At 37.7% G+C, this 576,716-nt stretch overlaps 4 protein-coding genes and 2 pseudogenes across 6 annotated transcripts in view; 5 read left to right on the forward strand and 1 right to left on the reverse strand.

The window, feature by feature from the left end:
- DACH2 (dachshund family transcription factor 2) overlaps window positions 1–109,253 on the reverse strand; it is an 800,915-nt gene extending 691,662 nt beyond the window's left edge. Inside the window, exon 1 of the mRNA XM_055565321.1 lies at window positions 108,526–109,253. Within this exon, the coding sequence (XP_055421296.1) occupies window positions 108,526–109,040 (515 nt within the window). The 5' untranslated portion in view covers window positions 109,041–109,253. The remainder of the gene's footprint in view (window positions 1–108,525) is intronic.
- An 80,668-nt stretch (window positions 109,254–189,921) lies between these two features.
- LOC129638462 (endogenous retrovirus group K member 21 Gag polyprotein-like) lies at window positions 189,922–190,934 on the forward strand (annotated as a pseudogene).
- A 168-nt stretch (window positions 190,935–191,102) lies between these two features.
- Window positions 191,103–197,341, forward strand: LOC129638461 (endogenous retrovirus group K member 13-1 Env polyprotein-like). Its single transcript, XM_055562906.1, has 3 exons — window positions 191,103–191,459; window positions 192,108–192,233; window positions 195,597–197,341. The coding sequence occupies exons 1-3, from the start codon at window positions 191,280–191,282 to the stop codon at window positions 196,938–196,940; spliced, it is 1,650 nt and encodes a 549-aa protein (XP_055418881.1). The 5' UTR covers window positions 191,103–191,279; the 3' UTR covers window positions 196,941–197,341.
- Window positions 197,342–220,104: 22,763 nt separating this feature from the next.
- Window positions 220,105–459,545, forward strand: CHM (CHM Rab escort protein). 3 transcript variants are annotated; one of them, XM_055564939.1, is made up of 15 exons: window positions 220,105–220,252; window positions 250,076–250,142; window positions 301,003–301,075; window positions 315,032–315,156; window positions 332,455–332,842; window positions 334,694–334,810; window positions 337,379–337,499; window positions 340,447–340,672; window positions 381,102–381,179; window positions 391,945–392,049; window positions 392,456–392,519; window positions 400,751–400,847; window positions 438,940–439,038; window positions 444,583–444,743; window positions 456,814–459,545. In XM_055564939.1, the coding sequence occupies exons 1-15, from the start codon at window positions 220,204–220,206 to the stop codon at window positions 457,003–457,005; spliced, it is 1,962 nt and encodes a 653-aa protein (XP_055420914.1). In that variant the 5' UTR covers window positions 220,105–220,203; the 3' UTR covers window positions 457,006–459,545. The 3 variants fall into 3 exon arrangements, with proteins under 3 accessions (XP_055420914.1, XP_055420916.1, XP_055420915.1); XM_055564940.1 differs by lacking the exon at window positions 220,105–220,252 and adding an exon at window positions 285,612–285,753 and having other exon boundaries at window positions 250,100–250,142; XM_055564941.1 differs by lacking the exon at window positions 444,583–444,743 and having other exon boundaries at window positions 456,814–456,833.
- LOC129639734 (craniofacial development protein 2-like) lies at window positions 220,268–234,256 on the forward strand. Its single transcript, XM_055564942.1, has 2 exons — window positions 220,268–220,490; window positions 233,961–234,256. Exons 1-2 carry the CDS (start codon window positions 220,476–220,478, stop codon window positions 234,210–234,212), a joined length of 267 nt encoding a protein of 88 aa, XP_055420917.1. The 5' UTR covers window positions 220,268–220,475; the 3' UTR covers window positions 234,213–234,256.
- A 35,094-nt stretch (window positions 459,546–494,639) lies between the features above and the next one.
- Window positions 494,640–495,115, forward strand: LOC129640068 (ferritin light chain-like; annotated as a pseudogene).
- The last annotated feature ends 81,601 nt before the right edge of the window (window positions 495,116–576,716 follow it).

A 576,716-nucleotide genomic window follows, 5' to 3' on the forward strand; every position in this document is an offset into this window, starting at 1 on the left:
ATAACTATTACTTTGCAAAAAAAAAAAAAAAGACCCTATTTTTTTTTTCTTCTTCAGCAAACTTCATATATATATTTTGTAATTTTTTGACCGTGTTTTTTTTTTTTTTTTCTTCTTCTTTTTTTAACATTGTATTTTTGAAATTCCAAACTCTACTCTAGATTTTTAATTTTAGCCTTTTGGTATATGTTATCAATTTTGTACCTATAGTTTTTTTTTTATAATTTCTGTGATTTTTTTTCTTTTTTCCCTCTGTTTCTTTCTCTTCTTCTTTTATATAACATCGTATATCTGCAATTCCAAACTCTACTCAAGATTTTTAATTTATGCTTTTTGGTATTTGATATCAATTTTGTACCTGTATTTTCTTTATAATTTTTGCGACATTGTTTTTGTTGGTTTGTTTGTTTTCTCTCTTTATTTTTCTTCTTCTTCTTTTTTTTTTTTAACGTTGTATTTTTGAAATTCCAAATACTACTCTAGATTTTTAATTTTTGCTTTTTGGTATTAGTTATCAATTTTGTACCTGTAGTTTCTTTATAATTTTCACGACCTTGTTTGTTTTTCTTTGTTCGTTTTTTCTCTCTTTCTTTTCCTTCTTCTTTTCATTAACATCACATTTTTGAAATTCCAAACTCTACTCTAGATTCTTAATTTTTGCTTTTATGTATTTGTTACCAATTTCGTACCTTTAAGAACCCAATCTTCAGGACCCATTTTTCACTAGCGTACGAGATTACTGGCTTGACTGCTCTCTCTCCCTTTGGACTCTCCATTTTCTCCACCAGGTCACCTGTATCTCCTCCCTAACCCCTCTCTACTCTACCCAACTCTGTGAATTTCTGTGTGTTCCAGACGGTGGAGAACAATGAGGGAACTGATTACTGGCTGGATCTGTCTCTCTCCTTTTCATTTCCCCCTTTTATCCTTCTGGCCACCTCTGTCTCCTGCCTCCTTCTTCTCTTCTCTGTATAACTCCGTGAACATCTCTGAGCAGTCCAGTTCTGGAGAGCACATAAGGAAGTGACTACTGGCTAGCCCACTCTCTCCACTATTGATTCCACCTCATCTCATTTGGGTCACCTCTAACTCCCTCCTCCCTCTTCTCTTCTCCACGTAACGTTGTGAACCTCTCTGAGTGACACTCACAGTAGAGAAACTTTTCATCTTTAACGTAGATGTTTTATCAATGGTGCTGTATAGAAGGAGAAGTTTTGAAACTACTGTAAAAATAAGACCGATAACTGGAAGTAGGAGGCTTAAGTCCAAACCCTGACTCCAGGGAACTCCTGACTCCAGGGAACATTAATTGACAGGAGCTCATCAAACGCCTCCACACTGACACTGAAACCAAGCACCACACAAGGGCCAACAAGTTCCAGGGCAAGACATACCAAGCAAATTCTCCAGCAACAAAGGAACACAGCCCTGAGCTTCAAGATACAGGCTGCCCAAAGTCACCCCAAAACCACAGACATCTCATAACTCATTACTGGACATTTCATTACACTCCAGAGAGAAGAAATACAGCTCCATCCACCAGAACATCGACACAAGCTTCCCTAACCAGGAAACCTTGACAAGCCACCTGTACAAACTCACACACAGCGAGGAAACGCCACAATAAAGAGAACTCCACAAACTACCAGAATACAGAAAGGACACCCCAAACTCAGCAATTTAAACAAGATGAAGAGACAGAGGAATAGCCAGCAGATAAAGGAACAGGATAAATGCCCACCAAACCAAACAAAAGAGGAAGAGATAGGGAATCTACCTGATAAAGAATTCCGAATAATGATAGTGAAATTGATCCAAAATCTTGAAATTAAAATGGAATCACAGATAAATAGCCTGGAGGCAAGGATTGAGAAGATGCAAGAAAGGTTTAACAAGGACTTAGAAGAAATAAAAAAGAGTCAATATATAATGAATAATGCAATAAGTGAAATTAAAAACACTCTGGAGGCAACAAATAGTAGAATAACAGAGGCAGAAGATAGTATTAGTGAATTAGAAGATAGAATGGTAGAAATAAATGAATCAGAGAGGACAAAAGAAAAACGAATTAAAAGAAATGAGGAAAATCTCAGACACCTCCAGGACAATATTAAACGCTACAACATTCGAATCATAGTGGTCCCAGAAGAAGACAAAAAGAAAGACCATGAGAAAATACTTGAGGAGATAATAGTTGAAAACTTCCCTAAAATGGGGAAGGAAATAATCACCCAAGTCCAAGAAACCCAGAGAGTCCCAAACAGGATAAACCCAAGGCAAAACACCCCAAGACACATATTAATCAAATTAACAAAGATCAAACACAAAGAACAAATATTAAAAGCAGCAAGGGAAAAACAACAAATAACACACAAGGGAATACCCATAAAGGATAACAGCTGCTCTTTCAATAGAAACTCTTCAAGCCAGGAGGGAATGGCAAGACATACTTAAAATGATGAAAGAAAATAACCTACAGCCCAGATTAGTGTACCCAGCAAGGATCTCATTCAAGTATGAAGGAGAAATCAAAAGCTTTTCAGACAAGCAAAAGCTGAGAGAATTCTGCACCAGCAGACCAGCTCTCCAACAAATACTAAAGGATATTCTCTAGACAGGAAACACAAATATGGTGTATAAATTCGAACCCAAAACAATAAAGTAAATGGCAACGGGATCATACTTATCAGTAATTACCTTAAACGTAAATGGGTTGAATGCCCCAACCAAAAGACAAAGACTGGCTGAATGGATACAAAAACAAGACCCCTACATATGTTGTCTACAAGAGACCCACCTCAAAACAGGGGACACATACAGACTGAAAGTGAAGGGCTGGAAAAAGATTTTCCATGCAAATAGGGACCAAAAGAAAGCAGGAGTAGCAATACTCATATCAGATAAAATAGACTTTAAAACAAAGACCGTGAAAAGAGACAAAGATGGTCACTACATAATGATCAAAGGATCAATCCAAGAAGAAGATATAACAATTATAAATATATATGCACCCAACACGGGAGCACCACAGTATGTAAGACAAATGCTAACAAGTATGAAAGGAGAAATTAACAATAACACAATAATACTGGGAGACTTTAATAGCCCACTCACACCTATGGATAGATCAACGAAACAGAAAATTAACAAGGAAACACAAACTTTAAATGATACAATAGACCAGTTAGACCTAATTGATATCTATATGACATTTCATCCCAAAACAATGAATTTCACCTTCTTCTCAAGCGCACATGGAACATTCTCCAGGATAGATCACATCCTGGGCCATAAAGCTAGCCTTGGTAAATTCAAAAAAATAGAAATCATTCCAAGCATCTTTTCTGACCACAATGCAGGAAGATTAGATCTCAATTACAGGAGAAAAACTATTAAAAATTCCAACATATGGAGGCTGAACAACACGCTGCTGAATAACCAACAAATCACAGAAGAAATCAAAAAAGAAATCAAAATTTGCATAGAAACGAATGAAAATGAAAACACAACAACCCAAAACCTGTGGGACACGGTAAAAGCAGTCCTAAGGGGAAAGTTCATAGCAATACAGGCACACCTCAAGAAACAAGAAAAAAGTCAAATAAATAACCTAACTCTACATCTAAAGCAATTAGAAAAGGAAGAAATGAAGAACCCCAGGGTTAGTAGAAGGAAAGAAATCTTAAAAATTAGAGCAGAAATAAATGCAAAAGAAACAAAGAGACCATAGCAAAACTCAACAAAACCAAAAGCTGGTTCTTTGAAAGGATAAATAAAATTGACAAACCATTAGCCAGACTCATCAAGAAACAAAGGGAGAAAAATCAAATCAATAAAATTAGAAATGAAAATGGAGACATCACAACAGACAACACAGACATACAAAGGATCATAAGAGAGTACTATCAACAATTATATGCCATTAAAATGGACAACGAGGAAGAAATGGACAAATTCTTAGAAAAGTACAACTTTCCAAAACTCGACCAGGAAGAAATAGAAAATCTTAACAGACTCATCACAGGCACGGAAATTGAAACTGTAATCAAAAATCTTCCAGCAAACAAAAGCCCAGGTCCAGACGGCTTCACAGCTGAATTCTACCAAAAATGTAGAGAAGAGCTAACACCTATCCTGCTCAAACTCTCCCAGAAAATTTCAGAGGATGGTAAACTTCCAAACTCATTCTATGAGGCCACGATCACCCTAATACCAAAACCTGACAAAGATGCCACAAAAAAAGAAAACTACTGGCCAATATCACTGATGAACATAGATGCAAAAATCCTTAACAAAATTCTAGCAATCAGAATCCAACAACACATTAAAAAGATCATACACCATGACTAAGTGGGCTTTATCCCAGGGATGCAAGGACTCTTCAATATCCACAAATCAATCAATGTAATACACCACATTAACAAATTGAAAAACAAAAACCATATGATTATCTCAATAGATGCAGAGAAAGCCTTTGACAAAATTCAACATCCATTTATGATAAAAACTCTCCAGAAAGCAGGAATAGAAGGAACATACCTCAACATAATAAAAGCTATATATGACAAACCCACAGCAAACATTATCCTCAATGGTGAAAAATTGAAAGCATTTCCTCTAAAGTCAGGAACAAGACAAGGGTGCCCACTTTCACCATTACTATTCAACATAGTTTTGGAAGTTTTGGCCACAGCAATCAGAACAGAAAAAGAAATAAAAGGAATCCAAATTGGAAAAGAAGAAGTAAAGCTCTCACTGTTTGCAGATGACATGATCCTCTACATAGAAAACCCTAAAGACTCCACCAGAAAATTACTAGAACTAATCAATGACTATAGTAAAGTTGCAGGATATAAAATCAACACACAGAAATCCCTTGCATTCCTATACACTAATAATAAGAAAACAGAAATAGAAATTAAGGAAACAATTCCATTCACCATTGCAACGGAAAGAATAAAATACTTAGGAATATATCTACCTAAAGAAACTAAAGACCTATATATAGAAAACTATAAAACACTGGTGAAAGAAATCAAAGAGGACACTAACAGATGGAGAAATATACCATGTTCACGGATTGGAAGAATCAATATAGTGAAAATGAGTATACTACCCAAAGCAATCTATAGATTCAATGCAATCACTATCAAGCTACCAACAGTATTCTTCACAGAGCTAGAACAAATAATTTCACAATTTGTATGGAAATACAAAAAACCTCGAATAGCCAAAGCGATCTTGAGAAAGAAGAATGGAACTGGAGGAATCAACCTACCTGACTTCAGGCTCTACTACAAAGCCACAGTTATCAAAACAGTATGGTACTGGCACAAAGACAGAAATATAGATCAATGGAACAAAATAGAAAGCCCAGAGATAAATCCACGCACATATGGACACGTTATCTTTGACAAAGGAGGCAAGAATATACAATGGATTAAAGACAATCTCTTTAAAAAGTGGTGCTGGGAAATCTGGTCAACCACTTGTAAAAGAATGAAACTAGAACACTTTCTAACACCATACACAAAAATAAACTCAAAATGGATTAAAGATCTAAACATAAGACCAGAAACTATAAGACTCCTAGAGGAGAACATAGGCAAAACACTCTCTGACATACATCACAGCAGGATCCTCTACGACCCACCTCCCAGAATATTGGAAATAAAAGCAAAAATAAACAAATGGGACCTAATTAACCTTAAAAGCTTCTGCACATCAAAGGAAACTATTAGCAAGGTGAAAAGACAACCTTCAGAATGGGAGAAGATAATAGCAAATGAAGCAACTGACAAACAACTAATCTCGAGAATATACAAGCACCTCCTACAGCTCAACTCCAGAAAAATAAATGACCCAATCAAAAAATGGGCCAAAGAACTAAATAGACATTTCTCCAAAGAAGACATACAGATGGCTAACAAACACATGAAATGATGCTCAACATCACTCATTATCAGAGAAATGCAAATCAAAACCACTATGAGGTACCATTTCACACCAATCAGAATGGCTGCGATCCAAAAGTCTACAAGTAATAAATGCTGGAGAGGGTGTGGAGAAAAGGGAACCCTCTTACACTGTTGGTGGGAATGCAAACTAGTACAGCCACTATGGAGAACAGTGTGGAGATTCCTTAAAAAACTGGAAATAGACCTGCCTTATGATCCAGCAATCCCACTGCTGGGCATACACACTGAGGAAACCAGAAGGGAAAGAGACACGTGTACCCCAATGTTCATCGCAGCACTGTTTATAATAGCCAGGACATGGAAGCAACCTAGATGTCCATCAGCAGATGAATGTATAAGAAAGCTGTGGTACATATACACAATGGAGTATTACTCAGCCATTAAAAAGAATACATTTGAATCAGTTCTAATGAGGTGGATGAAACTGGAGCCTATTATACAGAGTGAAGTAAGCCAGAAAGAAAAACACCAATACAGTATACTAATGCATATATATGGAATTTAGAAAGATGGTAATAATAACCCTGTGTACGAGACAGTAAAAGAGACACTGATGTATAGAACAGTCTTATGGACTCTGGGAGAGAGGGAGAGGGTGGGAAGATTTGGGAGAATGGCATTGAAACATGTAAAATATCATGTATGAAACGAGTTGCCAGTCCAGGTTCGAAGCACGATACTGGATGCTTGGGGCTGGTGCACTGGGACGACCCAGAGGGATGGAATGGGGAGGGAGAAGGGAGGAGGGTTCAGGATGGGGAACACATGTATACATGTGGTGGATTCATTTTGATATTTGGCAAAACTAATACAGTCATGTAAAGTTTAAAAATAAAATAAAATTAAAAAAATATATCATGATCTTCAACTTTAAGTCGTTGCAATTTAACAAATATTACAGTACTTACTATGTGCAAGGCACTGAGCTAGCTGGTTAAATTACCTCCTCCCCCACACTTAGTATTGTCAGACTTTTAAAAATCCATTATTGCTTTTCACTTGCCTCCCAGAGAGTATTAAAGATAATGAATTGTGTTTCCAAATGTTTCTCATTTTCCTCTCAACTTCTGTAGTTCAATACAGACATCATTACTTCTCTACTAATATAGTGATTCTGTTTGTCATTCCTGAAACAACTACAGCACAGAGATTAAATACAATCTATACCCACATAAATCACTGAATAAATGAATCATGAAATTAATATGTAAATTGTGTGTTTAACCTCTATTTATACAGCACTGTCTGTCATCATGTTGTAAATCTAAAACTAATTTCAAATTCACAGTTCTTCAAAAAGAACATCATGGTAAAAGCTTGACATATTTATTAACTAAATGTTGAACTATATTGTGTAAGTAATTAACAGTCATGGCAGAACAGGGAGAAAAAAAATATATTTAAGCACAAATGTCACCTGTGTGAAATGGCTAAAACTATTTTAGATTAGATTTTTATATTAGTCAAAGAATACTGCTATTTAATTTTTGACAGACAAATCTGTTCCCATTTATTCACGATTCCATTAAGTATTTCACATTTAAATGTGCATGTCACAATCCATAGAAACAAAAATTCCCTTCAGTCTCCTTAAAGAAAAGAAGATTCTCAAAAAATTACATGATAATAAACCCATTCAAAGTTTAGTCAAAACTTCCTCAACTCAGCACATTAACACTTTATTTCTGACATAGGGATAGACCACCTAAAATAAACAATGTGTATATGTATTTTAATAATGTACTGAATAACATTATTTAAATGTTTGATGAGTCTTGTCATGACCAACATGGTATTTTCTGAAAAAAAGTATTTTGTTCTATAAAGCTGTTCAAAGAATACAACTCTTAAGTTAAGCATAGCACAAAAATATTTACCCAGGAAAATGTTTTAGACTAAGTATTCTTGTTCCCTCATGCATTTTTATCATTGATTTTAAGAACTCTTTCTTACTCCTAGCTGCTATATTTCTAATCAGATTTTCTCTTAAGTTATATTTAAAAAATACATGCATAAACTATAGGATATGGTATTTAAAATAATATATAATCTTGATCACAATGAAAAATAATCACTTATTTCAAATGGTCTTGCACATGCACATGAGAGGCAAAATCTGATTCACGTCTAATTTTCTTATCTAGTTAAATCAAATTAACTGGTTACATTGACAAAAAGCAAAATATAACAAATTTCAAATTCAACTAAAGAAAACTGTTTCTCAGAGTTTTACCCTTCAATAAACATGTGCTTTAAGTTTCCTCATGTCTGAGCCATTTAGAATGTGCGTAAATACTCTCAAAAAAAATCTAAGGTCCAAAGTCAAGTTTACAAAGTATAAATAACTTTCTGATAAAATATTTCAAAAAGAACTGTACAAAAAAAAGAGGCAACCAATACTCATAATTTCTATGTTGACACCTTATCTTGGAAAATACTTCTTTGTTCAATATGTAGTAAATGTCATTAATACTCCACAACCCTCATGGATAGCTTGTCCTGAGCCATCCATATTCTTCTGCCTGATTGTCCTTATAACCACTGGAATGCATTCTTAACACAGTTGACTGGAATTATCAATACACTTCATATTTATGAGGTGGAATTTCTCTGTGTTTAAGGCTTCCTGGTCCCTACCAGATCTGGACCCATATCTGTGGCATTTCCAACCAAACTAAATAGAGCAAATTCCTCCGTCCCAGGAATCCTGAAGAGGGGGTCGGGGAGGGAGAGAGGGCCTTAGCTAATCACATCAAATAGAAGCAGGAAAAAAAACATAATCACAATATTTTTATATAGATAACATTCATTAGAATGAATTAGAGTGCAATAATAAGACATTTTCCCCTTTGCTTCTTATTTACTAAAAGAAAGAGATGGTCCAATATACTTCACTCCCTTTTACATATGATCTGTCAAGTAGATCTCATGATAGAAAGGTTTCAAGGGACACAAAGTAAGATTATTTCCTAGATGAAATAGCTAAACATCTCAAAAATTAATTAAATGCTATAAGGCATGTTAAGAGTTTAGCACAGTGGCTAGACAATAACTAAGATTCAATAAGTGTTGAATATAATGACAAGAGTGATGATGATGATGAAGATGATAATACCATCATCTCTATTAACAGAATGATAAAGCTGACATATAAGGAAGCATTATACCATTAATAAATTGCATGTTTCTGAAGATTATGAAACAATGCTACCAAAGTATTAATTATATGAAGTTAAATGAAAAAAGAATGGAGAACTATGTATACCTTGTAATTACAATTTTGCTTAAATAAATAGGTAGAAGTATACATAGAAGAAAAGAAGGAAGATCATGCAATACCTCTGGATGGTAGAAATATAGGCTTATATTTGCATTTGTGTAGATCCTCAAATGTTCTCTAACATATTTTACTTTTATAATCAGGCTATATATGTATATATATATATGTAAATTATGAGATGATCTAACCTCTAAACAAAAATAAAAATCCTTGTATCTTATTTTAGCAGTTCTGAGAGTTTTTTGGTCTTAGAATCACTTTTCAAATTATTAATTTATTTAAAATAACAATAATAAAACCAATATATATTAACAAAAATAACATATATTATGAAAAAGTTATTTTACAAACCAAAAAATGCATTTTTTAACATTTTGTGAGAATGACTTTCTTTTACACTTTTGTAAATCTAGAAGACAGATGGATTGTCTATCGACTTCTAGACTCAATCTAATGCATGATGATGTTCTAGATGAAACACAGGGAGAAAATTCAACTTTATAAACATGTGTAATTGGAAAAGCAGGGGACTTGTGGACCTCCTGGAAGTATCTTAGGGGCTTCCAGGCAAATCTTAAACCATACTTTGAGAACTGCTGTCTTAACACGTTATTTTACAAGAATCTTTTCCCATAATTTTACAATAATTCTCATCTTGGAGAGGAAATTATGACCTATTACTTTCCTAAAAATAGAGTAGGTCAAGGAACAACATGTTACTCTTCCAGGAGTAAAAATTTGGCATGCTGCTGCTGCTGCTAAGTCGCTTCAGTTGTGTCCAACTCTGTGCGACCCCATAGACGGCAGCCCACCAGGCTCCCCCATCCCTGGGATTCTCCAGGCAAGAACACTGGAGTGGGTTGCCATTTCCTTCTCCAATGTATGAAAGTGAAAAGTGAAAGTGAAGTTGCTCAGTTGTGTCCGACTCTTAGCGACCCCATGGACTGCAGCCTACCAGGCTCCTCCATCCATGGGATTTTCCAGGCAAGAGTATTGGAGTGGGGTGCCATTGCCTTCTCCCAAAATTTGGCATAATTTGGCTGAAAAGTATGATGATTAATGTGTATGTAGATCAATTAGGATTTCCTGATGCTTTTCTGCTTTTGAACTGTGGTGCTGGAGAAGACTCTTGAGAGTCCCTTGGACTGCAAGGAGATCCAACAAGTCCATTCTGAAGGAGATCAGCCCTGGGAATTCTTTGGAGGGAATGATGCTGAAGCTGAAACTCCAGTACTTTGGCCACCTCATGAGAAGAGTTGACTCATTGGAAAAGACTGATGCTGGGAGGGATTGGGGGCAGGAGAAGAAGGGGACGACAGAGGATGAGATGGCTGGATGGCATCACTGACTCGATGGACGTGAGTCTGAGTGAACTCCGGGAGTTGGTGATGGACAGGGAGGCCTGGCCTGCTGTGATTCATGGGGTTGCAAAGAGCCGGACACGATTGAGCGACTGAACTGAACTGAACTGATGCTTTTCTTGTTTCCCTAAAAGAGATACCTGAGTCTTATTTATTTTTTTTTTTTAAGGAAAATCCCTATGTTAATCTAGCTTGCCCAGTTACAAATCATATAAATCAAACAAGATTGTGCTGCATGGAAAGAAAAACAATTCACTGCTCATTTCTAACTGTGCTAATAATTCTCTCTGTGGTTTTAGGCAGGTCACTTATTTTTTTTTTATTTTGTTTTATTTTTTAACTTAACAATATTGTATTGGTTTTGCCATATATCAAAATGAATCCACCACAGGTATACACGTGCTCCCCATCCTGAACCCTCCTCCCTCCTCCCCCCACCCCTTACCATCCCTCTGGGTCATCCCAGTGCACCAGCCCCAAGCATCCAGTATCCTGCATAGAACCTGGGCTGACGACTCGTTTCATATATGATATTATACATGTTTCAATGCCATTCTCCCAAATCATCCCACCCTCTCCCTCTCCCACAGAGTCCATAAGACTGTTTTATACATCAGTGTCTCTTTTGCTGTCCTGCATACAGGGTTATCGTTACCATCTTTCTAAATTCCATATATATGCATTAGTATACTGTATTGGTGTTTTTCTTTCTGGCTTACTTCACTCTGTATAATAGGCTCCAGTTTCATCCACCTCATTAGAACTGATTCAAATGTATTCTTTTTTATGGCTGAGTAATACTCCATTGTCATTTAAAATCAATATGTGGCTAAAAAGATGATGAATAAAGTTACCATCCTCCTCATATTACAAATTTACTCTAAATACTTTGTTAGAATTTTTTCTTCTGTAAATTAGGTGTATTTCATTTTGTTTATTAAAAATGCTATCAGTTTTGGTAACTTGGTGATTATATATATATATATATCCTAGATTATATTATATTGATGACATAATATTAATTTTTAAAAATAACAAGAAAAAAGGTGGCTGTTGTCATTTAACCATTTCTAGGAAAATGATGGCTATATAAGTTATTAGCCTAGTGGAAAGGGAAAGAGACTAACATTTTTCAATTAGTTATAATGCACAAAGCACTGTGCTTGGTTCTTTTTGTATGTCATCCCAGGAATTTTCCCAATAATTTATCATCACAATTTACTGATGAGGAGAACTACACTCAAAAAGGGTAATAAGTAGCCTCCTTAAAATTGCAGAGTTACTGATGTAGAATCGCAGTTAGCCAGAAATCAAGACCTGGGCTCTATACATTTTACTACATGCAGTACCTTATAACTGAATGTCATTCCAACCTAACATATCTTTCATGCTAAACCAAAAGTGTGAGTTCTTTAAAATTTTTGTTTCTGATTTTTTTTTAATTAAGAACTAAATTACATCAAATCAAGTAGAGAATTTTTATCATCATTTACCTATTCTGCTTGCTAGGATGAGAAGGAATTACTAAAAGGGAGCATTTTCTTCACCTCGTGTTTAAGTTGGAGGTTGGCACTGCACCATCTTTCTGCCCCTCCTGGAGATTTATGTTAAAGACATAATGTTCTACTTTTTTTTGTTTTCATCTGTTTTCTTTCTCTGTCTGACATTTCATTCTGGAAAGGAGAAAGAGCTGCTCATTTCAGTGGCAGGAAAGAACAATCTTCGATTTATAACATGCTAGGAACCCATCACTGTGATAGAGCAATCTTTCCCCTAGACGTCTCTCCATTACTGAAGCTGATGCCTCCTTGCCCTGATGCCACTTCAGTACTGATCTCTCAGTCCAACAGTAAGGCTAATGGCACCACCTGTCCCTGTGTGCATTTTTCATCTTTATTTCAGAAAAAAAAATACTTCTTTTGTGAGTTCTTTAAACAAACTGAAAATATATTTCCACAATTTTTTTTTTACAAACCTCCTCCCTCGCATATATATTTGAATGACAAACCACAAACTTGGCAGTGTACCTTAAATTGTACTTGCTTTCCTTCCTTACTTTCCTTAATAAGTGCTTTATTTCTTGGGAATACAAGAAAAACTAAGTAGAGAAGCTTCATTTGCCGAGAACTGCAGAAATAGCAAATCAAGAAATTATTTAATTACTATTGGGAAGTCACTGGAATAGATACAAGGATTCTTTGTTAAAAGCCTCTTTGCTAAAGCTGTTTTATTCTTGGCTATAATTTTTTTAAATTTTATTTTATTTTTAAACTTTACATAATTGTATTAGTTTTGCCAAATATCAAAATGAATCCACCACAGGTATACATGTGTTCCCCACCCTGAACCCTCCTCCCTCCTCCCTCCCCATACCATCCCTCTGGGTCGTCCCAGTGCACTAGCCCCAAGCATCCAGTATCGTGCATCAAACCTGGACTGGCAACTCGTTTCATACATGATATTTTACATGTTTCAATGCTTGGCTATAATTTTTGAATTTGGCATATGGTATAAATTAGATACTGAAATAAGGCTTTTAATTGCTTTTCAAAAAGTACTGAAGAGTGAACCCCAAAGGAAGGGAGAGAGCATCACACGAGAATCTCAAGTTTCTAGGAAGGTAATGAATAAGAGAAAGAAGATGAATAAATGGTCATTTATGTTTAGGCAATCAGCAACAATTCTGAATATTATATCTGCCTTACTCTGAAGTAGACAGAGGAATATTAAAGTGATGCTGTTACACATACCTGTACAAGGATCATTTGGAATACATGCTCAAATTCATTTAAACGTGTTAGGAAGTATTAGCCACCTGTCAGAAACTCTAATTTCCCCCTGTTTTGAAATGTAGATACTATATTCAAAGTAAAATATATTTTGATTAAGGCTGATCATCTAAAAAAGTTTTAATGTCCCCCTTATATCCAGGAATTACTCTTACAGTTGATTCTTTTCGACTTAGTATCCCTTGACTTAAAATATTCATAGGGATCACTTGAAAATCTAATAAATTACACAAAATATTTGTTAGGATTTAATATATTTCTCTCTAAATATGAGAAGTATACTGACCAGAGTGTCAAAAGTACAGATAACATATTCTGCAAATATCTGTCACCTCCTTACTAGAATAACCTCCCTAACACAGTAAACATGAAGGTCCAACTACATTTCTGGATGACTTGTATAGTATTTATGAATTTAGCCTTTCTTTATCTTTCCATACACCTCAGAGTTTCCTGGTTTTCAAAGTCCATCTGGTTCTTAAACTAAAGACAAATGCAAATAGAGGGTAAATGTTAAAATTTTTTTGTTGATGAGTAGCACATTCCTCTGAGCCACATTTATCCTAAGTTCCCTTAAAACTCGTAAACTGATGCCATAAAAACTATTATTTACCTCTGACGTCAAAATTGGTTTAGAACCCTATTTTCCAGGGCTATTTAGATGCTATATTTTAATCTTGCTAGTCTTGTTTGAAGTTTTTTTTTTTTTTTTAAGAAATTCTTGAAGTTGGATATCAACATGCAAAAAAAGCAACACATATTAATCATCTGGACAAAAACAGTTTAATACAAGGGAATTTAGGAAGTAGCCATTTAAGAGGTGACAAGATGGTCAGTGAATGAGAAGTCTCAAACAGGCTAAAATATTTCTTCATTTAGTGAAACAGATAAAATTTTCTGCTTTTACATCTTTGATACTTCTATGAGACTGTGAAGACAGATCATCTCCAAGATTCATTTAAAATATATATCTATTTTCAATAGACAACTGTGCTTTATATAAATTCTTTTAATGATATATTTTTAATATTCACAGCAAATTAAGATACATCACATAACTGGAAAGGTAACTGTACAAGTTAGGAGTCAGAAATCTTACAGGGAAATGTGCCTTGTTGAAACTAACTGGAAACCTCATATTGGTGCTCTAGTAAGTTAATCACCTGAGTTAAAGGTAGGCTGCCTTTTATTTTATCTTAGAAGTAAACCAACAGCAGTGAGGCTTTTACAATGACACTGTTATGATCAATGCTGTAGCCTCAGGTGTTAATGCTTCGTTTACCTTTAAAAGCAAATGAAATAGCCCAGAGAGATCAATACTATAAGCTCTTTATTTGGTGTTAAATTACCATGGACTCACTGAATGATTATATTGCAGAGATTTTTCAGTGACATTAATTTAAAAACCAAATAAATGTTTTTCAGAATGGTATATCTAATTTCTTTGTAAGAACTTTGTAGTTACCTATACAAGGAGTTTATAATAATGTTTAGAATTCAGATAACATGTTCAGAATTTATATTAACCTAAAATGAACAAAATGAGAAAAGATGTAAAATGATAAAAGAGTACAGTCATAAAATATGTAATATATTTAATAATTGTTTTTATAACTCCAGTTAATTGCATTTATCCATATAACAACATTAACCCATTTCCCTAGAACAAAACAATACTCTGACCTAGAAATGTCCAAGTGATATGCAAGTATTTGATATTCCTCCTGAACTAGTACCAAAATAATAGATAATCAGTTGTCAAGCATAATTAGCCATTATATATACACGATCCCACTGATGACATTTTAATTAGCTTTTCTTTGATTATCTTGAATTATCACATTTATTTTAACTCCTTTGCCATGGATGGGAAGAATTGGTGGTGGATAATTCAGAGTGAGTTTTTTTTTTCAATGTTTCCTCAAAGTAAGACAGTTAAAACAATATTTTTGTTTTACTGGTTTTATCACATTATGTCCTATATTATTTTCTATAATATTAATTTTGTTCTTATAGTCTTGCCTTAAATCCTTTATGAGACTAACTCTTACTGACAATGCAAAACTTTATTAAATAATTAAAATTTTATAAAGTATATAACACAAGGTATGAATATATTTTTCTGTTTTATGTTCTATGGTTTTGCCAGTTATCATATATAATATGTACTCAACAGAAATAAAATTTTCTTCTCTTCCTGTAAAAATTTTAGTAGCAATCTCTATAACCTAAATATGTAAAATCCTAGTAACCGTACTATGTTTATAAAGTGCTTAAAATTTATAAATCTTTTTAATGCTTATGATAGACATATAAGATAATAAGAATAAATATTTCTTCTTCTTTTACAGATGCAGAAGCTAAGATTGAGAGAAGCTAATGACTTGCATGTTACACAGATAGCAATAAGACTAGAAATGTTCTGCCAGCTATTTCACTCTTCCATCTGCTACAACGTCAGCCTCAGTCTAATCAAATCTTTTCTTGCTAAATCCATGAATTAGTTATAACCATATTTTCTAAGATATTTATTCAGTATTAGTAGCATTAGGATAATTAATTGACTCAGTGGATGATTATACAACAGAAAGACTTCTATTCTCTTTTGGCATTCAATGTAGACATAGAATAAACTCACATTGATGTAAGCAATGCTCTTGAGTGGCTTTGCAATATGACCTCTCTTAGGAGCTAATAACAGATTAAATTCTTTTAGGAATAGTCTCCCTTTTATTAAAACAAGATAATCAATTCTTAAAATATAATATACTGTAACACTCACTGAATTTCCCAGATAGTCAGATATTGACATATGATAAAGTAAAAATGAATTATTTTAAACTATTGACAAAAAAATTTTAGCAAATATTAAACCTAATACTACAAAAATACTGCCAATTGCCTAATGTTATGGAGATGAGGTGAAAATGTAAATAACCTGGTGGTTCCAGACAGAAAAATGTAATAGATTCCATGACTCTGAAAACAATGCCACCTCATGGTTAATTTATGACCTGATGGAATATTATACATTAGCCTTCATAAACAATGATCAGGTATTTTTCAAACATCTCCTCTTTATATACTAAAATTCTAGATTTATTATGATAGACTGAAAAATATAACCAGAGACAGTGGAGAACACATATTTCTTGGAAGAAACCCTGAGTGGTAAAAACATCAAAGAAAATATTCTCTGCCTCTGTAAAAATCCACTTCAAGTAGTGGGCAACCTATCATATCAAGAAAATCAGCAGATGAAAAATAATATCTCTTAAAGAGGTAATGATCAGAAAATGAAGGCTGACAGAGTAACTATCTCTTAACTGTCATCTAGTGTTTTTTTTTTTTAATTTTTAATTTTATTTAATTGTAATAAATTTAAGTTTGAATTGCCACATGTGGCTAATAGCTAGCACAGCTCTGACATTTCTTTTTCTTTTTTTAATTTTATTTTATTTTTAAACTTTACATAATTGTATTAGTTTTGCCAAATATCAAAATGAATCCGCCACAGGTATACATGTGTTCCCCATCCTGAACCCTCCTCCCTCCTCCCTCCCCATACCATCCCTCTGGGTCGTCCCAGTGCACCAGCCCCAAGCATCCAGTATCGTGCAATGAACCAGGACTGGCAACTCGTTTCATACATGATATTTTACATGTTTCAGTGCCATTCTCCCAAATCTTCCGACCTTCTACCTCTCCCACAGAGTCCATAAGACTGTTCTATACATCAGTGTCTCTTTTGCTGTCTTGTACACAGGGTTATTGTTACCATCTTTCTAAATTCCATATATATGTGTTAGTATACTGTATTGGTGTTTTTCTTTCTGGCTTACTTCACTCTGTATAATAGGCTCCAGTTTCATCCACCTCATTAGAACTGATTCAAATGTATTCTTTTTAATGGCTGAGTAATACTCCATTGTGTATATGTACACATCTTTCTTATCCATTCATCTGCTGATGGACATCTAGGTTGCTTCCATGTCCTGGCTATTATAAACAGTGCTGCGATGAACATTGGGGTACACGTGTCTCTTTCCCTTCTGGTTTCCTCAGTGTGTATGCCCAGCAGTGGGATTGCTGGATCATAAGGCAGTTCTATTTCCAGTTTTTTTAAGGAATCTCCACACTGTTCTCCATAGTGGCTGTGCTAGTTTGCATTCGCACCAACAGTGTAAGAGGGTTCCCTTTTCTCCACACCCTCTCCAGCATTTATTACTTGTAGACTTTTGGATCGCAGCCATTCTGATTGGTGTGAAATGGTACCTCATAGTGGTTTTGATTTGCATTTCTCTGATAATGAGTGATGTTGAGCATCTTTTCATGTGTTTGTGAGCCATCTGTATGTCTTCTTTGGAGAAATGTCTATTTAGTTCTTCGGCCCATTTTTTGATTGGGTCATTTATTTTTCTGGAGTTGAGCTGTAGGAGTTGCTTGTATATTCTCGAGATTAGTTGTTTGTCAGTTGCTTCATTTGCTATTATCTTCTCCCATTCTGAAGGTTGTCTTTTCACCTTGCTAATAGTTTCCTTTGATGTGCAGAAGCTTTTAAGGTTAATTAGGTCCCATTTGTTTATTTTTGCTTTTATTTCCAATATTCTGGGAGGTGGGTCATAGAGGATCCTGCTGTGATGTATGTCAGAGAGTGTTTTGCCTATGTTCTCCTCTAGGAGTTTTATAGTTTCTGGTCTTATGTTTAGATCCTTAATCCATTTTGAGTTTATTTTTGTGTATGGTGTTAGAAAGTGTTCTAGTTTCATTCTTTTACAAGTGGTTGACCAGATTTCCCAGCACCACTTGTTAAAGAGATTGTCTTTAATCCATTGTATATTCTTGCCTCCTTTGTCAAAGATAACGTGTCCATATGTGCGTGGATTTATCTCTGGGCTTTCTATTTTGTTCCATTGATCTATATTTCTGTCTTTGTGCCAGTACCATACTGTCTTGGATAACTGGCTTTGTAGTAGAGCCTGAAGTCAGGTAGGTTGATTCCTCCAGTTCCATTCTTCTTTCTCAAGATTGCTTTGGCTATTCGAGGTTTTTTGTATTTCCATACAAATTGTGAAATTATTTGTTCTAGCTCTGTGAAGAATGCTGTTGGTAGCTTGATAGGGATTGCATTGAATCTATAAATTGCTTTGGGTACTATACTCATTTTCACTATATTGATTCTTCCAATCTATGAACATGGTATATTTCTCCATCTATTAGTGTCCTCTTTGATTTCTTTCACCAGTGTTTTATAGTTTTCTATATATAGGTCTTTAGTTTCTTTAGGTAGATATATTCCTAAGTATTTTATTCTTTCCGTTGCAATGGTGAATGGAATTGTTTCCTTAATTTCTCTTTCTGTTTTCTCATTATTAGTGTATAGGTATGCAAGGTTTTAAAAAAACATTTTGGGAAGGATGAAGAAGAAGAAATAAAATAATAATACCCTGATATAGTAGCCACAGTGATTCTCTTTTTATATCCAATTGAGAAATACATGTAGCTTAAAGGAATGAAGTTTGAGAATATCCAATTATGACATTTCATAGACTTTCAAAATGCATATCCTACTTGTTGATCAACAAAATACAGCAAAACTCTGGACTGGTGAGTATATTTTTTAAATTCAGAATTGAGATTAATCAAATTAATCCTTCAAGATTATTGAATATTTCACTTCCAGGACTGCATCAGCTTACAAGGCTGGTTTCAAATGAGTTTAAATAGAGTCATTTTGGAAGTTGCTTGCTTTAGTTGTAATTGGTGAGATGAAAAGATTGAAATTAAGTGAATAACATTGAGCTTTTTCATGGAGAAATGATGACCCTGAGTAGGACACTGGTTCTTCCCACCTTGGGGACTGTGCAGTCAATATCAGGCTATCACATATAGATCCTCACTGAATAAAATTTTGTGTATTTAAAAATATCTAAGCAATACAATCTTACCTCAAGAAACAAGAAAAATCTCAAATAAACAACCTAACCACTAGAGAAAGAAGAAAAAAACAAAACTCAAACCTAGTAGAAGGAAAAAGAATCATAAAGATCAGAGTAGAAATAAATGAAATAGAAATGAAGAAAACAATGGCAAAGACCAATGAAACTGGTCTGGTTATCTGAGTAGATAAAATAAATAAATCTTTAACTATATTCATCAAGAAAAATGAGAGAGAATTCAAATCAATAAAATTAGAAATGAAAAAAGAGAACTTACAACTGATACCAAAGAAATACAAAGGACCATAAGAAACTATATGCCAATAACAAGGACAACCTGGAAGTAATGGACAAGTTCTTTGAAAGGTAGAGCTTCCAAAACTGGACTAGGAAGAAATAAAAATATGAGCAGACCAATTACAATTAATGAAACTGAAACTATGATTTAAAATCTTCCAACAAGCAAAAGTTCAGGACCAGATGGCTTCATAGGCAAATTGTATCAAATATTTAGAGAAGAGTTAACATTTATCCTTCTCAAACTCTTCTAAAAAACAGGTACAGTCACATGTAACAAAATGAAATTAGATCATTCCTTAACTCCAAACACAAAAATAAGCTCAAAATGGATTAAAGACCTGAATGTTAGACCAGACACTATAAAACTCATAGAGGAAAAGATACGCAGAACACTCTCTGACATAAATCACAGCAATATCTTTTTCAATCTACCTCCCAGAATAATGGAAAGAAAAGCATAAATAAACAAATGAGGCCTACTTAAACTCAAAAGTTTTTGCACAGCAAAGGAAAAATAAAACGAAAAGACAACACACAGACTAGGGGAAAATATTTGCAAATGATGTGACTGATAAAGGAATAGTCTCCAAAATTGACAAATGGCTTATGACACTTAATAGCATCAAAATAAACAACTCACTCAAAAAATGGGCAGAAGACCTGAATAGACATTTCTCTAAAGAAGACATCCAGATGGCCAATAGGCACACAAAAAGATGTTCCACACCAAGAATAATTAGAGAAATGCAAATCAAGTCTGTCGGAGAAGGAGAGGGTGGGATGATTTGAGAGAATATCATTGAAACATGTATATTATCATATGTGAAATACATCGCCAGTCCAGGTTCAATGCATAAGACAGGGCACTCAGGGCTGGTACAATGGGACAACCCTGAGGGATGGGATGGGGAAGGAAGTGGGAAGGGAGTTCAGGATGAGGGACACATGTACACCCATGGCTGATTCATGTCAATGTGTGGCAAAAACCACTACAATATTGTAAAGTAATTAGCCTCCAATTAAAATAAATTAATTCATTTAAAAAAAACTACAATGAGATAACATCTCACACTGGTTAGAACGGCTATCATCAAAAAATCGACAAACAAATACTGGAGATGATGTGGAGAGAAGGGAGCCCTCCTGCAATGTTGGCAGGAATGTAAATTGGCACAGCCACTATAGAGAACATTATGGATGTTCCTTAAAAAACTAATACAGAGCTACCATATGACCCTGCAATCCCACTCCTGGGCATATATTCAGAGAAAAACATGGCCCAAAGATACATGCACCCCAATATTCATTGCAGCACTGTTTACAATAGACAAGACATGGAAACAACCTAAATGTCTATCAACAGAGGAGTGGATAAAGAAGATGTGGTACATATACACAGTGGAATATTACTCAGTCATTAAGAAGAATGACATAATGCCATTTGCTGCAACATGCATGGACCTAGAGATTGTCACACTGAGTGAAGTAAGTCAGAGAGACAAAGAGAAATACCATATGATATCCCTTATATGTGGAATACAAAAAGAAATGATACAAGTGGACTTATTTTCAAAAAAGAAAGAGACTCATAGAAAAAAACTCATGGTTGCCAGGGGGGAAGGGATAGTTACAGACTTTGGGAAGGTCATGAGCACACTGCTATATTTAAAATGGATAATCAACAAAAGCCTATTTTATAGCACATGGAACTCTTCTCAATATTATACGCCAGCCTGGATGAGAGGGAGGTTTGAGGGAGAATGGATACATGTTTATGTATGGCTGAGTCCCTTCGCTCTTCACTTGAAATTATCACAATCTTGTTAATCGGCTATATCCCAATACAAAATGTTTTTGGTGTTAAAAAATAAAAATATTTTTTTAAAAAATGCATAAAATGGGTAGTTTTGCCATTCTTTGAATGGAACCATCAATATCGTGAAATGGCTATACTACTCAAAGCAATCTACAGATTCGACACAATATCTGTCAAATTACCAATGGTATTTTTCACATAATTAGAACAAAAAAGTTGCAATTTGTATAAAACACAAAATACCCCAAATTGCCAAAGTAACTAGAGAAAGAAAAATGGAGCTGGAGGAATCAAGCTCCCTGACTCAGACTGTACTACAAAGTTACAGTAATCAAAACAGTATGGTACTGGCGCAAAAACAGAAATATAGGTCAATAGATCAGGACAGAAAGCCCTGTGATAAACCCATGTACCTATAGTCACCTAATCTATGAAAAGGAGGCAAGAATCTACAATGGAGAAAAGACAGTCTATTCACTAAGTGGTGCTGGTAAAACTGAACAACTATGTATAAAAGAATGAATTTAGAACACTCCCTAACACCATACACAAAAATAAAGTTTAAATGAATCACAGACCTAAATGTAAAGCCCAGACACTACAAAACTCTTAAAGGAAAACATATGAAGAACACTTCTTGACATGAATTGCAGCAAGATCTTTGTTAGATTCACTTCCTAGAGTAGTGAAAATAAAGACAAATTAAAAAAAAAAGAGAGAGAGAGAGAGACCTAATTAAACTTAAAAGCTTTTGCACAGCAAAGAAAACCATAATCAAAAAGACAACCCTTAGAATGGGAGAAAGTATTCACAAATGCAGCAACTGACATGGGATTAATCTCCAAAATATACAAAGAGCTCATGTAGCTCAATTTAAAAAAAATCAAAAAACTGTGGGAACATCTAAACAGACATTTCTCCAAAGAAAACATAGAGATAGCCAAAAAACATATGAAAAGATGTTCAATATCACTAACCATTAGAAAGAAAGAAAGTGAAAGTGAAGGTCACTCAGTCGTGCCTGACTCTTTGCAACCCCATGGACTACACAGTTCATGGAATTCTCTAGGCAAAAATACTGGAGTAGGTAACCTTTCCCTTCTCCAGGGGATCCCCCCAACCCAGGGATCAAACCCAGGTCTCTCCCACTGCAGGTGGAATCTTTACCCGCTGAGCCACAAGGGACATTCAAGAATACTGAAGTGGGTATCCTAAACTTTCTCCAGCAGATCTTCCTGACCCAGGAATCAAACCAGGGTCTCCTGCACTGCAGGAAGATTCCTTACCAACTGAGCTATCCAGTCCACTAATCACTAATCATTAGCGAAATACAAGTCAAAACTACAATGAGGTATCACTTCACACTAGTCAGTATGGCTATCATCAAAAAATCTACAAACAAAACATGCTGGAGAGGGTGCATTCATATATTGTTAGTGGAAGTGTAAATTGGTACAGCCACTATGGAGAAAAGTATGCAGGTTCCTCAAAAACCTAAAATTAGAACTACTATATGACCCAGCAATCCTACTACTGGGCATATACCAAGAGAAAAATGTAATTCAAAAAGATGTATGCAGCCCAAGGTTCATTGCAGCACTATTTACAATAGCCAGGACAGGGAAGCAACCTAAATGTCCATCAACAAGGAATGGATACAGAAGGTGTGGTACATATAAACAAGGGAATATTATGCAGCAATAAAAAGTAACAAAAATGTGCCATTAGCAGAGATGTGAATAGACCTGGAGACTGTCATAAAGAGTAACATAAGTCAAAAAGATTTTTTTAAATCATATAATATCGCTTATATGTGGAATCTAGAAAAATAGTACAAATGAACATATTTGCAAAGCAGAAATACAGACACAAATGCAGAGAACAAACTTATGGATACCAAGGGGGGAAGTGGAGTCAAATGGACTGGAGATTGGACTAACATCTGTACACTACTATGTAAGAAATAGGGCTTCACTGGTAGTCCAGATGGTAACAAATCCATCTACAATGCAGGAGACCCGGGTTTGATCCCTGGGTTGGGAAGATCCCTTGGAGAAAGAAATGGCAACCCACTCCAGTATTCCTTCCTGGAGAATCCCATGGACAGAGGAGCCTGGCAGGCTACAGTCCATGGGGTTTCAAAGAGTCAGACATCACTTAGCAACTAACACTATCCTTTCCTATGTATAGAATAGATTACTAATATGAACCTGGGCTTCCCTGGTGTCTCAGTGGTAAAGAATCTGCCAGCAATGCAGGAGACACAGGAGATGTGGGTTCAATCCCTGAGTCAGGAAGATTCCCTGGAGGAGGAAATGGTAATCCATTCCAGTATTTTTACCAGAAAAATCCCATGGAAAGAGCAGCCTGTCAGGCTACAGTACATAGGGTTTCAAAGAATCAGACACTACTGAGCAACTGAGCACAATGAGTACCTATTGTATAGTACAGGAATTCTATTCACTTCTCTGTGGCAACCTAAATGGGAAGAAAATCTAAAAAAAAAAAAAAAAAAAAAAAAAGAGGCTATACATATATGTATAACTGATACTTTTCTGTATAGCAGAAACTAACACAACATTGTATAGCAACTATATTCCAACAAAAATTAATTAAAAATACCTATGCAGACACATATTTTCCCTTCTGATAATTTTATATGTCTTCATTTTATACACATGAGAATACTAAAACAGAGAAGCTTGATTATAGCAATCGTTAATAATTAACTGGAGAGTGGGAGGGAGGCTCCAGAGGGAGGGGAAATACGTATAAATATGTTACACAGCAGAAACTAACACAACATTGTAAAGCAACTATACTCCAATAAAAATAAATAAAAGAAAATAATAAAGTAGAGAAACCAGAACTCTAACACTCTTCTTGATGATGGGAATATAAAACAATTTGGCAGCATCTATAAAACTTAGAATAAAAATATCTTATGATACAGTGTGTTTATGTGTGTATGTGTGTGTGTGTGTGTGTGTGTGTGTGTGTATATATTCCTCACATCAAGAATGAGGGCATATGTCCACCAAAAGACATTAGGACAAACACACAAATGTTCATAGAAACACTATTCATAATAGCCCCCCAAATTGAAACAACCCAAAATTCCATCAGCATTAGAATAAAAAATAAATTGTGAAATATCATGATATATTTATACAATGGTGGACTTCCCTGGTGGCTCAGATGGTAAAGTGTCTGCCTACAATGCGAGAGACCCGGGTTCAATCCCTGGGTTGAGAAGATGCTCTAGAGAAGGAAATTGCAACCCACTCCAGTACTCTGGCCTGGAAAATCCCATGGATGGAGGAACCTGGTAGGCTATAGTCCATGGGGTCGCAAAGAGTTGGACATGACTGAGTGACTTCACTCACATTCATACAATGGAGAATTTGTTGTTGTTGTTGTTGTTCATTTGCCAAGTTGTGTCTGACTCTTTGTGACCCAATGGACTGAAGCAAGCCAAGCCTTCCTGTCCCTCACCATCTCCAGAAGTTTTCCCAAATTCATGTTCACTGCACTGGTGATGTCGTCCAGCCATCTCGTTCTCTGATGCCCTCTTCTTCCCTCAATATTTCCCAGCATCAGGGACAAGGGAGAATTATGCAGCGATAAAAAAGAACAAACTACCACTGCACATAAAAACTTAAATGTATCTCACAGACAATAATGAATAAAAGAAGCCATATACCAAAGGCTACATACATTGTGATTCTATTTAGAGGAAGCTCAATAATAGGTAAGGGACTTCCCAGGTGGCTCAGTGGTAAAGAATTTGCCTGCCAATGCAGGAGCCTCAGGAGATGCAGGCTAAATCCCTGGGTCAAGAAGTTCCCCTCTGGAGGAAGAAATGGCAACCCACTCCAGTGTTCTGAGCCAGACACGAATGAGCAACTTCATTTTCACTTTTCACTTTCATGCACTGGAGAAGGAAATGGCAACCCACTCCAGTATTCTTGCCTGGAGAATCCCAGGGATGGAGGTGCCTGGTGGGCTGCCATCTATGGGGTCGCACAGAGTTGGACACGACTGATGCGACTTAGCAGCAGCAGCAGTGAATAATAGGAAGAAAGAAGCAGATTCACAAATACACAGAACAATCTAATGGTTACCAGTGAGAAGAGGGAAAGGCAATGTAGGGGTAGGGGATTAAGAGATACAAAGTATCATATATAAAATAAGCTATAAGGATATATTATACAATATAGGGAATACAGCCAATATCCATAATAACTATAAATGGAGTATTACCTATAAAAATAATTTAAAAATATATGATGATAAATATAAGAATATAGCTTAACCTTTAGCAGGGTGATAGAATCTGAAAAGGGCCAAAAGGGGGGAGGTTTTGGGATTCTGCTGATGCTCTAATTCAGGGTGCTGGCTTTACAAGCACAGGTGCATTTCACTTGTGAAAATTAATCAAGCTGTATACTTGTGATTTGTGCACTCCTCTATAGGCATATTTCATTAAAATGGAAAAAAAGAAAATTAACAATCTGAATTAGTTACCTCAAAGTTCACCCCAGTAACCAGGAGTGCTTTATCTCATCACTCTTACCTGTAATAATACTACATTAACTATGATATAAACTATGATGGATAAGATTTGGAATTGTGGCCTTACTATTTTCTCTATTAACATAGAAGTGACTCACTGACACCAAAAAATGCAAACCTAAAGATCTTTGTTTTCTTTTGATTTTTAGTACTACTCACTTTCAAGCAGTTATCTATTAATTGTCATAAATATACACACACTAAAGCCATCCTGTCGTAGTTGAATGATTTATAAATACGATTTGTAAAAGATTTATAAATATCATGATATATCTGCTTGCTTTGTTTAAATAACAATATTAAAATATTTTTAATGAAAACCCTCTTTCTTGAATTTTAATATAAAATTTAGTTACCCCACGAATCAACTGAACTCAAGACAAAAGCATACACCCAATATTGGAAACTTTAAAAACCTAAATTTTGAATTATTTCATGTTCTTGCATTATGTACTGGGAGGGACACACATTCATTATGTCATGCAAACTGTTATTGTATCTGAACTGCTCTTTTATATTTATATAAGTATAGATACAATCAGAAAGAAGCAATGGAAAATTTTATTAAAGTAAACACTATCCAAATGTTGAATTTTCTTTAAGTAAATATTGAGTATTACTCTTGTAGAAGATTAATAAATGGGCAATGACTTTTGCTAGAACATTGTATTTTTACCAACATATACATTATTTTCAAAGTTTAAGAATAGGTTTAATAACCATAAAAGCTGCTGCTTTGGCATTTGGGGTCTTTTGTTATGAGGAACTTGATTACGTCCTTGTAGGAATGTAACACATGTGTCTAGTGCTACCAGATAGCCATAAAGATATTTGAAGGCTTTCAATTGAGGAAATAAAGCTGTATTTAAATTTTATCACTACAGCAAAATATTAAATCAGGCCTAATGTCCCCTCCTCCTTTATTTTTAACCCAATCTGGATTGCTGGAAACACACTATGAATGTTTCCCATATCATTAGGAAAAGCTTGGTGATGTTGACAAGGGGAACCTACCAAAAGGCATCTAAATATCATCACACAAAAATGAGGCTAATGAGGTAAGAAGAGTAATTGCAGGCAAATCATTAGAATTAAAAAGATACTTACTATAGCACTGTGAATATGACCCTATAAAATCTGTCAAGCAAAACTAACAGAACCTCAATTAGCCAAAAAGATCCACAAATGGATTAATCTGATTTAGGAAATTTTGATTACCTTGGATTAAGGTGAAAACTGCTTTTGTTTAAAAACTTGAACAACATCAATCTAAAATGATTAAAGATCTCACAAGAGCACATGATCATAGTTCTGCATGTCAAAGACCATACAATGTAGAAAAAGAGGACTAAATATGTACTTCAAAACGATACTCCATCAAAGTCATCTGTTCTAGATTTCCACAAGTATCAGATACATGTCTTTTTTCCCCTTTTAAATAGGCTTCCTTCTAACAGTGAATTATAGGGGAAATAATTATATGAGACATAATAGATGGGTTTATGTTAACTTTCAATTTCAGTTCTTTTACTCACTCCTTCATTCATTTATTCTTTTAATAATCATTTACTATGTGCCCACAAAGTATGAGATATTGTTTGATGGTTGAGGATACAAACTCAAGACATGGTTCTTTTTTTTTTTTTTTTTTTAACTGGAGGATAACTGCTTTACAATATTGTGTTAGTATCTGTCATATATTAACATGAACCAGCCATTGGTATAGACATGTGCCCTCTTTTTTGAACCTCCCTCCCAACTCCTACCCCATCCCACCCATCTAGAATGTCAGAGAGCACCAGGTTTGAGCTCCTTGTGTCATACAGCAAATTCTCACTAACTATCTGTTTTATATATGGTAATGCATATGTTGCAATGTTACTCTTTCAATCATCTCTCCCTCTCCTTCCACCATTGTGCCCACAAGTCTCTTTTCTATGTCTGTGTCTTCATTCCTGCCCTGCAAATAAGTTCATCAGTACCATCTATTTAGATTACACATATATGTGTTACTGAGTGACTGATCTCATCTGATCTGATACAATATTTATTTTGCTGACTTACTTCACTCTGTATAATAGTCTCTAGGTTCAACCACCTCATTAGAACTGTCTCAACTGTGCTCCTTTTTATGGCTGAGTCATATTCCATTGTATATATGTACTACAGCTTCTTTATCCATTCATCTGTCAATGGACATCTAGGTTGCTTCCTTGTTCTGGCAATTTTAAATACTGCTGCAGTGAACATTGGGGGTACATGTGCCTTTTTCAATTATAGCTTCCTCAGGGTATATGCCCAGGAGTAGGGCTGTTGGATCATATGTTATTTTTATTCCTAATTTTTTAAGGAATTTCCATACTGTTCTCCATATAAAGTGAAAGTGAAGTAGCTCATCCATGTCCAACTCTTTGTGACCCCGTGGACTGTAGCCTACCAGCCTCCTCCATCCATGGGATCTTCCAGGCAAGAGTACTAGAGTGGGTTGCCATTTCCTTCTCCAGGAGATCTTCCTGACCCAGGGATGAAACCTGCATCTCCTGCACTATAGGCAGACACTTTACCATCTGAGCCACCAGAGAAGTCTATAGTGGCTATACTAATTTACATTCCATCCAACAATGCAAGAAGGTTCCCTTTTCTCCACACCCTCTCCATCACTTACTTGTTTGTAGATTTTTTTTTTTTTTAATGATGGCCATTCTGACTGGTGTGAGGTGATATCTCATTGTAGTTTTGATTTGCATTTCTCTGATAATGAGAGGCGCTGAGCATCTTTTCATGTGTTTATTAGCCATCTGTTCATATTCTTGTCCTGGACATTAGGTCCAGTGGGAAAGTCAAACTAGTAAAAACAGCTATTGAACAGCTTAGTAAGTGCTTTATAGGAATATGGACATGGCTATTTCAACAGAGAAGAGGCTTATCTAAATCTGACTGAGCAGAGGCACCCCCAGAGAAGATATGAACTACATGAATACATGACCTAAGTGAATAGGGACAACTAAACAGAAGAACTTCATGCCTAAAAAGGTGAAACAGCATAAAGTATGTGAAGTTCATTGAAGGTCGGTAGCAGGAAATGGTGGAAAAGGAGACAAGACAGGAAGCTAAACCAAAGAGTTAAAATTTTATTACAAAAAGTCAAAGTTAACAGTTATAACCATGTTGATAGTATCTATTCTTGATATGACGTGATGAAAATGGCACTTTATCTCTTTGGTCTTACTCCCAGTAACTCATAACCCAAGATTATCATGAAAAAAAAAAATTAGATAAATCTCATTAAGAATATTCTACAATGAAAGAAATCAAAGATGACACAAATAGATGGAGAAGTATACCATGTTCATGGATCGGAAGAATCAATATAGTGAAAGTGAGTATACTACCTAAAGCAATCTATAGATTCAATGCAATCCCTATCAAGCAACCAACGGTATTTTTCACAGAATTAGAACAAACAATTTCACAATTTGTATGGAAATAAAAAAAAACCTCGAATAGCCAAAGCAATCTTGAGAAAGAAGAATGGAACTGGAGGAATTAACCTGCCTGACTTCAGGCTCTACTACAAAGCTCCAGTCATCAAGACAGTATGATACTGGCACAAAGACAGAAATTTAGATCAGTGGAACAAAATAGAAAGCCCAGAGATAAATCCACGCACCTATGGACACCTTATCTTTGACAAAGGAGGCAAGAATATACAATGGAGAAAAGACAATCTCCTTAACAAGTGGTGCTGGGAAAACTGGTCAACCACTTGTAAAAGAATGAACCTAGAACACTTTCTAACACCATACACAATAATAAACTCAAAATAGATTAATAAATGTAAGACCAGAAACTATAAAACTCCTAGAGGAAAACATAGGCAAAACACTCTCTGACATAAATCACAGCAGGATCCTCTATGACACACCTCCAAAAGTAATGGAAATAAAAGCAAAAATAAACAAATGGCACCTAATTAAACTTAAAAGCCTTTGCACAATGAAGGAAACTATAAGCAAGGTGAAAAGACAGCCTTCAGAATAGGAGAAAATAATAGCAAATGAAGCAAATTACAAAGAATTAAGCTCAGAAACATACAAACAGCTCCTGCAGGTCAATTCCAGAAATATAAATGACCCAATCAAAAAATGGGCCAAAGAACTAAACAGACATCTCTCCAAAGAAGACATACAGATGGCTAACAAACACATGAAAAGATGCTCAACATCACTCATTATCAGAGAAATAAAAATCAAAACCACAATGAGGTACCATCTTACACCAGTAAGAATGGCTGATATCAAAAAGTCTACAAACAATAAATGCTGGAGAGGGTGTGGAGAAAAGGGAACCCTCTTACACTGTTGGTGGGAATGCAAACTAGTACAGCCACTATGGAGAACAGTGTGGACATTCCTTAAAAACTGGAAATAGAACTGTCATACAACCCAGCAATCCCAGTGCTGGGCATACACACCGAGGAAACCACAACTGAAAGAAACACGTGTACCTCAATGTTCATCGCAGCATTGTTTACAATAGCCAGGACATGGAGGCAACCTAGATGCCCATCGGCAGATAGACAGATAAGAAAGCTGTGGTAGATATACACAATAGAATATTACTCAGCCATTAAAAAGAAGGCATTTGAATCAGTTCTAATGAGGTGGATGAAACTGGAGCCTATTATAGAGTGAAGTAAGTCAGAAAGAAAAACACCAATTCAACATACTAATGCATATACATGGAATTTAGAAACATGATAACAATGACCCTATATACAAGACACCAAAAGAGACACAGATGTAAAGAAAGTCTCTTGGGCTCTGTGGGAGAAGGCAAGGGTGGGATGATTTGAGAGGGTAGTGTTGAAACTTGTATACTATCATATGTGAAGTGGATCGCCAGTCCAGGTTTGATGCATGAGACAGGGTGCTCAGGGTTGGTGCACTGGAATGACCCTGGGGGATGGGATGGGGCGGGAGGTGGGAGGGAGGTCAAGATGGGGAACACATGTACACCCATGGCTGATTCATGTGAATGTATGGCAAAACCACCATAATATTGTAAAGTAATTAGCATCCAATTAAAATAATAAAAATAAATAAAACAAAGTATAAATATTGGTTCATTATTTTAATAAATGTATCTTACTAATGTCCAAAAGGGAAGATGAGGTACAGGGTATATAAGGTATGTGACATGAAAGTAGCTCAGTTGTGTCCAACTCTTTGTGATCCCATGGACTGTAGCCCACCAGGCTCCTCTGTCCATGCAATTCTCCAGGCAAAAATACTGGATCGGGTTGCCATTTCCTTCTCTAAGGGCTCTTCCCAACCCAGGAACTGAACCCACATCTTTTGAACTGGCAGGCATATTCTTTACCACTGAGCCACCTGGAGGCCCTATAAGAGGTATGGGGTATAACTCTCTGTATTATCTACTCATTTTTTTCATAAATAAAAAACTGTTATAAAAAATAAAATCTATTTTTTAAAGGGTGATTCAGCTCAATTCAGTCGCTCAGTCATGTCCAACTCTTTGTGACCCCATGAATCGCAGCACGCCAGGACTCCCTGTCCATCACCAACTCCCGGAGTTTGCTCAAACTCATATCCATCGAGTCCGTGATGCCATCCAGCCATCTCATCCTCTGTGGTCCCCTTTTCTTCCTGCCCACAATCCCTCCCAGCATCAGGGTCTTTTCCAATGAGTCAACTCTTCACATGAGATGGCCAAAGTACTGGAATTTCAGCTTCAGCATCAGTGTTTCCAATGAACACCCAGGACTGATCTACTTTAGGATAGACTGGTTGGACTTCCTTGCAGTCCAAGGGACTTACAAGAGTCTTCTCCAACACCACACTTCAAAAGCATCAGTTCTTTGGTGCTCAGTCTTCTTCACAGTCCAACTCTCACATCCATATATGACTACTGGAAAAATCATAGCCTTGACCAGACAGACCTTTGTTGGCAAAGTAATATCTCTGCTTTTTAATATGCTATCTAGGTTGGTCATAACTTTCCTTCCAAGGAGTAAGCGTCTTTTAATTTCATGGCTGCAATCACCATCTGCAGTGATTTTGGAGCCCCCCAAAATAAAGTCTGACACTGTTTCCCCATCTATTTCCCATGAAGTGATGGGACCAGATGCCATGATCTTCGTTTTCTGAAAGTTGAGCCTTAAGCCAACTTTTTCACTCTCCTCTTTCACTTTCATCAAGAGGCTTTTTAGTTCCTCTTCACTTTCTGCCATAAGGGTGGTGCCATCTGCATATCTGAGGTTATTGATATTTCTCCCAGAAATCTTGATTCCAGATTGTGCTTCTTCCAGCCCAGCGTTTCTCATGATGTACTCTGCATGTAATTTAAATAAGCAGGGTGACAGTATACAGCCTTGACATACTCCTTTTCCTACTTGGAATCAGTCTGTTGTTCCATGTCCAGTTCTAACTGTGGCTTCTTGACCTGCATATAGGTTTCTCAAGAGGCAGGTCAGGTGGTCTGATATTCTCATCTCTTTCAGAATTTTCCACAGTTTATTGTGATCCACACAGTCAAAGGCTTTGGCATAGTAAATAAAGCAGAAATAGATGTTTTTCTGGAACTCTCTTCCTCTTTCGATGATCATAGCCAAGGTTAAAATTTGGTAGCATGCTACATGTGCTCAGGCAATGTGGAGTACTTCAGATTAATTTGTACGCAGAGTTCATGTTGCAAAATAATAATAGCTAGAATCAGAGAAATAAGTCAAATTGTGGTGGACAAGCCTGAAATTTCTCAAAACACATTAAATTATACTAAGCTTCTTTGACTACGTCACCACTAATTCTGTTTGTGCATGTCATTGCCCACAGGGTTCAAATGATATAATTTGTACCACTTTTAAAAATCTTCCTCATCCAAAGTTTATGTCCTCTAAGTTCATCTCCCTGAAAAGTACATTCCCAAATGAGTCAAATGCAAACATATTTATCTACATCTTGAATCACAAACACCTACACTGAAATTGCCTCACTATTTTCCTATAATGCATTTCCTCTAATGTCCTCTTCTAGCTTACCTTAAGTTCTCTGAGAGGCACAACCCTTTATTTCCCTAGGTTTATACTTACTACTATCTCCCACCCTAGAGGATATAGAATTTACTCCAGAGGGGGGAAGAATTGTGCTTGCTCCTTTCTAACTATGAATATTCATCAGTTAAAATGATTTGGGGGCTGGAGTCTTTGGTATCCTGTTCTAGTACCTGCTAGCAGAATTTTGCACCATAGCTCTGGATTCATAGCCCTCATTTAGACATTGTATTAGACATGGTATTCAAAATGCTGGCTTTAAATATCTGCCACACAGATACGAGTAACAAAAAGAGACAGAGTATAGTTATTGTGCCTTCAAAGAAGAGCAATAAACCATTCTGCTTGCTTTCCTTCATGTTCTTTAATTAATTTCATTTAACTATTCAGAACAATTTCACCAGCCATTAGCCTGGAATGAAATCATACAAAGGATGATTGTTGTTATCAAGATGGGTCTCAATTCTCCATCCCCCTCTTTTTAATAAGTTTTGGGGCAAATAAGCTACTTTGTAGCCCAGACTTTTTTTTTCAATGGAGAAACCTTGTGAAGCAAAGGGTAGAAAAATTTCAGATCTAGATTTGAAAATTTCAAAATAATATCCACTGAGAAAAATTTTGAGTCACATTTTATAAATCAAGACCAACTTTATGCAAAAAAAAATAATAACAGGAGGAAAATCTCTTTTGTATATTCTAAAACTAGATAACCCACAGTTTGAATATGAAATAAAAACATCTCAGCTACTAATTACCAGAGTCATGAAAATCAGCTAAAGATGGGAACACATGTACACCCATGGCTGATTCATGTCAATGTATGGCAAAAACCACTACAATATTTTAAAGTAATTAGCCCCCGATTAAAGTAAATAAAAATTTTTAAAAAGAATGTTTTAAAAGAACACTAGCCTTCTAACATGGTAATAGGGGAGGATGAATATTTTGCAATATTGAACTTGAACAATAAAACTAGTTGTTGAAAGTTATATCCAGAATGACATATCTAAGTTCACTACACTTCTGGATACAGGTGATTAGCATATTTGGAAATATAAATTAGCTGTCATTTTAGAGTGCTCATAGACTTTTCAAGAGAGTTCATGAAAAATTTACAATTTTATTGGAGAAATATTAAGGCCAGAGCTCACAAGGAAGTGAAGAGAATCTCTGACTTTGTTAACAAAGAACATTTCCATTCCCTGTCAGTACTGTCAGCTCTAACTAGTCATTTAGAACCTCAATGAAGGCTCCTGCCACATGCAGGAACTAAACTCTCCAAGTAGGAGGCACATGGAGCTGGGGGTTATATTCAGTTCAGTTCAGTCGCTCAGTCATGTCCAACTCTTTGCGACCCCATGAATCGCAGCACGCCAGGCCTCCCTGTCCATCACCAACACCCGGAGTTCACTCAAACTCACATCTATCGAGTCAGTGATGCCATCCAGCCATCTCATCCTCTGTCGTCCCCTTCTCCTCCTTCCCCCAATCCATCCCAGCATCAGGGTCTCTTCCAATGAGTCAACTCCTCGCATGAGGTGGCCAAAGTACTGGAGTTTCAGCTTTAGCATCCTTCCTTTCAAAGAACACCCAGGGCTGATCTCCTTTAGAATGGACTGGTTGGATCTCCTTGCAGTCCAAGGGACTCTCAAGAGTCTTTTCCAACACCACACTTCAAAAGCATAAATTCTTTGATGCTCAGCTTTCTTCACAGTCCAACTCTCACATCCATACATGACTACTGGAAAAACCATAGCCTTGACTAGACGGACCTTTGTTGGCAAAGTAATGTCTCTGCTTTTTAATATGCTATCTAGGTTGGTCATAACTTTCCTTCCAAGGAGGAAGCATCTTTTAATTTCATGGCTTCAGTCACCATCTGCAGTGATTTTGGAGCCCCCCAAAATAAAGTCTGACACTGTTTCCATTGTTTCCACATCTATTTCCCATGAGGTGATGGGACCAGATGTCAGGATCTTCGTTTTCTGAATGTTGAGCTTTAAGCCAACTTTTTCACTCTCCTCTTTCACTTTCATCAAGAGGCTTTTGAGTTCCTCTTCACTTTCTGCCATAAGGGTGGTGTCATCTGCATATCTGAGGTTACTGATATTTCTCCTGGCAATCTTGATTCCAGCTTGTGCTTCTTCCAGCCCGGCGTTTCTCATGATGTACTCTGCATGTAATTTAAATAAGCAGGGTGACAATATACAGCCTTGACATACTTCTTTTCCTATTTGGAACCAGTCTGTTGTTCCATGTCCAGTTCTAACTGTGGCTTCTTGACCTGCATATACATTTCTCAAGAGGCAGGTCAGGCGGTCTGGTATTCCCATTTCTTTCAGAATTTTCCACAGTTTATTGTGATCCACACAGTCAAAGGCTTTGGCATAGTAAATAAAGCAGAAACAGATGTTTTTCTGGAGCTCTCGTGCTTTTTCGATGATCCAGCAGATGTTGGCAATTTGATCTCTGGTTCCTCTGCCTTTTCTAAAATCAGCTTGAACATCAGGAAGTTCATGGTTCATGTATTGCTGAAGCCTGGCTTGGAGAATTTTGAGCATTACTTTACTAGCATGTGAGATGAGGGCAACTGTGAGGCAGTTTGAACATTCTTTGGAAATGGAATGAAAACTGACCTTTTCCAGTCCTGTGGCCACTGCTGAGTTTTCCAAATTTGCTGGCATATTGAGTGCAGCACTTTCACAGCATCATCTTCCAGGATTTGAAATAACTCAACTAGAATTCCATCACCTTCACTAGCTTTTTTCATAGTGCTGCTTTCTAAGGCCCACTTGACTTCACATTCCAGGATGTCTGGCTGTCATATTAGAAGCAACAAAGCCCCTTTTTTGAGTAAAGTATATTGTTTGTGATGCCAATACCAGGGGAACTCTTTTAGGTTTTCTTGAAGTCTACATATTTTCCTATTCTTAAACTGTATAAAATGGCTGCATATTAAATCATTATTTTAAGAGTATGATTAACAGAATGCTGAATTAGTTGAAAAAAAATCCAGTTGTCCTCAGCATTTGAGAAAATCCTTTCCTCTTATAAATATTTTATTCATTATATTTGCAAATTTCACCTCCCAATAAGATGTTAAGAAAAAAATACTGATTTCAGAAAAAGCCTTGTCTCATCACCCTACTTTTTAAGTAATTAACATCCATTTCAAATAGAAAAATAAGGATGTTCAATAACCTTATTCTGAAAGATCTGGGTAACTTGGGTCATCTCCTAATATTTGTACAATTAAATGTGGAAGATGGTGGTTTGTGATTAATAAGTTTCAGAATACACATGCATCAGTGTTAACCACCAGATACGTACGGAGTATGTTTATCAGGCAAGAGATAGTGAGCACACTAGCAAATACAGACACAAGAATCAAATTCATCCCCCATGATACTTCTCAAGACTTTTATTATTTAAAAGAGATGAGTACAACTTTACCCAAAAATGCACATGTCCTTTAAAAACTTCTTAAAGTTAAACTCATCTCTAGATAAATGTACATACTTCAGCCCATTTTCAGTTCCTAAGTGAAAAAAAAAAAAAAAAAAAAAAAAACAAAGAAAAACAATAAATTTAGAAACTCACATTATTTCTAAATGACGAATTTCCTTCTTATGGGAAAGGGCAAAGAGCAAGTCAATCGCCCAAGACAAAACAGAAACTACATTCCAAACATAGAGAAGAGATTGATGTGGAAATCTATGAAACTAGAATTTCAAAGAGAACACTTTTTGATAAATGATGAAACACCTTTCCATGTTACCAAAAGATACAAGCTACACAGCAATACACCAAGGCCCTACTTCTCAAGAGATGGTCAGCATCTAGAAATGGGAACATCAGTCTAGCATTCAATGCATTGGAATATGTGCACAACAGAAGATAAATAGCTACAACCCCATCAGTCAGATGAACAGAAAAAGGTTATTTCTCCTTAAAGCTCAAGTCTATCTTTTCCTTTGGCAGGGACACAAACTGTGATGTCCCTTTCTGTTTGAATCTTCCCTTGAAAACAGAAGTTGTCAGGATGATCTATGAGCTGACAGTGAGCTCCTCATTATAAAGACATCTCCCAATTCTATTTTCTGGTATAAGAAAAAGGCCTTTGTTTTATTTAGGGCCTAATAAAAGATAGAGAGAAAAAAAGATGTACTTTACTGTACACATAAAAATAATATACATTTACTTACATAATATACATAACTATGTAAAGTTAATTATTATCATCAAAATTCAGAATATACTTGCATTCAGGAAGGGAATTCTTCATGGCTAATGTCATCATGCTAATGTAGAAGATTTAACAAAAAGTGTATCAGGCTAAAATTTTTAAAGGCACCACCAACAGAAACCAAAATCTAGAGGTAAGAAAGAGAACATTTTTTTGAGGTTTGATGTAAAAGGAAGCAAAGTTCTCTGTTAAGGACGTTACCTTATACATTAAAAATATGAAGTTCAAAAATGTGATTATACTTCAGTTCCTTACCTTGGACAGGACAATTGGCTATAGAGCAAAGGCCAGTCACTAAATATCACTTACATATTATTTATTAAGTTCTTATTGTTTACAAAGCAATAAGCTATTAATTCATCTATAAGTTATGATATAACTATTCAATATTATGCTTTTTTTTTGAATACTCCCCACTTTGTAAGCAGGAGTTGTAGCTATCTGGTAGTGTAATTTTTGAGGTAGGTTCACATTGCATCATAACACAAAGTTTGTACTCTCTTTCCTAAACATTCAACATTTTTCCCTTCCCCCACATATATCCCTTTTTACAAGGGATACAATTTAAGGTATTTTCTTCTTTCTTGATCATTTTTAACTGTGGGCTAATAAATAACTGGACTCCCTTCACATAGGAGCATTGCAATTTTCCTTCTTTCATGTCATGCCCTCAGTCTTTTCTCTCCCTTCCCATGCTCTCCTGGTTGGTAGCCATTCTCACTGATCCAATTCTGTTGGTTAAGTAGCCTGCTTTGTGTCCCACTCCCAGGTGCTGCATTCTCTTCCTTATACTTCCTTTTAGCACCCTTGGGTAAAATCATGAAATTAAGTCTCCCTTTTGGGACTCTCGAACTACCATTTTACTGTAAGCTTCTCCTACCTAGTACCTACCAGTTCCAGTATCTTTCTGTTATCCCTGATTACCTTAAGGCAGTCATCCAATAAGTGACCCCATGCCCCAGAGCTCTCTTTTTCTAGCTGCCATATGGTTGTTACCCAACTCCCAAGGAAATCCACTCTTTACCAACTGATAACTTGATCCCTTTCTTGCACTCTTGGCTCTTAGGTCATTTGTTCATGTGCTCCTGTTAAGCTATAATAGATATTGTCCATCCTGTACTTCCAGAATGGTATTCTTAATAGACCATATGCAGATTCTTTTATGCAACACAGTTCATCAACTAGAACTGACCTAATATTCCGGTCTGTCATAATTTGAAGCAAGAATTTCTAGAGGCCCAACCCATCCTGCTAATAACTGAGAGAATTGAGAGATTCCTATTCTTATATGTTAATCCAATTAAATTGTTATCTTAGAAAGTTTACCTAATGTTATGGACTGAATTATGCCCCCCAATTTTTATTGAAACCCTAAACCCTAATGTTACTGTATGTGGACATATGGCTTTTGCAGAGGTAATTAAGGTTAAACAATGTCATAAGAGTGTACTTCCAATACAGTATGACTGGTGTCTCTATAAAAAGAAGAAGAGACATCAGAGATTTCTCTCTTTAGCACTGTGCATACACAGAGGAAAAGCTATCAGAGTACAGAGGGAGAAAGCAAACACTGCAAGCCAAGCAGAGAGGCCTCGAGAGAAACCAAACTTGCTGACACCTTGATCTTGAATGTCCAGACTCCAAAACTGTGAGAAAATAAATTTCTGTTTTTTAGTTCATCCAGTCTGTTGTATTTTTGTTATGGCAGCTTGGGTAGACACACATTTGACTTTATAGATTTAAGTATTTCTCTAGTTTGCTATTTTTGTTAATAAATACTTGTTTAAAATGTGACTATAAATGCACCAACTATTGGATGGCAGGGATCATAAATTAAGTTTCCCTCAAGGAAAAAGAACTAGAACTCACTACATTCCTATAGTCTCATTTAAATTTTTTATTTTAATGTAATGTCATTCTATGTCCTAACTTGGTCCACAAATTCTATTATATAAGATTTAATGTTATATTAAAATAGATAACCATTTTCACTATTCATGTTTCAACTTACCAAATATTTTTACTTAAAAGTAGTTTGGTTACAAGCCTTTCTGTGCTAAATAAAAAATGATTCCATGGAAAGTTCCCTAGGGATCATAAACTCTCTTCTCAGCAATTGTTACAGGAGAAATCTATTTCATATGAAGTGTCACATATCAAAAATAATGCAGAAACCCAAATATTACAATCTTGATGCTTCAACTTACATTCTGAGTTTGTACAAATGTTATGTTATAAAACTGATATTAAGTAGTTCATCATAGTACCAGTTTTTACTAAAATATAAAGATGGATCATACATCTTATTTCCATCAATGTGTATTTGTCATACACTCAGACTATTTTCCCAAGTACTTTCAGGATATCAAAGAAGAAATCAGAACAGGTCAATCCAATGTGTATTTCTTTAAATATCCTACTATCACATTTCTAGTAATTACAACCCAGAGATAAGAATTCAGGTTTTGTGTGATTGGGAAACTATTTCACTTTAAACATATTTTTTAATAAAATTAAAATTTTAACTTTTATGGAATACAAATAATATAAGTTATTTTTAATTTTTGAGATTTACTCAAATCTCAGAATTCATACAACATGCAGATCCTAATGGAAAGACACAAAAAGAGTTAAAGAGGAGAGATGGCATAAGTCCTCATGAAATTTTGAAGTTTCACAAGTAAACTGTCCTCCAAAGAATTTTACTTTATTCTTTTTTAGAGTTCATGTAATTATATACTTCAGTTTTACTATCAATCATCACACTTTAGCACAAAGTGTAATCAGAAAGTATTAATCATGCATGGGGAAAGAATTTGAAAAAGGATACATATAGGAATTCCCCTACATATGAATGAATTCTGTTTCAAGAGTGCATTTCTAAGTCCAATTTGTTTGTAAGTCCAATAAAATTAGCCTAGGTACCCAACTGTATATATAGTACTGCACCATAATAGATTTATAATACTTTTCACACAAATGATACATAAGAAACAAACACAAAAAATAAAGAAAACTTTTTTTATCTTACACTACTTCTCAAGAGGCAGATCAGGTGGTCTGGTATTCCCATCTCTTTCAGAATTTTCCACAGTTTATTGTGATCCACACAGTCAAAGGCTTTGGCATAGTCAATAAAGCAGAAATAGATGTTTTTCTGGAACTCTCTTGCTTTTTCTGAATATTCAGGACTATTTTCCTTTAGGATTGACTGGTTTGATCTTGTAGTCCAAGGGACTCTCAAAAGTCTTCTCCAACACCACAGTTCAAAAGCATCAATTCTTTGGTGCACAGCTTTCCTTGTGGTCCAACTCTCACACCCACACTTGATTACTTACAGGTAGGAGAGAATCAATATGTAAAGGACTGGATAATTAGCTTGGGAGTTCAAATTTAATGCTAAAGGCAAATAGAAAGTCACTAAAAATTCACTAAATATTCTTAAAGAAAATAACAGCATTCCATAAAATTTTAAAAATCATCATTCTGGAATATGAAGGATAAACCAGAAAAAGAGGCTGAAAAAGCCAAGAAGCTATTTCTTTTTTTAAATTAAATTTATTTATTTTAATTAGAGGCTAATTACTTTACAAAATTGTATTGGTTTTGCCATATATAAACATGAATCCACCAAGGGTGTACACGTGTTCCCAATCCTGAACCCCCCTCCCACCTCCCTCCCCATACCGTCCCTCTGGGTCATCCCAGTGCACCAGCCCCTAGTTTCCTGTATCCTGCATCAAACCTGGACTGGCGATTCGTTTCTTATATGATATTATACAGAAGCTATTTCAACATTAGAGTTTTTGTGTGTTAGGGTTGCCTGGAAATAGAAAGTAGGAAAGGAAAGAAAAGGGGTGAACGGGGTCAAAAGTCAGAAAAGTGTGAGTGGGAATCATCAATTTTTAAATGAAATCAAGAGATGCTATACACAACTATGAAAAATATATACATTATTACATATACAATTAATATTAATAGAGGAAATTATGAATAGAGGAAATAGATGAAAATTCTAAAGTTCAGTTTGGGATATGTGAAGTAGGACATGATAAAAGGCAGATAGAATTTTAATACAGAAAACAGAAGCTGTTGTTTCTGGAGTTTGCAGATCATTTCTGAAGAGGTAACAGTTAAACTCACAAACTCTTCAAAGAAGTGAATTCAGAAGTAGAAGAGCAGAGAACACAGGACAGAATTTTGTTATTCATTAGGTATGGGGCTAAAAGTGGGACCAGCAAACGATGAAGAGTGATGAAAGAGGCCAAAGAAAACCAGAAAATTAAATTGTCACAGAAGGCAAGGAAGAATTCCAATTTTTACAAAGGCTGCAAAGACAACAAGTAAAATGAGACAGAAAAAGATTACTTGAGTTTTATATTTTTTCACTAATATGTACATTTTCTGATTTATAATGAAAGATAAGCCATACTAAAAGAACTGACATCACTAAGAAAAATAAAATACATGATTAGACTATAATCCCAAAAATGGTGACTCAAAAATGTTATAAGCAAAAGCACTATGAGTGGGAAATATTTATATCTAAATAACTAGTTTAGATACATAAATTCTGATTTATTCATTATATATCACAACATAGACACAATTCATAAGCAAGTGTCTGCTCCACCTTTATTCCTTTGTCTATCAGTAGCCTCTTAAGTATGTTTATTCCTTTGCTGGATCAACCTTCCAAAAGTATTTAATTCTGGTTTCTCAGTCTAACCATAGTAAATGGAATTTAAGTGATTTACTTCTATGTTGTTGTTGTTGTTGAAGTTTGGCCATGGACATTAATAGAATGTTATCAGAAGATTGCACTGAAGAAAGAGATTGTGTAAGTTTAATCACGTCCATTCATTTATTTTTGCTTTTATTTCTTTTGCCTGAGGATACAGATCAAAAAGAAAAAAAAAAAAAAACAATAACTTTGCTACAATGTATATCAAAGAGTGTTCTGCCTATGTTCTCTTCTAGGAGTTTTATGGTTTTAGGTTTATGTTTTTATGGTTATAGGTCTTACATTTAGATCTTTAATCCATTTTGAGTTTCTATTTGTATATGGTACATAGAAATGTTATATCATTCTCTTACATGTAGCTGTTTTCCAAGCACCACTTATTGAAGAGACTGTCTTTTCCTCATTGTATATTCTTGCCTCATTTGTCATGGGTTAATTGACCATAGGGGCATGGGTTTATTTCTGGATTCTCTATACTGTTCCATTAATCTATGTTAATCTGTTTTTGTACCAGTACCATGCTGTTTTGATTACTTTATCTTTGTAGTATTTGTTGTTCTGTGACTCAGTCATTTCCAACTCTTTGCAACCTCATGGACTGCAGAATACTAGGTTTCCCTGTCCTTCACTATCTCCTGGTGTTTTCTCAAACTCATGTCCATTGAATCAATGATGCCATCCAACCATCTCATCCTCCGTTTCCCTCTTCTCCTCCTGCCCTCAATCTTTTCCATCATCAGGGTCCTTTCCACTGAGTCGGCTCTTCACATTATATGGCCAAAGTACTGGAGCTTCAGCTTCAGCATCAGTCCTTCCAATGAATATTCAGAGTTTATTTCCTTTACGATTGACAGGTTTGATCTCCTTGCTTTCCAGGGGATTCTCAAGAGTCTTTTCCAGCACCACAGTTCAAAAGCATCAATTCTTTGGCTCTCAGCCTTCTTTATTGCCCACTCTCACATCTGTATATGATGTTGCAGTATAATCTACTCCAATTAAAAATATTCAAGTCGGAACTTCCCTGATGGTCCAATGGCTAAGACTCCATACTCTCAATGAAGGGGGCAAGTGTTCAATCACTGGTCAGGGAACTAGATCGCACATGCCACAACTAAAGATCCCGTCCCTTCAGGGACCATTGCCTTATGGTGAAGGGGCTTATGTAACTCAATAAAGTTATGAGCCATGTAGTGCAGGCCACCCAAGACAGACAGGTCATAGTGAAGAGTTTTGACAAAACATAGTCCACCAGAGGAGTGAATGGCAATGCACTCCAGTATTTTTGCCATGAGAACCCCATGGACAGTTGGAAAGGGCAAAAAGATATGAAACAGAAGATGGGCCCCACGGGACAGAGAGTATTCAATAAACTACTGGGAAAGAGTGCAGGGCAATTACAAATAGCTCCAGAAAGAATGAAGTGGCTGGGCCAAAGCGGAAACGACACTCAGTTGTAGATGTGTCTGGTGGTGAAAGTAAAGTTTGATGCTATAAAGAACAATATTGCATAGGAACCTGGAATGTTATGTCCATGAATCAAGGTAAATTGGATATGGTCAAGCAGGAAATGGCAAGAGTGAACATTGACATCTTAGGAATCAGTGAACTAAAATGGACAGGAATGGGCAATTTTAATTCAGATGACCGTTATATCTACTTCTGTGGGCAAGAGTCCCTTAGAATGGGACTAGCCCTCTAAGGAGTAGAAGGCTAAATGGTCTCATAGTCAACAAAGGAGTCCAAAATGCAGTACCTGGGTGCAATCTCAAAAACGACCCAATGATCTCAGTTCATTTCCAAGGCAAACCATTCAACATCACAGTGATCCAAGTCCTTGCCCCGACCACTAATGCCAAAAAAGTTGAAGTTGAATGGTTCTATTAAGACCTACAAGACCTTCTAGAAGTAACACCAAAGTAACGTCCTTTTCATCATAGTGGATTAGAATGCAAAAGTAGGAAGTCAAAGAGATACCTAGAGTGACAGGCAAGTTTGTATCAGAGTACAAACTGAAGCAGGGCAAAGGCTAACAGAGTTTTCTCAAGAGAACATACTGGTCACAGCAAACACCCTCTTCCAACAACACAAGACAGGACTCTACACATCAACATCACCAGATGGTCAATACTGAAATCAGATTAACTATATTCTTTGCAGCTGAAAATGGAGAAGCTCTATACAGTTAGCAAAAAAAAAAAAAAAAATAGACCTGGAGCTGACTGTGGCTCAGATCATGAGTTCCTTTTTGCAAAATTCAGACTTAAATTGAAGAAAGTAGGGAAAACTATGAGACCATTCAGATATGACCTAAATCAAATCCCTTATGATTATACAGTGGAGAGGAACAGATTCAGGGTATCAGATCTGATAGACAGAATACCTGAAGAACCACAGACAGAGACTCATAACACTGTACAGGAGGCAGTGAACAAAACCATCCCAAAGAAAAAGAAATGCAAGAAGGCAAAGTGGTTTTCTAAGGAGGCTTTACAAATATCTGAAGAGAGAAGAGAAGAGAAAGGCAAGGGAGAAAGGGAAAGATATTCTCAACTGAAAGCAGAGTTCCAGAGAATAGCAAGGAGGGATAATAAGGCATTCTTCAATGAACAATGCAAAGAAGTACAGGAAAACAACAGAATGGGAAAGACTGGAGATCTCTTCAGGAAAATTAGAGATAACAAGGGAAAACTTCATGCAAGGATGGGGATGATAAGGGACAGAAATGGTATGGACCTAACAGAAACAGAAGAGATTAAGAAAAGATGGCAACGACAGACAGAAGAACTATACAAAAAAGGTCTTAATCACCTAGATAACCACTATGGTGTGGTTACTCATCGAGACCAGAAATCCAGGAGTGTGAAGTCAAGTTGGCCTTAGGAAGCATTAGTACTAACAGAGCTAGTGAACTATTGGAATTCCAGCTGAGCCATTTAAAATCCTAAAAGATGATGCTGTTAAAGTGCTACACTATGTTAGCAAATTTGGAAAACTCAGCAGTGTCCACAGGATTGGAAAAAGTCAGTTCTCATTCCAATCCCCAAAAAGGGAAATGCCAAAGAAGGTTCAAACTACGAGATTACTGCACTCATTTCACATTCTAGCAAGGTAATGCTCAAAATCCTTCAAGTTAGGATTCAGCAGTATATGAATTGAGAACTTCCAGATGTACAGCTGTGTTTAGAAAAGTCAGAGGAACCAGAGATTAAATTTTCAACATCCATTGTATCATAGAGAAAGCAAGGGAATTCCAGAAAAACATCTACTTCTACGCTAAAGCCTTTGACTGTGTGGATCACAATGAACTATGGAAAATTCTTAAAGAAACAGGAATACCAGACCACCTTACCTGCCCCCTGAGAAACCTGCATGCAGGTCAAGAAGAAACAGTTAGAACTGCACATGGAATAATGGACTGGTTCGAAATTGGGAAAGGAGTACAACAAGGCTGTATATTGTCACCCTATTTATTTAACTTATACGCAGAGTATATCATAGGAAATGCCAGGCTGGATGAATCACAAGCTGGAATCAAGATTGCCCAGAGAAATATAAACAACCACACATATGAAGATGATATCACTCTAATGGTAGAAAATTAAGAGGAACTAAAGAGCCTCCTGATCATGGTGAAACAAGAGAGTGAAAAATCTAGTTTTAAACTCATTGTTCAAAAAACTAAGATCATGGCATCAGTCCCATCACTTCATGGCAAATAGAAAGGAAAAAAGTAGAAGCAGTGACAGATTTTATTTTCTTGGGCTCCAAAATCACTGTGGATGGTGACTGCAGCCATGAAATTTTTAAAAGACCCTAGCTCCTTGGAAGGAAAGCTATGACAAACCTAGACAGTGTACTTGAAAACAGAACTATCACTTTGCCGACAAAGGTTCTATAGTCAAAGCTATGGTTTTTCATGTATGAATGTGAGAGTTGGACCATAAAGAAGGCTGAGCACTGAAGAATTGATGCTTTCGAATTGTGGTGCTGGAGAAGACCCTTGAGAGTTCTTTGGAAAGCAAAGATATCAAACCAGTCCATCGTCAAGAAAATTAACTCTGAATATTCATTGGAAGCACTGCTGCTGAAGCTGGAGCTCCAATACTTTGGCCATCTGATGCGAAGAACTGACTCCTTGGAAAAGACCACTGAGGCTGGGAAAGATTGAAAGCAACAGGAGAAGAAGGAAGCAGAGGATGATATGGTTAAATAGCAGTATCAACTCAAATGACATGAATTTGAGCAAACTCTGGGAGACAATGAAGGACAAAGGAGACTCACATGCTGCAGTCCATGGGGTCACAAAGAGTCATATACAGCTTAGTGACTGAACAACAACAACAACAAAGATTCCACAGATCAGACATTCCACATGCCACAACTAAAACCTGGAACAGCCAAATAAATACATACATAAAAAGAAATATTAAAAATATTCAACCCAAGCTGGTTTGATAAATCAAAAAAATCATAGTTTCATGAGTATGTACATTGATGGTTATGGTTTAGTCGCTAAGTCATGTCTTACTCTTGTGACCCCATGGTCACAAGTCCATCATCCTCCTCTGTCCATGGGATTTCCCAGGCAAGAATACTGGAGTGGGTTGCCGTTTTCTTCTCCAGTGGATCTTCCTGACCTGGGGATTTAGTCCAAGTCTCCTGAACTGCTAACTCAGCTGGCAAAAAAGCTGCGTGCAATGCAGGAGACCCTGGTTCTATTCCTCAGTCAGGAAGATCCCCTACAGAGGGTATAGGCTATCCACTCCAGCATTCTTGGACTTCCTGGTGGCTCAGATGGTAAAGACAAAGAAGGCAATGGCACCCCACTCCAGTACTCTTGCCTGGAAAATCCCATGGACGGAGGAGCCTGGAAGGCTGCAGTCCATGGAGTCGCTGAGAGTCAGACACGTCTGAGCGACTTCACTTTCACTTTTCACTTTCATGCATTGGAGAAGGCAAAGGCAACCCACTCCAGTGTTCTTGCCTGGAGAATCCCAGGGACGGGGGAGCCTGGTGGGCTGGCGTCTATGGGGTCACACAGAGTCAGACACAACTGAAGTGACTTAGCAGCAGCAGCATATGGTAAAGAATTTGCCTGCAATGTGGGAGTCCTGGGTTCTATCCCTGGGTTGGGAAGATTCCTCTGGAGGAGAGCATGGCAACCCACTCCAGTATTCTTGCCTGGAGAATCCCCATGGACAGAGGAGCCTGGTGGGCTACAGTCCACAGTGTTGCAGAGTCAGACTTGACTGAGTGACAAAGCGCACAGCACTCCTGCACTGCAGAAAGATTCTTTACAGACTGAGCCATCAGAGAAGCTCATATGTACATTAGGTATACATTATGATAACACAACATGGGGTGCTATTTAAGCTATAAATTCATTCTAAAATATTCTCATTTCTCTTTACCCATAAAATCCCCCCGTCTAAAATATTCAGGATATTAGTTAATGAAATTCACTATAAATAAAATAATAAGTTGTTGATCTACACATGCAAAAAATGGAGACATACAAACCTCAGTTTATTTACACATGTAGATTTTCAATATTCTAGATCTTATAATAATTTGTTGAGAAAACATTACAACTGTGACAAAGAAATTGCAGTGCCACTGCCTGTTAGGCCTCAGAAATAAAAGTGAAATAAGAAAGAAATACAGTAAGATATAGTCTGCAACAGAAAATTTGGTGACAGTCTCTCAGCTGACTTGATCCTTGACTTTCTCCCAAACAAACTATACATAAATACTATTCAATGCAAGTCAGGTCTCTTCTAAGAACCTTTGAGATACAGATGTTTTCCTGCTTTAGTAACTTTTTAAATAGCTTGCAAACAATTAACTGTACTTATAAACTGTAAAGGGTCAATGTTTCTTGCAATCAGCTCCAACAACTGGAATTAGTGTGTTTGCCACACAATACTACAGAATCGCTTCTGTAAACTGCTGGTTGAACTATAAAGTAAAACAGGTATGTGATGCTTTGAAGATCATAGTTTTAAATATATACTTTAGATGAAAACCTAAAGGTACTACATTATTTTCAATATATAGAATTTTCATACTCAACTCCACTTTACCAAGATAAAAGGCATACAAATAGCACAAAAAATTCCAAAGTTTATCAATTAATTTGAGGCAAATTCGGTAACTTTAAGGAAGGGAGTTAATACAATGAATACAAATGGTCATTGCAGTTTTGATCTGCAGATGTGGATCTGTTTTTTTCTTTTAATTTGATCCTTTCTTTAATTTTAATATTCTGAACCATTCATAAACACAAAAAACCTGCTGGTCATCAAGAGAACTATGTCAGAGCCAAAATCTCCCCTTTGACTTCCAATTCAAATTATACTAATTAGCTATCATTTAATGAAGTAGCTATGCTAGGCATCCCATGGTTCCATCCAAATCAGCCTCAATAATTTATTGAGGCACACTAGTAAATGCCAACATATATTCATAGAATTAAGGCTTACTTAAAAGGAAAAACACAAAAATATATATGAGGAAAAATCAGCAATAATTTGTAAGCAGCAAATAATCAGAACTGCAAACTTTTCATGTGTAGAAAAAATTTAGTTTCCACCCCAACAATGTATCTCAAATGACTTCACTGTGTTCTTAGTACAGATAAAATACTTTTTGTTTGATTATTTCTTTTAAAGGTGCCTTTTTTTTTTTGGAATTCACGAGAAAAGAAAAGCCCCAAGGTCAACCGTCAATAACAGAACAAACCCTCAGTAAATCACAGTGCTTCACAAATAAATTCCTCATCAGTAATTAAAACCAGGCCTCTCTGGCCCTGTGTTATCAGCTCATCAAATTCATTGCTCATCTAGAATAACAGATCCACATCTGCAGTCATTACAGCACGCCAGATAAATCAATCCCCTCAATGATGCTTTGAGCCATCTCTGCTCCCTTTTAACCAGCCCGATATTTATTTCCCCCTGACACTTCTGACATTCTATTTACTGTAGGCAAATGGAACTCATACGGCACCTTGTAATGGCTTTACCAAATCCCATTGTGGGGAATATCTTAGAAGACTGATGGTTGCAATAAACAAGGTTTTATGGTATAAGTGTGAGCTTCCAACTTTTTTCCCCCTAGAATTTGACTTCTGCTGTGAAGGTTTATTATACTTGATTGCAGATGGAAGACTAGTAAACATTTAGAGCTTTGTTAACTAAATGTCAGCAAAAAAAATACTTTTGAGTTGATGTCAGTGTTTCTTGTCCCTCTTTTAAATTTTTTCTTTTAATTTAATTCTCTATCAAAGGAATCCTGAACAGAAGTTTGCAGAGCCAAAGTCCACAGTCTAACAACAGTAAAGGTATGATAATTCATTCTTTTATTTTTTGAGATTTTTTTTTAAAAAATTAAACTATCACAAGATTAAAAGTGATTTTTAAATTATTTATTCTTAAAAGGATATAATCACACAGAAAAATTATACACATCCTAAAAGTAAACATTCATGCATTTAATACAAACTAGCTTTTTTTTTTTTAAATATATCTTGTGTAAACATTGCATAATAGCAATTCAAGGAAAATATAGATAGTAGTCATGCTTTTGAACAAAGTGGACATTTTTAGAGAGCCCCCTTTTTAATTTTCACAAATGAGTCAATACTGTAAAGGAAAAATAAAACTAGAAATTGTACCCATTGTGTTATTCTAGTCAGCCAGACAAATCTGGGGTAGATCTTCACAAACCATTCTTCACTGAGCTGCACTACCTTTCTTGGCAGCACAGGGCTCAAGGAGATTTGCACTAAATTAATATCACAATGTTACTGGAGCTCACTCTTGGCATATGTTAAAGTTATTTCCTATGCCACAATAATATTTGAAAGAAACACTGTAAGTTTATTTTCTGTTCCTTTCTTTTCTTCACCAGCAAAAAGCTAAAGCACATAGTAGGTTGTAAATGCAGATATCACCTTCTGAACATTGATTTAAAATTACAGAATATTGTGTTTATTTATCTTTAATGACAATTCTATATTTATCACTCTATTCTTCTGGTGTACTGATTCGATTGCTCCCAGAGGCCAAAGTTTGAATATATTGTATTTTGAAATAATCACCTAAAGCAAGCAGTTGAGTTGCTGGGCCATGATACACAAGTGGTAGGATGCTACCCCTCCCCCATAATCTTCCTGCTAACCACATCAAGTAGGGAAAGAAAAATACAGATGCTAAGTTGAAACTTTTAGGAAGCCTGTGTTATCTGCACTGAAATGGAAATTATGCATGGATTTTCTTAGGACTCCAAGGAGCACAAACAATAAGGATATTCTGAGCAAGATAAATCTGCTTACAAGAAAGATAGGGTAAATCACACAAAGTCGTCTGTTTGAAAAATAAAATGTTTTATTTCTGCCCTCACTTAGCACTGCACACAGCAACAACCTCAAAAAGCTCAATTTTTGTTGATCCTCTAAATTAAAGAAATGTACTCTAAGACAATAAATTCAGCTTGAAAGATTGTTTGTGTCTATGGTGGGCTAGATAGGATCACTAAGCTCATCATTTCTCTTTACACACATGATGAAAAGTGTTATTTATTCAAGGGTTGATAGGGGACCTTTCATCACAGATATTCTTCTTCAATCTTGATTGTCTAATAAGGCTAATCAAAAGAAACTCCCTTGCCTTTATGAACTGCTATCTTACCTATAGCATGATGACTGAAACTCATAGAAACTCAGAACTAAATAAAGTCTTAAAGATAACAGATGAGAAAACTGAGATGCAAAGGAGCTAAGCTAATGCACCCAAAGTCACACAGCTAGGTAATACATGAAAACTGGAAAATAAGAGCCAGCACCTCAAGCTTCACTCCTGTGAAATAATAGACATGATCATTAATAACTTCAACTGGGCATGCTTTGTTGGGCCCTGTCAACATTCTGCTTTCTTGCATGTACCTGAATAACAGCAGGACTCAGCTGAAGAAACTTGTGACTTATACCTCTAAGTCTTCCAAAAGCACAGATAGGGAAGTACCACTTTTGAACTTCTAGTACTAAGCCCAATTCCTGGCACACAGCAGGTATTCAATAAATATTTGTACAATGAGTGAAATGAATAATATTTCAACTTAAGTCAATAATACACGATTCCTCTATCAAGCCCATGAGTAGGGGTAGGGAATACAGAAGAAAGACATATGAAAAATTATCTAACTACATACTAGAGAGAAAATTTTATCTCTCTAATTTATTTATACGTGCTGGGAGAAATATTAATAACCTCAGAAATGCAGATGACACCACCCTTATGGCAGAAAGTGAAGAAGAACAAAAGAGTCTCTTGATGAAAGTGAAAGAGAAGAATGAAAAAGTTGGCCTAAAGCTCAACATTCAGAAAACGAAGATCATGGCATCCGGTCCCATCACTTTATGGCAAATAGATGGGGAAACAGTGGAAACAGTGGCTGACTTTATTTCGGGGGTCTCTAAAATCACTGCAGATGGTGACTGCAGCCATGAAATTAAAAGATGCTTACTGCTTGGAAGGAAAGTTATGACCAACCTAGACAGCATATTGAAAAGCAGAGACATTACTTTGCCAACAAAGGTCCATCTAGTCAAGGCTATGGTTTTTTCAGTAGTCATGTATGGATGTGAGAGTTGGACTATAAAGAAAGCTGAGCACCAAAGAATTGATGCTTTTGAACTGTGGTGTTGGAGAAGACTCTTGAAGAATCCCTTGGACTGCAAAGAGATCCAACCAGTCCATATTAAAGGAGATCAGTCCTGGGTGTTCATTGGAAGGACCGATGTTGAAGCTGAAACTCCAATACTTTGGCCACTTGATGCGAAGAGCTGACTCATTGGAAAAGACCCTGATGCTGGGAAAGATTGAGGGCAGGAGGAGAAGGGGATGACAGAGGATGAGATGGTTGGATGGCATCACTGACTCAATGAACATGGGTTTGGGTAGACTCTCGCAGTTGGTGATGGATAGGGAGGCCTGGCATGCTGTGGTTCATGGGGTCGCAAAGAGTCGGACACAACTAAGTGACTGAGCAACTGAACTGAACTGATGCTAACACTGTCCACAAAGATGCCAGTGAGAATAAAATGTGATAGTAACTGTTATGGGCCTTTATATTTGAGAATCTCAAAAAAGGAAAGTTAAGCTTCATAACATCCTGTATGATGTAGTTAAATATTATTATCCACATTTTACAGAAGGTAAATTCAGGAACAAAAGGTGTGAAGTTGGATGTTCACAGTCAAATAGGAAGTTTATGACAAAATTGACAAAGTAATCCATGAACCCTGATCTTCATTGCTTAACAAACCAACGGTACCAGCTATAATGGCTATGTTATGATAATAAAAAGCTCAATTTTTTTATAATGCTTTTCCTGATAGGAGTTCAAAGTCCTCTACAAACACATTGTGTGCCCAACAATTTTGTAAATACCAATCTACATATGGACAAAGAAAAGTAACCCCAGTCCCAAAACTACACTAAGGTAGCTCTGAATTTTAAAAAAGTTATTATTGTTTGTGATCAGGAAACACTGTTATATTCAGACCTTGTATTAGGAACTATGGGCTTCCCAGGTGGCTCAGTGGGAAAGAACCTGCCTGCCAATGCAGGAGACACCAGTTTGATCCCTGGATCAGGAAGACCCCCCTGGAGAAGGAAATGGCAACCCACTCCAATATACTTGCCTGGAGAATTCCATGGACAGAGGAGTCTGGTGGGTTCAGTCCATTGGGTCGCAACTAGTCAGACACAACTTAGAAACTAAACAGCAGCAGCAGCATTAGGAACTGTAGTTTTTCTAATTGTTAATTATATGAATTTTGAATAACAAAATATCATTACCTAACCGTATTCCAATATATTTTTTAAAATTATATCATTGCTGCTGCTGCTGCTGCTAAGTCGCTTCAGTTGTGTCCAACTCTGTGTGACCCCATAGATGGCAGCCCACCAGGTTCTCCTGTTCCTGGGATTTTCCAGGCAACAATACTGGAGTGGGTTGCCATTTCCTTCTCCAATGCATGAAAGTGAAAAGTCAAAGTGAAGTCACTCAGTCACGTCCGACTCTTGGTGACCTCATGGACTGCAGCCTACCAGGCTCCTCCGTCCATGGGATTTTCACCTCACTGCAAAAGTACTGTGGAGGGCAAGCTGAAACACTTAACTTGCTAGGATGAGTTATGTTTTTGTGTTCATATTTTTTTCATCAACTCAAATCAAATATACTAAGTTATAGGGGTTTCTTCCAAGCAATAAAGATGAAAATTATTCAAAAGTAAAATAGGGACTTCCCTGGTGGTCCAGTGGTTGAGACTTCACCTTTCAATGCAGAGGGTGTACGTTTGATCCCTGGTTGGGGGGCTAAGATCTCACATATCTTGGGGCCAAAAAAAATCAAAACAGAAAACAGAAACAATATTGTAACAAATTCAATAAAGACTTTTAAAAAAATGGTCCATATAAAAAATCTTTACAAAATGAAAAATAGGTGTATTGACTTTCAAAGAGTAAAATAAAATATAATTGATATAAGTATCACAGTATTGGAAATGTTTATGTCCAAATTTTTCCTCAAAACTACTTATGACATGGCCAGGCATTTTTCTTCCTTTTTAGGGTGTGTAACGCTGGGCTGGAAGAACCTCAGATGTGCAGATGACACCTCCCTTATGGCAGAAAGTGAGGAGGAACTAAAAAGCCTCTTGAGGAAAGTGAAAGTGGAGAGTGAAAAAGTTGGCTTAAAGCTCAACATTCAGAAAACGAAGATCATGGCATCTGGTCACTTCATGGGAAATAGATGGGGAAACAGTGTCAGCCTTTATTTTTCTGGGCTCCAAAATCACTGCAGATGGTGACTGCAGCCATGAAATTAAAAGACGCTTACTCCTTGGAAGGAAAGTTATGACCACCTAGATAGCACATTCAAAAGCAGAGACATTACTTTGCCAACAAAGGTCCGTCTAGTCAAGGCTATGGTTTTTCCAGTAGTCATGTATGGATGTGAGAGTTGGACTGTGAAGAAAGATGATCACCAAAGAATCGATGCTTTTGAACTGTGGTGTTGGAGAAGACTCTTGAGAGTCCCTTGGACTGCAAGGAGATCCAACCAGTCCATTCTAAAGGAGATCAGCCCTGGGTGTTCTTTGGACGGAATGATGCTAAAGCTGAAACTCCAGTACTTTGGCCACCTCATGCGAAGATTTGACTCATTGGAAAAGACTCTGATGTTGGGAGAGATTGGGGGCAGGAGGAAAAGGGGACAAGAGAGGTTGAGATGGCTGGATGGTATCACCAACTCGATGGACATGAGTTTGAGTGAACTCCGGGAGTTGGTGATGGACAGGGAGGCCTGGCGTGCTGCAATTCATGGGGTCGCAAAGAGTCGGAGACAACTGAGCGACTGAACTGAACTGAACTGAACAAGATCATTATGGGCATGATTCATTAAAATGTTTAAATTCAAAGTTTTAGCTCTCATACCCATTATAAACCAGTGATTCTCAAACACTGGAGAGCATCAGTCTGCAGTGGACCATGTTAAACATACATTTGTCACCAAAAGAGTCTGGTTTACGGTGGAAGAATCACTGCTTTCTTTCTAAGGCCCTTTATGTCGGCAAAACCAAATCATATTCTTTTTCAAACTTTTTACAGATCAACACAAATAAAGTTTTATTTTTAAACACAAAAGTTTGCTATTGACCTAATGTTTCAAGATTCATTATGGTCTTCAATCAGAATCATAATTGGTAAAAACACCCTGAAAATGTATTTTTAACAGCAGCATATTTTAGCATGTGCCTATTCATATCTGCAGCCACATTAGATTTGTTAATAAAAATTTGGTGGCTTGTGCATGAACTACATACACTAAAAAGATCCTGGCACTAGTGTAAAGCAACATGATGCAAAATTACACAAAGACTGATTGGATTGTACAATCTACAGAGCCAGAATAAATGGATCTTGTGTTCTAGGACATATGAGAATATCACCCAATTTATTTTTCCTCCTCTTGACAATAGAGACAGAAATATGGCCCAAAACATAAAATAATAGACCCAGAAGCCCTCAGGCGGTGCAGTGGTAAAGAGTCCACCCGCCAATGCAGGAAACACAAAAGACACAGGTTTGATCTCTGGATTGGGACGATCCCCTGGACAAGGAAATGGTAACCCATCCCAATATTCCTGCCTAGAAAGTACCATGGACAGAGGAGCCTGGTAGGCTATAGTCCATGGAGTCACAAAGAGTTGGACACAACTGACCAACAGACACACAACCTTCATGTTTGACTAAATCATTTTACTTCCTTATCCCTTGATCACTTCATGCATAAAGCACAGTTTGTAAGAGTAACTTTCCCACTCTAAACCACTGAATATTTGGGGACAAATGTATGTTTAACAAGATCTACTGCAGACTGTGATGTTCTCTAAAGTTTGAGAATCACTGGTTTACAATGTTCACAAGTGACATTTGGTTCAGTCGCTCAGTCATGTCCAACTCTTTGTGACCCCCACGAAACACAGCATGCCACGTTTCTCTGTCCATCACCAATTCCTGGAGCTTATGCCATCCAACAATCTCATCCTCTGTCGTCCTCTTCTCCTCCTGCCCTCAATCATTCCCAGCATCAGGGTCTTTGCAAATGATCTAGTTCTGCACATCAGGTGGCCAAAATATTGGAGATTCAGCTTCAGCATCAGTTCATCATTGAATATTCAGGACTGATTTCCTTGGTTGGATCTCCAACCAGAGTCCAAGGGACTCACAAGAGTCTTCACTGACACCACAGTTCAAAAGCACTAATTCTTTGGCGCTCAGCTTTCTTTATGGTAGAACTCACATCCATACATGACTACTGGAAAAACCATAGCTTTGAACATATGGACCTTTGTTGGCAAAGTAATGTCTCTGCTTTTTAATATGCTGTCTAGGTTTGTCATAGCCTTTCTTCCAAGGAGCAAGTGTCTTTTAATTTCATAGCTGCAATCACCATCTGCAGTGAATTTGGAGCACAAAAAAAAAAAAAAAAAAAAAAGTCTGTCACTTTTCCATTGTTTCCCTCATCTATTTCTCATGAAGTAATGGGACCAGAAGCCATGATCTTAGTTTTCTGAATACTGAGCTTTAAGTCAACTTTTTCAATCTCCTCTTTCACTTTCATCAAGAGGCTCTTTAGTTCTTCTTCGCATTCTGCCATAAGGGTGGTGTTATCTGAATATCTGAGGTTATTGATCTTTCTCCCGGCAATCTTGATTCCAGCTTGTGCTTTGTCCAGCACAGCATTTCACATGATGTACTCTGTATATAGGTTAAATAAGCAGAGTGACAATATACAGCCTTGATATACACGTTTCCCGATTTGGAACCAGTCTGGTGTCCATGTACAGTTCTAACTGTTGCTTCTTGACCTGCATACAGATTTCTCAGGAGGCAGGTAAAGTGGTCTGGTATGGCCATCTCTTTAAGAATTTTCCACAGTTTGTTGTGATCCACACAGTCAAAGGCTTTGGCATAGTCAATAAAGCAGAAGTAGATGTTTGTCTGGAACTCTCTGGCTTTTTCTATTATCCAACAGATGTTGGCAATCTGACATCTAGTTCCTCTGCCTTTTCTAAAACCAGCTTGAACCTCTGGAAGTTCACATTCCACATACTGTTGAAGCCTGGCTTGGAATATTTTGAGCATCACTTTGCTAGCCTGAGAGATGAGTGCAATTGTGCAGTAGTTTAAGCATTCTTAGGCATTGCCTTTCTTTGGGATTGGAATGAAAACTGACCTTTTCCAGTCCTGCAGCCACTGCTGAGTTTTCCAAATTTGCTGGCATATTGAATGCAGCACTTCCACAGCATCATCTTTTATGATTTGAAATAGCTTAATTGGAATTTCATCACCTGCACTAGCTTTGTTCATAGAGAGGCTTTATAAGGCTCACTAACTTCACATTCCAGGATGTCTGGATCTAGGTGAGTGTTCACACCATCATGGTTATCTGGGTCATGAAGATCTTTTTTTTGTATAGTTCTTCTGTGTATTCTTGCCACGTCTTTTTAAGATCTTCTGCTTCTGTTAGGTCCATACCGTTTCTGTCCTTTATTGTGCCCATCTTTGCATGAAAAAATGTTCCTTGATATCTCTAACTTTCTTGAAGAGATCTCTAGTCTTTCCCATTCTATTATTTTCTGCTATTTCTTTGCAGTGATCACTGACTAAGGCTTCCGTATTTCTCCTTTCTATTCTTTGGAACTCTGCATTAAAATGGGTATATCTTTCCTTTTCTCCTTTACCTTTCATGTTTCTTCTTTTCACAGCTATTTGTAAGGCCTCCTCAGACAGCCATTTTGTCTTTTTGCATGTCTTTTTCTTTGGGATGGTCTTCATCACCGTCTCTTGTCAATGTCATGAACCTCTGTCCACATTTCTTTAGGCATTCTGTCAATCTGATCTAATCCCTTGAATCTATTCATCACTTCCACTGTATAATCGTAAGGGATTTGATTTAGGTCATACCTGAAAGATCCAGTGGTTTTCCCTACTTTCTTCAATTTAAGTCTGAATTTGGCAATAAGGAGTTCATGATCTGAGCCATAGTCAGCTCCTGGTCTTGTTTTTGCTGACTGTATAGTGCTTCTCCATCTTTGGCTGCAAAGAATATAATCAATCTGATTTTGTTATTGACCATCTGGTGATGTCCATGTGTAGAGTCTTCTCTTGTGTTGTTGGAAGAGGGTCTTTGCTATGACCAGTTCGTTCTCTTGGCAAAAGTCTGTTAGCCTTTTCCCTGCTTCATTTGATACTCCAAGGGCAAATTTGCCTGTTACTCCAAGAATCTCTTGACTTGCTACTTTTGCATTCCAGCCCCCTATAATGAAAACAACATCTTTTTTCGGTGTTAGTTCTAGAAGGTCTTGTAGGTCTTTGTAGAACCAATCAACTTCAGCATTACTGGCCAGGGCATAGACATGGATTACTATGATATTGAATGGTTTACCTTGGAAACAAATAGAGATCATTCTGTCGTTTTTGAGACTGCATCCAAGCACTGTATTTCAGACTCTTTTGTTGACTATAAGGGCTACTCCATTTCCTCGAAGGGATTCTTGCCCACAGTAGTCAATATAATGGTCATCTGAGTTAAATTCACCCATTCAAGTCCATTTTAGTTTTCTGATTTCTAAAATGTCAGTGTTCATCCTTGCCGTCTCCTGTTTGACCACTTCCCGTTTGCCTTGATTCATGGACCTAACATTCCAGGCTCCTATGCAATATTGCTCTTTATAGCATTGGACCTTGCTTCTATCACCGGTCACATCCACAATTGGATGTTGTTTTTGGTTTGGCTCAATCTCTTCATTCTTTCTGGAGTTTGTCTGCTGATCTCCTGTAGCATACTGGGCACCTACTGACCTGGGGAGTTCATGTTTCAGTGTCATATCTTTTTGCCTCTTCATGCTGTTCATGGGATTCTCAAGGCAAGAATACTGAAGAGGTTTTCCATTTCCTCCTCCAGTGGACCACATTTTGTCAGATCTCTCCACCATGACACGTCTGCTTGGGTGGCCCTACATGATGTGGCTCATTGTTTCATTGAGTTAGACAAGGCTGTGGTCCATATGATCAATTTGGTTAGTTTTCTGTGATTGTGGTTTTCATTCTATCTGCCCTCTGATGGATAAGAGGTTTATGGAAGCTTCATGATGGGAGAGACTGACTGTGGGGGGAAGCTAGGTCCTGTTCTGATCAGATCAGATCAGATCAGTCGCTCAGTCATGTCCGACTCTTTGAGACCCCTTGAATCGCAGCACGCCAGGCGTCCCTGTCCATAACCAACTCCCGGAGTTCACTCAGACTCATGTCCATCGAGTCAGTGATGCCATCCAACCATCTCATCCTCTGTCATCCCCTTCTCCTCTTGTCCCCAATCCCTCCCAGCATCAGAGTCTTTTCCAATAAGTCAAATCTTCGCATGAGGTGGCCAAAGTACTGGAGTTTCAGCTTTAGCATCATTCCTTCCAAAGAAATCCCAGGGCTGATCCCCTTTAGAATGGACTGGTTGGATCTCCTTGCAGTCCAAGGGACTCTCAAGAGTCTTCTCCAACACCACAGTTCAAAAGCATCAAAGCTTCGGCGCTCAGCTTTCTTCAGAGTCCAACTCTCACATCCATACATGACCACAGGAAAAACCATAGCCTTGACTAGACGAACCTTTGTTGACAAAGTAATGTCTCTGCTTTTGAACACGCTATATAGGTTGGTCATAACTTTCCTTCCAAGGAGTAAGCGTCTTTTAATTTCATGGCTGCAGTCACCATCTGCAGTGATTTTGGAGCCCAGAAAAATAAAGGCTGACACTGTTTCCACTGTTTCCCCATCTACTTCCCATGAAGCGATGGGACCGGATGCCATGATCTTCGTTTTCTGAATGTTGAGCTTTAAGCCAACTTTTTCACTCTCCACTTTCACTTTCCTCAAGAGGCTTTTTAGTTCCTCCTCACTTTCTGCCATAAGGGAGGTGTCATCTGCGTATCTGAGGTTGATATTTCTCCTGGAAATCTTGATTCCAACTTGTGTTTCTTCCAGTCCAGCATTTCTCATGATGTACTCTGCATATAAGTTAAATAAACAGGGTGAAAATATACAGCCTTGACGAACTCCTTTTCCTATTTGGAAAAAGTCTGTTGTTCCATGTCCAGTTCTAACTGTTGCTTCCTGACATGCATACAAATTTCTCAAGAGGCAGATCAGGTGGTCCGGTATTCCCATCTCTTTCAGAATTTTCCACAGTTTATTGGGATCCACACAGTCAAAGGCTTTGGCATAGTCAATAAAGCAGAAATAGATGCTTTTCTGGAACTCTCTTGCTTTTTCCATGATCCAGCAGATGCTGGCAATTTGATCTCTGGTTCCTCTGCCTTTTTTAAAACCAGCTTGAACATCAGGAAGTTCATGGTTCACATATTGCTGAAGCCTGGCTTGGAGAATTTTAAGCATTACTTTACTAGCGTGTGAGATGAGTGCAATTGTGCGATAGTTTGAGCATTCTTTGGCATTGCCTTTCTTTGGGATTGGAATGAAAACTGACTTTTTCCAGTCATGTGGCCACTGCTGAGTTTTCCAAATTTGCTGGCATACTGAGTGCAACACTTTCACAGCATCATTTTTCAGGATTTGAAATAGCTCAACTGGAATTTCATCACCTCCACTAGCTTTGTTCGTAGAGATGTTTTCTAAGGCCCACTTGACTTCACATTCCAGGATGTCTGGCTCTAGGTCAGTGATCACACCATCGTGATTATCTGGGTCGTGAAGATCTTTTTTGTACAGTTCTGTGTATTCTTGCTATCTTTTCTTAATATCTTCTGCTTCTGTTAGGTCCATACCATTTCTGTCCTTTATCGAGCCCATCTTTGCATGAAATGTTCCTTTGATATCTCTAATTTTCTTGAAGAGATCTCTAGTCTTCCCCATTCTGTTGTTTTCCTCTATTTCTTTGCATTGATCACTGAGGAAGGCTTTCTTATCTCTTCTTGCTATTCTTTGGAACTCTGCATTCAGATGTTTATATTTTTCCTTTTCTCCTTTGCTGTTCACTTCTCTTCTTTTCACAGCTATTTGTAAGGCCTCCCCAGACAGCCATTTTGCTTTTTTGCATTTCTTTTCCATGGGGATGGTCTTGATCCCTGTCTCCTGTACAATATCATGAACCTCATTCCATAGCTCATCAGGCACTCTATCTATCAGATCTAGGCCCTTAAATCTATTTCTCACTTCCACTGTATAATCATAAGGGATTTGATTTAAGTCATACCTGAATGGTCTAGTGGTTTTCCCTACTTTCTTCAATTTCAGTCTGAATTTGGCAATAAGGAGTTCATGGTCTGAGCCACAGTCAGCTTCTTTTCTTGTTTTTGCTGACTGTATAGAGCTTCTCCATCTTTGTCTGCAAAGAATATAATCAATCTGATTTTGATGTTGACCATCTGGTGATGTCCATGTATAGAGTCTTCTCTTGTGTTGTTGGAAGAGGGTGTTTGTTATGACCAGTGCATTTTCTTGGCAAAACTCTAGTAGTCTTTGCCCTGCTTCATTCCGTATTCCAAGGCCAAATTTGCCTGTTACTTCAGTTGTTTTTTGACTTCCTACTTTTGCATTCCAGTCCCCTATAATTAAAAGGACATCTTTTTTGGGTGTTAGTTCTAAAAGGTCTTGTAGGCCTTCATAGAACCATTCAACTTCAGCTTCTTCAGCGTTACTGGTTGGGGCATAGACTTGCATTACTGTGATACTGAATGGTTTGCCTTGGAAACGAACAGAGATCATTCTGTTGTTTTTGAGATTGCATCCAAGTACTGCATTTCGGACTCTTTTTTGACCATGATGGCTACTGCATTTCTTCTGAGGGATTCCTGCCTGCAGTAGTAGATATAATGGTCATCTTAGTTAAATTCACCCATTCCAGTCCATTTCAGTTTGCTGATTCCTAGAATGTTGACATTCTCTCTTGCCATCTCTTGTTTGACCACTTCCAATTTGCCCTGATTCATGGACCTAACATTCCAGGTTCCTATGCAATATTGCTCTTTACCACATCGGACCTTGCTTCTATCACCAGTCATATCCACAGCTGGGTATTCTTTTTGCTTTGACTCCATCCCTTCATTCTTTCTGGAGTTATTTCTCCACTGATCTCCAGTAGCATATTGGGCACCTACTGACCTGGGGAGTTTCTCTTTCAGTATCCTATCATTTTGCCTTTTCATACTGTTCATGGGGTTCTCAAGGCAAGAATACTGAAGTGGTTTGCCATTCCCTTCTCCAGTGGACCACATTCTGTCAGATCTCTCCACCATGACCCGCCCATTTTGGGTTGCCCCACGGGCATGGCTTAGTTTCATTGAGTTCCACAATGCTGTGGTCCTAGTGTGATTAGATTGACTAGTTTCCTGTTCTGGAGAAGGCAATGGCACCCCAACTCCAGTACTCTTGCCTGGAAAATCCCATGGACGAAGGAGCCTGGTGGGCTGCAGTCCATGTGGTCGCTACAAGTTGGACACGACTGAGCGAATTCTCTTTCACTTTTCACTTTCATGCATTGGAGAAGGAAATGGAAACCCACTCCAGAACTCTTGCCTGGAGAATCCCAGGGACGAGGGAGCCTGGTGGGCTGCCATCTATGGGGTCTCACAGAATCAGACACGACTGAAGCAACTTAGCAGCAGCAGCAGCAGTTTCCTGTTCTGATGGGCAGACCCATGTTCAATAAATCTTTAATCCAATTTTCTCTTGATGGGTGGGGCTGTGTTCCCTCCCCGTTGTTTGACCTGAGGCCAAACTATGGTGGAGGTAATGAAAATAATGGGGACCTCCTTAAGAAGGTCTCATGCACACACAGCCCCCAACCCTGCAGCAGTCCACTGCCAAGCTACACCTCCACCAGAGACTCCAGAACACTCACAGGCAAGTCTAGGTCAGTCTCTTGTGAGGTCACTGCTCCTTTCTCCTGGGTCCTAGTGGGAACAAGGTTCTGTTTGTGCCCTCTGAGAATCTGTTTCCCCAGTCTTGTGTAAGTTCTGGAAGCTCTGTGGTGGGGTGAATGACATTACCAGTTTTCAAATGAATTACAATAAAGATTATAAGGGGATTACCCAATATTGCACCTAAGTTTCCCTTCTAAAATATGAAAACTAACATCCCAAGTTATAAAAGAGCATTAACCTTTCAGGCCTCTGGTCCATTTAGTGTTTGGGCAGTGCTCTAGGTTAGAAAACTGCTGTAGGGTTAGGTTCAAGGACAGACTCTCTAACAGTAAACTGTGAGGAAAACAAGACACTTTATATTCAACGAGACATAAAGGATGGTTATAATTATTTTCATTTTATAAATGAGTATTTACCCTTGCTAAATAACTCTGCCATGGCTACATGTTTATAAGTTCTGGAACCATGACTTGAACTCAGGCCTCCTGACTCTTGTCTAGCTTCTTGTGTCTTTCTATTATATCATGATGCCGTCCTGGTAAGTTGAAGGCATTTTTTGTATTTTCACTTTCAGAAGACATGTACAAATCAGTCTACATTTTACAAATGCATTATGTATCTTACCAACAGTTTTCATTGAGACAAGCAATGCAAGAGACAAGCAGTACTAAACAGATTCAGACAAACCATCACTTGGTCCCAAGGATTCCCAGTGAAGTTCATTCTTTAGCATGTGCCAACAGAACACTAACTAGGAGAGGATTTTAAAAACAAGTAAACCTAGTGTCTTCCTTTTGGAACATATCCCAGTGAAAATAACTTAAGAAAAAACTTGCATGCATATACCAAGGAATGCAAATTCATATGTTATGCTGACTAAACAAAATGATAAAGTGGGTATGGTTTTACCAGGGACAGATTCCTAGCAAGGGATTGATCAGTTTGGCTTCCAACACACCTAGGACAGATTACACTGGTCCTTTTATCATTTATTAGCAGTAGAATCCAGGCCAGTTTTCTTTTCCTTCTGCATAAAATGAGGGAAAACTCTATTTTTCATAGGGTATTATGAGGATTCAGCAAAAGAATAAATGCAAGAGTACTTTGTAAAGCATAACAGCTATTGACTTGGAGTTGGCAGCAGGTTAAGAGCTTACTACTCCACTACAGTCTTTTGAACATAAAGAAGCAGATACTAGCTATCTTGGAAATTTCCACAATGCCTTATTCATATGGAGCATTATATATACAAACTGGCATTTATTCTTTCTTGCATTTATTTCCTTTACTCAAAAAACCTATTTATTAAATTAAGTTGTTAATTGAATAAAATACTCTAAAAAAGGAAAACATTTATTCCCCAGAGGTATCATTCTGGTACCTTTTAAAGCGTTTTAAATTATTTTTTAAGTATCCAAGGGCTAGAATATACAGTTCTGTTTTTATAAGTAAAAGCATAAATCATATATGGACTGCCTTCTTTATTAACAAGGAGTTAAATAAAAATTATGCTATAATACATGTCATGTATACCTACACAACAGCCTTGTTTTTTTTGTTTTTTTTTTATCAAGGTCAGCTACATAGGACTTCCTTTCAAGTATAATCAGCCCTACCTATCTCCAGGTTTACATCCATGGATTCAACTAACCGAGAATGAAAAATATTTGAAAAAAAAAGATTTCCAGAAAATTCCAAAAGCAAAACTTGAATTTGCCACACTCTGACAACTATCCACATGACATTTACACTGTATTTACAACTATTTACATAGAATTCATATTGTATCAAGCATTACAAGTAATCTAGAGATTATTTAAAGTATGTGGAGGATGTGTGTAGGTTAGACTTGAAAAACCTCAGAATTTGAGTATCTATGATGGGAGTGTACTACTCCCTCAAGGATACTGAGGGATGACTGTACGTCTCTTTTAGATAAAATCCTTCCTCTACTGCAGTGTCATTTCCCCAATTTAATCTGGATTACAAACGATTTTCAAGCACCATCTGCTAAAAAAATTATTGTCTGAGGAGCTTGATAAAAATACATATTCCTGGGTCTCACTGAGGAACTGAAATCAGAAATGAGGGAGATTCCTGATACTAAGATTTACTAGCTGTCATCCTTAGCGAAGTTATTTTACCTTTTCAAGTATCAATATTCTCAGCTATAATATGAATGTAATATTTTCTCTCAACTTCAGAGGGCATTTTATGAGTATTACCTATGGCTTCCCAGGTGGCTTGGTGGTAAGGAACTTGCCTGCCAATGCAGGAGACACACCAAAACCAAAAATATTGACTTTTCCCCACGGCTGCTTTGGAGAAGTCTCTCAGAGCTATCTGAGTGCTGTCTCCCAGGCTGCAGTCCTCATTTTGCCCCAAATAAAACTTAACTCACAACTCTCAAGTTGTACATCATTTTTTAGTCAACATCTATGTCTGTGTCTCCACTGCTGCCCTGCAAATAGGTTCATCAGCACCATCTTTCTACATTTCACTCCAGTATTCTTGCCTGGGAAATCCCATGGACAGAGGGGTCCAGTGGGCTACAGTTCATGGGGTCACAAAGAGTTGGACACTTTTTAGGGTAATTAAATTTTTGCAAATGTAATATTTTAATTAAGAATACTATAAATCTGTCCAGGAAGTTCTTTTATCAGGTATACTGAAAAGATAAACATCAACCCAGTTCTGTTCACACAATAACAATTAACAAGTTTCTGAATATCTCTACCTATTCTTTCCTATCCTCAATAATGAGGAAGTCAATTAGTAAATTGTTCATGCTTTTTAAAACAGACATATTTTTGCCCTTGGAGACCTTAATAATCATGTAATAGCAAATCTAATACTCTTAAAAGTTGTTGGTATGGTACCTGTAGAAACAAGAAACTAAAGTCTCATTTTTATGATGATAATACTAATATCTTCTAGAGAAGAGCTTCAGTCAATCCAATTAGACAACAAATTAATGGCCCCTTACTATGAACAAGGCACTTGCATGGTTCTGATCACAAGACCCAAAAAGGCTCTAACTATTTTTTCAGTCAGTTCACAAGTACCGTTCATTGTTACTTCAGAGACGGCTCTCAAACAAATCCATTCTCCATTCCCACTTCCAAGTCCTCAAAATCTCTTTTCAGAGCACTACAGTAGTCTCCTAGATAATTTCCTAGCTTCTCATCTCCTTTCCTTCACTCCATTCTTTCTTCTTAGAATATTTTTCCATGCTTTTAAAAACTTAACTTAAAGTTAGCCAACTTCTGTAGGATTTCGAGTCAGTTCCCATGCATCTATAATCCACCTCAATAAAACAAGTTACTTAGTCTTTCTAGAATATACAAAGTATTTCCACAAATCTCTCCTTTCTCCAAACTCTTCTCTTTCCAATTTTCTTTCTTTGTAATTCTGCCTGAAAAATAAAAATCCTACCCATGCCTCAGAAACCAGTTCTTTTCTTTCTTTGTAATTCTGCCTGAAAAATAAAAATCCTACCCATGCCTCAGAAACCAGTTCTAAAGACATCTTTAAGAAACTATCTGAATCTCTCAAGTCAGGATCAATAACTTTCCCACTTTCATATTTTTCACATTTCTCTATTGCACAGCTCTATAGAAGTATACTGGATTACCCACAGAGTTCATTTGAGAAACCCAAATATTTAGTTGAATATAGTATAATAGATTTTCTCAACTTAATAAGGATCATGGTATTGATCCATGGTATTGATACCACATTCATGATATGAATAATAAATATACTCAAATAAAATATACTTTAATCCAGTAAAAATAATTACTATGAATAAGTTATATATTATTAGCCCATAATTTGTCATTTTCATTCTATAACATTTTTTCATGTAAAATATTTAATACTTGTTCCCTTGAAGAGCAGTTTAAGAAATCACAATAACAGAGTATGTTAGGATGAACAACCAACTGAAATAAATAATTTTAACTAAGTGTATCAAATGATATTTGTCAAATATTTCTACTTAGTTATATCTTGGAGGGAGACCACACTATAATGAGCTTATCAATTTCTTCAGGAAGAACATGCAGGGTTTTTCCCAAAATGCACTAAATTACTCGACATAAGATGAATTTCACTTTAACCAAGTTCTCCATAGCTTTGATATTTTTATTAAAAAACAAAAACAACAACAACAAAAAAAAAACCTCAATGCTAAATAGTCTCCTTCAGTCAAATTAACTGAACTGGGGCAGTCTGGTTTCTTTCTATGTCACACAGAATCCTAAACAATTCCATCTATCTGTCAATTTCAAATGATATATATAAAGGTTACTAGCAGGGCAGGAAGATCACATGACAATGATATAAACAGCAAAGCTGACTTATGAAAAACTATCATAATTTTCAGTATATTCCCTTCAACCTATGTTCACTTAAAAAATGATATGAAGATCTTTGAAATACTAATGTCATATACAGGTCTCTAAAGAAAACAATAGAGTTATTCACAAATGGTAGATAGACCCTGAAGTAAGTTGTTCTGTGACTACTATGCATATAAAGCATAGCTCAGTCATGTCCAACTCTTGGCAACCCCATGGACTATAGTCTGCCAGGCTCTTCTGTCCATGGAATTCTCCAGGCAAGAATACTGGAGTGGGTTGTCATTTCCTTCTCCAGGAGATCTTCCCGACCTAGGGATCGAATCCAGGTCTCCCGCATTGCAGGCAGATTCTTTACTGTCTGAGCCACCATGGAAGCCCTTATACCTCTTATATACCTCTTAGGAATACATGCCTTTTATATAGTGCATACACTTGTTAGTAAATAAACTGTCTAAAGGAGTTCTTAGTACCTAGACAAAATAATTGCTAACGGTGTTTACTGTTCTTTTAAAATATTCACTTTGTTTGTTTTGGTGAAGTTTGGTTTACTCCTTAAAAAAATCAAGAATTGGGCTTAGGTCATAAAAAGTCTATACTGAAATTCTTAAAATATATCTGTCTATTTTCCCTGACTTGCTATGTTGTTACAAACCACTTTAAACACCAGATAGCTTCTAGTTAAGCCCATTAAAAAAGTAGATGCTACCTCTTTAAGCAAGCATGTTGTAAAGAAAAGGTTAACAAAATTCATGGCTTAAATACGGGGGAAAGTATTACAACCCAATTTTGACCTGTGATATTTGAGCCTGCAGATCAAATGCTTTCCCCTGTAGAATAATACCCTCATTGACATTGTTGTATTTTATTGCAGTATCAGTAACAGTACAACCTCTTTAAGAAATGCAAAAGTAGTGACTGGCAACACTATCAATAAGTGCAGGGAGTTTAATTTACTTCTCACACAGGAAAGTAATGGAAAAAAGAAGGCAGGCAAATTTTTATTGTCCTGATTAGAAGAAATTTATGTGGGCTTCAGCCACAATCATTTGAAATTTTTATTATAAATCAAAATATTGTCTTTCTCTTATTCAATATGTCATTATTTTCTGGAAACTGATGAGCAGATAGAATTTATTTTCCAATAATGTTGAATAGAATAACTGATTTTACCAAAAAAAAAAAAAAAATCAGTGAAATAGAATCCTTACACTGGAATGCACATTTCACCAGAGGGCACTATACTGCATAAAAAAGATAAGCCCAATTCTTGCTAACAGTGTATAGTTTACATGTGTAATGATAAGGAGACTGTGATTCTCTACACTACCCCAAAGTAAATGAAAAGCAGACATGTTTTTAAAAGAACTGAAAATATCAAGATCCTTTTCTAAACTTCTACAGAACCTATATAATATATTTGATAATTATATGCGTTTGTTGTTACATATGTGCACATATTGTTTATCCAATGGAATTCACTGAAGGTAGGAAATAGGAAAAGATCATTCACATCTTTGGAATCTATCATCTCTAAATTAGTGCTAAATATATTAATGAACCTTACTTGTTAAATTCATTTTAGTAAGTTAGATGGAGTTATTTGAAGTGGGACGTGTAATAATAAGTGGAGCTAAAATTTTTAAATCCCTAAGAGACTTTTTTCCCCACAAAGTTTTGGATCTGCAACTAATAAAAAATGAGACTTGTCTATGGAGATTTGAGTTCACAATAAAACTATCCCAATGGCCCAAAAAAAAAAAAAAAGTTTACATGGAGTTAACCAAAACAACAACTTTTAGCAACAATCTACCAAACACCAATCTCATATCCCATAAAGGAAGACTGGATTTTTTTTTTCAAATACTACTCTTATTAATTACCATAAATTTAGCATTTATTATGTGACAGGTCCTGTGCAAAGATACATAACACACACATACACACACACTTACTTATAAAAAATATTGAATTTTCACTATATCATGATTTCCGCAGTATTTTTAATGGGTAAAGTCAAGCCGATTACAAACAGGTTGAATGGTAAAAGCCAAAGCAGCTATTTGCATGATTTAATTATTAGAAAAATATTCATTAAACTGTTTCAATTAAACTCAATACTTATTGAGCACCTCCTGTTTGTAAGGCACTGTTTTGTGGAGAAATCAAAACACACATGGCTTCTTACTGATTCCAAGGTGATAACAACCTAGAAAGCACCAATCAGGTGTATAAAGTGCTCTTTTCTTTGCCTAGGGTTTTTTGGATTCTTTTTCAAATCAGATCAGATCAGATCACTCGCTCCATCGTGTCCGACTCTTTGCGACCCCATGAATCGCAGCATGCCAGGCCTCCCTGTCCATCACCATCTCCCGGAGTTTACTGAGACTCACATCCATCGAGTCAGCGATGCCATCCAGCCATCTCATCCTCCGTCGTCCCCTTCTCCTCCTGCCCCCAACCCTCCCAGCATCAGAGTCTTTACCAATGAGTCAACTCTTCACATGAGGCAGCCAAAGTACTGGAATTTCAGCTTTAGCATCATTCCTTCCAAAGAAATCCCAGGGCTGATCTCCTTCAGAATGGACTGGTTGGATCTCCCTGCAGTCCAAGGAACTCTCAAGAGTCTTCTCCAACACCACAGTTCAAAAGCATCAATTCTTTGGTGCTCAGCCTTTTTCACAGTCCAACTCTCACATCCATACATGACCACAGGAAAAACCATAGCCTTGACTACACGAACCTTTGTTGGCAAAGTAATGTCTCTGCTTTTGAATATGCTCTCTAGGTTGGTCATAACTTTCCTTCCAAGGAATAAGCGTCTTTTAATTTCATGGCTGCAGTCACCATCTGTAGTGATTTTGGAGCCCAGAAAAATAAAGTCTGACACTGTTTCCACTGTTTCCCCATCTATTTCCCATGAAGTGGTGGGACCGGATGCCATTATCTTCGTTTTCTGAATGTTGAGCTTTAAGCCAACTTTTTCACTCTCCACTTTCACTTTCATCAAGAGGCTGTTGAGTTCCTCTTCACTTTCTGCCATAAGGGTGGTATCATCTGCGTATCTGAGGTTATTGATATTTCTCCCAGCAATCTTGATTACAGTTTGTGTTTCTTCCAGTCCAGCGTTTCTCATGATGTACTCTGCATATAAGTTAAATAAACAGGGTGACAATATACAGCCTTGACGAACTCCTTTTCCTATTTGGAACCAGTCTGTTGCCCCATGTCCAGTTCTAACTGTTGCTTCCTGACCTGCATACAAATTTCTCAAGAGGCAGATCAGGTGGTCCGGTATTCCCATCTCTTTCAGAATTTTCCACAGTTTATTGTGATCCACACAGTCAAAGGCTTTGGCATAGTAAATAAAGCAGAAATAGATGTTTTTCTGGAACTCTCTTGCTTTTTCTATGATCCAGCAGATATTGGCAATTTGATCTCTGGTTCCTCTGCCTTTTCTAAAACATACAATTGTTTAATTCAACATTATTCATAATAATGAGAATATGGCAAAATATTTTGGACATTGTTCTATGAAAGTTGACTTTGCATAAATCTGCAATTGCATCCAAGAACACCCAACAGATACTAGACATGTCTGGGACACTGACAGAAGTAAGGTGAACCAAGCACCTAGCAATAAGAGTGTCATAGTATGAATATGGGCCAGCACTGGCTCACCTACAAAGCACAAATCAGAGAATCCATAGATGTTGGAAACTACAGTAAGAATAAAGAGAAATCCAAGTTGAGTCTTGAAGCTCAAACTCCAATAGTTTGGCCACCTGATGTGAAGAACTGACTCAATGGAAAAGACCCTGATGCTGGGAAAGATTGAAGGCAGGAAGAAAAGGGGACAACAGAGAATGAGATGGTTGGATGGCATCAGAGACTCAATGGACATGAGTTTGAGCAAGCTCCGGGAGTTAGTGATGGACAGGGAATCCTGGCATGCTGCAGTCCATGGGGTTGCCAAGAGTCAGATACGACTGAGTGACTGAACTGAATGTTCCTGGCATCAGGGTCTTTTCCATTAAGTTGGCTTTCCATTGAATTTCCTTTAGTATTGACTGGTTTGATCACAGCCTTGTCATGGTGAAGGGGCTTGCATAACTCAGTGAAGCTATGAGCCATGCCGTGCAGGGCCATTCAAGACAGACGGGTTAGAGTGAAGAGTTCTGACAAAACGTGGTCCACTGGAGAAGAGAATGGCAAACTACTTCAATATTCTTGCCTTGAGAACCCCATGAATAGTATGATAAGGGTCCTCATATAGACTATTTAGTATTGTATATAGTATTGAAGGAGTGGCAATAGAAAAATTATAAATTTTCTTTTTATGATGTTTCACTGCCAGAGGGACATTAAAATATGAATATCAAAAACTTTTATTTTAATATTTTATATTTCTAATCCAGCTATAACCTACATAGTAACATTTTTACTTAGAATTTTGGTATCACGGCCTAAGAAAAGGCTTACCTTTGGGTTAGTTTTGGGTTGACTTTTATTCTTTGGGTTTAGTTACTTTACTTAAGGACTATTATGCCCTATCTGAGAGCATTCAGACTAAACTGAAAAACATAGTAGTTTATATAACCCATTCTGAGGCTGTTATAGAGCCATACAGGCTATTATATTTTAAGCATGCCTATCTGTGATGTGTTCTTGTCCATTATTTGAACCTATCAATATTATGGAGTCTTAATAAGCAATTAAATAAATTGCACTTGCTCACTGACATAGTTTATGAAAATTAATGTAACCAAGCCCCCCAACCACCCCCAAGTTATCATTCTTCCTATTTAATATAATTGAGTTTTAATTCCAGTGATAAAAATAGCAATGTGGATTGTCTACAGCATTCAGACTGTTCTGCCACAGTTAAATGATAACTAAGTCAAAATATCTAATGACAACTAACTTCCTATACTTTCTAAATATTTGTGTGAATATGGAGACCTGTAGTATTTAGCATAGAATACAGCTACCTTGGAGAAGGCAATGGCACCCCACTCCAGTACTCTTGCCTGGAAAATCCCATGGACGGAGGAGCCTGGTAGGCTGCAGTCCATGAGGTCGCTAAGAGTTGGACACGACTGAGCAACTTCACTTTGACTTTTCACTTTTATGCATTGGAGAAGGCAATGGCAACCCACTCCAGTATTCCTGCCTGGAGAATCCCAGGGACGGGGTAGCCTGGTGGGCTGACGTCTATGGGGTCGCACAGAGTCAGACACGACTGAAGTGACTTAGCAGCAGCAGCAGCAGCATTAGCTACCTTAATCCTTAATATGTCTAGGGCAAATTCTAGCATTTCACAAAAACTTTGAAGATTTTCTGAATCTTTTCAAAAACTGTCTACTAATTATATAAAGATTCTCAAAGTCACTTATAGTTAATCTTTACCTAGCTTTTCTGGAAATCTAGCCAAGCAATTTTTTTTTTTTTTTTTTTTTTTTTTTTTTACTATCTACCATGTACTGAGTCATGTAATAGATGTTGCAGGAGAGACAACTGTATTTAAGGTATGTATTAGTTTCCTACTGCTGCTGTAATAAGTTATCACAAACAATGATTTGAAACAGCATAAATGCATTTTCTTATAGTTCTGGAGGGCAGAAGTCTAAATTCAAGGTATCAGTATGCTTGGTTCCTTCAGAGGAGAATCCATTTTCCTGCTTTTTTTTCAGTCTCTAGAGGCCACCTGCATTCTCCTTCCTCACATCACTCCCACCTCTTGCTTCCATCATCACATCTCCTACTACCGACTGATCCTCCACCTCAGTTTTATAAGGTCCCTTTTGATCATGTCAGGTCCACTCAGATAATCCAGGATACTTTCCTCATTTTAGGGTCCTTAACCATAATTGCATCAGCAAAACCCTTTTCCCATGTAAGGTAACATTCACAGCTTCTGGGGATTAGGATGTGGAAGTCTTTGTGGAGTCATTATTCACACAACCACAAGGTTTAAAAGATATAAACTGATGTCAAATATCTTATCTGATAAGATCAATGGTGTAGCCACAGACAAATATTCTTATCGTGGTCACCATCAAAGAGTATCTCCTTACCTGTAACTAGACAGAAGGTTGGGAGTAGAGGGCAACACAACTCTTCTCAACTACTGATTTGCCCTGAATTTCAGTCACTATCTTATTTTCCCTTAGTTATTGATTTCTAGCATTTATATAGTGGAACAGAAAAAAGAAAACAGGGACTAGAGAAAAGAAAATGGACTTAACAATTCATGCTAATTACATTCTCAGCAGACTTAGCTTATCTGGAATTATTACTGAGTATCCCTTTCATGTTATCAATTGTACAGATAAAAATACCTAAAATGCTTCAGACCACATAAAATTTTATAAGCTCCCTTTCTCTGAAGTTAAACAGACTATCAAATTGATAAAACAACCTCCTTCTCTAGTGACATAGCATTTCTTTATTAATGGCTGCCCAAAGACAGGTCAGTAATTATATGCAAACCATTTTAGATGTATATGACAATAAATCAAACTTAGAAACCCATTATTATTTATTCTATCCCATCTTCTTGGCATATATGTCCTCTCTACTCTAACTCTATTACTACATTTCTGATATCTTATGTCCTAGAATTTCCTTCTTTCTTATAGTGGAATCTCAGATGTAGATACATATTGGTACCTTCCTGGTCTCAAATTGGAAAAGCTTTATCAAATGTTTTCCCCAAAATCATCTAAATCAAACTGCAAGTTACCTTATTAGGTACTGCTGAAGAGGAAGTATATTTCAACGAAAATATCTTTCAGTTTCTCCCTTATACAGCAAGATTTGAGACAGGGACCTCTGCTAAAACTTTTCATATACAATCTTTTATTTTTATTTTTTTTTTCATTGAATTGTAGGCTAATTACTTTACAATATTGTGGTGGGTTTTGCCATATATTCACATGAATGAGCCATGGGTGTACATGTGTTCCCCATCCTGACCCTCCCTCCCACCTCCCTCCCCATCCCATCCCTCAGGGTCATCCCAGTGCACCAGCCCTGAGTACCTTGTCTCATGCATTGAGCCTGGACTGGCGAAATATTTCACATATAATAATATACATGTTTAAATGCTACTCTCAAATCATCCCAACCTCGCCTTCTCCCACAGAATCCAACAGTCTGTTCTTTACATCTGTGTCTCTTTTGCTCTCTCACATATAGGGTCATCACTACCATCTTTCTAAATTCCATACATATGCATTAATATACTGTATTGGTGTTTTTCTTTCTGACTTACTTCACTCTGTTGGCTCCAGTTTCATCCACCTCATTAGAACTGATTCAAATGTATTCTTTTTAATAGCTGAGTAATATTCCATCGTGTATATGTACCACTGCTTTCTTATCCATTCATCTGCTGATGGACATCTAGGTTGCTTCCATGTGCTGGCTATTGTTTACAATGCTGCAATGAACATTGGGGTACACGTGTCTCTCTCAATTGTGGTTTCCTCGGTGTGTATGCCCTGCACTGGGATTGATGGGTCATAAGGCAGAAAACAAAGATCATGGCATCCGGTCCCATCACTTCATGGGAAATAGATGGGGAAACAGTGGAAACAGTGTCAGACTTTATTTTTCTGTGCTCCAAAATCATTACAGATGGTGACTGCAGCCAAGGAAAGTTATGACCAACCGAGATAGCATATTCAAAAGCAGAGACATTACTTTGCCAACAAAGGTTCGTCTAGTCAAGGCTATGGTTTTTCCTGTGGTCATGTATGGATGTGAGAGTTGGACTGTGAAGAAGGCTGAGCACCAAAGAATTGATGCTTTTGAACTGTGGTGTTGGAGAAGACTCTTCAGAGTCCCTTGGACTGCAAGGAGATCCAACCAGACCATCCTGAAGGAGATCAGCCCTGGGATTTCTTTGGAAGGAATGATGCTAAAGCTGAAATTCCAGTACTTTGGCCGCCTCATGTGAAGAGTTAACTCATTGGAAAAGACTCTGATGCTGGGAGGGATTGGAGGCAAGAGGAGAAGGGGACGACAGAGGATGAGATGGCTGGATGGCATCGCTGACTCGATGGACGTGAGTCTCAGTGAACTCCGGGAGTTGGTGATGGACAGGGAGGCCTGGCATGCTGTGATTCATGGGGTCGCAAAGAGTCGGACACGACTGAGGGACTGATCTGATCTGATCTGATCTGATGGCAGTTCTATTTCCAGACTTTTAAGGAATCTCCACACTGTTGTCCATAGTGGCTGTACTAGTTTGCATTCCCACGAACAGTGTAAGAGGGTTCCTTTTTCTCCAACCCTCTCCAGCATTTATTGTTTATAGACTTTTTGATAGCAGCCATTCTGACCAGCATGAGATGGTACCTCATTATGGATTTGATTTGCATTTCTCTGGTAGTGAGTGATGTTGAGCATCTTTTCTTGTATTTGTTAGCCATCTGTATGTCTTCTTTGGAGAAATGTCTGTTTAGCTTTTTGGCCCATTTTTTGATTGGGTCATTTATTTTTCTGGAATTCAGCTGTAGGAGTTGCTTGTATATTTTTGAGATTAATTCTTTGTCAGTTTCTCTATTTGCTATTATTTTCTCCCATTCTGAAGGCTGTCTTTTCACCTTGCTTATAGTTACCTTTGTTATGCAAAAGCTTTTAAGTTTAATTAGGTCCCATGTATTTACTTTTGTTCTTACTTCCATTACTCTGGGAAGTGAGTCATAGAGGATCCTGCTGTGATTTATGTCAGAGAGTGTTTTGTCTATGTTTTCCTCTAGGAGTTTTAAAGTTTCTGGTCTTATGTTTAGATCTTTAATCCATTTTGAGTTTATTTTTGTGTATGGTGTTAGAAAGTGTTCTAGTTTCATTCTTTTACAAGTAGTTGATCAGTTTTTCCAGCACCACTTGTTAAAGAGATCGTCTTTCTCCATTGTATATTTTTGCCTCCTTTGTCAAAGATAATGGGTCCATAAGTGTGTGAATTTATCTCTGGGCTTTCCATTTTGTTCCATTGATCTATGTTTCTGTCTTTGTGCCAGTACCATACTGTCTTGATGACTGTGGCTTTGTAGTAGAGCCTGAAGTCAGGAAGGTTGATTCCTTCAGTTCCATTCTTCTTTCTAAAGATTGTTTTGGCTACTTGAGGTTTTTTTGTATTTTCATACAAATTGTGAAATTATTTGTTCTAGTTCTGTGAAAAATACCATTGGTATCTTGATAGGGATTGCATTGAATCTATAGATTGCTTTGGGTAACATACTCATTTTCATTATATTGATTCTTCTGATCCATGAACACTGACTATTTATCCATCTATTTGTGTCATCTTGACATCTTTCATCCATGTTTTATAGTTTTCTATACATAGGTCTTTTGTTTCTTTAGGTAGATTTATTCCTAAGTATTTTATCTTTTCACTGCAATGGTGAATGGAATTGTTTCCTCAATTTCTCTTTCTGTTTTCTCATTGTTAGTGTATAGGAATGCAAGGGATTTCTGTCTGTTAATTTTATATCCTCCAACATTACAATATTCATTGATTAGCTCTAGTAATTTTCTGGTGGTATCTTTAGGGTTTTTTATGTAGAGGATCATGTCATCTGCAAACAGTGAGAGTTTTACTTCTTCTTTTCTAACCTGGATTCCTTTGATTTATTTTTCTTCTCTGATTGCTGTGGCTAAAACTTCCAAAACTATGTTGAGTAGTAGTGCTGAGAGTGGATATCCTTTCTTATTCCTGACTTTAGGGGAAATGCTTTCAATGTTTCACCATTGAGGATAATGTTTGCTGTGGGTTTATCATATACAGCTTTTAATATGTTGAGGTATGTTCCTTCTATGCCTGCTTTCTGGAGGGTTTTTATCATAAATGGATACTGAATTTTGTCAAAGACTTTCTCTGCATCTATTGAGATCATCATATGGTTTTTATCTTTCAATTTGTTAATGTGGTGTATCACATTGATTGATTTTCAGATATTGAAGAATCCTTGCATCCCTGGGATAGAGCCCACTTGGTCATGATACATGATCTTTTTAATATGTTGTTGGATTCTGTTTGCTAGAATTTTGTTGAAGATTTTTGCATCTATGTTCATCAGGAATATTGGCCTCTAGTTTTCTTTTTTTGTGGCATCTTTGTCAGGTTTTGGTATTAGGGTGATGATGGCCTCATAGAATGAGTTTGGCAGTTTACCTTCCTCTGCAATTTTCTGGAAGAGTTTGAGTAGGATAGGTGTTACCTCTTCTCTCAATTTTTGATAGAATTCAGCTGTGAAGCCATCTGCTCCTGGGCTTTTGTTTGCTGGGAGATTTCTGATTACAGTTTTGATTTCTGTGCTTGTGATGGGTCTGTTAAGATTTTCTACTTCTTCCTGGTTCAGTTTTGGAAAGTTATACTTTTCTAAGAATTTGTCCATTTCTTCCAAGTTGTCCATTTTATTGCCATATAGTTGCTGATACTAGTCTCTTATGATCCTTTGTATTTCTGTGTTGTCTGTTGCGATTTCTCCATTTTCATTTCTAATTTTGTTGATTTTATTCTTCTCCCTTTGTTTCTTGATGAGACTGACTAATGGTTTGTCTATTTTATTTACCTTCTCAAAGAACCAGCTTTTAGCTTTGTTGATTTTGGCTCTGGTCTCCTTTGTTTCTTTTGCATTTATTTCTGCCCTAATTTTTATGATTTATTTCCTTCTACTAATCCTGGTGTCCTTAATTTCTTCTTTTTCTAGTTGCTTTAGGTGTAGAGTTAGATTATTTATTTGACTTCTCTCCCGTTTCTTGAGGTAGGCTTGTATTGCTATGAGCCTTCCCCTTAGCACTGCTTTTCCTGAATCCCATAGGTTTGGGGTTGTTGTGTTTTCATTTTCATTCATTTCTATGCATATTTTTATTTCTTTTCTTATTTCTTCTGTAATTTGTTGGTTATTCAGAAGTGTGTTTTTTAGCCTCTATATGTTTGTATTTTTAATAGTTTTTTTCCTGTAGTTGACATCTAATCTTACTGCATTGTGATCAGACAAGATGCTTGGATTGATTTCCATTTTTTTGAATTTACCAAGGCTAGATTTATGGCCCAGGATGTAATCTATCCTGGAGAAAGTTCTGTGTGCACTTGAGAAAAAGGTGAAATTCATTGTTTTAGGGTGAAATGTCCTATAGATATCAATTATGTCTAATTTTTCCATTATATCATTTAAAGTCTATACACTCTTACAGTGGTTTGAAGTGAAAGTTTCTCAGTAGTGTCCAACTCTTCATGACCTTATGGACTACGTAGTCCATGTAATTAATTCTCCAGGCACAAATACTGGAGTGGGTATCCTTTCCCTTCTCCAGGGGATCTTCCTATCCCAGGTATCCCACATTGCAGGCAGATTCTTTACCAGCTGAGCCACCAGGGAAGCCCATAGTAGTTTATGCCATGCCAAAGATTTAGGAGACATTTTCCTCTGATGGCATCAATTATAATCTCGAGGTAGTTGATACCTCTGACTAGGTTTTCACAATATCTAGCCAGATATCTCACTCTGCTCTAATGAAATACCCCTCATTAAATTTTGTTGTCATCCTATATAACTGTAATACTTCACTAACTACTGTTAATAAGCTATTCCAAAATCCTTAAGTAAATTGAACTATATGGCAAAGAAAATATTATAGAAAATATTGCCCAGTGACTAGAGAACTCTAAGTACATTGCAATTTATTTTCTACCATCACCATTGCCAGTCCGGCTTTGATAGGACACAGTCCCTTTAAGACTTTGTTTTTCTATTCACAAAATGAGATAGTACTAACTTGACAAAGTGTCAAGAAAATATATGCATGAAGAAGGAATTCCATATATGCCCTACAATTTAGATCACCACTATCATTAGGAAAGTGTTAATTCACTTATATATCCTATAACCCAACCTGGCATCTGGAACCCAATTTGTATGGATTCTCACTATTCTTTTCCCCAATATGCTTTCTTTGTGCCAAATGAAATGTTATCTCTCCTTCTCCTTGAAGTTTCAACAAATAGTATAATTAAATCCTGCACAGTAGAAACGTAAGACTTTTTCCAGTTTATAGCTTCCTATAAACATCCTACTTAACACTCAACAGACTGAATTATTTTTTAAGGATTGTTGCTACTTGTCTTCTAAACACCATTTTATCATTTAAAGGCAGTAGACAAGAGAAACAGAACAATGATGGGCTCAATGACTCTATTTCCTCTTGAAATATATTTTTCAGCATTTGGAATACTTACTGATAAGTTCAATGAATAAATGACATCAAAATAAATAGATATTCATGATAAAGATAACAATCTCTATTCTATTTATAATCAGAGCCTGATGAGAACATATCTGAAGAAAACTAGCATTTGCCAATACCCTTCAAAAATGTGCTAGTGTATCAATGATTAAGATGTGTTCTCTATTCTAAGCAATCAAATATAAATCATTTTAATTTTCTGTCATTATTCCAAATACCTTTTCCTCAAGTCTGATCCAGTTGGTGGCTCAATTTGCCGATGTTTAATTAATGTATTATTTTAGTTAGTACAGAATAGAACAGTCAAAAAGAGCATAGGTTTGGTGTCAGAGAATTCCTGGCTCTGCATTGACTAGCTCTTTACCTAATTTTCCTTAGCTTCAGCTTTCTCAACTGTAAAAAGAGACTAGCAATGGCAAACTTGTATGGTGGTTGTGAGGATTAAATTGGGTAACGAATGGAAAGTCCCAAGCACTGTGTCTGCCTCATATATGATGCTCAGTAAGTGGAAATTATTATTATAACTTCAAACCCTATAAAAAGATTACAGGCTTATTTTTTCTAGGAACTTCAATCTACAAATTTTCATTAAATTATAGTGCAGCAGCCATGTCTGTTTGGGTACAGATATGTGGCAATGAATGTCATTTAGTAAATCATGTTTTGAAACTAATGTTATGGGGCATTAGAAGTTACTCAAAATTTATTTAATAATCTCTTTCATATATATATATATAAATATATATATATATATATATATATATATCAGTTCAGTTCAGTCCAGTTGCTCAGTCATGTCCGACTCTTTGCGACCCCATGAATCACAGCACACCAGGCCTCCCTGTCCATCACCAACATATATATATATATATTATATATATAATATATATATATATATATATAGAGAGAGAGAGAGAGAAAGTGGATATGAAAGAAAGCTATATGATGTTCTACACTGAATAAATATCACTCTGAATGGTTTATTACAACTGAGAAAATGAGTAAACTTCAAAAGCAACTACAAAAAATACAGAAATTAATCACTACCACAAAACTGGTATCAACCAAGGGCAAGATTCTAGAGAATCAGGCATGCCAGAAGGTTAAGTATGCACTGGGTAAGAAATCAGGCCCTGTAGCAAACTAAAAGACATGTTCTTCCTCTGCCTCAGCCTCTTAAACTACTTATCTAGAAATTATAGCCTGAAGTTAAGTCCTGTCCCATCTCATTAAGATTCCCTACCACTACACAGTATAAACAACTGGAGAAAATAAATAGTCACATGAATGAGAGGAACATTGAGTAAAACTATTCATGGTGCTTCCCTATATTCTGAGGGAATATAGAAAGTTGCCTCTTACAGGTAGGGTTCACCAGAGGCATATATTCCTCACCACCAGATGTTTTACTAAGGTTTGACTGAAACCAAGTCTCTGAAGATGTACAGCCATCTCAGGTTTTCCAAAGATCACTCACCATTCCCAATCATTGAAGAAGAGGAAAAATAAGATTGTAACACATTAATCTTCCATTTCTTCTTTTTTTTTTTAATTTTGAAATGTAGATTTATTTTCATTCAGTTCAGAATATTTTTTTTCTTTTTTTTAAATTTTATTTTATTTTTAAACTTTACATAATTGTATTAGTTTTGCCAAATATCAAAATGAATCTGCCACAGGTATACATGTGTTCCCCATCCTGAACCCTCCTCCCTCCTCCCTCCCCATACCATCCCTCTGGGTCATCCCAGTGCACCAGCCCCAAGCATCCAGTATCGTGCATCGAACCTGGACTGGCAACTCGTTTCATACATGATATTTTACATGTTTCAATGCCATTCTCCCATATCTTCCCACCCTCTCCCTCTCCCACAGAGTCCATAAGACTCTTCTATACATTCTTGAGTCCTCCTGAGCTATATTACAAACCCAACTACTTATAGTTTCGAATTTTAAGACAGTGATCCCATTATTGTGGCTATAATATAACAGCATATGATAAACTTCTCTGAGTTTTTTTTTTTTTTTTTCAATTCTCAGAGAAGATAAGCTTCCTGTAGAGGGTAACTAGTCTCTCATTTGGATAGTTAGCTTGTTTTATGCATTCCTTATTCCAGCCCTTGAATGAAGAAAAATCAGTGGAGTTTTAGATTCAAACTGCTTTCCAACTTTCTTGATAATACTTAAAAAGTACTTAATTGCTCCAAACTCTGTTTTAAAATCTGTTTCTCATAATTCTAGGGTTCTATGAAGGTGTTTTAAGAGCCCAGGAGATACGGGCTCTTAATATATTAATTAATTAATATTAATATTAATAGCACTTGATATTGTGACTGAGTTTCTTAATCAACTAAAGTAGATCTCCTGTTAATCTTCTATGTAAAGAACCAAATGATAAGTCATAAATATATTTTTATTATAACAACAAAAACGAGATTGAATATCACAATTCTATCATCATGTACAAATGACATGTAGAAAACTTACTAGAAGCCAGGGATTATAAAATTGCTTACTACTATTCCTGATGTTCAAATCATCCTTTTTTGGCTCCTTTAAAACCAAGGGAATGCCTGTTAAACTTAGACTCATTTTAAAATCACAATAGCGGTTAAGAATTAACTCAGTCTCAAAAAAGAATGTATTAATAGGGACATATTTAGTTCACTATTTTCTATCATATGATATGGTAATGCCTGACTTTCCAGGGGTTAGGGAGTTGAGAAATGTAATAATCATGTTAGTTTTTGAAGGGAAAAGAGAGATAAAGCATCATAGGATGGAAATGCAGTGTTATAAAGGACTTACTCTTTATTTCCACAAACTAACCTTCAGTTCAGTTCAGTTCAGTCACTCAGTCGTGTCCGACTCTTTGTGACCCTATGAATCGCAGCAGGCCAGGCCTCCCTGTCCATCACCATCTCCCGGAGTTCACTCAAACTCACATCCATCGAGTCGGTGATGCCATCCAGCCATCTCATCCTCTGTCGTCCCTTTCTCCTCCTGCTCCCAATCCCTCCCAGCATCAGAGTCTTTTCCAATGAGTCAATTCTTCGCATGAGGTGGCCAAAGTACTGGAGTTTCAGCTTCAGCATCATTCCTTCCAAAGAACACCCAGGGCTGATCTCCTTTAGAATGGACTGGTTGGATCTCCTTGCAGTCCAAGGGACTCCTAAAGACTCTTCTCCAACACCACAGTTCAAAAGCATCAATTCTTCGGTGCTCAGCTTTCTTCACAGTCCAACTCTCATATCCATACATGACCACAGGAAAAACCATAGCCTTGACTAGACGAACCTTTGTTGGCAAAGTAATGTCTCTGCTTTTCAATATGCTGTCTAGGTTGGTCATAACTTTTCTTTCAAGGAGTAAGCGTCTTTTAATTTCATGGCTGCAGTCACCATCTGCAGTGATTTTGGAGCCCAAAAAGATTAAGTCTGACATTGTTTCCCACTGTTTCCCCATCTATTTTCCATGAAGTCATGGGACCAGATGCCATGATCTTCGTTTTCTGAAATGTTGAGCTTCAAGCCAACTTTTTCACTCTCCTCTTTCACTTTCATCAAGAGGCTTTTTAGTTCCTCTTCACTTTCTGCCATAGGGTGGTGTCATCTGCATATCTGAGGTTATTGATATTTCTCCCGGCAATCTTGATTCCCACTTGTGCTTCTTTCAGCCCAGCATTTATCATGATGTACTCTGCATATAAGTTAAATAAGCAGGGTGACAATATACAGCCTTGATGTACTCCTTTTCCTATTTGGAACTTAGCCCTTCTGAATTGAGTGCAATCCTGGAGGCAGTGGTCTCTTCATTGTACAAATCTATAAATGTCTGTCCTCTACAGGAATGTATGTCAAATCTCCATCACAAAGTTCAAAAGTGTCAACCTTGGAAAGTCCAATAAGTTAGACTCATTGGCTTCAATTGTCCAAATAAATAGCTTAAGCAGTTTTCCTCAATAAAAGCAGATAAACTATAGTTTGATACCTACTCTTAACAAGAAAAAATGTTAAATAAATGCTTGTATCCACTTGGCATCAATATAGTAAGGACCTACAACACTCCAATAAATAGCAGCTGCTGGTGATCAATGGTGTCTTCTCAGTGAACTGAACCAGCACACGCAGAAGAATAAGCTCAGTGACAAATAGAATGATTGCACTCATTTCAAGAACTTGAGAAAATTTATTTGGTACAAATTTGGTACAAAAAAATTTTATTCTATTTAGGATATACTTCTTGAGATTTTGTTCTCACATATGTTGCAAAATGGTTTACATTATATAAAGAAAATACCCTGGAGTTCACTGTAATAACCAGCATAGAAATCAAATTAATAAAAGACTATATTAAAAGAACATAAACGTTATGATTTCTGACTCCCACAAATGTACTTATAAGAAAGACTTTTAGGAGGCTCTAAAATACTCACAGTAATTTTATTGGTATAGCCTGATTTATTATGTTTTGTTTTACATTATTATAAGAACTATGTTAACATATAATATTTGACATGGAATTGACTAAACAACATCAGCAATACTATTTTTTACTATTATAGTTATTAACTGTTAACCTAATAAGTATTATTGATAAGGAGATAATCTCTATATTGTATAGAATAATTATGGCCACAATAGAATTATTGTGCTAAAATCTCTTCACAATCAATGTCTAGAAGCAGAAGCACAAAACTTAAAGGTAAGATCCTGCAAATGTATATCTGAAATGCTACTTGGAATTTATACCTAAGTTCCCTAATAGGAGGACTATATTTTTCCTAGGTTTGTATGTCCTGATTTGGTTTTATTTTTCAAGGAAAAGGGAACTATTTTGATAAAGTAGCAATCTGAAAAATCTGGTGTATGTTCAGAATCAATGTATAGTCCCATTCCTTTGCTGCAGATTAAATTCTGTGGATTAAAAGAACAAGTCAATTACTTCATTGAGTGAGATAATAAAACTCCCAGATCTCTTGAGTGTTTAAGAACACAGGAAATTTAACAAGTGCCTTACTAAGAGTTTAATCTCAAAAAAAGATATCATCATAGATAAGGAACTATATTTTCTGCCAAAGGAGGACACATGTAAGATCTATGGATAATATGTATGAGCCTTCCCATCTCTTTTTGTACCCTATATGTAGATTCATCTACTACACATTATTCTACCTTCAGTGGTTTTGCTGTCAGCTCCCATTTTCTGCTTCCAGCATTCATCCTCCTGATTCAAAAACATCCCTTTAGCACATCATTCCTAATTAGATGATTAGTTCTTGGAAGGGCAGGAGATAAGTCATTTGCATAACTTAATCATAAATTGAAGTTAAAGATACAGATTTTGCTGTTCGTTTGTACAATTATCTTCCTCAGCCTGGGGGCGCTTAGACATTAATGTGATTAAACAGTATTTCTGCAAACAGGCAACTGTGTCCTCTATTAAAGCAAGGCTAGAGGCAAATGAAAAATTAATTTCAGAAGACAATCCATTTTATTCTACATGACTGTAATAAATAACAGCCCATCTGTAGACAACTCATTAAGCCTTGGGAGAGTACATGTGTCACAAACTCTAAATGACACACAATGCTGAATTTTGCACCAAAATAGAACTAGTAATAAGTGGCCTACCAGCTTCCATATCAGCCTAGTAAGTCAACAGACAAGAATTTCCTAGAAAATGAAGTGCATACACTGTCACTCGCAGTCAGTCAGTTAATTACTACTAGTAGCAAAAGCTTCTGAAAACTGGTTAATTTTATTCTGGAATTTGCTCTTTTTCTTGTGTTCTGAATGTATGTATATGTGTATGTTCACACGTATTACTGTGATACCACTTTCACTAATAAGAGCTAACATTTACTGAGCTCTTATTATATGCTAAGCATTTTTTGTACATTATCTTAATTAACCTTAACCCCATAAGTTATGTAACTAATAGTATCCCCATTTTAGATGAAAAAGCTGAGGCTTAAATGATCGTACATCTAGAAAGTGTTAGAACAAATGTGGCTATCTAAGACAGAATAATAATTCCCTAGGCTTTCATTGTTCAAGAGGAGCTATCAATCAGAATCAGAAAAATACACCTCTTTGGTATAACAATAAATTTCCTTAAAATATGAACAGTTTCACTAAGTAAATACATTAAATTACAATAAATCATAGTTACACTGTCAAAGCAACAAACTGAATACATTTTGAGTACTTACACCCATGTACCACATTAGGCACTATGAATGATAAAACAACACATCAGACTATTCTTGAAGTTGAGGAATTTGGAAGCTACTTGGGGAGGGAGAAAACACATGCAGCTTAAAACAATTTATAATATGAGAAGGAAGAGCAGGAGGAGGAGGTGGAGCAGGGGAAGGGGAAGAGAAAGGAGGAGGAGAGGAAATAAGAAGAAAAGATATGGACACCTTATCTTTGACAAAGAAGGCAAGAATATACAATGGAGAAAAGACAATCTCTTTAACAAGTGGTGCTGGGAAAACTGGTCAACCACTTATAAAAGAATGAAATTGGAACACTGTCTAACACCATACACAAAAATAAACTCAAAATGGATTAAAGATCTAAACATAAGACCAGAAACTATAAAACTCTTAGAGGAGAACATAGGCAAAACACTCTCCGACATAAATCACAGCAGGATCCTCTATGACCCACCTCCCAGAATATTGGAAATAAAAGCAAAAATAAACAAATTGGATCTAGTTAAACTTAAAAGCTTCTGCACAACAAAAGAAACTATAAGCAAGGTGAAAAGACAGCCTTCAGAATGGGAGAAAATAATAACAAATGAAGCAATTGATAAACAACTAATCTCAAAAATATACAAACAACTCCTGCAGCTCAATTCCAGAAAAATAAACGACCCAATCAAAAAATGGGCCAAAGAACTAAATAGACATTTCTCCAAAGAAGACATACAGATGGCTAACAAACACATGAAAAAATGCTCAACATCACTCATTATCAGAGAAATGCAAATCAAAACCACTATGAGGTACCATTTCACGCCAGTCAAAATGGCTGCTATCCAACAGTCTACAAACAATAAATGCTGGAGAGGATGTGCAGAAAACGGAACCCTCTTACACTATTGGAGGAAATGCAAACTAGTACAGCCATTATGGAGAACAATGTGGAGATTCCTTAAAAAACTGGAAATAGAACTGCCATATGACCCAGCAATCCCACTGCTGGGCATACACACTGAGGAAACCAGAATTGAAAGAGACACGTGTACCCCAAATTCATCGCAGCACTGTTTATAATAGCCAGGACATGGAAGCAACCTAGATGTCCATCAGCAGATGAATGGATAAGATAGCTTTGGTACATATACACAATGGAGTATTCAGTTCAGTTCAGTCGCTCAGTCGTGTCTGACTCTTTGCGACCACATGAATTGCAGCACGCCAGGCCTCCCTGTCCATCACCAACTCCCGGAGTTCACTGAGATTCACGTCCATTGAGTCAGTGATGCCATCCAGCCATCTCATCCTCTGTCGTCCCCTTCTCCTCTTGCCCCCAATCCCTCCCAGCATCAGAGTCTTTTCCAATGAGTCAACTCTTCGCATGAGGCAGCCAAAGTACTGGAGTTTCAGCTTCAGCATCATTCCCTCCAAAGAAATCCCAGGGCTGATCTCCTTCAGAATGGACTGGTTGGATCTCCCTGCAGTCCAAGGGACTCTCAAGAGTCTTCTCCAACACCACAGTTCAAAAGAATCAATTCTTTGGGGCTCAGTCTTCTTCAAAGTCCAACTCTCACATCCATACATGACCACAGGAAAAATCATAGCCTTGACTAGACGGACCTTTGTTGGCAAAGTAATGTCTCTGTTTTTGAATATGCTATCTAGGTTGGTCATAACTTTCTTTCCAAGGAGTAAGCGTCTTTTAATTTCATGGCTGCAGTCACCATCTGCAGTGATTTTGGAGCCCAAAAAGATAAAGGCTGACACTGTTTCCACTGTTTCACCATCTATTTCCCATGAAGTGATGGGACCAGATGCCATGATCTTCGTTTTCTGAATGTTGAGCTTTAAGCCAACTTTTTCACTCTCCACTTTCACTTTCATCAAGAGGCTTTTGAGTTCCTCTTCACCTTCTGCCATAAGGGTGGTGTCATCTGCATATCTGAGGTTATTGATATTTCTCACGGCAATCTTGATTCCAGCTTGTGTTTCTTCCAGTCCAGCGTTTCTCATGATGTACTCTGCATAGAAGTTAAATGAGCAGGGTGACAATATACAGCCTTGACATAGTCCTTTTCCTATTTGGAACCAGTCTGTTGTTCCATGTCCAGTTCTAACTGTTGCTTCTTGACCTGCATATAGGTTTCTCAAGAGGCAGGTCAGGTCGTCTGGTATTCCCATCTCTTGAAGAATTTTCCACAGTTTATTGGGATCCACACAGTCAAAGGCTTTGGCATAGTCAATAAAGCAGAAATAGATGATTCTCTGGAACTCTCTTGCTTTTTCCATGATCCAGCGGATGTTGGCAATTTGATCTCTGTTTCCTCTGCCTTTTCTAAAACCAGCTTGAACATCAGGAAGTTCACGGTTCACGTATTGCTCAAGCCTGGCCTGGAGAATTTTGAGCATTACTTTACTAGCATGTGAGATGAGTGCAATTGTTTGGTAGTTTGAGCATTCTTTGGCATTGCCTTTCTTTGGGATTGGAATGAAAACTGACCTTTTCCAGTCCTGTGGCCACTGCTGAGTTTTCCAAATTTGCTGGCATATTGAGTGCAACACTTTCACAGCATCATCTTTCAGGATTTGAAATAGCTCAACTGGAATTCCATCACCTCCACTACCTTTGTTCGTAGTGATGCTTTCTAAGGCCCACTTGACCTCACATTCCAGGATGTCAGGCTCTAGATGAGTGATCACACCATCGTGATTATCTGGGTCATGAAGATCTTTTTTGTACAGTTCTTCTGTGTATTCTTGCCACCTCTTCTTAATATATTCTGCTTCTGTTAGGTCCATACCATTTCTGTCCTTTATCGAGCCCATCTTTGCATGAAATGTCCCCTTGGTATCTCTGATTTTCTTAAAGAGATCTCTAGTCTTTCCCATTCTATTGTTTTCCTCTATTTCTTTGCATTGATCGCTGAAGAAGGCTTTCTTATCTCTTCTTGCTCTTCTTTGGAACTCTGCATTCAAATGCTTATATCTTTCCTCTTCTCCTTTGCTGTTCACTTCTCTTCTTTTCACAGCTATTTGTAAGGCCTCCCCAGACAGCCATTTTGCTTTTTTGCATTTCTTTTCCATGGGGATGGTCTTGATCCCTGTCTCCTGTACAATATCCCAGACCTCATTCCATAGTTCATCAGGCACTCTATCTATCAGATCTAGGCCCTTAAATTTATTTCTCACTTCCACTGTATAATCATAAGGGATTTGATTTAGGTCACTCAGCCATTAAAAAGAACACATTTGAATCAGTTCTCATGAGGTGGATGAAACTGGAGCCGATTATACAAAGTGAAGTAAGCCAGAAAGAAAAACACCAATACAGTATACTAATGCCTATATATGGAATTTAGAAAGATGGTAACAATAACCCTGTATGCGAGACAGCAAAGGAGACACAGATGTATAGAACAGTCTTTTGGACTCTGTGAGAGGGAGGGGGGGATGATTTGGGAGAATGGCATTGAAACATGTATAATATCATATAAGAAATGAATCGCCAGTCCAGGTTTGATGCAGGATAGAGGATGCTTGGGGCTGGTGTACTGGGATGACCCAGAGGGATGGTATGGGGAGGGAGGTGGGAGGGGGGTTCAGGATTGGGAACATGTGTACACCTGTGACAGTTTACATACTTCAGTTTACTTCCATTCAGTTTTAACAAATCTGCCAATGATTTATACTTGAATAAAATATTCATTTGAAGTTCTAATCTCATCAAATTTGAAATATGGGGCAGGATGAGTAATCACTTGTTCCTTTTGTGGAATACATATTAGGGTCCTAATGCCTAAAATAGTCTTTCCACAACATTTTGCACAGACTATCCTGACTGAGATAACCCAAAGTATAGTGTATGCACATGTCTCTTTTCAGTGCTATATAAAGAAGGGAAACAAGTTTTTTTTTTAATCAACCCAATGGGCTAAAATCAAATTTTAACAATGGAACTGCATTTTTCTCCTAAACAAGTCTTAATAACAGATGTTACTACATATGGCTTCCCTTGCTCTTCTCCAGCTGCAGAAATTAAAACTCAGAATCAGTGACAGAATCTATTCGTTTGCAAATGCTGACCAAACTCTTCTTCCCAACCACTCTATTAACATACCAGGTGAATGTCTGGGCATACCCCATCAGAGAAACTTTGTTTCCTAGGTAATTAATAAGGAATTAAGATTGGGATCACCAACTTCTTAGCTTTGCTCTGCTATGATTTCACATGAGAACCTCATGTTTAAAGCTTAACTATTTCTTCATCATTAAACCTCCAAGGTCACAGAAATCCCAAGAGTAGTCAAAGAGTAGTGAGGAGAAGTAGTGACTACAGCAGAAGCTGTTTAAGTATTTAGATTCCATGTGAGGTTAATAATGCATGAATCAGAGAACAGCAGGTGTTAAACATACATTGATTGGGTTTCTGCCACTTTGAAAGCATTATAAACACTCTATAAGTAAAGAACCATGACAATTTCCTAGTTCTGGACCATGCCTAGAAGCTTTGTAGTACTCTGCTTAGAAAATACTAGTGTGTTGAAATGAAAGTAGGAACTTAATGCATTCTTTCTGAGTATATGACATACTAATAAGATCAACAAACACACAGCCTAGGACCAAGAATGCTTCTGGTATAAAATCAGTTCATAATAAAATGAAGTATATCACCTATTATAGAATAATGTTAATTACAAATGAAATAAACCAAACATTATTTCAATTATTTAAATATTATTTTTCACCATATTCTTCAAGACAGCTGAACTGAAACATAGCACACCCATGGCAAAACAGGAATTATTAAGTATTCGTACCTTCATAATATAGTGAATGTGGTTATTTCTAAAGAATGCATTTGTCAAATTGAACTCCCTGGGTTCTTAATTCCAGTAACTTAATTTTAATTTTTTTAGAAAGTAAGTTAAATAGTTTTTAACAAAGCATACTCTAATAGCATTACTATATGTACTACAAAATTTGAAATACATCAAGACTCCTCTCTTAATCCTTAGCAATTTCAGTGAACAATGTATATACATAGATGACATGACCAGCACTCTAGTCTTTCAGTTTTGATGACATGACCAACACTCTTCTCCTTCAAAGATCTTGTTCTCTTTACTCTGTCACTCATGCTCATGGCTATACCCTAAGTTCTGTAATTACCGGGAATTTCAACTCCTCCATATTCTTAATTTCAGGCATCCTACCCTCTGACCACAACTACTTCTGCTTCACTCCTTCTAGTACTCCAATTCCAAAAATTATTTGACCTCTTTTTGGAACCTCCAATTCATTGATATTACCAGCTTTTTACTGTATCTCACTTTCTTGAAATCCTCTTTTTTCCTTACCAGTTTAAAACTTGTTGTCACTCATTATAATCACTTTTTGCATAAAGCCTCAACTGTCTTGCACCCTCTGGTTTTGCTATACTCATAGGACTTAGCAAAACCACAGTTTTTTATTAAATTCAATTATTTGCCTTTGCAGCAAAACTGATGCAGTTCTATATGGTGGAAATAAAATACACAACCATACTGACCATTTTGAATTTCTGATCAAAAACCTCAGTGGGCATTTAATATGGCCTGGCAATCATACTAAACTTTTAAGTAGTTTTCTCTCCTACTCATATAGATGGCTATTTCACATTTTGCCTTTCTCCTCAAATCTCCAAAACTTCCTTTCCAATCCTCATTCTTAACGAATGACTTGTTTCCCACTCCACTGGGAAAGTTGAAACAATCAGAAAAGGTCTTTCATGGAGTCCTTAAACCAGAGCAACCAAAATCTGCACCATCTGTTAATGAAAATACACTAACCTTGCTCCTACCTCTGCTTGTGCACTAGATCCTATCTGCTCTCTCCTATTCAAGAATATCACTTCAGGGACTTCTCTGGTGATCCAGTGGTTAAGAATCTGCCTGCCAAGGCCGGGGACACAAGTTGGATCCCTGGTCTGGGAAAATCCCACATGCTGCAGGGCAACCAAGCCCATGCATCACGACTACTGAATCCTTCATGCTCTGGAGCCCACTCACCACAACTACTGAAGCCAGCATGCCCTAGAGCCCATGCTCTGCAATAGGAGAAGCTATCTCAATGGGAAGCCTGCACCACAACTACAGAGTAGCCCCCACTCGAGGCAACTAGAGAAAGCCCAAGCAAAGTAACAAAGACCCAATGCAGCCAAAAATAAAATTAATAAATATTCCCTTTTAAAAAAAGAATATCACTTCACCAATACTACAACATCATTTTTCTTAATTTCTAATGTATTATTTCTAATAGCCCATGCTATAACCTCTTATTTCATTCTTTTTTTTTTTTTTTCCTTACCGGACTGCAGCAGGTTTAATAGTGGCCCCAAGGATATGCCCAAGTTGTAACCCCCAGAACCTACAAAGAGGACCTGATTTGGAAAAACAATCTTTGTACATGTGACTGTGGATTTTGAGAGGAGATCAATCTGGATTAAGGTGGGCCTGTGTTTGTGCTCTGCTGCTCAGTTGTGTTGACTCTTTGTGACCCCATGAGCTGTAGCCTGCCAGACTCCTCTGTCCATAGACTTTTCCAGGCAGCAATACTGGGGTGGATTGCCATTTCCTATTCCACTCTTATTTCATTCTCCCCTACTCTCAGGCTACTCCCTCCCACCTGGAAACAATTATCTATACACTCTGCTTCCAATTCACCTCCTCCTGATCTCTCTTAAACACATCACTTAGACTTTTCATTCTTATTATTCTACTAAAACTGCTCTCATAAAGCTCACTAATGACTTCCATTTCTATATCTAATGGCCAATGTTCAGTCATGGCTTTTGGCTTATCAACAGCATTTGATATGGTTGATCACTGCCTCCTTTTTGATACATTTTTTTGTGCTTAGCTTTTTTTTTCTTTAATTTTATTTTATTTTTAAACTTTACAAAATTGTATTAGTTTTGCCAAATATCAAAATGAATCCGCCACAGGTATACATGTGTTCCCCATCCTGAACCCTCCTCCCTCCCCATACCATCCCTCTGGGTTGTCCCAGTGCACCAGCCCCAAGCATCCAGTATCGTGCATCAAACCTGGACTGGCAACTCGTTTCATATATGATATTTTACATGTTTCAGTGCCATTCTCCCAAATCTTTCCACCCTCTCCCTCTCCCACAGAGTCCATAAGACTGTTCTATAACATCATTCTCCCTTGGTATTCCTCCTACTTCACTGCATGTTCCTTAGGCTTTTGTTAGTTTCTCTTTTCCCTAATCTCTTTATCTTGGTGAGACCCAGAACTTAGTACTTAAAACTCTTCTTTTTTCTATGTATGGTCACTCCTGTCCAAAATTTGTGTTTCCTGTTTAGATATTTCTTTCAAACACCAGACTATATATATATATATATATATATATATATCTCCAATGACTACTATAAAAGGCTGAAAAGGCTAAAATGCATCTAAAAACTAACACATATAAAACTGAACACCTGAACTTTCTCCTCAAACCTGCTCCACATACAGCCTTCCCCTTCACAAATGATGGAAAACTCATCTTTCCAGTTGCTCAGACCAAAATCTTGGGAGTTTTCTGTGACTCTTCTTTTGCTCACACTCAGTATATAGTTCCTAGCTCAGTCAGAAAATTCTGTTGGTTTTATTTTCAAAACTTATCCAGAATCTGACCAATTCTTACTATCTATACTCTATCACCAGAGAAGGCAATGGCACGCCACTCCAGTACTCTTGCCTGGAAAAGCCCATGGTTGGAGGAGCCTGGTAGGCTGCAGTCCATGGTGTCGCTAAGAGTCAGACACAACTGAATGGCTTCACTTTCACTTTTCACTTTCATGCATTGGAGAAGGAAATGGCAACCCACTCCAGTGTTCTTGCCTGGAGAACCCCAGGGACAGAGGAGCCTGGTGGACTGCCATCTATGGGGTTGCACAGAGTCAGATATGACTGAAGCAACTTAGCAGCAGCAGCATACTCTATCACAATGGTCTAAGCCACCACCATCTCTCTCCTTGTTCACTGCAGTAGCATCATAACTGCTTCTACATTGCCCCCATTTGAAGCCTGTTCTCAATCTAGTAGCCAGTCATCATTTAGAAACCTAGGTCAAATCATGTGATAGTCATGCTGAAAACTCTGCAGTGACTCCCTATTTCATTCAAAGTCCTCAAAATGTCCTAAAAGGTCCTATATAACCCCCTCCAAACATTACCATTTAGATCTTGTTCTTACTATTCCCCTCAATCACTTCACTCCAGCCAAACTAGCCTCCTTACTATTCCTCAATCCTACTAGCCATGCTATTAGCCAAAGCCATGTTTTCGGGCTTTTGGTCAAACTGTTTTCTCAGCCTGAAACACTTTCCTCAGATTTGGCTAGGCTAACACCCCTCTGTGAACAAAGCTCATGTTCTCAATGAGGCCTATAGTACCCATTCTATTTAAAACTGCAACCAACTCCAGTCCTGCCTGCCATACCCTTACTTTGCTCTATTTGCTCTATATTTTCCATAGCACTTACCACCTTCTAACATACAGTATTATTTACTTATTTATTATGCATACTGTTTATTGTCTTCCTCATCCATACTACCAGGTGGCTCAGTGTAAAGAATCCACCTGCCAATGCAGGACACATTGGTTCGATCCCTGGGTTGAGAAGATCCCCTGGAGAAGGGAATGGCAACCCACTCCAGTATTCTTGCCTGGAGAATCCCATGGACAGGAGACTGGAAGGCTACAGTCCATGCAGTCGCAAAGAGTCAGACACAACTTAGCAACTGAGCCACCCACACGCATCCATACCACCATACCCTAGAATATAATCCTCTTCTCAGGGACAAGAATCTTTATTTTTAACAAATATATCCCAAGCACCTAGAAGAATGCTTGACACAGAATAGTCACTCAACAGCTATCTGATGAATGAATGAACAACTAGTAATCTTTTTTATGTGTTTATGCCTTGTCTCTACAGTAAGATTTAAATCTCTCTGAACTTACCAACCAATGCTAGCATAGTATTTCAGACACAAGAGACAATTCGTATTTTAGTAACAATTAATAGATCCCACCATCATAAATTCTTTCAATATTATGCTTTGATGAACTACTGACATTCCTACACACTTTCTTGAATTACTATTCCTTTCACTTTTCCATTCAAAATGTTAAGTTTTTGTTGATTCCCAAAATCTTTCTGTACATGTATATGGAACTGAATCTCAACAGAGGGAGTTCAGTTACTACATTTCTGAAAACATCATCATTAAAAATCAGTATGTCCCATCAAGCATGCACCCTGAAGACATTCTAGGGAAGCTCCTGTGTAGTGCCTCTCTTTCTTACTAGTTTATCTCTATCTCCCACCACTAGTTTTTCCATAATTTCCTGACTATCTGCAACAATCCACCCCCAAACAAAACTTTTTTTTCAAGTTTGTCTCTCAAGACTGAATACTTCAGAGACAACATAGAGAGCATAATGTACCAGAGGAGATAAAACAGAAGCTTAGGTCCAAGGACTGTATCTGCCTGTACTAGATTCTATGGCCTTAAGCAATTCATTTTCTTTACCTATATTTCAATTTTCTCTCCTAAATTCACAATCAGATGACATGCTTTGTAGAATTGCTGTGAGGATAAATGCAGGTAGTGTATGATTAAGCTTTGCAGCCTGTGAACTTCTGCACAAATTTAAGTCACTATTATTGCCTAGAAGCACTATAAGTTTCATTATAACTATGGATGATGCTGATTAAGCATTGAGAGGAAAAAGAGTCTAAATGACATTAAGTGATGCCCAGAAGTATCGTGTTGTACAGTGATCAGCCATCTGTTTATTAAAAATTTAGAAATTTCACAACAAAATTATAAAAATAAATTAAGAATTAGATTAAATGAGCTAATGTATATGAAATCACTATATAAACTGTAAACCAGTACATACATGTAAAGTTTTTACTATTACACCTAGCTAGTAATTTTAAACTTCCAGATATATTTTCAGGGAGAAGGCATGAAGGAAATATTTAAACTTTACTGTACTTATTAACTATAAAAATGCCACTTTGATGTTCTTTAATTCAAATTTTAATGTTCATTAAATAATATTGAATGCAGTGGTTCAAATTACTCCCTAAAATGCAAACTTAATCTTGAATACCATAAAAACTTCACACACATACCCAAAGGCAAAATGTAACCCTTTTTAATAAATTCATACTCAACATGTGTTTCAAAAATGTGCTATGGCAAGCTAGAATCAGGCTAATAGACCAATAATAGTAAGGCAACTTACAGAGGAAATATAGTTGGACACTGCATAAAATATTTTAGAAACTAATGTAACATTTATTAGTATAGTAAAGGAATATTATTTTAGTGTCAACACACATGCAAATATTCTGTCATGGTTTCAAATACTACTAGCTCACCTCAAATAGAATAACATTTCCACATTTTGTCTTTAGTGTTTTTATTTTTTCTCACAGCTAATATTTTTATACTTTCTGTTCCCATTCATGAATCTGCTTAAACTAACCACTAGAATAAAATGAATGCAATTAAAGGAAATAATTCATTCAACAGATCTGTGGAAAGGCCTTCCTCAGTCCACATTATGCTACCTACTTCTCATCTGTCATCTAAATATTAATAATTCCTGATCCATTCAATATTTCCATGAGAAATATTTTCTCATCAAGTTTTCTTCACTCTTATTTATCTTCATTCCTTTGTTCATGCCTAAATGGTACTACATCAATGCTGCTGCTGCTAAGTCACTTCAGTCGTGTCTGACTCTGTACAACCCCATAGACGGCAGCCCACCAGGCTCTGCCGTCCCTGGGATTCCCCAGGCAAGAACACTGGAGTGGGTTGCCATTTCCTTCTCCAATGCATGAAAGTGAAAAGTGAAAGTGAAGTTGCTCAGTCATGTCTGACTCTTTGAGACCCCATGGACTGCAGCCTACCAGGCACCTCCATTCATGGGATTTTCGAGGCAAGAGTACTGGAGTGGGGTGCCATCACCTTCTCCGACATCAATGCTAGCATGACCCAAAGTATATAGTTCTCCTATGTTTAAAATCAAGAGTCCTCCTAATTGGACAGAAAACTTGAAAGTCTTGAGCTCCATGGCCCCTTCTTTGATGGACACTTTTACATTTTTTCCACTAATACAGAAAAAGACCTAAAAATCTGAATTTCTTGAATTGTATTTACATTTAAAAACTGAGAGCCCACTTGGGGGAAAAAAAATTATGAAACAATACACAGAAGAGCAGTTATTCAATTCACTGGGGCTAAACTGAAAAGAATAAGAAAAGCTTTAGACTCTGGCAGAATGGAGATTATGTAAACATACAACCTCATGAAAAAGAATATCGCCCTGAAATAACAAAAATCTGTCAGTCTCCTAGTATGACAAGGACCAATCCAAAACAAATGCAAGAAAGTGGTGATCCTACAGTACTTGTATCAATTAAGCTCTGGAACAGTTACTACTCTCTTCAGAGACCACAGTACTCAACTTGTACCCATCATCAAAATGGCCACTCTTGCAGGACATGATCAGCATTCCATTTTTCAAACTGCAAGTGGAATGTCAATTAATTTTTCCAATCACAGAGTAGAAACACTTCACAAAAATTTGATTTAGCACTATACTCATCAGTGTGTTTTAACTCAAAAGCCATGATTCCTCTGATGTCAACACATGTTTATTTAACTTATAGTGAAAGTCACTCAGTCGTGTCCAACTCTTTGTGACCCGATGGACTATACAGTCCATGGAATTCTCCAGGCCAGAATACTGAAGTGGGTAGCTTTTCCATTCTCCAGAGGATTTTCCTATCCCAGGGATTGAATCCAGGTCTCCCGCATTGCAGGTGGATTCTTTACCAGCTGAGCCACAAGGGAAGCCCCTATTAAATGGTAGATAGTTGTTTAGGGGTCCTAAGCACAGGAAACAAGGTTAAAGCCAACAACTGAACTCATGCAGTTTTCCAGGTTTTGATCTGCTAATAACTATAATGAGTACAGCATCCACTAAATGGATAAATGTTTACATAGAGAATATAAGAATAAATTCAAACAAAATATACTAATTTAGTTAAGCACTAACATGATCCAGTACACAGCTGTTAGCTATGACATATAAGCTCAATGTCTGTTTATGCTTTGTTCATTTCAGATGTTTTCTACATGAAGCATTTAATTTCAGATTGAATTCAACCTTAGTATGTTTCTGGTCTATCTCTCCTTCCCACCAGCGAATATTTATAAAATGCAAATACAATTTAATAGTAGAATAAGCAAGATAAATTTAAACAGGTACCATAAACATTGCATAATGTACTACAAAGCCTAATTAATGTTATGTTAATTTTCCACAATTTTGAATTGCATACATCATTTACTGTTCCTTGCATTAATGTAGGTTAGCTGAGAGTCAACCATATAACAATAAAATTCTACCTAGGTAATCTGGAGATGAGATGAAGAATTTGGATAATTCTTAAGATCACTCCTCTCTCCTTGATAAGTAGCCCAGTACAGACTAATAGTAGGAACTTATTTAATATTTGTTGAAGTGAAGTGACAAATGGGTTGAACTGGAAATATATAATATATACATATGACATATACATACACACACATATATACACTATATATATTATATGTATATGTGTATTCAAATTGAATATTCTAATTGAGTTATAAAATGAGAGCAAAAATTTGTGTACTGTGCATAAAATGTACTATGCATGAAATTCCTTTGTATGAATGAACTCCCCTTTTGTCTTCCTCAAGTAAAAACCCAGAGGGTACTCATAAACTTTTTACAAATTACATTTATAAGTTTAGCAGATCGTAGGCTATTTTCAAGGCAGAAAGCTTAATATTGACATTTAATTATAGATGTTTATAATTTTCCAGAGTTATTTATGTTTAAATGTAATACATGCAAGGGTCAATGTACTCTGAACAAATAAAAACAAATAATTTTTTCTCATCTCTGCTTTAATTTTTGGCACATAATATTGTATAGGACTACATGTAAAAGCATATCAAACTCTTAAACTTGAGAATCTATTTAAAACTAACATAAACGAAGGCAAGCTTTTTTACATGGGGAAAAAAAACCCATGTTTTTCTAATCCACAGTTATACATTCTACTATAAAAACTTGTGTTGTCCACTACTATAAAAACTTTATTGTCCAAAATAAAAACTCATAGAATAACTAATTTTATGAATTTTTAAGGACTCATACCCCTTGCAAAAATACTATATGTCAGAGAAAAGATACTAAAGTGAATTAACTGCAGCCATTCTTAAATGGAAATACATATTTTATTCCCAGTTCCTCTTGATGAGTATTTTATATAGTTATATCATAAGTAAAACATAAAACTAAAATATTTTATATATTAATAGCTATTTTTAGTTTGACCTTTCTGGTATAATTCTAAAGACTGAAAAAATTCTAGTGTTACTGATATAGCACGCAGGCAGATACAAGATATTTAAGGATTATTCAACAATGGATAAGGCAAAAATTTGTAATCTCAAAGATTTCACAATTTAACAAATATAAAAGGGGGATATAGACTTTATATACCCTAAGCTAAAGACAGCATGATTCCAGAATATAAGCTCCATGAGAGAAGAGACTGTGGTGTTCACTCTCTTCACCTAGAACACTGCCTGGCACCACAGAATATACTGTATACACACACAAACACACACTCCATTATGACAAATCTAATCATGAGAGATCAAAATTATTGTGAAGATATTTTTATTTATTTAAATTCTAATAATTAAGTGGACAAAATAAGTTTTCCAAATGTCTACAGATTAAAGAAAATATTTCAATAAAGATACTCACACTAGGGTCTAACTTATGTCCTCCAGAGAACTATTTCAGGTGAATTCCCCTTGAGATTTTGTAATTAAAATTCCTTGGATTGAATTCAAGGGGGAAACCATATCATAAAGCATCCCACCATATTGTCTATAGTGTTATATAAAGCAAGCCCTCAGTGTCTGAATGTTTATTATCCTTTCAGAAGGATCAAGGCCTAACATACATATATAATCACATTTTATGGATGGTCACATTGCAATTTTTATGCCATTTCTGTGAATTTGATGTGCTTTAATATGGCATTAAACTCAACATTCTTAAAATAGGTACTGTGTAAATAGCACCTATGTATCCTACTGTCAAAAGCCATTAAGAAATAGTATAGTCTTATATGATAATTAAGTCTGAATTTTTTTAATGTTTTTATTGCAATAAAACAGGGAGCCTCACAATTGATGTATAGTGTAGATAATGCATTAACAAATGTGCTATAAAATAAATTTATCTAAATATCGTTTATGATGATATTACTATATTTCTTAAATAAGCAAGTAAGAGACAAACTTCTTCCAAAATAACTAAAAGCTCCGAATCATATTGCTGTAAGCTATAATGGTTATAACTGTTAATCCAATACACCTTTTATACAAACCCATAAACACATGAGTGGAAAAATAGCACAGATGTTCATCTCTAATGCAATTTCCATTCAATTTCCTAAGTGCGGTCCCTGTGTGCAAACTAGCTTAACGTTATGTTTAGCTTGTAAATTCTTTAAATAAATAATGAATGCAATAAAACTAGGAGATCAATAGCAAGCTGAGAAATCATAAAAAAAAAAAAAAAGCCCTTTGTATTCAGGCTGTTGCCCATTTCAAACTTTAATCTGGAGACAGATCAATATTACTTTTTTCTTTTTAACATCACATAAATAGCAGATAGACTAAATGTAGACTAAATGCTGTTACCAGCTAGCAGTTGCCAGCAATCTGATAAGATCATTGGACACAATTACAATTGAATGTTTTATACCTTAACATACACACTACATTATACACTATTAAGCAACTTGTTTAAAGATAAAAAAGGTTATTTAGCAATAAAAATACCATGTTTCATTATTTTTTAAACTGCAGCAGTTTAATTACAAAGTTTTCACCACGATTTGATCTAATAAACTAAATAATTGTAATGAGTTAGAATAGTACCTGCATATGAGTAGTTTCAACCTCAGGGGTCTTAGATGAAAGGAAATGTTACTCTTCAAAATTAATTACACCTGAAAAAGTTAAGCTGTTCCTTTAATTGGAGGTGAGGGGGGGCAGACACTTCATGCAAATTTGTATTGCAATTGAATGAGTCCTGAAATTATTCAAGAAGAAAATAAATCACTATATTCCTCTTTCTATTCACAAACTATAGATAGAATGGAGGAAAACCCTCTTCTTACCAACTCATTTTTTATAAACACTTTGAAAAAATATCAAAAGTCAACTGCCTGGTTTAAGTGCTGATATCAAGTAGTATAAATCTAAATCATTGAGAATCATTTTATAGTAGTATTAGAACATCTCCTATGGGTTTTCACTAAAAGAAAATATCAAGAAGTCATACTTTCTTTACAGATACATTTCATTTAAACATTCTAATTTCATATAATAGATTTGTATAGCTTTAATGTACATGTGAAAATTTTATGCCATGATTAGAAATGGTTTTATAATGGAATTAAATTTTTAGGATTAGTGTCTTTTTATAATTGTACATTTTATGTAACTACTTAGGTTTTTTTTAAGCACAGCAATTTGTGCAAAGAATTCTAATGAGAAGAATAAATGTGTACGTGTACATGACTGTATTCATTAAACAAATGTGAATTAGGTGCCTAAATGTATATGATACCAGGCTTACTAAAATTTTACTATAAATATTACTGAAGTTAAAAATAACTCCTCAGAAATTATTATTACAAATCCAAGGTTTTGTTTTATGTAACAAATTCAGTTTTATTTTAGGGATATCATTTTAGATAGTGATAAATGTATCCATTTGCTATTTAGCTATGTTATATTCAATTCTGCATAAATCAATGTATACCACATCTTACATTCTCCATATAATAATTTTACCAATTCTAATATATAAATTTATCTTTATAGAAGGATGTGGCAAGACCTCACAATGAAGACATTCCCACAGTTTAAGCAAAACAGAAAAAAAAAGCTAACTCTTGTCCATAACTTATTCAACTTACTTATAAACTTCTTTTTAAATTATACTGCAAATCATAACATGTATCCTAAGCTTCCAAGATTAGCCTCACACCACAGATAAAAATATCCTGAAGAATTTGAGACGTCAACAGTATCAGTTAATAGTTTCCTGTTTTCCTATTCTAATAAAGCTAACAGTAAAAATTTTGATGGAAGAATACTGTAAAGGCCTGCAAAGAGAACTACCTCTGAGAGTTGATTTTTAAAAATATACATTCTTCAGAAAGTTGAAGAAAAAAAATTGAATATCCTTTCTAAAATTTGTATTTTCAAGCATCAAAGATTAACTTTAAAAGTTGTAACACTGACAACATTAAACTCAAAATATTTTCAACAATTAACACAATTGTTTCTCTCCAAAAACCAAGGCAATGATGCCATGGATGAAATGAAATAAAACATGATAGTGAATATAGTAAATGCAGGTAGGTAATAAAGTTCACTAGAGTTATACAAAGAGCCTTTCAGTGTGCATATGTGTTTCTATAGTTTAAGAAAGTAAATTATAAAAGTAGAATTTATTGTTACTGAATGATTTTTAATTTACAATTACCCAAACTATAAACAGCTGTGATATACTAAAATAAACTTTTCTAAGATTTTCAGCACTCTAAAGTGAGGAAATGATGAATACACAATGGACAAGCTGTCTCCTTACTACTAAAAAGAAATATTAAATCCTGAAGTTCTAAATCCTTTGGTAAGAGTATATTGCAAAGAAGAAGCTTATTAGTAAGGATTTAAAAGCTAACACCCTTCTGTAATCAATTTAGATACTGCATTATTCTATTTATAGTGATACTTTCAATGTGTTCCAATCATATATTACTTATTCTCATTTTTCCGACCATGATTAAATATTAATGTGGAGGCACTATTTATTAAGCAGATACCCTATATTTAGGTTTTAAGATATTGATTTCCACCATTTTGGAAGAGTTAATATAGCATGAAAATTAAGAATCTTTCCCATGAAGAAACTTATGATTGGTTAGATATTTTTCTTTGATTCCTAAATAAAATAAAATAAAATAAATTTAGTTGTTCTAAAGTAGAAAATGGAAAAAGGGATGCCACCACTTTAAAAGCTTCGATCTCTCTGACATTGCTGGCAGTATATGGGAACATTAATGCATCTGTCATGATAACAAGCTAAGAATAACATCTAGACATCAAACCGAGCAGAGAATCCATCTAAAGTGATTCATTCAGATCTGTCTCATTGATTTATTAAACACAAGGCAACATCTGCAGCCTCACAGAGCTGCTTGGTGAAATTAATGCAAGATCAATTCAAATGGAAAAAAGTGTAAAAGAGATAAATCAAAACACAATTTGCATGCAGTTCCACAATCAGGCTTATTGGGTGCAAATGTTCAATTTCCCTAGCAAAGCAAATATGTTTAAATGTTGTTTTATTATTTTTAGAATTGTGTGATCTTAAGTGGCAGTGAAGAGTTTTGCAGGTTGAGATGGTGAAAGGGAAGAAAAGGAAGAAAAAAATGCTACCAAAGACCTTTTGATTATGCAACAAGAATATCATTAACACCTAATTGTTTTTCTTTTGGGAAAAAGGTTTGATGTCCTTCCTCTGAAAACATGATATTTTCAGTTTTTGTCAATTAGGGCAGTTTTAATGTATATCTGAAATGTATAGAGTGGATAAATCTAAATCATTTTTTTCTTGAAATGCATCAGATAAAGCGCCACTGTAGATATAGGTTACCAACTGAAATATAATGTATTATGATTCGAGTGTCTCACAATTACATTTGCCTGCTGGAAGCACTTTTAAAACATCTAGAGATTTCATTAGGAGAAGGCGATGGCACCCCACTCCAGTACTATTGCCTGGAAAATCCCATGGACGGAGGAGCCTGGTGGGCCGCAGTCCATGGGGTCGCGAAGAGTCGGACACGACTGAAGCGACTTAGCAGCTTAGCAGAGACTTCATTAAGACAAAATAAGTTTACTTAATAATGCATCAAACAACTCAGACTTGCTATTTTATACAAGTATTAGAGAATTCCTGTATGAAAACACCTAAACATTAATGTCTGAAGACAATCACTTCCTAATGACTTATTAGCATTCATGTACTATACACACTGAGATTAAAATCATACATAAATATCCAAAGATATTCTCTATCATACCATGCATCATTTCTTTAATGTAATACCCATTACCTAATAATGAGTTTTAGGGCAAGTATGAAATCCAGCAAAAGTATTAGATAAATACAACAGTTGTTATTTATGCAGAAGTGTACTTTTAAAATGAATGTACATGTGGAAGTTCTGTGGACTGGCACATGAGTAGACTGCTTTAATTATAATATTGACATCATTCTCTAATAAAAGACAGTGCATTGTTGACTATGTGACTGACTATAGTCAGTTAACAGACATGACTATCCCCCTCATTATCCCATGAATTAAAATGTCTGCATTTATTGCCCAGATTAATTTCTAAAACCTTTTAATCATTTCTGAAAATGTAAGTCATACAAAATATTAGCCTAGGAAAATGATGCAAGTTCTTCAAAAATTTGATTTTGCTTAACTTTACAATGAATGAAAACATCTATTTTCAAAGTTGTTATGCTTTGTGGATTATGAACTATATTCATCAAGTGTAAATGCAAAGCCAAACTCATTGACTATTTTAAAATATTTGTAGTATTTGAAAGTAGTAGTTTTAAATTGTTGTAAAAGTCACTATAAGTCACAAAAAGTTATTCTAACATGGAAGCCCATTTATGTTCTGTTCACACACAGTCAGAATAACAATAAACCATGACTGGAACATTTAAATTTTTAATTAAAAAACTGAATTATATTAATTTGAATATATGTTGACTGTCTCCAAATGCATTAAAATATTTTCTTAGTCATACCTTGTGGTCTAAGCATCCATTTAACTATATGTAAATAACTGAATAACATTTAATCAGTTGGTCCTCAAATGAAATTAAATGCTGATTATGAAATCTGACAATGTTACTTTTATATAGATAGGTAGATAAAGAGAGATAACACTAAAATGTTTTGGTTGCTTTTTCATATTTACTGAATAACAATTTTTAATTTAATATTTTACTGCTATATTAAACTTTGAAGAACTCAGTAAGGAAAATCCATTGCATAAGAGTGAGATATTTTAGACATTTGCTTTCTGAATCTGCCCGGACTCTATAATATTAAAACTCTAAGTTCTCTTGGACAAGAAATGGAAAATAATCACAGTGCTTTATCTGCAAAAACAAAGATCTAAAACAAGATAACAAGTTTTCCTATTTGGTTTGGGTATTTTTAATCATCATTTTCTTAATAACCCCTCAAAATAATCTTCTTTACAATTAATTTCTGAAGCTAAGGGTCATCAAGGAAAAATACCTGGATAGCCATTTTCAACTGCAGCAATATAAAGCCTGACATTTAATAGATCAATGAATATTCAAGAGTTTCAGTCTTTCTATTCTCTAGTAGCTGAGGCAAGTATTATTCTCCAACATCTTTTCTGGGAAGAGAACTTTGAATATTTTAATAATTAGTTAATAAAAGTTGTTAATATAAGGCACTGATTGAGCTATTTTTGTGACTTTCAGTACTATCAAAGAAATAATTTATGTAAGTATTTTACTCATTCATTTTCAGTGGCAACACCTCAAGGTCTCTGAAAATGACCAATTTTAAAATGGTCTATTTTGTTTGTTCTGGAATAGTGTAGGAAGCATTCCAAATTAAAATATCCTATATTAGGCCTTGTATCCTTCCATAGTTATCTGACAAAGAAGGGCAGAAATGTTTATTATGTAGGAAAAGAAAATTGCCAACAACACCATTACAGATAGGCCTTCCATTCAACAATACAGTATGGAAATTGATCCATTAGGAGATGAAGGTGAATCGCTTTTTTCAAATAAGAACAGTAGAATGTAGGTGTTCTTTGCACTTCTCCCCTCTTTTAGCTTAAAGTGCTAGGAAATCATGAGTCCTAAATGACAATTCTCTTTAGCCAAGTCTCCACTGGTATATTGCTCATCTTCTTTGGGCATCTCTATAAGCTCCTCTGATCCATCTTTCACTCCATCTTATGACATCATTCTGCTCATATCTTATATCTCTTTTCTCTTACTGTCTCCATCTCATCTACTTTATGTTGTCTCTCTTGGGCCTCATTCTTATTTACATCCTTCACCTTTCTTTTCACTGAATAGAAAAGTTATGGAAGTAATGTTTACTTAAATACTAATTTCACAGATGGAAGGAATGATTTAAGGTACACACATCTGTAAATAATGTTACCTCAAGTCATAAGTCATCCATTATAAACATTATCATATTTTGTAGTTTTTTAACTATATGATTATGAGGACAAAATGTGGTAATGTTAATTAGATTTTTTCAAGAAATTTTGAGGATTTTTTTTTACTGTCTAGAAATTGCAACATAGGGGTTTCTAGTAGTTTTCCTCATCTTTATTTATAGATTGAATTCATAGAATATATTTCATAATTTTTTTCAATTACATATTGCAACACTTGTAACACAATTATAGAATATGTATGTAATAAAATACTCATAAAGAAAAACTGCAGTAGGAAGCACATTCATCATATTCCAGATATGTTTCCTCTTATATTTTTAATATTTATCTATCACTTTTACATGTGCACATACACAAAAGCAATCTAAGCCCTCAAAAAAGTTGGCATTGTAAATGCTTGATAAGGAATAAATAAAACATAACTGAATAGAAATAATAACCTAAAACACATCATGTAACAGGGTTCAAAAATAGCATAAGAACACTTGACTCTGGATACAGGGAAATTTATTATTTTTTCCTTTAGTAAGTAGCTCTAATAAAAATTAAAGTTTCTATTTACAGCGGGAAGCATCAAAATCACATTAAACTGTTAATCTATTTATTTTTTTAATGAAAATTATAGATTTTGCTCAAGGGTGTGTAAATTATTTATTAAAGAAAGTATAATTTCCTATGTGTAATAATTGTTCATTTCTCTTTAAGAGTGGGCATTTGCAAGAGAAACCAGGGAAAGGAGAAAGGAGGAGGACAGAAGATAGGTTTTCAGGTCTACAATTGTTCAAGTCTTTTCAAATGACAACAAATAAACTAGATGACCCTCATCTGAAGTCCCTGGTAATCCTCTGAGTTTGGGTATTTTATTAATAAAGTGCTTTGTGGTCAAAATAAAATATCCTTTCTACTCTTAAAACCTATAATTGCTTCTTTTATTGAGGGAACAGGTATCCTTTGTGTTTTAAAGCAATCTATCTTCCTTAAGAAAATGTGATCTAATAAGCCAGGTTTTTAAGCCCCAGATATGATTCAGGTAGGAGTTCTTATATGAATAGGTTTCTGCTTAATTGCTAGAACCCAGGAGAACACTGCTCAAAGAGAAAAAAAGAAAAACAAAAGGTTCCCTTGTAAGTTCTGTAGCATTATCTTATTGTAGCAGTCAGCAACAGTTTGTCTACAAGTTGCCAGTATACTTCGACTATGCATAGTAATTTGGATTTTACAGCAGATGTGTCAACTGGGTCAGTTTTGGTTCATAAACCCAGAGATCTTATGATTTCAAGTTGCATTGTGAGAAAATCTACCTCTGCAGATGTTTTATGCAAAATGATAAACAGCAGTGCTGTTTCACAACAAAACCGTTTGCCCCCTTTAGCTTGGTGATGGTGGTTTGGTTTATATACTGATCACATCTACCAAATGTGTACTTTCCTAACAGATATTATTATACTAGAGATGGAATAAATACTAAGAAAACTAATTTAAAAGTCTTTAAAAAAATTATACATGTTTCAATGCCATTTTCCCTAATCATCCCACCCTCTAAAATTAAATGATCTTGAATATACTTTACTTTCTTAAAACTCAAACATTGAATAAAATTTGCTTATGGACATATGCAAATAAATATTTGTTCTACAATGTAATTTTAAGCTGTGCTACGAAGGAGGTGCATTTACAACCAGAGAAGCTGACCATCATCATTTAGGGAATCCTCTCTTTGGGGGAATGGAATCCTTCCAATTGTTTGCCTGGGGGAAGAGCTGAAAGCATCTTCTCTAGAAAACCTACCAATTTTTATTGCACTCCCCACCCGGTCCCGGCCCCGCCGCTCATGCCCTACATTGCCCTCTGCAGATTACCCAAAGGGTCGATCCCAGGAAAGTTACACTTGCCAACGTTCTTAAAAAAAAAAAAAAAAAAAAAAAAGGCTCCATCGACTTTCCTGTATCGTGTACGGGGAAGCTTTGCGCAGCAGGCATGAGCACTCATCTTTATGAGCTCGTTCTGGCTCTCTCTCACAGACAGACACACACACCACCACCACCACTACCACTATCACATACCAACGCATTCTCACAACAAACATACAGATTGGGGAACGAATCATCCTCTGGGATGGATTCTAGACTTCCGACCCTCTGCATCCCCCAAATGTTGTGTTCTGGATTGCTAGCTTAGGAGCACAGTTTACAGCTCAGCCAGCCCTCTACTCCATAAAGCCCTTGGTGTTCGTGTTCAGGAGAAAAATCTATCAGACCCGTATGGCCACAAATGAGCAGGAAAGAAAACCAAATAGAGAAATTAACAAATAATCACAAACAGCCAGAAAGCCATGCAAGATAAGGGCGAAAGGCTGGAAACTTTCAGTACAGGACCGCAAACTTAAGTTTGTACGAGACTTTCTTAGACCCAAGCCCTGCCCCTGAGCTCGGACTAGAAGCGACAGGAAATTAATGAGTTTTTCCAGTCCTCTTTTTCCCACCAACCTAGAGCCTAAAGAGTAGAGCAAGCTAGTTAAAACTCACTCTACTAAGTTGGAAGAGGATGAGACACGCAGAAGAGGGCAAAGAGGGAAGAGAGAGCTAAGAAACGAGAATCTCACCTGGCATTGGTGCAATCGATGAACAAAGTTTCGAAGTCTTTCCTGGTGATGAGTTTGCAGCGGTTGACCCCGGGCTGGATGGCCCCCAGCCCGCGGAGGATCCGGACCTGCTCAACAGTACACACCACCGGGGATATGTCCAGTCTCTTCAGCTTGGTGTACACCGTATGCAACCCTCCCACCAGGTGTTTGAGGAAGAGATCAAAGACTTGAGGCAGGCAAATCAGTTCCTGGCCGTCCATCAGGAAGGAAGCCACCTTTACCCCATGCATGTCGACCATCCGGCACTCGTTGGTGTTGGTATTGCCGCTGCCTGCGCTGGTACTACCGACCCCTCCACCCCCGGCGCTGCCGCCGTGGTTATTGGCCATGAAACTGTTGATCATACTGGGGGTGAGAAAAGGAGGCTCTCCAGGCGTCGAGTACAGAGGTTCCGCCCTAAACAAGCCCCCCGGGACGCCTGCGCCGCTGGAAGTTGCAGAGATTACTGGAGGTGCGGAGACAGCCATGGTCATTCAGTCTCAAATCTTTGGTCTTGAGGCCTTTGCTTTCTCGCTCAGTCTCCTCTAGGTCCCCTACTACCCGCTCCCTCACTCTCTCACTCTCTGGCTCGCTTACGCTCGCTCCGAATTGTTTGCAAGTCTACGGTAGCGGAGCTCACGCTAAGCTCGAGCTCACTCTCCACCCTGCAAACTGTGAGCTGCCTGGACCTGCTGCGGCCCGAAACCCCACCCCCACCACACCCCCCTCCCGAGACTGGCAGCGCCCCCCAGCCAATGGGTTCCAACCCCTAGGCTCCCGAGCGCGCCGAATGGCTGACGCCCATGAGTAGGTGGAGACTCCCTGGCCAGCCCCCGGACTACCTGAGGCAGTTAGGGGCCAGCCGGTGAATGAGGATGGAGCCGGAGAAGGGGGCAGTGTAGTTCCTCAGCTTCAAGCCTAGCACTCTGACTAGAGAACATCGAGTTGTTACGCAGAGCTCCCAAAGTGGCCTCGGACACCGAACTACTCCCCTTGGCGCCCCAAGAGTGTCGAGGTGGGAACACAAAGGGTAATTCCAGACTGTTCCTCGCCCCAATCTGCTGCCACCCCGCACCCGGGTTCAATCAAGGAAAGGGAGATGACAGCTCCAATTCATTTGCACATTGTTCTTAAACTCAGCGGGGGCTAAGAAACGGCTTTGCCCAACTTGCAAGGGGAAGAATCCAGTGAGTTCCGAAGTAAACAGCCTTCTCCTGCCCACCTGGCGCGCTTGGTGTAAGTTCTCCCACATCCAGTGCACAAAGAAACTAGCGTCCAATACCGCACTCAAATCACAGTTGTGGGTTTTTAATCCGCTCCTACGCACTGACAATCAGGAGGCGCAGAGAGCTTGTGAACATTTTGGAAAGCAGCAGACTTGGTATTTGGGTGGCGGACGGACACCTCTTTCTACAGAACTTCCGCCACGGTGTCCTGAACAGACTCGGCTTTCTGCGTAGCCATCCCTTAGTTTCAAGATTGTCGTGTCCCATTCTCGGCTAAAATTGATAAGAAAAGTTCCTTTATGACTCAAGACAGTCACTACAGAATATGAGAGAAGAGCAAGGGTTTGTGCTCTTTAATATTGCATTTTCTTCCTTCGTCCGTGGGCTTGGATGGATCAGTGATTAGAGCTCCACGTCCTGAAATGTAGTTCAAAATTTCTCCTCCCCAAGGAGGAGTGTCCCTAAACGCACTGTAGAGCTCATAATAAGCAAAATGTCTAGGCAAGGTACGTTCCAGGGCAAAGGCAGGGGTCTTTTCCACAGTCACATGGTGGTTAGATCACTGTAGCAAAGTTGTTTAAAGACTCCTTGTCGACCTTTCAGTTCTTTGATATCAAGCCATTTCCTCTCCTGTAGTCCTCTTCTCTAGAGGCTGTTATTTGGAAAGTGAAAGCCATGCTTTCCTTTCCTTACAAAACGTTATCAATGATACAGCTAAGACGACTTCTCCAATGCTCTTGCAGAATGTAAATAATTTTAGGAACTTACTGAATTTTATTCCGATCTCCTTGTACTTACAGTGTCAAAGAGTAGGAATAAGCGGGCTTTCCCCCGCTGAGTTGCTAAGTTGGACTCTTTTGCAACCTCAGGGACTGTAAACCGCCAAGCTCCTCTGTCCATGGGATTTCCCAGGCAAGAATACTGGAGTGGGTTGCCATTTCCTTCTCCAGGGGGAAAAAAATAATAATAATCTTCCCAACCCAGGGGGTCTTTCCCACCCAGGGATCCAACCGGTGTCTACTGCATTGAACAGGCGGATTCATTGCTACTGAGCCATCATGGACGCCCTTCAGTTCAGTTCAGTTCAGTCGCTCAGTCGTGTCCGACTCCCTGCGACCCCATGAATGGCAACACGCCAGGCCTCCCTGTCCATCACCAACTCCCGGAGTTCACTGAGACTCACGTCCATCGAGTCAGTGATGCCATCCAGCCATCTCATCCTCTGTCGTCCCCTTCTCCTCCTGCCCCCAATCCCTCCCAGCATCAGAGTCTTTTCCAATGAGTCAGCTCTTAATAATACATAAATGCCCTAAATTGGATTTATCAGCCTCTCTCTTCAATACATTTTCTCCTTTTGTCTTTTCATCAACCAAGTAATAAGAATTGTCCCTTGAGTCACTTTAAAGTTTCATTTTTAATTGTATGGAGTCAAAATGGTAAGATGTTATGATGATTCTTTTTGGAATACTGTGAAAAGTGACTCTAACATAATAGGCTGGAATGGGTGCAGCCACAAAATACTTGTAAAAGACATTGAATTGGTCTTGCTAGTTTGCTACTGTTGTGGAAAGAAAAGAAGGAGCAAAAAGAGACAATTGAGAAAGACAAGTACAGGCAGAAAAAACTTCCACAAAAAGTGGAGGTTTTCAAAAAAGAATAGAAAAGCACTAACAGAAATGTTGGTGTTTACAAGTTTTTTTAAAGATAAACTAATACAGTGCTTCAGGTTTAAAAATAAAATAAAATTTAAAAAAAAAAAGAAAAAAAAAAGATAAATCCAAATTGTGTTCAACAAGTTTTTTGATTTAGAAATGTCTATTAAGCTGTGTGCTGAAATAACTTTGATAACTGATTGTGATTGAAGTTTCAAGATGAATAAGTTTGACTTTAAAAGGGAAGTGTTTTTGGTTTTGAGTTTTTTTTTTTTTTTTAAGAAATTTCTCTAACTGCATTAAAAATCCCAAGGCCAAGCTGCTCTCTTGTGTATTGCTGTACTTAAATTATCAAATCTTTTTTATTCGCACAGTGGTTTGAAGTTTTCAGGAATAGGATGTTGCAGAGATGTTTTGATGTTTCAAATTTAAATTCTGATATATCAAAAAGAAAATTAGAAGTCAGGTTGCAATTACTGTTTGTAATACTGAAAAACAAACGTGAACAACTTTTGAACAGGCTCAAACTAGATATGTCATATACTCAATGTGTCATATACTCAATGTGATATATCAGATATGTAGTTGTATTTTAATTATCACCAGAGATTAATGTTCAAATTCTAGTAGAAATACTGGAGACTAAAATTGGTCATTTGATCATTGAAGGGTTAATGTCCCTTGAATACTTGAAATACACAAAAGATACTTCACTTCATTATTTGAATCCCCTCCTATCTGCAGCCTTATAGAAAATAAACTTGGTAATTTTCATAAGAGATACTTGTAATTTAAAGATTTAGTCAGTTACATCTAATAGGCCATGTGTTGTCTCTGGGTTTTCTTAATATTTTGATTACTCTATTTCTTCTTTTATTATTATCTATGTTTTGAGATTGAGACAATCAAATTCCACATGGAGAGTTTGTTTTCATCCCTTTCTGACTATAATGTCTTCCATAAACCAAACAGATTTCTAAATAAGGCTGGGTTTCTTTTATTTTTAGGGCTGGGTTTCTACAAGGCCAGAGGAAGCCTTGCATGTCAACACTTAATAAGCTGGAATTGCATGAAACAGTATAAAATCATAAAGGTTCCAGTAAACAGAAAACCCTTGGCAGATGATTCTCTATGGAGAGCTGCTGCTGCTGCTGCTGCTGCTAAGTAGCTTCAGTAGTGTCCGACTCTGTGCGACCCCATAGACGGCAGCCCACCAGGCTCCGCAGTCCCTGGGATTCTCCAGGCAAGAACACTGGAGTGGGTTGCCATTTCCTTCTCCAATGCATGAAAGTGAAAAGTGAAAGTCAAGTCGCTCAGCCGTGTCTGACTCTTCACGACCCCATGGACTGCAGCCTACCAGGCTCCTCTGTCCATGGGATTTTCCAGGCAAGAATACTGGAGTGGGGTGCCTTTGCCTTCTCCGTCTATGGAGAGAGGCACTAACAAAACTACAGAAATACTCAAAGTGTGTGAATTCCAGACACTCCAGCAAATAAGAACAAAATTAATATGAACAGATATCATATCTTATCAGAACAAAAAGTTCTAGATGCCACTATTTAGTGGAATGATTTGGGCCTAAATGTAGCTTCTCATAAACTGAAATGCTGTAATCTTCTGAGATTTAATTAGCAATTGACATTTACTCCTAATTCATGCTCAGTTTGGAGGAGGAGCTCATTTGTGACTTTAAGCAAAACATTCCACTTTGCTCCACATTGTCAGTGAAAGCAGGTACTATTTTGATTAAAAATAAATAAATACATTGGCAGTCTAATGCAGGATTAGGAAATGTCCAGAACCATTTGAAGGGGGTGGCTTTTACAATGGGCACTCAAACAAAACCCAAGGTAATGAATGGTATTATTTGAAACCTTTAGCCCCCTGAGGGTTTGTGGGCTCTAATATGGCCTCTAATCAGAACCTCTCAGGAGCCCTCTAAGGTTCATTTTCAAGCAAACAATAAAAGGAAGTTGATTGGGCAAGGCAATAAATGTGAAATTAAAGCATTCATATAATCAAGAGTTTAATGAGCTAGGGCCTATAGGTATACCCCACTCAAAGGAATATATGGTTTCCTAGGAAACTAGCTGTAAAATGACCTTCTATAATATAAATTCTTTTTTTCACTCAGTTCAAAATTAAATTGAATATGAGTTCCAAGGGAGGCAAAGATGGAGAAGGGGGACCACTGGAGCAAGAAGAAAACTGGTCAAAATGTAAGGAGTAACACTTAAAATCAGATGCTCAAAGGAAAAAAAAATGAACATTTACTAACTGAAATATAAAAAGAAACTCTCAAAGCACCGCAGAAAGTATAAGCACTTGCCAACTTTCAACATATCATGCCCCAACCTGCACTCTTCTAGGAAAGAAGATATGTCGACTTTAATTCCATCTCTGTCTCTCTATGTATTGTTCATTTTTAAATCTTTTGCTTTTTACTGTTCAAATTCAAGCCATTCTAACTTCAGCTGGACTCCCACTGCTACTTAATATCCTTTTATTCATTTTGTTATCTCCCTGTTGAATTTCCTGAGGCAGCAACTCCAACCCTTTTCTACTCTGCAAATAACCCTCCTCCCTCCTTCTTTTCAACTATTGCCTCCTACTTCTCTATGATTTTACCACAAAGTTATTCAAAAGGAACTCCCTCAACCTCTCTCTTCCTCTAAAAAGCTTTGTCTATATTCTCTCTTATCTTCTACTCCCTCCCTCATTCCTCAGAAAATAAGTCTTTTCTACTGCCTTCACTGATTTTCATGACCCCCTTCTCCTCGAAGTCACTAGTCTACCAAATGTATCCCCATCACTCTCTTTGGCATCTCCAATATCTCCCTCTCTACTTGATCTTTCCCCTTTTATTATTAAAAATGTTGAAGGCTGGGAATCCTTAAGACAGGTAAAACTTTCCTCAGCTTCAACCAATGGCTCTCCGAGTGTGGTCTCTGGACCACTCAGTTCAGTTCAGTTCAGTTCAGTAGCTCAGTCGTGTCCGACTCTTTGTGACCCCATGAATCACAGCATGCCAGGCCTCCCTGTCCATCACCAACTCCCGGAATTCACTCAAACTCATGTCCATCGAGTCAGTAATGCCATCCAGCCATCTCATCCTCTGTCGTCTCCTTCTCCTCCTGCCCCCAATCCCTCCCAGCATCAGAGTCTTTTCCAATGAGTCAACTTGTTGCATGAGGTGGCCAAAGTATTGGAGTTTCAGCTTTAGCATCATTCCTTCCAAAGAAATCTCAGGGCTGATCTCCTTTAGGATGGACTGGTTGGACCTCCTTGCAGTCCAAAGGACTCTCAAGAGTCTTCTCCAACACCACAGTTCAAAAGCATCAATTCTTCTGTGCTCAGCTTTCTTTACAGTCCAACTGTCACATCCATACATGAACACTGGAAAAACCATAGCCTTGACTAGATGGACCTTTGTTGGCAAAGTAATGTCTCTGCTTTTGAATATGCTATCTAAGTTGGTCATAACTTCCCTTTCAAGGAATAAGTGTCTTTTAATTTCATGGTTGCAATCACTATCTGCAGTGATTTTGGAGCTCAAAAAAATAAAGTCTGACAATGTTTCCACTGTTTCCCCATCTATTTCCCATGAAGTGATGGGACCAGATGCCATGATCTTCGTTTTCTGAATGTTGAGCTTTAAGTCAACTTTTTCACTCTCCTCTTTCAGTTTCATCAAGAGGCTTTTTAGCTCCTCTTCACTTTCTATCATAAGGGTGGTGTCATCTGCATATCTGAGATTACTGATATTTCTCCCGGCAATCTTGATTTCAGCTTGTGCTTCTTCCAGCCCAGTGTTTCTCATGATGTACTCTGCATAGAAGTTAAATAAGCAGGGTGACAATATACAGCCTTGATGTAATCCTTTTCCTATTTGGAACAAGTCTGTTGTTCCATGTCCAGTTCTAACTGTTGCTTCCTGACCTGAATATAGGTTTCTCAAGAGGCAGGTCAGGTGGTCTGGTATTCCCATCTCTTTCAGAATTTTCCACATTTCATTTTGATCTACACAGTCAAAGGCTTTGGCATAGTCAATAAAGCAGAAATAGATGTTTTTCTCGAACTCTCTGGACCACTAGAATCAGCATTAATTGTCTGGCCTGACCCCAGACCAATCAAATGTGAAACTCTGGGAGTGAGGCCCAGTAATCTGCATTGTAAGAAACCCTGATGATTCCAAAGCCTGTAAAAGTTTGAGATCCACTTGCCTTGAAGTTACCAACCTTTCACACACTTATTGAAAATCTATAATTGTTTCTCTTCTTCCTTACCAAACTTTCGTGCCTTAACCTTTTTCATGCTTAATTTGATTTCTGCTCACTACTTGACTGAAAGTAAATACTTTCACAGAGGTAATCATTGATCTCCTAAATGCCAAATTCAAAGTCATTTTCAAAATCCTCATCCTTTGAGATTCTACAGCTTTTTACACTACCGACATCATTCTCAAACACCTAGCCCTTGGCTTTCATGGCTCTCCAATAATCTGTTCCTTTTCTTCCTTACTCTCCTTTTCCTTTTCATATCCTTGCTGTTGACACTAAATGCTAAAATTCCTAATGTCTGTACTCTTATTTGTGGCAATTTAATTAACTTTATACAGCTTCAACAACCACCACTTTACAAATTACCCCAAGTCTTACTTCCAGCTTTGTTAAAACTCTGCTGGGAAATTGGGCATTTCCACTTGGATGTCCCATGGTCAGCTCAAACTCAGCATACCTCAAATTGTTTAATTACCTATTCCCTTCAAATCTGTTCTTTGTTTTTCACTTCTAGTACTTCTTAATGTTTTCTCCATGTAGCTAGTCACCTGATAAAGAAACTTGGAAGAAACTTTTGATTTCTCTGTATCCATTATTCCCTCACCCAATCAGTCACTATGTTTCATGACTTCCCTTTCAGCAATATCTTTTTCCATTCTTTTCCATTCTCAATGTTGCCAACTTAGTTTTGTCTATTGTTTGTTGCTTCTACCATTACAATTACCTCTTACCTACATACTTTCAGGTACTTCCTTCTCCAATCTAGTGAGTGTATCAGGTTCTTTTTTCTACAGTTTCAACTACTATTTAAATATCTTTATTATTAGCTCTCTGGCCATGAGATAAATTCCAAACTTTTAAGAGTGACATTTAACTTTATTGAGTTACTTTTCATACTTTCCTCTCATACTCTTGACATGTTGCCTGTGCACTGGTAAATGGGTATTACTTTCTACAATTCTCAAACCCCTTATACCCTCCCATCCTGGTACTAATGCTTATGTCATTCTTTCCACATGGAATATGTTGCTGCATACCACCTCACCTCCTTTAAGACTTTACTCCAAGTGACCTTCATAAAGAGCTCCATTTTTTTTCTCAGCCAGAAATGAGCTCCCTCTGAACTATCATATCACATTGTGCCAATCATATCACATTGTGCCTCTCTTAATGCAGCTAAAACATGCTGCCTTGTATTACAGTCTTTTGTATTAGGTTCTCTCGTAGAATAAGGCTCGGTCAGGTTAGGGGTCACATGTTTCTAACCAATATGCCATTTCTTTTTTAATTGGAGTATAATTGGTTTGGAATGTTGTGTTGGTTTCTGCCATACTACAACACAAATCAGCCATAATTATATATATCCCCTCCCTCTTAAGCTGACTTCCTCTCTCCCATACCTCCCCTCTAGGCATTGTGGTTGGCTTTTGAAATGGAATATTGCATAGGACTGCCAACCACAATGCCTGGCTCATTGAAAATGCCCAAACATTTATTAAATGAATGATAGGTGATAATCATCCATAAGCTATTAAATTATATAAATTTTACCAATTCTGAAGCAGAGTCTAAGAGTTTGATGTGCATTAAAGATATATTCTTGTTAAAAAATGATTTTTTTATTAGTATTAATAGTTTCTGGATCATTTTAGTGATGGCTAGGTTCTCAGATTTCTTAAGAATTACCTCAGTTTTTATTTATCTAAGCACTAATTTCATCACAAAATCTTTTTTAAATGTGATAAATTTATATTGTGTTATGTTTGCTTCTATGAACCCTAAAGAATTTGTTATACATGTGCAATGAATATAAAACAAAATAAATGTAATAAAATATATTTAATTTACATATCTGTGTAATAAAACATTTAAGTCTCTGAAACCTTATTAAATTTTTTATTCTACATATTTTGTTTTATGTAAGGGTACAGTACTTAAACTAAGGAAGTATGCCATTGAAATAACTATTGCTAATCATTGCTAAAAAATGTTAAAAATATAAAGCTAATGTACATGTACTATTGTATGTAAAATAACAAACTCTGGCTTGAGAGATAAAAAGAAAGACTCTACCCCTCTTTATCTTGCATAGGAGAGAAATAGGTACCTTTCTCTGATGTGAGGAAAATGTAAACATGAGGGCGTTTATACTCCCAGAGGCCTCAGAAGGCAATTATTACCTTTTGTTGTTGTTATGTTTCCTCTGCAAAAGATGAGTAAAGAAAGCAAAAACTCTAAGTGTGGTGTTATTGAAAACATAGCTAAGGCCTTCCTTAGGTTTTGCTAGAACAATTCAGACAAAAATGACTGAATCATTTTTGGCTGAGCCAGACATCCTGGAGTGTGAAGTCAGGCAGTAATATGAACAAAGCTAGTGAAGGTGATGGAGCTTCTGCTGAGCTATTTCAAATCCTAAAAGATGATGCTGTTAAAGTGCTGCACTCAATATGCCAATCTCCCACTGGAGAAGGGAATGGCAAACCATTTCAGCATTGCCTTGAAAACCCCATGAACAGTATGAAAAGGCAAAAATATATGACACAGATAGATGAACCCCCCAGGACAATAGATGTCCAATATGCCCCTAGCTATGAAATTAAAAGACACTTACTCCTTGAAAGAAAAGTTATGACCAACCTAGACAGCATATTGAAAAGCAGAGACATTACTTTGCCAACAAAGGTCCATCTAGTCAAGGCTATGGTTTTTCCAGTGGTCATGTATGGATGTGACAGTTGGACTGTGAAGAAACCTGAGTGCCGAAGAATTGATGCTTTTGAACTGTGGTGTTGGAGAAGACTCTTGAGAGTCCTTTGGACTGCAAGGAGGTCCAACCAGTCCATTCTGTAGGAGATCAGCCCTGGGATTTCTTTGGAAGGAATGATGCTAAAGCTGAAACTCCAGTACTTTGGCCAACTCATGCGAAGAGTTGACTCATTGGAAAAGACTCTGATGCTGGGAGGGATTGGGGGCAGGAGGAGAAGGGGATGACAGAGGATGAGATGGCTGGATGGCATCACTGACTTGATGGACATGAGTCTTAGTGAACTCCGGGAGTTGGTGATGGACAGGGAGGCCTGGCGTGCTGTGATACATAGGGTCGCAAAGAGTCAGACACGACTGAGCGACTGAATTGAATTGAATTGAATGCCCCTAGAGAAGATCAGGGAAATAGCTCCAAAAAAAATAAAGAGGCTAAGGCAAAGCGGAAATGATCCCCAGTTGTGGGCGTATCTGGTGGTGAAAATAAAGTCCAATGCTGTAAATGACAATATTGTATAGGAACCTGGAATTTTAGGTCCATTGTCCAAGTCAATTCAGTCGTGTCCGACTCTGTGTGAGCCCATAAATGGCAGCCCACCAAGCTCCCCCATCCCTGAGATTCTCCAGGCAAGAATACTGGAGTGGGTTGCCATTTCCTTCTCCAATGCATAAAAGTGAAAGTGAAGTCGCTCAGTCATGTCCGACTCTTAACGACCCCATGGACTATAGCCCACCAGTCTCCTCCATCCGTGGTATTTTCCAGGCAAGAGTACTGGAGTGGTGTGCCATCGCCTTCTCTGTGCCATAAACCAAGGTAAATTTAGGTCCATAAACCAAGGTAAATTAGAAGTGGTCAAACAGGAGATGGCAAGACTGAACATCAACATTTTAGGAAATAAGCAAACTGAAATGAACTGGAATGGGAGAATTTAATTCAGATGACCATTATGTCTACTACTGTGGGCAACAATCCCTTAGAAGAAATGGAGTAGCCCTCATAATAAAAAAAAAAAAAATCTGACATGCAGTGTTTCACTGCAGTCTCAGAAACAACAGAATGATCTCAATTCGTTTCCAAGGCAAACCATTCAGCATCACAGTAATCCAAATCTAACTTTGAGACACCCATGATGCAGGCAAAGGAGACAGGAGACATATTTGTCAGAGAACTTTTACCTATAATTCTGCTTTTTCTTAGTCTATTTCCATTACTGCAATAATCTTCATCAAGTGCATAAATCTTTTTGTATAAACAAAAGAGCTACATATATGCCTGGTCCATAAAATAACTCAATTCTCAGTTAATTTTCAAGTTAGATGTAGAACATGGAATATTGTTCAGTGTCTTAACTTGTACTGTGCTAAAGCAGAACTGATAATATTGACAGCGGACAGGAAAGCCAAGGACACCCTGAACATATATACTCAATGTTCTTCTCTAGAAATTTTTATAAATGCATACATGTTCTAAGTTTCTGTGAACAGTAATTTATGTAGGTTATAAGAGATATGGAAAAACTAACAGGAAATAGGCTTCCAGAAAGAAGCTTATTCAAGTAATGGAAACCCAAACAGTACACCTTTACAATTAAGTGAGTTACATCCCCAAAAAGAAGTGGAGACAAATATAGGAAAGAGAGGTTGTAATTCTCCAACACCCTTTTGCCAACTAGAATGCTGATTTCTCCTTTGTTTACACTTAGAATCATCCATTTTCTTTTTCTGAAAATGATTATGAAAATAGTTTCCTCTCAGAACTAAAAAGAAAGCTATGGCTTGTGGTGTGGAATTCAGGTGATGGTATTGGGAGCAGTCTCACCATAGTTTTGGCTTTACTAGTATTATTGAAATCAAACTCAGTTTCACAGAAATCTTAAAAGGTAGGAGAAATACTATCTTACACTCTAAAATAAATAAATAAATAAATAAACCCCCCTGCTGTCTCCAAAGATCTACACCAAATATAATAATTTGCTTTTAAAATTCATTTATACATACAATATTAGATTGAGCCAAGACACCAAGCCAAGGGACTACTTGTGGCCTATGTGAAGAGAGAAGAACAATTATAAGGATAGCAATGCTAAGTAATGGAATTTGTTTCCACTATCAACTCCCCTCTTCTAGACACCCTGCTTACCTTATCCTACTCCCTAACCTGGACCCTGTGAATCATCACACTTGTTCTCACTACTCTCCTACAAGTCAAACTGTTGTAGTCAATATCCTCTAAGCCTACATTTCTCTTCTATATCTTCAAGCCTTTGTGTATGCTATTACTCTGCCTACAATTATCTCAGCTTACGAAGATCTATCTTGCAAAGTATGAATATTTGGTCTGTTTTAAAGTCTTCCCTGACTGCCACAGGCAAAGGTGATACTACTTTCTTCAAAAAGCTTTAGAATACATTTCCATCATAAAAATTTCTAACATTTTTTTTCAAGATCAACATTTAGACAGCAAATATTTGTTGCAGTCCTATACTGTACACAAGATATTCTTTTAGGCAATGTGCAGGGTGTGTGTTTAAGTGCTGAAAATTGCACAGTTCTAGGAAGTGATGAATCATTGGTGATCTCAGAGGTATATTATTGAGCAGCATATCAAAATTAATGTAATCTTGCTTAAAACCTCACATTTCTTAGGCATCCTTTTAAAGGAGACAGAGTTGGTTTGATATTAATATCACAAGTACATTCTTATTTCAGTTTAGATCAACCTTTATTACTCAAATTTTTTTTTTTTGTTTTTAAATAAAAACTGATGAATTCAGATGTCTGTATATGGACAGGAAAATGAACCTTTCTTCTGTGTAATTAAGTGCATTGTTTCAATGTGTGCATAATGTAAAATCAATAAATAATGATTATCACTGATTGCAATTGCATGTTTTCATAATTTTATTGTCAGCCATAATAATTAATCAGTATATTTATACTTCATTAAATTAGTGTGTCATTTCTATTATATATACCAGCAGTGAAGTAATTCAGTGACATTTGTTTTTAATATTTTAAAGACGGAATACCCCCTTGTTAAGTAAAAGGAGTTACCAGAGATGTTTTTAATGATTGGCATTTATGGTGGTATCTTCATAAAGGTCTAATAAAGGCATTTATACTTCTTACAATAACTACATTTTAATCAATTATGAGCAACAATACTCAGGCATAAACTCTGTTGAAATAAATTGAGGAACTCTTGTTATGTTGTTCTATCACATTGAAAGCTTATCAATTAGCAGTGGTAGGCTATTCCTCTGCCCTTCTAAGATATTGCTGAGTACAGACTATAAACTGTAAACTATACAGTTTACAGTTATACTATATATAGTCTGAGTACAGACTACAAACTATAAACATAGTTTCAGTTCAGTTCAGTCACTCAGTCGTGTCCGACTCCTCGCGACCCCATGGACTGCAGCACGCTAGGCTTCCCTGTCCATCACCAACTCCTGGAGCTTGTTCAAACTCATGTTCATTGAGTTGGTGATGCCATCCAACTATTTCATCCTCTGTCGTCCTCTTCTCCTCCTGCCTTCAGTGTTTTCCAGCATCAGAGTCTTTTCCAATGAGTCAGTTTTTCACATCAGGCCGCCAAATTATTGGAGCTTCAGCTTCAGCATCAGTCCTTCCAATGAATATTCAGGACTGATTTCCTTTAGGATTGACAGGTTTGATCTCCTTGCAGCCCAAGGAACTCTCAAGAGTCTTCTCCAATACCAGAGTTCAAAAGCATCAATTCTTCGGTGCTCAGCTTTCTTTATGGTCCAACTCTCATAGCTTTATCAGTTTAAAACATAGTTTAGCCAGGCCAGAAATGAACAATGGAGAATTTTGTATTGAAGTCCACTTTTTAACACTTTGTAATTAGTCTTTTCACAAAAGCCATACTCTTGTACTTTGTTAGTATCAAAGGCAAATAACAATAAAGGAATTCTCATATGGCGTTATTTGATAAAGTCAATGAAACTTCACATTTTGTAAATGACAAAAATCTCTTAACTAAAGTAAGATTGGCAGATTTAGCAAGGAAAAATACAGGAAGCAATATTTGGAACATACCTATACAAAAAAAATTGTTCATCACTCATTTCTGATTTTAAATTCAAAATTAGTTATGTTTCCAATATCATTATTTGCTAAATCTGGCAACCCTTACATAGGGGGAATCAGGGAAGACTTCTCAGGTGAGCTGATACTTGAGCCACTATGAAAAATAACTTGAAGTTAACTAGTTGAAGAAAGTAGGTAAAGGATGGGGCAAGGCATGTTAATCAGAGGCATGAAGATAAGAGTAAATATGGCTGGAGGATAGGAGTGTGCAAGAGTGATGAAATATAGGGGTGAGCCCTTCAGATTATCTAGAAAACTATAACTTCACAAGCATAAAAAATAAAAGCGACATTAATTTTCAAACTTTTCCTCCAAGTCTGACAGGTTTAAAACAGCAACAGTTGTGCAAAAACAGCTTAAAAGAATACAAAATTCTGCTATGTTTGAAATTCTTTTTCTTCTGTCGGAAGCTTCAACAGGTTTCACCTTGCTTTGTAAGAGCTAATCAGCCTTTGATTTTCTCCAGTAAGGAATTTGATCTCTTCTCTTTGAACATGTCACATTCCAGAATCTATGCAACTGTTTCCAACTGTCAGGATATCAAGTCACAATGTAATTTTATGGCTGGAGTAGGAAATTTGAGTGCCCCCAAAGGAAATTTTTCACTGATAACTGATGGTTGATGAAAGAACCAAATGCCCTTTTAATATAAACTGATGTTTGTATCCTATCTGGGTACTGACTTCTGAAAAGTTTTGTTCTAAGGATGAACTGTTGTTCATCATGCTACTCACTAAAATTTCTCAGCATGAGGCCATTCTATGGCAAATCACACTTGTCTCTATTGTCCTGGGGTGTCTTTTCATACAAAGTATAAATTTGCATTGTTAGCACTTATCACAAAGAGTCTCAAAAATTCATTTAAAACTGAGTTAAAAATGTATATTCAAATAATTTACCTAAACTCTTTACATAAAATATAGAGCCAAATGGATGCATTTTGAGTCCAAACTGTCTGAAAAGACAGAAAATGTCAAGTGGAAGATATGACCTGCTCTTATATAAAAATGATGTCCTATAATGCCGTTTACAGTGCCATGGATGACCCTGGATATTGTCATGCTAAGTAAGTCAGACAGAGAAAGAGAAATGTCATATGCCACTTGTATGTGGAATTTAAGAAAATACACAGTTGAGCTTACTTGCAAAACAGAAACAGACTCACAGACTTTGAGAAGGAGATTTTGTTTGCCAGTGAGGAGGGTGTGGGAGAGGTGGAGATAGATTGGGAGTTTAAGACTGACATGTACATACTTCTATATTTGAAATAGATGACCAACAAGGACCTACTGTGGAGCAGGGGAACTCTGCTCAATAGTCTGTAGTGGCCTAATAGGAAAAGGATCAGAAAAATAAGAGATATGTGTGTGTGTGTGACTGAATCATTTTGCTGTGCATCTGAAACAACATAGTGTTCTTAATCAACTATGTACCAATATAAAATAAAAATTAAAAAAATAAATAAAAATGATGTCCTGCTATCAACATTAACAATGACTTGTAAATCATCCTGTTTGGAATATAAATTTTAAATGTCTATGTAAAAGGGTAATGTATGAAAATGTCCTATATTTTATCATATGAAGTTTTTATCTTTTTCTAATTCCTTATTTGGTTTTCATATCATATATATGCAAGAAAGTAACCTAAAACAGGGCTGCAATTCTCTTATAAGCCATGGGCAATGTCTTTAACACAAAAACATTCACACACACACACACACACCCCACCTCCATCTTCCCTTCTCCCACAGACACTCATTCTACCACTACCACTAAAATCTTAATCATGGATAACTACCTAACATACCTTTATCTTTGGTGCAAGCAAACAAAATTTTCCATTTTACTGCTTTACTGCAAGAGGCCCATCCTGGAGTTACCGCCATCTAGTGACAAGTAGGGGTATTTAATCCTTTTATTTTTCAAAACTAAATTGCCTAAGATTTTAAAAAGTAAAAGAAAACGGAAATAAATGAGAAAATAAGTATAAAGACTGAAATATAAATATAAAATATAACTATATATTTTATATATAAATATAAAATTAAATATGTAAGTATATATTAAATATAAAAACTCTTCATTCTACAATATAGCTGCCACTGTATCATTTGACTCTATATGAAGGTAATTATTTTTGTTTTCAAATAAATTGGACTTCCTCCATGTCTCTAGCCTGTTAACATTTTAATTTGTGATGAAAATGTAAACTATACTTATATGTATTTCTTTGCATTTTAAACTTATTGAAATTCTATGCTGAAATAATATTTCTTTTTATTGACTTACCAGTTGTTTTCAATAATAATAATTTACTATTTTTATAGAACTTGCTTACATCTGTAGCTCTTATCTTGAGAAGTTTCTTTGTGTGTAGGTTCCTGAGATGTTGTCCCAGATGATTTCCTCTCATTCATGTCTACATAAATATTGCCTTGAAGGAAAAAAAGTGTTAACATTTGGTCAAAATATTTTAGAATTATTTAAGAAATAAGTTATTAAATAAATTATACTAAATATATCTGTAAAATCTAGCTGTGTAGGAGTAACAAAGTTTTGTTTTTTTTTTAAACAGTGCCATACTATTATTTTTCAGAGTCACACACATGGTAGCCTCAATCTGGAAAGTGACCTATTGTTTAAACTAGGAAACACAGAGATACTGCAGGATTTCTCTTCAGACCTCTTAACAATCAAATTCAGCCCTATTAACTACAGATGGTAAATTCCAGATAATGTCCACATTTTATAAAGAACTAGTATTTAGTGTCAAATAGTGCTTATTTTAACATCATCCTACCTGATTTTAAAAACACAAAGGATTATATATATTTTTAGTTAGTTCACTTTTTCATAAAAACAAGATAACAATATTTTCCATGCATACTGACCACCCCAAATGGGTAATTTAATCACTTCATTCAGTTGAAGAAGTGATGGGGTGCTTAGGCCAGTTCTTTTGTCTCTGACAGTAAGGAAAACCCTTAAATATGAATGGGTAGGTTCTGGGTCTCTAGGTTAGCAACCACTTTTCATTTCCCAGAGTCACTGGACAAAGTCTCATTAATCTATATCTTGTAAAAAGTTATAGAGGCCATATTAAATGTGTTTGATATAACCATTTCTCCATCTGGGCTAAAAAGGAAAGCAAAAGTAACAGTAGATATCTGAGGCTTAGCTCTTTCATAATTTAATATTGAATTCAAGAAAAGTGATAGTAATATAACTGAGTCCTAATATTAGGAATGCAAGGATTAAAATCAGTTGATGCCTTAGAAATAGACATCTACTTATTAATGTGAATATTTGGTTTGTGGTTGGATTATATTTTAAATGATTTTGAATTACAATGCCATTTCAATTAGGTTATTTGAGAATTACAAAAATGTATTTTCCTTACTTAAAAGACAATCTACTTGCATCATGTAAAATACTCAAAGCAATATAAAATAGGCTTCATTCCTGTTCATCTTTCTCTGTTTTCATATTCATGATTTTACCCCAAAAACAGAATCTAAGTTGAGAAGTAATTAATGAGCACCTGTGGTATATCCTGGATATTATATAATTATGCTTTAATATATTCAAATAAAGAATGTGATAGGAATTATGCAATGGTTTCAACATTAGAAAAGTCCAAAATCTTTTATGATTAAGGTGAAAATTAATATGGCATTAAAATGATTAAACTGAATAAGCACTATCTCAAACATAAGAAGCATATTTTCTCAGCTTGATGGCTTAAGTGGTCATTGCTTCATCTGTATTATAGGAATCTCAAATTTTTAAAAAAGGGGGGTAAAATTTCCTTAGATATTAATATAGCAATAGGAATCAATAGAAGCAACATTTGCTTTAGTTAGATCTATATAAAATAAAATTAAAAAAAAAAACACGTTTATTTTCAAGGATTCCAGAAATCGTCAAAGAGAAAGTTATAATAGAAATTTAAAGGACATTCATTAAATAAAATATTTATTTCTCCAAATATTCATGTTAGTTTATTCAATTATGAGCTAGATATATTGCTTCCAATTTAAAATACATGTTTTGAATTCACTGAGAATTTTTTATTTTAAAATCAGCATGTAGGTCAGGGGTTAGGCTACAGTAATCCATCAGAGGGAAACCTTCCATGTGTAAACATTGGAGTGGGAAATTTTGTTGTAGCATCTGGAAAAGCAGTAAAACCTTATATTATTGTATCCTGTGGCCTCATACGGCAAGAATTAGAGAGAGGCATTTCTTAAATATAAGACAAAGACAACAAATTTAAACTCAGGCAACTCTGATTGTCTAAATAACCTGAGGCAATTAAGCTCAGAGAAAATTTTGACCTTAACTCATTGACTTAGATCCTAAAAGAGAAAATGTACCAAGACAGTGGGAAGCCCTAAAAAACGAAAATCTCACTATGTAACTAAAAATAATTCCCAAGTACAAGAAAAGGAGAGTGAATCTAAAGATGATGTGACCTTATAGAGAACTTTCAGATGAGCTCAGATTACAAAATGAGGGATAATAAGGAGGATAGAAAAATAAACACACTCAATATTTTTAAATGGCAGATTTATACACTATTAGGAAGACTGAAGCCAAGGAAAGAATAACAACTATAAAACTAGAAAAAAAATGTAAAACCTCCAAAAGTGCATTTTTAAAAATTTATATTTGGAACAAACAAAAAAGAGCTACACTGATGTGTTTCTCAGAATTAGGATGTTTATTTCAAATGCAGAGTCTTGGGGGGGAGGAGCCAAGATGGCGGAGGAGTAGGACGGGGAGAACACTTTCTCCCCCACAAATTCATCAAAAGAGCATTTAAACGTCGAGTAAATTCCACAAAACAACTTCTGAATGCCGGCAGAGGACATCAGGCACCCAGAAAAGCAACCCAACTCTTCGAAAGGAGGTAGGAAAAAATATAAAAGACAAAAAAAGAGACAAAAGAGGGAGGGATGGAGTTCCGTCCCGGGAAGGGAGTCTTAAAAAGAGAGAAGTTTCCAAACACCAGGAAACCTTCTCACTGCCGAAATCTGTGCCAAGCTTTGGAAGCACAGAGGGCAACATAAAAGGGAGAAAAAAAAATAAATAAACAATTAAAAATCGCAGATTGTGAGCCCTACGGTAACTCCCCCAGCGGAGAAGTAGCGCAGACGCCTGCACACGCCATTAGCAAGCGGGGGCTGGGCAGGGAAGTGCGCCGCGGGCTGTGTCCCTTAGAGTAAGAATCAGGCCCAAATGTCCTGAGCGCTATCTGAGCGAAATAATTTGGGCTAGCAAACCAGACTGTGGGATATCTACCACGCGAAAAGCCAGCCCTAACCTAAGACACCGCCAGGCCCGCGCACAGAACAAAGGACTGAACAGAGATAGCCGGCTGCAGACCGTCCCCCTCCGGTGACAGGCAGCCAGAGCCGGAAGGGGGCAATCGCAGCCCCAGAGAGACACTATCTATAAAACTGTAAGCAGGCTTCTTTGCTAACTAAAACTTCTTGAGGGGTCTGGATGGTCAACATCTGCCTGAGAAGGTGCACCGGTTTTACACCCAGATAACCGAGTGGCGGGGAGGCGATAAGTCGCAGCATTGGCGCCCGCCAAACACCTCATCACCTGAGCTGCTCGGATCTGGGAAGGGCACAAAACGCAGGCCCAACCGAGTCTGCGCCTCTGAGGACTACCCGAGTGCCTGAACCTGAGCGGCTTGGACCTGGGAGCTCAGCCCAGGGCCGGCCTCTGATTGTTCCCAGCGGAACAACCTAGAGCCTGAGCAGTGTGGGCAGGGAGGCTACACGCGCCGTGAGCGGGGGCAGACCCAGTGTGGCTGAGGCACTGCGAGCGCACGCCAGTGTTATCTGTTTGCAGCATCCCTCCCTCCCTCCCCACAGCGCGGCTGAACAAGTGAGCCTAAATAAAAAAAAAAAAAAAAAAAATAGTGTCCTCCACCGTCCCCTTTGTGTCAGGGTGGGAACCAGACACTGAAGAGACCAGCAAACAGAAGAAGCTATAACAGAGGGAAACTCCTTGGAAGCTACAGGCCATAGATTAAAACCCTGTGGTTACTACGGACTACATAGGAAGGGGCCTATAGATCTTGAGAAATATAAGTCAGACTAAGGAACTAGCCAAAAATGAAATGAACCCACAATACTCACAACAAAACCAGAGAAAGACCTAGATATATTTTTACTATTTATATGATCAATCTTTCTTTCTTTCTTTTTTTTTAATTAAAAAAAAAATTTAAGTCCTCTATTGTCCTTTAATTTTCACTTTTATAACTATTACTTTGCAAAAAAAAAAAGACCCTATTTTTTTTTCTTCTTCAGCAAACTTTATATATATATTTTATAATTTTTTGACCGTGTTTTGTTTTTTTTTTCTCTTTTTCTTCTTTTCTTTAACATTGTATTTTTGAAATTCCAAACTCTACTCTAGATTTTTAATTTTAGCATTTTGGTATATATTATCAATTTTGTACCTATAGTTTTTTTCATAATTTCTGTGACTTTTTTTTTTCCTCTGTTTCTTTCTCTCCTTCTTTTGTATAACATCATATATCTGCAATTGCAAACTCTACTCAAGATTTTTAATTTATGCTTTTTGGTATTTGATATCAATTTTGTACCTGTATTTTCTTTATAATTTTTGTGACATTGTTTTTGTTGGTTTGTTTGTTTTCTCTCTTTATTTTTCTTCTTCTTTTTTTTAACATTGTATTTTTGATATTCCAAACTCTACTCTAGATTTTTAACTTATCAATTTTGTACCTGTAGTTTCTTTATAATTTTTGCGACCTTGTTTGTTTTTCTTTGTTCGTTTTTTCTCTCTTTCTTTTCCTTCTTCTTTTCATTAACATCACATTTTTGAAATTCCAAACTCTACTCTAGATTTTTAATTTTTGCTTTTATGTATTTGTTACCAATTTTGTACCTTTAAGAATCCAATCTTCAGGACCCATTTTTCACTAGGAAATGAGATTACTGGCTTGACTGCTCTCTCTCCCTTTGGACTCTCTGTTTTCTGCACCAGGTCGCCTGTATCTCCTCCCTAACCCCTCTCTACGCTACCCAACTCGGTGAATTTCTGTGTGTTCCAGATGGTGGAGAACACTTAAGGAACTGATTACTGGCTGGATCTGTCTCCCTCCTTTTCATTTCCCCCTTTTATCCTTCTGGCCACCTCTGTCTCCTGCCTCCTTCTTCTCTTCTCTGTATAACTCCGTGAACATCTCTGAGTGGCCCAGTTGTGGAATGCACATAAGGAAGTGACTACTGGCTAGCCCACTCTCTCCACTATTGATTCCACCTCATCTCATTTGGGTCACCTCTAACTCCCTCCTCCCTCTTCTCTTCTCCATATAACGATGTGAACCTCTCTGAGTGACCCTCACAGTAGAGAAACTTTTCATCTTTAACGTAGATGTTTTATCAATGGTGCTGTATAGAAGGAGAAGTTTTGAAACTACTGTAAAAATAAGACTGATAACTGGAAGTAGGAGGCTTAAGTCCAAACCCTGACTCCAGGGAACTCCTGACTCCAAGGAACATTAATTGACAGGAGCTCATCAAACGCCTCCATACCGACACTGAAACCAAGCACCACACAAGGGCCAACAAGTTCCAGGGCAAGACATACCAAGCAAATTCTCCAGCAACAAAGGAACACAGCCCTGAGCTTCAAGATACAGGCTGGTCAAAGTCACCCCAAAACCATAGACATCTCATAACTCATTACTGGACATTTCATTACACTCCAGAGAGAAGAAATACAGCTCCATCCACCAGAACATCGACACAAGCTTCCCTAACCAGGAAACCTTGACAAGCCACCTGTACAAACCCACACACAGCGAGGAAACGCAACAATAAAGAGAACTCCACAAACTGCCAGAATACAGAAAGGACACCCCAAACTCAGCAATTTAAACAAGATGAAGAGTCAGAGGAATAGCCAGCAGATAAAGGAACAGGATAAATGCCCACCAAACCAAACCAAACCAAAGAGGAAGAGATAGGGAATCTACCTGATAAAGAATTCTGAATAATGATAGTGAAATTGATCCAAAATCTTGAAATTAAAATGGAATCACAGATAAATAGCCTGGAGGCAAGGATTGAGAAGATGCAAGAAAAGTTTAACAAGGACTTAGAAGAAATAAAAAAGAGTCAATATATAATGAATAATGCAATAAGTGAAATTAAAAACACTCTGGAGGCAACAAACACTAGAATAACAGAGGCAGAAGATAGGATTAGTGAATTAGAAGATAGAATGGTAGAAATAAATGAATCAGAGAGGACAAAAGAAAAACGAATTAAAAGAAATGAGGACAATCTCAGAGACCTCCAGGACAATATTAAACGCTACAACATTCGAATCATAGGGGTCCCAAAAGAAGAAGACAAAAACAAAGACCATGAGAAAATACTTGAGGAGATAATAGTTGAAAACTTCCCTAAAATGGGGAAGGAAATAATCACCCGAGTCCAAGAAACCCAAAGAGTCCCAAACAGGAGAAACCCAAGGCGAAACACCCCAAGACACATATTAATCAAATTAACAAAGATCAAACACAAAGAACAAATATTAAAAGCAGCAAGGGAAAAACAACAAATAACACACAAGGGAATACCCATAAGGATAACAGCTGCTCTTTCAATAGAAACTCTTCAAGCCAGGAGGGAATGGCAAGACATACTTAAAATGATGAAAGAAAATAACCTACAGCCCAGATTATTGTACCCAGCAAGGATCTCATTCAAGTATGAAGGAGAAATCAAAAGCTTTTCAGACAAGCAAAAGCTGAGAGAATTCTGCACCACCAAACCAGCTCTCCAACAAATGCTAAAGGATATTCTCTAGACAGGACACACAAAAACAGTGTATAAATTCGAACCCAAAACAATAAAGTAAATGGCAACGGAATCATACTTATCAGTAATTACCTTAAACGTAAATGGGTTGAATGCCCCAACCAAAAGACAAAGACTGGCTTAATGGATACAAAAACAAGACCCCTACATATGTTGTCTACAAGAGAACCACCTCAAAACAGGGGACACATACAGACTGAAAGTGAAGGGCTGGAAAAAGATTTTCCATGCAAATAGGGACCAAAAGAAAGCAGGAGTAGCAATACTCATATCAGATAAAATAGACTTTAAAACAAAAGCTGTGAAAAAAGACAAAGGTGGTCACTACATAATGATCAAAGGATCAATCCAAGAAGAAGATATAACAATTATAAATATATATGCACCCAACACGGGAGCACCGCAATATGTAAGACAAATGCTAACAAGTATGAAAGGAGAAATTAACAATAACACAATAATAGTGGGAGACTTTAATACCCCACTCACACCTATGGATAGATCAACGAAACAGAAAATTAACAAGGAAACACAAACTTTAAATGATACAATAGACCAGTTAGACCTCATTGATATCTATAGGACATTTCATCCCAAAACAATGAATTTCACCTTTTTCTCAAGCGCACCTGGAACCTTCTCCAGGATAGATCACATCCTGGGCCATAAAGCTAGCCTTGGTAAATTCAAAAAAATAGAAATCATTCCAAGCATCTTTTCTGACCACAATGCAGTAAGTTTAGATGCCAATTACAGGAGAAAAACTATTAAAAATTCCAACTTATGGAGGCTGAACAACACGCTGCTGAATAACCAACAAATCACAGAAGAAATCAAAAAAGAAATCAAAATTTGCATAGAAACGAATGAAAATGAAAACACAACAACCCAAAACCTGTGGGACACGGTAAAAGCAGTCCTAAGGGGAAAGTTCATAGCAATACAGGCACACCTCAAGAAACAAGAAAAAAGTCAAATAAATAACCTAACTCTACACCTAAAGCAACTAGAAAAGGAAGAAATGAAGAACCCCAGGGTTAGTAGAAGGAAAGAAATCTTAAAACTTAGCAGAAATAAATACAAAAGAAACAAAAGAGATCATAGCAAAAATCAACAAAACCAAAAGCTGGTTTTTTGAAAGGATAAATAAAATTGACAAACCATTAGCCAGACTCATCAAGAAACAAAGGGAGAAAAATCAAATCAATAAAATTAGAAATGAAAATGGAGAGATCACAACAGACAACACAGAAATACAAAGGATCATAAGAGACTACTATCAACAATTATATGCCAATAAAATGGACAACGTGGAAGAAATGGACAAATTCTTAGAAAAGTACAACTTTCCAAAACTCGATCAGGAAGAAATCGAAAATCTTAACAGACCCATCACAAGCACAGAAATTGAAACTGTAATCAAAAATCTTCCAGCAAACAAAAGCCCAGGTCCAGACAGCTTCACAGCTGAATTCTACCAAAAATTTAGAGAAGAGCTAACACCTATCCTGCTCAAACTCTTCCAGAAAATCACAGAGGATGGTAAACTTCCAAACTCATTCTATGAGGCCACCATCACCCTAATACCAAAACCTGACAAAGATCCCACAAAAAAAGAAAACTACAGGCCAATATCACTGATGAACATAGATGCAAAAATCCTTAACAAAATTCTAGCAATCAGAATCCAACAACACATTAAAAAGATCATACACCATGACCAAGTGGGCTTTATCCCAGGGATGCAAGGATTCTTCAATATCCGCAAATCAATCAATGTAATACACCACATTAACAAATGGAAAAATAAAAACCATATGATTATCTCAATAGATGCAGAGAAAGCCTTTGACAAAATTCAACATCCATTTATGATAAAAACTCTCCAGAAAGCAGGAATAGAAGGAACATACCTCAACATAATAAAAGCTATATATGACAAACCCACAGCAAACATTATCCTCAATGGTGAAAAATGGAAAGCATTTCCTCTAAAGTCAGGAACAGGACAAGGGTGCCCACTTTCACCATTACTATTCAACATAGTTTTGGAAGTTTTGGCCACAGCAATCAGAGCAGAGAAAGAAATAAAAGGAATCCAAATTGGAAAAGAAGAAGTAAAGCTCTCACTGTTTGCAGATGACATGATCCTCTACATAGAAAACCCTAAAGACTCCACCAGAAAATTACTAGAACTAATCAATGACTATAGTAAAGTTGCAGGATATAAAATCAACACACAGAAATCACTTGCATTCCTATACACTAATAATGAGAAAACAGAAAGAGAAATTAAGGAAACAATTCCATTCACCATTGCAATGGAAAGAATAAAATACTTAGGAATATATCTACCTAAAGAAACTAAAGACCTATATATAGAAAACTATAAAACACTGGTGAAAGAAATCAAAGAGGACACTAACAGATGGAGAAATATACCATGCTCATGGATTGGAAGAATCAATATAGTGAAAATGAGTATACTACCCAAAGCAATCTATAGATTCAATGCAATCCCTATCAAGCTACCAACAGCATTCTTCACAGAGCTAGAACAAATAATTTCACAATTTGTATGGAAATACAAAAAACCTCGAATAGCCAAAGCTATCTTGAGAAAGAAGAATGGAACTGGAGGAATCAACCTACCTGACTTCAGGCTCTACTACAAAGCCACAGTTATCAAGACAGTATGGTACTGGCACAAAGACAGAAATATAGATCAGTGGAATAAAATAGAAAACCCAGAGATAAATCCATGTACATATGGAAACCTTATCTTTGACAAAGGAGGCAAGAATATACAATGCAGAACAGACAATCTCTTTAACAAGTGGTGCTGGGAAATCTGGTCAACCACTTGTAAAAGAATGAAACTAGAACACTTTCTAACACCATACACAAAAATAAACTCAAAATGGATTAAAGATCTAAACGTAAGACCAGAAACTATAAAACTCCTAGAGGAGAACATAGGCAAAACACTCTCTGACATACATCACAGCAGGATCCTCTATGACCCACCTCCCAGAATATTGGAAATAAAAGCAAAAATAAACAAATGGGACCTAATTAACTTTAAAAGCTTCTGCACATCAAAGGAAAATATTAGCAAGGTGAAAAGACAACCTTCAGAATGAGAGAAGATAATAGTAAATGAAGCAACTGACAAACAACTAATCTCGAGAATATACAAGCAACTCCTACAGCTCAACTCCAGAAAAATAAATGACCCAATCAAAAAATGGGCCAAAGAACTAAATAGATATTTCTCCAAAGAAGACATACAGATGGCTCACAAACACATGAAAAGATGCTCAACATCACTCATTATCAGAGAAATGCAAATCAAAACCACAATGAGGTACCATTTCACACCAGTCAGAATGGCTGCAATCCAAAAGTCTACAAGCAATAAATGCTGGAGAGGGCGTGGAGAAAAGGGAATCCTCTTACACTGTTGGTGGGAATGCAAACTAGTACAGCCACTATGGAGAACAGTGTGGAGATTCCTTAAAAAAACTGGAAATAGAACTGCCTTATGATCCAGCAATCCCACTGCTGGGCATACACACTGAGGAAACCAGAAGGGAAAGAGACACATGTACCCCAATGTTCATCGCAGCACTGTTTATAATAGCCAGGACATGGAAGCAACCTAGATGTCCATCAGCAGACGAATGGATAAGAAAGCTGTGGTACATATACACAATGGAGTATTACTCAGCCATTAAAAAGAATACATTTGAATCAGTTCTAATGAGGTGGATGAAACTGGAGCCTAATATACAGAGTGAAGTAAGCCAGAAAGAAAAACACCAATACAGTATACTAACGCATATATATGGAATTTAGAAAGATGGTAACAATAACCCTGTGTACAAGACAGCAAAAGAGACACTGATGTATAGAACAGTCTTATGGACTCTGTGAGAGAGGGAGAGGGTGGGAAGATTTGGGAGAATGGCATTGAAACATGTAAAATATCATGTATGAAACGAGTTGCCAGTCCAGGTTCAATGCATGATACTGGATGCTTGGGGCTGGTGCACTGGGACGACCCAGAGGGATGGAATGGGGAGGGAGGAGGGAGGAGGGTTCAGGATGGGGAACACATGTATACCTGTGGCGGATTCATTTTGTTATTTGGCAAAACTAATACAATTATGTAAAGTTTAAAAATAAAATTAAATTAAAAAAATAAAATAAAAAATAAAAAAAGGACAAAAAAATAAAATGCAGAGTCTTCCCTGTGTACTAAATGAATCCAAGCTTCCAGTAATCTGCATTTTAATTGACTCTTCAGGTGAGTCTGATAATTATTTCAAAGTAGAAAGTGAATATAGTTTTAAAAGTCAAGGTGGCCCTAAGATGGTGGAGGAATAGGACAGGGAAACCACTTTCTTCCCTACAAATTCATTAAAAGGGCATTTGAATGCTGAGCAAATTTCACAAAACAACTTCTGAATGCTGGCAGAGGACATCAGGTACCCAGAAAGGCAGCCCAGTGTCTTTGAAAGGAGGTAGGACAAAATATAAAAGATAAAAAGAGAGACAAAAGAGGTAGGGACAAACATCTGGCCTGGGAAGGGAGTCTTAAAAGAGAAGTTTCCAAACACGAGGAAACATTCTCACTGGCGGGTCAATGGGGAGTCTTGGAATCTCAGAGGGCCACATAACCAGGAGGAAAAATGAATAAATAAATAATTAATTAAAACCCACAGATTACTTGCCTAACGGCAACTTCCAGTGCTCACAGCTGCCACAAGTAAGCAGCGGCTGAACAGGGAGGCCCCAGGATGCATTGCTTAGCATAAGGACCAGGACCGAATGCCCTGAGGGCAATCTGAGGGAACCAAGGTGAGATAGCAACCCAAACTGTGGGAAAGCCAGAGAGAGAGAGAGAGAGAGAGAGAACTATCCCGCAAAAAGCGCTAACCTAAGACACTACCAGGCCTGCTCACAGAACAAAGGACTGAGAAAATACCAGGGGAGAGCTAGCAGGCTGCGGACCGGCCCATCCCCAGCCAGAGACAAGCAGGCGGGGGGCAGCCAGAGATGGAAGGGGACAATCGCCGCCCCAGAGAGGCCTCTTCTACCAAACTGCAAGCCGGCTTCGTTGCTAATCAAGACTTCTTGGGATTCTGGACGGTTGACATCTACCAGGAGAGTTGCAGCCAAAGATCAGCTGCCCAGAAGCTGAGAGTGCCCATTGTACACACAGAAAACTGAGCAGCTGGGATGGAGAAGGTGATAAGACACACCCCCAACCTGGGGGTGACTGTGCTCACCAAGCACCTGGTCACCTGAGCTGCTTGGACCTGGGAAGGGCACAAAATGCAGGCCCAACCAAGTCTGCACCTTTGTGGAGTACCTGAGAACATGAACCTGAGCTGCTTAGACCTGGGAAGTACACGCAACCCAGGGCCCACTTCAGACAGTTCCCGGCATAGCAACCTAGAGCCTGAGAAGTGTAGAATATGAAAGCACACATGCCGTGAGCAGGGGTAAGCCCAATTCATTTGAAACACTGCGAGCACTCCCCACACACACCAGTGATATTTGTTTGCAGTGTTCGTCCCTCCCCACAACAAAACTGAACAAGTGAGACTTAAAAAGTGACCATCACCTCCCCCTTGTGTCAGGGCAGAAATTAGACACTGAGGTGACCAGCAAACAGAAGAAGTTAAAATCAACAGAGGGAACTGCTTTGGAAGTGACACGTGCAACAAATTAAAACCCTGTAGTTAGCACTGACTACATTGGAAAGGGCCTAGAGATCTTGAGAAGTATAAGCTTGATCAAGGAACTATCTGAAACTGAAATGACCCTAATCTGTCCACAACAGCTCCAGAGAAAGTCCTAAATATATTTACACTATTATCACTTTTTAAATTTTTCAATTTTTTTACTTATAAGTCCTCTATTACTCCTTTAATTTTCATTTTTATAACCTATTACCTTGCAAAAAAAAGACCATATTTTTAAAGCAAATTTCATATATATATTTTATAATTTTTGTGATTTTGTTTTGTTTTTTAAATATTGCATTTTTCAGAGTCTAACCTCTACTCTAGATTTTTAATCTTTGCTTTTTGGTATTTGTTATCAATTTTGTACCTTTAAGAACCCAATCTTCAGTACCCATTTTTACTTGGGGGTATGATTACTGTCTTGACTGCTCTCTCCCCCTTTTGACTCTCCTTTTTCTCCACCAAGTCACCTCTATTTCCTCCCTCCCCCTTCTCTTCTCTACCCAACTCTGTGAATCTCTTTGTGTGTTCTGGGCTGTGCAGAACACTTAAGGAACTGATTACTGGCTGGATATGTCTCTCTCCTTTGATTCCCCCTTTTATCCTCCTGGTCACCTCTGTCTCCTTCCTCCCTCTTCTCTTCTCTATTTAACTCTGTGAACATCTTTGAGGAGTCCAGACTGTGGAGAGCACATAGGGAATTGATTACTAACTAGCTTGCTCTCTCCCTTTTTGATTCCCCCTCTTCTCCTCCTGGTCACCTCTATCTCCCTCCTCCCTCTTCTCTTCTCCATGTAACTCTGTGAACCTCTCCGGGTGTCCCTCACTGTGGAGAAACTTTTCATCATTAACCTAGATGTTTTATCATTGGTGCTATATAGATGGAGAAGTCTTGAGGTTACTGTAAGACTAATACTGAAAAACAGAGGCAGAAGGCTTAAGTCCAAAACGAGAGAACACCAGAGAACTCCTGACTCCAGGAAACATTAATCAATAAGAGCACATCCAAAAGTCTCCATACCTAAACTGAAACCAAGCACCACCCAAGAGCCAACTCCCGTAGCAAGACATACCTTGCACATTCTCCAGCAATACAGGAACATACCCCTGAGCTTCAACATACAGGCTGCCCAAAGTCACACCAAACCCACCAAACCCACCTCAAAACTCACTACTGGACACTTCATTGCACTCCAGAGAGAAGAAATCCAGCTCCACTCATCAGAACCCTGACACAAGCTTTCCTAACCAGGAAACCCTGACAAGCCACCTGTCAATCCCCACTCACAGTGAAGAATCCACAATAAAGAGATATCACAAAATGCCCGAATACAGAAATGCCACCCCAAACATAAAAATATAAACAAGACGAAAAGGCAGAGAAATACTCAGCAGGTAAAGGAACAGGAAAATACCCACCAAACTAAACAAAAGAGGAAGAGATAGGGAATCTACCTGAAAAAGAATTCAGGATAATGATAGTGAAAATGATCCAAAATCTTGAAAACCAAATGGAGTTACAGATAAACTGCCTGGAGATAAGACTTGAGAAGATGCAGGAAATGTTTAACAAAGACCTATAATAAATAAAAAATAATCAATATATAATGAATAATGCAATAAATGAGATCAAAAACACTCTGGAGGGAACCAACAGTAGAATAACGGAGGGAGAAGATAAGATAAGTGAGGTAGAAGATAGAATGGTAGAAATAAATGAAGCAGAGAGGAAAAAAGAAAAAAAAAAGAATTATAAGAAACGAGGGGAGGCAGGCCTAAGATGGCAGAGGAATAGGATGGGGAGACCACCTTCTCCCCCACAAATTCTTCAAAAGAATATTTTAATGCTGAGAAAATTTCACAAAACAACTTCTGAATGTTGGCAGAGGACATCAGGCACCCAGAAAAGCAGCCCATTGTGTTCAAAAAGAGGAAGGAAACAATATAAAAGATAAAAATAGAGACAAAAGAGGTAGTTACGGAGCTTCGTCCCGGGAAGGGAGTCTTTAAAAAGAGAGAAGTTTCCAAACACCGGGAAACACTCTCACTGCCAAGTCTGTGGCAAGCCTTGGAACCACAGAGGGCAACATAACCGGGAGGAAAAATAAATAAATAATTAAAACCCACAGATTATGTGCCCAATGGTAACTCCCCCAGCAGAGAAGCAGCACAGATACCTGTATCCGCCACTAGCAAGCGGGGGCTGGGAAGTGAGGCATGGGCTGCATTGTTTAGGGTAAGGACCAGGCCTGAATGCCCCGAGGGCAATCTGAGGGAACTAAATTGGGATAGCAAACCAGACTGTGGGATAACTACCAAGCCAAAAGCCCTAACCTACAACACTGCCAGGCCTGCTCACAGAACAAAGGACTGACTAGAGCTACGCGAAAAGCCCTAACCTAAGACACCCTCAGGCCTGCTCTCAGAATAAAGGACTGAGCAGAGCTAGCTGGCTACAGACCGGCCATCCCCCTCTGGTGACAGGCAGGTGAGGGCAGCCAGAGCCGGAAGGGGGCAACCATGGACCCAGAGAGGCATTATCTACCAAGACTTCTTGGGATTCTGGACAGTCAACATCCGCCTGAGAAGGTGCGCTAGTTGTACACCCAGAAAACTGAGCGGCAAGGACAGGGGAAGCAATAAGTCGCACTGACTGCACTCGCCAAACACCTGGTCACCTGAGCTGCTCGGACCTGAGAAGGGCACAAAACGCAGGCACAACCAAGTCTGCACCTCTGAGGACTACCCGAGTATCTGAAACTGAGCAGTTATGACCTGGGAAGTGCATACAACCCAGGGCCGGCTTCAGACAGTTCCTGGCAGAGCAACCTAGAGTCTAAGCAGTGTAGACAGGGAAAGCACACACGCCATGAGCAGGGGCAAACCCACTGCGAGCACATGCCAGTGTTATTTGTTTGCAGTGTCCCTCCATCCCCATAGCATGACTGAAAAAGTGAGCCTAAAAAAGTGTCCACCACCACCCCCTTGTGCCAGAGTGGAAATTAGACACTGAGGAGACCAGCAAACACAAGAAGCTAAAACAGAGGGAACCACCTTGGAAGTGACAGGTACAATAGATTAAAACCCTGTAGTTAGTACCAACTACATAGGAAGGGGCCTATAGATCTTGAGATATATAAGCCAGATCAAGGAACTATCCAAAAATGAACTGACCCCACACTGCCCACAACAACACCAGAGAAAGTCCTAGATATATTTTTACTATCATTCTCTAATTTTTATTTTATTTTTTTTATTTTTAAATCATTTATTACTCCTTTAATTTTCATTTTTATAACCTACTCTTACTTTGCAAAAAAAAAATACCTATTTTTTAAAGCAAACTTCATGTATATATATTTTATAATTTTTTGGACTTTGTATTTTTTTTTCCTTTAATATTGTATTTTTGAAATTCCAACCTCTATTCTACATTTTTAATCTGTGCTTATTGGTATTGTTATTAATTTTGTACATTTAAGAACCGAATCTTCAGTACCCATTTTTACTTGGGAGCTTGACAGCTCCCCGCCCCCACCACACACACTTTGGACTCTCTTTTTCTCCACCAGGTAGCCTCTAGCTCCTCCTTCCCCCTTCTCTTCTCTACCCAACTCTGTAAACCTTTTTGTGTATTCCAGACGGTGGAGAACACTCAGGGAACTGATTACTGGCTGGATCTGTCTCTCTCCTTTTGATTCCCCCCTTTATCCTCCTGACCACCTTTGTCTCCTTCCTCCCTCTTCTCTTCCCAGTATAACTCTGTGAACCTCTCTGGGTATCCCTCACTGTGGAGGAACTTTTCATCTTTAACCTAGACGTTTTATCAACGGTGCTGTATAGATGGAGAAGTCTTGAGGCTACTGTAAGAATAAGACTGAAAACCAGAGGCAGGAGGCTTAAGTCCAAGTCCTGAGAACACCAGAGAACTCCTGACTCCAGGGAACATTAATAGATAAGAGCTGATCACAAGCCTCCATACATACACTGAAACCAAGCACCACCCAAGGGCCAACAAGTTCCAGAGCAAGACATACCATGCAAATTCTCCAGCAACACAGGAACACAGCCCTGAGCTTCAATATACTGGCTGCCCAAAGTCACTACAAACCCTTTGACATTTCAAAACTCATTACTGGACACTCCATTGCACTCCAGAAAGAAGAAATCCAGCTCCACCCACCAGAACACAGACACAAGCTTCCCTAACCAGGAAGCTTCCCTAACCAGGAAACCTTGACAAGCCACCCATACAACCCCATACACAGTGAGGAAACTCCACAATAAAGAGAACTCCACAAACTGCCAGAATACAGAAAGACCACCCCAAACACAGCAACATTAAACAAGATGAAGAGACAAAGGAATACCCAGCAGGTAAAGAAACAGGATAAATGTCCATCAAACCAAACAAAAGAGGAAGAAATAGGGAATCTACCTGATAAAGAATTCTGAATAATGATAGTGAAAATGATCCAAAATCTTAAAAACAAAATGGAATCACAGAAAAATAGCCTGGAAACAAGGATTGATAAGATGCAAGAAAGGTTTAACAAGGACTAGAAGAAATAAGAAAGAGTCAATATATAATGAATAATGAAATAAATGAGATCAAAAACATTCTGGAGGGAACCAACAGTAGAATAACAGAGGGAGAAGATAGGATAAGTGAGGTAGAAGATAGAATGGTAGAAATAAATGAAGCAGAGAGGAAAAAAGAATTTTAAAAATGAGAACAATATCAGAGACCTCTGGGACAATGTTAAACGCCCCAACATTCGAATCATAGAAGTCCCAGAAGAAGAAGACAAAAAGAAAGACCATGAGAAAATACTTGAGGAGATAATAGTTGAAAACGTCCCTAAAATGGGGAAGGAAATAATCACCCAAGTCCAAGAAACCCAGAGAGTCCCAAACTGGATAAAGCCAAGGCAAAACACCCCAAGACACACATTAACCAAATTAACAAAGATCAAAAACAAAGAACAAATATTAAAAGCAGCAAGGGAAAAACAGCAAATAACACACTAGGGTATTCCAGTAATGCTCAAGAAGCTGAAGTTGAACCCTTCTACAAGACCTTTTAGAACTAACACCCAAAAAAAAAAAAAAAAAAAAAAAAAAGATGTCCTTTTCATTATAGGGGACTGGAATGCAAAAGTAGGAAGTCAAGAAACACCTGGAGTTACAGGCAAATTTGGCCTTGGAGTGCAGAATGAAGCAGGGCAAAGAATAATAGAGTTTTGCCAAGAAAATGCACTGGTCATAGCAAACACCCTTTTCCAACAACACAAGAGAAGACTCTACACATGGATATCACCAGAAGGTCAATACAGATATCAGATTGATTATATTCTCTGAAGCCAAAGATGGATAAGCTCTATACAGTCAGCAAAAACAAGACCAGGAGCTGACTGTGGCTCAAATAATGAACTCCTTATTACCAAAGTCATTCTTAAATTGAAAAAAGTAGGGAAAACCACTAGACCATTCAGGTATGACCTAAGTCAAAACCCATATGATTATACAGTGGAAGTGAGAAATAGATTTACGGGACTAGATCTGATAGATAGAGTGCCCAATGAACTATGGACAGAGGTTCGTGACATTTTACAGGAGGCAGGGATCAAGAACATCCCCAAGGAAAAGAAATGCAAAAAAGCAAAATGGCTGACTGAGAAGGCCTTACAAATAGCTGTGAAAAGAAGAGAAGCGAAAAACAAAGGAGAAAAGGAAACATATAAGCATCAGAATGCAGAGTTCAAAAGAATAGCAAGAAGAGATAAGAAAGCCTTCCCAGCAACCAATGCAAAGAAATAGAGGAAAACAACAGAATGGGAAAGACTAGAGATCTCTTCAAGAAAATTAGAGATACCAAGGGAATATTTCATGCAAAGATGGGCCCGATAAAGGACAGAAATGGTATGGACCTAACAGAAGCAGAAGATATTAAGAAGAGGTGGCAGAAATACACAGAAAAACTGCACAAAAAAGATCTTTATGACCAAGATAATCATGATGGTGTGATCACTCACCTAGAGCCAGACATCCTGGAATGTGAAGTCAAGTGGGCCTTAGAAAACATCACTACGAATAAAGCTAGTGGAGGTGGCATAATTCCAGTCGAGCTATTTCAAATCCTGAAAGATGATGCTATGAAAGTGCTGCACTCAATATGCCAGCAAATTTGGAAAACTCCACAGTGGCCACAGGACTGGAAAAGGTCAGTTTTCATTCCAATCCCAAAGAAAGGCAATGCCAAAGAATGCTCAAACTACTGCACAATTGCACTCATCTCACACGCTAGTAAATTAATGCTCAAAATTCTCCAAGCCAGGCTTGAGCAATACGTGAACCATGAACTTCGAGATGTTCAAGCTGGTTTTAGAAAAGGAAGAGGAACCGGAGATCAAATTGCCAGCATCTGCTGGATTATCAAAAAAGCCAGAGAGTTCCAGAAAAAAACATCTATTTCTGCTTTATTGACTATGCCAAAGCCTTTGACTGTGTGGATCACAATAAACTGTGGAAAATTCTGAAAGAGATGGGAATACCAGACCACCTCACCTGCCTCTTGAGAAACCTATATGCAGGTCAGGAAGCAACAGTTAGAACTCACATGGAACAGCAGACTGGTTCCAAATAGGAAAAGAAGTACATCAAGGCTGTATATTGTCATCCTGCTTATTTAACTTAAATGCAGAGTACATCATGAGAAACACTGGGCTGGAAGAAGCACAAGCTTGAATCAAGATTGCCAGGAGAAATATCAATAACCTCAGATATGCAGATGACACCACCCTTATGGCAGACAGTGAAGAGGAACTCAAAAGCCTCTTGATGAAAGTGCAAGAGGAGAGTGAAAAAGTTGGCTTAAAGCTCAACAATCAGAAAATGAAGATCATGGCATCCGGTCCCATCACTTCATGGGAAATAGATGGGGAAACAGTGGAAACAGTGTCAGACTTTATTTCGGGGGGCTCAAAAATCACTGCAGATGATGACAGCAGCCCTGAAATTAAAAGACGCTTACTCCTTGCAAGGTAAGTTATGACCAACCTGTTGATGGCATATTGAAAAGCAGAGACATTACTTTGCCAACAAAGGTCCGTCTAGTCAAAGCTATGGTTATTCCAGTGGTCTTGTATGGATGTGAAATTTGGACTGTGAAGAAAGCTGAGCTCTGAAGAATTGATGCTTTTGAACTGTGGTGTTGGAGAAGACTCTTGAGAGTCCCTTGGACTTCAAGGAGATCCAACCAATCCATTCTGAAGGAGATCAGCCCTGGGATTTCTTTGGAAGGAATGATGCTAAAGCTGAAACTCCAGTACTTTGGCCACCTCATGCGAAGAGTTGACTCATTGGAAAAGACTGTGATGCTGGGAGGGATTGGGGGCAGGAGGAGAAGGGGACGACAGAGGATGAGATGGCTGGATGAAATCACTGACTCGATGGACGTGAGTCTCAGTGATGTCCGGGAGTTGGTGATGGACAGGGAGGCCTGGCATAATGTGATTCATGGGGTCGCAAAGAGTCAGACACGACTGAGCAAATGAACTGAACTGAACTGATTAATTATTATGATCCCATTGCCATTTACTTTATTGTTTTGGGTTCGAGTTTATAAACCCTTTCTGTGTTTCCCGTCTAGAGAAGATCTTTTAGCATTTGTTGGAGAGCTGCTTTGGTGGTGTTGAATTCTTTCAGCTTTTGCTTGTCTGTAAAGCTTTTGATTTCCCCTTCATATTTGAATGAGATCCTTGCTGGGTGCAGTAAACTGGACTGTAGTTTTTTCTCTTTCATCACTTTAAGTATGTCCTGACATTCCCTTCTGGCCTGAACAGTTTCTATTGAAAGATCAGCTGTTTTCATTATGGGAAACCCCTAGAGTGTTATTTGTTGTTTTTCCCTTGCTGCTTTTAATATTTGTTCTTTGTGTTTGATCTTTGTTAACTTGATTAATATGTGTCTTGGGGTGTTTCACCTTGGGTTTATCCTGTTTGGGACTCTCTGGGTTTCTTGGACTTGGGTGACTATATCCTTCCCCATTTTAGGGAAATTTTCAACTATTATCTCCTCAAGTATTTTCTCATGGTCTTTCTTTTTGTCTTCTTCTTCTGGGACTCCTATGATTCGAATGTTGGGGTGTTTAACATTGTCCCAGAGGTCTCTGAGATTATCCTCATTTCTTTTAATTCTTTTTTATTTTTTCCTCTCTGCTTCATTTACTTCTACCATTCTATCTTCTACCTCCCTTATCCTATCTTCTCCCTCTGTTATCCTACTTTTGGTTCCCCCCAGAGTGTTTTTTATCTCATTTATTGCATTATTCATTATATATTGACTCTTTCTTATTTCTTCTAGTCCTTGTTAAACCTTTCTTGCATCTTATCAATCCTTGTCTCCAGGCTATTTACCTGTAACTCCATTTTGTTTTCAAGATTTTGGATCATTTTTGTTATCATTATTCAGAATTCTTTATCAGGTAGATTCCCTATCTCTTCCTCTTTTGTTTGGTTTGGTGGGCATTTATTTTGTTCCATTACCTGCTGGGTATTTCTCTACCTTTTTATTTTGTTTATATTGCTCTGTTTGGGGTGGACTTTCTGTATTCTGGCAGTTGTAGTTCCTCTTTATTGTGGGGTTCTTCACTGTGGGGGGGTTTGGTGGATTGCTTGTCAAGGTTTCCTGGTTAGGGAAGCTTGTGTCCATATTCTGGTTGGTGGAGATGGATTTCTTCTCTCTTGAGTGCAATGAAGTGTCCAGTAGTGAGTTTTGAGGTGTCAGTGGTTTTGGTGTGACTAGAGCAGCCTGTATATTGAAGCTGAGGGTCATGTTCCTGTGTTTATGGACAATTTTTGTGGTATGTCTTGCTCTGGAACTTGTTGGCTCTTGGGTGGTGCTTGGTTTCAGTGTAAGTATGGAGGCTTGTGATCAGCTCTTATCTATTAATGTTCCCTGGAGTCAGGAGTTCTCTGATGTTCTCAGGTGTTGGACTTAAGCCTCCTGCCTCTGGTTTTCAGTCTTATTCTTACAGTAGCCTCAAGACTTCTCCATCTATATAGCACCAATGATAAAACATCTAGGTTAATGACGAGAAGTTTCTCCACAGTGAGGGATTCCTGGAGAGGTACACTGAGTTGCATGGAGAAAAGAAGAGGGAGGAGGGAGATAGAGGTGTCCAGGAGGAGAAGAGGGGGAATCAAAATGGGTGAGAGCAAGCTAGTCAGTAATCAATTCCCTATGTGCTCTCTGCAGTCTGAACCCCTCAGAGATGTTCACAGAGTTACACAGAGAAGAGAGGGGATGGAAGGTGACAGAAATGGCCAGGAGGATAAAAGGGGGAATCAAAAGGAGAGAGACAGATCCAGCCAGTAGTCAGTTCCTTAAGTGTTCTCCACAGCCTGGAACACACAAAGAGATTCACAGAGTTGGGTAGAGAGAGTAGGGGGAGGGAGGAGATAGAGGTGACCTGGTGGAGAAAAAGGAAAGTCAAAAGGGGGAGAGAGTAGTCAAGCCAGTAATCTCGCTCCCAAGTAAAAATGGGTACTGAATATTGGGTTCTTAAAGGTACAAAATTGATAACAAATACCAAAAAACAAAGATTAAAAATCTAGAGTAGAGGTTAGATTCTGAAAAATACAACATTAAAAAAAAAAACAAAAAACAAAGTCACAAAAATTATAATATATATATATATATATATATATATATATATATATATATGAAGTTTGTTTTAAAAATAGTGTCCTTTTTTGCAAGGTAATAGTAGATTATAAAAATGAAAATTTAAAGGAGTAATAAAGGATGTAAAAATTTTCAAAATTTTTAATTTAAAAAATGGTAATAGTAAAAATATATCTAGGACTTTCTCTGGAGCTGTTGTGGACAGTGTAGGATCAGTTCAGTTTCAGATAGTTGCTTGATCAGGCTTATACTTCTCAAGATCTATAGGCCCCTTCCTATATAGTCGGTGCTAACTCCAGGGTTTTAATCTATTGCACCTGTCACTTCCAAAGCAGTTCCCTCTGTTGATTTTAGCTTCTTCTGTTTGCTGATCTCTTCAGTGTCTAATTTCTGCCCTGACACAAGGGGGCAGTGGTGGTCACTTTGTTAGACTCACTTGTTCAGTTGTGCTGTGGGGAGGGAGGAACACTGCAAACAAATATCACTGGCATGTGTGGGGAGTGCTCACAGTGTTTCAGCCCCACTGGGTTTGCCCCTGCTCACAGCATGTGTGCTTTCATGGTCTACACTTCTCAGGCTCTAGGTTGCTCTGCCAGGAACTGTCTGAGGTGAGCTCTGGGTTGCGTGCACTTCCCAGGTCGAAACCACTCAGGTTCAGGTTCTCAGGTACTCCACAAAGGTGCAGACTCGGTTGGGCCTGCGTTTTGTGCCCTTTCCAGGTCTGAGCAGCTCAGGTGACCAGGTGCTTGGTGAGCGCAGTCACCCCCCAGGTGGGCAATGCATCTTATCACCTCCCCCATCCCAGCCACTCAGTTTTCTGATTGTACAATGGGCACACCTTCTCAGGTATGCCATGTGTCTCTTCTGGGGAGCTGATCTCTGGCTGAGACCCTCCCAGCAGATGTCAACCATCCAGTATCCCAAGAAGTCTTGGTTAGCAACAAAGCCTGCTGGTAGAGGAGGCCTCACTGGGGCTGTGATTGGCCCCTTTTGGCTCTGGCTCACCTTGTGTGCCTGTCTCTGGTGGGGGATGGGCCAGTCCACAGTGGGCTAGCTCTGCTCAGTCCTTTGTTCTGTGAGTGGGCCTGGCAGCGTCTTAGGTTAGGGCTTTTAGGGGTATACCTATCCCACAGCCTAGGTTGCTACCTGAAGTTAGTTCCCTCAGATTGCCCTCGGGGCATTCAGGCCTGGTCCTTACATTAAGCAATGCAGCCTGCGCCTCCCTGTCAAGCCCACGCTTGGTAGCCGTGGATGCGAGCATCTGGGCTGCTTCCCTGCTAGGAGTTGCCGTTAGGCATGTAATCTGTGGGTTTTAATTATTTAGTTAGTTAGTTAGTTCTCCTCCTGGTTATGTTGCCCTCTGACTTTCCAAGGCTCGCCGCAAACCTGCCAGTGAGAGTGTTTCCTGGTGTTTGGAAACTTCTCTCTTTTTAAAAACTCCCTTCCTGGGATGGATCTCCATCCCTACCTCTTTTGTCTCTCTTTTTATCTTTTCTATTTTGTCCTACCTCCTTTTGAAGACAATGGGCTACCTTTCTGGGTATCTGATGTCCTCTGCCAGCATTCAGAAGTTGTTTTGTGGAATTTGCTCAGCGTTCAAATGTTCTTTCAGTGAATTTGTGGGGGAGAAAGTGGTCTCCCCATCCTATTCCTCCACCATTTAGAACCACCCTCCCAGGGAACCTGATTCTTCCAGCTCCATTTTTCTTTCTCAGTTATTGCTTTGGCTATCCAGAGTCTTTGTGTCTCAATAAAAATTTCAAGATTTTTTCATTCTAATGTATGAAAGCTGCCATTGGTAATTTGCTAGGGATTGCACTGAATCTGTAGATTGCATTGGGCAGCATAGGTATTTTGACAATATTGAATTTTCCATCCCAAAAACTTGGTATAGTTTTCCATCTCTTTGTGTTGGTTTCAATCTCTTTTATCAGCATCTTACAGTTTTCAGAGTATTTAATGCGATGGTAAATGGGATTGCTTCTTTAATTTGTCTTTCTGATTTTTCATTGTTAGTGTATATAAATGCAAAAGATTTTTGTGTATTAATTTTGTATCATGCCATTTCACCAAGTTCTTTGATGAGCTCAAAAAGTTTTCTGATAGCATCTATAGGATTTTCTATCTATAGTATCATCTCGTCTGCAAACACTGGCAATTTTACTTCTTACTTCCAATTTGGATTCCTTATATTTCTTTTTCTTCTCTGATTGCTATAGCTAGGACTTCCAAAACTACATTGATTAAAAATGACAAGAGTGGACATTCTTGTCTTGTTCTTGATCTTAGAGGAAATCCAGCTTTCCACCATTGAGTATGATGTGAATTGTAGGTTTGCCATCTATGGCTTTTATTATGTTGACATATATTCCTTCCATGCTCACTTTCTGAATTTTGAACGTGTGCCAAATTTTGTCAAAATTTTTTCTGTATCTATTGAGATAATCATATTGTTTCTGCTCTTCAATTTTTTGATGTGGTGTAGTACACATTGTGGATGCTGGAAAATTCTTTCATCCCTGGAATAAATTTCACTTCATCATGGTATATAATCCTTTTAATGTATTGTTGGATTTCAATTGTGAGCATTTTATTGAGGATTTTTGTGTCTATGTTCATCAGTGATATTAGCTGGTAATTTTTTTTTTTTTTTCTGATACCTTTGTCTGGTCTTGGTATCCGAGTGATGGTGGCCTCAATAATGAGTTTAGGAGTATTACTCCTCTACAATTTTTGTCTAATGGTTTCAGAAGGTTAAGTTCAGTTCAGTCACTCAGTCATGTCTGACTCTTTGTGACCCGATGAACCGCAGCATGCCAGGCCTCCCTGTCCATCACCAACTCCTGGAGTTTACCCAAACTCATGTCCATTGAGTCACTGATGCCAGCCAACATTCTCATCCTTTTTCCCAGCATCAAGGTCTTTTCAAATGAGTCAGCTCTTTGCATCAGATGACCAAAGTATTGGAGTTTCAGCTTCAACATCAGTTCTTCCAATGAACACTCAGGACTGATCTCCTTTAGGATGGATTGGTTGGATCTCCTTGCAGTCCAAGGGACTCTCAAGAGTCTTCTCCAACACCACAGTTCAAAAGCATCAATTTTTCAGCACTCAGCTTTCTTCACAGTCCAACTCTCACATACATACATGACCACAGGAAAAACCATAGCCTTGACTAGATGGACCCTTGTTGGCAAAGTAATATCTCTGCTTTTCAATATGCTATCTAGGTTGGTCATAACTTTCCTTCCAACGAGTAAGCGTCTTTTAATTTTCATGGCTGCAGTCACCATCTGCAGTGATTTTGGATCCCCAAAAAATAAAGTCTGACACTGTTTCCACTGTTTCTCCATCTATTTCCCATGAAGTGATGGGACTGGATGCCATGATCTTCGTTTTCTGAATGTTGAGCTTTAAGCCAACTTTTTCACTTTCCACTTTCACTTTCATCAAGAGGCTCTTTAGTTCTTCTTCACTTTCTGCCATAAGGGTGGTGTCATCTGCATATCTGAGGTTATTGATATTTCTCCCAGCAATCTTGATTTCAGCTTGTGCTTCCTCTAGCCCAGGGTTTTTCATGATGTACTCTGCATATAAGTTAAATAAGCAGGGTGACAATATGCAGCCTTGACGTACTCCTATTTGGAACCAGTCTGTTGTTGCATGTCCAGTTCTAACTGTTGCTTCCTGACCTGCATACAGGTTTCTCAAGAGGCAGGTCAGGTGGTCCGGTATTCCCATCTCTTTCAGAATTTTCCACAGTTTATTGTGATCCACACAGTCAAAGGCTTTGGCATAGTCAATAAAGCAGAAATAGATGTTTTTCTGGAACTCTCTTGCTTTTTACATGATCCAGTGGATGTTGGCAATTTGATCTCTGGTTCCTCTGCCTTTTCTAAAACCAGCTTGAACATCTGGAAGTTCATGGTTCACGTATTGCTGAAGCCTGGCTTGGAGAATTTTAAGCATTACTTTTATTTGCCTGTAAAACTTTAATTTCTCCTTCAAATTTGAATGACAGCTTTGCTGAGTACAGTATTCTAGGTTGTAGTTTGTTTCCCTTTATCACTCTAAACATATTTTGCCACTTCCTTCTTGCCTTCACAGTTTTTGCTAAGAAAATCAGCTAATAACTTTATCAGAGTTCCCTTGTATGTTATTTGTTGTTATTCTCTTGTTGGTTTTTCCATTTTTTTCTTTGTCTCTAATTTTTTTCAGTTTGATTACCATGTGTCTTGTCATGTTCCTTCCTGTGTTTATCCTGCCTGGGATTCACTGTACTTCCTGGATTTGTGTGGCTATTTCTTTTACCATGTTTGTGAAGTTTTCAGTTATTATCTCTTCAAATATTTTCTCATGTCCTTTCTCTGTGAGACCCCTATATAGTGAATGTTGGTGTGTCTCCCAGAGATCTGTTAGGCTGTTTCCATTTATTTTCATCCTGTTTTTCCTTATTCAATTCCAAAGCAGTGACTTTCACCATTTCATCTTCCAGGTCATTTATCCATTCTTCTGCCTCAGTTATTCTACTATTGATCCTTTGTAGTTTGTTTTTCATTTCAGTTATTGTATTGTTCATCTTTGTTAATTTGTTCTTTAGTTCTTTTAGATATTTGTTAAACATTCCACATGTCTTCTTAATCCTTGCCTCCATTCTTTCTCTGAGATCCTGGATAATCTTCACTATCATTATCCTGATCTATTTCACATATTATAATATACATGTTTCAATGCTATTCTTTCAAATCACCCCACCTTCACCTTCTCCCACAGAGTCCAAAAGTCTGTTCTTTACATCTGTGTCTCTTTTGCTGCCTCGCATATAGGGTCATTGTTACCATCTTTCTAAATTCCATATATATGCATTAATATACTGTATTGGTGTTTTTCTGACTTACTTAACTCTGTATAATAGGCTCCACTTTCATTCACCTCATTAGAACTGATTCAACTGCATTCTTTTTAATAGCTGAGTAATATTCCATTGTGTATATGTACCATAGCTTTATTATCCATTCATCTGCTGATGGACAACTAGGTTGCTTCCATGTCCTGGCTATTGTAAACAGTGCTGAGTTGAACATTTGGGTACTTGTGTCTCTTTCAATTCTGGTTTCCTCAGTGTGTATGCCCAGCAGTGGGATTTCTGGGTCATATGGCAGTTCTATTTCCAGTTTTTTTAAGGAATCTCCACACTGTTCTCCATAGTGGCTGTACTAGTTTCCATTCCCAAATGGCTGTACTAGTTTGCATTCCAAAAACCAAGAGGGTTCCATTTTCTGCACATCCTCTCCAGCACTTATTGCTTGTAGACTTTTGGATCACAGCTATTCTGACTGGCGTGAAATAGTACCTCATTGTGGTTTTGATTTGCACTTCTCTGATAATGAGTGATACTGAGCATCTTTTCATGTGTTTGTTAGCCATCTCTATGTCTTCTTTGGAGAAATGTCTGTTTAGTTCTTTGGCCCATTTTTTGATTGGGTCGTTTGTTTTTCTGGAATTGAGCTGCAGGAGTTGCTTGTATATTTGTGAGATTAATTCTCTGTCAGTTGCTTCGTTTGATATTATTTTCTCCCATTCTGAAGGCTGTCTTTTCACCTTTCTTATAGCTTCCTTTGTTGTGCAAAAGCTTTTAAGTTTAATTAGGTCCCATTTATTTTTGCTTTTATTTCCAATATTCTGGGAGGTGGGTCATAGAGGATCCTGCTGTGATTTATGTCGGAGAGTGTTTTGCCTATATTTTCCTCCAGGATTTTATAGTTTCTGGTCTTACGTTTAGATCTTTAATCCATTTTGAGTTTATTTTTGTGTATGGTGTTAGAAAGGGTTCTAGTTTCATTCTTTTACAAGTGGTTGACCAGTTTCCCCAGCACTACTTGTTAAAGAGATTGTCTTTAATCCATTGTATATTCTTGCCTCCTTTGTCAAAAATAAGGTGTCCATAGGTGCGTGGATTTATCTCTGGGCTTTCTATTTTGTTCCTTCGATCTGTATTTCTGTTTCTGTGCCAGTTCCATACTGTCTTGATGACTGTGGCTTTGTAATAGAGCCTGAAGTCAGACAGGTTGATTAATCCAGTTCCATTTTTCTTTCTGAAGATTGCTTTGGCTATTGGAGGGTTTTGTTTTGTTTTGTTTTGTTTTGTTTTTGTATTTCCATACAAATTGTGAAATTATTCTAGTTCTGTGAAAAGTACCATTGGTCGCTTGATAGGGATTGCATTGAATCTATAAATTGCTTTGGGTAGCATACTCATTTTGACTATATCGAGTCTTCCAATCCATGAACATGGTATATTTCTCCATTTTTGTCTCTTCTTTGATTTCTTTCATCAGTGTTTTATAGTTTTCTATATATAAGTATTTTGTTTCTGTAGGTAGATATTTTCTATATATAAGTATTTTGTTTCTGTAGGTAGATATATTCTTAAGTATTTAATTATTTTTGTTGCAATGGTGAATGGAATTGTTTCCTTAATTTCTCTTTCTGTTTTCTCATTGTTAGTGTATAGGAATGCAAGGGATTTCTGTCTGTTAATTTTATATCCTGCAACTTTACTATATTCATTGATTAGCTCTAGTAATTTTCTGGTGGAGTCTTTAGGGTTTTCTGTGTAGAGGATCATATCATCTGCAAACAGTGAGAGTTTTACTTCTTCTTTTCCAATCTGGATTCTTTTTATTTCTTTTTCTGCTCTGATTGCTGTGGCCAAAACTTCCAAAACTATGTTGAATTGTAGTGGTGAGAGTGGACACCCTTGTCTTGTTCCTGACTTTAGGGGAAGTGCTTCCAATGTTTCACCTTTGAGCATAATGTTTGCTGTGTGTTTGTCATATATAGCTTTTATTATGTTGAGATATGTTCCTTCTGTACCTTCTTTCTGGAGGGTTTTTTATCATAAATGGATGTTAAATTTTGTCAAAGGCTTTCTCTGCATCTATTGAGATAATCATATGGTTTTTATGTTTCAATTTGTTAATGTGGTGTATTTACATTGATTGATTTGTGGATATTGAAGAATCCTTGCATCCCTGGGATAAAGCCCGCTTGGTCATGATGTATGATCTTTTTAATACGTTGTTGGATTCTGTTTGCTAGAATCCTGTAAAGGATTTTTTATCTATATTCATCAGTGATATTGGCCTGTAGTTTTCTTTTTGTGGCATCATTGTCTGGTTTTGGTGTTAGGTTGATTGTGGCCTCATAGAATGAGTTTGTAATTTTACCCTCCTCTGCAGTTTTCTGGAAGAGTTTAAGTAAGATAGGTGTTAGCTCTTCTCTAAATTTTTGGTGGATTTCTGCTGTGAAGCCATCTGGTCCTGGGCTTTTGTTTGTTGGAAGATTTCTGATTATAGTTTCAGTTTCTGTGCTTGTGATGAGTCTGTTAAGATTTTCTATTTCTTCCTGGTTCACTTTTGGAAAGTTATAGTTTTCTAAGAATTTGTCCATTTCTTCCAGGTTGTCCATTTTATTGGCATATAGTTGCTGATAGTATTCTCTTTGATCTTTTTTATTTCTGTGTGTCTGTTGTGATTTCTCCATTTTCATTTCTAATTTTGTTGATTTGATTCCTCTCCCTTTTTTTCTTGATGGGTCTGGCTAATGGTTTGACTATTTCATTTATCCTATCAAAGAATGAGCTTTTAGCTTTGTTGATTTTGGAAAAGGTGTCCTTTGTTTCTTTTGCATTTATTCCTGCCCTAATTTTTAATATTTATTTCCTTCTACTAACCCTGGGGTGCGTCATTTCTTCTTTTTTCTAGTTGCTTTAGGTGTAGAGTTAGGTTATTTACTTGATTTATCTTATGTTTCTTTAGGTAAGCTTGTGTTGCTCTGAACCTTCCCCTTAGCACTGCTTTCACTGAATTCCATAGGTTTTGGGTTGTTGTGTTTTCATTTTCATTCATTTCTATGCATATTTTGATTTCTTTTTTTTTTTATTTCTTCTGTGATTTGTTGGTTATTCAGAAGTGTGTTGTTTAGCCGCCATGTGTTTGTATTTTTAATAGTTTTTTTTTTTTCCTGTAGTTGACATCTAATTTCACCCCATTGCGATCAGAAAAAATACTTGAGATGATTTCAACAGTTTTGAATTTACCAAGGTTAGATTTATGGCCCAGGATGTGATCTATCCTGGAGAACATTCTGTGAGCACTTGAGAAAAAAGTGAAATTCATTGTTTTATGGTGAAAAGTTCTATAGATAACAATTAGGTCTAAGTTTTCCATGGTATCATTTAATATTTGCATTTCCTTGCTAATTTTCTGTTTAGTTGATCTATCCATAGGTGTAAGTGGCATATTAAATTCTCCCAATATTATTGTGTTACTGTTAATTTCCCCTTTCATAGTTGTTAGCATTTGCCTTACATATTGTGGTGCTCCTATGTTGGGTGCATATATATTTATAATTGTTATATCTTCTTCTTGGATTGATCCTTCGTTCATTATGTAGTGTCCTTCTTTGTCTCTTTTCACAGACGTTGTTTTAAAGTCTATTTTATCTGATATGAGTATTGCTACTCCTGCTTTCTTTTGGTCTCCATTTGTGTGAAATATCTTTTTCCAGCCCTTCACTTTCAGTCTGTATGTGTGCCTTGTTTTGAGGTGGGTCTGTTGTAGACAGCATGTTTAGGGGTCTTATTTTTGTATCTATTCAGCCAGTCTTTGTCTTCTGGTTGGGGCATTCAACCCATTTACATTTAAGGTAATTATTGACAAGTGCAATCCCATTGTCATTTACTTTGTTGTTTGGGTTCGAGTTTATACACCATTTCTATGTTTCCTATATAGAGAAGATCCTTTAGCATTTGTTGAAGAACTGGTTTGGTGGTGTTGAATTCTCTCAGCTTGCTTGTCTGTAAAGCTTTTGATATGTCCTTCATATTTGAATGAGATCCTTGCTGGGTACAGTAATCTGGGCTGTAGGTTTTTCTCTTTTGTTGATTTAACTATGCCATGGCTTTCCCTTCTGGCCTGAAGAGCTTCTATTGAAAGATCAGCTGTTATCCTTATGGGAATCCCCTTGTGTGTTATTTGTCACTTTTCCTTTGTTGCTTTTAATATTTGTTCTTTGTGTTTGGTCTTAATTAATTTGATTAATATGTGTCTTGGGTTGTTTCACCTTGGGTTTATCCTGTTTGGGACTCTCTGGATTTCTTGGACTTGGGTGGCTATTTCCTTCCCCCTTTGGGGAAGTTTTTAACTATTATCTTCTTAAGTATTTTCTCATGGCTTTTTTTTTTTTTTTTTTTTTTTTTTTTGTCTTCTTCTTCTGGGACTCCTATGATTCAAACGTTGGGGCATTTAATGTTGTCCCATGGGTCTCTGAGGTTTTCCTCATTTCTTTTTTTTTTTTTTTTTCCTCTCTGCTTCATTTATTTACACCATTCTAAGTTCCACCTCACTTATTCTCTCTTCTACCTCAGTTATTCTACTGCTGGTTCCCTCCAGCATGCTTTTGATCTCAGTTATTGTATTATTCATTATTGATTGACTCTATTATTTCTTCTAGGTCCTTGTTAAGCTTTTCTTGCATCTTCTCAATCCTTGTCTCCAGACTATTTACCTGTAACTCCATTTTGTTTTGAAGATTTTGGATCATTTTCACTATCATTATTCTGAATTCTTTTTCAAGTAGACTCCCTATCTCCTCCTCTTTTCTTTGGTGTGGTGGGCTTTTATCATGATCCTTTACCTGCTGAATATTTCTCTGCCTGTTCATCTTGTTTAGGTTGCTGTGTTTGGGGTGGCCTTTCAGTATGCTGGAAGTTTGTGATTCCTCGTTATTGTGGAGGTTCCCCCTCTATGGGTGGGGTTGGACGAGTGACTCGTCAAGGTTTCCTGATTAGGGAAGCTGGTGTCGGTGTTCTGGTGGATGGAGCTGGATCTTTTCTCTCTGGAGTGCAATGAAGTGTCCAGTAGTGAATTTTGAGGTGTCTGTGGGTTTGGTGTGACTTTTGGCCCCCTGTATTTTTGTGCTCAGGGTTATGTTCCTGCATTGTTGGAGAATTTTCGTGGTGTGTCTTGCTCTTAAGCTTGTTGGCTCTTGGGTGGTGCTTGGTTTCAGTGTAGGTATAGAGACTTTTGGATGATCTCTTGTTGATTAATGTTCCCTGGAGTCAGGAGTTTTCTGGTGTTCTCAAGTTTTGGATTTAAGCCTCCTGCCTCTGGTTTTCAGTCTTATTCTTACTGTAGCCTCAAGACTTCTCCATCCATACAGCACAGATGATAAAACTTCCAGGTTAATGGTGAACAGATTCACCACAGTCAGGGACACCCAGAGAGGTTCAAAGATTTACATGAAGAAGAGGGAGGAGGGAGATAGAGGTGACCAGGAGGAGAAGAGGGGGAATAAAAAAAGAGGAAAGAGCAATCTACCCAGTAATCAATTCCCTGTTTGCTCTCCACTGTCTGGGACACTCATAGAGGTTCACGGAGCTCCATAGAGAAGAGAACAGGGAGGAAGGAGATAGAGGTGACCAGGAGGAGAGGAGGGGGATTCAAAGGGCAGAGAGCAATCTAGCCTGTGATCAGTTCCCTAAGTGTTTTCCACAGCCCAGAACACCCAAAGAGTTTCACAGAGTTAAGTAGAGAAGAGAAGGGGGAGGGAGGAGATAGAGGTGACCTGGGGGAGAAAAAGGAGAGTCAAAAGGGGGGAGAGCAATCAAGCCATCAATCACACTCCTAAGTAAAAAATGGGTACTGAAGATTGGATTCTTAAAGGTACAAAATTGATAACAATTACCAAAAAGCAAAGGTTAAAAATCTAGATTAGAGGTTAGACTCTCAAAAATACAATATTTTTTTTAAAAATTGCAAAAGTTATGAAAAATATACATATATATATATATGAAATTTGCTTTAAAAATAGGGTCTTTTTTTGCAAGGTAATAGTAGGTTTTAAAAATGAAAATTAAAGCAGTAATAAGAACTTAAAATTTAAAAAAATTAAAATTGATAATAGTAAAATACATCTCAGAATTTCTCTGGAGTTGTTGAGGGCAGTGTGGGGTCAGTTCATTTTCAGATATTTCCTTATTCCAGCTTATACTTCTTCTCAAGGTCTATAGGTCCCTTCCAATTTAGCCAATGCTAACTACAGGGTTTTAATCTGTTGCACCTGTCACTTCCAAAGCGGTTCCCTCTTCGTTTATTTTGGCTTCCTCTGTTTGCAAGTCTCTACAGTATCTAACTTCTGCCCTAACACTAGGGGGCAAAGGTGGTCATTCATTTAGGCTCACTTGTTCAATTCTACTGCAGGGATGGAGGAACACTGCAAACAAATATCACTGGCATGCCTGGGGAGTGCTCACAGTGTCTGGGCCACACTGGGTTTGCCCCTGTTCATGGCATGTGTGCTTTCACAGTTAACAGTGCTCAGGCTCCAGGTTGCTCTGCAGGGGCACTGTCTAAAGCAGGCCCTGGGTTGCATGCACTTCCCAGGTCTAAGCCACTCAGATTCAGGTTCTTGGTACTCCACAAAGGCACAGACTCGGTTGAGCCAGCGTTTTGTGTCCTTCCCAGGTCTGAGCAGCTCAGGCGACCAGTTGTTTGGTGAGCACACACTCCTCAGGTGGGGCAGTGCATCTTATCACCTCCCCTGTCCCAGCTGCTCGGTTTCCTGGGTGCACAGCAGGAGCACTGTCTCAGGTGTGCAGTGTGTCTCCTCCTGGGAGCTGATCTCTGGCTGCAGCTCTCCTGGTGGATGTCAACCGTCCAGGATCCCAGGAAGTCTTGGTTAGCAACTGGGAACCTGCTCACAGTTTGGTAGAGGATGCCATCCCTGTGTCCGTGTTTGCCCCTTGCCTTCTGGTTCTGGCTGTCTCCTACCTGCCTCTGGTGGGGGATGGGCCAGTCCATAGCCGGCTAGCTCTCCTCTGGTATTCGCTCAGTCCTTTGTTCTATGAGCAGCCTGGTGGTGCATTAGGTTAGAGCTTTTCATGGGAAAGTTCTCTTTCTCTCTCTCTCTTTTCCCTCCCTTTGGCTATCCCATGGTTTGAGTTGCTATCTCACATTAGCTCCCTCAGATTGCCCTCAGGGCATTCAGGCCCAGTCCTTACCCTAAGCAATGCAAGCCACACCTCCCTGTTCAGCCCCCGCTTGCTGTTGGAGGACGTGAGAATCTGGGCTACTTCTCCACTAGGAGTTGAAGTTAGGCATGTAATCTATGGGTTTCATTTATTTATTTTTCCTCCCAGTTATGTTGCACTCTGAGATTCCAAAACTCCCTGCAGACCCGCCAGTGAGAGGGTTTCCTGGTGTTTGGAAACTTCTCTTTTACAACTCCTTCCCTGGGACGGGTCTCCATCCCTAACTCTTTTGTCTCTCTTTTTATCTTTTATATTTTGTCCTACCTCCTTTTGAAGACAATGGGCTGCCTTTCTGGGTGCCTGGTGTCCTCCACCAGTGTTCAGAGGTTGTTTTGTGGTATTTGCTCAGCGTTCAAATGATCTTTCAATGAATTTGTGGGGAAGAAAGTGGTCTTCCCATCCTAGTCCTCTGCCATCTTAGGACCACTCCCCATTCTAGTATTCATGCCTGGAGAATCCTATGGACAAGGATCCTGGCAGGCTACAGTCCATAGGGTCACAAAGAGTCAGACACGACTGGAGCAACTTACCCTGCATACATGCACATTCAACGTTTTCTAGTATTTTCATAAGAAGGGTAAGTGTCCTTCTATTCTGCCATCTTGTGAGACGTTCTCTCAACTCCTTTTTTCCCCCACTACCTCTATTAAACATTTTCTCGTGAGAAGGAAAAATGCAGAAGTTAATTATGTTCTTAGTGCCTATCATATAGGCATTTGTATAGTGTAGTGTTGTGTTAGTGGCTCAGTTGTGTCCAACTCTTTGTAGCCCCATTGACTGTAGCCTGCCTGGCTCTTCTGTCAATGGGATTCTCCAGACAAGAATACTGGAGTGGGTTGCCATTGCCTTCTCCAGGGGATCTTCCCAATCTGGGGGTCGAACCCAGGTCTCCTGCATTTTAGGAAGATTCTTTACCATCTGAGCCACCAGGGAAGTCAGGCATTTGTATAATCTAGCTCAAAAATGACAGGTTACATGAAATCCAAAGGTTAGTTCTCTTTACACTACAGTCTGTTTCTTCCCCAAAACACTCAAGTTCCCTCAGTTTCCAGTTCTGCCCAAACTTCCTCAATCCTCATAACAAAATACTAATGCTTACATATTTAAGAAAGTTACGCCTACACTACCTTTCACAATATATTTAAAGTGGAAACACAATTGCATAGGTAAAACATTTTAGAGATTCATTGTGAGATTAAATTTTCAGCTAGATTTAGTTGGGATATCCAATTGAGAATTTAGTTTATGTATTTTCTAGGTATCAGGCATACCTGGAGGTGTAAGACAAGTGGAGTGGCCACAGATCTATTACATGTAATTCCTGGGGCAAAATTCAAAGTAAAAGAAGAGGGACTCAAAGCACATCAAGACAGTACAGAAGAATGGATGGAGAGGTACAATTCTGAGTATATCCCCAGGGTTCTAATTCTGCATGATCCCCTGGGAATCCATGGCACAGGTGATATATATGGAGAGTGCAATAAAAGAATAAAAAGGAAAAGGATTACTTCTTTAAGTCCTTTGGAGAGCTGAGCAGTGCTTCTCTGTACCCTCCTTAGGAGTGTATCACACTAGTAGATGTTATGGTTACTTACTCTAGTGGGGTTTACTACTAAACCACAGAATGGACAAAATACTGATGAGCTTCAGTTGGTATGGGTGCCTGCTGTAGGCACTGGGTTAACTTTATGTGTCACAGATGTGCATATAAACTACTTAGCACAATTTCTGACACAAAATATGTGCTCAGAAAATGACTGCTTAACAACATGGTTATTACTAGTAGCAGCAACCATTGCTTTTATAAGCTGAATTGTGTGTGTCCCAAAATTCAACTCAGAATGTGATTTTATTTTCAGAAAGGTTCTTTAAAGGACTAATTAAGTTAAATTATGTCATTAGGTTGGAACTTAATCCAAAATGACCATTATCAATATATCTTATAAGAAGAGTATATTTAGACACAGATGTGTACAGAGGAAAAAGATGTGAGGACACAGGAAGATGGCCATTTATAAGCCAAGGAGGGAAACCTAGAACAAATCCTTTGTCCATGGCCCTCAGAAGGAGCCAACCCTGATGACCTCTTGATCTCAGACTTCTAGTCTGCAGAACTATGAAAAACAATATTTCTGTTATTTAAGCCACCCAGTCTGTAGCATTTTATCATCAGCATCACTAATACAGCAGACATTAGCAGCAATAGGATACATTATGCTATCGAACTGGAGGAAACAAAGAAAATGGTGATAGCTGATATGACTAGCTTGTAAGCATTCACTCACTCATACACATTCACTCAATAAATATTGCTTAGTCATTGTATGTGCCAGATATTATTCTAAGTACTAGAAGTGCAACGCTCAACAAAGCATAGTCCCTACCCGTGAGGAGCTGATAGACTTCTGTATGTGTGGTCATTTAGGAGTGAGAAAAAGAGGAGAAGAAAAAGAAGAGGAATGAGATGATAGAAAAGAAATAGGGCTTCATGTATGTAAATCAGTGATTACAATTTCATAATCAACACTGAAAAGCAGGATAAAGTTAGGCATGAGATTTTATGGATGTATAGAGTCAGGTCATCTAATTCAAAATGGTGGGCAGGAGTTAGCTAAGACATAAACTGAGAGGAAGGACATTGCTAATTAAGATACACTACTCCTTCTTCTTCCTAAACTCTTGCAATAGTCAAATGAAAAGTGTCATAAAAATTGTTTTATTGTTCTTCTGATGATATAACTTTCATCCTCTAGCTGGAATGGCCTAGAAAATTCAGGGATTTTACAGATGTGCAGCAAAGTTCAGTTTTGTATTCAAACTAAAAATTAAAAGCTACACACACAGGCATGCATATTTCCAAATGCTAACAAATCCCAGTTGCTGCTGCTGCTACTGCTGCTGCTAAGTCTCTTCAGTCGTGTGCGACTCTGTGCGACCCCATAGATGGCAGCCCACCAGGCTCCCCCGTCCCTAGGACTCTCCAGGCAAGAACACTGGAGTGGGTTGCCATTTCCTTCTCCAATGCATGAAAGTGAAAAGTGAAAGTGAAGTCGCTCAGTCATGTCCGACTCTTCACGACCCCATGGACTGCAGCCCACCAGGCTCCTCCATCCATGGGATTTTCCAGGCAAGAGTACTGGAGTGGGATGCCCTTGCCTTCTCCAACAAAGCCCAGTTAATGAAGTCTAATCTTTTTTTTTTTTTTATAATAACTATATTGAACATCAAGAAAAAGAGACTAAAAATAAATTTCAACTCATATTGCATTGATATAAAAATTTTTATAGTGCTTTTACCAACCACTATGTAAGAACTCATTTATCCTTCTCTTGATTTCAGCATCTGACTTGTATCTAGTTCACCAATGCTCTAAATGATCTTTCATAAGTTTAGTAATGAGATTTGAAGTCACATAGAATAATACATATATTAATGTTTTCTAATATCTCATTTCATGTATAATTAGCACTCCTATGAACTATGAAATCAACTAATATCTCTGTATATCAGTTTTCTGTCTATAAGAAGGTTAATTTTTCCTCCTAGAAAAATAGCAAAATTGATTTCAACACAAAATAACTCTTTTAGTTTTATATTGTATTTGAATAATGAATAATGTAGGCCTATGAATTGAAAAAGATGATAATAACATCTCTGGACAGTTTGGAAGCTAAAGAAAGCAAATTTTTAAAATAAAAGCATGATAGTAAAAGTTAAGGTGAAAATTAACTTATGCTCACAAAGATAATGATGATTATGATAACAGAATCATATTCAGCCAAAATATTTATTTTAATTCATTTTCTATTACAAATTTAAAAAATCACATTTCTTTCTCTTCCAAGAAGGAATGTAATCATTTAATAATAGGTCTTCTTGCCAGTCTCCTTCTAATAACCTGCTTCAGAATGAAGAACTGAATACTCATTCTTTTAGCATCAAAGTTTTCACTGGATGCTTTGACTACTATGGAAGGCAGAATACTGGCAGCATGGCATGCTGGCTTTGGAACTGCTGGAGTTAGGCTTATGGTATATTTGAACATATATTTTTGTTATAGCTTGGCAAGTTTTTCTTCTTACTTAAGTTCCTAACCTACCATAATACTTTGTCCTTTTTTGAGACAGATTCTATTTACCATGAAAGATAGAGTATGAAAACAGCCAAAATCTTGAAAAACAGCCTATTTTAGACAAAATCTCTGGCAGTTTGGAACCCTTGTAGATTCTGTCCAAGAACCTAGAAACAAAACAAATGCTGGTCCCAGTCTGATTATGGAGCCCAGACTTAGTATCTGAGACAGAAAATCATGCAAATAAGAATTACAATAAAATGCTAAATAATGTTGGAGAAGGAAATGGCAACCCACTCCAGTATTCTTGCCTGGAGAATCCCAGGGACAGAGAAGCCTGGTGGGCTGCAGTCTATGGGGTTGCACAGAGTCAGACATGACTGAAGCGATTTAGCAGCAGCAGCAGCAGCTAAATTATGTGGGAGAGAAAAAAAGGCTAAGTTATGAGAACATCTCCATTACTTACTCAGGTGATGTGAGGATAGACTTTGGGATATCTAAAGAAATGAGAACAAAATTCAAATCATAAAAGATAAAATTATTGAGAGAAAATTTTGTGTTCTCTTAAAGAGTTAACTTTTAAAAGTCATGCTTCCAAACCATGAAATAAAAATATTGTTTTCATAGCTAAAGGAAATATTGGGAGTGAATCCAGAATGATGAGTTTTGTCTTGTTGTTTGTTATGGAAAGTAGACACACAAAATGCCTGGCATGAAAGAAAAACTTGTTTCTGTCATTATGTTCTGTTCTGTTTCTGTCATTCATACATCCTGTTCAGGAAGAGTGCATTCATATGAAAATATGACCCCTATCAGGCTGCCAAGTTTAGCAAAATCTAAGGTGAGTTGTCAAGGAAGTGCTAAAAGCAGCTTTAACTTACACACCCAGTTTTGTAAGTCTTTCAAAAAACCTCAAGGAGAATACTTATAACACACTGGTAATTGCCTCCTCTTTCTGACTTCCTTTGTCTCAATTTATACACTATATAAATATATTGTTCCTGAAAGAACTGGAAACATTCTGCTTAACTTGTAACGTGTTTTTCAACTTTGTAGCTTGCATGTTGTGGATACTAAAGTTTCATATTTGTTTATATCCCTGTGAGTGTAAAATAAGTGTCTTCAAAAAATCTGAGTTTGTAAGAATTCATTTCATATGATGTTTTTATGGCCTTTTGTTTATGGTTTCTTTTTTAAAGAGTTTAAGGTAAGACATTGCATATGACAGACATCAGTGATTTAGCTGATGTAAAGAACCACATTCAGAGAAGGCAAGGGCAACCCACTCCAGTACTCTTGCCTGGAAAATCCCATGGATGGAGGAGCCTGGTAGGCTGTAGTCCATGGGGTAATGAACAGTTGGACACTTACTGAGCGACTTCAATTTCACTTTTTACCTTCATGTATTGGAGAAGGAAATGGCAACCCACTCCAGTGTTCTTGCTTGGAGAATCTCAGGGACAGCAGAGCCTGGTGGGCTGCCATCTGTGGGGTCACACAGAGTCAGACACAACTGAAGCGACTTAGCAGCAAAGAACCACATTAAACTCTCTTAATTTTGTGATGAACTGTATGGTAAAGTTCAAAAGAGTTTAATCAGTTTCAAAATTTGGAGGATTATGAAGGATTTTATGTTTTGGTTGTGTATAATTTTATTTTTCAGGGTTATAGGAGGGTTATATTTTCTTTTAAATTCCTTAATTTTCCCATTTCTTAAAAAGCACAGACAATGTAAGCTTCAAATTGGAGTTTAGCTAGCTATACAGTGACACAGAGCTTTTAGTATACCCAAAATAATTGTATGCAATTTTGATAAATGTGAGTTGACCCTTGAGAGTGGGTTCAACACTTGTGATGAGAGTTTTGGTGTACCTTCTGTGATGGGTTGGAGAATACATATAGCAGCAGTCACAGACTCATGTGTTTACAAGCACCTGGCAGGAATATAAATGAATAAAGCACTCTGGTACAAGAATAATTGTCTTGAAATAGAAATCAATCATGGTCTTCCATTTTCCTACTTTTCATGACATATAGCTAAGCTGTTTGGTTTATTTTCCTTTCAATTACTGTAGGAAAAACAACAATGCAAGCAAAACAAGAAATAACAATTAAAAATTGGATTCAAAATATGTCAATGTGCAAGATTTGTCCATGTGTTGTCATTAATTTGTGACTTCTGATTTATAGCAAAATATAAAAATTGTTAGGCTATCCAGTTTCTGTGATGTCAGGCACACAGCACCATCTGTGAAGTACTCTTGCCAAAAAATTGATCTTGAACCTAATTAAATCTCTAGAATTAGCTCTCATTTACAGAAACATAAAGGACAGAGGAACAAGTAAAATGACACCACAAGGAAGGAGACAGACAAATCTGGAATGTGGACTATTCCATATGAACAACCATGGGGTCACAAAGCATCAGACATGACTGAGCAACTAACAGTTTCACTTTCAATGGCAGTGAACATGAAGGTGGAGACCAAACAGGCATATCAGTCAAATGCAATTGTAGATCTTATTTGAATTCTAAATTGAATATGAATTTTTAAACAAGCAGGAACATTTGTTTATGGATTATATATTAAATAATACTAAAAATACTGTTATTTTTTAAGGCATGATAATGGGTCTTCTTCAGCGATCACTGCAAAGAAATAGAGGAAAACAACAGAATGGGAAAGACTAGGGATCTCTTCAAGAAAATTAGAGATACCAAGGGAACATTTCATGCAAAGATGGGCTCGATAAAGGACAGAAGTGGTATGGACCTAACAGAAGCAGAAGATATTAAGAAGAGGTGGCAAGAATACACAGAAAAACTGTACAAAAAAGATCGTCAAGACCAAGATAATCACGATGGAGTGATCACTCACCTAGAGCCAGACATCCTGGAATGTGAAGTCAAGTGGGCCTTAGAAAGCATCACTATGAACAAAGCTAGTGGAGGTGATGGAATTCCAGTTGAGCTATTTCAAATACTGAAAGATGATGCTGTGAACGTGCTGCACTCAATATGCCAGTAAATTTGGAAAACTCAGCAGTGCCACAGGACTGGAAAAGGTCAGTTTTCATCCCAATCCCAAAGAAAGGCAATGCCAAAGAATGCACAATTGCACTCATCTCACACGCTAGTAAAGTAATGCTCAAAATTCTCCAAGCCAGGCTTCAGCAATACATGAACCATGAACTTCCAGATGTTCAAGCTGGTTTTAGAAAAGGCAGAGGAACCAGAGATCAAATTGCCAACATACACTGGATCATCGAAAAAGCAAGAGAGTTCCAGAGAAACATCTATTTCTGCTTTATTGACTATGCTAAAGCCTTTGACTATGTGGAGCCCAAAAAACTGTGGAAAATTCTTCAAGAGATGGGAATACCAGACCACCTGACCTGCCTCTTGAGAAACCTATATGCAGGTCAGGAAGCAACAGTTAGAACTGGACATGGAACAACAGACTGGTTCCAAATAGGAAAATAAGTACATCAAGGCTGTATATTGTCACCCTGCTTATTTAACTTATATGTAGAGTACATCATGAGAAATGCTGGACTGGAAGTAGCACAAGCTGGAATCAAGATTGCCGAGAGAAATCTCAATAACCTCAGATATGCAGATGACACCACCCTTATGACAGAAAGTAAAGAGGAACTATAAAGCCTCTTGATGAAAGTGCAAGAGGAGAGTGAAAAAAGTTGGCTTAAAGCTCAACATTCAAAAAACAAAGATCATGGCATCTGATCCCATTGCTTCATGGGAAATAGATGGAGAAACAGTGAAAACAGTGTCAGACTTTATCTTTTTGGGCTCCAAAATCACTGCAGATGGTGACTGCAGCCATGAAATTAAAAGACGCTTACTCCTTGCAAGGAAAGTTATGTCCAACCTTGATAGCATATTCAAAAGCAGAGACATTACTTTGCCAACAAAGGTCCGTCTAGTCAAGGCTATGGTTTTTCCAGCAGTCATGTATGTATGTGAGAGTTGGACTGTGAAGAAAGCTGAGCTCTGAAGAATTGATGCTTTTGAACTGTGGTGTTGGAGAAGACTCTTGAGAGTCCCTTGGACTGCAAGGAGATCCAACCAGTCCATTCTAAAGGAGATCAGTCCTGGGTGTTCTTTGGAAGGACTGATGCTAAAGCTGAAACTCCAGTACTTTGGCCACCTCATGTGAAGAGTTGACTCATTGGAAAAGATTCTCATGTTGGGAGGGATTGGGGGGCAGGAAGAGAAGGGGACTACAGAGGATCAGATTGTTGGATGGCATTACCGACTTGATGGACATGAGTTTGGGTAAACTCCAGAGGTTGGTTACGGACAGGGAGGCCTGGCATGCTGCAATTCATGGGGTCACAAAGAGTCGGACATGACTGAGCGACTGAACTGAACGGAATGACATTGTAGTTATATAAGATAGTATCTATAATTTTTAGATATATATATAGAATTACATAGAGGTAAAATAATGCCATCGAGTATTTGCCTTAAATACTTAAGAAAAATGAGAAAAAGTAAAAAAGAGATAGAAAAAACAAGTGAAGTAAATCTTGATAGTGACCAAGTCTGGTGATAGGTATAAGCAGATCCACTGTACTACTTTCTATTTTTTTGTTTGAAATTTTCATTAAAAAAATTAAAACTACATAGAGTTCCACTTCCAGGTATGATAGACTAAGATCCTATGTGACAACTCTCCACCCCTACCCCACTGCATAAAATAACTATAAAACCTGTGCATAAAACAAAAAGAAAATAACGGAACATATTGGAGAGTGAACAGAAGTGTCTACTAGGTTGACAGGCCAAGTTCATTTGAGGGAAGGAAGACAAATATATCCCTATCTCTTCAGTTTTTAGCCTGAGGCTAACTGCAGTCCACATCTGGCTGGGATTAATGTAGAAAAACAGCAATAACAACAACAATGAAGCACACAATCTGACTCTGGCCTGTGAAATAAGAACATTGAATTCAGAAAACTCTGGATGCTGATGAGAATGGAGGAATCCTGCAAGGGAAAGACCCCAAGGGTAGATTCCCCCAAACTCTGTCCATCCACATTTCTGACTCACCTCTGAATTAGGCATGTATAAAACAGATTAAAAGTATCTCAGCTAAAGACCATGTAATGCTAGACAAGACGTTGTAAGCTGACAACTCATGGGTAATTCCTGAACATTGACACATCTAAATCCAGTCTGAACTGAGTTAGAAGTTCAATCCAGGCTCACCTACAAAAAAAAAAAAAAAAAAGTCACCTTCTTAAAGAATACAATACTCATCATGGGAAAATAAGGGAATCCAAAATCTCCACAACTTAAATTCAAAGTATCCAGGATATAGTAGAAAATTATGAAGCATGTGAAGAACCAAGAAAATGGAACATACCAGAAAGAGAAAAAAAAAATCAATTGGATCTGACTGCAAGATGAATCAGTCGTTGGATTAATATACAACAATTTTAAAGTGGCTATAATAATCATCCTCAAAGAAGTAAACAAAATATGTTTGAATAAATAAAAATTTCATCAGGGAAGGAGAAACAATAAATGAGAAGTAAATGGAAATCTTAGAACTGAGAAAAATACACTTTCTGAAATTAAAAGTTCAGAGTAGTCTGAACAGCCAAAAGGAAATGACAGAGGAATGAGTAAGTGAATTTGAAGATTGATTAAAATTATCTAATGTGAAGTACATTAGATTTTCTTGGGCTCTAAAATCACTGCAGATGGTGACTTCAGCCATGAAATTAAAAGATGCTTATTCCTTGGAATAAAAGCTATGACAAAGCTAGACAGCATATTACAAAGCAGAGACATTATTGCACCATCAAAAGCCTGTATAGTCAAAGCTGTGGTCTTTCCTGTAGACATGTATGGATGTGAGAGTTGGACCATAAAGAAGGCTGAGTGCCAAAGAATTGATGCTTTTGAACTGTGGTATTGGAGAAGACTATTGAGAGTCCTTTGGACTGCAAGGAGATCAAACCAGTCAGTCCTAAAGGCAATCAACCCTGAATATTAATTGGAAGGACTGATTCTGATGCTGAAGCTGAAGCTCCAATACTTTGGCCACCTGATGCAAAGAGCTGACTCATTAGAAAAAGACCATGATGTTGGGAAAGATTGAAGGCAGGAGGAGAAGGGAACAACAGAGGATGAAATTGATGGATGGCATCACTGACTCTACGGACACAAGTTTGAGCAAGCTCCAGGAGATGGTGAAGGACAGGGAAGCCTGGCGTGCTGCAGTCCATAGGGTTACAAAAAGTCAGACACAACTGAGCAATTGAACAACATAGAGCAAAAAGATGGAAAGATAATAGGCAAGAGTCAGGGAACCATTAGGTGATATCAAGTGATTTGACATGTTTCAAAATGCAATACCAGCAGATGAGGAGAAACAGAATGCGGTAGAAAAAATTTTGAAGAGATAATAGCTTAAATTTTCCCAAACTTGATGAAAGTCAGAAATATGAAGATTCAACGAACATTATGGAAAATAAACAAAACGATTCTCATGCCAAGGAACATGAAAGACAAGGCAAAGTACTGAAAGACAAAGATAGCCAATCTTGAAAGCAGCAAGAGTAAGACAATATTAGCAGTGGTAGTGGGGAACAACAGCTCAATTAACACCTGACTTCATAAGAAAGGAACGAGGCTAGAAAAGAATGCAGAAAATAATTTAATGGTGAAACAAAGAAAATTGTTAACCCATTACTTTATATTCAACAAAAAATATTCCTCCAAAATGAAGTGGAAATATAGACATTTTCAGAAAAATAAAGATAATTCCATCACTATTGTATATGCATGACAAAACATGCTAAAGAAAATAATACCAAATGGAAACTTAGGCCATTAGTAAAAAATAAAGAGCACTAGAATGGCAAATATCTAGGTGAATGAAAATGTGACTTTGTTTTTGACCTTTTGTTCTTAATTGCTTTACAAATCACTTAACTATTTAAAGAAAAATAGTATTGTTTTTTGGTCATTAGAATGTATATAAATATAGTACATATAACAACTATAGCAGAAAGGATATTATTAACTATAAAAGAACTATAGAATTTAAGGATTAAAAAATCACAAAGAAATAAAATGCAAATAATTATAGCTAAATATTCATCAAAAAATAGAATTCTAAAAAAAAATCAATTTGATAAAAGGCAAGAAAGGAGGGGAAAAAAAAAGATGGAGGATGTAAGTTGAAAACAAATGCAATTGGTAGAATCACATATGTGTCAATAATTACATTAAAAACTACTGAACTAAATATGTCTAGTAAAAGGTAGAAATTACTGAAAATGGTAAAAAGAAAACAAGACTCAACTATATGTTGTCTAAAAGAGATATCAGTTCAGTTCAGTTGCTCAGTCATGTCCGACTCCTTGCGACCCTATGGACTGCAGCATGCCAAGCCTTCCTGTCCATCACCAACTCCCGGAGCTTGCTCAAACTCATGTCCATCAAGTTGATGATGCCAACAATCTCATCCTCTGTCATCCCCTTCTCCTCCTGCCTTCAATCTTTCCCAGCATCAGGGTCTTTTCCAATGAGTCAGTTCTTCACATCAGGTGGCCAAAGTATTGGAGTTTCAGCTTTAGAATAATTCATCCTTCTTTATGGCCCAACTCTCACATCCATACATGACTACTGGAAAAACCATAGCCTTGACTAGACGGATCTTTGTTGGCAAAGTAATGTCTCTGCTTTTGAATATGCTATCTAGGTTGGTCAACTTTCCTTCCAAAAGCAAGCATCTTTTAATTTCATGGCTGCAGTCACCATCTGCAGTGATTTTGGAGCCCAAGAAAATAAAGTCTGTCACTCTTTCCATTGTTTCCCCGTCTATTTCCCATGAAGTGGTGGGACCGATGCCATGATCTTAGCTCTTTGAATGTTGAATTTTAAGTCAGCTTTTTCACTCTCCTCTTTTCACTTTCATCAAGAGGCTCTTCAGTCTTCTTCGCTTTCTGGCATAAGGGTGGTATCTTCTGCACATCTGAGGTTATTGATATTTCTGCTGGAAATCTAGATTCTGGTTTGTGCTACATCCAGCCCAGCATTTCTCATGTTGTACTCTGCATATAAGTTAAATAAGCAGGGTGACAATATACAGCCTTGACATACTCCTTTCCCAATTTGGAGACAGTACATTGTTTCATGTCAGGTTCTAACTGTTGTTTCTTGAGCTGCATACAGATTTCTCTGGAGGCAGGTAAGGTGGTCTGGTATCCCCATCTCTTGAAGAATTTTCCACAGTTTATTGTGATCCACACAGTCAAAGGCTTTGGCACAGTCAATAAAGCAGAAATAGATGTTTTTCTGGAAATCTCTTGCTTTTTCGATGATCCAGCAGATGTTGGCAATTTAATGTCTGGTTCCTCTGCCTTTTCTAAAACCTGCTTGCACATCTGGAAGTTCATGGTTCTCATACTACTGAAGCCTGGCTTGGAGAATTTTGAGCATTACTTTGTTAGCACATGAGATGAGTGCAATTGTGCAGTAGTTTGAACCTTTTTTGTCATTGCCTTTCTTTGTGATTGGAATGAAAATTGACCTTTTCCAGTCCTGAGGCCACTGCGGAGTTTTCCAAATTTGTTGGCATATTGAGTGTAACACTTTCACAGCATCATCTTTTAGGATTTGAAATAGCTCAACTGGAATTCCATCACCTCCACTAGCTTTATTTGTAGTGATGCTTCCTAAGTCCCACTTGACTTCGCATTCTAGGATGTCTGGATCTAGGTGAGTGATCACACCATCGTGGTTATCTGGGTAATGAAGATCTTTTTTGTGTAGTTCTTCTGTGTATTCTTTCCACCTCTTCTTAATATCTTCTGCTTCTGTTAGGTCCATACAATTTCTGTCCTTTATTGGTCCATCTTTTCATGAAATGTTCCCTTTGTATTTCTAATCTTCTTGAAGAGAGCTCTAGTCTTTCCCATTCTATTGTTTTCCTCTATTTCTTTGCACTGATCTCTGAGGAAGGCTTTCTTATCTCTCCTCGCTATTCTTTGGAACTGTGCATTCAAATGGGTATATCTTTCCTTTTCTCCTTTGCTTTTAGCTTCTCTTCTTTTCTCAGCTATTTCTAAGGCCTCCTCAGACAACTATTTTGCCTTTTTGCATTTCTTTGTCTTGGGGATGGTATTGATCACTGCCATCTGTACAATGTCACAAACCTCTGTCCATACTTCTTTAGGGAAAATAGATATACCTTCAGTTAAAAATCATGGGCTGAAAGCAAAAGGATGTTTACACCTTGCAAATATTAAACTCAAAGCATATTGACTTAAAAGAGCAAACATCTATTTCCCCGTTTCTGTGGGTTGACAGTACTTTCTGTGGGGCTCTCACAAGGTTGAAATCAAGCTTTGGTTGTGGCTGCAGCCATCTCAAAGCTTCCCTGAGAGGTGGATGTTTGTCTAAATTCACTCCTGTGACTGCTGACAGGCCTCAGAATATCCATGTGGCTATTTTCAGGAGATAGGTCCTCACTGGCCTTCAAAATTCATGTAAGAAATCATGCCCTTTCTTTATAACACATCTCCTCTATTGATCCTGCAATGTAAACTTGATGTTTCTATGGTGTCCACATTTATAGCCCATGTCCAATCCCTGGGTCAGGAAGATCTCATGGAGAATGAAATGGCAACCCACTCCAGTATTCCTGACTGGGAAATCCCATGGACAGAGGAGCCAGGCAGGCTACAGTCCATGGGGTCAGAAAGAGTTGGACACGATTTAGCAACTAAACCACAAAACCACCAGTATATTTGATGATACGGCCTCAGGAAAACCACACTGGCATGTGCAAAACCATCTAGATAGAATACCACTGTGGAATGAAATATTATAAACTGCACCTAGCTAACCATTCTACAGTCAGTTCATGAAATTTAGAATTTGGGTAGTGACATCTTAACTACCTTAGCATATATTTCAAAGTATACCAAAGGAGTGAATCCTCTTGTCTCTGTATAATTGTGCCCTGAAAGAGAGCTAAGGGAGTCTAGCAATAGAAAAGAAAAGAGTGACTTCTCATCACAAAAGCAATAAAGGAACCACCCAAGTCTCAGTTTCTTAGGGAAAATGAAAATCTCTTGAGCAAATTCTCACATACTAGTAATGATTTCTCTATAGCAGAGTTTTTCAACCTGTGCTTATTGACAATTGGAGTTGGGTAATTCTTGGTTGGTGGAGAAGAGGCAGAGACTGTCCTGTGAATTTTAGGAGGTTTAACATCCATGGCCTCTACCCACATGAGTGAAGTTTAAAGTGGATCTTCTGAGGCCTGTCAGCAGTCACAGGAGTGAATCTAGGCAAACAACCACTTCTCAGGGAAGCTTTGAGATGGCTGCAGCCACAACCAAAGCTTGATTTCAACCTCATGAGAGCCCCACAGAAAGTATTGTTAACCCACAGAAACTGGGAAATAGATGCTAGTAGCTACTCTCCTACCTTCACCAACGCCTGCAATTGTGAGAACAAAAAGTGTTTGTAAACATTGCCAAGTGTTCTCTGGGGAGCAAAACCACCTCCCACTGAGAACCAGTTCCCCAGACAGCACTTTTCAAGCTGAAGCATATCCGTTACTGGGTACTGAATTTAGTTTAGTGGACACCAAACCAGCATTTTTAAATGAAATTGAATTGAATAGAAAATAACAGACCACCATAGTCTCTAGTACATCATGTGTGTACTGTGATGCTATGTAGAAGTCTTTTTCCTCAGCCTCAATTTCTCTCTGCAAAAACACAAATATGCTTATATGCCTATAATATGATGGGCATGAAATGCTCCTTTTTAATATTCAGAAAAAAAGTAGTATGCTTGGTTTAAAAACTCTAAAGGAATTATAGAAACTCTTAAACTTTAGATAAAGAACCCAGATTGTGAGAGTTTCCTGGTGGTCCAGTGGCTAAGAATCCGCATTCCAATGCAGGGGACTTGGATTTAATCCCTGGTCCAGGAACTAAGATCCCACAAGCCATGGGGCAACTAAGCCGGTGCTCCGAAACTAGAGAAGCCTCCACACAACTAAAGAAAGCCCACATGAGGCAACAAATACCCAGCACAGCCAGAGAAGGGAAAAAAAAAAAAAAAAGATTGGTTTTCTTTCATATCAGAATTAAAAGATTCCTCCAGACTCCTGTCAATACGCTGTTCTTTCTCCTGTTTACTGGTCCTTTCTCTCCCTGATGATGCTCCTTAAATTTTCTACATATGTAGTTTCAATAGAATCTTACTCTGGGTTGTGACCCCCCAAAAGCTTGAAAGCACCTGAGCCCGAGCACAACTGAGAGCCCTCAACTAGAATGGCTGCTCTGAGGTTATAGAATTTATTTTAGCTGATCTAAGAGTCTATGATCCTGAACCATTGTCCAAACTTGACCCAGCCCCACTATACTCTTCAGAAATATGCTCACGCCTTCCTGTCTTTACCCTTCTTCTCCTACAGTTTTACCTGAACTATTTATCAATATTGCCCATTTTCTAGGTCTCTCCAATAATCTATAATGTAATACCTGACATTCCAGTACAAAATAATCTCTTCATTATACCTTTGTCCATATTGCAGATGCCCTCTTTTTATTTTTGAAATTACAAAACAAATTACGAAACTGGTCTTAATAGAGCATTAAGATCATTCTGAATTTAAATGCTGGAATTTGAACATAGATGTTAAAGCAACGAGAACCAAACTGGTAAAACAGGCTTTCATTATTTTGGTGCACCAGAGTAAAAAAAAAGAAAAAAGAACCCTTCAATAGCTATATTTAAAAATTAATGAAAAATGTGACAAATATAAAACATTTTATGGAAATGTAAAAAATAAAAAGGGCTTCCCTGGTGGCTCAGTTCAGCTCAGTTCAGTCGCTCAGTCGTGTCCGACTCTTTACGATCCTATGAATCGCAGCACGCCAGGCCTCCCTGTCCATCACCAACTCCTGGAGTTCACTCAGACTCACATCCATCGAGTCAGTGATGCCATCCAGCCATCTCATCCTCTGTCATCCCCTTCTCCTCCTGCCCCCCAATCCCTCCTAGTATCAGAGTCTTTTCCAATGAGTCAACTCTTCGCATGAGGTGGCCAAAGTACTGGAGTTTCAGCTTTAGCATCATTCCTTCCCAAGAAATCCCAGGGCTGATCTCCTTCAGAATGGACTGGTTGGATCTCCTTGCAGTCCAAGGGACTCTCAAGTGTCTTCTCCAACACCACAGTTCAAAATCATCAATTCCTCAGTGCTCAGCTTTCTTCACAGTCCAACTCTCACATCCATACATGACCACTGGAAAAACCATAGCCTTGACTAGACGGACCTTTGTTGGCAAAGTAATGTCTCTGCTTTTGAATATCCTGTCTAGGTTGGTCATAACTTTTCTTCCAAGGTGTAAGTGTCTTTTAATTTCATGGCTGCTGTCACCATCTGCAGTGATTTTGGAGCCCAGAAAAATAAAGTCTGACACTGTTTCCACTGTTTCCCCATCTATTTCCCAGGAAGTAATGGGACCAGATGCCATGACCTTCGTTTTCTGAATGTTGAGCTTTAAGCCAACTTTTTCACTCTCTTCTTTCACTTTCAGCAAGAGGCTTTTTAGTTCCTCTTCACTTTCTGCCATAAGGGTGGTGTCATCTGCATATCTGAGGTTATTGATATTTTTCCTGACAATCTTGATTCCAGCTTGTGCTTCTTCCAGCCCAGCATTTCTCATGATGTACTCTGCATATAAGTTAGATAAGCAGGGTGACAATATACAGCCTTGATGTACTCCTTTCCTATTTGGAACCAGTCTGTTGTTCCATGTCCAGTTCTAACTGTTGCTTCCTGACGTGCATATAGGTTTCTCAAGAGGCAGGTCAGGTGGTCTGGTATTCCCATCTCTTTCAGAATTTTCCACAGTTTTTTGGGATCCACACAGTCAAAGGCTTTGGCATAGTCAATAAAGTAGAATTAGATGCTTTTCTAGAACTCTCTTGCTTTTTCGATGATCCAGCAGATGTTGGCAATTTGATCTCTGGTTCCTCTGCCTTTTCTAAAACCACCTTGAACATCTGGAAGTTCACAGTTCAGGTATTGCTGAAGCCTGGCTTGGAGAGTTTTGAGCATTACTTTACTAGCGTGTGAGATGAGTGCAATTGTGTGGTAGTTTAAGCATTCTTTGGCATTACCTTTCTTTGGGATTGGGATGAAAACTGACCTTTTCCAGTCCTGTGGCCACTGCTGAGTTTTCCAAATTTGCTGGCATATTGAGTGCAGCATGTTCACAGCATCATCTTTCAGGATTCCAAATAGCTCCACTGGAATTCCATCACCTCCACTAATTTGTTCATAGTGATGCTTTCTAAGGCCCACTTGACTTCACTTTCCAGGATGTCTGGCTCTAGGTCAGTGATCACACCATCATGATTATCTTGGTCTTGAAAATATTTTTTGTACAGTTTTTCTGTGTATTCTTGCCATCTCTTCTTAATATCTTCTGTTTCTGTTAGGTCCATACCATTTCTGTCCTTTATCGAGCCCATCGTGGCATGAAATGTTCCCTTGGTATCTCTAATTTTTTTTAAGAGATCTCCAGTCTTTCCCATTCTGTTGTTTTCCTCTATTTCTTTGCATTGATCGTTGAGGAAGGTTTTCTTATCTCTTCTTGCTATTCTTTGGAACTCTGCATTCAGATGCTTATATCTTTTCTTTTCTCCTTTGCTTTTCACTTCTCTTCTTTTCACAGGCATTTGTAAGGCCTCCCCAGACAGCCATTGTGCTTTTTTGCATTTCTTTTCCATGGGGATGGTCTTGATCCCTATCTCCTGTACAATGTCACGAACCTCATTCCATAGCTCATCGGGCACTCTATCTATCAGATTTAGGCCCTTAAACCTATTTCTCACTTCCACTGTATAATCATAAGGGATTTGATTTAGGTCATACCTGAATGGTCTAGTGGTTTTCCCTACTTTCTTCAATTTAAGTCTGAATTTGGCAATAAGGAGTTCATGATCTGAGCCACAGTGAGCTCCAGGTCTTGTTTTTGTTGACTGTATAGAGCTTTTCCATCTTTGCCTGCAAAGAATATAACCAATCTGATTTCGGTGTTGACTATCTGGTGATGTCCATGTGTAGAGTCTTCTCTTGTGTTGTTGGAAAAGGGTGTTTGCTATGACCAGCGCATTTTCTTGGCAAAACTCTATTAGTCTTTGTCCTGCTTCATTCTGTATTCCAAGGCCAAATTTGTAGGAAAAGTAGGAAGTCAAGAAACACCTGGGGTAACAGGGAAATTTCGCCCTGGTGGCTCAAACGGTAACAAATCCCCCTGCAATGTGGGAGACCTGGGTTCAATCCCTACATTGGGAAGATCCCCTGCAGAAGAGAACGGCTACTCACTCCAGTGTTCTGGCCTAGAGAATTCCATGGACTGTATAGTCCATGAGGTCACAAAGAGTCAAACACAAGTGAGTAGTGTAGATGCCTCTTAAATGGTAATTAGGAACCATACTTTTGACGTTACTATTAAAAAATTAGTGAAAGACATGACATACCTACTAAAACATTTTGTGGAAATGTAAATAATATAAACATTCATTAATTTGACAGTCTTTTGTTGTAGAAGCCAAGGCTTTTTCTTTGAAGACACATCTGATTCAAGTTCTATATAGTCAGTTACTATCTCAATTTATTTCTTTAAAATAAGAAAAAAGCCTTAAAGATCTTTGTGTTAATAAATCTAAGTGCAGAGTTCTTCAGATTATTTTTTTCTCCACTCTGTGGCAGTTTTCCCCCAATTCAACAAGGTTCTTTTTTAAGCAACTAAACTTTATTCAGTCTGTCTGAAATATTGGACTTAGTTTTCATAAACTGAATCTTGCTACACAACCAGCATAGCTGAGGTATTCTAGCTGTGAGTATTCAGTGGGCCATGGGTATCAGTCAGTATGAGAGGTGTGTGATGAATGGCATGAGAACAAGTATTTGTAAGCAATTACCATCCTCATCCTCTCTGGACTCTTACCACCCTATTAATGTCTCAAAGGAGAGGTATGGCTAGAGAAGGAGTGGGGTAAAATGATTGCTCACCCTTGAAATCTGTCTCCAAAGTATCACCTTACCAACATTTTTAAAGGTAATAACTGTACATTGACCTAAAACTTGGTTAGGCCAATGTTTCTCAAACTATCTGTTGTGAAGTAACTTTTTAAGAAATTTGCAAATCAGTGACAATCTGGGGACAGGTACTGGTCAAAGGACCTCACTTTGAGTAGCCTCAGAATATAATGGCAAGACTGTAGAGAAAGTAATGTTAATTATGCAATTGAAAAATATAAGTGAGACCATGAGATGGGAGTAAAACGGTATTACTTTTTCCATGTCCTCACTCATCTACCAACAAAAAAGTGCAGGTTCTTGCCCATTCTGATACCCCTGTTGGAGCCTGCCAAGTTTTAGCAGGCAAGAGAGTATAGATTGAGGGGTGCCTTGGATACACCTGAAGGCAACATTGATATTCATGTCAGCTCTTTCTTAAATTCCCACTATCCTGTTCTGCATTACCTACTCCAGAAATTCACCTATTATGCCTGACACACATTAAATAATTACTTCTTTAAAATGTCACTTTGTATAATAGAAACCAAGAGAACTGATAAAAGTAAGCCATGTTTAAAAAAACTTTCTTCTTGAAATTAACATGTATTGACACTTTTGGCAAAAATGTAAATATTGTAAGCATCTTTAAGCCTCTTTCCTTCAACTCTTTTCTCACAGATGGTTTTAAAAAATGATAAACAGAGAGTGAAGGTAATGAACTCTGTGTCCAGAAATGAGGAAACATTTACATAAGAAGCAGTAAGTACCCACAGTGTTTCTAAATTTGAACACATTTGGTATTGGAGAGAGACAGTAATTACATCTACACTTTCAGTAATTATGTATATTGGATATGTAGTAAATGTCAAAAGATACAAATAAGTTTCATAATTACAATATTCCACTGGGTTTCAGAGCTTGTAAAGATAATGATTAGGAACTTTCTTCACTATTTTGAGTTTTTTAAACAGTTTTTGCTCTTTGTTGCTAATGTGCTTTCAGCAGTTACTGAACAATGAATTACTTAAGCTAAATCACTCACATTACAATTATTTCTTTTCTCATAGAATTGTGTAAGCTCCAAGAAGATAAGGACTTTGTTTTTCTGACTCATTGCTGGATCCTCAGCATTTGTCACAGTTTTTGACACATGGCAAATGTTCAATAAGTGCTTGTTGAATGAATAATACCACACAATTTTAATGATGTATAATTGTATTTGGAATATAAATTCTTAAAAACAGTGTCTGTGGGGTTTTGGTGTCTATAGAATATCTAACCTTATCACATACCAGCAGGCAATACCACTTGTAGGCGGAGATGAGCTCTTAAATATGTGTGGTGTGTATTTCCAAAGAAGGTTAATTTTGAGCCACACAGCTAATTCCTGAACTTGGAGCTGGGAAGAGATATGAACAGCTCCAGCATACCACTCCCAGGAAGATGTCAGTCCCCACTTACTCTATCCTATCAAAATTTAGATATTAAATCTGCAGTTTAAAGGTTTCAATATCTCCTAAAACAATGTTTGACAAGCCTGGCATTTTGTTGTTGTTCAATTGCGAGGTCACATCTGACTCTTTGCGACCCCATGGACTGCAGCATGCTAGGCTTCCCTATCCTTCACTATCTCAGATTGCTCAGATTCATGTCTGTTGAGTCGGTTATGCTATCTAACCATCTCATCATCTGACGCCCTCTTCTCCTCCTGTCCTCAATCTTTCCCAGCATCAGAGTCTTTTCCAATGAGTCGGCTCTTTGCATCAGGTGGCCAAAGTATTGGAGCTTTAGCATTAGTCGTTCCAATGAATATTCAGGGTTGATTTCCTTTAGCATTGACTGGTTTGATCTCCTTGCTATCCAAGGGACTCTCAAGAGTCTTCTCCAGCACCACCATCCCATGGGCAGTATGAGAAGGTCTGGAATTTTACAAGAAGCTCTATTTCTACCAGAAGATGAAAATCTGTAATTAGTGTTGTTGCCATAATCCAGTAGTTCTCTAAGTCCCAAGAGCAGCAGCATTATTATTACATGAAAGCTTGCTACAAAATTGCTAGGCAAATTCTCAGTCCCCACTTCAGACCTATCTATCTAATCAAGAACTTATGTAATGAGTGGCAGAATCTGTGTTTTAAATCTTCCAGGTGATTCTGATACTCAAGCTGGAGAACCCTTGCCTTAATCCAATATTCTGTAGTACTGAGGCAGGCGCCACAAGCACCTGCATTTTCAGCCAGCTGCAACCTTTCTCTCCTACAACCACATGTAATTTCAATCAGTTTACCTTAGTTTCTACCCCTTTCAGTGAATCTTAATCCACTTCTCTGAAGGGACTACTAATGTCTTGACCTAAACCACAAATAGAACCTTTGAGAATTAGGCAAAGATGCCAACTGAAATGGAACCAGTTACACATAACCAGGACTGTAATGTTAGTCTTCCTATACCAGTTGTAGCTCTTTTTTCTAGTAGCTTTTAACCTAGACACCACAGATTTTATCTCTTTGCTCAAATATCTAGAAAAAGTGACAAACATGACAGTATTATTTTTTTTTTTTTTGGTTTTGTACCTATCTTTCTATCCACACTGTTCACTGAACCCCAGGTACACAAGGCATGAACAGAGAAGAAAACTTGAGGAACTGTAGGAACTGCAGACATGTTTATTCTCCCAGGGCTGGTACAGCAGCCACACAGCAGGTATGCTGTGTTCTCTCGTGGTTGACCCAGAAGACACAGCCATAATGCAGTCATGACACAGATTCAAGGGCTTTTCAGGTGGAGCTTATGTATGCTTACAGAACAAAAGTGGCCCTTGGCCAAATGGGTACATTGTGATCCACATGTGCAGTGCTGTCAGTGATCTCAGCTGTTACATAATCATGTATTGACAAAACATGGAGTTAGAGCAAGAGGGTGTGGGGTGAGAGAGCCTGACCACTGCCGTCTGGGTTAATTTGCTCTTTCCATATAGTGGAAGTGAAGTCGCTCAGTCGTGTCTGACTCTTTGTGACCCCATGGACTGAAGCCCACCAGGCTCCTCTGTCCATGGGATTCTCCAGGCAAGAATACTGGAGTGGGTTGCCATTTCCTCCTCCAGGGGATCTTCCCAACCCAGGGATTGAACCTGGGTCTCCTACATTGCAGGCAGACGCTTTACCCTCTGAGCCACCAGGGAAGCCTTTTCTCAAAAACCATATGAAATGGTGATTTTAGGCATGATTTTACTTTTGAGAGTCTCTAAAACAAAATATAGGTTTACAAATTGTGCTCTAAGGCAGCTATAGAGAGATTAAAATATAATGAAGCTACGCAGGTTCGATCCCTGGGTCGGGAAGACCCCCTGGAAGAGGGCATGGCAACCCACTCCAGTATTCTTATCTGGAAAATTCCATGAACAGAGGAGTCTGGCAGACTATGGTCCATAGGGTCACAAAGAGGCAGACACAACTGAAGTGACTTAGTATGCATGCACACTCTCCAATAATTACTTTCTTAGTTGTCATATTGTAGAGAAAGAGCAAATTAGCCAAGATGGCATGGTCAGGCTCTCTTGCCCCATGGCCTCTCACTCTTGCCCCATGTTTTGTAAATAATGATTATGTAACAGCTGAGGTCACTTATAGCACTGCATATGCACGTCATGAGGTACTTGCTTGGACATAGGCTACTTTTGTTATATAAGCTCCACCTGGAAAAGTCCTGGGGGCTGTGTGTGGTATGCCTGTATGAGCTTCACCATGAAGGCTCTGGTTGCTATTGCATGGGGCTACACTTGGGCGGCGTCATGGTTATGTTATTATATGAGATTATGTTATATAAAATTATGTTATGGCTCCTTCATGGCTTTTATGGTTGTTATGGCTGCTCCTACAGCTGCTGTATCAGCAAGGAGAGAGGCTGTGTTATGGCTGCCATGCCAGCCAGGAGAGAATAAATATGTCTGCAGCTCCTACAGCACCTCGAGTCTTCTTTCAGCCTCTTAACTCGTGCCTTGCCTACCCCGGGTTCAGTGAACAGTGTGAATAGTGTCAACAGCAAGACAATTGATATCACAAACAGGATCATCAAGATACATATTATTTAAGCATTAACTCCTAGGACTTCTCAGAAAAGGCACTTCCCAGAGGCTTCTTCCTCTATCCTGTCCAGGTCTACCACAGAAATATAGAATATATACTAGCAGGATGTATGAATATAAATCACTAAAAAAAGTAAACCTTATATTTTAAATAGCCAGGAACTACAAACAATGATGTAAATTAGTAGAGACCTTGAATTCTGGGGCTTTCCAGGTGACACTAGTGGTAAAGAACCCACCTGCCAATGTAGGAGACAGTAAGAGACATGAGTTTGATCATTGGATTGGGAAGCTCCCCTGGAGGAGAGCATGGCAATCCATTCCAGTATTCTTGCCTGGAGAATCCTGTGGACAGAGGAGCCTGGAGGGCTACAGCCCCTAGGCTAGCAAAGAGTTGAACACGACTGAAGTGACTTAGCATGCACACACACTTGAATTCTGTGATGTTAAAGAAATTAACAGGATCTAAAAAAAACTTAATTACATGTACATTTAAAATGTCAGTAAAAATTTTAAATGTAGCCCAGTGTATTTTCCTACTCATTGTTTTTTGTAGGAGATGTCTATTACTTTTGCCCCTGAGGGTATTCATTATTTGGTTATATCAATAACCTCAGATGTGCAGATAACACCACCCTTATGGCAGAAAGTGAAGAGGAACTAAAAAGCCTCTTGATGAAAGTGAAAGTGGAGAGTGAAAAAGTTGGCTTAAAGCTCAACATTCAGAAAATGAAGATCATGGCATCCAGTCCCATCACTTCATGGGAAATAGATGGGGAAACAGTGGAAACAGTGTCAGACTTTATTTTTGGGGGGCTCCAAAATCACTGCAGATGGTGACTGCAGCCGTGAAATTAAAAGACGTTTACTCCTTGGAAGGAAAGTTATGTCTAACCTAGATAGCATATTCAAAAGCAGAGACATTACTTTGCCAACAAAGGTTCGTCTAGTCAAGGCTATGGTTTTTCCTGTGGTCATGTATGGCTGTGAGAGTTGGACTGTGAAGAAGGCTGAGTGCCGAAGAATTGATGCTTTTGAACTGTGGTGTTGGAGAAGACTCTTGAGAGTCCCTTGGACTGCAAGGAGATCCAACCAATCCATTCTGAAGATCAGCCCTGGGATTTCTTTGGAAGGAATGATGCTAAAGCTGAAACTCCAGTACTTTGGCCACCTCATGCGAAGAATTGACTCATTGGAAAAGACTCTGATGCTGGGAAGAATTGGGGGCAGGAGGAGAAGGGGACGACAGAGGATGAGATGGCTGGATGGCATCACTGACTCGATGGACGTGAGTCTGAGTGAAATCCGGGAGTTGGTGATGGACGCGTGCTGCGATTCATGGGGTCACAAAGAGTCGGACATGACTGAGCAACTGAACTGAACTGAACTGATATTCACTATACGGTTTGTGACAAAATGTATCATAATTTCCTCAGAACTCTCTCTCTTCTATTCAGTTTATGTGCTTAGGGTGGAACTGAGTCCATCCCAAGCTTTAGGGGAAACCACCTATGTCACTTGATCCTTGCCACGGAGAACATCATATTTCCACAATGATTGGGTCCGAGATGGGCACATGGCCAAATTGGAGCTAATGAGACTTTAACTGAATTAATTAAAAGAAAAACAAATTATCTTCCCTATTGGAAATGTGTTTATCTAAGAGGATCTTGCCACTAGAAAAGGAAAGCCTAAAGCCACTGGAGGGCCACCACACTCTGAGAAAGGAATGACATACAGCAGAAGGTAAAGCTGAAAAAATGGAGTCCAGTGGAGTTCTAGTGACATGGTTTGGACCATACTCCTTGATATTCAGTTACACAAGTCAATAAATACTTTTAACTTGAGGCAATCTGAGTTTGATTTTGTCTGATAGAAATGTATCATCATGAAGTCCGTGAGGAGTGGTTGTGAGTTTATATCTACCCCATGCACCATAATGTTCTGAAGGAAGAGACAAGAAAACTTCAAGGGCACTCAATAAAGTATGTAGAACAATGTAAAATGCCTCCACAGAACAAGCTGAACAAATAAGCTGACAGATTTAGGAACCAAAAGAAACTGGGAGCAGGTGAAAAACAACTCTTCAAGGAAAACTGTAGGGGAACCAGTGGATATCCTGTTCTTTTTCTTGAAGAATTCAGAAGCTACAGTATTTGGGAAGTGTATTAAGAAGTTACAAATGATTAAGAAGTTCTATTGGTAAATAAAGGAGAAAGTTTCTGTGTATTTTTAAAACCTTATATGAGATATGGCTGATTCATGTTGATGTTTGGCAGAAACCAATGCAAAAATGTAAAGCATTATCCTTAAATTAAAAATAAATAAATTTTATTTAAAAAACCTTATATGAGAAGCTTATACTTAATTTTTTGAAATGCTTTATACCTCAAAATTTCAAAAATAACAAATCAGAAAATGGATTAAATGTACATTTCCTCATGGGCTACTTTTTTCTTTCAAATAGTAGATATCTCAACATAGTTATTTAGTTTGTGGTACATATGCATGTGTATATGTGTAGATTGAAGTAATAACTTTAAGGATCACAAACTCAAGTATCTACACAGATAAGGCAGGTAATCTGAATGAAGGAAGTGGGCTATCTGAGGCAAAGAACCAGTGGAGATTGTGGTGAACTGGAAAACCAAATATGCTATTCAATTCAGTTGTCCTGTGGGAATATAGATCCAGTATTGCCGTATCCATTGAATTTTCAAGATAAACTCAAAACCTGTATTTTCACAAGAAATAATCCAATTTTTTAATACTGGCAAATATTCTCTTATTGTCAACCCTGTGCTTGCCAAACAAATTCCAGCATTCATTTATGTGACAAATATTTATTGAGCTCCTACTATTATATTCCAGACCTTATGCTAATCACCAAGGATAAAATAAGTACATAAAACAGACAACATATCTGACCTCATGGAGCTTGTTGTCCTAAAATAACAGCGTAGGCAACACAATTTATAGTAATGCTTCTTAGGTCCTTGTTCACAAAAGTTGACAAAAACAGTTTCAATGGAACATGTATGGAAGTGTAATATTTTTCAGCATGTCATTTTTTTCTTCCTCTTCTCTAGTAAGTAAATATTAAAATTATGTCTGTACATTAATACTATATTATTATGTAACAGAAATGATTATTATATTTTTCTAATTTTCCACTGCTTTTTAAGGTGTGTGAATAGTGGTAAATTTATGGACCTTTGTTTGTTGAGCTCCTGTGGGTGTGTATGTGAACTATTGTGAGCTAATATTTTGAGATATTTTATCTCCATTGCCTCTATTCCTTGTATCCATTATCCTTTCCCACTAATGGGGCAACAGAGATAGCTTTCAATATGCCCTGCCTTTGCTTGCAGGATGAGCCTGTCTTAAAATAAAAATGTCAGTTGGGTTGCTAATTGGATTTTAAAACTTATAACAAACATTATAATTTAAAAGGCAAATTATTTTGATTTGTAAGATCCAAGTATAGTTGGTAAATAAAAATGTTCCTGGAATTTAAAAATTTATATATAAAACCAAAGCTGAGAACATGGAGTTTGTATTATTATCAGCCACTAAACAAGACTTTTTTTATGCTTTTGTTTTTTTGGACTGTGGAAAGCAGACCACGACACACCACTGTCTAGCTTCTCAAGGTGTAGTGTACTAAAAGCTAAAAGTCTCCTAGGGATGTACCTTGACAGTAGATGAGCAACAGTGGTGGGAGGTGTTTAGGTAGATAGACCTCAGAGCAGCCTGCATACATCATGCCTACCTCAACGTGGTGCCTGTAAAGCAACTATGTGCTCCAGAGCCCCAAGAAGAGATAAAGACAGTGCTGATGGAACCAGTTTTGAAGATAAAAGGAGAAGGAGGAAGTGATAATTTCAAATCCTACACTGACCACATTTACAACTAGAGGGGACCAAGTTACATTGAAATCACAAGTTCAAGTTTTCTGCCATTTGTGAAAATGGGATTTGTGAATTACAGTAAAATAGAAGTTCTATTGCTTCATATCTGACTTTTGAGACAGAAAATTTATATCTGCTGCATGAGTTTTGAAGAGCTGAGGTAAGCTTGAACAGTGCTGCTGAATAAAGGAGCAAGATTTAAAGGTCCAGGGGAAAGATCTTAGATCAAAGTATATCCAAGTCAAAAAGACTGGACAGTAAGGAGAAAGATGGCAAGTAAAAAGGAAGGAGAGAATGGAAGAATCACTGCTCCCTCCCTGCTCAGCGCACACACACACACACACACACACACACATTGATGATGCAACTAGAGAAACTTAAGAGGATTTTCATCATTAAATTCTATGCAACATACAGTGTGTTCCTGTGTACCCACAATTTTCAGTAAAACTGAAAACAAAAGAGCAAAGACAAATAACGATATGTTCAATATGATTGGAATACTTGTGAAAGTCAGTGAAGGAGTCAAGTTTTGTGTCAAGGTTTGTGGGAGGCCAGATTATAGTCACATTGTACAAATGGGGTGTGTAGCCCAATAAAAGAGTTTGAAAAGTTAGTTATGTATGAGAGAGTTCAATATAGGAATTATGTCTCAAATGTCTTTGTATCTCTCCAAACTTCAGCTATTCAATCTGTAAAATGAAGATGAAAATATCTAACTTGTAAAGTTGCCCTAAGGACTAGAGATAATGTATTTAAAATACTTAACAGAGCGTCTGGCACAGCAGCCCCATAAGAAATGATGTCAAGTATTATTATTACCTCATTGCACGAAGTTTTTTTATTTTTTTTTAATTTTATTTTATTTTTAAACTTTACATAATTGTATTAGTTTTGCCAAATATCAAAATGAGTCTGCCATGCCACATGGCATGTGGAATCTTAGTTTCCTGATCAGAGGTTGAAACCATTATTTATTAATTTTTATTGTAGCTAGTTTCTTCCCTTGATGCAATCAATATATGAATTCTTACATTGTCCATTAAACATTTATGCTGATTAGGACATTGGCAAATATAGTTTGAAATGAGTTCCTTTACAATATATGGGCTATTGATAGTGTTTTAAATGGAAGAATAATGTGTAATTTTGAACAATGTATATTGAGCTTTAAAACTAAATGTAATATGGGACTTCCCTGGCAGTCCAGTGGTTAAAAACTGTGCCTCCACTGCAGGGGGCATGGTTTCAATCTCAGGTCAGATTGATCCCACACACTGTCCTAATCAGCATAAATGTTTAATGGACAATGTAAGAATTCATATATTGATTGCATCAAGGGAAGAAACTAGCTATTTCACCTAACAATTATAGAAACATCCAGAATACATATTTTATTATCTAAAAAAATCTTTATGTGAAAAAATAAGTTCTGACAGGTTTATTTAGCTACAGTATGACAGACCTCTTCCTAGTTCTTCAAACATATCTTTAATTTAATGCTTCAAACTCATTAAGGATTTCTACCAGCCCCCATAGCAGAAGGAAGAATTCCTTCCTTTGCATGTACATGACCTTCTGTTTATTCCTTTATAATGGCACTTATCATCTAATGTCTGGTATTATAAGCCATTTCTTGTCTATTTTCTCAAAGAAGGATCTGTCTACTTCTTATTCAGCTTTTATATATACTGCTGATATGTTATACCTAGTAGGTCTACTCAATATATCTTTTAATTTTAACATTTTTCAATTCTTTCTAATTTACACACTCAAATAAATGATGTAAATATACTTTTTAAAAATTTTATTTATTATTTGATTGAAGGATAATTGTGATTTTGTTGTTTTCTGTCAAACCTCAACATGAATCAGCCATAGGTATACATCTTCTTAAGTAAACTGTTGTCAAGATTTTAAAATAACCTTTTCATTATCCTAAATGTGAGGATATTAGTTTGAAGGCCTGCACTTAAATCCCAAACAATTAGGGAAATGCAAATAAAAACCATAATGAGATGCTATTTCATTTTTACTAGCATGGCTACCATTAAAAAGTCAGATAATGAGAAGTGTTAGCAAAGATTTGGAGAATCAGAACCCTGATATAATGCAGGTGGGAAAGGAAAATGGTGCAGTCACTTTGGAAAACAGTCTTCACAGGCGTGATTCAATAATCCCACTACTAGCTATACACCTAAAAGAAACAAAAACAAATATCCATTCAAAAACTTGTACACGTTAGCTCAGTGGTAAAGAATCCACCTGCCAATGCAGGAGACATGCATTCAATCCCTGATCCAGGAAGATCCCATATGATACAAAGCAACTAAGCCCCTGCACCACAACTATTGAGCCTGCTCTAGAGCCCAGGAACTGCAACTACTGAGCCCTTACACCACAGCTACTAAAGGCTGTGCACCTAGAGCCAGTGCTCCACAAGAGAAGCCACTGCAATGTGAAGCCCACACACCACAGTGAAGCCCCAGCACAGCCAAAAATAAATATAAATAAAATAAATCTTGTACACAAATGTTTATGGTTCAGTTCAGCCACTCAGTCCTGATTGACTTTTTGTGATCCCATGAACTGCAGCACAGCAGGCCTCCCTGTCCATCACCAACTCCTGGGGTTCACCCAAACCCGTGTCCATTGAGTCGGTGATGCCATCCAACGATCTCATCCTCCGTCATCCCCTTCTCCTCCTGCCTTCAATCTTTCCCAGCATCAGGGTCTTTTCCAAAGAGTCAGTTCTTCTCATCAGGTGGCCAAAGTATTGGAGTTTCAGCTTCAACATGAGTCCTTCCAAGGAACACCCAGGACTGATCTCCTTTAAGATGGACTGGTTGGACCTCCTTGCAGTCCAAGGGACTCTCAAGAGTCTTCTCCAACACCACAGTTCAAAAGCATCAATTCTTTGGCGCTCAGCTTTCTTTATAGTCCAACTCTCACATCCATACATGACCACAGGAAAAACCATAGCCTTGACTAGACGGACCTTTGTTGGCAAAGTAATGTCTCTGCTTTTTAATATGCTGTCTAGGTTGGTCATAATTTTCCTTCCAAGGAGTAAGCGTCTTTTAATTTCATGGCTGCAATCACCATCTGCAGTGATTTTGGAGCCCCCCCAAAATGAAGTCAGCCACTTGCGGGGAGCTGCCCGTGAGAACGGGGTCCTTTGTCCGAAGCACACACCTCTGGGAGCTGCCTCAGTCCTTGAGGGTTTGCTTGCAAACATAGCTCTCTGTCCTGCCACCCCAGAGATTAGGCGCTTATTTACTGCAGGCACCTGGAGTTCTGTGCAAACTTCTCACACAGAGAAATGTTATCTGGTGTAAGAAATAATAACAGGGTACCATTCCCATGCTCTCAAGATTTCTTGTGACTGTTTGTAAGATGTGTAGGTCAACCAAGAAAAAATGTTAACTGTCTTGTCTTTCTCACGCTCTTCTGTATAAATATGAGATGCTGAATAAAGTTGGTGTCAGACTGCGTCCCTTCATGGAGACGTGTCTGAACCTCTCGACCCCATCTTTGTTGTAGATTTCTCTTGCTTTAGTTTCCTTTCTCAGCCCCGCTGTGAACGTTCTCGGGACCTGATCGACTTTGCCGGCTGGCACCAGCAGGTGGCGCCCGAACAGGGACTCGGGAATCGGAGGGCGACGATGGCCGCTGCCCGCCAAGATTGAGGTAAGTGACAAGGAATTCCTAATTAATTAAATGAAGTAAAAGGGGCAGGGAGTGTTACTGTCGAGAGTAATAAATCATGGGACAAGGCAATAGCCGCCAGTTATTTGTACATATGTTGAAAACTATGTTAAAAGGTAGGGGAATTCATGTAAATAAGTTACAGCTAGAGAAGTTTTTACTTTTTATAGAGGAGGTTTGTCCCTGGTTTCCAGAGGAAGGAACAGTTAGTCTGGAAACTTGGGAAAAAGTAGGAAAACAATTGCAGACATATTATTCCTTACATGGTCCCAATCGTGTTCCTGTGGATGCTTTTTCTTTGTGGACTCTCATAAGAGACTGTCTGGATCATGAACATGAGGGACATAAAATTCAAACGGCTCTCAGGGATTCCACAGGACCCGAAGTTGCAGAGCCTTCCGCCTCCACCTGAGCCACTTTATGTTGTGCCTGAGGGAACAGCTTGTAAGGCTGGAGGGAGTGATGATGTGTTAAGCTCTGATGAACAGGAAGAGTTAAATGAACAAGCAGCTCAGTACCATAGAGAGGATATGTCTTGGGAAATGATGGTTAACATGCAATCCCCCTCCGGAAAAGGGGAATTAAAGCATTCAGGGCTTTCTGAAGAACAGCTGGAGAATTTAATTCAGAAGATTGTTATAGCAGTAAAAAAGGAGGCACAGGGAGACTCCCACTCCAGCCAGCCTGTGCCTCCAGCATGTCCTCCCTCGGTTCTTGCTGGACTCGATCCACCTCCACCTTTTGTGGAACCGCGAGAGCTTATATCTATCCCTGCTTCTTTGCCTGGTGAAAACATATAAATTAAAAGTGAGATATTATTATCTCCTCTTCAACAAGCGATTAAGCGAGCTAATGAAGAAGGAGAACATATTCCCGGGTTTTCAGGAATCTATCCAGTGTTTGAAAATGCTCAACAGCAGAGGTATTATGAACCGCTGCCCTTTAAGCAACTAAAAGAGTTAAAAATGGCTTGTGCACAATACGGCCCGACTGCGCCGTTTACTTAGGCTATTATAGAGGCTTTAAAATAATCAAAATCTGCCACCTAATGATTGGAAACAGGTTGCTCGGGCTTGTTTATCTGGAGGAGATTATTTACTATGGAAATCTGAGTTTGCTGAGCAGTGTGGGATCACAGCTGATATCAATCGGTGACAGGGACTGAACACCACTTATGAAATGATGGTGGGAGAGGGAGACTATCGAGACACTAATAGTCAACTTAATTATTTGCCTGGAGCCTACCCTCAGATTAGTGCTGCGGCTTTATGAGCTTGGAAAAAGCTTCCAAATTCTGATAAAAAGACTGAAGATTTATCTAAAATTCGCCAGAGGCCAGATGAACCGTATCAGGATTTTGTTGCCCGCCTGCTTGAGGCAATTGGTAAAGTGATAGGGGATGAGCAGGCGGGGATGGTGTTGGCTAAACAGCTTGCTTATGAGAATGCCAATTCACCTTGTCAAGCTGCCTTGAGACCTTACAGAAAAAAGGGAGGCTTATCTGATTTTGTACGGATTTGTGCCGATATCGGCCCTTCCTACGTTCAAGGCATAACTTTGGCCGTGGCATTACAAGGAAAGACAGTCAAAGAAGTACTGTATCAACAACAAAAGCGGGATAAAACTAGTGGTCGGCCTCGAGTCCCTGGCTCTGGCTGCTTCTCTTGTGGCCAAATGGGCCATCAGGCCGCCCACTGCCTGCAGAAGCAAGCCCGGAGACCTGCTCAAGCCCCTAACATTTGTCCTAGGTGTAAGAAAGGCAAACACTGGGCAAAGGATTGCCGTTCTAAAACTGACTTACAGGGAAAGCCACTTCCTCCGGTCTCGGGAAACTGGGTGAGGGGCGAGCCCCAGGCCCCAAAACAATGTTATGGGGCGATGCAAAATCTGACCACATTGGAGATGCTTCAGGGCCAAAACACAGAATTGTTGCCGAGTTGTTCAGAGCAACTGCAGGAAGTGCAGGATTGGACCTCAGTTCCTCCACCTACACAGTATTAACTCCAGAAATGGGCATGCAGGCTTTGCCAACTGGAATTTTTGGCCCTCTTCCGAAGAACACTATGGGCCTCCTATTGGGGAGAAGCAGTACTACAATGAAAGGTTTATTAGTAGCCCCTGGAGTCATAGACTCTGATTATATGCGTGAAATAAAAATTATGGCCCATTCGCCACAGGGCATAACAGTAATACAATCCGGTCAACGTGTTGCTCAATTAATTCTACTTCCTACAATTCCAGTTGGAAAAGCCATTAAGCAAGAACGAGGATCCCGAGGTTTCAGGTCTTCAGACGCTTATTGGATTCAGGCCATTGATAAGCAGCGCCCTGAACTTCTACTGTATATTCAAGAAAAGCCCTTTAAAGGTATTTTGGATACTGGTGCAGATGTTTCCGTCATATCTCAAAAACATTGGCCTGATGAATGGCCTAAGCAGGTTGTAATTTCTACTTTGCAAGGCATTGGGCAATCACACAACCCAGAACAGAGTTCAACCTTTTTAAAATGGAGGGACGAAGAAGGACATGAAGGACATTTTCAACCTTATGTTTTGCCAGGACTGCCGGTTAATCTATGGGGGAGAGATGTTATGATGAATATGGGGGTATATCTTTATAGTCCAGATAAAAAGATTAGTAATCAATTATTAGACCAAGGCCTTTTACCCCATCAGGGGTTGGGGATAAATTCACAAGGGCCTTTACAACCCCTGATCCCTGCAGTTAAAAAGGTATAGGATGTTTTTAGGAGGGGTCATTGATCGTCCTGCAATCCATGCTGATCCGATAAAATGGAAGTCTGATGCTCCAGTATGGGTTGATCAGTGGCCCCTATCAGCAGAAAAAATCATGGCCGCCAATCAGCTTGTGCAGGAACAGCTTGCTCTCGGCCATACTGCCCCCTCAAATTCACCTTGGAATTCACCTATTTTTGTCATTAAAAAGAAAACAGGTAAATGGAGGCTATTACAAGATTTAAGAAAGGTTAATGAAACAATGGAATTGATGGGCCCCCTTCAGCCGGGGTTGCCTACCCCCATGGCCATTCCAAAAAATACTTACAAAATTATTATTGACTTAAAAGATTGCTTTTATACTATTCCCCTTGCCACTAATGACTGTCAAAGATTTTCTTTTAGTGTCCCTTTTACAAATTATAAAGAACCTATGAAAAGATATCAGTGGCAAGTTTTACCTCAGGGAATGGCTAATAGTCCTACTCTCTGTCAGAAATTTATTGCTCAAGCTTTAAAAACCACTAGGTCCTTATACTCCCAAGTATATATTATTCATTATATGGATGATATTCTTTTGGCTTATCAAGATGAGGAGTTGCTATTAACAGCATTTGCTTATATGCAAACTGCATTACAGGATTATGGTTTGATTATCGCAGCAGAAAAGGTGCAACGCTTCCCCCCTCTATTCTTATTTGGGTTTTTTTCTGGAAAATGAATGGTTTTGAGCTCAGAAGATAGAGATGCATAAAGATAACCTGGCTACCTTGAAAGATTTCCAAAAACTGTTAGGAGATATTAATTGGATAAGACCTTACTTGAAGCTAACTACAGGGGAAATGAAGCCTCTTTTTGATATTCTGAAGGGTGATCCTGATCCAACTTCCCCCCGAACTCTGACTCTGGAGGGAAGGCAAGCCTTAGATAAAGTTGAACAGGCCCTGTCTAAACAACAAGCTACTTATTGTGACTATACTCAAGAATGGGGTTTATATATTATTCCTACTAAACATGCTCCTACAGCAGTCTTATTCCAAGGATTGCCTTTAAGATGGCTTCACTTGCCTGCCTCTCCCTCTCGGGTACTAACCCCCTATTATGATTTAGTTGCTGCCCTAATAGCTCTTGGGCAGTCAGAATCCACTGTATATCTAGGAAGAGACCCACATTTTATATGTGTTCCATTTTCTAAAATTCAGCAGGACTGGCTGTTTCAGTTTAGTGACAATTGGGTTATTGCTTTAGCTGGTTTTAGTGGACGGCTTGATAATCATTATCCCTCAGACAAAATTTTGCAATTTGCTCATTATCACCAATTTCTCTTCCCAAAAATCGTTGTTTCTCAGTCCCTTGCTGACGCCATAACTGTATTTACTGATGGCTCTTCTAATGGAATAGCTAGTTTGATTATACAGGACAATACCACCGCCTGGCATACTAATTATAAGTCAGCTCAAGAAGTAGAACTATTTGCCATTTATCAGGCTTTATTACAAATCTCTGCTCCATTTAATTTATATTCTGACAGTCTATCATAAGAGCCTTAAACACTATTGAGACTGTTCCATTTATTGGTACCCTGAATTCTACTATCCAAACTCTTTTTCATGATATACAACATTTAATTTGTTCCAGAGTTAATAAATGCTATTTCGGTCATATTCGTGCTCACTCTGGGCTTCCTGGACCTTTAGCACGAGGCAATGCTTTGGCTGACGAAGCTATACGTATGATATTTCCTTCATTGGAACAAATGGCAAAAACTTCTCACAGCTTACACCATCAAAACAGCAATAGCTTGAGACTTCAATTTGGCATTACTCGAGAAGCTGCCAGACAGATTGTTAAGCAATGTCAAACATGTCCTCAATTTTTTAGTGTCCCCCATTATGGAGTTAATCCCCGAGGATTGTTGCCAAACGATATATGGCAAATGGATGTTACCCATATTCCTGAATTTGGTAAACAAAAAATTTGTTCATGTTACTATTGAAACCTTCTCCAGCTTTTTACATGCCTCTCTACAATCCGGAGAAGCTAGCAAACATTGTATAGCTCATTGCATTAAATGTTTTGCTGTTATGGGAACCCCTAAGACCATAAAAACAGACAATGGTCCAGGATACACTGGAAAAAATTTTCAACTATTTTGTACACCATTGTCTATCTCACATAAAACAGGTATCCCTTATAATCCTCAAGGTCAAGAAATTATTGAACGGGCACATCAAACTCTCAAACATCAATTGCAAAAACTAAAGAAGGGGGAATTGTATCCCAATACCCCCTCCAACTCTCTAAGCCATGCTTTATTTGTTCTAAATTTTTTACAATTGGATATAAGTGGTCGTTCAGTAGCACAGCGATATTGGAATTTTGATGTGCAAACAATAAGACCTAAAGTCTTTTGGAAAGACCCACTTGTGGGAAAATGGTATGGACCAGATCCTGTACTAATCTGGGGACGAGGGCATGTTTGTGTTTTCCCACAAGATGCCGAAGTACCGTGCTGGCTGCCGGAAAGGTTGGTAAGCACGGCAGAGACAATCTCTAGTAAACCAGATGAGGAGATTGATGATTCAAGAGCATGATGAATTACAAGAGCATGATGAATTACCATCTCGGCAACAACTTCAGGCATTGATGCGAGAGGCACAGAATCATGTTGCTGTACAGGGCGATCCGATATCTCCTTTAAGCTTCCTGATAACCTTATTAATTATCTTAAATCAGATTAATACTGCACATTCTGAAGAATATTCAAATGCTTACTGGGCTTATTTTCCCGATCCTCCCCTTCTCCAACCGGTGGGCTGGGAGGGTCGGTCCATTCCCATATACACTAATGATACTGTGGCTTTGGGTGGTTTTTCAGATAAACATATTATTCCTAATCAAGTTAATTTCTCTTATCATGGAGTGTTTGATCGCTTACCTATCTGTCTGTCTAGATATTTTAATTCAACAGGATGTTTTTTTGTTGGGGAATCAGGATATTGCTGATCATGACAATGGTTGGAGCCTATACATTCCTGGAGTAACGAAAGAATCTGGAATTCCTCAACGTCGTAATGGAACTGGTCCTTTAGATATCCCTTTCTGCGACTTTGGAACAAGGGGAAGAGTCACTGCTGCACCATGGAAATTGTGTCGAGATGGAACTGCTATGGTTTATAACATATTTGGGACAAATGAGTCATTGTGGGACTGGTCTCCAGACTCGGCCCAAAACCCTGGAGCTCAGGACAATAGGAACTTTGCATCCCGTATTTGGAACTTGGGTGGCTCTAAAGTGTTCCAAACAGAAATCTGGAAATTAGCTGCTGCCCTTGGATGTGAGGGTTCCTACCTTCAGGTGGGATCGAAAGTGAGACACGGTTATTTATGGAATCTCACCATGAGGTACCCTCTTGCATGTGTGCCTCACCCTTATGCTTTACTAGTAGGATCTGTAAACATACAACCTGGGTTACGAAATTATGATGTAACTTGTAACAATTGTACCTTGACTAACTGCATTAGGGGAATTACTAATCAAACTAGGGTTCTAGTCTTAAGACAGCCTGCTTTTGTTATGGTTCCTGTAAAGATTAATGGGTCTTGGTATGATGAAAGAGGACTTGAACTTTGGAGAAAAGTAGAGGCTGCTTTAATGCGTTATCATAGGGGAATAGGGTTAATAATTCTGGGATTTGTAGCTTTGGTAACCCTTATTGCTTCCTCGATTACTGCAGCCCTGACCCTGGTACAATCAGTGCAAACTGCAACTTTTGTTAATAATCTGGCACAAAATGTATCCATTACCCTGGGGACTCAAGAAAATATTGACAAAAAGCTAGAGGATCGATTAAATGCCCTTTATGATGATGTAAAAGTTTTAGGTGAAGAGATTCAAAGTATAAAGTTGAGATTACGGGTACAATGTCATGCAGATTTTCGATGGATCTGTGTTACCCCCAAAAAATATAATGGTAGTATAACTGCTTGGGATAATGTGAAAGCTCATTTAGAAGGTATTTGGCATAATGAAAATATTTCCTTAGATCTGCTGCATCTACATCAGGAAATAATGAACATTGAAAATGCACCTAGACCTGATTTGGATGTTGCAAAAAGAGCTGAGTCTTTTGTTAAAGAACTTTTTCGACATGTACCTACTGTCAATAGTATTTGGTACTTGGGAGTGGCCATAGGAGGACTATTCTTAATAATTTTAACTGTTTTATTTCTTGCACCTTGTTTAATTAAAAAACTGATTGATGATCTATGGATGATAAAGGCTTCCATCTATGGAAATGGTCTGTGGTTAAAGGAACATAAGCGTGCGCCTATATAAAAAGAAAGGGGGAGATGCGGGGAGCTGCCCGTGAAAACGGGGTCCTTTGTCCGAAGCACACAGCTCTGGGAGCTGCCTCAGTCCTTGAGGGTTTGCTTGCAAACATAGCTCTCTGTCCTGCCACCCCAGAGATTAGGCGCTTATTTACTGCAGGCACCTGGAGTTCTGTGCAAACTTCTCACGCACAGAGAAATGTTATCTGGTGTAAGAAATAATAACAGGGTACCATTCCCATGCTCTCAAGATTTCTTGTGACTGTTTGTAAGATGTGTAGGTCAACCAAGAAAAAATGTTAACTGTCTTGTCTTTCTCACGCTCTTCTGTATAAATATGAGATGCTGAATAAAGTTGGTGTCAGACTGCGTCCCTTTGTGGAGACGTGTCTGAACCTCTCGACCCCATCTTTGTTGTAGATTTCTCTTGCTTTAGTTTCCTTTCTCAGCCCCGCCGTGCACGTTCTCAGGACCTGATTGACTTTGCCGGCTGGCACCGGCAGCCACTATTTTCACTGTTTCCCAATCTATTTGCCATGAAGTGATGGGACCAGATGCCATGATCTTAATTTTCTGAATGTTGAGCTTTAAGCCAACTTTTTCACTCTCCACTTTCACTTTCATCAAAAGGCTCTTTAGTTCTAGCATTACTCATAATAGCCAAAAGGTAGAAACGATCCAAATGTCCATCAACTGATGAGTGAACAAACTGTGGTGTATTTGTACAATGGAATGTTATTCAGCCATAAAAAAGAATGCATGTTTTCAAGCAAGAGTAAACCTTGAAAACATGCATTATGAAAGAAGCCAGACACAAAAGACCACTTATTGTATGATTCTATTCATGTGAAATGTCCAGAACAGGAACATTTATAGAAATAGTAGGTTAGTGGCTGCCAGGAGCTGAGAAGTGGAGGAGGGTGTCAAAAGGGAAAAGAGGGTGATAGTTAAAGAATATGGACTTTTGAGGGAGTGATTCAGTCAGTTCAGTCACTCAGTTGTGTCTGACTCTTTGCGACCCCATGAATCGCAGAACAACAGGCCTCCCTGTCCATCACCAACTCCCAGAGTTCACCCAGACTCACGTCCATCGAGTCAGTGATGCCATCCAGCCATTTCATCCTCTGTCATCCCCTTCTCCTCCTAACCCCAATCCCTCCCAGCATCAGAGTTTTTTCCAATGAGTCAACTCTTCGCATGAGGTGGCCAAAGTACTGGAGTTTCAGCTTTAGCATCATTCCTTCCAAAGAAATCCCAGGGCTGATCTCCTTCAGAATGGACTGGTTGGATCTCCTTGCAGTCCAAGGGACTCTCAAGAGTCTTCTCCAACACCACAGTTCAAAAGAATCAACTCTTCGGCGCTCAGCCTTCTTCACAGTCCAACTCTCACATCCATACATGTCCACAGGAAAAACCATAGCCTTGACTAGATGGACCTTTGTTGGCAAACTAATGTCTCTGCTTTTCAATATGCTATCTAGGTTGGTCATAACTTTTCTTCCAAGGAGTAAGTGTCTTTTAATTGGATTAAGATGTTCTAAAATTGTGTTGATGCACAACTCTGTAAGTAAACGAAAAACCCACTGAGTTGTATACTTTAAGTGATTGAATTATATGGTATAGTAACTGTTTCTCAAAGGTGTTAATACAAACTCCACTTTATCCTAAACCCTGAGAACACTAGTTTGAAAGCTTACTATTAGTCCCAGAGAACTGCTTTTTGTAACAAGGCAAATGAAACAGCATAGTAAACTAATACATGTTCTCAGTCACTTCAGTAGTGTCCAGCTCTTTGTGACCCCATGGACTGCAGCCCATCAGGCTCCTCTGTCTATGGGATTCTCCAGGAAAGAAAAATGGAGTATGTTGCCATGCCGTCCTCCAGGGGATCTTCCCAATCCAGGGATAGAACTAACGTCTCCTGCATTTCCTTCATTGCAGGTGGATTCTTTACCACTGAGCCACTGGGGAAGCCCAAAGTGGTGGCATTTAAACAAACAACCCTAGTCACTTCAATGGTTTACTATTCAGCTTTACTTGTTCACTTGGTTTTCTCCAAATTTTATTTTCCTACCATTTTTCTTTCTCTTTACTATATGGGTATCTTGTCATCTCAGAAATCAATGTCATTAAATTTTTAATTGGCTGATACCAGTAAATGACACTTTCTTAATAAAAGAGGGAAACAGAAAGACTCCTGTTTGTATCTGTGTGCTGTGTGCTGCACCACTCCAGAGGATGTCATTTATATAGACCAAAATGTCAATGGTTCCTCCTAGAACTGGGCAATGTGGTAGTCTTGATAAAATATTCTTTGGTTTCATTGCCATTCTCCAATCATCTAGGGTCGAGTTTGGCTTACTGCTTCTCCTCACATCCACTCCACAACATATTGACTGGTATGTCATTGTTACTAATAAGTCTCCTAAATTCATTCTCATTCCATTCTCACTGTCACTGCCCTCATTTCATTATTCATTTTCCTTTTGTCAATTGTTGCAATAGTTTCCTGAGTAATCTACCTCCTATTTTCCACTATATCCTTCATACCATAAGCAGAATTTTCTTCTAAGGATATAATTATACCTTTCCCTGTACGAAAAGCTCACAGTGCTTCCAGTTTGCTGTAAAGTCCACAATTCTTACCCTGTCATTCAAAGTCTATCATGACCTCAGTATGCTGCTGCTGGAAAATCCCATGGATGGAGGAGCCTGGTAGGGTGCAGTCTATGAGGTCGCTAAGAGTTGGACCTCAGTATAACCTACTTTTAAAACCTCATTTTTAACCAATTCTTCCCCGTGTTCCATACTACAACCAAATAGGTCTATTCTCTTCCTCAAACCTCATGGATTTTGCTGCCACCGTATCTCAGATCATGTTCCCTCTTCTTGCTAATGTCTTTTTAATTCATTTCCATCTATTTAAATTATATTCATTCCTTAAGGCCTACCTTACTGTTACCATCTCCTGTGTGTCTTCTCCCATCCTTCTTGGTAGAATGAATAGATCTTTATTAGGCAGGCTTATATTATTTTGTTGTTCTTGTTGTTCAGTTGCTAAGTTGTGTCTGGCTCTTTGCAACCCCATAAACTGCATGACACCAATTTCCCATGTCCTTCACTATCTCCCAAAGTTTGCTCAAACTCATGTCCATTGAGTTGGTTATTCATCCAACCTTCTTAACCTCTGTCATCCCCTTCTCCTCTTGCCCTCAATCTTTTCCAGAATCAGGGTCTTTTTCAATGCATTGGCTCTTTGCATCAGGTGGCCAAAGTGCTAGAGTTTCAGTTTCAGCATCAGTCCTTCCAATGAAACATGTATATCTGTGGCTGAGTTCCTTTGCTGTTCACCTGAAACTATTACAACCTTGTTAATTGGCTATACTCTAATACAAAAGTAGGAACACATGTATACCTGTGGTGGATTCATGTTGATATATGGCAAAACCAATACAATATTGTAAAGTTAAAAAATAAAATAAAATTTAAAAATAAATAAATAAATAATAAAACAACAACCAAAAAAAAGTAAACAAAAAAATATATTTTTGTAGAAGCTGTTTGATGGTTTCTTTAGATAAAAAGACTCACAACAGAAAATACAAGAAGTAAGTGAATGTGTGAAATTGAGGATAAATAATAAGAAAGGATAATTTTGATAGCATTTATAAACTAAAGTATTTCTTTTTGCAAAGAAATTATAGCAAATCCAAAGTTAGGATCATTTTATATTCATGTTTGCACATATTTTCACAACTGTAATATGTATTATTGTGGTCACAACATTTCCCACATTAGTCATACTTCAACTGCCTTGACAACATTTCTTATTCTAAGACTAGGTCCTAATGGAGCCAGGCAGTTTGTAAAGAAAAAAATGAAGACAAGTTTACAATTTTAGTTTCAAAGATTAATGACTTTTTTGGCAATATTAAACTAATATTTATTAGATTATATGAAAAAATTTGTCAACATTGCATTTTGGCAAGTCAAATCCTGCTACTTCTATGAAATTTTCACTGCTCTGTCATTTTATTAAAATAAATGTGTACCTCTTAGATAATAAAGATATAACTATTTCATTTCACTAACAAATACTTTTTTTCACATAAGTTTATGTAATATAAACATTTTAGAGTTCTATTAGGAGAAATAACACGTGACATATAGTACTTTTAATCTCTCCCAACTTCATCACTATTTAACACCTATGGCAAAGGTCAAACCAACTTTTTAGTAGGTCTAAATGCCCAGAAACAGACGGACATAAATATATGGAGCAGAGCATCCATGTTTGTGCAGGAAATGTGCCTTGAGGGCAGGATTTCTAGCTGAGAAAATCTGACAGATTGTAAATCCTAACCTCATGTCACTCTTAGATAAGGGCATCTTCGCCAATGATCCAAGCTCTGATATAATTACAAACCATTCATTTCCAGGCATTTAAAAAAGACATCTCCGAGCCAACTTGGAACATATGAAATGTCTCAAAATAGAACGAAGATAAAAGCTTTATTTATATTTCCATTAATTGTTCTCAAAACATATAAACAAAAGATTTTCCAACTGAATATTCATTAATATTACTCATTAATTTTATTTAAGAATTGTTCCATGTATTGTGATGAGTATTGCAGTGGACTCAAAGATGATTAGAAAAATACATAAGCTGTGTTCTCTAGGTACTTTTAATCTGATTGGTAGGATAGGAAAAGTCAGAACTAACTATAACTTAAGACTGAAATTAATTGCCCTCAAAAATAGTCTAAAGCAGAATTGGGTTTGCACTAGACATATTTTTCATCCAATAACATTTGGGGTACTACCTCATACCAATCTATGGTTCTGATGATTCTGTTCATTATTGTGTCACCTTGCCCCCACCTCAGTCCTTTTCCCCCAGGGTGACCATGTGACACTAGCTGGTCAACCTGACTAGCCTGTCCTGTGCCATAGGCCTATATATGGGGGCATGATAAAGTCGGGTGTCTGAAATATTTTCCCTTCCTCTCTTCAGATCTATTATCTACCTTTTTCTATCCTACTCTAAACCCCAGAAGGCTGACCTTTATAAAATATATTAATGGACTTCTTTGTCCTCTGTTTTCTTGTTGGGTTTAGCCAATGAAGAGCTTTAATAAATTAATACAAGGGAGGAAAATGAGGCCATCCAAGGTATTTGTTCCTGTATTTTTTTCCTTTGCAAGGTTGCTGTGCAACTGGCTACATCCCTCTACTGAAGTCACAGCACATGCCAGGTGACCTTCGTACAGTTCCTCTCTCTGGGCTCAGTTAACTCTGCCCATCCCTTATCTCTTCTGGTCCAGAGAGGATAACAGCTTTTCTAAGCTGTAATTGCTGCAGAATTCTTTGCAGATTTCCCCAAACTCTGGCAACAAATTGTACAGGTTGAGTGTGTCCTCAATTCCTGCTGGGACCCTGGTAAATAGGAACAGTCAGAGTCTTCTTTTATATATGGAGGTAGAGAAGAGAGAGAGAGAGAGAGAGAGAAACAGCTTATGACATTGTTTGAGCCTCAGGATCCAGTCATGGTTAAATCATCTCTATCCCTTGGATATCCCACTTATGCGAACAAATAAATTCACTTTTTGCTTGAACTAGTCTGAATTAGGATTCTGTCACTTGCAACTAAAATAGTCCTGAATAATACAGGGCTTAAAAATAAAAAGCTGTATCACCCAGTTTGGGAGATCAATAAAGCTTGCATAAAATGGATGGCACCTGAGAGGGATTCTGAAGGAAATGTGACTTTCACAGCAAAGATAGGAAAAGCAAATTATTTTCAGTGAGAGAAAACTATTTGAATGAAGATATGGAGGCATAAAAATGTTCATGGGGTAGTGAAGTTGACCAGTTTTGCTGGACCATATAGTACAGATAGTAGAGAAGTAGTGATAGATAAATCTGGGAAGGTTAAATTAGGGCTTGACTTGACTAAAATATTTGGGATGAAGTGGGGGCATAGATTTCTTAGATGTAGCAGTGGCAGTTCTTTCCATGAGACAGCATGATTGAAATGTCATCTTCAGGTGGATTCAGTTCAGTTCAGTTGCTCAGTTATGTCCTACTCTTTGCGACCTCATGAACTGCAGCATGCCAGGTCTCCCTGTCCATCACCAACTCCCGGAGTTTACTCAAACTCATGTCCATTAAGTGGCAGGGCTTTATTTCTTTTACTAGCTACCTATTGCTGAATAACATAGAAGGCAATGGCTCCCCACTCCAGTACTCTTGCCTGGAAAATACCATGGACAGAGGAGCCTGGAAGGCTGCAGTCCATGGGGTCGCTGAGGGTCGGACACGACTGAGCGACTTCACTTTCAACTCTCACTTTCAGGCATTGGAGAAGGAAATGGCAACCCACTCCAGTGTTCTTGCCTGGAGAATCCCAGGGACAGGGGAGCCTGATGGGCTGCCCTCTATGGGGTCGCACAGAGTCAGACACGACTGAAGTGACTTAGCAGCAGCAGCAGCATTGCTGAATAAGAAATCACTTTAAAAATTAGTATCTTAAAACAATAAATATTTATTACTTTACAGTTTCTGTGCATCAAGAATTCAGGAGCAGCTTCACTGAACAGTTGTTTTGAGGTCTTTCATGAGGTTGCAGTCAAGATGGCAGCTGAGGCTGCAGGGCATCTGAAGCTTAATTGGGAATGGAAGATCCACTTCCAAGAAGGGTCATTCACTCACATGGCTTCTGGGAGGAGGTCTTGGTTCCTTGCTGCCTGTGGACAGAGTTACTGCCACATTGAGCTCTCCTTAGAGTTGTTTGAGTGTTTTCATGAATTGACAGCTGGATTTTCCCAGAGAGTGATCCTAGACAGAGTAAGGTGGAAACTGCAATGTCTTAAATGGCCTCTCCTCTGAAGTCCACAAAATTCTATTTGTACAAAGGTCAGCCATGACTGAGCATACACACACACACACACACACACACACACACACACAGCCAATTTCAGTGGGAAAGAACTGCACAAGTCCATGACTGCCAGGATATGGGACCCATTGGGGCCATTTTGGAGACTGGCTACAACAGTTTCAATCTTTCTATTTTGATTTGTTGTTGTTCAGTCACTCAGTTGTGTCTGACTCTTCACAATCCCATGTACTGCAGCATGCCAGGCTTCCCTGTCCTTTACTATCTCCCAGAGTTTGCTCAAACTCATGTCCATTGAGTCAATGATGTCTTCCAACCATCTCATCCTCTGTCACCCCCTTTTACTCCTGCCTTCAATCTTTCCCAGCATCAAGGTCTTTTCCAGTGAGTCAGCTCTTCACATCAGGTGGCCAAAGTATGGAAGCTTCAGCTTCTAGTGTTAGTCCTTCCAATGAATATTCAGGGTGATTTCCTTTAGGATTGACTGGTTTGATCTCCTTGCTGTCCAAGAGACTCTCATGAGTCTTATCCAGCACCACAGTTCAAAAGCATCAATTCTTCAGTGCTTAGCCTTCTTTATGGTCCAACTTTCACATCCATACATGACTACTGGAAAAATCATAGCATTGACTAGAGGGACCTTCATCAGGAAAGTGATGTCTCTGCTTTTCAATATGCTGTCTAGGTTGGTCATAACTTTCCTTCCAAGGAGCAAGTGTCTTTTAATTTCATGGCTGAAGTCCCCATATATAGTGATTTTGGAGCCCAAGAAAATAAAGTCTGTCACTGTTTCCATTGTTTCCCCATCTATTTGCCATGAAGTGATGGGGCCAGACATTACTTTGCCAACAAAGGTTCATCTAGTCAAGGCTATGGTTTTTCCTGTGGTCATATATGGATGTGAGAGTTGGACTGTGAAGAAGGCTGAGCGCCGAAGAACTGATGCTTTTGAACTGTGGTGTTGGAGAAGACTCTTGAGAGTTCCTTGGACTGCAAGGAGATCCAACCAGTCCATTCTGAAGGAGATCAGCCTTGGGATTTCTTTGGAAGGAATGATGCTAAAGCTGAAACTCCAGTACTTTGGCCACCTCATGCGAAGAGTTGACTCATTGGAAAAGACTCTGATGCTGGGAGGGGTTGGGGGCAGGAGGAGAAGGGGACGACAGAGGATGAGATGGCTGGATGGCATCACCGACTTGATAGACATGAGTCTGAGTGAACTCCGGGAGTTGGTGATGGACAGGGAGGCCTGGCGTGCTGCGATTCATGGGGTCTCAAAGAGTCGGACACGACTGAGCGACTGATCTGATCTGATCTGATCTGATGGGGCCAGATGCCATGGTCTTAGTTTTATGAATGTTGAATTTTAAGCCAGCTTTTCACCCCCCTTTTTCACTTTCATCAAGAGGCTCTTCAGTTCTCTTCACTTTCTGCCATATGGGTGGTGTCATCTGCATATCTGAGGTTATTGATATTTCTCCCAGCAACCTTGATTCCAGCTTGTGCTTCATCCAGCCCAGTGTTTCTCATGATGTACTACTCTGCATGTAAGTTATATAAGCAGGGTGGTAATATACTCCCTTGACTTACTCCTTTTCCAATTTGGAACCAGTCCATTGTTCCATGTCCGGTTCTAACTGTTGCTCCTTGACCTGCAAACAGATTTTTCTGGAGGCAGGTAAGGTGGTCTGGTATTCCCATCTCTTTTTGAATTTTCCACAGTTTGTTGAGATCCAAAGAGTCAAAGGTTTTAGCATAGTCAATGAAACAGAAGTAGATGTTTTTCTGGAATTCTCTTGCATTTTCTATGATCCAGCGGATGCTGGCAATTTGATCTGTGGTCCCTCTGCCTTTTCTAAATCCAGCTTGTACATCTTGAAGTTCTCAGTTCATGTACTGTTGAAGCCTAGCTTGAAGGATTTTGAGCATTACCTTGCTAGCATGTGAAATGAGTGCAACTGTGTGGTCTGTTGAACATTCTTTGGCATTGCCTTTCTTTGAGATTGGAATGAAAACTGATCTTTTCCAGTCCTGTGGCCACTGCTAAGTTTTCCAAATTTGCTGACATATGAGTGCAACATTTTGACAGCATCATCTTTTAAGATTTGAAATACCTCAGCTGGAATTCCATCAACTCCACTAGTTTTGTTCATAATAATGCTTCCTAAGGCCATTTCACCTCACACTTTAGAATGTCTGGCTCTAGGTGAGTGAACACACCACTGTGGTTATCCAGGTCATTAAGATGTTTTTTGTACAGTTTTTTTTGTGTATTCTTGCCACTTCTTCTTACTGTCTTCTGCTTCTGTTAGGTCCATACTATTTCTGTCCTTTATTGTGCCCGTCTTTGCATGAAATGTTCCCTTGGTATCTAATTTTCTTGAAGCAATCTCTAGTCTTTCCCATTCTATTGTTTTCCTCTATTTCTTCACATTGGATGAAAACCTGTAATTTGTATACTGCTGTATGGAAATTAGGACTGCAACTGAGGATTCACCATTAACACAGCTGATTTCACATGTTTTGATAGTTCTATAACATTTCTCACAGAGTCCTTGATATCATGCATATATTAGGACCACTGTGTGGAGCATTTTGAATGCTAGGCTGAAATGGCATCAGTTGTTTTATATTTAATCACTTCATGATGATATGTTAATAAGTTATTAATATATCACCTAGATTTTCAAACTTAATATTAAAAATTATAGCAACCAGCATTGCAGTAGTAGTTTCCTAACAGTGAAGAAATGGGCAAAAAAGATTGAGATACAGTTCTCCAGAGATATTCAAAATATAATAGCTTCTTCAAGCCACCTGGAATAATTTGACTACAAACTGGGCTGAAGGCAAAGATAAACAGGTTATCTCTTAAGATCTGTTTTCATCCTATGACTTCTTGATCACTACTTAAATTTGAATTGTAATAATATTTGAATGGGCTTCCCATTTGCTCCCTGGGTAAAGAATCCGCCTGCAGTTCATGAGAGGCAGGTTTGATCCCTGGATCAGGAAGAGCCCTTGGAGTAGAGCATGGTAACCCACTCCAGTATTCTTGTCTGGAGAATCCCATGGACAGGAGGAGACTGGTGGGGTATAGTCCATAGATTTACAAAGAGTCAGACATGAATGAAGTCACTAAGCATGCATGCAATATTTGAATGTTCATAATAAAATACTCTTTCAGCTGTAATTTTTGGGTGGAGAAATAGTTTGCAGAGAGCCATCTGTAATTGTCTTTTATTTTGCAGGGTCCACTACATAGGTGTTTAAAAATCTTTTTATTGAAACTGTTTTGGTAGCAATACTCATACAGGCTACCTGAGGAAAATAAGGTGTTATTGTTCCAGACACTTGAGTCTGCTGGAACTGAAGGATAAAAAAACAAAAACAAACAAACAAACAAAAAAAAAAACAAAAAAACACAGTCATCTTGGAACAGACACCACAAGCCTTTCTGCACAAGGGCAGGAACTTGCTCTTGCCCTCACGGCAACTGTACTTCTCTTTGCAGGTCTCTTCTACTCTCCTTCCTCTTTATCAGTCAACTTTCTTTGGTATTTATCTTGATTATGGCCATAAACAAGATGGATGCTTTACACAATGAGTGCTCCAGCCCACTTCACATCAAGACAAATCTCAATACTTCTTTCAACTTCTCTTATACTATAACTTCTATATGTGTCATTTGTTTAGAACTTCCTGAATAGGGAATCTGGTTGGCCTGGGTTATTTTTTTAAAACAGACCTCAAGTCTAGGCATAAATCTTGGCAAGCCATGGATTCTCTTGGGTCAGCTTTATTCTTTTCCCTCCAGTCAACTGTGGTTAGAGGCTTGAAGTCAAGTGGTATTTAAGACAGGATTGTTGTCTTTTGGCAGGGATGTAGGAGGGGTATTTTTCAGGAGAAGGTACAGTGGCAATGGTAGACATAGATACTATAGAAATACAGAGATAATTCTTGCTTTTTGGTAGGCATTTCATATATTTCTCTCTAAACTCCTAATCTATTCTGATGGATAATATACAATATGGTTCAAATGACCTCATCATATTCAAACTTGTCACAAAATCAGTCTAAACATGAAATGATTCTATTTTTAATGTTTTGAGTCACACATAGACTTAAAAAAAAACATTATCCTTGAAGATCAGAGAAAATAAAAAGCTCTGAATCTTAGGTTTTTCAACAATATCCTGTAAAGACCAATTTAAAATGCTTTTGTGTTGAGATAAAACATGAATGTATTATAGTAAAATCAGACTGTACTAATAAAACACAAATAATAGGAAAGACTACCAGTACAAAGTATAGAATATTTTAAATTTTTGCTATGAACATTTATGTTGTAAATTCTCATGTAAGGTTTTTGTCAGCAAATCTGGAGGGGATAGCTCACCCTTTAAGATTAATTATCTCTTTAATATGAATTTTTTTTCTTATCAAAATGAAAAATCAAATACAATTAAATGGGAAGCCATCCTATATTGCAGAGTTCCATGTGCTTGCCTGAATTTTTTACTTTGTGTAACCATATACAGAATTTGCTACATTCAAACTTTGCGGATAATAAAACTGCTGCTGCTGCTAAGTCGCTTCAGTCGTGTCCAACTCTATGTGACCCCATAGACGGCAGCCCACCAGGATCCCCCATCCCTGGATTCTCCAGGCAAGAACACTGGAGTGGGTTGCCATTGCCTTCTCCAATGCATGAAAGTGAGAAGTGAAAGTGAAGTCGCTCAGTGGTGTCTGACTCTTAGCAATCCCATGGACTGCAGCCTACCAGGCTCCTCCATCCATGGGATTTTCCAGGCAAGAGTACTGGAGTGGGGTGCCATTGCCTTCTCCGAATAAAACAGAAGAACGCAAATTATTTTATTGAATGATGAAATGCAAATGAACAGTGCTGATACTTAATCTTTTCAGTGTGTATGCTTGAGTATGTTTAGACAATTCTAATTAACTGGATGTTAGTTTGATAAAATACAGGGAAACTTAGCAATCAGGCCACTTAATATTCAGTTTAATTATGTTGGTAACACTTCTATTTACTTGTAATGCCACGGATTCTTTGGTAAAATGAATGCCCATTTTGTGGTCTGTTATGCAGAAATGTTTAATCCAGTGTTTGATTTACTCTATTAAATCTTCCTTGTTGAATGTGCTTATTCATCCATGCAGAATTGGGTATGCTGCTTTCTGTTACTATGACATTACAATTAAACAGCTAAAAGAAGAACAGTAAGACTTTCTGTAAAGGTTCATGAAATTCCCACAAAACCATTGATAGTTTATTACTTTGTTCTGTTTTGTAAGGACTATGAAAAAATGCAAATGCATTCTGATAATTTCTGTATCAAAGAAACTGAGAAATAGTTACTACAAATAGTCACTTTGTTAATAATACTAACACTTAAAACATATTTCTGATATAGCAGAAATGATTCCTATGATTACATTGATTATTTTTTAAAGGTGGAAATGAACATGAACTCAAAGTACCCAAATATACAGGAGAAAAATGGATGTAATAATATTTGTACTATTTTCAAATGGAAAAGTCTAAGTTGACTTTGTCTGGGTATACTGCTAGACTCAGAGAGTTTATATGCAGAAAAGTACTACTTTGTGTAATAGCAGGCTGTTCTCCAGTAAACTGGACTTTCTCCACTTTTAGCTATTTTTTTTTTTTTTTGTCCTAAGTACTTGTGTTTGTGAACTTCTATTACCACACAACAACAGGCTTAGACTGAAAACTTTTAATTCAAAGCAAGCCCTAATACTAGATCTTCATTTTTAAAAATTCTCCTTTCTAAGTATGGAACTTGTTGCAAGATACTAATAATATACTTCTGAACTGTTACTCCTTGTTTTTTCTTTTTTTTTTTTTTTTTTTTTTTTTGAGGGATGTTAAGAGACAGAAAGACCAGACAGAATGATCTCTGTTCGTTTCCAAGGCAAACCATTCAATATCAGAGTAATCCAGTCTATGTGCCAACCAGTAACGCTGAAGAGGCTGAAGTTGAACTGTACTATGAAGACCTACAAGACGTTTTAGAACTAACACCCAAAAAAGATGTCCTTTTCATTATAGGGGACTGGAATGCAAAAGTAGGAAACCAAGAAACACCTGGAGTAACAGGAAAATTTGGCCTTGGAATATGGAATGAAGCAGGGCAAAGACTAATAGAGTTTTGCCAAGAAAATGCACTGGTCATAGCAAACACCCTCTTCCAACAACACAAGAGAAGACTCTACACATGGACATCACCAGATGGTCAACACCAAAATCAGATTGATTGTATTCTTTGCAGCCAAAGATGGAGAAGCTCTATACAGTCAACAAAAACAAGACGAGCAGATGACTGTGGCTCAGATTATGAGCTCCTTATTGCCAAATTCAGACTGAAATTGAAGAAAGTAGGGGAAACCACTAGACCATTCAGGTATGACCTAAATCAAATCCCTTATGATTATACAGTGGAAGTGAGAAATAGATTTAAGGGACTAGATCTGATAGATAGAGTGCTTGATGAACTATGGACGTAGGTTCATGTCATTGTACAGGAAACAGGGATCAAGAACATCCCCATGGAAAAGAAATGCAAAAAAGCACAATGGCTGTCTGGGGAGGCCTTACAAATAGCTGTGAAGAGAAGCTAAAAGCAAAGGAGAAAAGGAAAGATATAAGCATCTGAATGCAGAGTTCCAAAGAATAGCAAAGAGAGATAAAAAAGCCTTCCTCAGCGATCAATGCAAAGAAATAGAGGAAAACAACAGAATGGGAAAGACTAGAGATCTCTTCAAGAAAATTAGAGATACCAGGGGAACATTTCATGCAAAGATGGGCTAGATAAAGGACAGAAATGGTATAGACCTAACAGAAGCAGAAGATATTAAGAAGCGTTGGCAAGAATATACAGAAGAACTGTATAAAAAAGATCTTCACAACCCAGATAATCACGATGGTGTGATCACTCACCTAGAGCCAGACATCCTGGAATGTGAAGTCAAGTGGGCCTTAGAAAGCATCACTACGAACAAAGCTAGTGGAGGTGATGGATTTCCAGTTGAGCTATTTCAAATCCTGAAAGATGATGCTGTGAAAGTGCTGCACTCAATATGCCAGAAAATATGGAAAACTCAGCAGTGGCCACAGGACTGGAAAAGGTCAGTTTTCATTCCAATCCTAAAGAAAGGCAATGCCAAAAAATGCTCAAACTACTGCACAATTGCACTCATCTCACACGCTAGTAAATTAATGCTCAAAATTCTCCAAGCCAGGCTTGAGCAATACATGAACAGTGAACTTCCAGATGTTCAAGCTGGTTTAGAAAAGGCAGAGAAAAGAGAGATCAAATTGCCAACATCCGCTGAATCATGGAAAAAGCAAGAGAGTTCCAGAGAAACATCTATTTCTGCTTTATTGACTATGCCAAAGCCTTTGATTGTGTGGATCCCAAAAAACTGTGGAAAATTCTGAAAGAGATGGGAATAACAGACCACCTGATCTGCCTCTTGAGAAACCTATATTCAGGTCAGGAAGCAACAGTTAGAACTGGACATGGACCAACAGTCTGGTTCCAAATAGGAAAAGGAGTATGTCAAGGCTGTATATTGTCACCCTGCTTATTTAACTTCTATGCAGAGTACATCATGAGAAACGCTGGGCTGGAAGAAGCACAAGCTGGAATCAAGATTGCCAGGAGAAATATCCATAACCTCAGACATGCAGATGACACCACCCTTATGGCAGAAAGTGGAAAGGAAGTAAAAAGCCTCTTGATGAAAGTGCAAGAGGAGAGTGAAAAAGTTGGCTTAAAGCTCAACATTCAGAAAACGAAGATCATGGCATCCGGTCCCATCACTTCATGGGAAATAGATGGGGAAACAGTGGAAACAGTGTCAGACTTTATTTTTCTGGGCTCCAAAATCACTGCAGATGGTGACTGCAGCCATGAAATTAAAAGACGCTTACTCCTTGCAAGGATAGTTATGATTAACCTAGATAGCATATTGAAAAGCAGAGGCATTACTTTGCTAACAAAGGTCCGTCTAGTCAAGGCTATGGTTTTTCCACTTGTCATGTATGGATGTGAGAGTTGGACTGTGAAGAAGGCTGAGGGCCGTAGAACTGATGCTTTTGAACTGTGGTGTTGGAGAAGCCTCTTGAGAGTCCCTTGGACTGCAAGGAGATCCAACCAGTCCATTCTGAAGGAGATCAGCCCTGGGATTTCTTTGGAAGGAATGATGCTGAAGCTCAAACTCCAGCACTTTGGCCACCACATGCGAAGAGTTGACTCATTGGAAGAGACCCTGATTCTGGGATGGATTGGGGGCAGGAGGAGAAGGGGACGACAGAGGATGAGATGGCTGGATGGCATCACTGACTCGATGGACGTGAGTCTGAGTGAACTCCGGGAGTTGGTGATGGACAGGGAGGCCTGGCGTGCTGCGATTCATGGGGTAACAAAGAGTCGGACATGACTAAGCAACTGAACTGAACTGAACTGAAGAGCTATACATTCATACAGACAGGGTTATTTTCTAAGGCAAAAAGCTCACTTTTCGAACTCAGAGTATTGATGGTTATATGACATACTTACTTTATATAGTAGGAGATCAGTGTCTGGTTCTTTTGGTTTTCTACAATATGGTAAGAATGAGATTCTCTGATAGTGGACACTGTGTGTGTGTGTAAAATTATGTGACTACTGAATCATAAACTGCACTAGTAAGACTGAAATCTGGGAAGTGTATGTAATAGTTCTGGTTCATCTGGCCCATTACCATTCCTAGAAATTATTTTGCATGTCCTACTGATGAGCAGGCAATACTATCATCTATGAAAACACATAGATGTTTTTAATATATGTTAAAAATTTGTCTGATTAACATTCTGAATCAGACCAATTCCAGCCTAGGGTTTCCTAAGGTGTGTTCTGTGGCTTAAAACTTATTATGAAATCTTCATAGGTCACATACATATTTATTATAAAAGATTTGAAGAGTCCTCCACTAAGGAAACCATTTAATTGCTCCCTAAATGTATTTGATCATGAAATCCCTCTTAATATCCTGATGAATTACTTTCCTCCAAAGAACACACTTTGGGAAAGAGGTTAACCATGGTACTGAAAGGGATTTCATAGATCAGTATTATAGCTCTCTACCCCTTCAGCATTGAAGAAGTATTTATTAAGCTCCTATCCAATTATAGGCATTCTTCTAGATGCTTTGGGTAGTTCAGTGAAAAAGTTTCCTTCCTTCCTGCTACTAACTTCTTTGATTGTTGAATTTATTTACATAAGCCATTCTTTAATATATTTATATGTTCAATTCCCAAGATACCTTGGAGGGAATATATTTTATATATTGGTATTTTCATTTTTTGCCAATCAGGTTGGTGAAAATCTGTATCTCCCACATGCTCACAATGACTATTACTACTACTGTAGGTACTGTTACTAACAACAACATTTACTGAGTGCTTGCTGCTGCTGTTGCTGCTGCTAAGTCTCTTCAGTCGTGTCCGACTCTGTGCGACCCCATAGACGGCAGCCCACCAGGCTCCCCCGTCCCTGGGATTCTCTAGGCAAGAACGCTGGAGTGGATTGCCATTTCCTTCTCCAATGCAGGAAAGTGAAAAGTGAAAGGGAAGTCGCTCAGTAGTGTCCAACTCTTCATGACCCCATGGACTGCAGTCCACTAGGCTTCTCCATCCATGGGATTTTCCAGGCAAGAGTGCTGGAGTGGGGTGCCATTGCCTTCTCCGGAGTGCTTACTACCAGTCAATTATAGTCTTAAGCACTTTATTTACCTCTCATAACTACCTTGGAGGGTTAGTAATATTATTGTCACCATTTTTACAGATGAGGAAACTGAGATTTAGATAGAATGAATAATTTACCTAAGATTGTTCAGCTGGATAGAATAGGGACTCAAAAATGAATTCATAACTATTATCCTTTATTGCCTTTCTAAGAAAAGGCTGTTCATTGCTGTATCATTTATAGTAGAAAAAGACTAGAAAAACTTAATATCCATCAATAAAGAAATATTAAATAAATCTTGATGTATCCATAAAATGGAATTATAGGAAGCCATTAAAAATGAGGCATCCATATATGTACTAAGAATACAGAATCTCCCAAATATACATTAAATGAAAAAAATAAACATGTAAAGTAAGGAATAATGTTTATTGCATGCTACTGTTTGTGTCAAAAAATAAATATATTACTGCTACACACACACACACACACACACTCTAACACACAAAATCTTTAGCAGGATTCACAAGAAACCGAATACAGTATTTATTTCTGGGGAAGACAACAGGGGGCAATGATGGTATGAAAATTTATTAGTATGTCTTTGTATGACATTCTGTATTGATTGAATTTTTATTAACCATGTGTGTATCATCTGCTTAATTATAAACTCAAAACCTGCTGATGAAACAATTTCATTTGGTAATAAACTCATTTTATTCCCATTTAAAATAGTACTCCTGTATTGTTTCCTGAAGAATTCCTATACAATATTATTTATCTAGTCACTAAGTAGATTAAAATTTATTTATTTTTGACAAACAAAAATTCCATATATTTAAGGTATACAATGTGATGTTTTGATATATGTACACAGTGTGAAATCATTACTATAATCAAACTAATTAACATATTCCTCACTTCTCATAGTTACCATTTTTCTATGATGAGAACATATGAGATGTACAGTCACAACAGAATTCACATATAAAATACATTATTATTGACTATAGCCCCCATACTCTACATTCAGTTCAGTTCAGTTACTCAGTCGAGTCTGACTCTTTGTCACCCCATGAATCGCAGCACGCCAGGCCTCCCTGTCCATCACCAACTCCCGGAGTTCACTCAGACTCACGGCCATCGAGTCAGTGATGCCATCCAGCCATCTCATCCTCTGTCATCCCCTTCTCCTCCCGCCCCCAATCCCTCCCAGCATCAGAGTCTTCTCCAATGAGTCAACTCTTCGCATGAGGTGGCCAAAGTACTGGAGTTTCAGCTTCAGCATCATTCCTTCCAAAGAAATCCCAGGCTGATCTCCTTCAGAATGGACTGGCTGGATCTCCTTGCAGTCCAAGAGACTCTCAAGAGTCTTCTCCAACACCACAATTCAAAAGCATCAGTTCTTCGGCGCTCAGCTTTCTTCACAGTCCAACTCTCACATCCATACATGACAAGTGGAAAAACCATAGCCTTGACTAGACGGACCTTTGTTAGCAAAGTAATGTCTCTGCTTTTCAATATGCTATCTAGGTTGGTCATAACTTTCCTTCCAAGGAGTAAGTGTCTTTTAATTTCATGGCTGCAGTCACCATCTTCAGTGATTTTGGAGCCCAGAAAAATAAAGTCTGACACTGTTTCCACTGTTTCCCCATCTATTTCCCATGAAGTGATGGGACCGGATGCCATGATCTTCGTTTTCTGAATGTTGAGCTTTAAGCCAACTTTTTCACTCTCCACTTTCACTTAAGTTTCCAGAAATTACTCATATTATAACTGAAATTTTTCACCCTTTGACCAATATCTCCCCTTTTTCCTACTCCCAGCCTCTAGTAAGCACTATTGTATTCTCTGCTACTATTAGTTTGACATTTTTTTTTTTTTTAAAGCTTCTACTTATAAAGTGAGATCAGGTGATATTTGTCTTTATTGTTTGGCTTATTTCACTAGCATAATGTTCTCCAACTTCAGCCATGTGATTCTTCTTTTTTAACACTTATTTTACATCTAATATACATGTAGATGCCACATTTTCTTTATTCATTCATTCATTGATGAACATTTGTTTCCATATATTGGCTACTGTAAATAATGGTGCAATCAAGATGGATATCTCTTCGAGATACTGTTTTTATTTGCTTCAGACATCCACCCATAAGTGGAATATTTTTGATGCCTATTATTTGCCAGGCACTGAAAGATGTGGTGGGAATGTAACAGTGAACAATAGAGGTACAGTTCTTGACTTTGTGGAACTTACTTTCTAGGAGGATGGCAAATATGAAACACATAATTGCATAAGGAACTCATTATTTCCCATCATGAAAAATTCAACAGAGGAGTATAGAGTGAGATCCTAAGCTAGTCTGAGGCACTTGCCAGATTGTGTCGCTTTGCATCAACCGCAAAATGAAGATTAAACTAGAAGAAAGAGGGAAGCTAGAAGAAAGAGGGAAGAAGGATCAAAGTTCACCTCAGGCACATGGAATAGCATGTGCAAAGACCCTGAAGTAGGAAGAAGCATGGGATATCAGTGGAAAGTAAGGAGAGCCAATATGGCTGGAACTCAGAAAAAGGTGAGAGATACGAGATGACTATTGAGTTCAGCAGGGCCTTTTAGAACACGTTTAAAATCTTGGAGTGGATTTTTAAAGCAATAGGAAATCATGGAAGTTTTAGGTAGAGAAGAACATGATCAGATTTGAATTTCTAAAAGTTTACCCTACTGGTAGTGTGGGGTGTGAACTGGAGAGGAACAAGCATGAAGGAGGTGCCCAGCTGGGATCTACTGTAGTAGCCTAGGGAAGAGATTATGGGGGCAGTCCAGATTTAGAGGTGGATATATTTACAATATATCCTTGAGATAAATCTGGCAAGAGTTGCTAATGAATTGGTTTAGGGTGAAAGACAGTAATATATTAAAAAGATGATAAATGATGATATAATAAGTTTTTGACTTGAGAAACTGATGAGAAGTTGGGAACATTTCCAAGCTAGGGAACACTGGGTGAAGAGGTTTGGGAGTAATGTTTAAATATTCAGGAATTTAGTACTGGATACGGCCAGAAGAGATAGGGTTGGATATATGGATTTGGAGTTCAAAGGAAAGGTATGGGAGAGAGACCATTAAATTGCAGTTTGTAAAAATTTTTATGGTTTGGAGAAACATCATATCCCACAGTTGAATAAACTTCTGAATACAAGGTAAATGTTCAGAGAATTGTGGTTTCTCAATTCAAGAAATCTTTAAATAAAAAAAATAATGTCACAATGATTTAACAGATTAGTCAGTTTGTAGGTATCCATCAACTCATTGTACTGTGATTTATCCACAAAAAAAATTCAGTTCTCAAAAATAGATATCTTTAGAATAATAGACACAATTAAGCTGTTTTGCTTTATGCTATTTTGTTGATGTTGTCAACCCCTACACTCACTTTTGCCTTGCAAAAGATTAACAAAAATACATGGGAAAGAAAAAGTACTTTGAGTGTTTTCTCCATGAAGATACTTTACATTTTCCTAACATAATAATCTTTTCTATGCCCAGAGAGGGTGTGATAACTTCAGAGAAAGGGCAGCTAAATATAGGCTGGCACTTTTTGAAAAAATTATTTTTATTTATTTATGGCTGTGCTGGGTCTTCATTGCTCCACACAGGCTTTCTCTAGTTGTGGTGAATGGTGGCTACTCTTTGTTGCAGTGTGTGGGCTTCTCAATGCAGTGGCTTCTTTTTTGCAGAGCACAGGTTCTAGGAACACGAGTTTCAGTAGTTGCAGCACACAGGCTTATTAATTGTGGCGCAGGGGCTCAGTTGCTCTGACATGTGGAATCTTCCTGGACCAGGGATCAAACTTGTGTCCCTTGCATTGGCAGGAGGATTCTTATCCACTGTACCACCAGGAAGTCCTAGGGTGGCATTTTTTATCTTTTTGAGGGTTGTGCTGTCTAGCTTCAGGGGAAAATAGCATTTCAAATCTGGGGGAAAACATAGTGGAAAATTAATATTACAGAGTAATTATTTTTTTTACTTAATTAGATATGAAATTCATGAAGACATGTTCATTGCTGTAATCCCAGCATCTAAATCTTGCACATAGTATTTAAATACTTGCACATAGTAGGTACTCAATGAATATTTAAGGAAAGTTAAATGAATTAATGAGTTGTATCTTCACAGTGTGATTATATTTGTTAAAAAATTTCTGAATCCACAGAAAGTTAGATATGGTCATATTGAAAAGGATATATATATACACATATACACACACACGCACACATACATATGTGTATACACACACACACACACACATACATATACCCAAATATCTCCAAAGACAAAAATACTTTTATTTATCATGTTTTTAACCACCCACCCATCTCCAAAATAGAGATTTTGGAAAGCTTCTTGCATTTCCTCTGGTAAATCTATTAATTTTCATTTCCACTGCTGGTATTAAGAGTCTCACAGATCTCACAGTTACGGTCTATTTCACGTCTGATACTACTCAAAACTTTCTATTTGTATCAAGGCAAATAGCAGAGTGATTTGCTAGACAATAATTTCCCTTTTCAAAGGAATCTCTATTACACAAAATATTCATCAGAGGACCCTATCACAAGAGTATTGTTCAATACAACAAGAGATTCCATAAGTGATATTAATACAACACTGTATAATGTTGCTAATGATTGTCACAAAACTCAACAAAGTGCAGCCAAAAATCCCAGTAAAATACAATTTTAAAGACTTTTCATGGAACTTAATGTGGTAACAAACATGTATTGAGCATCTTCAAAATATAAGATACATTCTAGTGATGGGCAGCTATCAAGGTGAAGACCTAGTCCCTGTCTCTATAGTACTTACCATTAGGGGAATCAGGGCTAAGTTGTTCAGCAAACACTTACTGAATTCCTGCTATACACCAGGCTTGTGTTTGATGCAGGGGGTAAAAAGATAAGTAAGGCACAACCTCTATCATTAGGGGCTTATAATTTAAGGTATGGTATATCTGGGTGCGTATTTTGAGGGCTATGTGTCCAGTATAGGAACCAACATAAACACAAATAATTTTCAGTGCAATATGGGAGGTTATGACAGAGTGGTAGCAAAATGTAGGGAAATTTAACCCAATATAGGGAAGAAATGCAGGGAGGAGGTGGTGGAAATGACTGAGTCTTGGGGATAAATGTTACCTGGAGAATGGGAAGATCATTCCATGCTGGAGGAACAACGGTGTGACTGCGGAACTACAAACAGCTCAGAGGTCAGACAGGTAGTGTAAGGAATGGGCCAACGCGGCACTTTCTTTGAATTATTTTGAAACTCTGGTAAAATAGCTACACGATGAATTTCTGGGATCAAAAAAGTACCCTCCCTCACTCCCATGCATCTTCCCTCTCTTTTTTACTTTGGTATTATCAGACAGCTGCTGCTGCTGCTGCTAAGTCGCTTCAGTCGTGTCCGACTCTGTGCGAACCCATAGACGGCAGCCCATCAGGCTCCCCCGCCCCTGGGATTCTCCAGGCAAGAATACTGGAGTAGGTTGCCATTTCCTTCTCCGGTGCATGAAAGTGAAAAGTGAAAGGAAACTCGCTCGTCGTGTCCGACTCTTAGCGACCCTATGGACTGCAGCCTACTAGGCTCCTCCGTCCATGGGATTTTCCAGGCAAGAGTACTGAAGTAGGGTGCCAGCATTTTAAATAAGGGGGATGAGGGTGCAGGTGGGAGGAGGCCGACCTTGAAAATACTTAGGAGAGCTATATTAGCTGCTTGGCAGAGGCAATCTAACCCTCATCAAATACAATCACTTGAATACAAAGGCCACTTTACTTAGATCATCTCTGCAGTACCTAATTGGGAAAATCTTGTATGAACTCCTTGTATACGTGTATGAAACCAGATTCAGAATCAGTTAATGCCTATCAAGCAACTACTGTGCTTTCATTTTTCCCTCCTGCAACCAATATTAATATATAGCCAAGGTGGCTGTTTGGACTAACTAGAACAAATACAGATGCTGTGAGGTTCCATTCCGGCGAAGCTAGGGAGAGATTTTTTGTGGATTTTTATTCGGGCGACAAAGACAAAAAAAAAAAAAAAAAAAAAGATAAGGAATAGAGTGTGAAGGTATTGGTGTGAAAAATTATGCTTCGGGGGCCAAAACTAAAGTATAGACACGCTAAAGGAAACAGTTTCCAGGCTGAAATGAAAATTTCCTTTGTTCACAGAGCAATTCCCTTTCAATTTCACTCCGCCCTCGTGTCTCCTAACAAATCTTGCTTCATCATTGTCAAGCAGTTCGCAGGTCTTCCCACCATTCATCTTAGCCATCAGAGTAAAAATCTACAACTCTTTTCTACCTCAAAACTCCAGGCTAAATGCGCTACTGTTCTCAGCCTGGAAAAGGAATGGAGCTTTTAACGTTCGATTAAAAAGTTTCAAATACAGTGCTGTAGCCTCCTACCTGGACCCACCACTCGAGAACTACAATGCCCAGAATGCACTGTTTCCCTTCCGCCATCTACCGCGGCAGTGCGGAACTTGATCTTATTTGTACAAGAAACAGTCACATGACACGTTTCCTGTCAAGATGGCGGATAACCTCCCTTCGGAGTTTGATGTGATCGTAATAGGGACGGGTATGTGTGGCTCTGGTACTACCTGGACAAAGTGTAGGAAGTCTGTCCCATTTCTACCTTCTCTGTCAGGAGTGAGGGTCGGCGAGAAATGTTGGTGTCGAGTGTGGGAGGAAGGACGGAAAGGAAGTGAGGTAGTCTGGAGTCAACGCGGGACTTGGGCGCTCCAGGGAGGGGCTTGGACCCGCGGTGCATAGCGCCATTTGAGTAGGGGTCGATATGGTTGATGCCGATTGCTGAGGTTGGTTGCTGCGGGTGATTCCTGTAATTTTCTTAGAGGGAGGAGGGTTTGCAGTGTCAAGAGAACGGAGGGTGGGAATTTTATCAATGGAGACACCATGGCATGACATTATGATTTCCTCGTTGATTTCAAAGTGATATTCCACATTATTTTGTCTCGCCATTTCATAGAATTTTTCATATATTTATATAATCCTAGGGTTCAGTGGATCTCGGATACAGTTTGTTACTCAGTTGGTACCCATTTACGTTTAAATGTACTAAGGCGAGGAAGTGGATTATTTTCTGTTGTGTTGAGAAGCATGCTGCTGCTGCTACTGTTAACTCGTTTCAGTCGTGTCCGACTCTGTGCGACCCCATAAACAGCAGCCCACCAGGCTCCTCTGTCCCTGGGATTCTCCAGGCAAGAACGCTGGAGTGGGTTGCCATTTCCTTCTCCAATGCATAAACGTGAAAAGTGAAAGTGAAGTCTCTCAGTCCTGTCCGAGGTTGTAATTTGTTGAGGTAGCCATTATTCCTGCTTTATTGTGCGGAAAGAAATCATTTTGCTTTCTTCTACCCATCTATCTACCCACAGCTAAATGAGCTGAAAATAAGGTCTGTGAGTCCAGTTTTGGTGTGTGATCATATCTTGCTCTTGTTTGCCCATGGTTGATGCTTCATGTTTTGGGTGGTGCCAGAACTCCCTCTGCAGTTTCTAGTTGACAAATTACACGTACAACACGTGGCAGAAAACATTTGGAAAAGTTGTTATTTTGTTTTTCTTAACAGTGTAAAGGGTGAATTTTAGATGGGATGAAATAGTTTGTTGGGTGGGGTTTTGTCCTGTCTACAGAATGTGGTAGGCTGGAGAACCTCTGGTGAATGAGACCCTGTCCATTGTGTTAATAAATTCAGCTCATTGTCTTCTCAAACAGTAGGAGCAGCCATGTTTCCAGGTCGGGAGTAAAAATAACTACCTATTTTCGACTGATTATTTGCTAATCCGTGTGCTAAGCTCTTTACAAATCGTATGTAATCCTCATGACTTTGTTAGAGTAGGCATTTTCTACACTTTACAGAGGAGGAAAAAAGCTTAAAAAGGTTGCAGTTTGCTCAAGATCACACTGCTGGTAAATTTCCAAAAGTCCATTGTATACTAAAAGGAGAATCAGTAGTTCTGACACTCAGAATTAAGCCATATTAATAGAAATAACTGGGAAAACTTGGTTGTAGATCTTGCTTGGCCATTAACCAGCTGTGTGAATTTCTAGGGTTAGGAACTTAATCTCTCAGAGCCTATATTCCTTGGTTTTGAATATAGGCAGGATAAACTAAATAACCTTTCCAGTGTTGTCTAACAAAAAATTCACGTATTCTAGTTCTACATGGGTGATTGTTCTCAAAACAGTAAGGACATGTTTATTCTCAACCTGAGAATTGCATGGCTACAAATTACTTTGCTGTAGCTGCTATGAACAGATCTTGGATGACAGCTGGAAGGAGTCAGTAGATTCTATTTATTCTCACCAGTCTATCTTGAAACTTAGAACAGTATCCATTTAAAATAGTTGTTATACCATACTTGGGTCCTGTGTTACTCCCTTTTTTTTTGTTGTACTTTGAAACTTAGGGCGTTTTAAAAATTACTTTGTATCATTAAAATATTGTTTCTTGATTCAAATTTTAATTGAAAAGTGGCAATTCTTATTATTAAGTGCTGTTAATTATTATATAAGAAGTATTTTGCTCTCTAGTTCAGTTTGTAATATGGACTGTATCCATCTTCTTGGAGTCTGTTATGATAGAGGTAGGAAGATTCTGTGAGTGATCCAGAAAATTGCATCAGGAAACATCTGGTGTATTTGGAAAAAGATTCATTTTAGACTTATTAACATGAGAGTAATGTTACTTCTCTAAGTATGTGAAGAACTTACTTGAGTTAGAGGTTTTCATATCACTTAGTGAACACTGTTTAACTTTTCAAGCACATTGTTTAAATTTATGATTTGAAGCTTTGTATGTAGATAAAAGTCATTCCCAAATAAATGAATTCAATAATTATAATCATTATTAAATAAGAGTGATTTTTAATGTGTTTGGAATATTTCTCTTCTGAAGTAGTATGCTGAAAGTGGCCTTTAAGATATGTTTGCCTTACTAAGTATACTGGCTTGAGTCAATCATAGAAAAATCAGCATTTCAAAGATTCAGTTTTGATAACAAAAGCAGAAGTAATCATGCATGTATCAGAAACATGAAGAAATGGGCTATGAGATGCAGTTTTTCTTTTAGCAGATTTAGTTTCAGTTAAAATGTCATAAAGAAACAGTTGCTTTATCAAGTAAAATAACCTGTGGATAATATTTTAAATCCTTTTGGCCTTGATTAACTTGTTTTTCTTTTCATTCTTCATAATATAACATTTTCATTAAGGACATGTTTTGAAGAGATTATGGGAAAATAAAGATTTGTATGCATTTTCTTAGTTAAGCCCATTTCCTCCTGATTACAAAATACAGGAAATAATCTCTCAAACACCTGAAAACAGAGGAATAAGATAAAGTACTTAAACCATGCAAAATATAGAAGAAACTGAAATAAGGAAGGAGGGCCAAATGGAGCCTCAAGGAAGAGGACAGAAATGGAATAGCGACTCCAGTATAAAATTAAAAAAAAATTTAAAAGTGAAAAAAAATCATGGCAATTATCTTAAAAAAATAGATGTAGAGATGAGTGTCTAGAAAGTGGCCTTCAGTTTGGGTGCACGGTTGTAATTTTTAAGACATTTGCCATTTATAAAGACATTTGAATAATAACTTTGTAGGTTACAGAGAAGTATCATTGGTCACAGGTTAAAAATCATCCTAGTCACATAATAACATAATAGCACCTCACTGGAGGTGACTTATCTGGCATCTTATATAATCTGTAACCTGCAGCAGAGCCATCAATTCAACATAAGGGCAGGTGGGATGGAAGTTACAAGCATCATGGGATATTATTGGCATTCTTCTTGCATAGGGGAATCCCTCATTCTCTCACCGAGAGCATATTCATTCTTACTTTAGAAAACTCAGTCGTGTCCGTCTCTGTGACCCCTTGGACTGTAACCCACCAGGCTCCTCTGTTCATGGGATTTTCCAGGCAAGAATATTGGAGTGGGTTGGCATTTCTTCCTCCAGAGAAGACACAGGAGATGTTAACAACTGCTGCAAAAGCTGTGTTTGGATGGTGTCATTAGACCTAAGTGACAGTTTATAGCCTAATGTGAAAGGGGAGAGACAAACACCTAAAATGCAAACCTACATCAGGCAACACAATGACCTGGGACCATTTGGCATAGTGACAGACTACACAGTTTTTAGAATATTCAGCCCAGAATTACTGAGAACCTAGTCCCTGCCCTTGTGACGTTTACTGTGTTACCTTTTCTGAGGAAATATTTGGGGTTCCTGACAGTCACATGCTCAGAGCTGTTCTAAGACAATGTGGGCCTTTCATTGCATCCTTCTTGTTTTCTGAAGACCACATAGAGATTCATTCAGCATCCCTTTCCTTTCTAAAGTGCATCACACATATTATATTTTGGAGTTCTTCCCCTAAATGGACTGTCGAGTAGACTAGCTTAAACATTTTTCCTGCAGAGGATAAACATGGATCCTTTTCATTTAATAATTTTATTGCTAAAGATTATGGGGAAAGAAATGAAATAAGAAAAATAACAAACATGGGGGAAACTACAGGGATATTGCTCGTAAATCCTGACTGCCTTGCTATATCATGCTCAGCATAGTCCAGAATCAGTCATTGTGGCAGCCTGGCATAAAGGGAATCACTTAACCTTCCTTCTAGGTGACTTTGGGCAAGTTGCATAACATCTTGGAACATCAATTTGTTCATCTGTAAAGTGAGAGACTTGAATTAGGTGACCTCTAAGATAGGCATCTCCCAACTCTAAAATTTACCATTGTGTGTGCATAATTATGACACTGGGTCCTTGAGAAAAGACTAAATTTTATATAGTCCTCATTTGAAGTCAAGTCAGTGTTTTCAGAAATTTTTCTATCAAAGCAGCTTATAAAGAATCATTTTCTTGGAAATGATAAACTGCTTTCATCAGGAAAGGTCATGTGGGTAGCACAGCTGAATTTCTTGATGTTCACTTCAGTCACTCAGTCGTGTCTGACTCTTTGCGACCCCATGGACTGCAGCACACCAGGCTTCCCTATCCATCACCAACTCCTGGAACTTGCTCAAGCTCGTGTCCATAAGTCGGTGCTGCCATCCAACCATCTCATCCTCTGTCGTTCCCTTCTCCTCCTGCCTTCAATTTTTCCCAGCATCAATGTCTTTTCTAATGAGTCAGTTCTTCTCATCAGGTGGCCAAAGTATTGGAGCTTCAGCTTCAGCATGTTCTTCCAGTGAATATCCAGGATTGATTTCCTTTAGAATTGACAGGTTTGATCTCCTTGCAGTCCAAGGGACTCTCAAGAGTCTTCTCCAACAACACAGTTCAAAAGCATCAATTCTTCAGTGCTCAGCCTTCTTTATGGTCCAACTCTCACATCCATATATGACTAGTGGAAAAAACGTAACTGACTAGATGGACCTTTATTGACAAAGTAATGTCTCTGCTTTTTAATATGCTATCTAGGTTTCTCATAGCTTTTCTCCCAAGGAGCAAGGGTCTTATAATTTCATGGCTGCAGTCACCATCCACAGTGATTTTTGAGCCCAAGAAAATAAAGTCTGTAACTGTTTACATTGTTTCCCCATCTATTTGCCATGCGGTGATGGGACCGGATGCCATGATCTTAGTTTTTTGAATGTTGAGTTTTAAGCCACCTTTTTCACTCTCCTCTTTCACCTTTATCAGAGAGGCTCTTTAGTTCCTCTTCCCTTTCTGCCATAAGGGTGGTGTCATCTGCATATTAGATGTTATTGATATTTCTCCCAGCAATCTTGATTCTAGCTTGTGCTTCATCCAGCCTGTCATTTCGCATGAGGTACTGTGCATATAAGTTAAATAAACACGGTAACAATGTACAGCCATGATGTGCATCTTTCCCAATTTTGAACCAGTCCATTGTTTTGTGTCTGGTTCTAACTATTGCTTCTTGAAACGTTGGGGGGCAGTAATGTTGTCGGGGGTATAGTTGAAACTGATTTTTACTAAATACCTGTTTATGCCAGACTTTCTGCCAAGTGATGTCTTATGTATGTGTATTATTTAGTCCATTCCTGGGATGCCAGTATGTGATTCTAACATCAGAGGATGTCCATGCTTTTTTTTGCCTGTATTTCCCCAAATCCATGAACCTGTGGTCTAGAGCAGAGTGTTTTTTTTTTTTTTTTTGCAAGATGCCACCTATTTGTGGTCATGGAATCAATTCCAGCATTTAAAAAAAACAAAGGTGGAACAGAATATGTATTAGAATATATTATATGTAATAAGGATGAGTATAGTTTTATGGAATATATTTCATGTGTGTATCACTGAAGCACACCCACATACATATATTCATATATATTTAAGGGGGGTGGCTGAGGGCAAAAAGTTTAGAGAATATTGATTAACTGAATAATTTAGTAGGAATGAAAGTAGTATTTTAAAAGTCCTTTTGTTTTATAAATGTTATGCCATCCATATGTTCTATTTACTTTGATATGTATGTATCTTATTTGAGAGCATTGTGTAGTGCAGCAGTCCCTGATCTTTTTGGCACCAGGGACCGATTTTGTGGAATACATTTTTTCCATGGATGGGGGACAGGTTGGTTTGGGGATGATACAAGTGCATTACATTTATTGTGCACTTTATTTCAATTATTATTACATCAGCTCCACCTCAGATCATCAGGCATTAGATCTCAGAGGTGGGATAACCTAATTTAGTGATTGACAGTGTGGCTCTGAAATTGGACAGACTGTGTGTGAATCAGTTATGACTCTTGTGCCACCTTACACATGTTCTTGAATGTCTTAAGTTTCTTAGCTCTAAAAGAGAGTAAACCTCAGAGAGTTCTGTTGAGGATTTGGTGGAATAAATATTTAAAATGCTTAGTAGGTGTTCAGAAAACCTAGTTGAAATTTATAGCCCATTATCTCCTACTGAGGGGCTTTTATCACCACTGCTGTCAAAGAGTGAAGGCTTCCTAGGAAAGGCTCATGGTTTCCATGGAGAGCAGTGGAAAGATTCAGGTGTCTGAGTCATTGTCCTGCTCTTCTCATTGGCTGTTAGGTGGGAAAAACCTTTGTATGTCTCTTACCACTATTTCTATCAGACTTCTTAACTGGTGATTTTCTTTCATTTTCTTTTACTCTGTTTTGTTCACCAGCTTGCATTATTTGTTGTTTTGCCTGACGGTTTTGAACAGGTTTATCTTGTTTGAGGCATAGTATGAAACTCTTGTCAGTGTAAAATGATGAAGAAACTAAAGAAAGCATACAGATTTTGCTGTTTGAAAAATGCTTTGCAATTCTTCAGCCATTTATTGATGGAGAAGTATGTCTTTTCTGTTGTTAATACCTAGAAAAGTAAAGGGAATTATATAACTGTGGAGAAGATTCTTTGGGAGAAGCTTACCCTTCTCTGTAAATCATAAATTTGAACCAATCACTCAGAGAGAGCTGCATCTGTAACCAGAGTTCTCTCTGCAGCATCATTTTCATCTCCCATGCCTCATGTCATTTTCTTGTTTCCTCCAGTGTTCTCATGATGTTTTGGGTAACTCAGGCTACAGCAATTAAAATCAAATACGGCTGCTCGCCATCACATTCTCATATTTAACATAAAATCCCAATGTGCAGAAACAATTATAAATCCATATAGTTGACCTGTTACTCACGCTCTTAAGTTTCAGTGCAATCTTCTAACTGAAAAGTTAGGCTTTGTAACTATGTAAATGGTTTAAAATGGTCTATGTAAATGGTTTAAAACCTAGAACAGCTTAAAAATCACTAACGCTTCTCAGTTTATATTCATATGTATATTACAAACTATATATATGTATATGTAAACATATATTATGCATAAGTGCTAGAGAAATTGGAAACTTTGGGGGATATTTAGTTGTAACAAACAAAATAGGGATACTTTTGAAAGATTGATTTATTGTCATTTTTGGTTTTCTGATAATCTTATTAAAAGGCAGTGTAAAAGATGAGAATTTATCACAGATATTGACTTCTCCAAGTATGATTATGAGAGGTATTGTGTTATTCATAATGAGACTATGTAAAAACTAGTTTGAAAATAGGTGAAGAGCCCAGGGGCAGGTTTGCCCGTGTGGTGCTTCACAAGGGTGTTTGATCTTATATTGGATTTTTACCAAGAGTTTAAGTGAATAATGTCATACCGTTTGGCTGATTTCATTTATATCACATTTATAAAAGTACCAGTATCTGCTTTTTCTCCTAAGTAGTGTTCATACATATTTTTTGTCCAGCCCAGTGTTCATGTTGAGTTACAGTGGCTTTTGGTTAATGGTAATTTTAGTCATTTTGTATTGCTTTGAATTGTTTTGGATCATGTATCTGTGATCTGAATTTGCATATTTGTTAAACTGCTTTTCAGTATATGCATTTAAAATAATTGTGATGGAAAAGCTTGCACAAAGTAAAGTGTAGGGATATAACATTTTACATACAGATATCAGGCATATTAGGAAGATGCTGAGTTGTGTTCTAATCCTTAGTTTTCTATGTTACTTTGGTATGAGCTATCTAAGCTAAATAGATGACAGAAAATTAAATTTAGTATATACAACACACTGTTAAACAAATGTATGAAATTATTTCTAGCATTTGTTATATGCTGAGTACTATATTAAGCCCGTAAAGTGCATTATCTTATCTGATTATCACGGTAACTTTGTCTGTTGCTAGATGCTTATTGTTATCTCCATTTTACACATGTGGAACCTAAGACTTAGTTAGGTTTGACTGAGGTCAGACTGTTAAGACTGAAGTTGCTCTGGCTAGGTGTTGTTAGACTGAACTGGTTGTATTTTTCCATGTGAAAAAATACCTTATATTGTCAAGGTTAGATTATTGTGTTATAGTTTCAGTTCAGTTCAGTTCAGTCGCTCAGTTGTGGCAATTGCTTCATTTTGGGGGGTTACTATTGTTGACATTAAAGTCCTGATGCCAGAGAAGCCTTGTGATGTTAACTCCTTATAATAGACAGCATCATGATGTCTGCTGTCATCTTGCAAACATTTTGAGGAAGGCGAACCTAATGACCTGGTTGTATTTATCCCTTAAAACTGAAAAAACAGAGTCAGCCACTGAAGTAATGGCAAGAAATGGGGTCAGAGAATACAGTCATATTTCTACTTGAAAATCTGTTTCCCTAGGAATTATTCACTGATTACAAGATACATAATTTTCAACAGAAATAAAATCATTGTTAGAAATGCCCTATAGGTTATTTGTGTGTGTGCAAGGGTTTGCCATTTTGTCATTTAAAATTTCTTTTTTAGTTTTATGTGCTTGTAAATTAAGTTTTCAAGATCAAGTATGGGACTCATTGTTCTGTTCATGAAGCTTTATTTTTTTGGGGGGGTGGTTGATTGGTTCTTTTGGTTCCTATAATTGTCAACAGTTGTCAGCATTTAGAATGGATTCATCCTATTACTAATTGACAGAGTGGATGTGATAATATCTTTTCCCTCCAAGGGCCCTGTCATTAACAAATAATAGTAATAACTAACACTTTTATGTCTATATTTCCAGACCATTTCGCACTTTGTGTGTATAGATGTGTGTATGCTATTCTATTTTTCAGTTCACAGTGTTATGAATATCATTTCATAATAAGCAAATCTTCATCCTCAGTGTCTTAAAAAGATAACTTCTTATTTGGAGATAATTTTAGATTCACATGCAGTTGTAAGAAATAGTATAGAAAGATCGTGTATATATTTCATCCAGCGTTCCCCAGTGGTAAGTAACATCTTGCATAAATACGTGTAATATAAACAGATAATTGACCTTATGAAATGACCTTATTTATTGACTGTGCCAAAGCTTTTGACTGTGTGGATCACAATAAACTGTGGAACATTCTGAAAGAGATGGGAATACCAGACTGCCTGACCTGCCTCTTGAGAAACCTATATGCAGGTCAGAAAGCAACAGTAAGAACTGGACATGGAACACAGACTTGTTCCAAATAGGAAAAGGAGTATGTCCAGGCTGTATATTGTCACCCTGCTTATTTAACTTATATGCAGAGTACATCATGAGAAATGTTGGGCTATAAGAAGCACAAGCTGGAATCAAGATTGCCAGGAGAAATATCAATAACCTCAGATATGCAGATGATACCACCCTTACAGCAGAAAGTGAAGAGCAACTAAAAAGCCTCTTGATGAAAGTGAAAGAGGAGAGTGAAAAAGTTGGCTTAAAGCTCAACATTCAGAAAATGAAGATCATGGTATCTGGTCCCATCACTTCATGGGAAATAGATGGGGAAACAGTGGAAACAGTGTCAAACTGAATTTTTCTGGGCTCCAAAATCACTGCAGATGGTGACTGCAGCCATGAAATTAAAAGACGCTGCCTACTTGGAAGGAAAGTTATGACCAACCTAGATAGCATATTCAAAAGCAGAGACATACTTTGCCAACAAAGGTCTGTCTAGTCAAGGCTGTGGTTTTACCAGTGGTCATGTATGGATGTGAGAGTTGGACTGTGAATAAAGCTGAGGGCAGAATTGATGCTATTGAACTGTGGTGTTGGAGAAGACTCTTCAGAGTCCCCTGGACTGCAAGGAGGTCCAACCAGTCCATCCTAAAGGAGATTAGTCCTGGGTGTTCATTGGGAGGACTGATGCTAAAGCTGAAACTCCAATACTTTGGCCACCTCATGCGAAGAGTTGACTCATTGGAAAAGACTCTGATGCTGGGAGGGATTGGGGGCAGGAGGAGAAGGGGACGGCAGAGGATGAGATGGCTGGATGGCATCACCGACTTGATGGACATGACATTGAGTAAACTCTGGGAGTTGGTGATGGACAGGGAGGCCTGGCGTGCTGCGATTCATGGGGTCGCAAAGAGTCTGACACGACTGAGTGACTGAACTGAACTGAATGACCTTATTCAGATGTCACCAGTCCAACATATACTTGTGTGTGTGTTCAATTCTGTGTAATTTTATCACATGTGTGGATTGTTGTCAAATCCAGACACAAAACAGTTTCATCGTAGTCTCTCATAATATCTTTTTATAGCCACGAACACTTTCCTCCTTCCTACATCTCTAAATCGTGCTGCTTCTGCTGCTGCTGCTAAGTCGCTTCAGTCGTGTCTGACTGTGTGCTATCCCATAGATGGCAGCCCACCAGGCTCCCCCGTCCCTTGGATTCTCTAGGCAAGAGCACTGGAGTGGGTTACCATTTCCTTCTCCAAAGCATGAAAGTGAAAAGTGAAAGTGAAGTCGCTCAGTCATGTCCGACTCTTAGCGACCCCATGGACTGCAGCCCACCAGGCTCCTCCATTCATGGGGTTTTCCAGGCAAGAGTACTGGAGAGGGTGAAATTGTATTCTCAGCTCTAAACCTGGCAACCCTTTACCTGTTCTTAACTTCTATGATTATGTGACTTCCAGTTCAGTTCACTTCAGTAGCTCAGTCGTGTCCTACTCTTTGAGACCTCAGGAACTGCAGCACGTCAGGCCTCCCTGTACATCACCAACTCCCAGAATTTACGCAAACTCACGTTGATCGAGTCAGTGATGCTGTCCAGCCATCTCATCCTCTGTCGTCCCGTTTACCTCCTGCCTCCAGTCCCTCCCAGCATCAGAGTCTTTTCCAATGAGTGAACTCTTCGCATGAGGTGGCCAAAGTATTGGAGTTTCAGCTTTAGAATAATTCCTTCCAAAGAACACCCAGGACTGATCTCCTTTAGGATGGACTGGTTGGATCTCCTTGCAGTCCAAGGGACACTCAAGAATCTTCTCCAACACCACAGTTCAAAAGCATCAATTCTTCGATGCTCAGCTTTCTTCACAGTCCAACTCTCACATCCATAAATGACTACTGGAAAAACCATAGCCTTGACTAGATGGACCTTTGTTGGCAAAGTAATGTCTCTGCTTTTGAATATGCTATCTAGGTTGGTCATACCTTTCCTTCCAAGGAGTAAGCGTGTTTTAATTTCATGGCTGCAGTCACCATCTGCAGTGATTTTGGAGCCCAGAAAAATAAAGTCTGACACTGTTTCCACTGTTTCCCCATCTATTTCCCATGAAGTGATGGGACCCGATGCCATGATCTTCGTTTTCTGAATGTTGAGCTTTAAGCCAACTTTTTCACTCTCCTCTTTCACTTTCAACAAGAGGCTTTTTAGTTCCTCTTCACTTTCTGCCATAAGGGTGGTGTCATCTGCATATCTGAGGTTACTGATATTTTTCCCAGCAATGTTGATTTCAGCTTGTGCTTCTTCCAGCCCAGCATTTCTCATGATGTACTCTGCATAGAAGTTAAATAAGCAGGGTGACAATATAAAGCCTTGACGTACTCCTTTTCCTATTTGGAAACAGTGTGTTGTTCCAGGTCCAGTTCTAACTGTTGCTTCCTGACCTGCATATAGGTTTCTCAAGAGGCAGGTCAGGTGGTCTGGTATTCCCATCTCTTTCAGAATTTTCCACAGTTTATCATGATCCACACAGTCAAAGACTTTGGCGTAATCATTAAAGCGGAATTAGATGTATTTTTTGGAACTCTCTTGGTTTTTTGATGATCCAGCAGATGTTTGCAATTTGATCTCTGGTTCCTCTGCCTTTTCTAAAACCAGCTTGAACATCTGAAAGTTCACGGTTCATTTATTGCTGAAGCCTGGCTTGGAGAATTTTGAGCATTACTTTACTAGCATGGGAGATGAGTGCAATTGTGCGATAGTTTGAGCATTCTTTGGCATTGCCTTTCTTTGGGATTGGAATGAAAACTGACCTTTTCCAGTCCTGTGGCCACTGCTGAGTTTTCCAAATTTGCTGGCATATATAGTGCAGCACTTTCACAACATCATCTTTCAGAATTTGAAATAGTTCAACTGGAATTCCATCACCTCCACTAGCTTTGTTCGTAGTGATGCTTTCTAAGGCCCACTTGACTTCACATTCCAGGATGTCTGGCTCTAGGTGAGTGATCACACCATCATGATTATCTGGGTCGTGAAGATCTTTTTTGTACAGTTCTTTTGTGTATTCTTGCCACCTCTTATTTATGTCTTCTGCTTCTGTTAGGTCCATACCATTTGTGTCCTTGATCGAACCCATCTTTGCATGAAATGTTCCCTTGGTATCTCTAATTTTCTTGAAGAGATCTCTAGTCTTTCCCATTCTGTTGTTTTCCTCTATTTCTCTGCAATGATCACTGAGGAAGGCTTTCTCATCACTTCTTGCTATTCTTTGGAACTCTGAATTCAGATGCTTATATCTTTCCTTTTCTGCTTTGCTTTTCACTTCTCTTATTTTCACAGCTATTTGTAAGGCCTCACCAGACAGCCATTTTGCTTTTCTGCATTTCTTTTCCATGGGGATGGTCTTCATCTCTGTCTCCTGTAGAATGTCACGAACCTCCGTCCATAGTTCATCAGGCGCTGTATCTATCAGATCTAGTCCCTTAAATCTATTTCTCACTTCCACTGTATCATCATAAGGGATTTGATTTAGTTCATACCTGAATGGTGTAGTGGTTTTCCCTACTTTCTTCAATTTAAGTCCGAATTTGGCAATAAGGAGTGCATGATCTGAGCTACAGTCAGCTCCTGGTCTTGTTTTTGATGACTGTATAGAGCTTTCCATCTTTGTCTGCAAAAATATAATCAGTCTGATTTTGGTGTTGACCATCTGGTGATGTCCATGTATAGAGTCTTCTCTTGTGTTGTTGGAAGAGGGTGTTTGCTATGACCAGTGTGTTCTTTTGGCAAAAGTTATTAGCCTTTGTCCTGCTTCATTCTGTATTCCAAGGCCAAATTTGCCTGTTACTCCAGGTGTTCTTGACTTCCTACTTTTGCATTCCAGTCCCCTATAATGAAAAGGACATCTTTTTTGGGTGCTCACAGAATGAGGTCCCCTGGAAAAGGGAATGGCATACCACTTCAGTATTCTTACCTTGAGAACCCCATTAACAGTATGAGAAGGCAAAATGATAGGATAGTTAAAGAGGAAGTTCCCAGGTCGCTAGGTGCCCAATATGCTACTGGAAATCAGTGGAGAAATAACTCCAGAAAGAATGAAGGGATGGAGGCAAAGCAAAAACAGTACCCAGTTGCGGATGGTACTGGTGATAGAAGCAAGGTCTGATGCTGTAAATAGCAATATTGCATAGGAATCTGGAATGTTAGGTCCATGAATCAAGGCAAATTGGAAGTGGTCAAACAGTAGATGGCAAGAGTGAACGTTGACTTTCTAGGAATCAGCAAACTAAAATGGACTGGAATGGGTGAATTAACTCAGATGACCATTATATCTTCTACTGCGGGCAGGAATCCCTTAGAAGAAATGGAGTAGCCATCATGGTCAACAAAAGATTCCAGAATGCATCACCTGAATGCATTCTCAAAAAAGACAGAATGATCTCTGTTCGTTTCCAAGGCAAACCATTCAACATCACAGTAATCCAAGTTTATGCCCCAACCAGCAACGCTGAAGCAGCTGAAGTTGAACGGTTCTATGAAGACCTACAAGACCTTTTAGAACTAACACCCCAAAAAATGTCACTTCCAAAAGCTTATTAAATGGCATTTCTAGTAGATGATTAATAAATACACTAGTATTTCTTTAGATATCCTGTCATTTATTTAACTTATCAACTTTTTTTTGACATTTAAAGTTTTCAGTTTTTCACTTTCATGAAGTGATACTATGATGAACATGGTGTACCTAAACCTTTTGTATGTATTTAGTTTTTTCCTTAGGACAAATACCTAGAACTGTAAATGTTAAATTGAATTTAGGGGGTGGTTATGTAATGATTTTTATTTGTATTGATGAATTACCTTAAGGAAAGATTGCTAATCTAGTATCACTAGCGGAGTATGAGAACACTTACTTTCCCATAGTCTTTCAGTATTTTCTATGAACGTCAACATTATAGCCAGAAAATGTTTCCTTGTCTGAATTTATGTTTTCAGATTTTAAGTGAGATTATTTAATAGGTATATTGGTCAATTTATTTCTTTTATTCATTGCTTTTACCCATGTTCCTATTGTGCGATTTTTTCCCTTTTCAATATGTAATGATTCTTTATATATTAAAATCTTTAATTCTTTGTTATGTATTTTATAAATTTGCATTCTATTTTCATGGCAGTTTTTCATGTGTGAAACTTGATAATTTTTATGTGTGTATTAATTGTTTTTTTTCTTTTATGGTTCCTGCCTTTGGAGTTATGCATAGAAAGCCTTCCCCTCAAAGATTAGTAAATATTGACTCTGTTTCTTTTTAATATTTTATATCTTACATTTAAATTTTAATACACCTGAGATTTACTTTATTCTAGAATATGAGGGGTTTTCCTTCTAAGTCATTAACTTGTTATTCTAACACCATTGATCTACTCCACTAATTGAAATACTGCCTTTATTTTTTCATTATAGGAACAATTTTTGAACTTTCTGCCAGTAATCTGAGTGTCTCTTTGAGTATAGTTGGAACTGTTAAGTGGGCATAGATGGATCATCTGATCTGTAGGGAAATGATAACTTTTCCTCTTTGAAATCTCAAGAAACAAAAGGAAATGTTAGAATATATAAAAAATTACAGCATCTTCTCTGAAAAATAGCAAACTAAAAGAAGAAGGAAAACAGGAATATTTGTAATTCATAACAAAGGGCTATTGTTGCTGCTGCTGCTGCTGCTAAGTTGCTTCAGTCGTGTCCAACTCTGTGCGACCCCATAGACGGCAGCCCACCAGGCTCCCCCGTCCCTAGGACTCTTCAGGAAAGAACACTGGAGTGGGTTACCATTTCCTTCTCCAATGCATGAACGTGAAAAGTGAAAGTGAAGTTGCTGAGTCCTGTCCGACTCTTAGCGACCCCATGGACTGCAGCCTACCAGGCCCCTCCATCCACGGGATTTTCCAGGCAAGAGTACTACAGTGGGTTGCCAGTGCCTTCTCCAGAACAAAGGAGTAATTACATACAAATAATACCTTCAAATTTGTGTGAAATACATCAAGATCTCTACAGGTAAGATGGGCAGAGAATGTAAACAGACAAGACGAGTTACAGATAGTTGACAAACTGTGGGGAAAATATTTTTCCTGATCAGTAGTCAAGTGCAAAATAACCTAATAGTTAAAAACATTAAACACACAAATTAAAAACACAAAAAGTTTTTACAAATTTAATGCTTTAAGAATATTAACATCAACTAATTGTTGATAAAGTTGTATTTAGTTGAAATGCTGATGATATTATGAATTGGGACAACACTTTAGCAAAATAATACAATGATTTGTCCTAAGAATTGTACATATGTTTGTTCTATTAGACTCAGTAACTCCAGATCTGAGAATTTATTGTGAGAACATCACTTAATAGAGGTAAAAAGCTACAAGGCTGACAGCATCTATTTTAAAGCTGCTTATCATAGTAAAATTTGTAAATAATATAAGCATCTGAATGCAAAGTTCCAAAGAATAGCAAGAAGAGATAAGAAAGCCTTCCTCAGTGATCAATGCAAAGAAATAGAGGAAAACAACAGAATGGGAAAAATTAGAGATCTCTTCAAGAAAATTAGAGATACCAAGGGAACATTTCATGCAAAGATGGGCTCGATAAAGGGCAGAAATGAAATGGACCAAACAGAAGCAGAAGATATAAATAAGAGGTGGCAAGAATACACAGAAGAACTGTACAAAAAATATCTTCACGACCCAGATAATCACGATGGTGTGATCACTCACTTAGAGCCAGACATCCTGGAATGTGAAGTGAAGTAAGCCTTAGAAAGCATCACTATGAACAAAGCTAGTGGAGGTGATGGAATTCCAGTTGAGCTATTTCAAATCCTGAAAGATGATGCTGTGAAAGTGCTGCACTCAATATGCCAGCAAATATTGAAAACTCAGCAGTGGCCACAGGACTGGAAAAGGTCAGTTTTCATTCCCATCCCAAAGAAAGGCAATGCCAAAGAATGCTCAAACTATCGCACAATTGCACTCATCTCCCATGCTAGTAAAGTAATGCTCAAAATTCTCCAAGCCAGGCTTGAGCAATATGTGAACCGTGAACTTCCTGACGTTCAAGCTGGTTTTAGAAAAGGCAAAGGAACCAGAGATCAAATTGCAAACATCTGCTGGATCATGGAAAAAGCAAGAGAGTTGCGGAAAAACATCTAATTCTGCTTTATTGACTATGCCAAAGTCTTTGACTGTGTGGATCACAATAAACTGTGGAACATTCTGAAAAAGATGGAAATACCAGACCACCTGACCTGCCTCTTGAGAAATCTGTATGCAGGTTAGGAAGCAACAGTTCGAACTGTACCTAGAACAACAGACTGGTTCCAAATAGGAAAAGGAGTACGTCAAGGCTGTACATTGTCACCCTGCTTATTTAACTTCTATGCAGAGTACATCGTGAGAAACGCTGGACTGGAAGAAACACAAGCTGGAATCAAGATTGCTGGGATAAATATCAATAACCTAATGACCTCAGATATGCAGATGACACCACCCTTATGGCAGAAAGTGAAGAGTAACTAAAACGCCTCTTGATGAAAGTGAAAATGGAGAGTGAAAAAGTTGGCTTAAAGCTCAACATTCAGAAAACGAAAATCGTAGCATCCGGTCCCATCGCTTCATGGGAAGTAGATGGGGAAACAGTGGAAACAGTGTCAGACTTTATTTTTCTGGGCTCCAAAATCACTGCAGATGGTGACTGCAGCCATGAAATTAAAACACGCTTACTCCTTGGAAGGAAAGTTATGACCAACCTAGATAGCATATTGAAAAGCAGAGACATTACTTTGCCAACAAAGGTCCGTCTAGTCAAGGCTATGGTTTTTCCTGTGGTCATGTATGGATGTGAGAGTTGGACTGTGAAGAAGGCTGAGCGCCGAAGAATTGACGCTTTTGAATTGTGGTGTTGGAGAAGACTCTTGAGAGTCCCTTGGACTGCAGGGAGATCCAACCAGTCCATTCTGAAGGACATCAGCCCTGGGATTTCTTTGGAAGGAATGATGCTAAAGCTGAAACTCCAGTCCTTTGACCACCTCATGCGAAGAGTTGACTCATTGGAAAAGACTCTGATGCTGGGAGGGATTGGGGGCAGGAGGAGAAGGGGACGACAGAGGATGAGATGGCTGGATGGCATCACTGACTCGATGGCCGTGAGTCTGAGTGAACTCCGGGAGTTGGTGATGACAGGGTGGCCTAGTGTGGTGCGATTCATGTGGTCGCAGAGTCGGACACAACTGAGCGACTGAACTGACTGAAATAATATAATGTATATTGGAGAGCCCCAATGTCTCAAAGGATTCTGGAGAGTGGATGGAGTAGGCAGTTTTACAGTATGGTTCAGGATAATTTTTATTACAAGATTATACATACAAATGTGTGTGTGTGTGTGTGTGTGTGTATATATATATAATTTCTTTCTTTCAATGAACAATAACAAAGTGACATGTATGTATGACCCAGCTGAAGAAAAAGAACATTACCAGGACCTTGGGAGCTCCGTGTATGTATATGTATCACTGTCCATCTTCCTTTCCTTTCCCATGCCATAACCATTATGACACACTGCTTTAATTGTTCTTTTTTTTTTTTTTTTGAAGTGTTTTTTTATTACATGTTTATATCCCCAAACTATATGTTGTTAGTTTTTTCTGTTTTTGACACTTGTCAAAAATTCGATGTTTTTTTCCGTGACATGCTTTCCTTCATAAATGTTATGCTTGTGAGATTCATCTGTATAGATTCATTTAGTGGTAACCCCCCTTCCCCTACCCACAGCTATTAGTATTTTGTAGTATTCTAGGATTGCAAATCTTCAACTTCAGTAGGTCATGCATATTCACCAAGATGATTTTATTTATTTGCCCTTCAGTTTTCAGCTTTTCAAGCCCCTCTCTCCCTTAGGAAATATATAATGTCATAAACACACTCACACATTCATGACACAATAAGATCATTAAGTATGTGTTTTTCTGCAACTTTTCAGTACATAATTCTCACCTTTCTTTTCATTCCAGTAGTTTTATCTTATCTAGCACACAGACTGTATTTAACTTTTGTAAGGTATAGTTCGGTCCAAGGCAGAAAAGAAGGAGAGACTACCTCAACGGAGCTAGGTTACCTTTATTCAGGCAAGGAGGGCGACAGTCGGCCTAACAACCAGGCTTAGATGACTGAGATGTCAAAGAGAGGCTAGGCCTGTGATCCTTCCCTTTTAGATTTGCCTGCTTTCTTGCTCATAATATCATTTACCTTGTTCCTCTAGACTGTCTTTCCTATAAACTGAAATATATATCTAAAGGCTTGGTGGATTCAAGGTTAACATTTTTGGCTAGAACATCTTTGGTGATACAGGTATCATGTTGAATCATACCAGAAGACACAAAATATCTGGTTGATCCACTGTGAGTGTTGCTAAGATTGACCCAGGATTAGGATGATGACAATATGATGCCTCCATTGTATGGATGTATTTTTCCCTTGTGTATTGAAAATAATCTGTATATTGCTTCTGGCACTATGCAAAAAACATTGTTTGATACCAGCTATTCACTGCATTGTTTTAAAATTGATTGGTATTCCTTATATGAATAAGTGTTTTCATTAGGACTTCCAAAATGATATTTTTGTTTAGATCTTTGATTCCTTCTACATTTAATAGCTACCACTGAATGCCGATTTCTTAATTTACAAAAAGGAACATACCTTTATAGCATTATTGTGCTGTGCTAAGTTGCTTCAGTTGCCTATGACTCTTTGCAAACACAGGGACCATAGCTCGCCAGGCTTCTCTGTCCATGGGATTCTCCAGACAAAAATACTGGAGTGGGTTGTCATGATCTTCTCCAGGGGATCTTCCTGACCCAGGGATTGAACCTGCCATTTTATTGTCTCCTGCATTTTCAGGTTGGTTCTTTACCACTAGCACCACCTGGGAAGCCCTTTATAGCATTATTGGTATCTACCAATAAGTACCTATTTCCAAAATTCAAGTCATTTGGGAAACTGAATTAATTGTAAGATTACTTAATGGAGATGGACAAAGAGATTTAGATGTCCTGAAGCAGGATAGTACTTAAGAGCACAGACTCTGGGCCCAGACTATATAGGTTCTGATATTAACTTTGCCATTTACTGGGTATGTGGCTTTGGGTACAGTACTTAAGCCCTGTTGTCTGTTTTCCCATCCTTTACTGCCTAATGTATACCTGTGGACAAAGAATAATAAGTAAAGGAAAAATGAAAAAAAAAAATATTAGGGGTTGGGTTATGGGTGAGTAAAATATTTTCCTTAGCATTGTGTCATATTTGCAGTGTAAGAGAGAAATGAAAAAGAAAAGTCATGCTGATTTTTAATGTGTATTTTCAAGTGCAAGATCATTGACAAATGACTGACAAACTTTTTACATTGATTTTGGTTTATCTCTCTCATTACAGTGTTTTAGAAATTCTTAATGCAATAAAATTATTATTTTCATTAGATAAAATTTTATGTTTTGTTTTATTTTAGTAAACTCAGTGTAATCAGTGTTCAGCTTTTTAATAAATAGTATAAAATATTATCCTCAATGTTTTCTCAATGAAATGTAGCCAATTTTCTCTTAAATACATATGACTGTGTGTAAAACTTAATTTGAAGTGGTTTACCTCAAGGAATGATATATAGTAACAAATTCATAGGCTCTTTTGAAATTTAGTTTGTAAGGATCATAAGGTTTTTCTCTCTACTTTTTAAAAAATAGATTTCATGAAAGGATTCGTATAAGGAAGAAAGGTTATTTGTTGCATGATTTTGTAACATTCTTGGGATAAGCACAATCTCTCTTATCATCTATTTTAGTCTCATAGCTTTATAAGTAATACACTAAAGGTCATTTTTCTTCTGTGACACTTAAGTAAAATATGTTCTGAACAAGAGACTTTATTTTCCTTATCACAAGTTAAATATTGCTATTAAATTTGAAGAGAGCTCAGCTGGGATATACTTTGCTCTGAAAGATGATTTTAGTCATTTAAATTAATAAAATTTAAATTGATAAAACAGAAATACTAGCATTAAGAAAATCAAGTGAAAATTAATTGTAGTTGAATCTGTTTATTTTATTTCCTGGTATGAAATAGGTCTTTGTCAAATATTATATTACTTAGTAAAACTTTCATTAAGAGATTTGAGTTGATGTAGTTTTCTCAAAGAACAAAATACTAAATGTCTGTTTTCCAAGGGATTATTTTATTTCATAGACTCAGCCTTTCATTATGTCACTAAATTTCGTACTAAATTTTATTTTTTAAATGTTTTATTATGGCCAGTTTCAAACTTAAAAAAAGAGAATAATAAAACTCCTCATGTACCCGTTTCCCAGTTTCAACTGTTATCAATTTATGGCCTATCTCTTTCATTTGGTACCATCCACCTTCTCATTTCAGCTTCCAATCCTGGATTATTTTAATGAAAATCCTATATGTCATATTGTTCCATCTGTAAATATTTCATTATGTATCTAAAGGATAAGGGCTTACCTTTTTAAAAATAACTGCAGTTCTTTTGGACTGGGCTTCCCAGGTGGCCTAGTGGCAAAGAATTCAGCTGCCAATGCAAGGGACGCAGATTCAATCCCTGGGTTCGAAAGATCACCTGGAGAAGGAAATGGTAGCCCACTCCAGTATTCTTGCCTGGAAAATTCCATGGAGATAGGAGCCTGGTGGGCTACAGTCTGTGGGGTCGCAAAGAGTTGGACATGACTGAGCACTCACTCACTCCCAATTGTTACTCCTCCATGCAGGAATTTATCTAGGACAGTTTTTCATTTTCCTGAGTTCATAGGGCCCAACTCCATCTCCACTTTCTCACCTCTAGCATTCCCAGGGGTACCTTTGCACTCATCCACAGCTTGGAGCCTGTAATGTCCCCTCCCACTTGCTGCTGTTATTCTCAGAATGACCTCCCAAGCTTCCAGTGAGTACCTGATTTTGGGGTTTTCTGGCCATCAATGCTGTCACAGATTTCTTTGTCTTCTGGTCATTTTCCTTGTACAGTTTCTGATACCAGGTGGATCTTATAGCTATTGAAGTTTCCTAATGACCCACTTGTATTTTGGAGTTCATCACAATATTTTGTCACCTATCTTTGTTGTAGATCTTGTCCCTGGGTGTTTGGTTTTGGTATCCTGATTGCACTGTCTATTTTTATGGGGGTCTTAGGGGGAGATTCAGAAACTTTGCTCCTAATGCCATCTTCCCTGAATCCTGTTTTTAAGTTCAAGCCATTTGCATAAGAACAGAGGCCAAGTTGCTGATCTGTCATTAACATTCACCTTTGAGAACTTGCAACAAACCTTACAGATCACTTACTTCTAGTTCTTCATTTTATCTATAAGGATATTTATAAGGAAGCTGAATTCCAGAGAGGCTAAGTGACTTTTCAGCTATTTACTATAAGCCTGAAAACAAGAATCCAGTTTTCCTAATATTGAAACGGTGCTCTTATTCAGTCAATTCAGTCGCTCAGTCATGTCCGACTCTTTGCGACCCCATGGACTACAGCAGGCCAGGCTTCCCTGCCCATCACCAACTCCCAGAGGTTGGTTCAACTCATGTCCATTGAGTGGATGATACCATCCAGCCATCTGTCGTCCCCTTCTCCTCCTTGTGGCTCAGCCGGTAAAGACTCCACCTGTAATGCAGGAGACCTGGGTTTGATCCCTGGGTTGGGAAGATGCCCTGGAGAAGGGAAAGGCTACCCACTCCAGTATTCTGACCTGGAGAATTCCATGGACTGTATAGTTCATGGGGTCACAAAGAGTTGGACACGACTGAGTGAATTTCACTTCACAGTGCTCTTATTAGACGTTCCTAAAAATTCACATGAACAAAGCTAGTGGAGGTGATGGAATTCCAGCTGAGCTATTTCAAACCCTGAAAGATGATGCTGTTAAAGTGCTGCACTCGATATACCAGCAAAATTGGAAAGCTCAGCAGTGGCCACAGGACTGGAAAAGGTCAGTTTTCATTGCAATCCAAAAGAAAGACAATGCCAAAGAATGTTCAAACTACCACACAATTGCGGTAGTTTGAACTTATCTCACACACTAGCAAAGTAATGTGAAAATTCTCCAGGATAGGCTTCAACAGTAGGTGAACCAAGAACTTCCAGATGTTCAAGCTGGATTTAGAAAAGGCAGAGGAACCAGAGATCAAATTGTCAGCATCCATTGGATAATCGAAAAAGCAAGAGAATTCCAGAAAAACATCTACTTCATTGTCTATGCTAAAGCCTTTGACTCGTAACAAACTGTGGAAAATTCTTCAAAAGATGGCAATACCAGACCACCTGACCTGCCTCCTGAGAAATCTGTATGCAAGTCAAGAAGCAACAGTTAGAACTGGACATGGAACAATTGATTGGTTCAAAATTGGGAAAAGAGTACTGTAAGGCTCTATGTTGTCACCTTGCTTGTTTAACTTATGTGCAGAGTACATCTTGCAGAATGCCAGACTGCATGAAGCACAAGCTGGAATCAAGATTACTGGGAGATACATCAATAACCTGAGATATACAGATGAAACCACTCTGATGGGAGAAAGCAAAGAGGAACTAAAGAGCTCCTGATGAAAGTGAAAGAGGAGGGTGAAAAAGTTGGCTTAAAATTCAGCATTCAAAGAACTAAGATTATGGCATCCAGTCCCATCACTTCATGGCAAATAGGTGGGGAAACAGTGGAAAGAGTGACAGACTTTATTTTCTTGGGTCCTAAAATCACTGCAGATGGTGATTGCAGCCATGAAATTATTATTATTTTTTTAAATTTTATTTTATTTAACTTTACAATATTGTATTGGTTTTGCCATATACCAAAATGAATCTGCCACAGGTATACATGTGTTCCCCATCCTGAAACCTCCTCCATCCTTCCTTCCCATACCATCCCTCTGGGTCGTCCCAGCGCACCAGCCCGAAGCATCCAGTATCGTGCATCGAACCTGGACTGGCGACTCATTTCATATATGATATTTTACATGTTTCAATGCCATTCTCCCAAATCATCCCACCCTCTCCCTCTCCCACAGAGTCCAAAAGACTGTTCTATACATCAGTGTCTCTTTTGCTGTCTCGTATACAGGGTTATTGTTACCATCTTTCTAAATTCCATATATATGCATTAGTATACTGTATTGGTGTTTTTCTTTCTGGCTTACTTCACTCTGTATAATTGGCTCCAGTTTCATCCATCTCATTAGAACTGATTCAAATGTATTCTTTTTAATGGCTGAGTAATACTCCATTGTGTATATGTACCACAGCTTTCTTATCCATTCATCTGCTGATGGACATCTAGGTTGTTTCCATGTCCTGTGCAGCCATGAAATTAAAAGACACTCCTGGAAGAAAAGCTATGACCAATCTAGACAGCATATTAAGAAGCAGAGACAATACTTTGCCTGCAAAGCTCCATAGAGTAAAAGTTATGGTTTTTCCAGTAGTCATGTATGGATGTGAGAGTTGGACCATAAACAAAGCTGAGTGCTGAAGAGTGCCAGCTATCTATGGCATTCTGACTGTAGAATGGTTGACGTTGACTTCTTGGGCAACCTCTTGTGTAGTTGTAAGAGGATCAGCCTCAATGATGTCTCTTGGTTGTTGTCAGCTTCCCATGGCCGACTACCGTGCTCCTCATCTTCAAGGCTCTTGTTTCCTTTGCAAAACTTCTTGAACTACCGCTGCATTGTACATTCATTAGCAGTTCCTGAGTCAAATGCCTTGTTAATGTTGTGAATTGTCTCTGGTACTTTACTACCCATTTTGAACTTGAATAAAAAAAAAATAGCTCAAATGTGCTTTTTGTCTAGCATTTCTGGAGTGTAAAATAAATACAAAATAAACAGCAAGTAATGTTAACAAAAAAACATAAAGCGAGAAATGTGTATTAAGATGATGTATACATAGCCACATTTATTTAAGAATGTATTCCAGTATGAAACAGGAAAATTCAACAATGCAAAACTGCGATTACTTTTGTACCAACCTAATAACTCTAACTAGATAACTTCAGGTTTGTTATTGAAGGGATAGGAAGAGAAAGGAAGGGAACTGGCATTTATTGAATATAAGCAACATGCTTGGAGACCCTGTGTAAGGTGTTTTATATCATTTTTACCCTATTCCTCTCTGTACCCCTATGAGATATATTATTATCCCCATATTATGGTTGAAAACATTGTTCTTGTATATTTGTACTTAAAGTTTTTACAGTGTATTTCCAGTGTAATGCTGTGTGAGGTGACCCTGATCTGAGGTGTAAAAGTCGCTCAGTCATGTCTGACCCTTTGCGACGCCATGGACTATACAGTCCATGGAATTCTCCAGGCCAGGGTAGCCTTTCCCTTCCCTTCTCTAGGGGATCGTCCCAATCCAGGGATTGAACCCAGGTCTCCTGCATTGCAGGCCTATTCTTTACCAGCTGAGCCACCAGGGAAGCTGATCTAAGGTATTTGTTTCTAACTCATGTCTGGCTTTCCCTTGTGGGAGAGATTGTATAATTCATTGTAAGCATATGTATATTCCATATAAAAATGCCTCGCAGCGATGTGTGAATTTGAGTAATGATTCAGAAGTAAGTAGTTCACTTTTTATGGTGCCAAGTCTTAAAAAAAAACCAAACATTGTTTTGAAATTAGTCAAGGGTTTAAAAGCTATGAAAATTGAGCTTATAAATATTAATTTAAACAAAACCAGCAGTTACGTATTTTCCTAATTGTAAGTAAGACCAAAACGTTTAATTATGTTAACTTTTCCAAAACAGGAATTTAAGAAATGAGAAAGCTAAAGCTCCAGTTTTATGCAAATTCTTCCTTCATGCTGTGACTAGAGGTATTTTTCTGAAATGCTGATTTGATCTTGTTCTTAAGGCTAAAATATTAGACTCCCTGTTGCTTACAGGTTCAAGTTCAGACACCACAGTTTGGCTCCAGCTACACTATGTGGCATTACTTTTGATACTCTCTTCCTTCACCCTTTGCCAAGAATATTCCCTTCCACTTTCTTCTACAGTTTTCAGTTGGGTTATTATAGATCTGAAAGACTGAGCTGGTTTGTGTTCCCTGCTCTTCAGAGCTTTTCCATGACTACCTTTTACAGAGGGAATGCTTCTTTCCTTCATGTTCCTTTAACAGTTTTAATTACATTTATTATTTTAAACCTTTTAAATTCTTGTTTAGACTCTAAGGTCTTTTAGGCTAGAAATTACCTTTATCTATTTTTTTTTTTTCTATCTATCACAGTCTGTTCTTTCCCTCCCTTTCCCCACTTATATCTTACTTCTCTTTCTTCAAACAAATGTTTATAGAGAATCTACTGTGTGCCTCCTCTGTTCAAGGCACTTGGTGTTTATTGAATGAGTGGGAAGAAGTATGAAATCCTGGCCAGGAAAACTTTAGCTGTGTTATTAGCTTGTTGTTTTAATCATTTTAAGCATGAGGATAATAGGCTCTTGCCATTTAACATTGGAATGGTCTATTGCTTTCACCAACTTGTGTGAGACTATTAAGGGAAAACACAAATGATGGTCATTTTCGTTTTGTGTGATTTGGATTCAGATCAGTATTGAAATCCGTTCTTGGCTTTACTTTGTCAGTAGAGACATGTCTTCTGACAATGTTGATTGCAGCGTTGGAAATAACCACATGCCTATTTGCCTATCCAAGGTAACAGCTAATTTGAGCTAGATAGAGGAGAGTAATTTTACTACTGTTTGCCATTGGAGTTGGCATCTGGTAAAAATGGGTGTATGTTTGGAGTAGTATTTAGGTGAAAATGTACTGCTTCTAAAATACCTCTCTGAAGAGAATAAAAGTAGGTATTCTTTATAGAGCAAATACCCTCTGCTAACAATTAACAATCCTCCAAGGTAGATGGTGGTATTTCCATTGATGGATGAAGAAGTAAAGGCCTGAGGTTGCAGAGCTAGTTAAGCAGCAAAACTAAAATTCAAACTTAGCTCTGTCTGACTGGGACCATTCCTGTTTCATTATGTTACCATCCTGCCCTTACATCCTCATTCTCAGACTCAAGTCCAAATTGGAGAGAGTGAATTTATCATGGTAATTTGAATTTGTGATGCTGAATTACTGAATTGCTTGATCTTTGGCAAGTAATTTAACATTTCTCATCCCATTTTTTTTTCACATGGATAATACTGCTTCCCTCCCAGGGTTATCAGATCAGATCAGACCAGATCAGTCGCTCAGTCATGTCCGACTCTTTGCGACCCCATGAATCGCAGCACGCCAGGCCTCCCTGTCCATCACCAACTCCCAGAGTTCACTCAGACTCAACGTCCATCGAGTCAGTGATGCCATCCAGCCATCTCATCCTCTGTCGTCCCCTTCTCCTCCTGCCCCCAATCCCTCCCAGCATCAGAGTCTTTTCCAATGAGTCAACTCTTCATATGAGGTGACCAAAGTGCTGGAGTTTCAGCTTTAGCATCATTCCTTCCAAAGAAATCCCAGGGCTGATCTCCTTCAGAATGGACTGGTTGGATCTCCTTGCAGTCCAAGGGACTCTCAAGAGGCTTCTCCAACACCACAGTTCAAAAGCATCAATTCTTCGGCGCTCGGCCTTCTTCACAGTCCAACTCTCACATCCATACATGACCACAGGAAAAACCATAGCCTTGACCAGACGAACCTTTGTTGGCAAAGTAATGTCTCTGCTTTTGAATATGCTATCTAGGTTGGTCATAACTTTCCTTCCAAGGAGTAAGCATCTTTTAATTTCATGGCTGCAGTCACCATCTGCAGTGATTTTGGAGCCCAGAAAAATAAAGTCTGACACTGTTTCCACTGTTTCCCCATCTATTTCCCATGAAGTGGTGGGACCGGATCCCATGATCTTCGTTTTCTGAATGTTGAGCTTTAAGTCAACTTTTTCACTCTCCACTTTCACTTTCATCAAGAGGCTTTTGAGTTCTTCTTCACTTTCTGCCATAAGGGTGATGCCATCTGCATATAATGAAGAATAAATGATTATTCTGATGTATATGAATATACATTGTGAATCATAAAGCCCTGTGCTGATATTTGGTGGTATATTATTAATGCTGTCTTTATTACACACTTAAACATACTAATTCTGCTTCCTGAATATTTCTTTGCTGTTGTCCTTTGTAACTAAGCCATTTAGTCAGTCAGTGTTGGTCACTCAGTCATGTCCAACTCTTTGAGACCCCATGGACTGTAGCCCACCAGGCTCCTCTGTCCATGGAATTCTCCACGCAGGAATACTGGACTGGGTAGCCATTCCCTTTTCCAGGGGATCTTGCTGATCCAGGGATAGAACCCAGGTCTCCTACATTGCGGGCAGATTCTTTCTCATCTGAGCCACCAGGGAAGCCCACTAAACCACTTAGCAGCCTGTAAAGTACCATAGTGACTGCATTTCTTTATAAAGAAAACTTATTTTTTATGTATAAATAGTTTATGTATACATGTTTATATATAAAGAGTTAAGGTAAAACGTTAGAACAATACAGTTTTTACCGTTACGAAGAACTAAGCGTACTTAGCTGTTTAGAATTTTCATTTCTTCCTCCTGTTTCCTTCTACACTGCAAACTTTCACTTTTTTTCCTTTGAATTATATCCTAAGTTCAGGTTGCAACTTTATAATGGCTTATTTCCAATAATTGATATTTAATGGCTATATCTACTACATTTGGTCAGAACTTCTCTTTTGAACTAAACGTTTTATACCCACAAAGTGCCCAGCACTGGAAAACTTGTTCTTCCATGAATGCAGATGCAGCTTTTGTTTAATGTGATTTTTAACTAGAAATTGGCTACATCGGTTGCTTCCATATGCTTGTTGCTTTTTTACATAGAGAAGATAAGCATTCTCTTTTCTTGAAATCTTTGATGGTTAATGTTTTGTTTAAACCGTTGCCAGAAGGATGCTGTTTCTTTTCTACTAGGTAAAAATTCAAGAGGACCATGGTATCTCATTGTAGTGAAAGAATCAGTAGCATCACTATAGAATTACACTAAACTAGCTTTGTTCATCTGACTGATATAAAATATTTTAGCCTCTGTTGAAATGGTAGCTCTTATGATAAAAAGTTATGGAAGAGTCTTGAATTTATAACATAGAGTGTTAACTAGCTGATGTAGCTGAACATCTGGATTTTTTTATTATAAAATTATCTTTGGTAAATATTTTTTTGGTATTGGTATTAATAATAGTAATATATATTTCCCTTTATGATAACAAAGGGGCTTCCGTGGTGGCTCAGATGGTAAAGAGTCTGCCTGCAGTGCAGGAGACCCAGGTTCAATTCCTGGGTCAGGAAAATCCCCTGGAAAGGAAATGGCTACCCACTCCAGTATTCTTGCCTGGAAAATCCCGTGGACGGAGGAGACTGGCAGGCTACAGTCCATGGGGTCACAAAGAGCCGGACACGACTGAGCGACTTCACTTTCACTTTATGATAACAAACTTTATGATATGGCTTAATTTAATTTCAAAACAGTAATGTTGTTATCAAACTACTGTATTAAGCAAAAGTGAAATAATGTATCATGTAAATGACCTTTTTAAAAATTAGTTAGCCTATTGCTTAAACTGAAAAATATATACCATTACCCCTAAGAGACAATGTGACTTGAAGTTAGATTTATGTTAAAATTTCAACTCTAGAGCTTTTTTTCTAAGCATTGGGCAGCAGGTTAACCAGTTTGCACCCTAGTTTCTTCTTCATCTCTAAAATGTATATGCAGATCCTTTTCTGTCAGTGCATTTGAGAGAATCCGATCAGCTAGTATGTGAATATAGTTTCTGAAACAAAATGCTTGTATGAGCAATATTTTGACATTTGCTCATTTATGGTACGGAGAAGGCAATGGCACCCCACTCCAGTACTCTTGCCTGGAAAATCCCATGGGTGGAGGAGCCTGGTAGGCTGCAGTCCATGGGGTCGCTAGGAGTCGGACACGACTGAGTGACTTCCCTTTCACTTTTCACTTTCATGCATTGGAGAAGGAAATGGCAACCCACTCCAGTGCTCTTGCCTGGAGAATCCCAGGGACGGGGGTGCCTGGTGGGCTGTCGTCTATGGGGTCGCACAGAGTTGGACACGACTGAAGTGACTTAGCAGTTAGCATTTATGGTAATTGGCAGATAAAAAGAATTTAAGTACTTGAGTTTTAAAATATCTCCCTTCCACATGATAAAATTTTCAGTATTACTAGTATATGTTAAAGAAGCATCATTCAAGTATAATATAAACTTTATAATTTTGAATACAAGAATGAGCCTCTTTTGTTAAACTCCTCTATACAACAGTGGTATGAATTGAATATTTTTTGTGCTATATATATATATTTTTTTTTTTTCTACATCCTAAATGATACAGGTGTATGTTTTTATAGGTTTGCCTGAATCCATCATTGCAGCTGCATGTTCAAGAAGTGGCCAGAGGGTTCTGCATGTTGATTCGTAAGTTTATCATTGGTAGCATTTGATACTTCCTAAATATCTCTATACAAAATTAAAATTTAAATATACATACATATGTGTGTACATGTATATGTCCAATATAAACTTTTAAAGTTAGAAAAATTATTAGAATTGTTTAATTTTCACCAAAAACATGTGAAATATATAATGTACAAGTTCTCCTATTATAGTTTGTGAAATAGTGATCTCTTTCCTTTGAGTATAAACCAAACGTACCATAACTTTATTTTTCACATGAATGATTTTGTTTTTCTAAATGATAAATAATTTTCCACAAGGCTTGGAAACCTCATACTTACCCTTTTAATCATATATGTATGTGGGTATGTAAACCCTGTATATGCTGTTGTATTTTAGATGTGGCATTCGATAGTTGAAGGAATCAGCTAATAGAGTATGTGATTTGCTTGAAAAAGCTAAACTACGAGTTTTCTAAAATATCTAGAACTTTGTTTTTTCCCCTTTTCCTTAAATGTGATGATAAAAAGGAAGTAAATGGAAAATTCAACATTAAGGTAAAGTATAAATCTTTCCATTCCTGCTTCCTTCAGAAACAAACCCTTAACTTTCCACCTGTCTATTTAATGCTTTTGACCTTTGTATTATTTCATGTTTCCTTTCTACTCCATTTTAATGAACAATTGTTCATTAAAATGGAGTAGAAAGGAAACATGAAATAATGACTTTATATTTTCTGTTTGATAGTAACAGGTTTTTCAAAATGCCAGAATGCAAAGAATAACTAGATTTGTTACAGCTTACAGTGCCTTCTCACATATTATCCCATTGTAAGTATGTAGGAATCCCAAAGTGGTATTAGTTCATTTACCCTTTCTAAATTTATTTTCAAAATATATTAATTCCCCAGTCATTGAATGAAATTTCTAAATTGAATTACTTTCTGTTCTTAAGTCCTGCCCTTGGAATTCTCTTTCAGTGTTATATGCACACACACACCCCACAGTGAACCGCTCAGTCGTGTCTGACTCTTTGTGACTGTAGCCTGCCAGGCTTCTCTGCCCATGGGGGTTCTCCAGGCAAGAGTACTGGAGTGGGTTGCCATGCCCTCCTCCAGGGGATCTTCCTGATTCAGGGATCGAACCTAGGTGTTTTGCATTACAGGTGGATTCTTTACCATCTGAGCCACCAGGGAAATCTGTTCTGTGTGCAACTGCTGTGTTAATGTCTTAATTCAGTCTTTTTGACATATGGATTCACATGCCAAAAAATGTGCTGCCTTGAATGCTGAGGTACTAGACCAGTATGCTTTAAAAAGGCTTAATAAGAACATAAATCAAATTTATTTCTGATAACATTAATTAACCTAAAACTGAAAATAAAATCTCAAATTTGCCAAAGTTATCTGCTGTGTTTGCACTGTAAGCTACTTCCTATATCAGCTTCTTTACACATGTAATTTAATACCCATCACAGCCAAGTGAGGGTGGTGTTATCCTAATTTAACAAATAGGAAATGTGGGCCATAGTGAGGTTAAGTAATAATTCTAACTTTACCCAGCTAGTGCATGTCTTTTTCTAAAACCCGAGATCTTCCCAGAATTAAGAATGTTTTATAAATCACATAGGGTTTACTGATAATATAAAATAAATTTTGATTAGGAATATAAGAAGTTAAATCTAATTTTGATAAGCAGTGAGTCAGAAAGACTTGATAATGTTAAAAAACTTATACCTTAATAAATAGTATTTCAAACTGACAGAACTTTTTCTTCTATTTTAGATCCTCACACTTGGTAGCTTTTGAGAATTTAGATACATCTAGATATTGATTTATAAGATGGTTTTCTGCTCTATGCCACGCTTAAATATTTTCTCATTTTTATTCATTTTTTCCATTATGGCTCTTCATGTTGCTGTTGCTGTTTGTTGTTCAGTTGCTCAGTCATGTCCTACTCTTTGCAACCTCATGGACTGCAGCATGCCAGGCTTCCCTGTCCTTCACCATCTCCTGGAGCTTGCTCAAACTCCTGTCCATTGAGTTGGTGATGCCATCCAACTATCTCTGTCGTCCTCTTCTCCTCCTGCCTTCAATCTTTCCCAGCATAAAGGTCTTTCCTAATGAGTTGACTCTTTGCATCAGGTGGCAGTATTGGAGCTTCAGCTTCAGCATCAGTCCTTCTAATGAATATTCAGGATTGATTTCCTTCAGGGTTGACTGGTTTGATCTCCTTGCATCCAAGGGACTCTCAAGAGTCTTCTCCAGCACCACAGTTCAAAATCATCAATTCTTTGGTACTCAGCCTTCTTTATGGTCCAACTCTCACATCCATACATGACCACTGGAAAAACCATAGCCTTGACTAGACAGACCTTTGTTGGCAAAGTAATGTCTCTGCTTTTTAATATGCTGTCTAGGTTTTTCATAGCTTTTCTTCCAAGGAGCAAGCGTCTTTTAATTTCATGGCTACAGTCATCATCTGCAGTGATTTTGGAGCCTCCAAAAATAAAGTCTCTCACTGTTTCCATGGTTTACCCATTTATTTGCCATGAAGTGATAGGACTGGATGCCATGATCTTAGTTTTTTGAATGTTGAATTTTAAGCCAGATTTTTCACTCTCCTCTATCATCTTCATTAAGAGGCTCTTTAATTCCTCTTTGCTGTCTGCCATAAGGTTGGTGTCATCTGCATATTTGAAGTTACTGGTATTTTTCTTGGCAATCTTGATTCCAGCTTGTGCTTCATCAAGCCTGGCATTTTCCATGATGTGCTCTGCATATAAATTAAATAAGCAAGGTGATAATATATCTCCTTGATGTACTCCTTTGCCAATTTGGAGCCAGTCTGTTGTTTCATGTCCAGTTCTAAATGCTGCTTCTTGACCTGCATATAGGTTTCACAGGAGGCAGGTAAGGTTGTCTGGTATTCTCATCTCTTTCAGAATTTTTCAGTTTGTTGTGATCCACAAAATCAAAGGCTTTGGCATAGTCAGTAAAGCAGAAGTAGATGCTCTTCTGGAATTCTCTTGCTTTTTTGATGATCCAGTGGATGATGGCAATTTGATCTCTGGTTCCTCTGCCTTTTCTAAAACCAGCTTGAACATCTTGAAGTTCTCAGTTCATGTACTGTTGAAGCCTAACTTGGAGAATTTTAAGCATTACTTTGCTAGTGTATGAAATGAATGCAGTTGTGTGGTAGTTTAAACATTCTTTGGCATTGCCTTTTTTAGGGATTGGAATGAAAACTGACCTTTTCCAGTCCTATGGCCACTGCTGAGTTTTTCAAATTTGCTGGTGTATTGAAAGTAGTACTTTAACAGCATCATCTTTTAGGACTTGAAATAGCTCAGCTGGAATTCCATCACCTCCACTAGCTTTGTTCGTAGAGATGCTCCTAAGGCCCACTTGACTTCGCTTTCCAGGATGTCTGGCTCTAGGTGAGTGATCGCACCATCGTGGTTATCTGGGTCTTGAAGATCTTTTTTTGTATAGTTTTTCTTTTTATTCTTGCCACCTCTTCTTAATATCTTCTGCTTCTGTTAGGTCCATACTGTTTCTGTCCTTTATTGAGCCCATCTTTGCATGAAACGTTCCCTTGGTGTCTCTAATTTTCTTGAAGATATCTACTCTTTCCCATTCTATTGTTTTCCTCTATTTCTTTGCATTGATCACTGAGGAAGGCTTTCTTATCTCTTCTTGCTATTCTTTGGAACTCTGCATACAGATGGGTTTATCTTCCCTTTTCTCCTTTGCCTTTCACTTCTTCATAGGGAAAGGAGAAGAGAAATAGAAGATTCATAGGGAAAGATGATTCAATCTTTCCCATGTCCTTTTATTTCCTTTTTTTTTGTTTGTTTGTTTTAGTTTTCTCCTTTGAGTTTTATTGTGATAAAATTGACATACAATACTGTGTAAGTGTAAGGTATATAGCATAATGATTTGACTTACATCATGAAATGATTAGCACAATAAGTTCAGTGAGCATTCATCATCTCACATAGGTACAAAATGAAAGAAATAGAAGAAAATTTTCCTTGTGATGTGCAGTCTTAACTTTCATATATAACATAAGGCAGTGTTAAGTTATATTTGTCATGTTGTAGATTATGTCCCTAGTACTTATAAGTATTAGTGATGTAATATCCCCATTGAACCTTTTGACTGCCTTCATACAGTACCCCCTCCCATACCTGCCCCACCTCCAGCCTCTGGCACCAGAAATCTGATACCTCTTTTCCTATGCTAGTCCTTTTATTTGTGCTTTATATCTACAATAGTACCATATATCCCTGTTCCATGTACATAGTTTCCCATACTTTATTAAAAAAAAACCTTTAAATTGTAGTTTTAAAAAAAGTAACATAAAACTTGCCATCTTAACTATTTCTAAGCATGTACAGTTGAATAGTTTTGAGTATATTCCTAATTGTTGTATAGCAGATCTTCAGAACTCTTTTGATGTTATAAACCTGAAACAGTATGCCCATTAAACAATAACTCCTCATTCCTCTTCCCCCCAGCTCCTGGCAACTCTCATTCTACTTTCTGTCTCCATGAATTTTACTTCTCTAGATACCTCATATAGGCTTCCCAGGTGGTGCTAGTGGTAGACATGAGATAAGGAGTTCAATCCCTGAGTTGGGAAGATCCCCTGGAGGAGGGCACAGCAACCCACTCCAATATTTTTGCCTAGAGATTCCCCATGGAAACAGGAGCCTGGCAGGCTACAGTATGTAGGGTCACATAGAGTCAGACCACTGAAACTACTTAGTACACATGCACACAAATACCTCCTATAATGGGAATTAGATATTATTTGTCTTTTTGTAACTGGCTTATTTCAAACAGTATAGTGTCCTCAAGGCTCATCTATTTTGTATCATGTGTTAGAATTTCCTTCCTTTTTAAGATTGAATAATATTCCATTGTATGTTTACCCAATACAACGTATTCTTTCATCTGTTGATAAATGCTTGACTCACTTCCACCTCTGGCACATAGTAAATAATGCTTCTATGAACATGAATGTACAAATATATCTTCAAGATCCTGCATTTAGTTCTTTTGGATATATACCCAGATTTTGGATTACTAGATCATATAGTAATTCTATTTTTAAGTTTTTTGAGAAACTGCCATACTATTCTTGATAGCAGTGGAAACTTAAAATTCTTACTATTACTTTTTCCTTTTTCTGTTTTTCACTGCTCTGTCTTGGTAGAGATTTGTCTATATTATTAGTCTTTTCAAAGAACCAGGTTTTGCTTTGTTGTAACTTTCTATGGTATCTTTGTTTTCTATCTAATTAATATCTATGCTTATCTTTATTGTTTCCATCCTTCTTTCTTTGGCTTGAGATTGGTCTTGTCCTTTTTCTGACTTCTAGAATTGAATTCTTAGTTCTTTGTATTTTAGCTTTATTTTTAGTGTGTTTATGGTTTTAGCTCCCTCTTAGGATCACAATAGCTATCTTGTATAAGTTTTAAGTCTTATAGCCATTATGATCTCTTTTTTGATCCATTAGTTATTTAGAAATATGTTTTTAAATTTGTAGATTTTTTATTTCAATATCTTACTGAATTTATAATTTTGAACACTCGTGACAAAACAGGAAAGTGAGAAAGTAAAGTTCTAATGTGCCTATTTATTCTTCCTGCCTGCAACCCACTGTTACCTTTTTATGTGTCCTACAATATGCTCACCAGAAAAAGAGGATGAGGAAAAAATATGTAAGTTTTTATCATGTTTAAATTTGATTCAGTACAGAAAAAAATCAGGATACTGAGTAGTTCCAGCACCATGGATTCCTCATTTTGCCTTTCTATGTCTGTACCCACCTCCTTCCTCTACCTCCCCTATTTCTAGCCTCAGCAACTTGATTTTAGCTGTATAATTTTGTCATTTTGAGGATGAAACTGTACAGTGTACATTTTGGCTTTGGCTTTTTTCACTCAGCATAGTTCATCAAAGTTGTTACTTGGAGATTTATCAATAGTTTTTTTTCCCTTTTTTATTACTGAGTAGTATTCTGTATTCTGTATGTATCATAGTTTGTTTAACCATTCACCTGTTGAATGGCATTTGAACTGATTCTAGTTTTTGGCTCTGATAGAATTGTTGTGTTAACATTTATCTATAGGTTTTTGTGTGTGTGAACTTAAGTTTTTATTTTTCTGGGATAAATGCTCAGCAGTTCACTTGCTGGGTCATATGGTAATGGCATGTTTATTTTAGTTTATTAAGAAATGCAGTCTAGTTTTCAGAGTGCCTATACCATTTTACAGTCCCACTAGCAATGTATGAGTGTTCCAGTTTCTGTTATCTTTGATAGCATTTGTTGTTGTTAAGTCTTTTTGGTGGGGGATTGAGGAGGGTTCAATTCTGGCTAGTATGTAGTGATATCTCATTGGGGTTTTACTTCACACTTCCCTAATGTCTAAGGATGTTGGCCAGTTTTCAGGTGCTTATATGGTATCTGTGTATTCTCTTTGATAAAACGTCTTCATGTCTTTAGACTGTTTTCAAGTTGGATTGTTTTACTGTTGAGTTTTGAGAGTTTTTCATACATTTCCTACCAAATATAATTTTTAATTATTCTTTTTTGAATAATCAATTTCTAATTTAATTACATTAATGTCAGATAATTAGCTCTGCATGATTTCAGTTATTTAGTATTTTTGAGAATTGCTTTATGGTTTATAACTATATGACTCCATGTGACTTAAAAGGTTTTTTTATGTTTTAGTATACTTTGTTTAAAGGAAAAATTGTACATTTTTAGAATGTTTTTATGAGTGAATTTAATGTAGAAATAAAGCTAAAAAAGAAAACTTTTGCTGATTGTTGGATATGGAGATCCATCTCTTCATTAGATCAAACTTGTTAATTTTGTTGGTTCAGAATATCTGTTATCTGATTGCTCTATTAATTGGGAGGTGTTTATTAGAAATCACTTTTACTGACTGTGGCATTCTTATTTTTTCTTTATAATTCTATTAATTTTTGCTTTATGTATTCTTGAGTATTCATAAAAGCATGTAGATTTAGATTTGATGATATCTTTATGTGGTTTACCTTATGTTTTTTCCCCCTGCTAATGCCTTTTGCCTTAAAGTTTGTTTTTTATATTACATAGCAATATCAGGTTTCCTTGTTTTTTCCCCCAAGATTTCTCCTCTGCCCTTTTATTTTCAGTCTTTCTGCATCTTAATATGTATGCATCTTACAAATAGCATGTAAGTAGATTTTACTTTTGGAGAAGACAATGGCACCCCACTCCAGTACTCTTGCCTGGAAAATCCCATGGACAGAGGAGCCTGGTGGGCTGCAGTCCATGGACACGACTGAGGGACTTCACTTTCACTTTTCACTTTCATGCATTGGAGAAGGAAATGGCAACCCACTCCAGTGTTCTTGCCTGGAGAATCCCAGGGACAGGGGAGCCTGGTAGGCTGCCGTCTGTGGGGTCGCACAGAGTCAGACACAACTGAAGCGACTTGGCAGCAGCAGCAGCAGCAACAGATTTTACTTTATTACTTCAATCTGGCAATCTCTTTTTTTAACTGAATTTAGTATATTTATCATGATTTACTAATATTTGTATATATTTCTACTCTCTTATTTGTGTGTTCTCTTTACTGTACCATTCCTTTTTTTCCTTCTCTTAGCTTTCTATCTTGTATTGAGTACAGGTATATTTGTACTTTTTCCCTCCTCACATCTGGATTTGAATTAGAGATGAAATTTCTCTTCCTTTGGTCTAGAATATGCTTAAACTTTTGGCATATATATTCAAATTAAACTTTCAGAGTCATCAAAGTACTTACTCTTTTCAAGCAATACAATGACCACCCCTCGCATATTTATTGCTACCTAGCATTTTGGTAATACTTTGACCTTCTATCTTTTTTTATTAATAGTTGATGTGCTGCCCTGGTGTCTCAGATGGTAAAGAATCTGCCTGCAATGTAGGAGACCCAGGTTCGATCCCTGGATTGGGAAGATCCTCTGGAGAAGGGAATGGCTATCCACTCCAGTATTCTTGTCTGGAGAATCCCACATGGACAGAGAAGTCTGCTGGGCTACGCTCCATGGGGTCACAAAGAGTCAGACACAATTGAGTGACTAACACTTCATTTTTTGTATTTAATACTTGCTTGGATATGCCGTTGTGTTTATCAGTCTTTTTTTTTTTTTTTTTTTTTCTTTGCTTACTCTTCATTCTGAAGACAATATCCTGCTTCCTTAAGTTCCTTCAACCTGAATGTTAGTATTAAGCTCTGTTTTTGTCTGTTAATGCCTTTGTTTCACTCTCAATCTCAAATTATAGTTTAGTTGATTCTGTGATTACACACTGAAGGTAATTTTCTTTCAGACTTTGTCCTTTAGCTTCTTTTGTTGTTGTTGAGAAATGTCATTCTTTGTTAGATGAATTCTCTTTTTTTTCTGATTGTTTTAATATTCTGTTTGTCCTTATAGTTGTATAGTAATTTGTTGAGGTGTGGATTTTATTTCTATTTATACTTATTCAGAAATTGTTTTGTTTCTTGAAATCAGATGATTTATGCCTTTTGTTGGTGGGAAAACACTCAACTGTTTCTTCAAACATTATTTCTCTCTTATTCTTCCTTTTAGAAATTCTCTTATGTATTGCACCTTCTCATTCTATCCTCTAGGCCTTTTAAGGGCTTCCCTTGTGGCTCAGCTCATAAAGAATCCACCTGCAATGTGGGAGGACCTGGCTTTGATCCGTGGGTTGGGAAGATCCTCTGAAGCAGGGAAAGACCTTTTAATATCTCGTTCATATTTTTCATCTTTTTACCTTTTGATACTACATTCTGAGTAGTTTCCTCACCTTTATCTTCTTGTTCTGGGTTTACCAACTATGGCCCACAGGTTAGTCACTTGTTTTTATTTATTTAATTTTGGTTGTGCTGTGTTGCGGTGCATGGGATTCTCATTACAGTGGCTTCTCTTGTTGCAGAGCATGGGGTCTAGACACACGGACTCAGTAGTTATGGCTCATGGACTTAGTTGCCCCATGGCATGTGGAATCATTCCAGAACAGGGATTGAACCTGTGTCCCCTGCATTGGCAGATGGATTCCCATCCACTGTAATACCAGAGAATTCTCCACTTGTTTTTTAAAATAAAGTCTTATTGGAATACAACCATGATTATATACCTAACACCTGCTTACATAGTGGCATATTGACTGTGGCTGCTTTTACACTACAAAGGCAGAGTTAAGTAGCTTCAACAAAAACTGTGTTACCTGCAAAGCCTAAAAATTTACTATCTGGCTCTTTATAGAAAATGTTTGCAGACCTCTAGTTCATTGGTTCTGTCTTGTTGTTATTGTTCAGTTGCTAAAGCATGTGCCACTCTTTTGCAACTGCATGGACTGTAGGCCACCAGGCTCCTCTGTCCATGGGATTATCCCATCAAGAATATTGGAGTTGGTTGCTATTTCCTCCTCTAGGGGATCTTCCTGACCTAGGGATCAAACTTGCATAACCCATATCTCCTGCACTGCAGGTGGATTCTTTACTACTGAGCCACCAGGGAATCCCAGTTTTGTCTTGTGTGTGTGCTCAGTTACTCAGTCATGTCCAACTCTTTGCGACCCCATAGACTGTAGTTCGCTAGGCTCCTCAGTCCATGGAATTTTCCAGGTAAGAATACTGGAGCAAGTTGCCATTTCCTACTCCAGGGGATCTTCCTGACCCATGTCTCTTGTGTCTCCTTAATTGACACTGTGCCACCTGGAAAGCTCAATTCTGTCTTGAAATATGTCTAATTTTTTATTTTACTTAGCTATTCTTTTCTTAAATGACATTCATTTCTAGGAGTCCTATTGAGTAATTTTTTAAAAGCTGTCATGTTCTTCCCATGTGTTTCAGTTCATTTTTTTAAAGCATGTGAAGTTTTATGTGAACTTCTTTGAGGTTTAATACTCCTGTTTGTTATTTTTCTATCTTCAGGGTCCGTACTTTTTCTTCTTTTCTTTCCCTAAAATATTTTTCCAGAGTTTTTTAGTGGTGCTTTATCTGTGGGAATGCTCTTGTGACCCGGCTAATGGGATATATTCGTACTAAGTGGTTTTGCATTTTCTTTTGCCTGGTCACCTGGTGCTATTACTGACTATATGAGTTTCCTGTTGCCCCTGTAACAAAGTGTCACATACGTAGTAGCTTGCTGCTCTTGCTCTTTGTCACTAAGTCATGTCCAGCTTTTTGTGACTCCATGGACTGTAGTCCACCAGGCTCCTCTGTCCATGGAGTTTCCTAGGCAAGAATAGTGGAGTCGGTTGCCATTTCCTTCTCCAGGTGATCTTCCTAATCCAGAAATCTCCCAGCATCTTCTTTGTCTCTCGCATTGTCAGGTGGATTCTTTACCACTATACCACCTGGGATACCCCATGTAGTATCGTATCACAACACAAAATTTATTCTTTTACAGTTCTGCAGGTCAGAGGTATGAAATGAATTTTACGGGTCTGAAATCAGGTCATAGGCAGCAGTGTTTCATTCCTTTTGGAGGATTCAGGGGAACATCTGTTTCCTTATCTTTTTCAGCTTCCAGAGGACACCTGCATTCCTTGGCTCTTGTCCCCTTGCTCTGTCTTCAAGAGCCCTCAGTTCCACCTCTATCATGCCATCTTGTTTTTCTGCCTTTGACTTTCTTGCTTCCCTCATAAGGAACCTTCTGTTTACATTGGGGCCTACATGGATAATGTAGGATATTCCTTCTACTTATGATACTTAATTTACATGTTAGCAAAGTCCCTTTTGCAATATAAGATGGCAAATAACAAAAAAGCTGTTATTCACAGCTTCTGGGGATTTGGATATGGGCATCTTTGGGGAATAATGGTTCCCCATTATTCTGTCTACAGCACTGGATCAAAACAATTTGTATGTTAATTTCTCAGCTTGATGATTCTTGGTTTATATGAGTAGTATGCATTAAAACATAGTCACCTGTGGTTCAAATTTGCAATTGTAAAGTCTCAGAGAAATTTTCCCTGCCGCCTACCACCTGCTTCAGTAATATTCCATCATATACTCTTGAAGTATACAGTATTCTCTTACATCTTTATGCCTTTTTTTCATGCTGACCTCTATTCTATGTGAATAGAGTACTCCTCCTTTAGGACATAGCTAGTATACCACTTTCTAGTGATGTATTCCTTAAGAATCCAAGTAGTATTAATTTTTCTATTTGTCTGTACTTTCAAGCATTCTGTATATCCTTGTAATATTTTCCATACAGTATTATTATTATTATTTATAAATCTGTTGGCCCTGTTAGACTCTTAGAAATTAGTGATCAGGTCTTAGTCATCTTTATATCCCCAGTGCTTGAGAGGTCTGGAATATAGCAGCTCTTAAATATTTGATGAATATTATATATGCCAAGCCACTGTTCTAGTGATGGGAATTTAGAATTACCTCATACATACTCAGTGCAACATTGGTCCTTGCTGATCTACAGGAAGTAGATTCACAGTAGTTTGTAAGAGAATCATCTGTTGATGAGAAAGTTGAAGTTTGCCTATAGTCAAACAAGCAGATGGCTGGGACAAAACTCAGATCTTAGTCCTATTCCAGCATTTTTCAAAATACACTACACTTTCTTTATTGTTGATGTACCTGTATATATTTATTAAAAATAAATTAGTTGAATTATTCTAACTAATTCTAATTTGTAGACAGTAGAAATCACTACCTTGCATTTTTGCTTATTTCTCAATTAAGTTCTACTGGTGAATAGATTTGGAGAAGGCAATGGCACTCCAGTACTCTTGCCTGGAAAATCCCATGGACGGAGGAGCCTGGTAGGCTGCAGTCCATGGGGTTGCTAAGAGTCGGACACGGCTGAGCGACTTCACTTTCACTTTTCACTTTCATGCATTGGAGAAGGAAATGGCAACCCACTCCAGTGTTCTTGCCTGGAGAATCCCAGGGGCGGGGGAGCCTGGTGGGCTGCAGTCTATGGGGTCGCACAGAGTTGGAAACGACTGAAGCGACTTAGCAGCAGCAGTTGAATAGATTAGAATCATGCTTTTCAAACTGTAGTGGTGGCATGTGAAGCCAAGGGATAGACAGTGGAGCATCTTCCTCTTGTATAAATTTTATAAACATTATAATGCATTAAAGTATTAAGATTTTTTGAACAAATTTTAGATTTGCGGTTAAATTGCAAAATTAGTACAGAGAGTTTCTGTATACACTTTATTTAGCTCCCCTTAATGTTAATATCTTCTGTAGCCATAGTACCATTGTCAAAACTTAGAAATTAATATTGGTGAATACTAACCACTAAACTGTAGACCTAATTTGAATTTCACTAGTTTTTTTTCAGTAATGTTATTTTTCTGCTTCAGGATCTAGTCCAGGATCCCACTTTGCTTTTAGTTGTTAATAGTTTCAAATCGTCTCCCCCAATATATACTAATGTTTGCCTAATGGTAATTTTCTGCATTTCTTCTATAAATAAGAACTGTTTCTTCTTTCTCATTTATTTATTAAATTATATATGTTATGTATAACTGTGGGTTAATGGATATTTTATTCTCTAGGTTATAATCTCATGTTGCCATTGTTTATTTTGTTGCTCAAATTGTTCCAGCTTTGGTCATTGTGAGTTCCTTTCAGTTGTTTCCTGTGTCATTGTGAAATATCCAATCCTTTTTTGAGCACTTCCTTACTTTCCGACATTGCAAGATGCTCCAGGCTCATCTTGTGTTTTCCCTGCTATAGACCTAGAAACAATCACTTATCCATGAGCCCTCTCTCTGTGTATTTGAGAATGAGATTTAGAAACCAAGCTCAGAGTACTAGATGTCATTCTTACTGGAGTGTTATGGTTTCAAGGTCTCTCAGTGGACAGAGCTAGTTAATATATTAATGTATATTAATCCATTCATACATACACATCTATATTTCTATGTTTGTCTACGTGTGCATGCTAAGTAGTTTCAGTTGTGTCTGACTCTGCGACCCTATGGACTATAGCCCACCAGTCTCCTCTTTCCATGGGGATTCTCCAGGCAAGAATACTGGAGTGGATTGCCATTATATATAATATGTATATAATACATATATATGTTTAAATACCAATACCTTCCATTGAATGGTGAGCATTTAAAAATATTACTTAAAATGGTTATATAATACAGTAAGATATAAACTGTACCAGAGTTTTTAAAGATGACATGAAAATTCAGCAGTGTGCTTACGTAGGACTACTCTAAGCTATCTCCTGATTTCCCTTAGCATAAACTTTCTCTTAAGCAATGAGAGCTGTTTCAAAAGAAATTTCAAGAAGTCTCATGTTACATACTTTATCTGCTCTCAGATGCTTGGTACACAGGTGGTTAGTAAATAATTTTTTGGTAAATGACTCAATATGAGAATGTATGAATGTGAAGAGGTCAGGAACATGGTCAGCGTTTGTAACCTAGCCATCTTGCTGGATGTGTATCATTGACTATACAGGAGATTGGAGATAAAGTAAATTAACACTTGCAATTCAACAATAACAAACATATCCTACCACATATCCTACCATCATGTCAGCATGTTAAGGACCTTGTCTTTGTATCCTGAACAACATCTTTGTGTAGACACTGCATAAATACTATTTATTGATTGCTTAGGGTTCAGGAGAGCTTACTTTTCATTTCTTGAAAGAATAGGATAAGAAAGTTTCTACAGAACATGTTTATTTTGCAGTTTTGACATCTTGCATTTTTTGGAAAGATTTTTCCAGTCGTGGAGAATGAAAGTTACTCTTATTTTTCTTTAATGTTTAAAAACAATCTAAGTTATGTAATATGATACATTGAGGATCATACTGTAGACAGTGGTGTGCAAAGTATGATCCACGGGCCAGCTGCTTGTCTTTGTGAATGAAGTTGTATTGGAACACAGACATGCCCATTTATTTATGTATTGTCTATGTCTGCCTTTGTTATCCAGTGGCAGAGGTGAGTGTTTGTGATGGAAAAGCAATGGCCTTCAAAACCTAAAATATTTACTGTCAAGCCCTTTAAAGAAAAAGTTTACAGACCACCCTCCTGCTATAGAGAATATTTTTAGTCTATATAAATGTATACTTTAACTGTTCTGTTCAAGAGCTAAATTCTGTATTAAGTAAAAATGGCAAAGATAGAATCAGAGAAGAAATAATGATTTATATTTTAAAATTCATTGAAATCCTGCTTTTACTTTTTTTTTTTATTACAAAGGCACTATGTATACAGTGTATCATGAAAGCAAAAATACAAAAGCACTTGTAATAACTGCTGTCACTTGTTATTTTATATTTGCCATAAACATTAGTTATGACATTTTTCTAAGCCATGCTACATTGGTTAGAATGAAAGAATAAGGGTCTATAATAAAGAGACCCAGAATCCACTGGCTTGAAAAATCATCCCCTGAGGTATTCCTTGATTGCATGGTCTAAACAGGGTTGCAGGTTTGCCCAGGTTTCACTTTCCAGAAAGGAGATAGAGCATGGATGATAGACCTTTGTCCTTTTAAGACTTGGAGTGGCGTATATCACATTTGTTCCTATTCCCTGGACGCACATCTGCATTCCCTTGGACATCTACATATAGTTACAGAGTTATATGGAGGCATGAAATTCATCTCTAGTTTGAGGGCCACATGTCTACTCCCAGCTAGGGGGGGAAAGGGGGAGATTTTGGTGAACAGGTCATAGTCTCTATAGTTTTCTTACAGAAGATGTATGCTTAAAAACAATTGAAGTATAGTTAAGGTACAGTATTACATGTGACAGGTATACAATATGGTGACTGACCATTTTTGAGGTATACTCTACTTACAGGTATTATAAAATATTGGCTATATCCCCTGTGTTGTATAATATGTTTTTGTAGTTTATTTTATACATAATAGTTCGTATCTCTTAATCTCCTACCCCTATAATGCCCCTTCCCACTTTCCTCTCCCACTGGTAACCACTAGTTTGTTCTCTATATCTGTGAGTCTTTTTTATATTCATTAGTTTGTTATATTTTTTTAGATTTCACATATAAAGTGATACAGTATTTGTCTTTTTTAGTCTGACTTATTCCACTTAGCATAATACCCTCTCAAGCCCATCTATGTTGTTGTAAATAGCAACAATTCAGGCTTTTTTCTGGCTGAGTGATAATTCCATTGGGAGAAGGCAGTGGCACCCCACTCCAGTAGTGTTCCCCGGAAAATCCCATGGATGGAGAAGCCTGGTAGGCTGCAGTCCACGGGGTCGCACAGAGTCAGACATGACTGAAGCGACTTAGCAGCAGCAGCAATAATTCCATTAAAACACACACACACACACATACACACGGACATGTGTGCATGCCACATCTTCCTTACCCATTCATCTGTTGATGGCCACTTAGGTTGCTTCCCTAACTTGGCAATTGTAAATAATGCTGTTGTAAGTATTAGGGTGCATGTATCTTTAGAATTAGTGTTTTTGGTCTTTTTTTTTTTTTTTGGCTACATACCCAGGAGTGGAATTTATGGGTCATAAAGTAGTTCCCTCTATTTTTTTTTTAATTAATTAATTTTTTATTGAAGGATAATTGCTTTACAGAATTTTGCTGTTTTCTGTCAAACTTCAGCATGAATCAGCCATAGGTACACATATATCCCCTCCCTTTTGAACCTCCCTCCCATCTTCCTCCCCATCCAACCCCTCTAGGTTGATAAAGAGCCCCTGTTTGAGTTTCCTAAGCCATCCCAGCAATTCCTGTTGGCTATCTATTTTACATATGGTAATGTATGTTTCCATGTTACTCTTTGCATACATCTCATCCTCTCCTGCCCTCTCTCCATGTCCATAAGTCTATTCTCTATGTCTGTTTCTCCATTGTTGCCCTGTAAATAAATTCTTCAGTACCATTTTTCTAGATTCCATTAGGTGTTAGAATATTATAGTTATCTTTCTCTTTTTGACTCACTTTATTCTGTATAATAGGTTCTAGATTCATCCACCTCATCAGAAATGACTCAAATATGTTCCTTTTTATGACTGAGTAATATTCCATTGTGTATATATACCACAATTTCTTTATCCATTCATCTGTCGATGGACATCTAGGTTGCTTCCATGTTCTATTTGTTGTAAATAGTGCTGCAATGAACAATGGGATACATGCATTTCTTTCAGTTTTGGTTTCCTTAGGGTGTAGGCCTACGAGTGGGATTGCTGGGTCATATGGTGGTTTTATTCCTAGTTTTTAAAGGAATCTCCATACCGTCTTTCATAGAGGTTGTATCAATTTACCTTCCCACCAACAGTGCAAGACTGTTCCCTTTTCTCTACACTCTCTCCAGAATTTGTTTGTAGACTGTTTGATGGATGGCCATTCTGACCGGTGTGAGGTGAGTTAGTTGTAGTTTTGATTTGCATTTCTCTAATAATGAGTGATGTTGAGCATCTATTCCTGTGTTTGTGAGCCATCTGTATATTTTCTTTGGAGAAATGTTGGTTTAGGGCTTTTTCCCACTTTTTGACTGGGTTGTTTGTTTTTCTGGTATTGAGTTGTATGAGCTGCTTGTATATTTTGGAAGTGAATCCTTTGTTAGTTGTTTTATTTGCTATTATTTTCTCCCATTCTGAGGGTTGTCTTTTCACCTTGCTTATAGTTTCCTTTGCTTTACAAAAGCTTTTAAGTTTAATCAAGTCCCACTTGTTTACTTTTGTTTTTATTTCCATTACTCTAGGACGTGGGTCATAGAGGATCTTGCTTTCACTTATGTCGTCATGTGTTCTGCCTATATTTTCCTCTAAGAGTTTTATAGTTTCTGGTCTTACATTTTGGTCTTTAATCTATTTTTAGTTCATCTTTGTGTATGGTGTTAGGAAGTGTTCTAATTTCAGTCTTTTACATGTAGCTGTCCAGTTTTTGAGCACCATTTACTGAGGAGGCTGTCTTTGCCCCATTGTATATTCTTGCCTCCTTTGTAAAAAATAAGGTACCCATAGGTGCATGGCTATATTTCTGGGCTTTCTATCTTATTCCATTGGTCTATATTTCTGTTTTTGTGCCAGTCTCATACTGTCTTCATGACTGTAGCTTTGTAGTATAATCTGAAGTCAGGAAGGTTGATTCCTCCAGCTGCATTCCTCTTTCTTGAGGTTGCTTTGGCTATTTGGGGACTTTTGTGTTTCCATATGAATTGTGAACTTTTTTGTTCTAGTTCTGTGAAAAATGCAATTGGTAATTTGATAGGGATTTCATTGAATTGGTAGATTGCATTGGGTAGTATAGTCATTTTTACAATATTTATTCTTCCTACCCAGCAAAATGGAATATTTCTTCATCTGTTTAAGTCATCTTTGATTTCTTTCATTAATGTCTTATACTTTTCTGTGTACAGTTTTTTGTCTCCTTAGGTAAGTTTATTCCTAGATATTTTAATCTTTTTGTTGCAGTGGAGAATTGGATTGATTCCTTAATTTCTGTTTCTGATTTTTCATTGTTAGTATATAGAAATTCATGTGATTTCTGTGTATTGATTTTGTATCCTGCAACTTTGCTAAATTCACTGATTAACTCTTGTAATTTTCTGATACTATCTTTAGGGTTTTCTATGTACAGTATTATGTAATCTGCAAACAGTGAGAGCTTACTTCTTCTTTTCTGATCTGGATTCATTTTACTTCTTTTTCTTCTCTGATTGCTATAGTTAGAATTTTCAGAACTATGTTGAATAATAGTGGTTAAAGTGGACATCCTTGTCTTGTTCCTGATCTTAGGTGGAATGCTTTCAATTTTTCACCATTGAGAATAATATTTGCTATAGGCTTATCATATAAGGCCGTTACTGTGTTGAGCTAGGTTCCTTTTATGCACATTTTTTGAATGTGCATAAATTACTTTAATCATAAGGAATTTTAATTTATTTTAATCATAAATGGGTGCTGAATTTTGTCAAAGGCTTTTTCTGCATCTGTTGAGATTATCATCTGGTTTTGATCTTTCATTTTGTTAATATGGTGTATCACATTGATTGATTGGCATATATTGGAGAATCCTTGCATTCCTGGAATAAACCCAACTTGATCATGGTTTATGATTTTTTAGATGTATTGCTGAATTCTGTTTGCTAAAATTTTGTTGAGGATTTTCGCATCTGGGGTCATCAGAGGTATTGGGCTGTAGTTTTCTTTTTTGTGTGTCGTCTTTGGTTTTGGTATCAGAGTGATGGTGGCCTTGTAGAATGAGTTTGGAAGTGTTCCTTCCTCTGCCATTTTTTGAAAGAATTTTAGAAGGATAGTCGTTAGCTCTTCTATTTCTCCAGTTATTTCTGGAGAAATAACTCCAGAAAGAATGAAGAGATGGAGCCAAAGCAACAATACCACCCAGTTGTGGATGTGACTGATGATGGGAAGTCAAGTCTGATGCTATAAAGAGCAATATTGCAAAGGAGCCTGGAACGTCAATGAATCAAGGCAAACTGGAAGTGGTGATACAAGAGATGGCAAGAGTGAACATCGACATTTTAGGAATCAGAGAACTCAAATGGACTAGAATGGGTGAATTTAACTCAGATGACCATTGTTTCTATTACTGTGGGAAAGAATCCCTTAGAAGAAATGGAGTAGCCATCATAGTCAACAAAAGAGTCTGAAATGCAGTACTTGGATGCAAACTCAAAAATGACAGAATGATCTCTGTTCGTTTCCAAGGCAAATCATTCAATATCACAGTAATCCAAGTCTATGCCCCGACCAGTAATGCTGAAGAAGCTGAAGTTGAACGGTTCTATGAAGACCTACAAGACCTTCTAGAACTACACCCCATGTCCTTTTCATTATAGGGGAATACAAAAGTAGGAAATCAAGATATACCTTGAATAACAGGCAAATTTGGCCTTGGACTGCAGAATGAATCAGGGCAAAGGCTAGTAGAGTTTTGCCAAGAGAATGCTCTGGTCATAGAAACACCCTCTTCCAACAACACAAGAGAAGACTCTACACATGGACATCACCAGACGGTCAATACTGAAATCAGATTGATTATACTCTTTGCAGCCAAAGATGGAGAAGCTCTGTACAGTCAACAAAAACAAGACTGGGAGCTCACTGTGGCTCAGATCATGAGCTCCTTATTGCCGAATTCAGACTTAAATTTAAGAAAGTAGGGAAAACCCCTGGACCATTCAGGTATGACCTGAATCAAATCCCTTACGATTATACAGTGGAAGTGAGAAATAGATTCAAGGGATTAGATCTGATAGACACAGTGACTGAAGAACTGTGGACAGAGATTTGTGACATTGTACAGGAGGCAGTGATCAAGACCATCCCCAAGAAAAAAGAGAGGGATGAGTAGGAAAGTGAAAAAGTTGTCTTAAAACTCAACATTCAGAAAACTAAGATCATGGAATCTAGTCCCACCTCCCACCACTTCATGGCAAATAGATGGGGAAACAGTAGAAGCAGTGACAGACTTTATTTTGGGGGCCTTAAAAATCTTTGCAGATGGTGACTTCAGCCATGAAATTAAAAGATGCTTGCTCCTTGGAAGAAAAGTCATGACCAACCTAGACAGCATATTATAAAGCAGAGACATTACTCTACCAACAAAGGTCTGTCTAGTCAAAGCTATGGTAGTCATGCATGGATGTGAGAGTTGGACCATAAAGAAAGCTGAGTGCCAAAGAATTGATGCTTTTGAACTGTGGTGTTGGAGAAGACTCTTGAGAGTCCCTTGGACTGCAAGGAGATCCAACCAGTCCATCCTAGAGGGAATCAGTCCTGAATATTCATTGGAAGGACTGATGCTGAAGCTGAAACTCCAATACTTTGTCCACCTAATCGGAAGAACTGATTCATTTGAAAGGACCTTGATGCTGGGAAAAATAGATGGCAGGAGGAGAAGGGGACAACTGAGAGTGAGATGGTTGGATGGCATTACCGACTAAATGGACATGAGTTTGAGTAAACTCAGGGAGGCCTGGCGTGCTGCAGTCCATGGGCTCGCAAGTGTTGGACCCGACTGAGCGACTGAACTGAACTGAACTTCTAATTGTTTGATAATTCTCCTGTGAAGCCATCTGGTCCTGGGTTTTTGTTTTTTGGGAGATTTTGATCACCATTCAATTTCAGTACTTGTAATTGGGTTGTTCATAATTTCTGTTTCTTCCTGGTTCAATCTTGGAAGGTTGAAGTTTTCTAAGAATCTGTCCATTTCTTCCAGATTATCCATTGTATTACCGTATAGTTGTTCCTAATAGTCTCTTATAATCCTTTGTATTTCTGCATTGTCTGTTGTAACTCTCCTTTTTCATTTCTAATTTTCTTGAGTTTATTCTTCTCTCTTTTCTTGATTAGTCTGGCTAAAGGTTTGTCAATTTTGTTTATCTTCTGAAAGAACCAACTTTTAGTTTTATTTATATTTACTATTGTTTCATTTCCTTTTCATTTATTTCAGCTTGGATCTTTATGATTTCTTTCCTTCTTTTTTTTTTTTTTTTTGTGGTTTTTCGTTCTTCTGTTTCCAATTGTTTTAGGTGTGAAGTTAGGTTGTCTATTCGATGTTTTTCTAGTTTCTTGAGGTAAGATTGTATTGCTATAAACTTCCCTCTTAGAACTGCTTTAGCTGCATCCCATAGATTTTTGAGTTGTTGTGTTTTCATTGTCATTTGTTTCTAGGAATTTTTTGATTTCCCTTTTGATTTCTTCAGTAACCTGTTGGTTATTTAGAAATGTGTTGTTTGATCTCATTGTGTTTGTATTGTTTACATTTTTTTTCTTGTAATTGATATCTAGTCTCATAGCATTGTGGTTGGAAAAGATGCTAGATATGATTTCAGTTTTCTTAAATATACTGAGGTTTGATTTGTGACCCAATATGTAGTCTATCCTGGAGCATGTTCCATGTGCTCTTGAAAAGAAGTTGTATTCTTCTGCATTTGGATGGAATGTCCTGAAGATATCAATTGGATCCATCTCATCTAATGTGTTGTTTAAGACTTGTGTTTCTATATTGATTTTCTGTTTTGATAATCTGTCCATTGGTGTGAGTGTGGTGTTAAAGTCTCCTACTATTATTGTGTTACTGTCAGTTTCTCCTTTTAAGTCTATTAGTATTTGTCTTCTGTATTGTGGTGCTTCTATGTTGAGTATATAGATATTTACAATTGTTATGTCTTCCTCTTGGATTGATCCCTTGATCATTATGTAGTGTCCTTTCTTATCTCTTGTAATCTTCTTTATTTTAAGGTCTTTTTTGTCTGATAGGAGGATTGCTACTCTAAGTTTCTTTTCTTCCCATTTGCACCCATCCTCTGAATTTCAATCCATATGTGTCTTTGGGTCTGAAGTGGGTTTCTTGTAGGTAGCATATACATGGGTCTTGTTTTTGTATCCATTCAGCCAGTCTGTGTCTTTTGGTTGGAGCGTTTAATCCACTTACATATAAAGTAATTATTGACATATATGTTCCTATTGCCATTTTCTCAATTGTTTGGGGTCGATCTTTTTCTTCTCTTGTATTTCTTGCCTATATTCGTCTCTTTAACATTTGTTGTGAAGCTAGTTTGGTGGTACTGAATTCTCTTAACTTTTGCTTGTCTGAAAACCTTTTTATTTCTCCATCAATTTTGAATGAGATCCTTGCCAGGTACAGTAATCTTGGTTGTAGATTTTTCCCTTTCAGTATTTCATATATATCCTGCTCTTCCCTTCTGGCCTGCAGAGTTTCTGCTGAAAGATCAGCTATTAAGTGTATGGGGTTTCTCTTGTATGTTGCTTGCTGCTTCTCCCTTGCTGATTTTAGTATGCTTTCTTTGTGTTTAGTCTTTGTTAGTTTGATTAGTATGTGTCTTGTTGTGTGTCTCCTTGGGTTTATCCTGAATGGGACTCTTTGTGCCTCTTGGACTTGATTAACTATTTTCTTTTCCATGTTGAGGAAATTCTCAACTATAATCTCTTCAAAATTTTCTCATACCTTTTCTTTTTCTCTTCTCCTTCTGGGACCCCTATAATTTCCCCCATAGTTTGAATGCCGGTGCATTTGATATTGTTTCAGAGGGGTCTGAGACTGTCCTCAGTTATTTCCATTTCTTTACTTTATACTGCTCTTCAGAAGTTATTTCCACCATTTTATAGCCAAGCTCACTGAATCGTTCTTCTGCTTCAGATATTCTGCTATTGATTTCTTCTAGAGTATATTTAATTTCAGTAATTCTGTTGTTTGTCTCTGTATGTCTATTCTTTAATTCTTTTAGGTCTTTGTTAATTGATTCCTGTATTTTCTCCATTTTGTTTTCAACATTTTTGATCATCTTTACTATCATTATTCTGAATTCCTTTTCAGGTACTTTGCCTATTTCATCTTCATTTATTTGGACTTCTCTGTTTCTAGTTTGTTTCTTTATTTGTGTAGTATTTCTCTGCCTTTTCATTTTTTTTTTTTTTTTTTAACTTACTTTGTTAGAGTTCTCCTTTCCCCAGGCTTCAGGGAAAGTTGAATACTTTCCTTGTAGGTTGAATTCTTTCTTCCTTTTGGTTTCTGCCCTCCTAAGGTGATGGCATCCCACTCCAGTACTCTTGCCTGGGAAATCCCATGGATTGAGGAGCCTAGTAGGCTGCAGTCCATGGGGTCATGAAGAGTCGGACATGACTGAACAACTTCACTTTCACTTTTTACTTTCATGCATTAGATAAAGAAATGGAAACCCACTCCAATGTTCTTGCCTGGAGAATCCCAGGGATGGGGGAGCCTGGTGAGCTGCCGTCTATGGGGTAGTACAGAGTCGGACACGACTGAGGTGACTTAGCAGCAGCAGCAGCAGCAGCAGCAAGGTTGGTCCAGTGGTTTGTGTAAACTTCCTATAAGGTCAGATTTGTGCTGAGTTTTTGATTTTTTATTTGTTTTTCCTCTGATGGGCAAGGCTGAGTGAGGTAGTAATCCTGTCTGCTGATAATTGGGTTTGTAGTTTTGTTTTGTTTGTTGTTTTGATGACAAGTCCTGTACAGGGTGCTATTTGTGGTTGGGTGATGCTGGGTCTTATATTCAAGTGGTTTCTTTTTTGTGAGTTCTCAGTATTTGATACTCCCTAGAGTTAGCATTGGAGAAGGAAATGGCAACCCACTCCAGTGTTCATGCCTGGAGAATCCCAGGGACGGGGCATCCTGGTGGGCTGCCGTCTATGAGGTCACACAGAGTCGGACACGACTGAAGTGACTCAGCAGCAGCAGCAGCAGAGTTAGTTCTCTGGTAGTCTAGGGTCTTGGAGTCAGTGCTCCCACTCCAAAGGCTCAGCGCTTGATCTCTGGTCAGGAACAAAAATTCCACAAGTGATTTGTTATGGCGTTGAAAGTGAAAGTGAAAGTGAAGTCGTGTCTGACTCTTTGCGATCCCATGGACGGTAGCCTACCAGGCTCCGTGATCCATGGGATTTTCTAGGCAAGAATACTGGAGTGGGCTGCCATTTTCTTCTCCAGCAGATCTTCCCAACCCAGGGATCGAACCCAGGTCTCCTGCATTGCAGACAGACGCTTTACCGTCTGAGCCACTAGGGAAGCTAGTTATGGCATTAAATGAGATTAAAACAAATATCCAAAAACAAGAAACCAAAGATGAACCCTAGATAAAATGGCACTTACAAAATCTGGCAAATTGTAACTAAAATAATTGAATATACATATACACTCATGAGCAATGTCAGAACAGTCCAACAAAAATAAAGTACAGTGGGTTGACCTGGCAAACAAAGGAACAAAGGATATCAAAATTTTTATTTACAAGTTAAGAAAAATACTAACAAAAACACAAACTGGATAACAAAACGAAGGCAAGGGGCCAAGTGGGGAATTAAGTAATGAAAACAAAACTAACAAATATTTTGAGAGGAAAGGAAAGAGAGTAAAGAAGGAAAGAATAGATATGCAAAGTTTAATAGAGGTAGATGAAGAAGATTTATATACATTAAAGTTTAACTATAAGGGGAAAAGAACAATAGGAAAGGCAAAAAAGGAATGAACGTAGAAAAAATATAATAGGTTAAAAAAATTAAAAATATAAAAAATGGAAGAAGAAAGAAAAAAAGGGGGAAATAAAAAGGAAAACACCACAGAACTGCAAAAGCCCAATGTAGAGGCAGAGGTTTATAGCAACAATAAAAAGTGCAACTGAACCTACACACATACATATACATGCATAAGCAAAATCAAAATAGTCCAACAAAAGTAAACTATAATAGATTGACCTGGTGAACAAAGGAAACCAAAAATTATATCTACCAGAACAAAACTAACTAAAGCAGAAACTGGAAAACAAAACTATAGCAAGGTGCCAATTGGGGGATAAAGCAATGAAAATAAAATTAACAAATGTATTTAGAAAAAAGCAGAGAAAGAAAAGAAAGAATAGATATGTGAAGTTAAATAGAGGTCGATAAAGAAAATTTATATATGTTAAAGATTAACTGCAAAGGGAAAAGAACAGTAGGAAAAGTAAACAAGGAAATAAATGTAGAAAAAATAATAATAGATTTAAAAAAATTAAAATTAAAAAAAAAAAGAGAAAAGAAATAAAAAAGGAAAACTCCACAGAACTGCAAAAGCCCAACGTTAGAGGCAGATTTTTATAAGAACAATAAAAATGTGTCTAAAATAGAAAAAAAAAGCTTTAAAGCTTATTTGGATTTCTTAATGGCAATAAAATCATCAACTACAACAGGGGGGGTGGAGGGGGAAAAAAAAGAAAAAAAAATCCAAAAGAATCTACAGAAAAAGTTAAAACATAAGAATAAAAGAAGTTTTTCTTGAGTTGTTGATGTCAGGGTCTTTGCCCTCTCTAGGAATCACAGTCCACCTCACCTCCCTAGGATGCCCTCCAACACTGTGGTGGTCTCTGGATCTGTGTGGAGGCAGCCCAGATTCTAATATGGTTCTACTTCTGTGTCTTTTGCCTCCAGTGTCCACAGTAATCAGAACTAGTACGTTTTCTTTTGTGGAAGCTCTCAATGTCCTTTTATATATTCCATGGACACAGAGTCTGCCTAGTTGATTGTGTGGATTTAATCTGCAGCTTGTACAGATTATGGGAAGATTTTGGGCCTTCTTCCTTAGCCACACTGCCCCTGGGTTTCAATTGTGGTTTTATTTCCACCTCTTGGAGAAGGAAATGGCAACCCACTCCAGTATTCTTGCCTGAAGAATCCCATGGACAGAGGAGTCTGGCAGGTACAGTCCATGGGGATGCAAAGAGTTGGACATGACTGATCGACTTTCACTCACTTCACTTCCACCTCTACATGTGGGTCTTCCCTTGGGGTTTGCTCTTGAGGGTGACCTGGAGGACTTGGGTTTGCCCTTGTGAGGGCCAAGAGTGGAATTGGTGCAGCTGCTTGGGTCCCAGGGGTCTGGCAGCACCAGATACTCTGGAGTGTTGGCAGCTAGGAAAGCAGGAAATATAGTGCTCTAGAAGGGTACAGCAACCAGTATTGGCCAATGCGCTCCAGTATTCTTGTCTGGAGAACTCCCCTCCCTGACAGAGAAACCTGGCAGGCCATAGTCCACAGGGTCATAGAGTCAGACAAGACTGAAGCCACCCAGTGCACATACAAGACTTTTTTTTTGCCTGTGGCAGTTTTGCCCCAGTGAGAGTTGAGTGTGAAGGTAGTGCAGCTGCTTGGCTTGTGGGGACCCTTGTGGCACCAAGTGTGCATGGATGTGGACTCCCTCTGCCACAGGAGTTAAGGCCCTGTCAGAGTCTTTTTTTAGAGCCTCTTGTAGCTGGCGATCAGAAGGCTTTTTTGGCCATTTTCTCTGTAGCTCCGCCTATTCAGGCACTTACATGGCTCCCTTGCCTGGGGTCCTTCTCAGTTGTTCGGCCTGTCAGGCACATAGAGGCCACCCCCACCCCCCACCCCCACCCCGGCTGGGGTCCTCCTCTGTAGATCAGCACATCAGGCAATTAAAGGGGCACTCTTAGTGGGGTCCTCCTCTGTAGTTCGGCATATCAGTCACTTAAAGGAGCACCCTGGGTGGGGTGCTGCTCTGTAGTTCAGTGGGTCAGGTGTTTGATGGGCCAGCCTCTCTTGTTCAACTAGGATGCTGGCGTGTGGGGAGAGAAAGGCTATGGTGGTGGCTCCACCCGCTACGCGTGACTCAGCAGTATCACCTTGCTTCCACGGCTGCCTCTTTCTTCCACAGGCATTTCCCGCCACAATCTCCTCGTTCACATTCCCTCAATCCATCTCTCTGCAGTAAACAGCAACCTTCACCCTGGGATTGCTCCACAATCACTAACTCCAGCTCCCAGCTGCTCTACCTTCCATGGGACCAGTGTTCCTGTCCAGCGTATATATTGCTGCGGCAATGACACTCTTCATTCTTATTCCATTTACGCTGCCAGAAATCAGCTGTTTCACTCTCAGCCTTAAATGTTTCTCCTCTGACTCAGACAATTGCCTCGATGTGGGGATCAGACCCCTCCTTCAGTTCCCCCACACGCCAAGCGCAGGTCCAGTGCTACTAACACGCCTGTTTTTCCCCCTCGTTCTTTCATCCTACCGAGTTTTGCGTGGTTCTGTATATTCTTTTCCACTGGTCAGGTACTCCTGTTCTGCTCTCAGTTGGTGTTCTGCATGCACTTCTGTGTCTGAAGGTTTATTCCTGATATATCTTTGAAGAGAGATGTACTCCATGTCCTGGAGAAGGAAATGGCAACCCACTCCAGTGTTCTTGCCTGGAGAATCCCAGGGACGGGGGAGCCTGGTGGGCTGCCGTCTATGGGGTCGCACAGAGTCGAACACGACTGAAGTGACTTAGCAGCAGCAGTACTCCATGTCCACCTCCTCTTCCACCATCTTGTTCTCCGTAGTTCTGTTTTTAATTTATTAAGAAACCTCCATAGTGTTTTCCGCAGTGGCTGTATCGGTTTACATTCTTACTGACAGTGTATGAGGCTTCCTGTTTCTCCACATCCTCTCCATCATTTGTGTTCTTTTTGATGACAGTCATTCTGACAGGTATGAGGTGATATCTTGTGATTTTGACTTTCATTTCTCTGATGATTAGGTAGGTTTACTCCTAGGTATTTTTTTTTTTTTTTTTATGTACTAGTAAATAGATTGCTTTTTGATTTATCTTTCTGATAGTTCATTGTTTGTGTATAGAAATATAGCATTTATATTTATTAATTTTGAATTCTACAGCTTAACCAAATTAATTGATGAGCTCTAATAGTTTCCCAGTGGTGTCTTTAGTCTTTTCTGTGTGTAGTATCATGTAATCTGCACACAGATTACAGTTTTACTTCTTCTTTTCTAATTTGAATTCCTTTTATCTCTTTCTATGTTTGATTGCTATGGCTAGGACTTACAATCCTATGTTGAAGAAAATGGTGAGAATAGACATACTTGTCTTGTTCTAGATCTTAGAAGAAATGCTTTCAACTTTTCATTATTGAGTATAGATTTTAGGTGGGTTTGTTTGTGTAGCCTTTATTATGTGGAGATATGTTCTGTCCATGTTCACTTTCTGCAGGGCTTTCATTGAACATGGATGCTAAATTTTGTCAAAAGGTTTTTTCTGCATTTACTTAGATGCTCATATGATTCTTAATCTTCAATTTGTCAATGTGTGCATCATGTTGGTTGATTTGTGGATATTGAAAAATCTTTGCATCCTTGGGAAGATGTACTTTTTTATGGTTTTTACTTGAACAACATTTTAACTTGCCAAAAATAAAATTTTCCAATTAATTGTAATGGGATACGTATTATTTTTTTTCAATCAAACACTGCAATTTATTTATTCAGTTCACTACTGCTGTGTTTGAGACTGTTTCCAGTTTCCTATTATAAACAAAATGTAGGCATCCGTATACATATAGCTTCTGGTTTTAAATATCTAATATTTTTGGGGAAAGGTAGTGTTCCAAATTTTTACCATGTTTGCAAAATCACCTTATAACCTTTTTCTTTTTCTCTAATTTAAAAATTCACAATTTCAGTGACTTAAATGTGCTTGTATAACTTCTGTGCCTTGACAAAATGAAGTTTTATGATAAGGAATTAAGTAAGATTTTCTCTTTTTTGCAGGAAGATTTATGTAGTTAGCCAGCAGAGTAAGTGACGTGATCTGATTATTTCATCATGATGAACTGTTGAGTAGTATTGCTTTTCTAATCTTGATTATAGTTTTTCTTACAGACAGCAGCAGGCAAAAATGTACTTTGAGTTTTTTTTATGTTTATGGATTTCATCCATGATTTTGTGAAGATCAACTTAGTAATTTAACAGCCTGCTGCTTTTTGCATTTATATACCATTTAAGTGATGATAGTTCTGAAATGACCCATTATAAATCCTAAGTACAACCTCTGTTGATTTATAAACTCTATCCAAGCATTATTCCTATCAACAGCAGCTAATTTCATTTAAAATAGTTCTTTCATTGCTTTTTTGTCATAAATTTTGCAGGGAGATTTTTAAACCAAAGTTAACTTCTGCCAAATTGCAATTGAAGGAGCTGTATTTTTGTGTGTCAGTTATCTGTGTAAGTAAATGTAAAATCTGTGGTTCTTTTTAGAGAACTACATTTACTGTAGATTTTTATGAGCTCTTGACATGTGAAATTTCAAGAATAGATGTTGTGATTTAGAAAAGCAGTTTGCAGTTCAAAATGTGGAGATTGGGATTTATTTTAATCTTGAAGTTATTTGAAGGGGGTGCAAGAAGACCAAAAGTTTATACTTTAACAGAATCTATTTCTACCAGTAATTGTTCCTCTGCACAGCCTAAGTCTTTTTCTCTAATAGATATATCATTGTTTAGTTTTGTTTCCTATATATCTTTACTTTCTACTATAACTGCTTCAGACAAAAAGAAGATAAACAAAATAAATCGAAAAAGGATGATGTTACCTCACTGCATTAATTTAAATTCATGATTTCTTAGAATCTTTTGTTTTTTTTTGTCCTTCATATATTTTATTTATGGTCTTTTTATGCTGTGTTACTTCCTTATTTTTTTTTTTTTTATTTTATTTTATTTTTAAACTTTTGCCAAACATCGAAATGAATCCACCACTTTAAAAATGAGTATTCAGTGTCTTTATGCCTCATGATATTAAGTATTTAGTGGATACCTGATGTCAACCCAAATGAATGTCACAGATACAGCTATTGATGTTTTAGTCTTATGTAATGACCATATTCTTATTCCTCAAAGTTGAAAACATTGTTATACTTTACTAGTTTGACCAAAGAAGTATGTTAATCTAAATAGTATTACCTTGTGTGATTAAAAACTGATGTCACCATACATGTTTATTAGTTTGTGGGCTAGATTTGTCTTTGGCCTGACAAATGAATTTTTTTTTTTTTTTATTTAGAAACCGTGTCTAGTTAAGAATTATTTAGGAATTGTAATAAAGAGAATTAAACAATTATTTTGTCCCTGGTTTAAACGTTTTTGTTTTGTTTGTTTGAAGAAACTTTTTGCTCTTAATAATAAAAATTTACATATCCTTGTCAGAAAAATTCAATCAATGTATGTCTGTATATTACATGCACATATATGTGAAAATAGACATGTTGGTTTGCCCACATATCATTCCCAAGGGACCACCGTTGGTGTGTTACATTCTATCTGGTGGAATTAAAGATAGTTTTATGAGAATTAATGAATGCATGAATGAAAGGATAAAATTAATTGATTTTGATGAGGTGAAAATATGCAGTAATAGTGTCTCATCATCATGTCTGTTTGCACATTCTTTTCTCATTTAAGGGTATTTTTTAGTAATATTATGTTGTAGTGGTAATAGTGGGAAAAAAACAAATTAAAAACAAGTTTAAACAGATAAATAGTTGATCAAAACTAAATGAGATCACATAGGATTGTATCAGGGCTTCCCTGATAGCTCAGTTGGTAAAGAATCCTCCTGCAATGCAGGAGACCCCAGTTTGATTCCTGGGTTGGGAAGATCTGCTGGAGAAAATATACGCTACCCACTCCAGTATTCTTGGGCTTCCCTTGTGGCTCAGCTGTCACAAGGGAAGTAAAGTATCTGCCTGCGATGTGGGAGACCTGGGTTCAGTCCCTAGGTTGGGAAGATCCTCTGAAGAAGGGAAAGGCTACCTACTGCAGTATTCTGGCCTAGAGAATTCCATGGACTATACCCATGGGGTCACAAAAGTCAGACATAACTGAGAGACTTTCACTTTCAGGAAAATTCATCCCAGGAAGTTTCTTGAGAGTTGTAGATCTATGACTGACCATGATGTCAAAGGAAACTTTCTGTGTTCACTGTTTCTCCACCACTGACTTGATATTATTTTGACATCACCTTTTCCTGTATATCATTGTTCATTTTATGTTTTGGCACTGAGGTGGGAGACACTAAAATTTGTCAAGAATTGTTACTTCTCAAGAAAACACCCTCTTCCAACAACAGAATAGAAGATTCTACACATGAACAACACCAGATGGTCAATACCGAAATGAGATTGCTTATATTATTTGCATCCAAAGATGGAGAAGCTGTATATAGTCAGCAAAAATAAGACGGGGAGCTCACTGTGGCTCAGATCATGAGCTTCTTATTGCTGAATTCAGACTTAAATTCAAGAAAGTAGGGAAAACCACTGGACCATTCAGGTATGACCTGAATCAAATCCCTTACGATTATACAGTGGAAGTGAGAAATAGATTCAAGAGATTAGATCTGATAGACAGAGTGCCTAAAGAAATATGGATGGAGGTTCATGACACTGTACAGGAGGCAGGGATCAAGACCATCCCCCAAAAAAGAAATGTAAAAAGGCAAAATGGTTGTCTGAGGAGGCCTTACAAATAGCTGTGAAAAGAAGAGAAGTGAAAGGCAAAGGAGAAAATGAAAGACATACCCATTTGAATGCAGAGTTCCAAAGAACAGCAAAGAGAGATAAGAAAGCCTTCCTCAGTGATCAGGGCAAAGAAATAGAGGAAAACAATAGAATGGGTAAGACTAGAGATCTCTTCAAGAAAATTAGAGATACTAAGGGAACATTTCATGCAAAGATGGACATAATTAAGGACAGAAGTGGTATGGACCTAACAGAAGCAGAAGATCTTAAGAAGAGGTGGCGAGAATACACTGAAGAACTATAAAAAAAGATCTTTATAACCCAGATAATCACGATGGTATGATCATTCACCTGGAGCCAGACATCCTGGAATGCAAAGTCAAGTGGGCCTTAGGAAGCATCACTACGAACAAAGTTTAGTGGAGATGATGGAATTCCAGTTGAGCTATTTCAAATCTTAAAAGATGATGCTGTGAAAGTACTGCACTCAGTATGCCAGCAAATTTGGAAAACTCAGCAGTGGCCACAGGACTGGAAAAGGTCAGTTTTCATTCCCATCCCAAAGAAAGGCAATGCCGAAGAATGCTCAAACTACTGCACAGTTGCACTCATCTCACACACTAGCAAAGTAATGCTCAAAATTCTCCAAGCCAGACTTCAGCAATATGTGAACCGTGAACTTCCAGATGTTCACACTGGATTTACAAAAGGCAGAGGAACCAGAGATCAAATTGCCAACATCTGTTGGATCATTGAAAAAGCAAAAGAGTTCCAGAAAAACATCTGCTTCTGCTTTATTGATTATGTCAAAGCCTTTGACTGTGTGATCACAACAAATGTGGAAAATTCTGAAAGAGATGGGAATATCAGACCCTCTGACCTTCCTCTTGAGAAATCTGTATGCAAGTCAGGAACCAACAGTTAGAAATGGGCATGGAACAGCAGACTGGTTCCAAATAGGGAAAGGAGTACGTCAAGGCTGTATATTGTCACCCTGCTTATTTAACTTATATCCAGAGCACATCATATGAAACCCTGGGCTGGAAGAAGCACAAGCTGGAATCAAGATTGCTGGCAGAGATATCAATAACATTTAATATGCAGATGACACCACCCTTATGGCAGAAAGCAAAAGTGCCTCTTGATGAAAGTGAAAGAGGAGAGTGAAAAAGCTGGCTTAAAATTCAACATTCAGTAAACTAAGATCATGGCATCCAGTCCCATCACTTTATGGCAAATAGATGGGGAAACAGCGGCAGACTTTATTTTTTTGAGTTCCAAAATCACTGCAGATTGTGACTGCAGCCATGAAATTAAAAGATGCTTGCTCCTTGTAAGAAAAGCTATGACCAACCTAGACAGTATATTAGAAAGCAGAGACATTACTTTGCCAACAAAGATCCGTCTAGTGAAGTCTATGGTTTTTCCAGTAGTCATGTATGGATATGAGAGTTGGACTATAAAGAAAGCTGAGCACTGAAGAATTGATGCTTTTGAACTGTGTTGTTGGAGAAGACTCTTGAGAGTCCCTTCGGCTGCTAGGAGATCCAACTAGTCCATCCTAAGGGAAATCAGTCCTGAATATTCATTGGAAGGACTGATGTTGAAGCTGAAACTCCAATACTTTGGTCACCTGATGCGAAGAGCTGAGTCATTGGAAAAGACCCTGATTCTGGGAACAATTGAAGGCGGGAGGAGAGGGGGATGACAGAGGATGAGATGGTTAGATGGCCATCACCAACTTAATGGACATGAGTTTGAGTAAACTCTGGGAGTTGGTGGTAGACAGGGAGACCTGGCATGCTGCAGTCTGTGGAGTCACAAAGAGTCAGACACAACTGAGTGACTGAACTGAACTGAACTGAAGAAATACATACATTACAATTAGAAACTGGTTCTAAAACCACCTGAGATTATGGGTATTTTTGGTACCCCAGTGTTGAGAAGTTAACAGCAAAACAGACTGATGCTTGCCTTCATGGTAACCTGGAAACCTAGTAGGGGGAAATAACTGTGCTCATGAAGAGAAGGAAATGACACCCCACTCCGGTATTCTTGCCTGGAAAAATCCCATGGACTGAGGAGCCTGGTAGGCTGCAGTCCATGAGGTCGCTAAGAGTCGGGCACGACTGAGCGACTTCACTTTAACTTTTCACTTTTATGCATTGGAGAAGGAAATGGCAACCCACTCCAGTATTCTTGCCTGGAGAATCCTAGGGACAGAGGAGCCTAGTGGGCTGCCGTCTATGGGGTTGCACAGAGTCGGACATGACTGAAGTGACTTAGCAGCAGCAGCAGCAGCTCATGAAGAAGAAAAGGGTAGTGCTATAAGAGTAATGTGGATTACTTAGATTATTTAAATTTGGTGATAGGAGGGTGGCTTAAATGGAAGTGGTTATAATAACTTCTTAGTTGTTATACTGTGGATATGGGAGTATAAAGATCTTTGAGAACTAATGTCATTTTTCTTTTAAAGAAAGAGTTAAATTGATTTCTTCTTAGAGGCTTTGTGTGTGTGTGTGTGTGTGTGTGTGTGTGTGTGTGTGTGTGTGTGTGTGTATGTGTGGCTTAATAAAGCTGTACCTCACTGAGTTACCTCAGAAATTCCATCCGCAGTTGTGTGGCAAATCAATTTTATATTTTTCTGCCCTGGAAATTAACTTTACATACATGTAGTTGAGTGAAAAATATGGTCTGATGCCTTGTTTATGCAGTGGAAAAACAAAAATACTCTGTTCAGATGTTTAGTGATTATGGCTCTTGACAAAGAAGAAACCAGTATTGATTCACTAGCTATTCCTATTGTGAAATTTCTTTTTAGTTTAGTTTAGTTTTTGTGCAAAGTTAGATCTGTTTATGTTTTGTTTAACACAAAAAATATAACAACATAGCTCTTTCTTTTACACTGGAATACTTGGTCATATGTGAATAAGGTAGCTCAAAGATAAGTATTTGAAAGGTTTTAGGTTTAAGACTGCCATAAAGGGATAGGGAAACAAAAGAAAATGTAACCTCACTTAGAACATTTTTATTTATCTGTACCTTCCAATATTCAGATGAAAGGAAGAAAACCTTATTTTGTCTCCTGTAGGATGAGAAAAATATATCAAAGAAGCAAGTGTTACCCTAGCTTTCCCCCCTCTGTATTTCACCATGTTAAAGACATTTCATTAGGTTTACAGCACTAAAAGAGTGAAAGTAGTTTTCAGTTGCTTAACATAATCTGGTATTCAGAACAGTGTATGCTGTTACAAACAGTGTGATGTAAAAATATCTACCATTTATTGAATATTTGCTCATGAAGGGTTCTTGAACCATGACAAGACACCAGGATTCTTGGCCTCTGGAGGAAAAGAATTTAATCTGGGGTCAGAGATGAGGCTTGATCACTCAGAGCTTTTGTGTAATAAAGTTTTATTAAAGTATAAAGGAGATAGAGAAAGCTTCTGACATAGGCATCAGAAGGGGACAGAAACTGTACCTCCTTAGTAGTGTTAGCAATGGAGTTATATGCTCTCCAATTAGTCATTATAATGAATCAAAAGAATGTCTGGAGGTTGTAAAGACCTCAGCAGACCTACTCCCATAATTTACATTTTAAGATAACAGGATTAGCCAGTAGGTTTAATCCAGAGACTGTCCTCAAGCAGGATACATTATTGTTATATAATCCTAAGGAATGTAGGGGGGAAAAAAGTTTGTCCTTTCTTCCTCCTTGAGAATTCCAGACCCCTCTCTCCTTGGGGACCCCTAGACTTCTTATCAACCTGCCCTAGGAAATGACTCTCAATCATTACTCTGTTAGATACTTTGAAAATATTAAGCTATTTAATTCCTATTATATTTCTCTAAAAGAAATATAAATTCTCTCCTTTTGCGGATGAGGACACAAATTCAGAATTGAAATCACTTGTCAAACGTCACATGTCTATTCAAGGAATGAACCAAGATTTGTAGCCAGGTTCCTTTGACTGCAGAGCCTGTGTTCTTTCACTAAGATAAGCTGTGTATAGGGTTGGAAGCGGAGAAGGCAATGGCACCCCACTCCAGTACTCTTGCTTGGAAAATCCCATGGATGGAGGAGCCTTGTAGGCTGCAGTCCATGGGGTCGCTAGGATTCGGACACGACTAAGCGACTTCACTTTCACTTTTCACTTTCATGCATTGGAGAAGGAAATGGCAACCCACTCCAGTGTTCTTACCTGGAGAATCCCAGGGACGGGGGAGCCTTGTGGGCTGCCGTCTATGGGGTTGCATAGAGTCGGACTCGACTGAAGCGACTCAGCAGCAGCAGCAGGGTTGGAAGACAAATCCTGAGTTTGATGGTCAGGAGACCCAATTCACGCTGTTACTCTGTCACTGATTAGTTATATGACTTATGTTGTTTTCTTCAACTGTAAAATGGGCCTAGTGTACAACCTACCTTGAAGAGTCCCTGTGTGGAACCAGTGAGATACATATAAAATGTTGAGGTGTGGCCAGAAGGTCTGACAGTTATGTAGCAAGTTCACTAAAAGACTTTTACTTTGGAATCACTGGGAATACATTAAGCCTTTGTTTTGGAGGGCGGTGTGTGTGTGGGGAAAAATCCTTGGAAGCAATTCGTGAATTTTTATGGGTTTGAAACAAAAATGTCATTTTGTCTTTAGGTCACTGAAATCTGTATGACAGGAGCTTCATTTGCAAATGGCAATTCTTGCACAAGGAGGATTTTTGCCCATAGTGCTCAAACAGGCTGGATTGATTGAGACAGCTCCTTGCAGAAATCATGATATATCAGCATTTGTCTAGGTATTACTAACTGCATTTCTCTAGGTATTACTAACTTTGACTTCTTTTAGTCATTGTGTTTGAATGAGAATAGCTTTCACACAAACCAGAAAAACTACAAGCAAAGATAATTGAATGTACATATGCATTTTTACACTGCATTTCCCTCCTCCCCTCACTTTCTTTGTCTTGAGCAATTTCTTTATCATTCATCCTCCTCCAAAAGATTTCTCTTATATTTTCTTCCTCTTTGTTGTGTGTGTGTGTGTGTGTGTGTGTGTGTGTTTTACTTTGAAATGGCAACTATCCTTACCAGCTCCTTGGCACTTAGAAGACTATGAATCAGCTTGATAGCTAGAATCAGAGTGATCAACAGCAACAAAACAAAGTTTTTTCCTGTCTCTCAAACTTCCCTTCTCCCACCCCCGCCCCCAAAATGAAACTGGAGTTTGATTTGCCTTTCCAGGACAAAGCAAGAGTTAAATTTTAGGAGCTGTGACTACTCTGCCACAGAAGATAGGGGAAAAGGGAGAGGGAGTCAGCAATCCTCAGCCCTTTGATCTGTCAGTTTTGCTGTTCTCTCAACAGCGTCTGCATTCTTGTCTCTGTTCTACCTTCCCAGGGTTGTCAGCAAACCTAGCTATTCCTGGCTGGCACTGGACTATGGTAGTTGCCAATGAAAAGGGCACTGGGGACTCCTGTGGACGTCGTCTCCTGTGTCCACACTTGGCATAGAAGAGGGGAGGAGGATGATAACTAACTGTATGCTAGCCATTGCTTTAAATGATTTCATTCCTGTTTTAATGATAAACTGAGGCTTGAAAGAGTAACTGTAAGGTTAGTGGCTGAGGTTGCACAGCTAGTAAGAGGCACAGTTGGAATTTGAACCCAGGTCCTTCTGATCGTGAAGCCTTTGGTTAATAGCAGTACATTTAATTCTCTTAGCATTAAAGGTTCCAAGTTGACCAAACTGCTGCTGTTGTCCTTAAGTTTCTCCTGGTTTAGTCAGAGGAAACACTCATGCAATTTAATGACAAGACAATATGATAGATTAAAATTGTATAATGATTCATTCATTAGTGTATAGGCTAGGCTACAGTGAAGCAACTGTATTGGTTATACTGGGCAATCATAAAGCGATCATATTACTGCCTCTTTGTTATCAATGCATGAGTTATACCTGTAAATAAATGTGTGTTTTTTCCACATAAAAAGACAATATGACAGCTCTTACAGAAGTATATGCAGAACTCCTGAAATACAGAGATCAGTTCTGATTATGTATTGGAGAGCTGAAGACTTCACAGGGAAAATGATACTAGATTTGAGTAGCTCTGACTGGTTTGACTAGTTCCCATATGGGCTTCCCTGGTGGCTCAGACTGTAAAGAGTCTGCCTGCAGTGCTGGAGACCTGGGTTCAGGAAGAGATCCCCTGGAGAAGGAAATGGAAACCCACTCCAGTATTCTTGCCTGAAAAATCTCAGGGACAGCAGAGCCTGGCAGGCTATAGTCCATGTTGCTGCAAAGAGTCAGACACAACTGAGCAACTTCACACAAGAAAAGCATTGGGTATAGGTAATAATATTAATAAAAGCAGAGAGACATGCAGACACTTGACTCACTCAGGCAATGTTGACTGCGTGGGTGTGGCTGTTGCATGACAGAGAAGAATGATGTCCAGAGATAAAGCTGGAGAATTAAGTTGGAAGTAAGTTTTGACTTTGGCCACCTTATGTGAAGAGCTGACTCATTTGAAAAGACCCTGATGCTGGTAAAGGTTGAGGGCAGGAGGAGAAGGGGATGACAGAGGATGGGATGGTTGAATGGAATCACTGACTCAATGGACATGAGTTGGTATAAACTCCGGGAGTTGGTGATGGACAGGGAGGCATGGCATGCTGTGGTTCATGGGGTTGCAAAGAGTTGGACGCGACTGAGTGATCGAACTGAACTGAACTGAAGTTTTGAAGGGTCTTAGAGTGATGCTAAGATTTTAGACAGTACTCTAGAGGCATTAGTAAGCCATTAAACATCTTTATGCTAGGGAATGACATAATGTGGTCTGCCAAGACCTGATCACAATGGCAGTAATGTGGAGTTGAGGTTGGAAGGGGAGAAACTAGAGTCAGGGAAACCTTTGAGGAGGCTAATTAAAAAAAAAAAAAAAAAAAGAGAGAGCAAATAAGAGAGAGGATGTGAAATAAGGTAGTATTGGTAAGGATGGCAAAGGTAGAAGGGGTTTGAGAAATTAGAATTGAAAAATGAGAGAGGGATGATGAGAGAGTTCAAGGTTTTCTAGCATTGGCAGCTGTAAGAATGATGTTGGTATTTATTGAAATGAGGAAAACAAGAGGGAAAACCAAACTGGGGGTTTGGGACAGATAATAAATTTGTCTTTTGGACATGTAGAGATTAAAGTTAATCTGGAATATTTAGTAGATGGAGATGTCCAAAAAACTAAATGACTCATGATACCTGTCTTCAGTATTGTGTGAGTCTGGAGCTCTCCTCAGAGGGCCCAGATTGGAAAGAGCAATTTGAGAGTTATTGGTAATAATTGAGTCAGTAGGAATAGATGATAGGACAACCTTTGTACATTACCCACTCATCTACCTGGATTGGCTGTCAAAAATGGATTTGAATGGGTGAAATAATGTGGAATGACTAGTAACTCTAAACATAGGAAGGTCTCTTCTCCATCCCTAATGACTGGAAACACACCATGCCATTTCATTCTGTTAGATTGATCTGATTGCCAAAGGAGCATTCTGTAGCTATATAGGACTCTAAAAATCAAGTAAGGGCTTGGTATTTCTCTCTCACATTAGAATTTCACCTGTATACTCTATCAAAGAGACTGACCTTCCTTGATCTTATGATGAGGGTATAGTGAAAGGAGCGTAACTTTCTTGTGTATCAAATATGTGGTGTGTGCATCTGTGCTCAGTTGCTCAGTCATATCTGACTCTTTGCAGCCCTGTGGACTGTAGCCCATCAGGCTTCTCTGTCGATGGAATTTTCTAGGCAAGAATACTGGAGTAGGTTGCCATTTCCTCCTCTAAGGGATGTTCCCAACCCAAGGATTGAACTTGAATAACCCATGTCTCCTCTAGTGCAGAGGGATTCTTCACCACTGAGCCACCAGGGAATCCCAACTCTGTCTTCTGTGTGTGTGCTCAGTCACTCAGTCATGTTCAACTCTTTGTTACTGCATAGAATGTAGCTCGCCAGGCTGCTCTGTCCATGGAATTTTCCAGGCAAGAATACTGGAATAGGTTGCCATTTCCTCCTCAAGGGGATCTTGCTGACCCAGGAATTGAACCTGCATCTCCTGTGTCACCTGCATTGGCAGGCGGATTCTTTACCACTGAGCCACCTGGAAAGCCCCATCAAATATGTGGGGCTTTTAGTAAGTGAGCATTTGTATAGGGGTAAGTCTGTTATATTCCCTAGCCTGTTCTGTTATTTGTCAAGCAGGAAGACAGAAAAATGTCATGGTTCTTCGTAATACTCCAGCCAAAATTAAATAGAATAGTGCCTCTTTCAGTGTGAAAATTGATATAAGTAGACCTGCCACACTATTATTTTCCTACTCCTAGTATATAGAGAAAGGTATCTGTACACATTAATATGTTGTTTGTTGTTGTTCAGTCACTCAGTCATGTCCGACTCTTTTTGACCCCATGGGCTGTAGCATGCCAGGTTTCCCTGCCCTTCATATCTCCTGAAGTTTGCTCGAACTCATGTCCATTGAGTTGATGATGCCATCCAACCATCTCATCCTCTGTCGCCCCCTTCTACTTCTGCCTTCAATCTTCCCAACATCAGGGTCTTTTCCAGAGAGTCAGTTATTTGCATCAGGTGGCCAAAGTATTGGAACTTCAGCTTCAGCATCAGTCCTTCCAGGGAATATTTAGGGTTTATTTCCTTTATGATTGACTGGTTTGATCTCCTTGCTGTCCAAGGGACTCTCAAGTCTTCTCTAGCAGCACACTTCAAAAGCATCAGTTCTTCAGTGCTCAACCTTCTTTATGGTGCAACTCTCACATCCGTATGTGACTACTGGAAAAACTATAGCTTTGACTTTACGGACCTTTGTTAACATAGTGATGTCTCGTTTAAATACTCTGTCTAGGTTTCTCAAAGTTTTTCTTCCAAGGAGCAAGCATGTTTTGATTTTATGTGTGCACATTCAATATGAGATATGTAATAAAATTGATTGTATTTTGTATCCTAGAAATGAATAATCCTTCCAGGTTTGGCACTGGAGTAGATGTAGTCATGAAATTATTATTCAATTTTCATTATCCAAATGAGTTGGAGAAGTGAAACAAAAATTAGACTTCATCCCATCTAGTGTCTTTAAATATATCCCATTGCCTTTACTTATATCAGATTCTGAGATTTGTATTTTGTGCTTATGTTTATAATTTTAAATGTTCCAATACTGTTTATTATAGCAGATAGTATTATGATAATGGAAAGAGCATAGGCTTAGGGGCCTTAAGTGCTAGGCTTAATTAGGTGCAGACTTTGCCATTTCCTAGCTATATGAGTAAAACAAGACACTGATCTTCATGGTTGTTATTATTTCCTTCTAATTTTAAAATGGTGATAATTATAGCACCAGTCTGTCAGGATTCTTATGAAGATTAAATGAGATAGTGAATTGAAAATGATAAGCTCAACATATCAAGTATCCTATTTTTCTTTTTCCCCTTAACGTGATTTAAACCAGCATTTCTCAAAATATGTTTAGTTGAACCAAATGCTGTTTCCAAAAAAATGCTCACAAGTTAACTGAAATTATTCCTTCTTGGAAAGAACAGGTATTAACATGTTTAATGGTGCTAAGGAACTCTTGTCTTAAACTATTTTCTGGTGGTTTTACTTTCTCACATCTAGCATTTTCTAAATTTATTGTGTCATTGCAACTTTTTGGTATGCCTGTTAACAGTAGATTTTATTGATGGGATACAGTTTGGAAAAGGTGAATTTAGTAATTGGGTCCAGATGCTTTTGATATCTAAGTGTTTGGCTTCATTGAACCACAGCTACCATTATAATATCCTATGTTCTCATTGATGCTAGGCCAGCTTAGAAGTTTGGGATTGTTTATGTTGCAGTGGATAGGATTAGAGTTTGGAAGGCCAAGTTTCAGTGGCAGTTGCAGTGGATAGGATTAGAGTTTGGAAGGCCAAGTTTCAGTGGCAGTCCTGCCAGTTGTAGCGGTATGGCCCTGAATGGACTTCATCTCTACATAGACAGTTCTCAGGTTCTTCATCTATAAAATAACACCTGATCTGCCTCACAAGATTGCTGGAAGAATCCATGTGAAAACAGTTTTGAAAATAAAAAATGCTGTCAGTGGAAGGTTACTATCCCAGGAAAAAGAATTTAGGATCAGTGAATATAGAATAGGGGTTTTTTGAGTTATTCTGCTTCTCTTTTGAGCAGGTTTGGACCCCATCTGATACCTGCCTGAAAACATTTCAACTGCTCGGTTTCTTAATAAAAAAAATGATTCCCAGATGAATGTGCCTGTATATCAGTAACTCTATCTTTTGTCAGTGTTTTTGTACCTGTTTGGACTGGAAGAAACACAAGCTGGAATCAAGATTGCCGGGAGAAATATCAATAACCACAGATATGCAGATGACACCACCCTTATGGCAGAAAGTGAAGAGGAATTCAAAAGCCTCTTGATGAAAGTGAAAGTGGAGAGTGAAAAAGTTGGCTTAAAGCTCAACATTGAGAAAACGAAGATCATGGCATCTGGTCCCATCACTTCATGTGAAATAGATGGGGAAACAGTGGAAACAGTGTCAGACTTTATTTTTCTGGGCTCCAAAATCACTGCAGATGGTGACAGCAGCCATGAGATTAAAAGACACTTACTCCTTGGAAGGAAAGTTATGACCAACCTAGATAGCATATTCAAAAGCAGAGACATTACTTTGCCAACAAAGGTCCATCTAGTCAAGGCTCTGGTTTTTCCTGTAGTCATGTATGGATGTGAGAGTTGGACTGTGAAGAAGGCTGAGTGCTGAAGAATTGATGCCTTTGAACTGTGGTGTTGGAGAAGACTCTTGAGAGTCCCTTGAACTGCAAGGAGATCCAACCAGTCCATTCTGAAGGAGATCAACCCTGGGATTTCTTTGGAAGGAATGATGCTGAAGCTGAAACTCCAGTACTTTGGCCACCTCATGCGAAGAGTTGACTCATTGGAAAAGACTCTGATGCTGGGAGGGATTGGGGGCAGGAGGAGAAGGGGACGACAGAGGATGAGATGGCTGGATGGCATCACTGACTTGATGGAGGTGAGTCTGGGCGAACTCCGGGAGTTGGTGATGGACAGGGAGGCCTGGTGTGCTGCTGTTCATGGTGTCGCAAAGAGTCGGACACGACTGAGCGACTGAACTGAACAGAACTGAGAGATGCCATTTCCCAATACATAATGTAATTTAGCATCATGTAACTATGGCTCTTGTTAAATATTCAATACTGACTTGTAATTATGATGCAAAGGAGACAAGATTGTTGGGATTTAATTAATATTCTCTAATAAATAGGTTTAATCCTCAGCCTTCTATTACTTTATTTCCACCTGTAATGTTTTTCTTTTCTGTTCGTAGGCATTAAACAAAATAATGTTGCTTTAACATTAAACACTATGTAAATGAAGAGAAGTCTTATTAATAACTTTTAATACTATTTTTTCTTCTGTTGTTTTATTGGTTGGTGTTAATGGAGACAGTTGTATAACTCATTTCCTTTCTGTGTCTGGAAAAACTTAGGTGGTACTTTGAGTAAGATTTGTGAGCCTTTAGAAAGATTGAAACATGTTTTCTATGATTGTAAAGTCAACATGTCACACAGTGCCAAGCTGTACCTCAGTATTGTAATATTTGGGCTTTTAAGTCTTTGAAAATAAAAATGTCCATTTGTGATTTTTACTATTCTAGCTGAAAACTGTGAGTCACTTTTCCTTCATGAAACTTTAGAGGGCTATTGATAATAGTTTTATGTTTGCTGTCTAAATACTATGAATACTCACTCTCCAGTTTCACAGAGACTCTAATTTTAAGGAAGTCTTTCCATCATGTAAAATAGTGTTCCTGGCAATAAAGATAAACATCATCCTTCATCATAAACTACTTTTTCCTTTACTTGATGTACAGAGACAGTTGTGACACCAGGTTGGCAGAAAATGTTCCATTCCTGTTTTTTGTCAGTCAGGAAGTTCTCCCTTTACCCTTAAATAAATTGTATCTGTGAGTTTTAAAAAAAACAGTAACCTAACCTTGTTATTCATTACAGAAATAGTTTTAAAGAGTATAGAAGTAGTATTTTATAATTTGAATTTCATTGTCAGAATTCTGAAACTATATCTTTAAAAATAAAATTTAAGAAAGTATTTGGTAAGCTTTAATTATTACTATTTCTGTTGCAGAATTGTTCTAGAGTGCATATTATAATATTTTTATTTTTTATTTTTCTTTTTGTCATATTAATTTTGATACTTAAAGTCTTTTGCTCTCATATTTAAAACCATGGAAACACCAAATGAATTTAGTTAAAATCTGCTTTGGTTTTATAGTGAGTTTAATAATTATGTTGCCTTCTTTTGTTAGCAAGACCACAGTAGTGAAAACTGTATTTCACCTTTTACATGCATAATTGGATGATGTCACCAGATACTGATATTAAAGAGCATATCCACAGGAATAGTTGAAAATAGGTGCTGCATGGAAAAATACTAGAACCAGTTACCTCTGTCAAAAACCATATGACCAAATATAGGGGGAAAAATAGATTTTTGACTGTGAACTGACCTCAGGCCATTTACTAGTGGAAAGAAACAGCAAGATGGCCTTTTTTTTTCTTTTTTTTTTTTTTTTACTTTTAATAATAGCAGAAGATATTTTGGAAATTGGCACATTATGGTCAGTGTTGGGTTATTTTTGTTTTTCAAGATTTTATTATGATAATTTTCATACATAGAGAAAAGGTGAAAAAATTGCACTGTGAATACCTATGTATCCACTACCCAGATTCTACCCCTAACATTTTGCTGTATTTGCTTTATTATGTGATTATCCATTATTAATTTTTTTATCTGTCTACTATTACATCTTACTGTTTTAGACATTTCACATTAAGTTGTATATGTCCAGTACCTTCAGTCTGAAACCCTTCAGCATGCATTATCATTAGCTAGTTATTTATAGTTCTTTTTTCAGATAAAATTACAGTAAAATGCACAGATCTTAAGTGTACCATTTAATAAGTTCTTAGCAAATGCATTTACTTGTGTAACTAAGAACCTTAACAAGATAAAGAATATTGCCATCACTCCAGAAAGTTCCCTCATGCCTCTTCAAAGTCAGTTTCTGCCATTACTCCCACCCTCAAAAGCAACCACTCTTAGGATGTTTTTCACCATAAATCAATTAATTTTGCTTGTTCTAAAAATTCATATAAAAGGAGTCATGCTGAATGCACTCTTTTGGGGCAAAACTTCTTTCATGTATCATAACGTTTTTTTGAAATTCATTTATGTTGTTATATATATCAGTAGTTTATTCCTTTAATTGGTGAATAGTATCTATCATATGGCTATACCACAACTTATTTATCTAGTCTCCTATTGATGGATATTCGAGTTGTTTCTAGTTTGAAGCTATTAACAAATGAAGATGCTATGAAAAAACTTGTACAAGTCTTTTGTGAACATGTGCTTTCCTGTGTGAAAATACCTAAGAATGGAATCACTGGATCATAGGCTAGGTACACATTTAGTTTTATAAAACAGTTTCAGACAGTTTTCCAAGTTTTTATACCATTATTTACTCCCACCAAAATGCCAGAGCATTCTGCCCATCCACCCCAACACCTGGTTTTGTAAATCTTTTTCCTTTTAACTATTCTAGTGTGTGTGTAGTGGTATTTCATCATGTTCAATTTTAATGTATATTTACCCAATAATGTTCAGCATCTTTTCATGTGTTCATTAAGCACATCTGTATTCCTTTGTGAAATGTCTGTTCAGTCTCTTTGCTCACTTTAATATTTGAATATTTGTCTTATTTTTAAGTTGACAGAGTTCTTTTATACATCCTGGATAGTAGTCCTTTGTCAGATATGTTTTGTGAATATTTCTCCTACTTTGTGCCTAGCCCATTCATTTTTTTAAACTGATGTATTTTGTGGAGAAGTTTTCCACTTTGATGAATTATAATTTATTGATAGTTTTTATTGCTTTCTATGCCCTTTCTGAAAAACCTTTGTCTACCCTAATTGCCAAATTTCTGATATATATTTATTACTTATAAATTGATGTAGCCATTAAAAAATTTACTTAGATGTTAAAGCTTTCACCCAGTAGCCAGAGCTTCTCACTTAGGACTTATGCTGGCTTAAAAGGAGTCTCATTCCCATCAGGAAGCTTGGCAGAGCCTCTTTTCTTCATCCATCAAAGGGCAGACAGAAGAAGCAAAAACAACATTCTCACAGCATTTAGAACAAAAACCACAATCACAGAAAGCTAACCAAAATGATTTCATGGATCACAGCCTTGTGTAACTCAATGAATATATGAGGCATGCGGTGCAGGGCCATCCAAGATTAATGGGTCACGGTGGAGAGTTCTAACAAAATGTGGTCCAGTGGAGGAGGAAATGGCAACACACTGCAGTATTCTTGCCTCAGGAACCCCATGAAAGTATGAAGAGGCAAAAGAGATGACACCAGAAGATGAGCCCCCAGGTCTTTAGGTATGCTACTGAAGAAAAGCAGAGAAATACCTCCAGAAAGAATGAAGAGGCTAGGCGAAAGAGGAAACAGTGCTCAGTTGTGGATGTGTCTGGTGGTGAAAGTAAGTTCAGTTCATTTCAGTTGCTCAGTCGTGTCCGACTCTTTGCGACCCCATGAACCGCAGCACGCCAGGCCTCTCTGTCCATCACCAACTTCTGGAGTTTACCCAAACTCATGTCCTTTGAGTCGGTGATGCCATCCAACCATCCCATCCTCTGTCATCCCCTTTTCCTCCTGCCCTCAACCTTTCCCAGGATCAGGGTCTTTTCAAATGAGTCAGCTCTTCGCATCAGGTGGCCAAAGTATTGGAGTTTCAGCTTCAACATCAGTCCTACTAATGAACACCCAGGACTGATATCTTTTAGGATGGGCTGGCTGGATCTCCTTGCAGTCCAAGGGACTCTCAAGAGTCTTATCCAAGACCACAGTTCAAAAGTATCAATTCTTCGGCCCTCAGTTTTCTTTATAGTTCAACTTACACATCGATACATGACCACTGGAAAAACCATAGCCTTGACTAGACAGACCTTTGTTGACAAAGTAATGTCTCTGCTTTTTAATATGCTGTCTAGGTTGGTCATAACTTTGCTCCCAAGGAGTAAGTGTCTTTTAATTTCATGGCTGCATTCACAATCTACAGTGATTTTGGAGCCTAGAAAAATAGTCAGCCACTGTTTCCAGTGTTTCCACTGTTTCCCCATCTATTTGCCATGAAGTGATGGGACCAGATGCCATGATCTTAGTTTTCTGAATGTTGAGCTTTAAGCCAACTGTTTCACTCTCCTCTTGCACTTTCATCAAGAGGCTTTTTAGTTCCTCTTCACTTTCTGCCATAAGGGTGGTGTCATCTGCATATCTGAGGTTATTGATATTTCTCCCAGCAATCTTGATTCCAGTTTGTGCTCCTTCCAGCCCAGCCTTTCTCATGATGTACTCTGCGTGTAATTTAAATAAGCAGGGTGACAATATACAGCCTTGACGTACTCCTTTTCCTATTTGGAACCAGTCTGTTGTTCCATGTCTAGTTCTAACTGTTGCTTCCTGACCTGCATACAGGTTTCTCAAGAGGCAGGTCAGGTGGTCTGGTATTCCCATCTCTTTAAGTCTGATGCTATAAAGAACAATGCTGCATAGGAACCTGGAGTATCAGGTCCATGGATCAAGGTAAGTTGGAAGTAGTCAAACAAGAGATGGCAAGAGTGAACATCGACATTTTAGGAATCTGAACTGATATGGACGGGGATGAACAAATTTAGTCCAGATGACTATTATGTCTACTACTGTGGGCAAGAATCCCTTAGAAGAAATGGAGTATCCCTCATAGTCAACAAAGGAGTCCAAGTGCAGTATTTGGGTGCAGTCTCAAAAATGACAGAATGATCTTGGTTTGTTTCCAAGGCAAACTACTCAACATCACAGTAATCCAAGTCTATGTCCCAACCACTAATGCCAAAGAAACTGAAATTGAACAGTTCTATGAAGACCTACAAGACCTTCTTGAATTAATACAGAAAAAAAGATGTTCTTTTCATTATAGGGGATTGGAATGCAAAAGTACATTAAGAGATACCTGGAGTAACAAGCAAGTTTGGCCTTGGCATATAAGATGAAGCAGGGCAAAAGCTAACAGTTTTGCCAAGAGAACACATTGATTGATCCTAGCAAACACCCTCTTCCAATGACACAAGAGATGACTCTGCATGTGAACATCACCAGATGGTCAGTAACAAAATCAGATTGATTATATTCTTTGCAGCTGAAGATAAACAAGACCTAGAGCTGACTGTGGGTCAGATCTTGAGCTCCTTATTGTAAAGTTTGGGCTTAAATTACAGAAAGTAGGGAAAACCACTGGAACATTCAGATATGCACATGTACTTACTTGCTTCAGTCATGTCTGACTCGGTGCAGCTCTATGGACTGTAGCCCACCATGCCCCTCTATCTATGGGATTCTCCAGGCAAGAATACTGGAGCAGGTTGCCATCCCCTCCTCCAGAGGATCTTCCCAACCCAGTGATCAAACACCCATCTCCTACACTGCAGGCAGATTCTTTGCAGTTGAGTTTCTGAGGAAGCCCAGACGATTCAGGTATGACCTAAATCAAATCCCTTATGATTATACAGTGGACATGATGAATAGGTTGAAGGGATTAGATCTGGTAGACAGAGTGCCTAAAGAACTATGGACAGAAGTTCACAATATTGTATAGTAGGGTGTGACCAAAACCATCCCAAAGAAAAAAATGCAAGAAAACAACAACAACAACAAAATAATAAAAAAATGCAAGAAGACAAAATGGTTGTCTGAGGAGGCTTTACAAATAGCTGAGAAGAGAAGTGAAAAGTAAAGGAGAAAGGGAAAGATATACCCAACTGAATGCAGAGATCCAGAGAATAGCAAGGAGAGACAAGAAAGCCTTAAGTGAACCATGCAGAGAAATAGAGGGAAACAATATAATTGGAAAGACTAGAGATATATCCAAGAAAATTAGAGATACCAAGGGAATATTTGATGCAAAGATAGACAGAATAAAGGACAGAAATCGCAAATATCTAACAGAAGCAGAGTAGATTAAGAAGAGGTGGCAAGAATACACAGAAGAGCTATACAAAAGTGGTCTTAATGACTGGGATAACCATGATGGTGTGGTCACTCACTTAGAGCCAGACATCCTGGAGTGTGAAGTCAAGTAGACCTTAGGATTACTATGAACAAAGCTAGTAGAGGTGATGAAATTCCAGCTGAGATATTTCAAAAGATGAAAGATGATGCTGTTATAGCACTGCACTTAATATTACAGCAAATTTGGAAAACTCAGCAGTGACCACAGGACTGGAATAGGTCAGTTTTCCTTTTAATCCCAAAGAAAGGCAATGCCAAAAAATGTTCAAACTACCATATAAGTTCACTCATTTCACATACCAGCAAGGTAATGCTCAAAATCCTTCAAGCTAGCCTTCAGCAGTATGTGAACTGAGAACTTCCAGATGTACAGGGTAGATTAAGAAAAGGCAGAGAAACCAAGATCAAATTGCCAATATCCATTGGATCATAGGAAAAAGCAAGGGAATTCCTGGAATTCTTCGTTGACTTCTGCTTCGTTGACTACACTAAAACCTTTGACTGCAATGTCACAACAAACTATGGAAAATTCTTAAAGAGATGGGAATTCCTGCAGCCATGAAATTAAAAGATATTTGCTCCTTGGAAGAAAAGCTATGACCAACCTAGACAGCATATTAAAAAGCAGAGACATTACTTTGCCAACAGGTTTTGTTAGTCAAAGCTGTGGTTTTTCCAGTAGTCACATATGAATGTGAGAGTTGGACCATAAAGAAAGCTGAGCACTGAAGAATTGGTGCGTTTGAATTGTGGTCTTAGAGAAGACTCTTGAGAGTCCTTTGGACTGCAAGAAGATCCAACCAGTCCATCCTAAAGGAAATCAGTCATGAATATAATTGGAAGGACTGATGCTGAAGCTCCAATACTTTGTTCACCTGATGCAGAGAGCCAACTCACTGGAAATGACCCTGATGCTTGGAATGATTGAAGGCAGGAGGAAAAGGAGGTGACAGAGGATGAGATGGTTAGATGGCACTACCAACTCAATGGACATGAGTTTGAGCAAACTCTGGGAGATGGTGAAGCACAGGGAAGCCTGGCCTGCTGTAATCTATGGGGTCACAAAGAGTTGGGCACAACTTAGCAACTGAAGAATAACAATGAAAAGAAATCTAAATATCTTGGCAAAATATATAAAGACAGTGGGGCTTTTTTATCACTGCTTCAGGATTTTGTTTGTTTATTTGTTTCAATACTTAGGGCATTTTATAATTTTGTTGAGTATTATATTGATGTTTAGATGACAGGAAGGGATGGCAAAAGTGTATTATTATCAGACAAGGGAGAAGAGAGTATAAAGTTGCTTTGGAAAATCTAAATCTAACATCCTTCTCTTTCCCTCCTTCTCTTCTATACTGGCTATTGCCCACCTTTTTCTTCCTCTGTTGTCTCTGATCCAAGGTATCACTGCTTCTAGGCTTTCTTGATTCCAACAACTGGAATTGAGAGTATAGCTGAAATTCTATCTAAATTTTTAAAGTTTTCTCAGGATATGGACAGTGTATGAATATGCAATATCCCCAAGAGAACTATCAGATTATAAGTAGTAATCTGTTATTAGTAGGTCTACTTTCACAGTTGTTTGGTTTAATCATTTTCTCTCTTAGAGCAAGCATTGACTTTAATAAAAAAATTGAGGGTAAAACTGATTGTTCTTAAGACCAATCAAGAGTTGATTGAAGAAAAATCTATATCGGGATTTTGAGAGGCTATTCAGTAATATTATGGATGAGTAATTTTAGATTTCCTATTAGAGGTTTTAGTTTTTGTTTTAAAAAGGCCTTTTATAAATTTTTATTTCCTTAGAGAAAGATCTAGAGAAGCAAAAATGAAAACAAAACCAACAATCTCTCAGAACTAGAGTGAATATTATAAGTGGATTTTAATGTACTTGGGAGCTCATCATACAAAGAATCAATGTAACATGATGAATTTTGTAAGGATATGGAAGCCCAGTATCTCCTACTGTGCGTGCGTGTGTGTGTGTGTGTGTGTGTGTTAGTCTCTCAGTCGTGTTCGACTCTCTGCTACCCCATAGACTGTAGTCTGCCAGGGATTTTCCAAAAAGAATACTGGACTGGGTTGCCATTTCCTTCTCTAGGGGAAGTCTGCTACTAACAGAAATTAATTAGGAGTCCAGTGTCTACAGGGTTTATCTGATCCTAGCTAGAAGATCTCTGGGTTTTATAAAATGGATTGATTTTCACAGCGCTGTGGAGTGAAGAACAGTTCAGTTATCAGTAGAAATATTGTTCTTCTTATACTTATCACAGAAGTCTTGGTGTGAATAACTGTGTTTCAGGATCTACTTTTATTTTTGGCCCTGGAGGCTTAGAATGGCACAAGGCCTACCACTAGAGTAGCCAGTAATATGTGTATGTATAAATAAATTTATTTATGTATTTATGCACGTGAGAAGAGTTCTCTGGTGGTGCTGGCAGTGGATATTTACTGCTTGTGGAAAACTTAGCAGTTTTTTCCAGTGGCCTTCTTTGAGGTCTACCAAGATTTTCTTCCCAGCCATTTTTATTAACTCAGAAGTAAAATTTTGTTCATTATCACCTGCTCAGAGACACTTGATCAGTGCAGAATGTTCCAAAGAAGCCAAAGAGATTTTTGAATGCCTTATATAATGAAAAGTTACCGTTGAGGCCTGAAAGTCCCACTTCCATTTATTTTGTTCTGTTACCTCCTCTGATTCTCCACATCCCAGTTATGTGTGCTTTTGAACTCTGAGGTAGCAGTGTTAAAAATGAATACAGATGAATATCAGTGATTAGATTTTTTTATACCCTTTGATTTATTTATTTATTTTTTTATTGTTACAGAAGAAGCTACTATGGAGGAAACTGGGCCAGTTTTAGCTTTTCAGGTCTGTTGTCCTGGCTAAAGGAACACCAGGTAAAATTCTTATCGTATTTTCTTTTTTTAGTTAATTATTTTATTTTATTTTTAAAAATATATTTATTTTAATTAGAGACTAATTACTTTACAATATTGTATTGGTTTTGCCATACATCAACATGAATCTGCCACGGGTGCACACGTGTTCCCCATCCTGAACCCCCCTCCCACCTCTGTCCCCATGCCATCACTCAGGGTCATCCCCGTGCACCAGCCCCAAGCATCCTGTATCCTGCATCAAACTTGGACTGGCGATTCATTTCTTATATGGTATTATACATGTTTCAATGCCATTCTCCCAAATCATCCCCCCCTCCCCCCGCCAACAGAGTCCAAAAGACAGTACTATACATCTGTGTCTCTTTTGCTATCTCATATACAGGGTTGTCATTACCATCTTTCTAAATTCCATATATATGCGTTAGTATACTGTATTGGTGTTTTTCTTTCTGGCTTACTTCACTCTGTATAATTGGCTCCAGTTTCATCCACGTCACTAGAACTGATTCAAATGTATTCTTTTTAATGGCTGAGTAATGCTCCATCGTGTATATGTACCACAGCTTTCTTATCCATTCATCTGCTGATGGACATCTAGGTAGCTTCCCTGTCCTGGCTATTATAAACAGTGCTGTGATGAACATTGGGGTACATGTGTCTCTTTAAATTCTGGTTTCCTTGGTGTGTATGCCCAGCAGTGGGATTGCTGGGTCCATATGGCAGTTCTATTTCCAGTTTTTTAAGGAATCTCCACACTCTTCTCCATAGTGGCTGTACTAGTTTGCATTCCCACCAACAGCGTAAGAGGGTTCCCTTTTCTCCACATCCTCTCCAGCATTTACTGCTTGTAGACTTTTGGATAGCAACCATTCTGACTAGTGTGAAATGGTACCTCATTGTGGTTTTGATTTGCATTTCTCTGATAAGGAGTGATGTTGAGCATCTTTTCATGTGTTTGTTAGCCATCTGTATGTCTTCTTTGGAGAAATGTCTGTTTAGTTCTTTGACCCATTTTTTGATTGGGTCGTTTATTTTTCTGAAATTGAGCTGCAGGGGTTGCTTGTATATTTTTGAGATTAGTTGTTTGTCACTTGCTTCATTTGCTATTATTTTCTCCCATTCTGAAGGCTGTCTTTTCATCTTGCTTATAGTTTCTTTTGTTGTGCAGAAGTTTTAATTTTAATTAGGTCCCATTTGTTTATTTTTGCTCTTTTTTCCAGTATTCTGGGAGGTGGGTCATAGAGGATCCTGCTGTGATTTATGTCAGAGAGTGTTTTGCCTATGTTCTCCTCTAGGAGTTTTATAGTTTCTGGTCTTATGTTTAGGTCTTTAATCCATTTTGAGTTTATTTTTGTGCATGGTGTTAAAAAGTACTCCAGTTTCATAATTTTACAAGTGGTTGACCAGTTTTCCCAGCACCACTTGTTAAAGAGATTGTCTTTTCTCCATTGTATATTCTTGCCTCCTTTGTCAAAGAAAGATGTCCATAGATGTGTGGGTTTATCTCTGGGCTTTCTATTTTGTCCCATTGATCTATATTTCTGCCTTTGTGCCAGTACCATACTGTCTTGATGACTGTGGCTTTGTAGTAGAGCCTGAAGTCAGGCAGGTTGGTTCTTCCAGTTCCATTCTTCTTTCTCAAGATTGCTTTGGGTATTCGAGTTTTTTTTTGTATTTCCATACAAATTGTGAAAGTATTTGTTCTAACTCTGTGAAAAATAACGTTGGTAGCTTGATAGGGATTGCATTCAATCTATAGATTGCTTTGGGTAGTATACTCATTTTCACTATATTGATTCTTCCAATCCATGAACACGGTATATTTCTCCATGTATTAGTGTCCTCTTTGATTTCTTTCACCAGTGTTTTATAGTTTTCTATATATAGGTATTTAGTATCTTTAGGTAAATATATTCCTAAGTATTTTATTATTTTCATTGCAATGGTGAATGGGATTGTTTCCTTAATTTCTCTTTCTATTTTTTCATTATTAGTGTAAAGGAATGCAAGGGATTTCTGTGTGTTGATTTTATATCCTGCAATTTTACTATGTCATTGATTAGCTCTAGTAATTTTCTACTGGAGTCTTTAGGGTTTTCTATGTAGAGGATTATGTCATCAGCAAACAGTGAGAGTTTTACTTCTTTCCCAAATTGGATTCCTTTTATTTTTTTTTCTGCTCTGATTGCTGTGGCCAAAACTTCCAAAACTGTGTTGAATAGTAGTGGTGAAAGTGGGCACCCTTGTCTTGTTCCTGACTTTAGGGGAAATGCTTTCAGTTTTTCACCATTGAGGATAATGTTTGCTGCGGGTTTGTCACATATAGCTTTTATTATGTTGAGGTATGTTCCTTCTATTCCTGCTTTCTGGAGAATTTTTATCATAAATGGATGTTGAATTTTGTCAAAGGCTTTCCCTGCTTCTATTGAGATAATCATATGTCTTTTATTTTTCAATTTGTTGATGTGGTGTTTTGCATTGATTGATTTGCAGATATTGAAGAATCCTTGCATCCCTGGGATAAAGCCCACTTGGTCATGGTGTATAATCTTTTTAATGTGATTTTGGATTCTGATTGCTAGAATTTTGTTAAGGATTTTTGCATCTATGTTCATTAGTGATATCGGCCTATAGTTTTCTTTTTTTGTGGCATCTTTGTCAGGTTTTGGTATTAGGGTGAAAGTGGCCTCATAGAATGAGTTTGGAAGTTTACCTTCCTCTGCAATTTTCTGGAGTAGTTAGAGTAGGATAGGTGTTAGGTCTTCTCTAAATTTTTGGTAGAATTCAGCTGTGAAGCCATTTGGACCTGGGCTTTTTTTTTGCTGGAATATTTCTGATTACAGTTTCAATTTCCGTGCTTGTGATGGGTCTGTTAAGATTTTCTATTTCTTCCTGGTTCAGTTTTGGAAAGTTGTACTTTTCTAAGAATTTGTCCATTTCTTCCAAGTTGTCCATTTTATTGGCATATAATTGCTGATAGTCGTCTCTTACAATACTTTGTATTTCTGTCTTGTCTGTTGTGATCTGTCAATTTTTATTTCTAATTTTATTGATATGATTTTTCTCCCTTTGTTTCTTGATGAGTCTGGCTAATGGTTTGTCAATTTTATTTGTCCTTTCAAAGAACCAGCTTTTGGCTTTGTTGACTTTTGCTATGGTCTCCTTTATTTCTTTTGCATTTATTTCTGCCCTAGTTTTTAAGATTTCTTTCCTTCTACTAACCCTAGGGTTCTTCATTTCTTCCTTTACTAGTTGCTTTAGGTGTAGAATTAGGTTATTATTTGACTTTTTTCTTGTTTCTTGAGGTATGCCTGTATTGCTATGAACTTTCCCCTTAGCACTGATTTTACAGTGTCCCATCGGTTTTGCTTTGTTGTGTTTTCATTTTCATTTGTTTCTATGCATATTTTGATTTCTTTTTTGATTTCTTCTGTGATTTGTTGGTTATTCGGCAGTGTGTTGTTCAGCCTCCAAATGTTGGAATTTTTAATAGTTTTTCTCCTGTAATTGAGATCTAATCTTACTGCATTGTGGTCAGAAAAGATGCTTGGAATGATTTCAGTTCTTTTGAATTTACCAAGGCAAGATTTATGGCCCAGGAAGTGATCTATCCTGGAGAAGGTTCCGTGTGCGCTTGAGAAAAAGGTGAAATTCATTGTTTTGGGGTGAAATGTCCTATAGATGTCAATTAGGTCTAACTGGTCTAGTGTATCATTTAAAGTTTGTGTTTCCTTGTTAATTTTCTGTTTAGTTGATCAACCAGAGGTGTGAGTGGGGTATTAAAGTCTCCCACTATTATTGTATTATTGTTCATTTCCGCTTTCATAGTTGTTAGCATTTGTCTTACATATTACGGTGCCCCTATGTTGGGTGCATATATATTTATAATTATTATATCTTCTTCTTGGATTGATCCTTTGATCATTATGTAGTGTCCTTCTTTGTCTCTTTTCACAGCCTTTGTTTTAAAGTCTAATTTATCTGATATGAGTATTGCTACTCCTGCTTTCTTTTTATTTCTATTTGCATGGAATATCTTTTTCCAGCCCTTCACTTTCAGTCTCTATGTGTCCCGTTTTGAGGTGGGTCTCTTGTGGACAACATATATAGGGGTCTTGTTTTTGTATCCATTCAGCCAGTCTTTGTCTTTTGGGGGCATTCCACCCATTTACGTGTAAGGTAATTATTGATAAGTATGATCCCATTGCCATTTACTTTATCTTTTTGGTTCGAGTTTATGCACCCTTTCTGTGCTTCCTGTCTAGAGAAGATCCTTTAGCATTTGTTGGAGAGCTGGTTTGGTGGTGCTGAATTCTCTCAGCTTTTGCTTGTCTGTAAAGCTTTTGATTTCTCCTTCATATTTGAATGAGATCCTTGCTGGGTACAGTAATCTGGGCTGTAGGTTATTTTCTTTCATCACTTTCAGTATGCCTTGCCATTCCCTCCTGGCCTGAAGAGTTTCTATTGAAAGATCAGCTGTTATCCTTATGGGAATCCCCTTGTGTGTTATTTGTTGTTTTTCCTTTGCTGCTTTTAATATTTGTTCTTTGTATTTGACCTTTGTTAATTTGATTAATATGTGTCTTGGGGTGTTTTGCCTTGGGTTTATCCTGTTTGGGACTCTCTGGGTTTCTTGGACTTGGGTGATTATTTCCTTCCCCATTTTAGAGAAGTTTTCAACTATTTTCTCCTCAAGTATTTTCTCATGGTCTTTCTTTTTGTCTTCTTCTTCTGTGACTGCTATGATTCGAATGTTGGAGTGTTTAACTGTGTCCTAGAGGTCTCTGAGATTGTCCTCATTTCTTTTAATTCGTTTTTCTTTTTTCCTCTCTGATTCATTTATTTCTACCATTCTATCTTCTACTTCACTAACCCTATCTTCTCCCTCCTTTATTCTACTATTTGTTGCCTCCAGATTGTTTTTTATCTCATTTATTGCATTATTCATTATATATTGACTCTTTTTTATTTCTTCTAGTTCCTTGTTAAACCTTTCTTGCATTTTTTCAATCCTTGTTTCCAGGCTATTTATCTGTGATTCCATTTTTATTTCAAGATTTTGGATCATTTTCACTATCATTTTTTTCGTAATTCTCTATCAGGTAGTTTCCCTATCTCGTCCTCTTTTGTTTGGTTTGCTGGGCATTTATCCTGTTCCTTTACCTACTCTGTATTCCTCTGTCTCTTCATCTTTTTTATATTGCTGAGTTTGGGGTGGCCTTTCTGTATTCTGACAGTTTGTGGAGTTCTCTTTATTATGGAGTTTCCTTGCTGTGGGTGGGGTTGTTATCCGTGGCTTGTCAAGGTTTCTTGGTTAGGGAAGCTTGCGTTGGTGTTCTGGTGGGTGGAGCTGGATTTCTTCTCTCTGGAGTGCAGTGAAGTGTCTAATAACGAGTTATGAGATGTCAGTGGTTTTGGAGTAACTTTGGGCAGCCTGTATGTTGAAGCTCAGGGCTGTGTTCCTGTGTTGCTGTAGAATTTGCATGGTATGTCTTGCTCTGGAACTTGTTGGCCCTTGGGTGGTGCTTGGTTTCAGTGTAGGTATGGAGGCGTTTGATGAGCTCCTATTGATTAATGTTCCCTGGAGTCAGGAGTTCTCTGGTGTTCTCAGGATTTGGACTTAAGTCACCTGCTTTTAGTTTTCAATCTTATTTTTACAGTAGTCTCAAGACTTCTCATTATATATAGCATCAGTGATAAAACATCTAGGTTAAAAATGAAAAGTTTCTCCACAGTGAGGGACACCCAGAGAGGTTCACAGAGTTACATGGAGAAGAGAAGAGGGAGATGGGAGTTAGAGGGGACCCGAATGAGATGAAGTGGAATCAAAAGAGGAGAGAGCAAGCTAGCTAGTAATCACTTCCTTATGTGTGCTTCACAGTCTGGAGTGCTCAAAGATGTTCATGAAGTTATACAGAGAAGAGAAGAGGGAGGAAGGAGACAGAGGTGGCCAGGAGGATAAAAGGGGGGAATGAAAAGAAGAGAGACAGATCCAGCCAGTAATCAGTTCCCTAAGTGTTCTCCACCGTCTGGAACACACAGAGATTCAGAGAGTTTGGTAGAGAAGAAAAGGGGGAAGGAGGAGGCAGAGGTGACCTGGTGGAGACAAAGCAGAGTCCAAAAGGGGAAAGAGCAATCAGGCCAATAATCTCGCTCCCAAGTAAAAATGCGTACTGAAGATTGGGTTCTTAAAGGTACAAAATTGATAACAAATACCAAAAGCAAAGATTAAAAATCTAGAGTAGAGGTTGGATTTTCAAAAATACAATATTAAAGAAAAGAAGAAGGAAACAAAAAGTCACAAAAGTCATGAAACAAAAATACGAAGTTTGCTTTAAAAAATGGTCTTTTTTTAAAAAAAAATTATTTTATTTTTTAACTTTACAATATTGTATTGGTTTTGCCATATATCAACATGCATCCGCCACTGGTATACACGTGTTCCCCATCCTGAACCCCTCTCCCTCCTCCCTCCCCATACCATCCCTCTGGGTCGTCCCAGTGCACCAGCCCCAAGCATCCAGTATCATCTTTTTTTTTTTTTGAAAAGTAATAGTAGGTTATCAAAATGAAAATTAAAGGAGTAATAGAGAACTTAAAAATTTTAAAAAGTTAAAAAAAAAGAAAAAAAAAAAGCATGATCATAAAAACTGTAAAAATATATCTAGGACTTTCACTGGTGTTGTTGTGGACAGTATTGGGTCAGTTCATTTTCGGATAGTTCCTTGGTCCGTCTTAAATTTCTCAAGATCTATATGCCCCTTCCTATGTAGTTGGTACTAAGAACAGGGTTTTAATCTGTTGCACCTGTCACTTCCAAGGCGGTTCCCTCGCTTTTAGCTTCTGTTTGCTTGTCTCTTCAGTGTCTGATTTCTGCCCTGACACAAGGGGGGCGGTGGTGGACACTTTTTTTTTTAGCCTCACTTGTTCAGTCGCGCTGTCGGAAGGGTGGGACTCTGCAAACAAATAACACTGGCGTGTGCTTGCTGTGTCTCAGCCACATTGGGCCTGCCCCCACTCATGGCGCGTGCACCCTCCTTGCCCACACAGCTCAGGCTCTAGGTTGCTCTGCCAGTAACCGTCCGAGGCCGGCCCTGGGCTGCATACACCTCCCAGGTCTAAGCTTCTCAGGTTTAGGCACTTGGGTAGTCCTCAGAGGCACAGACTCTGTTGAGCCTGCGTTTTGTGCCCTTCCCAGCTCCGAGCATCTCGGTTGATGAGGTTTTTGGCGAGTGCGGTCATTGCCACTTATCGCCTCTCCTGTCCCTGCCACTTGGTTTTCTGGGTGTACAACCGGCACACCTTCTTAGGCTGATGATGACTGTCCAGAACCCCAAGAAGTCTTAGTTAGCAAAGAAGCCTGCTTGCAGTTAGGTAAATAATGTCACTCTGGGGCTGCGATTGCCCCCTTCCGGCTCTGGCTGCCTGTCATCAGAGGGGGATGGTCTGCAGCCGGCTAGTTCTGTTCAGCCCTTTGTTCTGTTGTGCGGGCCTGGCAGTGTCTTAGGGCTTTTCGTGTGGTAGCTATCCCACAGTTTGCTTTGCTAGCCCAAATTAGTTCGCTGTGATTATCCTCAGGGCATTCATGCCTGGTCTTTACTCTAAGCAAAGCAGCCCTTGCCTCCATGCCCAGCCCCCACTTGCTAGTGGTGGGTACAGACATCTGCGCTGCTTCTCCACTGGGGGAGTTACCGTTGGGCTCATAATCTGTGGGTTTTAATTATTTAATTATTTTTCCTCCCTATTTTTTTGCCATCTGTGCTTCCAAGGCTTGCCATAGACTCTGCAGTGAGAGTGTTTCCTGATGTTTGGAAACTTCTCTCTTTTTAAGACTCCCTTCCCAGGATGGAGCTCCGTCCCTCCCTCTTTTGCCTCTTTTTTTGTCTTTTATATTTTTCTTATCTCCTTTCTGAGACAATGGGCTGCTTTTCTGGGTGCCTGATGTCCTCTGCTGGCATTCAGAAGTTGTTTTGTGGAATTTACTCAGCGTTTAAATGTTCTTTTGATGAATTTGTCGGGGAGAAAGTGGTTTCCCCGTCCTATTCCTCTGCTATCTTAGGACTGCCCGAGTTAATTATTTTTTAATTGAAGGATAATTGATTTACAGAATTTTGTTGTTTTCTGTCAAAGCTCAACATGAATTAGTCTTAGGTATACATATATCTCCCTCCCCATCCCACAGAACTGCAAAAGCCCAACAGGTAGAGATTTATAACAGTAATAAAAAGTGTGACTGAATAAACGCATATACATATACACCCAGGCTGCTTCTAAGTCTCTTCAGTCGTGTCCGACTCTGTGCAACCCCAGAGACGGCAGCCCACCAGGCTCCCCTGTCCCTGGGATTCTCCAGGCGAGAACGCTGGAGTGACTTGCCATTTCCTTCTCCAATGCATGAAAGTGATAAGTGAAAGGGAAGTTGCTCAGTTGTGTCCGACTCCTAGCGACCCCATGGACTGCAGCCTACCAGGGTCCTCTGTCCATGGGATTTTCCAGGCAAGAGTACTGGAGTGGGTTGCCATTGCCTTCTCCGATATACACCCATAAGCATAATTAAAACAGTCTAACAAAAATAAAGTACAGTACATTGACCTGGCGAACAAAGGAAACCAAAAATTATTTCTTCCAGTTAAGAATGAAAACTAACTAAAGCACAAATTGGAAAACAAAATTAAAGCAAGGTGCCAAGTGGGGAATAAAGCAATGTAACAAATATGTTGAGAGGAAAGGAACAGAAGAAAGAATAGATATGCAAAGTTAAATAGAGGAAGATAAAGGTTTATATACATTAAATGTTAATTGCAAGGGGAAAAGAACAGTAGGAAAAGCAAACAAAGGAATAAATGTAGAAAACATAGTAATAGGTTTTTAAAAATTAAAAGTAAAAAAGGAGAGGAAAAAAAAAAGGAAGAAAAAAAAAAAAGGAAAATTCCACAGAACTGCAAAAGCCCAACATAGAGGCAGAGGTTTATAATAACAATAAAAATGTGACTGAGAAAATAAAAAAGCTCAGGAATTTACCTAGATTTCATAGTGCCAGTAAAACCGACAAGTACAACAGGGCGGGGGTGGGGGGCGGTGGGGGAGAAAAAGAAACCAGAAAAAAAAAAAAGTAAAACGTAAAAATCCTTAAGATTCTACAGAACAAGTCAAAACATAAGACTAATAAGTGTTTTTATTTTATTGAGTCACTGCTGTCAGAGTCATTTCCCTCCCTGGGAAAAGTCCACCTCACCTCCCTAGGATGCCCTCCAACACTGTGCTGACCTCTGGACCTGTTGTGGGGGCAGCTCAGATTCTAATCTGGTCCTACTTCTGTGTGTTCTTGCTGCCAGTGTCCATAGATATCAGAACTAGTGTGTTTTCTTTTGTGAAAGCTCTCAATGTCCTTTTATATATTCCTGGACATAGAGTCTGCCTAGTTGATCGTGTAGGGTAAATCTGCAGCTTATACATCTGGTTTTGCGTCTTCTACCCTAGCCACACTGCCCCTGGGTTTCAATTGTGGTTTTACTTCCACCTCTGCATGTGCGTCGTCCACTGGGGTTTGCTCCTGAGGCTGCCCTGGAGGACTTGGATCTGCCCCAGTGAGGACCAGGTGTGGAGGTGGTGCAACTTCTTGGGTCACAGGTTATGGCAGCACCAGGTACTCAGGGGAATTGGCGGCTAGGGCAGCAGGAAATATCGTGCTCTAGAAGGTTATGGCAACCAGTATTGGCCAATATGCTCCAGTATTCTTGCCTGGAGAACCCCCCTCTCTGACAGAGAAGCCTGGCAGGCCACAGTCCACAGGGTCACAAAGAGTTAGACATGACCAAAGTGACCCTGTGTGCATAGACGCAAGAGGTTTTATTTTTTGGCCTGTGGCAGCTCTGCCCCAGTGCAGTTTGTGTGTGAAGGTGGCGCAGCTGATTGGCTTGTGGAGACCCTGGCAGTGCCAAGTATTCAGGGACATGGACTTCCTCTGCCAAAGAAGTTATGGCCCTATCAGAGTCTTTTTCCGAGCCTCTTGTAGCTGGCAATCAGAAGGCCTCTTTGGCCAGTCTTTCTCCATAGCTCTGACTGTTCAGGCACTTACAGGGCTCCCTTTCCTGGGTTCCATCTCTGTTGATTGGCATGTCAAGCACATAGAGGGGCCCTGCTGTCTGGGGTCCTACTTTGTAGGTCTGCCTGTCAGGCACTTAAAGGAGCACCCTGGGTGGGGTCCTACTCTGTAGTTCAGTGTGTCAGGCGTTTGATGGGTCAGCCTCTGAATCCTTCAGCTGCTGGATCCTGGCATGGAAAGAGAGAGGCTTTTTGATAGCCCCACCCCCTACGCATGACTCAGCAATATTGCCTTGCTTCCATGGCTGCTTGGCTTTCTTCCATAGGCATTTCCCACCACAATCTCCTCCCTTACATCTCCTCGATCTGTTTCCTCCACAGTCAACAGCAGCCCTTGACCTGGGGTTGCTCCACAATCCCTAAACTCCAGCTCCCAGTGGCTGCACCTTCTAGGGGACCTGCTTCCCTGTCTGGGGTATGTATGGCTGTGGCAAGGACTGATTCTCATTCCATTTAGGCTGCCACAGATCAGTTGTTTCACTCTCAGCCTTAAATGTTTCTCCTCTCACTCAGACGATTGCCCCAGTGTGGGAATCGGACCCTTGCTTCAGTTCCCCCACCCACCGAGGGGAGGTTCAGTCCTACTAACACTCCTGTTTTTTCCCCTAATTCCTTCATCCTGCTGAGTTTTGCATGGTTCTATATATTCTTTTCTGCTGGTCAGGTACTCCTGTCTGCTCTCAGCTGGTGTTCTGCATGCCCTTCTGTGTCTGAAGGTGTATCCATGGAGAGAGATGTACTCCATGTCCACCTACTCCTCCACCATCTTGTTCTCCCTTATCTTCTTTTTTAATTTACTAGATTGTATTTTGTGTCATATAATTACTCTGTGTTGAAGAAGACATGAAGGTTCATCTGTATTATAGGGTTGATAATTTTTGTTTACTTATTTAACAAAAATTCTGTAGTCACCTTTTCAGCTAATATCCCAACGCTACTAAAATATAGTAGCATCCCTTTTTAAGTATAAATAAATATGATGACTGAAGAATAAGTCATATATATTTGATACCATGTTCTAATTACTCTGTATACACAAGTATCAGGCAAGTATTTTTCTCCAAAATATTCTTTCAAAAAAATATCTCTATCCTTACAAAATCTCACATATTACTAGTTCTTTCAGTTAGTATGTTTTGGGGGGAAAATCTAAGTATTTTGGGAAGATACATTAATTTGAAATGATCTGTCATTGGTGGTTTTGCTTATATAGAAGTCACCTGATAGAATAATTAAAAACAAAAAAACAAGGAAAGAAATTTCATATATGTTTAGTAATTTTCCCCCTCAGAATAGAATTTCACTACTCCAAAGTTAGACATCATTCTAAAGTAATTTTTATAATATTTACAGCATACATTTTACATGCAGAGTTGGTTATGTCTTAGAATTTACCAATTTTTATGAGATATTAAAAACTGTCCTAATTTTCTATAAATGGTAATTGTAGCTTGATATGGAATTCCTTCTGAGAGCATCATACATAGACTAAGAAACTGCTGTATCTCAGAAGTGTTTAGACATTTGGGGAAGAAGGGTGATAGATTCTAGAACATTGTATTCAGGTAACTAATACTAACACAGCTAAGACTTATTAAGCACTTATCATGTACCAAGTATCAAACTAAGCATTTTAGTTTTCTTGATTGATTTAATAAGTGACTCAAAAAGTACCTGTAGTGATGACAAAGAAATTGACATTGAAGATGTACTGAAGATTCAGTTTGAATGCAATTCAATATGCAGTTAGACTGTGGAAAAACAAGCAATATTTGTGAAGTAACATTTCATGTAATAATTCAAGCTATGTATAAATCAAGAAAGTAAATGATGTAAATAGATTCATTTAGCTATTTTTTTATCAATATGCCTCGATTATTTTATGTTGATCAGGAACCATTTTTTGAATGTAATCCTTGGCAAGTGTGTGTGAGGGTCACCTTATATTGAAGCATATTCAGTCCTTCCATGAGAAAATTTAGCCTAGATTCTCAGAACAATGGCAACCTAAATATAAATATCTTAATTGTCTGAATGGAAAATTTTGGGTGAGTGAAGGGATTTTTTAAAAATAAATTTTGGTAATAGATTAGATTTATTAAAACAAGGTATTTTTGTAGACATTTATTTTAATGCTTCTTTTACTACTCCAGCATCTTGACTTTGTCATCTTATCCTTTGTCTCTTCACATGCTTCTTTTTTTCAGGTTGGTAACCCTGTTCAAAGCTCCTATACTTCACCTCCTCTTCTTTTGTGTTGGGATGTTTATGATTATCTAATAATTATACTTGATAATAAGAACTGTCTGCTGCTACTCTTTGTTGGTTTAAAATGTTAAATTCAAGACAGTAGAGCCTTTTAAAAATAATTATTGCCTACTTTGTGAAATCTGTAAGTTTTGAAACTTTCTGAGGTGAATTTACTTAAAACAAAGGCTATTATATCTCACTACTAGTTTATTGAGCATATATAATACATTAAATATTGTTTTTTCTCTGAGAAATGTGTATCAAGTAGAATAAAATTTTAAACAGATTAAAAATTGGCCCTTCAGATTTGGAAAGGTTTCTTGACATCTTCAGAAATCCCCTGTATTCAAATATTGTATGATGTGATTTTCTCCATAGAATATAATTGGAAATTATTGAAAAATTTAAAAGGCCACTTTCAATCCTTAGTAAGAATTTGAAAGTGTGTTAGCTCCTCAGTTATGTCCAACTCTTTGTGACCCCATGGACTGTAGTCTTCCAGGCTCCTCTGTTCATGGGATTTCCCAGGCAAGAGTTATGTCCAACTCTTTGTGACCCCATGGACTGTAGTCTTCCAGGCTCCTCTGTTCATGGGATTTCCCAGGCAAGAGTACTGGCGAGGGTTGCCATTTCCTTCTCCAGGAGATCTTCCCAACCCAAGTATTGAACCCAGGTCTTCTGCATTGCAGTCGGATTCTTTACCATCTGAGCCACCAGGGAAGCCCTAGATTCTTTAACATCTGAGCCACCAGGGAAGCCCTAGTAAGAGTTTATATACTTTATTATGCATTCTTATTTTTAGTGTATTTCTAAATATAAAATATTTAGTTTGATTATTATAAAGTCTTTAGTTATACTGGGGTGAGTACTTTTCAAAAATACTTTTACGTATAATCAAGATTTGACACAGCTACTGACCAACCTTCAAATATCTGAAATTAAGTAGAATGAAGTAATTTTGGGCCTGCTGTTTTGACAACAAAGTTTTAAAACTATTTTGGTAACAAGTAATATTTGCACCAGGCTTCACAGTTAGTGCTAGTGATAAAGAACCTGCCTTTCTATGCAGGAGACATAAAAGACATGAGTTTGATCCCTGAGTTGGGAAGATCCCCTGGAGGAGGGCATTGCAACCCACTCTAGTATTCTTGCCTAGAGAATTCCATGGACAGAGTAGCCTGGAGGGCTACAGTTCTTAGTGTCACAAATAATTAGACACAACTGAAGTGACTTAGCCCACACAATATGTGCATCAGATATGGTTGAGTCTTAGCAGATGGAAGGTTTGTTGTCCTAGTTCTTAAGCAGTGTCACAACAGCCACATCCAAATGAATGCATCAAAACGTCACATATCCTGATAGAAATTGGTAAACCAGAATTAGCTTTTGATAAGATAGATTTTTACACATTATTTTCCTTTCCTTCCTTTAAAGTTGCACACTATGCTGGAGTTGCTTCAATGACCCTGAAGTGATATCCTTTGAGTTTTGATGGGTTGGAAGGAAAGGCATGAATTTAGAAAGATATAAATTTTCTCAGAAAAGTAGAAGTTCAGATTACCCAATTTAATTAGAATTTCTCATCTGTATTTTGTTTAGGAAAACAGTGATATTGTGAATGAATGTCCAGCATGGCAAGAGAAGATCCATGAAAATGAAGAAGCTATTGCTCTTAGCAGGACAGACAAAACCATTCAACATGTGGAAGTGTTTTGTTATGCATGGTATGATAAGTATTTATTTACAATAAATGACATTAATGACTTCATATTCACATCTTTTCAGAAGAAGCCAACAGTAAGAATTTACATGGCATTGGTTGCTACAAGTCTCCATGATATGCTTGCCTTCTAAAAAATATAACTTTCAGTTTTGTTATGTTTGTTCATTTGTATTATTTTTTAGATTTCACTTGTAAGTGCTATACAGTATTTATCTTTCTCTGTCTGACTTAATTCACTTAGCGTAATATCCTCTAGGTTCATCAGTGTCATTGTAATTAAACTTCAAAAACAAGCAAACTCACAGAAAAGAGAAAAAGAAATCATATTTGTGGTTACCAGTGACATTGTAGTAAGGGGTGGCAATGGGGTACAGGGAGGATTGGATGAAGACAATCAAAAGGTACAAACTTTCAGTTATAACTACTAGAGAGGTAATTTACAACATGATTAATATAATAAGCACTGCTTTGTATTATATATGAAAGTTTTGAGAGAGTAAATCCCGAGAATTCTCAACACAAGAAAAAATATTTTTTCTATTTATTTAATTTTGTATCTGTATGAGATGATGAATGTTCACTAAACTTATTGTGATAGTCACTTCATGATGTATGTAGTAAATCAATCATTATGCTGTGTACCTTAAACTTATACAGTGATATATGTCAGTTATATTGCAGTAAAACTGGAAGAAAACACTAAAATGTAACTTTAAGTTTTCTTTGTTTAGATAATCTTACATTAATAATTTGTAATTCACCAAGCTCTTTAAATACATTTTCTTGTTTGATCCTTACAACAGTCCTATGCTAGTATAGAGTAAATAGTGTTAGTTCGATTTTTTAGAGTCCTCAGTGATGCTCAAAGAGTTTAATTTGCTGAAGGTCATCTGGCTTGATAAATGTGAAATCCATATCTAAGCTAGTTAGCGGTGGCATGCATGCATACTCAGTCGTGTCTGACTCTTTTGCGACCCCACAGACTGTAGCCCACAAGGCTCCTCTGTTCATGAGATTTCCTAGGCAATAGTACTGGAGTGGGTTGCCATTTCCTTCTCTAGGGCATCTTCCCGACTCAGGGATTGAACCCACGTCTCCTGCATTGGTGGGCAGATTCTTTACCACTGAGCCACCAGGGAAACCCTAAGTAGTAGTGGACTCTTAGATTAAAACCCAGGGTTTTTTAATCCTAGTTCAATGTTTTTCTAACTCTTCTTAGATAATATTCAGTATAGCAAAATGCAAAATTATAATTTTGAATTAAAAAAACAAATTCAGTGGTGATGACATTTTGGGGCATATTTTTGTAAATCATGAGAGAACGGCAGAAGTAATGCTTTCAGTATCTCCTTCTAAGTGAAATAATTCATTGTTTTAAAACAATTAGAATAGTTTATTTTTTCAGATTACATGGTTAATGGGCTGAAAGGTAACCATCACGTAGTTTAGTGCAATTTTTGAAGTAGTGATAAAGTCAAGGGATTTAAAACATCAATGTCAACTCTATAATAGTAATTAAAACTTAAAATCCAAGTTACTAGAGATTTTTTAGAATGTGTACTGTCATCATACATAGCCTTGTTGTGGCACAGTGGTAAGTATGACCTGAGCCCTTTAAAAGTTGGGATACTTGTCATTGATTTCTTAACCTATATTCATATCTGTCAGGTAACTAGCATTTTCTGCCATTAATACACAGTTAATTTTCTATGATTTTATGTAAAAGGACAGCCTTTGAAATGTCAGATACAGATTATAATTTTCATATGCTAAATGGCATTCAGTAAGAAAAGTATAACTCTGATACTGTTCAGAGCCAGTGTAGACTGATTTAGAACAAAAGATGACCTCAGCTGTAAAGTCATATGCTTTAACAAAAGCAGGAATAAATATTTGATAACTTTATTGTGTGTCTATGAATACTACTTGGCTAGAATATAGTGACAGTCATACTCAGGCCCTTTGAGAGGTACTTTTGCTGTTTCAAGGCCTCTGATTTCTCTACTCTTCATGACAATTAGTGTTTATAATTTCTAAAGACTGATATGATACATTTTGAATGCAGAGGAAATCATCTTGTTTTTGATTCCTGTTCTCTTCATTTTCACGTTTGGAACTTCCAAAAGTGATTAGTTTGTGAAAAAGTAGTTGTAGTTTCAGACAGTGAATTTTAAATAATTGTAACTAGGATTCAACACATATTGTTATTTGCAGAAGGAAATGGCAACCCACTCCAGTATTCTTGCCTGGAGAATCCTGTGGACAGAGGAGCCTGGAGGGCTGCTGTCCATAGGGTCGCACAGAGTAAGACACGGCTGAAGCGACTTAGCATGCATGCATTCATTGGAGGAAATAGCAACCCACTCCATTATTCTTGCCTGGAGAATCCCAGGGACAGGGGAGCCTGGTGGGCTGCTGTCTATGGGGTCACACAGAGTCAGACACGACTTAAGTGACTTAGCAGCAGCAGCAGCACATATCTTTATTAATCATAATAGGAACAATTACCTTTCAACACATTTTTACCAATGAGAAATAAGATTGTTTATTCCTATAGCATAAAAATTCATGCTTTGGGATTTGACAAACTCTTGGAAAGCATTTTCTACCTCCTGCTGGTTTTGGAAGCATTTTCCCTGCAAAAAGTTGTCAAGATGCTTGAAGAAGTGGTAGTCGGTTGGTGAAAGGTCAGGTGAATATGGCGGATGAGGCAAAACTTTGTAGCCCAATTCATTCAGCTTGTGAAGCATTGGTTGTGCGATGCCATGATCTTAGTATTTTGAACGTTGAGTTTTAAGCCACCTTTTTCACTCTCCTCTTTCACATGTTCCTTTTTAGTATCTAGAAATACAATTAGTTTTTATGCATTCGTCTTGTATCCTGAAATCTTGATCAACTTGCTTATTTTAGGAATTTTTCTGTAGATTCCTTGGGATTTTTGCAAAGACAGCTATGTTTTCTGCAAAGAGGAACAGTTTTATGTCTTCTTTTCCATTGGCTTTTTTTTTAAGAGAGTCTGTTTTCTATTGAGAATCATGTGTTTTCTGTCTGTAGCCATATACCACAAGTTAATTGTAATTTTCTACTCATCCTTAGGCTCACTTAATGAGCATTTTTTTTTTCTCCATAAAGGAAGTTATTATCACTTCTGAGTATCTTTTAGTTATATGCAAATGCTGGGCAATCATTTAGTTTCTGTTACTAATTATCTTGATCTTGTACACTACTCTCTCAGCATATGCAAGTCAAATTCACAGTCTGATCAAATGTCAAAATATTGAAAATCTTATACTTAAATGGTCACTAACACCAAGAGATTATTGTAGTTAGCTACATGAAGCATATAGAGAGAAGTCAAACATTAATCCCTGATATATTTCCTATGTAGAATATTGTTTTTAATATTTTGGTAAATTTTCAAAATACCATGTAAAGATAGCTTTGTAATGATACAAATGCTGAAGTGTTATGACTTCTCTTCCCATTTTAGACCAGATGAGTAGGCTTGTAGAGTTGACATTTATTAGGCTAAAATTTGTGATTTGATTCTCTCATATGTTGCTTGACATTTCATCAAGGAAGAACATTGGCTGTCTCTTGGCTACAAACAGTATTATAGCTATAACCAGAAGCCTTTTGATTTTTAATCTTTGATTACAAGGAGGATAGGGCAAGGATGCAAGTAGATTAGTGTAAACTCAACACCACTTTTTGGAAAATACCTGTATTGATACATGGCAAGTCAGTAACACCATATTCTAATGTAAACATACTGGATAGCACATTGTTTTTCATTGTTTACTTTACTTATTTTCAGAAATAATTCTTAAGTGTTCAGTCTAAGAGTTTTAGTGATCTTTTGACTACGAAAGTTAGTACTTTTTCATTATTGCATAGTTGGGCTTCCCTGGTGGCTCAATGGTAAAGAACCTGCCTGCCAATTTAGGAGACGCCAGTTTGATCCCTGGGTTGGGAAGATCCTCTGAAGTAGGAAATGGCAACCCACTCCAGTATTCTTGCCAGGAAAATCTCATGGAGAGAGGAGCCTGGCAGGCTACTGTCCATAGAGTCACCAAAGAGTTGGACATGACTTAGTGACTAAACAACAATAACAACAACATAAGCTGAATATTAAAATAAAATAGCATAAGTTCAATTCTCACAAATTCTATAAAGAACTACCTAGATTGTTTTGCTTTATGAGTGCTTTGTTACCTTGGATGCTGCTAGTAATAAATGAGATAACCTGTAGTTTGGGCCAGAAATACTTCTGCTATACATAGATTATTTTTCTTTGAACAAATATTGTGATTATTACAGTTGACTTATGGAAGGGAAGAGTAAAAGGACTGTAGCATTTATTGGATATTATCTTTTTGGCAACTGCTATAACTAGGTTCCTTACATAATTTATTTCATTCAATTTCACTTAATCTGTGCTACACTAGGCAGAGCCGGAGATAGGACAGGCAGGATTTCAACCCACATCTATCTAACGCAAAAGTTTGTGCTGTTTCCATTGTATCACAGTGTATTTCAGTCATCAGATAAATAAATATATGTGTGTGTGTTAAGGGAACCATTAAACCAAATGTATAAAGTATTTTCTTTGTGAAGACTAGCACGTACAGAAGTACATTTACTTATTTAACTTACTAGAATATCATTTAGTAGTATAAAGTAGTTACATCTATAATGGGGAATTAAAGTGCCTAACTCCCAGTGTACAGAAGATGAGGGATAAATCCAGTATACTTTAGTTGTTGTGATTGTAGTTAGTACCCCACAGGATATTTTTGTAGTTTATGTGAGAGAATAAAAACAACTATTATTTCTGGTTTTAAACATTCAACAGACTATGAAAAAGCACAATACATTAATTCACACATAATTCACAAAAACCCAAAGAGTTCTTAGATGAAAGATATTGTTGTTGTTCAGTCTCAGTTGTGTCCAACTCTTAGTGACCCCATGAACACCAGGCTTCCCTGTCCTTCACCACCTCCTGGAGTTTGCTCAAGGTGAAAGATGGATGCTTATTAATTGCATAATGTCATATAGTTTCTTTAGTGAGAAGAGATTTTATATTTCTAAAATATTGAGAAGAACTTGTGCTTTTTCTGCCCTGTTTCACTTTTGCATAATACTGAACATCGTTTCCCCTTTTCTGATATGATAATATTAAAGTAGGATGAAAACTTGCTTCTTAGACTTATAAACGAACCAACTCTTTCATGGATTGATACTAAAATAAAGACATTGTGATTGTCATCTAAAATACTACTTATTAATTTATTTTAGAGTCTAGATTTTTATAAATTTAGCATGAGCCTCTTTGACAAAAATGTAATAATACCAGTAAGAAGAAAGAAATACAAAATTTTAAAAACTGAAAAATGACTTGTAAGTTACAGGAATCTATGGTTTACCACTATGTAATAGCAAGTTTGTTTAAGGCTACAAGTGACACAGTGTCCAATTAAAAGTGGTTTAAATGAGTAGATGTATGGGTAGGTGGGATGGTAGGCTGGTAGGTGGGTTGGTTGGTTGTTACATAATTTGCTAATTGAGAATCTTAATCACATCAATCTTGGGGTAGCTGCCCAGCACTTTTCTTAGCTTTCCATCCAGAGTTACAAGATGATTGCCATGATTCAGAACAGGTTTTCACACAACAGAAACCTCTAAATGTGAAACAAGGGGGGGGAGTTTTTTTTTTTTCCTATCATGTGTGTGCTTTTTTTTTTCTGTTATAATATTATACTGGGGAGTCTTTACCAAAGCCCCAAGTTCTCCTTTATCTCATTGGCTTAAACTAGATAACCTGCTCACTTTTAAATCAGTCACTAACAAAAGACAATAAAATTACCAAAGTTGGTTTTAATCAGCCATGATCCATCCCCTAGTTCTGGGTGCTTTCTGCCTAATATTGGATTAAAATTGCAACTCTTATGGTGCTGAGGAATAGGATATTGTTGTTAAAAAGACAGCCAGTAGTATCTGCTCTGCTGCTGCTGCTGCTGCTAAGTCAATTCAGTCGTGTCTGACTCTGTGCGACCCCATAGACAGCAGCCCAACAGGCTCTCCCATCCCTGGGAAATCTAAGCAAGAATACTGGAGTGGGTTGCCATTTCTTTCTCCAATGTATGAAAGTGAAAAGTCAAAGTGAAGTCGCTCAGTTGTCCGACTCTTAGTGACCCCATGGACTGCAGCCTACCAGGCTCCTCCATCCATGGGATTTTCCAGGCGAGAGTACTGGAGTGGGGTGCCATTGCCTTCTCCAAGTATCTGCTCTACATCACCTTATATTTTTTCCTTGGAGAAATATGACAAGAGATTGATATTTCAGCTATATTCTAATGTGTGTGTTAACATTTTAAGTTGTTACAAATAAGGGAATAAATCTTATCAGTATGTTATATTGCATCAATTTAAAATTGATTACAGTGGATTTTTTATATTCCTGGTTTTTTGAACAGCAACTTTTGAACAGTCTGATTTTTTGTAAATCTTATTCATAATCATTAAACATTTATTTGCAGAAGTTAACAGATGGGTAGCTATGTAGCATATACTGTGCAAATCAAAAGTAAATGGCTTGAGATTTCCCTGACAGTCCAGTGGTTAAAACTCCATGCTTCCAATGAAAAAGGCAGATGTTGGATCCCTGTCAGGGAACTGAGATTTCACATGCCATGTGACGTGGCCAAACAATTAAAACAATAAAAAGTGAATTGCCTTAGAATAAAGTGCATATATCAAAGTAAAGAGTATAATTTCTGCAACAAGCTGTACTGTGAAGAGGAAAGGTGCGAATAACTGAAAAATAAATAGTGAACACCTGTGCTGAATATATTAACCAGTTGGATGACAATTTTTCATTTGACTTATCTGAAAGTGTGACTGTTACAAGGCATTAATAAGGCATATTCAGTTTGAGGCATTCCCTTGTTGCTACCATTAATTGATAACAATACTAGATAATATCAGAATTTATACCCCTAAGACTCCCCTGAACTAGAGCCAGACAGCCTGGAATGTGAAGCCAAGTGGGCCTTGGAAAGCATCACTATGAACAAAGCCAGCAGAGGTGATGGAATTCCAGGTGAGCTATTTCAAATCCTGAAAGACGATGCTGTGAAAGTGCTGCACTCAATATGCCAGCAAATTTGGGAAACTCAGTAGTGGCCACAGGACTGGAAAAGGTCAGTTTTCATTCCAATCCCAAAGAAAGGCAATGCCAAAGAATGCTCAAACTACCACACAATTGCACTCATCTCACATGCTACTAAAGTACTGCTCAAAATTCTCCAAGCCAGGCTTCAGCAATATGTGAACCATGAACTTCCTGGTGTTCAAGCTGGTTTTAGAAAAGGCAGAGGAACCAGAGATCAAATTGCCAACATCCGCTGGATCATGGAAAAAGCAAGAGAGTTCCAGAAAAACATCTATTTCTGCTTTATTGACTATGCCAAAGCCTTTGACTGTGTGGATCACAATAAACTGTGGAAAATTCTGAAAGAGATGGGAATACCAGACCACCTGATCTGCCTCTTGAGAAATTTGTATGCAGGTCAGGAGGCAACAGTTAGAACTGGACATGGAACAACAGACTGGTTCCAAATAGGAAAAGGAGTACGTCAAGGCTGTATATTGTCACCCTGCTTATTTAACTTCTATGCAGAGTACATTATGAGAAACGCTGGGCTGGAAGACACAAGCTGGAATGAAGATTGCCATGAGAAATATCAATAACCTCAGATATGCAGATAACACCACCCTTATGGCAGAAAGTGAAGAGGAACTAAAAAGCCTCTTGATGAAAGTGAAAGTGGAGAGTGAAAAAGTTGGCTTAAAGTTCAACATTCAGAAAACGAAGATCATGGCATCTGGTCCCATCACTTCATGTGAAATAGATGGGGAAACAGTGGAAACAGTGTCAGACTTGTTTTTTTTGGGCTCCAAAATCACTGCAGATGGTGACTGCAGCCATGAAATTAAAAGACGCTTACTCCTTGGAAGGAAAGTTATGACCAACCTAGACAGCATACTGAAAAGCAGAGACATTACTTTGCCAACAAAGGTTCGTCTGGTCAAGGCTCTGGTTTTTCCTGTGGTCATGTATGGATGTGAGAGTTGGACTGTGAAGAAGACTGAGCACCGAAGAATTGATGCCTTTGAACTGTGGTGTTGGAGAAGACTCTTGAGAGTCCCTTGGACTGCAAGGAGATCTAACCAGTCCATTCTGAAGGAGATCAGCCCTGGGTGTTATTTGGAAGGAATGATGCTAAAGCTGAAACTCCAGTACTTTGGCCACCTCATGTGAAGCATTGACTCATTGGAAAAGACTCTGATGCTGGGAGGGATTGGGGGCAGGAGGAGAAGGGGACGACAGAGCATGAGATGGCTGGATGGCATCACTGACTCGATGGACGTGAATCTGGGTAAACTTTGGGAGTTGGTGATGGACACGGAGGTCTGGCGTGCTGGAATTCATGGGGTCGCAAAGAGTCGGACATGACTGAGTGACTGAACTGAAGACTCCCCTAAATTCAGATTCTGCCTAATGCATTAATCTAAGCACTTATTCAGAGTTGAAATTAGGTAAAACTATCTCAAAAATATTGTTATACTGTATTGTAAGTGTCCCTTGAAGTTCAAATTATTAATATAAATGACACTGGATTTCATTTGTCAATTTTTTTCATATTGAAAATTTTTATAAGAACTAATGGTACATATTTTTTGCATTTATATGTTAAAATCAGTAGTGTTTAGGAACTCAAAAAATTGTTTTGAGAATTTATAATCCACATTTATGTACAACTGGCAATTGTGTTTTTATACTTTTTAGATACTTTAAAGTTAATAAAATTAAGTTATTGTTTAGGAGTGTTCTTCAAAAGGTTGAATTATTTCATTTTTAGTTTTTTAAATTGGAGAATAATTACAGTATTGTGGTGGTTTTTTTCATACATTCACACGAATCAGCAATGGATGTACAAGTGTCTCCCATCTTGAACCTCCCTCCCACCTCCCTCCCAATCCCATCCCTCAGCATTGTCCCACTGTACTGGATTTGAGTGTTCTGTTTTCATGCATAGAACTTGGACTGTTGATCTGTTTCACATATGGTAATATACATGTTTCAATGCTATTCTCTCAAATCATCCCACCCTCGCGTTCTCCCACAGATCGAAAAGTTTGTTCTTTATATCTGTGTCTCTTTTGCTATCTAGCATATAGGGTCATCATTACCATCTTTCTAAATTCCATATATATGCATTAATATACTGTATTGGTGTTTTTCTTTCTGACTTACTTCACTCTGTATAATAGGCTCCAGTTTCATCCACCTCTTTAGAACTGAGTCAAATGTATTCTTTTTAATAGCTGAGTAATATTCCATTGTGTATATGTACCACAGCTTTCTTATCCATTCATCTGCTGATGGACATTTAGGTTGCTTCCAAGTCTTGGCTATTGTAAACAGTGTTGCAATGAACATTGGGGTACAGGTGTCTCTTTCACTTCTGGTTTCCTCAGTGTGTATGCCCTGCACTGGAATTGCTGGGTTGCATGGCAGTTCTATTTCCAGTTTTTTAAGAGTCTCCACACTGTTCTCCATAGTGGCTATACTAGTTTGCATTCCCACCAACAGTGTAAGAGGGTTCCTTTTTCTCTGCACCCTCTCCGGCGTTTATTGTTTCCAGACATTTTGATAGCAGCCATTCTGACCAGTGTGAGATGGTACCTAATTGTGGTTTTGATTTGCATTTCTCTGGTAATGAGTGATGTTGAACATCCTTTCATATGTTTGTTAACCATCTGTATGTCTTGGGAGAAATGTATGTTTAGTTCTTTGGCCCACTTTTTGATGGGTCGTTTATTTTTCTGGAATTGAGCTGCAGGAGCTGCTTGTATATTTTTGAGATTAATTCTTTGTCAGATGCTTCGTTTGCTATTATTTTCTCCCATTCTGAAGGCTGTCTTTTCACCTTGCTTAGAGTTTCCTTCGTTGTGCATAAGCTTTTAATTAGGTCCCATTTGTTTATTTTTGTTTTTATTTCCATTATTCTGAGAGGTGGGTCATAGAGGATCCTCCTGTGATTTATGTTGGAGAGTGTTTTGCCTATGTTTTCCTCTAGGAGTTTTATAGTTTCTGGTCTTACGTTTAGATCTTTAATCCATTTTGAGTTTTATTTTGTGTATGGTGTTAGAAAGTGTTCTAGTTTGATTCTTTTACAGGTCTTTGACCAGTTTTCCCAGCACCACTTGTTAAAGAGATTGTCTTTTCTCTGTTGTATATTCTTACTTCCTTTATCAAAGATGAAGTGTCCATATGTGTATGGATTTATCTCTGGGCTTTGCATTATTTTCCATTTATCTATATTTCTGTCTTTGTGCCAATACCATACTGTCTTGATGACTGTAGCTTTGTAGTATAGTGTGAAGTCAGGCAGCTTGATGTTGGGGCATTTGACATTGTCCCAGAGGTTTCTGGGGTTGTCCTCATTTCTTTTCATTCTTTTTTCTGTTTTCTTCTCTGCTTCATTTATTTCCACCATTCTATCTTCCACCTCACTTATCCTCTCTTCTCCATAGTTATTCTACTGTTGGTTCCCTCCAAGTGCTTTTGATCTCAGTTCTTGCATTATTCATTATTGATTGACTCTTTTTTATTTCTTCTAGGTCCTTGTTAAACATTTCTTGCATCTTCTCAATCCTTGTTTCTAGTCTATTTATCTGTAACTCCATTTTGTTTTCAATATTTTGAATCATCTTAACTGTCATTTTTCTGGATTCTTTTTCAGATAGACTCTCTATTTCTTCCTCTTTTGCTTGTTTTTGTAGGCATTTATCATGTTCCTTTACCTGCTGAATATTTCTCTGCCTTTTCATTTCGTTTAGATTCCTGTGTTTGGTATGGCCTTTCTGTATGCTGGAAGTTTGTGGTTCCTCTTTATTGTGGAGTTTGCTTCCTGTGGGTGGTGGTGGACCAGTGGCTTGTCAAGGTTTCCTGGTTAGGGGACTTGTGTCTGTGTTCTGGTGGGTGGAGCTGGATCTCTTCTCTCTGGAGTGCAATGAAGTATCCAGTAGTCAGTTTTGGGGTGTCTATGGGTTTGGCATGTCTTCGGGCAGCCTGTACTTTAATGCTCAGTGCTATGTTCCTGTGTTGCTGGAGAGGTTAGCCTCATATGTCTTGCTGTGGAACTTGTTGGGTCTTGGATGGAGCTTGGTTTCAGTGTAGGCATGGAGGCTTTTGGATGAGCTCTTGTCTCTTAATTTTCCCTGGAATCAGGAGTTCTCTTGTGTTCTTGAGTTTAGATTTAAGCCTCCTGCCTCTTGTTTTCAGTCTTATTCTTACAGTAGCATCAAGACTTCTCCATCCATACAAGACAGGTGATGAAACATCTAGGTTAATGGTGAAAAAATTCTCCACAGTGAGGGACATCCACAGAGGTTCACAGAGTTACATGGAGAAGAAAAGAGGGAGGAGGGAGATGGAGGTGACCAGGAGGAGAAGAGGGGAAGTCAAAAGGAGAGAGATCAATCAATCCAGTAATCACACCCCTAAGTGAAAATGGATACTGTAGATTAGATCCTTAAAGGTACAAAATTAATAACAAATACCAAATACAAATATTAAAAAATCTAGAGTAGATGTTAGACTCTCAAAAATATAATATTAAAAGTACAAAACGAAATCAATCACAAAAATAATAAAATATATATATGAAATTTGTTTTAAAAAATAGGGTCTTTTTTTGCAAGGTAATAGTAGGTTATAAAAATGAAAATTAAAGGAGGAATAAATTACTTGTTTCAGCTTGTACTTGTTCTCAAGGTCTATAGGCCTCTTCCAAATCTTAGTCAATGTTAACTACAAGGTTTTAATCTGTTGCACTTGTCACTTCCAGAGCTTTTCCCTGTTCTTTTTTTATTTTGGCTTCCTGTGTTTGCAAGTCACTTCAGTGGCTAATTTATGCCCTGATACAAGGGGGTGAAGGTGGTCATTTATTTAGGTTCACTCGCTCAGTTGTGTTTTGGGGAGGGAGGAATACAATATTTGCAAACAAATATTGCTGGTTTGTGTGGCGAGTGTGCTCGCAGTGTATGGACCACACTGGGTTTGCCCCAGCTCACAGCAGCCTGTGCTTTCGTGTCTACATAGCTCAGGCTCCAGGTTCTCTGCAGAGTACTGTCTAAAACAGACCCTGTGTTTCATGCACTTCCCATGTCTAAGTTGCTCAGGTACAGATTCTCGGGTATCCCCAAGGGCACAGACTCATTTTGGCTTGCGTTTTGTGCCCTTCCCAGGTTCAAGCAGCTCAGGGGATCAGGTGCTTGGCGAGCACACTGTCCCAGGTGGACTGTGCATCTTAATCACCTCCCCTGTCCTGGCTGCTCAGTTTCCCAGGTTTGCCATGAGAGCACTGTCTCAGGTGTGCTGTGTGTCTCCTCTAGGGAGCTGATCTCAAGCTGTGACCCTCCTGGTAGATGTCAACCATCCAGGATCCCAGGAAGATGTGGTTAGCAACTGGGAGCCTGCTCACAGTTTGGTGGAGGATGCAGGTCTCTGGGGCCGAGACTGCCCCTTGCCTTCAGGCTCTGGCTGTGGCATGCCTGCCTCTCTGCCTCCTGCAGGGGGAGGGGCCTGTACACAGCGGGCTAGCTCTCCTTTGGTATTCACTCAGTCCTTTGTTCTGTGAGTCTTTTGGGGAAAGTTGTCTCTCTCTCTCTCTCTCTCTCTCTCTCTCTCTCTCTTTTTTTTTCCCCTTTCCAGCTGTCCCACAGTTTGGGTTGCTTTCTGACCTTAGCTCCCTCAGATTGTCCTCAGGGCATTGGTTACCTGTTCCTAAACATACAGCCTGGTCCTTACCATAAACATGCAGCCTGCGCCTCCCTGTCCAAACCCTGCTCACTGGTGGCAGACATGAGTATCTGGGCTGCTTGTCCACTGGCAGTTGTGGTTAGGTGCATATTTTGTATGTGTGTGTGTGTGTGTGTGTGTGTGTGTGTGTGTTTTCCTCCGAGTTATGTTGCCCTCTGAGATTCCAAAACTCCCCACACACCTGCTGGTGAGAGGGTTTCCTGGTGTTTGGAAACTTCTCCTCGTTCATGACTCCCTCCCCGTGGTGGGTCTCCATCGCTAACTATTTTGTCTCTCTTTTTGTCTTTTATATTTTTCCCTATCTCCTTTTGAAGAGAATAGACTGCCTTTCTGGGTGCCTGGTGTCCTCTGCCAACATTCAGAAGTTGTTTTGTGGAAGTGGCTCAGCATTCAAATGATCTTTTGATGAATTTGTGGGGGAGAAAGTGGTCTCTCTGTACCATTCCTCTCCCATCTTGGGCGAAACCAAGGTTGAATTATTTTAAGAAAACTTTTTTTTAACCAAAGTATAAAGTTTTTAATTTGAGGGAAGCTAAGTCTTTTTGATGAATAGAAGTTTGCATGATGAGAAGTTAAGTGGAGTTTGGAGAGTTTTCTAGTGTCTTTATAACTTCTAGTTAGGTATTAAATTCAGTGTTGGCAGAACTCTAAAAATACTGTAGTTGTTGATGAAAAGTAAGGACGGTATTGTGTTTCTCTTGCATATGTTTTCCATAGTGTTAGGTATTTCACCAGATTATGATGTTCAGAATAGTAAAACTTAATAGCTTATGGATATGGAACATATTTACAAAGAATAACTCCTTTTCTTAAACTTATACCCTTAATTAAGTATTTGGACTTCTGTTTTCCAGATTGTCCAGTACTGGTTAATGCATTTCATTCACTCTAGAAAGCTCCCTTTCTGAGAATATAATTGAGAGCCACTAACCAGATCAAGGACTTCCCCTGGGGGCTCAGATGGTAAACCATCTGTCTACAATGTGGGAGACCTGGGTTCGATCCCTGGATCGGGAAGATCCCCTGGAGAAGGAAATGGCAATCCACTCCAGTACTATTGCCTGGAAAATCCCATGGACAGAGGAGCTTGGTAGACTACAGTTCACGGGGTCTCAAAGAGTCGGACACGACTGAGCGACTTCACTTCACTAACCAGATCAATTGGTGTGCTCAGTTTCCATGTTGTCATCATCATTCTGTCTTATCTGTAAAGTATAATTAACTATCCTATCATTTTGTAGTTTAATGTTTAGGCATGCAACGTTTTGCTGAAAATTGTCACCTCATGCAATACACTTTGGTTTCCTGGTTTTCAAAATAATGAAAGTGAATACAAAGCATGAACAATCTGTAGAAAATACACAAATCCCATTTCATATTATCACTCTTCATTTTTAATGTTGCTTAATGGCATTTGTGCTATTACTTGGTTATGTGGCCAAAGAGCTTTCAACATGTGATGTCAGAAAAACCTAAGGACACATGTTTTGAATTGCCTGTTGGCCTGTGGGAAATTTAACAGTATCTTATATTTTATTAATATCTTATGTTTGATTAACCTTTTAGCACTCATGGGGCTTCCCTTGTGGCTCAGCTGGTAAAGAGTCCATCTACAAGGCAGGAGACCTGGGTTCAGTCCCTGGGTTCGGAAGATCCCCTGGAGAAGGGAAAGGCTACCCACTCTAGTATTCTGGCCTAGAGAATTCCATGGACTATAGAGTCCATGGGATCACAAGGAGTCGGACACAACTGAGTGACATACACTTTCACTTTAGTGCTCATGGAAAATACTCTTCATATATGTTAGGACATTTATCTTACAATAGTCTCATGAAAGTTAAGGTAAATGAATGATCTTCCATTTCATAGATGGGGAATCTCAGGGATTAAATGACTTGCCTGATATCTACTAAGTAATGCATCCAGAACTATAACTTTACCCACTACAGTTTCCTAAATCTGAAAATCTTAACATTAATGATATCATCCTTTTTTCATTATATTTGATTGAAATTACTAGATTATAACAATAAGTAGCATGATATTTTATTTCTTTTTAATTTTTTAATTTAATTTTTTTTTTTTTTACTTTACAATACTGTATTGGTTTTGCCATACATTGACATGAATCAGCCATGGGTGTACATGTGTTCCCCATCCTGAATCCCCCTCCCACCTGCCTCCCCATCCCATCCCTCTAGGTCATAACAGTGCACCAGCCCCGAGCATCCTGTATCATGCATTGAACCTGGACTGGCAATCTGTTTCACATATGATAAGATACATGTTTCAATGCTATTCTGCCAAATCATCCCACCCTCACACTCTCCCACAGAGTCCAAAACACTGTTCTATACATCTGTGTTTCTTTTGCTGTCTCGTATATAGGGTTATTGTTACCATCTCATCCTCTGTCGTCCCCTTCTCCTCCTGCCTTCAGTCTTTCCCAGCATAAGGTCGTTCCCACTGTGTCAGTTCTCCACATCAGATGGTGAAAGTATTGGAGCTTCAGCCTCAGCATCAGTCCTTCCAATGAATATTCAGGACTGATGTCCTTTAGGATTGACAAGTTTGATCTCCTTACAGTGCAAGGGACTCTCAAGACTTCTCCAACACCACAGTTCAAAAGCATCAATTCTTTGGCATTGAACCTTCTTTGTGGCCCAACTCTCACATCCATACGTGACTACTGGAGAAACCATAGCTTTGACTAGATGGACCTTTGTCAGCAAAGGAATGACTCTGCTTTTTAATATGCTGTCTAGGTTGGTCATAGCTCTTCTTCCAAGGAGCAAGTGTCTTAATTTCATGGCTGAAGTCACCATTTGCAGTGATTTTTGAGCACAAAAAAATAAAGTCTCTCACTGTTTCCATTGTTTCCCCATCTATTTGCCATGAAGTGATGGGACCAGATGCCATGATCTTCAGTTTTTAAATGTTGAGTTTAAGCCAGCTTTTTTACTCTGCTCTTTCACTTTGATCAAGAGACTGTTTAGTTCCTCTTCACTTTCTGCCATAAGGATGGTGTCATCTGCATACTGGAGATTATTGATATTTCTCCATGCAATCTTGAAGAAACAGTTAGCATGAGCCTAATTATGGAGACTTTGAGTTGACAAATTAGGATTTAAGAGATGCCATGTTGGAAAGTAGGTGAGATGAGACAAAAGTTAGTAAATAAAAAAGGTGATTTTGTTTAGAGACTGATAGAGGAAGGTTTTATAGGGGTAGAGTTGAGATTTGATTTAAGAACTGCTGTTATGTCTCAAGCAATCAATTAGCAGATGGTTATTTCCCACAGCCTATCATGTACGAGGCAATTTTAGTGTTGAATAGTAGCACAACTCAATGAAAATGTAGGTTTTGTAGAGGATAAAATACATCATGGAGAGATAATTGTGCACACTGAACAGGAACTTTTTGTGTCAGTCAAGGCAATAATGGACTGAGAATGTGGACTCTAGTAGTAATATTGAAAGTGGGGCTTCCAGTAAAGTAATAGACATTAATATTGAAAATAGCAAGAATCAATTCAGAAAGATGCTGTTAGGTACCACATTGTGACATGTCAACATACGCTTTTATAGCAGTTTTTTTTTAGCTTTGTCACACTGCAGATAATGGTAATAATCTTTGATACTTACTATTGAGGATTTATGTGCCAGGCACTGTACCAGGTTCTTCACTTGTGTTACCTCATTTAGTCTTCAAAACAACCTGGTGAGGTAGTTGGTGTTATCTCTACGTTATAGATGGATAATTTGCATCAGAGAGGATTAAAAAACTTGTCTACATTCACAGAGTTATCTAGTCATAGAGTCTGGGTTTGAACCTCAATCTATTTATTCTGAAGGATGAGCTTGTAAGCACTGTGTTGATTTATTTCTAAAGTGCAATTCCCCTGTCTGCCTTAATGTCTTAAAAAATACATATGTGATTAATATATACATGCTTACTGTATAGCACTCAGTATTCTGTAATATGGGGAAAATATCTGAAGAAATGAATATATGTATATGTATAACTGAATCACTTTGTTGTACACCTGAAATTGACACAATATTGTAAATCAACGATACCCCAAGATAAACAGAAATAAATTATAAAAATAAGAATCTGCTTTTCAGATACACACACACACACACATATGACATGCCTGCTAAACCCTGAAATCTTTATGCATATTTTTTCAGATGTTAATTATGTTTCATATTGTGTCAAAACCTAAACAGATGAATGTTTAATGTGTATGTCACATAAAGCAAGACATCCACCCTATTTGATAAAATAAATGAGGTAAAGAAATAAAACTTGCCATTAAAAGTTAAAATGATATAAAAATATACCTATGTACAATTATCACTTTGATTATTGGTGTGGATTATTATTGTAATTTCTCATCAGTCAGGATTTGCATGAAGATGTCGAAGAAGCTGGTGCACTACAGAAAAATCATGCTTCTGTGAAATCTGTGAACTGCACCGAAGCTGCAGATTCTGCCTGCCTGCCTATAGAAGATGAGTCATTAAGAACTACAAGCTGTGAAATACCGGCAGAACAAACTCCAAGCAGTGATCCAGAGAGAGCCCTAGAAGTAAATGATGTTCAAGTGACAGAGGAAAAAGAAAACTGTTGTGATGATAACACTTGTGTGCCCTCAACTACAGAAAAGGAAACAAGTGAAAATGTACCTGTGGCTGAAGACACAGCAGAACAGCCAAAGAAAAATCGGATTACTTACTCTCAAATCATTAAAGAAGGCAGGAGGTTTAATATCGATTTGGTATCAAAGGTAAGTAAAAGTTTTACCCATCTTATCATGAAACAGTACTAATTTCTAATTGATTGAATATAGCATCTGAGTCCATAAACCCAATTTTCATTATTTTATTCTTTGAAATGTAGAGCATTTATTTTATAAAGACATAGTATCTGAAATTTATAGTTCTATTAAAATATTCTTTAAACCTAGGTTAAAAACACAAGAATGCTCAGTACTGTATCTCACGGTTACTTCTGTATTGGAGCATGTACTCCACCCAAATATTCTCCTATTACATGGACACTATTAATTCTATCAAGAAAACATGTCTAATGAATCTAATTATGGGTCCAGGTTATTATAGTCAATCTATTAAATAAACTTTTTAGCCCTTACTTAGTAACTATTTTGGCATCTGTATAATGATGAACATTTTGAATAAACAGATACATTTGAAAAATCATTGGTTCCGATGTGAGGGCTTTGGAAGATAATTTAATAGTAATTAAGGCAGGGAGGTTGGGAAGGATGCTGTTGTCTTCAGTTTTTTGTTTTTTTATTCCCATTCTTACCTCTAATGTTAGGTCAACATGAATTCAGAGGTGGTCCCCAAGTCTTTGGAGCATGCAGTGTTGCACTGGATTTATAGGAAGCAAGACAAATTTAGTGAAAAAGAATAGAAAACGCTAGTAGAAGGCAATGGCACCCCACTCCAGTACTCTTGCCTGGAAAATCCCATGGGCGGAGGAGCCTGGTAGGCTGCAGTCCATGGAGTTGCGAAGAGTCTGACACAACTGAGCGACTTCCCTTTCACTTTTCACTTTCATGCATTGGAGAAGGAATAGCCACCCACTCCAGTGTTCTTGCCTGGAGAATCCCAGGGATGGTGGAGCCTGGTTGGCTGCCATCAATGGGGTCGCACAGAGTCAGGCACGACTGAAGCAACTTAGCAGCAGTAAGATAAAATAATGGCCATAAAACGTTATAATATAGGGCTGGGTGAAAGTAGAGAGACCAAATACCATAAGTTGAGGTCAAATGATGAGAAATTGGAAAGAAGTTGGAGAGGGTAGTGAATAACATGAGACTAGGATTTTTTTTTTAATGTGCTCTCTTGAAGTTCCAAGTTATAAAGAGAGGAAGTAATGCTCCTCACATTTTGCTCATCTAATCATATATCCTTATCCTGCTGATTGAACTCTTTGAACCTGATGCTTGAAAATATATCTTTTTACTACTCATTGTTTCTCTCTGTGCCTGATTCTGCCTTGGTCTGAGTTGGCTACTGTCTTGGTCCTTCTTCATACTTCTGAACTATCTATTCCACCTAATTTGATCCTGGCATGCTTTGAAATTTACCATTCTTTCCATGTTACCTTGGCAATTAGTTTCTGGGTGGAAGTTTAATCATAGCCCACCCATAGTCTTCTTGTCCTCATGAGAAGGAAGGACTTTTTTTTTAAAAAGAACACTGAAGTAGTCCAGTAAGAAATAGGTTTTGTACTGAAAATTTCATTTTGAATTAGTTACTTGGATTTTAGAAATTAATACTGTATATATGCTGGCTGATACTTTATATATGAAGCATATTAATGTGTATGGATATTCACACTAACTAGGACAAACAGGTGTAAGAGCCCTGTATCAGTTTGGGTCAGTTGTGAAAAAACGTTAGATTCCAGAATTATTTGGATTTTTGAATTTCAGATAATCAGTTGTGAACCTGTAATAAATTGTGTTATGTATTATAATATTAATAGGTATAATAGATTTTACAAATAATTTAAATTATAACAAAATTATATATCTTTATTCTGTTTTTATCAATTTTTCCACTATTTCACCTTTTGTTTCATTCTCTGAAATATTTTCTGTGTACAGCTATTGTATTCTCGAGGATTGCTGATTGATCTTCTAATCAAATCTAATGTTAGTCGATATGCAGAGTTCAAAAATATTACCAGGATTCTTGCATTTCGAGAAGGAAGAGTGAAACAGGTACTGTGCTGAGCGAGGATGGTAACTGAGTATGAATTTAAATTGCTATGTTGTGTTTGGGAAACTAGTAGTGAAAATATTAGTTGGTTAGTAGTGTCTGACTCTTTGCGACCTCTTGGAGCTTAGCCTGCCAGGCTCCTCTGTCCATGGGATTCTCCAGTCAAGAATACTGGAGTGAGTAGCCATTACCTTCTCTGGAGGATGCTCCCAACTCAGGGATCAAACCCGGGTCCTTCCGCATTGCAGATGGGTTCTTTACCATCTGAGCCATCAAGGAAGCCCCAGTTTGTTTGGGAAGGCTAAGCAAATAAGATTGTTATTTTCGGGTAAAGCAGCAAGCTTAAATGCAGAGTTCCAAAGAATACCAAGGAGAGATAAGAAAGCCCTCCTCAGTGATCAATGCAAGGAAATAGAGGAAAAGAATAGAATGGGAAAGACTAGAGATCTTTTCAAGAAAATTAGAGACACCAATAGAACATTTCATGTAAAGATGGGCTCAATAAAGGGTTAGAAATGGTATAGACATAACGGAAGCAGAAGATATTAAGAAGAGTTGGCAAGAATACACAGAAGAACTGTACAAAAAAGATCTTCATGAACCAGATAATCACGATGGTGTTATCACTCACCTAGAGCTAGACATCCTGGAATGTGAAGTCAAGTGGACCTTAGGAAGCATCTCTATGAGCAAAGCTAGTGGAGGTGATGGAATTCCAGTGGAGCTATTTCAAATCCTGGAAGATGATGCTATGAAAGGGCTGCACTCAATATGCCAGCAAATTTGGAAAACTCAGCAGTGGCCACAGGACTGGAAAACATCAATTTTCATTCCAATCGCAAAGAAAGGCAATCCCAAAGAATACACAAACACACACTTGCACTCATCTCACACACTAGTAAAGTAATGCTTAAAATTCTCCAAGCCAGGCTTTAGCAATATGTGAACCGTGAACTTTCAGATGTTCAAGCTGGTTTTAGAAAAGGCAGAGGAATCAGAGATCAAATTGCCAACATCCGCTGGATCATCGAAAAAGCAAGAGAGCTCCAGAAAAACATCTATTTCTAGTTTATTGACTATGCCAAAGCCTCTCATTGTGTGGATCCCAATAAACCGTGGAACATTCTTCAAGAGATGGGAATACCAGACCACCTGACCTGCCTTTTAAGAAACCTATATGCAGGTCAGGAAGCAACAGTTAGAACTGGACATGGAACAACAGCCTGGTTCCAAATAGGAAAAGGAGTACCTCAGGGCTGTATATTGTTACCCTGCTTATTTAACTTATGTGCAGAGTACAGAATGCAGAGTATATCATGAGAAACGCTGACCTAGAGGAAGCACAAGCTGAAATCAAGGTTGCCGGGAGAAATATCAATAACCTCAGATATGCAGATGACACCATCCTTATGGCAGAAAGTGAAGAAGAATGAAAGAGCCTCTTGATGAAAGTGCAAGAGGAGAGTGAAAATGCTGGCTTAAAGCTCAACATTCAGAAAACTAAGATCATGGCATCCGGTCCCATCATTCCATGGCAAATAGATGGGGAAACAGTGGCTGACTTTATTTTCTTGGGCTCCAAAATCACTGCAGATGGTGATGTCAGCCATGAAATTAAGATGCTTCCTCCTTGGAAGGAAAGCTATGACCAACCTAGACAGCATATTGAAAAGCAGAGACATTGCTTTGTCAACAAAGGTCTGTCTAGTCAAGGCTATGGTTTTTCCAGTGGTCATGTATGGATGTGAGAGTTGGACTATAGAGAAAGCTGAGTGCCGAAGAATTGATGCTTTTGAACTGTGGTGTTGGAGAAGACTCTTGAGAGTCCCTTGGACTGCAAGGAGATCCAACCAGTCCATCCTAAAGGAGATCAGTCCTGCATGTTCATTGAAAGGCCTGATGCTGAAGGTGAAACTCCAATACTTTGGTCACCTGATGCGAAGAGCTGACTCATTTGAAAAGACCCTGGTGCTGGGAAAGATTTAGGGCAGGAGGAGAAGGGAATGACAGAGGATGAGATAGTTGGATGGTATCACCGACTCGATGGACATGGGTTTGGGTGGACTCTGGGAGTTCGTGATTGACAGGGAGGCCTGGTATGCTGTGGTTCATTGGGTCGCAAAGAGTTGGATTCGTCTTAGCAATTGAACTGAACTGAACTGATTATTTTTAACAAATGTAAATAGTAAGAGATTGCCAATTAAAATGTCTAATGTTAATTTTCTCATGGTTTATTCTGTAGCTTGATGCTCATGTTGAGAAAGTGTTAATTTCAGACAACATTGCTAGATTTGAGCTGTCATTTCTTCCCAGTTAGGGGTGACATGCTGGTGGCCTTTTAATAGCATAGGAAGCAACCTGGAAGAATTAAGTATGGGAACTCACAAGTTAATTAACTCTGAAGTCAACAGAGATGCCAGTAGAACTGGTGGAAGGTTACATGAAACAGCCTGACTAGAAAGGAAATAATAATCTTGTTATACTTAAAAGGAAAAAAAAAAAAAAATGTCATTTGGAATACTTGTATCAGTAGCAAGCAGTTTCTTAACTTTAAAATCATATATATTTAGGTTCCTTGCTCCAGAGCAGATGTCTTTAATAGCAAACAACTTACTATGGTAGAAAAGCGAATGATAATGAAGTTTCTCACATTTTGTATGGAGTATGAGGAACATCCTGATGAATATAAAGGTATTGTTTTTCATTGAATTTGTGTTGTCACATTTTTTGAGATTCGTATTATTTTAATATGCTTTCTCTGATTTAGTGAGCCACTTGCTATGGCTTTAAAATATTTTTATTTTGCATGATCCACTAGATTAGCCTCTAGCAACAAGTACCTATTTAAATTAATTAAAATTAAAATTTAATTACAGTATGCACACATTCAAGTGTTCAGTGGCCACCCGTGGCTAGTGGCTACTATGGAAACTATGCAACTATGGGACGTTTTCATCATAATAGCAGTCTATGATAGATGTTAGTTTTTATTCTTGCTAATTAAACATTATTATCAACTGATTCTTCATAGATAATACTCCTTTTTCATTACCCAGTTTTTTTAACCATTTTTAAAAATAGAAGTTCTCTAAGCCAGGCTTCAGCAAAACTGTGAGCTTCCAGATGTTCAAGCTAGTTTTAGAAAAGGCAGAGTAATCAGAGATCAAATTGCCAACATCTGCTGGATCATCAAAAAAGCAAGAGAGTTCCAGAAAAACATCTATTTCTGCTTTATTGACTATGCCATAGCCTTTGACTGTGTGGATCACAATAAACTGTGGAAAATTTTCAAGAGATGGGAATACCAGACCACCTGACCTGCCTCTTAAGAAACCTATATGCAGGTCAGGAAGCAACAGTTAGAACTGGACATGGAACAACAGACTGGTTCCAAATAGGAAAAGGAGTATGTCAAGTCTGTATACTGTCACCCTGCTTATTTAACTTATATGCAGAGTACATCATGAGAAACGCTGGGCTGGAAGAAGCACAAGCTGGAATCAAAATTGCCAGGAGAAATATCAATAACCTCAGATATGCAGATGACACCACCCTTATGGCAGAAAGTGAAGAGGAACTAAAAAGCCTCGATGAAAGTGCAAGAGGAGAGTGAAAAAATTGGGCTAAAGCTCAACATTCAGGAAATGAAGATCATGGCATCTGGTCCCATCACTTCATTGGAAATAGATGGGGAAACAGTGTTAGACTTTATTTTTTGGGGCTCCAAAATCATTGCAGATGGTGATTGCAGCCATGAAATTAAAAGATGCTTACTCCTTGGCAGGAAAGTTATGACCAACCTAGGTAGCATATTCAAAAACAGAGACGTTACTTTGCCAACCAAGGTCCATCTAGTCAAGGCTATGGTTTTTCCAGTAGTCAAGTATGGATGTGAGAGTTGGACTGAAGAAAGCTGAGCACCGAAGAATTGATGCTTTTGAACTGTGGTGTTGGAGAAGACTCTTGATAGTCCCTTGGACTGCAAGGATATCCAACCAGTCCATTCTGAAGGAGATCATCCCTGGGTATTCTTTGACAGGAATGATGATAAAGCTGAAACTCTAGTACTTTGGCCACCTCATGCGAAGAGTTGACTCATTGAAAAAGACCCTGATTTTGGGAGGGATTGGGAGCAGGAGGAGAAGGGGACGACAGAGGATGAGATGTCTGGATGGCATCACTGACTCGATTGACGTGAATCTGGGTGAACTCCGGGAGTTGGTGATGGACAGGGAGGCCTGGCGTGCTGCGATTCCTGGGGTCACAAAGAGTCGGACACGACTGAGCAACTGAACTGAACTGAAAAAATAACAATATATTTAATTTACAATGTTGTGTTAGTTTCAGGTGTACAGCAAAGTGATTCGGTTTTTTATACACACACACACACACACACACACACACACACATATATACTTTTTCAGAGTTTTCTTCCATTTTTGATTATTGAAAGGTATTGCATATATTTCCATGTGCTATACAGTATATCCTTGTTGTTTATCTATTTTGCATATAGTGGTACATATCTGTCATTTAGAGATTTGTATATTCATTTCTCCAGGATCACTTTTGTTTAGAGTATTGAATTATTTATTTTGACTGGTTAAAAGGAAGCTAGATTGTGTGGGTGTTATCTTCTGGATTAGGAGAAGATATGGTTTCTAATCTTGGCTTTGCCCCATCTCACTTTGTGATCTGGGACCTGTTGCTTACTTCAAAGTTTGTTGAAAGTTGAATACACCACTTTAGTATTAAGAGTTTTGCACTTAAATGTTCATTGAACTGCAAAAGTTATCCAAAATAGGGATATACTGACAATTCCCTTACAAAATTGAGAAATACAGCAATTTTTTTTTTTTTTTTTTACTATATGGAATATTGAAAGTCTCTTGTTCTTAAAGTTTCAAGTCCATTTATTACTGCCAGATTTTTTTCTCCATAGTAGCTTAAACTTATATTTTCTCTAAATTTTTATAGTTTTTATTTGTTTATATTAATCTCAAAATTTTTTCTCTTCCACTAACAGTCCAGTTACATTTTTTTCTGTTATTGGTTTAAAGAAATAGTATTTAGGGGATCCTTATATTTTGAGATGAGATTATAAGGCAGTGGGATTGATACCACTAGCCATACAGAAATTAGTTTCTTTACTTTTTAGTCATAGTTCATTTTTCCACGTTTTAGGAAGGAATAGTAATTCAAAAAAACTCAAGTGCTACAATATCATTGTTTTCACAAAAGAGTTACCATTAGTTATATTTAATATTTCAAAGTGTAATCATTGACATTAGTCTGCAGTTGATAGTAAAGTAAGATTATTGCCAACCATGGAAAGCTGTTGTGATGGTTAATGAATTCTTTAATGATTTTCTAATTTTTTGAATCAATAAAATACTAAACACAGAATCATCATTTAAAACTTAAAAATTGTGTCATCAATCCAGTTAGGATAGTGCCGTTGTTCCTAGTTTTTTTCCCTCTAAAATCAATGGTCTTGGTCCAAAATGTAGTAATACTACCACCAACTGTTTCCTTTGCTAAGTGTTTTAAGCAAACTTGATCTAATTTTTGTACAGTGGTTTTAAATGGAAGTTTGGTTCTGATTGTAACTAATAAATTTTCTTCTTTCTTTTCATAGCCTATGAGGAAATTACATTTTCTGAATATTTAAAAACTCAAAAATTAACCCCCAACCTCCAATATTTTGTTCTGCACTCAATGGCAATGACATCAGAGACAGGCAGCAGTACCATAGATGGTCTCAAAGCTACTAAGAACTTTCTTCACTCTCTTGGGAGATATGGCAACACTCCATTTTTGTTTCCTTTATATGGTCAAGGAGAACTCCCTCAGTGTTTCTGCAGGTAAGATGGGCATTGGTTTTCTTATCTCTTCTTAAAATGATACTTGAATAACAGATGAAAATTAGAAAGACAAAAATGAAATTTAGTCAAGATTTAGTATATGCAGTCATACTATTTGTTATTCAACTCACCCCTCCCCTCTTCTGCCCTTGCTAATTCTTAGGCTGAAGCCTTATGAGTTCATGTTCATCTGGTTTCTTTTTTTTAATTAATTAATTTATTTTAATTGGAGGATGATTACTTTACAATATTGTAGTAGTTTTTGCCATACATTGACATGAATCAGCCATGGATGTACATGTGTTCCCCATCATGAATCCCCCTCCCACCCCCCTCCCCATCCCATCCCTCAGGGTCATCCCGGCCCCAAGCACCCTGTCTCATGCATCAAACCTTGACTGGCGATCTATTTCACATATGGTAATATATATGTTTCAGGGCTATTCTCTCAAATCATCCCAGCCTCGCCTTCTCCCACAGAGTCCAAAAGTCTGTTCTTTACATCTGTGTCGCCTTTGCTGTCTGGCATATAGGATCATCATTATAATCGTTCTAAATTCCATATATATGTGTTAATATACTCTATTGGTGTTTTTCTTTAACTTACTTCAGTCTATATAATAGAATCCAGTTTCATCCATCTCATTAGAACTGAGTCAAATGCATTATATTTAATAGCTGAGTAATATTCCATTGTGTATATGTACCACGGCTTTCTTATTCATTCGTCTGCTGATGACCCCCTAGGTTACTTAGATGTCCTGACTATTGTAAACAGTGCTGCGATGAATATTGGGGTACACATGTCTCTTTCAATTCTGGTTTCCTTGGTTTGTATGCCCAGCACTGGGATTGCTGGGTCGTATGGCAGTTCTATTTCCAGTTTTTTAAGGAATCTCCACACTTCTCCATAGTGGATGTACTAGTTTGCATTCCCACCAACAGTGTAAAAGGGTTCCCTTTTCTCCACACCCTCTCTAGCATTTATTGTTTATAGACTTTTTGATAGCAGCCATTCTGACTGGCGTGAGATTGTACCTCATTGTGGTTTTGATTTGCATTTCACTGATAAGTTACGTTGAGCATCTTTTCACGTGTTTGTTAGCCATCTGTATGTCTTCTTTGCAGAAATGTCTGTTTAGATCTTTGGCCCAATTTTTGATTGGGTCGTTTATTTTTCTGGAGTTGAGCTGCAGGAGCTGCTTGTATATTTTTGAGATTAATTCTTTGTCAGGTGCTTCGTTTGCTGTTACATTCTCCCATTCTGAAGGCTGTCCTTTCACCTTGCTTAGAGTTTCCTTCGTTGTACATAAGCTTTTAAGTTTAATTAGGTCCCATTTGTTTATTTTTGCTTTTATTTCCATTATTCTGGGAGGTGGGTCATAGAGGATCCTGCTGTGATTTATGTAAGTGTTTTGCCCATGTTTTCCTCTAGGAGTTTTATAGTTTCTGGTCTTAAATTTAGGTCTTTAACCCATTTTGAGTTGTATTTTGTGTATGGTGTTAGAAAGTGTTCTAGTTTGATTCTTTTGCAGGTCATTGACCAGTTTTCAGAAGTCTGTTCTGGCATGTATGTCTCTTTTGCTGTATTGCATATAGGGTCATCATTACCATCTTTCTAAATTCCATATATATGCATTAATATACTATATTGGTGTTTTTCTTTCTCACTTCACTTTGTATAATAGGCTCCAGTTACATACACCTCATTAGAATTGACTCAAATGCATTCCTTATTTTATAGCTGAGTAGTATACCATTGTGAGTATGTACCACTACTTCCTTATCCATTAGTCTGCTGATGGACATCTAGGTTGCTTCCATGTCCTAGCTATTGTAAATAGTGCTGCAGTGAACACTGGGGTACAGTGTGTCTCTTTTAATTCTGATTTACTTGGTGTGTATGCCCAGCAGTGGCATTACTGGGTCATATGGCAGTTCTATTTCCAGTTTTTTTAAGGAATCTCCACCCTGTTCTCCATAATGGTTGTACTAGTTTGCATTCCCAGCAACTGTGTAAGAGGGTTCCTTTTTTTCTCCAGCATTTATTGTTTGTATACTTTTTGATGGTAGTCATTCTGACTGGCATAAGATGGTAGGTACCACATTTTGGTTTTGATTTCCATTTCTCTGATAATGAGTGATGTTGAGCATATTTTCATGTGTTTATTAGCCATGTGTATGTCTTCTTTGGACAAATGTTTACTTAGTTCTTTGGCCCACTTTTTGATTGGGTCATTTATTTTTCTGGTATTGAGCTGCAGGAGCTGCTTGTATATTTTGGAGATTAATTCTTTGTTAGTTGTTTTGTTTGCTATTATTTTCTCCCATTCTGAAGGATACCTTTTCACCTTGCTTATAGTTTCCTTCACTGTGCAAAGCTTTTGCATTTGATTAAGTCCCATTTGTTTATTTTTGTTTTTATTTCCATTACTCTGGGAGGTAGGTCATAGAGTATCTTGCTGTGATTCATGTCGGAGCGTGGTTTGCCTATGTTTTCCTCTAAGCGTTTTATAGTTCTGGTCTTATATTTAAATCTTTAATCCATTTTGAGTTTATTTTTCTGTAGAGTTTTAGAAAGTGTTTTAGTGGCATTCTTTTACAAGTGGTTGTCCAGTTTTCCTAGCATCACTTATTAAAGAGATTGTCTTTTCCCCATTGTATATTCTTGCCTCCTTTGTTAATGATAAGGTGTCCATAGGGATGTAGATTTATCTCTGGGTTTTCTATTTTGTTCCATTGATCTATATGTCTTTCTTTGTGCCAGTACCATACTGGCTTGATGACTGTAGCTTTGTATTATAGTCTGAAGTCAGGCAGGTTGATTGCTCCAGTTCCATTCTTATTTCTCAAGATTGCTTTGGCTATTTGAGGGTTTTTGTGTTTCCATACACATTGTGAAATTGTTTGTTGTAATTCTGTGAAAAATACTGTTGGTAGCTGGATAGGGATTGTGTTAAATCTATAGATTGCTTTGGGCAGTATACTCATTTCACTATATTCAGTCTTCCAATGCACAAGCATGGTATATTTCTCCATATATTTGTGTCATATTTGATTTCTTTCATCTGTGTTTTATAGTTCTCTATATACAGGTCTTTTTTTTTTTTAATTAAATTTATTCTTAAATATTTCATTCTTTTTCTTGCAATTGTGAATGGGACTGTTTCCTTAATTTCTCTTTCTCTTTTCTCATTATTATTGTAGAGGAATGCAAGGGATTTCTCTGTGTTAATTTTACATCCTGCAACTTTACTATATTCATTGATTAGGTCTAGTAATTTTCTGGTTTTTTCTTTAGAGTTTTCTATGTAGAAGATGATGTCATCTGCAAACAGTGAGAGATTTTCTTCTTCTTTTCCATTCTGGATTCCTTTATTTCTTTTCCTTCTCTGTTTGCTGTGACTCGGACTTCCAAAACTCTGTTGAATAGTAGTAGTTAGAATGGGAACCCTTGTCTTGTTCCTGATTTTAGAGGAAATGCTTTCAGTTTTTCCCCATTGAGGATAATGTTTGCTATTGGTTTGTCATATATGGCTTTTATTATGTTAAGATATGTGCCTTCTAAGCCTGCTTTCTGGAGATTTTTCATCATAAATGGGTGTTCAGTTTTGTTAAAGGCTTTGTCTGCATCTGTTCAATTTATCATATGGTTTGTATCTTTCAATTTGTTAATATGGTGTAACAGATTGATTGATTTGTGAATACTGATGAATCCTTGCATCCTTGGAATCAAGCCCACTTGATCATGCTATATGATCTTTTTAATATGGTCTTTGGTTCTGTAGGCTAGAATTTTGTTGAAGATTTTTGCATCTATGTTTATCAGTGATGTTGGCCTTTAGTGTTATTATTTGATGTTTCTCTTCTGTCTTGATGTAGGCATGTATAGCTATGAACACCCCTCTTAGCACTGCTTTTACTGAATCCATTAGGATTTTGGATTGTTGTGTTTTCATTTTCATTTGTTTCTATGTATATTTTGATCTTCATTTTGATTTCTTTTGTGATCTGTTGGTTATTCAGAAGCATGTTGTTTATCCTCCATATATTTTTATTTTTAGTCGTATTTTCTCCTGTAGTTGATGTCTAACCTTACTGCATTGTGATCAGAAAAGATGCTTGAAATAATTTCCATATTTTCAAATTTACCAATGCTTGATTTATGGTCCAGGATGTGATCTATCCTGGAGAATGTCCCATGTGCAGTTGAGAAAAAGGTGAGATTCATATTTTGGGGGTGAAATACCCTGTATATAATATATATATATATATATATATATATATATATATATATATATATATTAATATGTGTTTTATATTTATTAACATATTACACGTTATATTATGTAATATATATTAATGTTATATATATAGGTCTAAGTGGTCCATTTTATCATTTAAAACTTGTGTTTCCTTGTTAATTTTCTGTTTGGTTGATCTATCCATAGGTGTGAGTGGGGTATTTAGTTCAGTTCAGTTGCTCACTTGTGTCTGACTCTTTGCGACCCCATGAACCACAGCATGCCAGGCCTCCCTGTCCATCACCAACTCTTGGAGTTCACTCAGACTCACGTCCATCGAGTCAGTGATGCCATCCAGCCATCTCATACTCTGTCGTCCCCTTCTCCTCCTGCCCCCAATCCCTCCCAGCATTAGAACCTTTTCCAATGAGTCAGCTGTTCGCATGAGGTGGCCAAAGTATTGGAGTTTCAGCTTTAGCATCAGTCCTTCCAAGGGACAACCAGGACTGGTCTCCTTTAGAATGGACTGGTTGGATCTCCTTGTAGTCCAAGGGACTCTCCAGAGTCTTCTCCAACACCACAATTCAAAAGCATCAATTCTTCCGTGCCCAGCTTTCTTCACAGTCCAACTCTCGCATCCATACACGATCACTGGGAAAACCATAGCCTTGACTAGACGGACCTTTTTTGGCAAAGTAATCTCTCTGCTTTTGAATATGCTATCTAGGTTGGTCATAACTTTCCTACCAAGGAGTAAGCATCTTTTAATTTCTTAGCTGCAATCACCAACTGCAGTGATATTGGAGCCCCCCAAAATAAAGTCTAACACTCTTTCCCCATCTATTTCCCATGAAGTGATGGGACCAGATGCCATGATCTTCGTTTTCTGAATGTTGAGCTTTAAGCCAATGTTTTCACTCTCCTTTTGCACTTTCATCAAGAGGCTTTTTAGTTCCTCTTCACTTTCTGCCATTAAGGTGATATCATCTGCATATCTGAGGTTATTGTTATTTCTCCCGGCAATCTTGATTCCATCTTGTGCTTCTTCCAGCCCAGCGTTTCTCATGATATACTCTGCATATAAGTTAAATAAGCAGGGTGACAATATACAGCCTCGACGTCCTCCTTTTCCTATTTGGAACCAGTCTGTTGTTCCATGTCCAGTTCTAACTGTTGCTTCCTGACCTGCATACAGGTTTCTCAAAAGGCAGGTCAGGTGGTCAAGTATTCCCATCTCTTGAAGAATTTTCCAGTTTTTGTGATCCACACAGTCAAAGGCTTTGGCATAGTCAATAAAGCAGAAATAGATGTTTTTCTGGGACTATCTTGCTTTTTCGATGATCCAGCAGATGTTGCCAATTTGATCTCTGGTTCCTCTGCCTTTTCTAAAACCAGCTTGAACATCTGGAAGTTCATGGTTCACGTATTGCTGAAGCCTGGCTTGGAGATTTTTAAGCATTACTTTACTAGCGTGTGAGATGAGTGCAATTGTGCGGTAGTTTGAGCATTCTTTGGCATTGCCTTTCTTTGGGATTGGAATGAAAACTGACCTTTTCCAGTCCTGTGACCACTGCTGAGTTTTCCAAATTTGCTGGCGTATTGAGTGCAGTACTTTCACAGCATCATCTTTCAGGATTTGACATAACTCAACTGGAATTCCATCACCTCCACTAGCTTTGTTCATAGTGATGCTTTCTAAGGCCCACTTGACTTCACATTCCAGGATGTCTGGCTCTAGGTGAGAGATCACACCATCATGATTTTCTGGGTCATGAAGATCTTTTTTGTACAGTTCTTCTGTGTATTCTTGCCACGTCTTCTTAATATATTCTGCTTATTTGCTAAGTCACTTCAGTTGTGTCTGACTCTGTGCGATCCTATAGATGGCAGCCCACCAGGCTCCGCCATCCCTGGGATTCTCCAAGCAAGGACACTGGAGTGGGGTGCCATCGCCTTCTCCAATTCTGCTTATAGGGTTCTCTAATTATTGGTTTTTAAGTCTGACAAGTAAGGCTTTGAGTTGTAATTTTCAAACATTACTTTATTGAAGTGTTTATCTTTGTCAATAATAAAGTGAAATGTTTTGAAATCTCCCATTATGATTTTTGATTTATCAATTTCTCCCTGTAATTCTATCAGTTTTTATTTTATATTTATTTTGAGTCAATTTATTAAGATCATATATGTTTCCAGTTTAATATTTCTGATGAATTTAATATTTTGCATAGTCTGGTTTCTCCATGCCTAATAGTACATTTTCCATTAAAGTGTATTTTGTCTAATATCAAGTAGCTACTCCAACTTTTTAGTATTTGCCTATTATACCTTTCTCCTTCCCTTCATTTTTTCAACTAAATTTAGAGCTCTTAATAGGAGACTATTAACATTTTTTTTTTTAAATTCCATCTGACAATCTCTGTCTTTTATCAAGCAGGGTAAATGCGATTAACAGGAGTGTGTTCCTTTATTCTGAAGTATATAATTTAAAAAATTCTTCTAGTTTATGCTCTGAGTAGTTAATGCTTTCTAGTTTGTGTGTACATGAAAATAACTTTTTTTTTCCCCTTTTTGTCTTGAGTGGATATTTGTTAGCTAAAGAGTTCTAGGTTGGCTCTTAGTACTTTAAAATTTGAGTTCCTTTTTTGCCATTGAAAAGTTTTATGTTCCTTAATTGTCATTTCTTTATAAATGTTATCTATTTTCTCTTAGGTCAAACCATATGAAATTAACAATATTAAAACTTTTCAACCTATAATTCCACATGGCTCAAATAACTGTATTTATTTCCTCTGTCTGTGAATTGTCATTTTTTATTGTAGAAAACTATCAGTCAGTATCTTGCAAATTTGTTTTTGTCCTCTGTTTCCATTTTCACCTTTTTGGAACCACAAATAGATATGTTTTAAAACCTAGCATTATCCCTTCCATATTGTTTAATTTCTTTTTCATATTTTCTATTTCCTTATCCTTCCTGCTACATTCTTAGTACTTTATATAGGTCTATTTTCCATTTTATTAGTTCTCTTCACTTGTAACTAATCTGCAATTTAATTCTTTTTTTTTACTTCAATATTTTTACCCTTCATTTTTAGAAGTTCTGCTTCTCCCCCACGATGTCTTCCTTGTCATTGTTTGATATTCTCTTTTGCTTGTTCATTTCTTTCATATACAGATATTTTATGTTCTGCCATGTGTTGTTTCTGTTGATTTATATTAATGATTCATTTCCTTTTGTCATGCTTATTTTTGATTGAGAATTTGTATTTGATTGATTTTAATCTGTGGAAATCTGGGGGCCCAAATTAAGGATGCTTTCCTTTAAGGATTATTTGTCTTTTGCTTCAGCCAGAAGGCAGTAAGACTTGAGACCATGCTGACTCCCTTCATGGGGTCTTTGCTTAATAAAGGAACTGCAGATAGAGCTCTCATACTGATACAGACAATGTGACTTTTTTTTTTTTTTTTTTTTAATTGCAGTGTTTGTTGCTCAAAACTTTGAGTTCAGCTCAAGATTTGTACTGTGCCTATGTATGTTTGGGGTTGGGGATTTCCTCTGGATATTTCTCTTATTTCCTTCAGTCTCAGCAATGCAATAAAAATTATATTTAATGTAAGAAATAGTTTTTTGTTAGTAATAGGGGTCCCTTCACAGTATCTAGTTGAATATACTACTGGAAGTAGGTATTCTCAAATCTTCATTTCTTAACTGTGTGATTTTGTTTATGGTGGTAAGAAGGTTATGAATTTGAAAGTAACTTCATTCTGAAAGATAGGTCTTTGTATTTCCAGACAAGTTCTTCCTCCTCCAGTTGCTTGCCAAAGTAGGGATGAACAGGGAGTGTCATGTCCCCCAGGACCAGACTTCTTCCTATCAGTTAAAACTAATAGGGGAGTTCTGTGGGTTTCTTGGGCTTCCCTTCTAGCTCAGCTGGTAAAGAATCCACCTACTATGCAAGAGACCCCAGTTCTATTCCTAGGTCAGGAGGATCCTCTGGAGAAGGGATAGGCTATTCACTCCAGTATTCTTGGGCTTCCCTGGTTCAGATGATAAAGAATCCACCTGCAATGTGGGAGACCTGGGTTTGATCCCTGGGTTGGGAAGATCCCCTCAAGGAGGGCATGGCAACTTACTCCAGTATTCTTGCCTGGAGAATCCCCATGGATAGAATAGCCTGGCAGTCTATAGTCCATGGGATCACAAAAAGTCAGACACGACTGAGCTACTAAGGATGGACACACGTGGATTTCTTAGTCATTCTTTTCTTCTTCCTATGGCATTGCCTAATTCAAAAGGAGACACAATACTTTATCTTGTGTTCCCACTTGCCACTTACTCCTACACAGCTTTAGGATAAGGTATAGGGACAGAATGAACAGATCACTGGGGAGTGAGTGGAAGCTCACTGGCTTCCTTAGCAACACTTTATGAAAATAGAATATTTAACCTCATTCTTATTTTATCACAGAATCCCTATATTTCATTTCCTAATTTATACATTTGTAAATCTTTATGTAGTTTTTGTTTACTTGTTGTTTTTAAGAGAAAAGACATTTAAAAGTTTTGTTTGTCCTGTACTGATAAAAAATTTGAATGAGATTCTTACGTGTTGAATTTTTTTAGACAAAACATTTTTTCCCAAAGATGATTGTAATCTTCTCAATATATATATTTTTCAGCCCTCTATATCTTTTTATCCTCTGCAGAGCCTAGCTCAGAATTTTGTATGTGGTTCATATTTAATGTTTGTTGTAAAAATTATATCTCACTCTCTCCAATTTGAAGTGAATTCAGATTTCAAAGAATGATATAATTAAATGGTATATGATATTAACGACAACAACAAAAGACTTATGTTTGAAGTAGTATATTAAACTTTTGGGTGATTCTGTGGTAATCAAGGCAACTCTGAGTTTTTACATATTATATATATGAATCTGTGTGGTTATAAATTTAAAAAATGCATTTACTTGGCCTAGGGATATTAACTTTTAATCTTATATTTGATTCCTTGCATAATGCTTTATAATTTCATATAAATATTGTTCTGTACTAACACTATCGCCATCTATACATCATAGTCAGCACTTTTTATCACTAGGTTATCAGAATTAGGTGTCACCTGTTTTGTGATTTCTAACCACCATTCTGTACTCTGTTTTAATATAACCCTCTTAAGCATTTCTCACAGCCAGTTACAGTGTGTTCTCATCAAGGCTACTGTTATAAATGACATACATGCATATTTATGTGAAGGATTCAAAGACTTTTGTAAGTCATATCTTTGCATTTTGAATGTATTCTGCATAAACATATAATACTTTAACTACTAGAGATAACTTCCATGAATAAACGCCCTTTGAGGTTTTTATCAATTTAAATCGGTAGTTTTTTTTTTTTTTTTCCACCAAAGAAAATGAAGCTTATTTATTGTACTACCTACTACCCATTAATGTGTCAAGATACATAAATTGGACCATACTAGAAGAAAAGTCATTGAAACCTATATATTTTTCCAGTCTAGCAAGCCATAGAATTTCCCCTACTGTATATTAGTTGGTTGATAATTTTTTTTGGCACATTGGGCAGGATATGTATGCAGTATACAGGTTTTTAAACTCTCACACACTTTATCTTACAGACAGAAGTCCTTTTTAAGCCCTAATCAAGTAATTTATTTCTGCTATCTGTGTGGTTGGTAGCATAGTAGCCTTTAGAGCTACTTTCTAGCTCTAAATAGGTTTCATATACTGTGTCATGTTTTTATAATGTATGAAATAAAGCAGTATCTATGGGACCTAAAAAACTACATTTAAAAATTTTTTTAATAAATAAACCTAGACTGCCCAGAGATTGTTACTTGTTTTTTGTAAAGAGAGAGTATTTAACTGATAGTTTACTGGATAATTCAGCCTTTGGTTCTTCAGGTTTCAGCCTAGATTTTATCTTTTATTTCTTTTTCTGCTTTAATGTAGTGAGATTGTTAAAACATAAAGAAAGAGTCCATTTTACATTTAACATGTAATGTAAATTGTGTGTGTGTGTGTGTGTGTGTGTGTGTAAAATCACCACTGAATACTTGGTATCACGTATTTGCCTTCAAATGGCATTTTCCTGAATATTGTATGTGGAAAATTGAATAGATGTGCCATCTACCTCAGGAAATTTTCAGCACACCTTGATTAACTTATAGCTTTTTTTTTTAATAAAAAGAGACTGACAGAACACCAAAGGTCCAAAACATAAGTAACTTGCTCAAGATTATAGGAATAGCACAGAATGACAGGAAAGGAAATCTCCCATTTGATACATTCAGTCAGTAATGGCAGAAAGAATGATGCCCCAAATAGGCCACATAGATACTACTATGATTTTGTTATAAACATGGAATTTGTTTTTTAATATACAATGTAAGACATTTTATATTGCTTTGTCTTTTTCTTCTGCTTTAAGAAAATATCTTCTTTAGTCTAAAGTCAAAGATCAAAATATATGCTTTACTGAATATTGTATTGTTCCGTTTGGAGAACTCATAGTACAAAACATCTTTCAGACCAAAGTAACCTGCTTATTTTATTCTGTAATAACCAATTTTTTTTTTATTCAGAGAATTTTCAGAAATCTAAGAGATGTTTGCTAAACTGGGTAAACATATTTGAAAACTAAGAGAAGACTTAAAATTGACCAAAGATTATACTGATGGAAAATTTTATGAGTTTATGACTTAAACTGCATGTTGTCAGAAAGAGCAACGCTTGAGGTGCTTTTTAGTGTCTGCTTCCAATGTTCTTTCCCCTTCACCGAAGTGTGGACTAGGTTATGGATCTAGGTTCTTTGACAGTACATTTCTTCCTCCTCAACAGCATTCTCCTTAATCCATCTTCTTGTAAAATTCTCCCTACTATGCTGCTAGTTATGGAACAGAAAAAATTTAAGTTGGAAGAATGCTTTTAAATTGTTTTGACTGGTTGTCTAATTTTACAAATGAGGAAAGTTAACATAAAAAGACGGTGAGGCTAGAATCCACATATCCTGATATTCAGTCTTCACAATTATCTTCTTATGTAGTGTGTCTTCAAACAACATTTTCTGGAAAAAAAAAAAAAAAAGAAGAAAGTTAATGCAAATATTGTTATTTTGGGGGATTTTTAAGTATTCATTGTTTAACAAGTAGTAATTTGCTATGATTTCTCCTCTCACTGTCAGTACATAATCACTACCCCTTCAAAAAAAGGCAGAAGAGAATAAGGGCTATTTTTACATTGTTCTAGAAACATGTTCCAATTCTATGTGCAATAGATAATACCAGTTTAGATGAATAAAGCAATTATTTCAACTTCCCAAATTTACCTAATTGATAAAGGAAAAACAGACCATGAACAAATCGATCTCCCCCACACCCCTATAACTTGTATGCATGCATTTGATAAATACTAATGCTGTGAAAGTGCTGCACTCAATATGCCAGCAAATTTGGAAAACTCAGCAGTGGCCACAGGACTGGAAAAGGTCAGTTTTCATTCCAATCCCAAAGAAATGCAATGCCAAAGAATGCTCAAACTTCCGCACAATTTCACTCATCTCACACGCTAGTAAAGTACTGCTCGAAATTCTCCAAGCCAGGCTTCAGCAGTACGTGAACTGTGAACTTCCAGATGCTCAAGCTGGTTTTAGAAAAGGCAGAGGAACCAGAGATCAAATTGCCAACATCCGCTGGATCATGGAAAAAGCAAGAGAGTTCTAGAAAAACATCTATTTCTGCTTTATTGACTATGCCAAAGCCTTTGACTGTGTGGATCACAATAAACTGTGGAAATTTCTGAAAGAGATGGGAATACCAGACCACCTGACCTGCCTCTTGAGGAACCTATATGCAGGTCAGGAAGCAACAGTTAGAACTGGACATGGAACAACAGACTGGTTCCAAATAGGAAAAGGAGTTCATCAAGGCTGTATATTGTCACCCTACCTATTTAACTTATATGCAGAGTATATCATGAGAAACGCTGGGCTGGAAGAAGCACAAGCTGGAATCAAGATTGCTGGGAGAAATATCAATAACCTCAGATATGCAGATGACACCACCCTTATGGCAGAAAGTGAAGAGGAACTCAAAAGCCTCTTGATGTAAGTGCAAGAGGAGAGTGAAAAAGTTGGCTTAAAGTTCAACATTCAGAAAACGAAGATCATGGCATCTGGTCCCATCACTTCATGGGAAATAGATGGGGAAACAGTGGAAACTGTGTCAGACTTTATTTTTTTGGGCTCCAAGATCACTGCAGATGGTGACAGCAGCCATGAAATTAAAAGACACTTACTCCTTGGAGGGAAAGTTATGACCAACCTAGATGGCATGTTCAAAAGCAAAGACATTACTTTACCAACAAAGGTCCGTCTAGTCAAGGCTATGGTTTTTCCTGTGGTCATGTAAGGATGTGGGAGTTGGACTGTGAAGAAGGCTGAGCGCCGAAGAATTGATGCTTTTGAACTGTGGTGTTGGAGAAGACTCTTGAGAGTCCCTTGGGCTGCAAGGAGATCCAACCAGTCCATTCTGAAGGAGATCAGTCCTGCAATTTCTTTGGAAGGAATGTTGCTAAAGCTGAAACTCCAGTACTTTTGCCACCTCATGCAAAGAGTTGACTCATTGGAAAAGACTGATGCTGGCAGGGATTGGGGGAAGGAGGAGAAGGGGACGACAGAGGATGAGATGGCTGGATGGCATCACTGACTCGATGGATGTGAGTCTGAGTGAACTCCAGGAGTTGGTGATGGACAGGGAGGCCTGGTGTGCTGTGATTCATGGGGTCGCAAAGAGTTGGACACGACTGAGCGACTGAACTGAACTGAACTGAACTGACTGAATGCAGATAAGCCTGGTAGCTGCTGATGTCCTTTAATGGACTGGAACCTGGTTGTCCGGAGTTGACGATAAGAAAGTAAAAGAGAGAGGAGAGAAAGAGGGTGATATTCCTTGGTTTACACAGGAAACCAATAAAGCTCTTGACACGGAGCTTGCACTACTTCACATAGGCACCAGGCGCCCTCTCGAGGGGGTGAAGGCACAGTGTGCTTTCTCGAGAGGTCTTAGAAGCCCGGGCAAGAAAGTGAGCTCAGCGGGCTTCTGCGCTTCAAAGAATTAACCTGAAAGAGAGAGAGAAATAAAGACACAGGGACCCAAGCTCTCATGGAGCAAAGGTGTTTTATTCAACATAGTGTGGGTATATATATTGTCTTAAAAGATAGCTATTTTCAGCAAAGATAAAAATCAAAAGTCCAGACTTACAAATTATCATAAGGCAATCTATATCAAAAATAGAGGGTTGTAAATAATCACTTTTACCGTATGGTTCATAAAAAGGAAAAGGATCATAAATAGTTACTTATCACCGTATGGAAAAACTAAGGAAGCAAATGCATGTATTCCTCAGCCCCGGGAGCGGTTTGCCAACTCCTCTTAATTCCTGAATATTCAGGAGTTAAGAAATGACAGAGGATTCCTGACAGATCCAAAAGAGCACACAGGAAGCCTCTTGTTAAATGCTTCCTGACAGGTAGCCATTGTGTTTTACACATTTTTGGGACTAGTTAGCATTGATCTGTTTTATGCTCTAAATCCTCTTGATTTCCTCCCACAGTGTCACAAGTAGAACTCCATGATACAACTAGGTACAAAATCTGGCCCTGTGTCTAACTGTATATTTGACAAGTGCAGTGTGTGTATGTGTGTGTTAGTGTAAAGCTTGATTATTGAATCAAGCCTTCAATATTTGAAATTAAATGTTCAAAAATGGCCAGAGTGAATTAAAATGAAATGGATTAATTTATTGAACATTGAGTATATAGTTCCTATGGTTAAGTAAGAAATATTTTCATAGTGGATCACTACACATTTTTCGTTTTGCAACACTGCAGCTGAATAGAACTGCATTGAAATATGATAAGGTTCTTAACTTAAGGTGCACTTAACTTTGGAATTTATACATAGCAGATTATACGTATATCTTTATAAAATATAAAGTATGCATAATTTCATCGAATTTTCATAGGCATCCATGACCTTAATAACAAGGGTTGAGAACCATTGTTTGGAGTTTTGTAGAAAAAAATAGCTTTTTTTTATTTTAATCAGATAATCATTCCTTAAGAGCTTATAAAAAGAAGAGGCTCTAAATAATGAATAGCCAAGGTGCTTCTTAGCTCTAAAGACCAGAGAGATATAGGAAAACTTGGAAAATACTGCTATTGGAACTGTTATTTACAGGTACCTCTTTGGGTAGGTGAAAGCAGATATCTGTGTTCTAGTGGTGTTAAGGAGAGGTAAGTTTAGTGCACTGAACCAGAGTGTACATTTTAGAGCCAGACCAAGGGGCCAAATCCTGTTTTCACCATTTACTAGCTGTGTATAATTGGGAAAGTTCTTTAACCTCTCTGTGCTTCCATTTCTTCATTTTTTTTTCCATGGGGATAATAATGACAGTATCTACTTCATAAGTTCTGAGGTTTAAAATGAATTAGTATCTAGAAAGTGCTTAAACTAGTCTTAGTAAATACTACGGAAGTATTAGGTGTTATTACTCTTACTATGATTGTGATAATTATCACTTCTCTTGCTATTGAGGCTGTTTTAGAATGCCACGAAGGCAAATATGAAACCAAATTAGGCACTGAGCCAGATTTGTGTTGTAATCCAGTGGGTCAGCAAACTTTTTCTGTACAGGGTCAGATTGTAAATAGTTTAGCCTTTGCAAGCCATATGGTTTGGTTGAAACTATTTGCAGTCTTAGACAATATGTAAAAGAATGGACATGGCTGTGTTTCAAAAAAAGTTTATTTACAGAAGTAGGTGGCAGGTTTTCTGACCCTAGTTTAATCAACTGGCTAGACTTGTGCCTACAAAATTATAATAATAATTTTTTAAAACTCTGATGTTAGGAAGTTATACAAAATTGCCCCAGTGCAATGCCTGGTATGTATTAGTCATTCATTAAGTATTTGATGGATAAGTTGAGTGAGTAGTTAGTATATATGAATTGCTGCAAAGATTGTGTGTTAAAGGACTCATAGAGCTGAGTTTCTCAAGCTTTCACTTAATGTCAGAATTTAAAAGATTACTGTGTCTCATACCTAGAGTTTCTGACTTGCAGATCTGAAATGGGGCCTGGAAATTTGCATTCTAACATATATCCAGATGTTGATGCTGCTTGTTTAGGGAACACTGCTGAAGAGGAAGCAACTAGGTGAATTGCTCTCTGTGCCTAATTCTAATCAACAAGAAAGATTTAGTTAAAGAGACAGAAAGTTTGCGATGAAGTATCTGTGTCATTTGTTGTTAGCTTGATTATTTTCATTTCTTCCCATTTAATTCAACAGCTAGTTTTAAGCATCTGTTCTCTGCTTAGTAATCTCCTAGGTGTAGTGGATATATATGAAAAAGAATATGACATAGACTTTGATGGCAGTGTCAGTAGTGTTTACTGTAGTTGAGGAAAGAAAAGAAAATGCACACTCATGGACCAGTTAAAGAATAAGAAAATATATTTCATAAGGTTCCAGAATGTGCAATGTAAGAATGAATGTCATCAGTACCCAGAAATTATTTGAAGGAGCCTAAATAGATATGATGTGAAATTAATTTAATCAAGGTGCACAGATGACACTTAGGAAGTTATAGAAATCTCAGACTGCTCTCTTAACCCATCTAGAAAGATCAAGAAGATTTGGCTTCAATCTGTGCCAAGAACCATTAGTGGTCTGACCCTACCCTGTCATTGAACATGGTCCATTTCTGTGAGATACGTAATTTTTCCAGAGGCTGTTGGTTTAGGCCAGAGTTTCTTAATTAAAGTATTGTTGACTTTTTTGACAGGGTAATTTTTGCTGTGATGTAAGAGCTGACCTGTGCATTTTAGGATGTATAGCAGCATCTCTGGCTTCTACGCACTGGATGCCACCACCTTCACCTACCTACTTGTGACAGATGAAAATATCTCCAGATGTTGCCAAATGTCCCTGAGGGCAAAATAATGCCTATTTGAGAAGTACTGATTTAGTCCAACTCAGTATATAATTTGGAGTAGTCTACTCTAGCTAAATGTTGATAAGCAGGAAGAATAAATCTTACTTCTCAATTTTTGATTCTATGATCTGGAACTATGTAAAAATTCTTTAAAGAACAGAGCAGTTCAAAATCTCTTGGCACTTGGATCAATGGAGTAATTCATGTAGGTCATTTAGCAAAGTACCTGTCAGGAGATGTTAGATATCCACTGAAAAACAAATTCTTGGGTAACATATAACATTTTTAGTAGTTAGGGAAAAAAAGAAAATACTGAAAAAAAAAAAAAAAAAAGAAAGAAAAGACACACACACACTCACTTTTATAAAGAAATGGAAGTCCTGTTTCCTACCTTGAATTCTACCATTGTTAAGTTAGTTGCATATCTTCCCAGATGTCTATGTATGAACATGTATATATATGTATACTTAAAATGTAAGGGTCTGAATAGTTCTCTGGTATATGGACCTATGTGCCATAATTTATTTAATCATTTTTCTGTTGTTGGTGTCATCATACTTCATGAAATTATGTCTTTATTATTTAAGAAATGTAATTTTATGTGCAGAATTTTTGGAAAACAGAAACAGAAGTATTACTATTTATTATTATAATTAACTAAATCCCATCATCTGTTAACAATAATCACATTGTATTTTCTTTCCCCTTTTTTCAATCTACACATTTAAAGAATACCAGTAATAACAATCCTGTTATTTTTTTTTTTTAATTTGGCCATCTTGAATTATAACATAAGACAACTTATAGCCATCATCTTAAAAATACATAGCTTAGCTTAAATAGACAGCAGTGGAAGGCTGGGTATAATAATAGGAGTTCTTCAAATTCATGGGTCCTTAACCTGGCACCAAGTGCCTGGAATAAATCACCTAGGTTTCAGGAATTTTGGGGTAAACAACCTGAAATTGCATGCCAAATTTTGTGTGTGTAATGTGCATAGCTGCATTTTTAGAAGGTTCCTAGTTTCTGTCAGTGTCTCAAGTAGTGTATCACCACTTAAAAATGTTAGGAACCACTGAAATGTACAATTTCAATTGAGAGCTGTCTTTATTAGAATAGCATTGTGGAGTAAATTAACTAGACAAGAAAGCTTGTCTCTATGAAGTTTGAGAACTATTGTTTGAACAGAATTTTTATAAACTGTATAATACTAGAGGGTAAACTAAACAGTGACATACCTAATTTTCTGAATCTTTTGTATGTGGTTTTCAAAACAGTTTTCCTTCTAGTTAATAGTTGATATTGGCATGGAGATGATACATAATGTAGAGTGTAAACGTGATGATGTCTGTATGATCACCTGTTTGTTTTTCCCTTGAGGAGAGAATGTTGTGTGCGATAAACTGCAAGGTGGTGATATAATCCATCATTTTGAAACCTGTTCTCTGGTGATGGATGGATAGATTGGTAAAATAACTCAATACTCTTCATTTTTTTCCAGGTTATTCACAGATCAGTGAGCACTGTTGTTAATAAAACAATGGAATGCTTTTGTGTCCTTGCCTGCATTATTCCTTAGGTTTTGACAGAAAAACTCTTTTAATTTGAGATTAACCTCTTACTAAAACTTATATTACACTTAAGTGTGATGCTAGAGGATTTATGGTCACTCTCATGAATATATTAGTATTATATTGGCTACCCAGATTACACAGTTGGAGTTTCTACTTTATATAATAGCACCCTTCCATACTAACTATGGGCTTCCCTTGTGGCTCAGAGGGTAAAGCGTCTACCTGCAATGTAGGAGACCTAGGTTCAATCCTCAGATCAGAAAGATCCCCTGGAGAAGGAAATGGCAACCCACTCCAGTACTCTTGCCTGGGAAGTTCCAAGGACAGAGGAGCCTGGTAAGCTATAGTCCATGGAATCGCAAAGAGTCGCACACAACTGAGCACCTTCACTTCTTCCATGCTAACTAATTCAGATACTAGATTATCATCATAGGTAGGTACAGAAACTTACCCAATCATTTTCTCCTCAAGTAACTATTCCAGATATATATGTACTATTCCAAGTCTTAAAATAATTCTAATAACTTGTATTAGAGTGAAAGGTGACTGACTACGTATAGGGCAAGAGTGATATTCAAGTTAAGTCCAGTGATATTTGAAATAAGTCCATGTTTAGAGCTGAAATTTTAGTTTGATTACATTGAAAGGTAACACTGTGTGATTGTATTAACTGACTTTAAGGAGCATTCAAAACGATTCTTAACCCATCTCTTTGGAACCAATATATTAACATTGGTGAAAAATTAATTGCAATTTCCGACTGTGAATTTTAAGCCAGTTATAACTAGGCTCAAACACATCTTTATTCATCAAAATAGGAACCATTACAATCAATACATTGTTGCAAATGAGAAATAAGTTTGTTTATTCCTGTAATGTAAAAATACATGCTTCAGGATTCCACGAACTCTTTGAAAGCATTTTCTGCCTCCTGCTGGTTATGGAACCGTTTCCCCCCAAAAAAAGTTGTCGAGATGCTTGAGAAAGCAGTAGTCTGTTGGTGAGAGGTCAGGTGAATATGGCAGATGAGGCACAACTTTGTAGCCCAATTTATTCAACTTATGAAGCATAGGGTGATGTCATGAAGAATTAGGCCCTTTCTGTGCACCAATGCTTGCTGCAGGCGTTGCAGTTTTTGGTGCATCTCATTGATTTGCTGAGCATACTTCTCAGATGTAATGGTTTTTGCTGGAATTGAGAAAGCTGTAGCAGATCAGACTGGCAGCGGACCACCAAACAGTGACCGTGACCTTTTTTTGATGGAAGTTTGGCTGTGAGAAGTGCTTTGGAGTTTCACCTCTGTGCAGCCACTTAGCTGATCATCGCTGGTCGTTGTAGAAAACCCACTTTTCGTTGCACGGCACAATCCAATGAAGAAATGGTTTGCTGATGCATTGAATAAGACAAGACGAAACTTGAAAGCAATTTTTTTTTTTTTTTTCAGTCAGCTCATGAGGCACTGGCTTATTGAGGTTTTTTATCTTTCCAATTTGCTTTAAATGCTAAATGACTGTAGAATGGTACATGTTGATTTCTTCAGCAACTCCTCATATGAGGATGATCAATGAAGACTCTGAGTTGGTCATTGTCAATTTCCAGTGGCTGGCCACTGTGCTCCTCATCTTCAAGTTTCTCATCTCCTTTGCAAAACTACTTGAACCACCACTGCCCTGTATGCTCATTAGCAGTTCCTGGGCCATATGTGTTATTGATGATGTGAATTGTCTCTGCTGCTTTACTACCCATTTTGAACTTGAATAAGAAAAGAGGGAGGCGACATATGTACAGCTATTGCTGATTCATGTTGATGTTCTATAGAAAACAGCAAAATTCTGTAAAGCAATTATCCTTCAATTAAAAAATAAATACATTTTAAAAAATCCCTCAAATTTGCCTTTTTCTAACATCATTTCCATATTCTAAAATACATATAAAATAAACAGAAAGTAATAAGTCATTGGGCTTCACTGACAGCTCAGTTGGTAAACAAAACAACAACAAAAAAAAACATAACGCAGGAAATATGCCCTAAAATGATGTATAACATAAGCACATTTATTTAAGAATGTATTCCAGTATCAAACAGTAAAATTCAACAAAGCAAAACCACAGTTACTTTTGCACCAACCTTATATTATTATGCAACTGCAATAGATACAATATGTGAAATGTGTTTTATTTTCAAGCCAGTTCAAAGAGCAAACCAGATTACAAAGATCTAAGGCTTTATTCCAAGAAAATTAGAGATACCAAGGGAACATTTCATGCAAAGATGGGCTCGATAAAGGACAGAAATGGTATAGACCTAACAGAAGCAGAAGATATTAAGAAGAGGTGGCAGGAATATACAGAAGAACTGTACAAAAAAAGATCTTCATGAGCCAGATCATCATGATGGTGTGATCACTCACCTAGAGCCAGACATCCTGGAATAAGTCAAGTGGGCCTTAGAAAGCATCACTAAAAACAAAGCTAGTGGAGGTGATGGAATTTCAGTTGAGCTATTTCAAATCCTGAAAGATGATGCTGTGAAAGTGCTGCACTCAATATGCCAGCAAATTTGGAAAACTCAGCAGTGGCCACAGGGCCGGAAAAGGTCAGTTTTCATTCCAATCCCAAAGAAACGCAATGCCAAAGAATGCTCAAACTGCCACACAACTGCACTCATCTCACACGCTAGTAAAGTAATGCTCAAAATTCTCCAAGCCAGGCTTCAGCAGTATGTGAACCGTGAACTTCCAGATGTTCAAGCTGGTTTTAGAAAAGGCAGAGGAACCAGAGATCAAATTGCCAACATCCACTGGATCATGGAAAAAGCAAGAGAGTTCCAGAAAAACATCTATTTCTGCTTTATTGACTATGCCAAAGCCTTTGACTATGTGGATCACAATAAACTGTGGAAATTTCTGAAAGAGATGGGAATACCAGACCACCTGACCTGCCTCTTGAGAAACCTATATGCAGGTCAGGAAGCAACAGTTAGAACTGGACATGGAACAACAGACTGGCTCCAAATAGCACAAGGAGTATGTCAAGGCTGTATGTAGTCACCCTGTTCATTTAACTAATATGCAGAGTACACCATGAGAAACGCTGCCCTGGAAGAAGCACAAGCTGGAATCAGGATTGCCTGGAGAAATATCAATAACCTCAGATATGCAGATGACACCACCCTTATGGCAGAAAGTGAAGAGGAACTAAAAGGCCTGTTGATTAAAATGCAAGAGGAGAGTGAAAAAGTTGGCTTAAAAAAAAAAAAGAAAAGAAAAAGTTGGCTTAAAGCTCACCATTCAGACAACTAAGATCATGGCATCTGGTCCCATCACTTCATGGGAAATAGATGGGAAAACAGTGGAAACAGTATCAGACTTTATTTTTCTGGGCTCCAAAATCACTGCAGATGGTGATTGCAGCCATGAAATTAAAAGACACTTACTTCTTGGAGGGAAAGTTATGACCAACCTAGAGAGCATATTGAAAAGCAGAGATATTATTTTGCCAACAAAGGTCCATCTAGTCAAGGCTATGGTTTTTCCAGTAGTCGTGTAAGGATGTGAGAGTTGGACTGTGAAGAAAGCTGAGCGCCAAAGAATTGATGCTTTTGAACTATGGTGTTGGAGAAGACTCTTGAGAGTCCCTTCGACTGCAAGGAGATCCAACCAGTCCATTCTGAAGGAGATCAGTCCTGGGTGTTCTTTGGAAGGACTGCTGCTAAAGCTGAAACTCCAGTACTTTGGTCACCTCATGCGAAGAGTTGACTCATTGGAAAAGACTCTGATGCTGGGATGGATTGAGGGCAGTAGGAGAAGGGAATGACAGAGGATGAGATGGCTGGATGGCATCACTGACTCGATGGACGTGAGTTTGAGTGAACTCTGGGAGTTGGTGATGGACAAGGGGGCCTGGCGTGCTTCAATTCATGGGGTCGTGAAGAGTCAGACACGACTGAGCTACTGAACTGAACTGAAGGCTTTATTTGCTAGCTATGTTAGATAGCTGGGTTTCCATGCATTCTCTTCTCTTGTTTAATTTGGTTTTGTTCCAGATTGATCTAATTAATGTGATTGTATACAGTTGTAACAAAGCTGTTTCCAAATACTCATCAGTTTATATTCAACTTTGGTAATGAGTGCTCCAAAGCTAAGTCCTCAAAAACTTATTGTTTGCACAAACTTGAACCTGTCATTTAAATTCTCAGAACTTCAGTTGTTTTACCTGCATTATAGCTAATTAAATCTAATCCTAACTCCTGACCAGAGCTATTGTGAGACTTAAATGTGATCATGTTAGGGAAAGTACATTGAAAATTGTCTATCACCAATATAGTGTATTATAACAAAAATAACTGTGAATGACTTCACAGTTTTGCTATTTAGAATGAATATGGAATGTTTTTGCAATTACTGAAATATTAATTTATATATTATAGAGCATTCAGTTTATACAAACAAATCTGGTATTTGGAATTTAATTGTGTAATTGAATTACCTAATAATTGTGTCTGTTGATAGCTAGATTTATGGTATAAAATCGAGTCATCTTTATGTGTCCTGTAGTTACTAGCACATAAATAGGTACTCCATATTTTTTTCTTTTTTACTATTGAATTTGGTATGTTTTTTTCATACATGGTTTACTGATTAGAACTTTCACTGGCACATAATAGGTGCTTAATAGATTAAATATTTTGAAAATTTAATTAGAAACTACCATGGAGAGAAATTAAATACTGCAGTATAGAAACTGTTCTTTCATGCACTAGAGAAATAATTTGTAAAAGAGATCTCTCTTGGGGCTGAAATAATTTAGTTTTTAACCATTCCTCCTCCTTATTTCTCTACTTGTTCATGCCTCATCTTCTCCCCTCTCCCCAAATTAAGCAATAGGTTCTTCCTTGCTTGATATTTTGGCATAGAATGAAAGTTTTGCCAAAAAACACCCCACTTCCATATGGCAAAACCTCATCAATTTAAATCTCAACCACTTTAGTATTCACAACAATTTGAATGTTTTTACTTTATATGCTGTATGTAAACAGAGTTTGCTAAACAAATGAGTAGCATAAACAGGAAGATATACTTAGCCTACTTAGGAAACCAAACTAGTTTCAACTAATTTTTTAATCTCTCCTACAATTTTTGATTCATATACTTTGAATAACAGAAATCTGTAGTTTATTTTTAGACTGGTATCCTTACATTTTTTTCATTCACTGCACATGTATTTGTAAACAGTCATATTTTTGAAAATTTTGGTTTCCCAACTGGAGTTTTCAAAAGAAAAATGGAATCACACTGTAGCTGTTTTTCTTAAGTAAATCTCTTTTGGCTATATTAGACTTTGAAAATACTCAGTTTTGAATGTACAATCTAATTGTGATCCTGTATGCATATGCATGGTCCCATATGCATGCTGCAGTCCATGGGGTCAAAAAGAGTTGGACACAACTGAGTGACTGAACTGAACTGAACCATATGCATAGACCCATATTCTTCAGGTGCATTTACAAATAGAAGGATTTAACTCTAAAATAAACCCTTTTAAATAATTCACATTTATTGAATGAGCAATTGACTTTGATCCTGATCTTATGTTTTAACATATCATATTCCTAGAGGTGGCATAATATAGTAGTTAAGAGTAGAGACCCTGATGCCAGACATTCTAAGTTTGAATCCTGGCTCTGCCACTTACCTCCTGGTTAACTACTCTGTGTTTTTAGTTTCCTTCTGGTGTAAAAATGAAATAACAATATAGGACTGTTACAAGGATTAAGGAAATCAATATTTGCAAAGCTTTTTAAACAGTGCTGTGCTGTGCTAGTTGCTCAGTTGTGTCCAACTCTTTGCAACCTTATGGACTGCAGCCCACCAGGTTCCTCTGTCCATGGGATTCTCCAGGCAAGAATGCTGGAGTGGGTTTCCATTTCCTTCTCCAGGTAATCTTTCCAACCCAGGGTTTGAACCCATGTCTCCTGTGTCTCCTGCATTGTAAGCAGAATTTTTACCCTCTGAGCTGTCTGGGACACCTTAGAACAGTACCTGGCACATAATGAGCACTACATGAGCCTTTGTTATATAAAATAAAATAATTTCCAAGCTTTGTTAAGTTGTGCATATGTAATTTCAGGTTCTTAGATATGGTGGAGGAGTTCCAAATGCTTAATGAATTGAGAGCCAAATTTCTGACTGAAGTGTTCCACCTTCCATGATGTCTTCAAAATCAACACTTACCTGTCATCCTGTAGTGGTCTTAGGGTAGAGGTGGGTGAACCAAGATCAGAACCCCGGCTGTCTGAAATCTAGTGCAGCACTTCCCCCCATGCCTGGAAAGCACAAAAGCATAGCAAAAGGTACTTGTCTTTTTTTTTTTTTTTTTTTGTGAGGTTAGACCTGACTTTTTCCTGCCTTTTGGTGGTGTATGTTATGATGTACTTCTTTCACAAACAAATCAATTGCAAACAAATGTTAGTTTTCTTCATATTCCTAAAGTAGAAGTAAAAAAACACTATTGAATGTTTGTTTAGTACATGAATGTTTTAATACTCAAAATAGACTCAATTTTAAGAATAGCAGACTAAGACAGTGTCTGTATGGTACAGATAAATCAAGTGTAAAGCAGAACCATTTCGTCATCTGCTTTCAAATTTCAACTTAAATATTCTGGCCATAATGAGATTGTATTACTTATCTCCAATAGTTTTTGCTTTATGATAATTAGATACCAAATATTATCACACTTACATGAGAAAAGAAATACTGCTTTATTCCTGAATACTTCCTGGAGTAGAAAAGAATTTTCCTTAGAATGTAAACTTTGGAGCTAATATTTTCAAGGCCCAGTAAACATTACTGATACTCTTGATGTTCAGTCAGTTGAACAGAATGAATGTTTTTGCTATTAACCATTCTTTATGGAGATGATCTTAGTCACTGCTGCTGCTAAGTCACTTCAGTCGTGTCCAACTCTGCAACCCCATAGACAGCAGCCCACCAGGCTCCCCCGTCCCTGGGATTCTCCAGGCAAGAACACTGGAGTGGGTTGCTATTTCCTTCTCCAGTGCATGAAAGTGAAAAGTGAAAGTGAAGCCGCTCAGTCGTATCCGACTCTTAGCGACCCCATGGATTGTAGCCTACCAGGCTTCTCCATCCATGGGATTTTCCAGGCAAGAGTACTGGAGTGGGGTGCCATTGCCTTCTCCCGATTTTAGTCACAGAAATATACTAATAAAAATACTAATTAGTCGAAATACTAATATTTCTTAGTCACAGAAATATACTAACAAGTAATAAAATATACTAATAAAATTGACCTGATCATTGCATTTAGAAATATTTTTAAAAATACCCTCATATATGATACATAATTAGATTAAAGAAATGAATATTTCAGCCTTGCAGATTAAATTTGAGCTTGTGTGCATTTTGCTCCCCCTGGAAGATGTCAGACCACGGGTAAAACCTCCCCATAAGTAGGAATGTTTTCTTTAGAAATACCAAGTTAAGTTTGTAAATCTATGTGAGTTTAATTCCTTGATGTCAGTTTGGAACTTGTAGTTAATATGTTGAAATGGTATAAGAAAAATACCTAACGTCTATGGGAAATAAAAGCTAGATAGCAAAAGGAAGGATGCCAAAGACAGCAAAGCACAAAAGCATAGTGAAAGGTCCTTGGGCAGCTTTGACGTTCTCTGTTTTGTGGGATGCCCTCTTGTTTTGTTAAGAATAGGATATTTAGACAACCAGTAGTTCTCAACTCCTTTGTCAGCATACATTATGCATCCATCTTTTTGCATGTTTGACCCATTTGCAGGGACATACCCTGGGAATTTTTAAAGGCTTTGACATAAGTGAAAGTGAAAGTGTTAGTCACTCAGTTGTGTCTGACTGTTTGTGACCCCAAGGATTGTAGCCTGCCAGGTTCCTCTGCCCATGGTATTTTCCAAGCAAGAATACTGTAGTGGGTTGCCATTTCCATCTCCAGGGGATCTGGGGATCTTCCTGACCCAGGGGTTGAATCTGGGTCTCCTGCATTACAGACAGACTCTTCACCAACTGAGCTACCAGGGAAGACCTAGATAAGAGAGGCATAGTCTCTCTTGGCATAGGTAAGAGAGGCTGTAGTCTCTGCATAGGTCCCACCATAACACCACCCTTTTTTTTCCCCCCACAAACTTAAGACACATAGTCTCACAGAACATTCAGGTTGAGAACAGTTAGGTTATTAAACATAATAACATGTTTTATATGAGTATAAAATTCATAAGAGATCTGAAATTCATCTATGAGTGATGACTTTTATCACTTTTATCTTGTTAAATGAAAGATAGCTTATGAACAGCCAATATATATGTTTCCTTGAGTTTTAGGGAAAAGGGAAAAAATTTTAAATGTCTTGTTCAGGAGAAAAAAATACTATATAAGATGTATGAACTTTAGCTCTCTGTGATTCTAGATTTTAGTGTATTTTTAATTTCATAAAGCCAATCGAACAGATGTATTTTCAGCAGCGTAGGATTCTGTTTACACTTTTGATATTTTCTTTCCTAACTTGCTACTGTACACTTTCTGGTTATACCATGCAGCATGTTGACCTTTATTTATTTATTTATTTTTTTCCCTAAAAGGAAATACTTTTTTTCTTTTCCTGCTTATCAGAACATCCATGTTTATGATAAGAAACTTAGTACAGAAGATATGAAGAATGCAAAATTTAAATTGATTTTTTTTTTTTTTTAATCAGAATCAGTTTGAATCCTTTTGTGACCCCATGGACTGTAGTTCCTCTCTCCATGGAATTCTCCAGGCCAAAATTCTGAAGTGGGTAGCCATTCCCTTCTCTAGGGGAATCTTCCAACCCAGGAATCAAACCCAGGTCTCCTGCATCACAGGTGGATTTTTTACTGATTGAGCTACCAGGGAAGCTCTTGAATCCTTTTGGTTTGGTTTAAAAATGGCCTTCATAAGGTTTATCATCTTTACTTTGACCATCCAGTTAGTTACTTAGTATCCCAGCCTTAATTTATGCATAGTGTCAAAACTACTCTAATCCTTGAAAACTAAAACAGTTCCTCCAGATTGCTCAATATGGTAAGTATCATTGTATAAACAAATTTGTTGCTGTTGTCTAAGTCTGAGAATCCCAAAGCTTTTTTTTTTCCCTACCACATCTAGTGTTGTAAGTACGTTTTGCCTTTTTAAGTATTTGTATTGTTTATTGACAAAGGCAAAAGCCGATCCTTCTGTAAATAGCTTGGAAAAATTTGAATTTCCCATTAGAGTTTATATAAGAGATAAACTTGAGTCCATATATTGGGAAATTGAGTTATGGAAAAATATTACACACACCATGTATTTTTTTAAATTGTTTTCATAAGTTTCCAGTGAGGATTGGGAAGAAGAGAGTATATTTCAGAGGTCAAATTACCAAAGTTGAAATGTTTTTCAACTTCAGTATGGGAACAGTATAGACACTAGTTCAGTGTTTATACGTTTATGTACTACCCTTTTACAAGATGAAAGAATACTAGTTGTTATGATTATTAAACTAGAAACTAGAAGTTTCACTAAAATAAGCTTTTTCTACATTAGAAAGTTTTATAAATAAACCAATAAAATACAAAAAGTTTCTGAGATCTTGGAGACTTAAACTGGTTCTGATCTCAATTTTTTTTGTTTTTTTCCTTTCCGCTGAATATGTCCTCTTTGAAACGTGTATCTTCCCTGGCCAAAGATCGAGCCACAAAACCTGTCTTGCAAATGTATACTCTTGATCATAAGAGGAACCTAGTAAGAGTATTCATTGTGTTTGTTACTATCAGTACACTGGCGAGTTTTGTGCATTATTTGATAGCCATATGCATTTTGTCTCAATATCCATGCACTCAAGCACAGTCAAACACAAACACATGCACACTCACTGACTGGATCACGCTTACTGAGTTTTTTATCAAAGACCTAAAATGAATACGTTTTTATGTGAAACGTTAGGAGAGCATTGACTATAAACTTGGGCTCTCTGTTTTATAATATGCATATTTAGAAGAAAAGTTAGAATTAAGGGAGGAGGGTTCAGGATGGGGAACACATGTATACCTGTGGCGGATTCATTTTGATATTTGGCAAAACTAATACAATTATGTAAAGTTTAAAAATAAAATAAAATTTAAAAAAAATGTAAAAAAAAAAGAATTAATTTAATAAATACATGTATTGGATGTATTATACTGGCTCTTCTGTGGGTGCTAGACATACATTGTTGAAAAGAGAGAAAGTCTCTGGTTGAGGCTTGGGGATGTTGAAGACTGTTACAGATGGAGAGACAGTACACAAAATTTAAGAGACTTATATGGCAATTGAGTGCCACCAGAGGAGGCACTGCTTAATCTTTTGATGATTTGAGCAAAGAGCCTAGGCAGCTGGAACTGTCAGGGGTCTAAGGTGGGATCTTTTGAAATATAGGAAGGTTAATATGACTGGGACATAGTGAGCAAGTTAATCAGGAGTGGCGATTGTGACAGTACCCCACTGAAACCTTGATGAGCATACAAATTACTGCTACCTACTCTTTGTAGCATCTCTGCATCCTAATAATTTATGTAAATTTTCTGTCTTTTGAAATATGATTTCCTTTTGAGGATTACTTTTTTACTTCTGTAGAAAAAAATCACATCATGTTTATTTTTCTTTATTAGTTTGATGTTCTTGTATGATACAACAGCTTTGATGATTGGACCTCAGCTGAAGGTCTAGAAAACTTTTTAAAAAATAATAAAATGAAGAATTAAATCCAGGACACAGAATGTTCTGTGTGTAAAAATAGATTAAATAAGACTAATATATTAGTTTGAGCCCTTGCCATTTTACTCCCTGATCTCCCTGCAAAGCTGTCAGAGCCTTATTTATCTTCAGAAGGCAGAGAAGGTCTCTTGCCACCTTCAGGAAAAACTGGTTAAGGCAAAGACCTACTGTTCATTTTTCATATATAGAATCCCACATGTATAATTTTAGAAAGGAAAACAGTGCCTTGTATTTTACATTTCAGAATTTGAGGAATATTTTCAGAGATTCACTTCTTTGTGCTTTCAAATTCTAAAGCAAATACAATTCAGATTTTATTCTTGCAGTTTCAAAATTAGTACAAATGAATATGTTTAAAATAGTTCTTCCATTTGGAAAGTAAAGAAATTGGATGAAGAGATACTTTCTGTTCTGTTGGATTTGTCTTGGGAACATTATATCCACAGAGTACATTTCTCCTATAGTGACATATTCAGTAACCCTGAAGTCTGTTTTCTTTCTTGTTACATTAGTTTTTAATTAAACAAAACAACTAGTTGGAGGCAGTTACCATCTATGAAAATTATTTTGGAAGTGAACTTCACTTTTATTAGCTGAAGCAGTAATCAGAAGAGTTAATAGAATAATTAAATTATATATAAATTCATAAATCAGAAATAGTGCTATCAAAAAGTTCACCTAAAATGGGTCCTTTTGTTTTGCAGGTACATTAAAAAATATTACAACTGCTAATTCCTACCTACCTTGACAGGTGCTGAAATTGCTTTCTTAAAGACTATGTAGGATATGGGCTACCAGCCTCAAATTTTCACAACTGTTAATTTATCTGTAATGCAACTTGATGTCACCAGGGCAAAGTCGAAGGCGAGCACAGTGTTGTTATGTCCTCTTTCAGTAAAATATGAATCATTTTTAGAAGCAGTACTCAACTAACTTGAGTTCTGTCAGTTTAAAATGTCTATTGTTTGGGGTTAATGGCATCAAAAAGTTAGATTATACTACGAATATACACAATTATCTGAATAATATATTGAATAGATATTATGTTGCTTTTGTGAATTTTACTTGAGCTTGTTATAAAAAAGTAATTAAAGTGGCAGTTTAATATTTGAAACAAAAAAGATATGTCATTGGACTCAGTGCTTCTTATTTCTCAGAAACTTTTTACTTGGATTTGCATGTTATTTTTAACTTAATTACAGTGGGACACATGGAAAATTTCCTGCTACTGAGCTTTGTACTTTTTACAGTTGCATGTATGGGAATGGTAGATCTCCATCACTCATGTCCTATAGCTGATGATAGTTAAATTTTAAATGCAGCTTTATGCAGTCAGGCATTACGTCTGTCATAGACTATTAAAATAGAGTAAATTTATCTTTGAAAAAAATCCAAGACTGTGAATTTAGAAAGCAAGTTGTCATTTTTTTAAATTAAAATTCAGTATGCACTATAATTATTTCGTTTCTTTGAAAGTGACATTGTCTTTTTTTCCCTCGAACTTTGACAAAAGGAAGACAAGTTCATAAATGAGGAAAATCGTCTTTACTCTCAGTCATTAGGCAGACCTGATATTAATTTCACATGAATGACCATTGCTTATTTTTCAAGTTTATATTTTCATTGTGATAATATAAGTATCTGAAAAATATTAGGTGTATCTCTATATTATTAAATAATAAATGACCAAAGTATAATGTGTGAACATTATAAGTAAGAGAAATTCAAAATAAGGTTTAATCTTTGATTTATCACTGACTCTCTTCTCATAGGTAGATTTTTTTTTTTCAGTCTAAAGAAAGAAGCTGAGATAAATTTATATTCACAAGCTTTCCCAAGATGCCTCAATTATTTTTACAGTCAATTTAAAATGGAAACACTCTGCTTAATTGTGGTCACTTAGGGGCATCAAATACCTTTCCCTCTTTCAATATTTTGTATAGCAAAATAAAAAATGGATACTGTTGGAATTCTACCAGTTCTATTAACATTTGCATTTTGCTGTGTCTTGAACTGATTTCTTTTTAATTTAGAAGATCCATATTTTATGTATTTTTTTTTTTTTTTAAGATCTTTAGAGCATTTATTTGTAAAGAAGAATTAAGAGGAAACTTGAACATAATACCTTTTGTTACCATCAATCTTATTCTAGTTCCTAATAGTCCATACTTGAGCTGGTTTTTCTGTATGATAATCTTAAACTTTTATAGCTTATAATTCACAATCTGTCTTCATCTTTATCAGATCACAACGATCTTTTGAGGGAAAAAAAGGGTGTTTTTTTTGTTTGTTTGTTTGTTTGTTTTTAATTAATTTGTTTTAAAGAAAGAAAGAAAGTGAAGTCACTCAGCTGTGTCCGCCTCTTTGTGACCCTGTGGACTGTAGCCTACCAGGCTTCTCCGTCCATGGGATTCTCCAGGCAAGAATACTGGAGTGGGTTACCATTTCCTTAGGGGTCGAACCCGGGTCTCCTGCATTGGAGGCAGACACTTTAACCTCTGAGCCATGTTTTAATCAGAGGCTAATTACTTTCCAGTATCGTAGTGGTTTTTGCCATACATTCACATGAATCAGCCATGGATGTGCATGTGTCCCCCATCTTGAACCCCCCTCCCATCGCAGATCATCCCACCCTTGCCTTCTCCCTCAGAGTCCAAAAGACTGTTCTTTACATCTGTGTCTCTTTTGCTTTCTCACATTTAAGGTCATTGTTACCATCTTTCTAAATTCCATATATATGCGTTAATATACTCTATTGGTGTTTTTCTTTCTGACTTACTTCACTTCGTATAATAGGCTCCAGTTTCATCCACCTCATTAGAACTGATTGAAATACATTATTTTTAATGGCTGAGTAATATTCTATTGTGTATATGTACCACAGCTTTCTTATCCATTCGTCTGCCGATGACCATCTATGTTGCTTCCATGTCCTGGCTATTGTAAACAGTGCTGCAATGAACATTTGGGTACACGTGTCTCTTTCAATTCTGGTTTCCTTGGTGTGTTTGCCCAGCAGTGGGATTGCTGGGTTGTATGGCAGTTCTATTTCCAGTTTTTTAAGGAATTGCCACACTGTTCTTCATAGTGGCTGGACCAGTTTGCATTCCCACCAACAGTGTAAGAGGGTTCCCTTTTCTCTGTACCCTCTCCAGCATTTATTGTTTGTAGACATTTTGATGGCAGCCATTCTGACTGGTGTGAGATGGTACCTAATTGTAGTTTTGATTTGCATTTCTCTGATAATGAGTGATGTTGAGCATCCTTTCATGTATTTGTTAGCCATCTGTATGTCTTCTTTGGAGAAATGTCTGTTTAGTTCTTTGGCCCATTTTTTGATTGGGTCGTTTATTTTTCCGGAATTGAGCTGCAGGAGCTGCTTGTATATTTTTGAGGTTAATTCTTTGTCAGGTGCTTCGTTTGCTATTTTTTTCTCCCATTCTGAAGGCTGTCTTTTCACCTTGCATATTGTTTCCTTCGTTGTGCAAAAGCTTTTAAGTTTAGTTAGGTCCCATTTGTTTATTTTTGCTTTTATTTCCATTATTCTGGGAGGTGGGTCATAAAGGAGCCTGTTGTGATTTATGTCAGAGTGTTTTGCCTGTGTTTTTCTGGAGTTTTATAGTTTCTGGTCTTACATTTAGATCTTTAATTCATTTTGAGTTTATTTTTGTGTATGGTGTTAGAAAGTGTTCTAGTTTTATTCTTTTACAAGTGGTTGACCAGTTTTCCCAGCACCACTTGTTAAAGAGATTGTCTTTTCTCTATTGTATATTCTTGCCTCCTTTGTCAAACATAAGGTGTCTATAGGTACGTGGACTTATCTCTGGGCTTTGTATTGTGTTCCATTGATCTATATTTCTGTCTTTGTGCCAGTACCATACTGTCTTGATGACTATAGCTTTGTAGTATAGTCTGAAGTCAGGCAGGTTTATTCCTCCAGTTCCATTCTTCTTTCTCAAGATTGCTTTGGCTATTTGAGGTTTTTTGTATTTCCATACAAATTGTGAAATCATTTGTTCTAGTTCTCTGAAAAATACCTCTGCTAGCTTGATAGGGATTGCATTGAATTTATAGATTGCTTTGGGTAGTATACTCAAGAAGATCCATGTTTTAAATTGTAATGCACAACATCTTGAATAATAGTTGTTTAACATAGAACATTTATATCAAGGTAAATAAAAATATCAAAAGAAGACTTAGTGAATAACTGAGGCATAGGAATTGCAATGACAAATGTCTCCAGTGACCAGTCAAGTCATAGAAAGGAAGCGAACTAGGGAGGAGATGGAGGGAATGATAGGGACCACAGTGAACTCTTAAGCACAGGGCACATTTAAAGGAAGAAGCTGCTATACGACCCTTAGTCTTGATTGCAAACTCAGTGTTGACAAATTTTCTCTTATGCAAAGAAACCAGGGGTCCAGATTGTGTATGCCAAGGGAATTTTTTTTAATTGTGAGGTCATTCAAAACTTACCTAGAGGTGGATTTATCCCATGGACTTCCAGTTGTAGAAAAATGACAATTTTTATATGTACATTTAAGAGGATGATATTTTTCACCAAACTGAGATTTTTCAAAACTTATTATTATAGCCATTCCAAAATTCTTTTTCATTGCATCATCTTCATTGCAATTCTTCACTGCATCATCATAGTTAACAACGGTGGTAGGTAGTGTATTTGTACCACGCATATACCATTCCCTAAGTCTAGACTTGGATTTTATTGTGGTTGTTGTTTAGTCACTAAGTCATGTCCAACTCTTTGCGACCCCATGGGCTGCAGTACATCAGGCTTCTCTGTCCTTCACTATTTCCTGTAGTTTGCTCAAACTCATGTCCATTGAATCAGTGTTGCTATCCAACCATCTCATCCTCTGTATTTTGAGTTACTATATAAATTGAGCACCCCTTAAGGAAACCACAAGTGTTCCAGTGGAATTTTTCTTGTCACAAATTGACAGCCTAGAAATATTGGGGTTAACCTTTGACTCTGTCCTAATTACTGTTATTTCTTCTCAATTTCTTAGAGATATGTTTTCCTTAGTTTGCACTCTTCTGTCCTGATCCAGGACTTATCACTTAACTGAATTCCAGCTGTAACCCCTAGCAGCTTTCCTGCTCCCAGTATCTACCACCTTCTTTGAGCTGACATGTCACTTCCAGTGGCATTCTGTGGTTTGCCACATCAAGTCCAAAGGCTTCTATAACCATATTCTATGATCATGTGATCATTTAGCTCCTTCTTGTCTTTTCCGAATTTATCCGTCCATTCAGTTATTGGGCTTCCCTGGTAGCTCAGCTGATAAAGAATCTGCCTGAAATGTAGGAAAACCCACTCAATTGCTGGATCAGGAACTGAGATCCCCTGGAGAAGGGATAGGCTACCCACTCCAGTATTCTTGGGCTTCCCTAGTCACTCCTATGGTAAAGAATCTGTCTGCAATGCGGGAGACCTGGGTTCCATCCCTGGGTTGGGAAGATCCCCTGGAGAAGGGAATGACTATGCTCTTCTGTATTCTAGCCTAGAAAATTCCATGGACAGAGGAGCCTGGCAGGCTATAGTCCGTGGGGTCACAAAGAGTCAGACATGACTGAGTGACTATCACTTTACTTTCAGTTTTTTAGATATCTATGTGCAGTCTCACCTTTCTTTATATTTTCTCATGTTTTAGAGAGAAACATGCCCTCACCCTCAACAGCCTAACCTACTCCTCTTCAAGGCTTGATTCAGGGTTAGCCATCAGATCTCCCTCCACTACCTCTGGCTGCAAGAAGCTCTGTGCTTTTCAGCAAGTAGTTTAACTTCTCTGATTCTATAACAGGGAATTGGTCCAGCTCTTGTAGAGATTTTCTCTGGCTGTGACATTCTTTAACCCCATCTCTTTAAAAATGTTGACTTCTTCTGTAAACTCCTTTATAATGCTTTTAGTCTCTACCATATAATCTTCAGTTTTTCTCTGGCTATTACACTTAATAATGTCATTTGTCTCACATGCTTAACAAAGGGCTAAGTCCATACCTTATACTTTTGTGCCTGTTGTAAATTAATGCAGTGCAGGTGACTAGTTGGTTAATTTGAACACTCTCAGTCTTTTACACAGCCTGAGCTGAATCATAGCTAATAGCTGTACCTTCAGGTCCCAAGCCAGTACTGTTAACCTTTGCACTGAAAAGATTTGCAAGCCTTTTCTAGGATTTGTCTAACAGAAGTGACTATCCTTTGTTTTATTTTACTATATGAATTGCTATCTGCCAACAAAGGAAATAAGTGAGTATCTGGGATTGCAGAGGTCTGGGTCACTTTTGTTTGTGAACCTTCTCAGTTTAAAAAGTGAGAGACTTGAGCAGAGGTTCAGTTTGGGAAGGGCAGTTGAAGATAATCAGTTCCCTTGGGGTATAGAGAAGGTGTAGAGCGTACATAGTTTAAAGAAGGAGCCCAAGGAACCACAGAGGAATAAGGCTAACTATTTGACCTGAGAGTCAATTTTTTAATAAATAGCTAAAGAGTGAAGTTATTGAACATATAACCCACAGGAGGAAAGAATATGGTTTTGTGAGGTAATTATACCTCAGCATCTAACAGGGTTCTTTGAGAGGGTAAAAAAGGTGTGCACAAGAGGGAGCCAGTGAACATTCAGATTTTCAAAAAGCCTTTGGTAGATTTTGTACCAAAGACTGCTTTAAGAAATGTCCTCTCAAACCAGAATTAAAAGAGACATGTGTACCCCAGTGTTCATCGCAGCACTGTTTACAATAGCCAGGACATGGAAACAACCTAGGTGGTCATCAGCAGATGAATGGATAAGAAAGCTGTGCTACATATACACAATGGAATATTAGTCAGCCAATAAAAAGAATGCATTTGAATCAGTTCTGAGGTGGATGAAACTGGAGCCTATTATACAGAGTGAAGTAAGTCAAAGAAAAACACCAATAGAGTATACTAATGCATATGTATGAAATTTAGAAAGATGGTAACAATAACCCTATATGCGAGACAGCAAAAGAGACACAGATATAAAGAACAGTCTTTTGAACTCTGTGGGAGAAGGTGAGGGTGGGATAATTTGAGAGAATAGCATTGAAACATGTATATTATCATATGTGAAACAGATCTCCAGTCTAGGTTCAATGCATGAGACAGAGTGCTCAGGGCTGGTGCACTTGGATGACCCTGAGGGATGGGATGGGGAGGGAGATGGGAGGGGGGGTTCAGGATGGGAAACACATGTACACCCATGGCTGATTCATGTCAGTGTATGGCAAACACCACTACAATATTCTAAAGTAATTAGCCTCCAATTAAAATAAATTAATTAAAAAAAAAAAGAAAAAAAAATGTCCTCTCACCATGGAGTTGGGGATAATGTTTATTCATGCATAGAGATCTAGTTTAAATAGAAGGAAGGAACAAATAGGTAGTTTAAAATGAGCTCTTACTTTCATGGAGAGATTTTTACAGTGGGCTTTCTTTGTTTTTAGCATTTTTATAAATAATTGAAGAGTTGGCATAGTAACTCTGAGTTGCTTCCCAATTTATAGTTGACATTGAGAGCTTGTATATAGTAAAATATAATACTAAGCTAAAGAGTATTATCTGAAGGACTGTTTTAGAAGGCAGAAAAATGGAATGCAAGACTATATCTCTAAGAAGATGGCTGCACACATATATTTCAACTCATGGAAGAGATCCAGGAGTCATTATATAGGGATCTCTGAAGATACTTGCCTTGGATACTCATGTATCTGCATTCAGAAGGACCTATATAATTCTGGATGTAATCGTAAAAATCTGTTATTGCCTGATTCAAAATTGATACCTCTTTACCTGTGTTATTTGTACAATTTGAATTTTGAAGATTAGGTGGCAAATGGATCAAGGATTTGAATAAGGAGTATTCAAATAAGAGATGAGTATATCATATCAAGCCTAGCTCAGTTGCTCAGTCATGTCTGAGTCTTTGTGACCCCATAGACCCCATAGAGTCCAGCCTGCCAAGCTCCTCTGTCCGTGGGATTTTCCTGGCAAGAATACTGGAGTGGATTGTCATTTCCTCCTCCAAGGCATCTTCCTGACCCAGGGATAGAACCTGCTAACCCATGTCTCCTGCGTCTCCTGCAGCGGAGAGCAGTGAGCCACCTGGGAAGCCCGAGGATATCAGTAGAGAAAGTCTGAGAAAGGAAATTAAAAGAAATCTCATGAAGAGCATATGTTGGTTGGTTTACTGTAGACTTGTTTGCTACATCCCAAAAGTTTGAACAAAGCTTTCTTTTGAATTTGAAAAATCTGTTTTTAAATGAATTTGCTTTAGCAGACATGTGGCAAATAAGAAACATGAGGCTATTAGCTTGAGTGTTCAGACTGAAAAGTTCAATTTTATCAACAACTTAGTTTAAATTATAATTTGTTTAAAGAGTAGTCAGTAAATACCAGTGCTTTCTCATCAAAAGCTCTGTGGATATCATTGTGATAGGCTATGTTGAAGAATCATTGAATTGGCAAAGTGATTCTGACACTTATATAAACCAGGGAGCCATTTTACACAAGAACTATAGATACAGAACCTAGGTTGTGACCCAAGGATGTAAATTGACCCCCAATACTTTGGGAAGACTTTATTGTTAAAAAATTGAATGATGACTTGTACTCTATAATTTGTGCTAATTTATTCTGGGCCCCTGGTGCAGTTATTAATACAGATCTGTTTCTGTCATCCAATACATAGTTTTATTGTGACTTTTCCTATAGAAGGTTAAATTTAAGGACAGGTGGAAAAGCTGGGGAAATAAAAGAGAATATATCATCCACAGAATGTCACCAAGAACAGGGAAAGCTAGATATATGGCTGAGATCTATAAAATAGGGACAGTTTCTGGGAGTGAGCTTTATGAAGGCTATGCATTGCTTTTTTGACAGCTTTTTCTAAGTTAAGCATGATGATAATGCCTTCCCAGAGTGATGCCAGTGCCTAAAGGGCAATCCATCTGCCCACAACCTTTTCAGTGAGTGTGAAACTTGCATCAAAAGATGCACTGGACTCAGATACTTGTACCATATAATTTCTTAAATTATCAACAGTGCTGTGCCCTTCCAAGTACATGGTAACTCCTTGAAAGCACAGAAACTAATCTCTTCATCACGCCCTCCCATGTAGAAATTAGTATTAAATAGTAATTTTAAAGGATGGTCAGGAGTTATGGTCACTGAGTTGGTTAGACTTAGCTGACCCTAATAATGACACCCCAGGTGGAAGAAGAATGTTTCTGCAGAAGCCCTTCAAAGCAGTTATTGTACAGCAATACTGTTATCAGACTTGAGCAGTAACATTTGATTGTTCACACATTTCAGAGGGGAGACTGCTCTCATGGATAGGTGTATTACCTTAAATTTGTCTTCAGGAAGACATCTTCCTGCTACATCTAGTCCATCAGCAAATCTTGTCAGATTTATGTGTTAAATATGTCCCCAGTCTCTCCACTTCATCTCTCTTGCCATGACCCTGCTTCAGACCGGCATCATCTCTTGCTGGTCTACTGCAGACATAACTTCCCTCCCCTATTCTACTCTTGCCCCATTGACAATTCTCTCAACAGCAGCCAGGCTCATCTTTTTTTTGAATACAAATCTGATTATGTCACTGTCCTACTCAAATCTTCTGGTAAAGCATCTGCCTACGATGTCAGGGACCCACATTCAATCCCTGGGTTGGGAAGATCTCCTGCAGAAGGAAATGGCAACCCACTCCAGTATTCTTGCCTGGAAAATCCCATGGACAGAGGAACCTGGTCGGCTATAGTCCATAGGGTCGCAAAGAGTCGGACATAACTGAACGACTTCACTTTCACTTTCATGGGTCTTATATTAGTTTGCTATCACTGCCATAATAAATCACCATTAACTTATTAGCTTAAAACCATGAAAGTCTGTTGTCTCACACTCCTGGGTGTCTGAAGCCTAAAATGAATAGGCTGGGCTCCTTCTGTCTTGGGGCTGTAGGAGAGAATCTATTTCTTATCTTTTCCAGCTTATAAAGGCCCCCTGCATTCCTTGACTTGTGACCCCCTTTTAGCAGTGGCATGACTCTGACCTCTGCTTCCATCTGCAAATCTTCACTGACTTTGACCTTTCTGCTTCCTCTTTTAAGATACCTTTCTGATGACATTGCATCCATTGGGATAATCTAGGATAATTTCTCCATCTCATGATCTTTAGTTTAATCACATCTTCAGAGTTCCTCTTGCTGTGTAAGAGAACATATCCACAGGTTCCAGAGATTAGGATGTGGACATCTGTGATGGGAGCATTATTCAGTCTACCACAGTCTTCTTCCTGGGCTTTCCATCATTCTTAATGTTTTTAATCCATCCCTTTTTAGTATACTCATTTTAACTATCTGAATAAGGTTTTGTGGTAATCTAATCCTTCTGTTTGTTATGTCTGTTAATTCTCACTCAGGATAAGATGTATTTCTTCATTTGTTGTATTGGATTATAAGCTCATCATAAGGGAACTCTGGGAAATTTTGATAATTTCATGTAGCCTGGATTGAGGTCATATTGTTCTAGAAAGTTTTAGCAGTTGCTTCCACAAAATTTCCCAGAGTACTACTGACCCAGGTGGGGCCAGTGGTAAAGAATCAGCCTGCCAATGCAGAAGACACAAGAGACGGGGTTTGATCCCTGGGTCAGAAAGATCCCGTGATGTAGGAAGTGGCAACCCACTCCAGTATTCTTGCCTGGAGATTTCCATGGACAGAGGAGCCTAGCAGGTTAGTCTTTGGGGCCGCAAAGAGTCAGACACAGCTGAGCTATTGAGCACACACCCTGGCACAGAGCCATTTTTCATGATGTTTTATTGGTTAGTGAGTGAAGTTGCTCAGTCAGAGTTTCTCAAATCATGTAATAGTGTAATTTCAGATTTCCAGTCTATGTGAGAGAAGACCACTGGTTATAAATACAATATTGTAAAGTTAAAAAATAAAAAATAAGTAAATAAAATTCAAAAAAAAAAAAAATACAGAAGAATATACATCCTTGCAGATGGATTCTTTACCACTGAGCCATCGTGGAAACCCACACAGGGCTTTAGATAAAACAATTTAATGTTTTCTGTCTTGTAGTCACTGGATTTTCCCCCTTGATCACCTTTTCACTAAAGTGTAGTCCTTTAAGGATCCAGATATTATTAGAGAATATCTCATTCTCTACTCTCTGCCTTGTTTGAATCCTAAGGCCTCTCCTTTCCCTACATGGGCATTAAAACTCCAGCCCCTAGATTCGTGAGTTAGACAAACTCCTTAGACCTTCTGTAGCATTAACTCCTGTGCTTATTCCTCTGGTTTTCAGTTCCTGATTTAGTTTGTGCTTACTTTTATGGTAAGTAAAATTTCCAGAGCCTTCCCAGCTTGTTTTTCCCTTAGCATTTCTTTGTGGTCACTTCTGTTGTGGAGGGGTCTCATCCATCACCTCCTGAGGCTATTTGTAGCCTATATACCTTAGGTAGTCAGTAGCTGGTTTGGGAGTGGGGGATAACTGAGCTTTGCTTAGGGATACTTTCAGCTTGGTCACAATTCTAGGTTTTCATGTTGTATTATTAGCACTAATACCTCTGCTGCATTAAAATATTAATCTTATCTCTGAGATATCCTTAATACCATGATAGATAATAAATTATCAATATATTTTTCTTCTAAGACCAGTTAAATTTATTAGGTGTTAGATATTTTAAAAAACATTATGTTACCTTAATTTTCAACTCAAGAATTCTAATCCTCATTTTCCTATTCTCTTCCTAGAATGTGTGCAGTGTTTGGTGGAATCTATTGTCTTCGCCATTCAGTACAGTGCCTTGTTGTGGATAAAGAATCTGGAAAGTAAGGATGATATAAGTTGCCTTCCTGTATTTACACCCCTAAGCACAAGTGAAAAATGCTAAAGTCGATTTTTAAAAAATGATTCTTCAAAGATCCTCCTTGGTATTAATAACATATCAACCTTGATTAAAAGTAATTTGTGTTTAGATCCTCCAGAACAAGGAAAATGAGTTCAGAATATAGAAACTAAATTAATTTCCCTGCAATATGCCTATAACTCCTGATCATCCAAGCTCAGAAGACAAATCATTTCAGCTGCCGGGGGTAGGTGATGAGTGATGTTAGTTTTCCTTGTGGCCTTACCTCCTCTAATTGATTTTCATCAGATGACAACAAAGCCCTATGTTATTGCATTTTTAAAAATGGATCTCACCTAAAGACTCATCAAATTAATCTCTGCTGATAATGCATGTCACTCCAAGAGAAAAGACTTTAATGATTTTTAGGTAGATTGTTGTCATAAACTATGCTGCCCTGTTATCTGAGGATGAATTCCTTTATAACCGTATCAGGCCTGCAGGCTGGTTTAGAATTGAAATAAGAATGTACCTGCTTTTAAAGAAAGCTGAACATGATCTCTTTATCTGTTCTTTTTTATATTTCAGTTTTATTTTTCTAGGATTTGTTATTCAGTTACTAAAATATGTTCTTGTCTAAATTACACTAAGTAGTATATATATATATATTTTTTATTTCTGGGCTTTACATTTAAACATAAATGGGCTAACTGCATCAAATTTTAGGAGCTGTTTTAAATTGCTATGTATTTTTCTTTTTCTAAGTATTTACTGATCCATATCTCTTGTGTGACTGTTTTTAGGGATACATAAAGAAGTAGTATTGTTCAGGTCATAAAATACCTTAATATCTGGACCTAGAATCTTAAAAATATAAAATTTAAGCTGTTTTTTTCATTTTACAATAATTTTATATAGTCCAAGTAGCATAAAGTGTTAATTTCTTATAGGCCAGCTATAGTGCAATAACTAGTATTTTGAGATATGGTGGAGAACAAATTCAACTAGAATATGTAATATTTAGACAAGGAAAGTAAATATTTAGTATAAGATAAAATAGACATATGGTTTAAATGCATATAATTATCTTTAGCACTTTAACAGAAAGGTACTACATAAGTGAAACATTAATAATCTACAGTGAAAAATCTACCCCACAGGCCCAAGATATATTGATATGTGAGGGCTCTCTGGAGGTTCATGATGGAATAGTTGTCTTTATGATTCTTAAAGTCATTTTCCCTTATGCATTCATTTTGAAGCATGAGTATGTATCCATGATGGAAAGCTAGATAATGAATTGCTTGTTTGGTGCTTATTTACTTAGATCCTTTTACGTTTTGGAGGCCTCATTCCAGTCCTACATGTTACTCTTGGTGACATGAAGAATCCGCATGGCTTGTGTTTGTTGTTTTTCTTAAAGGATCTGTTAGTACAGTAAAAAGCATCTGTTGCACTAAAGGCTGCATTTACCTTAACTTTGACTTAGTTTTTATTACAAACTCTAAATAGAGGAACTCTTCTTTGTGGTCTGCTGCAGATCTTGGACTGCAACAGATAGCTGAGGGCTCAGGCTCTAAAGACCAAAGTTTGGTAGTTTTCAAATTTTAATGTGTCTGTAAATCACTAGGTAATAGGTAAACTTGTAAAACAAAATGCCCATTTCTGTGCCTCATGCTGGTAGAGTAAAATTGGATAATATGCTTAGAGTGGAGCCAGGAAATTGGCAATTTTAAGGAACACCTCCAGCTGAATATTATGTAGGTACTCCTTAGATGAAACTGAGAAACACTGATCTTTAAGGTAAAGTTCAAGATTTAGCCACTGGTACTGTGTTCCATGATGGACTAGGCACTCTAGGTCTTAATTCATTTCTTTTTTATCTTTGTAGAAAGACCTTAAACATAATAATTATTCTTTAACAACTCTTAAGGCATGCAGTGGTCAGGTAATCCTGGAGTAAAAGGAGACCTGGAACTCTGTCACTGCCATGAGGGACAGTGGGCAAGTCACTTGTCTCTGGACCAGTTCCTTTGGCTATGAATTAGATGGACTCTGTGGTAGATTTTGGGTCTCCTCCCAGATATGACATGCTTTAGTTGAGTTACTGAAAGTACTTAAAAAGTACTTAGTTTTTCCTTAGCACTTAGAAATAAATTATCTTAAAATGTTTTATATGCCCAAATATAGTCCATTCTCACATATTGGGTAATCTTCAGTCCAGTGAAAAATTTAAAAAAATGTTAGAACAGGTTGTATGTGTCTACTTTAATGAATATGAATGAAATCGTAAAATGGCTACTTCCACTGTTTATTATTACTTTACTAGAATGTCAGTTTTCCAATGAATATCTTTTTATTGTCCATCTTGGGGTGTTTAAGATATAGCCATTTTGTATTCTGTGTATGATTCTCATATTGGAAAACTTATTCCAAGCCATAAATATTTATTTCCTTAATAGTGGGACAGTTAAAAATTTGACCTGCATTTATAATATTCATGATATGTACAATATTCTCACTACTAAATTGCATAATTGATCTTTAAAAAGTTTCTTTATAAGAGACAACCAGTACTTCAAAACTGTAAATTCAAACCTTCACTAAAAATCCATTGTATCAAGTCAAAGAGTCTCTATAAGCATCTAAAGCAAGTATTGACTGAAGTTGACTCAGGCTAATTTATCTTTCACAAATACTATTACTTTGTCATTCAAAATCCAATAATTGAGAGACCTACCAGTAATAGATATTTTGTCAGGATTTGAATATAAATGAGGGATAATTTTTTGAGGGAAAAACCTTGAGTTTATATTTGGGCATATCCAGCATACATTTCTTTTTAAGCAATCCAGGTTGACTCAAACAATTGTTTATTCTGAGTTTTATAGGCTTATTAATCAAGGAATTTGCAAACGTTTGCATTTGTCTCCTTATGGTTTTAGATTGTCTTGTCTCCCCTAATTTCTTGTATGGAACACTTGGCATCCTCTTTCCTCTTTGGTGTGGTTAAGAGCTACCCATGCTTCAGGTGCTTAGACCTCATGTTTAGACCTCAAAGGTCTAAGTTTATTTCCTGATCCCACAGACTAGATCAGAACCCTCTGCCAGCCCCGCAACTCAGGTCCCCCCATATGATTGTAAATTCTCTGTAAGAAAAGGCAGGATCTCACTGCTATAGTATCCCCAGAATCAAGGCAGGTTCCTATCATCCATTATACTCAATAGATTTAAGTTTATAAAAATGAAGATTAAAAATTGATGATAGCATTTTTGTGCTTTTCTTTTCACCTTTCATTGAGGAAAGCAAATAGAAGCATAAATGATCATAGCATTGAGTTTAGCGTGGTGATTATACATCAAAGTGTTGTACAAACTTTGAGAGGAGAAATATGGAATATGTAACTAAATCCATACTTATTTTGAGCTATATCTTATTTTTCATTTTTGTTTAATGTACTCTCCTGAGATCCACTTTGACTGTGCTGTCTTGGCTATGTTATCCTTGACTCTGCTTTCTTAATTTTCAGAGGACATATATATCAGGAGTTCTTTTCTATACATTCTCATTAAATTCTAATACTGAAGCCCTCTGTTGACTGTTTTTGGAAACACTGAATGCTGTTGTTGAGCAGCTTTCTTTTCCTTTGTAGGAATGCTGACCATGTAAAATTCCTGTAAATTTGATTTCACCATTTAGCAGCGCAGTATTTGATATTAGTGTAGGGTATGGATGACCTTGGCCAGACATGTCTGTAACCAATAGTCGGAATCTAATTACTTCAGCTAATGTTCTTGTGAACTTCAGCTGTCTCACTTACTAGATTTCCTGCTATTACTATTTCTTGGAGATATCTTTTTTTTTTTTTTCTTATGTCAGGAATAACTAACTGTACCTTTCCCAGGTATTTGGAAGTTAGTAATGAATAGTATGTTAGACTCAGGGTGAGGTGACTGATTCTTAACACCATTTTTCATTAAATAAGAAAATCACTGAATTTCATATTTTAGTATGTCCAATTTGCAAGATGGTAGTGGTAATATTCTAGATATTTAACCTCCACCAATCACATGCTAGTTGCTATGGGGATAAAGAGATGAATAAAACATGAATCTTGCCCTTGTGTATAAAGATTACAGGCTCTAAAGTCATGTAGGCCTAGATATGTGTCCTGGCTTCCCCACTTACTAGTTGAGTGAACTTTAGCAAGTTGTTTAACCTCTCTTTGCTTCAGTTTCTTTATCTTGAAAGTGGGACACAACAGTACCTATCTCATTTGGTTATTATGAGTATGAATTGAACAGATGAAGTGTGTAGAATCCATATAGCAAGAGCTTAGTATCTGTTAGCTAATAGTAGTTTTTAATGTAATTGGATACTTTGGAATCCCATAGAGGAGATATATTGGGAAGATCCTTCTGTGCTATGCTAAGGAGTTCAGATTATAATTTCAGATATTTCAGATTATAATGTAGTTTTTTAAATTTATTTTTTATTGAAGAATAATTTCTTTACAGAATTTTGTTGTTTTCTATCAAACCTCAACATGAGTCAGCCATAGGTATACATATATCCCCTCCCTTTTGAACTTCCCTCCCCATCCCACCCCTCTAGGTTGATACAGAGCCCCTGTTTGAGTTTCCTGAGTAGTACAGCAAATTCAGCAAATTCGCATTGGCTATCTATTTTACATATGGTAATATAATTATAAATGGGTGAATAACAAGATTAGATTTGTTACTTTTACATTCCATTTCTGTGATTAGAGGTGATTTGGAAGAAGCACTGCGATGGAAAGAGATTCTTTACCTGCTAAATCAGAGATTCTGTAATTTTTGTTTCTGTTTCTGCACTATTCACATATATTGAATACTTCCATCATCCATCATGTATTCAGGCATCCATGCACAGTTGTCATCTGTGTGCCAGGCACTGGTGGTATAGCACAGTACAAGACAATCATGATCTTTGTTCTCATGGAGCTTAGAGTCTACTGGGGTACATTAGAGAACAAATAAATTAATTAGATAATTATACATTGAAATCTGTTCAATATTGCAGATCTGGCTCTGTCCTTCCCTATGTAAAAAGCTTCAGTGACTTTATATCACTTCAGAATGCCGCGTGACCCCTTTAACATGACGCGTGAGACTCTGGGGTCTGACCTTTGCCTGCCTCTCTCAGTTCATCTGTCTTCTCTCCCTATTTGGTTCCTTGTATTTCTCTTACTTGCCTCTGTTCCCCTGCAAGTGCTGAGCTTCTATTGAAATGTTCTTATTTGCTTGCTTTAACTGGTTTTAACTGCTTTCAGTTCAGTTCAGTTGCTCAGTCATGTCTGACTCTTTGCAACCCCATGAATCGCAGCACGCCAGGCCTCCCTGTCCATCACCAACTCCCGGAATTCACTCAAACTCATGTCCATAGAGTCAGTGATGCCATCCAGCCATCTCATCCTCTGTCGTCCCCTTCTCCTCCTGCCCCCAATCCCTCCCAGCATCAGAGTCTTTTCCAATGAGTCAACTCTTCGCATGAGGTGGCCAAAGTACTGGAGTTTCAGCTTTAGCATCATTCCTTCCAAAGAAATCCCAAGGCTGATCTCCTTCAGAATGGACTGGTTGGATCTCCTTGCAGTCCAAGGGACTCCCAAGAGTCTTCTCCAACACCACACTTCAAAAGCATCAGTTCTTCTGCGCTCACCTTTCTTCACATCCATACATGACCACAGGAAAAACCATAGCCTTGACTAGACGGACCTTTATTGGCAAAGTAATGTCTCTGCTTTTGAATATGCTATCTAGGTTGGTCATAACTTTCCTCCCAAGGAATAAGCGTCTTTTAATTTCATGGCTGCAGTCACCATCTGCAGTGATTTTGGAGCCCCAAAAAATAAAGTCTGACACTGTTTCCACTGTTTCCCCATCTATTTCCCATGAAGTGATGGGACCAGATGCCATGATCTTCGTTTTCTGAATGTTGAGCTTTAAGTCAACTTTTTCACTCTCCACTTTCACTTTCATCAAGAGGCTTTTGAGTTCCTCTTCACTTTCTGCCATAAGGGTGGTGTCATCTGCATATCTGAGGTTATTGACATTTCTCCTGGGAATCTTGATTCCAGCTTGTGCTTCTTCCAGCCCAGCGTTTCTCATAATGTACTCTGCATATAAGTTAAATAAGCAGGGTGACACTATACAGCCTTGACATACTCCATTTCCTATTTGGAACCAGTCTGTTGTTCCATGTCCAGTTCTAACTGTTGCTTCCTAACCTGCAAATAGGTTTCTCAAGAGGCAGGTCAGGTGGTCTGGTATTCCCATCTCTTTCATAATTTTCCACAGTTTATTGTGATCCACACAGTAAAAGGCTTTGGCATAGTCAATAAAGCAGAAATAGATGTTTTTCTGGAACTCTCTTGCTTTTTTGATGATCCAGCGGATGTTGGCAATTTGATCTCTGATTCCTCTGCCTTTTCTAAAACAAAAGCAGCTAATGTATCACTTCCTCCAAAGAACATTCCCAAATACTCTGCTGTTCCCCCCACCACCAAGCTTTCACCTCTTAGAACAGTGCTTGGTACATGGTTGTTATGCCACACACATATGGCATAAATATTATTTTTAACAAATGAACTACCAGTGTGGTAACAATCCATTCATTGTCATATTAGATTTAACAAGAGTCTAGGGCAGTGTCAGTGGAGATGTTGAGGAAAGGCTAGTTTCAAGAAATGTTTATAAGGTGAAATCAAGATTGAGTAGCAGATTAGATGTGGGAAAAGAGATTTCTAATCTAAGGAAACTCTAGTAACTGCTGGTCATGCCATTAACTGGGACTTGGATTCCAAGAAGGGAAGCAGGTGAGGAACTATGAAGAATTCAGGTATGGGGCATGCTAGGTTAAAAAGGCATTTGGAGTCTATCCAGAAAAAAAAGTAGGTAATAGTTAAAAATATGAATATAGAGCTTGGGATTGATTACAACAAAGAGCCATAGGTTTGGAGTTACAATCATGTTTGAGACTGTTGTAATAGATATGTATCCAATAAAAATGAGTAATAGGCGTTTTGGAATGGTTTCATCGAAAAGGTGGCATTTGAAATAATAAGTTTGAGAAAGCTTGAAAGGGCATTGTGAGCAGAGGTATTATTCTGTTTCCTTCAGTTACTGGGAATCTTCTAATTCCTTTAATTAATGTATTTTTCTTTTAATGATTTCATGTGTGATTTATGTATTCCTTATAAAAGTAATGGGGATATTAATCTGAAGATTATAGAGAATGGATACTTGTTTTAATATTATTTTTTATCTCCTGGACCAAATTCCAGATAAAGAGTTTTCATCTTGCTGATTATTTTCTTTCTTACCTTAATTTTGCTATTTGTGCCCTCATGTTATTGAACCAAGAACTGTATAACTGTTGTGATTTAGAAAGCTCAGCTCTAGAAATGTTCTGTCTGGCTTCACTGATTCTTATGATCAGCTTGGTTGTTGCGCCCTGTAACTGGGAACTCCTATCATGTTCCTCCTCAATTTACTATTTATGGGGCTCAGCAAGATCCTCAACTAAATCCAGAATGCTGTTAATCTTTAATGGCTTCCTCAAGTTCATGTTGGAGGGGTGAACAGAGGCGATTTTAATGTCTCATTTTGTTGTTTTCCGTTACTTGAATGTCATAATTTTTTATATTAATCTTTATAATACAAAGTCTAAGTCTAGGTCCCAGATCTATATCTCTTTCCTCATTGTTCTCCCAAATAGGCCTAATATATGATAGTAAGTATCTGAGGGGAAAACAAATCTTATCACTTACTTAAATATGTCTTGGTTTGAACAGCTTTGCTCAGGCCTAGAGCCTTAGTACTTTAGCATGAGACTATCAGGTAAGTTGTATTGTTATCATCTATCTGGCTGACTGGGCATATATGACTGTCACCTCAATTTCTGCAGAAATCAGTGTTTTTTTCTATAGCAATAATCTTGAATTTCCACCTAGGATAGCGTAAAGATACAACAGTAGCTGTGACACACTCCATGGTGATTCTTCCCTGGGATTTGGGAGCTTATCAGAATCTCCAGGGGTACTTATAATTTGAAAAAGTCCCCCAGGTGTGATTCTGATTTGCTTCCTTCTCCTTCTCCTCCTCCTGTGAGAATCACTTTTTAATCCAGAAGCGTCAGCATAGATAGGCACATTTATTGGCATATTATCCTTGCATAGTTGAGCTCCCCAGTCTCCATACCCATTCTTCCGTTCTGAGTGATCCCCAGTAGTGTTAATACCATAACTTCTGAAATCACTGTCTGCCTTTCACCAAAGCTGTAGCTATCATGAAAGCAGACCAGTTAGTATTTGGAAACCTACAGGCAAGGAGGTCTCCACAAGCTTCAGGGCCAGGTTTAATTATGTGGTTTACTTAAATGGGAGCCCTTTGCAAAGACTTAGATTGGAGTCCAAGGTTTACACTAACATCACTCCCTCTTCCAATTTGATTCCAACATTTTATGGTGAAAATATTAAACTCTACACCAACATGGAAAGAATTTCAGGGTGATCACCTGTATATCCACAACTTAGATTCTACAATTAACATTTCAACATGCTTGCTTAATCATATGTCTACCCAAATATTTATCCCTCTGTTCACCTATTCACCGTTTCACAGTAACTTTCACAGTAAATTCCAGATAGCAGTACAGTTTCCCCTAAATACTTCAGTATGCATATCATTAACTAGAGTTTAATATTTGTTTATAGCTTTTTCTTCTGATGTAAAATTTACATGTGGTAAAGTACCCAAATCTTAAGTGCTCATTACCTGAATGTTGACAAATGATAAATCTGTATAATCTGAATCCTTGTCAAAATACAGAAGATTTTAACAGCCTCTTTTTTTCTGCCCAGATTATTCCCTCTTGACTTTCTATAGTCTCTGAGTTAAAGGTAAGAAAGAGGCTTGTCAGTGTTTCCAGGACAAATAGGGATTGAAGCTTCATGATGGATCAACAGATTTCTCTTTTCCCTTGCCAAAGTACCTTGTGTTTTAAATTGTGTATGAATGTTTTAAAACAGAAGACTTGAAGGAGTTCTCTGGCAGTCCAGTGGTTAGGGCTTGCAGTTTTCACAGCAGGGGCCCTGGTTCGATCCCTGCTTGGGGAACTAAGATCTCACAAGCCACATGTCATGGTCCAGAAAAAGAAAAAAAAAAAATTAATAAAAACATAAACCAGGAGACTAACTTGCCTTTCTGATTTTAAGTACTTATTTTTTAAAATAGATATAAATACTTTAGTTAGTTAAGTATTTTATAAAGCAGGAGCTCTAGTTTGATGAAATGTGAGGCGATATGCATAGAAATATAACTGAGAAAGAGAAAGGAAGTATAAGTTATATGGGAAAAAATCACATAAATATTGATATATTTATTAATATGTAGTCAATTGATTAAAAATATATGTATCTAATATCACAAGATATAGTTTAGCCTGATGGCAGTGTCATGCCATTTATTTAAGAATATCAGCATATCATAATCTGCCTTTATTAAAATACGCATTAAATTCCTCTCACTATTGGTCTTGGGTATTTGTCATTTTACTGTTAATGCCTTTATGCCTGGCAAATAGCTCTTTTTAAAAAATAGCTCTTATTTAGGGTAGCATATTTTAATTTATGCTAATATATTTAAAATATGACATCAGTTTGAAATTACTTGTTTGCATTTTATGAGGAGTAACACATAAGTGTTTTTCAAATAAAATAATTCTAGTCTCAAAAGGAAAGCTATGACAAAGTAAATTGTGTTATTTCCATAATAAAAATATATAGGAAACATGCAGACATTTGCATATAGTTCCTGAAATATTGCATACTGTCTTTGTCAGTGCTGGTAAATCCATTTCAAGGATGTTGCCCTTAGTCCATTAGTTTGGATAATGAACCCTATAAAGTACATTTATAACTTGTGGCACTGCAAGGAGATGGATTCTAATATTCATCGTTTTATCTAGACACACTGAGAGAAGGTCAATGCAGGGTTCTATATGATTCATTGTCCCAACACATTTCAGATGACAGAGACCTGATAATGTCCATGCATAAGTGTTTTCTTTATTTGGAAACAGCATTTGAAAGAAATCTTTCTATGATCATCCTTTGAAGTAAAGTGGAAACAGATATTAAAAAAGCTCTATCCCTCCCCCCGTTTTTTTTGGTTTAAAACATTATCACACTTGTTGCAAAATAGCTATTCTTGAACAAAAGAGAAAGCGACACTTAACAGAAAAACAAGCCTTTAGTGGCTTTATTAGGCTGTAAATAGTGGCTTTATTAGGCTGTAAATAATATAACAAGATACTTAAACAACTTTTCCTCCCCCTTTTCTTAGATCTGTTAAGAAAAAAAAAAAAGCCTATTTTCTAAACAAAGAAAAATCTTCTATGTTCCTAAACATTAGAAAAGCTTATAGCATAATAGTTGTCCTAACTTTCCTCTTACTATTAATAGCATTCAAAATAAATATTTAAGTTCTAGTCCACACTTAATAGTTTAAAATAATTCAAAATAGCAACAAGAATATATATTCTGCAGTTTGGTTTAAGTTTTGTGTCAAAAATGTGTACTTGTGGGCAATTTTTAAATCTTCTCACAAAGTAATTTTAGATTCAGGATTGGTAGCTAGCTGATTCTGTTTGTTTTCTTTATTATGTAATCATCAATGAGAACTTTTTTCTTTGCTTATCTTCTTTGTAGATGTAAAGCAATCATAGATCAGTATGGTCAGAGAATAATCTCTAAGCATTTCCTTGTGGAAGACAGTTATTTGTCTGAGAACACATGTTCACGTGTGCAATACAGGTAAGGCACCCCTCCAGCCACTCTGCAAGGGAAGGTGAAACTTAGGGAAATTCATCTGTGTGGTTACATTGACAATTCTGTATGATTCTGTTCTTCAAGTAAGATGCAAATGTATACCAAACCAAAGATATATTCAGTGTGTTACCACTGTTTTCTTATAAGGTCTGGTTTGAGGGGAACCTAGCCTAATGTTGACTCCATTGCATTAGCTGGGATCTGTCTGCAGGTCACACATCCTCCTTTCCTGAGCCAAGAAAATATTAAAACAGAACTTGACTTGGTTTGGGGAGGTGACACTTTTATCATGACTTAAATCTTTCAAGCATACCTTATGGTGGTCATATAGCTATATAAATGAGATTTATCCATGGAATCTGAGTCACTGATTAACTTTTCTGCATTACAGGCAGATCTCCAGGGCAGTCTTGATTACAGATAGATCTGTTCTCAAAACAGATTCAGATCAACAGGTAATTCTAGTCTTGTACTCGTTGGTAACATGTTGCTAACTTAATCTACATGGTAATATGTTGTAAATTAATACAGGTGAAATAAAATATATTTTAAAAATATGTGCTAATAATACATTTAATGCATTTTTAAAATACATAATGGTAATTATGTAATAATTTTGGTTTCTTAAAGATTTCCTTCCAGTGGAACAACTAATTGCTCCTATGTAACAGATTTATTCTAGGAATATTGAAATCATCCTAGTTGTTTTTTTTTTTTTTTTTTTTACAACTATGAAATTGAAATTATATTATTGTGGGAAGAAAAGCATTTAGAAACATTTAAAAATCTTGGATAAGATGAGGATGATATGGTTAGGTAGCATCACTGACTCAGTGAACGTGAATTTGACCAAACTCTGGAAGACAGTGAAGGACAGGGAAGCCTGGCATGCTGCAGTTCATGGGATTGCAAAGAGTTGGACACGACTTAGCAACTGAACAACAACAACAGCAAAAATCTTGAAGGAAAAGGCTTAACCAGTCCTATAGCAGTGGTGGTAAGTTCAGTTAGGGGCCTCGTGTGAAGGAGCATCAGCATGCATTTTCAATTCAGGCTTTCCTCATCACCATGGTTCATCTTGGTACCCTCTTCCTCCTCATAACCACTGATTCTATCAGTGGAATCTTTATACCTGTGGTTTTTCCTTAATCTGAACATGTAAATTCCAAAAGAATGCCCCCTTCTCCTTCTGACAACAGTTTACAGGACTGATAAAATCAGCTTACTCAGTAAGCATGAATGTCAGATCTAGCTTGAATGCTACTGCTTAAGATAGGTTCTGAAATTTCCTTAAGTTGGAAACTTTCTATTTTATTAAACAAATATGTTAGTTTTAAGTGTGAGTGCAAATTCTTTCATTTAATAATTCAACAGAGAGTGAGTACCTTTCACATGCCAGGCAGTGTGCTAGATTCTGAGGAGATATTGCTGACCATGATAGCATCTGTCCCCTCATAGCTTGCAGTCTGTAGGATAGAGATTGTCTTTTGTTGTTTAGTCACTAAGTCATGTTCGAGTCTTTTTCGACCCCATGGACTATAGCCCACCAGGCTCCTTTGTCCAAGGGATTCTCCAGGCAAGACTACTGCAGTGGATTGCCATGCCCTCCTCCAGGGGATCTTTCTGACCCAAGGATCAAACCTGTGTCTCCTGCTTGGCAAGCAGATTCTTTACCACTGATTGCTCCTTAAGAAAAAGGGTGTAGATCCCTCAGGGGAAATGACACAGGCTGAGACCTGGGACCCTTTGCCACAGTGCTTGCACCTGGACACAACTCTTCTTGATCAGCAAAATACAGAGAGACTATATGGGACTAAACTGTGTTCATACACAGTTGGGACAATTTCTGGACCCAAAAGATACAAAGAAACCAAAAAACCCAACTGCCACTTTTGAAAAGCCTGGAGCAAACAGGGTGTTGGGAGCAAAAGCAGGGTACTGAGTATGCCCCCTGCACACAACAAAACATAGAGATGGACAAGCAAAACACCTAAGCCACTTTTCTGGCCACATCTCCTGCATTGCAGGTGGATTCATTACCACTGATCCACCAGGGAAGCCTGCAGATACAGATACAGACAGATAAATAGGAAGGACAGTTCAGCACGGCAAGTGTGAACAAGAAGTTGTAAAATCGTAGCACTCATCATACTGTTGTATAATTGCCAGTTTACTTGTCTATCTCCCAGTAAACCATAAGCTTTGTGAATGGGTTGAAGAGTGACAGAGGCAGAAAAGTGAAGAGAGCAAAAAAGACACTTCTGTAGAAGCTAAGCTGGGAAGAGCAAGAGAGAGGACAGTGATCTCTGCTGAGGGATGTGGAAGTGAAGAGGGCATTTCTTTGAAGTGTTACAGTATATTTCAGCTGATGAGAATGGGGCCAGAAGAGGAGAGGTTGAAGATTCCCAGAAGAAAAGAAATATAACTCATGCAGCAAGGTCCAGATAAAGGCTAGGGGAGATGGGATTCAGAGAATAGGTGAGAAACATTGTCCTTAGATGGGATATGTGACACTTTGAAATAAGAGGGTGAATGCATGAACACCTTGAGCTGCATGCACAAATTCTGGTAATTCATTTTTCATTTTTGTTCTGTGACAAATATTTTCTAATTTTCCTTTTTATGGCTTCTTAGATACACCCATCATTTAAAAATGTACATTTAATTTCCAAATACGTGTTTTGTAAATTTTATGTATTTATTCATTTATTTTTTGCTGTGCTGGGTCTTTGTTGCTGCATGTGGTCTTTCTCTAGTTGCAGTGAGTGAGGGCTACTCTCTAGTTTTGGTGCATGGGTTTTTCATTGCTGTGGCTTCTCTTGTTGTGGGCCACAGGCTCTAGGGTACAGGCTCAGTAGTTATGGTGCATGGGCTTAGTTATCCCTCAGCATGTGGAATCTTCCCAGACCAGGGATCGAACCTGTGTCCTCTGCATTGGCAGATGGATTCTTAACAACTGGACCACCAGGGAGGTCCTACATGGGTTTTTTTAAGTATCTTTGATATTAATTTCTTATTTTGATATTAATTTCTCATTTATTCTCTGCTTTATATCTGCTTTATTCTCTGCAATCACCATTTGTGTTTTTTCAGTCTTCTAACTTTATTGAGGCTTTCAATGGCTAAGTCAAAGATCTCTCTTGGTAAATGTCACATTGTGCTTAAAAATATGTGGCTTATTTCCAAATATCTTTTGATATTGATTTCTGGCCTATTTTCACAGTGATAAGAGAACAGACTCTGTGATTTTAATACCTTTAGACTATAAAATTTTTGCACCTTGTTTCATGTCCCTGGATATGTTCCAGTGTCTCCTAGTTTATAGTTTGAGGGAACTTGAATAGAATTTGTATCTTGCTGTTGTGTGAAAATTGTATAAATCTTAATTATGGTGAATTAGTTCATGGTGCTTTTCCTTCTACTTTTCTGTATATTCATTTTCTTAATTTTTAAGAGTTTGATATTAAAACTCCAACCAAAAATCGTAATTTATCTACTTAAATATTTGTAATATAAAGTAGAACTGTATGTAACTTTGTATTTTCCATATCTCCTATAAATGTGTTATCATTCTTTCATAATTTAAAAAATCAAACAGAGAATAAAATTTTTTTAAAAAGGAAAAAAAAAAGAGTGAATCTGGGAACATTTGTAGTCTTGGGAGTTCCCATCCAATGGGTTCTATTTTATTTTAAAAATTACAAGGTGAGGTCGTCTCCTGAGAATGGGGGTGTGAGTGTGGGAATGGGTCAGAGCTCAAGGAAAGGAGTAAAATAATCACTGTGGAAAGTGACCTGTCTCATGGTCAGATGACTGGGCAGTGTTGAGGGGTCCAGCTGAGTCTGGAGGTCATGGGTTCACAGTAACATTAATCTGCTCTGATCTTTGCAGCTCTTTCATTCTTTTACCCCCACCCAGCCTGCTCATTGACATGTTAAGAGAGACCTACAGTTCCTTGTTCCCTCTGTTTCCTCCCAGATTACCAGCTCCTTTCTGCCCTCTTCCTTTTCCATGTCCTAGACCACATGGTAGGTCTTACGAACTGCTCTTCCTTCAAAACCTTCAATTTCCATGTAATGTTCTTCTGTACCCACAGTGGAAAGTCCCATCCCTGTATGAAGCTCAGATCTACACTTGGAACACTAAGGAAAACTGCAACCAGATAGACTGGCACAACCACAGTGTTGGTGGCACCAACCTCATCTGGCAGAACCCTGAGTACCTACCAACAGTTAGCTCCTCACTGGCCTCAGACAGCTCCCTCTCCCCTCAGAGCTAGTCTTAAGTTTTCACTATTTTTACCCACCCTTAGCCCTCTAACTTCTCCCCCGTCACTTTGCTGAGAAAAGTAAGGACACCTCCAAAGCACAGTGGCCCTTGATCTCCTGCCTCACCATCCACAACTTACATACACAAGCATAGAGACTAATGAGGGAGCTCCCCTCCTTATCCAAGGCCAATCCCTTTTATAAGCGCCCTTGACACACACATGTGCCCACACCACCCTGTATGCCTGCTCTATCTCCTACATCTTCAGCCTCTCCCCACTATTGGCACCTTCCCCTCAACCTGTACACATGTATTAGCATTTTCTGTTCCAAAAATTAAAATAAAAAAACAGAAAAATGCTCTTTGTGTTTGTACTTATTTGCAGCTAATATCCAATCTCTCCCCTACCCTTACAATATTTTTGAGATGGTGTCTCTGCTTGCTGCCTCCAGCTCCTTACTTCTCATTATTTCTAGACCAACCTGGCTTCTACTATCAAATTCCTACTACAGCTTCTCTTCGTAAGTTTATTAATAACTTCATACTAGTCAGGACCACAGGACATTTTGGGGTTTTGTTTCCTAAGTATTTTCTGGTATGTTTGATAGTGTTGACAATTCCCTTTCTCTTGAAACTCTACTCCTTTGGCTATCATGACACTTTGTTCTCCTGGTTCTCCTCATAACTCTCTGGCTATTTCCTCTTGACTTCCTCTGTGGGCTCTATCCTCCTCTTAAATATCAGGCCACCTCAGGGTTCTGAGTACAGTCTACCATACCTCTTATTCTTCATGCTTGCCACTTGACTCCATGTACTTTTACGGTTTCCAACTCTGCATAGCCTTCCATGTCTATGTCTCCTGGGACTGTTAGCCCAAAGGCCAAAATTCCTACTGGACATCTATCCCAAAGACCCCTCAAACTGAACATACTCAGAGCTGAACTCACCATCTTCCCTCTCAAAACTGCTCATCCAGTGCTTCCTACTTCGATGAAAGCACTGACGTCCTTCCAACATCTGCTCCCATCTCGGACATGTCGTGAGCTTCCAGGTCCTTGTCAGTATACTTCCTAGAAGTTGCCCCAGTCTGCTTTCCTCTCAATCCTTCTCACTGCTCTGGTTTCAGAGCTCATCACCTCTTCCTTCTACCTGATTGTCCTGCCTCTCATCTTGTCTCCTTTAAATCTGTACTCTTACACAGCCATCAGAGAGATCAGTCTAAAATGTATATCTGGTCTGCTGTTTTTTCTTTCCTACATGTTTTCTTTTTTTCTCTTTTTGAATTTTTGAATCATAAATAAATTGATGAGACTGAGAGGAAAGAATGGTGTGATCACTCACCTAGAGCCAGACATACTAGAATATGAAATCAAGTGGGCCTAGGAAGCATCACTACAAACAAAGCTAGTGGAGGTGGTGGAATTCCAGTTGAGCTATTTCAAATCCTCAAAGATGATGCTGTGAAAGTGCTGCACTCAGTATGCCAGCAAAATTAGAAAACTCAGCAGTAGTCACAGGACTGGAAAAGGTCAGTTTTCATTCCAATCCCAAAGAAAGGCAATGCCAAAGAATGTTCAAACTACTGCACAATTGCACTAATTTCACACACTAGCAGAGTAATGCTCAAAATTCTCAAGGCCGAGCTTGAACAGTATGTGAACCATGAACTTTCAGATGTTCAAGCTGGTTTTAGAAAAGGCAGAAGAACCAGAGATCAAATTGCCAACATCCACTGGATCATTGAAAAAGCGAGAGAGTTCCAGAAAAACATCTCTTTCTGCTTTATTGACTATGCCAATGCCTTTGATTTCATCACAACAAACATTGGAAAAGTCTTCAAGAGATGGGAATACCAGACCACATTACCTGCCTCCTGAGAAATCTGTATGCAGGTCAAGAAGCAACAGTTAGAACCGGACATGGAACAACAAACTGGTTCCAAGTTGGGAAAGGAGTACTTCAAGGCTCTATATTGTCACCCTGCTTATTTAACTTATGTGCAGAGTACATCATGTTAAATGCCAGGCTGGATGAAGCACAAGTTGGAATCAAGATTGCTGGGAGAAATATCAATAACCTCAGATACGCAGACCACCCTTATGGCAGAAAGTGAAGAAGAACTAAAGAGCCTCTTGATGAAAGTGAAAGAGGAGAGTGAAAAAACCTAGCTTAAAACTCAACATTCACAAAATGAAAATCATGGCATCTGGTCCCATCACTTCATGAAAAATAGATGAGGAAACAGTGGAAATGGTGACAGACTTTATTTTTGGGGCTCCAAAATCACTGAAGATGCTGATTGCAGTCATGAAATTAAAAGACGCTTGTTCCTTGGAAGAAAAGCTTTGACCAACCTACACAGTATATTAAAAAGGAGAGACATCACTTTACTGATAAAGTGATAAAGGTCCATATAGTAAAAGCTCTGGTTTTTCCAGTAGTCATGTATGGATGTGAGAGTTGGACTATAAAGAAAGCTGAGTGCTGAAGAATTGATTTTTTTGAATTGTGGTGTTGGAGAAGACTTGAGAGTCCCTTGGACTGGACTGCAAGGAGATCAAACTAGTCAATCCTGAAGGAAATTGGTCCTGAATATTCAATGGAAGGACTGATGCTGAGGGTGAAACTCCAATACTTTGGCCACTTAATATGAAGAACTGACTCATTGGAAAAACCCTGATGCTGGGAAAGATTGAAGGCAGGAGGAGAAGGGGACAACAGAGGATGAGATTGTTGGGTGGCATCACCAACTCAATGGACATGAGTTTGAGCAAGCTCTGGGAGTCGGTGATGGACAGGGAAGCCTGGCATGTTGCAGTCCTTAGGGTCGCAAAGAGTTGGACACGACTGTGTGACTGAACTGAACTGAGAGGAAAGAGTAGTTGTTGGTTTAGGTAAATTTTATGAAAGGGTTATTCAAGGATTGAAGGAATTACCTTTTGATGGCTTTTATAATCTCTCTGTGATTTAAGATATTTACCTTTTCAAGAGTTGAGACAGAAGACACTATGGTAGGGGGTCACTGATTATACGTGATAGTTGTTGGAATCAAAAGAAGTACTTAGATGTTGGTCCAATCCTTAAGATACCTTTTCAGTTATATACATGTTTTCAGTCATAATTGTTTGATAATAATTATGCAGCATTAGGGGCTTCCCATGTGGCACGGTGGTAAAGAATCCTCTTGCAATGCAGGGGATATAGGAGATGTGAGTTGGATCCTTGGGTTGGGAAAATCCTAAAAGAGGAAATGGCATTGCATTCCAGTATTCTTGCCTGGAAAATCCCAGGAACAGAAGAATCTGGTGGACTACAGTCCACAGAGTCTGAGTTGGGCATGACTGAGCACACATGCACACAACATTAGATCCATGTTTTACTGGCTCCTCTCTCTTTAATGCTGCAGTATGACATTTTTTTTTATCATAGCAGCAAAAGGAGCTGAGGAATATGGAGAAAACAGTTTTTGAGACATTGTAAATGTCCAAATGTATATACAGGTAGTGATAATAAGAAGGTCATGATTATCAAACAAATTTTATTTTCAGAACTTAAAAGCATTTCCTCTGTTGCCTATCAATATGATGTTGCCAGTTAAAATCTAAACATAATGCTCACAGGTAAAAGTACAAATAGGGCTTTATTTTTTGGCAGTGTTTCCTATAGAAAACAATATATTTTCCTCAGATTGAAGATTAAATTGAGAATTGGTATTGAAGTTTTTCGTTCTGTAGAGAAATATTTACCTGACAGTTATTTAAAGTTTTTTAAATATAAAGCCGTATAGCAATTAGTGGTGCCTAGCACAGCATACTGCATATTAATGGAGTCCTTAAATTAATTTGAAGCCATTCATTTTGAAATATTTTGGTATTTGTTTAGCTCTAATTTGGTATATGCTGACATTAGTATCTTTGCACTTTTTTTTTTAGGTAACATTTCAAAATTTTAGTACTCTATAACTTCTATTTTTAGCCCTTATGAATAACCAAATTTAATTTAATGTGCTGTGATTGAAACAATGAAGTGCATACAATTCAGAATAATGAATTGTACCTTTATTGTGCCTTTTGGGGGGGCACAATAAATTGTTTAAACCTTTGGAACAAATGAAGTAATTAATCACATCTTTTGAAAATATGTAGTAAGTGAAAGATTTAATAAATATTAAAGATATTTGAAATATTTATTGTCCACGAATTTTAGGACTGCAATATATATCATATATAAATATATCAATAATTTGACACATGTGCATGCTTTATGTTTCAAATTTTGTTCTAAAATTCAATCCCACCAGCTAAAGTTTTTCAAACATCAATGAATGTTTGAAAAAAGATGCTCAGTTTGCTCTAATAATAAAATAATGAAAATGAGATCTAACAGCTATGTCTGATGTTTTGTTTCTGCTTTTTAGATTTCCATTTTAACAGTGCCAGCAGAGGAACCAGGAACTTTTGCTGTTCGAGTCATTGAGTTATGTTCATCAACAATGACATGCATGAAAGGCTCATGTAAGCACAATAGAGTCTGGTAGTTGGTCTTTTGTGTTTGTTTAGAAAGTAAAGGGGGACAGCTATTCTTATGGTTGTCAGGATTGTATTAATAGAGTTTTGCTACATATATATATTTTTTAATTCATAGTATTTGTTCACATCATGTAAGTCATACAGTAAGTCATTTCATACCTTCCCCTTGCCTCTGAACATTTCTAAAACTAAATCTTCACATGCACCATTGTTAAGCTATCTGTTCTTCTACCTGTGTGTATCAAAATTTCTGTCTCAACACTGTCAGTTATCATTGCTGCCTACAACATATTTCTTAAAGATGTTTCAGTAAGTAAAATAAGCAAGTGTACATTGGCCATCACTATGCCTAGACCTAAACTGCATATTCATAGGGATTATTAAGGAACAGTTGACATTCCCCATTTGAAGTATTCATAATCTTACTGCACATCCAATGAAACGAGACAATATTAACTGAGTGTGGTGTGCTCTGGTAGGCATATCAGGGTAGCTAAAGATGAATACAACATAGCCCTGAATTTGGGGGACTCACAGTCTAGTCAGACAGATATGACAAATACCTAAGTAGCTGTAAGAGGCAGATTATTAAAATATCACAAGAGGTACTGACAAATTAGACTCTAGATAGTCTTAGAAGGAAAACATCACAGTATCATTAGCTACGATTATTTTAAATCCTGTAAACTTATATTGAGTTTTACTACAACTGTTAACATGAATTATGAAAAGCTGAAGACTAATCTGATTTGGCCTAGTCGAGGAATATTTGACTATGCTTACAAGTGTAGGACTATTGCTTCCTAAAAGATGGTAAAAACGTGGTCAAACAAAGAGAAGTGGGAGCATGATGCCAACAGGGGGAGGCAAGCAAACTTACCTAGGATTGCTATAATCCTAAACTTCCATTTGAAAAAGTAGCTCAAGTTTTTCTCCTTTTATAGTGATATAGGTAAATCTTTACCATATTATTTTTCCCCCTGTTACTTTAGCCAGCTTTTTGTGTGTGTCAGTTTATCTGTGTTAGCATATAAATTATGCAACTGCACTCATTTTGGATTTTCTAAATTGCATTTATTTTATGTTTGTGACTATTTTTTAAAATTTACTTTTATAGATTATTTTTCTATGTGAAATATTTTATATTCCCAGTCTTAATAATATATATTCACTGTTGACAATTTGGAAGATGTAAGAAAGAAAAGTAAAATTACTATAATCCTTCTCCTTAGAAATGATAAACACTTGATTATGTTTGTCTTTTTTTAGATGTGTATGCATATATATTTTCAATAAAATGCAATACTATTTATATACTGTTTATAACCTGCCTTTTAAGGACTTTAAAACAGCAAAAATCTTTTTGTAATTCTATGATATAATTTTCAATGATTGTGGATATGCCATTTTTATTTAATCCCATGATGTTGAGATTTTTTTAAAAATTTTACTTAATACTCCTATAAAAACCAGCCATTTTTATAGCAAATATTTATGAGCATCAATTATTTTTGTAGGATTTTTTTGAGTGGAATTATTGGGTCAAAGTAGATTTTTTTTTAATTTTGGAATAATTATGGATTCATAGAATTTGCAAAGATAGTACACAGAGGTCGAACGTATCCTTCATCTAATTTTTTCCATTAGTCACATTTTACTAAACTATAGTGCAATATCAAAACCAGGAATTTGACATTGGTACAATGTGTGTATGCTTTTGCTATCTAGATAATGGTTTTTGGTTTTCAAGTATACATTCAAGATTTTTCTCCTTAGTCTTTGAGTTTTAGAATTTAGATTATGATGGGTCTTGGCATTTATTTCTTTGGATTTATTCTATTTGAAATTTGTGCAGCTTCTTAAATCTGCAGGTTTGTATCTTTTTTTCAAATTTGTGAAATTTTTGTCCTTTATTTCTTTGAGTATTTTTCAGCAAACACTCTTTCTCCTTCTGGGACTTCTATGCCATGACTATTGGATCTTTTCTTTTTTTAAATTAATTTATTTATTTTATTGGAGGCTAATTACTTTACAGTATTGTAGTGGTTTTTGCCATACATTGACATGAATCAGCCATGGGTGTACATGTGTTCCCCATCCTGAAGACCCTCCCACATCCCTCCCCATCCCATCCCTCAGGGTCATCCCAGTTCACCAGCCCTGAACGCCCTGTCTCATGCATCGAACCTGGACTGGTGATCTATTTCACATATGGTAATATACATGTTTCAATGCTATTCTTTCAAATCATCACACCCTCGCCTTCTCGCACAAAGTCCAAAAGTCTGTTCTTTACATCTGTGTCTCTTTTGCTGTCTCACATATAGGGTCATCGTACCATCTTTCTAAATTCCATATATCTGTGTTAATATACTGTATTGGTGTTTTTCTTTCTGACTTACTTTACTCTGTGTAATAGGCTCCAGTTTCCTCCACCTCATTAGAACTGATTCAAATCCATTCTTTTTAATAGCTGAATAATATTCCATTGTGTATATATACCACAGCTTTCTTATCCATTCATGTGCTGATGGACATCTAGGTTGCTTCCGTGTCCTAGCTATTGTAAACAGTGCTGCGATGAACATTGGGGTACATTTGTCTCTTTCTTGTTGTTTCCTCAGTGTGTATGCCTAGTAGTGGGATTGCTAGGTTGTATGGCAGTTCTATTTCCAGTTTTTTAAGGAATCTCCAAACTGTTCTCTATAGTGGCTGGACCAGGTTGCATTCCCACCAACAGTGTAAGAGGGTTCCCTTTTCTCTGCACCCTCTCCAGCGTTTATTGCATGTAGACTTTTTGGTAGCAGCCATTCTGACTGGTGTGAGATGGTACCACATTGTGATTTTGATTTGCATTTCTCTGATAATGACTGCTCAAACTACCACACAATTGCACTCATCTCACACGCTAGTAAAGTAATGCTCAAAATTCTCCAAGCCAGGCTTCAGCAATATGTGAACCATGAACTTCCTGGTGTTCAAGCTGGTTTTAGAAAAGGCAGGGGAACCAGAGATCAAATTGCCAACATCCACTGGATCATGGAAAAAGCAAGAGAGTTCCAGAAAAACATCTATTTCTGCTTTATTGACTATGCCAAAGCCTTTGACTGTGTGGATCACAATAAACTGTGGAAAATTATGAAAGAGATGGGAATACCAGACCACCTGATCTGCCTCTTGAGAAATTTGTATGCAGGTCAGGAAGCAACAGTTAGAACTGGACATGGAACAACAGACTGGTTCCAAATAGGAAAAGGAGTTCGTCAAGGCTGTATATTGTCACCCTGTTTATTTAACTTATATGCAGAGTACATCATGAGAAATGCTGGTCTGGAAGAAGCACAAGCTGGAATCAAGATTGCCGGGAGAAATATCAATAACCTCAGATATGCAGATGACACCACCCTTATGGCAGAAAGTGAAGAGGAACTCAAAAGCCTCTTGATGAAAGTGAAAGTGGAGAGTAAAAAAGTTGACTTAAAGCTCAACATCCAGAAAACGAAGATCATGGCATCCGGTCCCACCACTTCATGGGAAATAGATGGGGAAACAGTGGAAACAGTGTCAGACTTTATTTTTCTGGGCTCCAAAATCACTACAGATGGTGACTGCAGCCATGAAATTAAAAGACGCTTACTCCTTGGAAAGAAAGTTATGACCAACCTAGATAGCATATTCAAAAGCAGAGACATTACTTTGCCAACAGAGGTTCGTCTAGTCAAGGCTATGGTTTTTCCTGTGGTCATGTATGGATGTGAGAGTTGGACTGTGAAGAAAGCTGAGTGCCGAAGAATTGATGCTTTTGAACTGTGGTGTTGGAGAAGACTCTTGAGAGTCCCTTGGACTGCAAGGAGATCCAATCAGTCCATTCTGAAGGAGATCAGCCCTGGGATTTCTTTGGAAGGAATGATGCTAAAGCTGAAACTCCAGTACTTTGGCCACCTCATGCGAAGAGTTGACTCACTGGGAAAGACTCTGATGCTGGGAGGCATTGGGGGCAAGAGGAGAAGGGGACGACAGAGGATGAGATGGCTGGATGGCATCACTGACTCGATGGACGTGAGTCTCAGTGAACTCCAGGAGTTGGTGATGGACAGGGAGGCCTGGCGTGCTGTGATTCATGTGGTCGCAAAGAGTCGGACACGACTGAGCGACTGATCTGATCTGATCTGATAATGAGTGATGTTGAGCATCTTTTCCATGTGTTTATTAGCCATCTGTATGTCTTCTTTGGAGAAATGTCTGTTTAGTTCTTTTGCACGTTTTTTGATTGGGCCATTTATTTTTCTGGAATTTAGCTGCAGGAGCTGCTTGTATATTTTTGAGATTAATTCTTTGTCAGTTGCTTCGTTTGCTATTATTTTCTCCCATTCTGTAGGCCGTCTTTTCACCTTGCTTATAGTTTCCTTCATTGTGCAAAAGCTTTTAAGTTTAATTAGGTCCCATTTCTTTATTTTTTATTTTATTTCCATTACTCTGGGAGGTGAGTCATAGAGGATCCTGCTGTGATTTATGTTAGAGTGTTTTGCCTATGTTTTCCTCTAAGGAATTTTAGTATTTCTGGTCTTACATTTAGATCTTTAATCTGTTTTCAGTTTTTTTTTTTTTTTTTGCTTGTCAGTAAAGCTTTTGATTTCTCCTTCACATCTGAATGAGATCCTTGCTGGGTAAAGTATTCTGGGTTGTAGGTTTTTCTCTTTCATCACTTTAAGTATGTCCTTACATTCCCTTCTAACATGAAGAGTTTCTATTTAAAGACCAGCTGTTATCCTCATGGGGATCCCCTTGTGTGTTATTTGTTGGTTTTACCTTGCTGCTTCTAATATTTCTTCTTTGTACTTAATCATCATTAATTTGATTAATATGTGGCTTCAGGTGTTTCACCTTGGGTTTATCCAGTTTGGAACTCTCTGGGTTTCTTGGACTTGGTTGGCCATTTTCTTCCCCATTTTAGGGAAGTTTTAAACTATTGTCTCCTCAAGTATATTCTCATGGCTTTTCTTTTTGTTTTCTTCTTCTGGGATTCCTATGATTCAAACATTGGGGCATTTAACATTGTCTCAGAGGTGTCTGAGGTTGTCCTCATTTCTTTTAATTCATTTTTCTTTTTTCTTCTGCTTCATTTATTTCCACCATTCTATCTTCCACGTCACTTTTCATATCTTCTGCCTCAGTTATTCTACTGTTGGTTCCCTCCAGAGTCCTTTTGATCTCAGTTACTACATTTTTCATTATTGATTGATTCTTTTTTATTTCTTCTAGGTCCTTGTTAAACATTTCTTGCATCTTCTCAATCCCTATCTCTAGTCTATTTATCTGCAACTCCATTCTATTTTCAAGATTTTGGGTCATTTTTACTATCATTATTCTGAATTCTTTTTCATGTAGACTCTATCTCCTCCTTTTTTGTTTGTTTTTGTAGGCATTTATCATGTTCCTTTACCTGCTGAATATTTCTGTTTTTTCATTTTGTTTAGATTACTGTGTTTGGGGTGCCCTTTCTGTGTGAAGTTTGTGGTTCTTCTTTGTGGAGGTTGCTCCCTGTGGGTGGGGTTGAACGAGTGGCTTGTCAAGGTTTTCTGGTAGGGGGCTTGCGTCTGTGTTCTGGTGGGTGGAGCTGAATCTCTTCTCTCTGGAGTGCAGTGAAGTATCTAGTAGTGAGTTTTGGATTGTCTGTGGGTTTGGCATGTCTTTAGATAGCCTGTACTTTAATGCTCAGGGCTGTGTTCCTGTGTTGCTGGAGAATTATCCTGATAGGTCTTTCTGTGGAACTTGGCTCTTGGGTGGAGCTTGGTTTCAGGGTAGGTATGGAGGCATTTGGATGAGCTCTTGTCTCTTAATTTTCTCTGGAATCAAGAGTTCTCTGATGTTCTCGAGTTTGGATTTAAGCCTCCTGCCTCTGGCTTTCAGTCTTATTCTTACAGTAGCCTCAGGACTTCTCCATCCATCAAGCACAGATAATAAAACATCTATGTTAATGGTAAAAAAAGATTCTCCACGGTGAGGGACACCCAGAGAGGTTCATGTAGTTACATGGAGAAGAGAAGAGGGAGGACGGAGATAGAGGTGACCAGGAGGTGAAGAGGGAGAATCAAAAGGAGAGAGAGCAGTCAAGCCAGTAATCACACCCCTAAGTGAAAATGGATACTGAAGATTAGATTCTTAAAGGTTCAGTTCAGTTCAGTCACTCACTCGTGTCCAACTCTTTGCGACCCCGTGAACCACAGTACACCAGGCTTCCCTGTCCATCACTAACTCCCAGTGTCCACCCAAACCCATGTCCATTGTTTTGGTGATGCCATCCAACCATCTCATACTCTGTTGTTCCCTTCTCCTCCTTCCCTCAATCTTTCCCAGCAACAGGTTCTTTTCAAATGAGTCAGCTCTTTGCATCAGGTGGCCAAAGTATTGGAATTTCAGCTTCAACATCAGTCCCTCCAATGAACACCCAGGACTGATCTCCTTTAGGATGGACTGGTTGGATCTCCTTGCAATCCAAGGGACTCTCAAGAGTCTTCTCCAACACCACACTTCAAAAGCATCAATTCTTTGGTGCTCAGCTTTCTTTGTAGTCCAACTCTCACATCCATGACTACTGGAAAAACCATAGCCTTGACTAGATGGACCTTTGTTGGCAAAGTAACGTCTCTGCTTTTTAATATTCTGTCTAGGTTGGTTATAAGTTTACTTCCAAGGAGGTAGCATCTTTTAATTTTCATAGCTGCAGTCACCATCCGCAGTGATTTTGGAGCCCAGAAAAATAAAGTCAGCCACTGTTTCCACTGTTTCCCCATCTATTTTCTATGAAGTGATGGGAGCAGAGGCCATGATCTTAGTTTTCTGAATGTTGAGCTTTAAGCCACCTTTTTCACTCTCTCTTTAAAGGTACAAAATTGATACAAATACCAAAAAGCAAAGATTAAAAATCTAGAGTAGAGTTTAGACTGTGAAAAATACAATATTAAAAATACAAAACAAAATCAATCAGAAAAATTATTAAAAAAAATATGAAATTTGCTTTAAAAATAGGGTATTTTTTTGCAATGTAATAGGTTGTAAAAATGAAAATTATATGAGTATTAAAAAACTTAAAAGTTAAAAAAATTTTAAATTAAAAAATGATAATAATTAAAATATATCTAGAAATTTCTCTGGAGTTGTTGAGGGCAATGTGGGGTCAGTTCAGTTTAAGATAGTTCTTTCTTACAGCTTATACTTCTCAAGGTTTGTAGGTCCCTTCCAGTGGTTAGTCAGTGCTAACTACAGGGTTTTTATCTGTTGCACCTGTCACTTCCAGAGCAGTTCCCTCTTCTTTGTTTATTTTGGCTTTCTCAGTTTGCAAGTCTCTTCAGTGTCTAATTTCTGCACTGACACAAGGGGGCGAAGATGGTCACTTATTTATGCTCACTTGTTCAGTTGTATTGTGGGAAGGGAGGAACCTTGCAAACATATATCACTGGCGTGTGTGGGGAGTGCTCGCAATGTATGGACCACACTGGGTTTGTCCCACTCATGGTGTGTATGCTTTCCTGGTCTACACCGCTCAGCCTCCAGGTTGCTCTGCAGAGGAACTGTCCAAAGCAGGCCCTGGGTTGCATGCACTTCCCAGGTCTAAGCTGTTCAGGTTGAGGTTCTCGGGTACTCCACAAAGGCACAGACTTGGTTAGGAATACATTTTGCGCCCTTTCCAGGTCCGAGCAGCTCAGGCGACCAGGTGCTTGGCCAACGCACTGTACCAGGTGGGCTGTGCATCTTAATCACCTTCTGGGTCCCAGCCCCTCCGTTTCCTGGGTGCAGAGCAAGAGCACTGTCTCAGGTGTGCTGTGTGTCTCCTCTGGGGAGCTGATCTCTGGCTGCAACCCTCCTGGCAGATATCAAGAGTCCAGGAACCCAGGAAGACTTGGGAGCAACTGGGAGCCTGCTCACAGTTTGGTGGAGGATGCCGTTTCTGGAGCCAAGATTGCCGCTTGCCTTCCTGCTCTGGCTGTAGCCCGCCTGCCTCTCTGCCTCTGTCAGCGGGGGCGGGGCTGGTCTGCAGCTGGCTAGCTCTCTTTTGGTATTTGCTCAGTCCTTTGTTCTGTGTGCGGGCCAGGCTGTGCCTTAGGTTAGAGCATTCAGAAGTTGTTTTGAGAAGTTGCTCAGCATTCAGATGATCTTTTGATGAATTTGTGGGGGAGAAAGTGATCTCCCCCATCCTATTCATCTGCTATCTTAGGACTGCTCTTGTCTATTAGATCTTTTCATTCCACATGTCTCTGAGGCTCTGTTCATTTTTTTTAATTCAAAAATATTTTGATATCTATTGAGAGCAATGTACCCTGCTAGACACAGTGAATTATAGGAAGGAATAGCCCAATTGGTAGCAATGAAAAGATAGTACAAATGCAAGAAGAGTGCAAAGTACATGTATTTCTGTTCATGTTCATATAGTCTATTTTCTCTGTTTTGTACATATTGTGCCATTTCTACAGTTCTACTTTTAAGTTCAATGATTCTTTCCTCTGTGCATTCCATTATGCTGTTGAACCTATTCAGTATGTTTTAAAATTTTAATTATATTTTTTAGTTTAAAATTTTCTGTTTGATTCTTCTTTAAATCTACTTGGTGCTTGTGGAATACATCAGGATTTTCAGAACTCTAATCAAGAAAGAGATATCAGGAGACTACTAATCCAAGATAGATTAAAACAAGAATTCTTTATCATTACCAAGATGAACTGATGAGTGATGGTTGTGACTTTTATTTTTATTTTTTAGAAAACTATTGATGTTTTAATGTTCTTTTTTTCTGGATTGAGGGAATCCTTTTTTTCTTTTTTTTTTCTAATTTAAATTCATTTATTTTAATATATATTGTGCTTTTGTAAACAGATATGAACAGTTTATCTTTTCTCAAAAAAAAAAAAAAAAGCTTTTCTACTTGTTTCCTAACACTTTCTCTTTCTTTGTTGAGACTGTCTGTCATTTCATTTGTTTCCTGCATGTTTGTAATCAATCACTGATACATTTTTATGATGGCTACATTAAATCTTCAGACAAATACAGCAGCTGTGTTGTTCTGATTGCCTTTTCTTATTGAAGTTGAGGTTGTCCTGGTTTTTGGTAAAATGAATATTTTTTTATTGCTACCCAGATATTTTTGTTATATAATGGGACTTAGATCTTATCTTGGGCTTCCTCTGACACTGTTCTGGTAGCAAAAGAGAGTATTCCCTTGTTACTGCCAGCTGATAGTGGAAGTCCTGGTTCCCTGCTGGCATGCAGAAATTGGAGCATTTCCTTATTACTGCTCAGTGATTGTAATCTCCAGTAGGCCTCAGTGATTCCACTCTGGGTAGGAGGAGCAGCAGTGCTTCGATACTGCTCCACATGGCCTCAATGACACCATGGGGACAGGATGTGGCTTTATTACTTGGACATTGGTGGCTTCTTCTGACACCACCCCAGTGGGGCTGAGGAGCTGTCTTCTTTATTGCTGGGTAGGGGTGAAAATCCAGGATCCCATCATGGTCTCTGCTGATATGGTAAAGGATGGGGGGACTGTTTCTCCTGGTAAATCCTGGCTCCCTACTTGGCCTTCTTTGACACCACTCTACCAGGGATGTTGGGACACTTCATTATAACTTGGTGAAGAATGGAAGTCTACATAAACTCCTTATTCAGTCACTAATGGTGAGTGTAGAGGTGGGGGCCTTGTTTTTTTTTTTGTTTTTTTTTTTTCCTGCAGTGTTCAGCTGCGGTAGAACAATTACTGTCTAAAAGTTTTCTGTCTTGCTAAGTTGCCCCTTTCCCGATCTTTTGACTAAAGAGAGGCAGGCTTTTGTTGGGGCTTTGTTTGTCTGAGTCCACTGATGTTTCTGGGTGGCCAGTTTTTCTGGTAACTACTCTGGCATATAGGAGGCAAAAAGAAAACTCAGGGAACTCTGCCATTTTGTTCCTTTGGTGTCAAGGTCCCTTGCTCGTCTGCTTTATTTTCTTTACTTCAGAATTTTCTTATGTTCATTTTATATATTATATCCAAGATTTTTAACTCTACTTAACAAGACCAATAGACAAAGGCACCTTTACTCCATCTTTCTATAAATGAATGTCCCAAAGTTTCTGAAAGTTTCTGGAGTTTTTAGGGCTTTTGCCCCTCTTCCAAAGGAGTATCAAATTACATATCCAATGGTAGTTTATAAGCAAACATGTCTGTTTCTCCAAACATACAAGAGCATTGCATATTATCTTACCAGATCTCCATTGCCAGGTTGAAAGTAGAAAATATTTTGATTACATGTGTATTTAATAAATCATGAAGTTGACCGTCCTTTCATAGTATTTACTGGGTATTTATCCCTTTTCTGTGAATTACTTATTCATTTAATTTGTCTATTGTATTGATTATTCTTTTCTTATCACCTTGTAAAAACAATATAAACATTAAGGGTAAAAAAGAAGAATAATAAAAATAAACATTCATGAAAAGATGCTCAACATTGCTAATTATTAAAAAAATGCAAATCAAGACTACAATGAGGTATCACTTCACACTGGTCAGAATGGCTATCATCAAAAATCTACAAACAGTAAGTGCTGGAGAGAGTATGGAGAAAAGGGGACCCTCTTATACTGTTGATGGGAATGTAAACTAGTACAGCTACTATGGAGAGCAGTATGGAAGTTCCTTAAAGAACTAAAAATAGAGCTACTGTATAAAACACGACCGAGAGCTAACTGTGGCTCAGATCATGAACTCCTTATTGCCAAATTCAGACTGAAATTGAAGAAAGTAGGGAAAGCCACTAGACCATTCAGGTATGACCTAAGTCAAATCCCTTATGATTATACAGTGGAAGTGAGAAATAGATTTAAGGGACTCGATCTGATAGATAGAGTGTCTGATGAACTATGGATGGAGGTTTGTGTCATTGTACAGGAGACAGGAATCAAGACCATTCCCATGGAAAAGAAATATAAAAAAGCAAAATGGCTGTCTGGTGAGACCTTACAAATAGCTGTGTAAAGAAGAGAAGTAAAAAGCAAAGGAGAAAAGGAAAGATATAAGCATCGGAATGCAGAGTTGCAAAGAATAGCAAGGAGAGATAAGAAAGCCTTCCTCAGTGATCAATGCAAAGAAATAGAGGAAAACAGCAGAATGGGAAAGACTAGAGATCTCTTCAAGAAAATTAGAGATACCAAGGGGACATTTCATGCAAAGATGGGCTTGATAAAGGACAGGAATGGTATGGACCTAACAGAAGCAGAAGATATTAAGAAGAGGTGGAAAGAATACACAGAAGAACTGTACAAAAAAGAGCTTCATGACCCAGATAATCACGATGGTATGATCACTGACCTAGAGCCAGACATCCGGGAATGTGAAGTCAAGTGGGCCTTAGAAAGCATCACTATGAACAAAGCTAGTGGAGGTGATGGAATTCTAGTGAAGCTATTTCAAATCCTGAAAGATGATGCTGTTGAAAGTGCTGCACTCAATATGCCAGCAAATTTGGAAAACTCAGCAGTGGCCACAGGACTGGAAAAGGTCAGTTTTCATTCCAATCCCAAATAAAGGCAATACTAAAGAATGCTCAAACTACCACACAGTTGCAGTCATCTCACACACTAGTGCTCAAAATTCTCCAAGCCAGACTTCAGCAATACATGAACCATGAATTCCAGATGTTCAAGCTGGTTTTAGAAAAGGCAGAGGAACCAGAGATCAAATTGCCAACATCTGCTGGATCATGGAAAAAGCAAGAGAGTTCCAGAAAAACATCTATTTCTGCTTTATTGACTATGCCAAAGCCTTTGACTGTGTGGATCACTTTAAACTGTGGAAAATTCTGAAAGAGATGGGAATACCAGACCACCTTACCTGCCTCCTGAGAAATCTGTATGCAGGTCAGGAAGCAACAGTTAGAACTGGACATAGAACAACAGACTGGTTCCAAATAGGAAATGGAGTATGTCAAGACTGTATATTGTCACCCTGATTATTTAATTTATATGCAGAGTGCATTGTGAGAAATGCTGGGCTGGAAGAAGCACAAGCTGGAATCATGATTGCCAGGAGAAATATCAATAACCTCAGATATGCAGATGACACCACCCTTATGGCAGAAAGTGAAGAGGAACTAAAGAGCCTCTTGATGAAAGTGAAGGAGGAGAGTGAAAAAGTTGGCTTAAAGCTCAAAATTCAGAAAACTATGATCATGGCATCGGGTCCCATCACTTCATGGGAAATAGATGGGGAAACAGTGGAAACAGTTGCACACTTTATTTTGGGGGGCTCCAAAATCACTGCAGATGGTGATTGCAGCCATGAAATTAAAAGACGCTTACTCCTGGAAGGAAAGTTATGACCAATCTAGATAGCATATTAAAAAGCAGAGACATTACTTTGCCAATAAAGGTCCGACTAGTCAAGGCTATGGTTTTTCCAGTAGTCATGCATGGATGTGAGAGTTGGACTGTGAAGAAAGCTGAGCACCGAAGAATTGATGCTTTTGAACTGTGGTGTTGGAGAAACCTCTTGAGAGTCCCTTGGACTGCAAGGAGATCCATCCAAACCATCCTAAAGGAGATCAGTCCTGGGTGTTCTTTGGAAGGAATGATGCTAAAGCTGAAACTCCAGTACTTTGGCCACCTCATGCGAAGAGTTGACTCATTGGAAAAGACTCTGATGCTGGGAGGGATTGGGGGCAGGAGGAGAAAGGGACGACAGAGGATGAGATGGCTGGATGGCATCAGTGACTCGATGGACGTGAGTCTGAGTGAACTCCGGGAGTTGGTGATGGACAGGGAGGCCTGGTGTGCTCCAGTTCATGGGGTTGCAAAGAGTTGGACATGACTGAGTGACTGCACTGACTGAACTGACCGTATAATCCAGAAATCCCACTCCTGGGCATACCTGGAGAAAACCACAGTTCAAAAGGCTAGATGTACCCCAGTGTTCATTGCATTGCTGTTTATAAAAGCTAGAACATGGAAGCAACTTAAATGTCCATTGCTGGAGGAAGGGACAAAGAAGGTGTGGTACATATATACAATGGCATATTACTCAACCATAAAAAAAGAATGAAATAATGCCATTTGAAGTGACATGGATGGACCTAGAGATTGTCATACTGAGTAAAGTCACATCAAGGAAGACAAGTATCATATGGCATCACTTAAATGTGGAATGTAAAGAAATGGTACAGGTGAACCTATTTACAAAACAGAAGTTAAGTCATGAAAGGTTGTTGCTGAACTACAAAAGATACTGGTATTCTTGGCCTCCAGAGGAGAAGAGTTCAATCTGGGGCCAGAGGCAAGGCTTGATGGCTCAGAGATTTTGTGTAATACAGTTTTATTAAAGTATAAAAGAGACAGAGAAAGCTTCTGACATAGACATCAGAAGGGGGCAGAAAGAATACCCCCTTGCTAGTGTTAGCAATGGAGTTATATACCTTTTAATTAGTTATTACAATGAATCAAAAGACTGTCTCAAGTTTGTGAAAATTTTACCAGATTCACTCTCATAATATACATTCTGAGATATTAGGATTAGTCAGGTTTTCAGGAAGGAGAAACTGTCCTCAAGCAGGATACATTGTTGGTGTATAATCCCTAGTACAGAGTTTAAACTGAGTTGTGTAATTGACTAAGACTAAGGAATGTAGACAAAAAAAGTTTGTCCTTTCCTCCTCCTTGAGAATTCCAGACCCCTATCTCCACTTCAACAGCCTCAGACCCCATTCTTCTCCTTGGGGACTCTGGACTTCTTATCAGTCTGCCTAGGAATTGACTCTCTGTCACAGATGTAGAAAACAAACGTGTGGGGGCAGTGGTGGAAGTGAAAGTCACTCAGTCATGTCCAACTCTTTGTGACCCTATGGACTATACAGTCCATGGAATTTTCCAGGCCAGAATACTGGAGTGGGTAACCTTTCTTTTCTCCAGGGGATCTTCACAACTCAGGTATCAGACCCAGGTCTCCCACATTGCAGGTGGATTCTTTACCAGCTGAGCCACAAGGGAAGCCCCATGGGGCAGGGGGAAGGGAGAGGATAAATTGGGAGATTGAGACTAACATATACCTATTGCTATATATAGAATAGGTAATAAGGACCTACTCTATAGCACATATCAATACTCTGTTAATGCCCTATATGGGAGTAGAATTTATAAAACAGTAGATATATGTGTATGTATAACTCACTTGGCTATACCCCAGAAACTAACACAACGTTGTAAATCAACTATACACCAATAAAAAAAAAATTAAGTTAAAAAATAAAAAGCCTGATAATTTCACCATAGGAAATTAAATTAAATAAACATTAAGGGTATCAACCCTTTGACTTATGTATTGCAAGTACGTTTCTTGGTTCACTAAGCATTTTTTAAAACATAGGTTAAGTAGAGGGCATTACCCTAAGTCTTGGGAATAAGGCACAAAGTGATAAATAATTCATGATCTCTGGAAGCTTTAATTTTACAGGGGAAGAACAAAGCAACAACAAATGAGCTAAAAATGTAAAGAAAAACAAAGTAAGCAAAGCACAGTAGGGTAAACTAAGGATGCAAGCAATGAATATTAAAGGGAGGAGAAGCCATTGTGGTCTAAAATGATCTAGGAGTTCTTCAAGAAAATTACGGAACATAATCCTCACCTTAAAAATGGAATATAAGAAACTTTGTGGTTTCATGTTAAGTATAATGATAATATAAAGTTTGCTTATATAAGTTTTATATTATCAGTAAATTTTTAATTGATTTTTTATTGTGAGGGATGAGCATATTTGTATGTGTTTATATATACACATGCACACACATATATGTGTATTTATAGGTACATCAGTGTATTTATAGGTAACAAATTCCAGAGAGTATATGCAAAATAGTGGTTGTCCACTAAATGATGTTTAGTGAATGTTTAGCGGATGAGTGGTTATCCCTAAATGATGGGAAGACAGGTAAACTAACTTTTAGGTGCTTTTTTTTTTTTTTTTTTACCTTGATTTTCTGATTTTTCTACAGTATGAATTAAAAACAGATTTAAGTGATTATGCCACAAGGATAAAGGATCGTAAAATAGTATAACCAAAATTTAACATACTATACCAGATGTTCATTATAATTTTGATTGTGTACAATTGAATCCACAGTTTGAAGTGTTTATTTCCAGTTTGTTACAATACAAATCGAACACCGTCAATGGTCCAGATTTCGCACGTATGTGAAAAAGCCACCTGTAAGGTTTGGTGATTTATAGTTTAGTTGTTTAACAGTGGAATACGTTAAAGATACATTGCTGATGAGCAAATTAGCTTGTTTGTAAGGCATACTTATAAAAAAATTATGACTTCTAGAGAAAAAATAGAAATTGTATAGTAAAAATTTAAGTCTTTTTGAATTGAAATATAGTTGATTTACAATGTTTCATAAGTTCAGCAAAGAGATTCAGTGATTCTTTTTCAGATTCTTTTCCAGTATGGTTATTACAAAATAGTGAATATAGTTCCCTGTATGATACAGTTGGTCATTGTTAAGTCTTTTTTACTTTAAATTCTGGGTTTATTAAAGTCTAACTCTGCTGCTGCTGCTGCTGCTAAGTCACTTCAGTCGTGTCCGACTCTGTGCGACCCCACAGACGGCAGGTCAACAGGCTCCCCAATCCCTGGGATTCTCCAGGCAAGAATACTGGAGTAGGTTGCCATTTCCTTCTCCAGTATGTGAAAAGTGAAAGTGAAGTTGCTCAGTCGTGTCCGACTCTCAGCGACCCCGTGGACTGCAGCCTACCAGGCTCCTCCATCCATGGGATTTTCCAGGCAAGAGTACTGGAGTGGGGTGCCATTGCCTTCTCCAAAAAGTCTAACTCTAGTGTATTCAATTCTTCATTAGCCATTGAAATCTGTATATGAAGATTTATTTTCCTTTTAATGATGTTATTGATTTCAAAAGTGTTTTTCTCCATTTAAGTAAACATGAGAAGACAAAGGAATTTAAATTTGCCACAGATACTCTGCTCTTAGCTAAGGAAGATTTTATGTTATTTGTGAGCACATACTAAGTACTTGTTGACTGATTCTGGTGCTGAATTCATTGTTACCTCTGTTCAATATCTATTGCTGAAACTCTCATTGTTTGTTTTTTTTTTTTTAAACCACTACAATATTGTAAAGTAATTAACCTCCAATTAAAATAATAAATTAAATTTTAAAAAAGCAAAACAATACAATACTGTAAAGTAATTAGCCTCCAATTAAATAAATTTATATTAAAAAATAAATAAAGTAGGGGGTGGGGTGGAATCAAACTCTCATTCTTGAATTAGCATTAGCTTTCACTTTCTTCCCGCTGAGAACAGGATAGACATTTTAGACCTTTTATAGTATAATTCACGGTTGACCAATACTATGGTTTTCTGTTGTTCAGTTGCTTTGTACTTTATATTATTAGGTTGGTACAAAAGTAATTGCAGTTTTACATTGTTGAACTTTGCCATTTGAGTTTGGAATACATTCTTAAATAAGTGTGGTTATGTTATACATCATTTTAGTGTGCATTTCTTGCTTTATGTTTTTTTTTGCTAATGACTTACTACTTGCTCTGTATTTTATATTTATTTTAGAATAGGGAAATGATGTTAGACAAAAAGCAAATTCAAATGATTTTCTTATTCAAGTTCAAAATGGGTTGTAAAGCAGCAGAGACAACTCACATCAACAGTGCATTTGGCCCAGGAACTACTAACAAACATACAGTGCAGTGGTGGTTCAGTAAGTTTTGCAAACAAAATAAGAGCCTTGAAGATGACGAGTACAGTGGCTGGCCATTGGGGGTTGACAACAACCAATTGAGAGCAATCATCAAAGCTGATCCTCTTATAACTATATGAGAAATTGCCGAAGAACTTAGCGTCAACCATTTTACGATGGTTTGATATTTGAAGCAAATTGGAAAGGTGAAAAAGCTTGATACGTGGGTGCCTCATGAGCTGACTGCAAATAAAAAATGTCATTTTGAAGTGTTCTTTTATTCTATGCAGCAACAATGAACCATTTCTTGATTGGATTGTGACATGCAACAAAAACTGGATTTTATACAACCAGTGATGACCAGTTCAGTGGTTGGAATGAAAAGAAGCTCCAAAGCTCTTCCCCAAACCAAACTTGCACCAAAATAAGGTCATGGTCACTGTTTGGTGGTCTGCTATCTGTCTGATCTACTACAGCTTTCTGAATCCCAGCAAAACCACTACATCTGAGAAGTATGCTCAGCAAATCGATGAGATGCACCAAAAACTGCAATGCCTGCAGCTGGCATTGGTTAACAGAAAGGCCCAATTCTGCTCCATGACAATGCCTGACTGCACGTTGCACAACCAACGCTTTACCAGTTGAAAGAATTGGACTACAAAGTTTTGCCTCATCTGCCATATTCACATGACCTCTCGTCAACCAACTAACACTTCTTAAAGTATCTTGACAACTTTTTGCAGGGAAAATGCTTCCACAACCAGCAGGAGGCAGAGAATGCTTTCCAAGAGTTCGTCAAATCCTGAAGCATGGATTTTTACACTACAGAAAATAAGTTAAAGAAACAAATGTGGATTGTAATGGTTCCTGATTTCATTAATAAAGATATATTTGAATCCAGTTCAGTTCAGTTCAGTAGCACAATCATGTCCGACTCTTTGTGACCCCACATATTGAGGCACATCAGGCCTCCATGTCCATCACCAACTCCCGGAATTTACTCAAACTTATTTAAGTCTAGTTATAATGATTTAAAATTCACAGTCCAAAACCGCAATTACATTTGCACCAACCTAATAGTATTCAGTTGCTGTATTGCATTCAGTGAAATAGACATAAAATTCATTTTGTTATTTTTGTTAAAGACAATCTTAATGTTTTAGGCATTGTGTAATAAGCTAGAATATATAATTTTCTCAGTGTTTTCAATTTGTATTTTAGTTTTTATTTTTTATAAATCACATGCTTTAGACTTTTTAATTCTTCATCTAGTGCTGTGTCAGTACTGTAGCAACACCATAGTCCTAAGTATGTGGCAAATACTTTAAATTCACTTTCACCTTTTAGTCTCCTTAATTTAGCATTGTTTTTTTTTTTTTTTTTTTTTTCATGTCTTATATTTGGCTTGATTTAGAATTTGTAACAGAGAAGGCAATGGCACCCCACTCCAGTACTCTTGCCTGGAAAATCCCATGGACAGAGGAGCCTGGTGGACTGCAGTCCATGGGGTCGCTAAGAGTCGGACACGACTGAGCGACTTCACTTTCACTTTTTACTTTCAGGCATTGGAGAAGGAAATGCCAACCCACTCCAGTGTTCTTGCCTGGAAAATCCCAGGGACGGGGGAGCCTGGTAGGCTGCCGTCTATGGGGTCAAACAGAGTCGGACACGACTGAAGCGACTTAGCAGCAGCAGCAGCAGAATTTGTAAAACCATAAGTGTGCAATTGAAGTTAACCCTCATACAATATGGGTATGGTATATATGAAAGGTACTTGCAAGGCGACTAAATAGATCAGTTAACAAGAAAGATGCATTCTAATGATACAGTATTGTATTGCAGTTAAGAACAATCTAGGTTTAAATCCCAGCTCCTTCTAGTTTGATTGACTTTAAGCAAGTTACTTAAATCTCTCTTTACCTCAGCTTCCTTATCTGTAAAATAGGGCTGATGGAAGTACCTACCTCTGGATTGTTATCAGAATCAAATTCATGTGAATAGTGCATGGCACTTGTAGGTGCTCAATACATACTGCTTTTCACTTAAACACTGATCACCAGAGTTAGAGAGAACTCTAGGAACCATAGAGATGTGTTCCAAAACTTGGACACATGTCTTGGTGAGCTGAGCCAGTGATTATCTTGTATTTATTTCAGAATACTTTCCTACTTGAGGCTTCCCAGGTGGCACTATTGGTTAAAAAAAAAAAAAAAAAAAAAACTACATGCCAGTGCAGAAGATGTAAGAGATGAGGGTTAGATCCCTGGGTCAAGAAGATCTGGAGAAGGAAATGGCAACGTGTTCTGGTATTCTTGCCTGGAGAATCCCATGGCCAGAGAAGCCTGGTGGGCTATAGTCCACAGGGTCGCAACAAGTTGGGTATGACTGAAGTGACAGCACAGTGCAATATCCTAGTCAAAAAGTAGACTTCTGACCTGTGTACAGACCAGAAATGGCTAGCAGAGATACCATCTAAAGAAACTGGGAATACCTTTTGTTCAAAATGAAAATACTTTAAGTGATTTGTTAAATGAATTTTCATTACAATGAAATTGATGCTAAATAGGAAAAGTTTGAGAGCCAATTAGAAATATCCATTAACTTGTAAATACTGGTCAATATTACATTATTTATTTAGTACCCAGTTGGGTGCTGTAGTCTCCACAAATACTTTCTTTTGAAATGTATCCTTTTAGGATTGAAATGTATCAGGTTGGAGTTTTTAAATAATTAACCTTCCTAGCATATTTCACACATTTCCTTCACCATACTATACTGAATATATGAAACATTTTAACCTTTTTCTTTTCTCTTTTTTGGTTTTCTGGTCGCAACTGTTTTCTTTTTTTAAGTTTTTATTGGGGTATAGTTAATTTACAATGTTGTGTTATTTTCAGTTGTACAGCAGAGTAAATGAGTTACATATATGTATGTATATAAACATATATTCACTCTTCTTTAGATTATTTTCCCATATAGGCCATTACAGAGTATTGAGTAGAGTTCTCTGTGCTATACAGTAAGTCCTTATTAGTTATCTATTTTACATATAGTTGACCTTTTTCTTATAATTTAGGAATATTATGAACATTATTCATTGTATTTCCTTGTAATCTAGCAATGCCCTTAAGGCCTGTTGAAGTGTTTAGATCTACTTGTTCCTATGCTAAATGCCCCTGTTCTGTCAAGCATTTATCATTTCTTGCATCTACATTTTGTATGTCTTCCTCCAGCTGTTTTCACGCAGCTGTCAGGATGTTCTTTCTGGCAGCTCTTTCCACTGACTTCCCTTCCCCCTTATTTCCTACTTGGAATCTGCAGAGGGCCAGAAAAGTTAGCTAAACTGGTCATGCTAGTCTGTGTGTATTGCAACATCTACCTTGGGTGCTGAAGCCTTTTATTTTTTTAATGAGGGTGCATACTTCCTGTTTCTTGATGGTAGATAAAAGACTTCTGAATAAATGAGGTATTACTGTAATTGTTATATAAACAGAGGTCAGTATTGGCTAAGTGTATTTGATACACTGATAGCAAATCTAGGTTAGTCTAGTTATTTTATCTTTTTAAAGTAGTAGCATTACATTTTTCTAAAATCTATAAGTCAACTTAACTTCCCTTCCCTACAGATAATTTGGTTAAAGTTTTAAGTCTGTTAAATATTTGAAATTTACTTATTATGTTTTTCAAAGGTAAAGTATATTTTTTGTATACATAGTGCATCTTTCAGAACATACCTTACATCTTTATTTTCTACTCATCCTTCCTTATATCCTAAATGAACCTAATTATTTTCTTTTAAACTAATTTGTAACTGTGCAAAACATCATCTCTGTAGCCCTTCCATTTGACAGTTTCACACTCTTTACAGTGCTTATTTGTATTCTAAGCCGCTTGAAATCTCTTTTTTATAAATATTCCATCAGGAACAGCTGTCTTCCTCTCCAGTACTCTTGCCTGGAAAATCCCATGGACAGAGGAGCCTGGTGGGCTACAGTCCATGGGGTCGCAGAGAGTCAGACAAGACTGAGCGACTTCACTTTCACTTTTCACTTTCATACATTGGAGAAGGAAATGGCAACCCACTCCAGTGTTCTTGCCTGGAAAATCCCAGGGATGGGGGAACCTGGTGGGCTTCTGTCTATGGGGTCGCACAGAGTCAGACACGACTGATGCGACTTAGCAGCAGCAGCAGCAGCAACAGCTGTCTTATTCTGAGATTTTATGTTACAGTGTGTTATTTATCTGTGACATTATTATATATTTATGAATACATAGTGTGAATATATATACACATATGTATTTGATATATATATATATATATACTTGATAATCAAGAATTTTATGTAGGTAGTTACTTGTTCAGTTGTGTCAGACCCTTTGCTACCTCATGGACTGTAACCCGTCAGGCTCCTCTGGGATTCTCCAGGCAAGAATACTAGAGTGGGTTTCCATTCCCTTCTCCAGGGGATCTTCCATACCTGGGGATTGAACCCAGGTCTCCAGCATTGCAGGCAGATTCAGTGTAAGCTGAAACTTATTACTCACTTGACAATACTTCCCATGTAATTCTGTGTTCAAAATTAACTTAATTAGTGTAATATCTCTCTTTGGGATTTTTCAGGGGCGCTCTGAAGCATCCCAGAGTTAGCTAGAAGTCAAAGTGCTTCATTAGAATGATTTACGAACTTTTTCAACAAATATCAAAAAGATTTAGAACATTCAGTCAAATAGGATTATAGGTCATTGTGAAACAATAGCTATTCACTTAACCAAAGTCACAATAAAGGATTTCAGAACAGATCATTTAAGACATAAAGAAACTTAAATCTATTATCAAAGGCAGTTCAGCATCTGAAGAAAAGATGTCTTCTTCACAGAGAGAAAAGTCAAATATAAGTTTTTGTACCAGCTTACTTTTAGGATTCCCTGGTGGCTCAGACGGTAAAGCATCTGCCCACAATGCGGGAGACCCGGGTTCGATTCCCAGGTCGGGAAGATCCCCTGGAGAAGGAAATGGCAACCCACTCCCACTCCAGTATTCTTGCCTAGAAAATCCCACGGATGGAGGAGCCTAGTGGGCTACAGTCCATGGTGTCGCAAAGAGTCAGACATGACTGAGCAACTTCATGGAAAGATAAACTTAATTAAATTTATTTTAAACTTAGTCCTAACCATGCACAGAACTCTTTTCTCAGGGTCTGCTTTGCACAAACCTTCTTACCACTTTCTGTACCCATTACTTTGTTCTCCTATCCTGAAAGAGCCACCTGTAAGTCAGACCTACTTCCTTTTCCCATCATAAAATCCAATTCGATTCCTCATACCCTTTTTTTTTTTCTCATACCTTTTTTACTGAAAACATACATTCTGTTTTCCTTAAGCAACCAAGAACTGAGATTTATATTAGTATTCTGTAGATTGGTGAGCATAAATACCAGTGATAATTTCTAAAAATATTTGCTTTCTTATAGAGAAAATCTCAAGATGGCACCAAACATTATTCATTAATAGTCCCAAATCTCTTTAGATTTTCTGTAAGAAAAAATTAATGTTTAGTAATAAATATTTCAAACTCTTATTTTATTTGGAAATGACCTAGCTATTCAATAGACTTCTCATCATTTAGTTTACCACAACCCTTAGAAATTCAAGTTACCTCAATCTGGAGAGACTGTTTTAGACAGACATCCTAATTCTTTTTAATAGAGCTTATCTATCTAAAAGTTCATATCTTACTTGCATTTGTTAGAAGTTTCTGTACTTGAGGTACTTTCTTTGTTGACAGTCTTGTAACATATATAATAATATTTAACTTATATTAAACCTAGGCACAATGAAAATATTCTGCCTAATGTTAATGATTCTTAGATATGTCTACATTAGATCAACAAACAAACATTAATACCAAGTATTTAATACTAAATATTCCCTAGTTCACATGAACCTGAAATACATTTAGGTTAATTTCTCTTGTGTTTAGAATTATTTGATTTAAAAGCACTTACTTTTCTTTAAGCCAGTTATATTACAGCTCATCTACAAACTGATCTCAGCAATATTGTCCAAAAACAAAGACACACACTGAGACATACATAATTACAGACAAAGATCTCTTAGTTTTCTGATTGAGATTTAAAATGTCTCTTTGCCCTCTCCCTACTTTTTTTTTTTTTAGCTTGAATCTCTAATTTGCCCAAGAATAAGGTCTCAGGCAAACTGGGCTGTGTATTTCAAGGACATGGCAAGGGTTAACTTCAAGCTTTTCCCTAGGCAGGTCTTTTTAACAAGCTAACTATTTTTAATTGCATATGCAATAAAGAACTGGTTCTGCAGTTTCCAAGAAATAAAAAATTTCATTTTAATCAGTTTTCTCTGGAGTTTAATATGGCGATACTGTCTTTTTCTTTCTGTGGTCATGGTCTCATTAGTCAGTCAGTCAGTTAAGTCACTCAGCTGTGTCCGACTCTTTGTGACCCCATGGACTGTAGCACACCAGACATCCCTGTCCATCACCAACTCCCGAAGCTTGCTCAAATTCATGTCCTTCAAGTCGGTGATGCCATCCAACCATCTCATCCTCTGTTGTCCCCTTCTCCTCCTGCCTTCAATCTTTCCCAGCATCAGGGTCTTTTCCAATGAGTCAGTTCTTTGCATCAGGTGGCCAAAGTATTGGAGTTTCAGCTTCAGCATCAGTTCTTCCAATGAATATTCAGGACCGATTTCCTTTAGGATTGACTTGTTAGATCTCCTTGCAGTCCAAGGGATTCTCAAGAGTCTTTTCCAACACCACAGTTCAAAAGCATCAATTCTTCATCACTCAGCTTTCTTTATAGTCCCAACTGTCACATCCATGCAAGACTACTGGAAAAACCATAGCTTTGACTAGACAGACTTTTGTTGGTAAAGTAGTGTCTCTGCTTTTTAATATGCTGTCTATGTTGGTCATAGCTTTTCTTCCAAGGAGCAAGCGTCTTTTAATTTCATGGCTACAGTTACCATCTGCAGTGACTTTGGAGCCCAAGAAAATAAAATCTGTCACTGTTTCCATTATTTCCTCATCTATATGCCATGAAGTGATGAGACTGGATGCCATGATCTTTTTTTAATGAATGTTGAGTTTTAAGCCAGGTTTTTCACTCTCCTCTTTTACTTTCATCAAGAGGCCGTTTAGTTCCTCTTCACTTTCTGCCATAAGGGTTGTGTCATTTGGGTATCTGAGGTTATTGATGTTTCTTTCTCCTGGCAATCTTGATTCCAGCTTGAGCTAAAATTTAAATTAGAGAGTGCTCAAACCAGCTCTGATAACAGGGGCAGATTGACTAGTAAGTGTTGTCCCAGAAGGGATTGTCCCTCTGCAGAAGTGAAGGTCTCAGTTTGATTAATGCCAGGCTATTGATTATAGGAGAAAGTCCTGGACATAAGTGAACTTAAGTCCATTTTCCTATCCTGTAACAATAAAGATCTAATGTTTTAGGCCATTTTTCTTGTCATTGGATCATAGCTATATGTTGACCAGTCATTTAAAATTTTTTCCAGTGACTTCCCAGTTGGGATGTGGAAACTTAAGAGGAAATGCTTCCCATATTAGCTCGAGCAGTTTGTACCAGATATCTAGAGTCTAGAGTGCTCAAACCAAACCAACAAAACCAAACCAAACCAGAACCTCACCAACTGGGGATCACACTCCAAATAAAACAAAATGCAAAGAGATACCCAGAAATCAGAAGTCAAGTGGCAATAATGCCCCAAAAAAGATGGCAAAGTGATACCCAGAAATCAAAAGCCAAATGGCATAAATGCAAAACATTACTTCCCAGTCCCACTAGACCTGCAACCTGGCAGAGTCAGTGCTAGCAGCCTTTTTCAGTTCTGATATAGTTTCAAGCAATTTCTTGTTGGTTTTCTGCAAAGAAGTTACTCTATTGTTTCCTCTTTTAGAAGCTTCTAGATACCAATCAAAGCAAGCACAGCTGGCGTTTTCTAATTGTGCACACAAAAATAGCAATTTTGGAATATCAAAAGAATCCCAACCTGGCCATTTTAGGTTGAGATCTCCTTTAGTTTAATTTCTCCAATGAACTAGGTACTTGCAAGTATGAGCTCCATACCCATTGTACATGAATCTTGCTGGAGTGTTAAAGGCTGACTTTCTGATTCCCCTTTGTTTCTATTTTTGATATTCTGTTTCCAGAATATCAAAATATATTTGGCTTTTGATTTCTGGGTATCACTTTGCCATCTTTTTTGGGGAATTCTTGCCACTTGACTTCTGATTTCTGGGTATCTCTTTGCATTTTGTTTTATTTGGCGTGTGATTCCCAGCTGGTGAGGTTCTGATTTGGTTTGGTTTTGTTGGTTTGGTTTGAGCACTCTAGACATCTGGTACAAACTGCTCCAGCTAATATGGGAATATTATATTCAAAATATCAGAATATTTAAGTTGAGTTTGCCTGGGATAAAAATCACTAGTGAAATTGTGTAGTGGGCCAGTGTGCTGCTTGTGAGCTTAACTCCTCTGGGAGTCATCTCAGAGTTGTTTCAGCCCATTTTACATGTTTCAGATTCTGCCGCTGGCAATCTAAACCACCATGGCTGATCAAGTCGCTGAATGTCCAGTTATGTGTGACCCCTGGACAAGCAATATTTTAATTAATGAGTAGGTTTCCCTATGGGACCACCACATGGTATGAGGACTAGGCCTCCACCACTCCCGTATATTTCTCAGTCACCTGAGAAAACCAAAAACTGGCCGGGAGAAGACATCCCTTTTCTTCAGAGTAAAGCTCTCATATATTCTCCTTTTATTCCAACAAAGTCTATAAAGGTAGTCGAATGAGGGAAATTGTCAGATCAGCTTCTTACTTAACCACTCAGCCAAGACCATTGAGTCCCCTACAATGGAGTGACCTCAGCATCTTTCATCTGATCTCCAGGAATTCCTTGGTTGTTTTTTTTTTTTTTTTTTTTTTTTTTTTTTCATTTGGCTGCCCCCCCACCGCCCCTCCCTAGTACCCCCATACCTTTCCACTGGGTGAGTAATTCCCCTGGCATCTTTCAGCCAGCCCGCACCCAATATCTTTTGACTGGGTGGGAATTTCTCAGTATCTTTCAACCAAGTCCCACTCAGTGTCTAGACCGTGAATGGGTATACCCTGGATGAAAAGTTTCACTTGGGCCCTGCCCCAGTATCCTTCCAACTGGGAGAGGGGCAAGTAACCTGCTCCACCGCCAAATAAAACTCAGAATCTCAACCAATATGGGAGATTTGAGAACCAGGAGAGACTTACCCAAATTTGTCTGCACTCACCAAGGAGGCGAATGGGCACAAGGGGCCACTGCTGGCACCAAATCTCCAGTTCCCCGTAGAGTTAAGGCAAAGGAAGGTAGTCCAATCTGGATTGCTTTGTCAGTCACCATAACTGTCAACTAAAAAAGATGTACAATTTGACAGTTGCAAGGTAAGTTTTCTTTGGGACAAAATGAGGGCTGCAGACTGGGAGGCAGCACCTCAGATAGCTCTGAGACACTGCTCCAAAGAAGCAGTGGGAGGAAGGTCAATATATAAGGTTTTGGCGAAGACAGAATTCAATACCATCGAGCACACATTGTAATGATTTATATAATCTTTTCTGCTTTATTATCCCTTCAAGCAATTGTTATACATTTCATAAAAATGAGTTTAGGTAATGATTTAAAACAATCATTGGTGTCTTTTTTCTGTTCTCTTGTGTTAGTAGTATTATGAAGCACAGATTTAATCTTATAAAGAAACTGATTTTTCTTAGTGATCTTAAGTTGATATTAAAGGATTTGTTTTTTGTTTTGTTTTGTTTTCCATTAAATTCTATTGAGAAAATGGAGTTACTGTGGAGTTTTTCATCGTTGGATTCAAAAACCAAATTGTCTGCCATGTGTCATCGAACTCAGTTCCTTACTTGGTATCATAAAGAAAATGTATTTCTGACATTTTCTATCTTATTGACACAGTCATATATTCTTAATTGGACTATATTACATAAATGACATTTAGCCTTTATGCCTGTATGAAAGATAAGGTATGAGGCACATCAGTCCCTATGTACATTTAGTCCTACTTAAGTTGCACAGCAAAATGCACTTCTTGACTAGCCCATACATAAAGTTTCTATAAATGCACTTGGAAAAATTTTGTCTACTTGCATAGAGTGAATGACTGCTGTGTGTGATAATCTAAGAAGCTTAAGGAATTTCTTTTTTCAGCAAGCAAATTTTCAATGTAAAATTTAGGTTTTACATTTATATTTGTAATGTCAGTTTTTGGTTTAAGATCTGTCATTATTGAAAGAATCATGGCTGATGAGTATGAAGATAGATTCATAAAACCTTAGAACTAGAAGAAGTCTTGTAGATGGAACTAATTCCACCCCTTCCATTTAATCATAAAAATGCTGAGGCCAGAGAGATTAAACTGACTTGGCCAAGTGGATACAAAGAGAAGTAATACCAGCCCTATATAACCATCCTCTACTGTGTCACCCTGCAACTTTACATTAGACTTGTCACTTTTAAGTGTGTACATTTTCATTGATGTGCAAATTCTGAGTAGAAATCCCACTTCTCCTGTGTTTCAAAACAACAACTTGTAATAAGGCAGTATCTTATGTGAGAAATGGGTATTCAAAACCCAATTTTATTGTTTTTTTTAATTAAAATTCATTTTTTTATATTTTAATATTACCATGAAATTTATTATTATTTTTTTTTACTTTACAATATTTTATTGGCTTTACCATACATTAGCATGAATCCACCACAGGTGTACATGTGTTCCCCATCCTGAACCTCCCTCCCACCTCCCTCCTCATATCATCCCTCTGGGTCATCCCAGTGTACCAGCTCCAAGCATCCTGTATCATGCATCAAACCTGTACTGGCGATTCGTTTCACATATGATATTATACATGTTTCAATGCCATTCTCCCAAATCATCCCACCCTCACCCTCTCCCACAAAGCCCAAAAAACTGTTCTATACATCCGGGTTTCTTTTGCTGTCTAGCATACAGGGTTATCGTCACCATCTTTCTGAATTCCATATATATGCATTAGTATACCGTATTGATGTTTTTCTTTCTGGCTTACTTCACTCTGTATAATAGGCTCCAGTTTCATCCACCTCATTAGAACTGATTCAAATGTATTCTTTTTAATGGCTGAGTAATACTCCATTGTGCATATGTACCACAGCTTTCTTATCCATTCATGTGCTGATAGACATCTAGGTTGCTTCCATGTCCTGGCTGTTATAAACAGTGCTGCGATGAACACTGGGGTACACGTGTCTCTTTCAATTCTGGTTTCCTCAGTGTGTATGCCCAGCAGTGGGATTGCTGGGTCCTATGGAAGTTCTATTTCCAGTTTTTTTAAGGAATCTCCACATTGTTCTCCATAGTGGCTGTACTAGTTTGCATTCCCACCAACAGTGTAAGAGGGTTCCCTTTTCTCCACACCCTCTCCAGCATTTATTGCTTGTAGACTGTTGGATAGCAGCCATTCTGACTGGTGTGAAATGGTACCTCATTGTGGTTTTGATTTGCATTTCTCTGATAATGAGTGATGTTGAGCATCTTTTCATGTGTTTGTTAGCCATCTGTATGTCTTCTTTGGAGAAATGTCTATTTAGTTCTTTGGCCCATTTTTTGATTGGGTCGTTTATTTTTCTGGAGTTGAGCTGCAGGAGTTGCTTCTATATTTTTGAGATTAGTTGTTTGTCAGTTGCTTCATTTGCTATTATTTTCTCCCATTCTGAAGGCTGTCTTTTCACCTTGCTTATAGTTTCCTTTGTTGTGCAGAAGCTTTTAATTTTAATTAGGTCCCATTTGTTTATTTTTGCTTTTATTTCCAATATTCTGGGAGGTGGGTCATAGAGGATCCTGCTGTGATGTATGTTGGAGAGTGTTTTGCCTATGTTCTTCTCTAGGGGTTTTATAGTTTCTGGTCTTACATTTAGATCTTTAATCCATTTTGAGTTTATTTTTGTGTATGGTGTTAGAAAGTGTTCTAGTTTCACTCTTTTACAGGTGGTTGACCAGTTTTCCCAGCACCACTTTTTAAAGATATTGTCTTTTCTCCATTGTATATTCTTGCCTCCTTTGTCAAAGATAAGGTGTCCATAGGTACATGAGTTTATCTCTGGGCTTTCTATTTTGCTCCATTGATCTATATTTCTGTCTTTGTGCCAGTACCATATTGTCTTGATGACTGTGGCTTTGTAGTAGAGCCTGAAGTCAGGCAGGTTGATTCCTCCAGTTCCATTCTTCTTTCTCAAGATTGCTTTGGCTATTTGAGGTTTTTTGTATTTCCATACAAATTGTGAAGTTGTTTGTTCTAGCTTTGTGAAAAATACTGTTGGTAGCTTGATAGGGATTGCATTGAATCTATAGATTGCTTTGAGTAGTGTACTCATTTTCACTATATTGATTCTTCCCATCCATGAACATGCAAACCCAATTTTAGAGTACCAAAATTGTGTTGTTATTGCTACTTTTGTGTTGAGTAACATCTGACTTATGAGTTTCAGATGCTCTTGTTTCAATAGTGCTAGTTGTGACTGGCACTTGATTCACTAGTTTTTCAGTTATTGCTGTTATGAATTAAATCAATTAAAGCTTATTTTGCAGCTTCTTTTTTTGATTAAAAGATAGTTGGTTTATAATGTGTTCATTTCTGCGGTTGGAGAAGGCAATGGCAACCCACTCCAGTACTCTTGCCTGGAAAATCCCGTTGGCGGAGGAGCCTGATAGGCTGCAGTCCATGGGGTCGCTAAGAGTCAGACACAACTGAGCGTCTTCACTTTCACTTTTCACTTACATGCATTGGAGATGGAAATGTCAACCCATTCCAGTGTTCTTGCCTGGAGAATCCCAGGGATGGGGGAGCCTCATAGGCTGCCATCTATGGAGTCGCACAGAGTCTGACACAACTGAAGCGACTTAGCAGCAGCAGCATTTCTGGGGTACAACAAAATGATTTAGTTTTAGATGTTTGTATATACACACACACACATAAACACATATATGCACATTTGTCAGAATTTTTTTTCCATTATAGGTTATTGCAAACTATTAAATATGGTTAACTGTGCTATACAGGAAGACCTTGTCGTTTATCTGTCTTATAATTCGTAGTGTGTATCTGTTAATTCTAAGCTCCTAATTCATCCCTCCCCCACCTTTCCCCTTTGGTTTGTTTAAGTTTGTTTTCCATTTTTGTGAGTCTGTTTCTGTTTTGTAAATGAGGTTTTTTTGTCATTATTTAGATTCCTCTATTAAGTGATGTCATATGGTATTTGTATTTATCTGTCATACTTCACTTAGAATAATGATCTCCAAGAACATCCACGTTGTTGCAAATGGCATGGTTTCATTCTTTTTCGTGGCCAAGTAATATTCCATTGTGTATATATACCACAGCTTCTTTATCCATTCATCTGCTGATTACAATTTAGGTTGCTTCCATATCCTAGCTATTGTAAGTAGTGCTGTAGTGTACATTGTGATGCATGTATCTTTTTGAATTACTGTTTTCTCTGGGTACATGCCCAGGCTTGGGATTCCTGGATCATATGGTAGCTCTATATTAGTTTTTTAACAAACCTCCATACTGTTCTCCATAGGGGCTATACCAGTGTACATTCCCACCAACACTGTAGAATTCTCTCCAGAATTTGCTGTTTGTAGATTTTTTTGATGACAGCCATTCTGACCAGTGTGGGGTGGTATCTCATTGTAGTTTTGAATTGCATTCTCTCATAATTAGTGACAATGAGTGTCTTTTCATGTACAGTTTGGCCATCTATATACCTTCTTTGGAGAAATGTCTGTTTATATATTCCATCCATTTTTTTTTAATTTTTATTTTATTTTTTCCATCCATTTTTGATTGGGTGTTTTGTTTGTTTCTTTTGTTATTTAGCTGCATGAGTTGTTTGTATATTTTGGAGGTTAATCCCTCGTCAGTTGCTTTATTTGGAAATATTTTCTCCCATTCTGATAGTTGTCTGTTTGTCTTGTTTCTGGTTTCCTTTGCTGTGCAAAAGCTTTTAAGTTTAATTAGGTCCCATTTGTTTGTTTTTGTGTTATGTTCATTACTCTGAAAGGTGAATCAAAAAAGATCTTCTGCAATTTATGTCAGAGAGTGCCTATGTTTTCCTTTAAGAGTTATATAGTACGTATCATTACATTTAGGTCTTTAACCCATTTTGAGCTTGTTTTTATGTATAATGTTGGAGAATGTTCCTATTTCATTCTTTTACATGTAGCTATTCAGTTTTTCCAGCACTACTTATTAAAAAGACTGTCTTTTCTCCATTGTTTATTCTTGTTTTCTTTGTCATGGATTCGTTGACCATAGGTGCATAAGTTTATCTCTGGGCTTTCTATGCTGTTCCGTTGATCTATATTTCTGTTTTTGTGACAGCGCCATACTGTTTTGTTGACTGTAACTTTGCAGTGTAGTCTGAAGTCAGGGAGCTGGATTCCTCCCACTTCATTTTTCTTTCTCAAGATTGCATTAGCTAATCAGAGTCATTTGTGTTTCCTTACAAAATTTAAATTTTTTTGTTGTAGACATGTGAAAAATGCCATTGGTAGTTTGATAGGGATTGCACTGAATCTGTAGATTACTTGTGGTGGTAGTCATTTTCACAATATTAATTATCCAGTCCAGGACATAGTATATCTCTCCATCTGTTTGTGTCATTTTTTTTTTTTTCTTTCATCAGGTTCTTATAGTTTTTGGAGTACTTTTCTTTTGTCTCCTTAGGTAGGTTTAATCCTAGATATTTTATTATTTTTGTTGCAGTGATTAATGGGATTGTTTTCTTAATTTCTCTTTCTGATCATTTATTGTTAGTGTATAGGAATGCAGGAGATTTCTGTGTATTAATTTCGTATCCTGCAACTTTACAAAATTTGTTGAGGAGCTCTCATAATTTTCTGGTAGCATCTTTAGGGTCTTCTATGTATAGTATTATGTCATGTGAAAATAGTGACACTTTTACTTCTTTTTATATTTGAATTCTTTTATTTCTTTTTCTTCTCTGTTTGCTATGGCTAGGACTTCCAAAAATACATTGAATAAATTGATGAGTGTTGACATCCTTGTCTTGTTCCTGATCTTAGAGGAAACGCTTTCATCTTTTCACCATTGAGTATAATGTTACCTGTAGGTTTGTCATGCTGATGCTGCTGCTAAGTTGCTTCAGTCGTGTCCGACTGTGTGTGACCCCATAGATGGCAGCCCACCAGGCTCCTCCGTCCCTGGGATTCTCCAGGCAAGAATACTGGAGTAGGTTGCCATTTCCTTCTCCAAGGTTTGTCATATATCATGCTTATTATGTTGAGGTAGGTTCCTTCTATGCCAACTTTATGGAGACTTTGTCATAAATGAGTATTGAATTTTGTCAGAAACTTTTTCTGCATCTATTGAGATGATCATATGATTTTTATTCTTCAATTTGTTGGTGTGGTGTATCACATAATTTTGCATATACTGAAGAATCCTTTCACCCCTGGGATAAAGCCCACTTCATCATGGTGTGTGATCCTTTTAATATATTGTTGGATTTGATCTCGTAGTATTTTTTGAGAATTTTATGTCTGTGTTCATCAGTGATATTGGCCTGTAATTTTCTGATATCTTTGTCTGATTTTGTTATCAGAGTGATGGTGGCCTTGTAGAATGAGCTTGGGAGTTTTCCTTCCTCAGAAAATTTTTGGAAAGTTTTAGAAGGATAGAAGTTAAGTTTTCTCTAAATATCTTATAGAAATCACCTGTGAAGCCATCTGGTCCTGAACTTTTATTTGTTGGAAGTTTTAAAATCACAGTTTCAATTTCAGTACTTGTTGTTAGTCTGTTCTTATTTTCTGTTTCTTCTTGGTTCAGTCTTGGAAGATTGTACCTTTCTAAGAACTTGTCAGTTTTTTCTAGGTTATCCATTTTATTGACATAAAGTTGCTTGTAGTAGTCTCTTATGATCCTTTGTATTTCTGTGGTGTCTTTTGTAACTTCTCCATTTTTATTTCTAGTTTTATAGATTTCAGCCCTTTCCCTTTTTTCTTGAGGAGTCTAGCTACAGGTTCATCATTTTTTTTTTAATATTTTCAAAGAACCAGCTTTTACTTTTCATTGATCTTTTCTATTATTTTCTTTGTCTCTGTTTCATTTATTTCTGCTCTGATCATTATGATTTCTTTCCTTCTACTAATTTTGGATTTTTCTGGTTGCTTTAGGTTTAAGGTTAGGTTGTTTGAGGTTTTTTTTGTTTGTTTGTTTCCTGAGGTTGTATTGTATTGCTGTAAACTTTACTCTTAGAACTGCTTTTGCTGCATCCCATAGGTTTTGGATTATTGTGTTTTCATTGTCATTTGTCTCTAGGTATTTTTTATTTCCTCTTTGATTTCTTCAGTGATCCATTGGTTGTTTAGTCTCCACATGTATGTGTTTTTTACAGTTTATCTTTCCCTGTAATTTGTTTCTAATCTCAATATTGTGGTCAGAAAAGATTGCTGATACAATCTCAGTTTTCTTAAATTACTGCAGCTTGATTTGTGGCCTAGTGTGTGATACATTCTGGAGAAGTTCTATGTGCACTTGAGAAGTGTACTCTGCTGCTTGTGTATGAAATGACGTAAGAATATTAATTAAGTCCATCTGATCTAATGTGTCATTTAAAGCCAGTGTTTCATTATTGGTTTTCTGTCTGGGTGATCTGTCCATTGGTGTAAATGGGTCATTAAAAAGTCATCCACTATTGTGTTACTGTCAATTTTCCCTTTTATGGTTATTAACATTTGGCTTATATATCAAGATGATCCTCAGTTTCTCTAAGTAGTGACGTTGAGAATTTTTTCATGTGCCTGTTGACCATTTGTATATCTTTGGAGAAATGTTTATTTGGGTCTGCCCATTTTTGATTGTTTGTTTGTTTGTTTTTATATTGAGCTGTTTGAGCTTTTCATATGTTTGGAAATTAAGCCCTTATTGGTGACATCATTTCAAATATTTTCTCCCATTCCATAGGTTGTCTTTTCAATTTGCTTGTGATTTTCTTTGCTGTGAAAAATTTCATGTGTTATTAGGATATGTTGCAGTTTCTTTAATTCTAATACAAAGGTAAATATATTGCCAAGAGAGGAATTTGTGACAGAGAACACATTTTGTCATCTTTTATGCCATTAAGCCTTTATTCCTATGCTGAGCTATGCTCAGTCATGTCCTACTCTTTTGTGACCCCATGAACTGTAGCTGGCCAGGCTCCTCTGTCCATGGGATTTTCCAGGCAAGAATACTAGAGTGGTTGTTGTTGCCTTCTCCAAAGGATCTTCCCGGCCCAGAGATCAAACGCAAGTCTCTTGTGTCTCCTGCAATGGCAGGTGGATTCTTCACCACTGAGCCACTTGGCCAATAAAAGTAAAAAGGAACTTAGTTTATAAAAGGTAGATTCAGGATTTAAACCAATTTTCAAGTCAATTATAATCTCACATGATGCCAGTGGGCAACATTTCCAGTTCTATTGCATCTTCCAAAATCTTAAGTTCCATTTGTGAATTGGTACTAATGAATGTAATACTTTTAGAAAACAGTTGGCCCACTGATCTAATTTGTGATCATTTTTAGCATTTATTCAGCAAGTTAGTTTGATGGAAAGGAATTAGAATTGGTCACAGAATAGGAAGGAGCATTTTACATAGAGATTCAAATTTTAATAGAAATATGACATGTTCTGGGTATGGTTTTGTGATTACTTTAACCCCTTAAGGTCTTGAAGCCTTTTTGCTCATGTACCCCTCAAACACTTAGAAGTTGGCTTATATAATTTTTCATAAGATTCAAATAATTACCAAGAATGTAGTTTCTAACAGTACAAATGTTGATGTGGCATAATAAAACAGTAACATCACCCCTTTAAATATATACAATGGAATTTAAGTATCAGAAATATTTGATTGCCACTATCACTCATTTCAAATAATTAATGGAAATAGATTTTTTAAAATTTTCTTAAGGCAGTAAGTTCAGTATTAAAAAAAAAACTGTCTTCTGGGTTCAGTAATTCAAATTATTATTTGTATAAAATTAATCAAGCTATCATAAATACATTACAGTTTTGATAAATGATTAAACACAAATTAAATTCCTTGAAATGCATTGCTTAGTAAAGTGGAAGTAGAGGAAGTTGAGTATCTAGACAATGACTTGCTTGGAGTTATTATTTTTGTTGCTCAGTCGCTCAGTTGTGTACAGCTCTTTACGACCCCATGGACTGCAGCACACCAGGCTTACCTGTCCTTCACCATCTCCTGGAGTTTACTCAAACTCATGTCCATTGAGTCGGTGATGCCATCCAACCATCTCATCCTCTGTCATCCCCTTCTCTTCCTGTCTTCAATCTTTCCCAGCATCAGGGTCTTTTCCAGTGAGTCAGCTCTTTGTATCAGGTAGCCAAAGTATTGAAGCTTCAGCATCAGTCCTTCCAATGAATGTTAAGGGTTGATTTTAGGATTGACTAGTTTGATCTCCTTGCAGTTCAAAGCACTCTCGAGAGTCTTCTCCAGCACCACAGGAGTTATTTTACCTTGTGAAAAGTCCTCTTGTATCTTTATACACATACCCGAAGTGACTTGCAGCACCTTCTACAAGAGATTATTACAATTACTCAACATCATTTAGTGACTAAGAGTGGGCATTCCAGAGGCAGACCATGTGGGCTTGAATTTCAGCTCTGAGCCTCAGCTCTTCCTTTTACTAATTGCATGACTTTGGGAGATCTGCTTAACTCCACTGTTAACTCTTACCTGTAAAATGAAAATAGTGATTGACTGTTGCATGGGTAAAATGAAATAATACATCAGACATGCTTAGGGTAGTGTCTGACATATAAAAGTTTGCTGTACAGTAAATTCTAGATAATCTTTTCAATTCTTTTGAGAATTTCATATAAGTATCTTAAAGTGTCTGTGAGCATTTCTCAGGCAGATTTAAATAATTTAAGGATTATCCACTAATACTTTCCTTACTTCTACCCTGGTCGGTCAAATAATTTTCCACATTTTGTACAAGAAGCTAGTAAAGTTTTCCTATGCATGTGTATGCATACATATATTTGTATGCGCACATATGTCTTCTTAAGACTGAATACTTAATGTCTACTCATGGCAGGGAAGCAAATTGTCTTTACCCACAAATATTTGTTAAACACCCATTAAAAAGTGAAAGTTATATTTAACAAAGAAGAGGAAAACTGACTCTAAAACTTGCTCTCACTAAAGACTTATGAGATGTATGAAGATTAATAAGCCAATTTTGAAACAAAAACACAACCTCTCTGATTTGAAATGAAACAGTAAATTCAAAGAGACCTAAACAAGAAAGTAATATAGATAACAGGAAAAGCAGGTAACAAGAAGCAGGAAGAAAAAACAGTTGTTCATACCTTAAAATTGTAAATCGATTATTATTAATAATGTAGAATCTAAGCAGAATCAAGGTATATACATTAGCATTAAAGTTATGGGTGTCTTTTTCTTCTAAGAATTGTAATAAAACTTGTTAAGCACAAAATGCTAATCTGACGTTATTACTAGAAAATTTTGCTATCATTGCATGAACTGAACTCTCTTACATTGTTAGGAAACATAAGGATATATTTACTTGGTATATTTCTTTTATATATCCTGATTTATAGAACTAGTAGTTTACTATTAAGGTATTTTTTTAAATATACTTTATTTCCTCTAGTACACATTAATTGAATAGGAAAGAACTGGAAAATTAATAACTTTGATGTGAATATTAGTATTTTGAAGACTGAGATGGGAGACAGGACAATTTCTGTCGAGTGTTACATCAGAGATTTCTACCTTTATAGTTATATACTCTATTTAATTCAGAATTTATCTAGGGACTTTAAACTTCCCACCAAAGTTATATAACAGTTGAAAATTTTTATTTCATTAGGAAATAAAATATTTCATTATTTTCATTAGGAATAATTTTGTTGTGAAGGTTGTTTACCTTTTGAAGTAATTAGTACCATATATCCTTCAATATCCCAGAACCAATGGGAATCGTTATTACATTCATATAAAAACATTGCTTAAATAGAATGGGTATTTTATTGGCCATACATAAGACAGAAACTTCTTTAGAATATCACTTTACTTGGTAAACCTGGAAAAAATACTACAAAATTTGATTTTAGCTCACATGGTTATTAAAGCCCCTCTATGCTTAGATATATTTAAAGAGAATTCTATTCTGATGTTACATTTCTGTTGTAAACTTTGAACTATCTTCCTGAGGTTTAAAAAAGTCTACTAGCCTAAAATAAACTTTTAGAAAAGAAGCACATGTACTTCTCTATTGGGGTTTTAGGAGCAGGAATGTCTCAGTTCTTATACTTTTCTCTAATATGTATTTTTTTCTTCCATAATTCTTTTCTGCCCTAAGCCCTTTACAGAACCACAAGAATTACTCCCATTTAGGGATCCCCTTAGTTCTTCCTTTCAGTACATAGACCCTTTTGTCCTGCCTTTACCCTATGTATTAATATGTAGGCCTTTAGGAATTCTAAGTGCCTTAGACTGCAGTATTTCACTTCTGTGAAGGGCCTTTTTGTACATGATATTCTAACCCAGACATTCTTTGAAGTCCAGGCCTCATGAATCTGTAAATGCAAAACAAAATGATTTGGAAATCCTGAAAATATTACAGACTGTTTTGACTTGCGCCATATTATAGACCTTTAAGTATATGTATGATTTAAACTAAGCTAACAGTATTCCCCAAAAGCTTTCTTAGAGAACCCTATAATGAATAGATGATTTGTTTTTAACTTATCAGTAAAGTTTGCATAAATGGTCTTTTCAGTCTGAGGAATATGAAGTGTGTTCTCAAAAGTAAATAGATAGTCCACATTTAGTCTTTTTTTTTTTTTATACAATATTTTGCTTAGCAATCCTTTATCCACCTTTGTTGGGAATGTTTTAAGAATAGCTTAAGCTCTTTCTATGAACACAGGTTTCCTAAGCTTTTTCACTGTACTGATTTGACAAAACCATCCACTGGTACTTCATGAGTCTCAATATGCTCCCTCTTAGTTAACATGTATTTTCGCTATACAGTTAACACACATAGCCTATTGCTTTGGTTTTCACATGCCCCCATCACTAGATTATAAACTTCTTAAAGGCAGGGGCCATGACTTACTTGATTCTCTTCCCCCATGGCACCAGCTTAGTGGCTTGAATATTAGTACACAGTGAAATTTGTGATATGCAGGAACTCAAAATATTTTTTTTTTAACAGATTTGGTTCATTTGACTTGTACATCTTCTAAAACAGCAAGAGAAGATTTAGAACCAGTTGTGCAGAAATTGTTTACTCCATATACCGAAACAGAGATAGGTAAGAACCATAATCAGTGATTCATGATATAAAGGTAATATGACCACTTTACTCTTCTTAGAGATGTCTTAAAGGTTTCTGTAGCCTGAACTGAAATCTGTTGTATTCAGCACCAGTACTTACATGTTTTCCTAGGATGATTAACCACATTCTCTTCCTAAAAATAGGGTAGTATCTGTAAGGATAAAGGAAAATATACATCTCACACACAGTGTATATATTAAGTGCAAAACTATACATTTATATGTGTACATACTTGCATAGAAAAAAACTGTCAGGAAATCTGTCAATCTTGGTGAAATTATAGGTAATATTTTTTTTTACTTTTCTTTATTTTATAGATGTTGTACAACAAGCATATATTCCTTTATCAGAACAAGTTTTCTTCATTTATTAAGGAAAAAAAAAACTTGGTTCGACTGAGAGATTAAACTATTAATTTGCAAATGCAGGAATCCTTCCTGACCAATAATTGTCTTTTAATGCATAGTATGTTAGTGATGTGATATTTAGTTTTCAAGATATATGTATCACTTTGCTACTTATTCATGGTGGAAAAATGCTTTCCAGCCATAAATTTTGTAACTTTTCTCCCCACATCATAGGGTAGTTCTTATAGATATGAATGGAGCAAATTTTAGTGAATCTTGTGTATAATTGATCAAAACGTAGCCTAATCGATCTTATTCATTTATATGAAGTGATGGTGATTTTCATTATAGGATTATCATGTCCAATTGAATTCTGGACAGTTTCCTCATTGATTCATATGTCTTCATTTTCTTCGAATGCTATGTTTGTTCAGGCAACAATTTATTTACTCCCTACTTATTGTGTTTCCTTTTAGTTCATCTCCTGTGTGTCTTGCTTGTTTTCTTTGCAGAGACAGTGCATAAAGGGGCATTTACAGAGGAAAACAAACTGATCCTTTCTGAGGAGCTAGTATCTGTATAATTAATTTCATTTTGAACTGCCTGAATCAAATCCTGCAACCTGAAAATTTATTTCACTTTAGTTTAGAATTTAATTTGTTCCATATTTACTTTAATTAAAAAATCTCATATAATTATTAGTATTATTGTTAAAAATTTGATTGCAGAGTTATGGTACACAACAATATTCTTAACTGTAATATGAAATCAGTTTTATCTTTGGCTTTAATTACCTTGCTTATAAAAACTCTGAATTCCTTCTTTTTTCTGAAGTTTTTCATAATTTTTTTGTAATTTCATTGTGTGGTGGTCTCAAATAATACACTAAATTTGAGTCTTGTCTCATTGCTCTTCACTTTTTAAATGCATATAGTTTTCTTTTTTAAAAGTCAAAATGGGGAAATTATATGTTCATTCCTTAGCAACTTCTAGCCATTTTAGATTTTTAAGCATTAATCTTAATGGTTAATATGATCCCATTTTGAAATGATGTATGGTTCAGAACATGAGTGAAATTCTTCAGTAAGAACTATGTGCTCAGAGGGGTCGTCAGGTGCACTGAGGCACTGAAAAGCTAGTTTTCACTGACACATAGGCCTTTTTATCATCAGGATGAGGTAGTGGTCATATTTTAATTAAAATGTCAGAACAAATACTGTTGGAGTTATTGAAAATGAATCACCAGATAAAGTGAGCACTGGGCCATGGCAGGTCAAAGAGGCAAAGTCACCTGGAGAAGAGAACTCAATTCATTTTCCTGCCTAAATGAGGAAGAAGGAACTTTATGAACAATATGAACTTTTAATACATTAAAGCACATTCTTCTCTATAGCAAAAGCCCCTGTTTTCATGGACTGGTGGCTTGTACTGTTAGTGTTTTAATTATCTTTATATTTCACAATGATATGAAACCTTATGCTTTAGAGCTTTATAAATATTTTGTCTTAAAGTGCATGCCAGAAGAATAACATTATTTAAGCTTATTTTCTTTTTATTCGAGTTCTATGTTCTGTGTAGTGCTTGTGTTTCATAAGCTTCCGTGAAAGTCAGCCTAGTCACTTTAATGAAGTTTATTTATTGTAAAATGTAATGTTCTCTTCTCAAACACAGTACTACTTTTCCTTTGTATCTGAGAAATTCAATGTCCTTGCCTTCTGTTGTCTCTCCTTCCTTGTTCATGTTTAAGGTATCAGCTGGAGCTCTTATCATATGCTATGCCTTAAAGAAGCATGTGTACTAATACTTCCAAGAGCCCTACTTCCCAGGCCCTTTTAAGAACATCAGAGATCTCTAAATTCTTCCCTGCTTCACAGTGCAAGGACATTGCAGATGTTTTATGCTTAATAAACCTGATTCTATGGGTGAGAAAATGAGGTGATTGCTCACCATTCATAGGTGCAATAATTCTTCAATAATCCATGCATGTATGCATGCTCAGTCACTCAGTCATGTCTGACTCTTTGCAACCAAATGGACTATAGCCCGCCTGGCTTCTCTGTCCATGGAATCTTCCAGGAAAGAATACTGTACTGGGTTGGCATTTCCTTCTCCAGAGGATCTTCCCAACCCACGCATCAAACCCATATCTTCTGCATCTCCTGCATTGGCAGGCAGATTCTTTACCACTAGTACCACCTGGGAAGTCCCTAGATTCCATAATATCCTTCTAAGCACTGGTAGAATTTTCCTAAGTATTACTTATTTTACTCAGGAAATTAAGATTTTTCCATACAAACTGAAGCAGAAATTTCATTAGTACAGTATCTTCAAATGTGTGCCATGTAGTATCATGACTTGTACCATCTTCTTTCTCTTTTTCCCTCCATTGGGCACAACATGTGGAGTGTTACCTCATTCCATCTCGTCAGTTCCTATCTCAAAAAGCAGCACTGCCTAAAAACAGGAATTCCCCTTATAGATGTCATTTTGAAAAAGGTGGCAGATGAGGGTATTCAGAATTGCTGGACTGAGAAGTCAAATGCCTTATCTTAATTCCTTTTTGTATTTACTGTGTTCAGTCTAGGTGGTATCTATAGTAGTTTCCTACTCTCTTGGTCTCATGTTAGCCATGTTGCTAAAGTAGTTCACTCTCTCCCTAAACATGACAAGCAACTGTAGACTATTTGTTGCTTTTATTTGGTGTCCCACTGTTGATTTTCTTTGGGCTACTTTGTTCTGTACTTGCCTCAGTTTAATTTGTGCAAGATTTTATTCTAAATTACCTATTCCTTGTTTAGTCTTTGCACAATCTAATTGAAATGAGCTTTTACAGAAAACCAATTCTATTTCTGGCCAAGTGATGTATTCCTATCCAAACCTTGGCAGCTTTAATATTTTTTGACAGTTGTGCACTGCACAATTGCATGTTATTTTTCCAGCTCTCTGCCTTCAATCTGGCCTCAAAGAAAGATGAAGCAATTATGTTTCTTTCAGGCTTTTAAGGTCAAAGCACAATATCTCCCTTGTATCTAGACCATTTATCTTCAGCCTATGTTAACTTTTCATCTTAGTGGTTTCCTTTCAAAGCTTCAACCTCTATGAAGTTGCTTTCCTAAATTGATTGGATTATTCATTTTCCCTAACTTGTATTGAGTGAAGGCCCTCCTCTGAGCTGGAACTTTCATAAAATATAAGATAAGCTCTTTTAGTATATGCTTAGAAATGGAATGAGCAATATTAAGGGACTTCCAGATCTTAGCCCACTTTTCTGCAATGCTCCTAGAGTCTGGTTTCACAAGTGATAGGCACTATGCTTAATTATCTTCCTGTAACATTTAACGAAACTAAATTCACTAATAAACTTACTAAGAGCCATATGGTTTTTGCTGTGAAATATGAGTATCTTATGTTCCTTAATTTTGTTAGTAAGTAGTCTTTGCCATCTATTGTGTGCTTACACAAAGCTGGTGATACCTTAAGACTCATAGATCTTGGCATTAGAAAGAGACGTCTTAAAGAATCACTTCATCCAGAGTTTCTGTGTCCTATCACATTAATAATTATGGATTATTCAGGATGAACAAGGAAAAGAACATATTTGGTATCCTTATAGTGGAGATATTTTGAGTTAAGTATAATAAATGGCTGTTTGTCCTGAATTGGGGGATGGGACATTCTTTTTAACTGAATACTACAATTAGCTAACTTTTCTACACTGATTATAAATTAACAAATAAGATTTAATTAACTAGATAATTATACCTTTAGAATTTTCTTTATGATTCCCATAGTTCCTCATGGTCTTGGGTAATTGTCATGTACATCCATTATTACCGTTATACAAAATTTGAGTTTTTCTTCAAATTCAGGCTAAGAAAACACTGTAGTCAATAAATATATTAACAGTAAGGTTTTCTGTTTTCAACCAAAGAAAATGTAATTATAACATTTCCAAAGAGGAGGAGCATAAAAATAATTATTAAGATAGCAAGGAATGTTGCTGTTCTGTTACCAAGTCATATGACTTTTCGCAACCGCATAGACTGCAGCACGCCAGGCTTCCCTATCCCTTACCATCTCCTGGAGTATGCCCAAGTTCATGTCCATTGAGTCAGTGATGCCATCCAGCCATCTAATCTTCTGTCCCCTCTTCTCCTTCTGCCCTCAGTCTTGGATGGCATCAAGGTCTTTTCCAATTAGTCATTTGTTCACATCAGGTGCCCAAAGTATGGGAGCTTCACCTTCAGCATCAGTCCTTCCAAAGAGTATTCAGGGTTGATTTCCTTTAAGATTGACTGGTTTGATCTCCTTGCTGTCCATGAACTCTCAAGAGTCTTCTCCAGCACCACAGTTTGGAAGCATCATTTCACAGTTTGAAAGCAAGGAATAGGCTTTAGTTATTGAAATTAATAACTTTTTATAGCATATCATACTACCTGAAAACAGAATTAAAATTAGTTCAAGAATTACTCATTGAACATCTGTTGTATACTACGCTCTGTATTAGGGAACATGAAAATTCCAGAGAATTTTCCCTCAGTTCCTCCCCAACTGAAGGTAACTGTAATCTACTTCATATCTTTTCTTTATTAGCTAAGTGTCATACGCTTATTGGATCTTAGTTCCCCAACTGGGGATTGAACCTGGGCCATAGCAGTGAAAGCACCAAGTCTTAACCACTGGACTTTCAGGGAATTTCCCTACTCCCTGTCTATAGATTTTTCTCTTCTGGCCTTCTCATAGTCCTAGGTATAGTATTGACTTTATAATATTTTAAGTTGGTTTATCCATGTGAAACATAAGAAAATCAGTTTATGTTAACTTTTTACTTCACTGGCATAATTTAAAGTTGAATATGATCATAAGCACTTTGATACTGGTGATGAGAAATAAGAAAAGTCTAAGGAAATGTGATTGGATTTAAATCTAAGTAACTTACTGATAATCAAAATAATTTTTAAATCTAACTTGTCTTAGGTTGAAAAGCCATCATCGCTTGAAATATCAAATATACGTATTAGAGTGTTCATATGCAGATATACTTTTGTTGAAATACAAAGCTCTGATTTACTATAATGTATAGTTACAGCTTTGTTAGTAATTGGCTACATATTATAGTAATTGAGAGGTATGCTGTACTTTAGATATACATAAAATTTATGTTTACATTTAGAAAATGAAGAAATTGAAAAGCCAAGACTTCTATGGGGTCTTTACTTCAATATGAGAGATTCTTCAGATGTCAACAGGAACTCTTATAATGATTTACCATCAAACGTTTATGTCTGCTCTGGCCCAGACTGTGCTTTAGGAAATGATAATGCAGTCAAACAGGTAAGGCTGTTGGTCTTTCTCAGTTTTAGATTAAGAAGTTGGTGTGGTAGGGAAAGTGAATTGTTTTTTCCTCTAAGAGGTGGGAAAAAAGACTAAAAAAGCATCTTTATCATTTAATACCATCTCTGTAATTTGCTCCTAAACATTTTCTCTGAACAACAAAGCCACATTAAATATATTTTAAATGTAGTATCAAATATCGTCCTGGTCTTGAATATAATGATGAAATACAAGAGAATATTTATGAGTTCCATTTTGGGAATAAGGATAGAAGATCTTAGAAATACATATCCAGAAAATGAATTTATAATGCCAATATTCTAAAGAGACATTGCTTCTAATTTAAATTGTGGTCTATCAGTGTATTTTGAAATACATGAACTTTTTTCCTCTTTAAACTTGAGTCATTTCAAAAGGTGTGCAACTGGTAAGGCACACAAAATGTATTTTTTAAATGGCATTTTTAAGGCACATTCTTATCATGGAAAAGAACATAGTTTTTCACAGTAAACATGATTCCTTTAATGTTTTGACACAAGCTGGTGTCCAAAAGCTACTATAATAACTGCTGAGGAGTATGTTAAATCAAGGTTGAATTTGTGACAGCACTCCTGGGCAGGGCTATAAAGGTACAAGGTAGGTGACACAAAATGCCAAAAGTGAATTATGACTCTACTAAGCTGAATATTCATATGCATGTACAAATATACTTTTCTGCACTTGACCGAAAGAGAAGAGCAGAAAATACTGTTTTTGAGGCATAAGTCTAACCTTTTTACCAGTATAGTTAGTGCATCTATCTATTGAATCAATAAATGGATAATTTAACATTTTTCTAAGACTACAGGTGGAAATTTCATTCCCACTAGTGGCAAGGATCTTATAGGCACAAATGGCTTCTTTGAGCCTTTAATCTAATTTTTCAGCATAGCAGCAAGGCCATGACCCATACATTTACGGTTTTTTGCCAGATTCTTTGTTTTTAATCCTCAGAATCTAATGGTAATCCAGGATAATCATATTTAGTCAATGATAAGGAACAAAAACAGGAAGTCACATCTCTCATCCAATTTTTTGTTCTGTTAGTTTAATAGGAACCCAGAATAGTTCAATATCTACATTTATGGCTTAAAATGGCCCGGTCATTTTTGCTTTGATGTTCCATTTTTTTCCCAAGCAGAAATTACCAACAAGTTATCAGCCAGATAACTTTATTTATCAGTGAACTTTAATGTTTTTAACCAAAATAAAAAGCCTTAAATAAGGACTTAGTATACAAGTGCTAGTGTGATCTAAGATGTAAGCTAGAAGATTATAATTAAGCGATAATTTTATCATGAATTACTTTGCTTCCCAAGAAGATAGACTTGAGTACAATGTTACCACAGAAAAAAACAATAATGCTAGTTTGGGTGCTAATTATTATATGCTATGAATTATAAGTAGGCTTATATCTGTTATATAGCTTTTAACCTCAAATAAGTTTTAGGAGAAATATTATAATGCCTATGTTAAAGGGCATCAATAATAACTTTAAAAAATAGCCAGTTTATTCAGATAAACTGTGTTCTAATTCTAGTATATTATACTGTGTTCATCCCAAATGCTAATTGATGGCTTCTGCCTTCCAAATTGTCTATAAATATCAGAATATCACCTAAGTTTTGCCCATGTAGGAACATAAGCACTTGGAGATTTCCATTTTCCTTTTTTTTTTTTTTTTTTTAAGTAAAATGCTTTATTTTACTATTTGTCAAGTTTGCATCTACTGTTCTTATTTGTAAATGTATAGATGTTGAATAACGTAGACCTGTCTCCCTTATGTTTATTTGAAGCTATGATTTGAAGACATTAAAAATAGGAAGTAATATGTGTTTAATACTCACAAGTTAAAGTTGTATGCAGGAGCATACCAAGACATTCTCGATTATGTAATTCTTTCTGTGACTTGCTAGTTTTGTGGTCTGTGTTCTATGTTTTTTCTGAACCTCACATAGATACTTCTTTTCTTATATAAGGAATGTTTCATTTACCCATGCATACTGATAAACAGACTGGTCTGTAGTCCCTGCTGGTCTATACTCCCAAGGCAGTGATAGCTCACTCCTCTTTCAGGTGTCCCCATTGCCTTGGAGCTGCCACTGCCTTGGGAACAAGAATAGTTAAATAGTGCTGTACTCTGTATTATACTTCAGGTGTGAAATGTGTTAAATTGGCTGATGCTGGACTGGCAGTATAACCACCATTAAAATATTGTTTGTATGGAGAGATCAGCAAATTGCTTATGACTTTTGGTGCATAATTTGTAAGTTGAAGATGAGCTTTCTTGGTTGTAAGAACTGTCAAGTTGCTCACATAGTGCAGTAGCATTTACTTTCTCAGCTATTGAGGGAGAGGGCAATTTTAGCTGTCATATTTCCTGAAGCTTCCATTTACTGTGCATTTTCTATATGCCAAGCACTGTCTTAAGCATTTTATATATATTATCTTATTTAGTCCTCACAACAACTCTATGAGGTAAGTATCTGTTGCATCCCCATTTTAAAGATGAGGAAATTAAAGCCCAAAGAGGCTAAATAACTTGGCCAAAGATCACATAGCTGGTAAATTTTGACCCAAGATTTAACCTCAGGTCTGTTGGACCCCACTGCTTGTACACACATGTAGTGTACAGTGCTTTCATCTTGTTAATGTAGATGCATCCTAAATACATTAAACTGCTAGACTGACAAAATATTTGTTTTTAGACTTCCTTGTAGCTCAAATGGTAAAGAATCTGCCTACAATGCAGAGACCAAGGTTTGATCCCTGGGTTGGGAAGATCTTCTGGAGAAGGGAATGGCAATCCACTCCAGTATTCTTACCTGGAAAATCCCATAGACATAGAAGCCTGGTGGGCTACAGTCCACAGGGTCACAAAGAGTTGGACATGACTGAGTGACTAACACACACAATGTTAAGTAAACATTAGGAATATCTAAACTACTCAGCTTTTTTTCTCTATACTTCCCAGTACAAGGAAACTAAGTCACAATATAATTAGCCCTTTTAAATTATTTTAACTACATGAAAACCTTTACCCTTTAAGCTTACTTCTGGCTTTAAAAGGACGAGGAAGATTAACAGTTGACAATTAAGTACTCTGAACCAACCTCTTTGTATAACTCTCAGAATTGTGGCTTAGTTGGCAAATGAAATGAAACACACCAAGAAGCTTCCAGAAGACCTTCCAGAAAGTGATGGCGCTAAAATGTTCCAGCAGTTGGAAAGAGAGGAGAAACTTGGGAAAGGCCGGAGTCTGGCCGTGGGAAATTGGCAACAACAGGGGCCAGTGGCAGATGGGTTAAAGGGGGATTTCCACATCAGGTAGTGTACAAATAAGGGCAGGACAGCAAAACCTGCAGTTGGTTGGCAGTCTTAGGACACATGTTGTTCATGACAGGAATATACAGAAACAGATTGAGTGGGATCCAGCCACGGAAATTGGGGTTCAGCGGAATCTATCCTATAGAGAGGTGGCAAAAGAGAGACAAGGTGTAAGATACAAAGGAACTGGAGTAGAAGTAAAAGAAAATAATGATTATAGTATTTATATTCAATATTTGCACAATATACAATTTATAAAATTCTTACATTTATATATATCCTTACATGTATAGCTACGTGTGTGTGTGTGTGTGTGTGTATGTAAACTGTATTGTAGAGATGTTGGATATAAATATTACAACATACATTACATATATGTACATACATATGTATACATCATATATATATATAGAGAGAGAGAGAGAGATTTTATTCCATGCCTGGCACTACGGATTCAGAGTTAATTAAAACCTAGTCATCATTCCTGGGTGAATCACTATGTGGTAAAGGAGAAAATACTTTGGCCACCTCATGTGAAGAGTTGACTCATTGGAAAAGACTCTGATGCTGGGAGGGATTGGGGGCAGGAGGAGAAAGGGACGACAGAGGATGAGATGGCTAGATGGCATCAACGACTCAATGGACATGAGTTTGGGTGAACTCTGGGAGTTGGTGATGGACAGGGAGGTCTGGCGTGCTGCAGTTCACGGGGTCACAAGGAGTCGGACACGACTGAGCGACTGAACTGAACTGAACTGAACTGAAAGGAGAAAAACATATAAACAAATGACATTGCAGTGTGGTATATGCAATAAAAGAATGATATCGGGACTTCTCTGATGGTCCAGTGGTTAAGACTGCATTTCCAATACAGGGAGTGCAGGTTCAATCCCTGGTTGGAGAACCAGAGATTGAAGATCCCACACGCTGCATGGTGAGGCCGTAAACAAATAAACAAAAGAATAGATTAAAAAAAAAAAAAGAATGATATTGAAAGTACAAAGGTAAAATAAAGGAGCCACAAGTTCTATCTAGGAGTCAGAGAACCTTACACAGAAGGATATAAAAGATGAGTAGCAATTTTTCATCCAAATGGAAGACAATCAAATTGAAACATTCCATACATTATAGCATTTGCACCAGCCTAGGCTGTAAACATCATAGTTTAAGAAGTCAGTTCAGTCACTCTATTGTGTCCGACTCTTTCTGACCCCATGGACTGCAACACTCCAGGCCTCCCTGTCCATTACCAACTCCCGGAGTTTACTCAAACTCATGTCCACTGAGTCGGTGATGCCATACAACCATCTCATCCTCTGTCATCCCCTTCTCCTCCCGCCTTCAATCTTTCCCAGCACCAGGATCTTTTCCAGTGAGTCAGTTCTTCGTATCAGGTGACCAAAGTATTGGAGCTTCTTCAGCATCAGTCCTTCAAGTGGATATTCAACACTGATTTCCTTTAGTATGGACTGGTTGGATCTCCTTGCAGTCCAAGAAACTCTCAAGAATCTTTTCCAACACCACAGTTCAAAAGCATCAATTCTTTGGCACTTAGCTTTCTTTATAGTCCCAATTCTCACATCCATACATGAAGAGAAGACTCTATACATGGACATCACCAGATGGTCAACAACGAAATCAGATTGATTATATTCTTTGCAGCCAAAGATGGAGAAGCTCTATACAGTCAGCAAAAACAAGACCAGGAGCTGACTGTGGCTCAGATCATGAACTCCTTATTGACAAATTCAGACTGAAATTGAAGAAAGTAGGGAAAACCACTAGACCATTCAGGTATGACTGAAATCAAATCCCTTATGATTATACAGTGGAAGTGAGAAATAGATTTAAGGGCCTAGATCTGATAGATAGAGTGCCTGATGAACTCTGGAATGAGGTTCGTGACATTGTACAGGAGACAGGGATCAAGACCATCCCCATGGAAAAGAAATAAACAAAATGGCTGTGTGGGGAGGCCTTACAAATAGCTGTGAAAAGAAGAGAAGTGAAAAGCAAAGGAGAAAAGGAAAGATATAAGCATCTGAATGCAGAGTTCCAAAGAATAGCAAGAAGAGATAAGAAAGCCTTCCTCAGCGATCAATGCAAAGAAATAGAGGAAAACAACAGAATGGGAAAGACTAGAGATCTCTTCAAGAAAATTAGAGATACCAAGGGAACATTTTATGCAAAGATGGGCTCAATAAAGGACAGGAATGGTATGGACCTAACACAAGCAGAAGATATTAAGAACAGATGGCAAGAATACACAGAAGAACTGTAAAAAAAGATCTTCATGACCCAGATAATCACGATGGTGTGATCACTGACCTGGAGCCAGATATCCTGGAATGTGAAGTCAAGTGAGCCTTAGAAAGCATCACTGTGAACAAAGCTAGTGGAGGTGATGGAATTCCAGTTGAGCTATTTCAAATCCTGAAAGATGATGCTGTGAAAGTGCTTCACTCAATATGCCAGCAAATTTGGAAAACTCAGCAGTGGCCACAGGCCTGGAAAAGGTCAGTTTTCATTCCAATCCCAAAGAAAGGCCATTCCAAAGAATGCTCAAACTACCGCACAATTGCACTCATCTCACACACTAGTAAAGTAATGCTCAAAATTCTACAGGCCAGAATTCAGCAATATGTGAGCCGTGAACTTCCTGATATTCAAGCTGGTTTTAGAAAAGGCAGAGGAACCAGAGATCAAGTTGACAACATCCGCTGGATTATGGAAAAAGCAAGAGAGTTCCAGAAAGGCATCTATTTCTGCTTTATTGACTATGCCAAAGCCTTTGACTGTGTGGATCACAATAAACTGTGGGAAATTCTTCAAGAGATGGGAATACCAGACCACCTGATCTGCCTCTTGAGAAATTTGTATGCATGTCAGGAAGCAACAGTTAGAACTGGACATGGAACAACAGACTGGTTCCAAACAGGAAAAGGAGTACATCAATGCTGTATCTTGTCACCTTGTTTATTTAACTTATATGGAGAGTACATCATGAGAAACGCTAGACAGGAAGAAACACAAGCTGGAATCAAGATTGCCGGGAGAAATAGCAATAACCTCAGATTTGCAGATGATACCACCCTTATGGCAGAAAGTGAAAAGGAACTCAAAAGCCTCTTGATGAAAGTGAAAGTGGAGAGTAAAAAAGTTGGCTTAAAGCTCAACATTCAGAAACCTAAGATCATGACATCTGGTCCCATCATTTCATGGGAAATAGATGGGGAAACAGTGGAAACAGTGTCAGACTTTATTTTTCTGGGCTCCAAAATCACTACAGATGGTGACTGCAGCCATGAAATTAAAAGACACTTACTCCTTGGAAGGAAAGTTATAACCAACCTAGATAGTATGTTCAAAAGCAGAGACATTACTTTGCCAACAAAGGTACATCTAGTCAAGGCTATATTTTTTCCTGTGGTCATGTATGGATGTGAGAGTTGGACTGTGAAGAAAGCTGAGCACCGAAGAATTGATGCTTTTGAACTGTGGTGTTGGAGAAGACTCTTGAGAGTCCCTTGGACTGCAGGGAGATCCAACCAGTCCATTCTGAAGGAGATCAGCCCTGGGATTTCTTTGGAAGGAATGATGCTGAAGTTGAGACTCCAGTACTTTGGCCACCTCATGCGAAGAGTTGACTCATTGGAAAAGACTCTGATGCTGGGAGGGATTGGGGGCAGTAGGAGAAGGGGACGACAGAGGATGAGATGGCTGGATGGCATCATTGACTCAATGGACATGAGTCTGGGTGAACTCTGGGAGCTGGTGATGGACAGGGAGGTCTGGCGTGCTGCGATTCATGGGGTTGCAAAGAGTCTGGCACTACTGAGCCACTGAACTGAACTGATACATGACTACTGGAAAAACCATATCTTTGACTAGATGGACCTTTGTTGACAAAGTAGTGTCTCTGCTTTTTAATATGATGTCTAGGTTGGTCATAACTTTTCTTCCAAGGAGTAAGTGTCTTCTAATTTCATGGCTGCAGTCACTATCTGCAGTGAATTTGAAGCCCCCAAAAAATAAAGTCTGTCACTGTTTCCATTGTTTCCCCATCTATTTGCCATGAAGTGATGGGACCAGATGCCATGATCTTAGTTTTCTGAATGTTGAGTTTTAAGCCAGCTTTTTCACTCTCTTCTTTCACTTTCATCAAGAGACTCTCTAGTTCTTCTTCACTTTCTGCCATAATGGTGGTGTCGTCTGCATATCTGAGGTTATTGATATTTCTCCCAATAATCTTGATTCCAGCTTGTGCTTCCTCTAGCCCAACGTTTCTCATGATGTACTCTGGGCATAAGTTAAATAAGCAGGGTGACAATATACAGCCTTAACGTACTCCTTTTCCTATTTGGAACCAGTCTGTCTTTCCATGTCCAGTACTAACTGTTGCTTCCTGACCTGCATAGAGATTTCTCAGGAGGAAGGTCAGGGGGTCTGGTATTCCCATCTTTTTCAGAATTTTCCACAATTTGTTGTGATCTACACAGTCAAAGTCTTTGGCATAGTCAACAAAGCATAAGTAGATGTTTTTCTGGAACTCTTGCTTATTTGATGATCCAGCAGATGTTGGCAATTTGATCTCTGGTTCCTCTGCCTTCTAAATCCAGCTTGAACATCTGGAAGTTGATGGTTTACATACTGTTGAAGCCTCCAATAAACAGGTAATAGTGTGTAGCAAAATGTCTGAGAAGCAGAGATGAGGTGAAGTAGAAGATGATGAGAACAGAGAAGATAGGCCTGAAGTGTTTCGTTCGCCATAATCATCTTGGATTTTTATCCTATTCAGTTCAGTTCAGTTCAGTCTCTAAGTCGTGTCCGACTCTTTGCGACCTCATGAATCACAGCACACCAGGCCTCCCTGTCCATCACCAACTCCCAAAGTTCACTCAAACTCACGTCAAATCGAGTCAGTGATGCCATCCAGCCATCTCATTCTCTGTCATTCCCTTCTTCTCCTGCCCACCATCCCTCCCAGCATGAGGGTCTTTTCCAATGAGTCAACTCTTCACATGAGGTGGCCAAAGGATTGGAGTTTCAGCTTTAGCATCAGTCCTTCCAATGAACACCCAGGACTGATCTCCTTTAGGATGGAATGGTTGGATCTCCTTGCAGGCCAAGAGACTCTCAAGAGTCTTCTCCAACACCACAGTTCAAAAGCATCAATTCTTTGGCACTCAGCTTTCTTTAGAGTCCAACTCTCACATTCATACATGACCACTGGAAAAATCATAGCCTGACTAGATGTACCTTTGTTGGCAAAGTAATATCTCTACTTTTCAATATGCTCTGTAGGTTGGTCATAACTTTCCTTCCAAGGAGGAAGCGTCTTTTAATTTCATGGCTGCAGTCACCATCTGCAGTGATTTTTGAAGCCCAAAAAAATAAAGTCTGACACTTTCCACTGTTGCCCCATCTATTTGCCATGAAGTGATGGGACCAGATGTCATGATCTTAGTTTTCTGAATGTTGATCTTTAAGCCAACTTTTTCACTCTCCACTTTCACTTTTATCAAGAGGCTTTTTAGTTCCTCTTCACTTTCTGCCATAAGGGTGGTGTCATCTGCATATCTGAGGTTATTGATTTTTCTCCCGGGAATCTTGATTCCAGCTTGTGCTTCTTCCAGCCCAGCGTTTCTCATGATGTACTCTGCATAGAAGTTAAATAAGCAGCGTGACAATATACAGCCTTGACTTACTCCTTTTCCTGTTTGGAACTAGTCCAGTCCATGTTCATGTCCAGTTCTAACTGTTGCTTCCTGACATGCATATAGGTTTCTCAAGAGGCAGGTCAGGTGGTCTAGTATTCCCATCTCTTTCAGAATTTTCCACAGTTTGTTGTGATCCACACAGTCAAAGGCTTTGGCATAGTCAATAAAGCAGAAATAGATGTTTTTCTGGAACTCTCTTGCTTTTTCCATGATCCACTGGATATTGGCAATTTGATCTCTGGTTCCTCTGCCTTTTCTAAAGCCAGCTTGAACATTGGAAGTTCACGGTTCTCATATTTTTGAAGCCTGGCTTGGAGAATTTTGAGCATTTCTTTCCTAGCATGTAAGATGAGTGCAATTGTGTGGTAGTTTGAGCATTCTTTGGCATTGCCTTTCTTTGGGATTGAAATGAAAACTGACCTTTTCCAGTCCTGTGGCCACTGCTGAGTTTTCCAAATTTACTGGCATATTGAGTCCAACACTTTCACAGCATCATCTTTCAGGATTTGAAATAGTTCCACCGGAATTCCATCACCTCCACTAGCTTTGTTCATAGTGATGCTTTCTAAGGCCCACTTGACTTCACATTCCCGGATGTCTGGCTCTAGGTCAGTGATCACACCATCGTGATTATCTGGGTCATGAAGCTCTTTTTTGTACAGTTCTTTTATGTATTCCTGCCACCTCTTCTTAATATCTTCTGTTTCTGTTAGGTCCATACCATTTCTGTCCTTTATCGAGCCCATCTTTGCATGAAATGTTCCTTTGGTATCTCTGATTTTCTTGAAGAGATCTCTAGTCTTTCCCACTCTGTTGTTTTCCTGTATTCCTTTGCATTGATCGCTGAGGAAGCCTATTCTTTGGAACTCTGCATTCAGATTCTTATATCTTTCCTTTTCTCCTTTGCTTTTTGCTTCTCTTCTTTTCACAGCTATTTTAAGGCCTCCTCAGACAGCCATTTTGCTGTTTTGCATTTCTTTTCCGTAGATACCTGTCTCCTGTACAATGTCACGAACCTCTGTCCATAGTTCATCAGGCACTCTGTTTATCTGATCTAGTCCCTTAAATCTATTTCTCACTTCCAAATTTGATTTAGGTCTAGAAGAGTTGTGAGCTAGAACCCGATTGCTTAGCAGGTGAGGAATCTGTCTGCAATGTAGGAGACAAAGGAGACATGACTACCATCCATGGGTTTGGAAGATCCCCTGGCGGAGGGCATGGCAACCTATTCCAGTATTCTTGCCTGGAAGTTCCCGTGTCATAGAACCCTGGTGGGGCACAATCCATGGGGTTGCAAATAGTCGGACACTACTGAGCAACTAAGCACAAGGCATAAACAGAATTTCATTTTCCATTGACCCCTCTGAGGGCAGCATAAAGATGGATTGCACAGGAGAATCCTAGAGACAAATTGACTAGTCCAGTTCTGAGATGTTGCAGTTGTCCCAGGGAAAGATGGTGCATGTCTGGTCTGTGTCTCTAAGAACAGATGGAGTCAAGAACTAAAAAAAAATATCAATAGGATTTGGTGATTGCCTCCAGAGAGTGAAGGGGAAGAAGAACTTCTTCACGTAGACTAGATAGAGATAAAAGACAAAATGACCATTAGAGTAAAGTGTGAGGTAGAGGCTCTGTCTGGCACCAGTCCTCCTGTTTCTATAGACTAAGTGTCTCCTTCAAAGATGTATATAATGTGATCCCTGGGTGGAAGCAAGCAAAGCAGGCATTTCAAATGTTTAATTTGAAAATAACCATAGTTAAATGGCAGGTCCAAAAATATACCCTTGAATTATACTTAAGAAGGAAAGAAACTGTTCTATTTACTGGATGCAGGAGTATGCAATTATAGATGGCCAGCTAGCAAATGGTTTTGATTTTGCAACCCATATAATGTATTTTGCAGATACTTGACTCCACCATTGCAGTGCAAAAGCAGCTATAGATAGATAAATGAGAGTGACTGTGTTCCAATAAAGCTTTATTTATGAAAACAGACAACAGGCTGGATCTGGCCTGTGGGCCATAGTTGTCAACTCCTGGCCCAATAGATGACCTTGTGTGTACATTGTGACAGAGGGTTAAAGTGGTACAGACAGACATTGTAAACTTGAAAGCAAAACAACCATATATATTAAAACCCTTTAATGACTTTCTTTTACCAGTAGGGTAGCATGCAAGCTACCTAACTTGGCAGGGACCCCTATCTAACAAAGAAATGTATTCATTTAAATAAAACTAGAAATATGTTTAGAATAGAATAACAATGCTACTTGCCACATTTACATTCTTGTATGTGTGTATATATTTGTTGTTTTTAATTAAGATCACGTTTACTTTCATATTCTCTTACCCTGCCAGACTAAGCTCAGCTTAAATCTCGACATTTTAATTTCTGTTATTATTAATAACAGTGATAGCAGTTACCATATAAAGAAGCTTATGCTCTTCTATGCTGTAGACAAAGAGAGCAAGGCTCAGACGCTAATTAAACTTTCCCTAGATCACATCACTACTGCATTTGGCATGGTTTTCTATTCAGAGTCCATAGTCTTGGATTATGTAATACTCCTCAAAGCAGAGGGAAGAAAACTAGAAAAGCAAATAGTTGAACAATGAACAATGTTCTTGATTTGAACAGTTGTTAAAATGGTATATGCTAAATTAGACTACAGATATCACAGATAAGCTCTATTAAGAAATTATATAAAGAATATTAAAGGACATTTTATTTCTATTGACTCGTAGAATAAATGACCTTAAAGTCTTGACTGGGCACCTGATCAAGTACTGATATACTTGAAGGGTGGGTCTGAATGAATGTATTTGAGTTCTGAAAGCAGACTTTAGAAGTTTATGTATGCTGTGTAAAGTTCTGTAACTTAATGATTATAAGGATGATACTTCATTTTTTAAATTGTTCCAAAAAGGTTCATACATTTTAAGTTAGTGTTCAAAAACTATTGTGCCCTTTCTTCCCTGGCCAGGCTGAAGCACTTTTCCAACAAATCTGCCCCAACGAAGACTTCTGTCCTCCGCCACCGAATCCTGAAGACATTATCCTTGATGGAGACAGTTTACAACCAGAGGCTTCAGAATCCAGTGCCTTACCAGAGGCCAGCTCAGAGACTCCCAAAGAAAGCTCAAATCTGAGAAACCCAGAGGAGCCCTCTAAATAATGAGTATATACCAAACTGGATACCACACTGTGGAAAATCCTCCTAGCCTGAGAGTCTTCTTGATGGAAGAACTGTTTGAAAAATGTTACAAAACAGCAGCCAGTTAACATGCGGAATTACCAATAAAAACAGTAAAAGATATCCAAAAGGGGATTTTCCTTAAAGAGGACATTCTAAGACCACAAAACACTTTGTAAAGCACATTGACTTGCCTGCTTTAAGATACCAAACCTGTGGAATTAGCAGATAAAAATTATAAAGTGGATTGATTCCCAAAACTACAGCTATGTTTATGAAAGTGATCCTATGCATTATTAATAATTCTGTGGTATTAGGACAGTTTTTCCTGCCACTTTGCTTGAAAGCCACATATTTGGAATTGGCTCACAAATTTCCTTTGGTTATTTGAGTTATATTTTCTTTATGGGTGTGCGCATCGTGACACAAATGATGAAAGTACATGTAGATATAGTTGAAAAAATTAAAGTGTTGTAATCCAAGCAGGAGCCTATGTTTGAAATAGAGGTTTGTTTTGTTCTCTATCTTGAGGAGAATTGAAGACACTATATTAAAGTAGACACTTTTACAAACAAGTCATGAGTCCCTTACTCAGTGTTTTGTTTTGTTTTTTTTTAAATGTTAATAGTATTTGTATTTGAGTCCTGAACATTCTACGAAGCTCAGTACTAGAGAAATGAAAGGAAAGATTTGAATAGGCTCCTTTGGTGTTTGGAAATTCTTTCTAGTTGAGTACCTGGAGCACTAACCTGATTGTCTATGGACCTAATTTCATCCTAGCTATGCTGATATTAGGCAAATATGATGATGATATTTGCAAATTGCCTAATATGATGATATTAGGCAAATTGTTTACTTTCTGCACCTCAGTTTCTCCACATGACTACTGTATAAGAATTATTTTGAAGATATATGCAGTGCTATCCTTAGAATGATTTTTCTGGAATAAAAATTTTTTCAGAAATTTCTCATTGACTTGGGGGTGAATATCAGATCTCATGCAGCAAATAAGTGCATTAGGCTTTTAAAATAAAAATATATTTCTTAAATTAGTATTTAATATTCTTATAGAAAAGTAAACAAAGTAACATATAGAATTATGGTTTTAAATCTTAATAAGGAAAACTCTCTATAAACTCTTCATATTCCTTTTCTAGTAATTAGACCTGAAACCACCAATGATTCTAAACAGAATATGACAATTGATAAACCCTAATATGCACTTAACATAAAAATATAAGGGCTGTGAATAGACAGCAAATCTAGGTACAGTGAGTGCCTGTATTAAAATCTTTCCAAATGCTGAGCTCTGATGGTTTCCCTTCTTTGAGCAATAGTTTGGACTTAACAACTTATTTGAATAAATAAATTCATTGAAAGAGTATTGTCATGCACTCTGGCCTGTATTGCTGATCAGAAAGCCATGGCTACAGTAGAAAGCACATAGTTCTTACATTCTTCAGCTGTAGCAGGGCTTTGACCTCTCCAGATTTCAGCCGGCTCTTTAAGGTCACAGACTCATGAGAAATGGAAAGAATGTAGCTCTTGCCTCAACTTTTAACCCCCCAGCAGGGTTTAAATTCAGCAGATATAGCTGAATCCAGAGGAAAATCTTCCAAGCCTCTCAGGCTACTCCTAACCCCTCTCCCCATTGCACAGCCTTTACCCTATCTCTTTAATCCCCTCTATCCCTCTCTTCCCTTTTTATAATGTTATACAAATCAGGGACAATAGAATTACATTATAACCTACTTTGTTATGTGGATTCAGATCTGTCTTAAATTATATTTCCTGAAACCCAACTATAGCATGTGCTAAATGCACAATGTACACCTATAAGCACTGGGTATTGGTCCTGCCCTGCAGTACCAGCAATATAAAAGGTTCCACTATATGAGAGCATTGAGTTTGAATACAAATGCAGTAAGCAGCACCAATTAAAATATTGTACTTTATTATAGTCTTATACTTTGTTATAGTCTTAGAGTTAAGGCCTCTTGATACATCATGCACACTTAAGTAAACAGCCAATCAGGGTAGACCCAGAATAACTAGAAAAATTCTGATAGCTTTACTACAGTTCTCTGAACAATGAAGGATACTCTGTGGTATCGTGGCCCAATCTATACTGTACCCTATTTCATCCATTAGCCAGTATCAGAATTTCTCTTCTGGATTATTTATTAATACTGTTGAAATGTTTAAAAGCTCCTGAATATCATTAGTTATGATTAAGATAATACACAGCTGTTTAAAACTTTGTGTTAGAAAACTTTAGATACTTCCTCTTACCTCAGAATATAATAGAAATTATTCTAAAAACATTCTTTTCAGCTGTCTTACTGCAAATACTTGTTTTCATAGCTTTAAAGAAAAGCCTTTCGGTTTTATTGTAAAACCGTAAGCATGAAGTCATATGAATAAAATTTAGATGTTTGTACATGATGCAGAAATTTCATTTGCTAATTTTAAATTTTGAAAATTGCTGTTATCAAAGAATTGTTATTCCTGTATTTAAAATGTTTGTGTTATGCATGCTTCTTATTAGCCAAAAGTGATAATACCATTCAGTTTAGTCATCAATATGAAAACAGATTACTAACCCTATGTTGCTACTGTATTTTTGTCTAGTTGGTATGCCTGCCCAGAAAAAAAAAAAAAATAAAAAAAAAAATAATAAAATATATATATATATATATATATATATATATATATATAAAGTAAACATATATTTTTCTACAGGAAAACTGAGTTATAATTTTCCCATCTGCTATTATACTTAGCTGCTTATAGAAAAATGGTCATGTTAATGGTTAACTTTTGGAATAGTAATTTCTGAGATTCGCAGCCCTCTGCCCAAAATAATGAGCATGCTAATGATTAACTTCTGTCACAGCTATAGTTCTGGAGAAAGCAAAGTATGTCTAAAGTCCTAAAAACCTCAAAAAAAATTTTTTGTTGAAATTTTATTGCTAAATAGTAATGATCCTTTAAAGCAATTTTCTTACAGATAAGTATTTATTGCCATTAGGATAATTTCTCTCAACTTTTGACTGATTTTCTTAAGTGCATTTCAGAAAGCATGAATATATGGTTATTAGTAATTTGCACACTGTAACAGTAAGTTTTCAGAGGAAATAAAGTCTGTTTTAACACCTTTCAGGTGTGGTATCCTATTTTTTAATATTAAAATTTTGTATATATGCCAAGAAATTAAAGATTGTCCTGAAAATGATTTATTTGTTGATATTGGTCTATTATTTAACCTCTCAGTTAATTTTCCAGCTATATATTTGATTTTATTTCTAGGCATCTGCCGACTGTGTCAGGCTTTTGAAAAAGGCAATCAAATGATACATGGGTATGATTTACTTAGCAAACTGTTCTAGATGCCAGCATCAAGCTTCATTCTGTTTGAAATCAGCGTTCTGAGGCATGGGGTATGGCATTACAATACACTACCTGCAAACTGTTTTCCCATCTCACTTAGTGTATGAGACTCTGAAATATTTTTCTTATTTACTTCATGAATGAGAATCTGAAATGTGTTTTCTTTGTGGTGGTTGAGTCCCCAGTAGCTTACAACAGATAAGAGACTGTTGATGTTCTTTTCATGCAGAAATAATTCACTGAACTGATTTGTTCTTAAATCAAATAATTAAAGCAGAATGACATTTTCTGTGAATTCCAGGTAGTTTCTAAAGCTTCTCAGACAGGATGTATTCAAAAGATAACATCAGTATTTCAAAACTGGAAATTTATCTGTTATTAATAAAGCAAGTTTAAAAAAGATAAGGTTAATTGAATTTTTTAAACAAGTAGCTAGATTATCCTTCAAGCATGTTGAAGCTCAGAGTATTCACACTTTTTTAAACAAGTGCTTTAATATGTTTGAATTCTTTAATGATGGCTTTTTAAAAATGCAAGAGGTTTAACCCTTAACATCCTAGGTCACACTTTGAAAATCACTTTTTTTTTTGTTTTTTTCTTTTATAGTTTAGCTATGGGGCTGCAATGAGATGCCCTTCCCATACAAGTTGCCACGTCTGCTCTTTGTGGTGATGATGACTCTTAGGACCATTTGACAGATAATCAATAGAACTTGGATTCTAGTAGACTGGAGGGTCTTATCGCCTATCACTACAGGGCGATTTATATTGGTAACACCTATTAATGTTAATAGGACTTGCATGTGTAAGTCCTCTTCCTGTCAGTGAGACAGTTGACCCCTGAAAGAAATATTCTTTAGAGATGGGCAGTTTTACTCTAGAAACATTAGTGAATTGTCCTATTCAAATTGTTCATGTGTGGAAAAAATAGCATTTCAGCAGAGGATTTGTAGAGCTTGAAAAGATGAAATACTAGCTAATATTTTCTATTCACAGTCTAATATATATTAGACACTATTACTCTTCATCTTATGAACATAGCATTTTTCTCTTATTTTCACTTATTTTTATTTTGTAATTGAAGTATAGTTGACATTCAGCACTATGTTAGCTCCAGGTATGCAACATGTGATTCGATATTTCTATACAATACAAAATTATTACTGTAGTAAGTCTAGTTATCAACTGTCACCATACAAAGTTATTACAATATTGACTATATTCCCCATGCTATACATCACATCCCCATGATTCATTTTTTTACTGGCAATTTGTACCTCTTAATCTCCCTCACTGATTTCACTCATCCTCCCTACACTCCTCCTCTCTGGCAATCTCCTATTTTTTTCTCTGTGTCTACAAACCTATTTGTTATGTTAATTTGATTTGTGTTTTAGATTCCACATATAAGTGAAATAAAATAGTATTTTTATTTCCCACCTGCCTTATTTCATTTAGCGTCATACACTGTAGGTACAATCCCTTTCAAACCACCAATAGCATTTTTCACAGAACTAGAACTAATAATATAAAATTTTGTATGGAAACACAAAAGACCCCAAAAAGTCAAGACAGTCTTGAGAAAGAAAAACAAAGCTAGAAGTATCACACGCCCTGGTTTCAAACTATATTACAAAGCTACTGTAATCAAAACAACACAGTGGCACAAAAACATAGATCAATGGAACAGAATAGACAGCCCAGAAATAAGTCCACACTTACATGGTCAATTAATCTGTGACAAAGGAGGCAAGAATATACAATGGGGGAAAGAGAGCCTCTGATAAATAATATTGGGAAGATTGGGCAGCATTCTCACACTATATACAAAAATAAGCTACAACTGGATTAAGGACTTAAATGTAAGACCTAAAAATATAAAACCCTTAGAAGACAACATAGGTAAAACACATTTTGACATCGGTCTTAGCAATATTTCTTTGGATCTGTCTCAAGCAAGAAAAACAAAAGCAAACAAATGAGATATCAAACAAAAAAGTTGCACATCTAAGGAAACCATTGACAAAATGAAAAGACAACCTATGGAATGGGAGAAATATGTGCAAATAATATGACCAAGAGGTTAATATTCAAAATACATATATAGACCATAAAACATAAGTATAAAAAAAAAAAACAATTTATAAGTGGGCAAAAGTTCTGAATTGATATTTTTCCAAGAAGGATATGCAAATGGCCAACAGGCACACACATACACACACACACACAAATGCTCAACATCGCCAATCAGAGAAATGCAAATCAAAACAACAGATTATCACCTCACACCAGTCAAAATGGCTATCATCAAAAAGTCTACTAATAACAAATGTTGATAAGAATGTGGAGAAAAGAGAATTCTAGTACATTGTTAGTAGGATTGTAAATTGTGCAGCCATTATGGAAAACAATATGGAGTTTCCTCAAAAAAGCAAAATAGAAGGATCATATGATCTAGCAATTTCACTACAAGGTATTAATATATATCCAAAGAAAATGAAAATGCCAGTTCAAAAATATGCATGCATCACAGTGTTCATAGCAGAATTATTTATTTCAATACAGTAGCCAAGACATGGAAGCAAGCTAAGTGTCCATCAACAGATGAATGGATAAAGAAGATGTGATATATATAGATATATATACACAATGAAATATTACTGAGTCACAAAAATGAATGAAATTCTGCCTTTTGCAACAACATGCCTGGACCTAGAGGGTATTATGCTTAGTGAAATAAAGAAAGGAATGTGGGGCTTCCCTTGTGATCCAGTGGTTAAGAATCCGCCTGCTAATCCCTGGATCCCTGGTCCAGAGATCAAAGACCCCACATGCCAAGGAGCAACTAAGCCTGTGTGCCACAACTACTGAGCCAAAGTGTTGTAACTACTGAAGCCTGTATGCTTAGAGCCCATCCTCTTCAACAAGAGAAGCCACCATGAGAAGCCCAGGCAACACAATGAAAAGTAGCCCTCACTTGCCACAACTAGAGAATGCCCACACACATCAATGAAAACCTAGTGCAGACAAATATAAAATAAATAATTCTTGAAAAAAAAAAAGAAGAAGAAATGAACGTATATAATGAAAGAGAAACAGGCTCTTAGGTATAGAAAACAAACTATTGGTTACCAGTGGAGAGAGGGATCAGTCGTGGAGCAAGATAGGAATATGGAACAAACTACTATGTAAAAAATAGATAAGCAACAAGGATATATTGTGTGGCACAGGGATATACAGCCATTATTTTATAATGATTTCAAGTAGACTCATTATTCATCTGTAAAACTATTGGATCACTATATAGTACACTTGAAACTGTTATAGTATTGCAAATCAACTATACTTCAATTAAAAAAAAAAAAATACTACTACTGAGTGGAGATCATGCCAGTGGCTTTTATCCAAATAGAGCTACTGATGGAACAAATGAGTATGTAAATTGAAATGTGGACTTATTTTTTTTAATCACTGTGGTGGATTCATTTTGATATTTGGCAAAACTAATACAGTTATGTAAAGTTTAAAAATAAAATTAAAAAAAAAAGAGATTAAAGTTCAAAAAATAAAAAATAAAAAAAAGAAAGAATCAATAGATTCAAAAGATCTATTCGCTTTGCTTACATACATGTTAAATTACGACTCCTCACTTCCTCAACTCCCTCATTCAGTTGAGCACAACATCTTATTGATTTTATCTCAGAACATCTTCCCAGGTGGCGCTAGTTGTGAACCCACCTGCCAATGCAGCAGACATGAGACACAGATTGAATCCCTGGATTGGGAAGATCTCCTGGAGGAGGGCATGGCAACCCACTCCAGTATTCTTGCCTGGAGAATCCCATGGAGAGAGGAGCCTGGCAGGCTACACTCCATAGGGTCGCAAAGAGTTGGACACGACTGAAGCGACTTATCACACTACATTTTACTGATCACAACCTCCTCTCTATTTCCACAACCCTCTATTCTCATTCTCTTTCAGATTATTATAATCAGTCTTCCTGACACCAAGCTCCTCATTCTATTCCAACTACCCACTGAGGCAGAAACCATTGCATGGATTCCTTCTCCTGCTTAAATATCATGAGAAGGGACCCATTTAGCACAATAACACAGCAAAGTTAAGGAAGAATAAAGCCCTTGAGGGAGCATTCATTCCCAGCCTACACCAAATGTGTCAGGGGTAGCTTGGGCAGAGAGAAGAGTAGAAAACTGACAGGTAATATGTGTAGTGCCTATTATGTACCAGGCACTATTCAATTATTAATAAAACTTTTAACCTGTGGGTACTATTATCATTCTCCATTTTACAGTTGAGAACTTGTCAAGAAAACTGAAGCACAGAGATAAAATTACTTGCCCAATACTGCACAGTTAGAAAGGCTTTGATTGTTTCTCCTAATTCATTATACACTGAAACATGTTTGTGATCTACTAGTAGTAAGATTATATTCTTTCTCATAATGAGCTGTATCTGTTTGCCCTACTAGTGGTAGAATTTCACCTAAAAAATAAATACAAATAAAATCCCTGATCTTGTAATTTTTGTCCTTAAAATCTCTTCCATATCAAATACAGTCTGATCTCTTTAGTATAGCACATGAAACCACACCCTTCGAAAACCAAAATATTCCTCTTTGGCTTCATCTATCATTCTACCTCCCTCCCCAACTCACATGATGAGCTTCTCAGTATCTTCAAACTCTTTGACCCCTTGAATATACCACTTTTTTTTGGAATTTCCAGGCATCTCTGTGCTACCACCACATCCCTTATGCCTTACCTTTCTTTTCATACTTTTAAACCCATCTCTAATGTCACTTCAACTGCTAACACTTGGGCAGCTGCATGAGGCAAAGTTACTTTTCCCTTTGTGCTCCCCACCCAGAACTGATCATAAAGCCCTTATCTCATAGGAATCCAAGTTTTTTGAAATTTTGTTTCTGTCTCCTAGATATTAAGCAACTTGAGGGCAGGTGCCCTCCTTGCATCTATACCACCTAACAACACCTGGTATGGCCATACATCTCCTGCATAATCCTGCTTCTATGACTACAGTGGCTTCTATTTTGGATAGAGACATGCTCCTGCTCCTCTTTGGAACTGAGACCCATAAAGAGCTTGACTTTCTGAGTGGCTGACCCATAACACAAAATCTCTTCAGTTATTTGCTGTTGTTTAGTCGCTAAGTCCTTTCCAACTCTTTGCCACCCCATGGACTGTAGCCCTCCAGGCTCCTCTGTCCATGGGATTTTCCAGGCAAGAATACTGGAGTGAGTTGTCATTTCCTTCTCCAAGGGATCTTCCTGACCCATGGATCGAACCCATGTCTCCTGCATTGGCAGGCAGATTCTTCACCACTGAACCACCTGGGAAGCCCTCTGTTTAGCTCAGTTCAGTTCAGTTGCTCAGTCATATCTGACTCTTTGTGACACCATGGACTATAGCACGCCAGGCTTCCCTGTCCATCACCAACTCCTGGAGTTTCCTCAAACTCATGTCCATTGAGTTGGTGATGCCATCCAACCATCTCATCCTCTGCCATCCCCTTCTCCTGCCTTCACTCTTTCCCAGCATCAGGGTCTTTTCCAATGAGTCAGTTCTTCGCATCAGGTGGCCAAAGTATTGGAGCTTCAGCTTCAGCATCAGTCCTTCCAATGAATATTCAGGACTGATTTCCTTCAGGACTGACTCGTTTGATCTCCTTGCAGTCCAAGGGACTCTCAAGCGTCTTCTCCAACACCACAGTTCAAAAGCATCAATTCTTCAGTGCTCAACTTTCTTTATGGTCCACAGCCTTGCCTGACTCAATGAAACTATGAGCCATGCTGTGTAGGGCCACCCAAGACGGACGGATCATGGTGAAGGGTTCTGACAAAACGTGGTCCACTGGAGAAGGGAATGGCAAACCACTTCAGTATTCTTGCCTTGAGAACCTCATGAACAATATGAAAAGGCAAAACATATGTGTGTATGTGTGTGTGTGTGTGTGTGTATATATATATATATATATATGACATATATATATGTGTGTGTGTATATATATATATATGACATATATATATGTGTGTGTGTGTGTATATATATATATGATATATATATATATATATATATATATATATATATATATATATATATATAACACTATTTAGCTATGGAGAGCTACATTTTCTACTGTGTGGCTAGGAAAGCCAAGACAGTTTGCAAAGAAAGAAGCAGTGATGAGACACAGAACTGACAAATGAACCTAAAATTGGTTTCTGAGAGCTTTCTAAATCCACAATCAGGTCCTCCCTGAGGCCCAGTATCATTCTTGCCATTGTTTTGTTTTTTGTTTTTTTTTTGAGACATTCCTTTCTCATAATCAGATTTCTCTTGATGTTCAAGATATACATGTGGCGGATTCATTTCGATGTTTGGCAAAACTAATAAAATATTGTAAAGTTTAAAAATAAAATAAAATTAAAAAAAAAGATATACATGTTGAATTCTGATACTTACAAAAACTAAATTATAAATCTTTATTTTAAATAAATATACCTGGAAAATTTTCTTATAAGAGCCTTCCAAACTACCTCTATCTCTGTAATTCTGTGTATAGGTTTGTGAATGCATTTGTATACCCTGGGAATTTAGATTTTTACTGATTAGGAAATGTCATAAAATGTTCAGGTCCAAAGTTCTACACAGAAAGGAGAGTACATTAAGGAAGAAATAAAAATGTTATCTACACTTGGGAACTTCAGCAAAGGATTATCTTGGTAACTTCTAACCACTACCTAACCACTTCTAACCACTATTTTTATTCTGAGAAAAACTGCAGGAGAGGCAATACTCACTAACAAGTATGTGCTGTAAAAAGCAACTGTTGTTACAATGGAAGTCAACTATGGGTACCTAAACCTTTAGTACATGTGATGTGAAGTTGTCCTTTTTGATTTGGATTTATCTTATAAATATGTTTCCAAAATAATACTTTGGAATAAGACTCAAGTTCAAATATGGTCTACAGTTTTGCAGAAGTTCACCTTTGTTTGGTATGGAAGCTATTTGCATAATATAAAAACATTTAAATTTTACAGATAATTAAATTATCAAAGCATTAGATATAAGCTATACCCTAAGGAGCTTAGAATTTTTAAGTCAGAAATGGGCAAAGTACCAGAAAGTGATTTCCTTTTGTTGAGCTTATGTAATAGGAACAAAAAGATTTGTGCAGAACTTGAAACTTCTTTCTATATATCTTTATTATGACTGGAAAAAATTGCCTACAGGAAATGTTTTACCTTTTATAAATCTTGATTTGAAAATTATAGGGACAGATAAACTGAACCTTGACCATCATTTGTCTTTCAGATATTCTGAAAGTAATTTTTGACTGCTAGATTTGAGATGCTAACAGGTAGTGCTGGTGGTAAAGAACTCTCCTGCCAATTCAGGAGACATAAAAGACGTGGGTTCAATCCTTGGGTCGGGAAGAGGAAGATATCATGGAGGAGGGCACAGCAACCCACTCCAGTATTCTTGCCTGGAGAATTCCATGGACAGCAGAACCTGGCGGGCTATGGTGCATAGGGTAGCAAAGACTCAGCCACAACTGAAGTGATTTAGCATACTCAGATACATCCTGTTTTAAAATTTAGCATACTCAGATTCATCCTGTTTTAAGAGAAGAGTCTATAAAACTATCTAGATTCATAACGCACATTTTGGAGGGTGACTGTGCCCATTACAAAGTAGTTCTTTGCTTTACCAACAAATTCAAGCTGCTTTTAAGCAGGAGTTCCTAGGAGTTCCCTGATGGTATATATCAACACTGCATAACTTCTAGACAGAAAGAGGTAGGTGTGGTAGGTAGAACCACTGCCAACTGAAGATCAAACTGAGAATAAAGCAATTCTAAAATGATTGTGGAAGTAAAGGAGAAGATATGGACTGACAGAAATCTGGTTTGAGAACAACTTTGCAGGAATACATGTGTGGTATAACATATGTTGCACTTAAAGTGATGATTATTTGGGGACTACAGTTCCCTCCTATAGTAGAACCCATCAATCAGTTTGCCCCCAATAAGTCTACATGAAACTGCCATTCAAAAATACTCCTTACACTTGGTTCACATTTTGCATTAATACTACATGGCCAAAATCTTCTTGACCAAAATATTATATGGTGAATAGTTTTTTCCCCTCATTTTCTTAGATGTCTAAGAGTAATTTGTAAAATCATGGAATTTTCAATGTGGTTCAGGCCTTATAAATAAGCAAATGTTGATCTTCTTCAGTAAAACCTGGGAAGTCTGCCTGTGTAAGCCTACCTCACAAATGGAAAAGGGAATACTATCCTCTGGAAATGTGAAATATAATGTTTTCAATATATACTTAAGATTGAGGGGGCTCAGCAGAGCTGGGGGTAAGATCTTAAAGTTATGGCTCAGGCCATATGATTCTAAGTAGCCACTCTTGATGGAGTATTAGGGTGGCTTCTGCTGCCCCCACCATATCCCTTCTTTTGTCAACTTCACCCTCTGGGTGATAAGTAGTATGAGGGTGCAACGGCAGGAACACCTTGGCAGTATCAATGAAAAAAAATGTTGCCTGCCATATCGTAAGCAAAGCATGTTGTAGCCATCGAGCCACCATATTACAGCTGCCTTGAGAGCAAGCCCTGAGGGAACCTGGGATAGAAACAGGATACCCACTATCAAGCAGTCAATGGCTGCATCCACCTCCTGGACAGTGCACCCTGAGGAGACTCAGGATGAGAAGTCACAGATACTGACCCCTGGTAGCGGACATTCACATCAAAGGAATGATTTCAATGAGCTGTGACTTTTGCAATGACTGGTCCAGCAGTAAAGAATTGACTGCAATGTAGGAAACCCAGGTTGGATCTCTGGGTCAGGAAGATCCCCTGGAGGAGGGCATGGCAACCCACTCCAGTATTCTTGCCTGTAGAATTCAATGGACAGAGGAGCCTGGTAGGCTACAGTCCATGGGGTCATAAAGAGTTTGACACGATTGAATGACTAACACTTTCACTTCACTTTTTTATCCACTTATTTGTAATACTTGGCAAACTATTCTTTCCTGTCTCATCATCCATTTCCTTGTTTGTTCATTGGTAATGACGATAGTACCTACTGCATAGGCTTTTTGTAAGAATGAATATGAGAAAAATCATGTAAGCACTCAACAAAGTGCCTGGCACATAGAAAAGCCCTCAATAAGTGGTAACGTTGCTGTTGTGTGATTAATGAGAGTCAGGTTTAGGACCCAGGTTTCCTAATTGCCACTGTTCTCTTCACCATGACTGCAATGGCATAACTTCTAGAGAATCTTTAGTAAACTTGAACATATATTTTCTAGGTATACCCCATTAATCAGACCAGAGTTCCTCTCATTACCAGTTAGTGGGTTTAGATATTTTCACCTACAAGATAAAAAGTGACATCTATAATTCCATTAAAAGAGACAATTAAATCTAAATATTCAGTTTCAATCCCAAGAGAAACAGCAGAATATACTCTCCAAGTTGCACTTTATAAACTAAACTGCTTCTGAATACCTAAAATTTAGTCATGAGACACAGGAAACTCAGGAGGAATGCAACATTCAAGCTTTTGTTGTTGGAAAAGCATTTGTTATGGATTCCATCACTAGCTTTATTTACAGGCCTTGTACCCATATTCTAATAGTGATTGGTGCATCACAGGCTGAAAAGGAAATTTCATGGAAATACTGTAAATCTCTGCAGCAATTGGGACTTAGAACTTGACAAGGAAGAGCCAAACAGATGCAGTGGCTGTCTGCATAGGAGGTCTGATCAAAGGGAACTGGAATAGAAAGCACTACATGTGCCATAACTTGGACAGACAATAAATATTCAACTAACAATACTATTTGTGGTAAGAATATCTACTTGGATGCATATCAGGAATGTGGTATATATTTAAATAAAGTTTTGTAACAAGAGTCATTGACTTGTTTTTCTGCTCATGTTGCAGTCCAGACCAAAAAACATTTTACTGGTATTTTCTATAAAAACTTCAACCTCTGCATAGAAAGTTCTTTGAAAAATATCTCAGTTTGAGCACACTAATGGGCATTCTTTCCCCCCTGCTTCTTCAAATATCACAATACTTGTCTGAATGAGCAACGCTGATATTGTATACACAAAAGTTAATGCTTCTGCAGCAATAAAAATAATCTTAAAAGAACATTAAAAGAATATAGATGTATATATAAGCAAGGGATCTAGGAAAGTTCCTGAAATGTAGTAATCCCTATCAATGTTTTATAAATAAATAAGTAATTAATGTCATGGGGAAAATCCACAATATATGGTTAAACAACAACAAAAAAAGCAAGCAAGTTACAGCTATACATCTGGAACTGACTCAACACTGTTAAACTAAGTTTCAATTTTTTAATTTTAAAATTAAAAAAAGCAGGTTACAGAAATAGAATGTATAGCACATCTCATTTTGTATAAAGAATAGAGAGCAGTCTGCATGCATATATGTATGTTTGTGTGAACTCTAGAAGAATACACAAAAAAAATGGTGACATTAGTTATTTTTGAATTGTGCAAATATATGAATAATGTTTTCCCTTTATAATTTTTGAATTTTCTACATTTTTGACATATTCATTCATCAGCATTTCTAATATCACTCCTCACCAGATGTGTAACTCTGTTCTTTCAGATATTTTTCTATGCACACACACATGTACACACTGACTGACACACAGTATAGGGTACACAACCTTTATAAAAAAATTGAAAATAAATTGGCTTATATCATAGTTCTGTAATAGCTTTTTACAAAACAATGTATCTTGGACACCATAAAATCCAATAAATAAAAAATTGCTTACCCCTTTTTCATTGCTGCTTAGTGTTTAATGGTATGAAATTCATTTAACCAGTCATTATTATTGAACATTTAGGTGTTTCTAGTTTTATTGCTACTGCAAGCAGTGATTCAATGAACATTTAATATGCATATTTCTGTTCGCATGCATATTTATGATGAGTGAATTATTAGAGATTAAATTCCTGGGTTAAAGAATATGTACATTTAAAACTTTGCTAGAAATGGACAAATGGTACTCCAAAAGGACTTTATCAATTTGCACTATTTGTACTAGATGTTATTATTCCTTTACTGTCTGCCAGTCTGATGGGCAAAGACATGGCATCATATTTTTATGCTTTGCATTTCTCTGATTACTTTTACATCTGAGCATATGTTAATTGGTGATTTTGAATCACCTCTTCCGTGATTTACCAATCCATGCCCTTGCTGCTTTTATGATTTGTTAACAGTTCTTTTTATATTCTGTGTACTTACTTTTGTTATATACATTGTAAATATTTCCCTCCAATTCTGGATTTTAAAATTGTTTATGGGGTGATTTGTTACATAGAAACTTTAAATTTTGATGTAGTCAAATCACTCAATATTTATCCTTATGACTTCTGGGCTTTGCGTCTTGTTTAGGAAAGTCTTCCCCAATTTCATATTATGAAAATAAATCCTATATGTTGTTTAAATGCTATTATGACATTGTTTAACATTTAGATCTTTGTATGTGTGCCCAGTCACTCAGTCATGTCCAATCCTTTGCAACCCTATGGACGGCATAGCCTTTCAGGCTCTTCTGTTCATGGGATTCTCCAGGCAAGAATACTGGAGTGGGTTTCCATGCCCTACTCCAGAGGATCTTCCTGACCTAGGGCTTGAACCCAGGTCTCCCGCATTGCAGGCAGATTATTTACCCCCTGAGCCACCAGGGAAGCCCAAGAATACTAGAGGAGGTAGCCTATCCCTTCTCCAGGAAATCTTCCTCATTCAGAAATCGAACTGGGGTCTCCTGCATTGCAGGCAGATCCTTTACCAGCTGAGCTATGAGGGAAGCCTGGTAACCAGAAATCTGATCCCTTTTTCTACAAGTTTGTTTGTTAATTGTCCTACAACACTATGTTAGTTCCTGGTGCACAAAATGGTGATTCATCGTTTCTATACATTCCAAAATGTTCACCACAATAACTCCAATTTACTTTATATTACCTTATTATTGATTGTATTCCCCATACTGTATATTTCATACCCATGACTTGTTTACTTTGTAACTGGAAGTTTGTACCCCTACTGGAAGTTTGTACCCCTAATCTCCCTCACCTGTTTTTCTCCTCCTCTTACCCTCACTTCCCTTTGGCAACCATCTGTTTCCTGTTTCTATGACTATTTTTCTTTTGTTTATTTGTTTTGGTTTTTTAGATTCCGTATATAAGTGAAATCATATGGTATTTGTCTTTATTTGTCTGAATTATTTCACTTAGCATAATACCCTGTAGGTCTATCCATTTTGGTGAAAATGGCAGAATTTCATTCTTTCTATAGCTTAATAATATTTCCCTGGAATATTATTATATTTAAATATTATAGTATTATAATGGAATATTATTTACTCCACACATCTTCTTTATTCACTCACCTATCCATAGACACTTGGGCTTCCCAGGTGGTTCAGTGGTAAAAAATTTGCTTGCCACTGCAGGAGACATAAGAGACATGGGCTCAATCACTGTGTCAGGAAGATCACCTGGAGGGGGACAGGGCATTCACTTCAGCTTTCTTGCTTGGACAATCCCATGGACAAAGGAGCCCGGCAGACCACAGTCCATAGGGTTGCACAAAGTTGGATATGACTGTAGCGATACAGCACACATGCATCCATGGTTACTTAGGTTGATTCCCTATCTTGGATATTGTAAATAATGCTGCAGTGAACATTATATAAGTGAATAATATAACATTATATAACATTATAAGGTTGCATATACCTTTTCAAATTAGTGTTTTCATTCTCTTCAGATAAATATCCAGAAGTAGAATTGCTGTATTGTTTGGTAGTTATTATTTGATTTTTTTGAGGAACGTCCATACTGTCTTCTATAGTGGCTGCACCAATTTACATTCCCACCAAAAATGCATGAGGGTTCCCTTTTCTCCTTGCCAACAATTGTTATTTAGAATCTTGTTTTTTCTTGAAATATATTTGATTTGCAATATTATGTTAGTTTCAAGTGTACAGCATAGTGATTTGATATTTTTTGTACATACTCCATTACAGCTTATTTCAAGATAATGGCTCAAATTTCCTGTGTTATATGGTATATCCTTGTTACTTATCTATTTTGTATATAGTAGTTTGTATCTGTTAATCTCATACCACTAGTTTGTCCCTCTCCCCTTCTCTCTCTGTTAACCACAAGTTTGTTTTCATATTTGTGAGTTTGTTTATGTCTTGCATTATGCATTCATTTGTATTATTTTTAGACTCTGCATATAAGTGATACCATAAAGTATTTGCCTTTCTCTGTCTGGCTTAATAAACTAAGCATAACATTCTCAAGGTCCATCCATGGTGCTGCAAATGACATTATATCATTCTTTTTTATAACTGAGTAATATTCCATGGGTATATGCACCACATCTTCTTAATCTAATCATCTGTTGATGGGCACATGGACTGCTTCCATGTTATGGCTATTGTAAATAGTGCTGCTATGAAAATTGGGGCATGCATATCTTTTCAAATTAGAGTTTTGATTTTTTTCAGATATAACTGGAGTTGTTGGATGATATGGTAGTTCTACGTTTAGTTTTTGAGGAACCTCCATGCTGTTTTCTATAGTGGCTGCACCAATTTATATTTCCACCAACAATATACAAGTATTTCATTTTCCCCACATCCTCACCAACAATTTTTATTTATGGTCGTTTTGATAAATAGCCGTTCTGACAGGTGTGAGGTGATACTCATTTTGGTTTTGATTTACATTTATCTGTTGAATAATAATAAGCATCTTTTCATTTGTCTGTTGGCCATCTGTATTTCTTCTTTGAAAAGATGTCCATTCAGATCTTCTGCCCATTTTTCAATTGAGTTTTTTTGGGGGGCGTTGATGTTGAATTTTATGAATTTTTATATTTTGGATATTAACCTTTTAACAGATATATCATTTTAAAATATATTCTCCCATTCAGTAATCTGCCTTTTTATATTGTGGACAGTTTCTTTTGCTGTGCAAAACATTTTCATTTGATATAGTCCCATTTGTTGATTTTTGCTTCTGTTTCCATAGCCTGAGGAGGAATATCCAAAAAACATTTCTGAGACTGATGGCAAGAGTGTACTGCCTATGTTTTCAACTTAAATTGGGTCAGTGAGCTGAGGGCAGTTCAGTTCAGTTCAGTCGCTCAGTCATGTCAGACTCTTTGTAACCCATGGAATGCAGCATATCAGGCCTCCCTGTCCATCACCAACTCCCATACTTTACTCAAACTCATGTCCGTTGAGTCAGAGATGCCATCCAATCATCTCATCCTCTGTTGTCCCCTTCTCCTCTCGCCTTCAATCTTTCCCAGCATCAGGGTCTTTTCAAATGAGTCAGCTTTTGCAACAGGTGACCAAAGTATTGGAGTTTCAGCTTCAACATCAGTCCTTCAAATGAACATTCAAGACTGATTTCCTTTAGGATGGACTGGTTGGATCTCCTTGCAGTCCAAAAGTCTCTCAAGAGTCTTATCCAACACCACAGTTCAAAAGCATCAGTTCTTCTCTGCTCAGCTTTCCTTATAGTCCAACTCTTACATCCATACATGACTACTGGAAAAACCATAGCCTTTACTGGACAGACCTTTGTTGGCAAAGTAATATCTCTGCTTTTTAATATGATGTCTAAGGTGGCCATAACTTTTCTTCAAAAGAGTAATCATCTTTTAATTTCATGGCTTCAGTCACCATCTGCAGTGATTTTGGAGAGCAAAAAATAAAGTCAGCCACTGTTTCCACTGTTTCCCCATCTATTTGCCATGAAGTGATGGGACCAGATGCCATGATCTTAGTTTTCCGAATGTTGAGCTCTAAGCCAACTTTTTCACTCTCCTCTATCACTTTCGTCAAGAGGTGCTTTAGTTCTTCATTTTCTGCCATAAAGGTGGTGTCATCTGCATATCTGATGTTATTGATATTTCTCCCAGCAATCTTGATTTCAGCTTGTGCTTCTTCCAGCCCAGCATTTCTCGTGATGTACTCTGCACATAAGTTAAATAAGCAGGGTGACAATATACGGCCTTGATGTACTCCTTTTCCTATTTGGAACAAGTCTGTTTTTCCATGTCCAGTTCTAACTGTTGCTTCCTGGCCTGCATACAGATTTCTCAAGAGGCAAGTCAGGTGGTCTGATAGTCCCATCTCTTTCAGAATTTTCCAGTTTGTGCTGATCCACACAGTCAAAGGCTTTGGCATAGTCAATAAAGCAGAAATAAATGTTTTTGTGGAACTCTCTTGCTTCTTTGGTGATCCAGAGGATGTTGGCAATTTGATCTCTGGTTCCTCTGCTTTTTCTAAAACCAGCTTGAACATCTAGACGTTTGCAGTTCACACATTGTTGAAGCCTGGCTTGGATAATTTTTAGCATTACTTTAATAGCATGTGAGTTGAGTGCAATTGTGTGGTAGTTTGAGCATTCTTTGGCATTGCCTTTCTTAGGGATTGGAATGAAGTCTGACATTTTGTATTCCTGTGTCCACTGCTGAGTTTTCCAAATTTGCTGGCATATTGAGTGCAGCACTTTCACAGCATTATCTTTCAGGATTTGAAATAGCTCAAACGGAATTCCATCACCTCCACTAGCTTTGTTCATAGTGATGCTTCCTAAGGTCCACTGACTTCACAGTGTAGGATACCTGGCTCTCACCATCGTGATTATCTGGGTCATGAAGATCATTTTTGTACAGTTCTTCTGTGTATTCTTGCCATCTCGTCTTAATATCTTCTGCTTCTGTTAGGTCCATAATATTTCTGTCCTTTATTGAGGCCATGTTTGCATGAAATGTTTCCATGGTATCTCTAATTTTCTTGAAGAGATCTCTAGTCTTTTCTGTTCTAAAGTTTTCCTCTATTTCTTTGCACTGATCCCTGAGGAAGGATTTATAATCTCTCCTTGCTATTCTTTGGAACTCTGCATACAAATGAGTATATCTTTCCTTTTCTCCTTTGCTTTTCACTTCTCTTCTTTCCACAGCTATTTATAAGACCTCTTCAGGCAGCCATTTTGCTTTTTTGCATTTCTTTTTCTTAGGGATGGTCTTGATCCCTGTCTCCTGTACAATGTCAGGAACCTCAGTCCATAGTTCATCAGGCACTCTATCTATCAGATCTAGTCCCTTGAATCTATTTCTCACTTCCACTGTATAATCATAAGGGATTTGATTTAGGTCATACCTGAATGGTCTAGTGATTTTCCCTACTTTCTTCAATTTAAGTCTGAATTTAGCAATAAGTAGTTCATGATCTGAGCACAGTCAGCTCCCGGTCTTGTTTTTGCTGACTGTATAGAGCTTCGCCATCTTTGGCTGCAAAGAATATAATCAATCTGATTTCGGTGTTGACCATCTGGTGATGTCCATGTGAAGAGTCTTCTCTTGTGTTGTTGGAAGAGGGTATTTGCTATGACCAGTGCGTTCTCTTGGCAGAACTCTATTAGCTTTTGCCCTGCTTCAATCTGTACCCCAAGCCAAATTTGCCTGTTACTCCAGGTGTTTCTTGACTTCCTACTTTTGCATTCCTGTCCCCTATAATGAAAAGGACATCTTTTTTGGGTGTTAGTTCTAAAAGGTCTTGTAGGTCTTCATAGAACCGTTCAGTGTCAGCTTCTTCGGCATTACTGGTCGAAGCATAGACTTGGATTACTGTGATATTGAATGGTTTGCCCTGGAAATGAAAAGAGATCATTCTGTCATTTTTGAGACTCAGCATCCAAGTACTGAGGGCAGTATGTTACAAATGCTGCTCTCATTCTGCTTGAGCATGCTGAGAAATATCTATGATATGCCTGCTAAAGTATATTTGATTTTGACTTCTGGGGAATCTCAACATGATAGCAGGAGGAAGGTCAGAGAAAATGTAAATGAATGAGGTCAAAGGAAAAACACAACAAGCAAAGCCATCTTCTCTTTAGAATGAAAAATGTGTTTTTAAAGCCAAGTTTAACTTTTATTAATTAGATTTTATAATACTAAAACTAATACATAGCTATTAGCTAACCAGTGGAAACAGTGTCAGACTTTATTCTTTTGGGCTCCAAAATCACTGCAGATGATGACTGCAGCCATGAATTTAAAAGATGCTTATTCCTTGGAAGGAAAGTTATGACCAACCTAGACAGCATATTGAAAAGCAGAAACATTACTTTGCCAACAAAGGTCTGTCAAGTCAAGGCTATGGTTTTTCCAGTGGTCATGTTATGGATGTGAAAGTTGGACTGTGAAGTAAGATGAGCACTGAAGAATTTATGCTTTTGAACTGTGGTTTTGGAGAAGACTCTTGAGAGTCCCTTGGACTGCAAGGAGATTCAACCAGTCCATTCTGAAGGAGATCAGCCCTGGGATTTCTTTGGAAGGAATGATGCTAAAGCTGAAACTCCAGTACTTTGGCCACCTCATGCGAAGAGTTGACTCATTGGAAAAGACTCTGATGCTGGGAGGGATTGGGGGCAGGAGGTGAAGGGGACGACAGAGGATAAGATGGCTGGATGGCATCAGTGACTCGATGTACGTGAGTCTGGGTGAACTCCGGGAGTTGGTGATGGACAGGGAGGCTTGGCGTGCTGCGATTCATGGGGTTGCAGAGAGTTGGACCTGACTGAGCAACTGAACTGATCTGAACTGAGCACATACACTGTAACAGACATTTTTTAGGTGTTTCATATACAATAATCCAAATCAATGGACACTATTATTATCCCCATTTTTATAGACAAGGAAACTGAAATACATACAAATTAAATAACTTGCCCAATATCAACACAATTAAGTGGAAAAGCCACAGTTTGAACCCAGAAAATCTTTTTCCAAATCGAAGACAATGATACTGCTGCTGCTAAGTCACATCAGTCGTGTCCAACTCTGTGCGACCCCAGAGACGGCAGCCCACCAGGCTCTGCCGTCCCTGGGATTCTCCAGGCAAGAGCACTGGAGTGGGTTGCCATTTCCTTCTCCAATGCATGAAAGTGAAATGTGAAAGGGAAGTCACTCAGTCGTGTCAGACTCTTAGCGACCCCATGGACTGCAGCCCACCAGACTTCTCCATCCATGGCATTTTCCAGGCAAGAGTACTGGAGTGGGGTGCCATTACCTTTTCCAGAGACAATGATAACATATGTGTAAATATGGTAATTTGGATTTTGGCGGGGTAATTTGGATTTTATAAAAGCAACAGATAAATCTAAATGTAGAGTATGCACATTCCCTGCCCCCTTTCCCCTACCACCCTGTTATTGTCTCCTTCATTTGGTGGTAGCTCAGGGAGTTAAACTAAAAAAGAGAGCACTAATCAAATGCTTGATTTTGATGCAAATCTCTTTCACTTATTTAAACACAACATACTGGAAAATTTTAGTAGCCCAATTTCTGTAGAATTTTTTACCCAACAACATAAGAGTAAAAATGTCACAGTAGCCATCTATAACCACACTGTGGCAGAGTTCTCTTATTTGACCTCCATCAGGAGGGACGGCAGTGAGGAGATACCCCTCGTCCAAGGTAAGAGAAACCCAAATAAGATGGTAGGTGTTGTGAGAGGGCATCAGAGGGCAGACACACTGAAACCATAATCACAGAAAACTAGTCGATCTAATCACACAAGGACCACAGCCTTGTCTAACTAAATGAAACTAAGCCATGCCCTGTGAGGCCACCCAAGACTGACAGGTCATGGTGAGAATTCTGACAGAATGTGGTCCACTGGAGAAGGGAATGGCAAACCACTTCAGTATTCTTGCCTTGAGAACCCCATGAATAGTATGAAAAGGCAAAATGATAGGATACTGAAAGAAGAACTCCCAAGGTTGGTAGGTGCCCAATATGCTACTAGAGATCAGTGGAGTAATAACTGCAGAAAGAATGAAGGGATGGAGCCAAAGCAAAAACAATACCTAGTTGTGGATGTGACTGGTGATAGAAGCAAGGTCTTATGCTGTAAAGAACAATATTGCATAGGAACCTGGAATGTTCAGGTCCATGAATCAAGGCAAATTGGAAGTGGTCAAACAGGAGATGGCAAGAGTGAATGTCGACATTCTAGGAATCAGTAAACTAAAATGGACTGGAATGGGTGAATTTAACTCAGATGACCATTATATCTACTACTGTGGGCAGGAATCCCTTAGAAGAAATGGAGTAGCCATCATGGTCAACAAAAGAGTCTGAAATGCAGTACTTGGATGTAATCTCAAAAATGACAGAATGATCTCTGTTCGTTTCCAAGGCAAACCATTCAATATCACAGTAATCCAAGTCTATTCCCCAACCAGTAATGCTGAAGAAGCTGAACTTGAACAGTTCTATGAAGACCTACAAGACCTTTTAGAACTAATACCCAAAAGAGATGTCCTTTTCATTATAGGGGACTGGAATGCAAAAGTAGGAAGTCAAGACATACCTGGAGTAACAGGCAAATTTGGCCATGGAGTATGGAATGAAGCAGAGCAAAAGCTAATAGAGTTTTGCCAAAAGAACGCATTGGTCATAGAAAATACCCCCTTCCAACAACACAAGAGAAGACTTACATGAACATCACCAGATGGTCAACACCGAAATCAGATTGATTATATTCTTTGCAGCCAAGGATGGCGAAGCTCTATACAGTCAGCAAAAACAAGACTGGGAGCTGACTGTGGCTCAGATCATGAACTCCTTATTGCCAAATTCAGACTTAAATTGAAGAAAGTAGGGAAAACCACTAGACTATTCAGGTATGACCTAAGTCAAATCCCTTTATGATTATACAGTGGAAGTGAGAAATAGATTTAAGGGACTAGATCTGATAGAGTGCCTGATGAACTATGGACTGAGGTTCATGACATGGTACAGGAGACAGAGATCAAGACCATCCCCACGGAAAAGAAATGCAAAAAAAGCAAAATAGCTGTCTGCGGAGGCCTTACAAATAGCTGTGAAAAGAAGAGAAGTGAAAAGCAAGGGAGAAAAAGGTAGATATAAGCATCTGAATACAGAGTTCCAAAGAATAGCAAGAAGAGATAAGAAAGCCTTCCTCAGTGATCAATGCAAAGAAATAGAGGAAAACAACAGAATGGGAAAGACTAGAGACCTCTTCAAGAAAATTAGAGATATCAAGGGAACATTTCATGCAATGATGGGCTCAATAAAGGACAGAAATGGTATGGACCTAACAGAAGCAGAAGATATTAAGACGAGGTGGCAAGAATACACAGAAAAACTGTACAAAAAAATCTTCACGACCCAGATAATCACAATGGAGTGATCACTGACCTAGAGCCAGACATCCTGAAATGTGAAGTCAAGTAGGCCTTAGAAAGCATCACTATGAACAAAGCTAGTGGAGGTGATGGAATTCCAGTGGAGGTATTTCCAATCCTGAAAGATGATGCTGTGAAAGTGCTGCACTATATATGCCAGCAAATTTGGAAAGCTTAGCAGTGGCCACAGGACTGGAAAAGGTGAGTTTTCATTTCAATCCCAAAGAAAGGCAATGCCAAAGAATGCTCAAACTACTGCACAATTGCACTCATCTCACACGCTAGTAAAGTAATGCTCAAAATTCTCCAAGCCAGGCTTCAGCAATACGTGAACCGTGAACTTCCAGATGCTCAAGCTGGTTTTAGAAAAGGCAGAGGAAACAGAGATCAAATTGCAAACATCTGCTGGATCATCAAAAAAGCAAGAGAATTCCAGGAAAAAAAAATCTATTTTTGCTTTATTGACTATGCCAAAGCTTTTGACTGTGTGGATCACAATAAACTGTGGAAAATTCTTCAAGAGATGGGAATACCAGACCACCTGACCTGCCTCTTGAGAAACCTATATACAGGTCAGGAAGCAACAGGTAGAACTGGACATGGAACAACAGACTGGTTCCAAATAGGAAAGGGAGTACATCAAGGCTGTATATTGTCACCCTGCTTATTTAACTTCTATGCAGAGTACATCATGAGAAACACTGGGCTGGAAGAGGCACAAGCTGGAATCAAGATTTCTGGGAGAAATATCAATAACCTTTGATATGCAGATGACACCACCCTTATGTCAGAAAGTGAAGAGGAACTCAAAAGCCTCTTGATGAAAGTGAAAGTGGAGAGTGAAAAAGTTGCCTTAAAGCTTAACATTCAAAAATCGAAGATCATGGCATCTAGTCCCATCACTTCATGGCAAATAGATGGAGAAACAGTGGAAACAGTGTCAGGCTTTATTTTTTGGGGCTCCAAAATCACTGCAGATGATGACTGCAGCCATGAAATGAAAAGATGCTTACTCCTTGGAAGGAAAGTTATGACCAACCTAGATAGCATATTCAAAAGCAGAGACATTACTTTGCCATCAAAGGTCCGTCTAGTCAAGGCTATTGTTTTTCCAGTAGCCATGTATGGATGTGAGAGTTGGACTGTGAAGAAAGCTGAGCACTGAAGAATTGATGCTTTTGAACTGTGGTGTTGGAGAAGACTCTTGAGAGTCCCTTGGACTGCAAGGAGATCCAACCAGTACTTTCTAAGGAGATCAATCCTGGGTGTTCTTTGGAAGGACTGATGCTAAAGCTGAAACTCCAATACTTTGGCCATCTTATGTCAAGGGTTGACTAATTGAAAAGACTCTGATACTGCAGGGATTGGGGGCAGGAAAAGAAGGGGACGACAGAGGATGAGATGGCTGGATGGCATCAGCGACTCAATAGACGTGAGTTTGAGTGAACTCCAGGAGTTGGTGATGGACTGGGAGGCGTGGTGTGCTGCAATTTATGGTTTTGCAAAGATTCGGACACGACTGAGCTACTGAACTGAACTGAACTGAAGAGAATGTGACATATATTATATTTAGAATCTTTCAGTCTAGTAATGTATGCTGCTGAGAAAGAAATGTAGGCTTATGTGTATAGTTTTCACTAGCACAGCCTAGTAGATACTACACCATCAAATAAATACATGCCCAGTCTAAAATTTCAACAGAATTAAATGAGTCCCATCTTAAGTGGGCCATCTTGCCCATTAAAACTGGACCCTGACCGGAAAACTGAATCAATTAGGCCCAGATTGCTTGCTAAGGAGGCTGGATTATATCCAGGAATTGAGAGACAGATCACATCCCTCTTCACTTAATGCAAGATATATGGCCCTGTTCAATTCTTTAAAAACACTGAGAGGTGAGAAAAAGATGAGATTTGAGCTATGTGACATTTTCATTATTGTTTCTGTTTAGTCACTCAGTCCTGTCCATTTCTGATTCTTTGCAACCCCATGGACTGCAGCCCACCAGGCTCCTCTTGTACATGGGGTTTCCCAGGCAAGAATGCTGGAGTGGGTTGCCATTTCCTTCTCTGGGTGATCTTTCTGGCCCAGGGGTTGAACCCATGTCTCTTGCTTGGCAGGTGGATTCTTTACCACTGAGCCACCTGGGAAGTCCAAGTGGCACTACTTGATCTTAATTGGAGATGTCAAAACAAGCATATGAAGATCATATTTCCCAAAGCTTCTTTAATCTGTTATAACATGATAATAGAAAACAACCAAAGGTACCAGTGTATTCTTGAAAGTGTATGCTCTCACTATGCAACTCAAACTATTTCTTCTGTCTGGTTTATTTATACAGCATGGTTTACAACACTCAGCGCAAATAGTGTATTTTAATGCCTTCTGAAGAGAGTACCTGAGTCCAGACACCTAAATGCTGCCAGAATAATGATAAATGGCTAAATCATCTTCTTCTGACATGAATAGCAGCACTGATTCAACAGTGTGAAGTGTTGTTTAGCAGAGGAAACAGTGAATGTTAACAATATGCTGTAGATATGTCCTGGAAAAATTACTGATGACAGGTGCAAACAATTTTCTGCATGGAAATTCAAATATAGCTGTAATGACATGTGATAGAACAGCAGATGTTTCCTGGAACAAGTACCACTTCCATCACTAATGCTTTCCTTATTTTTAAGCCACTTTCACTGATTCAGAGAAACATTTATTTGTTTAGGGTTTAAAAAACAGAAGTAATTAAAATGCAATGCAAAATGATGTTTTATTGAAATATGTTTAATTTCTGCACATGATTTGCTAGCAAAGGAAAAACTGCTTTATTCTTTAATTATATCCAAATGCTAATGTCATTATACTCTTGCTTGGTAAAGCTTTGAGCTTTCTTGTTTTTGACCAAATGATTAAAAAAGTTATATTATTCTTCTACTACAATAGTTATGACTATGAAAATTAGGTTTTAAAAAATATTCACTTTATATTTGAAATGAACTGACATTTTTATGAGAATTAATGCCATTGAGCCTCATATATTTTTCTATTATTAGGACCATGCAAAAATTTCAGTTCACAGACATATTTATAGACCTTTGTATCTATAAGAAGGGATGGGGGAAGATTTTCTAGTTTCTGGGACTAGGAAGGAGTCATGTCTTTTTAAAGAAAAAATAATACAGGAAGAAAGAAATTACAACTTGGCTGTTTTTCCTTTTCCAGAGTTAGGGTACTGTGAATAAGATAGTGTCAAGCAATTTGAGGAGCTCAGAATATAGATGAAGATGTGCCAAAATACAGAAAGGTATCCTCGGGTTTTGAAACAGATGGGAGAAACAAAAACATTTTACAAAGTGAGAAAAGTCAGGGTACTAAGAACAGCATAAGGTAGTGAGGAAGCTGAAACAAGCATATTCTTAAATCTTTAGTTAGTTTTTAAAGAAATGTGTTTATTTTTAATTGGAAGATAATTTCCTTACAATGTTATATTTGTTTCTGCCAAATATCAACATGAATCAGCCATAGGTATACATATATCCCCTCCCTTATGAACCTCCTTCCCACCTCCCACCCCTCTAGATTGTCATAGAGCATGAGGTTTGAGTTTCCTGCATCATACAGCAAGTTCCCACTGGATATCTATTTTACATATAGTAATGTGTATGTTTCAATTTTACTCTTTCAATTCGTCCCTCACTCTCCTTTGCTGTGATCACAAGTCTGTTCTCTATGTCTGTATCTCCATTGCTGCCCTGCAAATAGGTTCATCAGTATCATCATTCCAGATTCCATATATATATATATATATATATATATATATATATATATGTGTGTGTGTGTGTGTTAATATATTATATTTGTTTTTCTCTTTCTGATTTACTTTGGTCTGTATAATAGGAACTAGGTTCATCCACCTCATTAGAATGGACTCAAATGCGTTCCTTTTTATAACTAACATTCCTTTGTATATTTGAACCACAACTTCTTTATCCATTCATCTGTTGATGAATTCATTCATCTAGGATGCTTCCATTTCCTAGCTATTGTAAATAGTACTGCAATGAACATTGTGGTACACATGTAATGTTCAGTTATGTTTTCCTTGGGGTATATGCCCAGTAGTTGGATTGTTGGGTCATATAGTTGTTTTATTCCCCGTTTTTTAAGGAATCTCCATGATGTTCTCTACAGTGGTTGTATCAACTTATATTCACACCAACAATGCAAGAGGGTTCCCTTTTCTCTACATCCTCTCCAACATTTATTATTTGTAGATTTTTTGTTTTGACTAGTGTGAGGTGATACATTATTGAAGATTTGATTTGCATTTCTCTGGTAATGAGTGATGTTGAGCATTTTTTCATGTGTTTATTAGCCATCTGTGCAGGCTTCAGCAATATGTAAACCGTGAACTTCCTGATGTTCAAGCTGGTTTTAGAAAAGGCAGAGGAACCAGAGATCAAATTGCCAACATCCGCTGGATCATGGAAAAAGCAAGAGAGTTCCAGAAAAACATCTATTTCTGCTTTATTGACTATGCCAAAGCCTTTGACTGTGTCGATCACAATAAACTGTGGAAAATTCTTCAAGAGATGGGAATACCAGACCACCTGATCTGACTCTTGAGAAATTTGTATGCATGTCAGGAAGCAACAGTTAGAACTGGACATGGAACAACAGACTGGTTCCAAACAGGAAAAGGAGTACGTCAAGGCTGTATATTGTCACCCTGCTTATTTAACTTCTATGCAGAGTACATCATGAGAAATGCTGGACTGGAAGAAACACAAGCTGGAATCAAGATTGCCGGGAGAAATATCAATAACCTCAGATACGCAGATGACACCACCCTTATGGCAGAAAGTGAAGAGGAATTCAAAAGCCTCTTGATGAAAGTGAAAGTGGAGAGTGAAAAAGTTGCCTTAAAGCTCAGCATTCAGAAAACGAAGATCATGGCATCTAGTCCCATCACTTCATAGGAAATAGATGGGGAAACAGTGGAAACAGTGTCAGACTTTATTTTTCTGGGCTCCAAAATCACTGCAGATGATGACTGCAGCCATGAAATGAAAAGACACTTACTTCTTGGAAGGAAAGTTATGACCAACCTAGAGAGCATATTGAAAAGCAGAGACATTACTTTGCCAACAAAGGTCCGTCTAGTCAAGGCTATGGTTTTTCCTGTGGTCATGTATGGATGTGAGAGTTGGACTGTGAAGAAGGCTGAGCGCCTAAAAATTGATGCCTTTGAACTGTGGTGATGGAGAAGACTCTTAAGAGTTCCTTGGACTGCAAGGAGATCCAACCAGTCCATTCTGAAGGAGATCAGCCCTGGCATTTCATTGGAAGAAATGATGCTAAAGCTGAAACTCCAGTACTTTGGCCACTTCATGCAAAGAATTGACTCATTGGAAAAGACTCTGATGCTGGGAGGGATTGGGGGCAGGAGGAGAAGGGGATGACAGAGGATGAGATGGCTGGATGGCATAACTGACTCGATGGACGTGAGTCTGAGTGAACTCTGGGAGTTGGTGATGGACAGGGAGGCCTGGCGGGTTGCGATTCATGGGGTCACAAAGAGTCGGACACGACTGAGTGACTGAACTGAACTGAACTGAGGTATTCTTTGGAGAAATATCTGTTTATGATTGGATTGTTTGTGTTTCTGTTATCAAGCTGTGTGAGCTGCTTGTATATTTTGGAGATTCATCTTTTGTCAGCTGTTTCATTTGCTATTATTTTCTCTCATTCTGAGGGCTGTCTTTTCACCTTCGTTATAGTTTCCTTTGCTGTGCAAAAGATTTTAAGTTTAATTAGGTCCCATTTGTTTATTCTTGTTTTTGTTTCTATTATTCTAGGAGGTGGGTCATAGAGGATCTTGCTGTGCTTTAAGTCAGGAGTGTGCTGCCTATAGTTTTCCTCTAGGAGCTTTATACTTTCTGGCCTTACATTTGAGTCTTTATTCCATTTTGAGTTTATTTTTGTGTATGGTGTTAGGAAACAGTTCTAACTTTATTCTTTTACGTGTAGCTGTTCAGCTTTCTCAGCACCAATTATGGAAGAGGCTGTCTTTTCACCATTGTCTATTCTTGCCTCCTTTGTCAAAGATAAGGTGCCCAAAAGTGTATGGGTTTATCTCTGGGGTTTCTGTCTTGTTCCCTTGGTCTATATTTCTGTTTTTGTGCCAGTACCATACTGTCTTGATGACTGTAACTCTTTAATACAGTCTGAATTCAGGAAGGTTGATTCTTCCAGCTCCATATTTCTTTCTCAAGATTGCTTTAGCTATTTGGGATCTTTTAGTTTCCATACAAATTGTGAATTTTTTTTCTCTAGTTCTCTAAAAAAATATCATTGGTAGTTTTATAGGGATTGCATTGAATCTGTAGATTGCTTTGGGTAGTACAGTCATTTTCACTCTATTGCTTCTCCCAGTCAAAGAACATGGTATATATATCTCCATCTGTTTGTGTCCTCTTTGATTTCTTTCATTAATGTCTTATAATTTTCTCCATGCAGCTTTTTCATCTCTTTTGGTAGGTTTATTCCTAGGTATTTTATTCTTTTTGTTACAATGGTGAATGGGATTGTTTCCTTAATTTCTCTTTCTGATTTTTAACTGTTAGTATATAGGAATGCAAGGGATTTATGTGTATTAATTTTATATCCTTCAACTTTATTCATTGATTAGCTCTACTAATTTTCTGGTGGCATCATTAGGGTTTTCTAGTATAGTATCATGTCATCTGCAAACAATGGGAGTTTTACTTCTTTTCCAATCTGGAGTCATTTTTATCACTTTTACTTCTCTGACTGCTGTGTTTAGGACTTCCAACACTATGTTGAATAATAGTGGTAAGAGTGGGCACCTTCTCTTGTTCCTGATCTTAAGAGAAATGCTTACTGTTTTTTCACCATTAAGAATAATGTTTGCTGTGGGTTTGTCAAATATGGCCTTTATTACTTTTAGCTATGTTTTCAATGCCTACTCTCTGGAGAGTTTTTATCATAAATGGATGTTGAATTTTGTCAAAAGCTTCCTCTGTATCTATAAAGATGACTGTATGGTTTTTATATTTCAATTTGTTAATATGGTGTATCACATTGACTGATTTGTATGTATATTGATGAATCCTTGCATCCTTCAGGGAAAGCCCACTTGATCATGATGCATAATCCTATTAATGTGTTGTTGAATTCTGTTTCCTAGAATTTTGTTGAGGATTTTTGCATCTAAGTTCATAAGTGATATTGGCCTGTAATTTTCCTTTTTTTGTGGCATCTTTGTCAGGTTTTAGTATCAGAGTGATGGTGGCCTTGTAGAATAAATTAATGAGTTTTTGTTTGAAATTTTCTGGAAGACTCTGAGCAGGATCAGTGTTTGTCCTTCCCTATGTTATTGGTAGAATTCACATATGAAGCCATCTGGCCTTGGGCTTTTGTTTGCTGGAAGATTTTTTAATTATTATTATTATTACAGTTTTTACTTTTGTGATTGGTCTCTTTACATTTTCTATTTCTTCCAGGCTCAGTTTTGGAAGGTTATACTTTTCTAAGAATTGATCCATTTCTTCTATATTTTTCATTTTATTGACAAATAGTTGCTCATAGTAGTTTATGACCCTTTGTATTTCTGTGTTGTCTGTTGTAACTTCTGCTTTTTTATTTCTAATTTTATTGACTTGATTCATCTTCCTTTCTCTCTTGATGAGTCTGGCTAATGGTTTGTCAATTTTATTAAAGAAACAGCTTTTAGTTTTATTGATCTTTGCTATTGTATCCTTCATTTCTTTTTCATTTATCTCTGCTCTGATCTTTATGACTTCTTTCCTTCTACTAACTTTGGGGGTTTTGTTCTTATTTTTCTAGTTGCTTTAGGTATAAGGTTAGATTATTTATTTGATATTTTTTCTTGTTTCTTGAGGTAGGCTTATATTGCTATAAACTTCTGTCTTAGTACTGCTTTTAGTGTATCCCATAAGTTTTGAGTTGTCTTGTTTTCACTATCATTTGCTTCTAGGTATTTTTTATTTCCTCTCTGATTTCTTCAGTGAACTATTGATTATTCAAAAGCATATTGTTTAGCCTCCATGTTTTTTTTTTTTTTAATAGTTTTTTCCCCTATACCTGATTCTAACCAAGCATCATGGTTAGAAAAGATGCTTGAAATTATTTCAAAATTTACCAACATTTAAAAATTTACCAAGGTTTGATTTGTGACCTAAGATGTGATCTATCATGGAGAGTGTTCCGTGTGCACTTCAGAAAAAGCTGAAATCTATCATTTTCACATGATATTCCCTGTAAATATAAATTAGGTCCTACATCCCCAATGTATCATTTTGAGCTTGTGTTTCTTTATTAATTTTCTGTCTGGATAATCTGTCTATTGGTGTGAGTAGGTTACTAAAGACCCACCCCCCCCCCAACTCTTATTGTGTTCCTGTAGATTTTCCTTTGAATCGTCATTAAAATTTGCCTTATGTATTGAGGTGCTGTTATGTTGAGTGCATATATAATTGTTATATCTTCTTGGACTTATCTCTTGATCATTATGTAGTGTCCTTCCTTGTCTCTTGTAAAGGTCTTAACTTTAAAGTCTATTTTATTGATATGAGTTTTGATACTACTGCTTTCTTTTGATTTCCATTTAAGTGGAATATCTTTTTCTAGCCCCTCACTTTCAGTTTGTATGTGTCTCTAGGTCTGAGGTGTGTCTCATGTAGAAAGCGTATATAGGGTCTTGTTTTTGTGTCCATTCATCCAGTCTGTCTTTTGGTTGGAGCATTTGATTCATTTACATTTTTTAAAAAAATATTTATTTTTTAATATAAATTTATTTATTTTAATTGGAGGTTAATTATTTCACAATATTGCATTGGTTTTGCCATACATCAACATGAATCATTTAAGGTAATTATTGGCATGTGTGGTCCTATTACTATTTCCTTTATTCTTTTGAGTTTGTTTTCGTAGACCTTTTCTTTCTCATGTGTTTCTGTCTAGAGAAGTTCCTTTAGTCTTTGTTGTAAAGCTAATTTGATGTTGCTCTATTCTCTATATTTTTCTTGTCTGTGAAGCTTTTGATTTCTCCCTCAAATCTAAATGATATCCTTGCTGGATAGAGTAATCTTGGTTGTGGGTTTTTTTCTTTCATTACTTTAAGCATATCCTGCCACTCCTTTCTGGCCTTCAGAGTTTCTCTTGAAAGATCAGCTGGTAGCCTTATGGGGATCCATATGGTATGCTATTTGTTGCTTTTCTTGCTGCTTTTAATGTTTGTACTTTGTTTAATTAGTTTGATTAATATATGTCTTTACATGTTTCTCCTAGGGTTTATCCTATTTGGGACTCTCTGGGATTCCTGGACTTGGGTGGCTAGTTGTTTCCCATGTTAGGAATTTTTTTTTGGCTATAATCTCCCCAAATATTTTCTCATACCCTTTTTCTCTTTTTCTTTGGGGACCCCTATAATTTGAATATTGGTGAGCTTAATGTTGTCCCAGAGGTCTCCGAGACTGTTCCTGTTTCTTTTTACTCTTTTTTCTTTATTCTGCTCTGCTTCAGTTATTTCCACCATTCTGTCCTCCAGCTCACTTATACATTCTTCTGCCTCAGTTACTCTGCTATTGGTTCCTTCTAGTATGTTTTTAATCTCAGTTTTTATGTTGTTCATTGCTGATTGTCTATTATTTATTTTTTCTGGGTCCTTGTTAAACATTTCTTCTGGGTCCTTGTTAAACATTTCTTAAATCTTTTCAAACTGTGCCTCCAGCCTATTTATCTGTGCCTGAATTTTATTTTAAAGATTTTATGTTATATTTATTATCAATACTCTGATTTCTTTTTCAGGTAGACTGCCTATTTTCTCTTCATTTTTTTGGTCTTGTGGGTTTTTACCATGTTCCTTCATCTGCTGCATGTTTCTCTGTCTTTTCATTTGGGTTAATTTACTGTGTTTGTGGTTTCCTTTCTGCAGTCTGGTGGTCTATAGTTCCTCTTAATTGTGAAGTCTCACCCCCATGAGTGGAGTTGGACCAGTGCCTTGTGAAGATTTCCTGGTTGGGGGGACTCGTACCTGTGTTCTGATAGATGGAGCTGGATTTTTTCTCTCTGAAGGACAGTGCCATATTCAGTAGTGTGTTTTGGGGTGTCTATGGGTTTGGTATGGCTTTAGGCAGCTTGTCTGCTAATATGCAATGTTATGTTCCTGTTTTGCTGAAGGATAGGCAAAGGGCATCTGGCACTGGAGCTTGCTGGCCTTTAGGTAGGGCTTGGTCTTAGTGTTGAGGTGGAGGCCTTTGGGAGAGCTCCTGCTGATTAATATTCCATGGGGTTGGTATTTCTCTGGTACAAAGTCCTCAATTCAGGTCTCTCACCTTGGGGCTTCAGGCTAAACCCTTTACTGTAGCACCGAGACTTCTTTGGCTACACAGCACAGAAGACAACACCCCAAGATGATTGATGAAAGCAACACTCAATTGTCTAGAACACCCAAGAAACTCACACTCTCAAAGATAAGAGAGAAAAGATGATAAAAACAGGAGCCAAAAAAGAAAAGAACAATCAAACCAATAAATAAACCCATACATAAAAATGAATACTAAAAACTAGACTTTCAAAAACACAAAATTTAGAACATAGAAAAAATGCAATATAGTTAAAGGGTACTATAAAAGAGGTAAATAAAATAAAATGAATTTGTTTAAACTAAGATGCTTTACAAAAGTAAAAAGTAGGTTATAAAAAAATAAAAATTAAGGGAATAATATAGAAAGAGCAACCTTAGAACAATATGAAAAAGAAAAAAGGGGGGAAATTATATAGAGAGTGGTGGTAAGAAGAAGGTCCTCATGATTCCTCTTTTTTTCCACTCCACACAATGTATTCCAGTCCATCTGCCTACTCAGAAAGTCCTCCAATATTTCTAGGAAGGTCTCTGGACCTGTTGTGGGCAGTGTGGGGTTTACTCAGTCTCAGATCTGGCCTTACTCCAGCTTGTACTTGCTCCCAAATTCCACAGTTGTCCCCAAAGTCCACAGTCTCAAGGTAATTGTGGGGATTTAATCCATTGCACCTGTGGCTGCAGTTACTAATACCCTTTCTCTTCTTTGGTCATGCAGCCCCTGGTGTTCCACTTTGGTTTTGGACCCAGCTCTGCTTGTAGGCTGCCCTCTGCTGTCTGCCCCCCATCCAGGCAAGAGGGGGCAAAAGACTGAGACTTATTAGGGCTCACTTGATCAGTTGGGCTGGGGAGAGGGAAGGGTATGTCAGCCACAATTGGGATGTAACAGGGAGTGCCTGAGGTGGTAGAAACCTGCTGAATGTTGTTATAGTCAGCTGGGTTGTGTACTCTCCCAGAAGAATTGGCCCCAGGTCATGGGTCCCTAGAAAGGGCCAAGTTGCTTAGGCTCCCAGTAAGGTGTGGGCAGTAACCTGTGCCTGCTCACAGCCTGGTGGTAGCTGCTTTGGCAGTGGCTAATGGCTTATGTTTCCTCCTCTGGGATCATAAACTGCAGTCATGTCCAATTCTGCTGGTGGTGCTCCTACCAGTTTTGCTGGTTTTGGTGGCCGCTGGTGAAGTCAGAGTTTCCTGGTGTTTACAATTTCCTGCCTCTCTGAGATGCCCCGTCCCCATCCTAGACTCCCTCAGCTGCATCTCACCAGCCCCCTTAGAGTATCCTTGTGGCAGCCAACCCCGGTCCTCTCCCTAGGGTCAAATACCTGAACCTGACTGAGCCTCAGCACTCTGCCCCTACTCTCTGCTGCTGGCACAGCTGTGTGCGCCACTTCTCTTCTGGGAAGTGCTGTTCGGCAATGATCTCTGTAGTGAATTCTCTCCGTTTTGTCTTCTGAGCATCTGTTGCTGAACTCCCCTCTGAAGTTCCAAAGCTCCCTCCTGCCCCCAACCCTGAGGGGGTTTCTGAGTGTGTGGAAACTTTTACTCCTTCACAACTCCCTCACCGAAGTGCAGGTTCCCATCCTGAAATCCTTTGTCTCGTTTTTTATCTTCATCTTTTAACCTACCTTCTTCTAAGGAGATTGGCTTGCCCTTTTGAAAGTCTGGGGTCTTCTGCCAGCTTTCAGAAGATGTTCTGTAGGATTTGTTGCATATGGAGATGAATTTCTGATGTATTTGAAGGGAGAGAGGTGATCTCCCCATCCTATTTCTCCACCATCTTGGATGCCTCCACTTTTCATTTATTAAGGATGAAATATTGAGCATTCAAAAGAGTAGAGTTTGGGCTAAATTGGGGAATTAAAATCTTTTATATATCTATGGCCATTATTTATTAGTATTTATTTTTATTAAAATTATATCTTGGTAAATTTGTATTAAGATCTGAGAAACAGAGATCTGGTATGTCTTTAATACAGGAACTAGTCCCAGAACTTCTGACAAAGGGAGAATAGGTATGTATGTGTATCTGTGTGTGATCAGAAGCAGGGGATTGATGGTATAATTGGAGAAATTCTACTCAAAGGCAAGTTTTGTTTTGACAATTTCAGTTTCAGGTGAAGGATATCTCAACTCAAACTAGTTCAAACAAGAGAGAAATCTATTGGTTTGTACAAACAGACGTCTGAAAGTCCAGATCTTTAGGCAGATCTGGTTCCAGACACTGAAAGGATAGCTCTCACTTTCCCTCTTTGACTCTGATTTCCTGTGTGTGTATGTCATCTTTTGGAAAATCTCCTATGGTAGCAGCAAGTATAGGTTTCTACCATCTTTATATCTCTCAACTGCAGAGACAGAATTTCTTACTCAAGTTCCAGTAAAAGTTCTAGAAATTTCCCTCAGTGACTGGCTAAGATAACTTGCCCATTCCTGAACTAAACATTTGGGTCAAGGGGATGAAATACTACTGGAAATGCCCATTGTCTTACCACTCCTGTGGTCAGTTAGAGGAGTCAATCTGACCCCCAAAAAAGGTTCTAGTACTAGAGGAGGAACGGGGTGGGAGAAAGTCATATTGAGAAGACAAAACCATAGCTAACACAATATACTACCAGCAGTATGATCAAACTGTTGATGTGATAAGGGCACATATGATACGAGTGTAACAAAAAGCAAAGTAAAATACTCCAGTCTCAATTACCTGGATATATTAATAAAAGTATAGGAAGAATACATGCCCACTTTTTATTCAGGTATGATTCTTAATTAGTATTTCTTGAGTACAGTCCTTGGACCAATTGCACCAGAATTATTTTGAAATCTTGTTTAAAATATAACTTCCTGAGTTCTAGCCTAAATCTGCTAAATATGAACCTACAAATAAATTCCTGTTGTCCAGGAATCTACATTTTTAACAGGTGATCTGGGTGATTTGTAAGAACATTAAAGCTCCAGAACCATGATTCTATTTTATTTAGACACATTGAATTGTAATACTAGGAGAAGTTATTATGTTTGGACTTGTAATTAGGGATGTAAATCTAGTCAAGCCCATTGTTGGTGCTCAACAAATATTTGATGCACTGAAATCTTACTAGTATCTTACTAGTTCAGACTAATTAGGTAGAAGCCATCTGAACTAATGAAAGCTCAAAACCATAGGTTATTTTAAAAAGGAAACATGGGGACTTCTGGCTATGATGTAGTGATGAAGACAACAAAATTCCTTTGCCCCAAAACAACTGTAAAACTCAACAACATTGTTCAAAAAACTAGTCATCGAAGTGCAGTTCTTGGTCCTGCAGATCTGTGTCTTGCTTCAACAATGCTTGGACAGAACAGACCCAGGGATGTCCCTTGCTCCAGCAGCGGACCAGCCTTCAACTTTTTTCCATTGCAACCTTCAGAATCAGCCACTCAGCTGTCCGTGATCACCAGGGCCAGCCATCACTTTTTGAGCTTAACTCCTTATAACCATGAGCGCCAAGATTCGTCAGAATTATTCCACAGAGGTAGAGGCTGCCATCAACCGCCTGCTCTACATGCACCTGCAGGCTTCCTATACCTACCTTTCTCTGGGCTTCTATTTTGACCACAACAATGTGGCTCTGGAGGGTGTGGGCCACTTTTTTTCATGAATTGGCCAAGGAGAAGCACGAGGGTGTAGAGTGGTCTCTTGAATATGCAAAACCAGAGCGGCGGCCTTGCCGTCTTCCTGGATGTACAGAAGCCATCCCAAGATGAGTGGGGTAAAACCCAGGATGCTATGGAAGCCTCCCTTCTCATAGAGAAAAGGCTGAACCAGGCCCTTTTGGATCTGCATGTCCTGGGTTCTGCCCTTGCAGACCCCCACATCTGTGACTTCCTGGAGAACCACTTCCTAGATGAGGAGGTGAAACTCATCAAGAAGATGGAGCCATTTCTCAAGTTTCAGACACAATGGAAACAATAAAGCTTTTTGCAGCAAAAACAAAAAACAAACAAAAAAACCCCCAAAAAACCCACCATTTCAGAGCTTGAAGAGAAGCAAGTAGGAAAAAAAAAGAAAGAAATATTAATTCATGAAAAACTGAATTTCAGGTATGAACAGTGAAAGTCTATGGTGTTCTTTTCTGGAACTACTTCCATCCTACCTCCATATCAGGTGAGGTAGGTGAGGTTGTTCTACCACAATGGGGCTGGCAGTGAAAAATCAGCAGATTTACTGGTAGAAGGGACTAACTTGGTTTGGAATAGATGATGAAAAACCTATATCCAATGATATTGTTGATAAAGTACCAAATTTGGCAGAAATGAGCAAGAAAAGCCAGGAACAATGCTAGCCTCAAGGTGAAGTCTTGGTTGGAGTCAGTGGCAGACAAACTAAAAAGCTGAGATTTAATAGGGAAATTCTGGTCATGAGAAAAGCATAGAAGAACTATCCTTGGCTGTCCAGGAAGCTTAACGAATGCATGTGGAGACCTGAGAAGACCTGGTAAAAATTAATAGCTGAAAATGGCCTGAATTTGTACACATACTTAAAATCACATGCAAATCCATCAGCAGTGGGTGGATACCTTACTGACTCAACTTGGTTGAGCACAGCTTCTAACCAATCATTAGCTGACCATTAAAATAAAAAGACACAGAGGTGACTCCTAGGAAGCCAAACTCAAAAGGAAAAATAAAATTCAAAAAAAAAAAAAAAAAAGCAGAACAGTTAGAGACCAGAAAGCAGGAGGAGACAAATTCTACAGATTAAGCCCAGGAAGGCTACAAATAAATGAAACAAACAAAATGAACAGCACTCTCAGTGGAATAAGGAATCCAGAACTGCTACAATACATTGTATAAAATGTCTAGTTTTCAAAGATGACAAGACACGAAATGGCAAAGAGTGACCCACACTCAGGGAAAAATTCAATAGAAACTGCCCGAGTGAGCCCAGATGTTAGATTTAGCAGGCAAGGACTTCAAAATACTGATAAATATGTTCAAAGAATTAAAGGAACCATTGTTTATGAATTAAGGGAAAATGTGATGACAACAGCTGCCTCATTGGAAAAGTTCTGGATGCTGGGAAAGATTGAGGGCAGAAGGAGAAGAGGGTGTCAGAGGATGAAATGGATGACATCACTGATGTAATGAACTTGAACTTGGGCAAAGTTTGGAGGTGGTGAGGGACAGAAAGGCCTGGCATGCTGCAATTCATGGGGTTGCAAACAGTCGGACACGACTGGGTGACTGAACAACAACAACAACAACAACAACAACAACAACAACAGGATGACAACCCAATGGCTTAGTGGGTAAAGAATCCATCTACAATGCAGGAGACACAGGTTCTATCCCTGATTCAGGAAAATCCCCTGGAGAAGGAAATGGCAACCCACTCCAGTATTCTTGCCTGAAAAAAATCCCATCCCATGGACGGAGGATCCTGACTGACTACAGTCCACAGGGTCACAAAGAGTCAGACCCAACTGAGTGACTAAGCACAAACACATGATGACAATGATACAAAAAAAGAGCAAGTCTCAATTTAAAAAAGGAACGTTAGAAAGAACCAAATGGAAACTGCTCAGTTGAAATCACAATAACTGATATGAAAGTTTACTACATTTACTCAAACATCATATTTGAAATGGCAGAGAGAAGAGTCATCCAGTCTAAAAAACAAAGGGAAAAAAACTGAAGAAAATGAACAGAACCTTCTGTGACTACTTCTAGCATGCCAACTTACATGTAATAGGAATCTAAGAAGAGACAAGAAAGAAAAAAAATATTTGAAGAAATAATCAAAAATTTTTCAAGTTTGGTGAAAAATATTAATTGGCAGGTCAGTGAAGCTGAATTCCAAGTAGGATAAACACAAAGGGGTGCATATGTAGTCATATTGTAGTCAAACTTTTGCAAGCCAAGAACAAAATCTTGAACAAGAGACAAATGACTCCTCATATACAGAGAAACAATATGTTTACCCTATGGTTAACATTATACTTAATGATCAAAGACTGAATGCTTCCTCCTTAAATCAGGAATGAGGAAAAATTTACATTCTCACCACTATTTGCTGGATGTTCTAGCCAGAGCAATAAGGACAGGAAATTAAGTAACAGGCATCTAAATTTGAAAAGAAGTGAAACTAACTCTATTTGTAGGTGGCAAGATCTTACATGTAGTCTACCAAAAAAATTAGAACTAATAGCACACAAAATGATCATAGGATACAAGATACAAAGTCCAATCGTGTTTCTGTACAAGAGCAGTGAACATTTGAAAATGAAAGTAAGATGTAATTATATTCATTATAACATCAAAAATTATATTCATTATAACAACTAAAAATAACTAACAAAAGAAGTATATGACATATATACATTGAAAACTACACAATATTGCAAAGAAAACTTAAAGACTGAAATCCCCCACATTGACCAATATATTCAACACAATTCCTATCAAAATCTCAGCAGGTGATTTTTTTCAAAGAAATTGATGACCTGATCCAAAATTTTATATGGGAACACAAAGAACCCAGACCCAGAAATCCAAGCAACTTTGGAAAGGAAAGGAGCTGTAGGACTTAAGGTACCCAACTTCAACTTACTATAAAACTACTGTACTGAAGGCAGTGTGGTATTGGCCTAAAAATAAATATATAGATTAATGGAAAAAAAATAGAGTCTAGAAATAAACCTTTAGCTTTATGGTCAATTGATTTTTCCAAAGATTGCAAGGCAATTAAATGAGGAAAAATATAATTTTTTTTAGCAAATGATTCTGGTTATCCACATACAAAAAAATTAACTTCTACCTTTACCTCATATTGTACACAAAAATTAAACTGTAAATGGATCATAGACCTAAATGTAGTAGCTAAAACTATTACAAGTTTGAAGAAAATATTAGGACAATTTTTAATTCTCTCTCTATATATATTATATCTCAATAAAGTTGTTGGAAAAATATCATTTTATGATTGTTTTCTATGACTGCATAGAAAATCATCCCCAAACTTAATTTGTACAGGTTATTTTGCTCATGGATTCTATGTAACATGGCATTCAGCATACAGAGGAGATGGTTTGTTTCTGTTCCACAGTTCCTGAAACCTCAGCTGAAATTCTAGAATTCTGGAGGTTGGAATCATTGCAAGGCCTGTTTACTCTCATGTCTAGTGGTTAATGCTGCTGCTGCTGCTAAGTCGCTTCAGTCGTGTCTGACTCTGTGCGACCCCATAGATGGCAGGCCACTAGGCTCCCCCGTCCCTGGGATTCTCCAGGCAAGAACACTGGAGTGGGTTGTCATTTCCTTCTCCAATGCATGAAAGTGAAAAGTGAAAGTGAAGTCGCTCAGTCCTGTCTGACTCTTCGCGACTCCATGGACCACAGCCTACCAGGCTTTCCAGGCAAAAGTACTGGAGTGGGGTGCCATTGCCTTCTCCAGGTTAATGCTGGCCATCAGTCAATACCTTAATTAAGACTGTCAGCTTAAATATCACATGTGGTCTCTGTTTTGGTACGGGACACCTTACAACATGGTGTGTTTGTCTGATGTTTTTCTCATGATTAGACTGGGTTTAGAGTTTTGGGGAGGATGATCACAGAAGTGAAGTGCCATTCTCGTCACATCATATCAAAGGTATACATTTATCTATTACTTATTACTGATGATGTTAATAATGTGGTCAAGGTTGTGTTTGTCAGAGTTCTCCACTGTAAGGTTACTTTCTCTCCTCTTCCCTTTTAATACTCTACTTTTTGGAAGCAAGTCACAGTAACAACCTCCTTAAGGAATGAAGAGTTATGCTTCATCTCCTTGAAGACAGTATATAAGTCATTTAGAATTCTTATACAGAAGAGACTTGTCTATTTACTTATTCAATAATTCATTTATATCAATATGGATTCATGGGTATTTATTTTGTATTTTGGGTTATAATCCAATATTAGTTTCTTTTATTGTTCATATATTTCAAGTTTTGGCCATTGGAAGCTGTTTCAGTTGGCCCCACTACCCCTTTGTGAGTGTGTTGAGAACTTCCTTACTTTATGGCGTTACAAAATGCTTCAGTCTCATCTTGTATATTCCCTATTTAAGCCTATGAATCAGTCAGTCATTTTTTTTTTCAAAGACTCACGGTTATTTTTATTGAAGAATGATATTAAGTATGAACTTTTAGACACGAAGTGTGTTCATTGGGGTGTCATTGCTTCTAGGCAGTCTCAGCTATCAGAGCAAGAAAATATAGGTGTACATCCTAGCCCAGTTATGCATCAGATCAGATCAGATCAGTCGCTCAGTTGTGTCCGACTCTTTGCGACCCCATGAATCGCAGCACGCCAGGCCTCCCTGTCCATCACCAACTCCCGGAGTTCACTGAGACTCACGTCCATCAAGTCAGTGATGCCATCCAGCCATCTCATCCTCTGTCATCCCCTTCTCCTCCTGCCCCCAATCCCTCCCAGCATCAGAGTCTTCTCCAATGAGTCAATTCTTCGCATGAGGTGGCCAATATGCATATATGCATCCATATGTATCTATTAAGCAAAGCATAAGATCATACTGAGATCTCTAACTCTAATCCAATAGCATGGAACTTCCCAGATGGCTTGGTGGGTAAAGAATCTGCCTGCAATGCAGGAGATGTGGGTTCCATCTCTGGGTCAGGAAGATCCCCTGGAGGAGGGCCTGGAAACCCACTCCAGTATTCTTGCCTGAAGAATCCCATGGACAGAGGAGCCTGATGGGCTACAATCCATGGGGTCACAAAGAGTCAGACATGACTGAAGTGACTTAGCATTCATGCATGCACAGTCCAATAGCACGTGGATCACTCTGGGCTTCTCCTTTTGTTTCCTTTTAAAACCCCTTGTCAACAGTGGGCAACCTAACTCTCATCATTCATTTATGCTTATTTGTTCAATCACAGTATACATCTACAGCAGTTTCAGAGTTGTTATCTGTCTATTTTTTAATAGCATATGTCCATTTTCCATTTTGAGCTCAGCAGTGGAACTGTATCCACAAATGCCAAGGTACAATGAAATAAATTCATTAGGAATCAGCATTTTATTATTATTATTATTGGCCTTATGGAATGGCATGCAGGATCTTAGTTCCTCCACCAGGGACTGAATTTATGCTCCCTCGAGTGGAAGCATGGAGTCCTAACCACTAGACTACCAGGGAACTTTTGAAATCAGCATTTTAGATATTTTAACTTTTATACCACATAACATCAGAGCCAAACATCAGAGATTGCTTAAAAGAAAAGAAAAAAAATATAATTTAAAAAGAATTCTTTTCCCTTTAAAAAATTTTCTTTTTTACTGTTGTAAAAAATATTCAATATGTACCATTTTAACTATTTTTAGTGTGTAATTTCGTGGCACTAAGTACATTAACAATATATACGACCATCACTAGTATCCATTTCCAGAATTTTCATCATTCCTTACTGGAATTCTGTACCCATTAAACAAGAAGTGTTTACTTCCTTTCCTTTCTCTTCTGATAACCTCTGTTCCACTTTCTGTCTCTATGAATTTGCCCATTCTATGTAATTCCTAAAAGTGGAATCATAAAATAGTTGTCTTTTTGTATCTGCTTCTTTCACTTAGCATAATGCTTTTAAGGTTCAGCCATGTTGCACCATATATTAGAACATCCTTCCATTTTAAGCCTGAACAATATTTCATTATATGTTTATACCACATTTTATTTAATCCATTCATCTGTTGGTGGACATTTTGCTGTTTTAGCCTTTTGTCTATTGTGATCAATGCTGTTAGGAACAGGATGTTCATGTATCTGAGTCTCTGTGTTCAATTCTTTGTATTTATATTTAGAAATGGAATTGGTTGGTCATATGGTAATTCTATGTTTATGTTTTTTTTTTTGAAGCCACCAAATTGATTATCACAACAGCTATGCAATTTTACATTTTCAACAGCAATGCATGAGGGCTTTAATTTCCCTACAACTTCACCAACACTGGTTATTGTCCTATTTTCTTAAATAAGAGTGACCTAAATGGGTAGTGTCTTAGTCTAATCAGCCTGCTATAACCAAATTACATAAAAGTGGCATCAGCAAAATGGCTCGACAAGATGTCCCTTGCAAGTATCTACCCCTCAACAACAAAATTTGGCATCTACCCACAAGCAAAAGTACCTTTGATGGAGCTGTGGAATCTAGTACCATACATAAGAAACATGGAAGGATTCTTACTTATCTACACATTAGGTAATAGGTATGCAGACCGTGGTGCCAGATGTGGACCCTAAAGTGGTCCATGAACCAACTCCAGCCCTTCTTAGCCATGATCTAGGAACCTCCAGAGGACACTAATTTAGACAATAAACCACAAATGAGAGGACATTTGTGGAAATCTAGGAGTCCAGTGGAGAAGTTCCAGCATACCACAGGAGTAAAATAAAAATCCAAGATATGACACATTGGAAATGGTAAAAGGAATATTTTGATCTACCCCTCCCCCAGAGTGGCACATCTCAGTGAAAGAGAGCCTTTGTTGGCTTGTAATTTCCTCTACAGGGGAACATGAGAGCATGGGAATGAGTACTTGGCTACTTCAGCCATGTGGAATCCTGCCAAAGGGGCCCATTTCTCTCTTGCCCTTCCAGAGTACTGAGTCATGAGCTATGTGACTTGGGGGCAGTGAGAAGCTGGGAGAACAGAAGCCAGTGCTCTGAATGAAACATCTGTATCAAAAGGACATGGATCCTACTAGCCACATCACAGCCTCCATTGAGAGCCTCCCAAAAGCCACTCAGATCACCTCACCAGCAAATCCCCCCCCTCAAAAAAAAACTGGTCTAAAGGCAATCCCAAGACCCTGTTAGGCTCCCCCCTACACACTCCCCAACCTGTGATCAGACCTCTGTGTGCACTCTTGATGGAAATAAGATTGAGCTTTTTTCAGACAGCAAATATTGCACGTGCAGATATCAGGCCTGAATCTGGGGGACAGAGAGAGATCACAAACTTGAGCATTTAACATCAACCTTGGGAGAACAAAAGGGAAGCAATCAGTGCTTAGGCTTGGCTTTGCAGGTTCAAGAAAAGACAAACAAGCTTAAGAATTCTGACACAGGAAGGAGCCAAGAGTGTGGAGCAGGCCTATCCACAGAAAGTCTGAGAAAGCCTGAGAATCCTTAGCAGAGATGAGGAAAGGCATTTCTCTCTTGAAGTCAGTCAGTTAGGACTAGAGGAGGTGATTGCTACATCAAATGAGAAGACAATAAGGTAAGACTTCAAAGAACATGAAAAATCAAGAAAATAGGACACAACCAAAGAAACACAATGAATTTCCAGTACTGACTCCAAAGATATAAAGTACTAAAAATAACTATAGCTAAAATAATTAGTTAATGGAGGCAATATACTAAAAGAATAGATTGTAATGTGAAAAACATAAAAGGGGTAGTAAAAGGGTGGAGATTTTGTATGCAGTTGAAATTATTATTATTATTATTATTATTGGCTATGCCACCTGGCTTCCACGATCTTAGTTTGCCAACCAGGGGTTGAACAGGCTCCATGCAGTGAAAGTGTGGAATCCTAATCACTGGACCACCAGGAAATTTCCAGAATTAAGTTCTGATAAGCCAAAAAATAGACTGTTAGACATAAAAGATGCTTTATATGAGCCTTGTGCTAACCACAAAACAAAAACCTACAGTTGATACACAACAGATAGAGAGAAGGGAATCAAGGCATACCACTATGAAAAACAAATTCACAAAAGAAGGCAGGAAGAGATGAAGAAGAGGACAAGGGAAAAACAAAACTGTCAGAAAACAATAAAATGGCCTTAGTAACTTCCCACCTATCAGTAATTATTGTAAATATAAATGGATTCAATGTTCCAATTAAAAGGCATAGAATGGCTAAATGGATAGAAAAATGAGACCCAACTATATGCTGCCTATAAGAGACTCACATGGGCTCAAAATGAATTGATAGAAATACCAAAAGAAAGAAACTGTAACAATACTTATATAAGATACAATAGACTTCACCGCAAAAGCTGTAACAAGTGACAAAGAAGGTCACTTTATATAATGATAAAATAGTCAATTCATCAAGAGGATAATAATGATTGTAAATACATGTATACCCAAAATAATAGCACCTAAATATTAAGGAAATACTAAGAAATATGAAGGGAGAAATAGACAACAATACAATAATAAAAAGGCACTTCAATACTTCACTTTCAACAATGGATAGGTTACAATTCAGAAAATCAATTAGGAAAAACTGGAGTTGAGCTGTACTTAAAGCAAATGGCCTTAACAAATATATACAGAACTTTCCACTTATCAGCAACAGAATACACATTTTTCTTGAGTACTCATGGAACATTCTCTAAGATATACGACACGTTAGGTCACAAAACAAGTCCTAACAAATTTAGGAAGATTGAAAATATACCATATATCTTCCTGACCACAATGGTATGAAACTAGAAATTGATAATGGGAGAAAAACTGGAAAATTCACAAATATACAAAAATTAAACAGCAAAATCTTGAACGACTAATGGGCCAAAAGACAAATCAAAAGTGAAATTGAAAAACATCTTGAAACAAATGAAAATGGAAATACAACATACCAAAACTTATAGGATACAGCAAAAACAGTTCTGAGAGGGAGTTTATAGCAAGAAATGCCTACATTAAGAAAAAAAAAGAAAGCTCTCAAATAAACCTAACACTACCACAAAAAGGACAAAAAAAACCCAAAGTTAGAAAAAAAAAGAAACTAACAAATATCAAATAATAAATAAATGGAATAAAGGCCTGAAAAACACTAGAGAAGATCAATGAAACTGAGAATTAAAAAAAAAAAAAAAAGTAAAACCTTTTAGCTAGACTAAGGAAAATGACAGAACACTCAAATAAAATCAGAAATGAATGAGGAGTCATTACAACAGATATCACATAAAAAGGATTATAAGAGACTGCTCTGAATAATTATATGCCAATAAATGGGATAACTCAGAAAAATGGATACACTCTATAAACATATAACCTACCAAGATGAATCATAAACAAAGAGAAAATCTGAACAGACCAATAATTAGCAGGGCAATTAGCAATAATGAGCAAGGAAATAAGCAAGGAAATAGTAAAAAACCACCCAACAAAGTAAAGTCCAAGACCAGATGGTTTCACTGGTAAATTACAATTTACATTTAAATAACAATTTAATTTACATTTAATGTAAATTAATTTAATTTATATTTAAATAACAATTAGTGCAAATTCTCCTTAAACTCTTCCAAAATACTGAAGATTAGAGAACATTCCCAAATTCATTTTTAAGGCCAGCATTCTACCCTGATACCAGGGCCAGATAAAGACGCTATATCTTTGATGAAATTAAATGCAAAAATTCTTAACCAAATATTAGCAAACTAATCAAAATGACATTAAAGTGATTATTCACAATGGTCATTGAAATTTTTCACTGGAATGCAAGGAAACTTCAACATATGTAAATCAATAAATGTGATACACCACACCACATTAGTATAATGAAAGATTAAAATCATATGATCATTTTAGTAGATGCAGAAATAGAATTTGAGAAAATACAACAGCCTTTCATGACAAAAACTGCTAACCGAGAGAGTATAGAGAGAATGTACATTAAAATAATAAAAGCTATATATGTCAAACCCATAGCTAAGATCATACTCCACAGTGACATGTTAAATTTTTTCTTCTAGGATTGGGAATAGACAAGGATGCCCACTCTAACCACTCCTATCCAAAAGAGTACTGGAAGTCCTAGTCAGAGAAATTAGCACGAAAAAGAAAGATGTTAAAGTTGAGAAATAAGAAGCAAAATTTCTCTGTTTGAAGATGAATATATATAAAGTCTCCACTAACAAACAAACAAACAAACAAAAAACAAACAAAAAAAAAACTGCTAGAACTTATCAACAAATTCAAACTTCTGGATTCAAAATCAGGATTCAGAAAACAGTTGCAATTCTATACACTAAACAAAATGTCTAAAAAAGAAATAAAAAGAACAATCTCATTTAAAGTAACATCAAAACTGAACTGAACTGAAAATTAATAAAATACGAGGATTAAAATTAATCTTGAGGATCGACTAGTTTGACTTCGCTGTCCAAGGGACTCTCAAGAGTCTTCTCTAATACCACGGTTCAAAAGTATCAGTTCTTTGGTGTTCAGTCTTCTTTAAGGTCGAACTCTTGTATCTGTACATGACTACTGGAAAAGCCATAGCTTTGACTAGACAAACGTTTGTTGGCAAAGTGATGTCTCTGATTGTTAATACACTGTCTAGGTTTGTCATAGCTTTTCTTCCAAGGAGCAAGTGTCTTTTAATTTCATGGCTGCAGTCACCATCTGCAGTGACTTTGGAGCCCAAGAAAATAAAGTCTGTCTCTGTTTCCATTGTTTCCCTATCATGCGAAGAATTGACTCATTGGAAAAGACTCTGATGCTGGGAGGGACTGGGGGCAAGAGGAGAAGGGGACGACAGAGGATGAGATGGCTGGATGGCATCACTGACTCGATGGACGTGAGTCTCAGTGATCTACGGGAATTGGTGATGAACAGGGAGGCCTGGTGTGCTGTGATTCATGGGGTCGCAAAGAGTTGGACATGACTGAGCGACTGAACTGAAATGAACTGAACTGAATGGGACTGGATGCCATGATCTCAGTTTTTTGAATGTTGCATTTTAAGCCAGCTTTTTCACTCTCCTCTTTCACTTTCATCAAGAGGCTGTTTAGTTCCTCTTCACTTTCTGCCATAAGGGTGGTGTCATCTGCATATCTGAGGTTACTGATATTGTTCCTGGAAATCTTGATTCTAGCTTGTGCTTCATCAAGCCTGGCATTTCCCATGATGTACTCTGTTGGTAGAAATGTAAATTGATACAGCTGCTATGGAAGATGGTGTGGAGAGTCCTTAAAAAACTAGAAATAAAACCACCATATGACCCAGCAATCCAACTCCTAGGCATATACCCTGAGGGAACCAAAATTGAAAAATACACATGTATCCCATTGTTCATTGCAGCACCATTTATAACAGCTAGAACATGGAAGCAACCTAGATGTCCATCAACAGATGAATGGATAAAGAAGTTGTGGTACATATACACAATGGAATATTACTCATCCATAAAAAAGAACACATTTGAGTCAGTTCTGACGAGGTGAATGAACCTAGATGCCGGAGTCCAGCCCCGGGGGATCCAGGGAATTTGAAGGGGAGACGGCATCGGCGATCAGGAAACAACAGCTTATTTAAATGTTAATTAAATATATAAAGAGTGGTTAAATAAGGATAGCTTAGTGAGAAAATTTAGTGGAGAAAAGAGGCTGAATAATTCAGCCAGAAGGTGAGAGAAAGAACGACATGGGGAGACCAAGTTTTGGGGAACAAGGCCCGCACTTTATTTTCCAAAGTAGTTTTTATACCTTAAGTTATGCATAGAGGATAATGGGGGAAGGGGTAGAGTCATGCAGTAAGCCAGGCTTTCTTCCTGCAAACTTATCATATGCAAAAGTTTAGATGATTTGCATCATCTTCTGGCCTGGAGGCCTGTTAAAATTTTAAGAAACTTATTTTTCTCTAAAGGTGATTATTCTAAAGTCAGGCTCCGCCCTCCAAAAGCATTAGATAAAGTTGCATTCCTATAGGGCAAAGGTATGGTGGGCTATAACAAGAAAAAGAATTAACTCAAGGGTCCAAGGTTACAAACATTAAAGCTACTACTTACACCAATTATATTAATTAATACACTGCCAGGGACACAGTAGGTAAGGGATATGGAAACTTAGCAGCAAACATTGGCCCAACAAGTGAAAAACCCTTTACCAATACAATTTCTAATCAATCTTTTAACTGCTCAAAGGAATCTGTATTCAGACAGTTTAGAACATCTCATGCCTCTCATGGTTGTGAACTAAAACACTCTTGTCACACCCAGGACAGCCCCCCGTAAAGTCAGAGGTGTAGGTGAGAGGACAAAGCAGTAAAGTAGGCAGACTCTGGTTTTGGGGGTAGATGCTCGAGAATTTCCAGGGGGACTTCTGAGGCTTGATCCTGCCTTTGCGTATGCCAAGCCTCCTTCCTCGTGACCTTTGCCATGGGTGGAGTTCCTCACGCTGGCTCACGCTGGCTCCCGGCACCTAGAACCTATTATAGAGAGTGAAATGAGTCAGAAAGAGAAAGATAACTATTGTATTCTGAAGCATATATACAGAATCTAGAAAAATGGTACTGAAAAATTTATTCACAGGGCAGCAGTGGAGAAACAGACATAGAGAATAGACTTATGGACATGGGGAGAGGGGAGGAGAGAGTGAGAGGTATGGAGAGAGTAACATGGAAGCTTACATTATCATATGTAAGATATATAGCCAATGGCACTTTGCTGTATGGCTCAGGAAACTCAAACGAGGGCTCTGTATCAACCTAGAGGGGTGGGATGGGGAGAGAGATGGGAGAGAGTTTCAAAAGGGAGGGAATATATGTATATGTATGGCTGATTCATGTTGAGGTTTCATAGAAAACAGCAAAATTCTGTAAGTGAATTATCTTTCAATAAAAAAAATAAATTAAAAAGTACACTGGAGGGAACAAACAGTAAAGTAACTGAAGCAGAATAATGGATAAGTGAGCTGGAAGATAAAATGGTGGAAATAACTGAAGTGGAACACAGAAAAGGAAAAACACATATACACAATGGAGTATTACTCAGCCATTAAAAAGAATACATTTGAATCAGTTCTAATGAGGTGGATGAAACTGGAGCCTATTTTACAGAGTGAAGTAAGCCAGAAAGAAAAACACCAATACAGTATACTAACGCATATATATGGAATTTAGAAAGATGGTAACAATAAACCTGTATACGAGACAGCAAAAGAGACACTGATGTATAGAACAGTCTTTTGGACTGTGCGGTAGAGGGAGAGGGTGGGATGATTTGGGAGAATGGCATTGAAATATGTATAAAATCATATATGAAATGAAAAAAAAAGTATTAAGAACAGTCTCAGAGACCTCTAGGAAAACATTCAGTGTAACAATATTTGAATCATAGGGGTCTCAGAAGAAGAAAAAAAAAAAATGAAAGGGCATGAGAAAATATTTGAGGAGATTATAATCGAAAACATCCCCAAAATGGGAAAGGAAATAGCTACCCAAGTCCCAGTAAGCCCAGAGAGTTCCATACAGGATAAACCCAAGGAGAAACACACCAAGAGGCATACTAATCAAACTAACAAAAGTTAAACACGAAGAACAAACATTAAAAGCAAAAAGGGAAGAGCAACAAATAACATACAAAATGATCCCCATAAGGCTACCAGCAGATCTTTCAAGAGAAACTCTGCCTGCCAGAAGAGAATGACAGGATATACTTAAAGTGATGAAAGGGAAAAATGTACAACCAAGATTACTCTACCCAAGAGGATTTCATTCAGATTCAAAGGGAAAAGCAAAACCTTTACAAACAAGCAGAAGTTAAGAGAATTCAGCACTGTCAAACCACCTCTACAATAAATGCTAGAGAATTTCTTCTAGATAGGAAAAAAAGGCATACAAAGCAAACCCAAAACAATAAAATAAATGGTAATAAGCTCATATATATCAATAATTACCATATATGTAGATGGGCTAAATGTTTCAACCAAAAGACACAGATTGGCTGAATGGAAACAAAAAACAGACAAAAAAAACCCCTATATATGCTGTCTACAAAAAAAGACCTCTATATATGCTGTCTACAAGAGATCCACCTCAGACCTAGGGATACATACAGACTCAAAGTGAGGGGCTGACAAAAGATATTCCATGCAATCAGAAATCAAAAGAAAGCGGGACTAGCGATACTCATATCACATAAAATAAGACTTTAAAATATAGAGTATTACAAGAGACAAAGAAGGATACTACATAACAATCAAGGAATTAATCTAAGAAAAAGATACAACAATTATAAATATATATGCACCAAACATAGGCACACCTCAATACATAAGGCAAATGCTAACATCTACTAAAGGGAAATTGACAGTAATACAATAATAGTGGGGGACTTCAGTAACCTACTCACACCAATAGACAGATCATCCAGACAGAAAATTGAGAAGGAAACACAACCTTTAAATGATACATTGGACAAGTTGTACCTAACTGATATCTACAGAGCATTTCATCTAGAAGCAATAGAGTTCACTTTTTTTCTCAGTGCACATGGAACATTCTCCATGATAGAGCACATCTTGGGCCACAAATCAAGCTTTGGTAAATTTTTAAAAGCTGAAAACATTTCAAACATCTTTTCTGATCACAAGGCTGTAAGATATCAGCTACAGGAAAACAAAAAACCTATTAAAAAACACAAACATATGGAGGCTAAACAATATGCTTCTGAATAACCAACAGACCACTGAAGAAATCATAAAAGAAATTAAAATATGCCTAGAAAAAATGACAGTGAAAACATGACAACTCAAAGCCTTCGGAATTCAGCAAAAGCAATTAAGAGGGAAGTTTATAGCAATACAAGCCTACCTCAAGAAACAAGAAAAAATCAAATAAACAACCTAACCTTACACCTAAGGCAATTAGAAAAAAAAGAATAGAAAAACCTCAAAGTTAGAAGGAAAGAAATCATAAGAATCAGAGCAGAAACAAATGAAAAAGAAATAAAGGAGACAATAGCAAAGATCAATAAAATTAAAAAGCTGACTCTTTGAGAAGATAAAATTGACCAACAGTTAGCCAGACTAATCAAGAGAAAAAGGGAGAAGGCTCAAATAAATAAAATTAAAAAATAAAAAAGCAGAAATTACAACAGACAACACAGAAATACAAACGATAATAAGAGACTACTATGAGAAACTATATGCCAATAAAATGGACAACCTGAAAGAAATGAAAAAAATTCTTAGGAAAATATAACCTTTCAAAATTCAACCAGGAAGAAATAAAAAATATGAACAGACCAATCACAAACACAGATATGAAAACTGTAACCAAAATATTCCAACAATAAAAAAATCCAGAGCCAGATGTTTTCACAGGAAAATTCTACCAAAAGTTTAGAGAAGAGCAAACACTGATCCTGCTCAAACTCTTCCAGAAAATTGCGAGGAAGGAAAACTCAAGAACTCATTCTACAAAGCTACCATCCCTCTGATACCAAAACTAGACAAAGATGCTACCAAAAAAAAAAAAAAAAAAGAAAAGAAAAAAAAGAAAATTACAAGCCATTATCACCAATATCACTGATGTACCTAGATGCAAAAGTCCTCAACAAAATTTTAGCAAACAAAATCCAACAACACATTTAAAATCATACACCATGACCAAGTGGGCTTTTATTGCAGGGATGCAGGATTCTTCAATATTAGCAAATCAATCAATGTGATACACCATATTAACAAATTGAAAGATAAAAACCATATGATTATTTCAATAGATGCAGAGAAAGCCTTTGACAAAATTCAACACCCATTTATGACTAAAAACAATCTCCAGAAAGTAGGCATAGAAAGAACATACCTCGATATAATAAAGGCCATATACAATAAACCCACAGCAAATATCACTCTCAGTGTTGAAACACTGAAATCATTTCTCTGAAATCAGAAACAAGATAAGTGTGCTCACTCTCACTACTATTATTCAGCATAGTTTTGGGAGCCCCAGCCACAGCAAACAGAGAAGAAAAAGAAATAAAAAGAATACAGATTGGAAAAGAAGAAATAAAGCTCTCACTGTTTGCAAATGACATAATTCTCTACATAGAATACCCTAGAGATGCCACCAGAAAATTAGCAAAGATAATCAATGAGTATAGTAAAGTTGCAGGATGTAAAATTGATACACAGAAATCCCTTACATTCCTATACAATAAGAATGAAAATCAAAAAGAGAAATTAAGAAAACAATCCCACTCATCATTGAAAAAATAATAAAATATGTAATAATAAAATTACCTAAAGAGAAAAAAGACCTCTATGAAGAAAACTATAAGACACCCATGAAAGATGTCAAAGATGACACAAGCAAATGAAGATATAAATGATGTTCTTGGATTGGAAGAATCATAGAGTGAAAATAACTACACTACCCAAAGCAATCTATAGATTTTTGCAATCCCTATCAAACTACCAATGATATTTTTCACAGAACTAGAAGATATAATTTCACAGTTTGTATGGAAACACAAAAGACCCTGAATGGCCAAAGCAATTTTAAAAAAGAAAAATGGAGCTGGAGGAATCAACCTTGCTGACTTCAGACTATACTATAAAGCTATGGTCATCAAGACAGTATGATACTGGCACAAAAACAGAAATATACACCAATGGAACAAGAGAGAAAATGCAAAGATAAATCCATGCACTTATGGGCACCTTACCTTTGACAAAAGAGGCAAAAATATTGAATGGAAAAAAGACAATCTCTTCAATAAGTGATGCTGGAAAAACTGGTCAGCTATGTGTAAAAGTATGAAATTAGAACACTTCTTAACACCATACACAAAAATAATCTCAAAATGTATTAAAGACCAAATGTAGCACCAGAAACTATAAAACTCTTAGAGGAAATTATAGGCTGAACACTCTTTGAAATAAATCACAGCCAGATCCTCTATGACCTACCTCCTAGAGTAATTGGAATAAAAACTAAAAATAAAAAAAAAAGGGACCTAATCAAATTCAAAAGCTTTTGCACAACGAAAGAATCTATAAGCAAGGTGAAAAGATAAAACTGTCAATAAGAGCAAAGTGAAAGAGGAGAGTGGAAAAGTAGGCTTAAAGCTCAACATTCAGAAAACTAAGCCCATAGCATCTGGTCCCATCACTTCATAGGAAATAGATGGGGAAACAGTGGAAACAGTATCAGAATTTATTTTTAGGGGGCTCCAAAATCACTGCAGATGGTGGCTGCAGCCATGAAATTAAAAGACGCTTACTCCTTGGAAGGAAAGTTATGACCAACCTAGATAGCATATTCAAAAGCAGAGACATTACTTTGCCAACAAAGGTCCATCTAGTCAAGGCTATGGTTTTTCCTGTGGTCATGTATGGATATGAGAGTTGGACTGTGAAGAAAGCTGAGCGCCAAAGAATTGATGCTTTTGAACTGTGGTGTTGGAGAAGACTCTTGAGAGTCCCTTGGACTGCAAGGAGATCCAACCAGTCCATTCTGAAGGGGATCAGCCCTGGCATTTCTTTGGAGGGAATGATGCTAAAGCTGAAACTCCAGTACTTTGGCCACCTCATGCAAAGAGCTGACTCATTGGAAAAGACTCTGATGCTGGGAGGGATTGGGGGCAGGAGAAGGGGATGACAGAGGATGAGATGGCTGGATGGCATCACTGACTCCATTGATGTTGAGTCTGAGTGAACTCCGGGAGTTGGTGATGGACAGGGAGGCCTGGTGTGCTTCGATTCATGGGGTCGCAAAGAGTCGGACACGACTAAGCGACTGAACTGAACTGAACTGAACTGAACTGAATCACACTTATGAGGGTTCCACTTCGTGACCTAATCACTTGCCAGAGAACCCACTCCCAAATACCACCACATTGGTGGTTAATAATTCAACATTTGTATTGTGGAGGGAGGCACAAACAGTCTGTCCTTTGCAAATTTGAAGTTATATTTCTTTGTAGTTTTGATTTGCATTTCTTCATGTCCCTATCAGCCATTTGTGTATCTTCTTTGGAGATACGTCCCTTCAAGCCTTTTGAAATTCAGTTGTTTGCTTGTTGTTGTTGAGGCGTAAGAGTTATTTTTTTTTTAATGTTCTGGATATTAATCCCTTATCAGATGTATGATTTGCGAACATTTTCTTCCATTTTATGGTTTAATTTTGGTGAAGTCAAATTGTTTTCTTTCTGCTCATGCTTTTGTTTTCATAGTCAAGAAACTCACTGCCAAATCCAATGGTGTGAATATTTTCCCCTATTGTTCTAAGAATTTTACAGTTTTAGCTTTGAAATTTATTTCCCTTCCCTTTGTAAAATGAATAAAGGAAAGGAAATATATTATTAAGCATTTAACCCATATTTTAAAACATAATCTTTAGGAATTGCTCAATTGCATTACATGTATTTCTCTATTGGTTTTGTTATTTATTTATATATTTATTAAATTTTCTATGTATTCATGTAATATTTTGTGTGTTCCCATGACTAATTTGAAGTTACTATATTGCTACTCCTTTTATTTCCTAGCACTTACCAAATACTATTATACTATCCTATATGTGCTTATATTCCTTGTTCCTGAGTAATTATCTTTGTAGAGTATTGCTTATGCAGGTATATTCTGCTTCCCCCTCTCATCATTTCTGAGAATGTTCAAAATGTAAGCAAGACTTTGGCAAAAGCACCCTTTTGCTAGTATATTTACCAAAAGTTTATCAAAAATATGTGGAATTATTTTAAAATACATGTAATAAACATTGTCAGTAAACAGCACATCAAGGCTGAAATTTTGTATGCTGAATTTTTTTAAGGTTACTCATCTCTCTTGATGGGGGAGTAAATGGCAACCCACTCCAGTATTCTTGCCTGAGAAACTTCATGGACAGAGGAGTCTGGCAGGCTACAGTCCATAAGGTTGCAATGAGTCAGACAGGACTGAGCAACTAAGCATACATGCGTATATGTGTCTCTTAAAACAGCTAAGATGAAATGTCATTTCTGCTTTTGCCTCTGAGAGCATTTTAGTATTTTTAAAAAGTAACACAAAGTTAAGTAACCAAATAGTAGGGAAGACTATATTGAAAATTAAGAACTGCCAGATAGCCCCCTCTCACTTCTACTCTTGCTCCCAGATGCCAACACTTTTAATCATTTTTGTTTTTAGTTCCTTAGAATTTATCTCCATGCTTGAATTATATGCTTTTGCCTCTACACTATGTTTTGTTTTGACTTTCTCTTCTCCTAGATGAGGCTATAAAGCTCACTTGTACTATCCCAACATCTAACTTCCATCCAACTTCCCAATGCCATTATATTAATGTTGTTAATTAGAAGTGAGATAAAAAGCCTTTGTTCCAATGAAGACTTTAAAGGAGTTATGGAGTCTTGGATGTGTGAGAAAAGGAAAGTGGGAACAACCTTCTTCTGGTCTGACAAAAATTCTTATAAATATTCATGCCTTTTAGGAATATTGACAGCATAATTAAAAAACTTTTACTATGGCAAAAAAAATCAAGAAAACCATCAACCACTTCCAAGAAAAGTTTATTGTTAGCAGCCTCCTGTTTGTTTTGAGCCTAGTCAGGTTCTGCTAATATTCCTTTAGCTAAATTTCAAAAATTTCCTTGGTGGATTTGTATTTTGCAGGATATAATAGTCACATCTCTGTATTCCATGTAATAGTCCCCTCCCATTTTAAGAGTCTCATGCTGCCAAAGAATAGGATATAATATAAGTGAAATTGACTCTACTAGGTGTTGTTGATGCTGACCAGGGTTCTTAGCCTTCCACAAATAATAGAAATTGACTAGAAGTCAGATAAGAAATTCAGGCAAGGCTTTATTTAGGCCTCTTCAGAAGGGAGAAAAAACAAGTAACATGTTTCCTTGTTTGCTCCCTGAGAGGAGGGTAGGTAGTTCCTTAGAAGTGGTGAGGATAGAAGTGTGTCCAGGGGTCAGGTTGGAGAGGCGGTTTAGATGGTTTTCCCACCCCTTTGTGAAATTGAGTGCAGGGGCACATGAGCTGTACCCTGCTTTTGCTCCCCAAAACCCTGTTTTTGCTCCTAGATCTTCAGAGTGACAGTTGGGTTTTTTGTCTTTGTATATTTTGGTGCAGAATTTTCCTGAAGTGCATGTACACAGTTATTTTTAACTATACATAATGTTTCTTTGTATCTTGTAGCTCAAGAAGAGGTGTGTCCAGGTGCTAGCTTTGCAGCACTGCAGCAAAGGGTCCCAGATTCCAGGCCTGCCTCATCCACCTGAGAGACTCTACACCCTTATTCTTTTTTTTTTATTATTATAACTGTTTCATTAAAAAAATAATCTATTTGCTTTAATTGGAGGCTAATTATTTTACAATATTGTAGTGGTTTTTGCCATATATTGACATGAATCAGCCATGGGTATACATGTGCTCCCTATCCTGAAACCCCCCTCTCACTTCCCTCCCCATCCCATCCCTCAGGGTCATCCTAGTGCACCAGCCTTGAGCACCCTGTCTCATGGATCAAACCTGGACTGGCGATCTATGTCACATATGATAATATACATGTTTCAATGCTATTCTCTCAAATCATCCCACCTACGCCTTCTCCCAGAGTCCAAAAGTCTGTTCTTTACATCTGTGTCTCTTTTGCTGTCTTGCATATAGGGTCACCATTACCATCTTTCTAAATTCCATATAATATGTTAATATACTGTATTGGTGTTTTTCTTTCAGACTTAATTGTGTTTTCCTTGGTGTGTATGCCTATCAGTGAAATTGCTGGGTTGTATGGCAGTTATATTTCCAGTTTTTTAAGGAATCTCCACACTGTTCTCCATAGTGGCTGTACTAGTTTGCATTCCCACCAACAGTGTAAGAGGGTTCCCTTTTCTCCACACCCTCTCCAGCATTTATTGTTTGTAGGCATTTTGATAGCAGCCATTCTGACTAGCAAGAGATGGTACTTCATTTTGGTTTTGATTTGCATTTTTCTGACAATGATATTGAACATCTTTTCATGCATTTGTTAGCCATCTGTATGTCTTCTTTGGATAAATGTCTGTTTAGTTCCTTGGCCCATTTTTTGATTGGGTCATTTATTTTTATGGAATTTAGTTGCAGGAGCTGCTTGTATGTTTTTGAGATTAATTGTAAGTTGCTTCGTTTGCTATTATTTTCTCCTATTCTGAAGGCTGTCTTTCCCCCTTGCTTATAGTTTCATTCGTTGTGAAAAAGCTTTTAATTTTAATTAGGTTCCATTTCTTTATTTTTGTTTTTATTTCCATTACTCTGGGAGGTGAGTCATAGAGGATCCTGCTGTGATTTATTTCAGAGAGTGTTTTGCCTACGTTTTCCTCTAGTTTTATAGTTTCTGGCCTTACATTTAGATCTTTAATCCATTTTGAGTTTATTTCTGTGTATGGTGGTAGAAAGTGTTCTAGTTTCATTCTTTTACAAGTGGTTTACCAGTTTTCCCAGCACCACTTGTTAAAGAGATTGTCTTTTCTTCACTGTATATTCTTGTCTCCTTTGTCAAACATAAGGTGTCCATAGGTGCGTGTATTTATCTCTGGGCTTTGTAGTGTGTTCCATTGATCTATATTTCTGTCTTTGTGCCAGTAACAAACTGTCTTGATGACTGTGCTTTGTTGTAGAGCCTGAAGTCAGGCAGGTTGATTCCTCCAGTTCCATTCTTCTTTCTCAAGATTGCCTTGGCTATTCGAGATTTTTTGTATTTCCATACAAATTGTGAAATTATTTGTTCTAGTTCTCTGAAAAATACCATTGGTAGCTTGATAGGGATTGCACAGAATCTATAGATTGCTTTGGGTAATATACACATTTTCACTATATTGTTTCTTCCAATCCATGAACATTGGATATTTTTCCATCTATTTGCATCATCTTTGATGTCTTTCATCAGTGTTTTATAGTTTTCTATGTACAGGTCTTTTGTTTCTTTAGGTAGATTTATTCCTAAGTATTTTATTCTTTTTATTGCAATGGGATTGTTTCCTTAATTTTTCTTTCTGTTTTCTCATTGTTAGTGTATAGGAATGCAAGGGATTTCTGTGTGTTTATTTTATATCCTCCAACTTTACTATATTCATTGATTAGCTCTAGTAATTTTCTGGTGGAGTCTTTAGGGTTTTCAATGTAGAGAATCATGTCATCTGTAAATAGTGAGAGTTTTACTTCTTTTCCAAATTGGATTCCTTTTATTTCTTTTTGTTCTCTAATTGCTGTGGCTAACACTTCCAAAACTATGTTGAATAGTAGTGGTGAGAGTGGGCACCCTTGTCTTGTTCCTGACTTTAGGGGAAATGCTTTCAATTTTTCACCATTGAGGATAGTGTTTGCTGTGGGTTTATCATATATGGATTTTATTATGTTGAGGTATGTTCCTTCTATTCCTGTTTTCTTGAGGGTTTTTATCATAAATGGATGTTGAATTTTGTCAAAGGCTTTCTCTGCATCTGTTTAGATAATCATATGGTTTTTATCTTTCAATTTGTTAACGTGGTGTATCACATCGATTGATTTGGAAATATTGAATCTTTGCATTGCTAGGATAAAGCCCACTTGGTTATGATGTATGATCTTCTTAATATATTGTTGGATTCTGTTTGCTAGAATTTTAAGGATTTTTGCATTTATGTTCATCAGTGATATTGGCCTGTAATTTTCTTTTTTTGTGGCATGTTTGTCTGGTTTTGGTATTAGGGTGATGGTGGCCACATAGAATGAGTTTGGAATTTTCTGGAATTCCTCTGCAATTTTCTGGAAGAGTTTGAGTAGGATAGGTGTTAGCTCTTTTCTAAATTTTTGGTAGAATTCAGCTGTGAAGCTATCTGTACCTGGGCTCGTGTTTGTTGGAAGATTTCTGATTACAGTTTCGATTTCCATGCTTGTGATGGGTCTGTTAAGATTTTCTATGTCCTCGTGGTTCAGTTTTGGAAAATTATCCTTTTCTATGAATTTGCCCATTTTTTCCAAGTTGTCCATTTTATTGGCATATAATTGCTGATCCTTTGTATTTCTGTGTTGCCTGTTGTGATCTCTCCATTTTCATTTCTAATTTTATTGATTTGATTCTTCCTTTTTTTATTTTTTTATGAGTCTGGCTAATGGTTTGTCTTTTATTTATCTTCTCAAAGAACCAGCTTTTAGCTTTGTTGATTTTTGCTATGGTCTCCTTTCTTTCTTTTTCATTTATTTCTACCCTAATTTTTATAATGTCTTTCTTTCTACTAACTCTGGGGTTCTTCATTCTTTTTCTAGTTGCTTTACGTGTAGTTAGCTTAGTTATTTGATTTTTCTCTTGTTTCTTGAGATAAGCTTGTATGGCTATGAACCCTTAGTGCCACCCTTAGCACTGCTCTTACTGAATCCCATAGGTTTTGGGTTGTTGTGATTTCATTTTCATTCATTTCTATGAATATTTTGATTTGTTTTTATTTCTTCTGTGATTTGTTGGTTATTCAGAAGCATGTTATTTAACCTTCATATGTTTGTATTTTTCATAGTTTTTTTCCCTGTAGTTGACATTTAATCTTACCACATTGTGGTCAGAAAAGAGGCTTGAAATGACTTCAGGTTTGTTTTTTTTTTTTTTTTTTTTTAATTTACCAAGGCTAGATTTATGGCCCAGCATGTGATCTATCCTGCACAATGTTCTGTGTGCACTTGAGCTGCTGCTGCTTCTAAGTTGCTTCAGTTGTGTCCAACTCTGTGTGACCCCATAGACAGCAGCCCACGTGAGAAAAAGGTGAAATTCATTGTTTTGGGGTGAAATGTCCTATCAATATCAATTATGTCTAACTGGTCCATTGTATCATTTAAAGTTTGTATTTCCTTGCTAAATTTCTGTTTAGTTGATCTATCCATAGGTGTGAGTGGGGCATTAATGTCTCCCACTATTATTGTGTTACTGTTAATTTCCCCTTTCATACTTGTTAACATTTGCCTTACATATTGTGGTTCTCCTATGTTGGGTGCATATATAATTTATAATTGTTTATAATTGTTATATATTTATAATTGTTATATATTCTTCTTGAATTGATCCTTTGATCATTATGTAGTGTCTTTCTTTGTCTCTTTTCATGGCCTTTATTTCAAAGTCTATTTTATCTGATATGAGTATTGCTACTCCTGCTTTCTTTTGGTCTCCATTTGCATGAAATATCTTTTTCCAGCCCTTCACTTTCAGTCTGTACATACACCCTTATTCTTAAGGGATAAGGGGGCTGATGGTCTCTTCTTCTGAAATTTCTTCCTGTTGTACAGGGGCTGCAGACCCTAGCCCACCCTAGAGGTGTAGAAGTCCCTCACTGACTGTTTTAAGGACTTATAGGGACCTGGGCCACTCTGCTGGAATAGGTTGAATTCCTTGGACCATCACGAACCTCACTTCAAACTGTTGGAGCCTAGAAAACACAAACTTAACCAAATGTTAAACAAACAAGGGCTAAAAAATGAGAACAGTAGCTGTTAAAGGACCTAGAAAGGAAGGAACCAGGTTAAGCTTGGGAGGGTTTCCTTAATGTTGGAGAGGATGGCACCTCTGCCAACAAGCCATTCTGCTTGGATATATATTTTTGTTAATCTCTGGGTTAAAGTCTAACATGTTTCTCTATTTTAAGAATGGTAGATATAGATCTGTTGGTCTTAGGTCTCCTTTAGGATCAAAAAATCTTAGTCACAGGTTTACAACTGTAGGGAAGACAACAGAGCACTATACAAAATATGGCATAAATCAGTATGACTGAAAAGAAGTGAGTTATAAGGAAATTAAAACCTCTAGCCAGAAAGTTTTTTATATTTTCTGGGACCCAAGAGAACTGACTAGTAAACCAGTTTTCAGTTTTCCTGCCCATATTAGATAGTGAGGATTGGTGGTTAATTATCTATTGAAGCCAAGCAGCTTGTTGTTGAATTTTCTCAATATTTGTTTCTACATGGTATGGACATCAGGGCTGTTTCCTTTACCTCCTGATCTGCCTTGTTGTTTCCTTGAGTAATTTGAGAATTCTCCTCAATTCTCGTGCACACGATAGTGGATGACTGCCACTTCTATGAGTAATAAAATCTCAGCCCCATATTTTACAGGGGAATTTGTTTTACATTCAAAAATACTCTTTCTTTCCAGATAGATATAAGGGCATGTTAAACAATGAAGGCATATTTTGAGTCTGTATATATATTTATAATCTTTCCTTTCCCAAGGTTAAGGCTCAAGTTAGGTCTATTAGCTCAGCTCTCAGGGCTGAAGTGTTGAGTGGCAACTGTTTTGCTTATATCACACTGTAGACATTCACAATAGCTTTCAAAATCCTGCCACATCTAAGAAAGTATGAAGATTTTCCCCCACCTTTGGAGTGCTTAGGCCTAATATAGTTTGTTTTATATTTGGAAATAGCTGTCTACTTCCAGAATTTATAATACATCCCAGATATTTAAGGGGTTTCCCAGGTGGCACTAGTGATAAAGAACCTGCCTGCCAATGCAGGAGACATAAGAGACATGGATTTGATTCCTGTGTCAAAGATTTCCTGGAAAAACGCATGGCAATTCACACCAGTGTTCTTGCCTTGAGAATCCTATGGGCAGAGGAACCTGGTGGGCTATAGTCCATGTGGTTGCATAGAGTCAGACATGACTGAAGAAACTTAGCATGCACACACAGCTATATAACTTATTCTTTTCAGATTTGTGTCCCCTCCCCTTACTCCTCCCCAGGAGATCCTGTAGCCTCAGGCCCCAAGGAATTAAGAACTTCAATGATATTCTGATCTGAGGCCTCCATGGTAGGACTACATATTAATATGTCATCAACATAACATACTGTAGAATAGTACCTTCTATTAGGTGTATTTCCCTTAGTTATTTTCCTAGGGTCTGGGTGAGCAAGTGTGGGCTGTCCTGAAACCCCCGAAGCAATGCTGTCCAAGCATATTGTTGCATTTGGCCCAACTGGGGGTTAGTCTACTTGAAGGCAAACAGATACTGAGATAGGGGATGAACTGGGATGCAAAAGAAGGCATCCTTGAGATCAAGGACAGTAAACTATTTGACATCTCCAGGAACTTGAATTAATATAAGGATTGGCCATAAGAGGATGTATAGGGACCACTGAATCATTTAGTGCTCCAAGGTCTTGTATCATCCTATATTCCTTATTTAGTTCAACAATTGGCACAATAGGGGTATTGGAGACTGATGACACTAAGAGCCTATGTTTATTTTTTAAATTTTTTAAAAATGTATTTATTTTAATTGGAGGCTAATTACTTTACAATATTGTATTGGTTTTGCCATACATCAACATGAATCCACCAAGGGTGTACACGTGTTCCCAATCCTGAACCCCACCTCCCGCCTCCCTCCCCATACCATCCCTCTGGGTCATCCCAGTGCACCAGCCACAAACATCCTGTATCCTGCAACAAACCTGGACTGGCAATTCGTTTCTTATATGATATTATACATGTTTCAATGCCATTCTCCCAAATCATCCCACCCTCTCCCTCTCCAACAGAGTCCAAAAGACTGTTCAACACATCTGTGTCTCTTTTGCTGTCTCGCATACAGGGTTATTGTTGCCATCTTTCTAAATTCCATATATATGTGTTAGTATACTATATTGGTGTTTTTCTTTCTGGCTTACTTCACTCTGTATAATCAGCTCCAGTTTGATCCATCTCATTAGAACTGATTCAAATGTATTCTTTTTAATGGCTGAGTAATACTCCATTGTGTATATGTACCACAGCTTTCTTAACCATTCATCTGCTGATGGACAGTTGGGTTGCTTCCATGTCCTGGCTATTATAAACAGTGCTGAGATGAACATTGGGGTACCCGTGTCTCTTTCCCTTCTGGTTTCCTTGGTGTTTATGCCCAGCAGTGGGATTGCTGGGTCATAAGGCAGTTATATTTCCAGGTTCTTAAGGAATCTCCACACTGTTCTCCATAGTAGCTGTACTAGTTTGCATTCCCACCAACAGTGTAAGAGGGTTCCCGTTTCTCCACACGCTTTCCAGCATTTATTGCTTGTAGACTTTTGGATTGCAGCCATTCTGACTGGCGTGAAATGGTACCTCATTGTGGTTTTGATTTGCATTTCTCTGATAATGAGTGATGTTGAGCATCTTTTCATGTGTTTGTTAGCCATCTGTATGTCTTCTTTGGAGAAATGTCTATTTAGTTCTTTGGCCCATTTTTTTATTGGGTTGTTTATTTTTCTGGAATTGAGCTGTAGGAGTTACTTGTATATTTTTGAGATTAGCTGTTTGTCAGTTGCTTCATTTGCTATTATTTTCTCCCATTCTGAAGGCTGTCTTTTCACCTTCCTTATAGTTTCTTTTGTTGTGCAGAAGCTTTTAATTTTAATTAGGTCCCATTTGTTTATTTTTGCTTTTATTTCCAATATTCTGGGAGGTGGGTCATAGAGGATCCTGCTGTGATTTATGTCAGAGTGTTTTGCCTATGTTCTCCTCTAAGAGTTTTATAGTTTCTGGCCTTACTTTTAGATCTTTAATCCATTTTGAGTTTATTTTTGTGTATGGTGTTAGAAAGTGTTCTAGTTTCATTCTTTTACAAGTGGTTGACCAGTTTTCCCAGCACCACATGTTAAAGAGATTCTTTTTTCTCCAATGTATATTCTTGCCTCCTTTGTCAAAGATAAGGTGTCCATAGGTGCGTGGGTTTATCTCTGGGCTTTCTATTTTGTTCCATTGGTCTATTTTTCTGTCTTTGTGCCAGTACCATACTGTCTTGATGACTGTGGCTTTGTAGTAGAGCCTGAAGTCAGGAAGGTTGATTCCTCCAGTTCCATTCTTCTTTGTCAAGATTGCTTTGGCTATTCGTGGTTTTTTGTATTTCCATACAAATTGTGAAATTTTTTGTTCTAGCTCTGTGAATAATACTGTTGGTAGCTTGACAGGGATTGCATTGAATCTATAGGTTGCTTTGGGGAATATACTCATTTTCACTATATTGATTCTTCCAATCCATGAATATGGTATATTTCTCCATCTATTAGTGTTCTCTTTAATTTCTTTCACCAGTGTTTTATAGTTTTCTATATATAGGTCTTTAGTTTCTTTAGGTAGATATATTCCTAAGTATTTTATTCTTTTCGTTGTGATGGTGAGTGGAATTGTTTCCTTAATTTCTCATTCTTTTTTCTCATTATTAGTGTATAGGAATGCAAGGGATTTCTGTTGATTTTATATCCTGCAACTTTACTATATTCATTGATTAGCTCTAGTATTTTTCTGGTAGAGTCTTTAGGGTTTTCTATGTAGAGGATCATGTCATCTGCAAACAGTGAGAGTTTTACTTCTTCTTTTCCAAATTGGATTCCTTTTATTTCTTTCTCTGCTCTGATTGCTATGGCCAAAACTTCCAGAACTATGTTGAATAGTAGTGGTGAAAGTGGGCACCCTTGTCTTGTTCCTGACTTTAGGGGAAATGCTTTCAATTTTTCACCATTGAGGATAATGTTTGCTGTGGGTTGTCATATATAGCTTTTATTATGTTGAGGTATGTTCCTTCTATTCCTGCTTTCTGGAGAGTTTTTTTTAATCATAAATGGATGTTGAATTTTGTCAAAGGCTTTTTCTGCTTCTATTGAGATAATCATATGGCTTTTATTTTTCAATTTGTTAATGTGGTGTATTACATTGATTGATTTGTGGATATTGAAGAATCCTTGCATCCCTGGGATAGAGCCCACTTGGTCATGGTGTATGATCTTTTTAATTTGTTGCTGGATTCTGATCACTAGAATTTTGTTAAGGATGTTTGCGTCTTTGTTCATCAGTGATATTGGCCCATAGTTTTCTTTATTTGTGCAGTCTTTGTCAGGTTTTGGTATTAGGGTGATGGTGGCCTCATAGAATGAGTTTGGAAGTTTACCTTCCTTTGCAATTTTCTGGAAGAGTTTGAGTAGGATAGGTGTTAGCTCTTCTCTAAATTGTTGGTAGAATTCAGCTGTGAAGCCGTCTGTACCTGGGCTTTTGTTTGCTGGAAGATTTCTAATTACAGTTTCAATTTCTGTGCTTGTGATGTGTCTGTTAAGATTTTCTATTTCTTCCTGGTTCAATTTTGGAAAGTTGTACTTTTATAAGAATTTGTCCATTTCTTCCAAGTTGTCAATTTTATTGGCATATAATTGCTGATAGTTGTCTCTTATCATCCTTTGCATTTCTGTGTTGTCTGTTGTGATCTCTCCATTTTCATTTCTAATTTTATTGATTTGATTTTTCTCCCTTTGTTTCTTGATGAGTCTGGCTAATGGTTTGTCAATTTTATTTATCCTTTCAAGGAACCAGCTTTTGGCTTTGTTGATTTTTGCAATGGTCTCTTTTGTTTCTTTTGCATTTATTTGTGCCATAATTCTTAAGATTATTTCCTTCTACTAACCCTGGGGTTCTTCATTTCTTCCTTTTCTCGTTGCTTTAGGTGTAGAGTTAGGTTACTTATTTGACTTTTTTCTTGTTTCTTGAGATATGCCTGTATTGCTATGAAATTTCCCCTTAGCACAGCTTTTACAGTGTCCCACAGGTTTTGCATTGTTGTATTTTCATTTTCATTCGTTTCTATGCATATTTTGATTTCTTTTTTGATTTCTTCTGTGATTTGTTGGTTATTCAGCAGTGTGTTTTTTAGCCCCCATATGTTGGAATGTTCAATAGTTTTTCTCCTTTAATTGAGATCTAATCTTACTGTATTATGGTCAGAAAAGATGCTTGGAATGATTTCAATTTTTTTGAATTACCAAGGCTATATTTATGGCCCAGGATATGATCTGTCCTGGAGAAGGTTCTGTGTGCACTTGAGAAAAAGGTGAAATTAATTGTTTTGGGGTGAAATGTCCTACAGATATCAATTAGGTCTAACTGGTCCATTGTATCATTTAAAATTTGTGTTTCCTTGTTAATTTTCTGTTTAGTTGATCTATCCATAGGTGTGAGTGGGGTATTAAAGTCTCCCACTATTATTGTGTTATTGTTAATTTCCCCTTTCATACTTGTTAGCATTTGTCTTACATATTGTGGTGCTCCTATGTTGGGAGGATATATATTTATAATTGTTATATCTTCTTCTTGGATTGATCCTTTGATCATTATGTAGTGTCCTTTGTCTGTTTTCACAGCCTTTGTTTTAAAGTCAATTTTATCTGATATGAGTATTGCTACTCCTGCTTTCTTTTGGTCTTTATTTGCATGGAATATCTTTTTCCAGCCCTTCACTTTCAGTCTATATGTGTCCCTTGTTTTGAAGTGAGTCTCTTGTAGACAACATATATAGGGGTCTTGTTTTTGTATCCATTCAGCCAGTCTTTGTCTTTTGGTTGGGGCATTCAACCCTTCTATGTTTAAGGAAATTATTGATAAGTATGATCCTGTTGCCATTTACTTTATTGTTTTGGGTTCAAGTTTATACACCCTTTCTGTGTTTCCTGTCTAGAGAATATCCTTTAACATTTTTTGGAGAGCTGGTTTGGTGGTGCTGAATTCTCACAGCTTTTGCTTGTCTGTAAGGCTTTTGATTTCTCCTTCATATTTGAATGAGATCTTTGCTGGGTACAGTAATCTGGGCTGTAGGTTATTTTCTTTCATCATTTTAAGTATGTCTTGCCATTCCCTCCTGGCCTGAAGAGTTTCTACTGAAAGATCATCTGTTATCCTTATGGGAATCCCCTTGTGTGTTATTTGTTGTTTTTCCCTTGCTTTTAATATTTGTTCTTTGTGTTTGACCTTTGTTAATTTCATTAATATGTGTCTTGGGGTGTTTCGCCTTGGGTTTATCCTGTTTGGGACTCTCTGGGTTTCTTGAACTTGGGTGGTTATTTCCTTCCCCATTTTAGGGAAGTTTTCAACTATTATCTCCTGAAGTATTTTCTCATGGTCTTTCTTTTTGTCTTCTTCTTCTGGGACTCCGATGATTCGAATGTTGGAGCATTTAATATTGTCCTGGAGGTCTCCGAGATTGTCCTCATTTCTTTTAATTCGTTTTTCTTTTTTCCTCTCTGATTCATTTATTTCTACCATTCTATTTTCTAATTCACTAATCGTATCTTCTCCCTCCGTTATTCTACAATTTGTTGCCTCCAGAGTGTTTTTGTTCTCATATATTGCATTATTCATTATATATTGACTCTTTTTTATTTCTCCTAGGTCCTTGTTAAACCTTTCTTGCATCTTCTCAATCCTTGTCTCCAGGCTATTTTTCTGTGATTCCATTTTTATTTTAAGATTTTGTATCATTTTAATTATCATTATTTGGAATTCTTTATCAGGTAGATTCCCTATCTCTTCCTCTTTTGTTTGGTTTGGTGGGCATTTATCCTGTTCCTTTACCTGCTGGGTATTCCTCTGTCTCTTCATCTTGCCTATATTGCTGCGTTTGGGGTGGCCTTTCTGTATTCTGTCAGTTTGTGGAGTTCTCTTTATTGTGGTGTTTGCTCACTTTGGGTGGGGTTGTATTGGTGGCTTGTCAAGGTTTCTTGGTGAGGGAACTTGTGTCAGTGTTCTGATGGGTGGAGCTGGATTTCTTCTCTCTGGAGTGCAATGAAGTGTCCAGTAATGAGTTATGAGACGTCAGTGGTTTTGATGTAACTTTAGGCAGCCTGTATATTGAAGCTCAGGGCTGTGTTCCTGTGTTGCTGGAGAATTTGTGTGGTATATCTTGCTCTGGAACTTGTTGGCCCTTGGGTGGTGCTTGGTTTCAGTGTAGGTATGGAGGCTTTTGATGAGCTCCTATTGATTAATGTTCCCTAGAGTCAGGAGTTCTCTGATGTTCTCAGGATTTGGACTTAAGCCTCCTGTTTCTGGTTTTCAGTCTTATTTTTACAGTAGTCTCAAGACTTCTCCTTCTATACAGCACTATTGATAAAACATCTAGGTTAAAGATGAAAAGTTTCTTCACAGTGAGGGACACCCAGAGAGGTTCACAGAGTTACATGGAGAAGAGAAGAGGAAGGAGGGAGTTAGAGGTGACCCGAATGAGATGAGGTGGAATCAAAAGAGGAGAGAGCAAGCTAGCCAATAATCACTTCCTTATGTGCACTCCACAGTCTGGACCGCTCAGAGATGTTCATGGAGTTATACAGAGAAGAGAAGAGAAGAGGGAGGAAGGAGACAGAGGTGGCCAGGAGGATAAAAGGGGGGAATGAAAAAGAGAGAGACAGATCCAGCCAGTAATCAGTTCCCTAAGTGTTCTCCACCGTCTGGAACACACAGAGATTCACAGAGTTGGGTAGAGAAGAGAAGGGGGAGGGAGGAGACAGAGGCGACCTGGTGGAGAAAAAGGAGAGTCCAAAGGATGAGAGAGCAGTCAAATCAGTAATCTCGCTCTGAAGTAAAAATGGATATTAAAGATTGGGTTCTTAAAGGTACAAAATTGATAACAAATACCAAAAAGCAAAGATTAAAAATCGAGTGGAAAGGTTGGATTTTCAAAAATACAATATTAAAGAAAAAAATAATAAAAAAAAAACAAAGTCACAAACATTTTATATACATATATATATACATGAAGTTTGTTATATATATATATATATATATATATATATACACACACACACATGAAGTTAAACATTTTATATATATATACACACATGAAGTTTGCTTTAAAAAATAGGGTCTTTTTGTTGCAAAGTAATAGTAGGTTATAAAAATGAAAATTAAAGTAGTAATAGAGGACTTAAAATTAAAAAAAAAGAAAACAAAAACGAATGATTGTAAAAATAGTTAAAAAAATATATCTAGGACTTTCTCTGGTGTTGTTGTGGGCAGTGTGGGGTCAGTTCATTTTTGGATAGTTCCTTGGTCTGGCTTATATTTCTCAAGACCTATAGGCCCATTCCTATGTAGTCTGTACTAACTACAGGGTTTTAATCTATTGCACCTGTCACTTCCAAGGCGGTTCCCTCTGTTTTAGCTTCTTCTGTTTGCTGGTTTCTTCAGTGTCTGATTTCTGCCCTGACACAAGGGGGGTGGTGGTGGGCACTTTTTTTTAGGCTCACTTGTTCAGTCGTGCTGTGGGGAGGGAGGGACGCTGCAAACAAATGACACTGGTGTGTGCTCGCAGTGTCTCAGCCACACTGGGTCTGTCCCCGCTCACGGTGCATGTGCTCTCCCTGCCCACACAGCTCAGGCTCTAGGTTGCTCTGCCGGGAACTGTCTGAGGCTGGCCCTGGGCTGCCTGCACCTCTCAGGTCTAAGCCGCTCAGTTTCAGGCTCTCGGGTAGTCCTCAGAGGCGCAGACTCTATCGGGCCTGCGTTTTGTGCCCTTCCCAGGTCCAAGCAACTCAGGTGATGAGGTGATTGGCGAGCGCGGTTGCTGCAACTTATTGCCTCTCCTGTCCCTGCTGCTCAGTTTTCTGGGTGTACAACTGGCGCACCTTCTCAGGCGGATGATGACTGTCCAGAACCCGAAGAAGTTTTAGTTAGCAAAGAAGCCTGCTTGTAGTTATGTAGATAATGTCTCTCTGGGGCTGCGATTGCCCCCTTCCAGCTCTGGCTGCCTGTCACTGGAGGGGGATGATCTGCAGCTGGCTAATTCTGTTCAGTCCTTTGTTCTGTGCGCAGTCCTGGCGGTGTCTTAGGGCTTTCGCGTGGTAGCTATCCCTCAGTCTGGTTTGCTAGCCCAAGTTAGTTTGCTCTGATTACCCTCGGGGCATTCATGCCTGATCCTTACTCTAAGCAATGGAGCCCACGCCTCCCTGCCCAGCCCCCGCTTGCTAGTGGTGGATGCAGGCGTCTGCACTGCTTCTCCACTGGGAGAGTTACCGTTGGGCTCATAATCTGTGGGTTTGAAATTATTTATTTATTTTTCCTCCCTGTTATGTTGCCCTCTGTGCTTCCAAGGTTCACCACAGACTTGGCAGTGAGAGTGTTTACTGCTGTTTGGAAACTTCTCTTTTTTTAAAACACCCTTCCCAGGACGGAGCTCTGTCTCTACCTCTTTTGTCTCTTTTTTTGTCTTTTATATTTTTTCCTACCTCTTTTTGAAGACAATGGGCTGCTTTTCTGGGTGCCTGATGTCCTCTGCCAGCTTTCAGAAGTTGTTTTGTGGAATTTACTCATCGTTTAAATGTTCTTTTGATGAATTTATGGGGGAAAAAGTGGTCTCCCCGTCCTATTCCTCAGCCATCTTAGGACCGCCCTCAAGAGCCTATGTTTTAATGATTTATCTATGAGGGGTTGCAAACCTTTTTTTTTTTTTTTTTTTGCTTCCAACTTTGCTTATCTTGTTAGGATAAGCAAGTTCTGGCTTAAGGCTATTTTCTTTTTTTTTTTTTTTTCTCCTTTTTAAAAAAATTTTAGTTGGAGGCTTATTACTTTACAATATTGTGGTGGTTTTTGCCATACATTCACACAAATCAGCCATGGGTGTACATGCGTTCCCCATTCTGACCCTCCCTCCCCACCCCATTCCTCAGGGTCATCCCAGTGCACCAGCCCTGAGCACCCTGCCTCATGCATTGAATCTGGACTGGCAAAGGCTATTTTCTTTATAGGTTGGGCATTAATAGCCTTCCCAGGGATTCCTTTGTTCAAAACTGCATGCAGAATGGCTGGGAATAGGGCCTTGTTTTTCCAGCTGACTTGTCTTAGTCCAAATCAAGAAGAGGGGCTAGTTTGGGCCTCCTAACCAGAGTATGGCTACAGGGGGAGCCCAGACAGTCTCTTCCCAGTAGTAGGGTAGGAAACTTAGGCACAAGTAAGAAGACATATGAGATCAAACACTGTTCAAACTGGCAAGTGAGAGGCCCAGTGAAGAAATGGGTGTGAGGCTTTCTGTCAACACCAGTCACAGTATAGTTTTTGAAAGAAAAAGACCCAGTATGAGAAATCAGGACAGAGGAAGTGGCTCCTGTATCCATTAACAAATTGTTTTTCCTGTCAACTCTGTCAAGGACCAACCAGAGCTCCTCAGTGGAGACAGACATCTCATCAGGGGAGCCACCAGAATCCCCGAGCTGCCTTAATCATTCAGCATGGCCATCTTGGGAGTAGGAGCAACCCCCTGACTTCCCCTTTGGGAATGGGGCAGTCCCACTTCTAATGACATTTTGCTTGCAGACTGGGCATGGACCAGGGGTTCCTTTTGTCAGTTTGGAGCTCAGTGGTTGGTTGACTTATATTTGAAGCATTCCACCTTGCTGGTTTTGTCTCAAGGTGGATGGTTAAACTTCCTTGGTCCCCTTGGGTTGTCCTGAGGTTGCAAGACATGGCTGACAGTTATGGGCACCAGTTTAGCATGAGCCCTGGCCTGCCTGCTTTCACATCAGGTTCTCTCTTCTTCCTTGGCTTGATCTCAGTTATCAAATATCCCAAAGGCCACCTTTAGGAGCTGGGGCATTGGGGTTTGTGGGCCTAATTGTAACTTTTGGAGTTTCCTCCTAATATCAGGGACTAACCTTCAGGAATGGAAAGATCAATGTCTAAAAGCCTCCACAAGCTATCCCTGAAAGAAGGTTGGATTTTCTTTTTCTTCCTGGGTCATTCATTTAACCTCTCCATAGTTAACTGGCTTTTTGATACACTTTCTCATCCCTTCTAAATCACATTGATTGGATCATGTACTTCCTGGATTCTGTTCCCTCCCAGGAATTATAATTCTAATGGGACTCCTGATTTGGAACTGTGTCTCCACCCACAACAAAATGTTCAGGTTAGTCTTTGGCAAGCTGGTCACCATGACCCTGGGCTGCTTTCTTGAGCCTTTTTTTTTTTTTCCCCAGGAGTACATCAAGTAGATAGGACTACTAGAACATTCAAGTTAAATCAAATGCCAGAATTGGGACTGAAGCCATTTCAACAAACTTACTAGGATCTTCAGAAAATCAACACAATCTCTGTTTGCATTGGGTTAAATCAGTTAAGAGTAAGGCACATGTACTCTGATTGTTGCTTCACCAGGGCATATTTTTCCCGACCCTGGATGATAGGAAGTTCCACTAAGTTACTTCGCAGGGACTAGTCTCTCCTTCCTGGGGTAATGAAGGGTATAAATGGATATAAGGAGTGGAGTTTGGGATTGGTCAGAGGGATCTGGAGAAATAGGTGCCTCCAGAGAAGTAGGTGGCTCTGGAGAAGCAGGGGAAACTTGGTTTCCTGCTCCCCCTGAGAATTGGGGAAGATTGGGAGGGTATAATCTAAAATGTTGGAAGTGCTTTCTGATTCCCCAGGCTTTTGATTACAAAAGCCTCGTAGAGCAGGGTTTTGGTAAAGGACCATGAAGGCTTGGAATATGAACCCCAGTCCAATTCCCCATCTTGTGACAGTAAAGATCAAATTGTAAGACAGTATTGTAATTTAGAGACCCATTTATAGGTCATTTTTCTCCATCCCCCAAACCTATATGAAGGCCTGGCAATAATGTTTAAATTTTTTCCCTTTCAGTCAATTTATTTTTTAATTTTTTTCCAGTTTTTAATGATACATTCCAGAGGTGTTTCATCTGGCTTAGAAGAGGATCCTCCCATGCTGAGTAACTTCGTACAGAGAAAGAGCACTCCTAGAAATTAAATCCATCATCCTGGAGACATTTTACCAGGGGGCTTTTTTCAGAAGGGAGTTGGAATGTCCTCTGAGTTCCCTTCTCACCCAATGGGGTTTTGAGCATTCTCCACTCTCCCGTCACCTAACCAGATATTTCTGGTCATTATCATCTCTTGCACAAGGGTTCCTCAATAAGGGACATTTGAACCAGTATCAGTGTCTTGCCAGGACTCTCCTTGAGGGAGATCTGTTGTCTATATAATGCTTATGTCCTATAACAATTTCCCCACAGTTGGGTTGTAGACCTCAAGATTGAACATATGTAAAGCCTAGGATGTGGGCTGCTTGGAATTAGCCAATCCAATAGGTAGTCTGTAAAAAGATACTAGCTGTCAAGGCCTTGCATAGAAGAAGGTCCTTTATTTCAGGTGCAAAAAGAACTCCTGTAGGAATTGGAGTCAGGCATAATGGAAAATGCCATTGGTGTCAGAACCTGAAGGTCTAGAGATGGGAGTATTCCCACAGGGAATTTTTTGGACATAGAGTAAGTTGACAAACTAGACAGAAGATGATTTAAGCTGACACAGGCAACAGTGAGTTTGGATAGCACTTCCCATATAATTTAACATACCAACCCAATTAATTTAAGATGTCTATTTGAGATGCTCCAGGGGCCTTTTGGAGTACTTCAAAGTTAGCTGGAGGTCAAAATAAATTTTATTAGAATTTGATATATGGGAAGTATGTCAAAAATTTCAAAAAATTTAAAAACACCCAGTCAAATAGAAACATAGGTTGCTGTGAAACAATTATTCCTTGAGGTAAGGTGAAAAAAAGATTTAAAAAGTAAATACAGATCCTTTAAAGGTATAGAAACACAGTGAAGTGAAAGTTTCTCAGTCGTGTTCGACTCTTTGTGACCCCATGGACTGTCCATGGAATTCTACAGGCCAGAATACTGGAGTGGGTAGCCTTTCCCTTCTCCAGGGGATCTTCCCAACCCAGGAATCAAACCAGGATCTTCTGCATTGCAGGAGGATTCTTTACCAACTGAGATATATGAAGGAAGCCCAGAATCTGTTATCAGAAGGAACATTCCAGGAAAACGTTGTTCTCTTATGAAAGAGAAACCAAATCTAGTCCTGCATCAGCTTATCTTAATAAAATCCATTTACCTAAATAAATTAAATAAAATCCATTTACCTAATTCCAAATTTAGAAAATCCTGACCACATAAAAAATTTTTTTCTCTGTGTCCCACTTCCACAAACCTTCTGCCACTTTCTGTAGCCATACTTTATCTCTTATTCTTTCCATTTAGAAATAACCAGCTTTAGGACAGAATCAACTTTTTTCCTTTAACAAAATATATTTCCATTCCTCACACCTCTTTTTCTAAAACCACACATCCTACTTTACTCAAGCAACCAGGAACTGTCTTTCACATTAGCATTCTATAGATTGGTAGAGAACATTTCAAGGTGGCACCAAACACCTTTAATTTCTCTCTCACAAAAATACAAAAGTAAGTAAATTTAGACCTGCTTAGCAATTAATGTTCCCAATATTTTTTTCTTATTTGAAATGGTCTGTATATTCAATGAATTCTTATCATTCACCTTAATTTAATTTTGTTACCAAAATTTGGAGGGACCATTTCAGATGCATGTTTTCAAAACATAATTATTCCTGTAGAATTCACCAAAAAGCCATTATCCCAGTTACATTTGCTTAAAATTTTAATCACATCAGGTTGTTTTCCCTGTTGACAAATTCCATAACAAAAACAATATGCACTTATTGACTTTCCATAACCCTAGTTACAATGAAAGTATTACACTTAATGTTGATGGCTCTAAAGACAGGTCTGTGTTAATAAAGTCCACAAGCTTAAGCCAGACAAGCAAATTTCTGTAGAACCAGAGATCTCATAGTTTTCCTGCTTGTATTTAAAATGGCCCCCTTTCCCCCCCTTCAATCTAGGGGACTACAGATGAACCAAGCAGTTCCCGAGATCCCAGACAGAATAGTTACATTGCAAAAGTAGAAGAGAGATTTTGCAAGCTCCTCCGGCTCAGGTAGGCATAGGAGGCAGAAATTGCAAAGGCACAGGAGACAGAAATGCAAACTTTCTTTTCTTTTTGTTCTTTAAAATTCTACCAAGAAACCAAAGCTGGAGTCTCAGGCATGTAGGTTGCATTTGTATTTCAAACTTTAAATGGTCCACTGTGCCCACAGTTTTGGCACAGTCTTGCAGGAACAGTTGGACAGACAAAACTACATAAAACAGACACCAGTGACAAAAACTTAGACACAAACACTATTTAGTGGGGAAAGGAGAAGGTAGGACCAGGAGAAGGAAAAGTAGCATTGACATGGATACACTATCATGTGTGAAATAGATAATTAGCTGGAAGCTGCTGTAAGCACAGGGAGCCCAGCCTGGCATTCTCTGATGACCTAGAGGGGTGGAATGGGGAAAGGAGGAGAGAGAGAGAGAGAGAGAGAGATAAATCAGTCATATATATATGTATATATATTCATATATATATGAATCACGAATATATATATAATATATAATATATATGAATATATATATGAATCATGAATATATATATATATTCATGTTGATGAATCAGTCATATATATATATATATATATATGAATCAGTCATATATATATGACTGATTCATGTTGATGGTCTACAGAGACCACATAGCATTGTAAAACAATTATCCTCCAATAAAAATTTAAAAAAGGCACAAAAAAGTTTTCATAATAAAGGGGATATGAGTGCAGGTATAAGGATCAAGGGAAAGGTACAAATAAAAGGGACAAAAAAGACTGAAAAAGAGAAACAGACAGCAGTAAAATAAAATAAGACTACTGGGCTTCCCCAATATCTCAATTGGTAAAGAATCCACCTGCAATGCAGGATACCCTGATTTGATTCCTGGGTCGGGACAATCTCCTGGAGAATGGATAGGCTACCCACTCCAGTATTCTTGGGCTTCCCCTGTGGCTCAGTTGGTAAAGAATCTTTGTGCAATGTGGGAGACCTGGGTTCGATCTCTGGGTTGGGAAGATCCCCTGGAGAAGGGAAAGGCTACCCAATCCAGTATTCTGGCCTGGAAAATTCCATGGACTCTATAGTCCATGGGGTCACAAAGAGTTGGACACGACTGAATGACTTTCACTTTTCACTGGGTCAATAATACTTTCAGGTACTACATGATATGAGGTTTAAACCTCTAATGCTGTCATAAATCTCCTCTCAGGGAGATCCTGTTGGACCAGGGTCTGCACAGTGTAAGGAGAGCCTCTTTTACCTCTGCTTGTTGCCCATCAAGGTGAGACACTGCCAACCAAGGGGAGCATGGTTTCACAGGCTGAGAAGACTGATGCTTGACATCCACTCTCTTGGAAGGAGAGGGTAGAAATAAGAGAGGACAAAGAGAGGAGAAATAGAGAGATATTAAGAGAGGGAAAAGGACAAAGGGGAGGTGAAAACATGGCCTAAATATGGGTCTTGAGGCCCCAAGAGGTGAGAAAAGCAGACTTACCAGATTCAGTAACACTGAAACAACAGGTTCAGGTGGCCACGAGGAAGCTGGTAGAGGTGGTCATCCATGAGGAAGCTGTACTTGATGGTCCTGGAGGTTCCCAGATCCTCTCTCCAGAAGGGGACAACTGCTCCACGTTGGGCACCACTGAGTCTGATAATGACAAGCATCCTTGGCCTTCTCAAATCAGTAAAAATTGACTACAGGCCAGACAAGAAATTCGGGCAAGGCTTTATTGAGGCTCTTGCACCAGCTTCAGGAGTGAAAACAAGTAACAAGTTCCATTGCTCATTCCCAAAGCCAGAGGGGAGAGAGCTAGTTCCTTATATGGAGTGAGGGTAGGGGTGTGTCCAGGGGTCGAGCTGAAGGGGTGGCTTAGGTGGTTTGCCCACCCCTTTGTGGTGTTGAGTGCTGGAGGGCATGCATAGTACCCTCTCTTTGTTCTTGGCTGTTCAGAAGCAGAAGTTGGTCTTTTTGTCTTTGTATCTTTTTGGTCCAGAATTTGCCCCAACCTCATGCGTGCAGTTATTTTTGTCCCATGTAGTTTGTATCTTTTATCTCCGGGAGAGTTGTGTTCAAGTGCCAGATTTTTGGCACTGAAGCAAAGTGTCCCAGATCCTAGGCCTGTCTCAGTGCCCTACAGCCCACCAGACTATTTTATAATAATGTCTTGATTAAGCACAGGAAACCATGGAGTCAGATAGATCTGACTTAAAATCCTAGATCCTCCATGTAATAGCAAGTTATGTAATTGACCTGAGGCCTCAGTTTCTTCAACTGGAAAATGGGAACAAGTACCTATTTCATAGTGTGATGTTACACAAAAGAATGAGACAATTTATTTATTATTATTGAATGATAATGTGTGGAAATGATTAGGGTATACAATTTATGTTTAGCTTGCCATTGCCACTCCAACAGAGTTATAATTTGCTTCCACTTATTGTATTGGCAAAATAAAATGAGTTACTCAAACATCAAGATACATTTAACACAAAGCCAACTGTAATCTTTATGTCAGTGAGATACAGTAAACTCACCAACATACCAGGACTAGTTGTCTTAGACAGAGTTCACAAAACTTATATGGTCCAGGCTGATGACCTAAATGAATAAAGAAGATCTAGTGTAGACTATGGACAATTGGAGAGCACAGCCTCTAAATTAAGTATCATCTATTCAATGACTCCCACTTGTGGCAATATGGATTTTCCCATGCAGGGAGGCAAGCTAACAGTTGATAAATTCTCTGAATTTTCAAGAGTAGTTAGAAATCCAAATTTTAATACAGAATCTCCTGACAAACTGTTGGCAACTATAATAATCCAGTTTTAAAAAACGAAAATACTATGTGAGCAAAACACAATCCATCTCTGGGCGTCCAGGTTGTCACTTCTATATAACAATTCCTTTCATATCAGAATGCAGTTATCTTCAATATACAGAGTTCATGAAAACATAAATCTTATGTTAATTGACTATGTCTCAAAATTATTATCCAATTTTAGCTAAAAATGTAATATATTTTATTTCCCATCTATGTAAAAAATGCTTCTTACAAGAGTGTAACATGTATGTAGATTTTTCCCAAAGCAGTTTGGTTGGATTTTATCAGATATATTTTAAAGAAGAAATTTTATGTTATACCTCTCTTTGTTGGTTCTCCTGAAATTCAAGTGATAATCTTATAGTGTAATGATATTTAACCCTAAAACATAATGGAAATGTCAATGTAGCAAGTTGCTTATTGGTAAGGGTGGAAAAGGGTAGGAGGTAGATTTGGAGAAGAAACAACTGAATTCCAGTTTTGTTGTGAACAACTTTTCTATTAGGAAAAGTCCGGAATGGCTACTTATCTATGAATCTTTCAAATCAGTTTGGACTGTGCACCTAATGTAAATAGTCCTTGGAAGAAAAACAATAACAAACCTAGACAGTGTATCAAAAAGCAGAGACAGCACTTTGCCTGCAAATGTCCGTATAGTCAAAGCTATGGTTTTTCTGGTAGTCATGTATAAATGTGAGAGCTGGACAATAAAAAGACTGAGTGCCGAAGAAATGGTGTTGGAGAAGACTTGAGAGTCCCTCGGACATCAAGGAGATCAAACAAGTCAATTCTAAAGGAAATCAACCATGAATATTCACTGGAAGGCTGATGCTGAAACTGAAGCTACAATTCTTTGGCCACATGATGTGAAGAGCTGATTCATTAGAAAAGACCTTGATGTTGGGAAAGAATGAAGGCAGGAGGAAAATGGGACAACAGAGCATGAGATGGTTGGATGGCATCATTGACTCAAGAGACATGAATTTGAGCAAATTCCAGGAGATGGTGAAGGACAGAGAAGTCTGGTGTGCTGCAGTCCATGGGATCTCAAAGAGTTGGACATGACTGAGCAACTGAACAACAATGAATTTTCAATGTTATTTTTAGAAAGATTACTTTGAATATCTTTTATATTTTGGATAAGCATTTAATAAATTGCATTCCTGAGAAATAGACATTCTTTAGTTTCTTAATAGGAAATGAATCAGAATACCATAAATATGAATATTATCCAAACAAGGAACTTGGAAATTCAATCATTCATACTTACAGCAATTTATACCCATGTTTGATACATAACTGTTTGGATGTCATACACACTTTTGTGTAATTTATTATGTTGCTCTCATAGTCTTTTCTTTAATGGAGAAGAGACCTGTTTGTCCCATTGAATCTTTTTTCTTTTTTCAATTTACTTTTTATTTTATACTGGAGTAGAGTTGATTAACAATGTTGTTTGTTTCAGGTGTACAGAAAAATTATTCAGTTATACATATACATATATCCGTTCTTTTCCATACTTTCCTTCCCATATAGATTATTACAAAGTATCAAGTGAATTCCCTGTGCTATGCAGTAGGGCCTTGTTGGTTATCTATTTTATATATAGTATTGTGTATATGTTAATTTGAAACTCCTAATTTATCTCTCCTCTTTGATAACCATTAGTTTATTGTCAAAGTCTTTGAGTCTCTTTCTGTCTTGTAAATAGGCTCTGTTGTATCATTTTTTTAAATTTCACATATAAATGATATATGCTGAATAAAAGTGATGAGAGTGAACACCCTTGTCTTGTCCATGATCTTAAGGAAATGCTTTCAGTTTTTCCACCATTGAGTATGTTAGTTGTGGGTTTGTCATTATTATGTTGAAGTAGGTTCACTCTGGGCTTCCCTGGGGTGCTGGTGGTAAAGAACCTGCCTGCCAATGCAGGAGACCTAGGACATGTGGGTTCAATCCCAGGGTTGGGAAGATCCCCTGGAGGAGGGCATGGCAACCCACTCAAGTACTCTTGCCTGGAGAATACCATAGATAGAGCAGCCTAGCAGGCTACAGTCCATAGGGTCACATAGAGTTGGGCATGCCTGAAGTAACTTAGCATGCACACATGCAGGTCCTCTCTATGCCCACATTCTGGACAATTTTTTTTTTTTTAAGATAAATTGGTGTCGAATTTTGTCTAATGCTTTTTCTCCAATTTGTTGATATGATGTATCACACTGATTGATTTAGGTATACTGAATCCTTTGAATCTCTGGGATAAATTCCAGATGATAATGGTGTCAGTTCAGTTCTTCTCAGTCACACAGTCATATCCAACTCTTTGCGGTCCCATGGACTGCAGCATGCCAGGTCTCCCTGTCCATCGCCAACTCCCAGAGTTTACTCAAACTCATGTTCATTGAGTCGGTGATGCCATCCAACCATTTCATCTCTGTTGTCCCCTTCTCCTCCTGCCTTCAATCTTTCCCAGCATCAGAGGCTTTTCCAATGAGTCAGTTCTTCACATCAGGTAGCCAAAGTATTGGGGTTTCAGCTTCAGAATCAGTCCTTCCAATGAATATTCAGGACTGATTTCCTTCAGGACTGACTCGTTTGATCTCCTTGCAGTTCAAGGGACTTCTCCAACACCACAGTTCAAAAGCATCAATTCTTCAGCACTCAGCTTTCCTTATGGTCCAACTCTCAAATCCATACATGATTACTGGAAAACCATAGCTATGACTGGATGGACTTTTGTTTGCAAAGTAATGTCTCTGTTTTTTAATATGCTGTCTAGGTTGGTCATAGCTTTTCTTCCAAGGAGTAAGAGTCTTTAATTTCATGGCTGCAGTCACCATCTTCAGTGATTTTGGAGGCCAAGAAAATAAAGTCTCTCACTCTTTCCATTGTTTCCCCATCTATTTGCCATGAAGTGATGGGACCACATCACTTTGTTTATTGAATGTTGAGTTTTAAGCCAGCTTTTTCACTCTCCTCTTTCACTTTCATCAAGAGGCTCCTCAGTTCCTCTTCACTCTCTGCCATAAGGGTGATGTCATCTGTGTATCTGAGATTATTGATATTTCTCCCGGAAATCTTGATTCCAGCTTGTACTTCATCCAGTCGAGCATTTTGCATGATATACTCTGCATATAAGTTAAATAAGCAGGGAGATAATATACAGCCTTGATGTATGCCTTTCCCAATTTTGAACCAGTCTGTTCCATGTCTGGTTCTAACTGTTGCTTCTTGACCTGCATACAGATTTCCCAGGAGGCAGGTCAGGTGGTCTAGTATTCCCATCTCTCAAAGAATTTTCCACAGCTTGCTGTGATCCACACAGTGAAAGGCTTTGGTGTAAACAATAAAGCAGCAGTAGATGTTGTTCTGGAACTCTCTGCTTTTTCTATGATCTAACAGATGTTGACAATTTGATATCTGGTTGCTCTGCCTTTTCTAAATCCAGCTTGAACATATGGAAGTTCACAGTACACATACTGTTGATGCCTGGCTTGGAGAATTTTGTGCATTACTTTGCTAGTGGGTGAGGTGAGTGCAATTGTGCCGTAGTTTGAGCATTCTTTGGTATTTGCCGTCTTTGGGTTTGGAATGAAAACTGACCTTTTCCAGTCCTGTGGCCACTGCTGAGTTTTCCAAATTTGCTGGCATATTGAGTGCAGCACTTTCAGGAATCATCTCTTAGGATTTGAAATAGCTCAGCTGGAATTCCATCAGTTCCACTAGCTTTGTTTGTAGTGATACTTCTTAAAGCCCACTTGACTTCATATTCCAGGATGTCTGGCTCTAGATGAGTGATCACACAATCTTGATTATCTGGATCATGGAGGTTTTTTTTTTTTTTTTTTGATGGTTCTTCTGTGTATTCTTGCCACCTGTTTTTAATATCTTCTGTTTCTGTTAGATCCATACCATTTATGTCCTTTATTGTGCTCATGTTTCCATGTAATGTTCCCTTGGTATCTCTAACTTTCTTGAGGAGATCTCTAGTCTTTCCCATTCTATTCTTTTCCTCTTTTTCTTTGCAATGATCACTTAGGAAGTCTTTCTTATCTCTCCTTGCTATTCTTTGGAACTCTGCACTCAAAGGGGTATATCTTTCCTTTTCTCCTTGACCTTTCACTTCTTTTCTTTTCTCAGTTATTTGTAAGGCCTCCTCAGACAATCATTTTTCCTTTTTGCTTTTCTTTTTCTTGGAGATGGTCTTGATCACTGCCTCCTCCATCCATAGTTCTTCAGGCACTCGATATCAGATCTAATCCTTTGAATCTGGTTCCAAATTGGGAAAGGAGTATGTCAAGGCTGTATATTGTCACCCTGCTTATTTAACTTATATGCAGAGTACATCATGAGAAATGCTGGACTGGATGAAGCACAAGCTGGAATGAAGATTGCCGGGAGAAATACCAGTAACCTCAGATATACAGATGACACCACCCTTATGGCAGAAAGGGAAGAACTAAAGATCCTCTTGATTAAAGTGAAAGAGGAGAGTGAGAAAGCATCTGGTCCCATCACTTCATGGCAAATAGATGGGGAAACAGTGGAAACAGTGGCAGACTTTATTTTGGGGGGCTCCAAAATCACTGCAGATGGTGATTGCAGCCATGAAATTAAAAGACGTTTACTCCTTGGAAGGAAAGTTTTGACTCACCTAGACAGCATATTAAAAAACAGAGACATTACTTTGCCAACAAAGGTATGTCTAGTCAAAGCTATGGTTTTTCCAGTAGTCAGGTATGGATGTGAGTGTTGGAGTATAAAGAAAGCTGAGCACCAAAGAATTGATGCTTTTGAAGTGTGGTGTTGGAGAAGACTCTTGAGAGTCCCTTGGACTGCAAGGAGATCCAACCAGTCCATCCTAAAGGAAATCAGATCAGATCAGATCAGATCAGTCGCTCAGTCATGTCCGAGTCTTTGCGACCCCATGAATCGCAGCACGCCAGGCCTCCCTGTCCATCACCAACTCCCGGAGTTCACTGAGACTCACGTCCGTCGAGTCAGTGATGCCATCCAGCCATCTCATCCTCTGTCGTTCCCTTCTCCTCCTGCCCCCAATCCCTTCCAGCATCAGAGTCTTTCAGTCCTGAATATTCATTGGAAGGACTGATGTTGAAGCTGAAACTCCAATACTTTGGCCACATGATATGAAGAACTCACTCATTTGAAAAGACCCTGATGCTGGGAAAGATAGAAGGCAAGAGGAGAAGGAGAAGACAGAGGATGAAATAGTTGGATGGCATCACTGACTCAATGGACATGAGTTTGAGTAAACTCAAGGAGTTTGTGATGGACAGGGAGGCCTGGCGTGCTGCAGTCCATAGGGTTGCAAAGAGTCGGACATGGCTGAATGACTGAACTACTGATGGTGTGTCCAGGAGTCTCTGGCAGAGGTATGGGTTGGAGGTGGCCTGCTGCAGGATCGGGTACTAAGTGTGGCAGTGCATGCACAGGACCTTTTGAAGGAAGTCCCCATTTTATTCATTAACTCAACTATCGATTTGTCTCAGGTCAAACAACAGGGAGGGAACACAGCCCCACCAATCAACATAAAATTGGATTAAAGATTTACCAAGCATGGCCCCATCAGAATAAGACAGTTTCCCCCACAGTCATTCTCTCCCATTAGGAAGGGTCCATAATCCTCTTATACTTATCCATCAGAGGGTGGACAGAATTAAAACTGCAGTCACAGAAAACTAATCAAACTGAGCACAGACGTGTCTAACTCAATGAAACTATGAGCCATGCCGTGTAGGGCTACCCAAGACTGACGGGTCATGCTGGAGAGTTCTGACAAAACGTGGTCCACTGGAGAAGGGAATGGCAAACCACTTTAGTATTCTTGCTTTGAGAACCCCATGAACAGTATGAAAAGGCAAAATATTATGACCCTGAAAGATGAACTCCCCAGGTCCGTAGGTGCCCCATATGCTACTGGAAAAGAGTGGAGAAATAACTCCAAAAAGAATGAAGAGACAGCACCCCCAGTTGTGGATGTGACTGGTGATGGAAGTAAAATCTGATGCTGTAAGCACAATATTGCATAGCAACCTGGAATCTTAGGTCCATGAATCAAGGTAAATTGGAAGTGGTCAAAGAGGAGATGGAAAGTGTGAACATTGACATTATAGGCATCAGTGAACTAAAATGGACAGGAATGGGCAAATTTAACTCAGATGACCATTGTATCTACTTCTGTGGGCAAGAATCCCTTAAAGAAACAGAGTAGCCCTCATAGTCAACAAAAGAGTCTAAATGCAGTTCAGTTCAGTCGCTTAGTCTTGTCTGACTCTTTGCGACCCCATAGACTGCAGCACGCCAGGCCTTCTTGTCCATAACCAACTCCCAGAGACTACCAAAACTCATGTCCATGGAGTTGGAGATGCCATCCAACCATCTCATCCTCTGTCGTCCCCTTCTCCTCCTGCCCTCAGTCTTTCCCAGCATCAGGGTTTTTCAAATGAGTCACCTCTTTGCATCAGGTGGCCAAAGTATTGGTTTCAGCTTCAACATCAGTCCTTCCAATGAACACCCAGGACTGATCTCCTTTAGGATGGACTTGTTGGATCTCCTTGCAGTCCAAGGGACTCTCAAGAGTCTTCTCCAACACCACACTTCAAAAGCATCAATTCTTCAGTGCTCACCTTTTTTTATGGTTCAACTCTAACATCCATACATGACTACTGGAAAAACCATAGCCTTGACTAGATGGAGCTTTGTTGGCAAAGTAATGTCTATGTTTTTTAATATGCTGTCTAGGTTGGTCAAAACTTTCCTTCCAAGGAGTAAGCGTCTTTTAATTTCATGGCTGCAGTCACCATCTGCAGTGATTTTGGAGCCCCCCAAAATAAAGTCAGCTACTGTTTCCACTGTTTCCCCATCTATTTGCCATGAAGTGATAGAACCGGATGCCATGATCTTCATTTTCTGAATGTTGAGCTTTAAGCCAACTTTCTCACTCTCCTCTTTCACTTTCATCAAGAGGCTTTTTAGTTTTCTTCCCTTTCTGCCATAAGGGTGGTGTCATCTGCATATCTGAGGTTACTGATATTTCTCCCGGCAATCTTCATTCCAGTTTGTGCTTCATCCAGCCCACCGTTTCTCATGATGTACTCTGCATATAATTTAAATAAGCAGGGTGACAATATACAGCCTTGACTACTCCTTTTCTTATTTGGAACCAGTCTGTTGGTCCATGTCCAGTTCTAACTATTGCTTCCTGACCTGCATACAGATTTCTCAAGAGGCAGGTCAGGTGGTCTGGTATTCCCATCTCTTTTCAGAATTTTCCACAGTTTTTGTGATCCTCATAATCAAAAGCTTTGACATAGTCAATAAAGCACAAATAAATGTTTCTTCTGGAACTCTCTTGCTTTTTCCATGATCCAGATGAAGTTGGCAATTTGATCTCTGGTTCCTCTGCCTTTTCCAAAACCAGCTTGAACATGTGGAATTTCACGGTTCATGTATTTTTGAAGCCTGGCTTGGAGAATTTTGAGTATTTCTTTACTAGCATGTAAGAAAATTGCAATTGTGTGGTAGTTTGAACATTCTTTGGCTTTGCTTTTCTTTGGTATTGGAATGAAAACTGACCTTTTCCAATCCTGTGGCCACTGCTGATTTTTCCAGGTTTGCTGTCATACCAAAATGTAGTACTTGGGTGCAATCTCAAAAATGACAAGACTGATTTCTGTTCATTTCCAAGGCAAATCATTCAATATCACAGCAATCTAAGGCTATGCCCCAACCAGTAATGCTGAAGAAGCTGAAGGTGAACGATTCTATTAAGACCTACAAGACCTTCTAGAACTAACACCCAAAAAAGATGTCCTTTTCATCATAGGGGACTGGAATGCAAAAATAGGAAGTCAAGAGATACCTGGAGTAACATGCAAGTTTGGCCTTGGAATACAGAATGAAGCAGGGCAAAGGCTAACAGAGTTTTGCCAAGAGATTATGGTGTAGGATCCTTTAATGTGTTGTTGGATTCTGTTTGGTAGAATTTTGTTGAAGATATTTTTGTCTATGTACATCAGTGATATTGGCCTGTGATTTTCTTTGTGTGTGTGTAATATCTTTGTCTAGTTTTGGTATTGGGGTGATGATAGCCCCATAGAATTGAGTTGGGGTGTTTTCCTTACTTTGCAATCTTTTGAAATCGTTTCAGAAGTGTAGGTGTTAACTCCTCTCTAAATGTTTGATAGATTCACCTGTGAAGCTATCTGGTCCTGAAATTTTGTTTGCTGGAAGGTTTTAAATCAAAAAGTTTCAAGTTCAGTACATGTGATTTTGTGTGTAGCACTCCAGGCTTCCCTGTCCTTCACTATCTCTTGGAGTTTGGTCAAACTCATATCCATTGAGTCAATGATGCCATCCAACCATTTCATCCTCTGTCCCTCCTTTCTCCTCATGCCCTTAATTTTTCCTTGCATCAGGCTATTTTACAACGAGTCAGCTCTTTGCATCAGGTGGCCAAAGTGTTGGAGTTTCAGCTTCAGCATCAGTCCTTCTAACCCCAGATATTCAAGATTGATTTCCTTTTGGATTGACTGGTTTTATCTGCTTGCTGTCCAAAGGACACTCAAGAACACTTCCATTGTATAATCATAAGGGATTTGATTTAGTTCATAACTGAATGGCCTAGTGATTTTCTCTACTTTCTTCAGTTTAAGTCTGAATTTTGCAATAAGGAGTTAATGATCTACTTTTGTATTCCAATCCCTTATGATGAAAAGGACATATTTTTTGGTTTGTTTGTTTGTTTTGGTGTTAGTTCTAGAAGATCTTGTAGATCTTCCTAGAACCATTCAACTTCATCTTCTCTGGCATTAGTTGTTGGGGGATAGAATTGGATTATTATGATATTGAATGGTTTGCCTTGGAAATGAACCGAGATCATTTTGTTTTTGAACTTGCACCCAGGTACTGCATTTTGGATTACTCCATTTCTTCTAAGGGATTCTTGCCCACAGTAGTAGATATAATGGTCATCTGAACTAATTTGCCCACTCCTGTCCATTTTATTTATTTATTTATTTTCACTTAAACTTAGACCAACTTATCTTTGGTAGTGAACATATAGGTATATTTAATATAAATATTATTTTAATGTCTACATATCAATTTTAATATTAACAATTTGGAAAGCTAATTTTACTGGTATTGATCCCATGAATTTTCATTAAAAATTTAGATTTAGACATATTTTATTTATTTTCTTAGAAATTTTTCCTTTCTGAGGACTTTTCTTCACCTGCATTTTGATAATGAGTTATAGATATAAGGCAGAGATTTTGTTCATATAGACTTTTGTGCAGTAGAGATTTTTGAATAGGATGAATATATGATCGAAGCATATTACCTGCCATTTCAGACTTGAGTGTAATTAAAGCTCTTCTGCCTACACTTGATGCAGTTCTGAGATGTGAAGAAAGAGATCTTTAGTTCACTGATTCTTAAAATATTAATGTTCACTCTTTCCATCTCCTATTTGACTTCCAATTTACCTTGATTCACAGACCTAACATTATAGGTTCTTATGCAATATATTGGTCTGTTCATATTTTCTATTTCTTCCAGGTTCAGTCTTAGAAGATTGTATCTTTCTAATAATTTGTACGTTTCTTCTAGGTTGTCCATCTTATTGGCATATAGTCTCTTATGATCCTTTGCATTTCTGTGGTGTTCATGGTAACTTTCTCTTTTTCATTTCTGAGACGTCACAGCAGTGGAGCCTGAAAGCTCTTGGGTGGGGCTAGATCTCAGTGCCAAAATGGGGACCTCTGGGTGGTCTCACAGCAATGAATATTCCCTGGAGTCTCTGCCACCAGTGTCCTTGCCCCCAGAGTGGCCAACATCTGATCCCTGCTTCTCTAAAAGACCCTTAGGCTCTAAGAGACCCTACCTCAAGATGTGCAGGTAGGCCTGGCCCAGGATTCTATGAAGTTGCTGCTTTGCCCTGGGTTCCAGTACAGAGGAAACCTGATGTGCACCCTCCAAGAATGGAGTCTCTGTTTCTCCCAGTCTTGTGTATCTGCACTTTGAGGTCCATTGGTCTTCAAAGTCAAATATTCTGGGGATTCTCTTCCCGATGCTAGACCCTCAGGCTGAGAATCCCAATGTGGAACTTAGAACTCTCACTTATGTGGGAGAATCCCTGTGATATACTTTTTTTTTTTTTCAGTTTGGGGGTTGCCCACCAAGTGTGTATGGAATTTGATTATATCATGAGAGTGCCCCTCCTACCATCTCATTGTGGCGTTTTATTTTTCTTTGGATGCAGAATATCTTTTTTGTAGTTTCCAATCTCTTTTTTGATGGTTGTTCAGCAGGTATTTTTGATTTTGATGTTTTTGTAAGAGGGAGTGAACTCAAGTCATTCTACTTCATTGTCCTGTCTCCTCCCTCCAACGGATTCTTCCCAGGTACATTACTCGGCTTTTGAGTTTAAAATTACTATTTTGTAAAGATGTTCATCTTTATCTTAAAATACATTTACTCATTTTAAAATAATGTTTTTAATAAATAACTATTAATATTATTAACATTTAATTTAATTATAGATCTTGGGAGCAACTTGACACAGACTAAACTTGGAGAAACAGAAAGGTGGACATAACTCAAAATAAATATCACCTAGAATTTTGTGATTTGGCTTATTCTACATGAGGGATAACTGAAATGATATTAATTTTTATCATAATCTTTCTTTTCATATTCTTAATTATGTGACTGTTGATCTTATTTTAATGATCTGAACTGTGTGTCTGTCATTTGTAAGCAAGTCTAGTGTTCTTTGAAAACATGCATGAGCACCTTAAGCCCAGACTTTCCACTTTTTATCAGTCATTTCAGAAAGTTCCCTTCAGTGCATGTGGCAAGATCCTAACTCTAGAGTTTGCCATTGATCTTCAGCCCACAATATCTGACAGTATACCATGTCTATTGGCTTGATAGATTCTTCAAGATCTACAAGTAATTCAATGTTTCTTTGAGCTCTCTTCATACCATTTTTAGAAGTTCAAGGCTAACAACCTAGCAAGTGTATAAGCACCAATTTCTCATGTTCATCACTTTGTGATATTGATTCTACAAGCTAAACTTTTAACTTTTCTTTCAAGGTTCCATTTTCAATAGACATCTTTTTTTTTTTTTTTCTTCATTGATCATTCTTTTGTCTTCTGAGAAGTTATGTATCTTTAATATTTAGAGAAAGGAGATTTTTTACAACTTCATTTAGTTTCCTACTGCTGGATATTTCTGTCCTTTTAAAATTTGTGATGAGGTTTTTTAAAAAGGAAAATTTTAATTCTTGTATTGTTCAGGGATTATGTGACATACAACCAACAAATACACATCTGTCTTAACGAAGCAAGGATGTGACTGTGGAAATTTCCATCTTTCCTTTTTGTTCCAAACAAATAAGCCAATATAAAGGTTGCTCTCTTATTCCTAACCAACTAACAGCTGCTCCAGCAGCATTTGGCATGGAATTGTATCTTTGCTGACATTTTTAGAGGCATAACCAAAGGATAAACAAACCTACAATTTAGCGTAGACTATTTCCACAACAGGTGTGCTTACAAAAGTAGTTCATGATCCACTTTAAAGGATTTGTGTAGGAAACACAGCATAGCTGCTGAGAACTGTTAGTTCTGCAAAAAGGTTCTTCTCTTTTCATGACAGTTAATTCAACCATTTTCTTCAGGGTCACAGTCTACATTGTGTGAACAATAGGTTCTTTCTGAGAGAGATTAAAATAAAATTCAATCAAAAAGCTAGTGTTGCTACTATAAAATAGAAAGGCTCTTTCTTTGTGGTAAGGTGAATTACCATGCTATACCTGTACCAAGCATATTAATGGAGCAATTCATGTATATAAAGATAGCTTTCAAACATGAGGCTCTCCTGTGAAAAGAATATCATTTTTAAAGTATAAGCAGGAAGGGTTTTTCAATTATGAGTCTTTCTCTCAGAATAATGTTGCATACAGACTGAAGATTGCCTCTTCTATTGAATTGTATAATGAAAAATCAATCAGTTTAATGGTTGACAAACTTTGATACTCAAATAAAAATGTTGCTAGTATTTTCATAAGGACCTGTAGGCAAAATGAGACTCCATGAGTTTAATTTATGCAACAGTAAATGTCTGCCAAAACATTGTACAAATGACTGTATAATGAGGCAATAATAACTAAAGGAATCAAGGTAAAGCAAACAGAAGCCAAACTTTCCCACTTTTGCAGATAACAGAATATGTATTCATAAAACTTAGTAAGCTTCTTGCAGTCTTATTACACCAATAGGTTTCGTTAGGGGTGAAATACTTCTAAATCTTTTGCTATGTTGCTTTAATATCCTTGTATCTTTCCCCAAAAAGAAAATGTAAGACTCCTCATTTTTTTAATCCTGCATTTTAGGTTATTTCATATGTGATCTTTATAAACCAAGCTTCAAGGTAAAAAAGACAACATAAAAGCCCTAATTTATAATGATAATTGTCTGAGATAAAACCAGTTGCTTTGATACAGTATGAGCAATCTCAGTCTATGATTTATGGGTAGTATGAATGAGATCTTTCCTATTTTGTGATGTCGTTTAGTCACTCAGTTGTGTCTAACTCTCTACGACCCCCTGGACTACAATACGTCAGGCTTCCCTGTCCTTCACTGTCTCCTGGAATCTGCTCAAACTCATGTCCATTGAGTCAATGATGCCATCCAATATCTCATCCTCTGGAACCCCCTTATCCGCAAGCCCTCAATCTCTCCCAGCATCAGGGTCTTTTCCAATGAGTCGGTTCTTTTTATCAGGTGGCCAAAGTATTGGAACTTCAGCATCAGTCCTTCCAATGAATATTCAGGGCTTATTTCACCTTCTATTTTACCCAGGTGCTACATGGAGGTTAAAAATGTTTACAAAGGCTAGACTATAGAGATGGCAGTGAATGTAACTAAGTTGGGTGAGTAAGGATGAATAGACTTGGGGAGTGATAGAGAGGGGGTAAAATGATGATAAGATGCTAAAGATTGAAATAAATGAGGCAAAGTGAATGTTTTAGTATTGATATTTGTAAATCATGTATTGATAAGGGATTAATATCCAAAATATATTAAATAACGCCTACAACTCAACAACAAAAAAATCAAATAACCGATTTAAAAATAGATATAATACTTTAATAGACATTTCCTGCCAGCTTCCTCTGTCCATGGGATTCCCCAGGAAAGAATACTGGAGTGGGTTTCCATGCCGTCCTCCAGGGACCTTCCTGACCCAGATCGAACCTGCATCTCTTACGTCTACCTGCATTGGCAAGTGGGTTCTTTACTGCTAGCACCACCTGGAAAGCCCCAAAGAAAATATACAAATATCCAATAAGCACATGAAAAGATGCTCAATATCACTCATCATTGCATGTGTTTTCAGTTACTAAGTCGAGCCTAACTCTGTGTGACCCAATGGACTATAGCCCAACTGGCTCCTCTATCCATGGGAATTTCCAGACAAGATAACTGGAGTGGGTTGCCATTTCCTTCTCCAGGGAATCTTCACAACTCAGGGATTGAACCCAGGTTAGGATCGAACCCAGGTTGGGATCGAAACCCAGGTCTCCCGCATTGGCAGGCAGGTTCACTGAGTCACCAAGGAAGCCTATTCACTAACCATTTGTTGTTGTTCAGTTGCCCAGTTTTGTCTGACACCTTGCGACCCCATGGACTGCAGCATGCCAGGCCTCCCTGTCTCTGTCACTAATCATTCAGTCAGTTCAGTTCAGTTCAGTCGCTCAGTCGTGTCCGACTCTTTGTGGCCCCATGAATCACAGCACACCAGGCCTCCCTGTCCATCACCAGCTCCCGGAGTTCACTCAGACTCATGTCCATCAGGTCAGTGATGCCATCCAGCCATCTCATCCTCTGTCATCCCCTTCTCCTCCTGCCCCCAATCCCTCCCAGCATCAGAGTCTTTTCCAATAAGTCAGCTCTTCGCATGAGGTGGCCAAAGTACTGGAGTTTCAGCTTTAGCATCATTCTTTCCAAAGAAATCCCAGGGCTGATCTTCAGAATGGACTGGTTGGATACAAATCAAATCCATATTGAGATTAACCTCACATCCATTAGGATAACTAGTACAAAAACAAAACCTAGAACATAATGTAAGTATTTTTAAAGATATGGAGAAGTTGGAACACTGTGCATTTCTAAGGGAATGTAAAATGGTACACCACTGTGGAAAATATCATGAGGTTTCCCCCAAAAAATTAGATTTAGGATTAGCATATGATCCAGTAATTTTGCTTCTAGGTATATAGTCAAAAGATTTTAAAACAAGGGCTTGAGTAGGCATTGTATACCATTGTTCATAGCAGTATTAGTCACAATAGCCAAAACGTGTAGATAGCCTAAATGTACATAACAGATGAATGGATAAACAAAGTGTGATATATACATAAAATGGAAGAAAATTCTGATAGCTATTAACAAGAATAAATCTTGAAAACATTGTAAATTAAATAAGCTATACACAAAAGGTCAAATGGTATGTGTCCAGTCATATGGGATATTTAGAATCATCAAATTCACAGAGACAAATTGTATATTACAGGTTACCAGGGACTAGGGAAGGGCAAAAGGGAACATACTGTTTACTGGACACAGAATTTTAGTTTGGAAGATGAAAATTATGGAGATGGATGGTGGTGGTTTTATGGTGATGGTTATACAACAAATATGCATGTACTTCAGTTCAGTTCAGTTGCTCAGTCATGTCCGACTCTGTGACCCCATGGACTGCTGCATGCCAGACTTCCCTGTCCATCACAGACTCCTGGAGCTTACTCAAAGTCATGTCCATCGAGTTGGTGATGCCATCAAACCACCTCATCCTCCCACCTTCAATCTTTCCCAGCATCAGCATCTTTTCCAATGATTAGTCAGTTCTTTGCATCAGGTGGCCAAAGTATTGGAGTTTCAGCTTCAGCATCAGTCCTGTAGTGAATATTTGGGACTCATTTCCTTTAGGATTGACAAGTTGGATCTCTTTGCAGTCCAAGGGACTCTCAAGAGTTTTCTCCAATACCACAGTTCAAAAGCATCAATTCTTCGGCGCTCAGCTTTCTTCACAGTCCAACTCTCACATCTATACATGACCACTGGAAAAACCATAGCTTTGACTAGATGGACCTTTGTTGGCAAAGTAATATCTCTGCTTCTTAATATGCTGTCTAGGTTGGTCATAACTTTTCTTCCAAGGAGTAAGCATCTTTTAATTTCATGGCTGCAGCTACCATCTGCAGTGATTTTGGAGCCCAAGGAAATAAGTTCCATCACTGTTTCCATTGTTTCCCCATCTATTTGCTATGAAGTGATGGGACCAGATGCCATGATCTTAGTTTTCTGAATGTTGAGTTTCAAGCCTATTTTTTCACTTTCTTCTTTCACTTTCATCAAGAGGCTCTTTAGTTCTTTGCTTTGTGCCATAAGGGTGGTGTCATTTGCATATCTGATGTTATTGACATTTCTCCTGACAGTCTTGATTACAGTTTGTGCTTCATCCAGCCTGGCATTTCACATGCTGTACTCTGCATAAGTTAAATCAGCAGGGAGACAATATACAGCCTTGATGTACACCTTGCCCAATTTAGAACCAGTCTGTTGTTCCATGTCTAGTTCTAACTGTTGCTTCTTGACCTGCATACAGATTTCTCAGGAGTCAGGTAAGGTGGTTTGGTGTTCCCATCTCTTTATACTTAGTGCTGCTGAATTATACCATTACAATGATTAAAATGGTAAATTTCATGTTACATATTTTTTACCATAATAAAAATCAAGAAATAAAATTTTGAGGACAAAATATTTTTATTTTAAAAGTTTAAATGATAGTTTGTGAGTTGCTGGAAATTACGGTAAATGGATTCAGTGTGGGAATAAGTAGTGTGATACTGGTACAAACTAGGAGATGTAGAAAGCAGGATGGAGGCAAGAGGTAAATAGTTAAGAAATGACCTAGGAAACTACCTTTCCTATGGTAATTAAGGTAAAGAAAGATGTAGGTAGCTCTAGGTAGTGAGATTATCTGGAGGAAGTGTGTAAATGCCTTGGAATGTCTGTTTTTCATTGAATCATGATAGTTCAATGAAGGCAATGAAGAAAAAAAATGTTGCCATCATGGAGTTTTGCTTCTAACAAAACTAGATTTAAATCATGTTTCTGCTACTTACTATCTATGTAGTACTTCCATTAAATTTTTGAAACTCAGTTTTCTCAACTATTAAAAAAAAACACTGATAAGACCTGCCTGAAAGAACTATATGGATCCAAAAACAGTTATATAGCTAATGTGCTTAATACATTGTCAGTACTAGATAAAATTGTAATTTTGCTTTGATTGCTACTGCAATTATTATTGCATTCATCAACATTATCATTATCATCATACTTCTCTTTTAGAGAAGAAATACAACATGGTAGTATAGAAGGCTTGGGAATATTGAAGGGAAAGAAAGGGAGTAGGAGAAAATTTGCTAGTGGTTAAACTAAATCCGCTTCCCCATTTTGATCTGAGCTGGATTAATTCATGTAACTGATAGACAAACAGGATCAGGAGGTTTAGAAATATTAATGGAAGAAATATGAAAGTTGAAGGTTTGTGACTCCATACAGTTGAAGATTCTATTCTGTCAAATAATTTTAAAAAGTGTTTTTTATTAATATAAATTGCAATGCAACTGAATATTCTAAAACTTTTTTCTTGTATCATAAGAACTGAATTTTCACTACTGAAAGTTACAAATTTCAAGAAACATAAGGACAAAAATTAAGAATGGCACGTGATCCTAAAACCCAGAGATGACCACCATTACATCTCAATGCATAAGCTTCTGGGTTTTTTTTTAAACTCACATGTAAATCTTTTTTTAAAAACTATTTTATTGGAATATAGTTCTTTTGGGCTTCCCTGGTAGCTCAACTGGAAAAGAATACACCTGCAATGCAGGAGACCTCCGTTTGTTTCCTGGGTCGGGAAGATACCCTGGAGAAGGAATAGGCTACCCACTCCAGTATTCTCAGACTTCCCTGGTGGCTCAGACAGTAAAGAATCTGCTTGCAATGCAGGAGACTTGGGTCTGATCCCTGGGTTGGGAAGATCCCCTGGAGGAGGGCATGGCAACTCACTCTAGTAATCTTGCCTGGAGAATCCCTGTAGACAGAAGAGCCTGGCAGGCTACAGTCCATGGGGTTGCAAAGTGTTAGATGCAACTGAATGACTAAGTACACATAGTCCCTTTAAAATGTTGTCACATTTAAACTCTTTAATAAAATTAAGATCCAACTTCATATTCTAATTTAAACTTGAATTTTTCACTTAATGCAAAATTTTGAACATCTTATGTCAATAAATATAGGATTAGATTATTACTTCTAAATTATATAGTATTCCATTGTATGAAAGTGCCATAATTTATTTAACCTCATTGTAGTACATTTAGTTTATTTTTATTTTTTCACTATCAAAGACAACTCTGTGCTGAACATCCTCTTAAGTAAATCTATCTATCCATCTTGTCATTTCCTTTATAAACATTGTTAGAGAAATATTCCTGAATCAAAAGCTATGTAATATATTAAGGTGTATACATATGTAAGGATAAAAAAAAGAGTGGCACTGTGGTGCTTAGAGTCAGAAAGGCATGAGTTGGAATTCTAGCACCTAAACTTACTATCAGTGTGACATTTAGAAGGTTTCTCAACTTGGTGTGCTTCCATTCCCTCAACTATAACAACAGGAATAAATAACTGCCAGCCACATAGGTGGGTGTGAGAAAATGCATATGAAGTACTCAAGTACAGTGCAGGCACACAGAAGGTCTTTGCTGAAATATATTTTAAATATTTTAAATTTATATACTCTTGCTGCTGCCAAGTCACTTCAGTCGTGTCCAACTCTGTGCAACCCCATAGACAGCAGCCCACCAGGCTCCCCTGTCCCTGGGATTCTCCAAGCAAGAACACTGGAGTGGGTTTCCATTGCCTTCTCCAATGCATGAAAGTGAAAAGTGAAAGTGAAGTCACTCAAGTCGTGTCCAACTCTTAGCGACCCCATGGACTGCAGCCCACCAGGCTCCTCCATCCATGGGATTTTCCAGGCAAGAGTACTGGAGTGGGGTGCCATTGCCTTCTCTGAGTATATACTCTCAGGTATAAACTAACATGCATACTACAATGCAAGTGGTCTTGGAAGTATCAGTGAGGCCCCTTCACAATTGTTCAGTTCAATTCAGTCACTCAGTCATGTCCAACTGTTTGTGACCCCATGAATCCAAGCACACCAGGCCTCCCTGTCCATCACCAACTCCCGGAGTTTACTCAAACTAATGTCCATCCACTTGGTGATGCCATCCAGCCATCTCATCCTCTGTCGTCCCCTTCTCCTCCTGCCCCCAATCCCTCCCAGCATCAGAGTCTTTTCCAATGAGTCAACTCTTCGCATGAGTTGGCCAAAGTATTGGAGTTTCAGATTTGGCATCAGTCCTTCCAATGAACACCCAGGACTTATTTCCCTTAGGATGGACTGGTTGGATCTCCTTGCAGTCCAAGGAACTCTCAAGAGTCTTTTCCAACACCACAGTTCAAAAGCATCAATTCTTCAGCACTCAGCTTTCTTTACAGTCCAACTCTCACATCCATACATGACCATTGGAAAAACCATAGCCTTGACTAGATGGACCTTTGTTGGCAATGTAATGTCTCTGCTTTTGAATATGCTATCTAGGTTGGTCATAGGTTTCCTTCCAAGGAGCAAGCGTCTTTTAATTTCATGGCTGCAATCACCATCTGCAGTGATTTTGGAGCCCAAAAAAATAAAGTCTGACACTGTTTCCACTGTTTCCCCATCTATTTCTCATGAAGTGATGGGACCAGAGGCCATGATCTTCGTTTTCTGAATGTTGAGCTTTAAGCCAACTTTTTCACTCTTCTCTTTCACTTTCATCAAGAGGCTTTTTAGTTCCTCTTCACTTTCTGCCATAAGGGTGGTGTCATCTGCATATCTGAGGTTATTGACATTTCTCCCTGCAGTCTTGATTCCAGCTTGTGCTTCTTCCAGCCCAGCGTTTCTCATGATGTACTCTGCATATAAGTTAAATAAGCAGGGTGACAATATACAGCCTTGAAGAAATCTTTTTCCTATTTGGAACCAGTCTGATGGTCCATGTCCAATTCTAACTGTTGCTTCCTGACCTGCATATAGATTTCTCAAGAGGCAGTTGTAAATTACACTAAATAAAGACAACACACAATGGATGAGCTGTTATATGCAAATATCATGGAAGAAACAGTGTCTTTCAGGCCAAAATATAGAAGCAAGCACTAGATTGCAGCCTAATCAATGGTATTGACTAACCTAAAGATTCTGATGATAGCGAGTGGTTGATTTTGAAATAGCTTTTTTGGGAAAAAATTATTATAGAGGCACAATCCAAGAGAAGAAGTCTTGGTGAACTGACATCAACATTTCCTCAGCAATGTGACCACTTCTGTGAAGATGGGTAGTACATTATTCTCTAGCTGGTTGATAGTAGCCATGAAAACCAACCAGCTCACTCTCCAGGTGTATTAAATCACCTGGTTATAATCTGATTATCATCCCAAGTAAACTTTACAATAGAGAAGAGAATGTACTGACTGAACCTGAGTATTCTAGCCCATGTAGCACTTATATTTTAAAAGTAAAATTTTAAATTGTTATTCTGTTTTGTGTCTCAGATTTGGGGCATTTTTGTTAATTTGGGAAATATAAGCTATTCTCAAAGATCCTAGTTATCTTCTAGGCAGAATCACTACTGAGTTTCTGACCTTGCAAACCTAGAGTGAGTAAAATCATTAAGTTACATATTAATATTGGCATTTTTTTTCTACCCTTTTGCCCCAAATCATTTCTAAATCTTGGTAGGCCAAGGCAGAGTGGGACGAAATATGGTTTAGATTATTATCACCCATCTATGCTCTATCCACTGGGACGCATATAATTTTCTTTCATCTTTGGTAGGCAATCCTCACTGGTCATGCTGCTCTTTCCCTTGCTTATTATAACAATGTCTCTTTAGGTCTGGCTTTCCCTCAGACAACATCCGCAGCCCTATGGAATGTGCCAGAAATTGTTTTCTGCTTCTGTGTCATGGTATGGTGCACGTCAGGCTGTGAGAGTCTCTATAGGCCTCTCTGACAAAGTACATCACATTCATTTTCACTCTACTCTTGCTGTACCATGTTGAGTACAGGATAACTCTGCCAGTCCATTATCTCATCTGTATCAAGATGGGCTAGGTAGTTAGTTTTGCTTTATGCCTCCCATGTCATCCATGAGGGAATTCTCCCTTGGAAAATGGCACAGGGAGTAAATCAACCAAACCTATATAGATATCTTATTATCCTTATTTCTTGGGACTTGAACCAGGGTTCAGAGCACAGGGCTTCTTCTCAGAGACCCGTCAGTTTCTAACTCTCTTCTTCGTCTCTCTGAATCTCTTCTTCCCCTAGTCAATGGACTTCTTAACCCCTCTAAAATATGACAAAATGGTTCTAGCTCATCATGCAGTCTTATGAAATTATTTTGTATGACAAAACCCTGTGCTCTAAGTTCTAGGCTTATAAAACCTTAAACTTTTTATCTCAAACTATTTGTAATTGCCCTAAGTTTCAAAAGTCTATATTAAAACATGAAAGCCAATGGTTGTCTTTTTGCCCTCCGGTTTTGTTGTAATAATACTTTCTTGTTAGGTCTGTAATTCCAGAATCCTTCCAAACAAAAGCCATTGTAACCTGGGAAATGACAGTGTATAGCACCAGAGAGGCTGGATGTAGCACAGGCAAGAATAGGGTACTCTCTCTTGACCTTCAATATTGGCCCAGATCATTGAAAACATTCCTATTTTTCATATAATACATGATGGCTTTGGTGACCTTTGTATGACACTCTGGTAATTCTTTCACCCTGCACCATACTTTCTGTCCTCCCTTGTATTTCATTTTGACCTTTCACTGCTGCTGCTGCTGCTGCTACTGCTAAGTCGCTTCAGTCATGTCCAACTCTGTGCGACCCCATAGACAGCAGCCTACCAGGCTCCCCCGTCCCTGGGATTCTCCAGGCAAGAACAATGGAGTGGGTTGCCATTTCCTTCTCCAATGCATAAAAGTGAAAAGTGAAAGTGAAGTCACGCAGTCGTGTCCGACTCTTTGCGACCCCATGGACTGCGGCCTACCAGGCTCCTCCATCCATGGGATTTTCCAGGCAAGAGTACTGGAGTGGGGTGCCATTGCCTTCTCTGGACCTTTCATTATTGTACATTATCTAAGTGCCTTTCTATTGAGATAAAGATGGGTAAGTATCAGCCTCTCCTATGGACCAACTGGACTTATTTGAAAGTTCTAGCACAGGAGTACAGCTATTCTGATACCTTTGATAGTTATTCTCTCTGGAAAAATCATACTCTTTGGCTGAAAGCAACTTTGGGAGCAGACAGGGCTGATGGAGATGGGTTTGCTAAATTGATCATACTGATCAATGGGATAAAATATGTGAAAACAAACTTATCCTTCTTTTCAAATACAATGTCACTAATGGAAAAAATAGCAGAGATATAGACCTACTCACATAGAGTCAATAATATCTTCTTCCTACTCAAAACAACTAGGCCCATCCCTGGTATACATTTTTTAAGCCTTACTGAGTTATAAATGAAAAATAAATCTGTAGTATATTTAAAGAGTATAATGTGATATATGTATAAATTACAAAAGGATTCTCAAAATCAAGTTAATTTATACTTTCATCAGCTCACATAGTTACCTTTTTTTGTTTCTTTGTTTGTTTTGGTGAGAACGCTTAAGATCTACTCTCAACAATTTCAAGTATACAATGCAGTACAATTAAATGGAATGCATTTCTAAAAACTAAAGGTGATGATTTTTTTAAAATAGATAATACATATACAAGGTACAAAATCCAAAACTGTCAAATGGATATATAGTGAAAATTAAGTCTCCCTTTTACCCAGAAATCCAGTTTACTTCTTCAGAGGTAACTGTTGCTAATGTTTCTTGAAAATATTTATTGGCATTTTCTATACATATTGTTTTTTAAATGAATTTCAAGATAGTATAATGCATTGCTTCTTTACTTAAAACCAACATAAGGATTATTAATATAAGTAGAGAGCTGTGTCAATTTTTTGATGGCTACATGATATTCCCTTGTGTGGACATATCACAATTCATTTAACTACCCTTTGATAATGGATATCTAAATTTCATTCAAAGCAGTCATGTTGCACCATTGAGAACTTCTTTTTCTGCCTCCCTCTTCCTTGCCCCAAAGGTATTTAGTACATTTTGGCTGCTCTCTGGATGCTCTATTTGCTTCCCCAAATAGGTCCATCATCAGTGGAAACATCTTTCCTCTCCTGATTTTACAATTACTAGTCATAGCATAGTATATTTCACAATATGCCCCATAAATATTAGATTTATTTCCTCAGATTGGATGTATTAATTGATATGTTCTAGAAGAAAAATAATCTGATCAACCAAATCATACAAATATGTCAAGAATCAATAATACATCTTATTATAGTCCATCTAGATGTGTTACATTTTAAAAGAAGACTTAAAATAATCAGAGAAGAATCTCCAAGTATTTAAATGGAAAATTTACATAAGTAAATCAAGCAATGTGGAATAAGTACACGTATCCTTGGGGTCACCTTCTCAACATATCCTAAATGTCATTAGACTAGATATTATTCTATTTATTGGTAACACTTTTCCTTCAAAGTCTGGCTCTTCATTAGATGATCTCTAAGGTATCACACAGTTCTAACATTCTCTGATTCCTAATTTAATTACAAAAAACCACATTCATAAACAAGATTTTAACAGAAAGGGTTAAGGTAATTGCAATCCTAGTTGTTAGATTTTTGCCAATTTTGTAACAATTTAAACATATTTCAATAAAACTACCTTTAAACCATATCAAATTTCTATATTATCATATATTAATTAATTGAATTAAAATTAGCACTCTGCCAAATGAAACAATGGAGTGTCCTCAACAGGCTCTCTACTTAACAACAGAAGTACTGCAATACGTGAACACCATGAGAATAACTGCTTGTTTAAATTTTCTGCCTATGCTTGACTCACCTAAGTAACAAACTGGTCTTGGCCAAGAGGTAAGCTTAGTTTTAAGAAGTAAAAGGAGACCTTCCTTTTGCCTAAGTTTTAGGTTTGTGATTCTCAACTTATGTGTGCACCAGGATCACTGGATGGTGCGATGAAACAAATTTCTGGACCCCAGCTCAAGTTTTTTTTTTTTTTTTTTTTGATTGGTGTTACAATCCTTTTTTTTTTTAATTTTATTTTATTTTTAAACTTTACATAACTGTATTAGTTTTGCCAAATATCAAAATGAATCCGCCACAGGTATACATGTGTTCCCCATCCTGAACCCTCCTCCCTCCTCCCTCCTCCCTCCCCATTCCACCCCAGCTCAAGTTTTTGATTAATCTAAGGTGGAGTCTGAATTTTAGTATTTCTACAAATTCTGATACCAGGGATGATTGTGCTCATGTGGACTGTTCAGGATGCACACTTTGAGAACCACTGTCCAAATGGCAAATGCCTACGTGTTCTCTACAACTTCATGCTCTAAAATTTATAGGTGCAGGCTCTGTCTCTGCTGGAGGAAGCTTGCCTCAGTCTGTTGCTATTGGTGACTGGATTGTTAATTTTATTTCAAAGATGAGTATTAGGAACCCACTTGCCCACAGATATAAGTCACATGTCCCAGTTTCAGCTTTATCAGTGGTACAAGCAATATTTCAATATTCTAGACTCCCAACTTCTAACTCTTATGTTTCAACAGGTTCAGGATACCTGTGGGAAAGTGTTGTTGTTTTTTTTGCTAGCTCTTCCCTCAAGACCCTAACATACATCAACACAGTATCAAACATATGAATCTTTTCAAGAACACCTCTACTATATCTGAATAGATGCTTTCCAGAATTTGAAAATATATTCAGAAGTATGTAGGTGAGGAAATCTGGTAATGTAAGATTACTCTGTCAACAAAAACAATTTTTGCTATATTAAGTATTTATTTATACATTTACTTGGTGTTCAGTCTGTATTTTTATCAACAATGCAAATTAAGTATATTATACATGCCAGAACCTTTATGTGTTGAGGCAAAGTGTTTAAAAAAAAATAGATGATGTCCCTACTCTTGTGGAACTTACACTGAGCACTGAAATAAACAAATATATAAATGAGCAACAATATATAAAGTGGCCAAAGGTGCTGTGATGAAATAAAAGAGAAAGTGATTGGCAAGACATGTCAAGTCAAGCAAAACACTCACTAACTGATAGATGAGAAAGAGGCAATTAGGCAAAGATCTGAGAAAATTGAATCAGTAAAACAATTTAGATTATTGAAGTAGTCTAATGAGAAATGCTGTCAACCAGGACTTTGAAAGGAGACTAAAGGAAAATGGACACTTTCAAGAAATATTTCGGAAGCAAAACCCATGTTGGATTGGATATAGGGAGTAAAAGGGATGGGAATGTCAATCTACTTACTTTCTGGCTTTAGTGACTGGGCTGTTAGTGGTGTCAAGTTCTAAGACAAGGGGAAGTAGCAGAGAAGCCATTTGGGATAAAATGATGATCAGTTTTGAGTGAATTTGAGATGCTATGGAACATTTATCTGGAGATGTTCACCCTACTGTTGGAGATATACATATGGATTTAGAGTTCAAGAGAGAAAGGTCTGAGCTAGAACTACAATTTGTCAACATGATAGTCCGTCATTTAAACTATGGGTGTGAATAAGATACCTCCCTCCATCATAGCTCAGCTGGTAAAGAATCCACCTGCGACGCAGGAGACCCTATTCTGATTCCTGAGTTGGGAAGATCTGCTGGAGAAGGGGTAGGCTACCCACTCTAGTATTCTTGGGCTTCCATTGTGGCTCAGCTGGTAAATAATCTGGCTTCAATGTGGGACACCTGGGTTCGATCCCTGGGTTGGGAAGAACCCCTGGATAAGGGAAAAGCTACCCACTCCAATATTCTGGCCTGGAATAAGAATGGAATAAGTCCACGGGGTCGCAAAGAGTCGGACACGACTGAGTGACTTTCACTTTCACTCCAGAGGAGTGGAAAAGGCCCAGCACACAACTTGCACACTTTACATAGAGAGTGGTTAAAGAGTGTATCTCAAATACGATCTAATTATGTAAATGTTAATGCTCTTCAGTTATAAGATTGTCTTAAAGTAATATCATATAAAGCAGAAAAGAAACATTGTCTTTAGTTAAACATTCCAAAGACTACTTAAAATCTGATGCAGTTATCATTTTTTCCTCCAAAATCATCATAGATACATGTTTATGTGTATATAGTTGGCTATTTGGCTATATGATTTTGTATTAGTTTTTAGTAATCCTGTTAATTCTTTGAATTATTTTCAAAGAATTCACCAGATAAATCCTTCAAGCTATGTGAAGTATGCTGGTACCACTATTTTACTCATGTGTTAGTTCAGATATGTTCAAAAGCTGATACCATAATAGGATTAGATGGACAAGAAATTTACTGGGAACAGGAGGAGGGGAGAGGCTTCAGATCACAATCCACGTATGACACTTGTGAAAGAATAGAAATAAGGAAAGGAGATTGGGTGAGAAGAGTCTTCAGCTGTAGCATAGTTGTTACAGCAGTTCAGCTAGGCCAATGGGGAATCCTCAAGCCAATGTCTCCATTGAAGAAGCCCTGTGCCTCTCAAGAATCTTGTTTTTAGTATGCCCATAATACTTAGTCACTGGTTGAAAGCAGCTCACAGGAAAAGCACTGCCTCATCATAAATACACTGGTGAACCCAGAGGGATCACAGTTGGAGCCATCAATCAATTATGCTCCTTGTAGCATGAGATCTGAGTGGCATATTTACATGGCTACCATACCTTAATAATACTTGAGTCAGTTCTGTTGCTCAGTTGTGTCTGACTCCTTGCAACCCCGTGGACTGCAGCATGCCAGGCTTCCCTGTCCATCACCAACTTCTGGAGCTCTTGCTCAAACTTATGCCCATCGAGTCAGTGATGCCATCCAACTATCTCATCCTCAGTCATGCCCTTCTCCTCCTGCCTTCAATCTTTCCCAGCATCAGGGTATTTTCCAATGAGTCAGTTCTTCACATCAGGTGGCCAAAGTATTGGAGTTTCAGCTTCAGCATCAGTCCTTCCAATGAATATTCAGGACCAATTTCCTTTAGGATTGACTGATTTGATCTCCTTGCAGTCCAAGTGACTCTCAGGAGTCTTCTCCAACACTACAGTTCAAAAGCATCAATTCTTCCACATTCAACTCAGTAATAATACTTAGTATTGCATCATTGACAGATGTTGTAAACAATGGATTATCATTTCATATTCTAGCTGAACCTAGTGTTATATGATCTTGAAAAACCATAAAAACTTTCTGGTTCTCAGTTTCACTTTTGGTAAAACATGAAAGATAATATCTGCCCTACTTGCTTTAATAGGCTGCTTCCCTGATGGCTCAGCAGTGAAGAATCCATCTGCCAATGCAGGAAATATGTGTTCAATCCCTGGCTTGGTAAGATCTCCTGGAGGAGGGCATGGCAAACCACTCCAGTATTCTTGCCTGGGAAATCCCATGGACAGAGGAGTCTGGCAGGCTACACAGTTCAGAGAGTCACAAAGAGCCAGACACAACTTGGCCACTAAACAACAACAACTTGCTTTAATAGATTTGTAAGGATCAAATGAGGTCATAAATAAGACATTACCATGATGTTCTATACTATATAGTCCAGTATTATTGCCACTTGTGGCTACTGTACTCTTGAAATGTATAGTTGTATCTAAGTGTAAAATACATAACAGATTTTGAAAACTTATTGCAAAAAATAGAAATAAAATATTCCATTAATATTCTTTATATTGACTATACGTTGAAATGACAACATTTTATATATATTGGGCTAAATAGAATATAGTATTAAAATACTTTTAATTGATTTTAAAAAGTTTTTTTAATATAACTACTGGGAAATTTTAAATTACCTATGTTGTTTACATTGCATTTCTACTGGACTGTGCTGTTGACTGTGCCTTAAGCATGAATGACCATGAAAAACTTCAGTTTTAAGGACACACTAAAAATCTGTGTGAATCATAGAGGAATATTATAATAAATAGCTATAAATAATATAGGAATTAGATTCAATTATGGTTGCTGAGAGATGAAAGACATTAAACTGTTGACATTTTAAAACTTACACTGAAACATCTATTTTATGCAGTATAACTGACATACAATATCATATTAGTTTGAGGTGTACATCATAGTGATTTATTTATATACATTTTGAAATGATCACCTCAATAAGTCTAGTTCTCTGTTACCATAAAAATTATTTAAATATTATTGACTATATTCCCTATGCTGTACATTACATTCTCATGACTTATTTGTTTTATATCTGGAAGTTTGTACCTCTTAATCCTCTTCACCTGTTTCACTCACCAAACGCCCTCCCCTCTGACAACCACCAGCTTGTTTTCTGTATCTGTGAGTCTGTTTCTTTTTGTCTTGTTTTTTAAATTCCACATAAGTGAAATCACGAGGTAATGGTGTTTCTCCATCTGTCTTATTTCACTTAGCATAACATCCACTAGGTCCATCCATGTTGTTGTAAATGGCAAGTTTCATTACCTTTTATGGCTAACTAATATTCCATTACCTATCAATCAATCAATCTATCTGTCTATCCTGCAACTTCTTTATTCATTCATTAATTAATGGCTACTCTTGCCTTGTGATGTAGGTAAGAGCACTCCTTTCAACATTTACTGTAAGTCTAGTTTTGATGAACTCCCTCAACTTTTGCTTGTTTGTAAAAGTTTTATTTGTTCTTCATATTTGAATGATAACTTCACTGGATAGAGTTTTTGCTGAGAAATCTGTTAATAGTCTAGTAGGAGTTCCTTTGTAGGTTACCAATTTTTTTTTCTCCCTAGCTGCCTTTAAGATGGTTTCTTTGTCATTGACTTTTGACAGTTTTAATGTGTCTTGAAGAAGATAATTTTGCATTGATGTAATTAGATGTTTTCTTAGCCTCATGGACTTGTATATTCAGTTTCTTCCCTAGGCTTGGGGAATTTTCAGCTATTTTTTAAAAATAAATTCTCTGCTCTGTTCTCCCTCTCTTGTTTAAGAATACCAATGATCCTAATGTTGCCCTTTGTAAAAGAGTCAGAGAAATTTTTTCCTCATTTTTAAAATATCTTATTCCTCTTTCCTCTTCTACTTGTATCATTTTTAGATTTCTGTCTCTGAGCTCACTAATTCTCTCTTCCATATTGTCTGTTCTATTTCCTTTGCTTTCTAATGCATTCTTTATCTCATTTATTGAGAATTTCTGTTTGGTTCCTTTTAAGAGTTTCAATCTCCTTGGTAAAGTATCCATTCTGTTCATCGTTTTTATTTCTGGGTTCACTGAACTACCTTTCTGAATTTTCTTGTAGTTCACTGAGTTTCTTCATAACAGCTATTTTGAATTCTGTATCATTAAATAGCAATATTTATTTTTCTGGGCTCCAAAATCCTGCAGATGATGATTGTAGCCATAAAATTAAAAGACACTTACTCCTTGGAAGGAAAGTTATGACCAACCTAGACAGCATATTAAAAAGCAGAGACATTACTTTGTCAACAAAAGTCCATCTAGTCAAGGCTATGGTTTTTCCAGTAGTCATGTATATATGTGAGAGTTGGATTATAAAGAAAGCTGAGTGCTGAAGAATTGATGCTTTTGAACTGTGGTGTTGGAGAAGACTCTTGAAAGTCCCTTGGACTGCAAGGAGATCCAACCAGTCCATCCTGGGGGAGATCAGTCCTGAAGCTGAAACTCTAATACTTTGGCCACCTGATGCGAAGAGCTGACTCATTTGAAAAGACCCTGATGCTGGGAAAGATTGAAGGCAGGAGGAGAAGGGGACAACAGAGGATGAGATGGTTGGATGGCATCACCGACTTGATGGACATGGGTTTGGGTGGACTCCAGGAGTTGGTGATAGACAGGGAGGCCTGGCGTGCTGTGGTTCATGGAGTTGCAAAGAGTCGGACACGACTGAGTGACTGAACTGAACTGTCTGAAATAGCAATATTCTATAATTTTAAGTTTTTTTTTTTTTTTTTTTTTGAGAATTGTCATTTTCTTTTGGTGATACCATGTCAACATGGTTCTTCATGGTACTTGATGAGTTCCTCTGCTATTGCTTTTGTAGTAACAACTGCCTTTCTTCTTTAGGTAATTTTTTTTTTTTTTTTAATTTCATTCTCCCAATTCAACTGATTAGTAATTAGAGATCTTTCTTTTGTTTTCCAGCAGGTGGCATTATAGAACAAGTTTTGGTTTCTCTTTCTTGTTCAGCCTCTGGTTGTATTTGAGAATGGGCATTTTCCACCCTTCACCTTTCACATTCACCATTCACCTCTGTTAGAGGTGTCACCTTATGACCTTGTTGCCACTGCTTGTGCCTCTTGGGTTGGTGCCTTTCTGTTGCTGGTGTTGGTGGGATCACAGCTTGGAGCATCACAATGATGGGGCCACATCTGGGGTCTCCTGGCTTTGCTGCTGCAAGAGTAGGGAGAGGGGAAGCCAGGTCACAGTGTCTCTGCCATGACCAGGATTGTCAGGACCCTAGGTACCACTACTGTAGGCAGTGATGAGGGTGGTTCTGGCCAGAGTTACATGTGTCTCTGTGGCTGAAGGGACAGGATTGCAGACCCTGCTGCTGCTGTCTTGTTTCCTGTGGCCATAGGCTCTGCTGTAATCAGGAGGCCGTGGTTATCTGCACTACCTCCCATGATGCTAAAAGGTTATCTGGGGCTGTGGACCATGGCCAAGGGTCCAGAAATGCTGGCACTCCCTCCTCCGTTCCCCTAGTCCTGCCTCTTTTATGTGTTCCAGTCTACCCAACTTTAGATGTACAGATGAGTGGAATTCTTCAGCACCATGATGTGTTGGCCTGAGGCACCTTTGTTGAGTTATGGATGTTTTACTGGTTATAGATTGAGGGAAAGAGACAAAAGGAGACTCTCATATCACTATGACACTGATGTCACTTTCAAGATTGCCTGACTTATTCTTGATATGCTCTTGTTGAGGATGTTCTAAGACCTGTCAGGTTTCCAGGAGGAGGAAATCTCATTCAGCATTTAGTTTTAGGTTGAGTGGATGCCAGTCTCTCAGGCAACAGCCTTTAAAGTACATAGATATATATGTAGTCCTATGGGGTTTTGTCAGGGAACTTTTAACAGGAGGATTCCTGTGTGCTGTTTTCTGTCTCTCATAAATCCTCTGTTCCTTATCAGTTCCTGGTAATGGGAACGAGTGGAACAGCACACTACACCCAGGACTGAGGTCATGGGATGAAACGCATGCATGGATTTCCTTCAGTAAACATTCTCCTTATGACAAAACTGCTTAGTCACGACCCTCTTTCTTGAGATATGGATTGTCTTCTGACCTTATGACCATTACTAATTCCTTGTTTCCTTGATAACAGTTGCTGTACATATGGTTTTCTGATCTTTATCATTGTCGAAAGAAATTCCTTGTATAACAGCCTATATATACTCACAGAAAGATCATTAAAGCACCCTTGCTCCACCAGAAACTTGGGTCCCTGTGTCTCTCTCTCTCTATCTCTCCCTCTGGCTAATTCTCTGGAGCATAGAAACCCTCTGAGCTCACTCTCCTGCCCGGGCTTTCAAGACCTCCGCGAGAGGATGTCCTGTGCCTTCGTGAGCGGTGCAAGCCCTCTTCTAGGGTTTTGTTGGTTCTCTGCTTAAACCAGGAAATGCTAGCTTCTTTCTCTCTTTCACTTTCTTATTGTCAACTCTGGACCACCAGGTTCTGGTCCATTAAAGGACCGCAACAAGTGGCGCCTGAAACAGGAACCTGGTATACATGGCATTTCAGACGGAGTGACTCAGGACCTATTGATGTTGGTAAGTACTAAGACATGGGTAAAACGGCTGGAAAGCCCATCTTTTTTCTACTTTACTTCACCATTTGTTTAAAGTTCAGGGACTTTTGGTTTCATGCCAATGAATAGAGGCTTGTTTTCAAACAGTAGTCGAGCATAATCCCTGGTTCCCTGATGAAGGCAGTTTTGATTTAGAAATTTGGCACTGGGTAAAAGAAAATGTTGAACGAGCCACCAGGCAGGGAGAGAACATTCCAATTGATTTCTGGCCCATATGGGCTCTCATTAAAGCTGTAATTCTGCCATTTCAAGGTAATTCTAGCCCTCACGATATTCGACCACAGAACACTTGTTACACGAATATGAATTAGATGATGAAACTTTACGAAGGGTCCAATTAGAACAACATAAAATATTTCTGAATTTTCCTACAAGCCCTGCCCCGGCTGCTCCAAATGCCCCTTCTCTGCCAGCAGGCACAAATCCAAAAGTCTCTCCTTTGCTAGAACCTAATGATTCTGACAACCACTCTCCTGAGACAATTTTTATCACCAAAACTGGCAATACTTTTCTGGATAATAATGATAAGCCTTTAGCACAGACTCATACTTGCAAAAAATCGATACCTATTCACTCTGCTCCATGACAGGCTCTCTGAATTGCTGGCTTTGCAATCACAAGTCTCTGAAGCCAATGGTTTTTCTGCTTTTCCAGTTTTAAGAAATCCTGACACTCAAGGGCACATAACACCTCAATATGAAGGTATTAACTTTTTTCACATGCAACAAATGAAAAAGGCTGTAACTATGTATGGCGCACATTTGCCTTTTACTAAAGAGCTTCTAAATATTGTGGCATCTTCTATTGGAAACTTTATTCCCTATGATTGGTGAATTTTAATAAAACCTCTCGTTAAACCAGGAGAATATCTTCAGTGGACAATGTGGTTTAATGATATAGCCAGAGATCATGCTAACAAGAATGCTTGAACTGGCGCTCCCCAAAACCAAATTACTTTTGAAATGTTAACTGACACCAGACAGTTTGATGCCATAGAAGCTCAAATACAATGCCCTCCCTTGTTGCATGAACAATTAAAAACAGTGGCCCTTGAAACTTGGGATCAAATGACTCCTCAAGGAGAGCCTGCAGGTAGCTACACTAAATTATTACAAGGACCTAATGAAAATTATGCTGATTTTTTACCTAGATTAGAAACTGCTATTTCTCATACTGTAATTGCAGAAGAAGCCAAAAAACTACTAGAGAAATTACTGGCTAATGAGAATGCAAATCAGGAATGTCAAAAGGCAATAGCTCCAATTCTTGAGACTGGGACTATTACTGATTATTTGAAGGCTTATCGCAATCTAGGATCAGAAACTTAAAAGATGCAAGTGCTAGCTGAAACAATGACTGCTGCCTTTAAAAGGGGAAATGAAAGATGTTTTACATGTGGGAATAAGAACCATTTAAAAGGGACTGCCCTAAGAAAGCTAATAAAAAACCTCCAAAAATCTGCCCTTACTGCCATAGAGGAATGCATTGGGCCAAAGATTATAAATCTAGATTTGATATTTAAGGAAAACCTATTTCTGGAAACTCCAAGCAGGGGACCCCCCCGCCCAGGTCCCCTTCAACAAAAACCAGGGGAAAATTCCGTCTTTTCCCTCAAACCCTCAACATCCAGCAGTGCTGCCATCGATATACCAGCCCTAAATGATTTTCTCCTTTACCCTCAAGCAATCCCTTCTAGAATACCTACCAGACTTTTTGGACTCCTGCCCCCACAAAACTTTGGTCTTTTACTTGGCCAATCTAGTTTGACTTCTAAAGGAATTACTGTTCACCCTGGAGTAATTGATTCAGATTATAAAGGCGAGATTCAAATTATGATGTCATCTCAGATTCTATGGCAATTCAAAAAGGGGGACAAAATAGCTCAATTACTTCTTTCACCTTACATCTCTATTAGCTCCTCTAATAATGTACAGACAGGCGGATTCAGCAGTACAGATTAAAAACAATCCTTATGGGCATCATTGGTATCTGAATATGTCTGACAAAATATAAATATCAAAATTAATGGTAAAAAAAATTTCTGGCCCCTTTGACACTGGATCTGATATTACTATTATATCCAAACATTTATGGCCCAAATCCTGGCCTATACAAAAAATCTCTTGCCAAATTGCAGGGATTATTCAAACCAAAGTACAAGAGGTTTATCAGAATACTCAAATCTATCCATGTGAGGGGCCAGAAGGCCAACCTGCAACATTAAGACCTTATGTGATAGTTGCACCCCTTAATCTAATAGGAAGGGACGTATTTATGCAATGGCAAACTCAGATATACATTCCAAATTTTTCCCAGGGGCCACTGCTCATTTAACAAATAATGCAATTATTAAAATAACTTGGAAGAATGACAAGCCTATTTGGACAGAGCAGTGTCCCCTTATGAAAGAGAAACTACAGGCTGCTAAAGAACTTATCAGATCAGATCAGATCAGATCAGTCGCTCAGTCGTGTTGACTCTTTGCGACCCCATGAAACGCAGCATGCCAGGCCTCCCTGTCCATCACCAACTCCTGGAGTTCACTCAGACTCACGTCCATCGAGTCAGTGATGGCATCCAGCCATCTCATCCTCTGGCGTCCCCGTCTCCTCCTGCCCCCAATTCCTCCCAGCATCAGGGTCTTTTCCAATGAATCAACTCTTCGCATGAGGTGGCCAAAGTACTGGAGTTTCAGCTTTAGCATCATTCCTTCCAAAGAAATCCCAGGGCTGATCTCCTTCAGAATGGACTGGTTGGATCTCCTTGCAGTCCAAGGGACTCTCAAGAGTCTTCTCCAACACCACAGTTCAAAAGCATCAGTTCTTCGGCACTCAGCCTTCTTCACAGTCCAACTCTCATATCCATACATGACCACAGGAAAAACCATAGCCTTGACTAGATGAACCTTTGTTGGCAAAGTAATGTCTCTGCTTTTGAATATGCTATCTAGGTTGGTCATAACTTTTCTTCCAAGGAGTAAGCGTCTTTTAATTTCATGGCTGCAGTCACCATCTGTAGTGATTTTGGAGCCCAGAAAAATAGTCTGACACTGTTTCCACTGTTTCCCCGTCTATTTCCCATGAAATGGTGGGACCGGATGCCATGATCTTCGTTTTCTGAATGTTGAGCTTTAAGCCAACTTTTTCACTCTCCACTTTCACTTTCATCAAGAGGCTTTTTAGTTCCTCTTCACTTTCTGCCATAAGGGTGGTGTCATCTGCATATCTGAGGTTATTGACATTTCTCCCAGCAATCTTGATTCCAGCTTGTGTTTCCTCCAGTCCAGCGTTTCTCATGATGTACTCTGCATATAAGTTAAATAAGCAGGGTGACAATATACAGCCTTGACGTACTCCTTTTCCTATTTGGAACCTGCCTGCTGTTCCATGTCCAGTTGTAACTGTTGCTTCCTGACCTGCATACAAATTTCTCAAGAGTCAGATCAGGTGGTCTGGTGTTCCCATCTCTTTCAGAATTTTCCACAGTTTATTGTAATCCACACAGTCAAAGGTTTTGGCATAGTCAATAAAGCAGAAATAGATGTTTTTCTGGAACTCTCTTGCTTTTTCCATGATTCAGCGGATGTTGGCAATTTGATCTCTGGTTCCTCTGCCTTTTCTAAAACCAGCTTGAACATCAGGAAGTTCATGGTTCACATATTGCTGAAGCCTGGCTTGGAGAATTTTGAGCATTACTTTACTAGCATGTGAGATGAGTGCAATCGTGCAGTAGTTTGAGCATTCACAATTAGAATTGAAACATATTGAGGAATCTTGCTCTCCTTGGAACTCTCCTATTTTTGTTATAAAAAAGAAATCTAACAAATGGCGTCTCTTAACAGACATAAGAAAAGTTAATGCATCTATGAAATCTTTGTGTGCATTGCAACCAGGGATCCCATCACCTACTACTATTCCTTAAAAATGGCAAATTATTATTATTGATTTACAAGATTGCTTTTTTAATATACCTTTACACCCTTTAGACTGAGAGAGATTCTCTTTCTCTCTCCCTTTTCCTAATCACATTGGGCCTCATAAACAATATCAATGGACTGTGCTACCTCAAGGAATGATGAATTCTCCCACCATGTGTCAATACTATGTAGCTAAAGCCCTTGAGCCTGTGAGAAAACAACTTCCTGCCTTTCTTGTTATTCATTATATGAATGATATATTGTTTTTGGCTCCATCTGCTTTAGAAGCTCAACACATGTTTGATATAGCTCAACAATGCTTAGAAAACTCTGGGTTAATCATTGCCCCTGAAAAATTTCAAACCTCTACACCTTACCATTACTTAGGATTTGTTGTTAATAGAAAACGTATTACTCCCCAACTAACACAGATTTGTACTGATAAATTATCAACTTTAAATGATTTTCAAAGACTCTTAGACGATATAAATTGGATTAGACCCTCATTAGGCATTGCTAATTATCAAATAACTAATCTATTTGATACTTTGAAAGGAGATCCTGATTTAAATCGTCCTCTTTCACTTTCTCAAGAGGCACGAGAGGAACTCTATTTAGTGCAAAATAAATTAAAAAACAGTTTCTTACTCGCATCAGACTAGATTTACCTCTAGAATTATTTATACTCTCCTCTCTTCATTCTCCAACAGGACTTCTTGCCCAACAAGAACACCCAGTAGAATGGCTCTATTCCCATTTTAGAGTAATGAAGTCATTTACACCCTACCTTGATTTAATTGCTTTAATCATTATCAATGGAAGAAATAGAACTAAAACTCTAATTGGCTCTGATCCTCATAAAATTGTAATACCTATTAATAAATATCAGTTCAAACTTCCACCTATTTTCAAATAGCTTTTATGGAATATTTTGGAGAAATTTCATTTCACTATCCCTCTAACAAGTTATGGAATTTCTTCAAAAATGCTGAATTTATTATTTCCCACATCATCAGCTCACAGCCTATACCTCAAGCTGAAGTTTTCTATATAGATGAGACTAAAAACGCCAAAACATCATTCTGGTCTCTCAAAAAATATAAAGTCTTTTACACTAAATTTCATTCTGCTCAGCAAAATGAATTATATGCTCTTATTCAAGTTATTTGCTTACATTCTTTCCCCATTAATATAGTATCTGATTCCTTATATTCAGTTTTTATACTAAAAAATATAGAAACCTCCACAATAAACTCCAATAAACCTATTATTCAACACCTTTTTTTCGAGCTACAATCCATTATTAGAAACCACACTTCTCCCATTTATATTACCCATATTTGGACACATTCCTGCCTTCCCAGTCCTATGACTCATGGTAATGAACAGGCTGATAAACTAGTTTCTTTTGCTACTCCGGAGGAACAGCATGCTCTGTTGCACAACAATGCTGGCTCTCTACAACACTTATGGAAAAGCCCATACCACCAGGCTAAAGAAATTATTAATAATTGCTCTACTTGTAGACCCCTACATCTTCGACCCATTGCACAAGGTATTAGTCTTCGGGGATTGCAACCTAATGAACTATGGCAGATGGATGAAACTCATTGCCCTGAACTTTCTCCATCTTCTTTCCTACATGTCTGTATCGACACCAATTCTTCTTTTATATGGGCCACACCTCTTTGTGGTGAAGCTACACAACACGTTATAACTCACCTATTAGCTTGCTTTGTTATAATGGGAACTCCTAGTTCTATTAAAACAGACAATGGCCCTGCCTACACTTCAAGATATTTCAAACAATTTTTACAATAATTTTCTATTAAACATATCACGGGTATTCCTTATAATCCACAGGCACAAAGCATAGTCGAACGAGCACATCACACACTAAAATTACAAATAAAAAATTTTTAAAAAGGTGGAATACACAGGAACACTACTATCTAAAGCAGACTTTACCAACATAAGATATTCTCTAAACCTATAACTATTGTTAATAGAGCTTTATTTGTTTTAAAATTTTTAAACTTACTGTAGGGAGATATCTTAACAAGAGCTGAAAAACATTTCAAGGAATTGAAGGACTCTTCTCTTCCTCTGCCCATTTGGTACTAAGATGGGTTAACTAAACAATGGAAATCTGGGAAATTAATCTTACAGGGAAAGGGGTATGCTTGTACTTCTCCAGATGTATCCAACGAACTCACATGGCTTCCTCTTCGGAAGGTTTGACCCAAGGGGGCCCCTGGCATTCAAAATAGAGATGAAACTACAAAACCCCTAGGAGGAAGAAATTCCAATATGGGCCATGGCAGCTCTAAAGATCTCCAGAAAGCACTGCCCTCGGTGGCATCAACCTTATAATCTACCCTCTTGGGGACAAATAAAAACCCTTAATAATCAAGCTGAAAATCTGATTCCTCAACAGGGAATGCCTCAGAGTCCTGAAAACATTCTTGTTGCTAAGCTTGCTTTAGCTTCCCCTGCTCAAGCTGAATTAACTACTCATACTTACTGGGCTTACATACCCAACTCCCCTTTATTACAGGTTGTAGAATGGACAGAAAAGGGACCGATCATATCAACCAATGATTCCATACATATGCCTTCTCCCTGGAGCATGAAAGGGCCCTCACAGCCTGAGGAGGAGGGAAGACTAATTAATATTTCTCTAGGTTATGAAGTCTCTCCCTTGTGCACGGGCCCGGTGGAACTATGCATTAACGTTAGCTGACAAACTTGGGCTTTTGTCCTGTCTCCAAAAGAGGGCTTGTGGACATTGCTTGGATTATTTACTGCCCTTTCTTTTACTGAAAATCATGTCAGTACTACTGAAACTCTAGGGAAAGCACAAAGAACATTATATGAAGGATTTACTTATAATAACTTTAAATATACTCCTGTTTGTTGGGACAAATGTCAAGCCAAATCAGGAAAATTAATATTCATGGCTGATCACACCATTGTCGATTGGGGACCCCATGGTATGTGGTTGTCTAACTGCTCAGATGATATTAATAATACTATGTGTGACTATGCTACTAAAGTAGCATGGAAAGTTACTAATACTACGATGGAACATTACCATGACAAAGGACTTGACAGTGGAATGGCACCTCCTCGCCCTCGAATCATCCTCGATAAACAGATTGGGCCTGAACAATGGGACATCTGGAAACTTGCTGCGAGGACTGTAGAACTTCAAACTTGGACTGGACATTTCACAGGGACCAGTCGTAGTCATAGTAACTATTTCTTTCATTATAATCAATCATATTTCATTCAAGCTTGTGTTCCCCTTCCTTTTGTTATAGCTATAGGAAACTTGCAATTCAATAAGACTTTAAATTCTCCAACTTGAATAAAATGCAAATTATATACTTGTCGTAACTCTTCTGTTTCCTTAAGAAATGAATCCCTTTTGATTCTTTGATCTCGATGTACTCTGTAGTTAACAATAAATCTCCAGCGGCCCTGGGAAGAAGGTCCCATGTCTGGACTTGCTTCCTGGTTACTTACTAAACTCTTCCAGCAATCTAGACAATTCATTGGATGGCTAATTCTTGGCATTTTCGGATTAATAGTTATTTGTACCACTGTTGCTGTCACTGGCGTTGCTTTACAAGCCTCAATTCAAACACATAATTTTATCCAAAATTTGACTAAAGATGCTCATACTATGTGGGCCACTCAGGCTCGGATAGATGAGGATACTCAAGATGAAATACAGGAACTAAAAACAGCCATCAGATGGGTTGGAGATCAATTAATAGATGTACAAAAACAAGTGATACTAAAATGTGATTGGAATTCTACTCAATTTTTCATTACTCCTGTTCAATTCAATCATAGTGCCTACAACTGGGGACAAATCAAATTTCATTTACAAAACATACATGATAATGCCTCTCTGAATGTACAATTATTACAAAAAGAAATCTTTGAAAGCTTTTCTAAAAATCTGTCCTCTTCCACTAATTTGAAAACTTTAGCTGAACAACTAGCTGATCAATTATCTGGGCTAGACCCATGAGGATGGTTTCAAAGCATTACTCACAGCATCAGGTCTGGAACTGTAATTTTGGTGATTGTCTTGACAATTATATTTGTCGTTTACTATTGCATTCATAGAAAAATTGTTAAAACTAAACAAACTCAAAAGGTCAGAACCCTTTTTACAAATATTATAAATAAATAAGGGGGGATTATCAGGGAATGTTTAACAGGAGGATTCCTATGTGCTATTCTCATAAATCCTCTGTTTCTTATCAGTTTCTGTTGTCAGAAACCAGTGGAATGGCAAGCCGCTCCCAAGGCTGAGGTCATAGGATGAGACAGGCTTGAATCTCCTTCAGTAAACATTCTCCTTACAACAAAACTGCTTAGTCTCGATCGTCTTTCTTGAGATATGGATTGTCTCCTGACCTTGTCACCATTATTAATCCCTTGTTCCCTTGGTAACGGTTGCTGTTCATTTGGTTTTCTGATCTTTATCATTGTCAAAAGAAATTTCTTGTACAACAGCCTGTATATACTCACAGAAAGATCATTAAAGCACTTCTGCTCCATCAGAGCTTGGGTCCTCCTGTCTTTCTTTCTTTCTTTCTCTCTCTCTTTCTCTCTCTCTCTCCTTCCCTCTGGCTCTCTCTTTCACTTTCTTACTGTCGACTCCAGACCACTAGGTTCCGGTCCATTAAAGGACCCCAACACTGGTCATTTGCAATGATTGAACTAAGAAAATGAATGGGAGATGTCACACAAATCTTTGATAGTGACTCTAGTATCTGGAATTCTTTTACAGAGATGATACTATCATCATTGATCTAGCCTGTTGATAGAAAAGTGGTATGCCTGAACCCCCTGTATCCTGCATTGAACCTGGACTGGTGATTCTTTTCTTATATGGTATTATACATGTTTCAATGTCATTCTCCCAAATCATCCCACCCTCTCCTTCTCCCACAGAGTCCAAAAGACTGTTCTATACATCTGTGTCTCTTTTGCTGTCTCACATACAGAGTTATTATTACCATCTTTCTAAATTCCATATATATGCGTTAGTATACTGTATTGGTGTTTTTCTTTCTGGCTTACTTCACTCTGCATAATAGGCTCCAGTTTCATACACCTCATTAGAACTGATTAAAATGTATTTTTTTAATGGCTGAGTAATACTCCATTGTGTATATGTACCACAGCTTTCTTATCCATTCATCTGCAGATGGACAGCTAGGTTTGCTTCCATGTCCTGGCTATTATAAACAGTTCTGTGATGAACACTGGGGTACATGTGTCTCTTTCAATTCTGGTTTCCTCAGTGTGTATGCCCAGCCGTGTGATTGCTGGGTCATAAGGC

Source organism: Bubalus kerabau, chromosome X (assembly GCF_029407905.1).
Source record: "Bubalus kerabau isolate K-KA32 ecotype Philippines breed swamp buffalo chromosome X, PCC_UOA_SB_1v2, whole genome shotgun sequence".
Taxonomy (NCBI): domain Eukaryota; kingdom Metazoa; phylum Chordata; class Mammalia; order Artiodactyla; family Bovidae; genus Bubalus; species Bubalus kerabau.

Bases quoted from the DNA above. Each gene is read 5' to 3' on its own strand.
- LOC129638461 (XM_055562906.1), top strand. From the start codon at position 191,280: ATGGTGTTGGCTAAACAGCTTGCTTATGAGAATGCCAATTCACCTTGT. The intron at 191,460-192,107 runs GTACTGTATCAA...CTACAATTCCAG, and splicing joins AAGGAAAGACAGTCAAAGAA to TTGGAAAAGCCATTAAGCAA. The intron at 192,234-195,596 runs GTATTTTGGATA...TTGGGGAATCAG, and splicing joins TCAAGAAAAGCCCTTTAAAG to GATATTGCTGATCATGACAA.
- CHM (XM_055564939.1), top strand. From the start codon at position 220,204: ATGGCGGATAACCTCCCTTCGGAGTTTGATGTGATCGTAATAGGGACG. The intron at 332,843-334,693 runs GTAAGTAAAAGT...TTCTGTGTACAG, and splicing joins ATATCGATTTGGTATCAAAG to CTATTGTATTCTCGAGGATT. The intron at 334,811-337,378 runs GTACTGTGCTGA...ATATATATTTAG, and splicing joins GAGAAGGAAGAGTGAAACAG to GTTCCTTGCTCCAGAGCAGA.